This window comes from Mustela erminea, chromosome 4 (genome assembly GCF_009829155.1).
Source record: "Mustela erminea isolate mMusErm1 chromosome 4, mMusErm1.Pri, whole genome shotgun sequence".
In the NCBI taxonomy this organism is placed as follows: Eukaryota; Metazoa; Chordata; class Mammalia; order Carnivora; family Mustelidae; genus Mustela; species Mustela erminea.
In genome coordinates this window covers 59,195,533-59,772,248 of record NC_045617.1, presented here as the reverse complement: position 1 = coordinate 59,772,248, position 576,716 = coordinate 59,195,533, and the positions used below count along the sequence as shown (strand labels likewise).

The 576,716-nt window shown below is 39.1% G+C and overlaps 2 protein-coding genes and 1 pseudogene across 12 annotated transcripts; 1 reads left to right on the top strand and 2 right to left on the bottom strand.

Annotated features, from left to right (window-relative positions):
* LOC116589335 overlaps nt 1–13,277 on the bottom strand; it is a 22,969-nt pseudogene extending 9,692 nt beyond the window's left edge.
* HIVEP2 (HIVEP zinc finger 2) lies at nt 12,746–208,246 on the bottom strand. 3 transcript variants are annotated; one of them, XM_032339350.1, is made up of 10 exons: nt 207,418–208,246; nt 97,357–97,469; nt 42,871–42,965; nt 36,515–36,559; nt 30,071–35,625; nt 28,935–29,089; nt 25,313–25,488; nt 22,527–22,628; nt 20,845–21,740; nt 12,746–15,238 (listed from the first exon to the last, which is right to left on the bottom strand). In XM_032339350.1, the coding sequence occupies exons 5-10, from the start codon at nt 35,240–35,242 to the stop codon at nt 14,411–14,413; spliced, it is 7,329 nt and encodes a 2,442-aa protein (XP_032195241.1). In that variant the 5' UTR covers nt 35,243–35,625; nt 36,515–36,559; nt 42,871–42,965; nt 97,357–97,469; nt 207,418–208,246; the 3' UTR covers nt 12,746–14,410. The 3 variants fall into 3 exon arrangements, with proteins under 3 accessions (XP_032195241.1, XP_032195243.1, XP_032195244.1); XM_032339352.1 differs by having other exon boundaries at nt 207,872–207,920; XM_032339353.1 differs by lacking the exons at nt 42,871–42,965; nt 207,418–208,246.
* Nucleotides 208,247–290,892: 82,646 nt separating this feature from the next.
* AIG1 (androgen induced 1) lies at nt 290,893–556,706 on the top strand. Of its 9 annotated transcripts, none has more exons than XM_032339340.1 (6): nt 290,990–291,244; nt 355,262–355,417; nt 384,452–384,553; nt 501,023–501,138; nt 549,924–550,087; nt 555,984–556,706. In XM_032339340.1, the coding sequence occupies exons 1-6, from the start codon at nt 291,104–291,106 to the stop codon at nt 556,019–556,021; spliced, it is 717 nt and encodes a 238-aa protein (XP_032195231.1). In that variant the 5' UTR covers nt 290,990–291,103; the 3' UTR covers nt 556,022–556,706. The 9 variants fall into 9 exon arrangements, with proteins under 9 accessions (XP_032195235.1, XP_032195231.1, XP_032195234.1 ...); XM_032339343.1 differs by lacking the exon at nt 555,984–556,706 and adding an exon at nt 550,694–550,820; XM_032339344.1 differs by lacking the exons at nt 549,924–550,087; nt 555,984–556,706 and adding an exon at nt 543,143–543,720 and having other exon boundaries at nt 290,893–291,244.
* Nucleotides 556,707–576,716: the final 20,010 nt, after the last annotated feature.

Genomic DNA, 576,716 nt, shown 5'->3' with positions numbered 1-576,716 from the left:
ACCGACACAAGAAAAGTTGCTCAATATCACTAATAATCAGGGAAATGCAAATCAATACCACAATGAGATATCACTTCACATATGTCAGAATGGCTAAAATCAAAAATACCAGAAATGAAAAATGTTCTTGAGGATGTAGAGAAAAAGAAACTCTTTGCCCTGTTGGTGGGAGTACAAACTTATGCAGCCATGGTAGAAAACAGTATGGAGTTTCTCAAAAAATCAAAATTAGAATTAAAATGTGATCCAGTAATTCCACTACTGGGTATTTACCCAGAGAATATGAAACACTAATTTGAAAAGATATATGCTCCCCTATGTTTATAGCAGCATTATTTATAATAGCCAAATTATGGAAGCAGCCCGGTGTCCATTAATAAATGAATGGCTAAAGATGTGGTATGCACATACAATGGAATATTACTCAGCCATAAAAAAGAAGGAAATCTTGCCATTTGCAACAACCTTGGTGGATCTAAACAATATAAGGCTAAGTGAAATAAGTTTGTCAGAAAAGACAATACCACATAATTTCACTGATACGTGTAAATTAAGAAACAAAATAAATGAACAAAGAAAAAAAGATACAAACCAAAAACGGGAGTCTTAACTATAGAGAACAAACTGATGGTTACACAGAGGGAAGACTCCATGATTAGCAGAGAGTCTGCTTGGGATTCTCTCTCTCCCTTTCTTCCTCCCCTTTGCACTCTCTTTCTCTCAATCTCTAAAATAAATAAATACATAAATAAATCTCTTAAAAATTAAAAAAAAAGAGAGAAAGAAAGAACAATAATAGCATTTACTTCTGGATAGTTACCACCTTCTCAATACTTTTGTTTTGGTTTGGTGTTTGGTTTGTTGTTCGTTTAGGTTTTTTTTGTTTATTTTTTTTGTTTTTTTTTTTCACCTCTGGTTCAATAGATAACTCATATTTCCCAAGGAGTCATATGTTTCTGCACAAAGCATTCACCCTCTGTATTGACTAGGGATGAGGTCCAAGCAAAGATAATAAAATCTCCTTTTACCCATCAAAACCAAGAATGTAATTCTATTTGCAGCAAGGTTAAATTAGCAGTCATAAGTCATTTTGGTATTGAAAGCATGTACTCTAGAGGTGCCTGAGTGACACAGTCAGTTAAATCTTAGACTCTTGGTTTTGGCTCAGGTCATGATCTCAGGGTCATAAGATCAAGCCTGGCATCGGTCTCTGTGCTCAGCACAAAGTCTGCTTGAGATTCTATCTTCCTCTGCCTCTGCCCCTCTCTCTCTCTCTCTCTCAAATAAATAAATAAACCTTAAAAAAAAAAAAAAGCAAGCATGAACTCTAGAGTCCTCAATCTGTACCTTCACACTCCATTTTAACATTACACACAGTAGTTACATCATCTAAAGATGTTCTTATCATTTTTACAAAAAATCTAGAATTTTCTAAATTCTATGTATTTAGGTAAAACTGCAGCTTCTTAGAAGTCCTCTTTGGATGCTGTGTCTTGTGTACACACCTCCCATTTCCTACTTTCCACACTTTCCATAGTAAGAACAATTACTTAAGTAGAACTACACTTATGATTAGTTTTAAGGTTTGACATTATCACTGGATCATGGTCTTGTGAATATACAAATGTATTCTTGACCTCTTCAATACGTAGTGGAAAAGCAATGTCACTACTAACAGTTCCTAAGGTTAGGAGAAAATCAAATTATCAATTTAATCTTTTTTTAAATGAGATATAATTTGCATAGAGTCAAATTCACATTTTAAATGCCAACTCCATTAGTTTTGACAAATGCATGCTGTTGTATAACCAGCGCCACAATCAAGAATCAGAACAGTGCCATCACCAGCCAAAATTCCCTCATGATCCATTGTAGTCAATCATTCCCTCCACTCCCAGCCCTTACTAACCATTGATCAAGCCAATCTTTGTACATGAACATGTTCATCATGCCTCATTCTTTTGCCCTAATAAAAGTAAGACCTTATCAGAAGAAATTCAGAAATCAAAATGAAATTTTACCTGCAGAAAGTGAGAAAAAGCCAGTTAATAATGATACCCTTACATTTGCTTTCGTAGTTTCTTATTTCTAACTATTTTTCTCTGTATTATGATAGTTATACATAGAAGTCTCCATTAACAAAAAAGGATGATAGTATATGTCATGGCAGATAAGCAAAAAAATCATTTTGTTGCCCATGGTGAGCAAATGTCAGTTCCCTAACAGTATCTAAATTATTAATTAGCTTCTATTAACCTTCTGAAGTGATTGATAATAATTAACAAACCATTCTCCTAATCAGGAATGTAAAAATGTTCTCAATTTGAATCCTGACTAATTGCTAGAAGCTGCCAAGAGTTCTGGGTTACAAAAAATTCTGAGGCTAAATAGAAAAATATTAATATGAAACATTTAAGTTTTAGAAATTATTAAACACTACATGTGGGTTATCTTATGTAATCCTAACAGAAACCCAAGAGAATATTCCTATTGTTATCCCTATGCTATGAGAGGAAGAAATTGAGTTTTCAAAAAAAATTAAATAACTCATTCAAGGTCAAACAGGGTAGAAACCATAAAGCTGCAATTTGAACCCACTCAGCCAGGCCAACACAGCTTTACCACTGTGCACCCAAGCAAGTAATCACACAATGGGGGGGAGCATGCAAATTTTTCTGAGGAAGTGAATCTGGGCTGAAATTTGAAGCATGTGTTAAACAGGGAAGGAGGAGAGGGTGCAGAGCAAGAAGTGCTTTTCTGACAGAAGGCAGAGCAGGTGCAAAGGCCCAGTAGGTGGAGGAACAAGGCATGTTGCAAGAACTGACAGGCCAGGTTGCCTGAAGCACAGAGACCCAGGGGGAGAGCAGTGTGGGATGAGGTTGGGAAAGAGATCTATCTACACTACAGCCCTGTGAATGATTTGATCTTTCACCCAAGGGCATCAGGAAGCTCCTGCACAGTTGTAAACTGGCTAGTGACCCAGTCAAATGTAGGCTTGCAAAAGGTCACTCTGCCTACAAGGAGTAAGGTTTTTTCACAAGGGTAAAGGAGGTGGAAAAGAACATTGCAAGCAATCCAGTTAAGGGGCAGTGGCAGTGCTAACTATGTCTTTCTACTTTCTGTGTTGTGAAGCTTGACATCTGGGCCTTGGCTGATCTGGAGGCACTGCCCTTCACAGTGTTAGCAATTCTTAGGGATTATAAGCAACGGGTCTGCAGACATGTCTTTCATATGTAGACCAAACAACTTAGGTCTATACCCTCAATTGTCTCCTTCATCGAACTCTTACATTCTGGGTCACTATCCACCAGACTTAATCACCCCAGGGATAGGTGTCAGATAACAAGAAACAGCCCTAGAGCCCAGTGATATTATTCAAACTAACCAATCCAAAACCTGCTTACCCTGCTTGGCCCATTGCTCTCTCCCTCTGCCTCTTTACCAACCCTGATACTTCCCTGTGTGGCCCCCCATAGATCTGTGAGTTTACTAAATTATCTTTTCAACAGCAGTCATCTCTAGATCTGTTGGCCTCACCATACTGAATAGTGAGATCTTTATTTTTAAAAAGAGGCATATTTAAGAAGAGAGTATATCTGAGAGACATTAGAGGTCAGTAGGACATGGTGATGGATTGAATTTGGGACCATTGGGGGAGACAGAGGTGAAGAAGGATATTTAGATTTCTAACCTGCAGGCAAAGAGAAATAACAGTAAACACTTCCACAACACCTGCCAGGTTCCAGGCTCTGTTCTAAGCATTTATGTGTATTAACTCATTTGATTCTCTAAAATTCTGTTTATTATTCCCGTTTCACATAGGTTGAAAAGGAAACACAGAGAAGTTGAGTGATCTGCTGCGGCAGCGACTAGCTGACCAGCTCTCTCACTTCCTGAGAAAGCAGCTGGGCTATATATCCCAGCCTCCTTTGAAGCTAGATGTGGCCAAGTGACTGATTTCCGGCTATTAGAATATGGTGGAGTTGAGGGACCAATATGCAGCCCTTCGGGGCCTGACTCACAAAACTCTCTTATGTACCATCCATCCTATATGCTCTTGTTCTTTCTAGATTAATGAATGGTCTCTGGAAACCTCCTGTTGATGATGATGGAGCCATAAGGTAGGTGGAGTTTGGGTCCCTACACTAAGGAGGAGCAGACTTTTCCTGTAAAATACCAGGGTAAGTATTTCAGCCTTTGAGGACCAAGAAGGAGAATTTAAAAATATTATATAAATACTTCTAGAACCAACTCAGTCCCGGCCATTTAAAAATGTAAAACCTGTTCTTAGCTCATTGGTCATACAAAAAACATGCCACAGGCCAAATCCAAACCACACAATTTGTAGTTTACTGAGCCCTGACCTACATCATCATGTAAAGAAAAGTCACCTGATCATCTGGAAAACTTTCCAGGAGCAATTAATACACTGATTGTTTATCAAACCACTGTAATTTGGGGGTCATTTGATCCAGAGTTAGCCTTCCATTACTTACCCAAGGCCACATAAATAGGAAGTCACGAAGTGCATATTTGAATCCTGGTTTTCAAGCCTCTGCTCGCTGATACTCACCAAGCTCCCTCTTGAGAAGAAGGATCAGTTCAATTAACATCTAACAAAGTGTGGGAAGGGGCAGAGGAGGCTCATTCTCATTGTCACTCCCGTTCTAAATCTTGATTAGAAGGAATGCACAAAGACAAGCAGTAAGAGTTCTACTTTGTATAATCGTGCCTTGAAAACCCAGTGGTGGACCAATTTTCATAAAAAGAGATCTCTTTTGGTACTGTCAAGGAGAGAGGCCTATTACTGTTCCTTCAAGGAGCAGGACCAATGTTTTTCATTTTATAAATACCCCCAAGTGCCATTTCTTCCAACTCCACCTCTACCTGCCATCTTCTAAGGAGGGTTCCCAGTTCCAGAAGCTCCCCAAATCTGGAAACATATTGTCCTTCTGCTGGAAAAAGGGGGAATGGAGAGATGTGTAGGCCTGGCTCTGGGACCATCCTGTACTTTCTAAGGTCTATACCCCTTAGAGACTTTTGACACCTTATTTAAAATGACTAGAGATACAGACAAAGAATTTGTTTCTGCAACTTTACAGAAAATAAAAAAGGGAGGAGGGAGTTCTGGTATAGATTATCCTGAACATGTGCACATCCCAAATGCTGGGTGATGTAATGTATCTAAAAAATGGGCCTTCCCTGGGATAAATTTACAAAGAAATAAATTGACCTTCTAAATACCACTCCTGCTGTTTCTTGCCATCTTTCCCCACCATGCAGGATTTGTTTACATTGGTGTTTATAGTTACCAGTTGGACTCAAAATAGCTGTTTTAATTCTGAGATTTCACTCATGGATAAAGAATGTGAAAAGTTTTCTGTGCTGATGTTTGCATTTTTAAATTAAGGGTGCAGCTAATTAATCTCCCCTCTCCATCTCAGGAAAGTGAAGATGATTAATAGGAACACTGAGGTTGTTAGAAAAGAAACCAGCTAATAAGTATATATTTGGGAATTTTCCTAAGACTCTGTTTTGTTTTTGTTTTGTTTTGAATTTTGGTTCAGGAAAGTAGATGAGACAGATTATTTTTTATTTGTACTGTACCTAATGTTATAAAGACAAATATTTAAATAAATAAATGTATAAATATATAAATGTTATATAGACAAATGATGACCTTTGTCTATATCATCTGCTGCTTATGAATACTCCATTATTGGCTATTGTGGTTTGGTTCTATTGTGCCAAATTCTGGAAATGCAATGTACAGTAAAAGTCACCTTACACAATGCAACCAGAACTAGTAGTTTGCTGGCTGATTTTAAAAAGTCAAGGAGCATAAAACTTGAAACATACATCTTTAAATATTTTATTTTAATTTAAAAGTCTAAAATGCTTATATATATACACCATTTTTTCACGTAGTGTGGTGCACCTTCCTTGCCTTTGAGCATGATGAGTCTGGCTTGGAGACCTAGTCAGTTAGCTTAAGTAAAATTCAATCATAACACACTGTCTAAATCCCAATTTCACTTTTTTTTAAAGAGGAGGGAGAACTTAAAGACATTCAAGAATCAATCAGAAAGTGAAATTATAAAATCTTAAAAATAAAAGTGAAATTATTATTTGTTTTTACATTTTATTTTGAATTTTTTAGAATTGTGTCACCCATACAAAATGCAATGGCAATTTTTCGTGAGTCACCTTTATTTAGTTCAAAAGCGCTTATCCTCTTAGCAGTTATGGGTGCAAGCGCTCTTTTCTTTTGCACTGATACTTCATAGATTTATAGTAGATTTAAATTATGTAATGTCAATAATCCACAAAACTTGCATAAACTGGCTTGGAATTCAGTTCAGCTGCATATAATTCAACTGGCAACAGCAAAAATGTACAGATATATAGAGAGCAACTAACTTTAAGCATTCAGGTGGGTTTGTGGAAAGAATGAAGAAATGCAGTTACTCTTACATGAGTCCATTGGGTAGAGTTCAGTTTGAAGATCTTGGAATGTGTGTGTAAAGTGATGTTTTTATGTGTGTAGGTTTTCCAAATCTTCTTTGTCAATACATGAAATAAACATGGTAATAGTGACACTGCACAGACTAGGATAATGTAATAGAAACAGTAGAAATCTTGGTGTCTAGTTTACTTGGGTTTGAACTTGATCCTCTTTGTAATACCAGCAAGACGCCCTAGTATAAAAGCAGTTCTTGCCATCATTATTTTTACATGAACTGAAATAGTGGGAGTCTACTTAACACAGTATGGGTGTACTTATGTATTGGCAACTATATTCAGGATAGACTTACAGAAACTGTCAAATGCCTTGAAATATTTTATGACATGAAACCCACAATGTTTGACTCTGAGTTATTGAGGATGAGCCATTTAGGATAAATAAATACATTTCTATCTGATGAATTTCTAATCCTCTTTCTGCTTCCCCAACTTCAAAGAGACCGGTAGTTCTCAACTGGGGCAGTTTAACACACCCGCCTTCAGGGTCATTGGGAAATTTATGGAGGTTTTTGGATAAGTTCTGTGATTGCAGAGTATGACTGGCGTTTAGTAGACAGGGTTCTGGGATGCTGGAGTTCCAGCAAGGTGCAGGACAGTTTTGCACAAGTTTCTCCAGTGTCTCTCCAGACACTCATGAAAGTACAACATCTATTTTGAGTTATATGAATGTTACACAGAACTCTGTTTTATTCTAAAGACAAATAAGACAAGATTTTGAGGGAGCAATGATATTTAGGAAGTCATTTCTGCTGTAAGAAGACATGTGTGTTCCTAAAAATGACTGTGCTATGCAAAATTGTGCAGTAAAAATCATGGCACATATTAGAAAAATGGGGTTAGGAAGAGAACTCAGCAGTGACACACAAAGTAAAAGCTATGGCCCCAGTAAGAATAGTAGCACAGTTTTACACACATTAAATTGCTAAGAGATACACAAGTACTACAATAAATGCAGCACTTTATCTGAAAAAGTCCTGAAGCTAGCTAGTGAAAGTGGGCAATGAAAAAGCTGCAGTGTGTGTTATTGTGAAGTGGTGAGAGGAGGCTCATCAGAAACTAGACAGAAAGTCTCAATAAACAGTGTGTGTGCACACAGCTCAGGATGCAGGTGGTGAAATGAGATGGCTAGTAGGCATTCGCAATGTGTGAGTGTGTACATGTGTCTATTCCTACAGGGCTCACCCAACTAAGTGTTGGTTTCTGGGTTCACCTAGTGTTTCTTGCTGAAAAAGCCATGCATAAACAAATGTGTTACGTTCAAATTGTTCCCTACCATATCAATTGCATTGGAAGAAATTTTTAAACAAGTTTTACTGCAGAACAAACTATAGACTGATTTTTTTTTTCTAGAAGGGCAACAAGCATGTAAATCAAGAAAAAATTGTATTTTGTGTTGTTGGGAGCTTTCCAAGATTTATTCTCTGTTTCAGAAAATCATGTCCTGGAGGCAAACGTTACTTGTGGTGCATGTGTTCTCAGTCCAGCTTGCTGGTATGCACTTGCCACTTTTACCTGTCATGCACCTGGTGGTCTAGGTAGAGAGGCAAGCATCAAACTCCTTCATTAAATCTGCTGTTGTAATCTTTCTTTATAAAGATTTATTTATTTGAGAGAGAAAAAGAGAGCTCGGGGGTGGGGAGGAAGGGCAAAGGGAGAGAATCCTAAAGCAGACTCCTTGCTGAGTGCAGAGCCTGACATAGGGTTCAATCCCATGACTCATGAGATCATGACCCGTGAGACCATGACCTACGGGACCATGACCCGAGCCCAAACCAGAACTTGATTGCTCAAACAAATGAGCCACTCAGGTACCCCTTCTACTGTAATCTTTAACTGTAATAGTTAAAGACTATTGAACTATTGAGTAAATAAGTAAAAATGTATCATAAATTACTTTTCTGTCTTTTCTCCCTTGTATGCAATTAGGCTATTATATTGAAATTTTTTGAAGAAGCACTGTAAAATACCTATCAGGAAAAGAAGATGGCATTGGGTTTGATAAGATTATGAACCATGGATACACAGAGTTTTTTTTCCCAGAAAAAAGAAAGAGTTACCATCATTTCCCACCTTGATGATGGAAATAGCCTCTGCGCTGACCTATGTCCCCCTCACCCTATCAGATTTATTCTCTCCCCAGCATCATCCAGAAGTACAATGTGAGCCACATATATGATTTCCAATTTTCTGTCCCAACGTTTAGAAAGGGAAACATGGGAAATAAATTTTAATAACATTTTATTTTACCTGCTATATCCAAAATTGAATTATTTCAACATGTTATCAATATGAAAAAATATTTATAATTTTGAGGTATTTGGCATCCTCCTTATGCTATGCCTTCAAAATCTGGCATATGATTTATACTTATAGCATTTATCAATTTGAACTAGCCACATTTCAAGTACAGTTTTGAGAGAGAATTTTATGCTTTCCTGTGATAGTCAATACATAACTTCTGGTAAGTCAGATTTGACAATGCTGTGGGGCTTCTCTGGAGTTGGGGGAACTCTTCACAAAGAAGGTTCCATTGGAATAGTAAGCCTAATGCCCTAGGACACCTATTGTATGTTATGAATTAACTTCTCTCCTGTGCATGAGGATGGTCCTAGTTAGGTACTCTCCTTAGGAGATTTGAGAAAATAGTTAACTCAAATCATTTTCTAATGAGCTTAATTCTCTCCAGAAAAGACTGTATTGTCTATTTTTCTTCTTTACCTAAAATGCACTTATTTTATTTAATTCACCTGTTTCCATTGAATATCACTAGATTTATAATCTTACTAGTTTCAAGAGGATAAGAGGGAACCATAGAATGTGTTTAGGGGGAAGTGGTGGGTTCTTGGTGATGGTAGGTTTTCTCCAAGAAGAGAAAATTCACAGTATGGTTGTCCATAAGTTTGGCTATTTAGAACAATGAGAAATAGTGGAAAAGAGAAGCCTTTTCTTCCAGGTTTCTCACGAAGGAGCCAGCATGGCAGCTCAGGTAGAGAAGAGAATATCCTCCATTTCTTCCCGCCCTCTGCTCCCTTTGTTACCATGGGAGAAAGAATGGCAGAGCTGTCCTATGACTGCAAGACAAAACTCCCTTGATGACTTCTTCTTCCTCCCTCCTGTTTACTTATATGTGATAAGCAGAAAAGGAAGGCAGAATTTCTAGGGCCTTGAGCTCTCCTCTCAGACCTCTTCTTCCTGTGTAGAAGCTGTAGGATGAGCTGGGGCCCTTCTTGGAGCCTGGTCACGTCTCTCTTAACCCACTGAAGGGCAGGCATTTAGACTAAGGTAAGACGTGGGAGGCTCCACATCAGTCCTGAGGAGGTGATGTATCCACATCCCAGCTTTTGACAGTGATTTCCAGCAGTAGGGAAAGGAGTCACCTATAGGGAGCCTATCTGCCCCTTCATAAAATCAGGCTTTGGCTGTTTTTCCTTGGGTGAGTGCCAAGGTCCAAGGCTCAACAGAAAGAGGAGCAACTGATAAGATTGCATCACCAGATTCCTTAACTGGCTATTTAACAGTGCACTGAACACAGTTCTATGAAGGCAGATGTTTTATGTTATTTTAGTTTGTTTGTTTTTGTTGTTCACTGCTGTATATCCAATACCAAGAACAGAGCTTGGCACATAATGAGAGCTCCATATTTGGGGGGGGGTCTAGTTCTTTTTTTATTATTATTTTTTTTTTCAGTGTTCCAAGATTCATTGTTTATGCACCACACCCAGTGCTCCACGCAATACATACCCTCCATAATACCCACCACCAGGCTCTATATTTTGAAAATGGATGAATGCAGATAGAGGTGTGGGGTATGACTTGTGCTGAAGCTGGGTTGTCCCACTCAGGACCCACTAGCCACAGGTGGATACTGAAGTTTAAAGTAAGTATAATTAAGTAAAATTTAGAATCTAGTCTCTCAATTACACTCACCCCATTTCAAGTGCTCAGTTACCGCAGGTAGCTAGGGCTAGGTGATTGTATTAGAAAGTTCAGCAAATAGTCTATTTCTCCTTGAAAATGACACCTAACTTCTTTGAACCACAGGCTTTGGAGATGCATTTGTAAATGACATGTTGGTTTATCAACCTCTAATTAATTATTTAATAATAAAGCTGCCATGATGCTGCTCAGGAAATATCACTTTTTAATTCCACAACTAGAGTTGGCCTCAAAAATGAGGTTCTTCAGGTTTTGCTTTCTAGAAATTATCTTGGACAACTTATGAAAATCAAGTTTTTGAAAATTTCAGAAATGCATCTTTTTGGTTCACTCCCAAGTTGCCTGCCCTCCCTTTGGAAGTCTTCAAATGCCTTCATCTGTCCTTTTGTATGTCCTGAGTGATTTTCTCCAAGTCAGCACCCTCAACTATGATTAAGTGACAAGAAGTGACAAACCAGTCTCCAGCTTAAGTCTTTCTTGAGAGTGAACTCATTCTAAACTTCTTAAAGGAGCTCATTTCCTTACCTGTAGCTGGTACAAACCCACCTGACAGTTAAAGGACACCACCCTCTTTCCACTGCCAAAGTCAAGAGTGCCAGTCACCTTTACCCCCTCTATCTCTCTCATCCCAGACACCAAGTTGGTCACTACTTATTATATCAGTTCTTCATTAAGCAAAACTGTCCCTTCTTTCCCCATCATCTGATTGGATTGTTGCTGCTCTTATTCCCATGGAAATGACACAACTTCATAATTCTCCTAACTGGTCCCCTGCCTCCAAACTTTCTACCTCAAATCCACTATCTTCATTGCTGCCACAGTGATTTTTTTTTTTTTTTTCCTAACTGAGAACAGCTCTAGCAACGGCAATGCCACTTTCTTGCTTCATCCCTTCCTTGGCTCAGCTCCCTGTTGCCTACAGAGCCAGATCTGATGTCCTTAGGCTGGATTAGGAATTTGGACTTTGATGTGTCTTTTTGGCTTAAGCACACACCACCCTATCACATACGCAGGGAGCCAGCTCCATCTGGCTTTTTACCCACTCTTTGCTTTACACACCCTTGATCATCCAATATGCCCTTCCCCCACTTTTTTTTAATGCCTCTCTTTTAAAATATGAACTCCATGAAGACAAGAACTTAAATTGATTTGTGCAGCACTCTACACCTAGCACAATGAACAGTGTCCTAAGGTCAGTGATGAGAATTTCTCTGTGAGTAAGTCAATCTACTATTTTAAGGATCTGTTCCAAGGCCACCTCTGTGATGAAGCCTGTCCTTTCCCTCCTTCCATTCTCATCAGGGTAACTGCTTAACTCCTTTTCTTTGTGACAGTAAAACACACCAAATTTACCACTGTTAAGCTCTAACATCATATTACATACACTCATAGACATGTCTTCCTTTTTACTTGAATTCCTTGATGGCAGGAATACTTTCATCATCCCCAATGCCCATCACAGTAGCCAGCTCATAGTAGGCACTCAAAAACTGCTTAATGAATGAGTGAATACAAGAGATGATTTAGAAGAGGAAGCAATTAGAAGGGTTCACACAAACGCACACACGCACAATGAGGAAAAAGACACACAAATCACCCCTATGTAATGCAATGTTTCAGGGTTTCTTCTCAATGAGAGACAGATTTTAGGCTGGCTGCTTGTGTTGACCTTTAATCCACTTTTGTAAAACATAATGTCAAAAGACAGTTCGGCTCATAAAACCACACAAGTAAGTTGCAAATCCACCAATTTGAGATTTTTATAATGGAAATACTGATAGATTTTTGACCTTTAGTGAGTTTCCACTTTTATTATTAAAAAGGTTCTACTCTTTTGTACTAAAGAACTGTGATTTGTGGATATTTTATGGTATATTTATTTCAGTTGGTTTTTGCCTTCAGTCACCTGAGCAAAAATAAAGAGATTTCCCCAATGGAATTTCAGATATGGATGCCTACTGAGAGGGAGGCAGAAGAGGAAACGATCATTTGATTTATTCATGACTCTGCAGATGCAATGTATTCTGCCCGTGCCCACGCTTAGGATTCAGTGACTCCATTTCTAGAGCTCACACAGTGGTGACCAGTATCTGTCCTAACTGAATGACATATGGAAGCCACTGACTGTCTTCTCACTTGTTAAAAGCATTCATGCTCAGCATACCTCGGAATGGGCAAAGCCTAGCAATTAAAAGCACAGATGGTATGTTGGTGGTATCAAAATTTCTTTAGAAACAAAATCAAGAAATTAAAATGTAAAACAACACATTAAAAACTAGACACCTCAAGCATGTAATTGTATATTTATTTCTCTTTTTAAAGAACACTCCTTAATGTAATTCAATATACAAACTTGGTTTCACAGAATTATAATCCACTATATAGCACAAAGATAACCCAGATTGTGTGTGTGTGTGTGTGTGTGTGCATGCACACACATGTGCATGTGTGCACACGTGTTGTTGTACCCCCTCCCTTTCTTCCATTCTTCCGGACCTACAAAGGCTCTGCCAACCTTCCACACTAACGAAAGCGCATTCTGCATGTTGTGTACAAAAGACATCATCCTCCCACAAATTCTTTTCCCTGGAAAGCTTCTTTCCCTGTTCCCCCTGAGATAGCCAGGAGCCTGACACTCTTCCCCTCTTTAAGAGGGTGAAGTGGCTTCCCCTAAAGCTGATGCCAACCCTGTTACCACGTGGACTGGCTGAGAGGAAAGGCTGGTGAGAGGTCTCCACACCCCTTCCCCGCGTCCACTCCTAACCCTCAGAGTCCAAGCACATCCCCGCCGTCACAGCCTTAGTTCCGGTCACCATCTTGTGCAGTAAGAACCAAGGATATCTGTAAGCCCAGGTCTTCTCCACGGGCAGCGCACAGCACTGCCTGCCAAGCCACCGGGCCGGCCGATAACCAAGCTCTACACAGTCCCATGTGCTTTGTCACTTTAATTTTTAAAGACACCCTAGCATAGGTCTGTGGCAACCTAGTGTCCAACTGAGTTACATAAAATTGTACCAGTGATGCACTTGTACATATTTACATGGGGCGGAATGTTTTCCCATATTTTTAGATGAGTATATAGATCAACATGTTCACATAAGACCAAATACTTTTAATATTATTTATAACTGATTTATAAAGCTTTGAAAAAACTCACAATAGCACATTGTTTACTTTAATGCTTTACGGTACTATAAGTTTAAAATCACAATCAGCACTTAAGTTATAGTCAATCCAGCAAACAAGAGACAAAAAAATTTACAAGAGTTAAGAACTGACTGATACATCCTTTATCTCTTTTTAACTAATGCATAAGTGCAGAATAAGATACTCTAGTTTAAATATCTTGTTTACAATATACATTTTTGTTCTAGTTACGCAACAGTAAATCCCATGCTTCACATAGAAAAGCAATCCACAACATTAAGAAAAAATGTACAATTTATGAAACAAAGTAAATAAATATTAGTATTACAGAATCAGAGCTGTACATAAAAGCTGTTCAGTTTTAATCATATAAAAATATGTTTTAGTGCAACCTCACATATATATTGATGCTGTTTTGCTTTACATCATTTAGATCCAAGTGTCCAAAAAAAGGAAAGAAATTACATTTATTACAAAGCAGATACACAAATTCTAAAATATGTACAAATTACTGCTAAAAAATGCTTATAAGAATATAAGCAAAGTAAAGAAAAGGCACAAACATCTGTACAATTTTAAAAGTACCAGACCCAATAGGTTAATTTCAAATTTTGTTTTGGTCAGGCTCATGATGACTTGTTAATTTACCTAATTCTTTTGATATAACAAAAGTATATATAATAGCAAACTACGGTAACTTAGGACAGGCATGCTATAAATTTGATTACCTCTATTTCTAGAAAAACAAAAACAAAAACAAAATGGGAAAAATGTGGAAATGAAAGTCTCCATGCATCTTAAATCAATGTAGTTGACTCTTCTCTGCTGAAGGCTCATTGCCTCCCTCTGTGCTTGAAGGTAACTCTTTGCCGCTGTGAAAGCCCGACTGTTTATCATCCACACGACTCGTGCCGTAAAATGTGGCGTGAGCTAATGCAGTCTGTGATGTACCAAAATTGTCCTTTTCACCATCATGCAAGTCAGGGTGGGTGGCTGAGGTACAGGGCTGACCTGGCTCAGGTCCACTAAAGTGTCTAATGCTAACATGTGCACTTTCCAAGGGTTTCTGGTGGTGGGCTTCCTGCACCCGCACTGGCTGATCTGCCCCAAGCAGAGCAGCCTCTTCTGTGGCAATCCGGAGAGAGGCAATGGCTTTTGTACAAGTCTGTATATTTTCCTCCTGTTCCCTCTCTGTTGCATTTAGGCTGTCTTCTGAAGTGCTCTGTTTCATCAACAGCCGAGGGGAGGAGGGCATGCTAGGTGGACCAGATGACTGCAAAATGTGAGGCGATCGCTTCTCGTGCTGCTTTGAGAGGACATAGGGATCCTTAGGGAAGGATTCCCCGGAGGCTCCCTTCTTTTCCTCAGAGCCCTCCATTGGCAGAGGCAATGTGGGTGGAGGATGTAAACCAGAAAGGGCCGGCGGCATGGAGTGAACCATTTGGATCCCACCAACTGGCACCATGGGGATAGGAGCTCTCACTTGCTGCTGAGAGTGGAGTGGAAGATGACTGAAGACATAGTCATTAGGACCCTCAAGGAAAAGGCTGGAGCCTGGATGTTCATAAGCACCTTCTTGGTCTCCATAGAGACTGAAGTAAGGAACCTGAGGTAATCCTCTTCTTAAATTCTGCGTGGGGAAGCAGAGAACACAACCTTTAGGACCTGGTACTCTTCAAGCGAGGTCAAGTAGGTCAAGTTATTTCAGTCACTCATTCATTCACTCACTCACTCATTCAAAACACTTTAAAACTACCTCATCCTTTTACTGACTTTTTGCTTTTTAGGACACAAGAGATTTCTCAGTTGTCTTTTAGAAGCCTTGAATGAAGCTGTCGGTCTGTGAAAAGTGACTTTTGTTTTTAAACAGCAACACGATAAAACATGCAGTGTGTTTTCCACCGGGTACAGAGACACATTTCAGTTGTGTGTGTGTGTGTGTGTGTTTCCATAAAAGAGAATGAAAAGAAAATAATGCATAATTACCAGAAAAAGTTAAAAAAACACTAATAATAGGTTTTTAAATTCAAAAGAAAGTAAAACAATTGCCATCTGTTTATATACTGGGAAGATTTTTAATATTTTTCTTAAGTGTTGATGAGTATAACTGGAGTGACAAGCCTGAAAACTTTTTTTTTTTTTTTTAAGTTTTCCACAGAACAGATGATGAAATAGTGGTGATAGACAAACTGGTTAGTCTGATGTGCAACACACTGGTTTAAAGGAATAAATTCCCATTCAAGAGGAACCCTGTGTGGAAGATTAGCTTCTTTACCAAATGATAAATCAAGGCCAGTTTTTTTAAGGCAACTATCCATCAAAATAGTTAACATTAAACATGTCAAATAGTTTCAACTCATACTCAACTACACAGCCGAGAACCCAAGATTCTTATGTTTTAATATCTTCTGTTGATATTATCATGTTCATTTAAATACCATCTTGGCAATTATGAGGACACTTAACACTGGGGACCAGAACTCCAGATTTCATGGTCCCAGTCCTGAAAGAGAACTTACTTTCTGTAGCAAAACACAATTTAAGACTATGAGATCATCAAGCCTGAATGAAATTGGCAGGGTTTTAATTCCTGAGTTCATTCTTTTAATGGACTGTCATCTAAAAGGTATGCAGTTTTTTTATTTTTATTTTTTTGAGAACTTAAAGTCAGGTAGATATAAACTTGTCAAGTATGATAATAAACCAGGAGAGACATCCTCCCCCGCCCAAAAAAGTTCTAATTCATTTCAAGGATGTTTCAGTTCTAAAGCTCAGCGTATGCTGTATACCATTAGTGATTCATTCAGTTCTATTTAGACTGTGAGACCAGCCTGGGAATGATAAATTATGCATTATCTCTGTTACTCTGTGCCATGCTTAGCCCTTATCCTGTTTTGGGCTACACCTTGTTCAAGCTAGAAACAAATTACTATCCTGGAAGTGCAGGGGAAGTAATGAAATCATCAATCCTATAATCACAAGGACCTCATAAGTTAGGGAAGGTGAGAATTTTATAATATGACAGTCATATAAATGCTACAACAACAACAAAACAACAAATCCCTCTTGTCTTTCCTCCGATCTAGAAAAAGGCACGTTTCCTACATCAAACATCAGTTAAGGTGGAGGAACTGTGACACCTATAGTCATAATCTTTGAAGATAACTAAATGAATCCCCTTTTAATTATAATTTTAGAAGATTCAAAGTTTAAAATGAAAGGTAGCTTGGTCATTTTTCCATTTTGTTTTGGTTGCTATTCTGTGACATCCACTGCATACACCTAATCAGAATGAGGGTCCGTGAAGGGCCAAAGAGAGCTGTCCCATGCCATGGGGTCTCTGACTCCAGGCTAACAAAGGGGTGATGAGTGAAGTGTCCTCTAACCCTAGAATATACTCAACGCGTTCAAAACCCCAGAATTCTATTTGTGTTAAGAATGAAAGCATCATATTCAGATCTTTGCTGATCAGCAATTAAATAATGACAACCCCAGAAGTAAGTGTGCCAGTAGAATTTTTACCATGTAAGCACTTCCACTGCTCCAAACACTGCCAGGCCTTTCCTATACATCCTCTTCCCCTGCATTCACCCCCTTCTTCAACCTCCAGAGAAACTCTCAACATGATTTTTCTACCTTGGTTTTTACCCTATCTGCAATTGTATTTTGTCTTGTAATTTGAGCCTTCTCATTGTGATATCATTTTAAATCTTGGTAAGAAACACCTCGATATGGGGGCGCCAGGGTGGCTCAGTGGGTTAAGCCACTGCCTTCGGCTCAGGTCGTGATCTCAGGGTCCTGGGATCGAGTGGAGCATCGGACTCTACGCTCAGCAGGGAGCCTGCTTCCCTCTCTCTCTCCCTCTCTGCCTGCCTCTCCATCTACTTGTGATCTCTCTCTGTCAAATAAATAAATAAAATCTTAAAAATAAAAAAAGAAAGAAAGAAACACCTCAATATGGAAATGCAAATAATGAACTCGTGTGGGTTGTGTTATGTGTATGTATGTGTGTGTGTGTATATATAACCCAGGTACCAGGTCTCTCACCCCACTCATCTCTTCAATATTGTCAGTAGGTGCTCTGGAAGCAAATGCAAAGAAGGAGGTAGGAGTGTAAGGGGTTCATTGGGAGGCAGAGGAAGCAGGGGATCTGATGTGTGTGAAGGTAAAGAGGAGAGGAAGCAGAGGCTCAGTTGGGATGGATCTAGGCTGTCACTGGCTGGGGGCCGCAGGGAGAGTGTAACCTTAGCCTGAAAACTGAGGCCTATCCTGATGGCACTAACAGCAGGAGGCTGTCAGTTTACAGCGTTCCTCACTGCTGAATGGCAAATTCTTTCAAGGACAGAAATCTGCTTGGCCCACCTCCCTGGCTGCCAGAAACAGATTAAGAAACTGTGGCCAAGAGGTTAAGTGACTTACTCAAGATCACACAGATAGCAAGTGACAGAACTGAATGTTGACTCTTTGACTAGACACGATGTTCTTTGCATTGCATACTGGAAAGCAGACACATTTCTCTCTGTCTCCTTTGCTAATTTATCTGCCAAAACTTTAAAAAATGGAATAGGAAGGTTTTTTTGCTTAAAAAGGTTGAGGCCAGGGGCGCCTAGGTGGCTCAGTCATTCAAGAGTCTGCCTTCGACTCAGGTCATGATTCTAGGGTCCTGGGATTGAACCCTGCATCAGGCTCCCTGCTCAGCGGGAAGCTTGTTTCTCCCTTTCCCACTCTCCCTGCCTGTGTTCCCTCTCCCTCTCTCTCCCTCTCTCTCTCTGTGTGTGTCAAATGAACAAAATCTTAAAAGAAAATTTTTTTTTAAAGTTGAGGCCAGAAATCGTTAACATTTTTTCATCACCATCCTTCAGCCACACGTGTCAGACCCTCAAAAAATACTGAGGAGCGAAAGACCTTCCCCCCGACCCTTTCTTTCTTCCTTGCTTCTTCCTTCCTTTTATCTACCTATCTGTCTGTCTGTCTATCATCATCTATCTATATTAAAATTAACCACAGCGCATTAGGACAGAAACAGTAGAGCAGTATGATCCCAGTGGTTGAGTATCATCTCCTCCAAACCTGCTCCCTGGAAACTACCACTCCTGGTTGATCCAGAGGATGAGTGTGTCCTGATAGCCTAGAAGATCCTTTCATGCCACAGTCACGCTGGCTTATGACCACTTGGCCCATATCAAGCAACAAGACAAGGAATTACTAAAAGTATTTTTTATCAAAAAGGTTTATTTTTAGGGTTATTCTAATTTAATATTTTCATACATTATTCAGAGAGGGTACAGCACTCCTCCAATACAGCAATCCTGAGAAACGCTTCTCATAGTATTGTCACTTCTGTTCTGCCCTGGCAACATCACAGAAAGATTAACTCCTTCTCTGCCCCTCAAAAATGATGTGAAAAAACATTAAATGGGAAGTGCTTTAGACCAATTCCCCTTCTTCAGGGAGCATTCCCAGATCTAGTCCCTCTTGCCATATGAATGAAGCAGCAGGCTATAAACTTTCTAAAGATAATTTAAGTGAGTAATAGACCAAAGGCTCTATAGTTGGCCTTCATCAATGGTAAAGTTTAATCATTGTGTTAAGCATCCAGGTGAACTGGTATAAAAAAAAAACCTAGCTGCAAACTCAGTGATTAATAAAACCAATTTCTTTCCAACAACTTTCTGGTTATATATCCAAAAATTAGGTAAACTCCCTTAGTTCCCTTATTCAATTCCTTTGCCTAAATTGACTGTGAGTCATTATTAGTTTTTAATAACAATAGTGTACTGGCATCAAAGACTTATATTTTTGTGACTGCAATTGACTGAAGATGTCCAAACATCTCACAGATACCTCAGTCTCAGTCCACCCAGCCACAGCCAGAACAGGAGAGCCTCAACACACAGGCTTTTTGCAGATCTACGACTCTCTACTTACACTGTAGTGGCATAAACTTCAGAAGATCTCTCTTTTCTACTTAACACTACCAAGACAAAAACCTGTGGGAATGTACTTCTTTCTCGTAGCTTGCTAATTCATTATCTTGGCAAACAAATCATGTCCTGACTGCGTACATGTTTCTGCTGTAATTGTATCACAAAGCCTAAATTGGTACCAACTTGTGAAAAGATGATGTTTGGGGCCAGGGAGTGAATTTCAGCAGGGAACTTTCCTGAAGTTTAAAAAGGATAAACTCAGCTCATGACTCAAGTTAGTGAAAAGGCAATCAGAGGAAGGAGCCTGGCCACCAGGACAGTGATAAGACGGAGCTGGAAATGGGTAGTGCCTTTGGCTGGAAGAATGGTATTGAGCCACACAACAGAAACCCAGAACAAAGAAAGAACAGCAAAAAGTAGACACCAGGAAACCACAACACATTTAAAGCAAAGAAACTCAAAAGCCATTTATCTGTCTATGCTAAGTGTCTGTTTCATTAATTTTTTAAAATCCTATACACACTAAAAGAAACATCCTATGGAATGAGGCAGGGCAGATGCTTTTTTTTATAGATTTGCATTAGACCCACTGCCTATATTTACTCCATGACTGTTAACTGGTGTTATCTACATTTATAATGAGTGCACACCCTAGAAATTTCTGGAACTTTCTCCCTGAGATCTCCCAACTTTGGGCCCACCACCTCACTGAGCAGTGCACTTGGAGTGACTCTCACTGAGCAGGAGGTGGTAGTAATGACACGAAAAGCAAAGAGGTTCATGCCTTTGACTCACAACATACCACGGGGGTCACTCTCCTCTCCTAGTCACTCACTGGTTTCACATGATCACTCACTGTGAGCAAGGTCATAAGTTTATTTAAAAAAAAAAAAAGTATTGAAAGTCAATGCTAATGCCTAATCCTGATTTGGAAAAGTTCTATAACTGAGACCCCAGTGGCCCTGATAGTGTCTGTCTATACAGTTCTGTCATTCCAAAGACTTCACCTTTCCTACTCATGTGAAGGTTTCAGTTCATGTCCATAGTTAGTGAAGCTTAGAAAGCATGTAGAAATGCCTCACCTGTTCCCAGCTGGAAATGCACTACTGTTCTGATGCAATACTATACTTGGGGTAATGCCACAGTCATGTTACTAACAACAGCATGTGAGAAAATGTCCTCTGCTATTTTCAGTAACCAAGTTCACTGTTCCCCATGAGAGATACCCATGTTATAACAAGTTTCACATAAGTGTGTTATCAACACACTTTGGCTTTCACATTAGAAAGAGAAAACTAATCATACTTACAGGAGGCCCCAATACAATTGGTTCTGCTTGCAAATACTGCCCCATGGACAATGGTGGGTTATGGTATAAAGCCCTTCTGGGAGATGGTGCTCTTATGGTGGTCATGTATCTTCTCTCTCTTCTGGGAGAGAAGTCTCTTCTTGTCGTGATATCTTTCCCAGGTGATACTGGCCTCCTTGGGGACAGATGCCTTCTTGGTGAAACATCTCTTTGTGACATCTCTCTTCTCAATGCAGCTTCCTTTCTTGGTGAAAGATGTCTCATGGGTGACAGATCTCTCCTAGGTGATAAATGTCTTCTGGGTGATAAATCTCCTTTGGGTATCAGATACCTCTTTGGTGAATTATCTCGACGGGGTGAAGAGTCATATCCTGGTGAGGAATGGTGGCTTGAGGGTGAGAAGTCCCTCGGAGAGGAGCTGGGCTCCGAAGACAGCATGTACTCTTCATCCGCACAACTTGGGATGTCCAACCTGTCTTTGTCTGGTTCCGAGTCTGTACTTTTGCTCTGGAATAACCTCTGGTATTCTGTCATCTGAGTATCTTCACATGAGTCACTTGGTGTCATCAGCTGAGTAACCTGAATACTTGGCAAAGTAACCAAATAGCTAATCAATGAAGAATGCCCCAAGGAACTATCTGAAGGAACCCCATGGGGCACAGCGCCAACATTCACAGGCAAGGATGAGAATCTAGGAGGCTGAGGACTGGTGCTTCTTGATCTTGTTTTTGGTGTCAAATCTCCCTGATCATCAAAGTCATCGTCATCTTCATCATCTTCATCATTATCATCTCCATCCTCACCATCTGATTCTTCGGCATCTGAGAACTGATGATCAGTTGAAATGCTGGACATGCCATGCTTCTCAGCTGCTTTGTGCAAATCTTCCATCGTTTCTGAAACAATTGAATAGACAGTGAAGATCACGGTCCAAACGTCAAGGATGGGAGCTAATTTGGACACCATCTCTTTCCAAAATCTCCCTTCCAACCCTGAAGCCCCTAGAATAGTTTCATCTCTGAACTCCTATCACACTCACTAGGCACTTACCTGGGAGATCTTACACTGGTTATTATCCTTTTATGACTAATCTGATTCATCCCCATCCAACAAAAGTACTCTAGAGTAGGACCTTATATCTCAAATGTCACATGACCCATAAAAAACACTCAACAAGTGGGTATGGATAATGCTGTTAATAATGAGGCTAGAAGAAAAGGAAAGCAACAATATGTCTCTATAGGTATAAACTTACATATAAGTAATATATCTCAGAAAGTCTGACTGGACCTCAAGTTTTCTATTCAGGTTAATGATGGATTTTTTTTTTCCCCCTCTTAATAGGAATAATGGCACATTAAATTGTTTTTCAAATTTCCCCAGACGTTTCATAAAATCTAAATCCCTGTCACAACACAAGAATAATTAGATCTCCTTTATGGTTGTAGAAAGAAGTATTTTCATAGTGAGGCCTTTTTTCCCCTTCAGTCAGAATTGAAATGCATTTATTTCTTCTCAGTAGGTTGTAAGCAATTCAACATGTCAGATTTCTTCACTATGTTTCATATTTAATAAAATGAAATGTGATCAGTTTTTTAAAATATCAAAACTTGTTTTGTCACCCCAGCCACAAAGCTCCAGTGTGAAGAATGAAGAGGTCAGTCAACTAAATTTTGTAATACCTGCTTCTTCGGTTTCTGTATCATCCACTGATGTCATTGAAACACCCAACTCCAAACATTTCTTCATGTGTGCTTTAGACTTCATATGCTTTGTTAGGTTTCCTAGAAAACACAAGCAAAAAAAGGATAAATTAATTCATTACAAAAATGTGATGATTGCTCCAAAATTAAAAATGAACTATATTGAGATAACATAGATTTGTTTCTACCCACTACCCCTTGCCTTGAACTTGATGAGAACAATCTGGCTCCTGAATACACGAACCACTCAGAACTTTGGCCCATTTTCAAGTTTCCTTCCCTCTAGAAGACTTGTGGAATAGGGTCATACCTTTTAAGAGTATGTTCCAAGCAAGACTGGGAATCCTAGGCTTTCCTGCTGAGAAGAGATCTAATATCTTTGGCCCCAACAGGCCAGCCTCCTAGGCCTGGATATAAACATAAATGGGGTGACATAAACGAGGTCACACACCTCAGAGAAGGTTCAGATCAAACATTCTCATCAATACACCTGAGACCCCAGACCTTCTGGCACTGATTAAATTTAGATCAATTTCCCAGGCTCCTCACTGGTCATAAGAAAAAAATTATGCAAACTTATGCCAAGGCCAACCTTGTAAATAAATTCAAAGATCCACACACATACTTAGCTAACTACTTACAGGGAATATCATTATCAGTGTTTACCATCTATCTGTCTGGTATATGTTAGCAAACTTATGACAGTAGTTTTTAAAGTTCTGCAATATTTTGGTAATTCCAAATATTTCCAGGCCCCTACAGTTCTTATTTATCTAAAAATGTTTTAAAGATCTCAACAATTTTTAGAGCCAGGTCATCAAGAATTCCTAAATCTATAGATTAATTAATACATCTGTATATTAATGGAAAATACTGGCTTCTGCACAGGTGCAAGTTACCTGTGCATGTGAATGGGTGTGTAGGTAGTGTCAAGATAATTTATTTAGATCTTAATATGTTTCTCTTCATCTATTTATTCTTTCTCTTTTTTCTCCATTTCAATAGGCAGTCAGGCTTTGGACTCTCATCTTCAGGATAGGTTTTTAGTTAGAAATCTGGCTCTGAAATAACTCCACCCTGGCTTTGGTTGACTGAAGCCCCGAGCTTCTAAAGGGATTCCAGTTGGGGGGGCGGGTAGCACCGGGCTTGCGGGAGGTGCTCCTTCCACAACTGCGCTCAGCATCTGCACTCATATACATGGTTTGGGACGACAGTCACTTCAAGGGAAAACTGGAAGGGTTTCCCAGGATATTGTGCTCATTTTAAGATTCTGAGACATTTGCACATTCCTGAAGGGTGACAAGGAAATGCCAATAATGACCAAGAATAAATTATTTCCTGCTGAAATTCCATGACAGTGATCCAGAGCCAAATTTAATTTGATTTTTTTTTAAGGTTACACAAACTAAGTCTTTATTTTTTTTATTATTATTTTTTAATTTGATTTTTAAAAGCCTAGAAACATGACATTTCTTCACTCAGCGTTTCACATAGCTATACCCACGGCAAACTCCTATGCCCGGGGAAAATCTACCAGTGGTAATGACTAGCAGATCTGCAGTTTATAAAACCAAAGTTTGTATTTTCTTATGTCCTGGGGAGTCTCTTGAAGAAGTTCTAAATAAAAGGCTTGACTGCAAAGGTGGATGGTATTTAAAGGACCTTATGTTTATCTCTTTTGAAATGCAAATGAACATTCCCTCCTTTTTTACATGGCTTCAAAGGAAACCTCCCATAACAGAGATACTTCTTAACACAGAACAAACAGGTATATTGAGAGTCTACTCATTTATACTTCTGACAAACCCGATAAGACAATTTAGGATATTGGCTATGGGAGAAAATAGGTACAAATTTCTCTACCAAAGATAATCTTATCTGATATTTATTTTTCTTGACAGGTAGTGGAGCAGAATAATGGGCCTGCCAATTTTAAGTTAAAGCATAGGAAATCATATGAGGTTAGTGAGGGGGTAAAAATCCATTAGATCTAAAGTACATCTACAGCAAGCTGTGAACGTACTTCTACAACTCAAACGACCTCTAAGTTACTATTGGCTGTAATCTGAGAACACTGAGCATATGTACATTTCCATGATTTTATAAAATGATGGAAATACAATCAAAGCAACCTTCTTGTATAAAATATTTTCATATAAATCTACCTGTAAAAGACAGAGTATCATTTTAACGCAGGTCCTAGTTTTATGAGATTCACAGCTGTGGTCTGAGAGTAAGAAATTTTCTCTGTGCTGATAAATACACGGAACACAAGCTATCAAACTTCTATGCATAATTAATGCGACTGTGGATGGAGGGGCCCACCTGGGAGTCTGTGGGTCTCTACATTATTTATAATCTTGAAACTGAGCATGGGCACATGCTTTCTTCCCAGCTGGGCCTTGCTTTTCTAATGCCGCTGCATGAACTGTCTCCCGGTGGTATTTCAGTACCGGTGCAAAGATTATCTAGACCACACAACATTTCCAACAAAGAGTAATAGCAAGAGCAATCCAGGCAATTCTCAGCCACTTCCTTCGGAAACAACTAGCCTGGCCCCAAGTCTATAGCTCTTACTTAAGTCATAAAAGGAGCCTCAATGTCTCATGGACATCCTTTGACTGCTAACATAAGGGAGAAAATACATTTCAAAATCAAAACCGTCTTACTGTCAATGCAAGTTAGTTATCAAATGGTATTCAGAATCTAAGGTAGCCTTTAAAAAAAAAAAAAAGAATTTTCCTCTATAAAGATGAGAATTGTACCTTTCGTTTTGAAGGCAAAGTTACATAACTTGCATACGTAAGGCCGGACATCAGTGTGAGTACGGATATGCTTTTTGAGCATGCTTGGCTTCTTACAGCGAATCCCACATTCTTCACAAATATACTTTCCGCGTCCACGTCCTCTGACATATACATAATCTTCATTTGATTTATACCTGTTTAGAAAAGGGGAATGCCGTGTGTTTTCAAATACTTCCAGTGTTTTATATATCAACCCAGAAGCTGTTTTTTTGAGGGGTACATTTTTTTTTTTTGAGTGACAAAATTTTTATGAGGGTTCTTACAATTATTCAACTTTACTTCTATGAAGCCTATAAAATTTATGCAGTAAATACCTGAAACCACCAAAGAATAGATTTGGCATTGAAAGCAAAATAATTTTTCTATGGTCTTCAAAATGGAATTGGGTCCCTCTATTAAGTATAGATATAGGGACTTGGGGTATAGCTGTTCAAATGGGCTTCCATAAATCTCAGACAGTGCAGAGTGGTGCCTTACTACTTTTGGATTCGAGTGCAGACTCCACACAAGAAATATCCAAAAAGTTATACCAACATATTCAAATCAACGTATATCATTCATTAACATTACATCGTCTAAGATGTGCATGCAGAACACATACACATCCCTCTAAATTTGCTAAAATAAGTATAACTGATAATAGAATTCTTCATTGCAAGTTTTAACTCTATTTTTACAATCCTGGCATGAGAGTGTCTCCAAAATTTCTAGCTTACACAGGCTGAGCTGAGCTCACCAACTGTTGTCTACAGATTTGATCCGCTCTTCCCAAGGACCATGAATTTGCACTAAAGTGGAGTCCAAATTTCAAGTAGCTTCTGGTAAGTACTGTTATATAATAAAAACTAGAGATTCTATTTTTCAATCAAATTTGCATTTGTTTCCAGAAGAATTTAATAGAGAGGCTTGAAAGGATGTCTGAGGTCATCTAGTTTAATCAAATCAGTTAACCAAGTCTTAGGTATTCACCGTGATAATGCGTGAAAAAAACCTATTCAGTGCTAAACCATCACATTTTCTTTAGACTACAATGAAACATGATCAATCATAGAGTACAGTAGCATTCTATTGAATAATTCAATGAATATCATTATCTTTAAATCAAAGCTAGGCTAGAATTATGGGTCTAATGTCATTCTTGGAAAAATATTCCTTTCAAGAGGCTCTTTTTATAACTTCAAAATATAAACGGACATATAAAATGCCCTAATTCAGTACAGATTTAGTTTAAAGGCACTCCATTTACAGGTTTTTTTGTTTTGGTTTTGGTTTTTTACATTATAAGAGCATTGCCACTTCTCCATTTTGTCCTAGTAGCTAATCTGTCATCAGGAGTAAAAGTTCAACTTCATTTGTCCAACCAACTGAAGGATTTTTAGGAGAGAAAATCCAACCACATATTTAAATACTAACTCTGTTATGGATGCTATTCAATCTTAACATTATTTACATTTTGATCAGTACCAAAAGATCCAGGTGGGAATTAAGTAGTAACAATATCATATAGAATGAAACAAATAATTTTCTAGAAAGCCAATTTTCATCACAGAAGGACACCTTATGCTTAATGTAGCCCATCATCACAGTTGATGGGAAATGCATTTTATCTTCAGGTAATATAGTTTTATTTTTAATGTCTTACCTGTTTAACTTGCAAACAGTAAAATTCAGTATAAAATAAAGCTGCATATTAGAAAAATTTGTGCAAATAAAGTATTTTACCCTTCGACAGGTCTGCAGACCCATGAATCTACTTAGTACAAGAATTAATGGATTTTGAAAAAAATAAAAGCTATGTTTAATTAAATTACTAAATCTACGAATTGCATAAAGCACATATCCACTTAAAAATTTGGTCAGTAATACTTCTTTTTTAAAGTTATTCCTTTGCAATTACCAACATGAGAGGCAGTAGCACACTGCTTGGAATGAAGAGCTGGTCACCCCCTGGCAGAAGTTGGGTCACAGATTAAGAAATGATTGGGATGTAGCCCATACCACAGGACAATGAAAGGAGGAAGAAATACTATAAGGGCACAGTCCTTGTGGATCATAAAAACACAACAATAAAATATTCACATACGCTTTTTCACTTATGTCCTTCGTTGGTGGAGATGGGCTCTCCTAAGGTAATAAGGGTTTCTGCTAATCTAGTACAAGTGCACATCTATGAAGACTGCTGAATATAAGCATGTTGATTCAGTCACAGGGACCTCTTAGTCTCTGAGGAAAGATAAAATCTATATTTCTCTCATTTGTGTTAAAAGATGAGGGATGTCAACAAAATATCAAGACAGGTTTCAAGACTCCATACAACTGAGGTTTCAATGTTGAAAATACTAGACATCCAAAAGGGCCAACACTAAGAGGAAAACAACTTTTTTTTTTTTTAAAGATTTTATTTATTTATTTGACAGAGAGAAATCACAAGTAGATGGAGAGGCAGACAGAGAGAGAGAGAGAAGGAAGCAGGCTCCCTGCTGAGCAGAGAGCCCGACGCGGGACTCGATCCCAGGACCCTGAGATCATGACCTGAGCCGAAGGCAGCGGCTTAACCCACTGAGCCACCCAGGCGCCCAAGAGGAAAACAACTTTAATAATTCATCTCTAAACTGCTGAATCTACATGGGAAACAGATATATCCTATCAGTAAACATTCAATGTTTTATAATCAAATAAATAACATTTATTCTGTCTTCCAAATGTAACTAGAATAAATTCATGCTCATGGAATCATGTACATTACAGATCTATTGCAGAGATAAGGCTCATTACAACATAATGCCCCAAATGTGGTTAATATGCTTTAATATTTTTAAATTTTCTCTCATGTAACTGACTGAAATTAAAATACATTTCTATTGAAATTTAAAATTAGATGTTGCACATATGTGTAATTTTTCTTTACTGTATAGATATCAAAGTCATTGGGACCTTATCACTTGTGTTTCTACAACTCAGGATTCAACATTTAAAAAGAAATTCCCAAAGACAAAGAGACTGTCACAAACCAGAAGAAACAGGGAAAACATGACAAATAAATGCAGTGTGGTACCCTAGCTTGGATCCTGGGAAAGAAATAGGACACTGATGGAACTGGTGAATTCCTGACAAAGTCTGGACTTCAGGTAATACTAAAAGCAATAAAATGACCATCAAATTAACTAGTTCTTAGAATTATACATGAGTGTACATGATTATATTTTTGTAAACACACAATAAAATGTCCATTAATATTACATAGGAAAATAATTATAAAAGTAAAATTAAAGAAGGAACAAGCTTAGATGACATTAAGAGTCTACGAATTTAGTTGATTTCATAGTGCATGAGAGGTGTGAAAATTTAAAGCAGAAGCTCAAACCTTATGAACAGGGACATTATCATTGAAAGTAAGCCTTTGAGAGCAAGGGCATGAACTCATTATCTATTACCAGCCAGACTTCAGAAATGTGAATAGAGAAGGAATTCACCTTATACTTCCAACCAGAGTAGATACTATTTTTTCCACGTGTATATTCGTGACCATTTTCTCTGACTTAGAACTGAATGTCTCATACATACATGTATGTTTCCTTACCCTCCTTCAAAGATTTTAATTCGGATTGGCTCCGTTTGTTTAGATCCAATATCTTTATCTCCATGAATATCTCCTTTCCCTCTTTCCTTTAAGATATTTCCAACTAGTTTCCTTTCTAATTTGCTGCCAAATAAAAAGGATGCATCAGGTTTCATCTGTAGGACAAAAGAGAGAATCATTTCAAATGGTTTCCCTAAGACAGAGGAGAAGCCCACACATTCTGCTCTTCTCTAATCTCTGAAAATTAGCCTAAATTCAATTCTAAAGGGTTGCAGCCCAGTTACATGAAATAAGGGATGTTAGAGATAAAAGCGGAGAATGACACTTTTAATGGAATTATCCAACATTTTGTTAAAAAATAATACTCCTCTGTTGGCACTTACTCTGTGCAACACTAATAAAAGCAGAAAACATGTTCTGTATTCCTAAATACCAATGAAAACAATATCAATTAAGGACATATTTTCAAAAATTGTTGAAGGGAAATGGTAACCGGATTAAGTAAAATAGATTTTTAAACTCTATTTGTTTCATTAATAATTCGGCAAAAATTCCAACTGTCCCTTTTAGTATTTTTGCAATTTTATATGTGAGGTATTAATTGTTCATGTAGGAACAAATCAGATAACTGCTTGGAAAAATGAGTTTTGGGAGAGAAATAGAGAAAATAAATTTTAGTAAAAAGTATTGTCAATGCGAACACGCCCCCTGGAGTTTGTGGAGTTCAGTTCTGACACATGCACACTTCCTCCCAGGTCTTTCCTGTTACTGTCCTTTCCCATATTCACAGAGTTCTACGTCCTGTATCCACACTTCACAATCCCCTCACTTCCTCATATCAAAAGAAAATTGGATCTTCTGGGTCACTAACACAGGCCAGAAAGGAGAAGAACCCAAAGGAATCAGTCCCAGTGGTAGAATTTCATGGCACCTGGGTGAAGGAGAGATGTCCCCAAGACCCAGTTCACGGTCTGTGGCTTCTTCTCTTACTAGGGAAGGGAAATCAGTGTCGCGGAGGGCTCCCTCGACTCTAACCTTCATTTCACTTGTATGTTTTAGACCTTACGTCCTTCACTCTGTATTCTACTCAGCAAGCAAATCCACACTACAGGGCTTTTAGAAATGGTATCCATTACCTGAGCAAACTGCTTCCAAGCACTTGATGATGTAAGTTTGCCAGTTCCAGGTCTGTGCATAGCAGCCAGAGTATAAATTTCTGCAGTGATTTTTTGCTTGGACCTCAGAAGAGCCAGAGTGGTCTTGGTGTTCAATCCTGATGGGTTCGGGTTACAGGAACTAATGCACCATGAAGCATAAACCGAGGATTTGAAGGTGGCCTGTTGCATGTAATTGGGTTTTGTATAATTCAAGAAGCACCAACTCACGGTAGTTGTTGTCCGCAGACTAGGGAACTGAAGAATCTGCTGGAAATCTGCCACATCCGTGAAAAGAAGAGTTGAGTTTGCCATTTTCCTGCTTGGGCCAGAGGCCATGTGCACCAGCATGCCAACAGGAAGCTTCTGGCCCTTTCCTTGCTCTTCAAGCTGACTGTCTCCCGGAGGCAACGAGGAGCTCTGTGGGCTCATGCTCATATCAGATGCTGTCTCATCAATATCAAGTTCATCTGAGGACTCTCTGCTTTCAGAAGGCCCACTGGACTTCTGGCCTAGAGAGGGTGCCCTGGAGTTGGGTGGGAATGGCTCCCTCAAGGGCATGCTGGCAGATGGATGGTCTTGAGATGAGGAAGGGGACAGTGAGGAGAAGGAAGATGACCCTGACTGCAAGCCATCTTTTGGCTCAGAAGCACAACCTTGTCGAACCAGCTGGGGTTTCTGTGGGCGGGACATATCCTTCTTGATGTCTGAGCTGGTTAGCTCCACAGCACTGAGTTCCTCGACAATCTGTCCGTACATCTTTTCTTCTTTGACCCTTTTCTGCTGCTTTGTTTCCATGAAGAGTTCTAAGCTGCTGGCTGGAGAAAGCATCCGCTTGCTACCTCCCAGCGTGGCCACACCGTCAGACGTGGAAGGCAAACATAAGGGGATAGAGGATTCCAAGCCAAGGGGTAAGGTCTGAGGTACTTTCCAGATGGGGTATTTTTCTAAGCCTGCATGTTGCCCCAACATCTGGGCAATGTTGAATCCTATCCCTTGCATGGCCGCATTGGTCACCAATGTTCTTTGGGTAGTATTCTCGTCAACTTTGCATATGACAATTGCCGGACTGTTCTGCCCAAGTATCTGAGAAATGCTTGTGTACATGACACTCCCATAGGATGGGACGTGGGTCTGGATCCTAACAGGAACCACTGTTCCTGGCAAGGACTGTAAAGGCCCGGCATTTGCTGAGGCAAAATCTTCTTGAAGAACCTGCTCAGAGGGAGTATCAGGTGACTTGGTGCTCTGGTCTGATGGAAACTTTGGAAGAATGTTCTTCGAGTGTAGCCCTGATGTTCCTGAATAACATGGGTAAGTCTGCTCTTTCGTGTGTGCATAATCAGCAGATTTCTTTCCAGTGTGCTCTGTAATATGCTCTAAGGGATAGCCAGGATGGATTTCTGCCTGGAAGGAAGGCTTGCCACAGCTCTTCTGAGGGTGCTGCATGAGGGCATGTGGGAAATGTGCCTGCCACCAGGGAGGCTGCTGAGCTGGTAAATGAACCATACAGACGGTGGGATATTGAAACTGAAACAAGGCATTCTGGATGGGAGAAAATGGAATAGTCTCTTGATGTGGAAATAAGTGCGGCTGCTCAGACAAGTGCTTGCTCGCAATGTAGGATGTTGGTTGTATCAAGGGATTTCTCAGAGATTCCTGACTGTCCATGTGCACGATCTGCTGTTGGGCCAAGTGGAGTGGCCCTGAGCTCAGCTGGCCACAGGGCCCGACAACCTGCTTCCCGGGGTCCTCTGCCTGGAGAGGAGGCAGCACAGAGGTGGGCGCGTGGTGCCATGCGGCCCTGAGGCCGGCGTGCAGGTGCTCCATCTGCTCCTGCTTCACACTCAGATCTGCACCAGCCTCACCCTGGGCGATCTCCGGAGAACCGCTGAAGGACGCCTGCCGCACCAGGAAGCATTTCTTCCTCTCCCGCGACGGAGATAACGTGGTGCCGGCCGATGCCCCTGCCACCGGGGCGTGGGACAGATTCCCATAATCAAAGGATTTGCTCCGGATTTCTGGAACCTCAGTTGGGTGAGGACAAGGCATCTGCTCGGACGAGCAGCGCCGCATCTCCTTTTGGTGGTGGTGACCCGGGACGGACAATGAGTAGGACCCAGCAGGGACAGTCAAAAACTCGGAATGCTTCCCAAACTCATCCTGCTTAGGAGGTGCGCCAAGCTTGATGGATTCTTCTCTTTCGAAAGACATGGAAAAACTGGAGCTATGGGACAGGTTGCTTTCCTGACTGGGGCTGCGGGAGAGGCCGGTGCCTGTGGATTCAAAGCTGGATTCCCCTGAAGAGTGCTCCATATCAGCAAGGCGCAGTCGCTTCTTTTTGGGTGGCAACTTCTCGGCTGGGAGCTGGGAAAGGGTCTCGCTTCTCTGGGGCCACTGAAACTCCTCCACAGGCTTTTCCGGCTCTTTACTCTGGGTGTCTTTCTCCTTCTCTGGTTTATCAGGCTCCTCTGTCACTCGAATCTCAGGAACTTGAATGTTGTGCTGGCGCACCAGCCTGGGTTGCGCATGGTAGGACTGCTGCTGAGCATGCTGGGAAGGGGAGGGCTTTCCCCCACTTTCAGCACTGTCTGCCGGTGGAGCCCACTCTGGACTCACCGGGGCTTCAGAAATCTCACTGTCACAGGTCTCAGAAGGCGAGGAGGCTTTATCCTGTGCGCTAGCCCCCAGTTCAGCTGACTCAGACCTTTCGAATGAATTGGGTCGGCTCAGTGAGTTTGTGTGCTGAATCACAGAAATCACATTTCCAGGAGGCTTCCTGCCCGCTAGGTCTGACATCTTGTCTGAATCAGTGGCTGAGGGTGACTCCTCGGACCCAAGAGATGGGCTTCCAGATTGGAGTTGGGGTCGACAGTGCTCAAAGCGCTCAGAGTGGCTGTGAGAAGGGTTCTCCTGTCCAGACATGGAGAATCCACCTCTTAGTCCTTCCTGCATCTGCAACTTGGGGTCGTAGTCGGAAGTCATCATGCCCATGGGAGTGCTCACAATGCTGCTGCAAATCATGGGGGTGTCCTCCTCATCTCCTACACTCTTCTCTTTCCGGCGTTTTCTATTTTCACATGTAGTTCCAAACACGGTTGGCACACCCTGCAATGGCACCGTGGGATCCATAAAATATTCGCCACCATGTTTTAAAGAGCTGAAGCAGGAAATGTCCCTGTAGCCTTGCTTTGGCGTCTCAGAGTCTTCCCATTTCTTGTAGGGTTTCCGGCAGACATCATAGTCATAGCCCATCCGGTCCCCAGACATTAATTTCTTTTCCTTCAGGGATAAGCCTGTGATACTCTTTGACATTCTGCCATGGTGTTCTGCCTCCATGTGCCCCTCTTGTACTGAAGGCAGCTCAAATGCAGCTTGTCTTCTTAACATGCGCTGAGGGGGTATTCCTACCGTCCCTGGATAGAACACATCATCGGAACCAGACATCCTTTCATCAAATGAGTGACTTCCTCTCAAAGAAGGAGGAATACTGAGATTAGTTGCTGAAGAAGTTGGCATCGAGTTGCTTCTAATAAGGGGTGAAGAGTCCACAGGAGCTTCTAAGAGAATTGGGTTGCTGCCTTGGAAATTTGCAGGAAACAGCTTTCCTTCATTCCTGATAGATGATGGCATAGTCTGGGATTGCCTGGATTCGCTGTTGAATTTCGTGGATTTCAGCATGCTGGTTTGACAGGGGTCGATTTCTCCCTTGCTTGGGATCAGCTGTGAGACAGGATCTTCAAACATCTTGACATCTAACCTGGTGTTTACGTGAGGTAATGACTCCATCATGCCCTTTCTCCCCATTGTGGCACGCTCCTGACTTGCGGTTGTAACACTGAGTGTATTTCTGGGACTAAGCCGACAGTATTTTCCAAAGATGATTTCTTCGTAAGACTTTGCATTTGTGTTTGGAGGGCTTATTTGCTGCTCTGCACTTTCTGAGCGAGAAAAGTAACCGGAGTCAGTACTTCCTTTACTGTGCGGGCTCAGAAGGTTAAGAGATGGCTCAGAATCTTGTCCTTTTTTCTCTGACAGTCTTAGTGCAAGTTTCTGTTTCACTGTGTGGGAATCATCAGGCTTAGTATTTAGAGACGGGTTTGGTAGCATATCAGAGCCTATATACTGAGAGCTTTCACTAGGTAAAGGAATCCCACTTTTGGGGATAATCAAAATGGGCACTTTCATGGGCCCTCCCAGTGATTCTTCCAGTGACCCATGATAGCCCCCTCTGCTGGCAATATCCAGTGGGATCGATGGGCCAGGACTCATTTTCTCAGAAGCCTCAACAAATAAAGAGCTCTCCTCATCCGTGTCTGTACTCTGCTCACCGTCTGAATGTATTTCTGCTTCTACATCAATAAAACCAGCCTCTAGGTCCAATTTAGATACAGCTGACTCTGTGAAAGGGACTAATCCTGCCTTAATTGCATGGGCATGTGACTTCCTGTGCTTATACAAATTGCTCTTTGTCTTGAACGAGAAACCACAAGGTATACATGGATATGGCCGCTCACCAGTATGGGACCTGATATGTTTTTTCAGTACGCTTGGTTTGGCACACGCCCTGCTGCAGTAGGGGCAAATGTATTTGCCGGGCTTTTTGGGTTTGTGCTCTTTCTTGTGAGCATCTTCTGACTGTTCGATACTTTTCTGAGAGTATTGGCTATAAGCAGGGTTCAGACTTGAAATCTTTTTTCTAGGGTAACCACCACCGTGGCCGTGTATAGGAAAAGAAAATAAGTCCTCGGAGGCAACAGATGGCAAAGGGCCAGGGAAAAGCCACGGAGGGCCTTCGAGGCTCTGATGTGGCTTGTTGCTGTGCATGACCCCCTGTGGCAATGAGTGCTGAGGGAAAGAGAGTGAATGTTGGCATGAGTAAGGACTCGGACGGTGCGGTGGGTATTGCTTCTCTGTGACCTGCTGTGCCACGTCGCTAGGTGAGGCCAGTTTCCCAGAACCAAAAAGTTGTGCTGATGCTGTGTCTCCAATTTGCTCAGGATCTATTTGTGGTTGCCGCTGTCCTTCTTGACTGCCAAAAGTGCTCATCTTAATAACAGCTGATTGTTCCTGTCTCCATCTACCTGAAGCCTTATCAGTTTCTCCAGACCTTGAGGTAGCTTTTTGTCCTAGAGCTGTGTCCCCGGTGTCCATTTTGTTACAAGGTCTTCAGTGCTAGTTCACTTGAAAGCCATGCAGACTCATGCAGTGTCTTCCACGCTGTGCTTTTCAGAGCTCGTTTACTTCCATGTTGCAGGGTGTCTGCAGACTTGCTGAGTGCTCCTTCTCTTTGGAAACTTCCACACCCACCCCGTAGTCTTATGGGCATTCGATGGTAATTTCCTTGGACCAGGGCTATAACACAGTTCTCTCCATTGCAGAACTGTCCATCCAAAAGCTAAGTGCAAATCTATAAAGATTTCTTATGGCATTTGAATATTTTCAACTAGCATGAAATTGGGATGAAGAGCCTGGGAGAAATTTTGCCCATCAACTACAGCAAAGTTCAACTGCCAGTTTCACTAAGATAAAATGATCTGAAAGAAAAAGAAACACAAAGAGATCGTCATAACAGTTATCTAGTTAGAAACCAGAACCAATCCCAAATAGCCAGGCTGACCTTGGATAAATTGAAAATGATTTTTACTCTAAGGAATACTTAAAAAAAAAAAAAGATTTTATTTATTTACTTTAGGGAGAGAGAGAGCATGAACAGGAGGGGAAGATGGAAAGGGAGAGAATATGAAGCAGACGCCACGTGAGCACAGTGGGACTTGATCTCAGGACCCTGAGATGGCAATCTGAGATAAAACCAAGAGTCAGAGGCTCAACAGATTCTGCCCAGGCACCCTTCCCAGGAATACTTTTTATAGCTGTCACATTAGTTCCACAATGAAAAGATATTAATTTCAAACATGGCATTAAGTCATAAGCATAAATTTCTTCAATGCTTTAATTTTGGTCATCCTTTTATATACTCCTTAGTTTCGGTTAGAAAAGCATTTAAAAGAAAGCTTCTGATTGACATCATTTATGTAACTGTAACATTTTTTAAAGGCTTCATTAAAATAAATTTAGACCTATTTCTGAACAAGTTGTATAAATTACATACTTAAGTGTATTACATATTTCTCTATATGGACATTTTATAGATTAATATATGTATAATAAAACAAATACATGCAAAACATATTTCAAATATTTAAATATATCATGTATTTTATATATATCTATATTTATATTAACATACAATACAGATATATTTTATAGATTAAAACCGGTGATCAGCAGAACTAGCTAAGACTATAAGAATTAAAGATTGTCCCAGATCTTGGGAAAAGGCAGGAAAATAAACAATTATAATATCTTCATAAAACTTGAAAAACAAAACACATTTTTGTGATAGTTTGAAAATATTATGATTACCTGAATGGTTTAGCATTCTCATGGACATGATTGTCTTGACGCTTCCTGGGTAGAAAATAAACGCAGTTAGGAAAAATTGTTCCATGAAACCACAACATTGCTGTATATAAAGGTCAGTTTAATGTAATGTGCCCTAAAGAAAAAAAAGATTAACCAGTGACTGCTCTGAATATACTCTGCTAAAGCAGTAAACTTTATATTAACTCTATCCAAAACAACTGAGAGGGAAAAAATTATTAAAAATTTAGTAGCATTTTCTAATATATAAGATTATTATATCAAAACATCTTCGTTTTTTGACACAAGTAGCCTGATTCTAATTAGTTAAATATTTTTTAACGATTTTATTTATTTATTTATTTGAAAGGCAGACAGCATAAATGGGTGGGGAGAGGCAGAGGGAGAGGGACAAATAGACTCCCCACTGAGCAGAGAGCCCCACATGGGGCAGGATCCCGGGATTGTGAGATCATGACCTGAGTTGAAGTCAGGCACTTAACTGACTGAACCACCCAGGTGCCCCTAATTCCTTAAGTATTAAAACTTGAGAATAGTGGAGGGTTTTTATTGAGCCTATAGGTTTACACATTTAAATTTATATCACAACAAATCAAGGAATTCTCCAGATGGCTGTGAATGGCTCAGGGAAACTTAACAACTTAGAAATAATTAGATTTTAAGTGAATAGTCATCTTCCATAAGTGAATGGCCATTGTCATACCCAGAGGATTCTGAGAATTTCAGTGTTCAACTCTATCAATTATGATGAAAACTGAGAGGCTTCCCTGATAGGCAGTGTGGCAGTGCTTACCAAAGTAAGAAAGAATATAGTCTTTGGCCCAGAAATTCTATTGTTGGAAATTTATCCTTACAGAGGTACCTGCACAAGTGCACAAAGACATGCATACAAGGACAGCTTAAATTAAAATATGACTCCGCCAGGGACGCCTGGGTGGCTTAGTGGGTTAAGCCTCTGCCTTCGGCTCAGGTCATGATCTCAGGGTCCTAGGATGGAGCCCTGTATCGGGCTCTCTGCTCGGCGGGGAGCTTGCTTTCCCCTCTCTCTCTGCCTGCCTCTCTGCCTACTTGTGATCTCTGTCTGTCAAATAAATAAATAAAATCTTTAAAAAAAAAATATGACTCCATCATAAACTCAGCCATTTAAAAAAATAAAGTACAGCAATATGTACCCATATAGGAACTCATCCAGAAGATAGTAGCATTGAATGTTAAAAACAACAATAAAAAACTCACTGCACCCTAGGATGCATTTAAGAAAAACGTAATCTACAGGGATGCCAAATGGCTTTTAACTCTCCTTAAATTAAACTGCGAAGTAGAATCAGGGAGTCAGAAGAAGGGGCATATGCCCCTTCCATATCTTTCACTACTTTTTACCTTATGATTTTTGGTGATTTTTGTTTTTGTTTTTGTTTTTTGTTTTTTCTTTTCTTTTCTTTTTTTTTAGGGAGAGAGAGAGAGAGCAGAAGCAGGGGGATGGGGGAGGGGCAAAGGAACAGAGAGAATCTCAAGCACATGCCCTGCTCAGCACAAGCCCAACTCTGGGCTTGATCTCACAACCCTCAGATCATGACCTAAGTCAAAGGAACAAAAGTCTTTTGGGTGAGGAATATTTGTAACAAGACATCTGTAATCAAAAGTTCCTTCTGCTAAGAGCCAGTGATTTGTAAAGCAATAGATGGAAAAACTAACAATATGCATATTAACTTTGGTTTGCTGGAAAGTTTTACTATTGGATTGAATTTTTCCTCCACACCGATCTTCTGCATACTTTTATAGGTAATAAGACAAAAACTGAAAGAGAAGTAATGGCCCTATAATACTGCAATGCAAATTTACTTCAGTCAGAGCAATCGTGCTAACAAGAATATGCAATGTCGAACCCAAATTGACTGAATTTTTTCTCTAATTAACTAAGTATTTAAGGTTTATGTAAACACAACCACAAACTTTTAATGGTGAATAGTACCCTCTAAATGGAAAGCACAGTGTATTTTCAACTCAACAGATGCAACTGTGAGCCTCTCCTCAACTAGGAGGTAGAGCTTGAACTGAGTAATTTCTAAGTTACTTTTCATATGTAATATTTTACATGACTTTGACCTGTATATGCAGCTCTTTTGCAAGTAATAACAATGATAATGCTTATCATTAATAAGTAATATCAACGATAATGATATGGCATTTACCATATGCCAGATACTGATACAGAGCTTCCTAGGTATTACCTTATTGGCTCTTCATGACAACTCTATGTGATAAGTGTTATTATACCTATTTGACAGAATCATGAGCCTGAGGGAGGATCAATCTCCTTAGGGAAGTTGACTGTCAGAACCAGTCAAACCCAGGTTTGGCTCACCTCCAAGCCTACAAGACCTCATCTCTCCCATCCACTTAGGCTAGTAAGTTTTATCGTAACTTAAAATAATACATCTTCAGAAATACTTTCTCCTAAATATTGTCCCTTGGATTTTAATATTTCCAGTCCTTAAATTGTTCATCATCCTGGGAGAATATATGAGTTTTACATGGTTATACTATAGAAAGTGTCCTCAAAATGCCACTTCCTAGAAATCACACAAATCCATAATTTAAATAATGTTCAAAATGACTAAATTGTACAAAGTATATATTGTCAAAATATAAAGTATTAAGAACAGTATTATGAGGACAACTTCTTGTGAGAACATGAGAAGTTATCATGACAGATAATTGAAGTGCTTTGAAAAGTGCTCCTTTTTAAGGAAAGGAAGAAGCTCACAAGTGAAAATTAGGCATATGGTCACTTTCCATTCATTGGTTTACCCAGAATAACATAAAATTTTGCTTTAAAACACTGACTTCAAATTAAGCAATTACATAAAATTTTTTGGAAAAATAGGATTGGAATAATACATTTAATAATTAAATAGAGTAAAACATTTTATTTAGTAATGAGATAATATCTTTATAAATCACACAGTTTTAATTTCTGTGGTATACGGTAGTAAATTAAAACCATTATACCCTAAACAACACATACACAATTCTTATTCACTAAGAACATATTACAAAAAAAGAGATGCACAAATTAAAATCACACAAAGGCAGTACTATTTTGCTACTAAAGAATGAGCCAGAAGATGAAGAAAAGTGACATACCAAAGATTCAAAAGCCGGTATTTCGTGGTCAGAACAAAAATTACCTAGAAAGTTTAGTTAATTGTGGAACTTAAATTTTAGGAAAAGAGCCTATTCAGGAAAAGTCAAAATCTACTATTTTATTTAAAAAATCGATTTTGCTGATATCACATGGGACTATCCCATATTCCAATAGCATTTATTATCCAGAAAATTTTAAAATTCAAAACTTTGATCCCAGTCAAAAAATACATTGACAGTATAATACAGTTATGCAAATAGCTTCTGTCAGGGAGACCATTCCCTTTTAAATTTCTAAAGACAAGCCTACCTAAAATGTCCAACCATGTTATCTCGAAACTGGATGATCGTCTGAACCACATTCCCTACTTCAGGTCATACCGGAAGAGCTTCTGTCTGTGTCTGAGCTAGAGGTCTCAGCAGGACTGGGGATCCCTCTGGTCTACCTTCCTCTAAAATCCAACATCTCATTTTTCACTGCAGTGAAAAGCTTAAGAATATCACGAGGGAATTGGGAACTACTCCTATTTCACATCTACCTTTTCCATTAGATTTTAAACATAGCTGAGAATATAGCATTTCTCTTCAACACCAGCCTTGGAGAGGCTTCAAATAACTGCTATCCATAAAATCAGTTTCCTTCTTGCAGTTTCTGAGGCATATGGAGACAAATAGAAGGGAGAAAACACGAGTGATGGGTCCTTAGAGGAATATACTGATCATGTTCTTAAACCACTAAAAATGTGACTCTCTTTATCAATCTCTTGTCTACAGTTGTTTTATCTTGGAAATGGGAAAGAATTTGCCATGTAAGTTGTGTGTACCATAGATCTATTACTGGGCATAGCATATTTGTCTTGTTAAAACCAAACAGGATTTGGGGATGTTCCACAGTCTCTTTGCTGCTCCCCTCAACTTCCAATCCGGGGAAGAATTCACTTTTAATCTCAAGGCTTTCAAAGTTGAATCCAAGATGAAATGATGACATTCATCTTTTTTTGTTAGGTGTTACTTTTAATCTAACTACCAACAATGATAAATTCCTGAGCTTCTGTCTTATTGTTTAAATGTATGAAAATGCTTATTAATAGGGAAATGGTAATAATATTATTACGACCCATCAAAAGTGCCCTTGTATGTGCCTGCAGCTTTACTTACATTTTCTCAATAGACATCTATTTGGCACTATGAAATCCATAGTTATGTGGTTAATTACAGCTATATCACTTCTCTATTTTGAAGCTATGTCTCATTTTTCATATTCCTAAATGTACGCTAAAAGTTAAATTTCCAGTTTTCCCAATCAATTGATATGTTCAAAAAATGTAATATTAGAGCAATCCTCATATGGGGAGAAAAAAAAAAAAAAACCCAGCCAGTTATTTCATTCTGTGAGATTTCTTTTTATGGTAAGCAAACCCACGCAGAGTCATTTTTGGCACCCATTGCCAACAAAGGAGAGATATTCCAAACACAATTTCGCATTCACATTTGAAATTTTCCCAATGTCTTTGAGCTCTACGAAAGGAGTGAGATATTTCGTTGGAGAATATGACTCTGGGGTTTCCTGTGGATGGTGCTCTAGCCGGTAGAAACCCTTCAAGGCGGTAAAGACAGGCACTGCCTGGCAGCGTAGGCACATTTTTCAGAGGGGGACAGTGTTGAAAAAGATATTATCCTCTGCATGGCTATTACATGGAAGAGTTGCATTTTTCTAAAAGTGTGCCCTCTCCCTTGGCCACTCTTCACAGTCCCACTCAAATAAATTTGGCACCCAGTTAAATAATTTCCTCAGACAGGCCTTGAAAGGAAAGGCACAGAAACAGCCTCCCGTATAGACCTCAACAGAGGTCTCTTCAGGATAACAGCTGGGTGGGATTGGCAGGAAGGCAGGCTTGCTCTGCAGATGAATAAAGGCTTACAGTATCCAGAGTTGTCAATCTGGGATCTTTTGCTTAGAAAAACACTATCTTAGAAAAAAATCTTTACCTCAGGAAATTAATCATTACTTGCGTGGTGGCAAAAGTCAAGTGTGCATCACATAATAACATCCTAAATAATGATGGTATAAAATGACTGGTAACAGACACTACCTCTCTACTTTCATAATCTTCGTATTAAACATTTTTAAAAATCAAAGTGGTCATTTGGCCTTTTTTGAGAATGAGGGGGGTATTACACTTGTAAACAAGTATGCACATCTTAAAATAGCAATCACTGAATAAAACTTTGGAAGCCGTTTCCATATATTTGCTTTTAAAATGCCAGAGATCAATTACCAAATATTTTAAGAAATATATGAGCATCTCAGGGCACAATCATGGTCTCACAAATCAATACCACATAGGAGGACTGGGTAAGGGGGAAAAGGATCTACAAAAAAACTGTGACCACTGCCAGAATCCAGCTGAATACAGACTTATTTCCACAGGATGATTAAAAAAAAGGCACCGTTCTGAGAGCCAAATTCATTATAAATGCTTCTTTTATTAGTAAAAATCCCCATAACAACCTTAGTTCTCCCTAAAATAAGCCAAGTTGCCAATATGAAGAGGATACTGTATATTAATATAAAACCCTGCCAATTGAGAGAACTTTTAGAAAAAAGTAAAAATATTTTGATGATTACCCTCTAATTTGACATATGTTAAAATCCAATTTGATATTTAAAACCTAATGGAAAACTAAACTGTGTATTTTTCCACACTGGCTACACTGAGGGCATGATTGCAGATGTTTGTATAGTTTGCATATTTAGTCAAGGTATTTATGGCTTATTTTGACTGCAGCCTGCTTCTTTCAATATCTTGTTCTAAAAGTTTTTTGCAGGTTTTTTGTTGTTGTTGTTGTTTTTTTTTTTTTTTTTTTTTTTACAATTGAGATTTTTTTTCCTCCTTTGTAGAGCCAAAATAATTATGATTTACTAAGTAGAATATTACATGAAAATAAACCTTGCCAGAAAGAAATTCTCTTAAATGAGATTATCTTAACTAAAGGAATTATCATTGCAACTGGTTTGCAAAACAAAACAAAACTTTCACAACCCTTTTTTCTGGAGAGGGCATATATATTGTTTCCTCCCTGATTTAATGTCGAAGTTGGTTTACAAATGGGTACATGGTAGGCCAAAACTGCTTTCCAAGTTAAATATAAAAACAATTAGAATAAAGTAATAAATTGTAGTTATTAACCTGTTATCCACATATCAAAAGACGGCATCACAACCATCGATGCCTTCCACGAGGCCGACTCTCCCCACAGGAACTCATGCACAACTTCGGGGAATCTAAAAAATGAACAAGACTATTTTTTAAATGATGGCACTTGTAGTCAATTTAAGAGGCATGCTTTCTTCATTCACAGAAACTGCTTTCTTTGAAGAAAGAAAATTTGGAAGAGGATCTCTCAAGAAGACATTTTTTTTTTCCTGAAGAAAAAAATTTCCTCTCTTTTAACATAGTTAAAATCTTTTGAACAAATACTTGTATTCAAAAGAGAATTGCCTATACCAGCAAAAGTGGGGGCAATTAGGAAAATAATGGCAGGGTTATATCTTAACATATTGGAACTAGAAATTATGCCTTGGCTGTGCATGACACAGTCCCGCCTTCAAGCTGAGAGTCTTATAAAACTTACTGTGGTATATCAGCAAAGAAATTGCAAAGGATGAAATCTCAGATAACCTCGTCGCGAATTCTTTTCTATAGTTTATTATATTATTCTTAGATGGTTATTGTATATTTGTTCCTTTTTTTTTTTTTAATATTGCTTTTTCTTCCAGACAAGTTAGAGTCTCATAGGAAGGACTAAAGATTCAAGACATGGCAAAATGTGCCTTAATCCAGGCCTACTTCATGTGAGCATTCCAAGTGCTCAAAGGAAGTAGTTCGCTTTAACGTCCCCCCTTTCCACACCACCACAGTATCACTTCCGGACCCCCTGTGCGCTTTGAGATCTGAATCATTATAAGCAAGTAGGCCCACTTGGTTCCTCAAAAGGCACAAAAGGTACAAAAATAGCTTCCGCAATTGAAGCAAGAACCTTGTCAGCAGCCAGATGAATGTGGGTGGTCAGATAAGATTCCGTTGCTGCAAAGGGCAAATTATTAAGCAAATGCTAGATTTATTTTCTTTTTAAAACTATGTTCTCCTTGCCTCAAATCAACCATTTGTTGCTACTAAAAATGACACTTGACAAGCTCTACTGCTCTCCAAATTGAAAGCTTCATCAAAGCCAAAGAGCATGATTGATTAAATACTGAAAGGAAAAGACATATATTCTATAAGATAATTAACTGTATCTATATTTTTAACAAACCAAATAACACCTCTTTAAAGAAAAAAAAAAAACAATCTAAAGTGCTTTAAAAACACACACACAAAAACTATACTTTGGCAATATGACCAACTCTAAAGTAAAGCATGGCAACCCTCCGGACCAAAAAAAAAAAAAAATAATAATTAATAAATCACTGAGCTATTTTGCACTCCGAACAACATTCACCTATGACATAAATGGGCCAAGAATCTATAGATACAGCTATTTACAGGGAAAAATAACTTGCAGTATTCAGTGACTACATATGATTGACAATCCCATAGTCACTGAACTTAAGAGGTAATTAAGGAAAAGAAGAACATAGCCGCTAGAAGGCCAGCACGGGCACCCACTCCTTCCAACTGAGTTGCAAACTATAGATAGGTACCCAACCATTCCCAATCCCAGAAATCCTCATTCTTGCCAACAGCTTCCACAGGCAAAACAGAGCACAAGAGTATCCCTCAGACAAGCTGTGACAGGGCAATGTTCCCAGTTCTGAATCTGCTTTTCCAGGCTTAACTTTCCAGGACTATGGCTACTAGAAATAGGAAACACTTATCTCATAACATGCACAAATATTTGGAATTTGAGATTAGAGAACCTCCCTTTTTTCCCTCAATAAGATTGAAATTTCTTTGACATGCCTTATAATTCATGACCTCTTCAATGTTTGGTTTTCCCTTGGAAAACAAAAAAATCAGTGGCAGGGATATTACACTTCCATTTTACCTTACAGAAACTTCCAGGTAATTAGTGTGATTTTAAGGCAAAGATCTGGGTGATATTAACATGAAAGATATGACACCAACTTTGGTGACTGTACACAAATAATTTTGTTGCAAATTAGAATCAGTAACGGCTTCTACAAAGGAGGCAGTTATTACTATTACCATAAAGACCTGAAGATAACCATCTCAGAAAATGATTTTTGCATTAATTTTAAATGAGTTTTGGGGCCTGTCTCCTTATCAAAATACAAGACAAATCTTTCCTCAAATGGTTCTTGAGAATGTAGTGTGACAACTTATGCTTATGTTCCCTGGAAATCAAGACTTCACACAGTATACTTTTAAACGATGGAACAAAAGAGGAGAGATTTTCATTTCTTTAACTTTGCTTTTCGGTTATTAGATTCATAAGAAATCATCAAGCAATGAAACTTTAATATTTAATAAAACTAACAATTTTAATTCAGAAAGTGTTAATGGATCTTGTTAAATAACCCCACATCATTTAAAATTCTTTCCTAAATAGGGGGTGAAAATTATCTTTCACTTTACGAAGTACAGACTGATTTTTCTGTCATCTATAGGCTTACAGGAGAGTTCCTCAAAAATATTTTCCAATTCCCCCATCTCCAGCATGTAAAAAATACTTGGAAAATTTGATCATTACTGTTTCTGTCCCAGTGGTTTCTCAACCCTTCTACTCTTAAAAAATCTTGGCATTAGATATTTATTCTTGGGTGCTTATAAGGTATTGTCACTAAGCCAAGCAAGGAACACACTGAGTTGTGATAGTAAATGATAGACGAGATAGATAGATAGATAGATAGATGATAGATAGGTAGGCAGATAGATAGATAGATATGTTTTTAAATATCCATTACTGGTAGGAATTTTTATTATTTCCAATCTCTATATTTTCCAAATTATTTTGAGACAAGTTAGGACTTAATAGTTTAATACGACTTTCTGATGAGTCTTGCAAAACGTTAAAGCTTCATTGGCAAACTTCTTGTGCAAATATAAGTACCTTCCATCATTCTTTTTCCCCCCCCCTTAGGTTAAATAAATGCACACTAGATCATAATTTTAGAAGAGCTGATAAGATAAACCAGTTGCATTTTAGATGAGAGTTGTCACTATAAAAATAATTATTATTCGCATCAGCTCTATGAAAAATGGCAAATAGGACTGGAAACAAGATATGGTCCTTCTGTTTCTCATTTAAAAGAATGAACACTGCTCTTCACACTCTAGAGAAGAGATACTTATATTCAATAGTAGTAAAAGAAATTCCAAAGTAGTAGGTAAAGATGGGAGAAGGGTACTTAAAGAGAAACACATGCTCATGATACATTTTATTAATTCCTCCAGTTTTTTGAAGAGAGGCATCTTTTCCCCACCCAAAAAAGGAAAAAAAAAAAAAAAGGCTCTAAATGGGCCCCTGGTTCCACTTCGGAGTGTCTGGTGTGGCAAGGTTAAGAGGTGGCTGGGAGGTGGTAGAGAAGGCAGGCACACATGATGACATGATGACAACACACACACACACAGACACACACACACACACACACACACACACTTTGATTGGTGTGATGATTATAAGCTTAGATCTTTGGAAGCAGTTTGTAAATCAAAGTGAAGGTTGGGGCTGGGGTTTGAAGTGGAAAGAAGAAGAAAAAGGGTTAAAGAGATACAAATAGGAAAAGGAAAAGGTAGTAATTTTTGGAACATGGAACAATTAATTACGACAAGGCAGAGGCTCTGAAAAGTCACAAAATGTGTGTGGGAAAAGGGAGTTTCCACAAAAGGAAGTTGGGGCAAACTGAATCAAATTCATCTATTTTGTCTTTTTGCTTAGGGTTCTGATTCTAGAAATTGCTTGTGAACATGATCCCAGAGCTACCTGTGGTCTTTGCTGCTTCTCAGCATGTAGCTGCTGCTGGAGCACAGACAAGACACAAAATAGAACATTGTGTAAATTAATATTACTCAAAACAACCAAAAAAGTAGGCGCATGTGATTTAGGGATATAACTTAAGTCTCCTTAACTAGATTTTTTGGTCACTATTTAATGACACTTTTAGGCATTTGTCAATGCCCACTATGCACCAGAAAATAGGCTAAGTTAGCAAAATACAGAAAGGGAGAGGCAAGCTCTCTATTTAAGACTTCAGAGCCTAATAGGGTGATATTCATGAACAAACAATTTTTACAGAAAATAAAATAAATTCAATGAAAATTTTAATTTTCCTAAAATGAGTAAAAGGTAGAAAAATTAGTTGTCAGAGTGTTTTTGGTGCTTTGACTTATGTCAAATATAAATATAGTACAGGGAGAACACAAAAGAGGGAATGGTCAATTTTATCAAGAGAATTAGGAAAGGTTTAGTGAGGAATAGATATTGAGTAAGTCTTCAAAGAAAACTCTGCTAATACACAAAACTACACAGTTCTCAATGTTAGTTTGAGAAATAAATACACTTGTCTGGTATATCATTCCAGTTTTTCTCTAACTGTATATGCTTTTAGGAATGGTGAAAAGTTAGTTCACAGAGTTACTTAAGGAATAAGGTGTTCTCGTTAATACAACCTTATGGTTAGGGAAAGACTACAGAGAAAATGATTTTTGTTTTAACATCTGCTAGTGATTATTTTCCAAAGTATATGAGGCTTCTTCTTGAGTTAATTAGAGTCTCCTGAACATAATTTAATCTTTCTTTGATGATTCAGTATCGAATAGTGCTCTCTAGTCCTTACTCTGCATCTGGACTGAGATCATCTGGTATTGGCTATGCAAACTTCTCCCCACATGTGGTTCCTAAGCACATGTTATATTTTCCAAGATCACAGTTGTAACTGAGATTTGTTTTCTTGACCACAGATTTGACAGCAAATAAGTCATACCTAACTTGTTTCAGGAGCAGGTATATAACTATCCACTTCTATCATCATTAATTTTTGAATCTATTCTAAATCACACAGGGAGTAATAAGTACTGTGAAACATTTCAGAAATCATTCAATCCATCAGTCAACTAACAGAAGAAAAGGGTGAGAACCAGAAAAATCAAAAGATTTCCTTAAGGAGCTAACAGGTCATTATGATGGCTTGAGGCTATTGTTTAGGTCTTCAAACTTCAAGTCAATTATTTCCCACTCTCCACACTACTTCCTCTAATCTGTCCTTTATTGCAGAAACAGATTAAAAGGAATGAAGAATAATTAGCACTGAACTTTAAATGAGCGAAAACGATTATCATCCATACTTTAAAACTAACTGGTCAAAGAAACAGAAAATAACAGCAGCTAAAAACCAATGCTCCCATTGAACTGGCTAACAATTTTTACAGAAAATAAAATAAATTCAATGAAAATTTTAATTTTCCTAAAATGAGTAAATAGTAGAAAAATTAGTTGTCAAGATAATCAATTTCTACAAGTAGTCCATCATTTCATATCCAAACCAAAAATGTTTATTTAAGTCTTTAAATTTATTTAATTTTCCAGCAAAAGCTATTTTCTGTTATCAAGTTTCTTATGTTGTTATAATGAAAAAATTTTTAAATTAAGCATTTTAAGTAAAATTATGCAATCACCTTCCCCAAAGTAAGGATAGCTCTTTCACTAAAAGCCAATGGAGGTATGCCCTTTGGTTCATAATAACACAATTTCACCAAGGAGGCCTGTGGAAATATGGTAACCCCATCTCCACAACTATTATTTCTCTGTCAGAATGGTGTATGTTGCCTTGTTTTTTTCAGAAGGGCAAGAAGAATTAGATGTTTTGTATGATTAAAACTCTTACTATTTTTGGTGCAATTTTAAATGGGACTATTTTCTTAATTTCTCTTTCTACCTCTTCATTATTAGTGTACAGAAATGCAACACATTTCTATATATTGATTTAGTGTGCTGCCACTTCACAGAATTCGTTTATCAGATCCAGTAGTTTTTTGGTGGAGTCTTTAGGGTTTTCTATATCATGTCATCTGAAAATAGTGCAGTATTACTTCTTTCTTAGCAATTTGTTTACCTTTTATTTCTTTTTCTTGTCTGATTTCTTGCACAAAAAATAAAAATATATTTAAGAATAAACTTAACCAAGGAGGTATAAAGCCCTATTCTCTGAAAACTATCAACTGATGAAAGAAAGTGAAAACAACACAAACAAATGGAAAGATATTCCATGCTCATGGACTGGAAGAACAGATATTGTTAAAATGTTCATTTTACCCAAAGTGATCACAGATTTAATGCAATCCTCATCAAAAAGCCAATAGCATTTTTCACAGAACAAGAACAAATAATCCTAAAATTTGACAGAATCACAAACAGCCAAAGCAATCTTGAAAAAGAAGAACAAAACTGGAGGTATAACAATTCCAGATTTCAAGATCTACTACAAAGCTATAGTAATCAAAACAGTATGGTATTGGCACAAAAAGCAGATGCATAGATCAACAGAGCAGAATAGAGAGCCCAGAAATAAACCCAAGAATTTATGGTCAATTAATCTTTGACAAAGGAGGCAAGAATATGCAATGAACAAGACAGTCTCTTCAACAAATAGTGTTGGGAAAACTGGATAGCAACATGCAAAAGAATGAAACTGGACCCCTTTCTCACACTGCACACAAAAGATAAACTCAAAATGGATTAAAAACCTAATGTGAGCCCTGAAGTCATAAAAGTCCTAGAAGAGAACACGGGCAGTAATTTCTCTGATATCAGTCATAGCAACATTTTTCTAGATAAGTCTCCTGAGGCAAGGGAGGCAAAAACAAAAATAAACTACCGGGACTACATCAAGATAAAAGCTTCTGCACGTCAAAGGTACCTATAAGCAAAACTAAGAGACAACCTCCTAAATGAGAGAAGATATTTGCAAATAACACATTTGATAAATAGTATCTAAAACACAGAAGGAATTTATACAACTCAGCACACACAAAAAACCAAATAATCCAATTTAAAAAAGGGCGGAGGACACGAACAGACATTTCTCCAAAGAGGACCTACAGATGCGTCATAGGCACATGAAAGGATCCTCAACATCACCCATCATGCATTCTTGGTGGAATGTAAACTGGTTTAGCCACTGTGGGAAACAGTATGCAGGTTCCTCAAAAAGTAAAAATTAGAACTACCAGATAATGCCAGTAATTCCACTACTGAGTATTTGCCCAAAGAATATGAAAACCCTAATTTGAAAAGATATATTTACTCTTATGTTTATGGCAGCATTATTTAATTATTTACAATAGCCATAATATGGAAGCAACCCAAGTGCCCACCAATAGAAGAATGGATAAAGAAGATGTGATATATACATATAATGGACTATTACTCAGTCATAAAAAAGAATGAAATCTTGCCATTTGCAACAACATAAATGGATCTAGAGACAGAGAATATAACACTAAGTAAAATAAATCAGAGAAAGACACACACCGTATAATTTCACTCATGTGGAATTTAAGAAACAAAATAAATGAACAAAGGAAAAAAGAGATAAACCAAAACCAGACTCTTAAATGCAGAGAAAAAATGGATGGCTACCAGAGGAGGGGACATCAGTGGGAGGACAGGTTACGTAAATGAAGGGGATTAAGAGTACGCTTTTCACAATGAGTACTGAGTAATGTATAAAATTGTTGAATCACTATGTTGTAGACCTGAAACTAATATAATGTTGTATGTTAATTATACTGGAATTAAAATTAAAATATCTTTTTTTGTTTTCTTGGTTGTGATACATTTTTATTTTTATATTCCAATTCTTTTTTTTCCCCTTTCTTTCAATTCCCACTATTCTATCTCTTAATGTTATTATGGTAGGTAAATAACCACTTCCTGCCAAGCTTTCTTAAATATTTACCCTAACTAAATATTTGGAGGATAAAACGAGAGGAGGACTATTTGGCTACTCTAACAAGAAATACAACAGCAAAGTCGTAATTTCAATATATTGTGTTCTCAAATTTTACCTTTTCCAGTGCTTATGCTTACTCTTTGGTTGCTACAGGTAAACATAAGTAAGGTAATGATTCCTTCTCCAACTTCTCCAACTTTTCCTCTTGGATGTGCCAAGATTAACATCAAGGCCAATGTTAACTTCGGATTATGTGAACAAAGAGAATAGAGAAAACAAATAGTAAAATAAGCATTATTTTATAAGAATGCATAAAACAGGCTGACTTTGTCTGAAGGAAAAATCCATCTCTCACAGTAGACCCTCCCATGTAAATGGAAATAATACCAAAAGCAATGAATGCATAACTGAAAATAGGAATTTCATTTCGTATCTCATGCTACAACCAATTCTCAGGTCGGAGAGAAAAAGAATCATCTTAGCTCCCTACATTATGTCTACCCACAATAAAGATCCCTGAAGAAAGAAATCAAGGCAAGGCCTATGACATATCATATGTAACACCTTACCGGATAGGCCCTGTCTGCCTCTAATAACTGAGCAGCTGAAATAATCAATTCTATCTCCTCTCTTGAAAATTCTTACAGAGTGAGGAAGTTGACCCATGTGTCAGTGTAGAGGTGAGCAACCTCAGTAAGTCAAAGAGCACATCTTGATTTAGCACTGTCCTGGATTAGCAAGGCACACAGACTTCGGAAAAGGACATAATGTTAGCACACAGCAAATATTCTGAACCTCATTCAGTTATTATCAGAGTTCAAGAAAGCATATGATCAAAAAGGGCTTGAACAACAAAGCAAGCCTCAGCAGAGGTACGTGGTTCAAACAGAAGCCATGTTTTACCCAAAGGAAGTAAGCAGAAAACCTTTAAAATTATCTATGCTATGTGGTTGTTCAGGTACTCCCCTGGCACTTTGATAAACTCTGGATGGCATATTTTCAGGCCCATCTTGGAATATATTGTTGCCCACAAAGTGTAAGGCTAGAAAAATCCCCACGGTTTCAAGCAGGCATTTATAAGATCCTCTTGGGTAAACTCTGTCAGATAATTCCAGAATTCCACCTGCAGGCCCTTTCACACAATCAAATGACATTTTTCCCAAAGCTTTTATAAACTAATGAAATGAAATAAAATATCATTGGAATGTAAATTTCATATTTATTTGAATTTGAATCCAGATATTACTGATTTACTTACAATATATATGCAATCTAAGTATCATACATTACATAAAAAACATATATTATATCTGAAATTTAGACAACTTCAATAAAACTTACCAAGAAAAACTGAATTAAGAATAATGTTCAGGTGTGGAATTCAAAGATAAGTAAGACAAAATTCCTGCTTTCAAATGGCTTACTGTCTAATAAGCAAGAAAACCACATAAACAAGCTAGAAAAGCAACAGGTACATAAAGTGGAATTACGGAGTCACAGAAACAAAAGATAGTTTGGGAAAACTGTCTTTAAGAAACATGATCTTGGACCTTGAAAGGCTAGGATTTGGCAAGCAGAGATGCAAAGAAAAGGCATTTAATGTGAACATACTGTTCAAAAGGGAAGGGCCAGGGATGCTGGAGAAACTGTGACTGGCATATTCGATATAATGAGGTAATGGAAGTGGGACTGAGAAGGGAAGGTGGTGGCAGATGATGAAGGAGCTTCATTTGGTAGATAATGAGAGCCAGTAGAGGTTCTAAGCACACTGCCACAATCACAGAAACACAACAAGTTCACATTTAGAGCCTATATCTTTCCATCCCTTTTGGGGCAAATTTCTGCAAATATGTAGTCTGAAAAAAACTCAAGATTAAGAAGTCTGTTTCAAGACAAGGATGATGAGAAGGAAAGGGGGAAAGATCCAAGTCATAAGATAATTAGTGGAATAAACTCTCAGAAAAGTAGGAAAGAAACGCAAACTCAAAAACATAGATTAAGAGATCCGTTTCAGCATCAAGAATGGAAACTTTTCAATTTTAGACTGGAAGGACAACAGAAATAATGAGAGAACCTTTTAAATAGAGAGAACCCTTTAAAGAGAGAGGGGAAAAAATGGAGAAATTCCCTGAAGATGTGTTGAACCTACTCAGAAAAGTAGAAGGCTGATGAGAGTAGGAGAGGGAGCTAGAGTTGGTGAGGGCTTCATGAGTTTAAACATCCATTTGTCCTGAGTTCTTAATGCATTTAACAGTCTTAGGAAGAACACTATTTGTTTTTAGGTTATTTAAGAAGAGGGTTTTGCCCCAGAATACATGTAAAATTTATCTAAGTTGATAAATATATCCAAATAATATATTATCATATCAAGTAATACAATAAACAATTACATTTATCCTTTATTTTTCAATCAAACTCCGAGGCTAATGAACTATAAGCCACTCTTTATGAACAGTAGATTTAAGACAATTAAAAAAATTGGGGGCACCTGAGTGACTCAGTGGGTTAAAGCCTCTGCCTTTGGCTCAGGTCATGATCCAAGGGTCCTGGGATGGAGCCCCGCATTGGGCTCTCTGCTCAGCAGGAAGCCTGCTTCCTCCTCTCTCTCTGCCTGTCTCTCTGCCTACTTGTGATCTCTCTGTCTGTAAAATAAATAAATAAATAAAATCTTTAAAAAAAATTTGTATACTCTTCTGTTTTGTTTTTTACTGTTTTTTCAAAACTGCGGTTGAAGAAGTCTCTTATACTATAAACGGGAACACTGACCCATATTGATTTTACAGCTCTTACTGGGTTTTAGATGATCAAACTATTAGTTAATACCTGGAATATGGATTTGTTATCTTATTGAAATAACTATATATTCAAACACATTTGAAATATATTGAAAGTTTAACAGCCATGTGACTGTCTCACAGAACATGGGACAGCAGCTGGCAGAGTAGGAAGACAACAGATACTTGTCAGCTGAGTGAATGATGAAAAGAATTACATGAGGGGCACCTGGGTGGCTCAGTTGGTTGAGCAACTGCCTTCAGGTCAGGTCACGATCTCAGGGTCTTGGGATCAAGACCTGCATCCGGCTTCTTACTCAGTGGGGAGTTTGCTTCTTCCTCTGCCTCTCCTTTTCTCCCTGCTCATGCTCTTTCTCTCCCCCATCTCTCCTTCCCTCTCTCAAATAAACAAATAAAGTCTTTTTAAAAAGAAAAGATTAAATGAATAAATGTAAACAAATGAATGAATGAACTAATAAATGGGTGTGAATTCACCATGTGTATGTGTGTGTATGTGTCCCCAGCATGAACCAACAGTCAAGGACACAGAAACCCATTAAAACTGAGTGACTGGGGCGCCTGGGCGGCTCAGTGGGTTAAAGCCTCTGCCTTCAGCTCAGGTCATGATCCCAGGGTCCTGGGATCGAGCCCCACATGCTCCGCGGGGAACCTGCTTTCTCCTCTCTCTGCCTGCTTGTGATCTCTGTCAAATAAATAAATAAGATCTTTTAAAAAAAAAAACAAACCTGAGTGACTGACCTGAGTGGATTTTAAGAAAGTTGAGCATCCTAAACCTCAAAAAAGGATTAGTTTTAGAATTCCTGGCTCTTTTTCAGCTACCAAACCAAAGAAAAATAAATTTGTGAAAGCTAGATGATATGTTAAAAATTTTAGGTAGGAAAAAAGTTAACAGAAATGTGTATTTTTTTTTTTTTTTACCAAATAATTAGAACAAACATCTAACTGTGTTAACTTTTCTTAAAGATCTCATCTCAATACAGTAACTAAATTAACTGATCAAGAGTTAGGCTTAAATGTCTCGAACTAAAAGTAAACAATAAAATCTTTATTTAACTTGGTTTCTCTAGTTTTTCAGTCTCACTTTCCTGTCTTATTGATTGGAGTTGTCATTTTCATCACTGAAACCTGTGAAATTTGATGCTGAGTCTATGTATACTTTTGCCAAATATAAATATATATATATTTATATAAATATATAAATATCATTATAATATAATATTACATATTTATATAATTTATATATAAATATATATTTATATATATATTATTTACGTGTGTGTGTGTGTATGAGAAGATCATTGAAAATCAGGGAGAAGTAAGATGGCTCCTGAACTTGAAGCCCAGAAGCAACACATCAGCAAACTTCTACCTAAGAAATGGTCAAGACAAATAAGGCAATGTCGACTCCAATAGCCCTCTAGATATAAAACGTCACCCCTGGGTCCCTGGGTGGAGTAGTCAGTTAACCTTTGGACTCTTGATTTTGGCTCAGGTCATGATCTCAGGATTGTGAGATTGGGCTCCATGCTGGGCATGAAGTCTGCTTAAGATTCTCTCTCTCCCTCTGCCCTTACCCTCTCCTCCTTAAAAAAAAAAGTCACCCCTGGAGTTGTTCATGAATATTCCTACCTCTTGCAGTTTTAGAGTACATTTACTGCACTGACTATCAAGATGCCAGTCTACATGCTAACTACAAGGGAAGAAGAGGGCAGTATTTAAAGCACTGTAGTCAGACAGTCCAGTTCCAATAAATCACAGATCAAGCATTTACTAGCTTGTGACTACAAAAATCTTAGTACAAAGGTAAGTAATAATACCGAATGTCACCTACCAACCTCATTCAATTGTGAGAATTCAATGAGACATAATGAATTCAATGAACCCAAAGCACTTCGTAGAGTATCTGACACATGGCATTTGTTCAAAGTGTTCCTGTTGTCATTTTTATGAGTTACAACTGCCCTCAGAGACTTCGTGTGGGCCTTGGTCACTCCAATTCCAAAGACTATAGCACCAACCCAGAGTGCCAGGCGACTGCACTGGATGGCAGTAGCTCACTTAAGGCTGCTCTGGTAGTAACCTAAGCCCTTGAGCCTAGACATACCACCAAGCATGTCCCAGGCACACGAATGAGGGAGGAGTGACTGGCTGCGTTCCTCTACATGAAGTTTCTCAGAGTTGACAATTATTATGGACTGAATGTATCTCCCTGAAATTCATATCCTGATGTCCTAACTCAGCATGGGGCTATATCTGGAGATGGGGTTTCGAAGGAAGTAATTAAGGCTGTAAGAGTAGGGCTTGATCCCATAGGATTAGTGCCCTTCCAGGAAAAGGCATCAGAGAGCAGTCTCTCACTTTCTCTCTCTGTCCGCACACCAAAAAGAGGGTCTGTGAACACACAATGAGATGACGGCCACCTACAAGACAAGAGAATAGGCCTTGGAATAAAAACCAACCCTGCCAGCACCTAGTCTCTAAAAGTGTGAGACTTAAATTTCTGTTGTTGAAAGCACTCAATATTTAGTATTTTGATATGGCAGCCTGGGCAGACTAACATGATAATTTGACACAGTTTTATAAAAGTACACAAAATTGTTGAGACAAGGGAGAAAAGATATAATGAAAAGAATACTAGAATTTGAGTCAGAAAATCCATATTCCTATGCCAGTTTTAATACCTGGCAGCTGTGAAATCTTGGATAATTTACTTAGTGTTTTTAGCCTTCTTTCTTCATTCAGAAAATAAAACAAGAACTCCTCCCAACCACGGTTGTTGTAACCAGAATGTGTCATAGTAGGTACCTGATAAATTGATTTTTAAAAGATAATGAGATCAAGTGGGTATTCAGTGAGGGAGAGCTATAGTAATAAAAGATATTGTATCTCATAATTCTATACTGCTACCTAAAGCAGAATATTGCAATAGTCAAGCTGTGTTTCATTCTATCAACATTTAGAAAATATTATTGGTGGCCTAAGTATTCACTTTTTATGGTATCATTAGTGAATGAGGTGATTTTTTTTCAATGCTTTAAACAATAATTTATCAGAGAAAATTGATGATGATTCTATGTCACATTTCCCCCCCAGTTCAATGGCTACTAAAGTATGCATTGATTGCTACCATAGACTAGGAAAGGTGTCTATTCTAATTTATCTAGCAATTAAAAAGTTGTGTGATTTATAATTTTTAATTCTCCCAAATGATGACATGTGGAAGAAACTTGCCTGTTGTCAGGATCAAGAATTTTCTTTTTATTGAAAACTGGTTTTATGGACATTACATTTTAAGCCTACTTAGCATTCCTCTTTAGGATGGCTACTAGAGAACTAAGATCTAAATTTGGGGCCTTCCTCTAGGAAGTACATAGCTTTCCTGGCACATATTTTGACAATAATATCATTTCTAGCTTCAAGTACTATTTCTACTTCTCTTTCCTATTGTCTCGTACTCACACTTACAAATATGTACACATGCACATGCACTCCTCAATAATGGGAACTATTACAAAAGTCATAATAAATGTAGCTGGGAACTGTTTCTAAAATTGAACCTGTTTGTATAATTCAATAGTGTTTGGGCAGCACAATTGTGAAAACTAATTGGTTCCAGGATTATAAAAGTAAGTGGAAACTCCCCAAATATTTGTCTTTTCCCTCTGCTTTCACCTGTATTGATTCCAAGAAAAGAAAGGATTTCATAAATACAACAGCAAAGGTACATATAACACAACTCAAGAGAAACATTAATTATTTTTCCTTCTCTAAGGAATTGCAAATGAATAATATGGAAATAATATGCTCAAATTATATTATCTTTGAGACATGGTCAAATTTCCAGCTACTGTCAAGGCTCAGCGGCAGACATGGTAAATGCATCTGACATATTCTTGGACACAGATAACTTACACTGGCAGATCTACATAAAAATCCTGTATGGTGTACTGAAGGGGTTGGATGAATGTTTTTTATTTGTTGAACATCCATAAGGTATAAAATCAGATTTGGACACATGTACTTGAGCAAGTTTAGAATCTATTTGATCAGAAAGTATTTCAAGTCTCAAATCAACCTCTACTTTTGAGCATCAACCATTCTAAATGTTACTAAAATTTTAAACAATGAATTAAGAGTCTAAAAACCATTTTTTAGTGCCATTTTGATTAACCAGTTATATGTGATTTAATTTGATCTTTGTATTCAAATAACTCCAAATGCCAGAGAATTTGTCAGATTCCTAATTTGGGGTTTCTATCAACACTGACCAGTATCCAATATGGATGGACATATTGGCCTAATTTCTACATTTTTCACACCCATATAAATAAATAATTTGGAGAACACAATTTAAACAAGGCAGCCAGAAATAATTCACCTTCAACACATTATAAGAAATAAAAATAGATATACTTTTGTTTCAGCTTTAAGAGAATTTTTCCAAAATCTGCCATCCTACAAATGGTCTTAAATAACTGATGTTATTTGTTATACTGTATATTTGTTATATCTCACTTTCATCCTCTCTCATATATCACTGAAGAGCAAAGAATTTGCTTCAAAAATCTCATTAAGAATTCTTTCTTCACACAAATTCTAGTCAAAATAAACTAAAGTAGAGAAAAAATAAGCAAAAGCAATTAAGCAAATGAAAACACAGAGAAGATTGCAAAATTAAATATTTTATCATATTGTTTAATTTATCAGGCTTGAGCTGATTTTATTAAGGGCCTTAGACAAGGGCCAGAACTAATTTTATTGCAGCATCTGCTCGCTGATTTTAACATGGGTGTAAATTACTTGAATAGGCAGATTATAATACTTCTTTGAATTGATGAGTAGCAATGCAATATAGAGAAGAAAATGTTTTAATATTATTTTGCATATATACATTATGTTATTTTTCAAAGCTTATCATTTAACTCTCATAATATCTTCGTAATGTAGGAAGAGCATGAGGAAATCAAGGCTCAGAGAGGCTAAGCCATTGTCACAACAATATTTAATGGATCACACAATCAGTGGGCAGCTCCCTGGCCTCCTGTCCCCCAACACAAGGCTCCTTTTGTGGACCAAATGGAGGCTATAAACCAGTTAGTTTTAAGAGAGCATGTGTGGAATTTGTAGGCAGAAGACATAGGTTTAAGATCTCCCTCTCCTGTGGATTGACCTTGAATGGTTTCCCTTTCTCTGAACTTGAATTTCCTCATATGTAAAATGGGAATAAAGATGCTGGCCCCACTCCCCTACTGATAAGTCGACAATTGAGATGACCTATCAAAGCTGTCAATTTTAAATCACCAAAGAGTGTATGTTGTTGTTATGGATACTAATGAACAAAGCAGCTTTTTGCTGAAGAAACTAAAACAGAAGACATTCAAAGGCCTGAGCCTGAATACTTCCTACTTCCCTGAGTGCCCTGAGTAAATTCTACCAACTAGTAACCAGTAAGCAGTCAGAAAACATTTTATACTATAGACTAATGGGACTTTGGGATGGCTCATCAATGGTAGATAAGAGAGGCAGACAACCGCAACCCCATGAAAACCTGTACAAACTTCCACTTTCCTCAGTGTCATGCCTTCTTTATGGGCATGTAGGTAAAGCTAAGAAGTGGGAAACACCACCCAAGGTATTTTATCATAGCATTGTGTGATGCCTTTTTGATAGCAAAGAACAGAGATCCTGACCCAAACTCTCTACGGCAAAAATGTTAACACCATTGACTCAGGATCCTCAATAGTCCAGGGGTAGTGTGCTTTCAGGCTACGCCTGATCCAGAGGCCTCTGAAGCCTTCGGGATTTGGCTTCTTTTATTGAGATTCTTTTGACTCTCTCCTCTGCGTGTCAGATTCGTCATGAGGTTGGCCCCTCTCCTGGGAGGAGCAATGACAAAAGGGATTCCTGACTTCCTCTCTTCGCCATCAAATCAAAGGAAGAGAAAACTTCTCATGGCCGCTCAGGATGAAAATCTTCTTTTGGTTTGACAGGCACTGCCTACTATTATTGAGAAGCCCAATTCAGAATTATTTATAATACTCTTCTTGACATAAAATCACTACATTAGAAACAAAGGGAAGGATTTTCTAGGCATACGTGTACATACTCTTTGGACACAGCAAGCACATATGTACACAACAGGGTAACTGTCCTTCCAGAATGGCCCTTTGTTTACAATGTTGAGTGACATCATCTTCATTCACCGTCTAAATGATCTGTGCTCATTTTAGTTTAAAGTCCCAATTACTTTCTTTTTGAAGAAAGAATTTCAAATGTATTACTTTTGATGAGCTAACAACTCTTCCCTTTTTTCCATGTAAACTTGTGAAAGAGTTTAGAACTAAACATTTTAATTCAATTTGGATTCATTTGAGTAGATCAAGTTTAGTTAATGCCTAAAAATATAAAAAAATAAAAATTATCTCTCCAGAATTTAAGAGTAACTATTTCATACTGTATTTTGTGTCTACTTAGACACAAAATTTCTATTTAAAAGTTAAACCAAATAACAATATAGTTAAAATTTTCTTTGAGATGTTTCTTTATCAGAGAAAATAAGCTGACCCGAATATGAACACCCTCCATTTATAGTAAACTGTTGGTAAGGAGGTACTATCATAAATATTTTCCATATGATATGCTTAGGTATTTGGGTTTTGAGTACTATGCCCATATTGTTTCTTTTCTCTCACTTTTTTCTTATGAGTAAGGAGTTCCACCCCTTGTCCCCTTTTCTTTATGAGAAAAAAAAAAATAGGAAAATCTATTTTATGAAAGAAGTCATGATAGCAGGTAATGAAGTAAGGTTTCCCACAAATGTATTTGTTATACCCTCCTATTCACTTCTCTCCAGTTTCGGGGGAAAAGAAAAAAAAAGTCATATTGTTAGCACCTCTGAAGAGAAGGGATCACTAAGACAAAGTATCATGAAGCAAATATGAATATTTAAGGGTTTTTAAAGGTGTTAATGATTCCCTACAATTTTTTTAAAGATTTATTTATTTTAGAGAGAAAGAAGGGAAGAAGAGGGAGTGACAGAGGGAAAGAAAGAGAGAGAACCCTCAAGCAGACTTCCGGCTGAACACAGAGCCCAATTTGGGGCTCGATCTCAGGCCGCTATTTTCATTGTATTTTATAAAGTAAAAAGTATTAGAGTATCGATGTAAGAATTTCTGTATGTGTGCATGCAGTGTGTGTGTGTGTGTGTGTGTGTGTGTGTGTGTGTGTACACATATACTGGTTGAATGACTAGCCATAAAGCATAGCTCATTTCTTGTCTTGTCAGTCAGAAAGTCATCATCCAGGCCCCCATGAGGAGCACCTAAGTCTCTCTAAAAAGCACATGGAGATATGAATCTTGTCAACTTCAGGGTGAGACATGTTTCCATGAGGGACTAAAACACCAAGAAAAAGGAGAGAGAGAAGGTATCAGACATTATCTTCTTGAGCATTGTGTCTTCTGAGCCTATAGAATAGGGATTAAGAATTAGTCCATTTCTGGTCACTAGTAGTTGGTTTCAAAATCAACTAATGAGTTGGAAAATTAACACTTGCTCAAAGCAACCCCCCCACCCAGCCAATAAAACTATCAAAAGTCCTAAACATCAGAGCTCTGTCAGCTGACTTCTATCATGCAAGCTAAAAACCATAGTTAAAGTTCAGGCAAACTAGTGACATCAGAAAGCAGGGAAACCTCTAGGCTAAGATCTGGTTAGTGGGAGAGAACAGTTCCCTTGCAGGCTAAAAAGGAATGATACATCAAGGCCAAGTCCCTGATACTCAACCCCTGGCCCACACCCACTGATCAGTCTGAAATTTATTCACCTTCACCTTGTACATGAAAATCTACCTATCACTTAATGTCAATGAATAATGGCTTCTCTTCAAATGCGGGTCAAACAGCTGACGTCAGTTTCCACCCCTCCCCCCGATATGTTAAAAACCTTGTTGCTGCCCAAGAAAACTTTCCCAGCAGTCTGATTAAGCAGCAAATATTTTCCCTTTTCTTCAGATTGAGTGTCTGGGTTGCAACACAACTAGATGGCAGCAAATAAATAAATAAATAATAAATATTGGAAAATGTCTGCATTTGGTGTGAAAAACTGTCTTAAGCGCACACAGATAATTGAAGCACAGAACCTAGCAGAGAAAACATCACCATACTCAGCTGCAGAAGTGTGTCTCCATTACTGCAATTTTAGATACTTACCAACCTTCAATGAACATCGATGAGATGGTATTAGTCATTATTAAATAGCACCTCTACCACACAAAGTGCAAATTTGAGTTTAATAAGGTGGCATTCCAACTGCCAGATGGGCAGCTCCACTTGATTTACGTTTCTTTATGAAACATTTGAGTCCTTTCTAAGAGACTCACCTCAAGTGTCTAAGTATTTGGCCTTCATTTTTATACATACCCAAAATGCTCTGAGATAAGAAAGGCATGACTGATCATATTGAGTTAATTTATATACAAAAATTTATAAAAAGAACAAATTTTCTTACTACTTAAAGCATCTATTTGATGAGAAAGATTTCAATTTGCTTTTCAATTGCAAATTTTTCGTTTTTCAAATTTCAATTAAATTTAAAACCGTAAGATAAAATCTTGCAAGTGGCTTCCTTTCAATACCCTGAGAGAAGATAAGCAAAAGAAAAGGGAGAATTTAGGAGATCTAGGAAGAAAAATTCCTAAAAGCGCATGGAAAGTAGTCATGTCTACAGAAAGCATTTAAAGAACTTGTTCTTTTTCCCCCAAACTGGAAATATCCTTCTGTTTGAGTACCGAGTGTCTCTCCCTGAGCTAACTACAGGCAATCCAAACAGAAACTGTCATCTCTACCAAACAACAGCTTTAGAGGCATCATAATTTTATCCTTTGCTGCTTCATGTTAATGAGCAAATAATAGAACTGTTTGACAAAGACTGGCTACATAGCGATCATTACAGAGAAGCCTCTCCATTTTGAACAGACGGGCTGGCAGGAGAGCCTTCACGGCACGGCAGGGAAAACCCCAGGCATGCACAAGGCGGGTCGGACGGCTCAGCCAGTGGCTCAGCTTGCCCTTCCACAGCGTTCAGAGCAGACCAGTAGGGAGAGGATCTTTCCCAAAGCTTCACCAACTATGCAATAAGGCAGTAGCCAGTATCAAAGAAAGAGGGAATGAGGGGCACAGAGAGGCACAGCTACAGGTTAAGAGGTAATACGATAACATGAAAAGAACACTGGGCTATAGAAGTACAGTACACTTTAACATACTTCGTTTCATTGAATTCTCATGAAAACATTGAAACATAACTTTTCCAGCCAAGGTTAGATAAGGCCAAAGAACAGACAAAGAAAGTAAATGTCAGGAAGAGGATTTTGAGCTACTTGTCTTTTACTCGGGAACCCCAATATTCCCACTAATCCATGGCCGCTCTCCTTCAGCACACTAATTCAGCTCTCCTGTTTATGTATCCCTGGATACATCACTTAAAAGTCGGCCTTGGTTTCTCCATCTGTAAAATGGACACCATAATTCCTGTCCTGTGACCTTCCTTAGTTATTTTAAATGAAATGAATCTGTATATGGAAATAATATTAAAATGAAATCACTTGGTCATGGGAAGATCTGAATGCTAATTTCATGGCCCTTCTCAGTCACTATTTCATAGGTATCTTCACCACAGGCCTTCTGTGTGAAGACTCAAGTTCTAACTGAAGTTCTAACTTCTAACATTAATATTTCACAGACATAGAGAGGTATCTGGCTTATTGTTTCTTATCTTTAAGTCTAAGTATAATCCTGCCTCTCAAGTCTTCTGTGATCCCCTACTAATGATTCACCACAATGTGCCATTGTTTTGATGTATTTATCTCTCAGACTAGAATGGGAGGCTCTTACAGCCAGGAATTCTATCTCTATTTGTTAACGTACTACTAGCTGCTGTAGCAAACAAAATCTAAAATGCTTAGTGGCTTATTCACAATAACAGTCAAAATGAGGGTCCTGATGGATGGCTCCTCTCAATCCAAGAACCCAAGCCCATTTAACCTATGGCCCACCATTTACAACAGGATTGAAAGGCCACCATGATTACCCTCCTTCAAGCCGGCAAGAGGGGGAAGACATGGAGGGTCATCCATGGGAGGGTTTTAGGAGTCAAACATTAATGTGGCACACAGCATTTCTACTCACATTCCATCCACTAAAACTCAGCCACATGGCTCACGAACTACAGGAAGGATTGTGAAATGCAATCTAACTATGAGCCCCAGAAGAACAGGATACAGGTTTGGTGACCAGCCAGTCAGGCTCTGCCATGCTTATAATGGAAACTTCAAAGACACTTCCTGAAGGAACTACAGGTATACCCAAGTCTTGGTCACATAGATATGAAGGGGGAAAAAAGGAGCTATATGTAAAGCATATAGTATTTAGATCTAATTCACTTACAATTCACTAATTCACTGCTTCCCTTCCTTTCCCTAATAAACCCAAATCCAGTACGAAGGATAAAAACTACATCGTCAAAAGAAAAAAATAAAAGCATCATAAGCAAAACCCTAAGTTTCCAAAAAAAGAATCACCCTATAGTAAGGGAATATTATGGAGACAAAATTCACTAGCAATACATAAAGGAGAGATAAAGCATGACAGAGTGCACTTACTGTTTAATTTACTAGAGAATTTTACACTTACCTAATACTAAGAGGTAAAGTCTTGTCATGTTTCTGTATCTAAGTTAGACTCTACATCATAAAACTCTAATGTTGATGCTCTTTAATACCTAAGTGGTTTCCATACCAATTAACTTTAAAAACTGATCAAATGCACAGATGAAAAAGATACTTAAAATTTTTGTTGTGAGTCAAGTCACTAAGCATACCAAGAACGAATGCGTGGTTTTTTAAAGCCATCGTACGAAGCTGTAGTAGGGAAAGTACTTTTTAGAAATTCACATTTGGCCTAATCAAGATTGCTAGTGTATTTAATTCATACCAAAAGAAATCTATCAAGTATAATTTTAAACTCCACTCAGGAAATAAGCTCATACACCTTTGGTTCCTCATCACCCAGAAGTTTCAGGTGATAAAATATGATGCTTCTTGCTCCAATCCGGAGACTCTCTTTTGTTTAGTGGAATTTGCTTCACTACACAAGCTCTCAAAATAGGCTTATTTCTGCTATTTTTCTGACTATACTTTAAAAGAGAAATGACCTCGGTTTCGCAGATGTTGGTGAAATAATAACAGTTGCACAGGCAAAGCATATAATTAGTTGAAAAAGAGGGTAAAAAAAGACTTCACCTACACTATGTGGGCACAAAGACTTAGATGAAGTGTGAAACAGCTGCTGTCTGGATCTTGCACAGCTGTAGCCAGCACAGAGGCAGAAGCACCAACTACACACATGTGCACACACACACAACACTTGGAACACAAAGAGAAGAAATCCTTCCTAAACTCAAGAGATTGCAGATGCCTACACTGGAAATAAACTCAGTAGTTGCCTTCACCCCATATGCGGCCAATATCAGGACGGAGCAAAAACAAGAGAGAGAACAATGAAATGATTTCTTCCCTTCCAAGCAAGAGCTGCCCAAATCACAGAGAAAGAACATCTCTTCTTTGGTGCCCTGTGTGTGGAAATGTTGCCCTTCATTAACCCAAGTCCTCAGGGATGGGAACCTGGAAGGGGTAGAAAAGGAACCAAAGTCTCTCATTTTCATATCAACCTTTGTTGAACTCCTAAGGGTTTCAACTTCTAAGCGGACAGAGCTCTTAAGCATGAATATCAAAAGCTTTTTTTTCTTATACCTGTTTTCACAATCTCCTTCGATTATTTTATGAAAATTATGAGCCAGTTTACAATGAGTACAGTGAACTCCAGTTCAAATTTTAATTGTACGTGGAAGCAAAATACCAGTTTATTTTTACCCAACAGGTATAAATTCTAATGGGAAGATTAGTTCACTGCTTCAACAATCATGTCTTAGAGGTGAAGAGCTCAAAGGACTTGGTAATAATTATAAATGAATACTACATATGGCGGTGGCCTGGCCACTCGTTCAAAAATCACATCAATACTGAACCGGACTGACTGCCCCACAGAGGCTGAGTTTTGGAAGTTATATAGAACAATAGGGTCACACTCTCCTGATCTAGCTTGATACCTGGATAGACTTTAGAACATCAAGGTACACAATTCTAGTCCCTTTGTGACGAAGCAGATAATGAAAGTATGCGGAGTGGCATGGTGAAGATATGAGGAAGAGTAGTAGCCAAGAACCTACTGAAAAATGAACATCTAGATTTCATGTGAACTTAATGTGATGGACCATTTTGATCTCCCTTTTCCCCAAATTCACAAGTTGAAAACCTAAACCCCACTGGGAGATGGAATCTTTGGGAGGTAGTTAGGTCATAAGCATGGAGGCCTCATGCTAGCATTAGTGCCCTTGTAAGACAAGAGAGCTTGTATCCTCCCTCTCAGCCCTGAGAGGATACACTTAGTTGGCCATCTATAAGCCAGGAAGAAGGCCTTCACCAAGAACGCAACTATGCTGGCACCATGATCGACTTCCAGACTCTAGAACTGTGAGAAATAAATGTTTGTTCTTTATGTCAGTCTATGGTACTTCTGTTATAGCAGCCCTAATTGATTAAGAATAGTTGGTTAAGGGGATAAGGACAAAAGTTACATTCTTTTAAGAAAATAGGGCAACCTAATAAGAACATTTGCCGGAATATAAGGCCATTTCATCTTATGATGAAAGGCTGAAGGAATTACTGCAGGAAAAGTGCTAAAAAATTATTTTTAATAGACTTGAGAAAGGTGAATGTGGAATATCAGTCCTTTAAATTTGACTACAAAATTTCAGCCCTTGTCCAAAAAATTAAGAACAAAAAGAAGAAACACATACTCAACAAAATCCCTTAACATTGCACTAACAGATGTCACTCTGTTAGTCACTCTGTGAGGTATCCATGCTTTATGATAAACTATATGCAAAATGTACACAAGGTAACTGAGTAGAAAGATGTGTGCTATAAACAGAAGAGTAACTATGTGGGTTGGCAAGGGCCAGCAGGCATCCTTAGGAAAATAAGGAGCCAGAGAAGCAAGATTATTGTGGTGCATGACCTTGTGCCATTTCTCCTCACCAGCCCCAACCTGTACTCCTCATTCAGGGAAAGGAAGGAAGTAATGCTAATGTTCCTTTTAAAGGAGCCCTCCAACTCCTCCCCACCCTCAGAGATACCAACAAGCCTCAGAGACTATAATGGTAAAAAGCTAAATCTCCCTTCACCTAAAACAGGAAGCGCTCACACCAAACTTGTTCTTTCCTTAGTGCCAGGACAGGAACAGAGAGGAAAAGGGGCCCTGCCTTCATTTGCTCTTCACTTGCTCCCTGGCAGAGTTTTACAGAAAGAAATCTTCCACTTTACTTCTGGAAGAGGAGCGTATTCAGAAAAAAAGCTACATGGGAACAGTTTCCGGAGAAGGTCTGAGAAGGCTAGGTGTCTCCTGACCTAGCTCTATCTTTTCATAAACTTTTTGAGCATTTTCAGGCATACTAAAGCCCTCCAGACTCTAGATACATTTTGTTATAGCATCTACAAAGCATCCAAGAGGGATTTGGTAGAGATTGATGACACACAAGATATGTGAAATGCCAAAATCCTCATCATTCTCTCATTTGTTCAACAAGTCTGTATTGAGTACATACCTTTAGGTGCTGTGCTTGGTCCTTGGTCTACACTGGGGAAACAGACACGAGCTCTGCCCTAGAGAAATTCTGTTTGGTGGACGAACCTCCCATCATAGGTTAAAACTACTATTCTTCGCTCGCATATAGTTTAATGTATATATACATTAACTAATACTTTCATTAAAAAGGCAGCTTTTATATCATGGCCGATACCATTAGGACCTTAGCACCTATAGGGTCACTGCTCTGCATATATACCCTCATCCCAACTACTATTAGTACTCCTACCACACTCAGTAGAGTTTGGAGAAATAATATATGAAATGGTTTGTATTCTCAAGTAGCTTACAATCTTCCTTAAGAGAAAAAAAAAACTATTTGAAATATAAGTAACAATATAATGGGAAGAGTATCCTGAAGAATTCAAAACTGCAAATATTCCATAAATAGGGTACCATAAAACTTATTATCCAAACCATAGCATTTTTCAGAGCAAAAGGTGAACTATTAATACTTAATACTGGGACTTTCCCTAACAAATCAGAGCCTGTCACTTTTTTAATAAATTCCCTTTTTAGGGATGAATTCTGCAACTTAAAAACCAAATTTAGTTCCGTTCTCAAAAAATATTAATGGAATATTTATTATATTTAAACACTACAATAGGCTCTTTTAGAGATAGGCTTTGGGGAAAACCTCACAAAGGTAAATAAAATACAGTGCTTAATCCCAGAGAAGACATGAAAATTGCTCATGTGTTCTGACTATATTTCGTGTGACAGAAAACCCAATGTTAAGCTTTGTGTATACATTATCTCATTTAACCATCAAAACAATCCTAGGAGGTAAGTGCTTTTACTCCCATTTTACAGATGAGGTTTATAGTGGTTATGTAACTTGTCCAGGGTCACATGTATTGTAAAGGGTGGACGCTGTAACCAGGTTTGTCTGATTGCAATGTCTCAGCTCTTGTCTATGACAAGTACTATAAGAATAATCCAAAGGAGGAAAAATTGTATTTGTGGTTGGAGTAATAATGGATGCTGAATGAAGGACAGTGGTATTAGACACGGACCCTGAAGAGTTAGAAGCCTTTAAAAATAGTTATTAGAGGGGAGAGCAACCCATGGAGATTGAACAATGAGCCAATAGCCTAGAAATGGGAAACAGTGGGTGAGTAAGAAGGAGTCAACTTGGCTAGTACTTTGTACTTTTAAATAAAGGAGTTGAAAACTGTGGGCTGGGAAGGTCAGCTGAGGCCACTCTGCCTTAATGTTTAATTTAAGCAAATATGAAACTCAGTTTGCATGCTCTGAGTACACTCCATATTTAATTTGCATCGAGGATGACCAGTGCACCCAGATCAAGATATCTTGAAAGCAAAGTGCCTTATAAAGCTGGGAGAAAGGCGGCAGCTAGAAGGAAGACCAGCAGACGTGTATCATCCAAAGACATGCAAGGTTGCCAACTTAGGGCTGGACACAGTCCTGGAAAATCCCTGCAAGTTAAAATTATATGAATAAAACCTTATTTTTCCAGTGAAACAATGTTATAATGATGGCAACATTTCATATCAATGTTCAAATACTGTAACAATGGTCCCATAATTTGTATTTACTAAAGAATAATACTTTCAATGTGTATATATAAATTTAACAGAGGATGTTATAGTCCTAATCTTAATGAACTGAAACCATCCCTAGAACAAAGCCTCTGTAGGATGGAGAGGTACTGTGGGAGGAGAGGCCAAAGTGATACCCAGGAGGAAAGTTGTGCACAAGGCCATAAAGCCCACCCGCTGGAGGAAAACAGCCATGGACAGAGGGAGTGACCAGTGGCCCCAAATCTATGGAGTCATCTTGGGCAAACTGCCTGAGGTAATGGCAGGTAATGGAGCTACTGGGTATCTCCCTATCTCCAAGGCTCCTCCCCAACTAACTTAACCCACACACCATGGCTGCCACATGAAGCTTCCCAAAACAAGATCTCTAATCTTACTGTTCTCTTGCTCAAAAACTTCCAGTGACTCCCTGTTTCCTAGTAACTTCCAATCTCTAGCACTGTCATTTCTGACCCTCCAGAATCTGGTTTTTATCTGACTATCCAACCTGATCTTCTACTACATCTACCCCAATAATCTAGGCTGTAGAAAAGATGGCTTAGTCATTATTCTTGAGCATTACCATTTCCTATCTTTATACCCTGTTCAAGTTATGAGCTCTGCTTGGCAAACTCTCATCTTTTCCATCAAGATTTATCAACCTACTTAATACACACAAGATCTAGCAGGTGTGCCTGCTTCTCCACAAAGCCTGATATGTAACAAATGCTCTATATATCTTGTCAGATGGATGGATGAATGGTTGAATGGTTAAATGGTTGGATGAATAAATGAATTTCTTAGCGGGTAGTCATCGTTCCCTTGTCAGTGTGCCACAGTACACTTCTGCTCCTTTTATGAAGCTCTTTGCATGCTAACCTTCTCTCATAAATATCTGAATACAGTTCTTCCCTCCCTCATTACATGGAAGGCCCTTGAAGCCTGAATTATATCCATCTTTGTATTCCACACAACTCCAAGTGCAAGTTCTTTTATAACATATATGTTTTAAAATATAAGAAATAAAGTGATATGATGTACTTAGCGGGTAACAAATGTACATAATGGACAATTTAATACATGTGAAGGGTAGATACTAGGTACAAGTGAGTACTTCAGTCAGTAAATGGGACTGGGTTAGCCTTAACTGTAAGTAGACAAAGGTTAAGTCTCTAGTCTGAAGTTAACTTTTGTCATAGACAGTCGTGGACATCACCTTCTACTTCTACTGACACCTTCTAAGAACATTCTCCCCACCACACTCCCACAAAGATTCTAAGTACTGTCCTCCATGCTCCCTAGGCACTGTGTGCATGAACCCTTCAAAAGCAAGGAGGGCATGCTACTGTCTAACTCTTGCTCCCCCTGTCTCTTCTCAGTACAAGGAAGTCAGCTTTATGATCTCTGCAATCCATCATCCCAAGAGCAGGATCTGGCCCATATTTGGCTCTCAATAAACGTTTCTTAGTAAGTACTTTACTTCAGAAGTACTTACTTTATGTACTAAATTCTACCACTAAGTGCATTCATCACTGTTGACAAACCTAGGATATGTTGCTAAAGCTCTCAGGGTAGTAGAACTTAGCCTGACATCAGCCCTGCTTCTTACCAAGGATGTGATATTGAAAAAGTGATGTATCAGGGCTGATTTCCTAATGTTTCTCATGAAGATAAAAGTGCCCCCCCTGCAGGCTATGGTAAGAGCTAGAGGTTATGTAAATACGGCACCTAACACAGCTTCTGGCAACTGATGCTTGCTTCATAACGACAACAATTGCAAGTATTACATTAAGAGGACAGGTAAGAGTAAATATTGATATATAATTTTTTAACAAACATACATTTTTTTAAATGTTGACTGTTTTTTCTAATCAAACATAAAAATTTGATTTAGAAACCCATAGAGACATGGACTACATCCTTGGGGCTATACATTATTTATCATGCTTCCAGTAAGAATGTCAAGCCAACTGGCAAAGGAAATATAATGGAATTTTTTAGGGGTTGGAGTGAGCTGATGGAAAAGCATGCAAAATATAGCACAAGAGGTAAGGCTGAAGGTCTGTCTTCAATCTGATTTCTGCTCCATGAATTGCCAAGGAGAATTAAAAAAGAAAATCAGTGGGGAGGAAAGAGGATGTTTTCTCAACATTAAATATTTAAAGTGGATCGATAAGAGCACTTCATATCAAGAATTCTTCATCAGTCTCCATGACTCCCGAACATTAAATATGTAAGTGGTACATACGTAGGCCATATTGAGAAAAACCAATGTGGAAAATGGGTATCTGACACAGTTTCCAAAGAAAAGAATCTAGTGTCTAGCTTCCTGTGTAAACAAATGTCATCACATTCAAAGAACAGTACATCAGAAAATTCTCTGGAAGATGTCTATGTTTTCACGATGGGTGTGTGTGTGTGTGTGTGTGTGAGAGAGAGAGAGAGAGAGAGAGAGAGATCTGATAGCATTCCACCACAGAATGACCTCAGAAGCACTATAAGACAAATCATTAAAAATGCAACACATGTAAACTCTCTTCCATTGTAGATGCAGAGAGGCTAGTGAAAGCAAAATGATCATTTAAGATCAATTTAAGAAACCTGGCTTCTTACAAATAGGAGAAAGTAGGTGGATTTGTCTAAACCTCTCTATTTACATCTTTGAAACCCTATCATTTTGTGCAATGGCTAAAATTTCATGCATGTCACAAGTCTTTCTCCTCCTCCCCTGCCACACAATGTGGCTGCTTTTAAAAGTGTCAGATTGAGAATAAGAGAAGAAAGAGCCATTATTTTGAAATTTCACAAATTCACAACTGAATTTAAATCACACAACTTTTAGCTTAAGTATTTAAAATGGATAAAACTTTTGAAAAAGGAAGAGCCAGCAATACCTTGCATCATGCTATGAAAATACTTCCTAACATTCTCTCAACAAAGATTTCACAAACCTAACTCCCTATGATATGTGTGTACATTAGGTTAAATCCTTTATTTAGTGATTATCTAATAGTGCCTTGAATTCTTTGGGTTAATGAGTATTATATAAAGGAGTAAATAAGTATGAAAATGGGCCTTGGCTCAGCCTCAGGATCAACATGGAGTAGGAGGCACCAGAGTCATTCTCCTGATTGCAAAGCACCATAAAGGTAGACAACAAATAGGAACAATAACTCTCAACACACTGGACATCCAACAGCAAATGACAGTGATTCCCAAGAGAAGGGAAACCGATAAGGTGAGCCCTAAATTACTGCAGATTACTACCCAGAGAAAATTTTCACCAAGGTCGGGAAGGGGAAATTTAAGAAGAGACCAGTGATCTCCTCAAGTTGAAGAAACAGAGAGGGGAATGCTGGAAACCTAAAGTGTCTGGAGTTCACAGAGCTTGGTGAGGACAGCACTGCACAGAGAGAGCTCCAGAGAGCGAAGATTTAATAGAATATTGACCAGCACACACATATGAAGAAGCCACCCAATGTCAGGAGAAACACCACTAAAAGTGTGACACAGAACAGTGCCCAGGACTCAGAAAGGGCCAAAGAGAGTGCCTGTTCCCAACAGTCAGAATAGTTAACCTCATAATTACGAAGCTATCAATCAGAGTATTAAGAAGGGTCTCGATCTGGGTTGGGGGTGAAGGTGGGGATTAACCCCAAACTAAATTCTGCTCTAGTCTTATCTAACAAAAGCCTAAAAGCAAGCTCTGAAAGAACCAAACTATTTGCCCAAGCTCAAGAATATTTTTAGGCATACAAACGTCTCTAATACCCAACAAGGTAAAATTCTAGCATCCAATAAAAAATTATCAAGTATGCCAAGAAAGCAGAAAAATCTGACCCATAGAGAGGAGAAAAATTAATGGATCAGCACTGACCCAGAAATGACACAGATGACAGAATTAGTAGAAAAGTCATTGAAAGTTATTTTAATTGTATTGCATATGCTCAAGAAACTAGAGTAAAGAATAAATATGTTAAGTAGTAGCAATATGGTAGACACAAGAAAGACTTACATTGAACTTCTATAGAGGACAACTTCAAAATCTGGGAGGAAAAATACACTGGCTGGCAGATTTGACCTTACAGAAGACTACTGAACTTGAAGACATAGCAACAGAAATTATTTAAAATGAAACATGAGGGTCGAAATACTTGGCTCTACTCAAAGTCCACAGTTTCAAAAAAAGTGTGAGTTGAATGAGACCAATTGTCTGGATGATGAGATAAAATTCATATATAGTTGCAGATCCACTTAGCACTATGAAAAGAAAGTGCTTGTTTTTCTATTAATAAAAGTATATGGCTTTATAGACTAGTCACTTTATAATCCTTCTATTGAAGGTTATATATGGTTTATAAGACCTCTCACCTGCTAAAGAAACTAAAATGAGTACTAACAAAGCTTATAAATAACTTTACAGTTTTAAATAACTAGTGTGACTTCACCAGCTACATATATTATACATAAAATGTATGCATATAACATATATATTGCAATAATAAAAAGCCCATGGGCAGACTATTACTTTTCAATAATTGTAGATAATTATATTAATGTGATCAAAACTATTAGAAGGCCTTATTTCACTTGAAGAATTAATGTTTTTTGTCTTTTTTTAATTGAATTTCTAACTGAGCCATCTTTTGGTTCATCTACATCTCCCAGTTTCTGTTGTTGAATATTCTGTATTCTGAAAATATCATTCACACTCAAGATTTCATTACTCGATATGCATTGATGACACACATATTTCATAAATTCTCCTTAAATTTGTCCCTTTAGTGTAATAAGAAATAGCATATTGTTAAATAATTTAAAGTGAATAATTTATAAACTATAAGACATTTTAATCTGGATTCCTCATCATCAAGTCAGATGATTTATAATAGAACATAAATTCAGGATCTCTTCACAATCTTTTCTTTTATTATTATATTGAATGCTCTGCAGGCCCATGCTAGTCACTGGAAATAGAATGATGAATAAGTGCTCGCTTCGGCAGCACATATACTAGAATGATGAATAAGCCACAACCCTCAAAGAGTTTATGCTCTAGGGTTGGATGGGAGAAAATAATTGTACACCATGTGTGTGGTCAAGTACGGACAAAGCGCTACGGGGGCAGAAGTGAGAAGATGATTAACGGCCAGGGTGAGGGATGAGGCCAGGTGTGAGGGATGAGGGAAAGGAGGAAGAAAAACTACACAAGTGAGGTGACCTTTACACCTTGTATTATCTGTGGATGTTCACCCAATGGAGACATTGAAAATGACATTTGAGGCTGTAACTAGCAGCTGTAAATGCACAGAAGCATAAGGAAAGGAGATAGAGTTTAGAGATAAACAAACTTGGGTTTATAAATATAACGTTATAATAATGATATTAGAGAAATTATTTGGGAACTCAAAAGTGGGTCAAGATATAAAGTACCTTATATATTATTAGGATTCTGGATTTTATCTTAAAACAGAAGGAAGATTTCTCTGTTGGGAACAAAATAACTTAGGAAGCAGCGTGGAGAACATACTAGAGGTGGTTGGTCCTTAAGGCAAGGGCAATGGTCAAGAGTCTCCTGCAATAGTTCAAGGAAACACAATGAAGAACTGAATGGGGCAGAGGGAGTGGCTGCAGATTAAAAGGATGTTTAGAAGAAGAACACGTGGAATTTGAGAACTGGTTGTGTGCGTCTGTGTGACATGAAGGCGAGCAAAGAATCAAGACTAATTCCAGGGTTCTAGCTTGAAGGACTTATAGGGATGGTGAAGCTTTTAACGGAAAGAGGGAGGGGGGAACAGCCCTTAAAGGGAAACTACAATTCTGGGCGTGTCGAATATGAAATTTATTTGGGCTACTTAAGAAGAGACATCTAGTATATGGTTGGAGGTGCAGAAGTGAGACACTAGAGCTTTCACTACAGTAGAGTCAAAGAAACGAAAGAGCATACAGACACTCAGTTGTTATGAATATGTAAAGTGAAAAAGCCCAATGACGTAACACTGCACTGTCATGCTTCTGGGCTGATGGGGGGCAAAATCAATGACAGAGACACTGAGAAGTAATTGGAGAGGCAGGGTGAGAGTGATACGAAAACCAATGGAGGAGAATACTTCAAGGAAAAGAGAGTCACATATAGCAGAAAAGTCATAAGAAAGAAATGAACAACATCCACTAATAAAAAGGTCATTGGTGTCTTTAACATGAATAACTGCAGGGGGGTAGAGATGTTGAAGTCAGATTTCTATGAAGACATGCAGTAAAGAACCTGACATCACTAATACAGATTAATCTTTAAGAAAATCACGGATGGAAGACCTAGCCAACAGATTACAAGAATACTGATAATTGTTGTTTTAAAAAGTAATTATGGAGGCGTACTATCTGTCAGGCAGTATACTGAGTGCTTTATATGCATTAACTTTAATTCTAGAAAATTTGGATGTTTCTAAAACACTCTTTCTGTAATGCCAAATTTCCATCAAATTGCTAATCTTCTAAGCAAAATATCCAGCTTGGTTATCTGTACTATAAGAATAAGGACTGTGTCTTCTAGGTTTTTTTGTATTTTCTTTTCTTTCTTTTTTTTTTTGGCCCTATTCAGTAAAGTTTAAGGGATGTAGTAAAAATCCAATATCCTTTAAAACTCTTAAAAATATATTGAGTGCTTGCCATATGCATGACTTCATATTAGACATTAGAGAATATTTTTATTACACTATCCAATTCTACACAAGTTCAGAGCCTCATTGAAAAGACAAGACATGCAAGTGAAAATTTAAATTACAGCTTTAAACATCAATTAAGTGCCACTACATTTATAATAGTACGATATGAGCTCAGTAAAGAAGAGATTGCTATGAGCTAGTGTTGTGAAAGAAATATTTATGCAGCTGGTACAAGTTAAATAAGGGCTTGAAAATTCTGACAGGAAGAGACAAGGCTTTCCAGGAGATGGAAATGCCTGGGTGAAGGAACGGTTGTGCATCTCATGAGAGCCAAGAATTCCTAGCCAACAATTTACTGAGCAAAATCTTCAACCGTATTGCTCTTTGCCCTGAGTTCAGCCCATTTCCAACATGTATCTTTTTTTCCTTCCCTATCTATCCTAAATTCATCTTTTATCTGTAGCTCAGGAGAACAAGACTCTCTGTTCAAAACTATGAAATACCTCTCACTACTCAACTGCACACCATTAGCACCCCCAATGGATCCTCAAGGCTACTTCTGAAATCCCCTCCCTGGGTCTCATTTGCAAATCACCCCCTCCAGGGAAGCAGGGAAAAAGGGAAGTTGAAAAATTACAGCTCCTTGAAGACAGGGCACACTTTTGTCCAACTAGAGTTGAAAAGCATCGACAGGGCACATGAAGACTTAACCCAAAGAAAAGCAAATGGCTATGCCCTTCAAGCTATCATTGGAGCCCAGATTCTAAAAAATAAAGTATAAATTAAGGCTTTGGGAGCCCCAATTTCCTTCTGAGACCCATGTAATGTCTAGGTCTATACATTTTAGAAATGTAAAAGCACTTTTTTTCTTTTTGTTTTTTTCCAGTCACTTGGTAATTAACCCGACTGAAACTCTGGTGTAAATACTGTAGCTTTGGTTTAGAATACATTCTAGTTGGAGTCAAAGCTTAGGAAAGACATGCTCTCAATTCCAGACTCTGTACTCCCACTAGATTTCACTTCGGCTATACACAGATCGTTTGACTTCTCTTCTGAGATGACTAGTAGTCCTATCAATAGAATCTAGTAACAATCACAAGCCCACATCCAAATCATTTCATTTCTAATAAGCACTAGACTACTACTACTAATTTAATGAACAGGAAGTATCTGTGTGTCTTAAGCACTATGCTGGATACAACATGCATAGAGATTAAGAGAACATTACTAATAAGACACAAGATTATCAAAAAACACCTTGAGATGTAACCAGTGAAGGACAACATAATTTTAAGAGTAAAGAAATTTACAAAGCAAGAGAAGGTAACTGAGGGAAAGGTGAAAAAAAAAAATGTGTCTTGAGGAGTACCAAAAAGATGTGCAAGAAAATGACATTTAAACTAGATCTTGAGGTGCCTGGCTGGTTCAGTTGGTAAAGCATGTGATCTTGATCACAGGGTCATGAGTTCAAGCCCCACACTGGGCATAGAACTTACTTTTTAAAAAAAATTGTATTTAAAAGATAAATACATTAGGGCGCCTGGGTGGCTCAGTGGGTTGAGCCGCTGCCTTCGGCTCGGGTCATGATCTCAGGGTCCTGGGATCCAGCCCCGCGTCGGGCTCTCTGCTCAGCAGGGAGCCTGCTTCCCTCTCTCTCTCTCTGCCTGCCTCTCCATCTACTTGTGATTTCTCTATGTCAAATAAATAAATAAAATCTTTAAAAAAAAAAAAGATAAATACATTAGATCTCAAAGGGAAGGAAAGAAGAGAAGTAAAAGGACATACATTGAGCGTGGACTAGACACAAGTAACATATTGTCACCTTGTTGCCACCATGTTAGAGAAGCTGAACCAGGACAGAAAAGCTAAGGCAGGACAACTGAAGTCACTTGCTAAAATGCCACACAGCCAGCTTCAAGCCCAGCTTTGTATATTCTGTCCAATGTGTGAGCTCCCTTCCAAGGACAAGGAAGCATTTTTCACAAGGAAATAGGAAAGAATTATTATTGCTACAGTTAAAATTTCTTAAGAAGTGCCTCTTACAATACTTTACTCATAAAGAATTAACATTTTATGGCTGTAGGTATAATTTTCTATTTGTCTGTAAAAAGCTGTAAAAACCCAGTCCTTTGAAAAATGCCTGGGGCTCAAGGTCACTAAAGGGATTTGTGAAACTTTTAAAATCATACGCAATATGTTGTGTGTATATGCATTTTTCCGGGAAGAAATGGTCAGGAGCTTTTAGTAATCCTAAAGAGGTCTACGAACACCTCTTTCCAAGGCTAAGAAACTGCTCTGGTTTCTCTTCAGATCGTATAAATCTTTCTCCTTTTACCAAAGGCTAAGAAACACTGACCTACAGAGAGTTTTGCTGGGCTTTTCAACGTTCTCCAAAAGGAAAATGCATATGTAAAATTTAGTTTCACATTTAAGGAAATACATTTTATATGTAATAGGGAAGAATATTACAATATTCTATTAATAATGTAACCATTTGATAATGAGACATTGAAGGGACACTTTCCCATGTTCCAATAACTACTCAGGATGTTAACAGTGAAAGGGTCATTTAGAAAGCTAATTTCCTTTTCATCATGCTCGTTAAGTGTTTACTTTAATTCACATCCTGTGTGACCCTATGGGAAAATTTTTAACTAATACTGGGGAAAATCCCATAGGGTTACACAGGATGTGAACTGGGCCCATACTGAGTTACCTTTGGCTCAAAAAATAAAATTAGATAGGTAAGTTTCACTTTCTGTTTGTCATAAGTTCCACTTTCTGGTTCCCAAAGTTTAGATTCATAGCATATCTGGGTTTCTGAATTGGCAGTGCAATAAAATCTCCAAATTCTCACTCTTTTTAAAATCATTTTTAAGAAATGATTCCTCAGTGTTGTATAGCAAACTCCTTCCTGCCGAAAATTCAAATCTGTAGTGCGAATCCAGATGAGCCTGCGGGAGCACTCTGGCTGCTGGAGCACTCCCGAGTGCTCCTTCAGAACTGTGCTCGCAGTTCAGCTGCCGTTTTCCATTTCCTGTGGAGAACACACATCATACCACTTCCCCTATAGAAAAAAGAAAGAAGCCCAGCTTAATTGCTGATGGAAACACTGTCATACTTTCCACTGGCCAAGCTTGAAACCATTACTGATCTAACCTTCATTAATTTTTCCACAACAATTTGCAGAAATGTCAGGAAGCAGCTGCACAAAAACTGATTAATTGTGCTTATCACCGCTACTTCACCAGGCTATATATATATATATTTTTTTTTTCTTACAGTTTAAAAATAAAATTTGGGATTTTTCTGTTTCAATTGGTATTGGTGTGGTGTATCTTATTCTGAAAAAAACCAGGTCTATTTTTGACAACTTCCAATAGCCCAACATTTTCAAATCTGGAGTAGACCCCATGAAGTTTGGGACAGCATCCATGAAGGAAGAGATTGCTTCCTGCTGATTACTCAGTTATATCTGTTTAAACAGACGTTAATGAATTCAAGTCTATGGCAACACTGCATTTATTAGTCAATCACAGAAGCTAAAATTCACTTCCGAAATGCGAATTAGAAAATCAAGTGCCCTTTTTCTATTTTTTTTTCACTTTCCTTCTCCCTCATCATCTTAGTTCGAGCTATACCATCTGTCCTAACACATCAAGTAATGTACTGGGCATGTCTGGCAAAAACGAGTGGAACAGTACACCTACTAACCCCAAGCATGCAAGCAGTGAGCATCTATAAAAGTGGTACCAATGGAATCTGGCCATTTGGGGATAACTGGTTATGGCAAGCTAACTTCTCAGCCAGCACTCAGATTTGTAGAGACGTTTGACTAGTTGGCAAAACATCAACTAGTATTCAAGAAGAGAAACACTAACAAACTTTATTTTTCAAAACACAAGAATTCAGATATAAATTCTTCAAGACGTTGATATTTGTCAATGTCACTGACAAGAAGTCTTCAAAAGCAAACATCAGAGCACTGTCATTGTCCCTGACAGGGAGACAAAGTCAACCCAGATCTAGCATTCTGCAACACTACTAAACTTTTTGAGTATGAGCCTGTTTTTTCTTTCTCCATATCACCTGATCACACACAAAGCAAGGGAGTGAAGCCCAAGAGACTATGAACCAAATGACACGGTACCTTTCGGAGCAAGCTCCAAGAGACTAAAAGAGTTCCTTCTAGGATTGCATCATAATAACCCAAAGGCTGTCTTCACCCCAAATGTGTAAACTCCTAGTCTAACCCCAAACAAAGGAAAATAGAGATCGGACAACAGTGGTGCCTGGCATTGATGTAACAGCTGGATGTGTAGCACCGTGGCCCAGATCATGAACAATATCTCCTTCAAATTCCACCTCTAATACTTAACAGACACATAAATAACTTCTGGCAAGTTACCTACCCTTTCTGTGCCTTAGTTTTCCCATCTGTAATATGTGGTTAATAATAACACTAAAATCCTTAACAGGATTATACAGTGCTTAGAAATGGCACTGACAAGTAAAATCTAAGAATTAGTTATGAATTCTACATTTTTCTGCTGATATTTCAGGCATGTGTTAGTCTAAAATAAAGACGAAAGAATCTGACAAGGTTTCTTAAATTAATTTAAGAGCGCCCAGGGGCTTGGCTGAAAGATTCCCCCTGCTATTACGGGGCTATCAATACTACCTAAAATTCCACCATTAAAACTGGGCCAAGCAACCAGGGTTAAATTTTCTATTCTTTCTGCTGACCCCCTCAGGTATGTAGGGTAACATGCTTTGTGATGCTTTGGGAGCAAGTGCTGCTGGAGATAACCACCTCTCACCACCACCACCACCACCAGCCGGCTTGGAAAGGAGAGGTGGGAGGAAGAACACCACAGGTTAGGGAAGTGCAAACAAAAGAACACTGAGTTGGCTTTCACCATAATCAAAGGGTTCGCTGAATAAAACAAAGGAGCTAATTCCCTGGCACCGAGATCAGGATTGAGGTGCCAGGAGGCCACATGGTCCAGGAAGGATACCTCTTGTAATTCCTGTTGTACGGTGTGACCTTAAATAACTCACTACACTCTCCAAGTCTTGATCTTCCATAGAGAACTACGGGATCTCATTCATATATATTGAAGTTTCTCAAACTTCTTGCTGCCATGAGCCCCTTTGGCAGTCTGACCACAGCCTGTGGATCCCTCCTAGCACAATGTTCTAACTGCATAAAATTAAATAGATTATAAAGGAAATTGATTATAATGACATACAACAATCTCAAAAAATTTTAAAACAAATTTGTTGACAGTAATATATGTGATTCTTTATTGGAAACTAGAAACAAGATATAAAGCAAGATAATATCCACCATAATTTTGAGTAGTCATAATCACAAAGATACTTTGAGATGTTAGCCACAAAAGGGATGATGTGAGACTACCTGTTATTTCTACTGGAGACAAAGGCACAGAAATTGCTAAAACTACTGTTTTGTCTATTGCCTAATTAATAATGGAGGGAGTGCTGAAGTTCAGTGAGAGGTTAGTGAAAATAAAATTAGAATTTTTTTCTAAATCAAATTCTCAGATCCTCTGAATTCTATTTGCAGCTAAGATCCCCACTGTAAGTAAATAATAAATCTATTTACAATTCTAGGGATCTAGGATCAATGATTCGATTGTGTCCCCCCTCTCTCCACAAAGAGTCTTCACAAAGGAAAGGAATTCTCTCATCCTTTCCAGATAGGTGGAGGGAAACAGACCTACAGGATGGAAGTATCTTTCCTCACCCCTATCCAAGAAGGACTTGGAAATGAGTTACCCAAACACGCCAAGGACCTCTCACCCTTTGGCGTATACAGATGAAAGGGCATCAATACCAATTAACCACAGCTCTCATTTCAGCCCCAACTGCTCACACAGGACCTCCAGGCCCCCTGAGAAGTCCCAGCCAAGTATTTGTATAATGCCAGCAAGGGAGACTTACAAGAACCCACAGGTAGCCTGCTAGTCAGTCACACCACCACCATTTGCCATTTCTTCCTTCCTGCACCAGCTCCCCCTACTGTCCTCCTCAAGAAACCCCTCTGCTGCCACTGTAGATGGTGCCCCTCTTCAGCATGCCAGTGGTCAGGCATCCCACAGCGAGGCAGGAGGAGTTCTTGCCTTGGGTCCCACACTTTAGAAGGTTCACGAAAACACACAAAAGAAATGTATTGAGGGCCACCTGGGTGGCTCAATCGGTTAAGCATCTGACTCTTAATTTTAGGTCAGGTCTTGATCTCAGGGTCAAGGGTTCAAGTCCCACAGTGAGCTCCACAGTGGGCGTGCAGCCTACTTAAAAGAAAAAAAAAAAAAAGAAAGAAAAGAAAAGTACATGTGCAACTCTGTCACCAGCGTCCAAATGTCCTGCAGCCCTAAATGTCCTAGCTCCTGACTGTTGCTGCTTAGGTGCCAGGGCAATGTTTCTCTGTATCTGGTGAGCCATCTCATTGCCCCAATCAAAAACTGAGTCTGAATGCCCTGAAGGTTTGTGGGTTGTGACACTGCAGAGTGTGGACTTACACCATTTCAAAAGCAGAAAAAATGTGAGCAGCATTAATACTTAAGTAAAAGAAAACACGGAGTACCTAGCCATTATTCTTAAATGGCGCAAAGGCAACAGATTCCTCTATACAAAGGACTACCAGGCGTGCCATTTCTTGCTTCTCTTAGTGCTCTGATCTGTAGTTTTAGAAATCTCAGTGCATTAAGTGCAGCACTTGGAAAAATTATACATGGTGCCCAAAGAACATTTTACAAGTAAACAATTCTCGCTTTTAAATTTGTGGTGATGTAAAGTGCATGAATCACATTAATTCTTTACATTAGCAACTGAACAAACATTGAACACTAATCCATATATACTTCCATTCAGTGGTTAAGAAGATAATTACAAGGGTGCCTGGGTAGCTCAGTAGCTTAAAGCCTCTGCCTTCGGCTCGGGTCATGGTCTCAGGGTCCTCGGATCGAGGTCCTGCATCGTGCTCTCTGCTCAGAGGTGAGCCTGCTTCCCCCCCTCACCCCGCCTGCCTCTGCCTACGTGTGATCTCTGTCTGTCAAATGGATAAAATAAAATCTTTAAAAAAAAAAAAAAGATAATTACATTTCCAAAAAAGTTAAAAAACTTTATTTCAATAATTTTGGATTTAAAATATTTTATACATTCATTATAATATGGACTTCCTTTTGATTTTAAAGTTATTGTGGATATTAAATTAAAAAATAGCTTTTTGAAAATGTTTAGCTTTTGAATTTGTACTTCCTCTGCTCTATATTATTAATGAAAATATATTGATGTTTTATATACTTTGAATACAATTAACATTTTATATTTAAATCTCTTAGGTCATTGAGAATGAAAACTAGTAAAAAAAGCAGCAATAGAAAATCTAAAAGCATCATTCTGCTTAAATTTTTTAAGCTGGAAACAATGCAAGTAAGCAGACTTTTATCAAGCATGACCCACATAAAATTCACTAACAGGACATGACAAATTATTTAATGATCATTCAATTACTGTTCAAAACAACAAAAGTGAGCCCAAAAAGTATTCTCATCAAGCCCACAACATGACCATCTTCTTCCTTATAAAGACTATCACTGATTAGGTTAAGAAGACTATCTGTGGGCCTCCAGTTGAACTCTTGCCCTGAAGGTCCCAGAAGTATTGGCGCCAAAGCCAAATCCCGAGTTGTGTGCTCTTAAGGTCCAAACCAAGTGTGGCTTCTAACCAGTTCTCCCTCAAAACTGCCATGGAAGCAGCTCCGTCAGGTTTTTGCCTCCACTCTTCTTTAGAATCTCTCCGAGATTACTGTGTAACGTGATGGCTGATCCGGTCCAAGGAGCTAGGGAGGTAACAGCACCCTTCACTGTCCCTCTCAGATATCCTCCGCCCCGTCTCAGCCAGATATAAAACCACAGTTAAATACCACTGAGTGAAAACACATACCAGAAGTGAGAGAGGAGGTGATTGTACAGTTTGAGTCTGAGAAATTCCATACTGGTGTAAAGAAAACCATTTACCTAGTGCACCTTCTTTCCTCTTTCCTCTGTCTTCTCTCCCTGTCTCCAGGGCTCTTGGCTGACCTGTACTCCACCATCTCCACCCCCCCCCCCAACCGTGCATTTCCCTACCAGACTACTCAAACTAAGGTCTCGTAGGAGGAAGAATGGCAGCGAAGGCCAAAGAGAATGAAGCGGGCCTTTTCCATTTTTGTTGATTATCCAGTTCTGAAACTTGGAGAATAAATATCGCAGCAAGTTTTTTCCAACAACTTACATGAACACAATGAGCGTTTTGAGTAGAGTTGTCCCTGTGTACTTGGAAGTTTAGAGGAAGGACGTTTCCTAGACATCTGGATTAAGGGACTGGATCCTACAATAACCCAGATCAACTTTCGTTTAAAGATCTGTATAAAGTCTTGATTTTCAGGTTTTAAACAAAGAAAGAATTTTAGAGGTTTTGCAGATATATAGAGAAATCTCATTATATATGTATGTGTGTGTATATATATATAAAATACATATATAATAATAATATTTATATAAAATCAGGAAGGTGGGTACTGGGATAGGGGAGGGCTGAGCTACTTGCTCAAGGTCTGTCGACTATTCTCTGAGATTCAGGACAAGAACCTGGGTGGCTTCCTGATATTTCAACCAATGTCCTCTCAGTTAATCACTACTTCCTCCCCACAACAGTGAACTACCATGTAATGTTCATATGTGGCCAAATAATATTGGCATTCTTCAATTCAGAAATCACTTATGAAGGCTTTGATAATGTTAGAAAATAAAACTTAGAAATCATTTAGTTATTAAATCATCCTTCTTATAAGTTATTCTACATCTTATTATTAAATGTAGAAATGCAAGATCTGATTATAATAGACATTACAGAAACTACACAGAACATATCCAAACTTAATTCTCTAAGATATTCACAGAGGATTTAAGTGATAATGTTATTGTGAGTAAAAAGATTTAAAAATGTGTTCTTCAGAAAATGTTAACTAATTGCATCTGTTCTGAAGAATCATTCACAGTGCCAATGTTAACATGGAAATTATTTTAATTTAAATTTTTATCAGTTTTCCAAAATGCATCAAACATGTACATGTAGGATAGGGTACATTAAAGATAATAAAGGATGGTAAATCTAGCAATATTTAAAATAAAATATTTCAAATAAATGACATTATCTTCATTCACTGGCCCACTTCTATATTTTAAGCAAAATCCTAAGTAGACAGATATTATATCCCATTTGCTGTACAGGCCAATCATGCTGCTTCCAAGAAAAAAATAAAAAATAGCTTATTTAAGTTGCTTTTCAATATCTGAAACTAGCTCTTTAAAACCAAACGTGTCTTATTATAAAATCTTTACCTTAGGAGAACTTTCCATTAGGTAAGTTTAAATGGTTTAAAAATAAAATCTTATATGAGGAGCTCTGAATAGCTCTACTTTTACTGTAACTAGTGGAAAAGTTATAGATAAATAACCAAAGTATTTTAAGTCTTGTTCCTGCCAGCTGGTAAAGGTTCACAACATGTAAATTGAAAAGCACACATATAGTTCTTGATGTTTTGAAAGGACTGAATCTCTTTGACCTGTAAATGATCAAAGGGAATTTCATAATTAATTCTTTATCAGATTGATGCTGTTATATATTTCCTGATTAGACAGCAATTTTCCATGCATATATAATACACTTAAATTTCCATGTTGGTCAGGCCCCCTCACTAGTACTATATTTCCCAGTAAAAACCCATTAGTTTATCTTGCATTTATCAGAATCAAAAATATAATCATTGGTCAACTTCCTTCCATTCCTATTCTGGATGAATGAATGAATGGATGAATTAATGAATGAACGAATGAATGGATGAGTAAATGAATATATTAACTATATACACACATCAGAGTAGTTTTTGTCTTCTCCGTGGCTACAGATACAAGGATTAAGAAAATATACATGGTTTAGAAAATAATACAGGTACAAATGCAAACCATTTAAAAAATAATACCAAAGTGAAATTAACTTATTTTTTTCTCTCTAGAATTAAAAAAGTCCACATAAATGTTTTATCCTTGTCAAATAAATACTTCCAAACTTAGGTTAGGGCAGTCTTAAACTATGCATAATAAGATTTCATATTAACATACTTTAACTAAAATATTTTAGAAAGCCTATAAATATATGTTAATATGTTCATCAACTCCCCAAACTTAAAATTTACATTTTGAAAGAATGAAAACTGTTGCCATTTATAATGAAAATTACTGTTATTTATGCACATATTATGTTTTATATGCTTTGAAAACAAAAGAATTTGAGATTGAGAGTTCTGTGATGAAGATTCTATAGGTTTCTTATTTCAACTTGAATTTTAACTATTTAAAACACAGGTGAACATGGTGGCATGTTACACTCACCCAAATATTCATGAATGTGCACTGCAAAACCATTAGGGGTATAAACTGAAGGCCCTGTCTTCGCATACCGTATTACCACCCTGACATGACAACACACTAAATCCTGTGAGACAGAAACCTGTGAGCCACATCATCACAAAAGAAGTAGAAAGTCATAAAAATGAAGCAAGGAGACATAATAAATAAAAGAGTAAAAAAGAAAGTATTAGCTGGCAAGGGACATATCCCTGCACTCTCAGATTTACTGTGCCCTGGGAGACGAGCCTGACTCAGTCGCACTGTTCCTTCTCACTCCCAAGTTTGATGGCCAGCTGAAAAAATCTTGACAGTGCTTGCCAAGGCAGAATATGTCCCTACATTTGGGAAATTCCCTGAGGATATTTAGGCTTTTTACATGTATGCACAAAGAAACAAATATTTATGGTAAGGCTTCTGCAAGATAGGGGGAAAAGCAGCCAGATAAAATACCTTGTCCATTCAATTCTTAAGGAAAAAGAATCCCACAGCTGTAATAGGTAAAGTATGACAAGAACGCACGGCAATTTCTTCAGAAGCTCTGAGAAGTTTCACTCCCATCAATCTAATAACTGGATTCCTGTATTCTAGCAGACTGAACACATAAGAAGGATGTATTTTATTTACAGTGTTATAATTCTCTTCTCTACTCAGCTGTATTTCCCAGCCCTCAGCCAGGAGTACAAGAGGAATTCAGTAAATGTTTACTGAAGGAGTGATCAAAGAGTGAACAGATGAATGGAAGAATGATCATAAACACACTCACATTTAATATACGTAACATGTACTATTACGCATTTGTGGGGTTAAGGAGCAAATGCTTCTTCCTCTATTCTACTATTCCTTTTAATTTCCTTCTCTTCCTTTAATTTTTTTTTTTTTTAAGATTTTAGTTATTTATTTGACAGAAAGAGAGAGAGAGCACAAGCAGGGGGAACAGCAGGCAGAGAAAGAAGCAGGCTCCCCACTGAGCAAGGAGCCTGATGCAGGACTCGATCCCCATCACCTAAGCCGAAGGCAGACATTTAACTGACTGAGCCACCCAGGTGTCCCTTTCTATTCCCTTTAAATTGCAAGGTAGTCTGATATAATTTAAGATTCTTCTTTGTAACATAGACACCTCTGTGAAAGTTCTTTTATTGTGCCCAATTTGCTATAATAATGGATTTAAAACAAACACACCAAAAATCAACCAAATATAACTATGATATAAATGTCACCTTTTCTCCTTTAACATGCTATTCATCTTAGCAAGGCAACTTAAAATTTTTCTTTAAGTCTATTATTATTCCTAAATGTTAAACCGTCAGACGTATCCCTCCTGCCTCCTAGCAGATTCTGCACCCTTCACCTGTTTCCTCATGGTGAATGTATATTTTGTCTGTTTATTGGCACAAGAATATCCTTGAGGACAGGAAAAGAAGTGGTGTGTGCGTGTGTGTATGTGTGTGCACGCGCACACGGGCACGCACTTCCCTGGATTGTTCTCATGGAAATCTCCCACGTGGGAAAAGGGCCAAGGAGAGCCTGAGGACTTCCCTGACCCTGAGCCAAGGGTGTGGTAAATGTACTCACCATAACCAGTTGGGTGCTTAAAGGGAAGGAGTGGGAAGGAGGAAGGGGAAAGCTGGTAATAAGTGTTGAAATCTTTTACCTGTGAGACAATAATCTAAGAATCTAACATTTTTGCAATATTCAAATATTTTGTGAAGACTTCTCAGGGCTAATATAGTCTCAGGGTGATACCTTTAAGCCCAGCCAGAGCACTAAGATCAACCACGGTTTATATAAACTTGACCCATTAAGGAGGAATCACTGAAGGAAGTTCAGCTTTTTCTTTCACTGACGTAGTTTAATTATATCTTCAAGATTAAGTTGTAACTTTTAGGATGTTTCCACCCCTACCCTAAGGAAATCCCTTCAAAAACCACCCATGATCTTTAAACTGGAGAAGACAGTGGCCCTTTCTTAGGTCAGAACACTATTGACAACTCTGCAGCACTTGATACTGTTAGACATACCTTCCTTAAATATTGAGTTCCCAGCTCAAAATCAGACACACATAGACAATAAGTAAAAGCTCTTCTTCTTATGAAGTTCCTTCCCCCTTAGCTTCTTTAATATTTGCCTGTCTTGATGTCCAGCTACAATTCTGATAGCTAAAATACCTTGGAATCTATCCTCTATCTGATTTTCCAGGCCCAGATGAAGCATCTTCTCCCCTGTATGCTTCTCATTTTTCCCGTGTCAAAATTAATACCTCTCTCCTTTGAGTTCTCATAGCCCTTTCTTCTACTCCTGCTATGACAATGATCATCATCTCCTTTGGATTTTAGTTAACTGAAGACATATTTTATAACCACACCTAAGTTTTCAGCTACATGGGAAAAAGACCACACTTGTTTCGTCAGTACACACCTCTAGCACAATGTTTTGCACATGCCTGGCTTTCCATAAATATTAGTGGGATTCGAGAGTCTACTGAAGTTGTTGAACGGAACAGAATCTTTAACTTCTTCTTGTTTCCCACCCCTCCATTGCCCAACACAAGCCAAAACCTGCAGATCATTTAATCCCCTCTGTCCCCACCTGTGTATTCCTATTTCATCCAGCCCAGTTTAGAACCCAATAACCTCTCATGGAGACTATCCCAATAGCTCCTAACTTCTCTACCTCCAAGTCTTCTACCTCTTACTTATAAAGTGAAGTAAGGTCTATTGCCAAAATGTAATCTAACCATGTTACTCCTCGACTCAAAAATGGGTAAAGGTTCTCTGATGTCTACCGGACGAATCTGCTAACTGCACACTGAAGGCCCTCTACACGCCAGATCTCTTGACATCGTTCTTTCTGTTTCTTCCATGTCTCCTCCTCACTCAGCGAACACAGCATGTTAGTTTTCACTTCATGAGGACACCCATACCATCCACCTGTTTCTTTGCCTATGTGGATATAATTCTCTCCACCTGTCAAAACATTGCCCCTCGTGAAGCCTTCCTCAGGAAAGACTTCCTGATCCCTAAGCCCTTTCCCCTCACATACCCACAAGAAAGTGCGTATGATTTCCTCCTCTGAATGGGCAACATGTTTTACTTACACATCTCTGGGGATGCTAGTTAAGCTTTCTTTTATCCAAGTCAGGTAAAAACAGTCTCATCTCTCTTTTAGATTTGATAAGCAAAGGAAAGGCTAAAATGCAGACTTCCTCCTTGTTTTATTCCTCTAACCACCAGAACACTAAATTGCATATGGCAGAAATGTCATAAATATTCATTGAATTTAACCTAAACTGAAGCTTTTACAAATAGCCAAAAAAGCTCAGGTTCCATGTAAGAAGGATGGGGGCCAAAGCCAAGTTAGTGCTGGCATCTGTGATGATTGGTGTTCTCAAAATTTCCACTTAAGGCTGATGACAGAATTAAGCTCTGCTACAGTCAATGAATAATTTATTTGTGCACAAAACATTCTGTTAATGGAAATCTTTTTATGGCTCAAGATCTAAAATATATTTACTGCCCTATAGTTATTAAATGTTTGCTTTAATCATTAGTACACAAGGTAATGACAAATGATAATTACAGGATCATTATATGCTCTTAAACTGATTTAATCAAGAGCATCTCTTCTGAAATTCAAAAACTCAGTGGATGGGAATGGGGGTGGACTACAATGGAACCCGCCAACTCACTGCCACCATCAAATTTAAGAACCTAAAGATTTTGTTGTTAGAAACACCACCAATTGAGAGAATAACGTTAGATTCAAACAGCTAATACATTTCTTTTAAATTTTAATGCGGAAGTAAAAATCCCATTGCTTCCCTGATGTGGACTGCTCCAACTGAATAAATCATAGCAAAAGAGCAGTTCATGTGTTTGCGCATTCCCTAGATTTCCCAGCCTGCCAAAAAATGTTCCTTTGCTGTGCTATTTCAGCAAGTCGTGAGATGACAATGATTATGCTCCTCAAAAGGAAAAGATAGCTATTTTCCCCGTTTTTATTTTTGGATGCTGAAAGGCACACTTCTGGCTGCTGTGAGTACTCTGACAAGTACACATGTTCCTGAGGAGGTGAATTTGTGGGGGATTTTGGCAGGAGTAAGGTTGAGAAAACCTAAAACTATCCTAAGCTCTTGGGAAATATTTAAGGACAGCAACAAGAGGAAGAAGACTCAGGTCTTCCAGTGAATTCCTGTTTCCAACTATCAACCCTCATGGAGAAAGAAAAGCCATGTAGTATAATATAGGCTTTTTATCTACTTTTATCTCAAATTCAACTAGTTTACAATCAAGTTCATCACCCTATGACTGAAACTAGTTTCTCTCTTTACTTCTCTTTTCCTATTAAAAGTAACATTCAAATTCCCAGGCTCAAAGCCTTGTGTCCTCATTGACAGCTTCCTTCTGCTCCCCTACCCCCATATTGCACAGATACAAATGCACATGTACACACACACACACACACACACACATACCCACACAACCACCTACACCCAATCAGGCAGCCCTACGCTGACTTCCTGCATCCCCTCACTTACATTATCTGTGGCCCGTCAATCCTTATTGCTGCCCCTCCAGTTTAGGCCCTCCACACCGGCCTGAGATCCCACTGCACAAAACCACACTAGAAGGTACTCTGGGTCCAACTGGCAAATTCCCAAAAGACAGGTTTAGGTACAGTATCCTCCGGTATATGGAATCTAGGAATAATAAACAGAGGCCGTGACCTGTGGAAGTATCAGGAGAGTCTTAAGGAAAACAATTGGAGCAGAAAGTAGCCACAAGGGTACCATAATGCATGCATATGTGAGAAGTGGGAAATTGAGGAAGAGATTGGAGCAATGAAGTCAGAAAGAATCTCCTGAACCTCAGTTCAAGGGTTCACTGTAGTTTTCTAAAAGTACCTCTGTCTGTGATGGAAGCGTGGGAGGAGAGGTAAAAGGCACCCCATTAACTGACAGCTCTTGTGCAAACTCGTGTAAGTGCCTCTTAAGTGCCTTCTGTGCTTTTAGGGACTCCTGCACCTACACACCCCACCCTACCCTCACCACTACCCCTGCATCGATCCTCACCACTACCCCCAACCCACCCTCACCATTACCCCTGCACCCCACCCTGACCACTACCCCCAACCCACCCTCACTACCCCTGCACTCCACCCTCACCACTAGCCCCAAACTGCCCTCACCACTATCCCCTGGCACCCCACACTCATTACTACCCCCTGACACCCTCACCACTACCCCTGTACCCCACCCTCACCACTACCTCCAACCCACCCTCACCACTACCCCCTGCACCCCACCCTCACCACTACCCCCAAATCATCCTCACACTACCCCCTGCACCTCACAGTCATTACTACCCCCCCACACACCACCCTCACCATAACCCCCATCCTACCCTCACCACTCTCCCCCTGCACCCCACCCTCATTACTACCCTCTGCACCCCACCCTCACCTGTACCCCCCAACACCCCACCCTCACCACTCCCCACCACACCCAATGTTCATTACTATCCCTGGACACCAGCCAGCACAACAGGGCTGGATTCATCTTCCTAATTTGCAGGCCTGATTGTGTCTCTCTTCTGCTCAAAAATGTTCAGAGCCTTCCCACCACCATAGGCTGAATTAAATGCATGCCCTCCCTACCAGAGTCAAAGACAGCTGTACCCCACATTCACATTACATTTACACCTGTGTCTCCTAGGAAGCCTTCACTTCAGAGGCCATGTTTTATTAAATCTTTTCAGAGGTCAATTGTTTTTGTTCCCATGGTCAAGACAAAGACAATAAAATGTACTTGTCAGGGGAATAAAGGGGTTTTTGTTTTATTTGTGGGGGAGAATACTGTTGTTACTCTATATAGAGATTTCTTTGCATTCAAAAAGATCATTAGAAAAACACAAAATTTATTCTTACTGCTCTGCTCTGGGTATTTAATAAGTAGCAGACATGCTGACTCATCTCACTAATATGATTAAAATTCAATAAGCACCCAGGTATAAATTTGCAGTCCCCAAAATGAACTTTAAAAAGAAAACTCACAGCCAAATATTTTTATTGAATTAAACAAATATTTATTGAATATCTACTATTTTTTTCAATCACCATTTCCAAGGCTGAAGAGGACACCCACAAAATAGACACAAGACCTCAAGCAGCTTATAGGGTAGCATGTGAAAGAAAAATTTCACATAAATCACTTTAATATAAAGCACAAAAATCCATACAAAAAGTGACATTAGAGAAGTAAAAATTGTTAAGGGGATTCAGAGGGAAACGGTAAAACATGAAGATGAATCATACTAAAAAAAATAGCTAACCAGTTTCTCAAATCAGTAAAGTACAATTAACCAAAAAATAATATCGCAAATAATAGATGAGGTTGAAAACTCAAAGTTAATTTGTCTTTTGACAATTCATGGATGAGAAGTCAATGTGAGATCAGGTTCATAAATAAAGATCTCTAAGTGGGTCATTTTGGCCAATATCCACTTCAGCAATTTATTATGAAAACTACCCAAGAGAATCAGAATCTCAAAGGCTATTCTTCATCTATAGGGATGCTGCCTGGAATCTGTGAGATTCTCAAAGCTGGGAGAGTGTCTGGGTGAACTAAACAGTTGTACCACCAAAGAAAGTAAAAGTACACTGCCTCCAATATTCCCTATCAGACCTGATTTTTCTCCCAAACTTCCATATAGCGTCTATTTCCTTATTTGATTCATACTGAACAGAATATAGTGACTGCATCAACAAAGCTCCAATAATTGAATACTGGCAGTCAGCCAGACCGGTGACCTGGTAGCTAGGGATACCCTATCTGAAGTGGCAGGAACCAGAGTTCAAGTCTGCCTCTACCACTCAGTAGTGCTGTGACTTTGAGCAAATCACTCACTTGTAACCCCCTGAGCCTCCGTTTCCTCATACACAAAATAAAATGTGAGTGCTATGTACATAATAGTTATTGCCTAAAGTGAGATAACGTAACATGGAAGCCATTTGTAAACTGTATAGCATTACACAAATGGTAATTCACGTCATCAGGGAAACAAGGAATATAATTACACTAAGTCCTGTTGCGTAGGTTGTATGTGGAGAATAAAAGATGAGAGGTTTATCCCTCACAACCACCCTTCAGTGCATGCTAAAGTCAGGAGGAAAGAAGGATAGGCAGAAAGGAATATTTTTTTTTAAATATTTTATTTATTTATTTGTCAGAGAGAGAGAGAGAGAGAGAGCACAGGCAGAGTGGCAGGCAGAGTCAGAGGGAGAGGCAGGCTCCCTGCGGAGCAAGGACCCCGATGTGGGACTCGATCCCAGGACGCTGGGATCATGACCTGAGCCGAAGGCAGCTGCTTAACCAACTGAGCCACCCAGGCGTCCCGGCAGAAAGGAATATTATGAGATGATATAAAAGCAAACTTCAGTCAGTTTTCTGACAACTAAAAAAACGCTCATGGACCAAATGTGCTTTGTTCATGCTGCTGATTTAATTAACGCTTGTTGACTGAATGATGAATACATGAAGGGGTCAGGAACTGAATGTGGGAAGGAATGAAGGCATAGCCAAGAGAAATGCATGAACAAAGCAGGAGGTATCAGGTATGTGTCAAGAGCGAAAGAAATAATTTGGGAAAAATGAACCCATGTGGCCCAAGAAGCTAACAATAATGGGCTCCATTCACACAGACTATAATGGCAGAAGAAACAGCAGCCCTGATAAATAGAGACTGGTTCTAGGCTTCCTATCATTCCAGTAATACTCATTCATAAATACTGACACCTTCTCCAGTTGCCTAAAAACATAAAGGACCCAAACAGAAGAGCTGCATGCATGCAAAAAACTATAAAAATGACCCCACATGAAAGGAAACATTTTGAAGGCCACAACACATTGAAGCTCATAAGGTCTACTCTGAATTCTATGTGATAACTAGAAAAATTATATCAAACCCATAGAGAGCAGAGAGTAAATCTAATTTGCAACATTACCAAATCTTTACAAAATCTGCTAAAACGTGTCCAAATAGAATGGATTAAAAGTTTCCTCAGTTTTATTTTCCCGATTTGTGTAACTAATGACATATATATTTAAATTATTTATTTATTTGAGTATTCTATTTTATTATTTATAAATTAAATTTGGATTTCAATAACTTCTGGCTCCAAAAATTACTAACTATAATGACTATGTAATTCTCAGCTAAGTAATTAACTGCTCTGAAACCCAATTTTCTCAAGTGAATATGGGACTCTTACTTTTTACTTTAAAGATTTTATTTATTTATTTGACAGAGAGAGAGAGAGAGAGAGAGAGATCACAGTAGGCAGGGAGAGAGAGAAGGGGAAGCAGGCTCTCTGATGAGCAGAGAACCCGATGTGGGGCTGGATCCCAAGAGGCTAAGATCATGACCTGAGCCAAAGGCAGAGGCTTAACCCACTGAGCTACCCAGGCGCCCCATTTACTTTTAACTTTAAAAAGTTTAAGTACCTGTAGCACAGAGCCCAACTCACAGAACATGTTAAGCATTTTCACCATCCTTCTTACCATTCCTCAGCTTAAAGAAGAAATACCACTTACACAGTTCTGTTTCTTTTTTTTTAAGATTTCATCTGTTTATTTCAGAGAGAGAGAGAGAACGCATAAGCAGGGGGGAGGGCAAAAGGAAGCAGGCTCCCTGATGAGCAGGGAACCCAACGCAGGGCTTGATCCCAGAACCCTGAGATCATGACCTGAACAAAGGCAGATGCTTAACCGACTGAGCCACCCAAGCTCCCCACCATTTACATAATTCTTAAATAATTGCAACTGATGCAATGAAAGAATATAATTTTGAACACATTGTTAAAGGTACGTAGTCCACCTAATGGTCCAAAGTTCACCTACCTTAAAATGAATAATTTCAAGACAAATCAAAAGCACTGGCTACACGAAAGAAAATGGCAACAAATGAGGAGCAATATTGTTGATAGAAAGATAATTTTTTTTTTTACTATATGTTATAAAAAGTGATATAAGAGAAAGATCATCCTAATGGTGAGGGTTTTCCTTTCTTGGAAACTGCCTTCTATTTACTACCAATGTGGGGAGGGGAAATCAGACAAATTTCTAAAATGTATTATTTGAAAAAAATATCCTCACTTGGACTAATGGGCAAAGCCAGGTTCACAGACAAAGTCAGGGAGAGACTAGTGATTATACACAACGCAGACATCATAAAAAACCATACTAATTTCATATGAAGTGTTTCCTAACCAAAGCATTTGGTTTAATTGAGAAAATGTACCCATCTCAATGAGTTCTGTCACCAGTGACAGGCTAAAGAATCAGTCACATGATTAATAAAGTGTTAAGTACTGTTATGCTTAAATAATGACACACTACCATTACCACTACTAACCATCCTCAAAAACACTAATAGTTGTTGAGCTCCTACCACCTGCCAGGAGTTTAATCCTCACATAATCTTATGAATTTACTTTATCTCCCCCCCAAAAAACTATTATTTTAAAACACAGTGACTCCCAGTATGCCGACTTTGGAGCAAAGGTTCCCAGAACACACATGTAATAAACAAGAAAGCCAGCTGTACTCAATGTCCTGGCCAGGTGTATTCTCAGCCAGCACTCAGAGAGCATAACTTGCACAGTGTCCTAAACATCCCTTAAGGGGCGCCTGGGTGGCTCAGTGGGTTAAAGCCTCTGCCTTCAGCTCAGGTCATGATCCCAGGGTTCTGGGATCGAGCCCCGCATCGGGCTCTCTGCTCGGTGGGGAGCCTGCTTCCCCCTCTCTCTCTACCTACCTCTCTGCCTACTTGTGATCTCTGTCAAATAAATAAATAAAATCTTGAAAAAAAAAATCCCTTAAGTTAGGTTCCATCAGCCAAAATTTAACTATAACACAATGGGGGTACTTTGAGAATAACTGTAAAAGCCAAACTTGTGAGTACATGGAGAATTAAGTGAGGCAGACAAAAACATTTAGGTTAGTGGTGCTCAGTATTCATTATCATTTTCTAACATCTACTCCAGCTATTGAAGAATTAAAGTTTTGCTTTAGAAACTGTCTTTTAATGTTTCTCTTCCTGAAGGGTTTTTTATCTAACTGCCTTATATCCCTTTAATTATCTGATTTTATTTCTTTTTCTGAATGGCACCATATGCCCATAACAATGTAAATTACTGGTCACAAATGAATCCTGGGCCATGAGCCTTACAGACAAAACGAAAAGATGTCCTGGGGTTTCCAAGCTTGGTATTTATTTCTGCACTCACGGAATACTCAAAAACCACACTAACAAATCAAGTTCTAGGGCAGTTGTCTCAAGGGAGATCATTTCAGACAAACCTAAAGCAGTTGTTGGCATCATATGAATTATGCAACCATATCTCTGAAAAACCACCTGACCTCATCACGTCTTAAGATGTTGATAGGTGAAGCAGATACTATTAGTTTGGTTTCAAAGTCTGCTCCCCAAATGATTAGCCACTTTCTCCTCTTATTAATTATCATCCATCAGGTTTTTAAATAGCTTCAGTTCATTCAGAGGAAAATTAAATAACAAGCTGTACAATTTAGAACTGTGCATAAAATTTAGAATTTCAGAGACTGAAATCTTGTGACTAGACTAGAAAAATAAATATTTTTCCAAATTTTCTGTTACTGTGTAAAGGGTTAATTAAAGCATGAGTTTGCCTGGATTTAAAAAAAAAAAAAAAAAGAAGAAGATGAAGAAGAATTACCAAACCTTAAAATCAGTATCATTTAGAGTTCTGATGCCAAAAATCTGTTTGACAGAGCAGGCTTTACTATACTGACATTTTAGCAGTAGCCAAAGTCCTGTTCCCACTAAATTCAGTCTTGGCAGCACCAGTAATTTACTAAAAGCCTTAACTCATCTTGGTTAGGAGTTCTCTACCTCGAGAGCTTTCCACAAAACACAGTGCCACGAGGAAGTTGAATTGAGCAAGACTTAAAGGTTTCTATTCTTATCACATAAACCAAGCTTTCTGTAAAATGAGAATGGCCTAAATAAAGAGAGATACTAATTTACTCAAAATCATTAGATTTTAGATTTATCTAAAGAGAGATACTAATTTACTCAAAATCATTAGATTTTAGATTTATCTAAAATCATTAGATTTTAGATTTGCCTCTGATACAATACAGTACAATTATACATAAATATCTCACTAATGGTAAAATCTGATATTTTTACATTATTCCAAGATTTCAACAAGCAAATAAGTACTAAAATAGTAAATAAAAGTATCTGGTCCCAAATTACAAGTGACAACATTTTCTAATTTTCTCATCTTTCTAATTGGTACATTCCCAGAAATATTGTAAACACTTACAAACATGTTCATTTAGATAGCATTCCAAGCATCTTTCACAGGTAGTAAGGGCCTCAAATCATCACTGCCAAAATTTCACATAAAGCTTAATATTTTGCTTAAAAGATATTTCCAATAATTTTGAAATAAAGCCATATAAAAAGCACTTGACTCAACTTACCCAGCAGTTGACTGTTAATGAATTGGTAAAAGAGTGTTCCAACCAAATCAGTTCACTTAATTTTTCAAGTGGATCTCATTACCATTGTCTTTTTAAAAATCCAAAGACTCCACCTAATGAGGAAAGGAAAACAAAAACAGTGTTTAAACCAGAGCAGCATCATGGCATCAATACATTAATAACACAGAAATCAAATCAAGGGACGCCTGGGTGGCTCAAGTTGGTTAAGCAGCTGCCTTCGGCTCAGGTCATGATTCCAGCGTCTTGGGATCGAGTCCCACATCGGGCTCCTTGCTTGGCGGGGAAGCCTGCTTCTCCCTCTGCCTCTGCCTGCCATTCTGTCTGCCTGTGCTCACTCTTTCGCTCTCTCGCTCTCTCACACAAATAAATAAATAAAATCTTAAAAAAAAAAAAAAGAAGGAAAAAAGAAATCAAATCAAGATTCTTACTAAATCTTCTCCTAAGTTACTGTGCTTCTTAAGAGTATAAAACAACAGAAGCATCTGCTAACTAAACCAATCCAGTTTGGGGCAAAACGAATGTTCGAGCATAAAGAAAACAATAAAATGACACAGTCAATGTGAGAGCAGAAAAGTTTATTGTCAGTACTGATTGGCACACAGAAGCAAGGTCTATATAATGACAGTTAGGATATGTAAAATTAGACGTGAGAAAAAGAGGCAACTGATTGCTTTAGAATTCAGTTCATTGGTTCTTATTAATTTACCAATGCAATGCAAATGTGTAGGCTGTAGTTCCTTAAAGCAGTTAAGTTCTAGTTCCATATAATCTCTGTTGAGGAATACAACCTAATACCTATAATCAGTCACTTGGAAAGAATTCACTGGCATGAATTTCAAAATCATCCTCAGAATGTTATACCTGGTCTCCCACAGAAAGTATTTATTCTACTAAAGACCCATAAACAGCTTGATTAGGTTTATAAATAGTATCAGTTAATTCCATTCATTTTACCACCTTTTCTACCACCTTATACCTTTTCTAAAGCCCAAATATTAAATTACTATCTCAGCTTCAAGAGAAAGTTTGAGAGAAAGCAAGCTATATCTCATCTGACGAGAGCCTAAAATAAACGGATGCTGGAGGGCCAAGCAGAAGAGTAAGATACAGAGTTGGCTGGTGGCCAGCTACTCCCAAATCAAGTCTCCCGGGGTGGATTTAGTGTGTTTTAAAGTCCCAGAACATCAAACCCAACCACAGTCAAGTGAAAAATCAAAAACCTATCCCAAAGCCAGAAATACATGATTTTTATCATGCAATTTGGAATTAGCCACATATGGCCACATATGGCCTCTCCACTCTAATCCCAACACACATAGTAGTAAAAATTAATTTAACTAATCTCAGTATTTTTAAAAAGATTGAAATGATTTGCTATCCACTATTAGAAGGTAGATGCTCAAAACAAAAACAAAAACAAAAACATTCCTAACAATGGAGAAGACAAACAGCAATAATTATACACACTAAGTAGAAATCCACAGTAGTCATGGGAAATACATTTTCACTTCCAAGACAATCTAATGTCTAGAGTCTAGGCTTGACTGCTATTCAGGAAATAGTTATCTAAAAAACTCATGTGGATATGGTCTCCAAAGACTTCTTCATTCACAGAGACAAATAATCTTAATTATTAGTCTAGGGTTCTTGCCATAAAGACAGCAAAACAAAAGTTCAAATGGTTTGGTTATTTTAAATTATTCTGGATCAACAAATATAAGCACCTACAGGAGTTTCAAAACGGTACAACACATCCATTTTTCACACTTGGATATCTAGAGCTGTGAAAATATTTATGTACTTTTCTAGGACTTGGATAAAAGTTGCAAAGGCCCTTTCAAATAACGTTTGGAACTTAGCTTTATAATACCTCTGAACTACTGCTGTGATGGTTTTGCGCTAGTACAGGGTTTCACAACTTATCATTCTGTTGGTCACTTTCTGAGGAAAAGCGAGGGCACTTCCCGTCGGAATGGCTCACAGATTGGCTTGAAGATTCTTAAGAATCCTTTTCTTGCTGATTTGTCAATGAATAATGTGAAACTGACCTATACAAAAGTTTAGATCTACCATCCCTCTTCCTATGCTTGTTTATTTCTTAGAGCACTGCTTTCTTAAAGTATGTAGTTCTTGCATCATAAAAGGACTTAGTACTTGCGTGGGGCCAGTCATTAAGCCAGAATCTCAGAAGGTCTTTCATCTAGAATATAGCAAGTATGTGTGCTCGCTTCGGCAGCACATATACTAGAATATAGCAAGTATGTTTTCGTTCCAATCTTACTACGCTTATCTGAGTGGCCAGTGATTTCAAATTACTTAGGAATTTTTCAGTGGTGGTATGGACACCTCACATCAAACCTCAAAAGCAGAAAGTACAAAATATATTAGTCATCTGTATGGATGATTCAGTAAAATGATTGCTCCTAATTAGCAAAGAAGATACGGATCTGTTGCCTACATAGCAGGTGTGCCTCATGTGTACAAACCACAATACAACATTCTTTAGAAATGTTCATTTCCTTAGAAATGAACAATGACACCCATGATATGATGGTAGGTTCCCTACGATTTCTATACCACACAGTAGTGCAATGCCTAAAATAATTGTACAACCTGATGAAAGCAGTTGAATCTAAACCTTCTTACCTTTAATTTTTTTTTGTTTTTTGTTTTTGTTTTGTTTTTGTTTTTACTGATTGCCTCTACACATTAGGAAAAAGGAAAAACAAAAACAAAAACAAAAACACCTCAGTGAGTAGTATTTCAGCTTCCTCGGAAACTCTAAAAACATCTGAAACTTTGTATTTCAGTTATGTAGTCTAAACAATAGAGCAATTTATCATTAGCTAATATTTGATCATGCTTGTCACCAACTGGGATATATTTTAGCCACAATGCTGAACCTGAGTGACCTTCTCTAGCTGAATGGTTTACCCCATGTAGTATACAGTAACCATGCCCCCTGAGTGGACCAGACCACTCCCTGAGAGCACTTCAGCTGTCCATACTGTTGCAACAGCGACACAGTAAACTTGCCCTTTTAGGAGCACACTAGAGTAGCACTTGGCACCCTGGAGTGTGCTTGTGGCTTGTGGTGTTTTTATATCCCTGGGCTAATCCTTTGTCCGGGTCCTGGTGTTCAAACACCATCCTTCTATTGATGACGAGACTGAGACGCAGAAGGTCACAGTCATTTGCTCAAGGTCATGCAACTAGAAGGCAGATTTCCTAACCACTATTCCACTATTTTTCTTTTACATCAGTGAGCTTCTCTGAGCTAAAGATGCTTCTTAATATGTGATGGGAGGGAAATAGAGAAGGCACTGAGTGCAAAGTGGGCAGCAACAGACCAGCAAATTCCACAGGCTCCACACCACCCTCTTTATCATGGTTGCAAGTAACTTGCTTCTTTGTAAACCTAGTAAAAAACTGGCCAAGGAGAATAAGGAAACAGAATAACTTCAGACTGTTAGAGACCCAAAACATCCTGGCATATTTTGGCAGGACTCCAAAATAACATTTGGAAAGCAGTACCTTAACCGCCAGAGTCAGTACAGCTGCCCTACTTAGCCATCTGTATTATTTTTCTTTAGAAACACATAACAACATTGAAGACATTTTAACCAAAAAACCCTCAATCTCATCATCCAAACACAATTATTAACATTTTTTACAAATGTATTTATTTCCCATGGAAGCATATGTTCACATAGATGCTCTCATAACACATATAACAATGTATTCTGGTTTTTTCATTTAATATGTCACAAACACATCCTACATTTCCATGTAATTCACACAGTTCTCATTTTTACTAGCCATATAATATTCCATAGTTTGCATATGTAGTCATTTCCTAAACCATTCCTCTGTGTGGGAACATCTAAGTTGTTCTCATTTATTTTTAATGCTAGAGATGCTACTAATAGCAGAGATGCTATTCTTCCTTAAAAACATTAACAGAAATGGGATTAGTAAATCAGAGTATGAGTATTTTTATGGACTTCACATTTCTAGCCATATTGATGTGAGGAGATTGAAATCACGTATGAAGCTACCAACAATATGTGAGCAATCCACTTTCACAAAACTTTCTCACCCTTTCATGTGATTAAATTCTTTTGGTGGTTTATTTAATGTAAACTGGCACTTCTGGGTTGTCTTTTTATACTAATGGTGACCATAATTACTCTCCCATTTAAAAAACAATTTCATTGTCTTTCCTTTCTAATGTGAAAATTATCTCTACCCATATAATTTGACTACATTGTAGTCCTGTTTTTTTCTTATGCATTTAAATGGCACTTTAATACAATATATACATTAACTTCACTACAAATTGTTCCATACGTTCAATAAACGTAAAGATGAAGAATCTTTAGATCTTTAACCATTTAATATATCTGGCATGTATTTGACAAGTTCCAAGTTATCCACATACCATTTACTAAGCTTGCTCTATTATATTTTATGTGTGTTATTGTATCATAATGGGTCCATTTATAGGCTTCTGTAAACTTTGTTCAGACTGAGTAAATGTAATGTGACTGGCATTATCGTAGGAACTTGCTGTTCATGTGTTAGGCAGTTTTAATTATTACTCTGGTTTATAGTATGTTTGAAATCTACAGTAGGGCTAGATTTGATAACCTTGTTCTCTTTTTTTCTCCTCCAAACACTCCTTCATATTTCCTTATGTGTCCATAGATACTTGCAAATTTCTTACCCATTTTCCCCAGATTATATTACCTGATTAAGTGTAATATTTGCCTTCCGCATTCAGCCATACCCAAAAAATCCCATTAGAAGTTTTAATAGAATTGTGTTGAATCACATATAAGCATCCTTTCAATATTTTGTTTTGCCATGTAAAAAATAGTGTATTATCCTGCATCTCTACATTTATTACATTTTTACATTCAATAAATATTTGCATTCTAAAAAACTTGGTTCTGTGCCTTCCCAAATTCCATTTCACTTGCTTAGAAATAGTTAATTTCTCAAGTCCAACAACTGAATTGTGTTACTTCCTCATAAGATCCCCTGAATAAAATCCTTTATATGCAGGCAAACAGTGATTAAATAGAAAAGTGTTAAGTTCCAGCTTAAATAAAACATCCTAATTGCCTCAACAATGATGAAATTAAACTATATAAATGACACAACCACCACAAAATAATATCCCACAGAACCACTTTATTTTCTTAGTATATTTACAAGACACTGCCCCAAATTCATTTAAAAACATAGCTGAATGGCTGAGAGAACAATTTATCCTCCTTGCTCTTCATCCCAACCACTGTCTGCTATCTGAAGACTAGGTTCAAAGATTGAGCAAAACCAACAGAAAAATGCAAATAATTTAAAATTATGATAATCTTTTTTTTTAAAGATTTTATTTATCTAGTTGAGAGACAGAGATCACAAGTAGGCAGAGAGGCAGGCAGAGAGAGAGGGGGAAGCAGGCTCCCTGCTGAGCAGAGAGCCCCATGTGGGGCTCGATCCCAGCACCCTGGGATCATGACCTGAGCCAAAGGCAGAGGCTTTAACCCACTGAGCCACCCAGGTGCCCCTAAAATTATGATAATCTTTTAAACATAAACTTGACTAGGGGTTTCTGGATTGCTCAGTCAGTTGAGGATCTTCCTTTTAGCTTGGGTTATGATCTCAGGGTCCTTGGATGGAGCCCTGCATCAGGACTCCCTGCACAGTGGGGAGCCTCCTTCTCCCTCTGCTGCTTTCCAGCTCTGCCCCCGCTCCTGAACTCGGGCTCTCTCTCTCTCCCTTTCTCTCTCTTCCTCTCAAATAAATAAATAAACCTTAAAAAAGAAAAACCATAAACTTGACTGAGAATATTGTACATGTCACTGCACATTTAATTGAGTCCATGTGTTATCTTCCTTGATGTAACAGACCTAGGGACTCTCAAGGAATTTTGTATTTTATAGAATGTATGAGTACCTGAAGAATTCTAGACACCGTAGTGAAAAGGAAGTAAGGGCAGATGGAAGAAACGGGAGGGGAAAGACCAGGAATATCTGCACGAAGATAGACAAATAAGGACAGAAGCTATTTTCCATCCTCACTTTGAACGTCATACTATGTGTCAAGTTGAGTGAAAGCATGAGTGACGTGCCTCTCCAACTTCCTGAAGAAAGAAACACACAGAAAATGTGGCAAATATTTAATCTGAGCCTTGTTTCCTGAAAGACTGCAAGATGCCCACAGATTTTCTTTCCCAGAGTTCAAAATAGCAAGCTGAGTGGGTGTAGCACTTCAAGTGCAAAAAAAAAAAAAAAAAGAAAAAAAAAAAAAGGTAACTAAGGAAAAGGAAATCATACTTTTTGCTTCTCAGTATGAGAATTCTAAAAGAAGCCAGTTAAAGGGATTTTAATGATTTACATCTAGAGTTGTCTTGAATCAGGACATAACTATAGTCCTGATACTTAACCAGGGCCTTCTGGTCACTTTTAAAGGTAACAGTTTCTATGAAAAGACTAATTTCCAACCTCACTGGTGGAGTAAGAGCGAGCAGTTCCACTCCAATACAGCCAGGGACCTAAATGATGACAATACAACACTGGCAAAAGGGAGACTTGAAAATTCCTGGGGTCTCTACCCTTGCCAGGGAGAGAAACCTTCCTCCACAATGCTTTTGAAACTTTAACGTGCTTATGAGTCACCAGAGAAGTGTGTTGAAATGTGGATTCTAATTCTATGGGTCTGGATGGGGTCTAATTTGGGAGAGTTCCGTGGTGAGGCAGACGGCTGGTCTGAGGTCCCCATTTTGAGAAGAGCAGCAACACAGGTTTACTAACAGCCAGACAGCAGAAGTAACAATCAACCAATTAAGAACATGTGCACAGGTGTCTCACACTGCACTAGCTGTTCTAAGAAATAATAAAGTAGACCATAATAACAAAGCCCCGAGCCACCATATAAAAACTATTTTAACAAGTTAAATGCCAAATGCTAAAATGTGTGGCAGTGACTCTAGACATGATAGATGATGAGAACAGCAAGAGTTGTACACAGGCTAGTTGCGTGGCAAATGGTTTCCCAGAATAGGCTATACTCCATCAGGCTCCAGGTTTGGGGCAGTGTGGACAGAAAGAGTGCGGGAGCCCAGAAAAGGTAATGCTGAAAGGCACGCTGAGAGTTCTCAAAAACGAAGACTGCAGTGTGCCTATTTTGTGGGTGTAGATATTATCATTTGAAATTTTAACTTGAATTCACTTGAATCGGGTGACAGGAACTTCTGACTTTGTTTAAAATTTGTAAGTTTGGGAATGATAGTGCTATTCTAGGACAGTAAAGAAATGGGTAGATTTACGGGTGCCTGGGTGGCTCAGTGAGTTAAAGCCTCTGCCTTCAGCTCAGGTCATGGTCCTCGGATGGAGCCCCGCATCGGGCTCTCTGCTCGGCAGGGAGCCTGTTTTCCCCCTCTCTCTCTGTCTGCCTCTCTGCCTACTTGTGATCTCTGTCTGTCAAATAAATAAATAAAATCTTTAAAAAAAAAAAAAAAGGGTAGATTTACCTGAGTCTTATGCAAATTTTCTCCACTGGCAATAGCAACAGTATTATTAATGATGTTTTAAATTTAAGCCTGGTAGCAAAAATTACCGTGTGTGTGTGTGTGTGTGTGTGTGCATATGTATGCCTTTGATTAACATATGTCTCAAATGATTAACAGGTTTAAAAGCACTAGAATGTACCTTTTCACTACAACAGAATTAATAGCCTTCTGTTATTTGGAATGCTGAATTTTACTTTTATTATAAAAATAAACACTTGTTTCTTCTATAAAGTACTTTTAGATGGCACATACCCCCCCACACACTCAGCTCCAACATTATTCTTCCCTTTCCTCCCACACTGGCTGACAAAGGGAAGAAAACACATCCAGAAACAGAATGAAATTATTAATGAGTTATACCTTAGTTGTTTTTTAAATCTCCTTAGAAAATTCCTGTCAACCTACAATATTTTCAATATATTGCCCAGTGGATTTAACAGGGGGAAAAAAAAAAAAAACCCAGAAGATTGCAAAAGTCAATAAACATAAAAAAAATCAATCTCTAACCTTTTTTTTTTTTTTAACTGAAAAAATTTACGGGGAGATGGAGTACCTTTAAGCTGCAGGAGAGAAGGGAAGCATGTGAAAGAGAAATAATACATTTTAGCATTGGGGGGGGGTAGGGTCAACAAACTTACTGAGTTTCAGTTCCATTTCTGAACTACCAACTTCATCTTATTGTAAGCAATAAGAAATGGTATATGGAATATTCGTTCATTTCCTATTAATGTTAAGTGCCATAACTATGGTTTAACCACAGTTTTCCTCCCTTCCAGGTTCCTGTCCTACAAAACTTCCCTGTGCTTGCTGGCAGACGGGATTTAGGAATGGATTATGGCAAAACTCTGCAATTTCAAAGTATCTAGACTTGAATGTTTAAAAATACCTGCATTGGGGTAGCTGTGGAAAGTAAGGCCCTGGCATTCAGATGAACCAATGGATTTACCTATCTCCCCCAATCTAATACACGCGCACACACACACACACACACACACACGCACACACTCATTACCGACAAGAAAACAGTATTACCACAAGGACCCTAAATTTTTGCTCATGAATGGCTTGCAAAAGAGAATGCAGTCAGGCCCTAAAAAGACCATGAAGCTTGTCTTCTAGAAATCTCTTCCCCTTTCTACTCTGAACTTTTTCAGGTGTCCTCCCCTAACTAGGTCATGGGATCCTGCAGGCTGCATTCCCCAACTACGGCAAAAAAAGAGCTAATAATCATTTTCAGGCCTGACTGCCAAAAATGTAATGTGTTCTCATTAGAGAAAACAACACATGAATCAACCAACCTTGGGACATTATAAAACTTCATATAAAGAAATAAATAATGGTGGATGAAGAGACATATTTGGGGGGAAACGGGTTTTACAAAAATGGAAACAAGAGACCCCCTCTGTGGGAAATGTTATTATTAATCCTATTAAGATACAATGCAGAGGACTGTGCCACCTAAACTGGAACAAGATATGGTCTGCTTTCAGTGTTCTGAGGCAATTTCTATTTGAATCAAATAGCTCATCAATGAGAAACTCTCTCTCTCCCTCTCCTCTCTCTCTCTCCCTCATGGGTCTGGCCCTTCCGTTAGTTATAAGGCATAGCCCCGTTTTTACTCCCTCAGTATCTATCATTACAATCCTCTGTGTTTACGTGTCCACCTGCTTTTAAAATTACTGATTGATATTATCCAAAATGACAGCCGTTAAATTGGCAACAGCACAGGCTTCTCCCTGCAAGCCTGGAATCATGGTGGAAATAGCTTCAGTTGAGAAAGATTTCCCGAGCCAGAATTTTTGTCCTCCCTAACCAGGCTGCCAGGCCCAGATCAAATGAAGGTCGATGCAACGTCCCCAGAGGAAGCTGCTCAACTCGCCGGGTCGGTTCCCCTGAGCTCTGCCAAGGAGGCCCTTCGGTCTGACAGCTGACCTGGCAGCGCTGGTGTCTTCCCCAGGCGGAGAGTGTCCCACCCCCACCGGGACAATACAGAGCACCAAAGCCAGCAAAGTAAAGCTGAGCAGCGGGGTTGGGGGGGTGGGGTAGCCACTTGTGGATGACACGAAGGCAGGCTCCCTCTGCCGTGGGAGTGTTAGAAACCTCTGACGGTGGCCTGAGCTGTCGAAGTGTATATTGCGAGGCAGGACATCCCTCCTGGCATTCTGAGTGAGTAAAGCCCAGGCCAGGGCAACAACAGCCTGGCCCGAGGACAGTCTGCTCCTCACATCAAAGCCGGAGGCCCTGGGAGGCTGGCCAGCGGCCAAAGACGCAAAGAGCAGCAGGGGAGTGTGTTGCCTTAGGACAATAGCAAACTGGGACGTGGTGGAGTCTGTGAATTCCAAGCACTGGGGAGGTCTGCTCAGAGATTTCACCCTCTCCTGTCAGGGCTGTGATTTAATTTCCTTTGAAGAAAAAAAAAAAGAAGAAGAAGAAAAGAAAAAGAAAAAGAAAAGAACATACATTCCCAAACCTTCCGTCTGCAAAAGCAGACACCACAGTGCAAGTTAATGCACTCTGGTCCTTTTCAGCCGCAGCCACTGTCTAGAACAATACAGCTAAGTGAGATGTGACATTCTCCCGCTCATCTTATTAGGGCATTAAGTCTAAGGGGTAATTAAGATCATTTAAATGCAAACATCACTGTTCCATTGCTAATATCCTCCTAGATCATTCCCATCAGTTCTGTTTAATTAGAGGGGCATCAGTCCTTAATGATAACCTGACAGTTTTGTTGATTTGACAGGACGAAGCAGAGAGTCTCATTTGGGATAACAAGAACTAAAAGGAGACGCGCCAAACTCTCAGTCACAAAGATGACTCAGCTCTTGGACCCGAGAGGTTGTACCTGGAAAAGCTTACCCCTTGCTCAACAGACACGGGATTCATTCAAGAACCATCTTCTAGCCTCCTCACTTTGTGGGACAGCTTTTTGCACAAAAACATACAGAAAACAAACTAAGGGGGAAAAATCTGTAAGAGAGGAGAAGAAAACTCAATCACTCTCCCTCCCCACGGTCTTAAAAGGGGATTCCTAAGGACAGGGATAAATGCCATAAATGTCCCAGTGCCCCATCAGGGAAGCCAGCAACAAAGGCGAACGTGGCGTACCTCCGCCTCTGGGGTGACGGGGCGCCGTCGTGAGAATCTTCACTGCATAAACGCTCCTTGGAATAGAGAGGACCTTGTGAGTTCTCCTTTCAGAGGAAATGAATATGAGTTGAGATCACGAAACTCTAATCCGCCCTGTAGCTCAGGGTGAGCCTCTGGGCAGCACATGCCCCGTTTAGGCAGCAGGCTGTCCTGGCCCCGCGTGGCATCCCTAGTCATGCTACGGGTGGAAGAGCTCCCAGCTCCTTGCTAATCCCATGTGGGGAAGGCCAAGGTACAGACTTTTACTTGATTGCATAAAATGTGGAGCTATTTTCAGCTTCTGAATCATCATTCTGGCTGTTTCACCAGACTTAAACCCTATTACAACCCTTTAGAAATATCTTTCCTATTCAATTTTCACATAAGCAAACACTTAAAGTAATCCTGGGGAAGTTTCAAAAAGATGAGACCCTGACATGGAAGAAGGAGGAAAAAAAAGAAAAAAATCTGAAAAGAGTTTTACAAATATCTGCAATTGAAAACAGTCACCGTTGCAGAGGCGGTGGGTCAGACCCTACACGTCCGTGATCTTCAAGCCCTTTATGAAACCCCTGGACAATTAACACCTAGCAGGACTTCAGTGCTTGAGGACACAAATCAATTTTATTTAAGTCACACTTCTAAGAGGGGAAAACCATTAAATGATGGAAATTTTTTTAAAAGCTGCTAACTGATATAGGAAGAACCTAAGCTATTTCTGTAATAATTCCACTGGGATTGATGCTGGATAGTATAAAAACAGGATGTTTTGGTTGTTCCTCCTCCTAAGAGACTACCAAGCCAGCATAAGACTACAAAACACATCAAAATTACAAATCTATGTGAAGTTTCTAGTATTAAGAAAGCCAGATGGAATTTTTATTCATGTATTTAAAATTTTTGCTCAATGTGGGATGACCTCTGGAAACATGCTTCTTGTTTTTATGAATGCCAAAAGGGAAACAGTTACATAACAATGGTCCAGCATCCTAGGGCAGAGAACTTAATCTTCAATATGGGATAGTCGCAAATGAGTCTTCACCGCTAAGACTTCTTATTTTTAAAATTAACATGGATTAATTCATGGTATCTGGATATCTGTTCTATTTTTTAGAAGCTAATCCCAACAATATAAGGATTCCAATAACAAGCTGTTTCTAATGTTCCTTCAATGCAATGTTTTGAAGCTATCACTACTCAAGGATGAACTTAATATTCATGGCCTATGGCTAATTTTAAATGGATAGGATTAGCACACTCAGATATACAATCTTAACTGTGTGTAGAAGGATGGAGCAGGAGACAGGTTATCATCTCTATAACTGAAATCGTGGTTTTTCATTACTTTTTGCCTAAGTCGACAGAAGCCTACATATCGTGCCCTTATTCTGACCCACAGAGCCCCATTGGGGAAGGCAGAATAAATCGGAGGAAGTGCAAATAGGAAATATTTGCACCTACATATTCTCCCAAGCGGACAGATGAGTTCTGCTGTGTGCACTCAGATGTTTTTTGAAATAGCTGGGGAAGTCACTCAAAATACCACACGTGTTCGCATAAGCCCAGGAATGAGTCTCCATCCCAACCAAGCCCAAGCACCCAGTCAACCACGAGTCCAGGAAGGAAATAAATAGAAGCTTCTCTAACTCTCTGAGGTCCCAGAGCCTACAACTAATCAATAAGGCTGATGGCTTCATTTTTTGTAAAACTACAAAATACATCTTTTTAATATTTAACCACTTATAAACTTTTCTGTTCAGTGAAATAAGAATTTTGTTACCTTTCTCACTATCTGTAATATGCTATTTCCACCATCTGTTAGCATATTCAACAATCATTTTGTTAAGATTTTATATTTTAACTAATCTCTATACCCAATGTAGGGCTTGAACTCACAACCCGGAGACCAAGAGTCACATGCTCTACCACCTGAGCCAGCCAGGTGCCCCTCAACATCATTCACTAAGCACCTGTCACACATACTAGGCACTGTCGTGATCAGAAAGCACACAAATGTGGTTTCTGACCTCAGTGAGTACCAAACTCAAAGGCAGAATGAAAAGTGCTGTAGTAGAAGTTACAGCAGGGCCCCTAGCAAGGGGTAGGTGTCAGGAAAGGGCTGAAAATGGACACACTTGAAATGGATCTGGAGTAATCAGCAGAAGCTTGCCAAGGCAGACAAGGAGAAAAACAAGTTTGAGAGGAAATGGAGCATATTCAGTTTTAGAATAAGCTACGTTTGAGGTGCCTCAGAAACATTCAAGTAGAAATGTCCAGGCAGACACACAGGTAGAGAACCCATAGGATACGTGAGCTGAAAATCCAGTTTGGAACACCATGAGGGTCACCAGCATTTAGAGCTGATACTTAAAACAATAGGCCTGGGTACACAGTTTGAGGAGCTACAAGAAGAAGAGGCCCAGGGCTGTGCTTTGGGGAAAGCCACAACAACAGGGAATGTGGGAGGGGCTGGGAACAGGCGTAGGGCAGCAGGTCCCAGCGTCACAGGGCCATGCAGAGAAAACTTCAAATGATAAACAGAGTCAAATACAAATCATCAACAACAGGTCAAATAAGTCGAAGACCTGAAAGATTTCACTGAATTTCAAAGTGAAGAGGTTACTGGCACTCCTTTCTAAAGCAGGTGATGCAGTTGAGATGGGTGGTTTAGAAGCTAGAACAGCCACTAGGATTACTGGTTCTATTTGTTTGTTTGCTATCAGAATGGGAGATATTTAAACACATTTAAGTTTCCAGGTTGAGAGACTTTTTTAGTAGCTGTGGTCCTGGGGGTGAGGAGTTGGGGTGGGAAGTCTTAACAATATTTTACTGGATTAAATGTTGGCTACAGTGGAGAGATGCAACCAAGACTTCATTGTGTTAAAGTAAAATTTCAGATTCTCAAAAACTAAGTCTAACTACTAATGGGGATTTATTGATTTGGGGAGCCAAAAAGAATCAGTGAGAAACCATACGAAACTGGAGAAATCTTAAAACTTCTAAAAATCAAAGGTAAACTTCGATCATAGAACTGGCAAGCTGAACACAATTTTATAGATCATCCATTTCAAGCTCTTATTTGAAAACAAATTTTAAAGCAATGCAATAATAACAACTTCCATTGGGAAACATCAGAACCAAATTTAAATTGTGCAAGATGAAAGAAATTGCTCTTAACAAAGAGGAGGCACAAACTAGCCTGTTTCAGAAACTTTCACACATTTGGTTCAGCCATCTTGATAGAAGGCAATAACTAAACCTAGTGATAACAAGTTATTATTAATAAGCGTACCAAGAAAATTTCTGAAGCCACACTCTAGAACCCACTGACCTCTCACACACTTAGTACCTAATAACTAACTCTTCCTCCTCACGCTGGGGTCATACCCCAAGGTGGCTTTCACCCTTTGTCTCAGGACAAGGAACCACTGCATTATCAAAGAGTTAACAAGGAATGATCCGAAGTGAAAAATGTAGTTTTACAGTGTAATGGTTTGTGTTGTATAATTTTAACTGAAAACCCAGTTTTATTCATGTGATGAAAAATTTATGAAAAAATGCTTCTTTAGAACTTAAAAAGGACTTCTAAATTGGTTTCTGGAAAATATAAAAATAAGGGAGGTTCTTTCATACTACTTTTTAAAAAGTTTTCCAACTCCCTCTGTCTTCATGTTTTAAGAAATTAGAAAAAAAAAAAAATCACCCAGAGGAAGCAACTTTATCAGGCCTGAAATAGATAAAGTCTGGTAATAAGATTTGACTCCCAGCCAAGAGTGGGGTCCACCTGCCCTTGGTCTGGGAAGGCTTAGGATTGTGGTTCTTTCATAGTTAGATACAGACATATACACCAAGCATTATCTCTTTCTTTATGAGATGTAGCAGATAGTTTGGCAGCCTACATTCTCTTTAGACTGCTCTGATTTCCATAAAAAGGAAGCTTAAAAGTTTGGGCTTACTACTGAAAGCATGAAGAAAATGAAAGACCTAGAAATAGTAATGGAGTTTAAAACAATCAGCACATAGAATGATAAAAATAAACAACATTTACTGAATTTACCGAATTTGTGTGTTCCAGCAACATGCTACATGATTTATGTGTATTTTCTCATTAAATCCTTTATGAGGCAGGCACTAATATGACCTCCCTTACAGACGACTTAAGGTCCCACATTTAGGGAGCTTATCCATTGCCTCACAGTACAGGCTGAAAGTGGTTTTTTAACCCAGTGAATCTGACTCAAAACCAATGCTTTTGAAAACATATACATAGTAGCATACAAAAGATGCTTGATTTGAAGAAATCCAAGTACCCAGCAATTATTCGCACTCAGTTTTCAGTTTCACTCATGATTTTGATCTGGCAAATGAACCATCGGTGCCAAGCCAAGAAAGTGTAATATAATGAAGCATTCCTATTACTCACTATCTATACTGGTGTGACTGAACCACATGGCAATAGTTTCAGGTGAGTCAACCACGTCTGTCTGCAACAATGATGGAACACTTTCATACTGAAAATGAAGGTCACTGCTCTAAATTGGGCAACAAAATCAAAATCTTTCGTAGGCAGCTCAAGATTACTCTTTTACCCAGGTCATTGTCCTAATTTACTTTGGCACTGAAAAATGTTTATTATTATAAAGTAAGACTAAAATTGATTTTGGGTTTGGAGGACTTTATATGTCTACGTTCCACTAGATTAATTTTGGAGGGCATTCCATGCTCTCCTTCTTCAGAAAATACAGTATTTCTTTGTTCTTAAATACAAGCCACAAATTTCCAAAAAGGAAACAAAACTTCACTACATGATATTCCTTTAGGTTGTGTTTTAACTTTGTTATTGGGAAATGTCTTCATTTAATTTTTCTATCAAAAATTATGCTTTTCTTATAAAATGATCATGATGAACTCTTTTTTCTCCTCATTTATTCAATTACTCATTCAACAAACAACAATTACATACTCCCAAAGCTGTGGTTCTTGTCCTCATAGAACTTAGGGGCTAGCGAAGAACAGACATTAAAAACAGATTGTTACTGTATAGATCCTACAACAAAAGGCAAGTCATGTAATCAGAGAGCCATTTGAGAAAGGCAACTCTTTTCTAAGTGTGCACAATTTAAAAAATTTAAAATGTGGAGGCTAAGCATCCCTCTTGTCATGATCTAAAGCCTCAAATTTGGCGGTGGTTGAAAGAGACATATTGTTAAATCCACCACAACTATATTTTCTTTCAAAACTGGTAAATGTCCCAGAGTACCCAAAATCCAATTTGGAAATCATTCAGCACAGATGATCTAGAAATTTCCCCCAAAGAAGTCACTGGCCACTATTTTCTTATTCTAGCTTGCACAGATTTATCACTGAGTCTATCATAACAATTTGTGCAATTTGACAAATTTAGAGTGAAGGGTTAGGGGAGCCAGATAACATGATTAGAATTGCAGAAAACCTTTTCAAGTCTTGAAGTAGCAGGCTTTTCCACTGTTACCTGTCTAGTCCGAAATGATAAACATCTGTCTCTTTGACAAACTTGATGTCAAAATTTGTTATTTGCAGTCAAAAGCTCTACCACTGAGCTATACCCCCACAAAATTTGTTATTTGATGTAGAAACAAAAAGTACCTATTTTTTTGTTCTTATCTTTCAGTTAATATAAACTCCCCTTAGTTTAACTGCATACATGTACAACATTTATCTTCTCTTTTACTCCTTTTAGAGACTGCTAAGATTCCAGCTGTTTTGTTATTGATTTCCTTCAGCTGGTATGTCAGTCCTTAGATTAAGGTGTTTGTCTTTTCCTCCTTTGGCAGGCTTAGGCAGACTAGTCCATTTGGCAAAGATTATCTACAAGAGCATGGCCAAATGGAATCCAAGGAGACTGCCAGATGTCTATTTTTTCCACATCAGAGAAGCAAACCATAGATGGTCCAGCTTGTCTGCCCTCCAAGTCTAGGACTTAGAGTGGGAAGTCCCAACAGAAAGGAGAGTCCAAGCTGCCTACTTGAGGGTCTCCTTGTGGATTTGGTGAAGAACTCACTTGGAACAGGCACAAGCTGGACGATTACACTTCATCTTCCAGCCTGCCAAAAAGGTTCCTTCTTAAAATAAGTCACAGCCAAAGTTCCCTTTAATGATTACTACTTGAAGTCTGGAATGCCTCTCCTTAGAACCAGAGTCACAGTGACTGGCGTCTCAGACTAGCCTAAGGCGATATAATAGGAGTACTATAGAACCTGTATCACCTACATATCATATATTTTATTTGAAAAAAAATAGTCACACTGAGGACTTGAGTCAAAAGGATATGAAACTATTCCCCCCTTTTCCTACATGGGCCCCAAAAGTCTAGGTAGAACCCTAAGAGGTAAATAATAATGGAAGAACAGCAGGACACATTCTTCAGGGGCAGAGGGATGGCCAGGGGGCAACAGCAGAGAGAATCTTGGTGGTGCTAGTCTTTCCGAAAGGCGGCAGGGGTGGTCCGGTTACCGGTAGTGACTGGGGTGGCTGGGGTGGCCGGAGAGAGGAAGAGAAAATCTGACCCTGAGAATAGGTCAATCAGTAACTTGAACAGTGGTAAAAAGGAAGTGTCCTCAAGCTGAGGGCAAGAGGAAGAGAAAGGGAATTCCTGCCACAAACCGACAGGGGAAATCCCCTGGTTTGGGTTGCTATTCACTGGGTCACAGGATTAGGAATATTCATCATTTAGTAATTTAACCCTCCCAAACCTTACTTTCCTTCTCTGGCTTCTTAAAGTCAAGCTTTCTGTTATAAATGTGAATCTGATTCAGGCTGGCATATGTGCAGGGCTTCTCAGATTGACTGTCTGCCTTCAGAGGTTCTGAATCAGAGCGATTTTGACCCCCAAAGGACACTGGGCAATGTCTGGGCTTGTTTCTGGTTATCACAGTGGGGGAGGGGGTGCTACTGTCGTCTGGCAGGTAGAGACCAGGAATGCTGTTTAATATTCTACAATGCAAAGGACAGCCCCCCACACCAAAGAACCGTCCATCCCCAAATCTCAACAGCACCAAGTTGAGAAAGGCTCTAACTTCCTAAATGTGCTATGGTAACTTTCTGTGACTTGTTACTGTGCTTGTGACGTGTCTGAGCAAGTGATCATTGCACACAGACCCTGCAGGTCACTATATTACTCAAACTCCATTGTGGAAATCCTGGTCAACTAAGAGAAATCCTACAACCAACATCATTCTTCAGATTAACAGAGTATGACATCCGATTTTTAACTGAAGAAATACAATCAAGAGAGCCGAACACTGAGAGCCTGGCAGGAAGGTTTCGGCATGAAACGGGTATCACCAGGGTCAAACTGCGGAGTTCCAGCGCTCCCTGCGCGGCGAGGTCCCAGGTGAACGCAGACCTTGCCACCGATGCCGCATCCTGCTTCTTAAGCATTTCCATCAACAAAGGCTGTATTCCTCACTGAGCATCCAATGACAACCCAGGAGTGTCAGCTCGCTCCGGAAATGCTCACAGCGCACCCCTGTTAAAGCAAAAGCAATCCTCTCTCCTCAGGAAGTCTTTTACTGGGCTGGATGTGTGAAAAAGAATGAAAGCAGGGTCATGAATCAGGGCACAACTAGTTCTGTGACCAGGACAGGGGACATAACCTTTCTCTGGACCTCTCTTCATCGGAACAGAGAAAGAGTTGGAATGAGTCATCTCCAGCCTCCCTTTCAATCCCCACTCCCATGATCTGTTTTCTTTCCAGATGGTAATGAGAAGGGAGCTGCTCAAAAGAAAGTTGGCAAAAGCGACCTTGTGAAGCCCTCTGCCCTGAGGGTTCCCGTGGGGGGGTGTCTGTGAACCCAGCAGACCAACCACCCAGGCAGTGAGCAGTCCCACAAGAGAAGCCTTTTCCAACAAAAGCGAAAAATGGCCCCAAGCTTGACAGAGCAAGTCTCTGTTGAGCTCCAGGCTGTTAGAAATGATGACTGTAAGAAATCAAGGCACAATTTCCACGTGTGCGCAGCAGGGGAAGGACGAATGATTACACTCTGGCCTCGTCAGCCACAGCCTCCTGCACAGATAGCCATCACCTCCCAAGCACCCTCTTCTCATTAGAAAGGACAGAACAAGAGTACAGTGCGTTTTTAACTGTGCCTTTGTAATAAAAATCGCAGGCAAAAGCAAAATGGAAGGCAACACCACCACCAAATTGAGGAACCTTGAGATGTAATGGACAAATGCTTTACATATTTATATCCATTTGGTAGAGACCCAAATTAGTTCTAGTTCTAGGAACTGCTCAGCAGGACTGAATAATCTGCTGGGATAGTTTCCATTCACTGCCCTACAATAAGAAAGGGAACTGTTTTCTTAAGTGTCCTCCCTACCTCTGCACACCACCACCCCCCAACCAAGATTTTTATGCCCTGCTTCTAAAAGTTCAGATGCTTGGTGTAGCTATTTAAAAGTAACAGTGTCAAAAATAAATAAATAAATGAAAGTAACAGTGTCAAAGACATACTCAGGCCCTATCAAGTACGGAAAGTCAAAAACTATTTTTAGTCCTCAAAATTTTAAAAATCTGAACATGAAAACACATTAAAAAAAAAAATCCACAGTGGGGCATATGCAAGAAAAAGGAGACAAATAAAAAACCTATTTTTCTACCCTTTCAATTTTATCACAACTTCCAGGGCTCTATTTTTCCAGCAGAAACACCAGGATTTAAATATGCATTTGAAATATTGGGCCTTCTGAAAAAGCAGGTTTGTTTTCTGGATTTGTTTTGTTTTGTTTTGTTTTGTTTTGTTTTGTTTCAGGAAGAGCATCCACCATATGCATTTGAAGTCCTGGACAACTACCATCTCACGATTTTTTGTCACATGCTGTTGAGGGGTAAATGGCAGTTACTTTCCCCCCATTTCACTGAGAACAAGACAGGAAGGGGTTAAACTTAGGAGGCCTTTCCATTCCCCCCCATTCTACTTCCTGCTCCTCATTACTACTATCTAGGACTCTCCCCAAGCCACCCCCAGAGTAAGGAGGGGAAAGAATCCCCCCCCTTCAGCTCCTGTCACTACCATTGAAAGACTGCAGACTCCAGTACTTTTCTGGTAAAATGAAAAGGCAGACCGATGCCAAGAGTTGAGTTCCCTTTCGTTGCAAAGAATCTAACATGGTGGATGTGCTACCAAAAAATCAATAGCAGCAATGATTGCCTTTTTTGGAGTGGCCCGGGCTATCAGCAGGACAGGGGACACTGCTAAGCCCAGGCACACTGCCTGGATCAGGCACAGCAAACATGCTTCACAATAGAGAAGCATGAGTAATTTACTTATCAAAGAGATAACTGTAAAGGCTGATACAAATGGGCAAGTGTAGATCCTTCGACGCACAGACCAAGTGCTTGGCTGGGCGACCACAATGCTATGAGCAATGAAATCTAGGTTATGTTACTCAACTTCCAAAAAACTAAGGCCCCTTTCAGCCTGAAAAAGATGACCTCTCCACATGCACAAAGAAATGGCCTGCTGGTTTAGAGGGGCTCCCCATGACACTGAAGCCACACAGGAAGTTGAGGGGAAACCTCTGTGACTAGTCTGCCCTGACCCAGTCTTTGTGTATGAATACAGGGCAGATAAGGAAACCACTCCATTTCAGCTTGGCTCTAAAGCGTTTTACATGATTCAGAAGAACACAAACCTAATCGATAATTGCCCAAACAATCCCTTCTGCGATCATTTACCCCATGTTGTCCACAAATGCAGCGGTGATGGTGCATTTCTGAGATTCAGAGAACAAGAGACAACATCTCTGTGATCTCATTTTTACTTCTAAAATTGTTATTTCATTGCCACCAACCAGCAAATGTTAGCCAAAAATAAAGAGGGCTAAAACATAATTAGAAGGTGGAGCTTGAGTTAATGAGCAAATTAGAAAAAATATTATGTCACTTGCCATCAAATGTTATCTGTCAGCAGAAAATAAAAATCCAAAGAAAGAGAGGTTTCCAACAGTCTTTCTACAATAAGCTATTGTATGGTTCACAGGTCTGGGTCATTCACAACTCCCGGAAATAGCTGCCTGTTCGCCAAATGCTCTTATTTTGTATGTTCCCACGAGCTTTCAGGACCTGTGCAAATTGTTTTCCAAGCACCATCCGGCCATAATGACCAGGTTACTACTGATAATTATGCTTGCCTGTCTATAGGTTTGTCAGCTAAAGAAATCCACAGACGGCTGTCATAATGAGCAGAAATCTACTTCTGGCACAGCTGGGCTGACCACAATGCATTAGAAAAACAACCCTCTTTGCAATAACCAGTTCTGGGCATCACTGGTTAAAAAAGACTAGTTTCCTGTTTTTCTCAAAAACTTCAGAGTGTGGGTATTGCTATTTTTTACCCCACCCACACCTTTTCTCTTTAATTGTTGAAGATTTGGTGCTGTAAACACCTAATCAAGGGCATATATATATATATATATATATATATATATATGTATATATATATATTAGCTCACGGTTTAATTTTAGGTCAGATTTATCCTTTCCAAGCCAGAGTCTGCCCTGTGCCAAAGTGTGGGCAGGAGAAAAAGCTGGGGGCACTGGCTTGGGGGCTTCAGGAGAAAGGGAGCATCCCCCTGGAAAGGGGATCTCGACCCAGGCTTGGGTAATACCCAGTCACTCTATGGCTAGGGCCAGAACCAGGAGCAACACAATGGTTGGTTCACGTTGGCTGAACCTGGCTGGAGTCTGGTGGCCTTAATAGGGGCACAAAATATCAAGAGCCCTGCCAGACATATCACCTCAATTATTCTAAGTTATTCTTCTTCCCCACTTTGAAATGTTAATTCCTTTCCAGGAGAGATCTAACTACTCATATGCAGTGCATAGTATCACAAAGGCTGCTGTTCCTTCTGCCTGACCCCATAAGGTCCCTGCTCCAATGTCACCTTCTCCCATAGCCTGTCCCCACTTAATTAACACACATACACACAGAGCGTGTGTGCTAGTAAGGCAGACATACATCTGTCCCCCATACTAGGATAGAAGCTTCTCAGAAGAGGCAATACTGCTTTGTTTCCCCATTATATCCCTGACACATGAACAGTTCCTAGAAATGGCAGATAACTGATTAATATTTGCTCAGAATGAACGCCCCCCATACCCCCACACTGTTAATTCACTACCACCTTTAGCTCACCTCTTACCCCCTCATGCCCAACTCTGCAGAAACCCTCATCATTGTACTGTACTTTGTTTGCTTCTGCCTTTCTTATGCACCCAGGGCTCCTGGGGACAGAAACTGCACCCTGCTCACTGCTCGGAACCTAGCACATAACAGGTGTTCAATAAACATCTGCCGACCAGTGTTAAAGGAATCACCTGTGATTGGGGCCAGGGCCAGGGTAGACACTACAGAAATATAAAAAGGGGTAAAACACAGATTTCTATCTATAATTTTTCTTTTACCCATACTCTAGCTTTTGGTCACTGCTAGAAGTTTCCTTAGTCAACAGCACCAGCTCAAAGGCAAAGCAATAAGAATTAAGGTGCATAAACTTGTCGAAACAAAACACGCAACTTAAAGGAAGTTGAAAGCAAAATGTTTGTTGCTGTCCTGCTAGGCAAGAAGTTGAGGTAATATCCTCTGAAAGTCACTGAAGAAGGGAAAGGATGCTACTAACCAAAATTAAATCTTCATTTTGGTTAAACTTCACAATAGGGAAAATGTAAACATTTTTTCCTCCTATAGATTCTCCTTTTAAAAAGAAAGGCAGAAATTCATCAAAAGCCTCTATCTCCTCAGACCTTCTACATTTTTTCTGTAACTGTAAAAGGGACAAGAAAGACTCTGAGCCACAATTACTCACTGACTTTATGTGATTCCCATAATGTTAAGAAGAACGAAAAGGATAAAAATTTAAATGAGCAGAAATAAATTTATAGTGTTTATCACCTGTTTCAAGATTTTTAAAAATTACTGATACGTACACTAATACTGTCGAGTTCTACAAGCTATCAGTTACTGTCACTACTGGCCCTGAGAGTAGGCCTTATTCCTAATAAATCTGGCAACTTGTCTAAGTAATAAATCAACTTTTTAAGATGAGGTAAATCCTCTTTGATTCCTATGTGCTTCATTTAACTATGAAAAAAATAAAAGAGAAATAGAAGTTAAATCAACCAATATTTCACAGAAGACTTGGATCAATTTTCAAGGAAATTAAAAAGCTACTTAGTACATGCATAATCAGATAACTGAAAAAACGTAGCAGAGCCACATACCAACAATAACACAAGGAGGCAACAGAACAACATAATCAAACACTTAAGTGAATTCACAAAGGAAAATGATTGGTATAACAAAGCCTCTTTGCTTCTGTATGTTTGGAAATAAACAAGATCACTGTTACATTTTGTTACTAAGGAGCAAAATCTTTCCCTATTGATTGACACATCAGTTAAAATGACCTTCCCCAATATTAATACTCAGATGATTGATTTCTAAGAAGCAATGTGCTAATAACGACAAGCTCTAAAATATGCACTATAAGCTTGAGATGAATAAACCATGGTTTCTATATATGGAAAAAAAAAATGGAATGCCATGTCTAATGTAAACCAAAGATCTAATGCAAGAACATTTGATGAACTATGAGCAACATGACCAGCCCAACAAAATAATTCTGTTTCTTCTAGGTGTCCTTGGGAAAAAACAGAATAGCACCATACAAATAACACAAATTTATAAAAGACATATACATTTTGTAATCAGGTTGACGCAAAAAAATAATAATAATAACATTCCAAGAAACAGATCTTTTGGCTTTCTTTCGAACTCATTAATAAATGCCCTTAAAATTGTTCCTCTCCCTCTAAACAATTTAATGCTGGTTTAAGTTCTAAGTTGCCAAGCCCCATCCTTTCAAATTATAAATAGATAAAATTCAGTGTATGGAACTTCTTTTTAGAAAAGGATTCCATTTCAAAGTAGACTCCTAAGAAAGAAATGGTAGGCAGACCAGACAGTGTGGCAGTCTTACTGGAGATTAGAATTGGGTCCACCTGCAAGAGCAGATGGTTGCTCTGGACAGCTGCAGGAAGATGGGGAAAATAGCTTGAGAGCTATTGATTTCCATAACGATTAAAAGCACCACCAACAACAATAAAACAGCATTCAGGTTTTCATAATGTTACCTGAAAATTTTCTCGGGAAATTTTAGGTTTGTAAAATTAAGGAGGCACATCAGCCTGGCAATCTCTGTAAGCCTCTGTTTATCAATATTTTATACCTCAATCTTTTTGCAGCCCTACATTCTCTCTTCCCACTATGTAAGTCTCCATAACATTAGAATCACTAACAAATGAAATATGGGTTTAGCTAATATAATTACTAGAAAGAATGAAACAAATTTATTATACTAGATTCCAGATGTGAAGGACAAGCAACAGTTCTTTCTCAAACAACTTCACTACTTTCAACGGTCATATATATATATATATATATATATATATATATATATATATATGTAGCTTCTAGGTATTATACATTGCTATATATTTTCCCTATAAATTCTCTGCCCCCGGCTCCATACATAATACACCACAAAATTTAATATGAAACCTCAGATACCAGAACTATATGCATAAATAAACTCTGAATTATAGTATGTTTGGATTTCTTTGGATTTCTTTAATATAAGTCCTAAATACAAGCCAACACTTTTCTCAGCCTTGTCAGTGTTCCTGATTAATGCATACACTGTTTTTGTTTCAAAACCCTAAATCTTCTTGGAAATTACGAATTAACTTCTTCAGACTATTAATGGCTATTAATAGTTACTATGCATAAAATAATTGCTAAAATAACTGCTTTCTGAAGAATCAAAAAGCATACAAGAAGGCACAATATTACAAAATATTTCTAAAGACAGTGCATGGCAAATAACAAGTTATGAATCCTTCTACAGATTTAATTGAATTCTCAGAAGTAAAGAGGAAATAAAAGATGTTTAGAAAGTCTTTCCCCAAAGAGCTCAAATTCAGTAGTAAATGTCATGCCAGATTTAGAGTAAATCAGAAGTATCAAATGAAAACTTTCACAATATTTCACAGCTACCTACATCTAACCACACTTTTTACATACTACACATTTTGAGGCTCCACTCTTGATAACTCAGGGACAGGTGTTAGGATATCCCATAAGGAATAAGAGTATTTCTTTCTATGGAAAAGCACACATTCCATTGAGAACTGATTCAAGGAATATTTACAGTTCAGACATCCCTAAAATACATTTCTAAGCAAAATCTTTATTTAAATTTCATCCTTATTATTTCATGGAACTTTTGTTCCAGTATGGAAAAACGTTTATAGTGCTATAAACCAAGATCGTATTAAAAGAATACATATGTGTTAGCAATTCTCAAATTAAACACGCATGATTTACCTTTGCCTCTTCCATCAGAAAGACCACCCAGTAAGCAGACCAGCCTGAGGGTAGTCTGGGGATCCCTCTCTTTCCTTTCTGCTGCCCACTCTGTGGATTTCCCTCTTCCTCTAGTCCTGCAGCTTGGAATTAGAGCCATCTTCACTGGCTCTTTCCTTCAATCTCCAGCCTCCAGGAATGTCAGCAAGAGACTCCCCAGATCCCTTCAACCAAGAACTCTAGAAGTAGCTAAGAAATCAAGAGTGGTAGAGACGCTGTTCCCACAATAGCAGAAAGATCCATGTTCCCCAATGTCACAGCTTGTCACTCGGAATGCCTTTTTCCAGAAAAACTGACACCCAGATATATAACTCCTTACGCATTACTAATACAGCAAGTGCTTTACAGGTCAACTCAGTTTTTGTGGGTAAGCAAAGAAAAATAATATCCAAGAAAACTGTTTGAAGTTGGTGGTATCTTATGTGCACACAGGAGGAGAAAGAAACTGGAATCTTTATACATGACACTTGTTCATTCAATTACTTGAGCACCTCGTAGCTTCTAGGTATTATACATTTGCTATTACGTACCTCAGTTAAATGTCTTTATTCTGCTCTTTATTGCCTGTTCTTTTCTTTAAAATATTGCCTTTTTTGGAATTTCAGTTCATTCCACCCCGCCACACACACAAAATTACATACAAGGAGGGGTAAATTCACAGCACACAATCTGTCATTTGCCTGGATGATACTTTGATTATGTCCCTCAATATTCTACTTTCTTCAAAGGACCAAACCCCAAAAGAATAAATTCAGTGCATTCCCTTACAAACTGCAATTATCTCCCATGGGGCTGAAACACTTAGGCAAGTGATCGATGCTCACCTTTCATAACATATATACACACACATATACATGTGCTAGAGCTTAAAATTTAAAAATAGGCTCTTCAAAAATTGTTTCCTTGGGACACGTGGGTGGCTCAGTGGGTTAGGCCTCTATCTTCGGCTTGGGTCATGATCTCAGGATCCTGGGATCGAGTCCTGCATCGGGCTCCCTGCTCAGTGGGGAGCCTGCTTCCCCCTCTCCCTCTGCTGCTCCCCCCACTTGTGCTCTCTCTCCTTCTCTCACTCTCTGTCAAATAAATAAATTCTTTAAAAAAAAAATTGTTTCCTCTAGTAAGAGTTTTATTACAGTTCATGTGGTTTTGTTTCTGTTGTAGTTTATTTTATTCTCTGATAAGAAAATAAATATATTGACTGTCACGATTGCTCTAGAAAAACCAAATCTCCTCTAACTGATCTTAGGTATCTAACATATTGCCATTTTTATCATGTAAGTTAGAGTTTGGACTGCTATTTCCATTGTATTTCTAAATGTTATTCAGTTAGGATGTGGGGTGCTGTGCATTAATGCTCTCAGAAACATTTTAAGAAAATGCTAAGTGATGAGAAAATGAGAAAACATAAAAATCATAGTTTTCATTAAAAATTAACCAAAAAAGACATTAGGGTTATCTTACAAACTAGTGAGAGTCTCAACCTATTAAACTGAGAGAGCAGAAATGGAAAAACTTTTAAAGACCACTGTTACCCTTAGTTTTCTCTTTTACCCGGTTCAAAATCCTTGCATAATGAATACAGTAATACTTAATAAATGCATATGAACCTACCACCTCTCTTCTTTTGCAGTTTAATTAGGTGGCTGACTTCAGGCATACTATAAATTATAATGACAATTTAATTACTTCTTCAATGTGCACACTTAAAAGATTTATAAACAGGAATAGAACAGCCCAGTACATTGAAAAAGAGGCACACTGAGCGAAATGAGGCACAGCCCAGGACCATGACAGAGACAGACGATTTCTCTAAGACGCAGCTGAACCAGAAGGGGTTTGCATGCCTCTGTAAACAACTGCTCTCCTGCCCCCCAACGGATTATGAACAACCTCTACAGCCTTCTTTGTAACCTTAAAACTGTCTTTACAGGCAAGGAGCCGGACCTGCCGTATTTTCTTTGTCAGCGATGCGTTTCTGAACCTTCCCCAAAAGACTTCCTCTTGCTGTGAAAAGGCACAGAACTTCTGAGAGGCTCAGACCTTGGTTCAAATCCTTCCTCTGCCATTGGCCTCCTGTGACTTTTGATGAAGTTGACCTCCCTGGGCTTCAGTGTCTTCCTGTGTAAAGTGAAGAAAATCCCTCCTTTGCAGGGCTGGGTTGGGCGGTGCATTGGTTAAGAGGCATCCTTCAGCTTCTAACTGCCTCTAATCAAGCACAATATTTATTCTCCTTGTGCCTCAGTTTCCTCACCTAGGAAAGGGGAGACGGTAACAGTAACTGCCTCAAACGCTGTGGGAGAAGAAACGAAGTTAAGGCATCTATAGCATGCCCGCCTGGCACAACCTAAGTCCTCAGTAAACGTTAGCTATCAAGGAATCACTGAGGGGTGACTGGGTGGCTCAGTCACTAAGTACCTGCCTTCAGCTCAGGTCATGATCCCAGGGTCCTGGGATTGAGCCCCACATCTGGCTCCCTGCTCAGTGGAAGCCTGCTTCTTCCTCTCCTCTCCCCCTGCTTCCGTTTCCTCTCTCACTGTGTCTCTCTGTCAATTTAAAAAAAAAAAAAACTTGAAAAAGAAAAAAAAAGAAATCACTGAGCATGATGGCTTGCACACACTTCCTTTCCCCCAACGCCCAGCAACACCGGTATTTCTAGCAATGAACAGTCCCTGAAATTTCATCTCTGCTGTAAAGCTTCCTTTGGGAACTAGATAAGAGCTTACTCCTTTATCTTTTTGCCCTATGTATATCCATATCAAAGTGACTATCTTTCAACTTGAGTCACCAGAACATAAGTATTTTGTCTGGAAAGTTGTTTCTGGGAGGCAGCTGCAGTCTTAGGAATCTGGACATGCCATCGGTTATTCGAAAACATGTGGACAGGGATGCCTGGGTGGCTCTGTGGGTTAAAGCCTCTGCCTTCAGCTCAGGTCATGATCCCAGGGTCATGGGATCCAGCCCCGCATCAGGCTCTCTGCTCAGCAGGGAGCCTGCTTCCCCCTCTCTCTCTGCCCACCTCTCTGCCTACTTGTGATCTCTGTCGAATAAATAAAATCTTTAAAAAAAAAAAAGTGGACAATCCCAAAAGCAGTGTGTGTCTTGATGATACAGAGGAGATATGATGATAAAATGATACCATGATATCATGAAAAAATGACAAAGAGGAGAATTACTGCGAGGATCAATATGTAAAGTTGTACAAAGGGCTTTTTTTTTTTCTTTAAGGTAAGTCTCTACGTTAATTGATTTCATTTTACCCCAACCGGGTTAAGAGGCAGAGAGACTCAGCCCAAAAAGGCCAATTAATAACTTCCCAACTGCTAAAAAAAAAAAAAAAAAGAAAGAAAAAAAAATTCTCATTCCCTTGAACGGTCTTTATTAAAAAAAGAGAGAGAGAAGATAAAAATTAAGCTACAATTTTTTTACAAGCTTGTTTATTTGTTTGTTTGTTTTAGAGGGAGGGGCAGAGGGAGAGGGAGAAATCTCAGGCCCGCTCCACACTGAGCCCTGAGATCATGGCCCGAGCCAAAATCAAGAGCGAGCCTGAGCCACCCGGCACCCCTAAGCTACAATTTTTTGATGGGGATTTTTAGTTCTCTTCCCTGCCCCCACGGTAAACTAGAGAATGGGGAAATATGGAAGATGGGAATAAGGAGATCCAGTAGTTATGAGGAAACTTAGGTAGAGCTCTACTGACTCCTGGATTTCTAAGCAGCTTTGGTAAGCACGGTGTTAGTATTCCTCTGAAGAGCAGCTGGATATATGCCCGCGTGTCAATATTTATTTTAATCAAAAGACACTTAATTAGAAAGCACTACTGCCTGCTTATATCAGAAAACAAACATTTTACCCCTTTGCTCTTCTGTATTTTCATTTGTCTTTCTTATAACTTCGCATGCTATTAAGAATCAAACTTTCTGTTTACAACTTTACAGAAAGGCTGCAGCCAAAACTAAGGAACACTACCCATCCATGAGTATTTCTTATTATCCAAGTCAAGCAACTGTATATATTCGACGAATTGTTATTAGCTCTTAGTGGTATTTACCACTATGGCATCCATCTACTGTACATTTGGTCAAAGATAAAACAAGCATCTGTCTTGAACTGCCTTCTACAAGCCAGTTGTTGTCATCACAGATTGATTGCAACAGATATGCTTTTGATACCCAGAACCTGAACACACCATCCTTGATTCTTCCTCTGCCCACTTCTGTGAGAGCTTTGGTCAGCGACAGCTGCAGCTCATACATTACTCGACTTGTCTGAGTACAGGACAGAAGTATAAAGATTAGATGACATAAAGCCTTGAATACTGGACATAGCTCTTCCAAAGCATTCCTGAACTAGTCAGGGGAAAAAAAAAAAAAAAGACTCTCTATGTGCCATCACTTAGAAAACATGTGGACAAATACCTGCTGTCCATAATTAAAACATGAACACTGAAGGAGTAGCATGCAAGCGTTGGAAAGTAGCCCGGTGTTTTTAAGACAATGAAAATTCCAACAGGATCCCATGTGAAGTTCTTGAAATGTTGTGCAAGAAAAGGCTGCTTATTTTTGTAGACGTTCTTATTTAAAAAAAAAAAGAAAAAGAAATTCCCAAGGGTCTCATGGTCACCCATCTAAACAAGCTTGTTTCAAGCTTTCTATATTATCATTTTATACCACTAATCTGGCACAGATTAGCAACAGAAAGGAAACATATGTCTATCATCTTAAAACTAGAAAGACATCACATTGCAAGACTGCTGTGTCAGAAATTTCCGTTTTTAAGAGTGACACAGTGCTTAAACAATGGTTATCCCGCTGAGCTACAGTTCACTTAACCTCACGGCGCAGCTGATGACTGATGAAGGGTCAAGAGGGTACCAGACTTTGGGTGCACAACACTTCAATCCGTTATCAAAGATGGCAAGAGGCCATGTACTACAATAACGGAACAAATACTTCCTTTTACCATACAGTAAATTCCTTCCCCTGATTGGCTAAAGCTTCAGCCCATGGTTCACAGAATAAAGATATGTTCTATCGTTAGCAAAACACATTTCACAAAGCAGCCCCTTAGTTCCTATGCCAAGTGAAATGTCTCTTTCTCCATGGCAGTTAATAACCAGGTGTAGCTAGCTCTCTGCTTCACATCTACTAAGAGGACCATAAAGAAACTGAGAAAACCCAACCTCAGCACTTTTTGCACGATTACTTCATTGAGACAGATGCCCATCTGTAAAGGCAATTAAGCCTTCCAGTAGGTGCAAGAGGAACACACAGAATGTTCTAATCAGAGAGAGCATTTAATATGTGGCAAATCATACTATCATTTCCACTTATTTGCAATTTTTCAAAAACACTATCAAGTCATGGTTATAAATGAGTTCAGAATCAAGGGAATATATCTATTTTGAAAGAGAAGAAGGAGAAAAAATGTTTATCCAAATGTTTGGACTTCTGGTTAATTCGATTTGTTATGATAACTGTTAATCAGATAACATTTCAACCCATTTTATTGAAAAATCTTACTTTTTCATAGTGTATAAGTCCAATGTATTGCCTCTAGAGTATTTTCCCCCATGAGTGTGATTCTGAACATCTATTCAAAATTATAGAATAATCCAGATTTAAGCGATGCAGAAGATGATTTGAATAAATAGCGAAAATTCTAGTTCAGGGGCTCACAACCCAGAATGATTTTTGCTCCCTCGGGGACAGTTGGCAATGTGTGGAGACATTTTTGGTTGTTAGAACTGAGTACAGGGATACTATCGGTATCTACTGGGGAGTGGCCAGGAATGCTGCTAAACATCCTATAATGCACATAATAGATCCCCTGCAACAAAGAACTGTCCAGACCCAAATGTCAAAGGCACCAAGGCTGAGCAACCCTAGCCTAGATGTTGCTTCAAAAAGATGTCACTGTTACTTACCACTTCTCTGAAAAATAAAGTGCTCATAGACCCAAAAAAAGGGTTGTATCATGGATGATCAAAATTTTAATGCATAAAACAAAGGTATTTATTTGCCAAAAATATACCAACTATATACAAATTCCTCATTCAGTCTAGAAAATGATTTCCTAAAAACCACGTATTCAAATATAATATTAAAACCAATTTAATCTTTAGTCATTAACATGCCTGAAATAATTCTTCTAATTCTAAAATTTGTTTTCAGCATTTTACAAATACTGAGGTTTGGATTATATATGTTAGTAGCTTTCCTTAGTAACTTCAAGTCCAGCCACAGTAATCCAAAAAGGCCTAGTTAAAAGTATATTCATATTACTAATCTTATAGCCTATGTGTTCAATCAGGGAACAAGTGTTCATTACCTTCCTTCGTAGCAGAAAAGAAGGACTGACGATTTCTCCCCCAGAACACTGATCTGAAACGGCCCTTCAGAGAGATGAAACACAATCTTCACTCCGAGGCCAGGAAGAGTAGAGGACGCTTAAAAGCTCCGAGCCACAGCAGCAAGGCCAGCCCTGAACAGCTGCAGGTATGTGCACTCAGTCTACAGAAGGAGGTCCCTAAGTCCCCACCGCTACCCCTCGGAATATCTGTGGCAGCACAGCACCCTCTGCTCCTTTGATAATCTGCACCAGGGTTATTATAAAAATGAACACTACTCGGCACCTGGGTGGCTCAGTGGTTAAGCCTCTGCCTTCGGCTCAGGTCATGATCCCAGGGTCCTGGCATCGAGTCCCGCATCAGGCTCTCTGCTCAGCAGGGAACCTGCTCCGCCCTCTCTCGCTGCCTGCCTCTCTGCCTACTTGTGATCTCTCTCTGTGTGTCAAATAAATAAATAAAATCTTAAAAAAAAAAAAAAGAACATTACTGTGCAGCAGAGAAGGACCCGTGTACTGGAAGAAAGGAAGTTAGCACCTAAGTTCAGGAGGTCTGCTTCTCTGGCCTCACCCTACCCCTCACTGGCTGCTTATCTATCAGCCGGTCACTGAGTGTCTCCAAGGCAGAATTCCTGTATCTGTAAAATGGCCTTGTTGTGATAATGAGGTGAAATGTATCTGGAAGACCTTTTCACACCACCCAGCTGCATAAAGCCCATGAGTTTGTACCTATGAAGGATCCCTACCGCACAGCCCCTTCTTTGTTCTTCACACATCCTTCTCTCTATCCACCCCTGCCTGTTCCCTTCCTCCTCCTCTCGAAAGACATATTATCAAAGTCAACCAAATTCCATTAAATAGAATTTAAAACAGTATAAGAGATGGTAGCTTTCATCCCATCAAAGCAGAATTTTATTTCCTCTTTGAATCTAGGTGAGTGCAAACTGCTTCATACCATTTTTCCTCTTAGGCTTCACGAAAGGGTGCCTGGGTGCACAGTCAGTTGAGTGTCTGACTCTTAGTTTCACCTCAGGTCGTGATCTCAGGGTCGTGAGATCGAGCCCCATGTCAGGCTCCCAGCTCACAGCAGAGCCTGTTTCGGATTCTCTCTGCCTCTTCCTCTGCTCCGCCCACTCGTGCGTGCTCAATCTCTCTCTCTCAAATTAATTAATTAATTAATTAATCTTTTTTTTTTTTAAAGTAAAGTTAAATTAAAAAAAAAAATTCACAAAAGTCCTGCCATGTAATAAAATTATCCTTATTTTACAATACAGAAAAAAACTGAGGCACATGGAGGAAAAACTTGCCCAATTATCACCCAGTTAGAAGTAAGGCATGACAATTTAATTCCAGAGCCTACACTTTTAACCACTACCAAGAACAATCTCTCCCTTTATAGATTTAAATTCATTTATATGAGCAGATATCAGTTTTTGTGAAGTGAGCCTTACAACGCTCAGATAGCCAGACACTGCACAATCACCACGCAGTACAAACACACTGAATCTTTTCCCCTCATAAATCTCCTCATCACCTCCCTGCTCCCCGGGACACAGACGACAGGCCTGGAGAAATCAACTTTTTGCCAAAGACAATGTCCATCCATGAACCAAATTTTCTTCAGCTCAAAAAGAAAGTAGCTTCCCCAATGAGATAATTTCTGACATCGCAGAAGTGAGTTACTGGCATGTGTAGTGAAGTAATAGGAAGAGTGACTATGTGAAAACAATAGTGACAATGATAATCACACTGACACGTGCTTATTCACAACACTTCACAGCTTACAGACTATTTCCTCATATATTATCTCATTAGACTTGGATCATCCAGCCACAAGGAAAGAAGATCTGCAAGTATCAGAAGGAAAAAGGCAGGTCAAGTGTCAGAAGATCCAAGGAGAGAACTAGGGTCTTAAATTCCCAAATTTAAACTGGTTACTCCGTGGCCAAAAATGCAATTGTAGAGCTTCTGAACACATCCGTCGTGATTCCAAAATAATTTTTGAAAGTCTTATTTCTTCTGAGAAAGATAATAAAGCAAAACAAATCAAAATCTTTATAAAAGTAGTTCTCTGGGCATTTTTATATAATAAATAAAATCTTAAAAATACAAATTTACCCTTATGGAACACACAAAGTGCATATATTCAGAAGCTAAAATCACAAAAACAGGTGTTTATAAAACTACAATTGCATACGTTTGCCTCAACACTTCATTCGACCGCCTTCATGTTGAGCTCTCATCTCTGCAGTTACTACTACAGCTCAAAGGCGGCCACAAATGACTTACCTTTGCCTGTCTGCCCCAAGCCTAACACAGGACTTCGTATATGGTGAGAACTCAACCAAGGCACGGATTGGCTAATTAATGTAAATTAAGCTGGTAGCCCACTACTATGAAATAAATAGTCTTAAAATATATACTGTTGGAAACACACAGACAAGCAACGCTAACCCAGCTGAAATGCAACTTTGAGCAAAAGTAAGCCACAGATTTAAGGTCATGGCAACAAAAATGCTCCTTTTGAATTTGACAGCTCTCAGTCATTCAGGCCCAGAGTAACACACAGGGAGCAGCCCTTTAAAACTACTGTGGTATCTTCTGAATCACAGCCATTACCCGAGAAAACCCCAGGAAGTGGTTTGATTGAGTTGCTGGACCAGAGCTTAGGCATCAGCTGATGTCTCTCACACATACACGCAAGCTAGTAATAACGGGAACATTGTGAAACCAGGAATAACCTTCCCCTGTCTTTAGCAGTTTGGGAAATCATTTCTAACCCAGTGAGTATATAACTTGGGAACAAGTCAAATGGTTAATTATTCACTGAGAGATTAGTAATTAATCTGTTTTAGACCAAGTGTGTAGGACCTGAATAACATAAGGATGTCCGATGTCTGGAACAATGAGTCTTTGGGACCATTTCCAAAAGGCAGCAATCTTTCCTAAACAGTTATGACTAACCAAGAACAAAGCCCAAGTGCTGGCAGCTACTGGCAAAACCGAATCAAAATGGACAGTGATTTCATAAAACCTTTCAAACCCACTTTATCTTAAAATATGAATTGACTACATCTTTTTTCTTTTCAATAAATCATTGGTGAACATCACATGACTCTTCAGTAAATCACGTTTAAACAGCATTTCACATCTTTACCTGAAAATGAAAGGACAAAGTCCAGCTCACCTTACCTAACCAAAACTAGGAGATACTGTGATTTATCAAAGCATGTAGGTGAGAATGAAAGATCTATCCCCTTCCTGCAATTGAAGTTAGTTCTTTTATGGCCAATTTTGAGAGTAAAGTAAGATTTCAAGCAATACTGAGTTTCTTAGAGTTCATAAATTTCCCATTTGGTATTTTTCAATGTATTATTCCCATAGTTCCCAGCCTTTCTGACCAAGGCACCCTTAATCCACGATTTCTCCATATTTCCAGGCTCCCCAACCCCACCCTCTGCAGATATGAATTCTCCACAGGATCTAACAAGGTCCCACCAACAGCCATAAGACACAGCTTTTCCACCACCCATATTGACAATGTTCCCCTAACAGAAAGGATTTGCAATGCCAGTCTTAATACATTACACAGCCTCTTTCCAGACACCATGAGGCTCAGACAATGGCATGAGGCCGCTGCATAAAAACACAGAATCGAGCTTCACCTGCCTTCCGCCCTCAGCAGTGCACCCAACACATGCTCTCCCATGCAAAACTACACCCTTTCAGGAAATCCTTCACATCTACTCACTAGAGGGAAAAGATGGCGGGGGGGGGGGGGGGGGGGGGGGTGGGGTGGGGGGGGTGTTACCCCAAACAAGATATTTATAGAAACAGAGTTTTTTCTCATCTTTACTCTTGCAAAAGAAAAGGATGGCTTCTTGAATAAAGCTGTTTATGCAAAACAGCAAATTCCGGGATAGACTGAGAATCCAATCACTGGCATTATCTGGAATGACAATACTATTCACAAATAATTGATGTGCACAATGATTACCATGAGCCACTACGTCCTTTAATGTTATTAAACATAAAAGATACTGTAAGTGTATTTGACTGAATTCTTTCAAAATAGTTAATCCATGAATAGAATACATGGTTACTCTTCACTTTGAGCGTGCGTGTCCCAGGTCCTCCGGGTGGAATTAACCATTTGTGTATACTGAATTGAGTATAATCATATAGCATTAGGATCACACACTAAGTGAAGAAGCAAAGCTATGATTGTCCTCAACACTAGCTCTTCCCAGCTAGCCCAGGGACGTTTTAAGAATGGCTTCTGAAAAGATGATAATAAATCAAGAATAGATGAGGTGTTCCCCAGCTTCTGAATTTTTTTTTTTTAAAGTTGACCAGTTATTCTTCTATTTGTGTGAGGAATGAGTAATGTCCTTTTAAAATACTGTGTTTTCAGGGATCTGACCAACAACGAAAAAAAGAAAACATATTTGCACCAATCCCTAAGCAGTTAAGTTAGCATGACTTTTGCTTGGAACAGGAGGACATACTGTACTTAAATTTACCCACTACAAATGGTTCCCCTCCACTCAGCCATTGCTATTAAAAGAACCAAGCTGTTCTAAAGACAAGCAGGAAGAGGATATCCAAAATGTGTAGGTGGGATATTTTCATAGAGCTTCTCGAAATTCCAAATACCTGAACAAACTGAAGCAAGTTAAAACCCCAATTCAAGCTTTAACCCAAATTAATTAGAAAAACAATGTCCACGTATTGCTCTGCTCAGTTCCATGAATATATTTTTATAAAAAAGCTATTTGGTTAAGACCATTTACAAAAGGTTTGCAAAAAACCATGTCATCCAAAGTCTAAATTTTTTTTTTCACATTTTTTTCCCTCCAGCTTGGGCTTAAAAATGATATAGACCTATTTGCCTTTTAAAAACCTGTTTTATCCCATGTAAATTAGTAAAACAGCCCAAGCCTTCTTAGAGTTCTGAAAGCAATGTTTTTGAAAGACATCATGCCCTTATTAATTGAGTTATAAAGAATATACTGAGTATGCCCTATATGCTTGCACCATAATAACTGCCACTGGGATTCAAGACTGATGAGTATAAGTCATAGTCCCATGAGAGAAGAGCTAATCTCACATAGGCAAGACATGTACACATAAAATTATTATATTCCCCTCTGAGGGGTATAGGCAAAAGGAGAAGGAAAATCCTTCAAGAATTTGGCTAGCATGGAAGAGAAGGAAGGACAGTAGGGAGAGAACAGAATAAACAAAGGCCTGAAAACCTGAAAAAACACAGCCTATTAACAGGACATTAAGGAGGTCAATGGACGCCTCAGAAGGCTAGAAGAGTGATAAGAATTGAAACTACCTAGGTGGGACAGGTTCAGAGGTCACCTGTCCTAACACCTTTGTTTTCCAGATAAGGAAACCAGGCTCTAGGTGAAGAATATATCAACAAATACTTGGAAGTACTATTTACTCTACTATGCACTGAAATGCAAGGATGAGTGACAAAATGTCATTGACCACAGCAAGTCTGTCGGGGGGCAGGGGTGAGGGGTGGGGAGCAAAGACAGGAAAAAAAAAAAAACACACATAAACAATTACATTGATCATTTCAGGTTTTGGTAAGTCCTAGAAAAAAAATGTGATAAAAGGTGAAATGGAGACAGAGGGAAGAAACTGCTCAAAGCCGAGTCACAGATGGCCTGTTCAAAGATGTGACATTTGAGCTGAGACTTGAACAAGGAGCCACACCTGAGAAGATGTGGGTAGAGAGCATTCTAAACAGGAAAAACAGTGAGGGCAAAGACCAAGACAGGAACAATTCAGCGAATCTCAAGAACAGCATATGAAGGCCAACATGGTTGGACCCTAATAGGGAATGGAGTGTGTTGGAAGGTTGCACTGCCAGCCTGAACAGCTTAGATTTATTCTAAGGTTAATAAAAATTTATTGGAAAATTTTGAGCAAGGGAATGCATTATATAATTTATACTTAATAGACTATTCTGAGAAGTGTCAGGGAGGGTAGTGAAGAGCTTTTGCAGCACACTAGGCCAGTGTGTGGCCAGAAGGACACTATCATAACTTGATATACCCATGGGACAGCCAAGTGAACATATTAAGAAAAGTATTTAAGTTGGGAACTAAGGAGAAGATGCATTCATGGCTAGAAAACTTTGAAAATTATTGGTATATGCACAGTATTTGAAACCATGTGATTATTGCTATCTGCTAAAAAGAGCATTTAGATAAAGAAGATAAAGGGATTGAGAACAGAGCCCGAGGAGGGGACTACAGGGGAAGACCAGCAAAGGAGACTAAGAGACAGTGGCAGAAAAGCCTCAAAACAAGGGCAGTGCAGCGAAGTTGGGAGAACCAAGCATTTTATCAAGCAAGGCATGACGATCAACTAATCCAAATGCTATTAAGAGAAAGTCAATTATCATATGGAACATTAGGAATAACAGGAAGGACATTAGGAGAAGGAAAGGAAAAGCGAATTGGGGGAAATCAGAGGGAGAGACAAACCATGAGAGACTGTGGACTCCAAGAAAAAAACTGAGGGTTTTAGAGGGGAAGGGATAGGAGAATGGGGTAGCCCGGTGATGGGCATTAAGGAGGGCACGGATTGCATGGAGCACTGGGTGTTTTACGCAAACAATGAATCTTGGAACACTACATCAAAAACTAAGGATGATCTGTATGGTGACTAACATGACATAATTAAAAATAAATAAAACCCAGAACCAAAAAAATCTAAAAAATAGTTGAAAATATGAAGACAGAGGATGACCACGGGCTTTGGCAAGATGTATGGGAGGTGAGGAACTTGAGACGTTAGTAGAGATTATGGGCATTTGGGGAGTGTTGATGGACAGACTCCATAGTCTACAGCTCCAGAGCGACATGAGTCTACATTCGTTGGGCCAAGAATGGGGATGCATGGGCCACAGGGTCAGTTCTGAAGACCACAAAGCACCACAGCAAGTTATCATGGCTTTCTACTGAGTGCTACCAATAGCAAAAGTCACTCAACAAGATAGGAGAGAATAATGGGGAGAAATACAAAATGGCCAAGTTCTTTTTGTGAAAAAAGTCATCACAGGATACATTGCATGGCATCTGCCTTTTAAGAGATGGAATAAAGATATCTACAAAAATATCAACTCCCCATATTTTTGTTCCTCTCTTTATCACATATTCAGAGTGGGCTTCTTTTAGTATTGCTAATACTCTGAATATAAGCTAGTCTTTCCAAGCATCATTCAACCCATAGTACAGTCTAACATAGGTACTACCAAACTCATAAAGTACATATGTGTCTAATTATTTTAAATCAGGAGTGCCCCTTTAATTATTCAATTTTTATTAGCTAGCCCACTCACTGTAATTAGGCTCAGAGAAAAATGTAAGTTCACAATATAAATCACTATTTCCAATGAGTACCCTAATAAATAAAAAAAAACGTACTTACCTAGAAGGTAAATAATACAATATTAATAGCTCACCATTAAAATCCCATTTCAGGAATATTTCTATTTAATGTTATTTAAAATTTACATATCTTGTTGCCTCCGTAAAATGATGTACTACCAAAGTCCAAATTGTATCTCATTCCAGTATATTGTATATCATTACACCTTTGGTCCACTTAAAGAAAGTAAAGGGGAAAAAACCCAGAGTTTGGCCTTGGGCTCCTTCATACTAACCCATACCTTTATTGGCCTTTTAATCCCAACATGAGAGGTGCTAGGAACATGAAGATGTATCTCAGCCTCCTGAGGAACTATGTGATTGTCTCCAGGAGGAATTCACCATTATAAGGGGGAAAAAACAGTGGGGATTATGAAACACTTTTTTTTTTTTAACAAAAAAGTACTGCAACTATTCTTTGTTAGTTTTTCTCATGACAAAGCTGCAGATGCTGGGATTTTCTGTATGTGTGCAGCTCTAAGGGCAACACGGCACTCTTGGAATATATTATTTCACTAATCTACATGTACATATTTCCTTTGTCAATCTTTATAAGAGTGGAGGCAATTCTCGATATTCTAGACAATTATCAGGCATTTTTTTAATGTCATTTAAACTTGGGATGCAGTAAATTCTCTCCCAAAATTCTGTCAAACCCCAATCATATTGGCTTCAGTACAATGAGAAAACGATGAAAACAGAGTGTACTCCAAAATCACGTTAACACAGACTCATTAATCATTGCATTACTAACAAATGTTCCAGATTTTAATACGTAGTTCAAAACATAGCTCTATATCCTTCTATATACAATATTTTCCAGAATTATTCATTTCTAAACAGGAACAAAACTATACATTAATTGATACAACAAGAGAAGGCATTTTTAAACAAGTTTTCAGACATTAATGGCTCTGGGTAAAAATACAAAGCATGCTTCAGAGGTACACCTTCTTGGAGAGAACAGTTAAAGGAGGAAGCGATGGTCCTGGCAGTGGTCAAAAGCCATCCCATAATCCAATGCAAAGTCAGTGGCAACCCTCTTCAAGTTCCATATGAGACACGCAGGCACTGAGAATGACATCAGGGAAGGACAGAGTGTTGTCTGTGCCTCCCCAGATGTCCTGGCAGGAGACAGACTTTTCCCTACCAAAGGGAAAATCAGTCAGCAAATGTGTCTCAGTTGACAGCTCTAGATCACAACTTTTGAGCAGTGACAGGCCAGTGACCAAAGGGACACAGAGAGGCCTCTCTGTGATGTTAAAACTAGAGGCACATCGCTTCATCATCCTAATTACAGAAACTAGAGGCTGAGAAAGGAAATGAGGTTCTACAGGCAAGGGGAGACCAAGCTCTGGTACAAAACACTTCAATTTGAACTCAGAAGATCTGACTTCTATTCCTGGCTTTGCCATTCATAAACTGTGTAGCCCTGGGCCCGTTATTTAGTCTGTCTACTCCTCTGTTGTGTGACTTATCCACTTAGGAAGACAGCAACATCTGTCTTGTCTGCCATATGGATTTTATAAGAATTCAGTGAGACAATGTATTTAGAAGCTCTTGGTAAATTATGAAGTCTTGTGGTCTTCTCATTTTAGGCAGGAGCCCATCCTTTAAAATTGTAGGCAGTGCGTAGGCAGGGAAGGTTTTAGGTCTTCACAGTAACCCATTAAAAATGGTATTTTAGGAAGATGAGCCTTGCAGTAAGGAACTGACCACTGGCAGAGAGACTTGAGTCAGGAACACCATCTAACAGGCTGTAGTAGGCTAAGTGGGACACAGTAGAACTTTTCTAGGGCAGTGGTGGTTGAAACACAGGTAGGAGATCTTTTTTGGACCACGTTAAGCATAAGGGATAATAATGTATTACAGATGAATGTCACAGGAGCTACCATTCTAATCACCCCAATCACTCCATCCTGCAGCTCTCTGTTAACATCCTAAATTTAATTCCACGACTCTCCTGAGCCTTCTCTTTGTCCTCTATGTCAAACTCAGACCTCTACTGGCTAGTGCCAGACTCCCTTCTCAAAATGTTTTTCACTTCCTCACAGCTGCTGAGAAAGCTCTTTGCCCCCATGTGGACTTCTGGTCCCTTAATCTCAGGTCCCTTCCCAGGCCATTTCACTGCCGCAGTTTTGGCAAACACGGACTGCAGAGTCAGACATTTCAGCAACCCTCACCAGCCTTCTACAATCTTTCCTCGCGGCACTCCACCTGTCCTCCTCATGCCCCGCCCCCATTCAAACAGGGCTCACCCCACAGGCTGCTTCAGCGGTTTCCCTGGGTCACATGGCAACACCAGCAAAAACCACTGATAGAGCCACCTGGGTTGTGATCTCCAATTCCCAATGAATTCTTTCAGGATGAGGACAATGTCTGGTTCACTACTGTATCCACAGAAGCGGGCCCAGGGCCTGGCATCTAGAACATCCTCAGCACATACTGCATGAGTGAAAATTTCCACTAGGACCCAAACTCAACACTCTTGCTGAGAGTCCCACAACTTGAACCCTGCTCCGGGAGGGTGAAGCCTCACAAGAAAAAAAAAAAAAAAAAGACTCCAGTGAGACGGAACAAAGGTCGGAGAGGAATTTGACCCTCCCAGTGGGGCAACTGAGCCTCAAGTGGGATTGACAGGCAAGCCTTTGCCACCAGACAGAGTCACCAACGTGTCCTACATTAATGACAAAGAAGCCTCTTTTCTCAGCAATCATTAATTGCCTTTAAAAGTGCAGGTTCTCTGAGGCCTGAGGGCTTTACACCTTTACCTTCATTTGGTGCCCTTCCTCTAAGACAGCTTTTCACCTAAAAGAGAAAGGTTTGCTTCAGCACTTCATTATATATGGGGAAAATGGACCCATTCCACTGAGACCCTAGCCCCAAGTCTGTCCCTTTAGCCTACATGGATTTGGCTTGGACGAAATGTCCGAAGTTCAGCCTCTAGCTGGGCTCTGTATCTTGATTCCTCCCACCCATCAATGCCCAGGCACAACTCAAAGCCATATTTATAAACACAGGTTCCTCATAGCCCTATCTGAACAGAGCAGTTAACCAAATCAAATTTGTCTTTGCCCCAATGGCTTTTCCTTTCTTTTCTCTGTTATTGGGACCCTCACTCCTTAGCCTCTGGGGCTCAAATCTCAGTCATCCTTGATGCCTCAAGTGCTCAGTTTGGATCAGGCAGGAGGCATCTGCAGTCTTCTCACCATAACAGACTCCAGTTTCTTGAGGGCAGAGATTTTTATCTTACTCTTTATGGTGAAAAAGGCAAAGATCTTTTTTTCATGGCTGGTAATATATATTCCTGGTTTTTCTTGAACTTATTCCCCCAGGAGGAAGATAAATCATTTACTGGACTATGCTATGTGGTCTTATGAATACCTCTCAACTCATATAAAACTAACCTAAATAACAGAAGAAAACCATTTTCAATATGACCTTACCTAGTTCACACAGAAGTTAGATTGTGATTTTACAGAAAATGAGGCACTTGTGGGCAATTAGTTATTTAAATACCTATAAATCTCCATGTTAAAAATTTTTTAATGTCCAGTAAAAAATCTGAAGGTTTGGAAAGGGGGAAATTTTTAAAATAAAATTCTGTAGCAAGTGGGTTTGAGATGAGTGTAGATAATTACAGCAACCTGCCTGACACATGGCAAGAATTCCCCCACACATATGCTTCGAAGATATTCCTATCCATCCTTTAGTTTTGAGGAACTCAGATAGCATCACATAACTTCAGTAAGTTAGAAGAATGCCTCTGATGAAAATTCTTGGACCTGAGAGCCATTGCTTGCATTTAAAATAAAATGGCCTATAAGCTCCCACTTTCAGGATAGTTCCCACCCAAAGTTTTGTTTTACATAAAATATATATTCTTCCAGACTAAGTGAAAAGAGTAGAATAAAATATTTCCACTGCAATACATTTATCTCCATCCGCTGTTGTCTACACAGTGCTTTTCATCTATCCCTGAGCTCCCAGGCTCCAATTCTATGAAAGCCTTTCCCTTCGCCACCACTCAACAGGGACTTCTACCCTGCTGACTCAAGTGCTGACATCTCGCTGCAGAAATCTGAGTACCTCGCGGCGGTTCCATGCATCAGTTATTGAGGGACGCTGCCAACCTCTGTCACAAGAAGATTAAGACAACACACATAAAGCTGCAAACATTGCCCTAACTAATTAGCAGTTCTGTTTCCATTATCGGGGCTGCAGAAGGACTGAGCCCGGCATCGCCAAGCTCACTCTTGACATTGCACCTACGAGGTGAGAGCCTTCCAGCTCCTAAGCCCCAACAGATCATCTCCAATGAGAGGGCTTGTCCTTTAGCCATCATCAAGATGATGTGTTTTGAGTATAAAGCTCATTGGTTTATGAGTCCTCATAAATAAGATATAAGACTTTTTAAAACTTGAATAATCACTAAGCAGAATTCACAAAACTAAGGAATCCTTCGATGCTCTTAATGTACCACTTATCTAGTAAGAAGGGGAAGAATTATTTACCAAATGAAATATTTTTACACCCTCCCAGAATGAGCCTTATAAATGGGTCATTCAATTGTTCTGATACTATCACTTACGTATTATCCTAATTGTTGGTGGTTTTGAGGGTTTCTTTTTACCTTATGTAATACCAGAGCAACATACCTACAAGAAGGTAAAATTAAGTGTCATATCTCCACAGTGTTTTAGGTGGCTTGCTGTCTGCATCACCCTTGTAAGCCCTCCAACATAATAGGAACCTTCGTTAAAGGGTAACATATTAACCAGGAAACTATCAGCTGCACAGACCAAAGTCGATATGCCAATCACTCATCTACATTTGAGCAGTCTGATTATCCATAAGTAATAAAAGTGTCTCCATAGAAACCAAGTATACAGTGGAATTTACACTTGCAGTAAAGGATCTACTTTAACAAAAAGACTTCAAGCCAAGATTTTGCTCTAACTTAGGTTTACACATCATCTTTCACTGATATCATTAGATATTACACCTTTGGGATTTCACAGTCTTGAAGATTACAGAAAGCTCTGCACATAGGGAGAGGAAAAAAAAAAAAGGTTTGGAAGAAAAGATCTGCATATGTAGTTATAAAAATACCAAAGCAGATTCCATGCTAAGCTCTGCCAAAAAGAGAATAATTACCATTGCCCATCAGCATGCAGCCTTGAAATTATATTCTCTTCTCCCTACAGAAGCAGTCATCAGATTATTAAAATGAGGTTATCCTGACTAAACTCAAATAGTTCTTATACGGAATAAGCACAATGCAATCAACCAACAAGCTGTGATTTCCCTCCCACACAAACTATAATCTTTTGTGAAATATATTTTTAATGAAGAATACATAGCCCTCCTCCACATTTGGTTCTGCTCTCACACTCCTCCACATAAAAGCATACATTTAAAAGAGAAGGTGAAGAATTTTATAGCATCTAATAACATCCCCTACGATGTATGGCAAAAAGGAATGTTAGCATCGGAACTAAACCTAAATGTATACTTTTCATATAATGTCATTCTTATGAAAATAAAGCAAGTTACCAATGGCTCCTGGGGGACAGTAGGCTGAAATAAACCTAAACAATGGATCTCACCAAAATTTTCATGATTTCTTTCTAATTAGATGCATTATGAAGGCTTAATTCATTCAATGACTAATGACTCAAAACCCAAGAAAATGAATTTTAATCTTTCGCAAATTTCAAATTATAAACTGTCGTGAGTCATACTGCTTATTCAAAAAGCAAGTTTTTGAAAGGAAAGTTTTTTTGTAGGTGAGGTTGATAGTGGCACTCATTTTTCTTTCTCCTCCATTAATCTGAATTTTAAATGTCAAAATTAAAACAATATGACTGGATAGTTGGATAGATTTTTTACCATTAGGACATTTAATTGGAAACGAGGCTATAAAAAGTAATTATATATGTCCATGCCCACTCAATAGAATTGTAAGAGGCAAAAAAGCAACAAAAATGTCTCCACTAGGGCTTATTTACCCCCACATAGCACCTGTTTCAGCAGTCCTAGGCTCTGGAGTATATTTCTGAATTTGATTCCTAGGAAGCATGCCATGAAGAAATTAGTTACAGTAACAAATAACCTTGGTAATCTGTTACATCAAGGGGCTAAGCCTTCATGGGAGTGGGGAGAAGGAAAAAAAGGAGTAAGATTTGCTAAAGCCTAATCAATCAAAGTTATTTTTCCACAAACAAACAGTCTTAAAAGATCAGAAAATCAATTTCACCTAAATGCTTAAATGATGTAATTGCTTTACACTAAAAGGAGTTTTAATTTTATCTAATTGTCATTTTAAAAACAAAATCATCACTGGAGAGATACCCTGCAAACACGGGCAAAGCAGAGTTGGTTGAATTCACATGTGTACCTCAGCCCATCTGCACAGAACCTGCTCTTCTTTAACTCAGCAAGAGGTCAAGAACTACTTTTGCCAACAAAGCGACATCAGGGAAAGGGAGAGAGAGAAGGAGATGAAAAGAGGAAGAGGCAGTCAAGGAGGAGATGGAAGACAGGACTAGGAAAAAAGTTCAGGAGATGGGTTGGAGCATTGGGAAGCAAACGTAGTTGCTGATATGCTGGGGAGTCATTCCAAAGACAGTTCAGGAGCCTCATGCTCACAGGTGTAAGAAAGATACGGGAAGAAAGAAGAAAATGGGAAAACATTTTTGTGAATGCAGTCATAATTCCTTCCCACACGCGTCCACTGGTGCCGGGCTCTACTCCCCAAAGCCTGTCGATGTGAGGTGCAGGCTAACTTTCAGAATCACCTCCAAACACAACTGGATGCAAGACAACACAGAGCCCCACGTATTACCAGGAATGCCGACACACCTTTCAATTCAAAGCCCCTATTTCGTACTTGGGATCCTAACAGTCCCGCTCTCGTGGATAAAATCTGGCCAGTGGATTTGAAAAACAAAAGCCCAACTCGTTAAAGAGAACTCCGTGCCCTCCCCGGCCAACCCCACAGAGTCCCCGGGTGCCTCCACGGCAAGGTTCTGACGGTCCGCTTTCTCAGGTTCCGGAAATGCACCTTGCCCCACACGCAGCCTCGCAGGGCTAAGGAACCCGCGGAGCCAGAATTGCGGCTGTTCACAAAAGGAATTCCCCCTCCCTTCCCCTCCTTCTCCCTCCCCTGTCTTCTCTCGTCCCTCCTCCCATCATCCGCTGGTAAAGAACAGCACTCTGCTACCTGCCTGGATCAACACCGTGAGCCCCTGTCTTCAAGCATTCAGAGAATTTAACAGCCTGGAAATTCCTGTTGTCCGTTCGCTGAGGTCACAGATAAAGCTAAACAACGGCCGTGGTTCCCATCAATCATAAGTCACTCACTGATAGAATGTATGGTAGGAGACCTGATGTAAGCAAGTCACCAGAGAAAATACCCACTGATGACGCATATCCAGGCATAAAAATAGTTACAGGGCCCTCAAAGGGATTATTCAACAGCCTACATTTAGACTTTCTTACAGGAGACCTGAAGTCAACGTGCTGCAGTTTAATGGCTAGAGAGAGTTGAAGTTTTAAGCTTCCTCAACAGACATAACCACAAATAGCTGGTTTAAATAAGCGCCCGCAATAACAAGCTGTTTAGTAAATGTTAACACGACTTTATAAGCATTAAACGGGACCGCCAACTATCTTATAAAATGCCACGTAATCTTCTCTTTTATGCATGTTCTCCCTCATATAACAATTTCTCTCTTTTAAAACGGGAGCTCCCCAAACACAAATACGTAATTGGCCCAAAGAAAAACAACATCCATCGCTTCCAAATAGACGTTAGGAAAATAACATACATTGCAGTTCTGCATCTATATCCTCTTAAAACATGCTTTTAAGGAGAGCTGAGCTTAATTATAAGTTTCGCCAATGAAACTGACATGCTGCATACTGTATTTGCAATTATATTTCTTCCTGCACGCATTTGATCATTTATATATATAATTATCACATGCACCAGATACACCTGCCATGGTACCTGACACACAGTAGGCATCATTACTGTTTGCCAAATAAGTGAATGAATAAATGAATCAATGAATGTTATGTACCAATATTTTAATTGAGTGACAAGTAAGATGGTAAGTAAGACTGAAATCCTGGTGTGTGTGTTTTTTTTTTAAATTTTATGAGGAGGAAACTAACTTTTTACATGTGTAACAATTTTAATAGTTTCAAGTCATCTGTTCTCTTTTTCCTCCCACTCAAACATATGCACAGTTACCCTGCAGAGAAAGGGCTTTCACATACTTTCATATTAGAAAATACTGGATTTTTTGCACATTTTAATATCTGAATATATAAAAATGTTCTCTTCCTGGGCTCCTTCAAGCAAATGTGCTGACACAATGAACTATAAAGGCAACCATCTATGCCTCTGAACTTGCATACCCTACTTGTTACTGTTCATCTTAGTTACCAATCCCTTCCCAACAATGGACAGATGTGCATTGTTGCCCAGTTAATTATTAGCTGTGATAGAATTTATCTCACTGCTTACTGATATTAACTACCCCACCCACAAAATTGGCAAATACTTATTAGTGGCATTGCCATAACTTTCGACAAATGTAAGGGCTTTATTCTAGAGGGTATTTTTCCAGCAACAGGAACCAGATAACATTTTTCTTCCTATCCTGGTAGGTTCTACATCACTTTCCTCAAGTATGATAACACTGCTATAAATACAAGTGAAAATTATTTTTAGTACTAAGATTTCGCAAAGCATTCACGTTTCTCTCCTGTGCATATGTGTCAACAGTATGTGTCCTAGTTTAGCGAATCTAAACGGAAATGTTCACTAGTGCCCTCTAGGTGAGCACTGCGAAGGCACTTTTGAAGAAACACATGTGTACCTCTTATCAACGATATCATCTACTGACGAACACTGCAAAAACCATCAACAGTTCAGCAATGAATTACTCACACAAAATGGAAAAAAATAAAACAGATTAAATCTAGGGTCTCTTTTATTTCATAAGGCCTCATTCATTTTCAAAAATGCATCAAGAAAACATTTTAAAAACAGGGGGAAAATCAAACAGACAAGATAATGAGACATATTTGTGTTTGCTGAAGAACACGGAATGTACTTAACTGACTCAGAGACCAAAAATGCTTTATGAATTTTACAGAAGCTCATATTTTTAAATAGCTCAAAAATTAGACAAGGCACCCAGAAATAATCAGATTTCACTGCGCATCATACATGTGACAGCCTTCAGTCATGGTGATCTATACTGGTCAAGTCTGAATTCAAGATCCTCAGATAATTTAAAACAAAGCCAATCTCCAAAGCAGGCACTGTTTCAAATTGCACAGACATAACCTATCAATCCAGAGATCACAGATCGAGTTCCATAAGCAATTATTTCCATCAGCACTCCTGGTTTTAGTAATTCCATGCCTGTTAAAATTTACTATCAGCAGCACAACTGATTTTTTTTTTAAGAAAATGGAACTTCCTTATCCTATAGTAGAACCTATGCTATCATTACAGTAAGTTAAATTTGTGACAGTATTTTCTGCTGCAACAAAGAAGTTAAACCACTGCTGGAGAAATGCCAACAACCATGTTCAAGGGGCACTTGCTAACTTTTATCTTTTTGAAATATCAAACAGCACAATCACCTGGTCACTAAATTGGGACCAGGTCATTTAATTATCTGGACAGAACTAGGGGTTGGGTTAGGGAGCATATACTGAAGATGACGTTGCAAAAAAATCTGCTTTTTCAACTTTAGGCTCGCTGGAAGCTGTATTTATATCCACCATGTCACTAATAGAATACCACAATAATAAATCTTTTTTACATCCCGTGGCTCTATTAAAAATAAATAAATAAATGGGAAAATGCATCCCTAATTCACTATCCTGGGCTCAGCCTAGGAAAAACCCATTATGTTCAGACTATAAGGTTAATTCCCCCTTCCAGTTCCAGTATTATGGCAGGATTGTTTTATTTTATTTAACCAAATACTTAAAATGTCTCATTGTTTAACAGCAGACTTTTCCAGTTAGCAAATATTACTTTCTGGACATTTTATGACTCATGGTCAATTAAGCCATTGTCTTCACCCTGTCGCACCATGCAATGCATCTACCTGAGCACATGTGAGCGAGCGGGTGCACACGTACGCACACACACACACACAACCTTTTCCTCATACCTCATCTCCTTTGAGGAGGCCAAACTTTCACCAAACACCAGCTCTAATCACCACAGCTCAACAATTTTACCAAATGACGCCTCTCTCCCTTGTCTGTCTTCTCTCTAACTCCACCACCATGACCTCAATCTTAGCCTTCCACATTCCATGTCCTAAGTAAATGTAATAACTATCCTATTATAAAACATAAATCCGACTATGTCCTCGGATTAAACCTTTCAATGGCTCCTGGTTGCATGATAAGAAGTCTCATATCAGAGACCACCCTACAGCATCCTACTGATTCACGATGTGTCTGAACTCTATTTGATTTGGAACCGCTTGATATCAGAGGCTGTGCTGTGTGGGTGGTTGCATCTCTAGCTCCCCCAGAATAAGTCCCTGCACATTTGCTGAACTGAAGTGGATGGAATGGTAGGACAATGCACTGATAACTCCTGATGCAGTTCAAATGGATTATATAGAGAGAGATGGCATGACAGAACAATGGGTTCAACCCACAGCCATCTCAGGCAATTGCATAACCTCTTTAAACCTTACTTTCCCAATCTACAAGAGGGTCAGGATAAAACAGAATAATATATGTTGTGCAACTCCGACAACAGCTGGCACCGATTTACTGAGAAGGAGCTCAATAAATGGTAGCTAATGTTATGTCTTAAATAGAAATGTGAACAGATAATTTCATTTCCAGTGATCAATTGCACATACATACATATACCAGACAGTAAAATTATCTGTTTCAGCACTGTTGACTAGACACAGATCTATAGTTCTTTGCTGTCCAGTACCATATGTGTAGCCAGCAACCATATGTGGCTGGTGTGACTGAGGAACTGATTTTTTTAAATCTTAATTAACATGTAAATAGCTCTATGAGAAGGGGGGACTACCTTATTGGATAGCAAAGATTTACTGCCGCTCTGACATGAGTGGTTCCCCCTTTAGGTGCTGTCTCCTCTCCCTCCACACAAATCCAGTTTTTTTGTAAGGTTCAATTGTCAAGGTCAAGACTTCTTCTGTTGCAGAAATCAGACGTAAAAAAATTCATCTTATCCAAAGAGATTTACCCTAAAGTATGAGAAAATCATGTAACAGAGTTCCACATAGAGTTGAGCGAATGACTGTGTCAATGAAAGAAATGAATAAAAAATACAGTCCAAAGAATGGAAGCTCCAACACAACACAGAAAGATTACAGTGGTAACATCACAGCATTTGGGAGCAAGACCTTGCTTCAAAATCCCAGCTCTGCCATTCACATTCCATGAGGTCCTGTGGAAATCTTTAACCTCCTATCTGTTAAATAGTGGTAATATTAATACAATTCAGAAATATCTGTAATAATCAAATGAGATAAATCAGAATATAAATAGTAGTGAAAATGGTGTAACTGAGACAGTCGTAAAAATAACATTAAATCTCTACCTTCTGTATCATTACAATACATAATGTCCTATAAATATGAGGTAGGTACACTACACATACCTGCATCTTGACAATTTGTAAATGTCTACAGGGAAAAACTAATAATTATAAAAATGATTACATGTCCACTTATAAATTATAATAAAAGGATTCGTTAATTCATTATGATCAATAACCCTAATACAGAATCTGTCTGACACCAACGTCTGATTAATGCTGAAACGTGCTTTTGAATGCATAACCTGTCTCCTTCACTATACCGTATGTGCTAGGGGTCAGGGTCTATGGCCCTCAATAATAAAATTTGCTAATAACAGTTTCATGTTTGTTTGGTACTTTCACATCCTTAAAGTCATCTTTAGGATAACTCAAGATAAGCCAATAATTTTATTATTCCCATTTTTGGGAAAGGCAAAGAAATAATACTGTCAGTAGGTAAAACTATCAGGTCAGTAACTCCATGTCTAGAGTTCCTACCATTATACTTTAGGGAATTTCAGAGTGTTTCACATTTTCAAAAGAGAATCCAGATTTGCCTTTATGTGCTCCCTCAAGAAGAATTTTAACAAAATATTAGATATCACACCATATTATTATGTACTGTAATAATACAGAAGGTAGAGTTAAATGTTATTTTTATAACTTTCTCAGGTAAACCATTCCCACAACTATTATGTGTATATATATATATCTTGATATCGGTTAATATTAATATATAGTTTAATAGTTTTAAAAAGTGTTTTTAACCACACTTAGCAGATCCTTACAACACCTTACAAAGAAGGTAAGGTTCAGAGAGTATGATCCCCATTTATAGGTAAGGAAAGGGGCTTGGCGAGTCCTTGACTCTGGACCATGGCTTTGCTGTATAGTGGAGAGCGATGATGTGTGCACTTGGGCTATGGGTGCACACGTACTGCCAACTCTCTGAGTAACTTCAGGTAGGTCACCCCACCTCTCTGGACCTCACAGAATGTGAATCTCTCACAGATCCCACCTCGCTGTTAAAATGCTATCATTCCAGAACTCCGCTACCTCAGGAACATGGCGGAGACGAGGCTCCCGATGGTCGAAGTCCCGGCTGGCTCTCCATCCTCTCCCCTACATCGAACTGCCTCTTCAGATACTCCCTGTTTTTTCACAGTTGAACACACTAGACCTGAGTTTGTTGGTTTATCTTGAGAGAGCATTAGGCGCTGCTTATTCTTTGATCGACTGGCTTATGTACACCCAGCAAAAACATTCCGCAAAAAGAAAGGTGAGCGAGACAGACGTGCAGGCATGAGGGGTCCCGGGGAAACGGGTGTGTCCTCCCATGACTCCCTCACTTCACTGCTACAATTTCACTTTGGGGGTGGAAGGTGTGTGTTTGTTTGGATGGCTACTAATATCTTTTTCATTTTTTTTTTTTTCAAAGAAGCAGTACAAAACCCAAAGTTGATAGGAAGACGGGTTCCAACATCCAGGCCCAGGGACAGGGTAACAGTTGTTTTAAAAGCAATTAAAGCAGCCCCACAAGAAACTACAATGCATGGAGGGCGAGTCCAGAAGAAGTCATGAGGGGAGCCTGGCAAACAGCGGCACTCTGGGACCCACATCCACACAGACCTCCTCTACTGGCACAAAGAAAGCTCTTCCTATAACTCTGCAGAGGCAGGTGGCAGAGAAATAAGCAACCTGACCCCCTGAAGAGTCTTTGGAGCCTGGCAGTAACCTGAGCTGCTCTAGGTTATTTTTGCTGAGAGCTAGTGGTTCTTAAAGGGACTGTGTTCTAAGTGCACACATCCAGACACAGAATGCAAATCAATGAGAAGACCAATGTGATGTCCCTATCTTAATTAAGTGTAGTTTATCAGAAGGATAATAACAAATCAATGAGAAAATATGTGGGCAGTATTTTAAAAGGATCAATCATAATATCCCGCGATATAATATCATTGGTTTAAAAAATGGATATGCTGAACCAAACCCCATTGGTTTAAAATGCAACAAGAAAGCAGGCATTCCCCAAGGCTCTGTCCTCAGTGCTGGACTGTCACTTAAGAAGGGACTGCAGAGCACAGATTCGAGATCAAGACCGAGCCAGCTGCCAGCATTGTTCCCCAGTTACCACCCCGTTTCAATGCTTGCTGTGCCCTTACAAATATCATAACTGTACAATAAGGAAAGTGGAGTTCAGTGAGCCTTCATCCCTCACTCAGGAGTTACGTAATAGCTGATTGCGGGGGCCCCTTCCACCTTCTACCTGAATGTGAAGATTTGGAAAGCAAACACCCAATTCAAAAACAATTCTCTTGAAACAACTAGTCCTTTCATTCTCTGTCCCACATCCCCAAACTGGCCAGGGAGGAACAGGAATAATCCAGTACGTACCGAGGGATGTGGGATCTGGAGTCACAAGCACCCAGGTTTGCAAACCTGTTCTGCCACAAACTGGCTGGGTGATCTTGGTCAAGTCAGTTACAGTTCCCGAGCCTCAGTGGCAATCAGATGAACACTGGCATCATCAGGCTGTTTTGGAGATTAAGATAATCATAGGCATGATATATTTGGAATGGTGCCTACCCATGGCAAACAGTTGCTGGTTTTACTTGTATTAGTATTCCTGTTTGCAGTGCCTTGAAATTCGGCGATGTCTAAGAAAAATAATCCATCAGCTCGTTGTTAGGCAGGTGCCTTACAGACATGATCTTCAGTGCTCACTGAAGTTTGTCAAGCAAGTAATTCTACTCCCCTGTGCACATGAGGGACATGAAGCTCACAGAGGTGGAGTAACTTGCCTGCCTTACAAAGAGTAAGTGACAGAGCTGGGATTTTTTTCAAATCAAATCAACAGCTGGGTTTAATTTCAAAGCCTGTATTCCTTTCACTCAATTGAGAAATAGTCAGGGAACAGTGTGGAGAGCAGAGGGAAGGACCTTCAGGAATAGCAACTTGTTCCTTAGGTCAGTCACATAACCTCTTAACTAGTTTTACCTTCCAGCTATGAATGTGTTTGTTGTTTGGTCTTTCTCTGCAGTAAGTGACCCCATCCAGTATTGATCCACAGGCAATTCTATGAGAATAATAAAGTTCTTTGTAAACCTATTAAAACTGTATTAAGTGTCCATTTCTGAGCCATAGACCTTCAGAAATCCACAAGTTCCATATAATAGAAATCATGAAAAAAAAAACATACAAATGCTTAACATCTTATAGTTCATAAAGCATTTTCATAAACATTAGCGCATGTAACCAACCTACTCAGCAAGGTGGTATGGGCTTGAGAAATAGTTCTCAGGTCAAGAAATTGAGGCACAGGTTAAAGCAAGTATCGACAGTCAATCAGAAAACAGAAGAGTCAGGTTTGAATATTCAGGCTTCATAATATACCTATGTTCGATCCATTATGCTATATCTATCACTAGAAAAATACCTGCCTCTTTTCTTGTGTGATCTGCTACGCTGAGAAATACATCAAGGTATGATCTACTATTAGCACCTCTTTCTGTCCTTCAATGCACTATATTTTATTGGTGCTCAAAAATATAGTGTCACTTAACTGCAACGCTATTTCCTAGTAGAGCATAATATCTACCCAAGAAAACCAAGTTAACAGTGTAACTTCCCAAAGCTTGTGTGTCTGGGGGACAGGGTCATCTCTTACTTACCATCATAGAGCTTGGAACGTCTTATTGCATTTGGTAGTAAGTATTCAATGATTTAATTAAATAAGACTCAACAGTACTATAATTTTATTTTTTAATTTTTAAAATTTTTTTCAAGGGTTCTATAACTCTATAAAAGCAAATATATACCCGTATTTTGAATAACCTTTGTTTTTAATTTGGGTACTTTTAACAGAAAGTTTGGCAACAGAATTTAGAGTAATAGTTATTAAATGTCTACAATGTGCCTCACGCAGTTTCAAGTGCTTTAAATTTATTAATTTCTTAATTTATTTATTCCTGGCAACAATTCTATGCGTAAGCTTTATTACCATTCCTGTTTTACAGATGAGGAAACTGAGTCACAACTTCCAAGGGTATAGAGCCATTAATGGTACAACAATAATTTGAACCCAGGGCCTCAGGAACCCAGAGTTCAGATCTCACTTAATCTTCACAATAACTGTACGCAGAAGTAGTAAATCATCTTGGAGATTGGAGGCTGCCTTGATAATTCCCTGGTGTAATCTGATATTGATGAGAAAAATAAAATTATCTGGGGGTGCCTGGGTGGCTCAGTGGGTTAAGCCGCTGCCTTCGGCTCAGGTCATGATCTCAGGGTCCTGGGATCGAGTCCCGCATCAGGCTCTCTGCTCAGCAGGGAGCCTGCTTCCCTTCCTCTCTCTCCGCCTGCCTCTCTGCCTACTTGTGATCTCTGTCAAATAAATAAATAAAATCTTTAAAAAAATAAATAAAAATAAATAAATAAAATTATCTAGCTTAATTATTTATACTAACAGTCCTGTTCCATAACCAAAACTGATCACAAAACTTATCACACCCATCACATTACAATTTAAAAGGTTGTTGGAAAAATAAAACTTATAGTTATATCTTAATTTTAATATGTGTAGTTTGAAGTTTTCTGGGTTTTGGTGTTTTGTTTTTTGTTTTTTGTTTTAAGATTTTACTTATTCATTTGCCAGAGAGAGAGAGACAGAGAAAGCACAGGCAGGGGGAGCAACAGAGGGAGAAGGAGAAGCAGACTCCCGGCTGAGCAGGGAGTCCAACCTAGGACTAGATCCCAGTACCCTGGGATCATGACCTGAGTTGCAGGCAGCTGCTTAACCACCTGAGCTACCCAGGTGCCCCAAGTAGTTTGAATTTACAGCCAATTTAGCTCTTTAAGGAGTTTTGATATTTTTTCACATATAATCTTACATACTTCACATTGTTTTTCATTTGTGATCCTAAAATTGCTGTGATTCTATCTAGCATCCTTTGAAATCTGCCTTTTAAAACAGAGATTCATGGAGAGATTACTTCAGAACTCAGTCTTATCTCTTTTCTCGGCTTCGTTCATCTTTTTTTCCTTATCTTCTTTCTTTTCTATTTTCCCTTTCTTCCTGTTTATTTTATTTCTTTGTCATAATGACTCCAGGAGGTACCCAGTAGTAATCTTCCCAAACTAGAAGCTCTACCATTAGCTCCAGGGATGGGGCCCCAGTTCTGCAGTCTCGGCCAGCTGCCCCGGTGAGTTCTACACATTTCACAGGATTTTCAATCTGTTGATTCCTACAAGCAGGTCTTATGCTGAGCTCTTCTCTTTAGCGATGTGTATATGTTAGTTTTATGAAAACGTGCACTTCACTCTCTAGACTTCAGCTGAGTGTCACACAATATGCATTTTATGTACTAAATTTAAACCAAAGAGTTTAGCACACTCTTTTACTGATTTCAGTGTGTAGCAATGAGGAGACATAACAAGTGATCGTTGGGTCTAATGAGAGCTCCAAATGGGTATAAGGAGGACCACAAATGTAACTGCTTAAAGGGACATGGTTCCGCTGAGGTTGCTCATGCAACAGAATTTTAGTTTCAGCATCTCATTTTAGTGTAAAACCTGACCATTCGGGTGTCTATATTTATCCTATATTGTCTGAAGTCAATTTCATTGAACCAGTTAAGAACCAATGGCTGACATGGGAATAAAAGGCACAGCCTAAGAAATAAAAGGGGGGGGGAGGCTGACAGAAGAGAAAAATATTCACATGAAACTTCATTGAATGGAGTCCTCATTCAATGAAAAATATGCATTGACTAATAATGCAGGAGACAAGCTAAAACTTAAAATGTGACCTCTTTTAAGAGGTGCTGTGCCTAAGTGTTGATCATTTTCCACAAAACCTCACAGGAAAATCCAATCTATTTCGGTCAATATGACAGGTACCCCTAGTCAGTCTTGTCACGTCACCTAACCTGTCACATTCATGGTCCATCGTTTTTCAGCTTCACAGAGACACTCCACCCTCCGGTCAGTTCACCCTCCTCCTCCTCTCCTCTCTCTCTTCCTCCCCTTCCTCCTTCTCCAGGCTTCTTTCCCTGCCCTGTCTCAGTCCCTCTGTGCACCACTCCACCTTTTTCTTGCCGGCATCTCCACTCACTTGTCACCTTGTCCTTCACTATATGCATTCTAAAATGGATCACTCCCCTTTCCGTTCCTACACCTGCTCAGAGCGGCTGCGGAAAATCCATGAGGGAGACAGAGCTACTTCTGCTGAGCCCTCAGAGCACAAGGCTCTTCACCTCATAATGTTCTCGTCAGTTCACTCTCCCTCCAGAGACAACTCCCAGTGTTCCGCATTTTCTTCAACACTAGACAATTTTTCCAGACAAATGACTTTATCTTCTCACAAAAAAAAAAAAAAAAAAAATCAAATAATAACATCATCAGGTTTTCAAGGAAAAATTTCCACAACATAAACTTAGCAACACACCTCCCTACCATGCCTTCCTTTTGCCTCAACCAGCACTTCTGAGAGCTCAGGGCACTATGGCCGCTCCAGGATTCTGTGCAAACAATAACCATCTTGCCTTTATATGGGCTACATTTCTCCAGTGCCTCTCTATTGTCAGTGCAGATAAAGATGTTCACAGACTTATAAAAATGCTCTCTGGGTCCCACGTCTTGCTCTGTTTATCACCTCACCTCTCCTAAGCATAGCCACGCTTTTTGCACTTGATCTTAGCCAAAAGGCCGAGAAGCGATTAGCCACGCTTTTTGAAAGAGTAGTAAAGTTATAAACATCATGAGGGCAGAAAGTCTGACTCTATTGTTCTCTAATTCTAATGTTACAATAGTTTCTGGTAGGCCCTCAATAAATAATTCTCATTGTTTAGCAAGGATGCTGCAAAAAGAAAAAAAGCCCAATTGAAAAATGGACAAACCATGTCAACAGGAACTTAATAAAAGAGAATCAGATAGCCAAAATATATGAAATAGGACTCAGCTGCGTTAATCATCAGAGAAATGATAATCAAAACTACAAGGCTATACCACCGGAATGGCCAGAAGAAGGAACATGAGAATCCCACACCAGAGTGGACCCTCATGCATCACTGAAGGGAGTATACATCAGTCCATCCACTTTGAACGAGTGTGTGGCAGTTAACCTCTCACACCAAGTACACCCAAGCCGTACAATCCAGCAAATTACCCCTAGGTATATACCCAGCAGATATGCACCAAAATATTCATAGAAACACTATTTGTAATCACCAAAGCAAAACCCAAATTCATCAATGGTAGAATGAATACACTGTACTACATTCATACAAAGAAATTCTGTGCGACAATGAGAATGATTGTTAGGTGCAATAACATGAATGAAGCTCACTACCATACTGTTCAGTGAAAGAAGCTAGACACAAAAAACAGCACAGCATATGAATCCACACACATAAAGCACCAAAACAGGTAAAACCTATGTGGTGTTAAAAGTTAAGATAGTAGGGCACCTGGGTGGCTCAGTTGGTTAAGCCACTGCCTTCGGCTCAGGTCATGATCCCAGAGTCCTAAGATCAGACCCATGTCGGGCTTCCCCTGCTCTGCAGGGAGCTTGCTTCTCCCTCTCCCTCTGCCTCTCCCCTGCCTGGTGCGCCGCGCGCTCGCTCTCTCTCTCTCTATCAAATAAATAAATATATATATATTTTTTAAAAGTTAGATAGTAGAGGGGCGCCTGGGTGGCTCAGTGCGTTAAGCCGCTGCCTTCGGCTCAGGTCATGATCTCGGGGTCCTGGGATTGAGCCCCACATCGGGCTCTCTGCTCAGCGGGGAGCCTGCTTCCTCCTCTCTCTCTGCCTGCCTCTCTGCCTACTTGTGATCTCTCTCTGTCAAATAAATAAATAAAATCTTTAAAAATTTTTAAAAAGTTAGATAGTAGTTACCCTGGTACTACTGTGACTGAAAAAGGACAGAAGCAGTCTCTTGGAACGCTGATAGTGCTGTGTTTAAAGATTTACTCTTTCCTTTGTAAAAATTCATTCGCTTGGATATGTACTTTTCTGAACACATATTATATTACACAATTTTTAAACCTAAATATATCGATTTGCCCTGATTTTCTTCTTACAGAGACATTCTTGATATCCTTCGCTGTATAAGCTTCACAGACTCCAACATCTTTGAGCCACAGACCTTGGACTTCTTAGTTCTCGCACAGAACTTAGTACCCACGAGCTCTCCATCAATGATTCTAGATAAATGAATGAACACGGTGCCTCAGCTCCACTGATAAATTCTCTTCTCTTATAGACTCTTGATTCTCAGCCTCTCCACTGGACTCCACTGGCCTCAAGATCTGCCTACAGAATATTGCAGTGATAATCATCTGCCCTTTATTTGAGAACTGGCTTTGAGTCAGGAGCTTCACACAGATTCCCTCTCTCACCCTTCAGCAATGGCCTGCAAGCCAATAATTATTACCTCTTCCTTACAGACCAGGAAACCAAGAATCTCAGAGGTTAAGGAATTTACTTAAAAATATGCAGGTCATCAGCTGGGGAAGCAAAGTTAAAATTCAGGTCCTTCCTATCGTCAAACCAGGGATCTTTCCATAGACCACACAAGACCACAGATGTTTAAAAAAAAAAGTCATTCCTTTTCTCAAAGGCCTGCCTGTATTCCTGGGCAATGTTATCACTATTCACCTTGTCATCCAGATGGAGTCTTGAAAATTGCCTTCTCTTCCCTCAAGCCGCACACTGACTCTGTTCCTAGTACTGTTTCCCACACTTGACAATCCATCCTGTGCTCACTATTGTGATTGTTACAGCCTCACTTCAGGCCTCTGTTTTAGTCTTTTAAAGATTACTGTAACTGTCTGCAAACTAAGTCTCGCAATCCAGGCTTAGGTCCCTCTAATTCATTCTCAGGATGCCACCTGAGAGTCTTTGTAAAATGCAAATCTGAACATGTCTCTCCTCGTTGCCTACAGGATAAAGTTCCAACATACCAGCATGGCATACCCTCCTTGACCTGGTCCCTGCCAAGCATTCCAGATCCTTCCCTTGTGACCTCCACTCCTCCTCTGATCCAGCCATATGAAGATTTACTGCTCATAAAACACCTTGTCATTTTCATCTCTTTAGGCTTTTGCATGTCGGTGTCTACCTTCTTGGAATGCCTTTCCTCCAGCTGTCTACCAAGCAAACTCTTACTCATCTCGCAAGGTGCAGCTCAAGTATTTACAACTCAGTTAAGCCCCTCAAGCTGAGCTGACTGTGCCCCGTTTAGGTCACAGCCAGGCTTTGCTCATCCTTCTCTTACAGCCCATTTCACAATGTACTGCAGTATCTTGCAGTCTGCGCTTAACTTTTAGGATGTTAGATCTTCACAGATAGACACAAGCCTGCTGCTTTTTGTCTGCTCTGGCCAGCACACAATAGTAAGTCAAAAATAGTCAAATAAGGTAGTTAATAAACAAAATCAATGATACATAGGTATGATATTGTGATTTATAAGAAATATATATTTAGTCGTTCAGATGATCAAAATATGTTTCTAATAAATATTTGGTCTTTGTTCAGCTCCTTGTTCACAGCTCCCAATACCCTTAGAATTTCCTAAGTGTTGACAGTGATCGTGGTACTTTTTGTTATGTTAATGAGGTGACTTTTGGAGGGCATCTGAAGATGGGAATGGTTATCAATGGAGCCAAACAAGTGATTAGAGGGTTGGAAATTTCAGTCCCACTCCCTATCCTCGAAGTAGGGGAGAGGGGCCAGGGGTTGAACCAGTCACCAATGGCTAATGTCTTAGTCAATCATGACACTGTGGAGAAGCCTCTATAAAAACCCGGAAGGACTGGGTCTGGAGAACTTCCAGGTTGGTGAACACGTGGAGATAGGGGAGGGTGGCGTGTCTCTTCCTGGGACCTTGCCCTATGTATCTCTTCCTCTGGCTGCTGATTTGTATCCTTTATCATATCCTTTAATAAACAGGTTAATGAGTGTTTCCCTGAGTTCTGTGAGTCACTTTGGTAAATTAAAAGAACTTAAGGAGAAGGTCACTGAAACCTCTGATCTGTAGGTAGTGGGTCAGAAGTACAGGTAACAACTTGGACTCATGACTGAACATCTGAAGTGCAGGGTAGAGGACAGAAATTAAACCCTTAACCTGTGGAATATGATACTATCTCCAGGTAAACAGTGTCAGAAGTAAGTTGACTTCTTAGACACCAGCAGAACACTGAGAATTGCTGGGTATTGTGTGCGCAGGATTATCCTACATGTTGGAATTAGGTCTGGAAACTTTCAAAGAGTGAGGATATAAAATCTCAGCTGCAGATTATTTATTTTCAAAGCCAAAGAGATTGTCCCAAGCAGAAACAATGGAGGAAGTAGACCATCTCTTTGTGTGAAGAAATGATAAATGCAGTCCAAAGTGTAAGCTGAAAACAAAAGGTGTTGTGCAAGGCTCCTCAGGAACACAAGATCGTCAGGTTGCCAGCCAAGTACTACCTCCCACCACCACCGCCAGAGCCATCTATGATGCTGGGCAGGGATGATGTTCAAAAATAAAAGGAGGGGCGCCTGGGTGGCTCAGTGGATTAAGCCGCTGCCTTCGGCTCAGGTCATGATCTCAGTGTCCTGGGATCGAGCCCCGCATCGGGCTCTTTGCTCAGCAGGGAGCCTGCTTCTCTCTCTCTCTCTGTCTGACTCTCTGCTTACTTGCGATCTCTCTCTCTGTCAAATAAATAAATAAAATCTTTAAAAAATAAAAAAAATAAAAGGAAAAGGGTAAAGATCGGGCAGGGATGATGTTCAAAAATAAAAGGAAAAGGGTAAAGATCTCTGTTGAACAGGGTATTTCTTGGATCCCTAATCTCTGAACCTAGCACAGATAACCACCCTGATTCAACCTCAAATTTTAGGTGGTACAAAAACGGTCAAAAGACTTCTTAGAAATTATTCATAGAGCTAACCAGGATCGAGCAGAACATTCGATTTATCCCCGGGATCAGCAAAACTGGAGCAGAGCAAAAATAAACATTTTTCACACTGACCTCTCATTTCTAAAATGCAGGACAGCAACATGGACATGTAATAAATAATCAAATGGTGAGATTATCTCTTCAAAGTGAAAACAAAACAAAACAAAACAAAACAAAGGACTGTGGGATTGACAGGGATAAGCATCCCTGGGAAGCATGAGTGAGAGAAAAAACCTTAAGTTTCAGAACTTCACCAGAGGCCAAGAATTTGGGGGCTGGAATACTTAATCCTCCAATCACTCCACACCACCCCAGGTCCTCAGTAGGCAGGACACCAGATGATGGACAGAAAGCACTCCTTCCCACAGAGGAGGAAGATAATTACAGCTTTCATGAGCCCCCACACTACATGAAAGCTACAATTTCAGGGCTCTCCCTACAAAAAGACTGGAAAGAAGCAGCCAAACACCCCTAGAGACACACAGAAAAGCAATAGCTATGTTGACGTTCCAAAAAGAGGAAAGGGGAAGAGCCTTTTCCTCACAGTAGCATTCTTTAATTGCCTTTTCTTGCTTCCTCTCTGGAGAGAAGGGAGGTAGGTGAGGGCAGCGAGATCATGTAAAAGACCAGAGGGCAGCTGAACATTAACTTCTATGCAGCCCCCTTGCACAAAGGCCTTATTATAATATATGCATAAAAATGCGTGGGCAAGACATGGAGGGTTGGTTCCCTGCACTGCCCTTCAAACTCACTCCCAACCCTGCGCCTTGAATGTACTTGTGCCTGCATACCCTCTGACAGAAGAGGTTCTTCATGTTGCCATGGAGCTGGGACCCCTGTAGTTTAGACGGAGGATCGCACTGCTTTTGTACTTCCAACAGCAGAGGTAAGAATCCGTGCAAAGGATTCATTCCGCTCGGATTTCAGATTTCCAGTTTGCTTGTCTTCCTGTTCAGAGGAACACTCTCTCTCTCTTCCCCCTCTCTCTCTTTTTGAAACTTACTCTTTGTAAGATTTGCCACAATGGAAGCTGCTGGCAAACTGATTCTTGTTTTTGTAAAATCCATTGCAGAAACTTCAACGCATGTGTGATCTGTGAGCTTCCTCTCTGGGGGCCCCTTCCACCTAACAGAGTTTGTGACCTGATCACATCTAAGGGGAATGGAGGAGAAATGCAAAACGTAACATTCTATGGTTAGTAAATATTCTACAAAACAAATAACCAGTAGCTATTTTCTCTGACATGACAAATCTGGATGTAATTTTTAATATTATTTATACTCAGATGAGTACTTTTTCAAGGAGGCTTCGACAATCAACGTCGTATCCAGAATACTTCTGCAAATATAGAAGTACTTCTGCAAGTTCTTCTTAGGTTTCATGTCAAAGCTCAGCTATTAACTTATCATTTCAGAACCAAATAAAAGAATATTAAAAAGAACCTGCACGAGGAACACAAAGTAATTTCCTAATGTAACCTCACTATTTATTGCCCATCTCTCCTTTTCAGATTCTACTTGTCCTAAAAGCACGATGACTTGATTTATCCAAAACCAGGCACAAAGGAGCTAAAGAAAACGATTTTGATTTCTTGCCTGGAAGTCTTCTCCGGCCCCTAGTCGCACATTCTCATAAATTTGAGTCTCAGGTTCTCAGGGAACTTCACCAATCTGCTGACAAGAAGTTTTGTATCACAACTTCTCTTCCCACGGTGCAGACATAAAAACTCGACTATAAAAATGACCTTACATGTTAACCAGAACAGCAAAACTGAATCTAGTGGTTTGAAGGATGAGAGTGGAAACCTGTGGAGGAAGGAGAGACCAAGAAGGTGGGGAAACATGCACTAAGCTGCACATACTACTATACGGCTCAGCAAAACAAACTCGAGAAAGTTAAAAACTCGTTTATGAGCAAAGAAACACAAAGATGGCACCGGATGATAATCCAAAGAATAAAATAAATATCCATGCATCCATACCAAAATAAATAGGTACATAAATAAACAAATAAATTAATTAACAAATTTTGTAGATATTCCCTCCCTTCAAGGGGTAAAGCTTCATTATTCTCCCTTTAAGTGTGGGCTGGCTGCCAAAGAACAGAATATGGGAAGACAAAAGTAGTAACATCACAGTGGAAACACCTGGCAGACTCCACCTTAACCAAAGGATCAAGGTTAGTACCCTCAATGATCAGTGATGTTGACAGAATGTACCCAGTAATATAATGGGATGAGAAGGGCGTCTCCCCTGTGTGGTCTTCCTTCCTAAAACCCATAACTCCTGTCTAAAAAATTCCGGCCCTACACTTTTCCAAAAAAGGCCATCCCTTCTGGAAAAAGTGGACTATTTCATGGTATGTTATGCTATGTTACGTTATTATATATCATATTACATTTTGTGTTATATTAAATATTCTAAAAGCGAGTAGCCAACTCATACTAAATGAACTCTGCTGGAACACCAGATGATTCTTTAAAACTGTTAACCAAGCACGCAGGCAGGCCAGCCTTCTTAGGTAATAATTTTGTTTAGGTAGTATTTTTTTTTTAATTTGATGCTTTCAAAACACATCAGAATAGCATCTCCAAATGCTGCAGACTTCAGTTTTTTCCTTACCCCAAATAGTAGGCATATTTTCACTACAACTAGCAACAATGCGTGTGTTATCAATGATTCTGGCAATTATGTAAATAGACTCACTAAGTATCTATTTCAATAGCACAACGAGGCCAACAGTTCAATGTTAGCCTGTTACAGGACCTTGTGAGCACCCTAGCTGGACGCCCCATGCTGCTTGTGGGTAGGCATTCCCCAGCCTCTTGGCTGGGTGACAGCAACCACAACAGCCCACAGGCGGGTGGAGAACCGATGAATAAAATGATAAATATTTGTGATGAAACAGGATGTTGGGGGGGGGTAGCAGTGAGGAGGCGGAATTTTTCAACTACTGAACTACTAAAGCTACTTGGGAACTTTAACAGGATTCCCTTGTTGTAAAACTGGAAGCAGTAAACAGATCCAGTGTTTTCTCCTTCACTGTAAATAATTTGTCAAATTACTACTGTACCACACATCACCCAGGCACAGAACCTAGGATTCTGGGCTACTGAACCATAAGCACTACAGTCCCGACAAATGCTCTGATCATCCATGGAAGACAACAGAAAAAATGCTGCGAAAATATAATTTTTTCAGGTCGAAGAAGACAAATTTCAACAGATCTGCTGTTGCTGTTGACTGAATGTGTAACGTAAACAACTATTTACAGAGTTAAACCTCTTACCTATGCTCCTTAGTAACAATGACAACAATAACTTACAGGCTTGAGAGCGCTCTTGTCAAGAGTAAATTCAAGAAATTCTGAGATAACACAGTATGTCACTTCCATAGAGTCTCAAGACTCAGAGATGACTCCTGTGGTCCCCATTTAATCATATAGTGATTCTGATCTCTAACAGCAAGTAAGGAAATAAAAGAGAAGGTGAAACTGCCAGTAGGGCGGTACCCTTTCAGATCCTTTTTAAAGAAAATGTTATCACCAACAATACCTTCTTAGAATCTGGAATACTGGTGCACCTGGATGGCTCAGCTGGCTAAGCATCTGACTCTTGATTTCGGCCCAAGTCATGATCTCAGGCTCGTGATATCTAACCCTGCACCTGGCTCCCTGCCCAGTGTAAGATTCTCTCCCTTTTTTCTATGCCTCCTCCACTCCCTCTAGCAAAAGAAAAAAAAAAAATCTGCAATACTTCTCTCTCTCTATTTCACTTCTCTCTTGCCTTCTTGCTGATGATTCCACCAAAACAAAGTAAAAGCCAAAAATAAACACATCTCAGTACAATTTGCTACTTTAAACAAATGTCCGAAGATCTCTTCTACTAAAAGTGTCCTGACACTGATCAATCCTTTTGCTACATTAAAGAAGACAGAAGAGTACCTGGTGATAGGGAATGAGGGGAGAGGCAAGAACTGAGCAAGATGTAGCAAATTCAGTCACTTTAGTGTAAATACAAAAGTTTATATCAATACCAAACTTGAACATCTAGTGTAGTCTGAGGTTTAGAGGCTCAATCCTCCCTCCTTAAACTTCTACTATTATAGTTGACAAGTCCCTCTAAATGAAGGAGTAGGAAATTATAAAGATGAATTTGAAGACACATGTTCTACTTTTGTTTTCCACCTGTTATACTAATCATTCCTAAATAAGATCTATGAATCCCTTTTATATATTCCTCTTAAAAAATGATTTCCTGGAAACAGTAATTAACATCTGAAAGCAATATTGGAGTGAAAAGGTAACAGTGTCACAGATACTTTCCTTCAACAATACATTAGATATATTTCTGTAAATCTGTTGTCCAACATGAACCACAGGACATCAGACTCAAACCTGTGAGGAAATACAGTAGGTACAGAATCAGAGATGAATGCCATATTTCATTCCAAACACTATCAGAACTAATTGTTTCCTATGAGTGGACTCCGGTCTACTCTAGATATTAGTTCTGTGCTCTTTCTGAATGAAAATAGAGCAACTCAATGAAACTGATCATGTGACCAAAGAAGAAACTAAATTGCTGTTTCTTACTCCTCAATAGAAAAAGAAAGTCCCACATACAAGAATATCCTTACCAAGACTAAAGATACTTAAAATATAACAACTAGACCTATAATATTTGTAAGAATAGTTAATTATTCATTTGTTCCCATCTGTCGATCCTGACTTCATTCTTAATCTTTCTAATTGTATCAGTTCAGTTTCACAGCCCACACCATTATATACCAGTTAGGTAACCATTGCCAATCACGGCTTTCATACCTACTGACTTGGGATAAGAGTAGGCTAGTATGTTGTCAGCACACAACCAGCATGGTTCCTCCTTCTCAACAATTTATTTAAACCAACTTAATTATATTTTCCTCATAACTGTTTTGATGGGGCTTTTTTTTTTTTTTGCCCACTTACAATATTTTTGAATGACAATCTATCTTCCAAAATTACTTAAGGGAAACAGTCTTCCTCTGGCTTTTTAAACTTCTCCTCCCCTGTATGAAATATGGGAAGATATACTGAACTCCTGTCTCTAAATCACAGCTGAGAAATATACTGCTCAACCACCTGCCAATAAACAAAATATTTCTCAGATAATTTATTTTAAAATGGCTATAAGATCAATTAAACCAACAAAAAGAAAATGTTGAAATGCTTTACAAATCCTGAAAGTATATTCCATTTATGAAACAGAATCTAAACCTCAGAAAAAAAAACAGTAACAGGGCGTAATTTAGACCATCCATAACAGGTTGCTAAAATCATTTTTGCCAATGACTGGTGACTTGAAGGCCTATTTCTGAAATTATACTTAAATTTTAAAATGAAGACACTGGTAAACAGTGTCATAAAAGCTCAGAAATACATGGAAAGATTGATTTCCAAACATAGAATGTTTTCAAAGTCTTCTATAAATATAAAATATAACTATTTTTTGCTATTAAAACTTGAAGTTAAATACGTGTTAAACCAGCCAGATTCACTGTATTCAGAAGATCCCAAGTGGTTTTCATCTACATTCTAAATTCTCAAATGTAAATCTACATTTATCCATAAATATTATTTACTAGCTCCTCTAAGTATTAAAAGTAGAAACTGATAATCCCACTCTAGCTTGATCATTTCATGATTCTAGAACATACATATCTATAAGAATCCAATCCACCTGACAGCAGACCGAGAAGCACCGTGAATAATGACAAGCAGAGAACCTCACTACCTATATGACTGTAACTTTTAAAACACGTTGGAAATAAATACATGAGTAAATAACTTTGAAAACATTCATCAACAATTAATCAGAAATAGGTAAACCAAATAAGACTAGCTGAAATTATTAAACTTATAAAATAACAAAATAAAAGTTAAATCACATTGAGAAATACTAAAGCCAAGTAATAAGAATTGATATTTATAATATATAAAAGGCTCACAGAACCTTAATTTTCCAAAAATAACTAGGAAATAAGTTAGAAAAAACTATGTCAAGCCAATTCAGAAAATGAGATGTAATTAAGAAAGAAATCTCACTTATTATTAAAGAAATGCAAACCAAAACAACAATGTAGTGACGTTTTTCTCTTTGGCATGACTGTGATGAAAATGCTAAGTCATCTGAAAATAGGGACCACGTATAATAAAAATATTCATACCCTTTGACAAACAATCCCACAGCAGAAAAACTGAATATTCAGAAGTAAGGGAATTTAAAGAAAACTGTGACTGTTAGTTAGATGAAAATTATATGGCCATTAAAACCAGAATACAAAAATTAGCAAAAGAGAAAGTGTATATGAGAATGTGATATTGAAAATAAGGACTATATCAATATTATAATTATATAAAAGATAAAAATTATATGGCCATTAAAACCAGAATATAAAAATTAGCAAAAGAGAAAGTATATATGAGAATGTAATATTGAAAATAAGGACTATATCAATATTATAATTATACTCCAAATGTGTGAATATGAGTGAAGATCAGAAGAATATCCAAGGAAAAGTTAAAAAGTTGATATATCAAGTTGATATATCATAAAGGATGATTGGATAGTTAACGTCCTTTCTTTTTCATGTGATATAATATTGTTTGTGAGATAAATTTAAAACTTGACAGGAACACATGAATTTCAGTAATCAGCTCCAAAAGATAATCTCCCAAATGCATTGGTCTGTACCCACTAAGAAACAATGGCTATTCCCCAGGCAAGTTCACAAAAGACTAGATCTCTGTATGCAAAGCAAGACTCAAATTTCTCATGAAATGAGACTGTGAACCATCCACAGCATATTCATGTACTCTGAGTCATTAATCCATGCCCTGGCCTTTAAAAGTTGACTATCTAGTATGTAATGTTAGGGTTTGTTCATTGTTATCCTTTTAACTGCACCACATCCATTATTTCTACAGGAGTTCATGACACACTACCAAATCATGTTGTTTGAATACAGGCAGTTCTCAACTTACAAACACCTGACCAACGAAAACCAAAAATAAAACGAGCTGCCACTGCGCCTGGGTTGTCGCCTTCTAACACTACCAGAGGTCTTGCTGATACTCCCAGAGAGACTCAGCTGTTGTGAAAAAAAAAAAAAAAATTCTTTTCAAGGGAGGAAGGGTGGAAGCAGGACCAGCTAGGGAAAGCACACAAAGCTGGTGCTTACCGTCGGTGTTCCTCAGTCAACACTTGATGAACGAATGAATGAATTTCCATGGTTCACTCCTGTAGTTTGAGTCTGATTACTCTGCCTCTATGCAATTACAATAACCAATGACATGCCTCTTTCTTGGGCTCCTGATTCACAGAGCTGGAGCTAACGCAGGGAACCGATACCCAGAAACAGACAGCTGCGACCAACAGGCGGTCCGCTTGGCAGTTCACAGGACAGAGCCCAAGCCGAGACCAACCCTAAAAGATCTATTCTCAAAGGTACTGGCAGAGAGCGCACGATCTACAGAGAGAAGAGACGAGACATAAATAGTGAAAGAAAGTGAAAGTTGAAAGTATAGCAAAGCTTATTGATAAGGATACCAAATGAGAGATCAGAGAAATGAAGTCTTAGTGTGACCTCGAAGTAAAGAGGGCATGAAGAGAAGGGCTGGCAGGGCCTGGTTTGGGGGCTCATCTTGTGACCCCTCAGGGCATCAGTTTGATTCAATACTCCAACTTCACTTGGATGGCATTAAAGAAACAGAACTACTTGACACACATGTGAAGTATAGTGACCTCTCAACTCATTTCACTTCATATACATAACCATCTTCTGAAATTTTGAGCCACTTCATTGCTCAAAAATCTTCCTTGGTTCCTTCTTACTAACTGAATTAGAAAAATCATAGAGTCTGGGAGTTTGAAAGAGTTTAAAGGACTTTTAGTTCAATGATCCAATGATAGGGGTAAAGCAACTTCACTCTTACACTCAAAATCCATGGAAATATGGTCCAAGCTGTACCAGTTATGATTCGCCGATCACATCCCTGTACATATCTTGCTTCCTGGATTTCATGCATAGCTAATATGCTTGCACAACTAAAGGGGGCGCCTTTTATATAATACTCTATGTGAATGGTGCTCCCAAAAGTTTAGCAATATTCAACTCCTGAGCAGCCATAATGCGTGATCTAACTTTCACTGGGAACATTCTCTCCACTTAGAATGCCATCCGCCAACCCCATCTCTGATCCTAAAGATCCTAACTGCTCCTCAAGACCCATGTCTTCCATAAAACCCTTTCTGGTTCCTACAATTGTTTATTTTTCTCTGAACTTTCCCTTTACTTGGTTTATACCTCTTTTATGCATATTCTGCCTTCTACTATTATGAGTTAGTTATGCATGTGTTATTCCAGTGCCAGATTATATATTATATGTATGCTCCTGTCTCTCCACACAGTTCCAAGCCCATTGCCAAAAACAGAGCAGATACGTAACTGTTGGCTGGGACTTTTGATTGGAAAAGAAACAGATATTCAGAAACTAGAAAAGTTTGAGGAAGTAGTTTATATTGGAATGGAATATAACGATCAGAGACATCAAACTAAATTTTGATAATATGGTGTTTTCAGGCCCACTGGTTTGGAGGGAGTGCTAAATGGTAGGATATCACTGTCAAAGGCACACTTTCCCTCATTTCTAAATTTTGCCTAAGACCAAAACTGTACTTATGGAAAAAGAAGACTTTCTCTTCATCTCTTCCTCCCTCCAGTAAGACACAACCCTCTGACAAAAATGAACTCCAAATTCTATACAAGCAATTAAAACAGAGGTTTGAAACAAAGTACAAAGTAACCAAACACAATTTCACCTGTTTTATATACCATAAAAAAGCTGGGTGTTATACATAACTAATGAACACGACACCCAAAACTAATGATGTACTGTATGTTGGCTAACTGAATTTAAATTAAAAAAGAAAAAGAAATAAAACACATGCTATTTAGGAATTTAAATTTTTTTTCCTTTTTTAGTTAACAAAACTCTACTAAAGGACAAATTGAAAGAATACAAATCTGAAAGACCTTGAGATCAGATATACGACTTATAAGGTATCTAAATATGGTTTTCTCTAATATGCAGAGCCCATGTGGCTGGCTACCATATAATATTCATTTTCGTAATTAGTATGCATGTGAAAATATCTGCTTTAATAGATGTATCATGCTCCAATGAAACCATTATGCTCTACTGAAGGATGATTAACCATATAAAATATGACTCAGTATTAACTGTATAGAAAGAGACATCTTCAAATTAGAATATACAGATTTCTATAGATACAGAAATCTATCAAACTATTTTTGAAGACTTTAAAATATTCTGTGTTCATGTGGCATCGGTATAATGTACATTGTTGATGATTCAACATATTTTAGTATATAACTACATACTTGATAATCTAAAAAATAAATGCCATCCATTTAATGATAATTCAACTATGAATACAGTAGGCAAAGGGACAATAATGTTAAAGAGTGGAAAACTGGAGAATGAATTGCTTACTATACATGTAGAATAAGACTTCACACACCAAATATTGTTGAGATAATATATATATATAATTATTTCTATTATATCTATATATGTATTTATATTTATTATGTGTATGTTTACATATTATATTTACATTATATATTTATATAGGTATAATATATATTTATAGTGTATTATTTAAATATATATATAGTTATGGCACTTGGCTCTCTTCTTAGCCAAAAAATTTTCAGGGTCATTATCATGAACGTAGGTTACTACAGCAAAACTACTTATGTGTTTGTTTGTTTGTTTATTCAATTGATGTACTAGAAAAATACTTATGGAGTATTTTTCCTGTAAGATAAGCAGCGTATTGTCCCAGTACTAGTTGGGACAGGTATGGTCTTAGCCCTAGCGGAAGGCAGATTCTAAGAAGAAGGACCAACGAAGGGCTGCTACAGACTGCAGTCACCCGGGAGTGCCTTCTGAATCCCCTAAGCTCCATGCAGTTGCTTACCTTTCATTCGATTCCACACTGGCCTACATTTTGTTCTTCCTTTTGAAGAGCTTATGTCTGATTTTTATAGTTCGCCTATTCCCTTCTTCACTGTCAGGCTGTCAGCTATTACTTTTGCAGTTAAGGTCCACTCTTGACCAGCGGTACTATTCTCCTTGCATCTAAGGCACAGCTCCTAAACGTCTCTTCCAGAGCAGATCACCAAGCCTATTAAAATAGAGCCTAAAATAAGGACAAATAGGCTCTGAGTAAAGGCTTAATAAGGGCTTTATGACACTGTGGCTTGACAAAATCAGCCTGGTCTCTCTGTTTCTGTGATAATTTCCTATCAAAAACATGCAAAGAAACAAACAAAAACCCTACACTTCTGCTTGAACTGAATATCCCTTACAGAATGTATCGTAATATAGAGACCACCGTTTCTCAAAGCCTGGCCCTCCATTTGCCTGGAGCAGCATTAATCAGATTTGCTTCTTAAAATTCAGGTTTCCTACAACCCACATCAGATGTCGTGAATCATCTTTATAAAGCCTAAGAACTTGAATTATTTTTAAAGCACCTGGGGAGCCTGTTGAGCATGATAAGGCTAGAAAACGTGCATCCAAATAATCAAAGAGTACTTACTGAAAATGTCAGTCAGTCCTAAAGAGCCGAGCCATCTATTTTACTACTAGCCTATAACATTGGAGTGCCACTCCAATGTTTTATCCAGTGTAAAACACTGGATAAAATTACGGATAAAAAGTTAAAAAAAAAAACACACACACACAGACAAAGTTTAAAGGCCACCTCTGTCCAGGGAGCTTTCATTCTAATCAGAAAGACAAAGCACAGACATGAAAAAAATATATATTAAAAGCACATACACACAGCATTCAAGAGGATGGGCTGGGTTCACAGCAGCTCTACAGTGTAGGACGAGAGGGGCAGGGTCAAGGACTGAGCAGAGTAGTGTTGGAACTCATAAAGGACAAGTTCCAAAACAAGTTTGGGGCAGAATTGAAAAAGAGAGATTTTTTTTCTTTCAAGTGTGGGCTTCTGAAGAGGTGCAGAGATAGCCAGAGGGCATTTAAGATCAAGGAGAAAATATGTATAATCGTATCTCTTGGGACCACAGTCAACACAAAGAAAGAGCAGTGCCCCGGTGCAGGATTAAAAAAAGCTGAGATACTGGTTTGGGAAAAATCTCCCTGAAAAGAAGCTTTTACAGATATATATTATCTTTCTAGACAGACAGAGGAGGTGTTTTATCCCCAGTTTACAGATGAGGAAACTAAGAATCATCTGAGACCCCTTCCCAGAGTTCTTATTACAGGGCAGAGCCTGTCCTTTCATTCCCTCATGGACTCTTCCTTGCCCCCAAAAGAAAGGTCACAAATTCATTATCTGTTCTTCAAAACAGTGAGCCATTCAAAAACATCGTATTTCTCCCTTTTTCCATTTCGAGAAACCAGGAAAAAATTGTGTGTGTGTGTGCATGCATGTGTACACACACACATGTATGCTCAAGGGTGTATGTGAAGGAGGCGTGGTTAACTAACCACGGCTTATTTCTTAATAAATGAGTTAGCTCCTTTCAGTATTCTCATGAAAGCTCCAGACCTAACATTGATGGGGAATTGTGTTGACAAGTTCACATCAATGTCTCTTCGATTTGTGAACAAATGATCATCTGAAATCACCATCCTGGGTTAGTGACACACGTTTCCTCTGGCTACATTATCTGATAGGATAACCATGTGGGGCTGTTTACATTTAAATTTAAAACCCACATTAAATACAATTAAAAATTTAGTTCCTCAGGTGCCCTGGCCACATTTCAAGGGCTCCAAAGCCACATGGGATTAGGGCCTACCACATGGTCAGCACAAGATACAGGGCACGCCCGTCATCACACAGTTCCATAGGGCAGCAGAGCGTCACTCTTAACAGAAAACACAGTGACAGGTCCCAATATACACAACAAACAACATTTACATCTAGTTCTAAACACATGCTAACAACGGCCATTAACTTCTGTCCCTTTCACCGTGCGGGTCATAGTCACCGGGACACATTCTCACAATCTAACGGAGTAAGGGTTCCAGAACAGAGTATATTCTTAAGTAAAAGAGTCCTAGGTAGAATATATTACTACTGGGAACATCCAGAAAATAAAAAATGTAGGTATAAAAGGGGAGGAGGAAATAAAGAAGAATCTAAAGCATGGTAAGTTTTCATAATCCTTCCTAAGAGGCAAGTGCTTAGTGGCAAATATTGTTGTGTGGCACATTTAGAAGGATAAAAACTAAATGATTTTAGCAGTGGGTCAGAAAACGTACTTAGTGGAGAAATCAAAAGAGGGTAGTGCTCCGCTCCCTAACAGCAACCCTTCCTCCTATGTGGCCATCAGGCAGCATGCAGAGCTTGGCCCCTTGGCCCCTTGGCCCCTTACGGGTGTGCAGGATGACAAACCCAGTGCTCACGGTGACCTACGGAGGCTGGAATGCACAGCTTAGGAGGAGCATTTCAAAAAGTTTGTATCAATTCAGGTCTTACTCATGCAATTACAACATCCTCAAGAATTCAAGCCTTGGCATCCAAGTGAAACTTCTACTCTGAGAATGACTACGGGATGATTAAAAAAAAAAACAAATTTCTTTCATGCTATCATTAGAATAGTTTCAGTGTATCTGATATATGAACAAGATCTGATTGCTTTAAAAAAAAAAAAAGGCTGTTTGAGGGGGGGAAAAACTCATGTATCAGGACAAACTGGATATGTTACAAGAATGGAAAGGAGGCAAAAGGGGGGAGAGAGGGGAACACATTCAGCCCTTCGTGTTTTAGCTGACTCCAGTGCAGTTTCCCACACTCATCTAACCTTCTGGACACCCTCCACAAGCCGTGGAAGCTAGAGCTACCTACAGGGCCACCTTAGACCAGAGGAAAGGCAACTTCACAGGAAAGGAAACCAAGTAAAACAGTGAGCCCAGCTGACGCTCAGAGAGATTCACACTACGGAGGGAAGAGTGCGGACTCTGCCTCTCAGAGGGAGGGAAACCTACAACAGAGCTGGAGATGCATCATTTTCCACAAGGAAAGTCACCGACTCTTGCCCCATCCTCACCTTCAGCCAGCCCATCACTCCCACCATGATGGCCTTTCTGTGTTGTGAACATTTTAGATCCATAAAAAATTTTAGATTGATAAGAAGTCACCAGCCAAAGGACGGCCCCCAGAGCTCTCAGTCAGTGGAATCCCCGGCAGCAGTTTGTAGCTCTGCACACACCTCTCCCGCCCAACATACCCCAAACTCAGTCAGCTTGGAGCCCCGAAACAGCATCAGGCTGTCAGTACAGGAAACAAGGCACTGGGGACGTGCTCAGATCTTGCAGTCATGCTACCTCCAAGCCATAGAGCATAAGGGCTAAGCACCAGGGCTACGGCATTCGGCCCCTGGATTAGAATCTGGGCTTCACTGCATACCCTTCGTGTGCAACTCTGGGCAAGCTATACTGCCTTCTTGGAGCCTCTATTTCCAGCTATATGTCATCAAATTTAAGTTATCCCCAGTTCTGTGACATAAACATTTTTTTTTTAATTTTGGCATTTCTGAAATCAAACTTACTATCAATAGCATCTTTCAATTAATGGGAAGTTTTATTGTTCTTTCTTAAAGGTACTCAAATGCCATCATACAGTGGTGCCTGGGTGGCTTAGTCGGTTAAGCCACCCACTCTTGATTTCCGCTCAGGTCGTGATCTTACTGTGGACGGATCGAGCTCCACATCAGGGTCTGCTTGCTCTAGGAGTCTGCTTGAGATTCTCTCTCTCTCTCTGTCCCCACTTACACGCTCTAGATAGATAAATAGATAGATAGATGAAATCTTTTAAAAACAACTGAGGGCCCCTTAGCATCTATGAAATGTAGTAGAACCTACTTCACAAGGTTAAAGTAAAGATTAATTTCATTAGCATAGTTAAATATTTAGAATACTGCTTAGCCCTAAGTAAGATGCTCAATTATTGTTAGGTACTAGTATAAAATTTAGGACATTTGGACATGCAGTCATGAAAATCCTATTATTACATAAACTGTGTGTTAAAATGATGGTTAATGCAACAGTGTTGGGGGATTGGAGGTGGTGGTGGTGGTTAAATGTGTAATCAAAATCTGACTTATCCCCAGTCCTTGCAGTGTGCCCGGCTCACAGTAAGATTTCAATAAACATTAAGTTAACAAAATCAACTGTTTTTACCACACAGCCCTATTCCTGTCCAAAGCCTCCCCATAACACATAAAGCACCTACTATCCTTTTAAATAAAAGGATACCAGTAGATATTCATGACAAGTTACATTTAATAGATTCCTACTTTTTAGAGGCTGGGAACATGCCCCCCTATCAAAGCTCTGTGCAGGTTTGCTCCTCTTGTAATTCCCCCTCTGACTTCAATTTTCCACAAATTTAAATTCTGAACCACATCTGTCAAGGCCCAATTCAAATTTCATTTCCTCTCAGAAAAAGTTTTCCCATCTTCTCCTACCCCTATTTGGTTTTCTTTCTATTCCTAGCCATCATATTCCTCTCAGTGACTGTACACACTTTATTTAGACCTTACTGGACAGAACAGTATTACCTTGTATTAACCTAGTGTGAGAATGGGAACTGTGTCCTGTCCCTGTCTTCCCCAGAAGATGTGATGGAGAGGAAGTCTGCTTGTATCCTCTTGTGATGCACTGAATTGTATCCCACCCCCGCAAAAAAAAAAAAAAAAAAAAGATATATTGAAGTCTTAACCCTAGCACCTCAGAATGTAACCTTATTTGGAAATAGTCATTGTTATTACAGTTAGTTAAGGTGAGGTTATACTGGAATAGGGCAGGACTCTAATCCAAGAGGACGGGTGTTCTTATAGATGAGAAGGCAGCCGCGTGGAGATACAGAGACACAGAACACTAGGGGAGAAGCGTGGGAGAGATTCTTCCTCAAAGCCCTGAGAAGGAACCAACCCTGCTGACACTTTGATTTCAGACTTCAAACATCCGGAACTATGAGAAAACAAATTTCTGTTTCCAGACACCTAGTTTGCAGTGTTTTGTCACCATGGCCCTGGGAAACGAGCATGTCTCCTCACCCAGAGGATGGGACACTGGACTGACCCTTCATTACTGTTCTTCTTTCCCCACAATTTCCTCATCTTCTTGGGGGCTTCCACACTCCCCTATTCCGGGCCTTTAAAAGTTGGGAGTTTCTCCAGAGTCAGCCCCACACCATCTCTTCCTCTCCCATTAAATATTCTCTTCACACCCTTGCATGGACCCCAATTCAACCACCATCTGTATGCAGCTGACTCCCAGATTTCTCTCTCCAGTCCACCCTCTCCTCTGGATGTCCATGTTCAGCTGATGACTTGACATCTCTGCTTAGATAATCCAAAGCCACTTTAAACTCAGATCCAAAAACCAAAGTCACCACTCCCTGAAACTGAGCTCTGCTACCATGAATCTCAGCCCAGGGAATGGCATCTCTGGCCATTCAGATCCACAAGCCACACACTGGGGATTCATTCTTTGCTATTTCCCCTCCTTCACTCTTTATTTGCAATCCATTATCAAATCCCACTTATTTCTCCTCCTAGAAATCTCTTTAATTTCTCCCATTTTCCCACTTTCCTCCCTTCTCCCCCTCTACTACTCTGGTTAGTTAATTCCATTGCAGTGGCTTAATCCAGTGTACTGGTTCACTCCCTGAATCCCCACAGTAGCCTCTTGACTAGTCCTAGATCCGCTCTTGCCATCCTTCTATTTGTTCCCTGTACTGCAAATGTAAATAGGACCCTTTCATCCCCATGCTCAAACAACTTCCGTGGCTTTCCATTCCACTCATTTTACTATAAAGCCAAAATCCTAAATCGGGCTTACAGGACTGCACAGAATGGCCCCCCCACGACTGACTCTCCTAGTCCCACCTCACTTGCTCTTGGTGCTGCAGTCACAGGAGCGCTCCCTTTTGTTTCTGATCAAAACCATGATCCTGCCCAACCCAAGGCCTGTGTGTAGGCTGCTTCCTCAACCTACCAAACCTGCCAAGCCCCTTCATCTAAAATGTCCTCATCAGCCAATCTTGGCTCAACACACCCCTTTCCTCAGAGTTACCTTTCCTTGACTTCATCAAAGAGATGAAGCTCTCCTACTATCCTCTCTAGCACATTCTTCATCTCCACCACAGCACCTAAGCATAACTCGTAATTACATATCTGTATAATTATTGGATCAAAATGAATGAGTGAGTGACCCCCGTGAGGGCTGAGTCCATGCCTATTTTGCTCCCTATTTTGCTCCTGCTGTATCCCCAGCTCTTACAACAGTGCCCAGCACATAACAAGACACTCAATAAATATTTGTTAAATAATTTAAAGAATGGTAAGCAAACGCCAAAGAAGTTGTTGTGTTTTAATTGTCTATCATATTGTAATACAAACTGTTTCTTTAGAAAGAAATTTCCAAAAAGCTTCTTCTGTAGCATACAATACAACAAATATAATGCATACAACAAATGTAATAGGCAATAGTTCAACTCAGGTTAACTGATTTTAAAAACATTTATTCTAATATGGTATTGTTAATCGTTATGCTGAAATTATGAATTTTGAACAGTAATTTCAAATCTGATTAGTGATAACTTCTTTCCTGCTCCTATTCTAATAGCCCATGTATAAGTGAAATTTAGTTAGTTCCATATGTGATGCACTGTTGGTTTTATCACCAGTGATTCCTTCTCCATTATAAATCTATTTGATATGAAAAATAAAATGTGCTAATAATAGAAAAATAGTGACATCACATGACCAAAATGAAAGAGTCACTTACTTACCCCAGCCCTATTAAATTTTCATCCAACCTTCTGAGTTCATACGTTGGTATGCTGCTGAGAAGGGAACAGCAAAAGCCACACGTACGACTTGCAGGAAAACTTACATGCACAACAGATGGCACCAGCCATGAGTGCATGCAACAGATTCTATTCTCATTAAAAGGGATAATAAAAGACAATGTAACATCTTTCCTAGAAGATGGGAAGATGTCAGTATTTTTGAATTTATTTTATTAAAGAATCTTATAAACAACTTTTAATACATGTGACCCCAAAGGCTGACATGACCTTGGACATGATTTACAAAGGAGTCTGAACTAGACAACAATGCTCTGCGGTATCAAAAACTACTGTATATGTGCATCAGATAAAGAAATTCTGTGTCTCGTGTGGCTTTACACACACTCTCAAAACCCTATTATTTTTCCATACTTTTAACAAGAACAATGTTAGTAAGGGAATAAAACAACCACAAGAGTCTCTCTATTCCCTTCTTAATACGTTCTCCTTCAACTCGCTCATTACCTACCTTCCTATTTATTTTTTTCTTCTAAACAAAGGCAGTTAAAACTGCAAAGTCCCAACAGACAGTTTTCATGGATGCAAATACCACTTCCTTGTAGCTAGGTTCACGTGGTCCTTACACACCCACCTGGTCCTCTTATCTTTGGATTCAGTTTTGAATTTGGATGCTAGTAAGAAAAATCTATTAAAGCGTTAACAGTCTAGATGCCTCCCAACTACAGCATCTGGATATTCTGCAAAAGCTTTCAACTCGGCAGGCCTGTGGCTGTTCCAGAATTGTCTCCCCAAGATCCATGCCCGTGAGGTCATGCCCATCTGACCTCTTTGGAACCCGATACCCTGAAGCACAGCTGTAAAAATAGAGCACCCTATAATGACTTCTTATTCGCCAATAAACATACCGTTCTTTCAATTTTAGAGAACTAACACGTTCATATAATTACATAAATACAAGGTGAAATGAATGAATGAGCCCGAACTTACATAAAGGTATTTTCCCATGACCAAGCAATGTAAAAACAAACTCTGATACATACAGGTTCCAATTATTCAGAAAATGGTGAAGGCATAAAAGCACTTTAACTGAGAGAGCCTGAAGTCACAGATTAAATCATTCTCACCATGTTTTTTTTTTTAATATAAACATCTGCAGTTAACACTTTCATGTGTTTCTTTACAGTATATAATTCCCTTCATGTTATTTCACATGCAATTTAGATTATTTTATATTTAAGACATATTTTTCTGGTTTGAATTAAATGTCTTGTTAACTCCAAGCCATGCCATAACACTACCTAGTTTAATGACATCTTCATTCACTCACACTGACTTTCTTAATTCCAATGTATTTTCAATGTGTTTTTATTTTAGGTCTTACAGAAACACAGGCAAAAAGAACTCTCAGAAATTATAAAGACTTTTGAAGTAAGTCACCTCAACTCTCTTTTCTCAGTGAGACAAGATCTAAATAAAATAAAAAAGGAAAATTAGAACACAGTACTGTTAAATGCCCTTTGTGTGACATAAATATTCTCTGCCCTCTTCCTGATAATAGTGGTTTTCTTAATCTGTTTCAGAGCTTTATGTTTTAATATTTGACTCATAATTGTGCTTTAAAAAGTAAAAAGTGAATCCTATTCAATTTTCACTGGTGAGATCAGAAATGTGATTTCCCAGCTGCAACTCAAATCAGGAACTGACTACAAATATCTCCTCAGTAAATCTAGGTCCACAGTAATCTCACATACAAGCCTTTTTTCCTGAATCACACTGCTCTTCATAAAACACATGTCCTAATGCAATTCATATCATGGATAAGTTTATCATTATTTTATTCAAGGACCTGCTTTTATAATATCCTCTTATTTGCCTTCTGCAAATAAACTCCATGTTGAAACCTCTTAAGCTTATGGAAATAAAAATGAAACATACATTATCTATGCAAGAAGAGTAAAGCACATTTTTAAATACTGATAATTAAATTTATTTTTTTTTAAAGATACCTTGACATGGCTCTCATTCTGTCCCTTTCACATTTAGTATGACTATCCTCAAATAACATTAAAAAATTGCAAATAAATATACGCCAACTTCACACTGATCACTGGTGTTAAATGGCAAAGTATCTTGGTCCTCAATGGAGGTAGAAATGTCTCAAAAATTACTTATTCATAACATGTAACCATAGGCCTTAAAAAACACTCTATATATTCTTTATTCTTTGTAAAAGCAAAAGCTTTCTTTTTTTTTTTAAGGTTTTTGTTTTTTTTTTTTTTGAGAGAGAGGGAGTCCAAGTGGTAAGAGGGGCAGAGGGGGAGAGTGAGTCTCAAGCAGACTCCACACTGAACTCAGTCCGATGTGGGGCTCGATCTCACAAACCTAGATCATGACCTTCATGACCTGAACTGAAAATCAAGGAGTCAGACACTTAACCAACTGGGCCACCCAGGAGCCCCAACAGAGAGCTTTCTTAAGCATGATTTTATGTCTCTAAACATAAACTTATTCAAGAAAATAGGAACACAAAGAAGATAACATATCTGGACTTCATCCAGAGGAAAAAAAGATTTCACTTGGGGTCCTCCTGTCTTCCTTGGGTCTTTCATGAAGACGCAGCCCTGAACATCTAGATAAGAGGCCAAACTCCTTCTTCCCATCTAGATCCTATCATCAAAATTCCAGTTACCTACATCTTCTGGGAACTGACCATGCAACTACATTCCCTTTTCAGCGGGGAACTTACCTACTGAAAAACGCAAACTAATCTCTTGTGTCCTCAACTTGGCCTCATATTTCAATAAAGCACAACATTAGTCAATGTTCCAAACTACAAGTTACGAAACTAACTCAAGCCAACTTGAGCAAACAAAGGAGTTAGTGTGATAGATATCGGGTTATCATATGGAATCTAAAGGCAGCTGGGCCTTATTGGGGGCTGGAGCCAAGAAGTCTGAAGGTACAGAGTCAGGAAGGATTCTCTCTCTGCTCATCTCTCCTTTATTCTGCTCCATTCATTTTCTCTTCATTTTACCTTTTAACCCACCTAACCCTTTTCTCCCAACCCCTCTCCCCTGCCTGTCTGACTTACTTCACTTAGCATAATGCCCTCCATGGTCCATTCATTCTGTCTCAAATGGCAAGATTTCATGCCTTTCTACAGCTAAATAACATTAGATAGATTGACAGATAGTAGATAATAGATATTGTGTGTGTGTGTATCTAAATATATGATATATACATATTTATCTTCTTTATATGTTCATCCATTGATGGATACCTAGGTTGTTCCCAAGTCTTGGCTATCGTACATAATGTTTCAATGAACATGGAGATGCATTTGTCTTTTCAAGTTAGTGTTTTCATTTTCTTCAGATAAATGCCAAAAAAGTAGAATTTCCAGATGATATGGCAGCTCTATTTTTAATTTTTTAGGAATCTACATACTGTTTTCCATAGTGGCTGTATCAATTTATCATTCGATCAACAGGGCACAGGAGTTCCCTTTTCTCTACATCCTTGCGTACAGTTATTTCTTATCTTTTTGATAACAGCCATTCTAACAGGTGTGAGGTGATATCTCACTGTGGTTTTGATTTGCATTTCCCTACTGATTAACGATATTGAGCATCTTTTTGTGTACCTGTTGGCCATCTGGGTGTCTTCTTTGATGAAATGCCTACTCAGAACTTCTACCTATTTTTTAATCAGATTGGGTCTGGGGTGGGGGGGTTTTGTTCTGCTTTTTGGTTTATGGGATTTTTGTTATTGAGTTGTATGAGCTCTTACATATATTTTGGATATCAGCCCCTTGTCTGATATATGATGTTCAAATATTTTCTCTCATTCAATAGGTTGACTTTTCATTTTGTTGATGGTTCCTTTTGCTATACAGAAGCTTATTAGTATGATGTAGTCTCACTTGCTTATATTTGCTTTTGCTTTTACTTTTGGTGTCAGATTTTAAAAATTATCTCCAAGACGTATGTCAAATTGCCTACCACCTATGTTTTCTTCTAGGAGCTTTATAGTTTTAGGTCTTACATTCGATTATTTAATCCATTTTGAATTTACTTTTATATATGGTGTAGGGTAGTACATTCATTCATTCATTCATTCCCATGAACACTTTTCCCAATGCCATTATTGAAGAGACTGTCCTCCCTCCCCACCCCCCGCCATTGTATACTCTTGGCTCCGTTGTTATAAATCAATTTAACATATATACATGGTCTATTTATGGGCTTTCTATTCTGTTTCATTGATCTGTGTCTCTGTTTTTATGCCAACACCATACTGTTGCAGTTACTACAGCTTCATAATATAGTTTGAAATCAGAAAGTGTGATGCCTCCAGCTTCACTCTTTCTCAAGATTGCTTTGATTATTTGAGATTTTTTTTTGTGGTTCCAGACAAATTTTAGGATTATTTGTAAACTTTTAAAAGGCCATTGTAATTTTGGTAGAGACTGCATTGAATCCATAGATTGCCTTGAGTAGTACAGACATTTTAACAATATTTATTCCACCAATCTATGAGCACAGAATATTTTTTCTATTTTTTGTGTGTGTCCTCTTCAATTTCATTAATGTCTTATAGTTTTCAACAAAAAAGTCTTTTACTTACTTAGTTAAACTTATTTCTAGGTGTTATTCTTTTTGATGCAATTATAGATGGGATTGCTTTTATTTCTCTTTCTGATATTATTAGTCTATAGAAACATTATTAGTCTATTAGTCTATAGAAACTATTAGTCTATAGAAACTATTAGTCTATAGAAACATAAAATATTCTTGGGTACTGATTGTGTATATCCTGAAAACTTATTGAGTAAGTTTATTAGTTCTAACAGTTCTGTGATGGAGTCTTGAGGGTTATCTATTTATGTTATCGTGCCATCTGCAAATAGTGACAGCTTTTCTTCTACCTTTCCAATTTGGGTGCATTGTGTTTCTTTTTCTTGCCTAATTGCTCTGGCTAGGTCTTCCAATACTATGCTGAATAAAAGTGGTAAGAGTGGGCATTTTTGTCTTATTCTGATATTAAAGTAAAGGCTTTCAGCTTTTCACCTCTGAGCATGACTTTAGCTGTGGGCTTGTCATATATGGCCTATATTATATTGAGATATGTTCCCTCTCTACACACTTTGTTGAAAGTTTTTATCATAAATGAATGTTGAATTATGTCAAGTGATATTTCTGTATTTATTAAGATGATCATATGACTTTTGCCTTTCATCTTATCAACTGATTTATAGATGTTGAACCATCCTGGCATCACTAGAATAAATCCTACTTGATCATGATGTAGGATCCTTTTGATGTACTATTGAATTCAGTTTGCTAATATTTTCTTGAGCATTTTTATAAGAAATATCAAATTGTAATTTTATTTTCTTGAGGCATCCTTGTCTGGTTTTGGTATCAGGGTGATACTGGCCTTAGAAAATGAGTTTGGAAGAGCTCCCTCCTCTTCTATGTTTTGGAGGAGTTTGGGAAGAACTGATATTAATTCTCTGAATATTTACTACAAGTCACCAGGGAAGCTGTCTGATCCTGGACTTTTGTTTGTTGGGAGGTTTTCAATTATTGATTCAATCTCCTTACTAATAATAATCAGTCTGTTCAGATTTTCTATTTCATCATGATTCAGTCTTGGTGTGTTGTATGCTCCTAGGAATTAATTCATTTCTTCTAGGCTGTCCAATTTGTTGGCATGTAACCATTCAGAGGAGTCCCTTATAATTGTATTTCTGTGGTATTAGTTGCAACATATTCTCTTTCATTTGTGATTTCATTTAATTGAGTCCTCTCTTTTTCATTTGGTGAGTGTAGCTAAAGTCTTGTCAATTTTGTTTATCTTTTCAAACAAACAGCTTTGCTGATCCCTTCCATTGTCTTTTTAACATCTATTTCATTTATTTCTGCTCTAATATTTGTTATTTACTTCCTTCTACTAACTTTGGGCTTTATTTGTTCTCTTCTAGTTCCTTGATGTGTAAATTTAAGTTGTTTATTTGAGACTTTTCTTGTTTCTTGAGGTAGGCATTTAACACTATGAACTTCCCTCTTAGAATTGCTTTTGCTCCAACCAAAAAAATTTGATATATTTCCATTTTTTGTCTCAAGGTATTATTTTTAATTATCTTTTGAATTTTTCTTTGACCCATTAATTGTGCAGTAACATGCTGTCTAATCTCCACATATCTGTAAATTTTCCAGTTTTCTTCATGTAATTTTTACTTTCATACCACTGTGGTCAGAAAAGCTGCTTAATATGATTTCAATCCTCCTAAGTTTATTGAGACTTGTTTTGCCGCCTTACCTATGAGCTATCCTGGAGTATGTTCCATATGCACTTGAGAAGAAGGCATATCCTGTTGCTTTTGGATGGAATATTCTGTATTTATCTGTTAAGTCCATCTGGTATAACATGTCATTTAAGGCCAATGTTTCCTTATGGATTTTACAGTTTATTTATAAAAGCTTGTAAGTAAACTTTTCAAAAGTACTTCTATAGTAGGAAAGTGAGTTTCATCATCTAAAGTTATTCTGTCACTTGTAAAGACATAGTAGGTCAATCTTTCTGTAAGCGCAGCAAATACATCCCTTCATATTCATTTCATCTCCAAAGAAGATGGAGTGCCATCTTGTAAATGCCATCTTCTAAGAATTTAGTGCCATTTTGGATAACTGCTACATAAAGTCACAAAGTTACAGCTAAAAAGAAGGTCACAAACAGAAGAATAATGTCCCTTCCCATCATTTTCTGCTATTATTTATCACTAAGTTATCTCGGTATCTCCCAAATCCTGGCTTCCAAAGGTCAGGGCACTCAGAGCTAGCCTTTGACCATTGGTTCACAGCTTTACAAGTGGTGTTTCCTTCTTGCACCACCCAGATGACACCTTTGTGTTAGGATTACCACCCCCAATAAACTAAGACAGCCCCCCCCATGACCCACACCAGAAGGAAAGTTCATTAGGCTTATCCCCAACTACCAAGAAACAAATTCCTAAATACATCTTAAACTTTAAGAATTTAGGAGCTGAATTATTATTTAAAATAACAGAAGAATAATTTCCCTTAGAAAAATAAAAGAAAGCTACCACCACAGGGAGAAAAAAAAATTAATCAGATGTATTCATCTTCATGAAAGTAATAATTAATCCCTCTTTTTCAGTAATTCATTCATCTCTTCACCCATATATCCAACAAATGTATAATGAACTTCAGCAAGGAAGAAGGCTGCATTCGGGATAAAAGGTGCCTGGGGTTTTAATGCAGCTACCTTTTAAACTCAAGAACCAAGACACACTAGCAGTGTAACCTTAAACAAGCTAGTTAACCTCTCTATTCTTCAGTTTTTTCATCTATAAATGCGGCTAAGACCTGACTCATAAGAAGATAAAGATTTAAAGATGTAAGATAATAAGATACAAGAATTAAATTAATTAACAGTACGGTGCCTAGAAAAGTGCCTAGCACTATAATATCATACAATACGAAAAGATATAATATAATAAATTTTAAATTATCACTATGAACTAAAAATTTAATTGGATTCTAAAGTTACAATGATAAGTAAGGCTCTACTGCACTCTCGCTACCGAAGATTAGATCTAGTGGGGGCATGAACTAATTTCAGACCAGTGGTTTACCCTAATCTGAAAGCATAAAAAAGGAAAGGACAATAGGACTCTTGGTAAATCATGGATTTAATCACCTTTTAGGCAAAAGCTTTTGTGTCTAATTTAAATGTCTTCCCTACACTTACCAATAGGAAGACATTCAATAGTCTTTCATTCGTACTTAAAAGCCAATGACAGACAAAATAAATGCCAGCCATCTCCTAATTCTTAAATCATTATTCAATCCTTATCTTACTTTAACTCTCCAAAGGCCTTGGTAGGGACACTCTTTCCTTCTTTGGAGAAACTCTTGGCTTCTAAGGCATGACTTTCTTGGTTGCCCTTCTACCTCTGTGGTCTACATCTTCATTGTCTGGCCTCAGTTTATATTTCTACCTTGTCAGTCGTGATCTCCCAGTTGTTCCTTATTCATCAATCATACTCAACATTTAGAATTCCCCCAGACATTCCCAGGCATTCTCAAACCTCACCAAGCCTGTTCTGGATACCTACGGAGCTTTGGAAGGGCAGCTGAGGGAACATTCCATTGCACCCACCCCCAAGATGGCCTAGAGCTCCTTCTAGCCTTTTTATCACCCTCTACTTCCTTCTACTTTTACATTTAATCCACAAGGTCCTAGTATTTGGATTACAAATCAGCTCCTTCATTAGACCATAAAGTCTTTGGAGAATAACAATGTAAGCTTTCACTTATTACTTGAAAACGTCTAGGTAACATAAATAAATAAGAAGGCTTCTTAAAATTACCTCCTTACCTAGCATATATTGAGTGCTTACTGTAGACCAAGTAAGTACTTTATATATTTTAATTCACTTAAACCTCACAACTATCTTTGAGGTCTATATTAGGAAACATCCCTACTGTAAAAGTGAGGAAAATGGAGGCTAAGAGGAATGATATAACTTGCCCAAAGTCACACAATGAAAAAGCAGTGAAGGCAACATTTATACCCAGGTAGCCCCACTCTGAAACCCACACTCTCCATCATGCCCTAAATGACTCTTCCCAGCCATAAATTTGATTAAGCAACAGAACTGGCTCTCAAGAAGAATTATGAAATGTGCATCTTTGAACCACCTTAAGTAAAGATTTTTTTTTAAGATTTTATTTATTTATTTGACAGAGATCACAAGTAGGCAGAGAGGCAGGAAAAAGTGAGAGAGAGAGAGATGGGGAAGCAGGCTCCCTGCTGAGCAGAGAGCCCGATTCGGGGCTCGATCCCAGGACCCCAGGATCATGACCTGAGCCAAAGGCAGAGGCTTTAACCCACTGAGTCACCCAAGCACCCCTTAAGTAAAGATTTTTAAAAGACTAGCTTGACTCTGGAGGCAAAGGAAAGACCAGATGACCACAGCAAACTCCTTCCACCACTATATACTCTCTCCTATTATCTTATATACTCATTCGTATTCTCCGGAAGACAAACATGTTCTAATAGAAATCCTGCCAAATATCTAACCCATTATTATCAATAACTCAATAGTGAATAATTACATCACTGGTAATAGGAAGAAATACTTAATAGTTAAATATATAAAAGTTAAGTTAAATAAACGTGAACCAAAATATAACTGAGAATATAAAGAAGAGAGTCCATGCACTTATTACATTTCCCATTAAGTTAGCTTCAAGCTTTGATGTTCTATCAGCATTTTTACTTAGCCCAACCCAAGCAAAGGTTATACTGAACACCTTAGAGTGTTCTGAAGGCCGTTCACATTCAGTTCCAAATAATACTGTAGCTGAAATACTTTATTAGATGGAATCCAAACAGTCTGTGTCTCATTTTATTTCACCTCAGAGAGACGGAAAACTAAGGCTCACAGTCAAACCAATGTTTTCTGGAGTTAAATCTAAATCTGTAACTTCTATAGTCAAGTCCCTCATGTTGTCACAAATGTTCACAAAGCACCAAGATCAGCTATAATTTGTAGATCCCAGTGCAAACCAAAATGCAGAGACCTTTGTTCAAAAATTATGAATTTCAGGGGCCCCTAGGTGGCTCAGTCCGTTAAGCGTCGGACTCTTGACTTCAGCTCAGGTCAGGTGATGTTCTCAGGGTCATGAGATCGAGCTCCATGTCAGGCTCTATGCCTAGCTTAGGATTCTTTCTCTCCCTCTTCCTCTATCCCTCCCCCCCCAATTAATTTAAATTAAATTAAAAAATTAAGAATTTCAAGACAGTGGCAACACAGTATTAAACCAAAATCAGGCCCTATAGGACACATGGGTCACATGCTCACCTAAGAAGCTGACCCTATTGAGCCAGTAGACTTTATGCTGGGTACCCTCCCAGGCACCAGAAGTAAAGCCATGGCCTTTTAACCCACAGTCCCAATTTCCAGATAGGCTCAAATGCAGCATCAAAGTATGTGTTGGGTAATGAATGGTCAAATATGTTTAAGAGCTCAGGGGATCTTTGGATCTCAGTCTGCTCTTATTAAACCCTTGAATTAAGTGCTCACAAAAATGACTCAAATTCAAGTGGGCAACTCTTCAGCTTTGTTCAATGTCTTCTTTTGTGAACCAACAGGTCAGTAAGCTTTTTCAAAAATTACTCTCCTTAGAAAAGTAGGGTTGCAAAAAATTAGAATCACAAATAAAGTCCCAAGATGGTAATATTGCTGCTATCTATCATGATGCTTCTTTCAATATTTTTCAACTGACTACATGCATATTGTATACCTACTACATGTTTACATTCCATTGAAAAATCAAATAATGTCCCATGATCGCTGAGTTTAAGTCACTTAACAAAAAGAGGATTCTGGAATATGAAGCAGCATCCAAAACACAAGAGATAGTGGTATTGTCTTGCTTTCTTCATTCAGCACCTCTCCAGTGCTCCTGGTAGAGCACTGTTCTAGGCACTGGGCGTTCAGTGGGGATGAGGCAAACTCTGCCCTAGCTTGTGTACCTCATTGGGAAAGACAGTAGTAAACCAATTTTTTAAAAATGCTTTTTAAGATATTTCAAACTATGATTCCAAAATACAATGGAGGACTGCTTTTATTCTAGGATTTTCCTCCAAGAAACACAGCGTTCTTAGCTGAAAGGTAAAAAATATTCTTTTACCTACCCTCATCAGAGCTGTAGTTTGGGTCACTATAAAGGCACAAAATTCTTCTGCAGCTTAAAAAGCAGAATATATCCCAAAAATGGATATATTTCTAACTCATATATGAATCAAATTACATATGTTTGGATGACAATTACAGATGAGGTGTTGGGTTTGGCTTAATGTTAAGGAAATTCAGATTCTATGTACAGTCTATAAGAACTCCTCACACAATGACTTTCATAAAACACCATGCTAATCTCCTGGTTGTTATGGGATTTAGCTAATGTGCCTAAGGATGCTACTTAGTACATCCAACAAGATGTTGCATAAAAACTAAAGATTATTGTTAACACAGAGCTGGAGTAATTGATCCTTCAATTAATACCGCTAAATAAATACTTTCATAATACCAGTTCTATAAATGGCAAAACTGGGTTTAAAAGCAGTTAAATCTTCATATAGAGCAAATAAACATAGTGCAGGGGATACAACGATAAAGTGGCCACAAAGGATGAAACTAACATTACATAACAGTTTTCCTTGTCATATCAGATACACCCTCTGTATAATGTTACAATAGGGAGAGAGAAGGGAAAAGAGAATCATATTAAAAAAAAAAAAAATGATCTCGCACTAGCACAGTGCCTTCCAGTTTTGTGAAACGTTTCCATTCACACCATCCTATTTTGCCTCTTGAATCCGTTTAACTATTCAGAGTGTACTATAATGGAGTCCGCTCCCTTTGGCATGGCTCCAAGGAGCCACAACCTCCCCTCTGTCCTAAACTTCTAACTTTATTTGCTCTAGTGGGCCACCGAGAATATCTGTATAAATATTTTTGTGCATTTCATAACCAAATAAGAGAGCTAAAATAACAACTTGAGTGAGGCTTGGATAGTAAAGAGAATCTTTGTGTTAAATTCTGTAAGGAAAAAGACATCTTTAAAAAAAGATATAATTTTTAAATCTATAGCTCTTCTTCCAAATGTACTAAGTAATCTTTCACTTCCTTATTGCATAAATCAGCTGAAAGCATCCCAAGGGAAATGATATTGTAGTACATACACACTCGATGATCCCATGGGGACTTTATTTAAAAAAAAAAATTTAGACAACAGCTATAAGTTAAAAAATCAGTGATTAGCTTTATGACTCAGTTTAACTTCAACATGTACACGGTGTATATTCCAATGTGAAATGATTTTCTAGATTTACTAAGAACTACTAAGTGATATTTGAATCTATTAAATCTTTTCACTATCAAGTCTGTAATAGAAGAAACCTTAGCAGACCTCCCTGTGAACTCTGGCATTTTGGCTGTGTGGCCAAAAGAACAATTCTACTATTACAAAGCCTATTCATGAGTCAAGGAGAAAGTAATCACAATGAGGACTGCCCAGCTGATGCTACTCTTATTTACCATGCTGGCAAGTATATGAAACAGGCAAGATCTATGTTACTAAATTACAGAATGTTGATACTAAACACCTATTCTAAAATGTAACCTGAAAGATCATTGGCACAAAGTAAAACACCTTTTATCTTAAAAAGCCTGGATTTATTTGCTTGGCTTCAACTTCATAAGCCTATCTATAGCAAATAAATAAATAAAAACAAAAATGTAGGAAAACAGTAAAATTCTATAAGGGCAGTAAATCCAGGGCCATAGTACTGGGCTCAAACTCATAAAATCATCCGTATTTATTCACACAAGATTCACTACCTAAACAACAAGGATTAAACTCAGGAAGACAGAGATAATGTTCTTGTAATGGCTCTGTCTTGAGCTGTGTAACAACAGCATGATGTTTGTGCTTTGCACTAAATGTTCTTCGTATCTTGTCGCCACAACAAAGTAAGAGGTGACAGTTAGAAGGAGGTTAAACAAAAGGTTTCCTGTCAGGGCTTTGTGAAAAGGAAGATTGTACATTCTACTGAGGCGATGGAAAGTCCGCTCTGGCCCTCTCTGGTCAGCATTATTCAGCACTATTCGATTCGATTTCGGGAGCTCGCTCGTATTTTTGGCCCACCTGACTGGGTGTTCCCTCTCTTATGCAAGTGATGTGGACTCCCCAGGGCCAGCGGTCACCCGACATTCGGTCTTTTCAGCACCGTGGAGTCCCCTGGCACAATCAGCAACGTGAGCCACTGCAAAGCCAAGTGCATCCTCCCCCTCGGGGTCCCTTTTCCCCGGCGCCCCTCCCCGCCCCCTCCTCCCCGACCCGGCACAGGCGGCCCCGAAAGTAGGTCTCAGCCGGCGCGGCGGGCCGGGCCGCCGGGAAAAAGGAGCCCCACTTTCTCCGGGCAGGAAGGGGGGAGGCCGAGAGCATTTCCTGTTGTGCAGCTGAACCGAGCGGAGACGTCATTGCATTCACACTCCCTCGGGTGTCAGCGGACCGGGGGCCAAAGTTCAGCCCCTTCCAGGGCGGGCCGGGCGCGGCGGGGGAGGGCCAGGCGGCCGGGGCTCCCCTGTCCTGGAAGGGCTCCCTGAGCCGGGTGCCCGCACTGCCCCGGCGCAGGGGCAGGGACACGGCGGAGCCACCCAGAGCAGCGCCCGCCTCCGCAGTGAGGGAGTCGCTTTTCCTCCCGAACCACACCAAGCCGGGCGACTCCAGCGCGGCGCGCAGGTCACAGCGGGCTGGCCTCCTCCCGCTCCTCGTCCATTCCCCCAGACTGCGCGGAAAGACGTATGTTTTCAGGTGCTTAGAGAAAGCACTTTCCTTGCATAAGTTTCTTAGCTTCATTTTCAGCGTAATTTCCCCAAAGGTGACTCTTTTTTTTTTCCCCCCCTCACTGGGGTTATTTTTAAATAATAAAAAGGGAAGATGATTTCAGTGTTGTTGCTATGTTTTCTCCTCCTTTTTCTATCTCTTAATTGCGGATTCCTGAAGTAACTGAGATAGAAAAGAGAACATTTCCATGCTGCATAGCTCCAGGGAGGCCAAAGGAGGCGAGTCTGTTTGGATATTTCTAAAAAGCATATTCTGTTATGCAAATAAAAATTATATTCTGAAAAAAAAATAAAAAGCATATTCTGTATGTTTTCATTATTAAAACACCCACTACATACATATAAAGTCCTATCAGGGCCTTCATTTGCTATATATCAAATGTTTAATATAAAAAAAATCAGAGTCTCTCACAAAGCTTTCAATCTTGTACTTTGCCACTTTAATAGCACACAAAACTTATGGCCAGAATGTTTTAGAATGGAAATTACCCATTCAGTAAAAATAATGGTGATTTTTATCGTTTCTTTTATCCTAAATTTCCAGCCTTCCGTTTAGTGTGAAAACATAAACCAGATTCTAACAGGTGTAATTCTAGAGAAGCAGTAGCTTAAGGTTAATAAAGTTTAAAAGGAAGACCATAAGGCATCTTCTCATGCTGAATCAATGTTAACAAATGTTATACTGTGCCACCATCTCGAATATTTTAACTAACCGAAGTTTCACATCAGGACATGGAAGTAAAATACTTACGGTCTATCAAGTGTAAATTATGGCTCTGGGTGATAATGATGTGTCTGCATGGATTCATCCATCAGTTGTAACAACTGTACCACTCTGGTGCAAAGATTTCTATAGTGGAGGAGACTCTGTGGTTGGGGGTGTGGTGCAGAATGTAGGCTGATCTGGGAAATCTCTGTTCCACACAGCTTTGCTGTGAACCTAAAATTGCTCTAAATAATGAACTCTTATTTTTTAAAAACATGTTTAGACTAAGTGTCATGATGTTTAAAATGTGTACTGCATTGTAACCTATGGATTCACAAGTAAATGAATCTAAGAATTACAAAGTCTATGCTTTCTGCTTTCACGAAGTTCTTTATCCAGGTCTACCTCTCCTTGATAAAGAAGTTACATTTTTAAAAGTTTACTGAACTTTTTAAATATACTTTAAGTGTACCTGAAAGACTTTGCAATTTAATAAATGTGAGTTGTTCTACCCAGTCATGTACTACCTAGGGGCAATATTAAAGGTTACCTTGGCTTCCACCTAATGTGATCCAAAGCCCCTTGTACTTCTTTTGTTGTCTTATTTCCAAACATTTCCATAACACAATGAAATACTGTATACATAATATCTTAAGCTTGCACAGCTTATTAGAGTTTACCATTTATTTCACATATAATCTTATCCCCATTTTATCAAGAAGCAGGCTCAAAGAACACAAGACTAGGATAAATGTATGGAACTCAGATGGGTCTCTTCAATTTTGTTGAAAAGGAACCACAAACCCTTCCCATTCCCATACTCCTAACTCCAAACTAAAACCACCCTTCTGTCCTCCATAGGCGGCTCTAGGCTAGCTTAGCTGCCAGTGCCTACTCATGAATGCTGGGAGGGGGGCCACGAAATAATCACCACTGACCACTTTATTTACTTAGCTTGAATACAGTAACTTTTAAACATCTTCCCTGAGCTTCCCAAACTGTACCAAAAGACTCTTTATTGTAAAACTGAATCCAATGTGTCTAATCCTAGAACATACCATAGTAGTTGTCCATCTACAGGGTGATCTCACAACATTTTTCCCTTGGCTTTTTTCCCTCTCACATCAATCATCTTTTTATTTATTGAATCTCTGCAGTGATGCTCATGGTTTCAATTAGAACATAATTTTACTTTTTCCTTCCAATCACCTGCCCATGGTATAGAATTAACACTTCAAAACCTGCAAGTGACTGTTCAAATACTAAGTTTACTGAAGATTTTATTCCCAAGTTCATGCTCTCTAGGTCACACTTAAATTGCTGATGATGGCACTTGGAAAGAACAAGGAAGGGATGACTAAAAATTATGCTGTTTTATAATCCTAATTACAGAATAAATGAAATCAGTATTGGGATGCCTGAGTGGTTCAGTGGGTTAAGCGTCTGCCTTGAAGCATCAGGTCATGATCCCAAGGTCCTGGGATGGAATCCCACTGGCCTCCCTGCTCAGTGGAGAGCCTTCTCCTTCCTCTCCCTTTGCCTGCTGCTCCCTCTGTTGTAGGCTCTCTCTCCGTGTCAAATAAATAAATAAAAATCTTTTTAAATAAATAAATAAGTAAGTGAAATCAGTATTACCATAAATTTAGTAGTAACTGAGAATACAAAAGGTCAGTATGTTAGCACTAAATAAACCATGAAAAATACATACTTGAAGAAATAAATAATTGAAAATATAAACCATAATAATAAACTATGAATTCTTCAGGTCCTGGTGCTATTTTCAAAAGCACCTCTTTTATATCAGGCAACTGTGAGGACAAAGGATATTTTATAAAGATAATGTATTTTATGCTTTCTCTTTAGAAACAAAATGCTCCAATTTTGTACTTTAAAGTACATTCTAAAACTGCACAGTTCCAACCTCAAAAAATATATCACCATTCCATTCAACAAAAAATCAAGACTTGAGCTTTTTCAAGTCCATTCCTTTAAAACTCAGGATTTAACTCAGGATCGGTCTCATTTAGACCTTTAGTCACCATATGAGAATAATTGTGAATTGCTACCATACTTATCTGGGTCTCTGTGTTTCTGAGATCCCAGTTCTCTACCCCAAGAGCCTCCCCATGTTCTTAGACTCCAGATTGTCTTTGACGTAACATGACTGTGAGAGGTTGACCCATCACACAAACTGGCACCTGTAAAAATATTCAAGACATACTAGGTTTTTATTCTTCTCTATAATATCCAGTATTGAGGATGATTCTTCTCAAATAAGCATTCGCCAATCATTTGTTGTTTTTCCAGAAAAGTGGCTCCCAAGAAATGCAATGACAAAATCATCAGGATGGTCTTCTTTCTCAGCTCCACGTCCTTTTTCCATTACATACTGTAGGGCTGCATTGTTCCTGGAGAGCCAGCACTTGCCCCAAGCAGAGCCCAGCTCAAAACTCAATATGGGAAGCAGAGTCAAAGAAGTATTACAGCTCACTGAGTGAACAGGAAGGGGAAGGTACAGAAATTAGGAGAGAACTACATTATGCACGCGCACGCGCGCACACACACACACACACACACACACACAGGAATGAATAAACCTTTTGTGGAAAAGCTATCTGAGGACACGCTCCACAATCTTTGGTTCCAATAAGATCTCTTTCTACTTCAGTATTTCCAAGTCCCATGATTTTATCCCTCTTACAAGCTGCCTCCAAAGTTACAGCCTTCTTTTTATTAAATGACCCTCAGTGCAAATTATTCATGCCTTGATGCCTTCAAGACTGGACAACTTCACAAAAGACAGCACCTGTCACTAAGAAAGTACCACGACCCACAGGTGGTTCAAGAACTGCTCATTTCCTCTCCCAGACGATAACAAGTTGGGACCTCATCACCTCAGACTTATCAGGCTACAGGTAAACAGTATGTTCCTCAAATGGAAAAGTTACATAGCACTTAAGTGTTTAAGAGCCTACCTCCTTTTTCAGCCTCCATTTATATTTAATATTTCAGAATAGGCCCTCAATAAAGTCTAAATAATAGTAAGTGCTCAGATGGCCTATAATCAAGTGTTATTGAAACATCAGTGTTCCCACATGCGTTCAAGTGTAATTAAAATTTAATGAACTGCATAAATTACTGTATTACACTGCAGTATTTTTGTATTCTCTCCTAGTCCCTCACAGAGTCCTTTGTACTTCTCTGGAGACTAACAGTGTGACCAGAGCTAAATCTAAAATAAGTTACTTTCCACAGTGGTTAAAAGAAGAGTTCCAAAATCAAAGTGCCCACTCGGGAAATGGTACCTTTTGTTTTAGTAATATATAATTATGTTACTCTTGTCTAATATATTGTCTAGGATATCACTTCTGTGTATAAGTCCCCTTGTTCTGTGAAATATATGCCCATCACCTTGTTTACCATTTATTAAGTGGATTAATAAGCAATCTGTGTAGGCAAATTAAGAAAGGCATTTTCTCATAGACACTGAAGGCAGTCCAGATCTAAAGTAAAAAATTTTTCTAAATTTTTATTTAAATGCAAAAAAACTCAATGCATACTCCCAGGTCCTATACAGGTAATAGTCTTACAAGTCATGCACCTGCAGAGAAGTACTTCCCAATATTCTATATCTCCACTTTTTATTAATCGAAAATATAAATCAAAGAAAAGATTAATTTACTTCATACTAAAATGGCAACCATTTGAGCTGAGCGTAGTGTCAGTGTGCCATGTCATTTATACCACCAAAGAGTAGGAAGTAGAAAAGGTATGAGTAACTGGCCCACGTGTGACTGTTAATAAAATGTCCACCAGTAATACATTTACTTTACTTACGATTAAAGCCATTATCCTGAAGACTGCTGAGCTTCTAGTTCAAAGAAAATGATATGCTAATTCAAAACCAGTGTGTCTCATGCAAAATGCACATGAAATAGAATTTTCTCTATAAAAATTTTCACATATCTTTTATCTATTTCATTTCATTTAACTGTATTTGTAAAGTTATGAAACTGCCAAAAACAGGGGCCAAACTCTCCCTGTGTTGCACTGTGTACCTCCACCATTACTTATCACATTAAGTACAAACTCTTTAAGCTGGAATAAAGTCCTTAGACAATGTATCCCAAGCATTTTAACTTTTTCACCAACACTCACTTAATATGCATTTTATGCTGTCCTCAAATCAGATGCTTCTGTGAGAATACTTTTTTTTTTTTTAAAGATTTCATTTATTCATTTGACAGACAGAGATCACAGGTAGGCAGAGAGAGGCAGAGAAAGGGGAAGGGAAGCAGGCTCCCTGCTGAGCAGAAAGCCTGATGTGGGTCTCGATCCCAGGACCCTGGGATCATGACCTGAGCCGAAGGCAGAGGCTTTAACCCACTGAGCCACCCAGGTGCCCTGATAATACTCTTGACACTTTCCCACATTGATGCCTATCAGAGTCAAGACCTATCTAAAGCACCCTGTTCTCCCATGAAACATTCCCAGAACTCCTCAGCCAGAGACGATTTTCACCCTTAATAGTTCCCATATGCCTCTCTTACGGTACTTCACCTGCTTCTTTTAATTACAGCTTCCTTTGCACAGTGCTTTTTCCCTGCTCAGTACAGTAGATCACAAAAGTCCTGACGATAAGAATAGTGAAACACTCCTCTTTATATTTTATATTCCCATACATCGCACACGTGCCAGAATGCCAGTAACTTTATTTGTGAAAATAGATTTGTGTTACGTTATTACACAGCCTTCTGTTCCCGCTATAAAAGTCTCAGCAAGCATGTTTAGGCCTTTCCTGTAAAATGCTTCTGCCCCGTTGGTAAGAGGCTACATCCAGAAAAGTAACTGGCGATAAGCAATTTACTTTCGAGGATTCATGACAAATAAGAGCCTACAGTACATTTCAGACATGAGCAGCTTGATCCCTGAAGAAATTAATAAAATAAAAATGAAACAACCTAATAAGAGGTCTAGTTGAAGGAACTAGGAATATTTAGCCTGGAGGAAAGAACACTTAAGATGAACATGATCTCTATCTTTAAATAATTGTAGGAATGTCATGCAAGTCAATGAGAAAACTTGGCTACTACAGAGGGCCAAAACCTGCTCTTCAGCGGCAGTGTCCAGGAGTGCAATCTGCCTCCCAAAGCAAAGAAGAGGTGTGTAAGTAGAGACTGAATGCACGCTGTCCTTGGCGATTCATACAGAGTGATTTCTCCTCACTCCGTTGGAGATGAAATGATGCCTCCACTGGTTTTATCTAATCCTGACATTCTATGAAAAGACTTACGTTGCAAAGTCAGACCATTTACATCATCCAAAAAATCAGTAAGTCAGATCCTACACCCATGCAAATTAACCATCGTAATTTAAATCAGATACTTTAAGAGATGCCCTAAATGAGGTGTCACGTGCAGAATTATGATCTGATGGGGCACCTGGGTGGCTCAGTGGGTTAAAGCCTCTGCCTTCGTCTCAGGTCATGATCCCAGGACCATGGGATCGAGCCCTGCATCAGGCTTTCTGCTCAGCAGGGGGCCTGCTTCCTCTCTCTACCTGCCTCTCTGCCTACTTGTGATCTGTCTGTCAAATAAATAAATATAATCTTCAAAAAAAAAAAGAAAGAAAGAAAGAAAGAATTACGGTCTGAACTGATACTGAAGATGCCACCCGCTCAAAACCAAAATCCGACCCTCCTGGAAAAAAGCCTCTGGGAAAGCTTACCCTGAATAAGGAAGAAGGGCACCTGCGTCTTCCAAAGACCCTCAGAATTCCATTTCTACACTGCTCTCCTTCTGCCTGCCTCATATTCTTAGTAATACCTTGCATGTCAAACAAGAAAACAGTAGTTTGATTTACACAACTGTGCAGCATATTGTCAAAAAGTCTTATGAAATTCAAACCAAAACCTGTTGCTGTCAAGGAGATCACAAATGTTAGATAGACTGTTAGACACAGTTTGCTTTTACAGCTATGGGGAGGGTTAATATACCCACAGCAGGCTTCACAGCCAGGGCCATTGTGTTATTAATTTCAAAGTGTCCTCTGTTTCCTTCTTGTTCCCATCCCACACAACCCACAAGGATATAGGAAAAGAAAGATAAATTATCAGGACAATTTCCTCACAATAGAAATTCCTGGTATTAGCTAAAATGTGAAATTTTTCTAAATCAGCTGTTGATGCCCTATAACCACTTTTGGACACCATTAGATTTAACATTAGTAAACTCTCATAAAAGATCACCAAAATCAACTGATGACAGAACAAATTTGGAGTCTATTTAAAAAATCTAATCTCCACGCTAAATGTCCAATTTATTTGTTATATTTTATACTGTCAGGTGATTTATTTTAAAAAGTCATTTTGAATATTCTCAGCCACTTGGCCCATTTTTAAAAGCTACACTTGATTAAATTTGGGCACCAAGTTCATCATGAATACTAACTGAGGCTATCGGACCAAGCAAATAGATCACAAATTCAAAAACAAATGTCTTTGGATTCCTTCCTTCTGCTTGAATAAGGGTATAACTATCCTGAAATTTCGCTACACATGTGCATTAATGACCAACACAAAATTTGAATGCACTGGGGATATCACAACAATCCACGGAGCTGCTAACCATTATCTTTCTGAAAACAATTGCATATGCCTATAATAAATTGCATCAATAGCAGTCAATTATCTCAAGAACACTCTACTAACCCTTGTCACAAATGTATTGCTGTGTATCAGATTTTTTTCAACAACTGAATTATTCTCAAAATTTAGTGTTGCTTCACATCCCAAAAATAGCCACTCCAATTCTCTTGTGTTACCCTGCTCAGCTCCCAGGAGGTAGGGCAGTGCTATAAACAATGCTTCATTTTTACAGACGAAGAAACAATGAAATATAACAGAAGTACAGCCACTTTGCCTGAATCATTCTGAAAATCAATAATGAGGCCAGCAGTGAACTAGTGGGGTCAGGATTTACCAGCAGCCATTCGGTCGTCCTCTGCGAACTGGGTTTAGGCTCTAATGAGCACATCCTGACAACAAGGACACAAAGATGTTCGAAATTCTCATTTTACCCAAAAAGCTTGTATTTCTCCAAACATAAACTTTTGATACATGACAAATAAACAGAGTAACATGAAAATAAATTCAATATTTATAACCCTGGGTTTTTCCCTTGCTTAGAGAAATGGAGATTATTCAAAATGTAAGCATCAGGAGAAGAAAGAAAAATAAAGTTTGATAATTATTCCATGGATAATTAGAAGCTGAACTTCCCATGACTTGTCCACAAAGTGTTGGGGCCAGCCATCAGGACTGTCTCATGGGGCCCTGGTGGGTTGCAAAGACAGAGTTCATCACTTCAAATGAGAGGAGAAGATTCAGCCCCAGCTTTCCCTCCTGCATTTTTCTTTGCTTCCAAGTCCAAGATCTCTAATGGAGTAAAGGAATACATTCTCTTTTTATGCCAAATTTATCCAAGCAGACCTACCAAGAAACAACTTTTCCTTAAACCCCACATGTGTAAGCAGTAATTACTTTCATATAGCGTTTCATTCAGATCACCCTAAACAAAATATGGCCAAAGAAAACTATCTCACAAGGAAGAATTCCAGTCAACTATAAACTTCCCTATCCAATTGTAGGAAAAAATTACCTTAAAATGGCTCTACCTGGGCAGTTGCTGTAAAATCAAATGGAAAGTTGCAGAGCCCAAGGAAACCCGGACCAAGGCTGTAAGAAGTGTGAGGCTGGGTATATAGGGAAGACAGCTGTCTCCCAGAGGACTTCCTAGTAAACCGAAGAAACACTTGGAGCAAAGATTAGCCAGGACTTCATCCATCATCTGATTCTGATGACCCCTCCTGCCATTTTACAGTGAGTCCAATGTCTTTTCTTAACACTTCAAGTATAAGTTTCTTGAGAATTATGACTTCAACATTTACCAAATACCTCCTGCCTGCCTACTCTCTACCATGAGCTGTGTTTTTACCACATTTTTGTGAAAGCATAAACCACCCTTATCTGCTAGAAATTTGATCACAAAAATTATTGGGGAAAAAAATGAAAAAATTCATTTAAATAAGACGAAAAATATACAAGGCAAATAGAAGTCGTGATAATATCTCCACCTTAACAAGCTTATACATGAATTTTACAATAGAATGTGTCATTTAAAAACCATTTTCTTTTTTTCCTTATGAAAAAATACTCAGAATTTGATTCGACAGGGTAGGAAAGGCCATCATGCTAAACTGTAAAGGAGGAATTTTAAAAAAAAAGGTATATAATATTTAGTTATGCAAAAAAGTACCTCTTCAAAAACTATGTTACTCTGAAAAATACAGATAACAGATACAGGTCTAATAAATGGGCTTTTTGCATTAATGATTTATTTGGTAAGTCTTGCAATGCTTCATTAACTGTTATTTGGGTTGACAGATGCAATATGAAAGTAGATATTTCTAAAAACCCTGGAAAGTAGCACAATGAACTACATTTGCCCCCAAAAGTTTCTAAAACAGTCCATTGGAATGTAAACACTATGAGGACAGGGGATTTTTAAAAACTCTTTTATTCACTGATGAATCCCCAGCATCTCGAACAGCACCTTTCCCAGGGCAGTAGGTGCTGAATAAATCTCTGCTGAATTACTAAATGTTTGTTTAAAAGTCCACAGTCCCAGAAACAAATCCAGTTGTGCCCCCTAAACAAGCCCAAGGCCCCAGCAGTAAACACTGGTTCCCCAGTTCTTCCGATGTACGATGTACGGGGAAGTTCAAGTTGGGTAATTCAGGCCTCAAGGGCTATTTTTAGACCAAAAAACTCCAGAAGGATGATCCATGAAGAACCAGAGAATTTCGTTCACTTCACTAGTGTAGCTCAATGAGAAATACCCCTATTTCCACTTGTCAACGGTCGAAATACACAGGCATCCTGACATTGTTTCTTAAAGCATTTCAATCAGGAGTTTAATAGACCATTTGAAAATGTGTAAGTGATAGTTTACTGTCACAACAATTTCATTTCTCCTTTGTTTCCCACCCCCTGCCTTTGGGTCTAATCCCTTCTTCATAATAATCATTATTACCAGGCATTTAACGTTTACTTTGTGCTCAGTGACAGGTACGCACATTCTCATAAAAATTTCACAATGACCCTTAAACAGATATTATCATCCTCATTTTGTAACCTCTGGGAGGTTAAGTGACCCTCCGAAATTCCCCGGAGCTTATGAGGGAGCTGGAATTCACCCTGCTCTGTCTGACTTAAAATCCAGGCTCTTAGCCCCGAGGCTAACTTCTTCACATAGTGTCTATCCCACTGGTGGATATGCCTAAACTACTAGGGTTAAACACTGTGCTAAGTGAGCAAAACGGTTGGCAATTTAATTTTTTAACCTCTGCAGTAATTTCAGCGTCTAACAGTTGCTTATGCCGCTGCATGAAATGGTGCAACGACCAAATGTTTTTGGAGCCAAATGGCCCTGAGTTCAAATCCTGCTTCATTACGGACTATGACAGTGTTCCTGCAAAAATCAGTTCACCTTTTGTTCTGAGTGTCGATCTCCTCAAGTGTAACCATGAAGGTAGTAACACCAACCCTCTGACAGTTGTCACTGGAGAGTGCCTGGTGTGCAGCCTGGCACAGAGTAAGTGCTCTTACAGCCTAAATACCCTTCCTTCTAACGGATTTGCTAAATTGGCACTGTGCTGATTTTATGAAAGTGTTTAGTTCATCCTTGTAATACCATAATTACAGAATATAATGACACTGCGTTCTCTAGAACTACAAAGTAGAATTTATAAACTGATAGAATATGAGTTGGAAGAGGCTTTAGAAGCCCATCTGTTCCAATCCTTTCATTTCCAAATGAAGTCCAGAGAGTTTAAAGGACTTGCTTCCAAGTTTTTACAGAGAGCTAATTGCAAAGACAGTACTAGACCTTACGTCCCTCCACCTCCGCTTCCACTATACCCCCAGTTTTTGCCTCACATTACACAGGCATGGCAACACATGTAATTTTCAGACAATTAAGCAGTATAAAATAACCTCAGTTTAATTGCATCCAATTAACAAGCCAAATTAGTGTTTCATATGTACACTATTAAACTAGTTGTCTGGCTTCCAAAAGAAATAAAACACTGTTGCAAATGAATCTAGCATTTTAGTGAACAAAGCTACTTACAATTTAAATTACCTTTCCTATAATCTTCTTTATATGGAATTAGACCCAATCTCCATTTTAAAAGAAAGCCTTGCTGCAACTATCAGGATGACAATTCATGCTTATATTTGAAGTATCAAAATTTTCTTTCTCACTGAATACACACAATTTGCTAAGATTAGTATACATGTGTTGTACGTGCACGTGCACGCCTATACACATATGCATGCCGACAGATCCCCAAGCAAGTATAAATAAGGGTGTGTCTATATTTTCCCACTGCCTAGTTTCAAAAGTCCCACCTTTTTGTTGGCCTTCCGAAATCAAGTCAATCTGTCACAATGCAAATGGTAAGAGCTTCACTGATCTTCTGCTTTCCTTTTCAGAGAAAATGAAACCACCAAATAAATCTTTGTCAGAAAAGCACTGCCTTGCAAATACACTGCACTACACTATCAGTCCAGTACTGTCATGATTTAGGTACAATTGGGTATCAATGAGCAAGTACTATTCTAATGAACCCCAAAATGAATCATCTATCTATTCCTTAAATATTTACACCTGAAAACATAAATGTCTTATAATTTTAAGTATAATCATTTTTTAAGTTAGTGCTTGGTAGTCAACTTTCACTATTAATATTTATGAATACTGTTCAGAGTAAAAAGTTTTACAGTAGCTTAAAATAATAGTGTAGTCCTTTGTTCTTAAGATGTAGCTCAAACTAACAACTTGCCATACATATCTGTTCATGTTTATCAAAACATTTAAATCACTTTTGTTAATTATGAAAATGTCTATGAATAAGATAAAATAATTCTCCTTGTCATGCAGTAGTGTCAAACTTCCTTACTTCTTTTTGGGGCATTATACCAATTTAATGGTCTCCTTGCCACCAAGATATCCAGTCCATAAATTCTTATAATCTTTCTAAACACATACACATTATAGCATCACTCCTCTGCTCATAAAACCTAAGTGAAGTTCCACTTTCTCGGGAGGGCCCCAACTGATCTGGAGCCAATGTACCTTTCCAGGTTCACATACCCCTCCTCTCCCTTGGCACAACTATGGGTGGTGGGACATAGATTAAATTCACTGTGCCCCACCCTTCCCTCTCAGGAGAATTTACTGACATTCCCTTCAACCTTCAAGGCCACCAATCAAAACTTCTTTCCATAAAGACCCTCTAATCTTTCCAGTCGGAAAAAAGAATTACCTCCATTTATTCTCTACTTCCACTGGTAAGTTTTAAGAAAGTTTATTTAACAAGCCATATGTCTTCTCTAGATCGTAAGAAGTTCTTAAGCCAGGGATCATCATCCTCTTACCTCTCAATCCTCATTCTGACCCCCAAGTCTGAATCCAGAGCCCAAGTTTGAGACTTCTCCTACAGATACTGACCCTTTTTGCCACCTAAATTGAATTTTCTACATTATATAAATCTTAAAACACGGAGCAAGTTAATTAAGTTACAATAGTTGACCAAAGGGAGTATGAGTCCAAGATTATACAAAGAAATTTTATTTTCTACTCTTTCCCCCCCTACTCTTTTGTGTTACACCAACCCTTAATCATACAGAATGTAAAAAATAAGATGTACATTTTTCCAAAGGTTCCGGTATCTGCAGTCGTGTAGACAAATTATCTAAATTATCTGGGGAACCGGATGTTTCACTAGCTGTTTAGAAACATATAGATCCAGCTTGTGCAGGGCTCTAAAGATTAATTGGTTCTTCAAACAGCGACCTTGTAAAGACTTCGGAATTGGTAATTATTCATTAATTGAATCAATGATGTTGACCAATTTAGTTAACTTGAGCCTCAAATAAGTATTTTTTAGTTTAAATTATTTATTATTTCTAAAAATTATCTGCAAATAACAATAGCTAACCTCCAACTAAACCCCTCAAAGTGAAGTCAGTGCATGGAATCATAACAAACCTCCAGGGATTAAGAAACATTGGTGTCAAAGTATTGGGAAGAGGATTCCTGCTATAGATAAGCCTCCTCCAACTTCTAGGCCCTGCCCCCCCCAAACTCCCTCTCCAATGATCAATCTCTAACATAGCCAATCATATGTCTTGATTCTCCAAGGATAGTGTCCCCATTTATACCAGGCTAGATAATAATCACTCATGGGGTCCTAACCACATGGTCTGGCTACATCTTGCCCCATCTCTTGTTATGGTGCCCTCCAGCCACACTGGCTCGCTTTCAGCTCCCCAAAACACTATATATCCCCCAATCTAAAGGCATTTCCATTATTCCCTCTTTGTACAATACTCTTTTTCTCCCCATCCACTCTTTCCACTTGACCATAACTTGGGCTTCCATCTCAGCTCAAATATCACCTCCTCAGACAGGGGTGATATACCCTTTATGGCATATTCCTCCATGTTTCGTCCATAGCACTCATAATGTGGCTTTACTTATCTGTCAACTCCACTGATTAGAGGCTCTTTTTCTGGTCTAAATCATCATTATATGCTTGGCGCCTAGCACAAGGCCTGATGCATAGTGAATACTTGTTGAATGCATGGATGAATAACTTGCTTTGATAAATGATGACTGGGTCACCTGTCATAGTACTCTGAAGAAATGGCTAAGATGTGTGAATGATGTGAATGTGAATGACAAGTCAAAATCACTATCACCTCTTGACCCAGAAGTGATGGGTCAAACCCTACCTGCTCTCTGCCCAGAACTGTCTTCAGGCATACAAACATCATTGTCATCTCTACTCTCCAAAGCACTTTCTTCAAATATGTCTACCTAGTCAGACTCCAAATTTTAAGTGGATAGGAAATCCAAAGGTATGGACACTTGTAGAACAGATCAAATGCCATACTTACTACCTCAACTGACACATAATATATGCTAAGAGTAGCATGTATTTGGCTCAAAAAAAAAATAGTGATACAAATTATCAAACAGTTCTGATTCCACTCCAAATTCAGTCTTAATGATGTCGATCTTAATGCTATTAGCCATGGGTCCACATCAGAGAATCCAAAGATTGCACAGACCAAGTGGGCTATGTTTCCTCTTTTACAGGGAGACTAGCTGGGTCACAATCAGAGATAAAGTGCTCAAATATTTTTCCAAGTTACTTAGAGCCATCTCACGGCTACAAATACTGATTTACAACTTTTTTGTTAGCATTGCCATAAATAGCATATAGAATGCAATGCTTTTTTTAGAAAATTGTGATCAAATACCAAGAACCAATAGAAAATTATTTTATTTGTACAATTTCCTTCAAATAAGCACAATCTTATTTTCATAAAGATTTCCCATTTTCTCTCAATCTTCTGTGTTCATCCACAGCTTCCAGCATTGAGAAGCCTCACTGGAACATTCACTGAAGTTTTACTCAAGATTAATGAAGGCTCTGCCTATGTGGTTACAGGAAACCCATACATGCTGATAGTGTGAGGTATCTTATAAAGCCTGAGGTCCACCCAATTGAGATGATAAATTTCCTCGGTTCCTTTTTATAATATCACTTCAAAAGGTGCAATCCTTACATACCATGTTTTAGCCAAAATATGGATTCATGATGCGTTCATATATAAATTCCTTAACTAGAAGCACAGCATTGGAATTTCTAGGTGGAGGTTTGAATTGTGAACGATTTCTCCACTTACAAGATTGATGCACAGACCAATAATAGAGTCCTGTTTAGGCTGAACAGGAACCAAAATTTGAAAACAGTACTTGTTTTTTAACAGACTTAGGTGAGTAGCAACCTGTTTGATCCCAGACCACCCATCCAGTTGATGATCTTAACCACCTTTCCTTTATTATAATAGTTACTATATCACGAATTAAATTATTCCACACCCTAATGGAGTACGCTTTTCACTCATGCCGAATAACATTTTCTATAGGTCTTTAAAACTACTTTTACTATGTTGAAGCTTTCAGTTTAACCTCAGCTAATTATTGATAACTAAAAAAATCTACACCAACACAAATAGACTATTATTTGTAATTGTTGTTGTTGAAGTAAGCAAGCCCTGCTTTAAAAATCAAAATAGGCAAATTCTTTAAAAAAAATTTTTTTTCATTTTAAATTCAATCAGCACAAAAAATTCAACCTGGTTTCCTGAATAGTGACAAAGTGCCAAAAGCTCAAGCAGACACATGTATCATTATTCCACAAGGAACGCCTGCATACATGTTGTCTCTGTTTTGTTTTCATGGTAACAAGAACGTTTGAAAACACATCTCATGTAAAAGGAACCTAATCAATCAAAAGATTCCGCTGGCTAATCTTTCGATGTAGTCAAATAATATGATTTCATTCTGTGATAACACACATATCGTAAATCCATTTTCACATCTCATGTTTAATAGAAATATAAAAATGTTTTATCTACTTTAATAGTATTTTTCCAAAGACCTCCACAGGGACCTAACAAGTTAAAATTCATATCTATAGTATCATTAATATGCTACCACTCCCAAAATTGCCCCCAGATCAATTTCACATCAATTTAATCATAAGCACTCTTACATAAAAAGAAGCAGTCTCTAAAAAAGCCAACCTCATAAAATACAGATACCATAACCTCATAAAATACAATTACCGTATCAAGAGATAAAGATGCCAACAAACAAATTTTGTTTTATACCTGACCTATGTTCAAAGCAAGAAACTCAGACAATTTTCAAAAGATTCACTATTGTCATATAACATTTCTCTGTACATAAGAAAGATACTGCACGTTTCAAACCTAGTGGTCAAAAAGGATTATGACACTTGAAGCATACTATCATTAAGTGGATGTTGGTAAATCCCTTTCACCTCAAAATAAAATGCACTGTTCTTATCTGGTAACATGATTTCTTCGTGGTCCACAGAAATTTTGTCTAATAATGAAAGCGATAGCACACAGAAGGCATATCTGTCCTGTTAACCATTTGGCCTATACCTTAAAAATCAAACCAAATCAATCGCTTCTCAGCCTTTTGGCTAAGATCAAATGTAAAAATCAAACCAAATCTACTCATTACACAATCTATTTGGTTAAAACCTTGTTTTGGCACTCTTACAAGGTGAAAAGCACAAGACATCTGCAAATACTAATACATATGTCATATACAGAAGATAAATGTAATATATATCTATATACATATATATGCTAATATTTAAAATAACTTGGTTTGCTCAAGGACAAATATCACTAAACATTACTATACTATACCACTGGAGGAAATGTTTCTAATAAAGTTAAATAGCCTTTTTCTAGGAGGACAGATCATTGCAAATTTAATTAAAATGGATCTTATTAATATTTCAAGTAATTTCTGGGCTTGATTATGCGCCACAAAAGAAACAACTGTACTGAAGAGAAAAATCAATAGCCCTTGACTAGAGCTCTGAGTATGCTAGAAAAACACAGTTCTCTTGTGAATTATCAAGGTCTAGCCTTTGGGGGTGGGAGAGAGTACCAATATTTATTTGGAGGTAAATTGGGTTATTTTTAAAATGGCAAAAAAGGAAGGAGAACAATCGGTTCAAATTTTCCATTATAATGAAAGTACCGGAAACAAGCCTTTTTATGTTCATTTTAGGCCTAAGAAACTGTGCAGAGAATAAGGCTTTTGCAATGTCAGTTGCACACACTGCTTCCTGTGAGAATTCTAAGCCATTACAGGTGTCCTAAGGCCTCCAGCGAAACCTATTATCGGGTTATTTCTCCGGTCCCCTCAAAGCCATCCCCACTGACCCCTACCCCACACACAGTGCTGAGCTCCTCTAAGTGTCTATTAAGGACCCTCTGTCTTCTCTGTACTCCCGAGGTTAAAGTACCCACTTTCCCTCGGCGAAGCCTGTAAAAGCTTTCCCATTAGAGAAGACTAGTTCCTGCAGTCCTTTTCAGTTAGATGCTTTCAAGTCAGAGATGAGAAGAGCCACTTGAAGAAAACCCTCTTTACCCTCCTCCCTTTTTCCACGGAAGCAACGTCCCTGAAGGACAACACCAAGGGACACTTCCTGACCTTCTATCCCCTCACCCAATTTGGGCTTGGAGGGTTGGGGTCGCATTTTCTCGTGTCCTCTGCTGCACTGGCAGTGTTATGTAAGAGGGACAGAACGCGAGAGGCACATGCGTATAAAGCGCACCAATCTGTGATAACAGCTGGGGTGGCAGAGCTGATCTGGAGTCTCCCCCACCAAATACGACAGACACCACACATACATCACCCCCACCCCCACCCCACCACCCTACCCCACCCCAAACACACACACACACAGAGCAGTGTTTTCCTGTCTCGCCCCTATCAACACCAGACGCACAGAATGGAAAGGCGGGGGGAGGGGTGAAGGGAGGTGAGAGCAGCGGCAGCACATCTGCTTTGATAGAGCCGCCGCGGCAGAGAGCCCCTCGTTAACCCCCTTCCTGTGGCTGCACCACGTCATGGAACATTCCCGGAACGGGCCAACGTTCCACCCACTTCAGGGAACAGACATAAAGGCGCAGACCCAGCTCCCTACAGTGCAGAGCCCAAACACACATGTCCCTTCCCGGTCCCCCGGCAGACGCACAGACAAACACGCATGCAAACCGCCCCCACCCGTCTCCACGCGCCCCCGGCCGGCCCGACGCGCCGGGAGCCGCTCTGCGGCCGGTGCACCCGCAAGGCGAGGGCGCCTCCGCCTGAACCTTCCATCGAGACAGTCCCCTCCTTCCTCGCTTCCTTCCTTCTCTCCTTCCTTCCTTCCTTCCCTTCCTCGCTCCGGAGGAGAAAGGAGTCACTGAAATGCCAACAGCTAGCGCCTTCGCCGCGCTCGCTCGGCCGCAGGCCGGCGGCCCGGCCCCCGCGCCGCCCGCCCGCCTCTGGCCCGCGCCGCGCGCCCGCGGCCCCCTCCCCCGCTACCTGACGACGGACCGGCGGCCGCGGCAGCCGCAGCGGTGGCCGGGCGGTGCGCGCCGGTGCACGTCCCTCATTAGTAACCAGGCACATTCCTGCCTCCAGCGCTCCCGCGCGGCCCCCTCCCCCCAGGACATTACGCAAAGCAGCCTCCCCTCATCTGCATAGATCCTCGGCCAGGGTATTCCCCGCATTTCCCGACGCGCCGGACCCCCCTGGCGAGGTCTCTCCCATCCCCGCCCCCTCCGACCCTCACCCTGGGGAAACCAGGAAGGGGCCGGGGGCGCGCGCCGCTGGAGGCGACCGAACCCGGCGGAGGCGTTTTCGGTATAAAGTGAAACAAGCTCCCGGTGCTAAAAAAGGCAGGAAAAACACGGCGCCTAGGCCACTTACCGAGCCGAGGAACCTAGATTCCCGCCGCTCTGCTCTCCCAAACGGTCGGTCCGCCCTCCACGCACCCCAAAGCTGCACCCAGCACCCCAAAGTCCAGACGTGTAGGAATATTGTTAACCAGCCAGGAGACCCTCCAAGTTGCTCCAGGCTCCGGGCAGCCTCAAGGTCCAAGACTGAACTTGGCAAAGACTTGTGCCACAGTCCCCGAAGATGTTTTTGTGGAGACCCTCCTCCGGCGGGGAGAGACAGCACTCGGCGGCGCCCCGCTCGCCTCCTCTCCACCCTCTCACCTCCAGCCCGCCTCCCGCCGGCTGCCCGCCTCCGGGCCGCGAGCCCCTCGAGCGGCTGTCAGCTCCCGGCCGCCGCCGGGTGACAGGGGCGGGAGGAGGGCGCGACGCGGCGGCCCGAGCCCGAGCGGGCAAGGGGGATCCTCGCAGCAGCGGCGGCCGCTCACCTGGAAAGTCACCGCTGAGAAGGAGGAGGAGGAGGACGGAGAGGAGAAGGAGGAAGAGGAGGGAGAGGAGGAGGAGGAGGAAACCCCCCTGGTGCCCTTGTTCTCGCTGCCGCGGCGGCCGCTCCTCGCCAAGGCTGAGCGTGTCTGGTGGGGGGTGTCTGGTAGCATTTCCTTAAGGACAGAGGGAGGGCGGGCGCGGAGGGAGGGAAGAGATCCCGACCGCCTGCCCAGGCTCCTCTTTCCTTTATTTATTTTTCTGACAGTATACGGAGATGGGCCCGGGGTAGGGGCCGCGGGGCTCGCGAGGGAGCGCGAGGCCCGGGCCGCAAGCAGTCTGCGTGCGGGAGCCGCAGCGGCCGCCTCCCCTCCCGGGCTGTGGACGCACCGGGTTATTCCTGGCAGCGCCTCCCCGAACAGAAGTTACTAGGAGGAGTGCGCGGCGAGGGCGGGCGGGGGGAGAGGCGGAGGGAGGGAGGGAGGAAGAGGGAGAGACTCAGCCAGCGACGTCATCGGATCCCCCAGCGCGTCCCAGGGAGGGAGGTTGAACCAGAAAAACCAGTCTGGAGCCGGCGAGCGAGAAAGGATTGTGCGGCGCGCGGGGTGTTGGGGGGAGGGAGGCGGCGGGGAGGGAAGGTCCCGGCCCCGTTGCGGCCGCTCGGGGCGGGAAGACCGCCGCCGACCTCGCGCTAGCGCTCGCGCTCGCTGGGATCGGGAAACTCCCCCGAGAGCCGGTCTCTACTTGTCATGCAAAAAAACTTGGGCGTCTCTAGGAGCCTGAGAATTTCCTTTAGGGACGTGGAAACCTCCCCCACCCCCACCCAACTTCCCCATTTCTCTATATAATTTAATCTTCCCAGTCTTGATGACAAACGGAATTATATAATAATTAGTATTGTCATTATGATTTTGTCCGTGTACCTCTTGCTCCCTTTCCTCTTTCTCGCACCCTCCTCTACTCACGGTTATGTTAGGGTTCAAAAAAAAATAAAATCAGACTAGCTCTGGCTGCATTTCTGGGGCTTTGCAAACCTTTTTACTAGCAGTTTCCGTGCCCCTGAGGAAGCACGAACTTTTCACGCGTTTGAAATGCCCCCATTGCCTTCCCTGGGGTCACTCACCAGGGTGCCCTGGGTGCGCCCAGCTCCGGGCGAGCGGCCCGCCCCCGCGAGGGTGTTCAAATTGGCTTGGGCAGCGGCGCGGGGAACAGCTGCCGGTTTCCTGGTGGGCCGCGCTGGGACCCGGGGCTAGCGGCTGCGTCCAGCCCGCGCGCTTCGCCCGCCTAGGAAGAGACGCGAGTGAAATAGCCGACCGCGCGGGGAGAGCGGGGCCCGGGGGCAGGGGAATCCCAGGCGAGTGGGGACCGGGCCCTGGGCTTCCTTCCCGACCCGGCGACACCCGGGGGACACCGGGGCTCCCTCCAGCCGTTACCCGGCGTGTGTGGACTCGTGTGCACCCTCGGGGGAGGTTCCCCTGAGGAAGCGGCGAGCGGCTGCAGGGTCGGGCGAGCACCCGGAGCGCCTCCTCCGAGTGGTCCCCCCACCCGGCGGGGACGGCGCGCCGCCCCTCCCGGGCACCCGAACAGCGGCGCAGAGCCGAGCAGAGCCCAGTGCCCCGGGCACCGCGGGCCCGGGCGGCCACCCCCCTCCTTCATCCGGCCGCGCCGCCGCCCTGCCCCGGGCGGAGTAAACAAGAGACGCGCAAGATTTGACCTGGCGCGACCCGGATTTCTGGCCGGGGTTCCCCCTGAGCAGGTGACTCCGTGGGAGGGGTGGAAATTAGTCTCTGGAATTCCGGGCCAAAGACATTCACCGTGGTTCTGCTTTTAAAGCCGGTATTTCACCGACAACTGCGGAATGTTTTGCGTCTCAAGTTTCAGATTTCGCGGAAAGGGACCAAATGTCAGCGCGTATCAAATATTCCCTTCCCTTTTCATTAAAAATGAATACATTAAATGGGAGGACAGCCCCCTTAATGACTTCGACAATTGCACTGCTGGTTTCGGTTTTGGTTTGTTTGTCATTTCGACCTATAATCAGTGTATTTCTGAGGTCCCCGTGCAATGGCGACATTGCCCTGAAGGACGACTCTGCAAAATAAAGGGGTGATACGTTTTTCATCGATATTTTTTTCAAAGGAGAAAAATCTGAATGATTTGGAATAAATTTCACTGTGTCCTTCCAGGTTGATCCCATTTAAATTCAAGGCCTACTTCCACTAAATCGGCTTCTCCTTTCATTATGTAAGTTCTTGAATTTTCAGACTTTCTTCACTTAACTTAAGGCACTTAATACAAACACACCCATCATCGCTCCCTCTTAAATGTATGCCGTTGCATTTTTAAACATCGATTTGAAACGCAAAACATGATTTTGGAAATGTTTTTTCACTTCCAAACCCACCTGCTACATACTCCCAAAGCCCATTTTATTTAATAGCTTAATAGAGAAGATTAAGCAGTTTCTTTAAGAACCCAATTTCCCTTCAGCACACACAACAGCAGCTGCCCAAACTCCCAGAAACTGAGCAAGTATAGCAAGCAGCGTTTTGCTTCACTAGAATGAGTGTTTTGTTGAAAGCTTAAATGCCTCTTTAAAAGATGAGATTATGTGCCATAATGTGAATATTAAGGTATTCAGCTAATTGGGCAGTTAAAATAATTTTTTTAAAAAGCAAATATATATCAGTTTTGATGACCCGATCCCACTACCAAAGAGGACCCCTAAAGGCAGTGTTTAGTCAAACTTCAATTCTTATTACCTTGTTCCAGAATCATCAAGCTTCTAAAGAAGGTAGCCTGAATGAAGTTGAAGCAGAATGTGTGAATATGTGCAAACTAGTTATCATCCTTCTACTTGGAAAAAATCAGTATGTTGAAGTAAATGCATCCTTGCCTCCAACTGCTAATGCTGCAATATGTCTGTCCAGTTGCTTATAAGCAAGGGAAATAGAGTAACAGAAGAACTCCTCTTCCCAGAAAACCTCCAGAGACAAAACCAGCAATGGTAAACTGTGCCCTCAGCCCTAAGGGGCTCTAAGGAAAGTGAGGATCCCTCCAGCATAGGTGACCCAGCTTGAACCCTCATACATAGCATCAGCAGTGAGGTAAGAACTTTCTTTCCATTACTTTTCCTACTACTTTTCCAATTGAAAGGTAAAGAAAATCTCGGGATCTGGATTGAGAGGTCTTAATAAAATAATTAATGTCCACATGGCAGTATGGCATTTTTTTCAGAGTCAGAAATCACCTTGAACTGAAAACATTTTCATTAAAAAAATATTTATTACTTACCTACTGTATGCTGAAGATACTTAGGATATGTCAATGAACAAATCAAAGATCCCCAATTTCCTGAAGCTTGCAGTCTAGCAAGGGGGAGGGGGAATGGAGGAGGAAGAGAACAGAAAATAAACAAGAAATGAAGGGTATAGAAGTATGGTAGGTGAAAAGAGTTGGGGGGAAAATATAAAATAGGGTAAGGGATATGGGTGGGGTGAGGGGTGTTGTGTTACTGTATTAAATAGGGAGATCAGAATAGACTTCTTAAAAGTGACACTTCTTAAAAGTGACACTTCTGCCAGTAATTAAAAAGAATGGTTTAGCAGTAGATCTAGGTGGAGTAAAGAGCTTTTCATGTAGAAGGAGCAGCTAAGATAAAGTTCTAAGACCAGAGCAAGCCTGGCATGTTTGTAGACCTCAAGGCAAACAGTGTGACTGGAACAGAAGGTGACAGCTAGGGGACAGAACAGCCTCGTAAACCACCCGGAACTTTTCTCATTCAGGAAGAAGCTTGATAAGGGGACAGGTTAATGGTCTTTGCCACCCAGTCCCACCAAATTTGAACCTTTGTGGACCTAGTAATCTGCATTCTTAGCAGATAATGCAGTTTACACTTAGGCATTCTGAAACTCAAGACCTGTTGCCCCAGAGCATGGAGACTGATACACTGGGGCAAGAAAACTTGAGTGCCAGAAGACGTCCTACCGAAAGCTTTAGAACCAGCCACGTCCATTTTACTAATCAGTTTAAATCCTCAACTCAAACTAGTTTAAGAATGAAAGGGGTGACACACCGTAAGAGACTCTTAATCTCAGGAAATAAACTGAGAGTTGCTAGAGGGGAGGGACGTGGGGAGGATGGGGTGGCTGGGAGTGGACATGGGGGAGGGTATGTGCTATGGTGAGAGCTGTATATTGTGTAAGACTGGTGATTCACAGACCTCCCCCTGAAACACATAATGCCTTCTATGGTAATTTAAAAACAAACAAACAAACAAAGGAGTGACAGGGACTTCACTGACTCATACAACCAGAACTAAAGAACCAAATTCTAACTAAGCCCGCTCCCGGGTCTCCAGTGATCTTACCCTGGTCCATTCTCCCTCTCTCAACTTTTCCTTTCCCTCTGCTTCACTTTGCTCTTCAGACAAATATTCTGCAGGGTGGTGGCAGCAGTGTCAGATTATCATTTTCCCAATTTAGCAAACCCAGTGGGAAAAGACCTTCTTCCCAGAGAGTTCAAGGCCGCCGTGGTCAGTTCCTTGCCCTTGGGCCAATCACTGGGCAGGGGTGGTAGGGTGATATGATTGCTCATACCTAGACTTGGAGTTGGGGGTGGTCCTCATGGAAAGAGTAGTTCCCAAAAGAAAGAAGAGGAGCAGGAGTCCTTGTGGGGAGCGTGTGTCCACTATATCCTTTATGTTTCTGGCCTTGGTTTCTCTATTTTTAAAGTTAGGGAATTGGTCAAAATGATGTGCCTAACTCCTTATGACTGCAAATTCTATATAAATCTCTGTAATAAATCCCTCCACAAAACTGTAAAATGAATTAACTAGCATGCCATTCCCCAGATAAATTTATAGTACTATAAATAAGATTCTAAAGGGGTTACCTGCTATAGAGTTCTGATGAGTAAATGGAATATAGCCTTGGGTCTTGGTAAAGAGTGATGATTTAGAAATGCCTTTCTGATGGCTCTCCCTCTTTCTACTCACCTGCTTTACTTGCTATATGGTGAAGAATTAAGCAGTTTCATGATTTGTGCGGTATAAAGGAAGCTTAGGATTCCAAAAATTAGTTGGGAAAGAAGACTTTTGTGGGAAAAATATGCCTGTCTGTTGAATTGTTAATAGGATAGAAGCCAAACACTCTACTGTAGACCAGTCTATCCCATTATAACTTCCTTTGGTTGGAAAGTGGAAGCATGGTGTGGTAATTAAGGACCAGTCTGCTGGAGCCATACTACCTGAGGCTGAAGGTGACATCTGTTATGATTGAAGGATCAAGTGTTCATCCTCCTGGCTTTCATAGGATGGGCAGAGCTCATAGACTTCCAGCCATCTGGTGACCATCACTCCATACTCCAGAGTTTCTCTAGGTATGTTTCAAAGACCAAAGACCACCAATAGCAACAGTTCTTTTATTTATTTATTTATTTATTTATCAGAGAGAGAAAGAGAAAGACTGAGAGAGAGAGAGCACAAGCAGGGAAGCATCAGGCAGAGGGACAGGGAGCAAGGAGCCCATTCAGGACTAGAACCCTGGGATTAGGATCCGAGCCAAAGGCAGGCACTGAACTGTCTGAACCATCCAGGCATCCATAACATCTCTTGAAATGCTTTTGTAAAAGTCTGGGATGACCCCTAAATTTGTAAAATTAGTATCCTTACAATTAGGTCCCGGGAAACTCCATAGTTCTTAAGGAAAACACCGCTACCTGTGACTCCCGTTCTCATTAAACCTTGAAAACCATCGCTTTACACTTGACCCTAAGATTGAAATGAAGCTAGCTGACTGCCTGAGAACCCCCTTCTGCGCAGTATATCACCTTCCTCAGGCTTCATGTGATCCCTTAGGACAAGTTGGCCCTTTTTATTCCTCAAAAATATTCTTGTGACTTTTAGTTTAACCAAATTTCCTCTGTGTATGTTCTGTGAACATATGTTCAGAAAGAAAAGTTCCCAGTGAATGAACCAAGGCTGGGGATGAGAAGATTTGAGAGAGGACAAAGGTTTGTGGGGTACAGAATTAGGAAAGTACAGTGGGGAGAGGGGTGGGAGAGAGGTAGTTGGTGGGGAAGAACAGAATGCAAACAAACTTTGATGATTTTCTGGTTTCCTTTAGGATGAGCCATGCCCACAGTTTACGGAAGGGCTCTGCACATTTCAGCAGTCTAAATTGCTAGTAGGCTAGCTTCTTAAATTCTAGAGCGCCCTCAAGGGCTGCCCACAGCAGATCTTTATCTTGAGGAAGATAGGAAAACCAGAAGACTGAGAACAAAAAACCAAATTAGGAAACAGTCAGTAGTAGGAATAAGACTGTCCAGGATAAGTAAAGCCTGAAGTGCATGCTCCCTTAGATATAGGGGAACATAGGCTTATGGTATGTCATTAACAATAGCCCCCCCTTCTCTGCTGTCACCTTCCCCCACTCCAAAATGGGTTACAGTTGAAATTTCTCCACTTAACAGTCACTGCGTGGGGTTAGGACTTTGCATTGATGAAAATCTTCCAGTACAAGCCAAATATGAGTAGTGAACTCTTAATATCCTAAGCTCTTAATAAGTCATTAACTTCTTATGAGAGATTAATTTATTAGATTGCTTTTCCAGAGTGACAGCTAACTTAAGACTCAAACTGATTTGTCTGAACAAAGCACAAGATGGGGATGATATGGAGAAGCGTGGAGGGGGGTGACACAGAGAGGCCCCATGTTTGGGCAGGGTTGCTGTCAGGGAACAATAGAGGTCTAGGAATAGGACACAGACTGAAGGGGAAAGGGTGTGGAAATATAAAGTGAGAGGCAAAGTGGAAAATGGGTATTTGGGTACCAACTGAGAAAGCATCTGCCAAAGCCTGTGCAGAGGGAGCCACGATGACCTGGGGTCCTTAGGTAAGAGCAAAGAGCATAGGTCCCAGCTCTGAGCTTGAGCCAGCAGGAGACTTGCCTCCCCTTTCTTGGGCCCCTACTTCCTCATCTGTGGGGGGTTCCCTTACAGTCATAAATTCTAAAGTTTGAACTGCTGACAACCCAGGGTGAGGAAAAAAAGTAGGAAAAGGAAAAGAAGAGAGCAGAAAGGGGGAAGAACAGGGGAAAGAGCTTATCAAGCACCTTCACATTCCTACCAAGTTCTATGGTGGTCAAGTGGAGAGAGATTTCAGCTTAAACCTAGGCCATGTAAATTTGATATACTACACGCTCAGAAATGAGAAGAGTTATTTCTCATTATCAAACCTTAAAACATTTTGGAGGAACAAATGCATTTTTCTTGAATTTGCCAATGAAGTTTTTTATTGATACCTCAGTCCTTTACCTTTTAGGATTTCTGAGACCAGAGACTTGATGCACTCTCATTCTGTCTGTTGGTCAGATCTCTGATAGACTGGACCCTCTTTTATATAACTTTGAACCAAGAGTTCAGAAGAGGAAACACACACACACAGTCAAATAACTGTCACAAGCTTGTGACAAGTTTAGCTAGAAATTCTATGTATAATAAGGTAGTAAGTGAAAAGGGTCACATTAAAGAGAAGACGTGCTAGTAGAGGATGGTATCAGCGCTCTCAGCAAGGAAGGAGATAATGAAAATAGACAACTAACCAGGGAGTGGGGTAGGTTGAGGAGGTTTTTGCTGGGATAACAACATAGTTACTGCTGAGAGGGCCCCATGCAGCCATCAACACACTTGATGAGCCCAAAGCAAGGGAAAGGAGAGAGCAACACCTTTTGTAAGTGAGAAGGAAGAAATTCATGATTGCTTTGAAAGATTCCTACAATAGAAAATTAAAATCGTTTTTAAAATACTTTTTACTCAAGGGGGTTAAGATTCAATTACTTGAAAAGAGCATTTATATAAACAAGGCCATTGTCATTGATTTTCGTAGACTATAACAGCATTAGAAAGTTAATTATTTGTTTTATATCTTTCTAAAAAAGATTCATAAAGGAACCACTTACTCAGTATGTCATTTCCCATTGACATTCTTCATATAGAGAATAATGCATATTCTTGCATACAAAATCTTCTCTCTAGCAAACTGATATACCCACGTCCCCTAGGGCCCTCTCATTTCATCCATCTTTGTTTTATAATCATTTCTTCTGATATGCACTGTGGAATCTCAACTAGCGGAGGCTGTGCCGGCTATAAATGATGGTGAATAAGGACTCTGAGTTTTAAGGTTAGTATTATATTCCTGCTTTCTTATCTTTTCCTGGGCTCTGTGTATAAGCGATGGCAGAGCCACTGAGAAAATATGAGACTCCCTTAGCTAAATAAAGTCTTACCCAGTGTCACAGGTAGATAATAGGTAAAACAGATCCACATTAAAAGAACAACCTGTGGTTTTAGAAAGGCATCCTGGTGTGTGGTTGATCTTAGATCTGTCCTTTAAGGCAACAACTATTTTCCAACAATCAAAGGTTTTGTGCTGGACGTTTAGAGATCTCTGACCCAGGCACCAGTGTTACCAAGCTTACCAAATGTCATGCATGTAGTCTAGTCCTTGATGGATTAACACAACAGTTTATATCTTTTTAAATTTAGGTACACAAAATAAGCAAATCACAAATGTACAACCAGATTAATTTGGGGGTATGTATGTGCATGTGTTTGTGTAATCGTTATTCTGATCAAGATGGAGAATATTTTTAACCTTCTAGAATGTTCTCTTGTGCCACTTCCCAACTAATGTGCCCTTAAGGTAGTCTATATCATAACTTCTACCTTGAGGTAAAGACATCTATTATCTATCTATCTATCTATCTATCTATCAACTCTCTCTTTGTTCCAGAAATAACATATCAAGTGCCTATGTGCTGAGCACCCTTTGGTCACTGGAGACACCAGGGTAAACAAAGCATATGAGGCCTCTGGATTCTGTAGTGTTCACATTCTACTTGGGGAGAAAATAGTAACCAAATTAACAAATATGACCACTTCAAATCATGAGAACATGAAGAATAAAACAATGTAGTTAGTAGACAGTAAATATGTAGGGTGGAATAATATTGTTTGGGGGGGGTGGTATCTGCAGAGTTGACACTTGGCCTGTGACCCAACTGCGGAAGAGTAGAGAAACAGTGCCTCAGAAAGAGGGAACTGAAAGTATAAAATCCCTAAGCCAAGAAGCAGTTCATGCCACGAGGAACTGAAAGGCCAGTGTGGGTAGATGAGAGAGTTGAAGAGCAGGGGGGAGAAAGTAGTAAGATACGATGTAATAGAAGCCACCAGAAGCCAGAAGAAGATTCCTTTATCAAGTAGGTGATTTTAAAAAAGGGACAGACTTTGAAGTTTTAAATATATATTTTAAATATGATATTTTAAAACACATATTTCATATATATTATATTATATTATATATTATATATTATATTATATATTAGCTATAATATATTATCTAATATAGTCTAATATATTATATCTAATATAGTAAATATTTATTATATGTTATATCTAATATTTTAAATATAGATTTAATATATATGTGATATATTCTTTTAATTAATTTTTAGAGCTTTTCCCCAAAAGAACCTTCAATAAATAAGTAGTAGCTGCTGGATATGGCTTGCAACTGGGTGGCAGGTCAGCAAGGAAAGAATTCCAAAAGAGGGCTTTCTGAAAGCATAATTATACATATTGAACATAACAAAAGGAAAATAGTTTTTAAGGTAGCAAATCCTAAAGAGAATTTGGATAATGTGGGTGCTATTCTTCACATTTTTCTATGGCTAATTAGAGAGAACTGGGAAACACACAATGCTGCCCACAGCCCTGCCAACCCATTATGGGCACTTCTAATTTCAGATAAATGAAGCCCTTGGATACCACCCCCAGCTTGTCTTAGAACATGCATTGTATTATCAGAGTAGATGAGTAAAAATAATAGCCTTCCGAATATCTATAAAGGGTACCTTTCTCTTATTAGCAAATACTTAACAAGTTCAAATCACATCTCCATGTTAATGAAGCAACTCCCAGATTTACTTGGCTCTTGAAAATCTAATTTTTCAGCTTTGCCTCTTTATACAGAAAATGTGATCTTGGGCTTGGCGCTGGAAGCATCAACAAGTTTCACATGTATGTAGCTAGAAAAAATGAACGGTTATGTAAAATCTCAAGTACATACATGTGTGTCTATCTCCTGTTTGGTACATTGTGTGTGTGTTTCTCATTTTACAAAGCATGCATAATAATATTTATTGACCCAAACAGGGAAACCTAAATATACGCTGAAAACAAATCACCGGGTGTCAACTTTAAAACTCTCTTGATTAAATAAAACCATGATGTGATTTTTAAAAAAACAAGCGTACATGATGGGAAATATTGATTTCATGGTCAGGGTGAAATGTGAGGCAGAAAAAGCTCAAGACAATTGCATTTGAGTGTAAGTCCTCAGTAAGAGATTTCACTGCTAAGTTTATTGCATTACAATCATAATGACAGTAGTTTGCAAAATGCCCCCAAGAAACCTAAATGAAAGAGGAAATGAAAGTACGCATGATTTTAAATATCAGGAGATCTGAAAGCATAAAGATATATTGTTAAGATTTCCATTATCACTGATATTTAATTTTCTGTAGGACAAACTGAGAGGCTCTAACTGCTTTTGGGCGTCAGAACTTAGAAAAGGGGCCGCCACTTATTTTGGCTTCTTTCTTAATCATTCCAGGATTCCATGAACTGTTTCCTTCCTCATGAGACCAGAGGTTAAAATGCAGCCGTTTGTAGCCTAGGTAGGAGGCCACGGAGCTATGGGGGAAGGCACACAGAGAAGAGAGGTGGTCTGAGAGAAGAGAGGTGGAGAGGAAGTCTGTGATACTAGTAAGACCTCTAGGGGTAGGCTAGGGTCCAAAGCTGAACAGGCTCATTGACCTGAGGGTGATCGCCCGAATACATTAACATCTCTGAGAGCCTACTTTTCTGCAAATTGAGACAACAGTATTTATCTCATAGTGTTATTATAAGGGTTGTGTGGCATACAGAAAGCACTTAATATAGGCCTGTTGTTTAAATATTTGTGGTTCAGCCACTAACTTTTTCTGTGACTCAGAGCAAGACATTAACCTCTGGGCCTGCCTGTCCTCCTTTTAAACTGCTAGTTCAAAGAAGGGAGCCCAAAATTTCCTTCCACCTTTGATATTCTGTGAGTCTTACTGAGGGAAACGTTTCCTCATCCTTATAATGGGCATAATAAGAGCACTCACCTCCCAGAATTTTTGAGAGGGTAAAATGAATTAAGACAAGTGGAAATTCTTAGAACAATGCCTGGCACATGGGAAATGCTTAATAAAATCACCATGATAGTGATGATTATGATGCCGATGAAGGATGTTGGTGACTCCAGTGGTAAATTGTGTGATAGCTGTAAAACATTCAGTACCGGATTGATTATATTATCTGTCCCTCCCTAGTCAGTGCCAGAATTGCCAGGATTTTATCTTCTAAACGTTCTTGAAGACTAAACGCATTCACTTCTCACTAAGAAGTACATAGAGACTTCCCAGGGTAGAGTCTGCTAACGTCTTTGTTTTCACTTTTGGTATTAATGTTTGAAGAATTAACTGACTCATTTATGGCTACCCTCTCTTCTTGAGAGCCTGGATGTGAGCACTTTTTGTGAACAATTTCATTCTGAAAAAAGCATAGCACCCAAGTTGTCGTAGCTCACTAAATTTACCTGGAGTGTGTTCTGCTTTGAATTATTTTAAGTAAGATACAATTTCATCGAGTAACTCAAATGTGCTCACATTTAATTGGCATATGCAGAAAAATTTTGATTTATCTAGAACTGTGATTTGCATAGGTCATTTCCTACGTTTTTGTGAAATGCTGCACACAATTAAATAAGCCAGTCAAACTAAATGAACCGGTGAGTGCGTTATAAATAGCCACCAGAGTTATATTTCAGATGTTAACTGGTTTGTCCTGATTTAATAATGAATTACATCATTTGACAAATGAGATAAGACCTTCACCTTTAGCTTTCTGATCCAAACTTCTAATAGTTGAAATGTATTATTACCATCTGGCGTCTGGCCTTTGAAATGCTCCGGTGATGCCTGCCTCATTTCAAGTAGTCAGGGCTTGTCTGCCAAAAATGCACTCTCCTAAGCATCTTGATTGGCAGGCCCAGCGAGAAGGCTAAAAATCCAGTGAACCATGGAGATACAGCTCAAGCTCTGTAGAAGTTTCCTCCATCCAGTTCAGGGCAGACTCATTTTCTTGATTTGTGCCGCAAAGCACTTGGCACTATCAAAGTCGTCCTTATTTTGGATCTCAATCCTGAAGGATGCAGTTCCTACCCTTCTGTAGCATGTTGGAATCTCCTGTAAGCTATTTGTCCCCCTTTACAAAACATTAATAATTTTGACACCTTTTACCCTCGGGTAAAATAAATGGAGAATGAAGCTGAGAGTGCTGTGTAGCCTGGAGTTTTAACTCAGTGAAGCCACACGAATCTGGCAGTTCCTTGGTGTTCTTCAAAGTGTTCTGGGTTCTGGGGAAGGACAAGATGAGTCCTATGGCTTTCGAGAAATTTTTGGCAAGGTTGGAAGGACAGAGTTAACACACGCAGAACCACAGCATGAAGGTGAAAGTCAGTGCTAAACCAGAGTGGGGCAGAGTGTAAGTGCCATCAGTTTTCTTGGTACATATAAAAAAATTATTTTTTTTAAGATTGTATTTATTTATTTGAGAGAGAGAGCGAGAGAGGACAAGCAGGGAGAGAGAGAGGGACAGTGGGGCAGAGGACCAGAGAGAAGCAGAATCCTCCACTGTGCAGGGAGCCCCATGTGGAGCTCTAAGGCAGACGCTTAACCTACTGAGCCACCCTGGTGCCCCAAAGAAAATTTTGAACAGTGAAATTTAGGGAAACAATTAGAAATGAAATGCAAATAGTAAGATGGGGAGTGATTTAGAGTAGAAAAATATCTGTGTCTTGGTAGATTGGAATGCTTTAGAAATGCAAAGTCTAGGCAAAATGGTAGTTTCCAATAATAATGGCTATACCATTATTAGAAGTATTCAAGAAAGAGTTAATGTAATGTTTTACAGGTGAGATACATATGACACCAGAAAAGATAGGCCCAAAGCAAGGTTTATTCAAGGAGCCCTTGGGCGAGGTTCCACAACTCAGGAAAGCAGAGTCCGGGAAGTCACGCCCTGGAGGGGGTAGAGCAGTCTTTTCTTTGGGTTAAAACAGGACATATGTTCACAGTCACGTAAGGTAAGGTGTTCAGTGATTAGAGGGTAGGGTGAGTCCTGATGCTTCTGTTTCCTGCATAGGTATCGGTTTGCTTATGGTGACCTGCCCTCGGCATACTTCCTTCCGGTGGGAGAGCCATGGGTAAAGGAAGAGGAGGCCTGGAAGATGACGGCCCAGCAGCCATTTTTATTGTTCCTCCTGCATTCCCGGAGACGCCGACCCAACAGGTAATATTAAGTCCCTGTTTGTCTATGGGGTGGCTGAGAGTGAAATAAGTTAAATAATCTACCTACAATCACCCAGTCAGCAAGTGGGAGAGGAGAGATTCAAGTCCGGGTATGAGGACTCTGAATCCATGCCCCAGACTCCTCACCCCAGCACTTAGTATTCATTTCCCACTATGGTTGACTCTATTGAGGTGATCACACATTTTGCAAGTAAAAGGAAAAGCTGGAAAGACATCTGCCTGGGCAATGGGCATGAACCAAAACAGTCCAGGGCCAATTAGGATGTATGGTCACCCTCTCTCTACATCTATTCCCAGTCATCTACCACATACTCAGTGCTTCCAGCCAGTTGCTGATTTTTTGGGAGCAAGCTGATTAAAATCTTATTGTCAGAAGTTCTTCCATTTTAAAAAATCCTGCAAAGAAACAGATTCAATTAAATGAATCACTAACAGCAGAATTTTAAGCAATCAGGTACCTGATAATGGGAACTATTTCAAAGCAACTCTGTTTTCCTGGCACCCATCAAATTACAACTCTCATAGGAGAGTTGGCCAGCTGGTGGTGGTGGGCTACATAGGTATATTGATAGATTCACAGGTAAACACTGAATTAATGAGGCAGAAATAAAATGTATTCTGCCCAAGACATTCAGCGCTACCCTTAGCCCTCTGTTAGAATTCATATTCAGTTCAGAACTCATCAATTTAAGGAAAAGCATGGAAAATTGGGGAGGATTCAAAAAAGATTAAAAAGTAAAAAAAAATTATAGAGGCTTTTAAATGTTCAAAGCTACCACAATATATCATTTTTCAATCAAATGATGTATGTCTTCAACCTACCCAAGTTCACACACATCTAATAGACGCAGATAGGGACAGATTATCAAATGCCTGGGTACCATTTGTTTAAAATTTAAGCTCAAACTCATTTCCATCTCAAGTATGTGTGACATTGTTAATAATAGTCTACCTGTTTCTCTTTTATTTTAGATTTTGGCTAAGTTTAAATTCCATTTGTATTTAGAAAAAAAAAAAAGAAGTCTACAAGCAAAATTAATGGGGGAAAAATGCAAAGGGATGATGGAATAGAATTAATACTAAAAGAGGAAATGAGAATAAGGGAAAACACCAGCACAGAAACTTGAAAATATTGGAGTCAGTCTTAGAGAACCAGCATCCCCGGATGAAGTGTTAAATATCAGAACCTGGGGTGGGGGGCTCTGGGGGGCTCAGTGGGTTAAGCCTCTGCCTTTGGCTCTGCTCTCTCTACTCTACTCAGTGGGGAGTCTGCTTCTCCCTCTCCCTCTGCTCTCCCCCACAACCACTCTGTGCTCTCTCGCTCTGCTCTCTCTTTAATAAATACATAAAATATTTAAGTAAAAATATCAGAATGGGTTGCTAAGAGAGGTGAGGGAATCTCCCTTTTCCAGAAGCCTTTAAAAATAGGATCACATCTGTTGGGATGGGATAATGTTGAGCTGCCTGTCGAGACAGCTGCTGAAGCAAACCCCCAGCCGTGTAATGCCACCACCTCTATTTCTGCTCCGTGAAAAGTAACAGATAACTTCAGTTCCCCTAGCAAACTGGGACTGATGGTGTCTATCATTTTAATTTTGTTATAGTTTTATAACTATAACTATTATATTATAATATAATATTATATATATTATAACTATTTTCATTGGGTTTTGCAATGCAGAGATAAGTTAACTAAATAACTCAGGTTATAGTTGAACTTAACGGCAAAGGCTCAAAACTTACTTAACCATTTGTAATATTTCCCCCAAGATATTATGAATCCAAAAAGGTACTGAGTTTATGTCCTTCCTTATAAAAAAGCTATAGCTAAGGCAAGGCACGGAATCCTATTTTTCATTTTAACTGAGTAATACTTATATCCAGGGAATTGAGGTTACAGGAGAGCTGGATTGGATGAACCTTACTAAAAATTAGGCTCTGCCAGACCAGTACCCGAAGTGGTAAAAGGATATTTATTCTCTGGAGAGAATACAAACTTTGATCTGGTATATCCATACAGCCCCCTCCAACACTGACATTTTGTTTTCAGCTAAGCTATCTGTATCTTCCCCCGACTCCATTTAATTGCACATATATTCCTTAAGCTCCTACTTTTTGTCAGGCACTGTGCCAGTGATACAAAGAGAAAAGGGTCACAATCTCTGACCTTGAGGAATGCACAATCTATAAAAAGAAGCAAGCAGGTGGGTCCAGGGGTGGTGGGGCCTAACAACAATATAATTTGGGAGCTGCATTTTAAGAAAAAGAATAGAAATTTACAGATACGAAAATAAGAATGGAAGGGAATATTTCTTGCAGGAAGAAAAGAAATCACAACAAATTACAAGTTTTAACATTCTGACAAATTCCAAAAACATCACAAAATCTGTGGGGGGGGGGTACAAAACTATTGTTTACTAAGTGCCTGAATCATACCTATAATTTTATTTCTCTTATGTTTTCATTACATATTAGTGACCCCAGGACAAGAGATATATTATATCCTTCTCTGTAGAAAGAAGGAAATGATAATTCAGTCATTCTTCTGTATGCTTGATCAAAACGTGTTTTCTTTCTGGTTCACAACTTATTCATAACTATATAAGCAAATTTTCAGGATTGTTGTCAAGCTCAGAGAAAACTCAATCAAACTTCTTTCATATGTGAATTGTAAGAGTTATAAGATTTGGGGGCACTGCAGATTTTCTTGTATATGAATAATTTTAAATACTCTCTCAATTGACGATATTTATGAATCAGCTTGTAACTGGTGAGCTGTGGTAAAGGCATATTGTGAATATGATTTTATTTCTGTCAATGTCAGTATTGTATATCCAATTTGAAAGAAATTTAAATATTTTTCCAATATGTTCTTGTGATTCATTCCTCTTTGTTAGATTATCAAAGAATAAATAACCTACTCAGTACTTCAATTCAAAATTTATCTCTTCCTTTTAATGAATTATTGCTCTTTGTCTTATCTGAAAAATATTTTTATTACAGTTAACTGCTTGATGTCAAAATAACCTCTATTGATTTTGTCACTCAGTTTTCTTTCATATTCCATTAATTTTCATCTGGATTTAGTCTCAGTGTTTTAGTAAATTAATTCACAGGTGAGAAAACAAGTATGCTTTATATGTGTCCAAATGAGAAGTTACTGATTTCTCAGGGGTTTTTTTAATCTAAAATTTTTAAAATATCTATTTCAGTTAAAATAAAGTATTTCTGCTTTATCATCTTTTTGAATAAACTTTTCCCATCTTGTTTGTATTTATGTTTCTCTTCCACACCACTGAAAATATATTTTAGAATCATTATACTGCAGTGTAGCAGGTGGCAAGATCTGAGCAGCGTTAGTATGAGCAAATCATGTTGTCACCCTAGACTTTTGAAAGCAACATCATTGGCATTTTAAAATATTGATGTATAATTACCACTTAATAAAATGCAAAGATCATAGCATTGAACTCCATGACTTGTGAATAAACTTACGCAACCAGCACCTGAAACAAGAGAGAGAGCATCTCTAACCCGGGAAGTTCCCCTTGTCCCTTTCCTATCACCCTGACACCAAGAGCACCCATTTTCTGATTTCTTTTGCCATAATCCATTTTGCCTTTTCTTGGGCTTCATATAAATGGAATCATACAGTATGTGAGCAGTGTCTGTCTTACTTTACTCAGCGTAATGATTCTGAGGACCAACCAGATTGTTGACCTTGGTAGAGTGTCTTAGTAATTTGTTCTATTTTATTACTGAGTATTATTCCACTGTATAAGTTTACCACAATTTGTTTGTTCATCTTCCCATTGATGGACATTTGGGTTCTTTCCAGCTCAGGCCTAATATGAATACGGCTGCTTTGAACATTCTTATACAAGTCTTTGTGTGGACATAGTATGTTTTCCTTTCTCTTGGGTAAATACCTGAAAATAAGATTGCTAGGCCACAGGATAAAAGCATGTTTAACTTGATTAGAAACATGGCATATGTATTTAAAATAGTCCATCTACAAGGAAAACACAAAAACAAGACCTGTAACTGTTGCACAATGCCAAAATGTCAATGACTTTGGATTTTGTAAAGACAACACTTCCTCCACCTGTCCTGCTCACCTGTGACTTCTTGTGCACCTTCGTTCACTGATCCAGCCGTGCAGAATGGCTTGCTGATGAGTATGTGAGTATATGACTCAGTTTCTTCCTTCTAAGTCTCCCGCAAGGTACTACCTCTGGTTGGCTGCTCTCTAATTCTTCTTTATTTGCCCTATCTATCCTTGAAAACTCCACTTCGTCATTTTTTATTCTGGGAGAACTTTACGCCAACTTCCTCCAACCCTTCTTCACCACTATGAAGACTGAATGAAGAGTATCTCCTGGGCAATTCCATAGAAACTCCTGTTTCCCCCTAGAAGTGTTTGGTTATTTATTTATCTTCACCACTGGGCCATAAGCTCCCCAAGTGTGGAGTCCTGTTCACTGTTAGAATCTAATGCCTAGTGAAGTTCTTGACCCAAAGTCAGTGCTCAACAAATACTGGCTGAATAAATGAATAAATACTTGGACGGCCTTGTGTTGCCTTTGGGAGTGGAGAGGTTTCTTTATACCTGTGTGATATTCAGGTGGAAATAACCAGTTGGAATAAAGGTCTGCAGTGTGAGTATTGGGCTTAGGGTATGGGCAGGAGCTGGGCTGGTGTACAGATATAAGAACACTGCTTACTCTCAGTCATACTGTATACAGGACTTCAGATTCAGAATTAGATGGGTTAACCTGGGAAAAGGAGCCATTTTTAAAAATAATTGAAAGTGACAAAAGGGAACCAAACGTAGTAGATTATGAAATAAGCAGGGAGAGAAGGAAGTTTGCATTTCTTATACAAACTATGGATTACTAATTCAAGAAGTATGGTGATGTCAAGTAGGGCAATTGAGACAATATTCTAACAGGTAGATGGGATTGAATAGTGTTAAACTGTTTTCACTTTTTTTTAAATTAATTCAAGGGGAAAAAACCCAATTGAGTCTATTTTCCAATTGAGGGAGCAGAGTTATTGGAGAGATAATATTGTCTTGAAATATGATCGTCAAATGATATGATCTTTGTATAAAGTTTTTGCTGAGGTCTCATTCCATTAAATCATATTTTTGGTCCTTCCTCAGTGACCATATTTTCACTTCAAGGCATTGATTAGAATTGGAAGTTAGGAGTATTTAAGTGGCTCAAAGCAGAAGCCTCTATCCATAATGAGTAGAACTGAATGAAATCTGTGTAAGGTTTGGATATCCACCAGGAACTCCATGTGCTTGCTCCACTTCTTGTACTGGAGAGCTAATAATGCTAAAAGAGACCATCTCATAATGGATTCTAGATAATAACATTTTAGAGCTGGAACTAAGCTCAGAGACCATGTTGTTCAGCATATCCCAGACTTTATTTCTTGGTCAGGACGCAGCTTAGACATCATCACTTCTGGGAATCCTTCTTCGGGCTATGAATAAGTACATCTTTTTAAAAAGTCACAGGCAAATTTTATGTCCTCCTCCTTGAGTTTCATAATGTTTATTATTAAAATGTATATATTAAAGCCTCTGGGATGTTCTGCAATAAGTGGACCTATTTAATCCTGGTATACAAAATAGTTTCCAACCTTAATTGGAAATCTGGACACCAAACTTGATGATTGCACACAAAACCCTGATGCTCTTATTTAATGAACACCTATATGCATCTCACAGAACCTACTTTGAGGATCAGTAATGTACTCTACATCTTTCTTTCAGATAAGGTCTCACTCAGTGTTCTTATCGCCTTGTTTGACCTATCTAAACTTAGTAGCTTGAAATTGTTTTCTCATCTTTGTTTATTGGGATCATCTGGGAAGATGTTCTCCATATAATGTTTTTTGAGCCTGCAATTATCTGTTGCTTGCCTTGACTGGAACGTCCAGGATGGCCCACTCCGATGTCTCTTTAGGGATGGCTGAAAGGCTGAGCTAAGCTCTGGATGCTGGCATGGCTGGGCTTCTCTCTATCCGTGAGGTCTCTGAGACTCCAACTCTTCCCATGATTGTACCACATGAATTCCCCTTATGGTCTCTTTATAGAGTCAGCAGGTGATTTACATGCTGGTTCAGAACTCCCAAAAGTACAAAGTGAAAAGCTTCTAATAGCTTTTTAAGGTGTAGGTGCAGAACTAGTACAACATTATTTTCATCAGTTCTATTGGTTACCTCAGTCACAGTGCCAAGGAAATCCAAGAGGATCCAAGAGGAGCAAAATAAACTCAATCTCTCTATGGTGATAACAAAGAATTTTTAGTCATATTTAATCCCCCACTCTTCTCATAGACCTTTGGCATCTTGTGAAAGAAAGAACCTGCTTACCGACACAGGGAAAGTCCCCAGATAGCTTTAAGTACCCAGGCTTCTTGGCACCATAGAGATGGCTAAGATCCACTGATGTCCTCCTTGATATCCAGGATCAATGGCTTAGGCAAATGGCCAATGGGACCCAGATCCAACATATCAAGCAGGGGAAAGGTTGAAAGACACACACCAATTCTAACAGCCTAAAACAGAGGTTGACAAACTACATCCTGTGGACTAAATCCGCCCACTGTCTATTTTTGTAAATAGTCTTGTTGTAAACTGCTACATCCATTTGTTTATGTATTGTCTATGGCTGTTTTTGTGCTACAAAATCAGAATTGAATAGTGTGACAGATGAGTGGCTGCTAAGCTTAAAATATTTACTGTCTAGCCTTTTACATAAAATGTTTACCAACCCCCAGGGTAGACTTCTATAAGCATTACAAGATGGCAGTCACCTTATTCTGAAATGATTATCCATATACGTTAGTTCAGACTGCTACAACAAAAATGCCATTGACTGTTTAAACAACAGATATGCATTCTCACAGATTTGGAGACTGGGAAGCCCAAGAAAAATATGCTGCCTGATTTGGTTCCTGGCTCACCCTTTTCCTGGTTTGTAGAAGGATGCTTTCTTATTGTATCCTCCCATGACAAAAACAGAGATCATATCTCTTGTGTCTCTTCTAAAAGCACTAATCTCATTCATGAGGGCGCTACCCTTATCACCTAATCACCTCCCTAAGACCCCACCTCCTTAAATACCATTACATTGGGGATTAGGGCTTTAACATATGAATTTGGGGAGGATACAAACATTTAGCCCATAGCACCAAGCATTAGGAAATGTAGAATATTGGCAAGCGATGAAGTACTTTCCATGGAGAAAAAGTATTGTTGTATGCTATCCCATGCATCAAATCTTTCATTGTTTGTCATTACTGATTGTATTCCCTTTTTCATCCATCCACCTGTAGATGGACATTTAAGTTTGCAGTTTTTGATCATCAAATAAAACGTCTATAAGCATTCATGCACAGGTCTTCAAGTGGATATATACTTTTATTTTCTTGGGTAAATATCTAAAAGTGAAATGGTTGATTCAGGTGTATGGTATATGTTTAACTTCTTAAGAAACTGTCAAAATGAAAAAAGAGAGAGAAAGAAAAGAAAAGAAAAGAAAAGAAACTGTCAATATGATTTCCAAACATTTTACATTTCCATCAGCAGTTTATGGGAGCTCTTTTTCTGCTACATCCATGCCAACACTTGGTACAGTTAGTCCTTTAATTTTGACTATTTGTATAGGTATGAGTGGTATCCTAATGTGGTTTTAACTTACATTTCTCTAATGAGTAATGATGTTGGGCATCTTTTCCTATGCTTATTAGCTGTCCATATATTTTCTTTGGTCAACTGTTTGTTGAGAACTTTGGCCCACTTTCAAAAATTGGGGTGTTCGTTTCATGTTGTTGAGTTTTAAGATTCTTTGAATATTCAGGATAGAAGTAATTTATCAGATATCTGATTTGCAAATATGTATTCCCAGTCTATGTCTTATCTTTCTTTTTCTTTCAATGAAATCTAATATAACCATTTTTTTCCTTCTTATGCTTTTGGTGTCACATCTAAGAAATCTTTGTCTGATCTAAGGTCACAGAGATTAGAACTTTCTGTGTACTTCTCGAAGTGTAATTGTTTTAGATTTTACCTTTAGATGCACATTCCATTTTGAGTTAATTTTTTTCTGAGATGTAAGGTATGGATACCAAGCTCATTTTCTTTTTTTAATTTTAATTTTTATTAATATTATTATTTTTTAAGATTTTACCTATTCATTTGACAGACAGAGATCACAAGTAGGCGGAGAGGCAGGCAGAGAGGAGGAGGCAGGTTCCCCACTGAGAAGAGACCCCGATGTGGGGCTCTATCCCAGGACCCCGGGATCATGACCCGAGCCAAAGGCAGAGGACTTAACCCACTGAGCCACCCAGGCACCCCTTGTTTTCTTTTTTAGCCTAGGGATGTCCAATTGTTCCAGCAACATTTATGAAAAAGATGATTTTTTTCTCCATTAAAATGCACTTGCCACTTTGTCAAAGATCAGTTGTCTATATTTGTGCCGGTCTATTTCTGGATTCTCTGTTCTGTTCCATTCATTGTGACCCTCTCTCCTCACACTGTTGTCATGCTCCAGTATAGCTGAAGAAACTGAGAATTCAAAATTAAAACCTGAATATAACTTAGTCTGAATATATTGGGTGAGATGGAAAGGTAGAATATATCTTAATGGTCTGTTAGCTCTATTGATAACTTTTAAATATTTAGACATATAGTGACTGTGCCTTTTTCTCTGGGCCCCACAAGTGTGATAAGCCTGGCAGGTGGATAGAATGAAGAGCACCAAAGAGGCAGATACAACTTACTTTCAGTGTTCTAGTGTCTGTCAACAAAAATATCATCTTGGGAGGTTCAGATACAGAAGAATTATTCATAGTACTAATTGTTGGCCTATAATAGTTGGTGAAAATGGCAAGAGATAATTTGGAGAGGGAAACAAAAGCCAGATCATAGAGTACTGTGAACTGTACCAAGGAGTTGGGAGTATCCTAAGAGTCATTTAGAGATATTGAAGGATTTCAGCAAGAGACTGACACAATCAGACTGGCCTTTTCAAAAGATTAATCTAGCTACAAAGTGAATTTAGGATAAGGGACAGACTAGGATAAGAAAAGGTAATATTAGTAATTACTTGTCTATTTCAGCAATCTAGGTGAAAGATAAAGATGTTTTGGACTACATCAGTGATGATGAAAATGGCAAGAATTATATATGAGTGAGATTCATGTGACCCAGTAGAAGAGACATAGGAATTAAGGATTCAATTCCTTAAGCTTTTAGCCTGAGCAATTGGGTAGATGGCAATATTATTCAATTGCATAGGGATTTGAGGTGGAGGTTTGAGGGACATAGAGAGAACGATTGGATATTCAGTTTGAATACATTGTGCTTGAGGGTCTGTAGACACATAAAAGCTTTTGGCACAATGTTGACATAGACATGGTATGATATAAATAAAACAAAAATAAGTGTATTATTAACTTGTGAATTATTTTTTTCAACTATTTAAAAAAATTTTTTTAATTTTTAAAAATGCCAATGATGATGATGAAATGAGGATGAAAAAGATAAGGAGAACTTCCTTTACCGTTGCGGAAAGCCTGAATCAATTGTGAATTGTGAATTGTGAATTATTTTTTTCAACTATTTTTATCCTGAGGATGAAAAAGATAAGGAGAACTTCCTCTACCATCGCGGAAAGACTGACTCAATTGTTGCTCTCATGAATTCATGTACTTCTGTGTAGAAAGGAAATGAAGTGATGCTGTTATTAGTGAAATTTTCTTTTGCTCTAGACCTGCTTATTATATTCAGCAAGGCATAATACTCAATTCCAAAATAAGAGACTTAGTAAAAGTTTACTCACTTCTGTAACATCTCAAAGTGAGTTTAGTCGTTCCCCTTGGCCAATTTCCTGCTAGCTCAGGGCTTCAAGCTTCTGAAAGTAATGCCACCCAATATTATCTAATCTAAAACCATCCTTAAAGATGTGACTTCTGAGGACATCATATTAGATGATAGGACTAAAAGATTAACCAACATTTTAAGGTCAGGGCCTAAAAGCAGCTTATATCATCACTGCCACATTCCATTGAGCAGAAGAAGTCACACTCTCTCAACCCAAAGCAAAGCCGCTGGTAAATCCAGACCGCACATGTGCAGAGGAACAGGAGCTAGGATCAGTGACCATCTAACCAGTCTTTATAACACTTGAAAATCAAAGAACTGTGTTTCAAATTGTACTCAAATAACAAATAGTTAACATTTGTGCTCCCATGCAAAGTTACTGTTCCAAGAATTTATCATTTATTTTTATAATAAAAAATTTAGATCTTTTCATTCTCTTCTACTCATTTAAGACACTTTGCTGTTTGGAGGGCAAATGTTTAATTGCTTAATTCTTGCTTCATTCTTTTAGAAGAATTCAAACACTTATGCTGAAAATAATACTTAGTGGTGGTTCTTTTCTCTTGCAATCATTCTTTGGGAATTTGCTACCATAACTACAGAGAAGAATCTGATAAACTGAAACGGAGATCTCCAACTAATGTATAACACAGATGCTTCACATTGCAAAATCTCTATCAGCATTAAAAGGATAAATAGTTTTTTAGAGATATTAAATAACACCTGGCATAATAAATAAGCCCTTTTTTTTACTTACTGTCTTATGTACATATACTATCTTATTTGATCATCACGACCACCTTAATACATTCTATTTGTCATAACAATACCCAGATTTTCAATGGGGAGTGTACCTGCTCTCCAATTCCTACCATTTGGGTAGAGCTGACTCTACCTTCCATTTATGGAGTGGGCATTTGACCTAAACGAGGCTAATCATACTTCACAGCTGCCTGATTTCAAGGAGTGATTCAGAGATAAACACAACATCCAGGTCATGCTAAGTGGGAGACATTGCCAATCAATGATTGGACTACTCTTGTAACAGTTGAGAAACAGACTGGATATGTGCCCTAATTATTGGAGGCCATCTTGCCCCATGAGGAGACCCTGCCTGAGAGTTATGTGTAATTGAAGAAAGTGAAGCAGAGACACTGTCTTAGTCTGCTCGAGCTGCTCTAACAAAATACCATGAACTGGGTGGCTTGTAAACAATGGCAACTTATTTCTCTCAGTTCTGGAAGCTGGAAAATCCACGATTGATGTACTGGCAGATTGGATGTCTGGTAGAGACCCATTTCCCAGTTTATAGATGCCATTTTCTCTCTGTGCCCTCACAAGGCAGAGGGATGAGGGAGATTTCTGGGGCTTTTTAAAATAAAAGTATTAATTCCATTTATGAGGAATGACCCAATCACCTCCCAAAAGCCCCACTTCCAAATAATACCATCACATTGAAGATTGGGTTTCAAAATAGGAATTTCAGGGAACATGAACATTCAGTCCACAGCAGTGACTGCATCCTAACAACATTGTTTGAGCTAGGACCCAGCTACACTGATGCAGTCTATGCCCGAACTTCTCACATACAGGAGTCAATGCATTCTTTTTCTTCTTCTTCCATTTTGAGTTGAGTATCTTGTCTCTGCAGCCAAAGGAGTCCTATGCTCGTGGTCAGGCTGTTAACATTTTCCTAACTTTAGGAGAAGATAAACTGAGGTTTAGAGAGCCTAAGCAATTTGCTGTCTGTACTTATTAGTACAAAACAGAAAGAAAACCTGACTTAAAGGGCAGTGCTTTAATTATACTTTATTTAATTAAGATTCTTTTTACGTTTTAAGGCAATTTTTTTCCTATCAAAACTGAAGAAAAGTCTTGTCAGGATAGAATAATTACTGCACTGTATCTAGAAAGTTCAGGCTTTCCAATATTTATTGACGACTGTTTTGTTGATTGTATTATTATAAATATGAATGCTGAGTCATTCTCAAGAAACAAATAGTAAATGAATGCTTTAGGAGCCATGTGATGGATGCCTCTGTTCCATTCTGTACTTAAAATGAAATTTGTTCCACAGTTGAACTCTAGGTCTGATCTAAAATCAGCAGAGAAGGTTTGCAATACTCAGATGTGTGCCTCTTTTGAAATCTAGTGGTTTTAGAAAGAAGTATGTATGCACTGTATACTTCAAAATAACTAACAGTATTCTTAATGGGAAAAAAAAATCCCATTTTTTTCCTGGAACTGAGAATGGAAAACTCAGCTGCATACCATTCCAATTCAAGGATCTGTAATCTTAGACCATTGAAGAGTTCCTCTTTCCAAGGAATGTTTCTCTGTGTGGTTTCTAAGCCTCCTGACTTTTTGCAAAAATTTAGCATCCCCCGGGAAGCTTAAGAGAAATAACAATGTAGAAACCTCATAGGTCTTGTTAGGTTTTCATGTCTGACACATAGTTCTTTTATTTTTATCTATCATATTTGGCCATGCTCTTGTCTTCATTTCTTTTTACTTGGTCGTCAGAACAGAACAAAGAGCTATGAAGATTGTGATAAGGACTTCCTCTTTCATAACAAACTGAAAACAAAATTTGCTTAGATTCCGTCATGGATACTATGAAAACCTGTGGACAGCCAAGTTTTAGGGATCTCATGTTGTACTTTACTCTTTTAAATATCAATAGTTCTAGTCTTAATCAAACTCTATGGCATTCTATACGGTGTCCACCTTAACAAGATTATCTCCTACTTGCCTACCTGTTCCTGATGCCCTCTGTACCACTCATGTGAAAAAAATAGCCCAGAGAGGGTAGAGAAGGAAGCTGTTCTCCTCTTCACGCAGCGCTGAGAATAATCCTGAAGCACAACAGGACATCCAGATACTGCTGCCCAGATTTTTGGCTCAGAGGTGAGCCCTGTACTTGCATTTTGGCAACCTAATCATTGAACCTCTCTGAGTCTCAGTTTCCTTAGCTGTAAAGTAGAAATATTGATGCTTTGCTCAGGGCATGTGTGAAGATTAAAAGTCTAAATGTTCTCCCAAACTTCACTGTTCAGGGCAAAAAAAAAAAAAAAAAAAAAAAAGGAATGTAAATCTCTATGTGAATATAAAACATTGAAGATAATTGAGCACCAGTTTTTTCACTCCTCCTCTGACATATAAATTATAGCAAAGTGTATTTAAAATCCAAGAACTGGCCCAAATATGGACACACACATAGAAATAACCTGTGATAGAGTCGACTTACTAACAAGTAAAACTGTACAGTTAAATTGTATTTGCTTTTATAATGAAACATACAGATAAGCACACATACACACAAAGTTTCAATATGCTTAGCCAAATGGAAAAACCAGGTTTAAGAAAAATTCCTCTCCCACAGGTGAGGACGTTCAGTAGTCTGATGATTCATCTCTCAGCTATCGTGGTTTCTTAATTAATTTGAGACATTTTAATTAGATTCTTCCTCATTCTCACTTCAGCCCAGCATCTCTGGGTGGGGTGGACCTCCGCTTCCCCACCCTAAGCAGCCCCCACTCCAGCCCCAGCAGCTGCTGCTAAATTGCCACCAGGAAAAGCACTTCATCCCCTAACCACAAGGAGACTCAAGAGGCAATAGGATGGAAGTAGAATTTGTTTTTGTTGTCTACCATTTTGCCTCGGTTTCTTAGTTCTCATTATCCTCTTTTCCCTAACCTTTTCCTTACCCTTCCCTAGAGCCATGCCCACTCTGACCCCAGGAATCTGGCGGCTCCATGCAGGCTGCTCAGCTGAGCACACCTCCTGAAGGCTGTCCACTTCCAAAATGGTTACTACCTTTTTTTTCTTCAGCTTCCTTTTCCATCCAACTTACATCGTCTCAGACTTGCTGATCTCAGAGAGATGTAAACAGAAAAACCAACTAATCAAGACTCAAGTGTGAATAACTGCTTTTTTTTTTTTCCTGGGATTTTGTATCTTAAGCATGCTAACCCATATTCATCTACAATTAATGGAATCCCCAAAGAATTTAAAGGGGACTGAGGTTACAGGATGGAGATATCTATGGGCAACAGACTTCTCTCCATTCCTTTAACTTTCAACGCACACGGAAGCTCCTTTCCCTTTTGGTGAGGTTCAGTCTCTAGAGATGCTGCATTTATTACCCAAGGAGGGTTACCGCTTAGGGATTAGCAGTCACTTCTGGCTGCCGTCATGAGTCTGACACCAAGAATGCAGCTTTGTTCATGGAGCATGAAAGCAGATTGCAGAGTCCTGCTGACTGGCATAAATTCATGAGGAAATAAAATTTTTCATTCATGTGCACACACACACACACAAAGTAGCACTTTTCCTCATTCATAGACAGATACAATTCCAATTGCATTGGGCACTTTTTCATTTTTCTGGTATCAGAATACAGAAAAATATAGGTGCGATTGGGGACTTGATTAAGTCCTGAATTATTAAGTGACATGCATAGATGCTATAAGCTTCAAGTTTTGCACTTGACTAACTTACTCTTAGAGGTCTCAGAGAATCTTGGGAAGAATGAGTACTTTGTGTATGTTATTTATTTATTTATTTATTTATTTACTAATTTGTTTATGTTTGCCAAATATGTGAATTTATAGGGATTCTTTTTAGGGCAGTGTTCACAGATGGTTGCAATGTATCATTTCTGTTAATTGTCTTGTATACACTTACGCATAATTTATGGGTAGAAATAAATTGTGGTTATGCTTCAATTTTTTTTTTTTTGCACCCCTTTCCTGGAGTTTAACCAGGAACCAGGAAGATTAAAGTGTACTAGGAACATAGAACCGCATGTTCCCTCAGTCTGAGCACAGAACCATGAAGGTAGCAAGACTTGTACAATACGTTCTCAAGAGCTAAAAGGAAAGAGGGATTTATTAAACTGCTTATATGAAAAAAATTATGAGGTACGTCTTAATAGAATAGCCTCAGCTTTCTTCAACATGAACAATCCACCTTTTGCCTCCACAATTTTGCTAAAACTATTGACAAACTAATTCACCAATTAACTTCTAACTGTCATGTTCTAAGGCCTCATTTTAGTCCTGATAGTATGCAGTTGGAACATTCTCTTATTGACCCTTCAGTGTTGGGGTTCCCATCCATTGCCTTCTACTCTCACTCTTCTTCAAAGTTCTCAAAGTGGAAACCCACAGACTGGATGAAGTACACAGGTGTATGCAATTTGGGCTCAACCGTATTCCATGCAAATTTAAGAAACAATATATAAAACTGGAACTCTTCAGTTACTCATTTGGATTTTCCAAGTTTTGGAAAACAGAAAGATCTGACAACAGTGGACCAACATTTATGCAGGGCAATGATTAGTCGGAAATAAATGGAAGTTGCTCCATAAAGATTGGACACTTGGTCTCCAGTTGCCTTACATCCCTGACCCACCCCTTTAACACATTCATATAGGTGACTCACCCTGTGTGATTTCATCCTTTCTTGTGGTTTGAATTCCCTGACTCTAAAATTCAAATCCAGAACGCACCTGTAAACACTAAAATAATATCTCAGTTTCCCCTAAATGTGCTATAGATTCCTCATCCTCCATGTCCAAAACCAAGCACATTATTTTTCTCATAAGCCACCAAAGTTGTTCCTCTAGCCCCTGTACATCCACAGTGGTTAGCACAGTTAATAGTGTTGCCATCCATGATGGTTAGCTTTATATATCAACCTGCCTAGGCTTTATTACCTAATTATTCAAATAAACACTTTGGCTGAGAAGATATTTTGTACATGTGGCTTAACATCTGCAATCAAATGACATTAAGTAGAGGAGATGATCTTTGATAATCTGACTGGGCCTCATTTAATGAGTTGCAAAGCCTTAAGAGCAAAACAAAGACTTCTCTGAAGTCCTTCAGCCTTAGAACAGCAGCAGCAGCTCCTGCCTGAGGGTTTTTAGCCCGTTGACCCGTGAGATATCATTCAGACTCTCCTGCACCCACAATCCCCTGCTTCTCCTCCTCTGGAGAGCGCTGACCTAAGGTTCTTGGTGGTTTTGCCATCGACATCTTTGCTGCCAATGTTCTCACCACAAAATGAATTGGCCATAGGGCAAATCTGCCATAAAAGATTAAAATCACACAAACAAAAAATACCATCTAGAAGAGGGACTTAAGGTCCTTTTTAATAAAGGACATAATGAAAAATTCGTAAAAGTAATTATTAATTTATTCCTGCATCTAAAAATGTATCCGTTTTTCAAATATGAGGATGCATATTTGTTATTGAGGCTTATGAGAGCTTATGCTATTGTTCGACCTTGGCATATTGTCACATGTCCATTGACAGACATCCCAAAGTTCCACTGGAAAGGTGGAAGAAATGCTAACACTGTCATGCATTTGTAACTGAGCTTTGTTATCATCATAAATGATATGTTATCATTTTCCCATATAGTACACAATCTGGCTTTATATGCTCTTACACTTTTAGTAAGTTTTATCACTGTATTTTTTAAGCTGATGCATGTAGTGGTTAACTACTGTTTTAAGACCACCATATCTACTCATCACTGTAGGAGGGCTGGTTAAGATTTATGTAATGTAAAAATGGGAGCTTTGTCAATGGGGAAATGAAGCCAAACAGACAACTAACTTCAATACAGTAATTCTTCTGAAGATGGTTGATTTGTAATGGTGTAATGAAACCAAACTGTCTACCCGTTATTTTATCTTTTATGGCAAAATTGCCTTATGGCCAATTAGTTATGTGGTAACAATATTTGAGATGAAAATGCTTGTGGCAAAGATGTTTACTGCAAAGATGCTAACAGTGAAAATACCAGACGTGCCTGATACTCCATCCACTTAGATAAGCAATGCTCAGAACATGAGACTTCCTCAACGCTTTCTCCTTCTTAAGGCTTTCATCAGTCACATCCTTTTAAAATTATTCTTTAAAATAATGATCAGATATGATTTATAATTCTATAACCCAGATCTTTCCTCTCTTGCTTCGAGATCAAAATCTAGACTCCTAAATAGGGTACACATAGCTATTCATTATCTGGTTCTTAGGTACTTGTCCAGACTCATCTCTTTGCTGAGCTACCTACTTCCCTTATGCCTACTATCTAAATGAAAACGCTTCTAAATTTTAAGATGCCTTTATACTTTATTCCTTTATACCTAAGCCGCTCCCATGGCCTCAAATATCTTTCTTTATAGAGCTCCTGGAAAAAATCTACTTAACTTTCAAGACATGATTGAAACATTTTCTCTTTTATGAAACCTCCCCATCCTCTCTTTTGCCCAGCAGAATTGATCCACTCTTCCTCGGTACCCCAACCTCCTCTTGCATGCTTCACTCACGTACAGCCATAATATAAGAAAGTAGTTCATTTGCTCATTCACATGTTTGTCTTCCTGTGTTAAACTGTGAGGCCTAATTTATTATATAATTTAAGAGACTCTTGTGGCAACAATTGCTAATGACCCCATCAATATCCATTCTCCTCTTTTTCGACAATAATAGAACTCTACCTAAGCACCTGGCCACCTAGAACAAAGGTTACATTTTTGGCCTCCTCTACAACTTGGTGTGGCTATGTGACTGAGTTTTCACCAATGGGATCTAAGGAATCTAAGTGAGAGTGTCCTATGCCAACATCTAAGAATTATCAGAGGCAATTGTCACCAGCTCTTTACCCTTTAGTCTTCCTTTCTTCCAACCTACTGCTTGGAACATGGATGTGATGACTGAAGTTCTACCTTGGTTCTTGGAGAAAAAAAAAAAAAATTACTCTTGGCATAATCAAGTAGAAAATTGCAGGAGCCTGGGTCCCTGAGAACTTTGTGCAGCAAAGCTGCCATACCTGCCCTAGATTACCTACCTCCACACTTTTACCCAGAGAATAAATGAATTTTCACCAAATTTAAGCTGCTCTTTCAGAAAAAGAAGTTGTATTACTCACAACCAAGTATAATTCCAATATATGAAAGGTTCTGGCAAGGTCTTTAATCAACACTCTTTAAGTTTTTAAATTAGCAATGATGCCTAAAGATTTGTTACCGGGTCCAAGTCGGAGAGGGGCTCATAATCTCAGAAGTGAGCTACCTGGGTTTGGGTTTTAAAGCTTGGATGCAGTGTTTGCATATGGGCTTCCTGTTATTTGTATGGGGTATCCTCTGCATTTCAACCTATAGACTTGGACTTAGTTTGAGCTCTGCTCCCTAGGGAACCCTCCATTTGATAATATTCTCTCCACTTGGCAAGTATCTGACTGACTAAGCCAGCTCCATCTCCGACAAGTGGGGATGAGTTAGCAAATCAAACAAGGGGGAGGGTGGTTAGGTTAGAGCCAAGACGGAGATGAGTTCAGAGAACATGAGCTGAGTGAAGTGACAGCAGCATGGCAAGGAATTTGAGTCCACACTTGGTGCCTGGAAAAGCAAGACCAGGAGAAAAATATGCCAGGCTGTTGCTAGGGCAATTTGATTTGCCCTTTCAAAGACCTGCTTATGCCCAGATAAATTATGACATATCATGACCCCTTTCCAATATGGGCGTAGGAAATAGACACTCTAAAATACTCTGTGGGAGTACAAATTGGAGAAAATTTGACAAGTCCCTTAAATATTTTAAATGTGCATTTGCTAGGAGCCAAAGATTTTTTAAAAAGGAGAAGGAGCTCAGAAGAAACACTGGAAATACATGTGTTTATAATTTAATATTATTCAAAATGTCTTACTTAGGCAATAAGAGAAAGAGACCCACATTCACATATATCCTCTATTCCCAACAGTACTAACAAAAACTAACAGGAAATACATAAAACCCATTTGAAGAAAACTGTACAATTTCACTGGAGTTTGTATGAGGGCTAAAACTCTCTCTCCGATGATGCCTATCATTCTGATACATAGAAAACCAAGAGATAAAAGTGACAGCTTAACACTAGAGATCAGTAATATGGCTAGAAGTAAAGGAAATACATAGAACTTATTATGCATTGGCAGCATTAATTAGAAAATGTAAAGAGGGAAAGGCAGGATTTAAATCAATGAATCACTGATTGGTTAATCAATAAATAGTTTTAGGAAATTTTGATAGCCAAGTAGGAAAATAAAATTATATTCTTTCATCAGATGGCATACACACAATCCAGATGATTTAAATATGCAGATAAAGGGATGCCTGGGTGGCTCATTTGGTTAAGAGTTTACCTTTGGCTCAGGTCATGATCCCAGGGTCCTGGGATCCATCCCTGTGTCTCACTTTTTGCTCAGCGGAGAGCCTGCTTCTCTCTCTCCTCTCTGCTCATGCTCACTCTCACTATCTCTGTCTCTCTCTCTCAATAAATAAGTAAAATCTTTTAAAAATACGCAAATAAAGAATATGAAGAATAAAATATGGGAGTGCTGGAGCCCTAAAACAAAATCTAGGAGACGATTTTTTGATATGAAAAACACCTTTTGAGACCCTCAGTAAAAAATTCAAAACTAAAAGATTTGATAGCCGATGAACGTGTTTGTTTTCCCTGTAAGTCGGCCCTATCCTTCGCCGGCTTTTCTGTTCTCTTACTTTGAAGATATTTGAGGGATATGGCAGGCAAAATCTGCCTGGCTTTTCCTGACATCAGCATACATCTGAACTTATTTGACAAGATTACGTCTGGCTTTATAGAGAAGTGGGGAAAGAGAGAGACAAAGGAGACAGATGGAGACACAGAAGATAGTGATTCAGATGTGGTGAGAGCTGCTTGGGGTAGTGACCTGAAGAAGGCGTCACTAGCTCTAGAGTCACAATTCTTCAAAGATCCCCGAGTATGACATGGAAACAGCAGAATCACAAGGGGGACCACAAGGGAAAAAAAAAACTTGGGAAAACAAGTGCCTGTGCAGTAGCCCTGTGGACAGAAGGCTAGAGCTCTCTGCAGCACTGAGTAATTTTAAGAATCCTCCAGGTACTTCTCAAGACCTTGTGGCTTGGCCTGGGGGCCGAATTTGAGGGAGATCCCCAGTTAGATGTGTAATTTAATCCACTCTTCCATGTCAACAAGATAGGCCTCTGAGTTTGTTTTAAATAAATAAAAGAAATGACATTTCTTGCATATCCAAGTTTAAAGTGACTCGGTTGCAACATTGTTAAGCAACATGGGGAGAAACAGACACTACGAGAAAATAAGCATAACTATGTAGGAAGCCTGTTTGACAGTATGCGTCAACATGCAAAGTGAGTATGCTTTCTCACAAGCCATTGCTCATGATCCCAGGACTTCACACCAAAGAAGTTTGCTTATTGAGTCAAGTAAATAGATGTACTACAAAATTGCTTATAATGGCAAAAGGATTTTGGGAATCTCAGCATGCCTTTTAGTAGGGAACTGCCTTAAAAAGTTAAGAAATAAATCATGGAACATACATACAATGGAATATTTTGAAGCATTAAAGGTGATTATATGCCCCAAATCATTGGTCCCACCACCTCTCCTGCCTTCCAACATCACAGCTCCTGGCTTTCAGGCCTTCAAACTCTGGGACTTACACAAGCGGATCCAGTTCTCAGGCCTTTGGCCTCAGATTAGAAGATACACCATTGGTTTTCCCAGCTTTCAGGCCTTCAGATTCAGAGTACCACCACCATCTCTGGTTCTCCAGTGTGTAGATGACAGACTGTGGGACTTCTTGGCCCCCATGATTGCATGAACCAATTCCTATATATTAAAAAAAAAAAAATCTCCTCTTATCAATATGTAGTATATTCTTATTCTTTCGCTCTAGAGAGCCTTGACTAATCCAAGTACCGATACTCATACTTTTCTCCAAATAAGTCACAGGTTCCCAGTGGATATGTCTCTTGTTGGGGCACCAAGCAGTACCCTAGAGATGTACAGCAAAACATCTCAGTGGAAATTCTCAAAGGATAAGATTTCAAGAGATTTTTACTTTTTCTTATGCTGAACTGTATTTTAAAATAAGGAACATGCGTTGTTTTCCCAAAAGCAATAAAAAAAAAAGAAAGGAATGTTAACAACTAGAGTTTGCTGGGGTGTAGAGAATTGAGAGTTTCATGTACCATTGGTATAACTGAAAATTGGTTGAGTTTTTTGGAAGGCAATTCGACAATTCAATTTCTAAGAATGTATCCTGTAGGAGTATTTGTACCCTTGCACAAAGATGTATGCCCAATGTTGCCCATTATAGCATTGTTTGTGGTGGCAGAAATGAAAAAAGTAGTCACTTTTTGTGGCTGCTGTCCTCCGGGCAAAGTTTCCTTACGGGTCTAGTGTAAGAGTACACAAACATTTATGAATTACACAACTATGAGAAGCAGGAGAGAGGGATCCTTTTCTATAAGTGATAGGGATAGAATGTTGCAATATATTGTTTATTTAAAATAGTAAGTGAAAAACAGTATGTAGAGTGGGATCTCATTTAACATTACTACAGGCATGCTTTCTTTTATTGCAATTTGCTTTGTTGCGCTTCACAGATGCTTTATTTATTCATTTTTTTCCTTTTCTTTTTTTTTTTTTTAAGAGAGAGAGAGTGGATGAGGAGCCATGAGAGAGAGTTGGAGAGAATCTCAAACAGACCCCGCGCCCAGTGCAGAGCCCAAGCAGAGCTGGATCTTAGGACCCTAAGTTCACTATCTGAGCTAAAATCGGGAGTCACGCATTTAACTGACTGAGCCACCCAGGCATCCCACGGTTTGTTTTATTTTTTACAAATTGTTTTGTGATAACCATGCATTAAGCAAGTCTATCAGCACCATTTTTTTTTTTCTAACAGCATTTACTCACTTCAAGCGTTTGTCACATCTTGGGAGTTTTTACAGTATTTCAAACTTTTTCATTATCTTTATGTTCATTATGGTGATCTGTAATCAGTGATTATGACTCACTGAAAGTTCAGAGGATGATTACCATGTTTTAGGAATAAAATATTTTTAAATTAAAGTGTTGTATATTTTCTTTTTAGACACAATTTTATTGCACACTTAGTAGACTACAATATAGTGTGAACATAAATTTTATGTGGACTGAGAAACCAAAAAATTCATTTTATTCACTTTACTGTGCTATTCACCCAATGGCAGAGTTCTGGAACCTAACCTTCAGTATCTCCAAGACACATTCATATTTTTATATGCTCAGGAGAAAAATCCCAAAGGATATCTACCAATTGGTTAGCAATAATTATCTCTGATTAATGGCATTACAGAATTTTCACTTCCCATTTTATACATTTCTACATTGTCAGAACATTTTACAATAAGCATCTATTATTCCTATCACAAGAGGGAAAAACAATGACCTTTAAAAAAAAAAAAAGAAGAAGAAGAAGAAGTAGAAGAAAAGAAAAATGTCACAGAAAGCAGCATTGTTCCAGAGCTGGGTCTTGGGCCAAGATTTAGACTCTGCGGCACAGTGGTGGACAGGACCTTACTCAGCTGGAGCTTGTGAATAGCTTGACTGACATTCTCTGCCTGGCCTGTACTTTCATTCATCTGGCATGGCTCAGCTGGGAACCCCCTTGAAATTTCCATGAAGGGGTCTCTCCTGCTGTGGGTCTGATATTGGCCATTCCTCAGTTTTCTGTCCAGCCAGAGAGCCAAGAATGCTACCAGCTATGGCATCAAGCTCTACTTAGCTCATTACTTCCTAGCTGTGTGACCTGGAATAAGTTATTCAACCTCTCTAGGCTTTCTACTGCAACGATCGATTTTGAAGATGAAGCTAAAAAACATGTTAAATTCTTTACCAGTTATTGCAGCATAGTATGTTTGTAATAAATGTCAATTCACACCCCACTGCCACTCCTTTTCCCCTTTCATATTCCCTGGCAGATGGAAAATTTAGAGCAGGGCTTTTCAGTGGGCGCTCTGCCATTTTCTTGATGGTCTTTGATAATGTGGGGGAGGAACATTTTTTGGTGGCCGCCATGATGAAGAAGCTACTGCTTTTGACCTGATCTGTGGGCAAGATCCAGGATTGCCAGATGTCTCCTGTAAGACAAGAGACAGTCCAGACAACAAAAATTAACTTGCGGGGGCCTGAGTGGCTCAGCCGTTAAGTGGCTGACCTTGGCTCAGGTTGTGATCCCAGGGTCCTGGGATGGAGCCCCACATCTGGCTTCTTGCTCAGTGGGAAGCCTGCTTCTCCCTCTCCCACTCCCCCTGCTTGTGTTCCTTCTCTTGCTGTGTCTCTCTCTGTCAAATAAATAAATAAAATCTTTTAAAAAATTATCTTGCCTCTCACATAACTTGTCAATATCCCAGAAGATATTCCTAGAAGTCAAATACCTATTTATATTATCTGAGTTTAGAAGTTAATTGCATTTTATATAGCAACATATTTCCTAGGAGGAAGATTGTATTTTGTTTTGCTTGGATTTTATCACTGTTTTTTCAAAATCACATTCTGATAGTAGTTCCTTTTCTATGCTATTTGAGTTTTCAAATAAAACACACCTCTAACCATCTGCCTTTGCTGTAGCTACAAGTTGGTTTGGTCCATAGATACAACCACCTGACCACATCTGACTATTATATCTTCTAGAGTGCTCATTCCTAACTAAGATTTACACAATGAAATCCATATTAGTCTATTAAAAATTATTTTTCTATTATATCTTTTATATTAGTTTGAATATTAAGTTTTTGAGTCTATGTGTATGTAGATTATATTGCTGATGACTTTTATTTTGGAATCATAAAGGTAACATTCAAGACAGTTATTACAAAAAGAGGAGATGACAGTGTCTAGAAGAGCGCAGTCTTTCAATTGCATGAATAATCCGAGAGAACACCTCTCTCGAGAACTTGGATGGGTTCAAGAACTGCATGCTTTGAAGTGTATAGCAGTGACGTTGACTAAAATTCAAGCTTCTCACCATTCCCATTCCACAGGGCTGTGGATAACTATGACCAATATTGGTCCCTCTGGAGGCAGAACCAGGGAAGTCAAAGGAGCCAGAATAACTCGTAGTAATGGAATGATCTTGCTGTCCTTTCTACTTTGTTAGACCAGAAAGCAAGAAATACATTGTGAGTCTGTAGATGAATTGAAAGGCAGAAGCCAGAGATGCCAAGTATGTGGAGGAGGGACAAGGATGGGGACAGCTGCTGGGAGGTGGAGGATGATGAGAAAGCTGGGCAGGGAGTAGGGCAAAGAATGTGGAGTTGCTTTGGTCATAGCAGGTCTTTATTATGTGAGCTAGGCAGCAGCCAGGGCTGCTAGACCTGCATGCTTCTACTGAAGGCTGACTGCTGGTTGCATGGTTTATTAAAGGTGTCATCTAGCATTTGAAAGACAAGAAATTAAGACACCTGCTTCCACAAGTGTCTATGCTAATGGATCAGAAGATGGATGAAAACCATCAAAAATTGCCAATAAACTGGCCGGCCCCACAGACCTCTGAATTACGTTGAACATGTTGCTGGCAGAGGTGGCTCGGTGGGGTGACCAGAAGTTCCATATGTTGATAGAACTTACTGCTAGTTATGTCATGTTAATCTAAATCACTTAGTTAAGTTGGTGTCTTCCAGGTTTTTCCATTGTACTGTTACTACTTTTTCCCTTCATAATTAGTAAATATTTGTAAGAAATGCTTTGAAAAAAAAAAAAAGAATTTAGGTTTGTAAGCTAATCCGGTAAATATAAACACAAATGTTTTATGGTTATAAAAAAAAATTGCCAATAAATACCATTATTTCTATTCTGGAATACTCAGTTAACTTTTATCTTAGTTTATTTCTGCTGGTGACTGAATGTCTTGCTTCACAGACTCGCTGAGAACATTAACACAGAATGACCCGTGATAACCAATTATGAGGAAATAAATGATTTCCAAGACCTCCTAATGGGCTTCAGGCTATAGACAGTCTGCAGAAGTGAAATTAGTAATACTAATAGCAATATCAAAAACAAGAATAGAATGTGAAGTCAAAATGTAAAAAGTTAGTTCTGTAGTCTAGTTTACTTTAAAAAGTAAGACAAATTAGAAAGCGAGATTTGCTGATGATATGTAAAATGGATGTCTTGTGCCCAAAGAATAACACACTGCTTCTGTCAAAGTGAGGAACTCTATCAGAAGGAGAGTAGTATGAAAAATCATTTTGAAGGAGGAAGTGAGAAAGGATTAACTCGGAAGATATTTTACGCATATGAGAAGTAGAGGTTTATTAAGGATATGAAATATAAGACAGGATGCAAGTTAGGTGGCTTTTGAAACATTTTGTCTATGCCATTTCTTGACATCTGCCTTGTTACTCACCATATCATCTTGTTTTATACACGTATGTACATGTTTTGTAAATAAATACATAGATATTCACACCATTGTGAAATATAGAGAGATACAATTGAGGTATGAGCCGTAGTTCATCTAGTGGGAGACTGACCCTGATAACGTGGCAATAACAGCATGGACAGATGCTAGAGAAGCATGCAGGCTATAAGAGAATCTTGGAAGGGCCCCTATCCTGGTTAAGGATAGTCACAGAAAGCATTCCAGAAGAAACTGTGTCCACGCTGAGCTCCAACATTGAGTTGAAATTTGCTGAGGAATGAGAGTGGCAGAAGGACAGAGAGATTAGTCCTACAGAGGTGATAGCATTTAGAAAGGCCCAGAGAGAATAAAGACTCTCTAAAACCTGCGAAGTTCAACATGAGAATGTAAGTGGAGTGGAGAAATAGGCTACTACAAAGATAAATTGGACCCAGATCTTAGCAAGAAATTTTTTTTTAAAGATTTTATTTTATTTTGTTTGACAGACTGTGATAACAGGTAAGCAGAGAGAGGGGGGAAGCAGGCTCCCCACTGAGCAGAGAGCCCGATGTGGGGCTGGATCCCAGGACCCTGAGATCATGACCTGAGCTGAAGCAGACAATAGCAAGAACTTTGAAGAGTTCACACATCCTAAGAGCAATGGCAAGACTTTAAATGCTTAAGTAGGGGAGCAGCATGAGCAGATGAAAGATCACTCTGGCTGCAGTGTGAAGAACAGACCAAAAGGAAATAAAACAGAAATGTATAATTTTAATACATTTGTCTATTCAATTAACATATGTGGCTCATGTACCATTCCCTGCTTTCTAGTTCCCAGCTCTCAACAGGCCAATGTGAACCTGATATATCATTGTACTTCAAACTTTTTTTTTTTCAGAAGATATACCTGTATGTCCCAATTAACATAGAAGGGAAGAATGAAACAAAAGCTGTAAAGAATAAAATGAGAAGATTATAATCCATGGAGTCTCTTGAAGCAATGAGAAGACAATTTCAAGCACAAGATGAAATGTTAGCTTCCCCATAGATCTAGAGCCTTAAAAAGTCTCACGTTTATAATACAGGTAACACATTATTATAATTCAGAAGGACAAATAAAACACTTTTAAGGGAATACTGGGAAGGCTTCATAGAGGAGGTGGAATTTTGTCTGGATTCTTTTTTAAGGATAGATAAGGTTTCAAGAAACTGAGATTGGAGGAAAGTCGTGAAATATTTCAAGGGGAGGATTCCTCCTGAAAAAGGAGAAAGAAAAGACACACTAAGGATAAAGGGTAAGTTTTGCTTGGAATGTGGACATAGTGCTGGACAACTGTAGGTCTCTGACTGTCCCCACTCACGGTATCCTGGATGGAAGAGCATTAAAGTCTTGGAGCATAAAGTGGAAGGATTCCCAGTTTGGATCTAGGAAATCTCACCTTGCTGAGACAGGTAGGTAGATTAATGTCATGCAAGACTGAGGACAGGAAGATCAACCTGGTTTCAAAAACACAAGTACTACGTAAGAAAGGTGTCAATTTCATGGGTGTACGAATATGGAAAGGAAAGGAGTGTAGAGAAACTACGTAGTAGGAGAAAGTGACAGAAAAGAATCTCTTGATGCTTGGGCATGTGAGTTGAAAATGGGAATGGGCCAATTAGCTTTGTCCTACTGCAGAGACCATGGGGATCATGCCAAACCAATTAAAATGTCAGCATAGTAGGTATTTGCATCTATCAGAAATGTGAGTACCATGCCACCAGTCCTTATAATAAACCTGACACATAGTATGGAGGCCATGAGATGGTACTTGTGAAAAGGGTTGGTAAGAAATGTTCTTCAAATACTTGGCTTTGATGCTGTTGAAAAGAAGAGTTAGAAAGCTAAGTTATTATTATTATGCCAGGGATTTATTAATCTTTCTTATACGCAGTAATAGCCAACCATATTAATGATTTTAAATAACCTCAAACAGTTCAGTGATTCTGAGAAAAGCTAGTGAGCTCATATGAAGCAGGTCCATTGGTGTCTTGATATGAATTAGCACAGAGGTCCTCGAACAAATCGGTTTTGTTTGTTTGTTTGTTTGTTTGTTTCCCACTGTCTCCATGATGGTCTTTAATAACTCTGCACGTGTTCCTCCAGTTTTTATCCCTGGCTATGCACTGGCCTAGGAGTATCCAAAGTAGTACACCCATTACAGGATTCTTTTCTGTATCCCTTGAAGCCTATGCAGAAAACTTACAGAGAAAAATAAAGAATAAGCCGATTTCAGAAATCCACTGGGTAGGAAGCTTTGAAATTGGTCTGAGTACTAATTTTAAAAAACAACTGAGAAGCATGAAAGTTTCTGAACAAGACAGGAAGAATTAAAATAAGATTTTAACTTCTAATGGTAGTTACTGTCATAAGGTAAGTGAGGGGAAGACAGGAGAGATCTATGGGAGCTTCCAAAATGAAAGCCTCTGTTTTAGTCTGTTTGGCTGTTATAACAAATTACTACAAAATACCACAGTGTGAATAGTTTATAAGCCACAGAAATTTATTGCTCACAGTTCTGGAAGCTGGAGTCCGAGGTCAGCGTGGTAGGGTCGGGGCCCTCTTCCAGGTACCAGACCTTTGTGTCCTCATATGGCAAAAAAGCTCCATCTTTTCCTGCCTTCAGATGTCCAAGCTCCTGGTTCTCCAGCCTTTGGACTCCAGGACTTACACCAGTGGCCCCTTGATTCTCAGGCCTTCACATTCAGACTGAATTATGTCTCCAGGTTTCCTGATTCCCCATCTTGCAGATGGCAGATTGAAGGACTTCTTGGCCTCCATAGCCACATGAGCCAATTTCTGTAATAAATCTCCTGTATCCTATCAGTCCTGTTTCTCTGGAGATCCCCGACTAATACAACATGGTAGCAAATAAAATGGAAAATAAGTAGAGTTTCAGAATTTTTCTTCGTGCCTGGAAAAAAGTGGGGGGAGGAGAAAAGGGTTATACAAGATGTTTCTGATCAAGAGGTAATGTAATTTGAAGCTATGCCACGGATGAGCATGAGGACCTGGCGGGAGCAGGTGCTGCCACCGAACAGATTAAACAGCAAGACCAGGAGTGATTGTTAACACCAGTCTTGGGGCAAATAAATTTAGAGATGCAAGGTCACTGGATTGTTAGGCAAAAGAAATCCCTGTTATTGGCAAATGAAAAGTAGTCAAAGGGAGGACAAGCATTCAAGAAAAGCAAAGGAATAATGAAATTACCACGAGAGATATGAGGCTGGGGAAACAAAAGAAGAAAGCAACAATGTATGGCTGGAGCTCAGAAGATACTCTGAAGTATGTCCAGGAGAGACATATTAAATTTGAAAAGCATGAGAAAGGGCCAGAATCTTTCTGGTTGTTTTAGAATGCCTGCTACTTTTATTGCTCTATAAAGTATGACTTGTGGAGCCTTGAAATTGTTTCAAACATAGCATAATAGATAGGGGGAGTGCACGGTCTCAGCACACAGCACCTCTGTGGGTCATCAATCCACAAGAAGGATAAAGGCAGTGCCACAGATACAAGGGTAGAACAGAAGCTGATGGATGAGACACATCACAGGAGAGACAGACACAGTAATGGGAATAATGATGAAAGAAACGGAGGAAATAAGTGTGGGAGGGAATAAACATTTATTTCCTAACATGAGCCAGATGCTCTAAATACATTATCTCATTCAACCTTTACCGGAGCCTCGAGGAGCACACATCACTGAAACGCCTTCTTACGATTGAAGAAACAAGAGGTTAAGTGGTGTGTCCAAGACCACAGAGTCACAATGGATTTGAGACTGTATTCAGAACCTGATATCGCAACATTTGTCTTCCTGGGATGAGCAAATAGCATCTGTAGGATAGAAGAAACAAAAGGGAAAAGAGCTAAGGTGAACTTATTAAATAGAGGAAATCCTAGAAACACGATATTAAAACATGACAAGCCACCAGTCGTCAAAATCAAGGGTGTCACTGGACTGCTATGGGAAATGCCCCTGGACTACTGAGGAAATGATAACTATTTAAGAAAACTTAATTTTCAAGGCTGAAGGATGGGAAGAGTCTTATATTAATCAACTGAGACATAGTATGAAAATTGTAAATAGTGTAGCGAATGCCATGTTTCCTCTGGCATAAAAATATGGCCAGATTGTGGCAACAGTACAAGAATTATATGAAGGAGACCCCCCTGGAGAAGAGTCATCTCCCCCGCCCCATCCTTCTATCAGCCAGACTTCTCTCAGCAACTCTGATTTGAGGAAATAAAACCGGCAGGAAATTCAGCATTTGCTCTTGGCAACAGTTGCCTTCTTTTAGGCCACCCCCCACATTTCCCACTTCATCTATCCATTGTATTATGTATCCACTTCTGAGATCTCAATGGATACTTTCAAATAAAAAACGGCTGGCAAGTAGTATAAAGGCTATCTCCCTCACAAATGATTTTCTTAGGCGCCATGACTTTCAGTCCCCATAGAATAAATAAATCAATAAAATGTAAAATGTGTCTTTCCTGGACACAACATTTCTGAAAATTGTTTATTTCATGAGAAATGCATGACAGATGGTATGAGTAGTGGTGAGGCATTCAAAACAGTACAAAGTTTCCTACTGTTCTGTCAGATGTTTCCACTCTCTGTTCCATCCATTAAACGCTGACTGATTTTTCCTCCGTGAACTTCACTTTGGCTTTTTAAAAATAAATAATGCTTTGGGTAGTCACTTAAGATTTTCTTATACTATGAGAGGAAACCTCTATCTGAAATGTAATTTTCACATGACACAGAATAGCAGGTTGGAAGCATCTACTATAACTTAAATCATCACAACACATAAAGAGTATGGTACCAACTGGTCAAAGGGTATTCCTTACATTCCAAATGATCATTGAAATTATTAAATTCAATGTGTAGGTCAGTGCATAGGTAATAGTTAAATATGTTTAGTCTTAAAAAAACTACTATAAAATTCTAAATGTTCAATCAGTTATTAACGGTTTTTAAAAACACTACCTATAGAAAATTGTGTTACCTCAAGTCTAATTAAATTAGACGTATCCTATTCTATTGGATAAACTGAATGTTAGTCAACTTGAGGCCCACTGCATTTTCTGACTGTGACTGGGACAATACGTACAACTGAAGTATATGCATGCAAGCACGTGTATGTGTGCGCATACACACAACTTTCAACAAGATATTATTTAAATATGGTCCTACATGACCCAGATGTCCCAAGCCTACTGTAACTGTCTCATGCCATTTGTGTTATTTCCCCTTTTGGAATCTTTTGAAAGATAATTTTGAATAAAAGAAAACTTGTAAGCATGGGGAGAGAGATGTTTTAGATGGGCATTTCAGATGGCAAGTGTATCATATTTTTATCTGCCCGGTGACTCAGATCCTTTATAGAATTGAGTGACTCAGCATATGCTGATCTATGGTCAAAACTGAGATTTCTGTCACTTTATCAGAAAGACTACAATCTCGAATAAGAAACAGGAAAAAGGAAAGCTATTTAAAAGAAAGACCCTAATTAAAGGCCAAAGACTTCAGCAAAACCGTATCTGGCGAAAATTAGAACATTTTCAAGGTTATTCTGGAAATAAATCGACTCTATTTGGCAACCTTCACCAAATGGAAAGTACTGCAGCTCCTTCTGCCAGTTTTTTTTGTGTGCAACTGACCAAGGCTAAATAAGAAACAAAACCCAAACTCCTTTGATTTAATTTTTTTTGGTCTGGCCAGCAAACCAACTTAACGAATTATTTTATTTTTATAGAAGAGATTTGCAAAGTAGATTGCCATCTGTAATTGTTTTTTTTTTAACCCAGCATTCAGTAGCATAATTGGCTAAAATTTTGTTGTTGATAGAATCCTAATGATAATTACAAACGGAAGAGAAAGAAAACAGGGGTATTGAAATCTGAGTAATTTGAAGCCATGTTTTTAAAGCGGTAGAAGAATAATTCCATCCGGCAGACCCGCTTTCTAGCTTCCTTTTCGCCCAGAATTCAGATTTGTGGCAAGCACAGGTGGGTACTTTAGCTTTAGAGATTTGAGTTTTCATTAGGGATTAACGGGGAGGGAGTTTAAGCGGAAGAAGGGAGTGAGGGAGAGGGAGAGAGAAAGAAAACCAGCTAGCAATTGGAGCACACTCTATGTGGTCAGCAGTCCAGAGAAGACATCGAAATCACATTGTTCTGACTTCCAGGGTACGTGCGAAGCTAAGCTCTTAGGAGAAAAAAGAAAATACGAGTTCTTTTTGTTTCTGAAGTTCACTGCTTACTTTTTTTCTGAAGTTCACTACTGACTTTCATACATATATTTAAGGGGTGTGTGGGTGGCTCAGTCTGTTAAGTGTCTGCCTTCTCCTCAGGTCATGATCTCAGGGCCCTGGGAGAGACCACTGTGGCAGGCTCCTTGCTCAGCGGGGAGTCGGCTTCTCCCTCTCCCTCCGCCTCCCGCCCTGGCCTGTGCGCTCTCTTTCTCTCTCTTTCGCTCATTCTTTTTCTTTCTCAAATGAAATCTTGAAAGAAAGAAAGAAGGGAAGGAAGGAAGGAAGGAAGAAAGGAAGGAAGGCAGACAGACGTATGGAGTATTTAATGCTAACAATTACAAAGTTATTAGCCTAAAATAGCAATTTCATTACCAAAAGGTGAATACTGTCACTAAAGAATGACATTCTTGGGTTCTGATGCTTTATTCTGATAGAAAGATTTAGTAAGATTCTGATGAGACTAAATGTTGTCTTGAAGCAAGGGAGATAGGACCAGCATTAATTATCTTTGACCATTTGTTTTAGTCAAATATGCTAGTTAACATCAAGATTTAGCTCAACCTCTCCATTCCCACCTCAACTAAATGTTCTGCTCAAGTTGTAAAAGGTTGACAAATTCAGATACAATCCTTACATATTTTTCGTTAGATCAGGATTCCCATAGCCCTTTGAACGAAACACAAATACCCCTCCATGGTGGACGAAGGCTTCTACAGCCTATCCTCACTCATTTCATCTCGTACTACCCTCCCCCACTACTCTCCAGCCACCTGGTCTTATTTGTTTTCCCATAACATGCTGAGTTATTTTATTCTATTTTATTTTGATTATGTATTTATTTCTTTATTTTATCTCTACGCATGCTGCTCCCTCTATCTGAAATACACTCAATTCAATCTTCATGGCTTGGCTCAAATATTATTTCCTCAGAAACCTTCCTTGAGAATCTTCTCTTGAGACCTTCCCTGACCTTTTTACTGACTAGCACCTCACCCTGCTTTATTTTCTTCCTAGCACTTATCTTTATTTGAAAATTCCTGTCTCTTTGTTGACTTGTTTGTTGCCCATCTTCTGTTGCTAAAATGTAAAAAATATGGAAGCATGAACCTCACTTCTCTTCCCCATTGTTGTGTTTCCTGTGCCTCTGTCGGTGGGTGCCACCTATTTGCTGAATAAGAGGAAGTTTAGGGGAAAATCCTTGATTGAGAACTCTGTTCACAAGGCCTCTGGTTATTGGAGCACCATTCTCTTCTCCATTTTTCAGGTCCTTCGGGTTTAAGTCACTCAGTTCTTCTCTATTTTCCCAGGTTTGGGAATCCCATCTCATTCCAATTCCGGTGCTTCTGCCCCCAACCTTTGCTCATTTCCTTGGCACAAGTGTTGTGGCATACTTTAACACTCCCTCTGCTGATTCTCCCGGCCAGACCCACATGCACCAACTTAATTTCTCACCATGGCTTCTAATGCCCCACACAGCTGTGGGATGATAGAAAAAAAAAGCCTGGATTTGAGTCTGAGTCTCGTGCCACTCTGTGACCTTTTGGCAAATCATTTCAAACATGAAATCTTTCTGCAGGAGTGTTTTCTGAGAGCCTGGAGGTGCGGTAGAAGAGAGAGTGGAAAGGAGACTCCCAGGTGTTTGACCTGTATAAACAGAGCTTTATTTACGGAAGTGGAGGTCAATGCTGGAGCGGAGGCCTGACTGGGGAGGAAGGGCACAGCTGCATTTGGGAGGTGTTAATTTTGAAACACCAATTAAACACATAAACTTTGAGGACTTGAAGGCAGCTGCTGTGTAAGTCTCGATATTAAGAGAGCGGTCTGGGTGAGAGGTACAATTTTAGAATCTTTAACATACTGGAAGTATTTAATGCCTCAGGACTGTATGAGATAACCTACTGTCACCTATAGCATCAAAATGAAGGAAAGAAGGAAGGAAGGAAGGAAGGAAGGAAGGAAGGAAGGAAGGAAGGAAGGAAGATAGCCTAAAGTCTGAGAGCTGGGCCTGCAAATATTCAGAAGTTAGTGCACTGAAGAGCAACAAGGAAATGAAGGGCCCATGAGGGAGAAGAAAATCCAAGAGATTATAAAGAAATGGTAAGTTTCCTCTAAAATTCATTTCATATATAACAATTTTAAAATATTCGCTAAGTATATAATCAGTTCAGGTCATTTCAGGTTAACCAAAAGAATCAGCCTGTCATGAATCCTGCCTTTGAGGTAATGGTAGCCCTGTAGATGATTAGGTGTCTACAGATTATTCACAAGCAGGTTAAAAAGTGATATATGGGTCACAAATAATAACATTAAGATTTTAAAAGTGTGGTTACTAAGTGCAACGTAGTATCCTGGGTTGGATCTTGAAACAGAAAAGGATGTTAGTGGAAAAAAAAAAAAAAAAGCGAAATCTGAAGTCTAGAATTTAGTTAATAGTAATATATATATATCTTTGTTAATTTCTCAGTTTGAACAAATGTGCCATTGGGATTTAAGAGTTAATCATCCCTGACACTGAGTGAGAGACATACAGGTATTCTCTGTAATATCGTTGCAATTTTTCTGAAAACCTAAAGTCATTAAAAAAAAAAAAACTTTATTAAAGAGCGCAAACACATAGATAAGAAAGACCTAGACAGAGGAAGCCTACGCTGGGAAAGCCTCATGGATCCAGTGTAGTTTGTACTGACTGGAGAGCTAATGCAAAACTAAAGAGTGGGTATATTCTAAGCAGAGTGGAAACACTGACAAAGGCAAAGAGGTACAGTTCTGACTAACCAGCAACTATCACACATCAATAGCTCTTTCACTAAATGGTTCAGAGTGTACTTTAGAACCATTTCCCTGCCAGACTCAGAAGTGGGGGACCAATCACTACATTTAGGTTTCGACTCATGTCCCAGGCTTCTTGTCTATCATCCAACCCAGTTCCCTCAGAAACTATCTGTCCCCATCTAGTGGCTCTTGTTTTCTTTCCTAACCCATGATGGGGACATTTAACAGTGTAGAGCTGCTCTGACCAAGCTCTTTTGACATGGGACTATTCTGGCATCACCTTACTCATGTTATAGTTTCAATTCAGATGCCCCTTAAAAAAAAAAAAAATTCCTTTCTTTCCCCCTTCCTTCCTTCCTTCCTTCCCCAGGGACTCTTGAGCATTTTGTTGGAGGAGCTGCTTAGTACTTACCCTTTCGTCCCTGAAATAAAGCAGGGCCTGAGAAAAGACGCAGTGTTCCAGGGGTGAGGCACTCAGGTTCTGTGCTTATGATTCTGTTACTGACTGTTTGTGTAAGGTGTGACCATAATCCTCTTCTTTGGCTTTTCTGAATAGCTTCTTTACCATGTTAGTAACTTAACTATTGTGTTGTTGTCAACAAGGAAGGAAGTGAAGTAATGTCACTCAGGACCTGGAATAAAAGACGTGCCCAATGACAGTGGCGTTATGCTCAAGAAGACATATCTTCCTAAGAGGAGAGGCTGTGTCTTACTCATCATGGAAACCCCCATAACACAATGCCTAATGCCTGTCAAGTTGAATACTCTTAGGAAAACACAAGAGCCTGTTGAGATATCTTTCAATCACACTTGAAAATTGTACTGTATTGCTAGTCCTCAGTATATAGAAATTGTAATGCTTTGTATCGTAGCTGTCTTAGCATTAAAGGGCTCTCATTGCATGAATTTTATATAAAGAAACTAAAGATCAAAGGGGTTAAATGATTTGTTCAAGAGTTAACCAAAAGCTGGCTAGCAACCCTGTTACTCTTATATTTCCTATTTCATAGAAGGTAAGCCAACATATATTAAATATCTATTCTATGTCTATTTCAAATAAATATTTTCAAGTCGTGGGGTGCCTGGGTGGCTCGGTGAGTTAAACTCTTGATTTTGGCTTGGGTCATGATCTCAGGGTCATGGAATTGAGCTGGTTATCAGGCTTCTCTCTGGGTGCAGAGTCTGCTCTAAATTCTCTCCCCCTCTCCCTCTTCCTGGTCATGGGTGCGTGTGTGCTCTCTTTATAAGATAAATACATAAAGTCTTTTAAAAAACATTTTTTTTAAGATTTAAAATCAGCACAAAGAGAGAATTCTTCAGTCTGATTTTGGTATTTGGATGCTACTTCCTGCATTTCACCAATTTTAGCCCTGACTACTGAATTGTACTTCAAGTACAAGCAGTTAGAGTTGAATGCCTTGGTCTTAGAATGGATAGTGACCCTGAATTTTAGCTTGCTGTCTAATATAATTAAGTTCTTAGAGTCATGTGACAAGTTTCAGATGACCTTCCTTTCTGTAATTCTTTCTTTTCTTCATACCTGCTTTCTCTGTTATTCTATGACCGAGAAACTCAACACAAGATAACTCCTGTCACTGGGGTACTCCATCAGTTAGGTGCCTGACTCTTGGTTTGGGCTCAGGTCATGATCTCATGGGCTGTGGGATCAAGCCCCACTTTGGGCTCCATGCTCAGTGGGAAGTCTGCTTGAAAGATTCTTTTCCTTAGCCCCTAACCCTCCTCAAATAAATAAACAAATCTTAAAAAAAAAAAAATTTCTTCCCTCTGTCCCTCCCCCCTCTCAAATAAATAAATAAAATATTTAAAAATTCATTTATTTATTTAAGAGAGAGAAAGGGGGGGGCAGAGAGGGAGGGAAAAGCAGACTCCCTGCTGAGTGTAGAGCCTGATGTGGGAATTCATTGCAGGACCCTGAGATCATGACCTGAGCTAAAGGCAGATGCTTAACCGACTAAGCCACCCAGGTACCCCAATAAATAAATAAATCTTAAGAAAAGAAAAATATATAATTTCTGTCACATTCAATGAATAATGTCATTCAGGTCAAAAACATTTCTTCTTTCTAGGTGAAAGTTGTACCTAATTCAGATAAGATATAGTGTCACAATATATGATGTGTGGCAATCTATAATAAAGGAACAGCACATCTCCTAGTCCTTTCAATGCAAAATTGTGTGATTCTCTGCTTCCTTTCTACAATTAGAGGTAGAAATGTGTCATACAGATATTTATCATACTATATATATATAAGCTTGTCATACATACAACCTTATATGTAAGTTGACCATACTGAGTTTCATCTTATCTGTGAACATTAAAAAACATTTTAAAAACTGGACATATTCGTCACAGTATTGACATCATCAAAATGAGTCTGTATTGTTTCTATCATATTTAAAAATTAATAATATTTTACAAAACCCTGTATTTCTATTTAGACTCAATATGAAAGAGTACTTAGAGTTGAAATAGAGTAAAAATATAAATTCAAGTGGAAAGCTATGATGTAAATGTTTCCTGAAAAAGCGTTATAGAATTTAGGGCTTGTCCTTTGTATTCATCAGATTAACTGTTAGTATATAATAATTTAAGAATTATTGTTTTCCTTTCTTATATTTTATGAAGCACAGAAATGGTTTGGAGCCTGGATCTCTTCTTCAGTTGAGCAGAATATTGTTACATGCCCACGTTACTCCATTTGATAAAGGTTAAGATCTATTTGTTCAATAATTTCTCTTTCCTTCGGAAAAATTATGGATTTTTTTCAATGAATTTGATTATAAATTTTTGTTTTACACATACTAATTTTCTATTTGCCTACAGCCCTGCCTTTTGTTTGGCCTACTGGGTCCTCATAGGGATGTTAAGGTAGATAGATGGATAGAGATTTTTATTGAAACTTGAGGCTTTCTAAGTTTCTTGAGAATACCCTTTATTACTCTTCTGCATAACAATGTTATCCTTTGAGCTGTGGGCAGCTTACAGAAGAAATAACTAAGGATATGAATAGAATAAGAAAACATTGTTTTTTAAAACCAATATTTAAAAATGCATTAATGTCTTCTATTGAATTATGTCACATATATTTAGTGTCCCAATATATCATAATTTCTGTTTTTTAGGTGATTTATTTATTAATTTGACAGAGAGAGAGAGACAGTGAGAGAGCAAACACAAGCAGGGGGAGTGCGAGAGGGAGAAGCAGGCTTCCCCCTGAGCAGGGAGCCCCATGCAGGGTTCATTCTCAGGATCCTGGGATGTGACCTGAACTGAAGGCAGAGGCTTAATGACTGAGCCACCAGGACACCCCACCAAAAATATATCATAATATCAAAGCGATTGCTTTACTGTATTTCTTTCATAATTTGTCTACATGCAATGGTCTGCCTAACCTTTTGCTCCTATAATGGTATGGGAGAAGTTCCTTAAATTCTGTGTTTTCCACAAAGATTTCTTTGACAGAATTGCTTCTTAAAAGGAAGCTACCTTCAATAAGCAATAATTAAATTCCCCATTAGGTCAAGACACATGGAAATGCTCCCTCCCCTGGCTGACTCCTGCCTATCCTTTCTTTACATATTTTGTTGTTTTTCATAAACATCTTCCCAAAACTATGCAGGCTTGCCAGGAGAAGACCTGATTCTGTTCTGTTTAGTACAAACTCCCAGTTAGCAAATTCCTTCTATTCTTATTCTAAGCATGAAATTCCATGTGTCTTCATTAAGTTGTTTTATGTTAATCCTTTCACTCACTGATTCATTTTTTTTTTCAAGATTTTATTTATTTATTTGACAGAAAGAGAGATCACAAATAGGCAGAAAGGCAGGAAGAGAGAGAGGAGGAAGTAGGCTCCTTGCTGAGCAGAGAACCCCAAGTGGGACTCGATTCCAGGACCCTGAGATCACGACCTGAGCCAAAGGCAGAGTCTTAACCCACTGAGTCACTCAGGCACCTCAATTCATTTATTTTTCCTGCAAATGTTTATTATCTGACTGAAATGTGTCAACCACAATATTTTAATCTAGTCATGAAATAGGAATTGGAGAATTTTCCAGCCTTCATGGACTAGTGGTGATACGGGTTTAGAAATAATCAAAATATAATATATGATAGACAAAGGTTCTAACTGGTATGTAAGTACAGAAGAAGAAGTAAGAAACTGTATTTTGGATGAAACAGGAGAAGCTTCCCAGAAGAGTTGGGTCATAAAAATTGTGTAGGTGCCCATCAGGAGGCGAGGAAGAGCAGGAGAGGAATGGAATAGCAGCCAGTCAAGAGAATAATCTAGGCATTTTCACAAAGAAGGTATACAAATGGCCTATAGGTACATGAAAGAGAGGCTCAACATCACTAATCATCAGGGAAATGCAAATCAAACTACAGTGAGATATCACCTCATGCCTGTTAGAATGGCTGTTACCAAATAGATCAGAAATAAGTGTTGGCGAGTACATGGAGGAAAGGGAATTCTTGTGCACCGATGGCAGCAATATAAATTGGTGCAGCCACTATGGTTTCCCAGGATGGAGTTTCTTCAAAAAATCAGAAATAGAGCTACCAGATAATCTACCAATCCCACTTTTGGGTATACACTGTAAAGAAAAACACTATTTCTTTTTTTTTTTTTAATGATTTTTTTTTTAAAGATTTTATTTATTTATTTGTCAGGGATAGAGGGAGAGAGAGCGAGCAAGCACAGGCAGACAAAGAGGTAGGAAGAGGCAGAGGGAGAAGCAGGCTCCCTGCCAAGCAAGGAGCCCGATGTAGGACTCGATCCCAGGACGCTGGGATCATGATCTGAGCCGAAGGCAGCCGCTTAACTGAGCCACCCAGGCGTCCCCAAAAACACTATTTCAAAGAGATATCTGTATTTCCATGTTCATTGCAACATTGTTCATAATAGTCAAGAAATGGAAACAACATAAGTGTGTATCAGTGGATGAATGGATAAAAAAGTTGTGGTATGTATATACAATGGAATATTATTCAGCCATAAAAGAAGGAAATCTTGCCGTCTGTGACAACATGGATGGACCTTGAAGGAATTATGCTAAATGAAATAAGTCAGACAGCTAAAGACAAAAACTGTACATTTTCACTTATATGTGGAATCTTTTAGATTTAGCTGAAATAATAGAAGTACAGAATGAAGTCCAGAAGTACAGAATGTGTTGGGGTAGGGTGGAGGAAGTGGGGACTTATGAGTCAAAGGTGACAAACTCCTAGCCATAAAATAAGTTTTGGGGCTCTAAAGGCACAGAGTGGTGCCTGCCATTAACAATACTGCACTATATATTTGAAAGTTATAGAGAGAACAGAACTTAAATATCACCACACACACACACAGAACAGTAATTATGGGAGGGAATGGAGGTTTAACTAACCTACTGTGTTATCATTTTGTAATATATACATGTATCAGATCATCACATCGTACACCTTAAACTTACATATATGACAGTGATATCTCAATAAAGTCGAAGAAAAAAAAGGAAGTGTCTGGGAAAATAGAATTCAACCAGATACTAAAAGGTCTATATCCCAATCATCTTCAAAACACGGGGGATTCCCAAAAGGTTTTCAGGTACAGATTGAAATAAATACATTTAACATCATAATTGCCTCTATATAACATATATTGATTTCCCTTTTCTGATATAGAATGTTTGCATGTTGTTTATTCAATTTGGCTATTGTTATCTTTAGATATGACTTTATTGATGTTAGAAGTCTTAGCAGCCAAAAATAGCCCAGAACCTTTTCTTATCTAATTAACTGTTTCCCTCCAAGTGCCTAGTAAGTACTCAGAAAATTCTGCATGATGACTGGAAAGCATTCCCTTCTTGGAAAAGAGTTTGGTTTAGGTGCCATCAAGATGCAGCTCATCTTTATGCTTATTAAATGTCACTTTGACCTTGATAACATTTCAATGTTTTATTCATTATTTAGTTCATGAGCTTGATATGTTCTCAGTTCTTGTTCAGGTCCTGCTGTAAGGAATTGAATCATAAAAGGAAAGCAGAAAGCCCTCTGCAGCCTATAGAACACAGAAGTCAGTCTGGAGAAAAACACATTAGGAAATAGTGACTTTGTAAACCATAATTTAGCAAATCAAAAGAAAAATAGTAGACCTTAATATATAGCTTTTAATGGGGGAATAGAACTCAGATCTACCCTTCCACCACAAACAGCTGAAACAATGGACAAAATACATGAAACAACTGTGTCTAGATGTTTGGCAATAGGCACTGCTTATCTGTGATCTCTGATAAGTATTTTTTTGATCATACTCAGAGAAAGCCTTCTTTCCCACAGGCAGGAGACTAATTCATTGCCAAGGCTGAGGGTGGCTCCTGACCACTCCCCAGTGGGAAAGTCTATCTGGGAAATTGCTAGTAGCCTGGAGCACCTCCTCCAACCTTGACAAGGGGGCTGAGATGCAGCCCCACCTGCTGTAGAGTCTTCAGCCCCATCTACCCAGAAGGGCTGGTGTAAATGTCTAGAAGCTGTGAGCTCAGTGGTGCTCTAGCCAAAAGAAGGGTACAAAGAGCCAAAAGTTTGCAGAACAAAACCAATGGCCCTGTTTGGCCAGGGAACTTGCATTGTAACTTGGATTGAGTTAAGACAAGAAACAGGAGCTTTACTGGTTTTAGAGCTGCTTCTCCCACTGCACCTGAGCAGGAACTCTAATTTGTAGACCCATTTACTACTGAATATAGCCTTCGACCTATCCAGCCAGGGAACTTAACCAATCCATGGGAAGCTGCATAGCTCTACATTCAGTGGCCCTTGAACAGAGAGCACAACCCATGGCCTCCCTTGTCTACAGAGCAGAACCAGAGGCTTCACCCAATCAGGGAATTCAGGGCACACTCAGGTCTGATTCAGGCCACCACCAAACAAGGAGCTGTGTTAGAGCCTGGACCCTGGCCTGATGCCTTGCCTATCTCACAGGGCAGTGAAGATAACTCATAGTCCTAGCCACTGCTGAATATATGGTCCATTTATTTTTTTGCATGAATTGTCCCATATTTGGCCATTGGGATTTCCTTCAAATTGAGTCCTGTATCATTTTGACATATTCCCATCATTTTGGAGTGCCTCCTTATTTTCTGGTACCAGAGAATATTCCAGATTTATCTTGAAGTTGTTTTTTTTGTTTTGTTTTTTTGTTTTTTTTTTTTTGGTCTTAGTCTTAGAATCAACCATTTCCCTATGGAGCTCTGGTTTCTTTTATTAAGGATTAGTTTAATGTATAGTGAATGAAAATGAGAGCTCATATTCCAAAACTTTAAGTCAAGCCTAAAATATTAGTCTAGGAAACATTGTGAGTCGTAGATCATAGTAGAAAGACAAGAAAAGACATGTGAAAGCGTGGGTTTTCATCAAGTGATCGGCTTTAAAACAAAAATGCTGTTGGCTTTCAGTTTTACCAGCTGAAACATATCTCGGTATTTTAGACACTATTAAACTTTTACTGGAGTCAGAAAGTGATGATGGAGGGTGGTGTTAAACTGCCCTGTGGGATCTTGCTGGGCTGCACAGAGTTTCAGACATGGGTCATGAGCAGGACCAGAGAGCTAATGTTTGAGTCATCATAAAACTCTGGGCTTGGAGCATTGTGCACAGGAACTGAGTTCAGAGTCAATGCATGAGCCACCTTTTCCCCCAAATGATTTGGTAGTAAGGGAATTGCTCAAAATGCCCCGCTGAGCTCTGGCTGAGGTTCAACCACCTCTGTGAGGGAATCCAAAAGAGATCGTCAGTGTCTTTTGCACTGAGAAATGGAATTGCAACAATAGAAGACTTTTTCCATTGGAATTTCTGTGAAAAGGGAAGTTCAGTCACAATTTTAAAGAAATGACTATCATTTGGTCCCTTTCACTGGTAAACTCAGTTTTCAGAATGACTCTCCTGATTTTTTAATCAAACTTCAAACATCATTTCATATCTTTTCAACACAAGAGTGAAAATTGGTATGATTAGAATGTAACCGGAATCATAATGCTTGCCTAGTGCCCAAATCATGAAGCTACCTAGGTAAAATTCTAGGCTTTTTTACCAAAATTAAAAAAAAAAAAAACCCTCAGAAAGTGTACACGTTTTCCCATCCAAATTGGCATAAAGAGAGAGAAAGGAAGAGAGAGGGCCCAGTCTTGACCTTTTTTTCAGGAGTACATTATATTCATTTTACATTTCTTTTTTTTTTTTTTTTAAGATTTTATTTATTTATTTGTCAGACAGAGATCACAAGTAGGCAGAGAGGCAGGCAGAGAGGGAGGGGGAAGCAGGCACTCCGCTGAGCAGGGAGCCCGATGTGGAGCTTGATCCCAGGACCCTGAGATCATGACCTGAGCCGAAGGCAGAGGCTTTACCCCACTGAGCCACCCAGGCGCTCCCATTTTTACATTTCTTTATCTTTTCTCTAGTCTGTGTGGCTTTTGTCCGCACTTTGATTTAAAAAAAAAAACAAACTGGAAAGAATCTCCTCTCCTTCCGTCCCAGTCCTCTGGGAGTTAAGCTAGACTTTCTGAGGATAAAGAACTCACCAGGCCCCTGAATCATGCTGATGGTAAGCCCTTTTTCAAGTGGGAAAGCCTAGAAATCTATCAGGGGGATGAGAAAGTGTTAATAGGGGTCTCTTCCTGTTTTTTCCTCGCTGTAGCATGTCATTTCTACCTTAATAAAGTAGTCATGTGAGCTGTGCTGCTCATTCCACCCTAGAAGCTGGCCTTGAATTGCCTTGAGAAGTCACGCAGCGGAGGAGTTCCCTCTCTGGAATGTTGAGCAAGTACATTTTTACCTGATACTGTAACCCTGTGTTCATCCTTGGCTCTGAAAGCTTCTCCTCCCACACGGTCTGCAAATCAACTTATCCTCATCCCACTGTGCCTGTTTATTCCACTGCTTCATCTGATGATTGTTTGTAACGGTAACATCTGTTGCTTATCTGCCTTTCAGGAGGTTGTAGCAATGACAGAGGTAATGTGTGTTCAAATGAAAGGAAAGCATTTCAGTTGCACCCTTTGAAGAGGGCATAGTGTCGCCCAACATGCTATTTTCCCAGAATGCCTCAGATTTAATCATGGAAGATGTCCTTTTACATATAGGAAAACAAAATTTCCCAAAGACTGAGGAGACAGTGGAGACACAATAGAAGATGAAAATAATTCAAATTTAGAACTCAAGTTTCCAGATTCCAAGGCCTATGTTTAAAACATCACTGTCTCTCTCCTCCATGGAATGTGCAAGAAAGTTGTATTAACATGCACAAGAGCCAACTTTACAGTTACACAAAACTGTGGTTTTCTAGACTCTACAAGACAGACTGTCTTCTCACAGCAGAATGCATTTAACTAACAAGAAGACTAGGTCAACCCATTTAAAAATAAATTTATATCCATTGACTTGACATTCATTTTAGAGCTTAGTTCTAAGCATGGTTATAAAATTTTGTATATATTTATTTCTTTCTGACCTAAAAAGTAATACAGGATCAATATAGACTTCTTTGAAAACACAGAAAAATGTAATATAAATATGTGAAATGTAATATAAAAACATAAACCTGAGAGTTAAAGATTATAATTTTTGGTAAAAGTCCCAAGGGGTCAAAGTCCCCTTTCTGTCCATATTAACGTACTTAAATTTTGGAACGCTTGGGTGGCTCAGTTGATTAGGCATCCAGCTCCTGATTTCAGTACCGGTTAGGATCTCAGGGTTGTGAGACATGGCCCTGCGTTGAACTCCATGCTGGGCCTGGAGCCTGCTTAAGATTCTCTCTCTCCCCCAACCTCTCTCTTCATAAGTAAGTAAGTAAATAAATAAATAAATAAATACAAAAAATAAATAAATTAGTTATGTTTTTATTTTTTGCCTTTGTATTTAGATATGATTGACATATAACATGTCAGTTCCAGGTATACAGTACAATGACAGGTATATATACTATGAAATGATCATCACAGTAAGTCAGTGAACATTCAACTCCATGCATAGTTATACTTTTTTGTGTGTGATGAGCACTTTGAGATCTATTGTCTTACCACTTTCAAATATACAATGCATTATTGTTGACTCTAGTAGTCACTATGCTGTATGTTATATCCCCATGACTTAGGTATTTTATAACCTGAAGTTTGTACCTCTGACCGCCTTCCTTCATTTCACCCACCCTCTGTCTCTAACATGACAACCAGCAATCTGTCTCTGTATATGTGAGTTCAGCTTTTTGTTTTTCAATTTTAGGGATTTTTTTAAGATTCCACATGTAAGTGATACCATTAGGTATTTTTCTTTCTCTGCCTGGCTTATTTCTCTTAGCATAGTTCCCTCAAGGTCCATCCATATTGTCACAAATGGCAGGATTGCCTTCTTATTTATGGCCAAATAATATTCCATTATATAGATATACTACAGCTTCTTTATCTGTTCATCCATTGATGAACGCTTAAGTTATTTCTGTATCTCGGCTATTGTAAATAATGCTGCAATTAACATAGTGTGTAGAAATCTTTTCAAGTTAGTGTTTTCATTTCCTCCAGTTAAATATCCAACAGGAGAATTCCTGGATCATATGATATCTCTGTTTTTAATTTTTTGAGGAACTTTCATACTGTTTTCCATTATAGCTGTACCAATTTACATTCTCACTAACAAAGCACAAAGGCTCCTTCTTCTCTACATCTTTGCCAATATTTATTTCTTGTCTAATATGTTTTTACATCATATAATTATGTTTATAATTATATAAATTATATATATATAAATTATATATATATAGTGTGTATATATGACACACAATGGCATATATATTTGATTTTATTATATCACTATATCTATTAAGATTTATTAATAATATGTTAATGTTTCATATTAATAAATCCATCATTAAAATATTAGATGGTTCCAACTTGTTTGAAAAACTCCCTCTTACACTCATCATGAAATTTTTTCCATGAAAAATGGAGTTTAAATGACTGAGTTTAAATGACTGTTAAGTAATTCTACTGGAAGACTAGCCATAATATATGTAAATATTATATAATAAGTAAGTCAATAACATTGTTGGGACATTAAGGAGTTCTTTTTTATATTTTTAACACATATAGGTAAAATATAGATGTATTAAAATTTCAAAGTTTTTAATCACACATTGCTATGCTGCCTCTTGAAGTAGGCGAATTACACTCTTTAAGCATGTCTATTTCCCCATCTCTTTGTTGTAATCACTAGGATTCCTTCTGGTTACAGGAAACAGAAAAACCTACCACAGAGGTTTAAAAATATGTCTATTTGTCTCAGGCCACAACAAACAAAAACAGAAACAAAAACAAGGGTCAGGGCCCACCTGATACAGGTGCTCAACATCACCAGGGAGCCCGTCTTCTGATTTTCAGCTTTGCAAAGTAGCATTTGGTTTGCACTCTCTGTGTTGCAAATTCACTGCCCCACACTTGCCAGTACTTGTGTTAGCATCACTGGTCTAAAGTAGCAGGAAAGTCCCCAAACTGTATTCTTGCGAGGCTTCATCATTTGTTTGGAAAGGCCCTTCCTGGGGATGTCTACCTACTTGGCATAGTAGTACACCCTTCTTACCAGGGAACCTGGGGGTGGTTATTTTTGTCTTTCATATTCTATCATAGGGAAAGGCAGGAGAAAGGGCTTTGAACGTCTTTGGGGTAGCCATCCACAGAGCTTGCAATTAAAACAAAACAAAACAAAACGTAATGCTAAAATTGCCCCAGAACACATGGACCGAAATACACTCTCACCAATGATGTTGGAGAGTGTCAGCTGCCCTCTGTCCAGATAGCCTAAACTTTGGTATTATTAATTAAAAAACTATTTTCAAATGTATCTCCTTTACCATTAACAACTTTTTTTGCCTAGTTATATTCTTTGCCTATATTTCTAACTGGGTATCTGTATACATTTCTTGTTCATATTATATGTACGGTTTTGTATTCTCTTTTTCACTCACTATTATTTCACATGCATTTTCCTATACTATTGTTATGTTTTAAAAATTGACTCTAAATACCTACCTAATATTACATCATATGACTATATGATCATTTTATTTTTACCCTTGCCCAATATTCCCTGACTTTTTGCTCTCTTGAATAATTCTGTTTTAAATAGCTTTGTGTGTCATTTTTCTCTGCATCTTAGATTATGACATCTATGAATGTCAGCTTCTATCACTTTGATGTTGTGGTCTAGTACCTTTTTAAAGTTCTTTAAGTTTTTTTTTAAAAAAACATTTTTAACTGATACTTTTATTCTGGAATGGTTTTAGACTTTTAGGATTGTTGTAAAGCTAGTACAGAAGGTTTCCATAACCCTATGCCCCTTTTTTCCAGTTGTTAACACCTATCAGTAACATGCGTTTGTTACAACTAATAAGTATTGATATATTGTTATTCACTAAAGCCCATACTTTATTGAGATATCCTTAGATTTTACCTGTTGTCCTTTTTCTGCTCCAGATTCCCATCTAGATTATCATTTAGCCATTATGTATCCCTAGGATCCTCTAGATGGTGGCAGTTTCTCAGCCTTCTCTTCTTTTTGATGACCTTGACCGTCTACTAGTCAGGGATTTTTAGTACCTACTAGTCAGGTATTTTGTTGAATCATATTCAGTTAATACTGTTTTCCTCATCACTGGACAAAAGTTACTAATAATTTGGGGGAGGAAGAACACAGAGGTAGAATACCATTCTATCACACCATATCAAGGGTACATGTTGTCAATAGACTTATCACTAATGCTGTTAAAGCTTGATCACTTGATGGAGGTAGTGTTCTTAACATTTCTGCACCGTGAGGTCATTCCTTCCACCCCTTTCCATACTGTACTATTTGGAAGGAATTCGCTATGAGTAGCCCATACTTAATGGGTGAAAGTTATCCTCTACTTCCTTGAGGGGGCAGTATCTATACAAACTACTAAGAAATGTTCTTCACGGGTTAGTTATTTATTCAATCCTTTATTTATGTCACTATGAACTCATGGATATTTGTTATAGACTTTGGATCATAATTCAGTGCTACATTATATCTCTTCCTGTTCAAATTGTTTCAGCTTTGGTCATTGAAAGCTCACCTATTGACTGCTATGTTCCTTTCACATACCTTCATCTTTTGTTTTGGTGGTGGTGGTGATGGTGTTTGAGGGTTTGTTTGTTTGTTTGTTTGTTATTTTGGTCTTTTGTTTCATTTGTTTGTTTGTTATTTTGGTCTTTTTGTTTCGTTTTTAGTACTTTTTTACTTCATGACACTACAAAATGCTCCAGGCTCATTTTGTGTATTTCCTGCCCCAGTTCTAGAATCAGCCATTTCTCCATGGAGCCTGGTTCCTTTCAATGGAGAATAGTAGTAGGAACCAAGATCTGGACACTGGTTTATTTAGTATTTATATCCTGCAGTCGTGGATATATTTTCTCCAATTTTAATTTTAATTGTAATTAAATGTATATATTAGTTATGTACTATGTATATTACATCTCAATTTAAGCCTATTCTTTGTGGCCTATTCTTGGTAGAAATAAAGCATCTGTATTTCTTTTAATATTAATGTGAGTAAAGGAGATGCATGGGTATTTGCTTGATGGGCAGGTGCCTTTTCACCATTCTTGAGGTTACCTGAAATTCTCAACCTCAGTCATGGTCACCCTTTCCAAGCACTGTGAACATGCACAGAAGGAACGAGAAGGCCCACTCTATCATTTTGCATCACCTCAGCAAACTCAGGCATGAAAAGTTGCTTCTACTCTACTTTATCTGCCTTTTTATTTCCCACTAAGTAGTCCAAAGATTCTGCTTCTGAAAAATAAATTTTATATAGCAAAGTGGTAATAGAGGAAAATATATCTAAATTTGAAGCTCCATTTTGCACCTTCTGTTTTTAGCACCATTTTTTAAAAAGATTTTATTTATTTATTTGACTGAGAGAGAGAGATCACAAATAGGAGGAGAGGCTGGCAGAGAGAGAGAGAGGAGGCAGCAGGCTCCCCACTGAGCAGAGAGCCCAATGCAGGGCTCATTCCAAGACCCTGAGATCATGACCTGAGCCGAAGGCAGAAGCTTTAATCCACTGAGCCACACAGGTGCCCCTTTTACACCATTTTTGTGAAATGAAAAAAGAAAAAGAGCAGATGTCAGAAACATGAGGAGCCCTATTCATTTTTATGCAGGCATTGTAGACATTGTAGAGTGACAGAGCTCATTGGCATCAGAGCTAAAATAAGAATGGAGAAGTAATGCAACAGGGAATCCATCAATTACATGAACAGCAAATGGCACACTAATCATTTATCTATTATCATACAAATAGGTGTATGCTCTCTATAGACTGCAGAAGCACTTAAATACAAAGGTGTCAATAATTATAAATAGAGAATAACTGTAACCATAGTAAACATTAATTCTAAATTTACATGAATGGAATATAAGGAAAAATACCTTCTAGATTGTATGTATCAACATAGCTTATTTTAGGAAATTGTTATAGGAATTATGCTTCACATTGTCTAAATCTGATTTGGGGAATTGGGTAAAAAAAATACATATTCAGATTTTTCAAATTAAAAAACAAACAAACAAACAACAAAACATTCACGGGGTGCCTGGGTGGCTCAGTCAGTTAAGAGTCTGCTTTTGGCTCAGGTCATGGTCCCGATTGGAGTCCTGAGATCAGATCGTGCATGAGGCTCTCTGTTAAGCGGGCAATCTGCTTCTCCCTCTCCCTCTGTGAACTCATGCTCTCCCTCTCTCTCACTCTCTCTCTCAAATAAATAAATAAAATCTTCTAAAAAAATTCACATTGGATAAAAAAGATTCCTAAATGAATAGAATTTTATATTTACATAACCAGTGGTTTACGTATTTCTGAATATTTTTATTTCATTTTCAAATTTTTATTACTCAATTTCATGTTCAATAAAAGCTAAAGCAAGCAGTTCACCTCGACCACATTTCTCAACAGTGACTTCCGTACCATTAAACAAGGAAAGATCACTGTTAAAGACGATCAGTATGATAATTTTGGCCATTTAAATCACAAAATAAAGTGTGGAATTTAACACATACTTAGATAAAGTCAGAAACTGTTCCTCAATGGTCCTAAATTTTGTTATTCAAAGACTGAATCTCCCCCTTTCATTGAGTTATTTATTTAAAAGAGTATTTCTTTAGCAAAATGTGGCTAATGACTCACAGTGAGACTAGGTGATCAGGCAGGAGTCAGGCCTGATAGGAAGGCCCACTCTGTCCACTGGGAAACCCAACCCAGATTCTAAGGCTGGCAGCTGGGCTCAAGCTCAGAGGCATTTAGTCAGAGAACATTGACCAAGAATACCCTCCATGCCAGGAACCATGAGACCCACTGCGATCCTTATCTTTGTCTAGGAAATCCTTGGCACATATGTCCGAGGACTGGAGTGAGAGGGCAGATCCGTAACACAAAATAAGAGTTTGTGTGGGTCTTGGTCACAAGAGCCCCAGGTGTCTCTGGGGAAATAAGGCCTTAACTAGTAGACTAGATTTCAGGGACAGGATTCCAATACCCCATAGCGGATTGGCCCAGAAAAATAACAAGTCCCTGGCTTCCTGAGGAGATCCAGGCAGGCGACTGAAAAAAGATCATGAATGGGATTAAGGCAGAAGCCCAATTCAGAATCACAGGCACATAGCAAGGGGTGGGTTTGGGGCTAAGACCGCTTTTGGGGAATATGGCACTGAAGGGACATGAGTCCTTTGAGTCCCTGAGTCCATTGTAATTAGGACATGAGTGTAGAAGTCAAAGGTCAACAAGAGACACTTTATTTCTAAATTAAGTAAAAGGAAAAGGGTCTTGGTCTCAGAAAATCTATTTTTGGAATAAAGCACCATGGAAAGTCTGTACTTCAGAACTGACTTACTACCTCAGCACTAGATTTTGGTATGAGCTCAACATAATAAAGATGGGAATCCTACAGGATTGGAAGAACCTCGGGCAGGGACCAGACTGTGGGGATCTGGGCAGTACAGAGGCTCAGATCAGCAGCCCTGACAACTAACAGTGCTTTGATATCCTAGATAGAATCCCAGGACAGAAGGAGGCCACTAGGTAAAAACGAAGGATATCTGAATAAAGTATAAACTTCAGTTCATTCAAATGTATCAATTGCATACTATGCATACAATTGCATACAAATGTATCATCCACTGTGAGATGGTAACAGTAGGAAAATCTGGGTACAGTCCAACAATCCTCTGCACTACCCTGGAAACTTTTCTATAAAACTAAAACTACTCAAAAATAAAATCTTGGTTAAAAAAATTAGACTTCTTATCAGTTTTCTCTTCTTTTTCTTTCTCTTGTAAACACTTTTCCTTGTTCGGTGAGGAAACAGCAATTCTAATTTATTTGATCTGAGTGTTTTTGTTATTATACAACTCTGAATGTCTTCCAGTGATATAATTTCTGCATATATTTTGTGTATATCATACACAAAAACGGACCCATTTGCTTACATACCACTCTCTCTGTATTGAGAATGAAGAATGACATATACTATGCCTTCAAATACAGTAACTAATTTGAAAACATACTTCTTATCAATTTGGAAAAGCACATTTTAAAAAAAGTATCATCAAAAAAAAAAAAAGAAACTTACTCTTGTCAATAAAAATTAGTTTTAATTTACTCCCTCACTTCTTTTCTTCTTCCCTCTTTTTCCTTTTTCTCTGCCCCCTTTCCTTCTGTTCTTTCTTTCCATCATTCCCGTTTCCTTTATTTTTTGTTTTAATAGGTCTGAGGTTCTTACTGAGTTCTCACTGAAGTTCTTCTTTGGATTCTTCCACATTCCAACATTATTTAACTCCCTGTGAATAAGTAACCTGGCTATGTGTATATATACATACACATATACATCCAACAGTATTTTCTGAAAACTTTCCATTGTATTTGATAACTGTAGATATCTAGTTCAATCCCAACTTTTGATAAAGCTCTTGAAGTTTAGGGTTTGAGGAGGCTTCCCAGGATGGGCTATGCTATTCCATATGTTAAGAAATTGCACCACTGGGCCTAAATCCAGTAGTCTACCTTAGCCAGATGCACATTTTACTGCAGTGTTGCCTTCACTCTATAAAAATTACTTTGTTTGCAGGGTTACTCTTGAAATTTCCCTTCCTATTAAAAAAATTTTTTTTTTGTGGCAGTAACTATTTGCCTGGACTTTATCATCTATTGTTCCAGCAGGGTGTTGTGAATCCTTTTACAGCCGAACTTTATTATCTCTTGAAAAGGCGATGCTGGGAAAAATTCATGATTCTCTTACTTAAATGAAAATGCCAGCTGGTTAATAATTTATAAAATAATTTTACTACCATATGGATTCCCCCCCAACATCTAATCCCATTTTGCAAGTACGTCTATGTGCTAAAATTTTAATAGTGTAAACAGTGGTGTTGTTTTTTAAAATCGTCTCTCTGAAGAGTTATAAAGCCGTAAAGGAAATGAAATTTGTTAGCCTTGAAGGAGATGCTGTAAGAATATACGGTTACTTATAGGGACAGGCCTGCTCACTCATATATTCTGGACTGCTCTTTATTTTGTGGCTGCAGTCTCTTTGCTGCAGTTTTCTCTAAGGGAATTTCTGCTTCAATCACAAGTGATCTGTGTTCCAAAAGAGCTACCCAAGTTAATTTCTAATATCCTCTCCATTCTCTACAAGCCCATGTCCTGCTACATTAAATGTATCTTTTCACTTCCTTAGAGCATCTGGTCTGCCCACCCAGCTACTATCTCAGGTGATTTTCCTGATAGCACCTCCTCTCATCTTGCTTGGCTCTCAGTGATGGTTCATGAAGTAACAGAAAACTAGAGATGTCTGTAGAATGGCTTAACAGCTCTGACTGTTGCTTTGATGGGTATGAGTTCCTGATTTTGTTCACTGCGGACCCTGGTATCATGCTTGGATTTGGTTTGGGGCTTGGTGATTCTCTGGCATCCCACACTGGCGTTCTGATCACAGGCAGAGCCCTTTGGACTCCCCATCAATCAGCACAGTAGACAATCCTAGAGAAATCAGTGGAAGAGGCAGAGTAAAAATCTCTGTGAAACTATCCAATTCCAGATATTAGGAGTCGCCTAAGTAATTTTCTTTCTAAAGTTCTTCTCTTCAGGCATTTAACTCAGAGCTAGACACAAGTTTACCTTTTAATTCCCACTTATGTCATATACTCTTAATTTTCATTTTTCTTTGCTTTATATTTTCTAATAAAATAGCATAGGCATTATTGAAAAACTTATTCAGAAGAAAATAAATGATGAAAAATATCCACCCCGTCTCTCAGAGAAAACCACTGACCACATTTGGTGGATGTCCTTCCAGCTTTTTTACTGTGTATCTGCAAACGTGTGTGTAAACATACTAGCAAAAATACATCATACGGTGTGTGTGTGTGTATGTGAGTGTGCGCGCGCACGCATGCGTGCAACTTGCACTTGTTTTTTTACTCAACAATGTGCATTGGACATCTTTCTGTATCAATACACACAGTCATCCTATTCTTTCTAATACCTGTGTAGTGTGACCCTCCATTATATGGAGGTATCATAATTCATTTGATCAGTCCCTCAATCATGGACATTTGGGTTATGTTTGTGTTTATGCTGAAGGTAACATTGTTATATATATATGTCAATGATTACTTGAGGCAATATTCTGCAGGGTCAATTCCTCAAAGAAAAAAAACTAGGAAAAAATAAATCAATTTACATTCCTACCAGGAGTGTATGAAAATCTTAATTTCCCTATGGTCATGCATCATATTGTGACCTTTTCATCCTTTTTAGTCTTTGCCAGCATTAAGTGAAATTAAGTTTTATTTAATTATAAGTGAGTTTGAGTACATTTTTAAAAAATTATGTTTAATGATTATCTGTGGTTGTTTTGTGAATTTTGTGTTCATATTTTTGTGTATTTTCTGTACTGTTGTTTTCCTTTATCTCATAGATTTGTATTAGAATTTAATACATTGACTTTAAAATTTTTCTCCTTTTGTCATTTGTCTTTTATCTGTTTGTATAATACCTTCTGTTCATCTTTTTCTTCATGGTTTCTATCATGATACTATTTAACAAGGTGACCTCCACATAAACATTATTTTCTCATGGTATGTTCATTATTTTTGTAATATGTTCTAATAAATTTAAAGTCTAGATTAAATTAATCTTTTTAATGTTTTTCTTGATTGATCTTATTCTTTTTCAAATGAAATTTAAAATTAATGTTCAATGTTCTGAAGATGCTACATTTATTTTTCAATTGTAGTTGCCATAACTTTATTGGAATTTATCATTCACACTCTCTCCCCATGTGGTTATGTTTCTTCTGTATTTCAGTTGCTTTTTATGTTTCATTAAAGATTTTGTGTTTTTCTTGTTCGATTTCTTTCTAGTTATGTTTATTAGTGTTGTTAATAAGTCATCTCTCCCATTTCATTTTCTGACTTATTATTGATTTTTGGTGTTTATTCTTGAATCTACTACTTTCCTATACCTATTTTCCATTGCTATAAAATATATCAAATAATTTTCTTGGGTTTGCTCCAAGGAAGTTATATATTTTGGTAAGTGATAGTACATTTTTTCCCAATATAAACACTTTATTTCTTTTTCTTACATTCTTTCATTGATCAGAAACTCCAAACATTGTTGACTGATAGTGGTATAGCAGAAATATTTCTTTAAATTATGACTTCAATGTTATTACTTTTTATATTTCATTACTCAGTGTTGTATTTGCTAAAATTTCTGAAAAATATTCCTTGTCAAGAAAGTATGCTTCTTTCACAGCTCACTAGGAGTTTTAATCAGAAGTAATGCTGAATTTATATGCCCTTTCAATATCTACTAAAGTTAAATTTTCATATTTCTTACATTGAACAATCTTTGTGTTCCTGAATAAATTCGATCAGACTAAGTATATTACTTTCTTAATTACTGCAGATTTGATATTTCATAATATATCATTTCAATTTGTACTTATTAGAGAGATTGGCCTATGATTCTGTGATTATTTATTAGGTTTTTTTGTATAAAAGTTATGCTTTTTAGAGCTTTGCAATGGTTAAATAATATAGAATTTAAGTGTTTACTAAAGAGTTGATAAATTTTTTTTTGAGATAACCAATGGGGCCCAGAGCCATTTTGTTGGAGGTTTGATAAAATTCTGAGCTTTTCTAAGAATATTAATCTATTTAGGCTTACTAGATTTTATTTAGCCAAATTCAATTGTTTGTATTTTTAAAGGAAAACATCTATTTTAAGCTTTTATTTACACAAAAGTATACAAACTTTATTTTTAAATTACTATATTCTTTTTTACATCCTTTTTTTTTCCTTGCTAACATTATGTTTGTGTTTTCTTGGACTTAATTTTGGCTAGATTTACCAGGGGTTGATTAGTTGGTTTGTCCATTTTGATTTGTTTTTACGGTTTTTCAAATAGTAGCTCTCTGATTTTACCAATAAACGCCAATATTTGGCTCCTCATATTTAAATCATTGTTTTTAGATCCTCCTCTTTCTTTTGCTTTTTTAGCTTTCCTGAGCTTTATGTTTAAATTATTTTTAATAATATTTCTTGTAAGGTATAATTTAGGAACTTCTCATACAATATTATATTATCAGGTTTCTTTCATCTTTGTTATAGGAGTTATTTAGAAGATTGTATTTTTATTTCCACCTTATATTAAAACTGGACACTTTTTGATGTTAATATTTACATTTATTGCATTGAATCAAATAATATTTCTGTATACATTTTTAATCTTCAAATACATAAATTTTAATTCCGCAAGTAGCATATGAATCCATTATTATTGTGAATGATTCATTTAATGCACATAAAGCAATTTCCTCAAGTCTCATCTCTAGCAGGAACTTTAGTGATTGGCTTTTATTTTCTTTTAGGCTCTGTACTATTCATTTGCATGCTATCACTAGTAACTAGTACTGTACTACACTTATTGTATGTGACCTTGTCTTCTGTAGGAGCTATATTTTCTAGGGATCCATAACATCCTCTGGAGCCTTCTCCAGGGCTGGGGATCTTAAACTCTTAATGGATCAGAATCAAGATCCCTTGTACTAGATAGCTTGCATAAAGCAGAGAGCAGGAAAACTCTGACACTTCTATGCATAGGGACTTGAAATTCTCCACCCTTCAGCTGGAGTTTGAGAATAAATCAAACTACTTGCCTTAGGCCTAGGACAAAATACATTCACATAGCTTCAAAGACCCAGAGTCATAAAACCAAGTAGAAATTTCTTCAAAATTATTGGGTTCATAGAGCAAAAACAACACAAAGCTGGTCAAAGTAGGACCAAGAGCATGTGATGAACTCTTTAAAGATATTAAGTACCTAATTATCATGGAAGATAAACTATAGACCCAGCAAATGAAAATGTTAATTTCCAACTAAGTAAAAATATTAGACTCATTGGAAAGGGACTTGAATATGAATATGCTTAAATCATTCAAAGAAATAAAGAAAATATTTGGCCTACAAAAGGAAGACAGTAACGATAAATCAAGAGCAAGTGAATATGGAAAGAACCTAATTAAAATCCTAAAAGTAAAAAATACATGGTTGTTGAAATAAGAAAAACAATACAGGATTTAATAATAAATTAGACACAACATAAGAATAAACAAATGAATTGAAAGATATATTTGAGGAGATAATTGAATTCAGCACAGAGGGATAAAGAGAGATAAAATGTGAAATGCTGAAGGTCTGATGGTGGAGTTTTGCTATGGAAGCCTCTAAAGAAGAGAATAAAAAGAGTGAAGGAAAGGAAATATCCAACAGGTTATATAAATAGTACCTGATAAATTTCTAGAATTGAATAAATATTGAAAATGCACAAGTATTTAAATATACAATCCATATCTAGATTCAAAACATCATATATAATATCAATTATAAAAAAAAAAAAAGGCTTGCAAGCTACAAAGGAGAAGGTAGAGATTACCCATAAGAAATGAAAGGCAGATGACAACAGATTTCTCATTGGCTTCAATTAGTTCTAGAAGATAATGGTAAAATAATCCCAATAAATATTACTCAAGATTTCTTGCAAAACATGTTTCTGGAGCCATTTAAAAATGAAGAGAGTTTATTTCCAACCTGTGCTCATTTAAAGAATTATTAAAAATATAATACAGCAGGAAGTATCAATACTGAAAGGATATGATGCAAGAAATAACAGTGTACAAGAATAAGAAAAATCTATTAGCAAATCTAAATCATCGTTCACTAAATAATAATAGAATTAGTTTTATGTTAAAAAAAAAAAACAAGGTGGAAATAAAATGCCAATAGTGTCATGAAACATGGGATGAAAGAAGGTCCAAGGGAAGCTAGAGTGTTTAGGTCCTCAATCTGTTCAAAACCAAAAGAGAGCTATTGCCTGGTCTTAGACTTCATGAGAAAATTATGAGAGTAGATATGTATGTTAAATTTCAAGTGTGAGCACTCAAACAATAAAGATAAAACACACACATTTCAAAACAGTCAAGAAAATAAAGGGAGGTGCTATCAGGAAACAAACTCAAATGGAAAACTTAATCCATTTTTGTTTGCTACATCCATGTGACAATGGGTATTCAGCAGCAGAATAAATACAACTATTCACATTTACAAACAAAGACACTCATTTGACTTTTTAAAGGTTTATTTGAACATTGGGAAAAACAATTAATAAATATCTAATGTTTCTGTATAGAATCCTTCTCTTACATGAAAAAAAAAGTCTCAATCATACATTGAACATTTGCCAATATTCAGATGTCACCAGAAAAATGTCATCATAAGAATCATCATAATAGAAATCATGGCATCTGTCCACCTGCACTGAAATTAGAAACCTACATCCCACACCATGTAAGATACAGCTACCGGTAAAGAGAAATTTATTTCAAAATATGAACTATTGGAAACAAATTAGGTAAATGCCCAACTCAGTTATAAGAGAAAAGAATACACCTAAAGATTGCAGAACTTAGACAATAAGGGCAAAGATACAAAAAATGAATAAAAAAGATCAGCTTTTAAAATATTAATAAGTAAGATAAACTTCCAGTAGGCCTGATCAAGAAGAAAAAAGAAGTCACAATGAAATGGTATCAGAAATGATATATAAGCACAGATTTGGTAGAGAATTAATAAATCATGAGCTAACATATCAATAACTTTATGCTAATGATTTTGAGAAATTAGGTGAAATGGACAAGCTTACCTAAAATGTACTTTATGAAACTGGCCCAAACAGAAAAAGAAAATTTGAGCAATTATTTAAGAAATTCAACTTTTAGGGGCATGTAGGTGACTCAATCAGCTTTGTGTCTGCCTTGGGCTCAGGTCATAACCTCAGGGTCCTGGACCCAGCTCTGCCCATTCCTTGTTGAGCTGGGAGCCTGCTTTTGCCTCTCCTCTCTGCTTCTGTTCTCTCCATTGATCTCTGTCACTCTCTCTCAAATAAATAAATAAATAAATAAATAAATAAAATCTTTTAAAAAATTGCATTTTTAGTCAGAATAATCTTTGACCACCCATTGCACAAGAGGCTCTATGCCCAGTTTTGCAAGTTTTTAACAAGCCTCAAGAAATAGATAATCTTTATTTTATGCCAAATAAAAAAAACAAAGTTAGAGTAAGACAGAAAATTACCCAGTTCATTTTCTAATCATAATACTAAATTCAATCAATCACAGGGCTGCAAATGCAAAGTGAGGCCACGCCCACTTAGGCACATTGAAACAGAAGTTCAAAGTCAATATTAGCAGATTTTGCCAGCGTTTATATAATTGTGTAGGCTTTTTAAAACTTTTCAAGTGATACTATTTGGATTTTCTTTTTTTTCTTTTCACTTTGCTACTAGACTCATTTTATTTATTTATTTTTTAAAGATTTTATTTATTTCTTTGACAGAGAGAGAGGGAACACAAGCAGGGGGAGCGGGAGAGCAGAAGCAGGCTTCCCGCTGAGCATGAAGCTTGATCCCCAGACCCTGGGATCCTGACCTGAGCAGAAGGCAGACACTTCAGGACTGAGGCCCCCAGGTGCTCCTGAAAGTTTATTTTAAATCTTTCTTTCCTAAAAAATGCATTTAAGGATAAACATACCCTTCTGAGTACTCAGTAGCACCTGGGAATGGGGTCTTCATATCTAGGGCATGCTGGCCCATGCAGCTTGGGCACGGCTTCTATCTGTAGGCTGCTGCCTGCCCTGTGGGTACTAGGGGCATGGGGAAGGGTTGACTCGCCTGGTTTCTCTTGCTGAATTACCCCAACTAATCACCTAATCCAGTATTGTTGATGCCTTCCAACTACTGTGCCTCCCTACACAGGGCATGAAAAACTCTTTTTAAAAACCTTTTCTGTGTGGGGGTATCTGGCTGGTTGAGTTGGCTAAGTGTCTGCCTTCAGCTCAGGTCATGATCCCAGAGTCCTGGGATCAAGGCCTGTATGGGGCTCTTGGCTCCTGGGGACCTTGCTTCTCTCTCTGACCTTCTCCTCTCTCATGCTCTGTCTCTCTCAAATAAATAAATAAAATCTTTTTTTAAAAAAAAAAAGACGAAAGAAAGAAAGAAAGCTTTTCTGTATGCATTTGGATGATATTCTTCAGTTGACTTTGTTTTCTGTCTTTCGGTTATTCAATATAGCTTCTGATCCACTGAGACATCTTTAAGAATCTTCCAAGAAGGTTCTAGATTCACTTCCTAGTTTTATATTTTTAGGGAGCTTCTAGGATTTAGGATGATAGGGGAAAGCTATAGCATTTGGTATGCTTTACTCTTTGTGATAAACTTTATTTGTGATCTAGTGATAAGCTTTATACTCTTGCATTTTACATTTAGGTATATGTTCCATTTTGAGTTAGTTTTTGTAAAAGATGTAAAGTCTGTGTCTAGGTTCATTTTCTTCCCCTTGTGGACATCAAAGTTTTCCAGCATCAGTTGTTGAAAAGACAATCTTTTCCCCATTGAGTTACCTTTGCTCCTTTGTCAAAGATGAGTGGACTGTGTTTGTGTAGGTTTATTCTGCTCCCTTGATCTATTTGTCTGTTCTTTCTCCAATACCACAATGTCTTGACCACTGTAGCTTTCTTTATAGTAAGTCTTGAAGTCAGGTAGTATCAGTCCTCCAACTTTGTTTTGTTTATGTTGGCTATTCTAGATCTTTTGCCTTTCCACATGAACTTTTGAAATAGCTTTCCAAAATAACTTGTTGATATTTGATTGGGATTGCATGAATAGACATAATGTTGGGAAGAATTGACATCTTAACAATATTGAGTCTTTTTATTTGTAACCATGTGATATCCATTTATTTAAATATTCTTTTATTTCTTTTATCAGCATTTTGCAGTTTTCGTCATATAGATCTTATACATATTTTGTTAGATTTACACCTAAGTATTCTTTTTTGTTGCTAATGTGAACAGAGTTTTATTTTTTACTTTCAAATTCCAGTCTTCGTTGCTGTTATGTAGAAAGAGAATGAGCATTTGCATATTGACCTTGAATTCTGAAAAGTTGTTATAATCATTTGCTAGATCCAGGAATTTTTTGATTTATATTTTGGGATTTTCTACATGAACAATTCAATACCATCTGTAAACAAAGACAGCTTTATTTCTTCCTTCCTGGTCTGTATACTTCTACCTCCCAGAACTTTCAGTACAGTGTTGAAAAGGAATGATGAGAGAGAACATTCTTGTCTTGTTTTTGATCTGAAGAAGACTTCTAATTTCTCACCATTACATAGAATGCTAACTGAAAGGTTCTTAAAAAATGTTCTTTAATAAATTCAGGAAGCTCCCTTATATTCCTAGTTTGCTAAGTTTCTTTAGAATGGATAGGTGTTGAATTTTGTCATGCTTTTCCTTGAATCTATTGATTTGATCATATGATTTATATCTTTAGCCTTTTGATGTGATGGGTTACATTAATAAATTTTTGAATGTTGAACAAAACTTGCATACCTGGCACAAATCCCACACGGTCATGGTTGTATAATTTTTTTATACATTATTAAATTTGATTTAGTAATATTTTGTTGAAGATTTTGTAGTTTTCCCTGATGTAACTATAAATTTTAATCAGTAATAATCCTCAATTTTACTGAAGGTACCACACTAATGCAAGATATTAATAATGGGAGAAACTGTGTGGTGGGGAGAGAGGAGGTATATAACAACTTCCTATACTTTCTGCTCAATGTTTCTGTACACCTAAAACTCTTTCCTTAAAAAAATAAAATCTATTAATTTAAATAAAATAAAAAGAGAAGAAAAAATTGCCCTAAGGAAAGTTTTAGATCCAGCTCTGTCAGTAATGAACTTGAGGCAAGTCACTTAAATTTCTGGGCCTGTTTGATCATTTATACAATAAAGAGCCTGGAACAGGCAATCTTTAAGTTTTCCTCTGAATAGAAGAGTCTGTCATTCTGTGACTGTTGATACACAGATGTCTGGCCTTCAATAAATATTAAGGTAGAGGGGCAGAGTTTTGTGAAAGAAAATAATCCATCAGTTTAAGCAAAACTTAAAGAAACATCATTACACAATTCTGGGAAAAAATTACACTAAATATAATAAATTAGATGAATCTGGTAATCAGATGTAATTTATGTGCAAGGAATAATGGAGAAATGGAGCATAAGCATAATGAAGAAATGATGAAGCATTCATTTAAAGAAGATAGAGCTCAAGTTTGTCCAAGACACCTTCAGCCGCCTCCCTTGCCATAAAATTCAATGACACGGTCAAATGATAACAAAAAGATAGTCAATAATGAAAGTTTCATGAAGGCTATGATAAGGTGGTTTGTGGGCATGTGGAACTCTTATCTCAAATTTTCTCATCATTATGAATCAGACAATGATGTATGGTTCACCAAATGTCACCAAAGATGCTGAAATACAGATGCTGTTTCTGCCCAATACATTTCTGTCTGATCAGTGTGGGTGAAGTGGGCAGCTGCCTCGGGGAGGAGGGTACAGAACTGTAAACTATGAGGAGACACAACCCAAATCATATGGCCCAATAGTAGCAGAAGGGGAATTAGAACCTGGCATGGGATATGAACTGACTAGCATCATTGGGCAGCGTGATGTAATAATAAAGAACCCCCAAAAGCTGGCTTTTTATCCCAGCTCTGCCATTTTACTGACTGTATGATCCTGGGCAGTTTACTTAATTTTCTTTATGCCTCCATTTTCTTTTAATTAAAATGGCGATAATAATAGTAATCATCCTTAGTGAGGAGAAAATTAGTTAATATTTGTCAAGTGCTTAGATCAGAGCCTGGCCTGCAGTGTTATAGGAGTGTTTGTTATATAAAAACATACCTAAGTTGGAATCCCGGTCTTAGTACTCTCCTACTGTCCTACTATACTGTGATTCAGCACGTTTTAAGGCATACCAAGAAATGACCCCAGTTACCTCCCGTAACACATTTTAGCTGCAGGCAATGGAACACCCTACTAGACCACTTGAAACAAAGAGGTGGATATTTTTCTCACCTCACAAGAAGCCCACAGGTAGGGAGGCTGCTGTTGCCATTGGTTCAGTAGGTTATGGATGATGTCTGGGCCAATGTCCCTGGTTGTTATCCTCATACTGAGAAGATGGCTACTCAAGCTCTCATCATCGTATCGCAGTGAAACAGAATAAAAAGGACTAAGGAAAGGCTATGCTAGCAGAATATTTCAGTAGTTTTCCAGTAGTTTCTAACTTGACTCAGAATCATGGCTTGGCTTAACAGATCACTGTGTTCACAGGTAACATCCCAAACATCCTTATGGGTGTCCTATCGTCTTCTGTGTTCAGAGTCCAGCTGTCAGCGATGTGAACAATTCACCTGATAATTTTGACACATGAACTTTTGAAGTTGATAGTGAATGCTCGGTTCCTGGGGCTAGGTGTCAGAACTAGCCTCGGCTCCAGGAGGCCTGCTTGGCTACCAAGGTCTTCCCTTGGAACAAGGGAAGCCGAAGTTCTCTCTGTTCTTGGTTGGCCAACTTCACAGATAATTTAATCTGGCTTCTGGCACTTGGAGGATGGCTTGATGCTACCATCTCTCATGGTAAATCATGTTTTCTGAAAACAAAATGATGGTGTTTGGTTTAATTTTATCAAACTTCTCTCTTGTGCTGAATGTTTATTATACTAGCTTCTAAACTGGACTTTTAACTAGCTCTGAGGATAACTAACACAGAGGGCCAATAAATGGACTACCCTGAATTCTGGGAAAAGTTTGCTTTATATAGTAAATAGCAACCCATCCCACTATCCCTGCATTCCACATTTCTGTAATATTGCCTGACTGTCGAGGCTACCAATTCCCCCAAAGTCTTGCCTTTTATGGACAAAGAGTCTGGAACCCAAGGGAATAGTTTAATTAGCTGCTTCACGTAATCTCAAACTATTGAGAAATATGCTTTCCATCTTACAAAAGAGAGAATGTTCTCTGACAACTGCATCCCCAGTGAATTGGCCACTTTCCTGTGAAGGGAATCTTAGGGCAATCCCCTGCCAAGAGGGTGATGGTGGTTGTCCCAGCGATACTCCTGAGCTGCCCCATCAAAAGATCCGACAATTGTTATTTAGTACAATGTGAAAGAACTTCCTAGTGGGCAAGTATTTGCAAATATATGCATTATTAGAAAATTTCAGTCAGAGCTGGGCCTTGAGAGATGAAAAGACATTCAACAGATGAAGAAAGTGATATGAATCATTGGTACCTAAGAGGCATAGAAGAATAAAAATAAGTGTTGAGTTTTTGGTTCCTATGATAATGAGATGCATATTATTGTAAAAGGTATTGTCATGGAAGTTGAAACATAAACTCAGGAAGGCATTGAACACCATTATAAGAAATTGAGATTGCCTGTGGGCCATGAGGAAATCACTCTTTTTGTTGAGAGGCAGTGATACAATCTGACCTGTGGTTTCTGGAAGATAATTCTAGTGTAAGTGATAAGGGTGGTGCCAAGATGCAAAAGTAACGAAGTTCATTTAAGAAGGCAAGAGCAGTAGAAATAGAAATGAAGGCCCAGAGCTGACAAATGTGGTAGAGAAAAAATATTCCTGGAATTTAACTGTTGGTTAGATGTTGTGGTGGAAACTGGTAGTGATCTCCCGATATCTGTTCTCTTCTCTGTATTAGATTCCTGAAGATGCCATTAGCAAAGTACCACAAACTGGATGGCTTAACTAGCAGAAATTTGTTGTCTCATAGTTCTGGAGGCTAGAAATCAAGGCATCAGCACCGTTGGTTCCTTCTAAAGCCTGTGAGGGAGAGCTTGTTCCAAGCTTAGCCTAGCATCTGGTGACAGTTTGCATCCTTTGTCATTCCTTGGCTTGTCATGACTCTAATCTCTGGTTTCATCTTCGCATGGCATTTCCTGTTTGACTCTGTCTTCTTATATGGACACCAGTTGCATTGGTTTAAGGATCTCCCCTATCCAGGTATGACATCATCTTAACTAACTACATCTACAATGACTTGATCTCCAAGTAACACCACTTCCTGAAGAAGTGGGGATTTGAACTTCAACATACCTTTTTGGAGAGGACACAATTCAACCGATAACAGCCCCCTTCCCCACTGAAAGAGCCCTGATTTGGGGCTTGGTATGTGGCCACCCAGAGTGGAGGCTGCTTTCACTAGCTGTGGCTACGTGGAAGAGTGCTGGCTAATGAGGTGAAGGTGGAATCGTGTGGAATCTTCTTTTATAAACCCTCCTTAAGGGACATTGTACTCATGTTCTCTTCACCCATCTTCATACTTTCCTTCATCCTGCTTCAAGGAATAGAGTTGTCCATTACAGCCAAAGTGGCCTTAACTTTCATAGATGATGAGTAGTGAGTGACTGTGGGTTTTTTGTTTGGTTTGTTTTGTTTTTGGACACCCTGGGTAAGATGTCAACTTGGCACTCTTGCAAAATGATAATTCCAAGGTTCCTACCTACAACTGACTCAAGCACACAGATGTGTGTGTGTGTGTATGCATCTTGGCACTCAAATTTTTAAAATTTTGAATTGAAATGTATTTAGTTAGGCATTTACTCTGGTTTTTAACAAAGCAAATTATGCACTATAACCTTACAATAAGCTTTACTTAATTATGATACATGCCTAGCTTCCAAAGAATTTGAGCTTAAGAATGCTGAGATATCTTTAAATATCTGCTCAGTATTTATTTAGAATAGAGGCTGAAGGCTATGGGGAAGAAAGCCCCTTTCAGCTCCATGATGCAGAACAACTGAGTTCTAGTTCCAAACTCCTGTGTATAGTTCATTCAGCAAACCAAAAGCTATGCAATTACCCTGATACCATGGGAGATTATTCTAAATGCTGTAAGTCTCTCTTCCTGTCACCCTATTCACCCAAGTTGGTTCTGAAAATGTTTCTTCTAACAACACACAGTCCCCTCCCTGAGAATTCTGGCGACTGAATTGCCTTCAACTTGCCATACTTCCATATGTATATTATGACTGGCACCTCCAGGCCGTTTGGCTCCATCTTGACGTTTCTAACATAGCACACTGGTGCTGTACCCAGAGAAAAAGAACACTTCCACAGGGCTAGTTTTTGAGAAAGAAATGATGAGTATGACGAATACATGTGGAATTTGAATCACCAGTAGGTCACCCACGTGGATCGTTTAGAGCAGGAAGACCACATCCTATATCCTAAAGAGGGACTATTTTTAAAAAATTTTAATTTTATTTATATATTTATGTATGTATGTTTGTATGCATTTTTCTTAAAAATTTTTAAAGATAGATTTATTTATTTATTTATTTATTTATGAAAGAGAGTGTGCTCACACATGCACATGGAAGTGGGGGTGGGATGGAGGTGGGGAGAGGATCTTGAGCAGACTTCCTGCTGAGTGAGGAGCCCCCCACCAGGCTTGATCCCATGACCCTGAGAGCATGACCTGTGCCAAAATCAAGGGTCTGATGCCCAACCAACTGAGCCACCTAGGTGCCCCTGAAGAGGATTGTTAAAGTGGATTTATGCCAAGTCCTGATGAATGTGCTGGATCTGGATACATGCACACAAAGATACGTCCCAAGCAGGGTGGGAATCATTGACAAATGCACTGCTAGACTCCAAGGATTCAGGGGAAGGTTTCAGGTCTGTATGGGAGCTAGCTGGTGACTTGTGTATAATTTCAACATTACTTTCTCTAAAGCTTTTCAGTGACTTTCCGTAGAATCCTTGGTTTTTGAGCAATCTCATAATTTAGTAGAGTTTTCTATAGCAAATACAGCCCATTTTTAAATCTTTGAAAATTGCCACAGCCAACAACATGGACACAACCACTAATGGTTGCTCAGTTAGCCTGTAAGCAACTACTCTTCCTGGTTTATAGCAAAAAAATCTGATGGAGGAAATCACTGGTACTGTGTCTGATATCTAAGGTAATTTCAAAAATCTGTAATGAGCATCAATTGCTGGAAAAAAGAATGATTTTACCTACTTCTTTTACTTAGATCTTACTCTTTCCCAACTGCCCTCTAGGGCTAAGGATTTCTCCTTGGTACCTCAGTTCATATAAACCCGTGTAAAGAAACACACACATTAAATTATAAAAGGGTGGTTTCTTAAATGGTTTTGAGCTGTAAATAATCCTTAAAAATGGCTTTCTCACTTCAAAACGCGGACATTATACTGTATTTATAAGGACAAAAAAAAAATAACAACTAGAAACAATCTAAATGCCCAAATCCAAAGAAAAGTTTAAGAAAAATATGATATGTTCATATTACATCATGCTATGGAATCATTAAGCATGATTTTATAGAGTTTTAAATAGTTAGAGATTATTCTTATTAAATAAAAGTCTGTTTGATGCAAATTGTTACACAGTATGTCACAAGTAGTTATGTGTGTATTGTAAAGAGACAGTCTGGTATGTGCTGAAATGTTTGTAGTGTTTTCTCTGGTTGATGAGAGCAGGGGTAATTTTTTTTTTAATATCATTCATATGCTACTTTTTTTCCTTTTCTTTTCGTTCTTTCTTTCTTTTTTTTTTTTTTTTTAAGATTTTATTTATTTATTTGACAGGCAGAGATCACAAGTAGGCAGAGAGGCAGGCAGAGAGAAAGGTGGGGCTCAATCCCAGCTGGATTATGACCTGAGCCGAAGACAGAGGCTTTAGCCCGCTGAGCCACCCAGGCATCCCATACATATGCTACTTCTATAATGAGGAAAAAATAAGCAACCCAAATGTGTCTTTTCTACAATACTGAGGGGATTTTCCTCATATATCCCAACATTTACACTTGTGGCACAGACAAATGTGAAGGGGAGTAAAGGATTTGCTCAAATATATTGATACTGTTAGAAAATGTTTATCTAGTGCAAATAAAGAACCAAAGGAAATGCATAGACATTGACCATTATAAGGATATGCATATATATAATTCTTCTTCCTGAATTTCTAAGCAAAGACTCACAGCTCTATAAAGTTGGCTACTTGGATACAACATAAGGGAGACACAGGGGTCCCTGTCATTTCCAAGATTAGTAAGGATTATCATCACCAATATGTCAGACACCCTCTCCTTCAAAAAGAAAAGAAAAGAAACAGAGAGAGAGAAAAGGGAAGAGAGAAACAAATAAATAAGAATCTGTAGCAGTTTTTAGAAGTTCTTAAGGAAGAGTATCTCCAGCCCATATAGTATGAACTAAGAGTTAAGTGCTATTACAATAATCAAAGAACACTACGGTAACTAGAAATTAAGATACGGTCTTGAAATCTTCCCTTGGAAAACATGTTTTCATGAAATTCAGCTGAATAAAGCTATTCTTTATCACCAATAATTGTGTGGTAGAATGAAAAAGCTAAAGAAGTGACATGCAAGTATTTCCTCTATACAGTGAAAAACAGTCTTCTCTAGTTCCAGTACTGAATCATCATGTAAATACATATCCGTAAATAACGCATTATAGTTCATAAAAAGGGATTATCTGTACTGAGTGAAGTTTTAAGATCAATATCCCATTGTATTATTTACACTGTAAAAACACAATGTATGTAAAATCTCTCACAAAAAATACCTTTAAAACATAAGATTATTAGATGTGGTATAAAAAGCCAAAAGAACAACCTGGACATGCTAATAAATAGTTAACAAAAAGTTCCAAAAATTATGGACTGACATTCTCATAAAATATTTGAATAGAGGTTTATGCAGGTGTTTCATTAAAAAAAAAAATACAAAACAAAACAAACTCCAGTGGCAGCCGGGTTAAGCATCTGACTCTTGATTTCAGCTCCTGCCTGTCAAGATCTCAGGGTTGTGAGATAGATGTGAGATGGAGCCCTCCGTCGGACTCCACCCTGGGCCTGGAGCCTGCTTGGAATTCTCTCTCTCCCTCAGCCCCTCCCATACCCACCAAACTCTCCAAAACAAACAAACAAACAAACAAAAAGGAACTCCACAAAATTATTTAATAATGGTTATCTAATCCAAAATAACAAAAGCAAACCCATTAGAATGGATTCAAACATTTATTTGAGTGCTATAATTATTTATTTAAAAAGAAAGTGACCACAGATGAAAATCTTAATTGGCTTTATGAAAATGTTATATTTTCTAATCATGGGGATGAGAATCTTATTAATGGCTTTCTAAAATGTATGGTAGGAAGGGTTTTACAAACTTTGAGACTTTCATATTAACTTGTGAAACTTTAAGGACCTAGTAAGATCTTTGGTAGATCTACTTTTTATTTTGCAATCTTATTTACATGACAATTAAAAAGAAACAGACCTAATTTTTACATGGACATAAAACTACAAATATTGAAATTGAATAGTTTTATGCTAGAGGGATCTTGGAATTATCATGGTTTTTGTGACATCAATTTTTTTTTAAAGATTTTATTTATGTATTTGACAGACAGAGATCACAAGGAGGCAGAGAGGCAGGTGGGGTGGGGTGGGGCGGGGCTGGGTAAGCAGGCTCCCTGCTGAGCAGGGAGCCAGATGTGGGGCTGGATTCCATGACTCTGAGATCATGACTTCAGCCAAAGGCAGGGGCTTAACCCACTGAGCCACCCAGGCCCCCAATGACATTGATTTCTATTGGCATAATTATAAGGCCAAAAAAAAAAAAAAAAAAAACAACTCATGGGTTTCTCTATTTTGGTTTAGTTTGATTGGAAATTTTCAGGAAAACATTCGTGAGTTGCTACTTTTACTTCTAACACTCTGCTTTCCCTGACCCCTTATTCCACATTCACTGACTCAGAGACTATTTGGAGAGGGCACCTGTTTTAAACGGATCCACAGGAAATACCTATGTTGTCTTTTCATACTCTGATCATGCATCTGGTTGGCTGAAATGTGATCATGATTTAAAAAAAAAAAAATGCTGCCCACAGACCGAGGCAACTTCACTGTGACAACATTTACTGGAAGGCAGAGAGAATCCAGTTTATATTTATTTTCCTTCCACTAAGCTCTGGTATTGTACGGTAGGAAAGAAAAAAGTAAAAGGGCAATGTCAGTTTAACCCTCAAAAGATTAGTATTAAGTTACACACCGGGTTTTGCTTCCAAATTCAGAACGATTTGTTCTGTTTGTTCAGTTTGAAGCTGAAAGCAGTCTTCATGCAGAAACAGTTATCTGACACCCCTTTCTCTATAACCTTTTACTTACAAACCTCCTGTCCCAAGTTCACGGTCTGTCCCGTTGTATTACATGCTATTTATAAATCTCCTGTGAGGAGGAGCACAGGGCAGTCCGTCCGTTGGAATAGAATTTATAAGGTAATTTCAGAGTGATTAAAAGTCTCATCAGTAAAAATCTAGTTGGGTTCAAAATAAATAGTCACTCGGGAGCCCCCCGCGCGCGGATTTACACCCCACGTCCAGGCTGCCACCGGTCCCTCCGCACGGAGCATCCGCTTCGGCCAGCAGGAACCATCTCCGCCGCAATCCCCTCCGGCTGCGACGGTTGTCCCCACTGGGGTCCCCTCTGTCAGGACACCCCCCCCCAACCCTCCCGCCGCCCCCGCCTTGAAGATGCCACCCGCGGCGGCTCCACAGCGCGCCGCCCGCTGCCCCAGCCCCGACCGCACTCGGAGGCCGCCCACCCACCCAAAGGACGCCTAGGGGGCGCCCCGGCCGGGTGTCCCGGGGCCCCGCGAACGCAGGAGCAGAATGACGGAGATGACGAAAGAGCTGACGCCACGGCGCCAGGCCGTGGCCGCCGCCAGGGCCCGCCACCGCCGCCCCGCCCGCGCAGGTCGCCAGGCGCTCCCGGTCGCCGGTCCCGCGGGGCCAGCCCGCCGCAGACCCCGCCCGACTCCGCCCGGCTCCGCCCCGGCCCGGCCCGGCCCGCCCCGCGGCTGGCCGCGCCAGGGTTCCCACGGCGCCCGCCCCCGTGCGCCCTGCGCCTCCAGCCTTCCCTCCTCGCCTTCCAGCCTGCCAGGCCTTTTGCGAACATGGCGCTTGTCCCGTGCCAGGTGCTGCGGGTGGCGATCCTGCTGTCCTACTGCTCTATCCTGTGCAACTACAAGGCCATCGAAATGCCCTCGCATCAGACCTACGGCGGGAGCTGGAAATTCCTGACGTTCATTGATCTGGTAAGGCCTTCCGCTCCCCTCCCGCGTCCGCCCTGCACCCCGAGTCGGTGTGTGTAGGGGGGGTGGGGTGGGTGCGCGGGCACCTGCGCGCGCGCGCGCCCCTCCAGCCTCTACCGGTGTGCTCGCCTCTCCCTCAGTGCTTGCGCGTAAAGGCCTGGCTGCCCCCGTAGCAGCACCTCTGAACCACCCCTTACGTGGTAGCTGGGGCACGAATGGAAGTGGGCACAGCCAGGTGGTGGGCTCTTTGGAGGGGAACACAGACCTGCTTCTAAGAGGTGACACGGAAGGAGTCTCAACTTAACAAATGGATCAGACGACCTTGATCTTGAGTGGCCTCAGACCCATTCGCCTGCAGCGTGCTTTCCAGAGCACCCACCGTGGGATCAAGTTGCAGCAACTGAAGGAAACTGGGTATTGTCGAATTACTTGGAGCTCCTCTGAAAGGACCAAAATCCTCATAAAGAAGAGAAAGCCCCTAATAAAGTTGTCTCCTTTGCATCTGTTTTCTTGCCCATTGTCAGTAATTTACTTCTAACCTTTCTCCCAGAAACATTAGGTGAGAGGTTTTCAAAATGCGTTACCAGTATGTCTTTACACTCGATTTCCAACTGAGTTTTCAATAGTTTGCATAAGCAGCCCTGTTGGCACAACAGGATAGCCTTGGCAGTTGCAGGGTTTTTTTGTTGTTGTTTTTGTTTTTTGTTTTTGTTTTTTTAAAAAAAGCTTATCTACTTTTGGCACTAAAGAGCATGAGAGCATCAGAATATGAGCATTAGGCCCAATAATGACATGGGGTGAAATCTAGGAGTTTAAAGGGGAAAGGTGACTAATTTAGACTTGGTGAAACACACTCAACAATGACCAAATATGGGTAGAGGGTGAGAACAAATCAAGGAGTTCCAAGGACTAGAGATAATGTAGAAGCAAATCCTGGGACAGCACAACTGCCCATCCAAGATTATACACAAGGTTGTCAGATAAGCAAGGTTATAATCTCTAATCGTTGACCCTCCTTTTTGATGAGGAGAACATGATACCTGTGTTAAGATATTTCCAGAGGCTTAAAATCCCTCAAAGAAATGCAGTCAGAGGGCCTTTTCTTTAAAAACACCACTTCATATTTGTTTCACGTTAGATACTTTCAAAGAAGAATTTAAGCACTTTTTCTCAGCAGTTTCCAAACCATGTACGTGCCTTTGGGCTCCAAGACTTCCCAGGGCATAGAGGGTTTCAAGGTTTCAGTTTTCAGATTCTCAGCTTCTCTTCCTCGAAATTGATCTGCCTCGGAACATGGATAATGCCTGTCAGTTCTCCTTCCTTCTTCCTCATTCATCCAAGGGGTGAGCACATGACAAGGCTCTGTGCTGTATTTATCTGTTCCTTTTAGCATTCAGAATACAGACTGTCACCAGGACTATCTTCACATTTGACTGAAAAAAACGAAGTCAGGCTTGTTTTGACAGAAAGTCTTATTGGGTTGATTGGCTTGTCAATGAGAGTGGGCTCTGCCAATTATGTGATAGAGCAGACATTTTCCATAGATTGAGTGAAATCTGCAGCCCTGAGGTTCTGATAAATATGTATCAGAGCATTTGAAATCATGTTCCTTTTTCAAGTGTTTAAACTTCTGTTAAAAATGTTTAGATGTTATTTAAAAATATGTGCATAGATTTTCGGAATTCTTTCAGGGGCTATGCAAATAAAATTCCTCTTGGATCCCTCCCTTTTTCCATTCCTTAATCAGATCTCACTTAGAACTAGCCCACTTTGGTGTCGCCAAGGAGCAGTGCTGAGCTGAAGTATTGTTGGAGACCCTACCAGGACCATGGGAGCTATGGAGAGTTCTCAGAAGCACCTTTGTGTTAGGAACAGTTTTAGGGGAGTGAGGGTGGAGGACAGCAGGTGAGAGGGGTAGAAATTGGGGTATCCATTAACCCATGAGAGATGACGACTTCTCATGTTGGGCATTGCTTACTGTGCGTTAAATAACAAGGCTCTCAAGAAACAATATACTTCCCATAACCTTTGTATGACATGATAGCACAGTAGAGGCTATTTGACTCTGTGGAAACTGCCATGCAGTTTCTATTTTAGCATTTGATGATGGAACGTGCCTGCTTGAAGTATTTAATCACCACAAACATACTTTTATCTCCTAGAATTCAGGCCATAAATTCAAACTTGATTCTGTTTGTTTCATATTTAGATTCAGTTTTTGTAGGGCCTTCAGCCTATTCAGACTTTTTGCTTTCTGTGACTTCTGATTGAAACCTAATAATTATCTTTAATCAAGAGTTCCTATGAGAAGGTCTGTCTAGACTGTATTCATTAAAAACATTCATGCAAAGTGTTATTCTTTTAATGATTAGAGCTTATGCACTGTAAAGTTGTTGAAATAGTCTCCTGCACAGCCCTTAGTAATGGCATGGAAAAATTAGGCTACTCTACTATACCTGACTTTTCATTTTTTTTGCATGTTTAAAACAAATAATCTTGATTACTTAGTGCCTTGGACAGTTTTAATGATTCTAAGCTCACTGGAGCAATTTTGGAGGAGAGTTTAACTTCTAAAACTTTAGTGAGAAAGCCCTTTTTCTAGCCAACTTGGACTGCAGAGTCAGGAATTATCCTGGTGCCCACAGTCTGATTCCATGGTCCACCTCATGAGTTTACCAGAACGTCAATCAGGAGTCTCCGGCCACTTGTATCTGGGACCAGTTGGTTCTGGGGCAGTGGCCATTTCGGCTATATTCATATCTTACACTGAGGGTCAGAGTCATTGCAATAGAATCAGAGTTCATGGTTAAAACCTGAAACACAAGTTTTTGCTATCAGTAATCCTACCCTGTTCTTCCCCTAAGAACTTCTAGCATTGAAAAAAACTGTAAGAGAACTCAAGTGTTTCGAAAATTCAAGTTAGTAAATAGAAATGGAACCCTGTCTTGGTGTGTTAGGCAGACCAATGAACCCTCAAAGATGGCTACATCTTAATCCTTTCATACCTGTGAGTGTATTAGGTTACACAGCAAAGGAAATTAAGGTTGCTAGGCAGTTGACCTTAAAATAGGGAAGTTATCCCTGATCATCCATATGACCCAATATAATCACAGAGGTTCTTAAAATGGAAGGAGGCAGAAGGGAAGTGTTGGTTGGAAGAAAATGTGACTGTGGAAGAAAGTCACAGAGAGACACAACTTTGCTGGGTTGGAAGGTGAAGGAAGGGGCCAAGAGCCAAGGAATGTGGGAGGTGTGTAGAAGCCAGAAAGAACAGAAAATGAATTCTTCTCTAGAGCCTTGAGAAGAAACCAAGTCCTGCTGATGCCTTGATTTGACCCAGTGAGACCCATTTGGGACTTCTGACCTCCAGAACTATAAAATAATGAATCTGTACTGCTTAAGTCACTAAATTTATGGTAATTTGTTATAGCTGCAATAGAAAACTAGTACACCTGGTTTTAAATCCTCCGACCCAGAAAGAAACTTAAATGTTGTCATACTTAGGCAATGACTCAGCTAGTTCTTTACGTATATTAGATAACTGGTTAATTTTAGCTTTAGCTTTAACCAAAATATAGGTTTTTGCCTACTGCACCCATGAAACTATGCAGAGGAGACATAACAATGGGCACTATGAGAATCTATAGAAAACTGAACAACATGGGAAAACTAGGTCTTTTCTTTACTGTGAAGTATTTTAGAATCTATCGTTATGCAATAGGCCATGTCAGGAGAAGGAATACTCTCTTAACCGAAATAAGACAGAAAGACAGAAAATCTATATGAACTGATGTTTAAATAGCTCCTTAACCAGTATCAGAGCTGATGAATTTTCTTGAAATGATGCAGATTCATTCACTTATTTGCTGATTAAAGGATAATTCCCCAACTTATACAGTGATTGCTCCCAAAGATAGTAAAAATGAAGAATCGGAATAAAACCAGAATAAATGAATTAAAAGAAAAAGGCAATTGTATGTTGAGACCTCAACGTAGTGCTGGAGTGTAATAGGTGTTTAGTAAACATTTGAATAAATGGAAACTTTCCAAATATTCGATGAGTTTTCTTGTCCTTTTTCCTCCTAAAACATTCAGAATAAGAGGGATTTTTGAAACATACCAACCATAATTTTCTTTAAATGTCTATGGTGCAATGTCTAACACATCAATCAGAATCAACTTCTCTGAAAAACATGAGCTGGACATTTGTTGTATAAAAAGGTAAATTAATTTTGATACTGAATTTAAGACCTTTTGATTTTTAAAGACTGATACAGAAATAGGCTATCCCATTTGCTCTAATTTTTAGTGTTCACCATTGTGAGGGTTCTAGTGACCTAGGTCTCCACTATATTCATTGCTTGTCTTGTCCTAACTTTTCCTTCATGCATGGACAGAACACTGTTTAGATCCCGCCTCCTCCAAATGTGGTCTGAGGGCCTGTAGAAGTGATCTTATCTGGGAGCCTGTTAGAACTATGGAACCTCGGGCTCTACTCCAGACCTTCTGAGCAGAATCCACACTTTTAGTAAGATCATTATGCGACTGCTTGGCATGTTCTAGTTTGGTAAATGCTGCCCTAGGCCATACTGGTTTTGTATTATGACTTAACATGGAATAACTTGTAGGTTGCAGTCTCAGCATTATTTCTGCCCACTATATTTAAAGTATACTTAAACATATTTTGAAACATATTTAAAGTGACTTCCACTGTGGCATAATTAAAAACATGTTGAAAAAAAATTACAACTTAAAAATAAAAGAGAAATCTGTATTAAGTGCTAGGGAGAGGTTATTTATTGAAATTAAAAAAACAAATTTAGGTAATCTTCAGGGCAACCAAGGGAAAAAAGAATACATACTTGATTGTGTTGTCCTTAGCATTGGAATAAAGGAAGCATAGCAATCTATCAGGAAAAATAGAGTGGTTCTTTCCAGGCACTGACTTTTCAGGGTTATTTATCCCCCAGACTGTTTTATAAAGGACATTGGGTACTGTTGTAAATAATGCCTTTGATTGATTTTTAGCAGAATATATAGAAATATTCTTAAAACTATGTTTCTTACATTGTGATTTTTAGGAAAGCCAAAAACGTGGTCTTATATTTTGACTGGGTGAAGGCATTTTTGTAGAGGCTTAAAGTAATATAATCTAGGTATTTATTTTTGTTATCTAAATCCTTATTGCAAAAGAATTTAAGGAAATCACAGAGGGAGCAGGATAAATAAGAGCTCAGATGTTGAAAAGCTTGGGGTGTTCAAAGAGCAGGAAATGGTCCAATATACCTGGGGGATACATTTTTTTGCTTTTAGACATGCTAAGAATTTTTGACATTTTAAAAAAATGTTGAAAAGAATAAATTGCATAAGTATACTGACTGAAGCTTTTAAATTTGTCTTATATTTACTTATGTAGCTGTAATAAAATATTCTTGACTCTAGTTCATGGCTTAATTTTAAATAGGAAATAAAATATCTTAAGAGGAGATTCTGTGTATCATTATGTAACTATGGTACTTTGCTTTGCCAGTCATGTGAAGGCCAGTAGTTCATTGAGTACTCTGAACAAAATTACGTGGGTTTTTTGTTTGTTTGTTTTGTTTTATTTGGATATCACACAAAGAAGGTGAAACTGCACATTTTTTTTTTCCCCAGTAGAATTAGACTTGACCCTAAAATGTGCACATAAGCTTTAAGGATGAAATAACACTTTTTCTAACCCAAGGGAAGCATTATGAGTATAATACTTCACATAGAATCCTCTTCACCCTCTTTGGAAATGTTTCTTTTGGATTAGACATAAAAAAAGGGGCCTGGTTTTGTTAGAGTGGGGAAAATAGTTGATGATATAATCACCCATTCCCTTTCTTAGTTGCAAATGTTATTGAAATTACAGAAAGTCATCTGACCACTAGTTGAGGTCACTTTTTTCCCCATCCCGCCGTCCTCCATGTCTGGTATAACATTTAGCAAAATTGGTAGCTGCTCTTGAGGGTTTTCATTTGTTTCTCTGTGTTCCCTGAAATGTCATATGTTTCTGTGGAAGTGTGAACAATAGTACAATTTTCCATATTGAATCAGATGTTCCTGTGATTCAAGTATATTTGGAAAAATCTTATTGCTTCAGATTCCATAACAACATAGCGTTCTTTTGTGTCTGCAGCCCGTGGCCAGACACTTAAAGGGCCCATTTCTCACCTGGGGGGTGGTCCTGCCAGGTACCTTGAGCACAGAGAACTCTTTGAACATGAAAGACCTCTTGATGGGATCTGTTGTGGGATGGAGCAAGATATGGAAGGTAGTTTTGATATGCTAAGTCAAGATATGCTAATCAAGAACAACCAGAGAAATTGCTTGAATTTGCAAAGTGGCAAGAATTGCTATCATTTGGAAGCTTGAGAATATGGAATGTGTTCGTTACAGGGCTTTAGAAGTGTAGAATTCTAAAAAGTCAGTTTGACAACGATCTAGCCCCTTAAGTATTGACATATTTAGACATGTCAGGCCATGTTATAATTTAAAATTTTAATATCAAAACAACACATAGAATTATAGAAAATTTGTACAATACAGAAAGCCATTGGGAAGGAAATATATTCTATTTTAATGATCTCTGATTTTCTGTGCATCTTAGTATTTTAGGGCTTCAAGATGGTATTTATTTATTTTATTTTTAAAAAGACTTATTTATTTATTTGAGAGAAAGAGAGGACGAGCTAGGGGTGGAGGGAGAGGGAAAGAGAGAATCTCGAGCCGACTTCACACTGAGTGCAGAAGCTGACACAGGGCTTGATCGTATGACCCCAAGATCATGACCTGAGCTGAAACTAAGAATTGGATGCCTAACCGACTGAGCCACCTAGTCACCCCAAGATGGTATTTATTTCAGAGCTTTGCATATATACATACATAGAGAATCAGACAGCAGAAATATATGTATATGTATATATGTGTATGCACACATATATAGTCAGATTTCACAAAAAATCACATTCTTTGCAAAAAATTATTTTTTAATTTTATATATATATATATATATATATATATATTCTTTCCTTTAAAAACAAAAATTCAGTGTGTGCATATGGTTTGTATACATTTATTTTTTAAATTAACATACACCAAAATTCACTTTCTGGTGTACAGTTCAGTGATTTTTGACAGATGCATAGAATCCTGTAGCCACCACCATAATCACATAAAAATATTCTTTTATGCTGACTCCTTACAGTCAGACCCTTCCCTGAGATCACAGATTTGTTCCCTATTGTTATAGTTTCACATATACATAGAAAATATATATAAGGCATACCATATGTAGCCTTTTGAGTCTGACTCTCTTCATTTAGCACAATACATTTTAGATTCCTCCATGTTGTGTGTTGGTGGTTTGTTCCATTTTATTGTTGAGTGGTATTTCATGGCATTGTGTACCACTTTGTTCATCGATTCGTAAGTTAAAGTGCATTTAATTTTTTCTAGTTTGAGGTGATTATGAAAAAAGCTGCTATAAACACTTACATACGTGTTTTTGTGTGAACATGAGTTTTTGTTGTTTTGAGTAGGTACCCAGGAGTGGAATTGTTTGGTTATAAGGCAAGTATATGTTTGACTTGATAGAGACCACCAAACTGTCTTCCAGAGTGGATGTGCCGTGCTGCCTTGCCAGTAGCAATTCATGAGAGTTTCAGTTACTTGTGCCCTCGTTAAAGTGTAACATTGTCAGTCTTTCTTCTATTTTAATGATTCCAGCCCTTGTTTTTTGGGGGGGAGGGTGGGTTATGTTTCTTTTAATAAAGATTTTACTTACTTATTTAAGAGAGAAGGGCACGAGATGGAGGGAAACAGAGGGAGAGTGAAAGGCAGACTGAGTAGGCTGGGCCCACACAGGGTTCCATCCCAGGATCCTGGGATCATGACCTGAGCCAAAGACTGACTCTTAACCCACTGAGCCACCCTGGCGCCCAGATTCCAGCCCCTCTCTAGTGGTATCTCACTGCACTTTTAATTTGCATTTTCCTCATGACTAATGATGTTAAGCATCTTTTACTGTGCATTTTTTTTCATTTTTTAAATTAAATTTATTTATTTATTTTTAATAAACATATTGTATTTTTATCCCCAGGGGTACAGGACTGTGAATCGTCAGCTTTACACATTTCACAGCACTCATCATAGCACATACCCTCCCCAATGTCCATATACCCACCACCCTCGCCCATCCCCCCTCCCCACAGCAACCCTTACTCTGTTTTTTGAGATTGAGTCTTTTAGGGTTTGTCTCCCTCCCAATCCCACCTTCTTTCATTTTTTCTTTTCCTACCCCCCAAACCCCCACATTGCATCTCCACTTCCTCATATCAGGGAGATCATATGATAGTTGTCTTTCTCCAATTGACATATTTTGCTAAGCATAATACCCCCTAGCTCCATCCACGTCGTTGCAAATGGCAAGATTTCATTTCTTTTGATGGCTGCATGGTATTTATTGTGTATATATACCATCTCTTCTATATCCATTCATCTGTTGATGGACATCTAGGTTCTTTCCGTAGTTTGGCTATTGTAGACATTGCTGCTATAAACATTCGGGTGCATGTGCCCGTTCGGAGCACCATGTTTGTATCTTTAGGATATATACCCAGTAGTGCAATCACTGGGTCAAAGGGTAGCTCTATTTTCAGGTTTTTGAGGAACCGCCACACGGTTTTCCAGAGTGGTTGCACCAGTTTGCATTCCCACCAGCAGTGCAGGAGGGTTCCCCTCTCTCCGTATCCTTGCCAGCATCTGTCATTTCTTGACTTGTTAATTTTAGCCATTCTGAATGGTGTGCGGTGATATCTCATTGTGGTTTTGATTTGTATTTCCCTGATGCCGAGTGATGTGGAGCATTTTTTCATGTGTCTGTTGGCCATCTGGATGTCTTCCTTGCAGAAATGTCTGTTCATGTCCTCTGCCCATTTTTTGATTGGATTATTTGTTCTTTGGGTGTTGAGTTTGCTAAGTTCTTTATAGATTTTGGACACTAGCCCTTTATCTGATATGTCATTTGCAAATATCTTCTCCCATTCTGTCAGTTGTCTTTTGGTTTTGTTGACTGTTTCCTTTGGTGTGCAAAAGCTTTTGATCTTGATGAAATCCCAATAGTTCATTTTTGCCCTTGCTTCCCTTGCCTTTGGTGATATTCCTAGGAAGATGTTGCTGCGGCTGAGGTCGAAGAGGTTGCTGCCTGTGTTCTCCTCAAGATTTTGATGGAGTCCTTTCTCACATTGAGGTCCTTCATCCATTTTGAGTCTATTTTCGTGTGTGGTGTAAGGAAATGGTCCAATTTCATTTTTCTGCATGTGGCTGTCCAATTTTCCCCACACTATTTATTGAAGAGGCTGTCTTTTTTCCATTGGACATTCTTGCCTGCTTTGTCAAAGATTAGTTGACCATAGACTTGAGGGTCTATTTCTGGGCTCTCTATTCTGTTCCCTTGATCTATGTGTCTGTTTTTGTGCCAGTACCATGCTGTCTTGATGATGACAGCTTTGTAATAGAGCTTGAAGTCCGGAATTGTGATGCCACCAACTTTGGCTTTCTTTTTCAATATTCCTTTGGCTATTCGAGGTCTTTTCTCATTCCATATAAATTTTAGGATTGTTTGTTCCATTTCTTTGAAAAAAATGGATGGTATTTTGATAGGAATTGCATTAAATGTGTAGATTGCTTTAGGTAGCATAGACATTTTCACAATATTTATTCTTTCAATCCAGGAGCATAGAACATTTTTCCATTTCTTTGTGTCTTCCTCAATTTCTTTCATGAGTACTTTATAGTTTTCTGAGTATAGATTCTTAGCCTCTTTGAGTATGTTTATTCCTAGGTATCTTATGGTTTTGGGTGCAATTGTAAATGGGATTGACTCCTTAATTTCTCTTTCTTCTGTCTTGTTGTTGGTGTAGAGAAAGGCAACTGATTTCTGTGCATTGATTTTATATCCTGACACTTTACTGAATTCCTGTACAAGCTCTAGCAATTTTGGAGTGGAGCCTTTTGGGTTTTCCATATAGAGTATCATATCATCTGCGAAGAGTGATAGTTTGACTTCTTCTTTGCCTATTTGGATGCCTTTAATTTCCTTTTGTTGTCTGATTGCTGAGGCTAGGACTTCTAGTACTATGTGGAATAGCAGTGGTGATAATGGACATCCCTGCCGTGTTCCTGACCTTAGTGGAAAAGCTTTCAGTTTTTCTCCATTGAGAAAGATATTTGTGGTGGGTTTTTCATAGATGGCTTTGATAATATTGAGGTATGTGCCCTCATCCCTACACTTTGAAGAGTTTTGATCAGGAAGGTATGCTGCACTTTGTCAAATGCTTTTTCAGCATCTATTGAGAATATCATATGGCTCTTTTTCTTTCTTTTATTAATGTGTTGTATCACATTGATTGATTTGCAGATGTTGAACCAACCTTGCAGCCCTGGAATAAATCCCACTTGGTCGTGGTGAATAATCCTTTTAATGTACTGTTGGATCCCATTGGCCAGTATTTTGGTGAGAATTTTCACATCTGTGTTCATCAAGGATTTTGGTCTGTAGTTCTCTTTTTTGATGGGATCCATGTCTGGTTTTGGGATCAAGGTGATGCTGGCCTCATAAAATGAGTTTGGAAGTTTTCCTTCCATTTCCATTTTTTGGAACAGTTTCAGGAGGATAGAAATTAGTTCTTCTTTAAATCTTTGGTAGAATATCCCTGGTAAGCCGTCTGGCCCTGGACTTTTGTTTGTTCGGAGACTTTTGATGACTGTTTCAATCTCCTTACTGGTTATGGGTCTGTTCAGGTTTTCTATTTCTTCCTGGTTCAGTTGTGATAGTTTATATGTCTCTAGGAATGCATCCATTTCTTCCAGATTGTCAAATTTGTTGGCTTAGAGTTGCTCATAGTATGTTCTTATAATAGTTTGTATTTCTTTGGTGTTGGTTGTGATCTCTCCTCTTTATTCATGATTTTATTTATTTGGGTCCTTTCTCTTTTCTTTTTGATAAGTTTGGCCAAGGGTTTATCAATCTTATTAATTCTTTCAAAGAACCACCTCCTAGTTTCGTTGATTTGCTCTATTTTTTTTTTTGGTTTCTATTTCATTGATTTCTGCTCTGATCTTTATGATTTCTCTTCTCCTGATGGGTTTAGGGTTTCTTTCTTCTTTCTCCAGCTCCTTTAGGTGGAGGGTTCAGTTGTGTACTTGAGACCTTTCTTGTTTCTTGAGAAAGGCTTGTACCGCTATGTATTTTCCTCTCAGGGCTGCCTTTGCTGTGTCCCACAGATTTTGACCCATTGTGTTTTCATTATCACTTGTTTCCATGAATTTTTTCAATTCTTCTTTAATTTCCTGGTTGACCCATTCATTCTTTAAAAGGATGCTGTTTAGTCTCCATGTATTTGGGTTCTTTCCAAATTTCCTCTTGTAATTGAGTTCTAGCTTCAGAGCATTGTGGTCTGAAAATATGCAGGGAATGATCCCAATCTTTTGATACCCGTTGAGACCTGATTTAGGACCCAGGATGTGATCTATTCTGGAGAATGTTTCATGTGCACTAGAGAAGTATGTGTATTCTGTTATTTTGGGATGGAATGTTCTGAATATATCTGTGATGTCCATTTGGTCCAGTGTGTCATTTAAGGCCTTTATTTCCTTGTTGATCTTTTGCTTGGATATCTGTCCATTTCAGTGAGGGGAGTGTTAAAGTCCCCTACTATTATTGTATTATTGTTGATGTGTTTCTTTGATTTTGTTATTAATTGGTTTATATAGTTGGCTGCTCCCATGTTAGGGGCATAGATATTGAAAATTGTTAGCTCCTCTTATGGACAGATCCTTTGAGTATGATATAGTGTCCTCCTTCATCTCTTATTATAGTCTTGGCTTAAAATCTAATTGATCTGATATAACCCTGCTTTCTTCTGATGTCCATTAGCATGGTAAATTGTTTTCCACCCCCTCACTTTAAATCTGGAGGTATCTTCGGGTCTAAAATGAGTTTCTTGTCAGCAACATATAGATTTTTTTTTTTTTTTAATCCATTCTGATACCCTGTGTCTTTTGATTGGGGCATTTATCCCATTAACATTCAGGGTAACTATTGAGAGATATGAATTTAATGCCATTGTATTGCCTGTAAGGTGACTGCTACTGTATATTGTCTCTGTTGCTTTTTGATCTAGTACTTTTAGGCTCTCTCTTTGCTTAGAGGACCGCTTTCAATATTTCCTGAAGAGCTGGTTCGGTGTTTACAAATTCTTTCAGTTTTTGTTTGTCCTGGAAGCTTTTGATCTCTCCTTCTGTTTTCAATGATAGCCTAGCTGGATGTATATTCTTGGCTGCATGTTTTTCTCATTTAGTGCTCTGAATATATCATGCCAGCTCTTTCTGGCCTGCCAGGTGTCTGTGGATAAGTCCACTGCCAGTCTAATATTTTTACCATTGTATGTTACAGACTTCTTTTCCCGGTCTGCTTTCAGGATTTTCTCTTTGTCGCTAAGACTTGTAAATTTTACTATTAGGTGATGGGGTATGGACCTATTCTTGTTGATTTTGAGGGGAGTTCTCTGCACCTCCTGGATTTTAATGCTTGTTCCCTTTGCCATTTTAGGGAAATTCTCTCCAATATACCTTCTGCTCCTTCTCCTCAATATACCTTCTCTTCTTCTGGAATCCCAATTATTCTAATGTTGTATTGTCTTATGGTGTCACTTATCTCTTGAATTCTCTCCTTGTGGTCCAGTGGCTGTTTGTCACTCTTTTGCTCAACTTCTTTATTCTCTGTCATTTGGTCTTCTATATCACTAATTCTTTCTTCTGCCTCATATATCCTAGCAGTGAGAGCCTCCAGTTTTGATTGCACCTCATTAATAGCTTTTTTGATTTCAACTTGGTTAGATTTTAGTTCTTTTATTTCTCCAGAAAGGGCTTTTATCTTGCCTGAGAGGGTTTCTCTAATATCTCCCATGCCTTTTTCGAGCCCTGCTAGAACCTTGAGAATCGTCATTTTGAACTCTAGTTTTGTCATACTACCAATGTCTGTATTGATTGGGTCCCTAGCCTTTGGTACTGCTTCTTGTTCTTTTTTTTGTGGTGAATTTTTCTGCCTTGTCATTTTGTCCAGATAAGAGTATATGAAGGAGAAAGTAAAATACTAAAAGGGTGGCAAAGACCCCAGCAAAATATGCTTTAACCAAATCAGAAGAGATCCCAAATTGTGGGGGAGGGTGGGGCGGATAAAGGGGATCAAAAGAGGTTCAGAAAAAAAAAAAAAGAAACAATTAAAAAATGAAAACAAGTAACGAAAAAATATAAAAAAGAAAAATATATATATATATATTAGATAAACTAGTTAAAAAACATTAAAAAAGAATCGGGTTAAAGCTAAAAAAATTTAGCAAAAGAAGAAAAAAAATTGAAAAAAAAATTAAATTAACTGCAAGACTAAAGAATCATGGGGAGAAAACCATGAGTTCCGTGCTTTGCTTTCTCCTCCTGTGTAATTCTGCTGCTCTCCTTGGTATTGAACCTGCACTCCTTGGTAGGTGAACTTGGTCCTGGCTGGATTTCTTGTTTTTCTTCTGGCAGAGGGGCCTGTTGTAGTGATCAAGTATCTTTGCCTTGGGCGGAATTGCACCGTCCTTACCAGGGTTGGGCTGAGCAATCAGCTCAGGTTTGCTTTCAGGAGCTTTTGTTCCCTGAATGCTTTCTGTAGAGTTCTGGAGGATGGGAATGAAAATGGCGGCCTCCCAGTCTCCGACCCAGAGGAGCCGAGAGCTCGGGGCCCCACTCCTCAGTGTGCCCTCAGAGAATAGCACCCAATTACTCCCATCTCCCTGGTCTCGGCCGCGCTCTGAACTCACCAAGTCTGCAACCGGTTTAAGGTAACCCCGTGCTGAGAGCTCACTCCTTGGCTCTATCTCTGTAATCAGCTTCCCCTTTTTAATACCTGCGAGCTCTGCGACAGTCAAACACCCCAGATCCTTCTGTGACCCTGAGGGACCTGAGGCCATGCTGACCCCGTGTGTGCTTCTCCCTGGTTTAGCCTCTGGAGTGATGTCCCTCAGCGGAACAGACTTTTAAAAGTCCTGATTTAGTGCTCTATTTCTCCACCACTTTCCGGGAGCTGCCCCCCTTCCCCCCGCAGTCTATCTTCCCGTTGCTTTGGATTCACTTCTCCACCATTCCTACCTTTCCAAAAGTGGTTGATTTTCTGTTTCTAGAATTGCTGTTCTTCTTCTCTTTGATCTCCCATTGGATTTGTAGGTGTTTGCAATCTTTAGATTAGCTATTTAGCTGATTCTTCTGCTACCTAATGTAGTCTCAGCCTGCTACTTCTCTGCCATCTTGACTCCTCCCCCCCTCTTTATTTTTATGTAGACAGTCATGTTGTCTGATAATAGAGTTTTCTTCTTTTTCCCCAATCTTCATAACTTTTATTTCTTTTTCATGTTTTATTACATTGGTTAAGACTTCTAGTACAATATTGGACAGAAGTTGTGAGACTGGATACCTCTTCCTTACTTCTTTTTTAGGAAGAAAATAGTCTTTTGCAGTTAATTATAAATATAAATAATTTTGCAAATAGTCTTTATCAGTTTGAGTACCTTTCCTTCTATTTCTACTTTGCTGGGAGTGTCCTTTTGCAGCTCCCTTCTCTCCATGATTTCTCTCATACTCTCCAACCCTCATATACTCCTTTTCTTCGTTCCTCTGGCTGGAAAGATGGAATCCTTTCAGAATTTTAACCTCCCATTCTGTCATGTAGTCCTACACAATTGGGGTTGCCTTCACAGTGATACAGAAAAAAAAAAAAGTACCTTCCCCGCCCCAACACATCATACAAGGGGGCTTCCTTTTTCCCAGTTCCTCTGGCTAGAGACATGAGTTGTCCTTGGGGTTTTAAATACTTATACTATTGTTGGTGCAGCTCTATAACTGAGAAGGAATTAAAGCGGAAAAAGTAGGGGTGGAAAAGGTCTTCCTCACAATCTCTAGCATGCAGGAACATTTTTCCCAGTCTTCTGGCTAGAAGGTATTTATCCTGGAATTTTTGGTGTCAGTGTTTGCTGTACAACTCCAAGACTCAGCTTGCCCTCAGGTCAAAACTAGGGAAAAAGGGAAATTAAAATTCATGAACCTCACCCCTTGTGGATCCTTATTCAAGTTTTACAGTTCCCAATCTACATGCTATGTGACTTTTCAAAGCCCTCGGGTAGCTGCTTTTTGTATTCTTTTCAGAGCTTTTAGTTGTAATTAGTGAAAGTGATAGTCTGTAGTCAGTTTTCATCATCTTGGCTGGCACCAAAAGTAGCTTATATATAATTTTATGACCTGTTCTTTTTCCACCTGGCATATTTGGTAACATTTGCCTCTGCCATTATACATTCTTCCATAATGTCATAATGTCATAATGTCCATAATTAATATGGATGCTTGTATTGATTGTCTCGGTGAACATATAAATAGATAAATCTTTACACGTTTGTGATTATTTTCTTCAGATAAATTCTTAGAGGCAGAATTGCTCTACTAAAGTCTTCAAGAGATTTTCTTAACTTTAAATCAATTTACATAATCTCCCATATTTGGAGTACTTATTTCTCTATATTCTAGCTTAACATTATGGATAGAGAAATACTATCATTGATCACTCAAGGTCTTTAAACTTCACAATGTCCTATCCAGGAGATGCCCTGCAAATATTTCCTCACATATCTCTTAAGTGTAAGTGACTAGGTGTCTTTGACTCTATGTTTACAAAAAATAGTGGTATTAGACATAATTTGTTTGGGTTCATCAATATTTCAGCAAAGCATAAATCTTCAGCTGCTTAGAGCATCCTAATTAGATTGAAATTGTCACAGCTAAAGTGAGCAAAAATAATTTTCTGCACAAAATAATTCTGGGTTTGCTTGTACATTCCATTCATCTTGCATTAAAATTGTACTTTAGCTGAGTCATGAGTGATTTGCAAGATCCAGTTTGAAAAGCCAACATCAAAAGTCTGAAAAAAGTGTGTCTGCTGTAACACTACACATCCTTTTCTTTGTAAACACACTGATACATCTTTGCTATTTTAAAAAAAGACATATTAATGTTACAAATGCATATAAAATGCAGATATATTCTCTACTAACATATAAGACATGTGTTCTATGCCAGAACCTATCACTTCTGTGTTGGTTTTGGTCTTGTCCAGAGAAGAAAGATGGCTCTTAAATTGGGTAGTTTGAGTGAGTTTAGTGAAGGAATGATTTACAAGAGTAGACAGGATAGAGGGAAGTCACAAACTATAGTACAGAACTTGTAGGCTAGTAACAGGGGACAGGTGACCCCTGCTATGCCTGAGCAGTGACTTGGTGCTCTTGCAACATGGGGGCGGGGGGCCCTTCAGGAATTGAGTAAGTAAAACAACTACTCCACATTTCCATTTCTTCTTCTGTCTGATTTCCTGCCAGTATCTCTCATTGTTTAAACCCTGTAAGAAGTCATAAGGTCAGAAATCCTCTTCATGCAGTGCACAAAGATCTACCAAAGTGAATATAGGAAGAATTATTGAATTTAAATCTCCTATCATAAATACATTCAGAAGTCTTCAGCTAATTTGCAAATATATGCTTATGCATTGTATATGATGAAAGAACATTTATGTTTCACTAGTTATTTATTTATAGTCAAATATATAAAATTATAATTCTTAACATGTAACCTATTACATACCTATTACATAGAGGATTTATAGTGTAAGAGGTGAGCGCTTAGGTTCAGGAGTCAGATTGAATTTGAATCCCATCTACCAGCTATTTGACTTTGGGTAAATTTATTATCTTAGAATTCTAAGGCCTAATTTTTTTTCATTTGTTAAATGGAAATAATAATATTATCTATCACATACAGTTTTGAGGATCAAATATAATAGTCCTATAATACAATGTCAGGCATGTATCAAATACTTAATAAATGTTATCTGTTATTATTATAATTGTTACATATATACCTATAATCAGAAACAAGAACCATGATTTACGAGGACTCTGGTCATTTTAGGATGAAAGTAATTGCATCACTGAGTATAGTGTTCAGAAAGGATAGAGAGTTCAATGATTAAGTACACAGCCTCTTAAGTAGTATCTCAGCTTTGTGCCTTAGTTTCTTCATCTGAAAGTTGGGGGTGAAAGAAAAGCATTTGTGTTTGTGTAGGTGTGTGTGTATATTACATATATATTCATACATTATAATATATATAATATATATATAAATATAATATGTATATGATGAACTTCACAGTAATGTCAAAAGTTTAGAATTTATATCCAGATTTATTCTCTAGAATCTGAGAAAATAATCCATGAAGTCCAAGACTAGTGAAATAGTTTTCAAATACGTAGTTGATAGCCCCCCATATCTCCAGGTCTAACAGCTGAGATGATGTTGGGTGCCTAGGTGGCTCACTCACAGTTGACCATACAATTTCAGCTAAGATCATGATTTCAGAGCTGCCAGATCAAGCCTCTCACCAGGCTCCATGCTCAGTGGAGTCTGCTGGCTTTCACACTCATGTGCATGTGCTCTTTCTCTAAAATAAATAAATAAGTGAATAGAAAAAAACAAAAAAAGGCAACTGAACAGATGATGGTTCTGAAGCTCTTTTCTTATTTCTGAGTCAGGGATAAAATATCTGGAAACACTTACTTTTTTATTCCAAGGGGTAGATCTGGAAGGCAGCCAAAGTGTTGTCTGACTGGTTTCTGTAAAACCCAGAAAGCAAGAGGGCAGGAAGGAATAGGAAGAAGACTGACAGAGTGCATTGCATTCTGGAAGATGTCTTATATACAAACAAAATGTTGGAGCCTCCTGCTAATAAGAAGAGACCTGTTAGTAGGGATTTAGAGTTTCTTTTTCATGTGCTCCATTACTTCAGTGTGACAGAGAACCAACCTGTAAGTCCAGAGAAATACCTTCTCAATAGAGCGGAGGTTATTTACATGGAAGCTTACAAAATTCTACACAGACCTAATAAGACCAAATATTTCATAGCAGAGATATTCTCTGACAACATGATCATGTTTTATAACTGGTAACTGAAAGTATGATGCTGAGCCATGTTGGTTTTTGCTGCTTCCATTGCAATTACATGCATGAATATAAATTATGATGCCTAAACTGCTAAATTATCTTTTCTAAACCATTAGAATGCTTTTATCATTAGTCAGTCTCAAAGGTCAATTCCAGTCTTACTCAGACCTATCTTGAATGAGAATGACTAAGATATTTTAAAGACCTCATCGATCAGACTGCTCTTAAATTGTGATTTCAAATAACATGAATTAAAAAGAAGAAGAACTTTTGTTTTTTTGTCACTGTAAATAAGACTTAAGCTTAAAAACTCACAATATGAATTTCCTTGGATTAAGATTTCATTTATGTTTATGCTACCATAGTGCTATGCTGATACGGTCAGTCCATATTATATGACAATAACTCTTAAGCAGTTTTCTTAGTGACTTCTCTATCTTTGAAAAAATAAATTCAAAAAAGAAAAAGATATCTTTCAATCAAAATGTGGATTTCTATCAAATATAAGTTAGAAGTAAATAGGAACATATCGTAGATACTGTAATACAATTGGCAATTGCTTTATTTCTACTTTACATTTTTACTGGAGGGCAGTCTAGCATTATAATTTAAAATGAACATTTTCTAATAATATTTAAACTTTTTCCATATATTAATACCAATTAAACTCATAATTAGACTGTACTAAACATATCTGAGCCAATTTGTGTTTGCCACAGAAAGCCATTATGCTGTGACCTAATTTGACATTTAAAAAATTGCTATTAGTGACCTTTGGCATAAATAGGGAGCAGCACTGTACCAGAAGATCTAAATCAAAAAGGAAAAGTATGATTTTTTTTTTTTCCTAGAAGAATGCCTGTCAAATGGAACTTGCCTTGCTTTTTGCTGAAATGGGGCTTGCTGTGTTATTTGGTAGTGGGAGAATTTCTCAAATATTCTGCTGCAGCACATTTCCGAGTCCTATGTCCCCTCATTTTTTTTAAGCATAGGTTCTTTGATCCTATATTATAAACACTTCCCTTTTTGCCTTCAATCTTATTTATCTAGAATATATATAATTCTGATTAAACTCTCCCACCTCCCATCTTACCTCAGTGTTTTCTGTCTCAGCAAATAGCACCATCATCTAAGACTGTGGTGTTGGACACATTCAGAGTGCATTGTTTATATGGGTTAATTGAATTTCGATTTGTATTTTCTATGGATTTTTCCCAGAGGACATCTCATTTATTCAAAATAGACTTAAAAATGTAAACAATTTGGCACCCATATCAGGCTTTTTGAAATTGTCAACCTACCTCAGTAGCTACTATAGTGATGATGTGATGAAAATGATCAACTAATATACCTTTGTGTGAGAAATTGTGAAAATCAGAGAATAGCTTTCATATTGGCCAAAGCACATAATGGGAACAAAACAACAACAACAACAAAAACCTCCAACCAGTTTTAAGTCTTGGCTAAATTTTATCAAAAGTTTCTTGCCTTTTTTTTTTTTTTTGTAATCATTTTTTACTTAACATTTAAAGGGGTAACCACACATTTTTAAAAATTCTGCTAAAGATGCCCATATTTGTTTCTGAATTAGAAAGTAATCATATTATGTAGAAAAATTGAAAGAATTGACCAGAAATGCTGCTGGAGCTAATAAGTGATTATAGCAAGGTAGCAGGATATGCTTACTTTTCTATATACCAGTAAAGAACAAATGGAATTTGAAATTAAAAGCACAATACCATTTACATTAGGGCCCCCAAGAATGAAATACTTAGGTTTAAATCTAACATAATAGATAGAGGAAAACTACAAATCTCCGATGGAAAACTGAAGAAGAACTGAATAGATGGAAAGATATTCTATATTTTAGATAGAAAGGCTCAATATTGTCAAGATGTCAGTTCTTCCTCACCTGACCTTTAGATTCAATCTTATCCCAATCAGAAACCTAGCAAGTTATTTCGTAGGTACCAAGACACTGATTCTAAAGTTCTTTGGGGGAGACAAAAGACCGAGAGTAGCCAACACAAGACTAAGGAGCACAAAGTTGGAGGAATGATACCATTGATACTACTTCAAGACTTGCTCCAGTCTGTGTGGTATTGGCAAGAGTACAGATAAATGGATCAATGGAGCAGAAGAGGAGAGATTAGCGATAGGCCCAAGTAAATTCAGATGACTGATCTTTGACAAAGGAGCAAAGATTGTCTTTGCTGGAGCTGGACATCTACATGCAAAAAATGAATCTAGACACAGACCTTACATCCTTAACAAAAATTAAGTCACAATGGATCACAGACTTAAATATAAAATGCCAAACTATAACCCCCCTAGGAGATAATATAGAAGAAAACCTAGATGACTTTGGGTATAGTGATGACTTTTTAGATACTACACCAAAGGCATGATTTATGAAAGAAATTCTTGATAAGCTGGACTGCATTAAAATGAAAATCTTCTGCTCTGCAAAAGATAAGAAAAAGAGAAGAAAAACCACAGATGGGGAAAAAATACTTGCAAAAGGCATGTCTGATAAAGAACTGCCATCCAAAATGTACAAAGAACTCTTAAACCTCAACAGTAAGAAAACAATCCGATTAAAAAAGGGCAAAATCCTTAACGAACACCTCACCAAAGAAAATATGCAGATGGAAAATAAGCATATGAAAAGATTCCCCACATCATTTATCATCAGAAAAACAAAAATCAAAACAACAGTGAGTTACCACTACACATCTACTAGCATGGTTAAAATCTGGAACACTGACAACACCAAATGCAGGCAAGGGTATGGAGAAAAAGGAACTCTCATTCATTGATGGAAAAGGTGCAGCCACATTGGAAGAGAGTTTGGCTGTTTCTCACAGAACTAAATACACTCATACCATATGATTCAGCAGTCGTGCTCCTTGGTATTTACCCAAAGTTGTTGAAAACTTATGTCCAAAAAGGAACCTGCACATGGATGTTTATAGTGGCTTTATTTGTAATTGCCAAAACTTGGAAAGAACCAAGATGTCCTTCAGTAGGTGAATGAATAAATAAGTCATGGTACATTAGACAGTGGAATCTTATTCACCATTAAAAAAATAGCTATAAGCCATGCAAAGACATGGAGGAATTTTAAATGCATATTATTAAATGAAAGAAGCCAATCTGAAAGGGCTACATACTGTATGTCTCCAACATATGGCATTCTGGCAAAGGTAAAACTATAGACACGATAAAAACATAATTGGTTACCAGGAGTTGGTAGGAGGTGGGATGAATGGGCATATTTTCAGGGCAGTGAAAATACTCTGTGTGACACCGTAATTGTAGATACATTCATTATACATTTGTTTAGACCAATAGACTATGCAATACCGAGAGGGAACTGTAAGGTAAGGTATGGACTTTGGGTGATGATGACAAGTGAATGTAGGTTACAACTGTTATACAGTTGTAACTGTTATACAGTTGTTATACAACTGATATACAGTTGTTATACAACTGTTATACAGTTGTAACAAATGCACTACTGTGGCAGGGGTTGTTGATGATGGAGGCTGTGAAGGAGGGGACGGGGTGTATGGGAAATATATACCATCCCTTGAGTTTGCTGTGAATCTAAAACTTCTTTTCAAAGTCTTACTTTTGGCGGTAGGTGGGGGTGTTGGACCTGGGTGACTCAGTTGGTTAAGTGTCCAACTTGATTTCGGTTCAGGTCCTGTCCCCAGGGTTGTGAGATCAGCCCCACATCGGGCTCCATGCTCACCATGGAGTCAGTTCGAGATCCTCTCCCTTTGCTCCTCCCCTCGCTTGAACTCACACACACACTCTCCCTCTCAAATAAATAAATCTAAAAAATGTTTTACTTTTGAAGAAAGTAAATATGAAATATCAAAGTAGAAATGCTTCATTAGCTCTCTTTATATGCTGCTGCTCCTGATGAAAACTTCACAAGCTTTTTAGCCAGTAATATTGCAAAGATCAAAGAGGCTTTCAAAGGGATTTCAAACTAACAATAAATATCGGTTCTCTCTCTGCGTAAGTAAGCCAGGCTTGCCATGCTCTATCGCATAGAGCACTCCACATTCTAAACAAGACAGAAACTTTTAAAAAGTCAGTCATGAGTCAGATGCTAAACATAAAACAGTATAATAGATGGGTGCACAAGCTATTAAGTATAATTATACAATTGAGCTTATACTACTGTTGCTTTCCATATCATGTTCCTTTCCCATCCTGTATTTCTGCCTTCTACCTAGAGCTGGCTACCATCCTGAATTTTGTGTTTATCATTCCCCTTTTTAAAAAAATAGCATGTACTTCCAAGCAGTATATTGCGTTGGTTAGTTTTGGTTAGGGCCTTTATAAAAATGGTATCATTATGGAAGCTTTCTTTGCCCCAGTAGAAATAGCATATCTATGGAGGATAAATCTGACAGTACAATGAACCATTGTGATACTGTTTACACGCCTGTGTTTTATATTGCCTTGAGTGATGTGTAATTTGGTCTTGCAACTGATTAGACAATTAGGAATTGAAAGGGTGATAGGGAAATGTTACTGCCTAACTGACAGAATGATGTATTAGAAATGTACATGTGTGGAATTCACCTGTTCCATTGTTTGGGATGCCCAGTGCCAAACCAAAATATGTGTGTTAAATGGCAGACCTGCGGTGAGCTTTTTAAGAGAATTCAGCCAAACTTGCATTCCATTAGAGTACAGTTGTGTTTGTTTGCTAGTGGTGTCAATACTGATTTTAAAATATATTTACCTTTTTGTATAGCTTCGGCCAGCATTGTTGAAACTTTCAACAGACATGGATATATCTTATGGGCCCTGATACCACCCACTGACTACACCAGCTTAGTTTTGGTCTCTGCTTATGTTAGGATTTTCTGTTCTTCAATATCAACTACTGGGACCCTCTGAACCATGAGATTTACCTGAGGAGACCTTCCCTTTGCTCTTAGAAAACTCCAAGTACTACTCATTGACCCAGGTTATTTACTTTGGTCTCAGACATGGTTGGTTTTTTTTCATTAAAATTATTCTTTTGTCTTCAGCATTTTGTCTCAATGCGATTTGGCTAGAAAATGCTATCTGTTTTTTTTTAATTTTCTTTTATTTTTTATAAACATATAATGTGTTTTTATTCCAGGGGTACAGGTCTGTGAATCGCCAGGTTTACACACTTCACAGCACTCACCATAGCATATACCCTCCCCAATGTCCATAACCCCACCCCACTCTTCCCAACCCCCTCCCCCAGCAACCCTCAGTTTGTTTTGTGAGATTAAGAGTCACTTATGATTTGTCTCCCTTCCAATCCCATCTTGTTTCATTTATTCTTCTGCTACCCCCTTAACCCCCATGTTACATCTCCATTTCCTCATATCAGGGAGATCATATGATAGTCATCTTTCTCTGATTGACTTATTTAGCTAAGCATGATACCCTCTAGTTCCCTCCAGGTCGTTGCAAATGGCAAGATTTCATTTCTTTTGATGGCTGCATGGTATTCCATTGTGTATATATAACACATCTTCTTTATCCATTCATCTGCTGATGGACATCTAGGTTCTTTCCATAGTTTGACTATTGTAGACATTGCTGCTATAAACATTTGGGTGTATGTGCCCCTTCAGATCACTACGCTTGTATCTTTAGGGTGAATACCCAGTAGTGCAATTGCTGGGTCATAGGGTAGTTCTATTTTCAACATTTTGAGAAACCTCCATGCTGTTTTCGAGAGTAGTTGCACCAGCTTGCATTCCCACCAGCAGTGTAGGAGGTTTCCCCTCTCTCCGCATCCTCGCCAGCATCTGTCATTTCCTGACTTGTTGATTTTAACCATTCTGAATGGTGTGAGGTGATATCTCATTGTGGTTTTGATTTGTATTTCCCTGATGCCGAGTGATATGGAGCACTTTTTCATGTGTCCGTTGGCCATCTGGATGTCTTCTTTGCAGAAATGTCTGTTCATGTCCTCTGCCCATTTTTTGATTGGATTATTTGTTCTTTGGGTGTTGAGTTTTCTAAGTTCTTTATAGATTTTGGACACTAGCCCTTTATCTGATATGTCGTTTGCAAATATCTTCTCCCATTCTGTCAGTTGTCTTTTGGTTTTGTTGACTGTTTCCTTTGGTGTGCAAAAGCTTTTGATCTTGATGAAATCCCAATAGTTTATTTTTGCCCTTGCTTCCCTTGCCTTTGGCGGTGTTCCTAGGAAGATGTTGCTGCGGCTGAGGTCGAAGAGGTTGCTGCCTGTGTTCTCCTCAAGGATTTTGATGGAGTCCTTTCTCACATTGAGGTCCTTCATCCATTTTGAGTCTATTTTCGTGTGTGGTGTAAGGAAATGGCCCAATTTCATTTTTCTGCATGTGGCTGTCCAATTTTCCCCACACCATTTATTGAAGAGGCTGTCTTTTTTCCATTGGACATTCTTGCCTGCTTTGTCAAAGATTAGTTGACCATAGACTTGAGGGTCTATTTCTGGGCTCTCTATTCTGTTCCATTGATCTATGTGTCTGTTTTTGTGCCAGTACCATGCTGTCTTGTTGATGACAGCTTTGTAATAGAGCTTGAAGTCCGGAATTGTGATGCCACCAACTTTGGCTTTCTTTTTCAATATTCCTTTGGCTATTCGAGGTCTTTTCTTATTCCATATAAATTTTAGGATTGTTTGTTCCATTTCTTTGAAAAAAATGGATGGAATTTTGATAGGAATTGCATTAAATGTGTAGATTGCTTTAGGTAGCATAGACATTTTCACAATATTTATTCTTTCAATCCAGGAGCATAGAACATTTTTCCATTTCTTTGTGTCTTCCTCAATTTCTTTCATGAGTACTTTATAGTTTTCTGAGTATAGATTCTTAGCCTCTTTGAGTATGTTTATTCCTAGGTATCTTATGGTTTTGGGTGCAATTGTAAATGGGATTGACTCCTTAATTTCTCTTTCTTCTGTCTTGTTGTTGGTGTAGAGAAAGGCAACTGATTTCTGTGCATTGATTTTATATCCTGACACTTTACTGAATTCCTGTACAAGTTCTAGCAGTTTTGGAGTGGAGTCTTTTGGGTTTTCCACATAGAGTATCATATCATCTGCGAAGAGTGATAGTTTGACTTCTTCTTTGCCGATTTGGATGCCTTTAATTTCCTTTTGTTGTCTGATTGCTGAGGCTAGGACTTCTAGTACTATGTTGAATAGCAGTGGTGATAATGGACATCCCTGCCGTGTTCCTGACCTTAGTGGAAAAGCTTTCAGTTTGGGGCACCTGGGTGGCTCAGTGGGTTAAGCCTCTGCCTTCAGCTCAGGTCATGATCTCAGGGTCCTGGGATCGAGCCCCGCATCGGGCTCTCTGCTCGGCAGGGAGCCTGCTTCCCCTCTCTATCTGCCTGCCTTTCTGCCTACTTGTGATCTCTGTCAGACAAATAAATAAATAAAATCTTAAAAAAAAAAAGCTTTCATTTTTTTCTCCATTGAGAATGATATTTGCGGTGGGTTTTTCATAGATGGCTTTGATAATATTGAGGTATGTGCCCTCTATCCCTACACTTTGAAGAGTTTTGTTCAGGAAGGGATGCTGCACTTTGTCAAATGCTTTTTCAGCATCTATTGAGAGTATCATATGGTTCCTGTTCTTTCTTTTATTAATGTGTTGTATCACATTGACTGATTTGCGGATGTTGAAACAACCTTGCAGCCCTGGAATAAATCCCACTTGGTCATGATGAATAATCCTTTTAATGTACTGTTGGATCCCATTGGCCAGTATTTTGGTGAGAATTTTCACATCTGTGTTCATCAAGGATATTGGTCTGTAGTTCTCTTTTTTGATGGGATCCTTATCTGGTTTGGGGATCAAGGTGATGCTGGCCTCATAAAATGAGTTTGGAAGTTTTCCTTCCATTTATATTTTTTGGAACAGTTTTAGGAGGATAGGATTTAGTTCTTTAAATGTTTGGTAGAATTCCCCTGGGAAGCCATCTGGCCATGGACTTTTGTTTATTGGGAGATTTTTGATGAATGTTTCAATCTCCTTTCTGGTTATGTGTCTGTTCAGGTTTTCTATTTCTTCCTGGTTCAGTTGTGATAGTTTATATGTCTCTAGGAATGCATCCATTTCTTCCAGATTGTCAAATTTGTTGGCGTAGAGTTGCTCATAGTATGTTCTTATAATTGTTTGTATTTCTTTGGTGTTGGTTGTGATCTCTCCTCTTTATTCATGATTTTATTTATTTGGGTCCTTTCTCTTTTCTTTTTGATAAGTTTGGCCAAGGGTTTATCAATCTTATTAATTCTTTCAAAGAACCACCTCCTAGTTTCATTGATTTGCTCTATTTTTTTTTTTGGTTTCTATTTCATTGATTTCTGCTCTGATCTTTATGATTTCTCTTCTCCTGATGGGTTTAGGGTTTCTTTCTTCTTTCTCCAGCTCCTTTAGGTGGAGGGTTCGGTTGTGTACTTGAGACCTTTCTTGTTTCTTGAGAAAGGCTTGTACCGCTATGTATTTTCCTCTCAGGGCTGCCTTTGCTGTGTCCCACAGATTTTGACCCATTGTGTTTTCATTATCACTTGTTTCCATGAATATTTTCAATTCTTCTTTAATTTCCTGGTTGACCCATTCATTCTTTAAAAGGATGCTGTTTAGTCTCCATGTATTTGGGTTCTTTCCAAATTTCCTCTTGTGATTGAGTTCTAGCTTCAGAGCATTGTGGTCTGAAAATATGCAGGAATGATCTCAATCTTTTGATACCCGTTGAGACCTGATTTAGGACCCAGGATGTGATCTATTCTGGAGAATGTTCCATGTGCACTAGAGAAGAATGTGTATTCTGTTGCTTTGGGATGGAATATTCTGAATATATCTGTGATGTCCATTTGGTCCAGTGTGTCATTTAAGGCCTTTATTTCCTTGTTGATCTTTTGCTTGGATATCTGTCCATTTCAGTGAGGGGAGTGTTAAAGTCCCCTACTATTATTGTATTATTGTTGATGTGTTTCTTTGATTTTGTTATTAATTGGTTTATATAGTTGGCTGCTCCCATGTTAGGGGCATAGATATTGAAAATTGTTAGCTCCTCTTATGGACAGATCCTTTGAGTATGATATAGTGTCCTCCTTCATCTCTTATTATAGTCTTGGCTTAAAATCTAATTGATCTGATATAACCCTGCTTTCTTCTGATGTCCATTAGCATGGTAAATTGTTTTCCACCCCCTCACTTTAAATCTGGAGGTATCTTCGGGTCTAAAATGAGTTTCTTGTCAGCAACATATAGATTTTTTTTTTTTTTTAATCCATTCTGATACCCTGTGTCTTTTGATTGGGGCATTTATCCCATTAACATTCAGGGTAACTATTGAGAGATATGAATTTAATGCCATTGTATTGCCTGTAAGGTGACTGCTACTGTATATTGTCTCTGTTGCTTTTTGATCTAGTACTTTTAGGCTCTCTCTTTGCTTAGAGGACCGCTTTCAATATTTCCTGAAGAGCTGGTTCGGTGTTTACAAATTCTTTCAGTTTTTGTTTGTCCTGGAAGCTTTTGATCTCTCCTTCTGTTTTCAATGATAGCCTAGCTGGATGTATATTCTTGGCTGCATGTTTTTCTCATTTAGTGCTCTGAATATATCATGCCAGCTCTTTCTGGCCTGCCAGGTGTCTGTGGATAAGTCCACTGCCAGTCTAATATTTTTACCATTGTATGTTACAGACTTCTTTTCCCGGTCTGCTTTCAGGATTTTCTCTTTGTCGCTAAGACTTGTAAATTTTACTATTAGGTGATGGGGTATGGACCTATTCTTGTTGATTTTGAGGGGAGTTCTCTGCACCTCCTGGATTTTAATGCTTGTTCCCTTTGCCATTTTAGGGAAATTCTCTCCAATATACCTTCTGCTCCTTCTCCTCAATATACCTTCTCTTCTTCTGGAATCCCAATTATTCTAATGTTGTATTGTCTTATGGTGTCACTTATCTCTTGAATTCTCTCCTCGTGGTCCAGTAGCTGTTTGTCACTCTTTTGCCCAGCTTCTTTATTCTCTGTCATTTGGTCTTCTATATCACTAATTCTTTCTTCTGCCTCATATATCCTAGCAGTGAGAGCCTCCAGTTTTGATTGCACCTCATTAATAGCTTTTTTGATTTCAACTTGGTTAGATTTTAGTTCTTTTATTTCTCCAGAAAGGGCTTTTATCTTGCCTGAGAGGGTTTCTCTAATATCTTCCATGCCTTTTTTGAGCCCTGCTAGAACCCTGAGAATCGACATTCTGAACTCTAGATCTGTCATATTACCAATGTCTGTATTGATTGGGTCCCTAGCCTTTGGTACTGCCTCTTGTTCTTTTTTTTTTGTGGTGAATTTTTCTGCCTTGTCATTTTGTCCAGATAAGAGTATATGAAGGAGAAAGTAAAATACTAAAAGGGTGGCAAAGACCCCAGAGAAATATGCTTTAACCAAATCAGAAGAGATCCCAAATCGTGGGGGGGAGAAAGGGGATCAAAAGGGGTTCAGAAAAAAAAAAGAAACAATTAAAAAAAGAAAGTGAATAAAGAAAAAATATAAAAAAGAAAAAAATACATATTATATAGATAGATAGATAAACTACTTAAAAAATGTTAAAAAAGAAAAGGGTAAAAGTTTAAAAAAATCTAGCAGAAGAAGAAAAAAAAATTAAATTAACTGCAAGACTAAAGAATCACAGGGAGAAAGCCATGAGTTCTGTGCTTTGCTTTCTCCTCCTCTGGAATTCCGCTGCTCTCCTTGGTATTGAACCTACACTCCTTGGTAGGTGAACTTGGTCCTGGCTGGATTTCTTGTTGATCTTCAGGGGGAGGGGCCTGTTGTAGTGATTCTCAAGTGTCTTTGCCCCAGGCAGAATTGCACCACCCTTTCCAGGGGCCAGGCTGAGTAATCAGCTTGGGTTTGCTTTCAGGAGCTTTTTTTCCCTGAACGCTTTCCGTAGAGTCCTGGAGGACGGGAATGAAAATGGCGGCCTCCCAGTCTCCAGCCCAGGGGAGCCGAGACCTCGTGGCTCCACTCCTCATTGTGCCCTCAGAGAATAGCGCCCAATCACTCCCGTCTCCCTGGCCTCCGGCCACGCTCCGAGCTCACCAAGCCTTCGACCGGCTCAAGGTAAACCCATGCTGAGAGTCACTCCTCGGCTCTGTCTCTGTAGCCGGCTTCCCTGTTCTAATACCTGTGAGCTCTGCGACACTCCGACACCCCAGATCCTTCCATGACCCTGTGGGACCTATGGCCACACTGACCCCACATGGGCTTCACCTCAGTTTAGCCTCTGGAGCGATGTCCCTCAGTGGAACAGACTTTTTAAAGTCCTGATTTAGTGCTGTATTGCTCCACCGCTTGCCGGGAGCCAGCCCCTCCCCCCGCGGTCTATTTTCCCATTGCTTTGGATTCACTTCTCCGCCAGTCCTACCTTTCCGAAAGTGGTTGATTTTCTGTTTTTAGAATTGCTGTTCTTCTGCTCTTCGATCTCCCCTTGGATTTGTAGGTGTTTGCAATCTTTAGATAAGCTATCTAGCTTATCTCCTGCTACCTGATGTAGTCTTAGCCTGCTACTTCTCCACCATCTTGACTCCCACTATCTATCTATTATTTTTTAAGGAAAGCAGAAATAGAGGAGACTGACATTTGACCATAGCTTTAATCTACAAGTTAAAAAAGGATTCATTTACTTTAGGAAATAGTAGGAGTCCATATTAATGAAACTGTATTTGAAAGCTACCCAATTTTTTAAAACGTGGTCTCTTAATATTCTGATCTATCTTTATTCCCTTTGTTTTAAAAGGTAAGTGAGATATACAAACATATCCCTCCCCGTGGAGATTTTATAAGACGCTAGCGGAGAATAGAATAATGTAGTCATACTTAAAGTTTATTTCATAAAAAAATTAATTCAAGCTCACTGTTAAAAAAAAGTTTGAATTTTATTTTGTATCATCTTTGTATGCATATCTGAGAAGCTTTGGTTTTTCTCATAAACTCTTTTTACTTATCCTTATGTCAAACTTTTTTGAGTAGCAGGTAGAGGTAAGTTGATAAAAATGAGATGTTGCATTGCTGGCTTTTCTTCTTTAAACTTCTATTTTAGGGGAATATGGTGAGAAAATGTGGTAGTGAGATGGCACATGCAGAGGCATCTGGGAGACCACTGAACCCAATGATCAAAATAATCCTGGAGAGAACAGTCTATCAGTTAAAGTACAAGTAGCCTGAAAGAGTGATACATATCAATTATTCACACCATTGTGTGAATTACTCTAATTAGGTAATCACATTGTTTGCCTTCCACCATCTTAGCCTAATTTCTGGGGAATTATTGCTTAGAAGAAAGAGGCTTGTGTTTGAAGAGTGGGGAGAGGAAGATCACACTTAAGGACATGAAGTCCTCCTAGAATAGAGCTTGGAGCAGGTACAGATCGGCAGAGGCGAGAGACTGGGGGAAGACAGCATGAGTGGCAGGGCCCTGAAAATTGAAATGATGGAGTCCAGAAAGTCTTGTCAGGTGTAATCACCATAGAAATCACCTACTATGATTCCTGAGTTAACATCTAAGCAAAGGTTTTCAGTCAGAAGAATGAATTAAAATGTCCAGGAGATGCTCCATGGAAATGCACCCTTTCAGTACTTTAGTATTTTTTAAAGGCTGTAGACACAACAGACAATGGGAGATTGTGTTAGTTTTTCATCGTTGCATTCATTTTAACATTCTGAACCCTGATTATAAGTGTCCTAGATAAAATAACAATGACTGGTAATATTTTTTCATCACCATCACACACCTTTATTTTTTATTCCATTTAAAAGATATTTGACTTAATTTAATACAAGGGTTAGTTATAAGCAGAGACAGATCTAGATAAGTCAAAGTAACCATTCAGTTTTTCATCAAAGCCAAAACTAAAGAAAGAAAAAAATAATAAAACTCCATTCTTCAGATTGCCATGTTATTTTTTATATATTATATTATATATAAATATTATAATATATATTTATTATATTTATATAATATAATCATCTATTTATAATATATTTATTGATATAAATAAATATATTAATTAGTTAATGTATTTATTAACATAATATGATATAAAATATTAACATTGATTCTATATATATACATATATATACATATCAGAGTCCCTGAAAATCTGTGTATACATTAGACACAAATATCTAGCACATGTATGTGTCTTAGGCTATTATCAGTGAATCTGTTTTTTTGAAAAGTATCACTGGATTATATGTTTAAAATCAACACGAAGGCAATGAAAAATAACCAGTTTTATTAGTTAACATGTTTACTCAACAAACACTTTCTGAATACCTACTGTGTACCACTATGCTAGATTATAGTAATATAGTGACAAGTAGTATATAGTCCTGCTTCCAATAATGTTGAAGTCTAAGGAGGGTGTCAGGCCCAAGCAATCACAAGACAATGTGGAAGTATAGGAAGAGAGACATACCAGATCTTATGAGTGTTTCAAAAGTCTTCTCCTAATCATCATTGCTAGATTATAAGGTAACATTGATTAGCTACATTAAGTTCACCCACCTAAAGAACCACGCTGCTTAGTAGAACATATATATCCATTCTGCCTTGGCCTGGTGAAGTATATGGCTATATTTAGAAATTCACATTTTAGCTCACTGAGGTTTCATTTATAGCATTGACAGGGCACATGTGATAAATATAGATGTTTTCTAAAAAGAGTTACTGAATGTCCTTTTTCTTGATGAGTTCTAACCCTAAATTGTTCACTAAAGGAGAATTACTAGGGCCTTGGAAGAGGTTTGGTCAATAGCCAGGATTCTGAGGAGTAACTGAGTGAAAAATCCTTTTCCATCAAAATATTTTTGCCTTGATTTTCTGCCCTAAATGGAAGAAATTGACAGTGTTTCTGATTTGCTGCAGCAGTGGCTGCTGGGGTTGCTGGGAAAGATGGAAGGAGGTTTCTGTTTTTATTTTGATCAACCCCAGAGGTGTTCCCCCGAACCCATATGATAAGCAAATGCAGATCTAACAGTTGGTCTATGCTGGTTTCTGAGAATCCTCTTCATTACCTTTCTAGTGCCTCCTTAGGATGACTTTTTTTTTTAATTTATTTAAGGGTTTTACAGCTTATTCAATTCCATGGTAACAGATGAGGTACTAAAATAAAAGATAGAAACATTGAAAAGTTGAAGTGCCTATAGCCCTATTATGAAAGATCTTAGCCTTATATTCCTTTAATTGCTTCACAGTAGTAAGTGAAGGACTCCCACCTTTCTTTTCATTTTGAGGGTGGTGCTTCCATCTGACCTCAGTTTAGTGGAGGGATTCTTTTCTTCATGAGGACCCCTCTTTCCATCCCAAGGATGCCATCTGTGCAGAAGGACAGTGGTCCTTTGTCTCAATGGGGCACCTTGTAGTTCTAAAGACCTCTGAATACATATATATACACATGTATACATATATGTATAAAACATATATACACACATATTCATATACATATATATATGACATTTTTTTACTAAAGACTTTTTAACCTCTCTCAGGTATGAGCTCTTCGGTTTTTGTTTTTGTTTTTCAGTGCTGAATGAGAAAAATCTCAGAAGCCACAGAATATCCTGAATTCATCCCAGAGCTCTAACTATTGAGCTTAGAACTAAACCCCAAAAGTGAAGGTATCTGTTCTGGGCAGAAAATGGCATACTAGCGATTTAGCTCAGCAAAGACAGGCTTCTTGTTGTGCCTCTCAGTTCATTGCCACATTTCTATATTTTTACTGAAATTTGTTTAAAAATCAGAGCAACATGTCATAGGCCAATGAGAACACAGTAGAATACTGAGAACATGGTCGAGCTAGGGGAATGTAAGTGGTTAAGGAAGGATCCCAGGCCAAGAAAACCAGATAAACCAAAGGAATTTGACCAAAGGAAGAAGATGCGATACAACACTAAGAGTTAGAGCCATGTGAAGGGAGAAGGCAGAGCCCATATGGCATTTAGAAGGGGGAGGTGTGAGAAATCTTAAAAATGAGGCTGCTGATGAACCCACAAGGGTGAGCAAACAGAGCAATGGCCTTCAGGGAGAAAAATCAGGAAGTTCAGGAATCTGTTGTGTATTGTAATTTTAATATTGCATATATCCTTGAGTCTAAAATGTTTTCCTAGGAGTATGATCACTGGAATGCTTCCCCAAGTTGACTAAAAACACCCTGAAGTGTAGATTTTACTGAGAAAAAAGTGTCAAATGATATCAATATTTTTCCCACAGCTCCAGAAAAAATGTGTCCACAAGCAAAATTCTATCCTTGAATTGGCAACACAAGTGAAATGGTTCATTTTCTGTAGGGGAATGTTTAGTGACTTCTCTGATATGTACTTTTGAAATTTGAGTAGTCTGGGTTTTGATGGAGGGCTTTGCTTTGGAAGTTAAGGAAAAGGCAAGGATCTTCCCACAGCTTTCTGCTCACTCAGTTGTAGTGGCTGCCGTTCACTGGATTCTGGCTCTGTGGCAGCCAGCCTCCAAACAGGCCAGTCGGTAGGAAGAGGTGAAGGACTTGAAACAGGTGGTAGGATTGGAGGCCATTATGATATGGGGGCTTTTCTATAAGGGTTCCTCAAAGTCTGGTGAGCTTTCATGCCTTTCTTTCTACATTGTTATGGATTGAATTGTGTCACACACACACCCCCCAATTACTATATCAAAATCTTAACTCCTGATGCCTCAGAATGAACTTTCTTTAGAAATATGGTGAGTGCTGTAAAGTGTGTAAACCTGGCGATTCACAGACCTGTACCCCTGGGGCTAAAAATACATTATATGTTTATAAATTTTTTTTTTAATTAAAAAAAAAAAGAAATAGGGTGAGGGTGGTTGCTGGTCATAACAGCCTGGCATTGACCCCTACTCCAACACGACTGATGCCCTTATAAAAAGAGGAAACTGACACAGACACCTCCAGGGAGAGCACCACGTGAACATGAAGCTAGAGGTTGGAATGATGCTTCTACAAGCCAGAGAGTGCCAAGGATTGCTGAAAAAGCAGACAGACATGGTACAGATTTCCCCTCTCAACCCTCAGAAGGAACCAATGTCTCAACAATTTGATCTCAGACTTCTAGCTTCCAGAGCTGTGAGAGGATCTATTTCTGTTATTTAAGTCGCGCGGTTTGTGGTACTAGAAAATCATTAGGTGTATTATCTGTGCTTCTTGCCTCCAATGCAGTCTGTACTCACTGAGGTCAGGGACTGTGTCCTGGGCATATCCAAATCCTCATCGCATAGAACAGTCTCTAGCACACTTAAGGGTACCCCCAAATATTTATGGAATAAATAAATAAATCTGTTGGTTTCTACCAAAAAAATTTTGGATATCTCTCAATAAAGAGTATATATTCTATGCTCCCAATTCCCACACTTACTCCAGTTTAGTAATTTTGACCCTGGTTTAGGTTTAGGGTGGCTTCCCTCCACAAATTCCTTTCCCCAGATGCTCTTACTAACCTTCACTGAAGCATTTCTGTATTTAAAGTTAAATATAGCAATTTTCGTAGTATCTACAGAGAAGTGAAACTGTTTAATACCACTGTTCTAGAAAAGCCTTCATTTACATTCAAATTTGTACAGGTTGTATCAGACATTGGGCTAAGATTGTCTTGAGGCGAGAAAAGCATTCTTTTTTTTTATGGATGGACAAATAAAGCCAAGGATTCATTTTAATATAAAAGTGCTTCCTCCTTGTAGAGAGATGTTCTTGAGTAAACAAAGAGTATAAATGGACAATTTATTTAGATAGAACAAAGTGATAGCTTATCCAAAACATATCCATAGATGTAGTAGACATTGGCCACCCAGATTGTGCAAATGAGCTGTACAAAACTGCAGTGATACCTGAATGAATGGAGACAGCTTTGAACTGGAGGGGAAAATGCAGGCTGTTAAAAGTCATCTGGAAAATGTTCCCCCATGAATGCAAGCAACAAAAATATGCCAACTGGCCATACGTGGAAGCCTCAGCATCCATTGACTTGAGTTTTCACCTTTTGTACCAAATGGTTGAGAAGCAGAGGGGAAAGAGGTTTCTGGAGACTCTGAGAGGATGAGGTGACCTGGCAGAACACAGAGAAGAGGGAAGAAATTCCAGGTCAGCTGGAAAGGATGTATCCTCTGTAATAGTTCTCCGAATCCCTAAGCTAGACATTTTTTTTTTTTTTTTTCCTGAAAGCTTGGTGATCAACTAAAATACCCTTGTGGCACAATAACCTCAAAATACTTTCAACTCAGTTTATCCTTTGTGTTTCGGTTCCTGTGGTTCTTTGTGTTTTGTTATATTTCTTTCTTAAAGAGGGAAATGAAGTACACATACTTATATTGAAATGTTTGGTGCAGTGAAAAATACGATGGACAGCATGGTTTTACATAAAAATTCCATCTGAAAACCTGTTTGCTGAATTAGGGTGGTTTTAACTGGAGTTCTATGGTTTGCTTAAATGTTTAGATTTTGCAAAATGGCTGCATAAAAGCTTTTATGCTGAATTACATCTCTCAATCTGCAGTTAAGTAAAAAGTATTTCCAGAGTACAGGGATGGTTATCTTCTTTGTGGTCAGAGGATACTCCTGAGTGGCTTCTTTCTAAGGTATCTGCTGCATATTATTTCTGCAATGTTCGTGCTAATCAGAGGGACTGGACTCAAATCTGTTTTTAAGACATTCCAGATTTCCTGTGCTTAAAATGGGGGCTTAAATTTTTCTTTAAGACTTCTTACTACATTAGCATTTAAGACAAAATTCACTCAATTTAAGACTGTATCTTGAGAAACATAAAACCAAGTAAAAAGGGCTTGGAAGGAAAACATCTTCTGACGGTGATGGTCAAATGTTTGTGGTGTCTATTTGATAGTGCAAGAAGCGAAATAGAACTCCTTGCTTTTCCTTTTCCCTGATCTAACCTCTGCTTCTAGGAATAAAAAACAGAAGGGCAGTTTGCAGCTCAGAGAATTCTCACTTAACAACTTCAGCTGGACGGGGCCCAAAATCTGGCTCTGGTGTATAAAATTACTCTTTTAACTGTATGTGAGGACATTAACACTTGCCTTTGCCAGTTTCAAAGACACACACACACACACACACATAGTATAGCCATAGATATTTACTTTTGTCAGGTATTTATTATTAGAGATAAGCTTTGAACCCTTGGACTATAGGTGTATTAGTGTGGAATGCCATAATTCTGTACACCTGACTCTATCTTGCTATCTCTGTCCTATTGATTTATTTTCTAAGCATGACAGACATATTGAGACCTACACAATCTTATATAAATGGTTCAAAAAACTTCTACAAGGGGAACACATCTGTATAACCGACACTCAGAACAGCATATCAAGTACGAGCAGGACCCTAGGAACCATCCTGCATCCCTTCCATGTCTTTACCCCTTCAGGATTAATCATTATTCTGACCTCTGACCTCTGATTGCTGACTGTTCTTAATTTCTGTAGAAGTGGAATCATGCAACGTGGACTATTTCTCTGGCTTCTTTTTGTTAGGCACTGTGTCTGTAAGGTTTGCTGCTACCTAGGGTTGCAAGTAGCATTCATATGCTCTTTTTCATTGCTGTGTGGAATTCCGTCTTACAGATTTTTAAATGTATTTCCTGTTCTGTTGCTGATGCACTTGTGAGTTATTTCCAGTTTTTAGCTATTAGAGCATCTATGAGCATGTTTATAAATATGTTTGGTGCACCTGTATGTGCTTGTGTGTCTATAAGTAGAATTGTTGGGTTTTAGGGCACACATATGTTCAGCTTCGTGGATACTGCCAAACTCTGTGGACACTTTCCAGAGTGGCTTTAAAAATATACACTCCTGTCGGCAGTTTTTAAGAATTCCTGTTTGTCTGTATCCACACCAACACTTCATAATGTCCATTTGGGGGATTTATTTTATGTTATTATTTTTGTTTAGCTATTTGGAAGTATGAAGTAATGCTTCTTTGTGGTTTCAAAGTGTGTTTATCTGGTCACTTATTAGTGACCAGAGAATTTTTTAATTTTTAATTTTTTATATTTTTTAATTTTCTTATTGGCCATTTGAGTAGCCTCATTGATGAAGTGCCTGTTGAAGTCCTTTGCCATTTTAAAAAGTAAGGTACTCTCCCATTTACTTTCTGGTTTGTAGGAGGCTTTTTTTTTTTTAAGTCCTTTTTCAGATATATATATATATATATATATATTATAAATATATTTCTTTCTTTATAGCTTATCTACACTGTTTCTGGTATCTTTTGATCAGTGGAAGTTCTTCGAGTAAAGCTTAATTTATTAATCTCTTCCATTACTGTACATGTTTTCTATTATCCTCTTAAGAAATATTTACATAATCCAAGGTTATGAAGTTATTTTCCTCTGCTGTATTCTAGAAGTTTTGTCATTTTGCCTTTCACATTTATGATCCATCTGGCAGTGATTTTTGCGTGTGGTGTGAGGTAGGAGTGAAAGATCATTTTTTTCTCACATGGATATCCATTCTTTTGCCCAAAGGACAGCAGTGGCAGCTTTGTTATAAATTGGGTGACTGATCTTATGGAAATCTGTGTCTGGACTCTGTTCTACTTATTTGGTCTATTAATCTATCCTTGCACTGAAGCCACACTCTTTTTTTTTTTTTTTTAAATCAAGATTTTATTTATTTGCCAGAGAGAGAGAAAGAACAAGCACATAAGCAGGGGAGTGGCAGGCAGAGGTAGAAGCAGGCTCCCTGCTGAACAAGGAGCCCAATGCAGGACTGGATTCCAGGATCCTGGGATCATGACCTGAGCCAAAGGCAGACGCTTAGCTGAGTGAGACCCCCAGGTGCCCCTGATACCACATTCTATTTATTATTGTACTGTAAATTAAATCTTGATATTTGGTAGTATAAGTCCTCCAACTGTGTTCTTTCATACTGTTTTTATTCATACTGGCCTTTTTCATTTTCATTTAATTTTAGAATCTGCTTGCCAAATGTTACACAAAAAGTTTTAGATTGTTAATTGGAATAACATTGAATCTATAATCAATTTAGGGAGAATTCACATTTTTCAAAATGGCACCTTCCAGAACATAGTATTTTTCTCCATTTCTTTAGGCCTTTATTAACCTTCTCTCAGTAAAGTTTTGTAGTTTTTCTTTGTGGCAATCTTGCACATCTTTCATTAGCTTTATTATGAGGTATGTGCCCTGTTTTTAGTAGAGAGCTGTTTCTAGTTTGTGTAGAAGCAAACTCTTCCTCTAGACTCACACCCTCACACAAAATATTACAGAGAAACTCTATTTTGAAACCGAAGAGAGGAAGTGCCCTTGCGCCTTGAGGAGGAGGTGTGGGGTTTTGTGTTGTTGTTGGTTTGAGGTAGGTGAGAGGTAGTAAGTCTTGTCCAGATGGAATCTTTGGAATATCCTTAAAAGCAGCAGATGTGTGTGGGAAGAATGACAGTATATAGAGAAGCAGACTGACTTACTGCCTTGGGTAATTGCATAGTTGAATGAAGAAACCGATGCATATTTTAAGTATCTGAAGCACGTTCACCCATGTGAAATGGATGTCCATTCTAAGCCAATAGTCTCTATCCTGGACTTACCTTCCGGAGTCTTCCATTTACCTTCACCAATCAACAGAGATTAAAAGTTGTAGAATTACTGATCAAAATATTCTCAAGGTGACTAAGGAAAAAATTTGTTGAATTCACCATCAAGCATATTTCCCACTAAATTTTAAAAATCCTCATAATTTAATAAACCATGCGTGAGTCAGCAAGAGCTACTGTTTCAGAGTTGAAGTCTCTTGGAATTCTAAATACTTGCTTTATTTTTCTTCCCTTTTGTAGTCACACTTTGGGAAAGATTATTTCGTGCTCAGTCGTGTGGCTCAGCTCTAATTCACTTTCCATACTGGCTGGTATCTCCTGATGTCCATTGAAACTGTGCTCATGGTCAAGACACAAAGACCTCTTCATCGTCAGGTTCAGTGAGAATGTGTGCACTCCTCTAATTTCTTTCAGCACTTGGGGTTACTGAAATATTCCTTCTCCATGGAACTGTTTTTCCACAGTCTTCCTCCTCTCTCTCTGACACTCCCTCTCGAGCTATTTTTCAGGAGCTCTGTGCTCCATAAATCTTGGTATTGCAAGTGGCTGGCGTCAGATGCTTTGTTTTCTCATTGTGAACTGTCCTTCTGGGGGAGCTCCTTCATGCTCGTGGCATCAGCAACAAATTACTGTTCTCGAAAGACCCTACACTATAAACCTATGTCCAACTGCCTGTTGGACTTCTCTGTTTAAGTGCCCCAATGCCACCTTAAATTTAATACGTCAAAGGAGGAGACTTTTTAGCATGCTCTGCGTCTTGGCAAATAGCACCCTTTCTGACAGACCTAAAGGCCGGGAGTGGTTATGGGCTCTTCTATCTCCGTTCCCCTTGCAAAGCCAGTGGCTGCATCCTGGCTACACTCTCCTCTTCCTCCTTTCTAGTTCCACTTTTTTCTGTTCTCGCACCGGCTTCCTTAAATAAATAGCCTCCTCCCCAGCCTCTCTGCCTTCAGTATCATCACTCTCCAAACCAATAGCTGTTCTCAGGGTGATCTTTCCAGAATGGGCTGCTCCTCTGTTTAAAACTGTGCAGTGGTTCGATTTGTCCTTTAGCATAAATGTAACACTTCTTCGCATGCCTTCAATAGCTAGTCCTCTGCCTTCTCCAGTCTCACCTCTCAAGGTGAGAGTTACCCCCTTTTTCACATGACATACGAGTTATCCAGAACTCCGTGCCGCTCCTTCCATCACTCTGCTTGCCCTTCAGAACTGCTGCTGCCTCTGCCTAGAACGGGTACCCTGCCCCCCTTATCTGTCACCCTCCTTTGGGGACTGCCTCTCATTCACTCTCCAAAACTCAACTCAGATACGACACACCCTTGGGGAAACCTTTTCACATCCCCCTCCCCCCCAGAATATAGTCTGGGTAATATTCTATCACCTTTAAGTATTTATTTTGATCATCCCACTCTGAACTTCTTGAAGGCAAGAAACATGCCTTTCGTGTTTGTGTCTTTCCTCTGTGGCTGCTTTATAAACAGGCACTGTGTCAGGCAATAGGTTTGCAAAGATTAAGACATCACTTCCTCCCATGGGTTTCTCACAGTATAGAAGGACAGAAACATGAACAGATAATCACTGTGTAATTTGATGAGTGTCACATTACAGGTATTTTTAAAACATGGAAGAAGGAGTGCCTGATTCTGGGTCTGAGGAAGTTCTATTTAAGTAGGCACAAGGGATCTCCAGAGAAATGATGTGTGGAGAAACAATCCTCCAGGTGAGGATTATCTCCAGGAAAATTCCCGGCAAATTCATAGCCAGTTTTACAGATGCTGTCCAGAAATTGTTCATTCACATATCCAGATGCACAGAATTGCAAGGGAGCTAAAATATTTGCCAATGATACCCGAACATGTCAATAAACATTAGGTGGTTTGGCCCGAGAGACACACACATTCAGCTTAGTTGAGACTGGAAAGAATCAGCATCCTATTTTGTGTGCCTGGGAGCTCTCTGACAAAAATTCTGACCCTAATCGAGAAAAAAGCCCACCCTGACTTTGTAAATGTTTGCCTTTATGGTGAATAAGAAGAACTAAATGCTTGAAAGGCCCAGACTACGTCCCCACGTCCCCCCACATATAATGTTAAATCCCCCAAAACAGTCCGGCAACTGGGATCTTTACATTTTGGTTTCTGTCCACTCACATCCCAGGATAGAACACTTCATGGTCAACAGCTCTTTCACAGGCAGATTACCAGGCCTCAATGGGAAGGGCCGGAGCCCCGTGTGAGTTAGGATGACCCGTAGCAGTTAAAGAAGGAGGCGAATCATGTGGCCGAGGCAATCTAGGCTCTGTACAGGGTTGTTTATAGTATAGGAGGGGACTCCTACAGATGCCTATAGGCTTGAGGGACATGACTGGGCTTCGGGGAGTTTGGAGAGCCCCTAAAATTGCAGGCAAAATTGAGTCTATGCCTAAAGGGGGAAAAGATCTAATTCTTATCATATCCTTAAAGTTCTTGTAATTCAAAGGGCCACTGGTCTACACATTTTGCTTTATGTTTATTTTTTTATTTCGTAATCATGTGTTGAGGATTTAGCTATTAGTCATTTTGCTCAGTGCTGATTCACTGTTGCGATGTGTGTTGCATGAATGCATGGAATGATTCAGATTCAAGTTAGCATTAATTGAGAACCTATGTTCCAGGTGCTTCTACATGCAGCATCTCACCTAATCTTCACAATAAATCTGTGTAGTCATATTCGTAAGACCATTTTACAAAAGGGGAAACTGGCGTGCCTGTGTGGCTCAGTGGGTTAAAGCCTCTGCCTTCGGCTCAGGTCATGATCCCAGAGTCCTGGGATCAAGCCCTGCACCGGGCTCTCTGCTCAGCAGGGAACCTGCTTCCTCCTCTCTCTCTGCCTGTTTCTCTGCCTACTTGTGATCTCTGTCTGTTCAATAAATAAATAAAATCTTTAAAAAAAAAAGGGGGGGGGGAAACTGAGGTTCAGAGTATAAAAAGAACTTGCCGAAGGGCAACTGAGTACTTAAGCAAGTAGACTGGACTTGAAAATCTAAAGACAGGAGCGCCCTGGGTGGCTCAGTCCGTTAAGCATCTGACTCTTGATTTCAGCTCAGATCGTGATCTCAGGGTCAGGAGTTCAAGTCCCATGTGGGACTCTGTGCTGGGTTTAGAGCCTGCTTAAGATTCTCTCTCTCCCCAGGCCCTCCCCCCATTCCCTCTCTCAAAAAAGAAATATATATATATATATATATATATATATATATAGAGTATATAATATACATATGATATATATAATCATGTGTATACACACACACACACACACACACACACACACACACACAAATAGAAAATTAAGCTCCTCCCTATGAAGTTCACAGTCTTCTAGAGTAGACAGACAGAAACAACACCTAAATACAGGGACATACATGCAAGGTTAGAGGAATATACGACATAAAATCTTAGCACCAAGGCATAGAGGATCCCTTCAGCTCTCAAGGCAAGAGAGGAGCTGGGTCTCCAAGGAGGAGTAACGGCGGGGAGGTGGGCTGAAAGTAGAAAAACATGCCAGGCTGAGAGAAAAGCATTTGTAAAACATACCCCTGTGAGCTAACGTTCTGCCTGGGAAAAATTGCTAGTGTTTAGGAATGGTGAGCACATAAATAAGCAATTAAGTGAATATGAGAGAATGGAAAGACAGGCATTGGAGAATCGAGTTCTGCCCTGTGTATTTCCACCTCAGTTAACATTATCTACAATTCCCTTCCGGAAACTAGCCCAGGCTATACAGGTAGCCACAATTTAAAATAAGGCTTTAGATATTTTTCCCCAAAGCTGATTGAGTACGTGTGCTCTTCATCTTCTGAGAAGTACTAGAAGGACATTTTGATTCTGTAAATTCTCTCAGGACAGAGAAGTACCGTAAACATTTTCTTAACCTAATTTGATTGCAAACAAAATCCCAAGGCTAACAACCAACCCAAACACTTAGTTAACGGCTTCAACTATTTCAAGGCCCCGAAGAGCAGGAAAGTTAGTACAAAAGCATATTTTCGTGCTGAGCTATCAAAACACATATCTGTTTTCAAAAATCTTACAGGGATAATGAATTTAATACCTGGGGTTTTTTCTCCCAAAAAACAGCATAACTAGTTTAAAAACAACAGTAGATAATTCCTCAGGGGAAATGCTGCAAGAACCTTTGGCATAATTAGTTTATGCTTTCACTAGCTGTTTTAGTTACATATTTGCAATAAGTTCTCAGAAATATGAATGGAAAAACCCATCTGATTCCACTTTCAAAATGTGGGAAGGAAAATGCACAAAGGTGGGAGTGGTGGCAGGGAGAGAAAGGGAATATGAGCAAATATGACGCCAGCACTATTTTTATTTTATTAACAATCAGACATAGTGAGTTATAATTTGAGTAAAATGTTTTGTTTGTATGTATTTTTCCACTTATGAAAGTTCGTTAGACTGCAAACAAATTTTCTTTTTTTTTAAGATTTTATTTATGTATTTGACAGAGATGATAAGTAGACAGAGAGGCAGGCAGAGAGAGAGGGGGAAGCAGGCTCCCTGCTGAGCAGAGAGAGTGATGCAGGGCTTGATCCCAGGACCCTGGGATCATGACCAGAGCTGAAGGCAGAGGCTTTAACCCACTGAGCTACCCAGGCACCCCCTGCAATCAAATTTTCAATGAATGTCAGCTTACAGGTATCCGACCACTATGTATGATTATCAGTTGTTTAAAGTATCCTGGCTAAAAGCTTTATTTCTAGATCATTTTTTCTTTGTACAAATGCAATACATAAATCTGAGATCATAGTGTATATAAAAAGCTCTTCTGTGCCTTTATTTCTTCCCATGTAAAATCAGGATGACTGGAGCCCCCAGCTCATGAGGTTGTTGTAAAGATGAAATGAGATGAGTTGGTATCGTGCCCAGCATAGTGCTTGTCACTCACTCAGCATTCAGGTAATAGTAGTTACTGCTGTTGTGCTGATGGTTACTTTTCGTTACTGTTTTTTGTACTCGATTATCTTTCTTAATCATTTCCTCAAGTGGTTAACTGTTGTTCAGAGACATGGTGTTTCATGGATATATAACATTCCACTGTTCCCTTAAGATTTAAGTAATGTCATTTTGTTGAGTTTAGCAATTTCCAGACTGTTAATAGTATAAACTCCATTGAAACAAACATTTTTATCCATAAGTCTTTGTGACTAAGTAAGATGCATTTCTGAAAGTATTTTAAGGACTTTTGATTCTTATGTCCAAATTACATTCCTGAAAGATTCTACCTGTTTGGAAATGCCCACTTGCATTACAGAGTTTAAATAAGAACTAAGTAAATGCAGAAGACTGTGGAGAAATGTCAGAGAAGGCTGTAAGTTTCAGAACTAGAATATTTGCATTTATTTGTACCATAGGAAGGAAGCAGATATATTATGATGTTTAATTATTTTTCATGTTTAAAAGAAGCATTTGTGTATTGAAACAAAAACATTGCGCTGAAGTCAAAGGCCTGATTCCTATACTGACTGATACAGGAGTAGATATAACTTTGAAGTCACTCTACTTTTCTGAGTTACACACTCACAATTTGTAAAATGGTGATATAATGTGTGTCTTAAAGGACTTTTGTGGCAGTGAAATAAGATTGTGCATGAAAAGCACCAAGCATAGGTCCTGGCATGTGGCAAGCACCTGGGGTTGACCACAGTCTTACCGACCAAGAGTGTAATTTTTGTTGAAGAGCAAGCCTTCTCCTTCCTCAGTTTCTGGTATCTGTAGATTTATACAGTGGTGGAGTTCCCATTAGGTGTCTTGGCTGCTGCATACATGAACTGAGGGCAGAACTCTATGACCTTTCAGCTGTACTTATACATTTTTGATTATCCTGATTTGGGTTAACGTGATATAGTTCTGTTCCTTGATGGCACATCCATTTGGATACTGCCTTGTTCTAGGCACTAAGCTTGTATCATTGGTGACACAGGGATGAATAAAATATAACTTTGCCCCAGATAGGTTCGCAATCCGGACAGGAAGTGGTTAGCATATTTTTCTGGATGAAGTTCTTCTCTTTTATTTAGTGAACACTTTTGTACTCTTCATTTGCACTGTGCTCTGGTAGGTGTTTGGGGTTGTAAGTAAGCATGGTCAAACCAGGCCCCGCCTCAGAGATGGTAGGAATGCTGGAGATAGGCTAAATGGCATGTCTTAGTACAAAGAGTATGGGCTTTCAGTCAGAAGACCTAGGTTCACATTGAGGCTTCAAAATGTCCTTGTTGAGTGACTTTGAGCAAGGCTGACCACTGTGTTTTGAGTGAGAAAATGGAAAGAGGTAAAATTCAGTCATTCGTTCATCTGGCCAGCATTTACTGAGTGCCAGGGATCCATCGGTGAGTAACAGATCGAGCCAGCACCTGACCTCGTGGAGTCCAGGTTCTAGTGAGGGAGGGGAGAGGGTGTAGAAACTGTCCCCCAACCCCCGAAGAGAGGAGTAAAGGTCGCCAAAGAGTGCCATCCTCCGTGAGGAGGAGTTGCGGTTTCCCAGGATTGCAGGGAGAGCCTCACCGTAAGCTACTATTTGAATGAAGCAAGTGAGGGTGATTCACAGGAGCGGCAGGCGCAATGGCCCCAAGTCGGGGGAGGCAGGGACGCTGGAGCAGTACGAGTGAGGTGGTCAATGGCAGGCGACAGGGAAGGGCCTGGTGACACGTATTGTGAAGGACTTTGGCTTTTACTGGACCTGAGGTAGGAAGCTTTTGAAGGGGTGTGAACAGAGTGTCATAATCTGACCTGTAACAGCCGCATTCTGGCTGCCGTATAGAGCAGAGGGGAGAAAGGGGGTCAGATGGGGAGGCCTTTCCGAAAAACCAAGGGAGAGCTGGTGACAACGCAGAGCCCGAGACAGTGGTAGAAGCGGTGCACGATGTTGACGGGATAAAGCCAACAGGATTTGCTAAGGGACTGCTTTCACAGGGCTTGGGGCCCTCGTTACTGTAAAGTCTGAGTGACCATTGATTGAGATGGGGCTGGTCGTAGCAGAAGCAGACTTGTGGGGGAACACCAGGAGCTCATTTTGGGACTCGCTGAGTTTGAGTTGCCTATTCCACGTTCAAACGCAGATGTCAAATAGACAGTTGGCATTCAAGGGTGAAGGCAGAGCTGGAGATGTCAGTGTGGGAGTCATTTCAGAGAGATGGTATTCATTGGGTCAGACCTCTGCAGCTGGAAAAGAGAAGAGGCCCACTGTTCGAGCCCTGGGGTGCGTCAGAGTCTGGAGTTGGAGAAGTTAAGGAGGTAAAAGCAAAGAGATGGAGGAGCGTCCACTGGGAAAGACAAAAAGGCCAACCTGACAAACAACCAAAACATATTCTGGGTCATAAACGACCATATAGGTGATCATGAGGCAACCATTCTACACTTCTGAAAAAAGTTAGTATATCATGATTTCTTGTGCCAGTTTTGATTAGGATATTGTTTATGTATAGCCTTTACCCTGCTCACTATGGTCACTGCCCAAAACCTGTCTTTTGACTAAAGGAAGCCCTGATGTCCTCATGATGTGAGAGATTTAAAGATTTTTCTATCAGGAGCTGATTCAAGCCCAAGGATGTTTGGGCATCACTGAGCTGGTTACACATAGCCGTGTGCAGAATGTTCCATGATAATGTTCAAGCAGAGATAGTGACCTCAACCTCGAAACGTGCTACGTATAAACACTGATTCAGAAAAGTACAAAAGGAATTTAGGTCCACAGAGTTGAGAATCTATCCAAAATGGATGTGTATGTTATTTACACTATGCTTTCTACATACAGGTAAGACATAACTGTTGAATTTAAGACCTGGGCCAGGTTTTCGTCATTACAGATACCTTCCAGAAAACAGTTTGTGTCAGCTTTTGTTACCTTCTATGTAGAGAAAGCTATTCCATGTGTCAACTATGTTCATTCAATTGACAGAAATTAGTTTAGCATCATGAGGACATTATGCTGTATGAAATGATTCAGTCATAGAAGGATAAGTACTACATGACTCATTTCTATGAGGTATCGAGGAAGGTATCATGGAAGCAGAGAGTAGAACAGTGGTTGCCAGGGGCGGAAGAGAGGGAAATGAGCAGTTGCTAATCAATGGGTGTAGAGTTTCAGTTATGTAAGATGAATAAATTCTCGGGACCTGTTGTACAACATCGAGCCTGCAGTTAACAGTATGTTATGGTACACTTAAAAATATCTGTTAAGAGGGCAGATCTCCTGGTAAATATTAGTACCATGATAAAAATTAAGTATGAGTATAAAAGGAAATTTAGTAGCATAACCCCAAAACTTAACCATTTATGTTACCTTATGATTGATAGTGTTAATAAGTAACTGAACTGCAAGATCCTAGGGTGAGTTTTTCACCGAGGAACTAGAGAGACCTAAATAAAAACATTTCCAAAGCCACTCCTCTACAGACCTTCTGGAGAGTGTCCCAAAGAAAGAATTTCCTAGGACTTCCTTATTATCACTTACCCACAAATTTCTAAGATCATGTCTGGGAGCACTGTGGCTACCAGAGGATCCTAGCTTTTGCCCATATGTGCTTATTTAAATATCAAACACATCATAAATCTTGCATTATAGAGCTTTAAACTAGAGGTTATTAAAGGCTAAACAACTTGGAAGTATGTAATAATTTCCATAGGATGTGGCCCTCTCGAGAGAGATCCATCAGTGGGGCAATATTTGGGTGAGGGGAGTAAATCCATTTCTAAGTAGTGGTAACAAGCACTAGTGGTAAACACACAGGCAGCTTGTTCTGATTGCACCAGCACCAGGTGGACACTGTGTAAGGGAATGGAGCCGAGGCCCTGATGCTTCCTTGTATTCCGAGAGGCAGCGTGATCTTACAAAAAAACTGTGGGGCCTTCACTTCTTTTTTTTTTTTTTTTTAAAGATTTTATTTATTTATTTGACAGACAGAGATCACAAGTAGGCAGAGAGGCAGGTAGAAAGAGAGAGAGGAGGAAGCAGGCTCTCCGCGGAGCGGACAGCCCGATGCGGGGCTCGATCCCAGTACCCTGGGATCATGACCTGAGCCGAAGGCAGAGGCTTTAACCCACTGAGCCACCCAGGCGCCCCGGGGCCTTCACTTCTGACAGAGAGAACAGTCCTGTGTCTGCAGTGGCTCATGAAAACTTTGGGCTTAGTTATCCAAGGGGTAGATCCCTGCCTTTATTCTGGAATTTGGGGCTCCTGCCTGGCTCAAGAGCCTTGGGTAGAGGCATTCATCCCTATCTCTGAACCCTATTCAGCGAACTGATTGGTATGATTAACACAATCACAGGATAACAAAGGGAAATAATGCCACTAAAAGAAAGATTATTTCTGATTCTGCATTTGGGGAGATTTCCTTCAGGGTATCTTGAAGTCACAGAAGAAAAGTTGGGCTTTGTAATGTTGACTAAATACTCTGTTCTGGGCTCAGCATCAACAGTGGATTTTTTTTAAAAAAGTGACTGAGGCTGATGGGATATATAGCGCATGTAAGCTTCCTCACGGACAGTCGGTAAATCTGACCTGATCTGTTGAACACCTTTAGATAATATTCTCAATTCAACTCTTGTGCCGCGTCTGTTAACGATAGAAAAGATGGATACATTAGCTCCTCCTTGTCCACCATATTCTCTAGCATTTACGAGTTTGAAACCCTAACCTTAAGCAGCTGCATTCTGATCAAGAGAGTTATTGACAAAATTGAACATCTTATGTTGTATTGAGGTCGAGGTATATATATTTTTAGAGTATCTGATCATGTTATAACTTTGTATTTGCTACAGCCTGAATGTTTGGGTCCCATCCGTCTGCTACAACCCCTACCCCACCACCCCCAACATTCTGTGTTGAGTTCTGACTCACAGGGTGAGGGTATCAGCAGGTGAGACCTCTGGGAGGTGATTAAGTCGAGTGCGTAGAGCCCTCATGAATCAGATGAATGCTTTTATACAAGGTTCCAGGGAGAGGTGAGGTGATACGGTGAAAAGATGGCTGTCTGGGAATGCGGTTTTCTCTGGGACTTGATCTTGGTCTCCTCAGCCTCCAGACTGTGAGAAATTAGTTTTTGTAGGTTATAAGCCACCTAGTGTATGGTATTTCCTATATCAGTCAAAACAGACTAAGACAACGTGACATAAAGCTTTTCTCCCAAGAATGTTCCTTACTCATTTTTTCCATTCTCTCTTTCCCCTTCCACCGCTCTCTCTTTGCCTTCCTTCATTACCTACAGGCAAAATTGCCATCAATAGTCACTGCTTGCTATTTGGAGAAGCTGTGAGAACCACTGTGTTAGCACTGTGGGTAGCAACCAAAACCTTATCACTGGCAAGTGATAGAAGGCTTCACTGTACAAGCGTTAACTCTCATAAACCATAAGTAAGCATTTGATTCTCTACTGGCAAAAGCTTGCGGTAATTATTTCAAATAATATTATTCTTGATTATTCTGATTTAGACAAAAAAAATATTCTCAGAGAAATCTTCTTCAGAATCACTTAGAAATTTATAAATGGCTTTTTACTAAATTTAGTATACCCAGAACAAGATAGTGTCCATAAAGTTGTTTTTCCTAGTCATCTTTTTTAAAATTATCTTTATTAACATATAATATATTATTTGTTTCAGGGGTACAGGTCTGTGAATCATCAGTCTTACACAATTCACAGCACTCACCATAGCACATATCGTCCTCAATGTCCACAACCCAACCACCCTATCCTTACCCTCCCACCCCCCAGCAACCCTGTTATTCCTAGCTATCTTGAAAATTTAGTACAAATTTGTACTTTCCGTTTGTAACAAAGAGCTGATGATTTTTATTATTCTAGTGAGGAAATTATTGCTTGTCTTCAAAATTATGTACCTTATAAAGCAACATAAAATACTATTTCCTGTGTTCTGATTTCTTAGCGCTCTATGTGTTTTTTCTTCCTGAATTTATACTTTTTAATTTTATTTGACTTCTTGATGTATGGTATTGACTTAACTTCTTCCAGAGTTTCTGGATGAATACTGTTTTTAGAAGAAATGTGTATTTTTATTAATACCTGCTGGAACTTCTCCAGAGGATTTTGGATTTCCCTGCTTTATTCATTCCATCCATAACAAAGGTGATGAGACTAGTTTTATCCCTCTGTGAGGTATAAATCAAACTGATGTATCAAAATGATATGTACTCATCAACGTTTTTATACTGTTCTCTCCACGTACAGTTTTAGCTATTGATATCTGGCTCTATTTATTAGCATTGAAACACACACTTTGCTGATGAGAACAGAAATGCGGTAAGGTCAGAAGAAGATGCATCACTTTAATGTAATTAAAAGGAAAGCCGCCACCATTTATATTCCAATTGATGCAAGACACTCAGTTACTTTTCATTGTTCTAGAGATGTATTTCATATCGATATACTTCACTGATGCATTCCTAAAACGTCTCTGATTTTTTTTTAGGATCAATGTTTCTTTGTATTTTGACTCCAGTCTCTTTTAACTTTTTTTTTTTTTTATTTTTTGCCCCCACATTTACAATAACATAATTAGTACATGTAATTCACTCCTCACAACACATTTTGTCCTCAACTCTGCTGATTTTTAATCACCAGCCTGGAGCTTGGTGCTACACTACAGCCTCCCTCGGATCTCGTTGTCATCGAGAACAGCTCGACCTCGAACTCCTCTGATCACAGTTTCCCATCTTTCAGTTCGTTCACTCCCACCAGACAGGTGACCGCCCCCACTGGGCAAAGGACTCCCATTATGTCTCTCTCCCTCTGTCTCTCTCGACTTGATTTTTCTGTAGCCAGCCAAAACCCCGTGATCTGTCTCTCCTTACTCATCTCCTGATACCCTCACTGCCCTAGGGTCTTTCTGGGCTTGCTTCCAAACACCCAAACCTATTAGATCCCATTTGGATGCACTATCATTAGGGCACCATGCGCAAGTGCAAACAAGTATCACAGCAGGTCAGGTCAGTGGGAATATAGCTCTGCCAGAGCCTTCCTTACGGGACCCTCAGCACTTGCATGCCATCCTTCTACCAGTCCCAGGTCAGGCTCCCAGCCACCCATTTGGCTGTCACCACTGTGATTAATTCTGTAATTGGCAAATGGGTACTAATACTACATGCCATATGGTGTGGCAATCTCAAGGGTTGCAATATTGTGTTACAGCCAAACCCTCCCTCACTGGCCTATGAGAGAGTCAGGAATTTATAAAACAGCAACACTATTGATGATTTCATTATACTTGAATCAAGTGGTCAGAAAAACAAGGTAAAAGGGGACTTGAGCTGTGCACTGAGAAGGGGAGAGGGAGGTCTAACGGCTGTGGGTGGCATTTTATTATCATTGTCTTCTCCTTGTAGTTTTACCACATGTGTATTCCTGGGCTAATACGTGGATTATTATTCAGTTCTTTTAAGACTGTATTTAAATAATATCATAGCTTTTCCGTCTTCTCCAGCTTACTTTTATTATTCAACATTATGCTTGAAGGATTCACCTATGTTGATACAGGTAACGATTTTCACCGCCATGTTATTTTTCTAATATCTCTATTTACTTATCCATGGTTGTTTGTGCACATTTGGGTTGTTTTCTGTTTTCTTTATCATTACAATTCTGGAATGAACAAGAAGGTCATGATAATGATTGGTTAAATTTCAGCACGTATGCAATATTTCATTTTGGCCCTTCACTTTAGCCTTCTCTGCCTAACACAAGTCTCACAAATTAGTAGCAAAAATAGACCATCTTGAATGTTCTACCATATTTAAAATGTTAAGATAATATCTCCATTGGTTTTCCTAATTTACTCTCTATGGAAGATGACATAAAATAATTAAATGGCCCAAAGTCAGGTAGGACTCATGTTGCTAGGCTGAATAATTAAAAGCAAATATTCGTCCCTGATTCTTCTGTATTTTCATTAGAATAAATGAAACAGTGTCATCAGTGCTATTAAATACCAATGAAGTTGTGGTGAGTTAAATGAATATATGTTGTTTCTCAGCTCCAGATTAACCCTGTAAAATCTGCTTTTCCATAATGGACCAGACTTTCTCCTTCACAGTAACGTTAAATGGAGGGTGCTGAAGGGACATGGCATGAGGAAGGGGTTTTACTTACTGGTTCTAGCTGCTGTCCCATGGATCAGCCACCTGGGAACAAGAATGTCTAGTATTACTTCTCCCCTGTCACAGGCAGGGGAGTGTGGACCCTTACTGACCACGTCCCTGTAGCCCTCCCAAGAAGGGCCTCTCAGGTTTCCAGTCTCCTGCCCACAATGGTTGCTCAGCACCATCCCTGCTCCCGCACGTCAGCCAAGGCTCATCTGCATCTGGGAAGGCTACTTCTTCCTTGCCTAGTGACCATGGACCAGATCTTGCTCAGGCAACCCAGAGAACTTTCCCACCATCCAAGAGGCTGCAACCTACCTCTTCCAGTGAGTTCTGAAGCCCATCCTTGAGAAGGACAGCTTCTTCTAAGTTCTTCTTTCCTTAGATAGTCTCTCTGAGCCACAGAGTACCTTTTAAGAGTTATTTTTACACCTTACAGTTATTCTCCTATGATACCTCAAATGTTCTTTATAGTAAACCTGTCATTTTTTAAGAACAATTAATGAATTCAATTCTAAAACTCAACATAAACTTATAGTTCTAAATGTCACCAAGTCTTTAAAGAACTATAAAATCATATTACATTATAAAATCATACTATACTTCAGTTATGATTCAAAATTATGTTCATTAGATTACTTTTGAACCTATAAGAAAAGCTTGTTTCTTAAGAGAAACTTAAAAGTAATAACTTCATTAAAAAAATAATTGCTGGGGACACCTGGGTGGCTCAGTCAGTTAAGCATCTATCTTCAGCTCAGGTCATGATCCCAGGGTCTTGGGATCCAGTCCTGCATTGGGCTGCCTGCTCAGTGGGGAGCCTGCTTCTCCCTCTCCCTGCCATTCCCCCTGCTTGTGCTCTCTCTCTCTCTCTGACAAATAGGTAAATAAACTCTTTTAAAAAAATAATGGCTGTATTTATTTTGTTACCTAAGTAACTGAGAATTGGATATATTTATTTGTTTCCTAGTATAATAAATAATGGTACCGCATCTTTTTTTCTTTAATTTCGTACTAGACTGAAGGATAAAAGCCTATACCTAAATCTCCAAACTCATTCCAATTTATGAACTCCAGATGTACATAAAACCATTCACAAGTACACGAATCCTCAGTTTCACTAGGTAATACCATTGTCTTTCAAAGCGATATAGCCAAGCTACACTCCCACTAATTTGTTCCATATGGTCTCCCCTACTTGGTATTATCTAATTTTTTTGTCATTAATGAAATCTTAAAATGTCTTAGAGACCTTTAATTTTGTCTGATATTTTCATTGTCACTTACGTTAGATGGTGGGAAGACTCTTTGAATAGTAGCTTCATACTTTCTCAAACTATAAGGGCTCTGGGATTTCATTAATATTTCCAGTCTAGAGAGAGGCAAATATTGTGGAGTCTTACATGAAATAGTGGACAATAGACATGAAAAGAATGATTCATCTTCTACTTTTCAGACTCTAATAGTAAACTTCAAAATAATATATTGAATTAGTGAATATGGTAGAACACTAGCCAATTTGAGCAAATACTGGCTGATAAGGAGTGAGATCTCTCAAAGCCACCCAGAAATTTTTGTCTGAAAGATGTGTTTCTGAAGGCGGAAATCAGTATCTAGAAACAGAGCACCTTCGTAACTATGTTAGCCATCATTTCCTGCCAAATAGTTATCTACAATTGTATAGACATAGACTTTGTGTAGATTCAATGTTAGATCAAAATCAGTAGATTATTAAATATTGACAATAGAAAATTCTAAGAACAGGGGTCACATCTTTATTAACACAAATTCATATGTATATGTGCTTGTGTTCTTAATATGTGTAACTCATTTTATTATATACAGATTATACACAGGTTATGTATGATTATTTGATTCTATATCATCTAATCAGTTAAGATCTGATTTGGTCTTAATTCAGGTCAAGGTCCTTTTTAATGTAGTTTTCAGACTTATCTAGCTCTTTAATGATTACATTTGGCACTTAAATCATCTTCTGCTGCAATGAGGAAAAAGGTAGTGGGACCACATTTTATGATGTTAGGACAGATAATGCACTCCAGAACAGATTTGTGTTAAGACACAACATTTTTTTCAGTAATTGTTTATCACTATTATTGTGCTTACATCTAGATATCATGTATTTAACAGATGTAGATTCCACCAGATCAGAGGTTAGACACTTCTAAACACATTCACATTTGCAGTTCAACACACGATCACTTCATAACCCGCATTTCTGCATTACTAGTTCACTAAGTGCTTTGTACACAGTGATCAATAAATATTTGTTAAATAAATCAATGGTGTGTTTAATTCGGTGTTAAAAAGGGATTTGTGTTAATATTAATAGTTTAAAAAGTCTTTAAGCCTACAGGTTCTGAGTAGCTCATAGTATCAGTGAAACGAAGTGAGAACACCCGAAGGGAATTTTCTCTCATTATTTGCAGATTCGAATGGAGTCTCTGGAAGGGTCCCCACTGTACTTTTAGCGGGCTGTTGCTGGAACATGGTGTGATTGCACCCATTACTTTGTGAAGCATATCCAAATGCCTACTTTGGACGACTGTTCTCCTTGCTCGTTATATATTGAAAGCAATTACGTGATCTTGTAATGAATTTTGTTGACAAGCTTTCCTTTCCGAAGCTGCTCATTGAAGTGCGTTATTTCTGACTGAAAAGCTTATTTTTCTTTCTGTCTGTCTGAATGGATTGCTTGCCTGTGGTGACTTATGGCTTACTTCATCGATTTTCAGTAATGAGATAGAGCAGTATGAGGTAAATGTCTGCGTACATGGGCAAGGATTCTAAATCACATTTTGAAAACCACGGGCTTGAGGATGCAGTGAGTCCATCTCCTCAAAAATGTTTGTGGTGAAGATTTCTTGAAAAACCTTGGGCTTACAGCACATCACTTAAATGTTTTAGAAAACCAGAGTTATAGTCACTAGTGTGAGAACCACGTTGTCTTGTTCAGAGCAGGCAGTAGAGGAAAATTCACCAGCCAGTGCATGTGACGGGTACAATCTCCGTGGATGAGAGAGTCTGTGGTAGTTTTAAAGACATCGATTTCTCCAAAGAGTAGCATCCAAACATGTGACTGATGGCTACCTCCCTGTAGCTGATGGACTTCTGGGACTGTAGAATTGCTACAGATACTCAGATGTCTCAGGCAAGGAACGCACTGGAAACAAATGCAAAGGATATCCTTGCAGAATTCACTCATTTGACCTCATACTGAGTCATTGTCTCGTGGTGCTGAAATCCTTTGGGCATTCACACTTTATCTTAATAACAAGAAGAAGGAATTTTGTGCTATTAAAAAATATGCTATTTGTCGAATAGAGGGGGGAATTCCTTGAAGATTGTGTTTTATAGTACTGCTATTTTATGGCCCTTATATCGTTTCCACATGTTCACTCCTTCAGTCAAATTTATTCTTCACTGAACACAGATATTGCCATGAATTGCTTTCATTTTTATCTAAATTTCCCTTTAGTTAATGCTCTGAGCCTTATACAGGGGCTTCCTCCAGGCCCTCCCTTAGGACACCTGGAAAACTTACTGCCTCCTTTCCATCTGTTCTTTCCGGTTTTCTTTCAGCCCCTGATCCACATCACTCCAGTGTCCACTGCTACCTCCTTAGAGTTGTCTTGTTTCTTCTGTCCACTGTGTCTAAATTAACTTCAAAATAGGCAACATTTTCAAATATTATGGTAATATTTATGTTAATCTTATGAAATCCAATATAGTCAAAACATGGTACATGATACATACAAGCCATTGGAAGTTTACTCCCAGTGGTCAAGAGAAGCATACTGTGCTTTAAAAATTCATATAAACAGTGATTTGCATTTCTTATGTAAAATGCTGCTTTTCTTACTTTGGTGCATTCTTTATTCTTGCCTGAAATTGGCCTGTTAGATGGAAATGTAAATTAGCAAATAATTATGGTAATGACATAACCTAATATGTGGACATTTTCTCCTCTCCTCTCCTTTTCTTTTAAATCTTTGGTGTAATTACATATAATTGAGGACATTGAAGATGATCCTAACGAAGTGAAATAAAACCTATTCTGGATAAACCATATCGTATATGTTGGGGACTAAATGGTAGAAGTCTAATGAATTTGCCCTATGCCTGAAACAGAATTGTAATAGTTCAGTGCATTCCAGAGAAAAAAGAAAAATAATATTAAGTTAATTTGATAAAATCCACTTATGGGTAAGAAAAGATAAAAATATGAATGGAATTTGGGTACATTTCCATACTAGTGGAAATGAATCCTAAACCTAAAATGACTCCGTAAATAATGTATTATCTCTTGACAGAGAGAGTTGAGGGGGTGGAGAGAAGATGCAGAAGAAATTATTCAACAGTAGAGAACATTTTAGAGGAACAAATACTAGAGTGAGTTCAAAATATCCTGGGTTTTTTTTTTTTTTTTCGTTCTGATAAATTCCTATTTATATTTCTTGGAGAGATACGGTACATTTGACCACTTCATTTCTACACGTGATACAAAACAATAAGAGCAGCCAGCCTGTTAAGAACTTCAAGCCAGATGGTGTATATGTGTGTCATGCTGAGTTGATGGTTTGGAAATGCCAGCTCTGCAGAGTGGCCGGTGCCAAATAATGCTTCAAGGTAATCCTACTTAAGATTCACTTGTGCATCTCCATAGGACTTTCCCATTCTTATGTTAATGAATTTTAAGTTGCAGTGGACAGCATGATACAGATAGGCAATAGAGTACAATGTCTCTAAAGCGATTGGTTGCCTGTCAGCTCAAATCAAATTCTCATAAAGCAGCAGAGATCTAAAGTGTTAGCTTAACAGTATTGGCTGACTGCTTAAATGAGGAACATAAGCAAAAGTCTGTCCATGCTTCTCCCTAGAGAATGGTGGACTGTTCTATAATATTTAGGGATTATCTTTTGAAAATTAGCCACTGTGAGTTAAAATACAAAACAAAACAAAACAAAACAAAAAACTAACAAAACCCAACAATTTTCTCTCAGTCTTCTGATAGCTGGAAAGGAGTAGAAAATCATTTTGTGGTACTTCTTTTCCCTGATCTCCACACACTCATGGGAGAAGTCTTCCATGGCAGTTCAGGTGAAGTGGGAGGCAGCACTGTGGTTACAAGGGGGGGAGACCCAGTGGAGAGGTCTACAGAGAGGGACAGGGAGAGCTACCAGATAATAGTTAGGGGGCTGCTGTGTCAGATGACACCATGGGATAAGAAGATGGTTCAACTGTAGAAGGGCGTAAGACTTCACAATACAGTCAATCTTCCAAGTTTGGCAAACCGTTACTCAGACTATTACATTTATATTTGCAGATTTACTTTCGTTTTTCTCTTCTCGAATGTGAGATTCTGTTCCTCCCTTTCCTTTCTTCTCCCCCTTGCATTTTAAGGTTTCTCCTCTCCTTTTCTTTTAAATCTTCATAAAGGCACTTATTTCCCAATAATCAGTGAATTATTTATCATTAAATTATTATTAGACATTTATTGAGTAATTCAGTCCCATATTAAATTAATTTTTGCTTTATAAGATCATTATACTTTCTTAAGGAATTGTCCTTTTATGATTATGAAATGTTTTTCTCTATTTTTGGTACCATCCTTTATCTTGAAACCTACTTTTTTATATGGTTAATATAGCATTCCAGCATTCTTAAAATTGGTGTTTACATCCATTTACTTTTAACAAATCCATACCTATTGACTTTAAGTGCTTTTTTTTTTTTTTTTTTAGATTTTATTTATTTATTTGACAGACAGAGATCACAAGTAGACGGAGAGGCAGGCGGGGTGGGGGGAAGCAGGTTCCCTGCTGAGCAGAGAGCCCGAAGTGGGGCTTGATTCCAGGACCCTGGGATCATGACCAGGGCCGAAGGCAGAGGCTCCACCAACTGAGCCACCCAGGTGCCCCTAAAGTGCTTTTTGTTTGTCTTTTAAATGCAGTCTGTCAATCTCCGATATTGGTTGGGAGAGTTTAAACCATTTGTATTTAATGTAATTATAGGCATTATTGGGTTAAAGTCTGAGATCTTACTGTTTTTTTTTTCTGTCTCATCTAGCCGTTCTTCCTTTTTCTCAATTTCTGCCTTCTTTTGGATTACCCTAATGTACTGTTTGTATTCCATTTTATATTCCGTATTAACTTATTAGTTGTGATAGACAGAATTTCTAAATTGGCTGTCAAAGATGTCCTAGTTTAACCTTGAGAACCTGTGAATTAATGAGCTATAACTTCTCTGATTATGTATCCTTATGTATGGCACAGCTGCCCTTAAGAAGTGGACATTACCCATGTGGGCTTGATCTTATCACATGAGCCCTTAAAGGCAGAAAGCTTTTTAAAATTGATGTCAGAAGGGAAAGTCAGAGAGATCTGAAGTACAAGAAGAATCTGCTGTTCTGTTGCTGGTTTTGAGGATAGGGGGGTGGGATCAGGTACAAGGGCGGGAGAGCAGATCCAAGATGCTGAAAATGACTGGCCAACATGTAAAAAGGAAGTATGAACCTCAGTTTTATAGTAAAAAAGAACTTGGTTCTACCAACAGTTAGAGTGAGCTTAGACGCTCCTTTCTTTGCCCCTCCAGATAAGAACCATGCTTGACCAATACCTTGATTTTGATGGCATAGAAGCCAGGCATCCAACAGAAATATAGAACTGTGAATGAACAAACTGGTGGTGTTTTAAGCTGCTGAATTTGTGGTAATTTGTTATGCAGCACAGACAACTAATGCATTAGCTGAAGATCTCCATTTTATTCTCTTAGTGGTTCCTCTAGGGTTTATGGAACACACTTTAACTTATTCCTCTCTGCTGCCAAATAGTATTGTGCCACTTTATATAAAATTAAAAACTTAACAACCTATGCCTCCCATTTCTTCCCTTTGTGCTGCTGTAATTTTATTTCTGAATGTGTTTAAATCCTCACAATATGTTCTCATATTTTTGCATTGGTCAATTATCTTTTAAAAAATAAAATAAATTAAAAGATAAATATTTTATATTTTACCCACATATATACTATTTTTAGTAATTATCATTGCTGTGTATAGATTTGAAATTAATTGGTATCATGTTTTCCATTCCTTTGACATTTCTTGTAGTGAAACTCTAGTGACAATAAATTCTTGCAGAATTTGAAAAAGTCTTTCACCTTTGAGAAATTTTCTCCCTTATAGGGCTTTAAGATATCATTCCATAGATTTCTGGCTTGTGTTGTTTTACATGAAAAATCTGAAGTTTCTTATCTTTATATTTCTGATTGTGATATATCTATTTCCTCCAATGCTTATTTTTTTTTAAAGACTTATTAACTTATTTTAGATAGAGAGAGAGAGCACATGTGTGTGCAAATGGGGGAAGGAGAGAATCCTCAAGCAGACTCCCTACTGAGTACAAAACCTGATGTAGGGCTGGCTCCAAGGACTATGAGATCATGACCTGAGCCAAAATCAAGAGTTGGACCTTCAACTGACCAAGCCACCTAGGCACCCCTCCTCCAGTGGCTTTAAAGTGTTAGTTTTTCAGCATTTGATTGTACTATGCCTTGATGTAGTTTTCTTTGTGTGTATTCCATTTGTTTCATTTCTTAGATCTGTGGGTTTATAGTTTTAATGAAGTTTTAGAATAACTTCAGCCATTATTTCTTCTAATACTTTTTCTAGATCCCTCCCTCTCCCTCCTTGCCCCTTTAGGGCTCCAGTACACATAGGTTAGTCCATTTGACATTTTCTCACGGTTCATTGAGACTCTGTTGATATTTAAAATTTTTTTCTTTCTTTCTTTTTTTTTTTTTTCAATTTTCTTTTCTATTTATTTATTTGACAGACAGAGATCACAAGTAGGCAGAGAGGCAGGCAGAGAGACGGGGGAGGCAGGCTCTCTGCTAAACAGACAGCCTGGGGCTCTATCCCAGGACCCTGGTATCATAACCTAAGCCAAAGGCAGAGGTTTTAACCCATTGAGCCACCAAGGCACCCCGTAAATCGTTTTCTGTGATTCATTTTGAATAGTTTATGATGTTTTATATTCAATTTTTAAATTCTTCTTCTACAGGTGTCTAATTTGCTATTATTTCCACCAGGTGACTTCTAAGTTTCAGACAGTGTCTTTAATTTTTAAATGTTCAGTTTGGTTCTTTTATGATTCTTTTTTAATTTTTAAAGATTTTTTTTTTTTAATTTGAGAGAGAGAGAGAGCATGAACAGTGAGGAGGGCAGAGGCAGAGGGAGAAGCAGACTTCTCACTGAGCAGGGAGCCCAATGTGGAGCTCAGTCCCAGGACCCTGAGATCATGACCCCCAGTTTGGTTCTTTTTAATGTCTTTTTTATTTACATTTAACTTCTTGAACTTACTTTAATTTAGTGATTTATGTTCCTGTCTATTAATTCCAATATTTCTGTCATTTCAATATCTGTTTTTATTTCTCTGTTTTCCTCTTGGTTAAAGATTTCTTTACTTCTTGGAAAATATAGTAATTTTTGATTAGATGTTGAATATTATAATGTTGGATATTGTCAAATGTCTGGATTTTGATATATTTCTTTAAAAATTGTAGAATTTGGGGTGCCTGGGTGGCTCAGTCATTAAGTGTCTGATTCGGCTCAGGTCATGCATGATTCCAGGGTCCTGTGATCGAGTCCCACACTGGGCTCCCTGCTCAATGGAAAGCCTGCTTCTCCCTCCACTTGTGTTCCCTCTCTCGCTATCTCTATCAATTAAATAAATAAATAAAAATCTTTTAAAAATTGTAGAATTTTGTTTTTGCAGGTATTTAAGTTACTTGTAGATCAGCTTTTTTTAAATGATTGTTTTGAAGTATTGTTGGGGTGGATGTAAAGTAGCTTTTATTTCAAGGCTACTTTAACATCACTATTTAGGTAATAAACTTCTTAGGTCTCTACTGAATGCTTGTTGTAGTCAGTAAGGCCTCTCTGGTCAGAACTTGAATAACTCTCCATTCTGCATGAGCTCTGAAAATTATTTAACCCACAGCTTGTGGTATATGGAATAATAAAATTAATTTCAGTGATACTCACCATTGTATAATCTCCTCCCATGGGATTTTGTAAAATCCTGTGAGTATAACCAACTCTGTAATTACAATACTTTATGTGGCAAAAGGAGAATTATTCAAGGTAGGCCTGACCTCATCAGGTGAGCCATTTAATTAAAAAAGATTTCTTGGCTGATTGCAGAGAAAAAAGTTCAATATATGAAAAAGGTGATTTCTATATTTAGCACAAATGTCTAGTTGTTTATACTGGGAAGGCAACTCTGATACCAGTTACTTGATCATGAAATTTAAAATTCACTTCATTTGGAGTTCACTAAATCCTGCTATTACTAGCCCATCTTTAAAATAGAGGAAACTTGAGTTAGAAGCATAATAGCTGGAAGAAGCATAATAACTACATCCCCAAAGTATGAAAACCATTCTGTTTACCTTTTATTTTTAAGGTATTTGGAAATATTTCATAATAATGAAGTACATAGAAAATAATACAATAAACTTCCTTATACCTAAATAATCAACTTAAGAAATAAAGTATTATTGATACAGTTGAGGCCCTTGTGTCTTTCCTCCAGTCTTACCCTCTTTTTTTTTTTTTAAAGATTTATTTATTCATGAGAGAGAGTGAGGACACAATCCGGGGGACGGGCAAAGAGAGAGGGAGAAGCAGACTCCCTGTTGAGCAGGAAGCTGGAAGCATGAGCTTGATCCCCGGGTCCTGGGATCACAACCAGAGCCAAAGGCTGATGCTTAACCAACTAAGCCACCCAAGTGCCCCAAATCTTTTCCTCCTTATAGAGGTACCTGAATTCAGTGCTATTAATTCCATGGATTTCTTCATATTTTACTTTATATACATGCATCCTTAAAACTATCTTTGCATTCTTTTGAAATTTATTTTAATTCTGGCAAAATGTAGCATTTTTTTGGTTTTCTTTTATTGTTTAATGTTTTGTTGTGACAATGAAAAACAGGTATGTACTTAGAATTCCATTGTATGGATATAGCATTGTTTATTTATCCAGTCAAAAATTGAGACATATAGGCTGACTTTTTTGAAGCAATGAATGCAGAAATTAACTTTTGTGTGCATGTGACAAGAACACATGTATGAGAGTTCCAGTAAGGGAATACCCTCTGTAATGAAGTCACTAGATAATAAGGTATATGCATCTTTAAATCATTAGATACTGCCAAGTATTCTTCAAAGGGGTTGTCCCAAGTTGCATTCCCACTGTAGGGTTTCCAGTTGTTCTACATCTATATAACCAGTAGTATTGTGAGAATTAAATTACAGATAATTATATAGGAGAGAAATGTTATCTCACTGTCATATACATTTGCATTTCCCTGATCATTGATCAGGTAGGACACCTTTTCCTATGTTCACTGACCAAACTGGCATGGAGATTATTATTCCCCAGCTGGGCTACTCCAATTTCTCAAAGCCCTTTAGGGTTGACGTAAAGATCAAACATCTAAAGTGATAAGATATGGTATAGAAAGTTTTCCTAAGTGTAAAATTATTCCCTGAGTCATGGAAATTATGTCTGGTCATCACAACATGATTCTTGCCACCCCTTCAGTCGGGCCATGCTCAGTAATCGCAGACTCAGGTTCTCCCACTCTGGTGTTTCTGGTTGTAGAAAGAATAACAATAAACCTTAAGTCATTGAAGCTATAAGACAAGCTAAGGTATGAGAAGGAAGAGAACATTACTCTAGCTAAGATTGGTTAATAATGGCAGGATGTGGGGAGCTTGGAAGACCATAGCGGTTGCACTTTATGTAAAAATACTGCAGGCTTTTATTTCACTAAGGTCAGCAATGGAATCTCCATTATTCAGAATTTTCAAAATGGCTTACATAAGAATTTGAACAGAATGATTGAGAATCTGAGTGTGGAGTACTATGCTAAAGGATGGAACCACGTGATTGTGAGGGTCTTTGTTCCCTTTGTTCTGTGCCTCAGTGAGGAACTCATCCTCTCATCCACTGAATCACAAGTTCTTTCCACCGCCAACATGGACATTTACACAACACTTTTTGTTGTTTTCTAAAGAAGTAGCGAGTAAAGTTGTATCTCTTATAAATATACCATCAGTAAATGATTTCTGGTAAAAGAAGCCAGAAAAATTACCCTGAATCTATTCTTGGTGCTAAATGGATGCCTTTTTAAGCCCAAGGAATGTATTTTCTTCCCTTTCCATAATTTGAATTATCATTTGCTAAGCTACATGACAGTCACTTCCTGCCTCTAGTTACAGCTCTGGGTCATTAATACTTTTGCCCTCACTTAGGGAATTTCACAGATTACTGAATTTAGTGTTTCAGAGTCCTCCCTTTAATAGTCCAAGTTATACATAGCTGATGTAAGTAATTTAGTTACTAATTGATTTGGGAATGTACAACTGAAAGCTTTTTTGGGAATAAGGTGTGGTTTATCTTTGTTTATATTACTTTGGGAAGATTTTATTTCACAAAAACAGAAAACCTGAGTAAGAGGTCCTATCATTTAGGTGTGACAACAGAAAATCGCTCTGTATAAGTTTTGATTATTGCATTCATTTGATTGTGACTCAAGGACTAAAAGCTTTGGCAAGAACATTTCTAAATTTAGGAGATAAAAGCATAGGAAGAGTTCTTCACATTCAGAAAAAAGTGTCTTGTTTCTTATTCAGGCTACCCTGATTGTTTTCTTTGTCTTTCTTCAATATTTATTAAACCCCACTAGTCAATATAACTAGATCATAGATATGATATTTTCAAAATATGGACATGTCATTATGATATTTGATACTGTTTTCTGTTGGGCCTATTTAGATATATATGTGCATGCTTACTTCGCATGTGTCCTGAAGTGAGCAAAAATGGAAGCAAAAATAGGATGAATTCTCTCACCCATGAGAGCAATTTGTAAATATCTCCCTTTTTCTTTCTTTCTTTTTTTTTTTTTTTTTTTTTTTGTAGGGCTAGTCTTTTAAGTATGCTTCTGGTCTTCTTTTATCATATGTCTATCATAAAGTTGTTGCTCGCTTGTCCTACAGCTGGGGCCTCCTTAGATCTTCCTGACTAACACCAGCTGTTGTCTCCCTCCAGGTCATCCAGGCTGTCTTTTTTGGCATTTGCGTGCTGACTGATCTTTCCAGTCTCCTGACTAGAGGAAGTGGGAACCAAGAACAAGAAAGGCAGCTCAAGAAGCTCATCTCTCTCCGGGACTGGATGTTAGCCGTCCTGGCCTTTCCTGTTGGGGTTGTGAGTATGATGTAGAATGCATCTAACCACAAAAGAAACTTGGGTCTTATTTCAGACTTCTAAGAGAAAAAGAAGGGCTGGTTATAGAGCAGGTTTGTGAATTAGTTTGCTAGGGTTACTGTCACAAAGCACCGCAGACTTGGGGGCTCAAACAATAGACATTTATTTTCTCACAGTTCTGGAGACTAGAAGTCCGAGATCAAAGCATCCGCAAGGCTGATTTCTTGTGAGGTTTCTGTCCTTGGTCAGTGAGTGGCCTCCTCTCTGTGTCCTCACATGATCTCCTCACATGTGTGTCCATGCCCTAATCTCCTCTTCCAATCAGGACATCAGTCATATTAGATTAGGACCCCTCACTGCCTTCATTTAATCTTACCTGCTTCTCGAAAAGCCCTACATCCAAATACAGTCACATTCCCAGATACTGGGGAGTTAGGACTTCAACATATGAATTTTAGAGAGACACAGTTCAACCCATAGCAGTGTCTTTAGCAGCCTGAACTTAAAATGTATGGTCCTTGGGTCTATGACCATTCTAGTATTTTTTAAACTTGAGAGAGGAAGTCAGCTCAAACTGCTTCGCCCTCCCGACTGTGCCATTGGCTAATATCGCTTAAGTAAATGCTGCTTTATGTTTGGGTCTGTTCTGGCTTCATTGATTTTCATTATTTTCTGTTAGAGCCCTCCATTGCTTGACTTCCTTCACAAGTCCGTTAATCATCCATTATCTGCCCATAAACCATGTTTCTTTAAAGGGCCAGAGTCCAATGAGATTCTATAGATATTAACCTATGGATCGCCAGGAAAAGAGGGCAAGAACTCCTCTAAATCTCAAATTGTGAAAACAAGGAAGCGTGTGTTACCTAATTCAAATTCAGATCTTTCCTTTGCCAGCCATTGTATAGAAAAAAACAGGCCCCGGTGATCTGGTCTAAAATGTGTATCAAGCCCAAGGTCCATGTTAGGCAGAATCAGAAAGTTGTTTTTTTTTAAATCCTTCCAGATCTATAACTGGCAGAAGATGCTTGTTCTAAGACCAATTAGTGAGTACCCAGATTATCACTGAATTGCTTTTCCTGTGTACTGAATTGTATTTTCTTGGATGAAGTAGTACTTAACTCTTGAAAGCAACACAAGGAGATTCTTGTAATCTGATCACACTCCTCTGCTCATTCTTTCATCTTTTTCCTTTGAAAAAATAAATGGGTGCTCATATTGAAACCATCCAGCAAATCTCTCAAATTCTGTTGCTTAATCTGACAGTTAGATGCTTCCCATACTATTTAGTATTTCCTTCTTTGGGCTTGACATATAAAATTCAAATACTTTCTATCAGAATAATCATCGAAGAGAAAACTTCCATGGGCATAAGGTATAAAGGCTTATACTCTGTGCATGAAAGAATTATCTAGAAAATCCAAGCCTGTGTGTCTTCTGTTTCTTTTTACTGGCTTATTCCCTTGGAATTTCTGTAGGTATGTCATTGGAAGCCTTCCTTGGCTAGAAGGAATACAGTAGCACAATACAAAAGTAAATAGGAATACAGTATTAACACATTTTCTCTTAGCTCTGCCTCTCCCTCTGTTATGCCATATCAAACTTTGTCTCTAGGGCTTAAACTGTGCCTCTTAGCACTCTCAACAAAGGCAGATTGCCTATGCCCTTTAGACATTTTTGACATCACTTTGGCCAGAAACTTTGCATCTGCTTGAGACTCGAGATACCCATCAGCTTTCAGTGAGATACCCATCAGCTTTCAGTGTCCTTTCTGAATTTGGTCCATGTGCGCCTCATGGTTTGTAAAAAGGATGGGGGACTTTTTGTTTGCTTGATCATGTTTGATACTTTACTCTATTTCACTATTTTTGTTCTTTTCTATGTGTTTTGAAAAAGGGATGAGAAGTAATTATACCTTTAATTTCACCCCTCCTTTTTAACCCGGAAGTCACATCACATTTCATTCCAAGGGTATGCCCCTTCCCACCCTGATGAGCTTTGCAGAAGAATTTAAAGAATAATGAATCAATCGGATGAACAGCTTCACTTATTTCTTTAACTCTTATTTTTGGCTTACCCACTGATATTTTAGAGTCAATATTTACATTTTTCGTAATCTTCCCTGTTATCATGAGTCATTTCCCTTTTACAGACACTTGCCTTTTCTTGTTCTTGAATTTTTTTTTATTTAAAATTCAGTTAGTTAACAAATATTACATCACTTGTTTCATTACATCAACAAGTATTACATCTCCACTTCATATAGACTTCAATAACTCACCCTTGCATATAATGCCCAGTGCTCATCACATCACGTGCCCACCCCAGCGTCCATCACCCAGTTACCCCATCCTCCACCTGCCTCCCCTCCAGCAACCTTCAGTTTGTTTCCTATAGTTAAGACGCTCTCATGGTTTGTCTCCTTCTCTGATTACTTCCCGTTCAGTTTTCCCTCCCTTCCCCTATGAGTCTCTGTGCTGTTTCTTATATTCCACATATGAGCGAATAATCTCGTGAATCAATCTCTGATTGACTTATTTCACTCAGAGTGATCTCCTCCAGTTCCATCCACGTCAATGTCGATGGTAAGCTATCATCCTTTCTGACGGCTGAGTAATATGTATATATGAACCACATCTTTATCCATTCATCTGTGGCAGACATCTGGGCTCTTTTCCACAGTTTGGCTATTGTGGACATTGCTGCTCTAAACACTGGGGTGCACGTGCCCCTTCGGATCACTACATTTGTATCTTTGGGGTAAATACCCAGTAGTGGGATTGCTGGGTTGCACTTTTTGAGGTCCCTCTGCTACATTGCTCTCTCTCTCTCTGTCTCCCCTTGGTATTAGGGAGAATTCTGGCCTATATTCTCCAGAAATTTTCCTATGTTTTCCACTGTTTCTTACTGTCATTTGAGTTTTTGCATCTATTTCCCCAGTTTCTCAAGCTAATACACAGAAATTCATTCTGAGGCAAAAAACTGATAAATAGCTTCTTTCCAGCCAGACCCCATTCATTTTATAGCAAAGTCATATTTACAAAGGACACAAATGTGTCTCTTTATAAGCATTTTAACACAGTTTTTTCATTAAAACATAATTTTATGATTTTTTGGCCTCCTTTCCCCCAGTTAACGTCCTAGCTTTCCTTTCTGGTGTGCTCTCGTCTTTGCTGTGACTTCGGAGGTGCTCTTCTGCCCCTCTTGTGTCTCTGCCAGACCTTTAGTTACTCACTAGTGTCTGGAATTCAGTGTGGTTTTACCACTGAAGTTTTTCTTCCTTGTTAAAATGGCAAAACCCTTTCTGGAGCAGAACCACTTGAAATCACGTGAAGAGGGGTCATCCTTACCGTTCCTGTGGCTCCTGGCCTGGGACGTTTCTTCTGAAGGATGGGTGGAGCATGCATGCCTGCACCCTGATTTGATGGAAATGTCCCTATCCCCTAGGCATCTATAGCGTAAGAATGCTTATCATGTGTGCAAGTGATTAATTATGACATTTATAATTAAACACCTTTTACTATGTTGGTTGAGATAGTCAAAATCCGAAAGAGCACAACACTCGAGCACTTGCCCAGTGCCCAAGAGTCTTGAACATGGCTGGAGCTTCCTAAAGACCAAGGTGCACAGCCCCCGCTGAGAACCTGCCTGTGGTCCCCAGAGGCCGCCGGGCTCTGACTGCCGGTGCTTGCCAGCCTCGCAGGGTACCTCCCCTTCACCCCACTTTCTCCTGGCTTCCTCTGCTTCTCACCTTTTGTTGGTCAGCCGGAAGTTTGCAGGGAAAGTCATGTTATTTTTGTTTCCTGATGCAGGGCAGAGAGACAAGGGGCATAATAAGGGGCAGAGTGGCACCTCCACTCAAATTTTCCTAAAGAGACCTCTGAACCCCAAGCTTTGCCTGGTGCTCCCATTATCTCTCTCTCTCTCATCTTAGCTGCAACTATGGCAACAAGAAAGACATGGGTAGGTTATCTAGGATTTGTATTGTCTCCATTAATGCTTCCTCCGATAACGAGGTTAATTGAGAGTTGACAGTAATTGCTTTATGTGGGCATGAAGCACTAAATATGATTTTTGTGACCCATAGACCTAAAGTGTCTACTTCATGGACTCTCTCTCTAGGATATATAAAAATAATGAAGCATTCCAATCAAAGATAATTGGCGCAAAGTTTTGTTTGAGCGTAACCTTGAAGAAATCAGCGGGGTTGCTTGAGTGAACATAGCATGTATCATCCTGATTTGTGTAGATGCCCAGAAATGCAAAGCTGGCCTTGATTTAGTAACACTAATGGCCGGAAACCACCAACACTCCCAAAGCTTTGCAACGCATTTTGCAGGGATAACCCATGGGAGGCTCTTTGTACCATGTGCAGTTTATTTCTGAACCCTGTCACCCTTTTAAAGAAGCATTACAAATAACTCTATGACATTATGTGGTCTGGAAGGACTGAAGTTTGTTAGGAGCAATCAAACCAAGAATGTCTTTTGTCTCCTGTGAGTTTGTTGACTTTTGTGTTAGCAGATACCCTTCTAGCTAAGAGAATCAGCTAAGACTTGCAACGAAGCAAACAAACAAACAAAAAGGTAAAGAAAAAGAGGAAGAGTGGCAAAAAAAAAAAAAAAAAAGAAACTGATGGGTATGAAAGTGCTTCTTTCAGATATTCTAAATGTGTTTCCAACTACTCTCCAAAGCAGCCCCTTTAATGACCTAGAGCTCTCATACTTTCTCCATTCATTCAAGTGTATGTATCCCATTCATTTGCAGCTTCTCAGCTTGCAGGAGACATGTCATCGGATCTCCCCACCTCCCCCATACATCTTTGTCCCTGGTGTCGCTTGGGTTGCTCGAGACCGAAAGCTGGGCTGTTGTTTAACTAATGTTGCTGATGGCTGAGGATGAGGATGTCCCTCTCTGTGGAGAGGGGGAGAGGATCCATGAAGGACCTGGAGATTTTAGGACCTGATAGATGTTCTAACCAGGGGTGGGCATCCAGGGTATCCCGAGCAAACCAGGATGCGCCAAGATAGGGTTTTCTGGAATTTGGGCTTTTTTTTTTTTTTTTTTTTTTATTTCCAGCATAACAGTATTCATTATTTTTGCACCACACCCCGTGCTCCATGCAATCCGTGCTTGGGCTTTTTATCTGAGTTTAGTCTCAAAGCTATTCATTCAGTAACTGTCTCCGGTGTTATAAGTGTGTTTTTGTGAAGATGTGGTAAAGATTTGATATGTATCAACCTAGTCTAGGTACCTCGAAAATTTGTTTTTGCTTGTGCTAGAGGCTGTATGATACCTATTTCCTTAGGATATATGGAAAATGTAATTTGAAATCTCAAATGCAAACTTAAAGAAAAAGTATCTAGCAAGTATTTTCAAAAAGTGATTCGTAAGGCTTCATTTATTGACATACCTGCTAACTCTAAGCTGTTATTCACAAAAATGTTGTGAAGTGTACGAATTTAGATCATATCCCTACAATCTAAAAAAAATTATTTTCCTTTCTGATTTTTAAGTAAGAGATTGGCTGAAATGGAAAGCAAACATTAATTTATATTAATTACTAATATAAATATCTGTTAATGTAACACATAAAGGAAGGGAATTTTATTCTGTTTGAGAGTATATGAAGCAAATGCCTTTCCTTCTGTTTTGATATTAAGGGAAAACTTTTAAAAAAACACATTATTTACTTTATTCTACAAACTCTGGATTTAACATAAAAATGCACTTCATATCCACTGATCCTCTCTTTATTAAATTTTCACACAGGTACCTGAAACCAAACTCTTTCCTGGTTTATTATTTTTTTTTAAACCTTCATTGATGTTTTAAGTTTCTTCAAATGCCCTTTTCCTTTCTCTTCACCTTTGAAGCTAAAAATGTAATATGTGTTAGGTCATATTTTATGGTAAAACCCAGTTCATTTTGGGTTAAACCAATCATATGCTTTCTTCCTGCACCGAAGTGAGTGTGAGTTGGATTGCCTATGAGGGAGGGTTCACAGTTGGGTATTCCTTCAAGATCAGTAAATGAAATGAACTTTTTCCTCCCCTACCAGGAGAAATACTTGGGAGACTGTAATTACCTAACGTAGGTGAGTAGTCTTACATAATTTTTTGAATAGCCTTTTCCAAAGACCAAGGACATAATGTGATTAGACAGAAGTACCTGATAGGGAACCAGGTTGCTTCTTGACAATCTTACATATATTTGTCTCCTAGATGGAAACCAAAGATTTTCTGCCTACGTGATCTATGTAATTTGTACAGCTTCATGGAGCAGGCAGCTTGCTTGATGCTTGCAAAATAAATTTCTTCAACACAAAAAATAATCACAATTTAATAACATTTTCTATAGGTGCTCACTTTTAATCACACTCTAGTGGAAAGCACACATTTATATCCAGAACATTCAAAGGACAGAAACTCTAGTCAAGTCAATAATTATTTGTATATACATGGAGATCACTAGGTAAGTAGTACTGAGTGCTAGAAGCCAAGATACCAGTGACTAAGAATTGATCTTGTCCTTCAAGAGTCTCAATGTCTAGAGAAAGTGACTTTTTATAAGCTCTATGAACAACTACAGTGAAGAGGCATGGTGTAGATAACAGTGCAGGGGTCTAAGGTGAAGAATTATCCTAGAAGAGGAAGGGATTGATTTTAGTGAGTGGGAGGTCTTGGAAGACTTCCCAGAAATGATGATGTTGGAGCTCTGTTTTGACAAATGACCACAAACTTATTGAATGTTTAAGTTAATGATGCTTTCAGCTGCAAATAACAGAACCCCCATAGGTATCCACCTGGTTCACTGTTTTAATTCATTCAAGTCTCTGTTCAAATGATCACCTCGCAGAAAAGCTTCCATGAATAATCAATATAAATTAGCTTTCCATTATTCTCAATCTCCTTAACTTGCATTATGTAATCCATAATGATTACCACTACCTGGCACGTTCTATGTTTATTCTTTTATTTCTGTAACAGATGTCTCCTCTGACTTTGCACCTTGTGAGGCCACAGAGGTTGCATGTTTGATCTACTGCTGTAACCCAAGCCTCAGGAGCAAGACCTAAATAATTCAGTATTTATTGAGTGAATATCCATTCAACTGTGGCTTAAGCAATAAAGATATTTAATATCTCACAAAGCAAGAAGCCTATAAGCAGGTAGTTTCAGAATGGTATTGCTTGGTGTTATCATTTGAGACTTAGGCATTTTGTATTATCCACTTTCTTTTCTCCCAAGTGTTGGCTTTTTGCCTTGGACTTGCACCTACAGTCTCAAGAGGGTTGATAAAAGTCCCAAACATCACCTCCTCTGCAACCATGTTCAGGGCAGGAAGAGGAAGAAGTTCTTTAGGGGGCTCTCCCCACGTGTTTGTCTCTTCATCAGGATCAGGAATATTTCCTCTAAGCCCTGTCAACAGACTTCTCCATAGGTTTCATTTGTTAGAAGAGTCACATGGCTAGAACCAGCTGCAAGGGAGGCTGGGAAAGCAAGTGGGAGAAGGAAATGAGCTTACTGTAAGGGCTTCAATGAGTTATGATTTATCCTTAGGGATTGGGCACATTGCTGCCCAAATAAAATCAGGAGTTTTAAGAACTATGATAAGTAACAAATATTGAGAATAACTATTAAATGTAAACTGAGTAAAAGCAAATGGGATTTTAAGTAATTTTTTGTTTATCTGTTGTTTTACGAAAAAGAGAGTAAAACTAATGAGACTTATCATGGACATTTCCTATCTGAGTCAAGGAAGGCATATTTTTTTCCATTTATTTTCTGCCAGCACCATTTTTTTTTTTTGGTACATTTTAATTCGTGTTCTTATAAACAGCTATCAAAAATCTGGTATTTGAAGTTCCTCTCAAAGAAAGTCCCATATGTTATACAAGTGACTAAATGGTTTCTGTTCAGCTTCTGAAACTCCTGAGGAAATTTGTGAGAGCTGGCCCTGCCACAGACCAGCAACTCAGACAGGTGGACGACCAGGTTCAATGAGTAGAGTCTTTCTTGACTAGCCCCCTAGACGTGGTAGAGACCAGTCATGCACTGAGTGTCATTTCACAGAATTCCCACTCTCTCTGGGCCAAAGAGCCACAAAAATGTCTCAGGAAATGTAGACATCTTTTTTCCATATTTATACCCATAAGTATGATATATATTTGAAGTACGTAATTGAGAAATGGTAGACTTGACCTTCAGTAACATTAATAATGTGACGCATATTATAAAATAGACACACGATTCTTGTTCTCAAAAATAAGACCACACCCCCCTCCCAATCCCAGTCAGGATCTTTGTATGCCCTTGTTTGGGAAACCAAGAACAAGATGCAATATTAACTGTTGATTAAAAAGGAAAAGAAAAAAGGAACACAGTATTTTTCTTCTTCCTTCTCTGCTTATCTTTCTTCCTCCTTCTCAATCTCTCTCTCTCCCGCTTTCACCTTTTGCCCTCATCACTCTACCCCAACCTCATCTCCTTCTCTGTAGAAGAAGAAACAGTGATTTGCTGTGTGGGTGCCCTGAAATCACTATAGTCCCTATGGGCGTCTTCAGGTGACTCTTACCTGTTTTAGCTGGATCAGAATGTGCTGTATCACATCAGCTGATAGTACAAGGAATATTTCCCCCCAAGGAAGGAGCAAAGTTTATTCACTTTTAGTGGTGCCTGTGGGATGACCGTGCTAATGATTTGCTTATCTTACTGCGAATAGCAGGTTCTACATAGGACTTTCCTTCATCATGTTTTCCTTTAGCTCTCTTAGAAATGGAAGTTGAGGCATGATTCTAACTTTGGGGGACATGTCAGGGGACAGGTGGGAAGGTGAGATGAGGAACTGGGAGACAATGAGGGGAGAGCATGCGTGGAGCCACAGCTCACAGGGAGCCCTGGAGTCCCACTCATGGTCTCCTAAACCTCTGAAGGGCACCTGCCAAGAGGTTTCCCTCTCCAGAACGCCCATTTATCCCGTAGGTTACATCTGTGCTCCATCTGCACAAAGGAGCAAACACACTGGGTGTTGGGCTGTGCTGCTAAGGTTTGGTGGATGGGGAGAAAATGAAGGGAGCGTGTCTCAGAAGGAACCAGAAGGAGCCCTTCTGTCCCAGTCTGCTTGTGGGTGCTCTACCATGTTGTTCATTGTTCGCCAAGGGGAGACTGGGGAAGAATGGGAAACAAGAAAATTCCGAGCATAAGTGGAGGTGTGCCCACGTTGGACAGTGTGAATGGAGATAAGTTTTCTCTCCCCTTTTGGATTCCCTCACGACTTAACGTTGAGGAGGGACCCTCCCCTTTCCTCACCTTAAAACTCCACTACAAAATTAGAATGATGACTTTCCTACAAGCACAAATAATGAAGCAGGAAGAAGCCTCAGCCCTCCCGTGCCCAGAAAATAATACAAGCACGCATATGCCCAGGGCATGCTGTCAAAGTTAGCCTTGAGTCAACAAAGAGAAACAGCCCCTAGATTCATTAATAGAGTGACATTTTTGTCTGAATATTCAGAAGTGCTACCTGCTCCTCCCTCTTGCTGCAATTGCCTTAGAATTTTCAGGAAGACACCACACACCCAGAGGCATTTGCAGTCGCCTTTCTTTTTTGTTTCCAACCGGTGGAAGAGCGGTTCCATTTGCACATTATGAGACTTCTCACCCTCTCCCTTCCCACAGAGGCAAACCCCACAAACAACTCAAGGGGCTGAAAAAAATCTAAAAATGAGCACTAACTTCTGCTCCCTGCTACTTGGGGATAGATACGGTGCTAAGGGCTTTACTTTAACTGCGTATTCGACCCTCATAGCCTCAAACGGTAGGAATTTCCGTCATTCTCACTTCACAGAAGATGCTTCTATGGTACAGTTGTACAGATGGGGTTCCCACTTTACAGGGTGCAAGTCTGCGGCCCCTGGTGCAGCCAGGACCTCACCCAGACCCGGACGACTGGGGAGCTTGCTGTTAGCAGGTACTCTGCTTCTTGACAAACCAGACCTAACTTTGCTTTTCATCATTCGCCTGATGGGTATTTTTAGCTACATACAGAAGTTCTGAGCTGACCACAGTTTCTAATTTAGGAGAATGCATCAGAGTAAGAAAGGGAGTTATGCAGAATCTGGATTAAAAGACGCTATTTATCCTTTTCCCTGAGGCTATTTAACAAAAGCTGTTCATTTGTGTTTATTACTGTTTCCATTTGATGTATTATTTCACACTATGGGGCCAATGGTTTTATACAGTTTTAGAGGCCAGTATGCAAAGTATAAGTTTTGGCAAAAACAAAACAAAACAAACAAACAAACAAACAAAAAATCATCCTGCTTTGTCTTCTTGTTTCAACCATTGAGTATAGATTTAAGCTCACCCATTTACCCAATGTGCTTGTTTTTAATATCTGAAAATCAGGTTTTATCAATAGAATTAGCATCATTATTAAAAATGGTTACTAATTGTATCCAGTATCATCTGCAGCTCATCTCTGGGGTTTCAAGAAGGCACAGTTCGTGGCTACAGGATTGCAAAAGAATATTTTCGGCAAGAAATGATCCAGTACATTCCTTATGGGTATCCTAACAAATGAACTGTGCCTACCCCAGAAAAAATTTTACTAGGAATTCCTGAAAGCAATTTTGTTCTGCTTTATCAGGAGAAGCTTTTCAGTTAAATCTGCTTTTCTTTTTAAATTTATAATTTATACCTCCACCTATTTTCACCAAGGATTTGAGGTGGTCTAAATCAAATCAGTTCATCAAATTGAACTACTCTCCTGGGCCTCAGCCTCATTCAGCCCCGGCTGCCTGTAAATAATCTTGTCTATTTGGATGAGTGTCTTCTCTGCTATGTTGCAGGATACACAGAAGAACTTTCTTGTGCATTTTATCTTGCAATGCCAAGCAAACCAGGAAAATGGGAACACATCTCCAATAGACCTTCTGGCAAGTTTACTGAATGCTATGTGCCAGTCACTGTGTTAAACGCCCTCACACAATTTCACTTACTCTCAAAGGGGATCTTATAAAAACAAGAAGCAGTAGGCAAGACGAAGCTCACTCATCCCCAAGGCTGTGAGCCCAGCACCAGGACCTGCACCCTGAGAGAGGGTAGACAAGCTGTTGCCACAATAGGCAGCAGCAGTCAATTCTTGTCCTGTTTGGTCCTTTCTGGAGAATAATGCCTGCCATATTGGACCTGGTCAGTCATGCTTGATGCCTGCTTGATGCTGTAAGGGCCTCAAGTAAAAAGAGTAGGAAGGAAGGAGAAAGAGAAAGCGAATTCTCAGGCAAAAGAATCATCCACAGGAAGGAGATTTTCTCTCCAATCTTGGCACATTCCTGAATTGCTGATCTTCTAAAGTAATTAGTTTAGTCTAACCCTGGCTTTTAATTGACAAGAGGTATTCTTCAACCAAAAAAAAAAAAAAAAAAAAAAAAAAAAAAAATCCATAATTGATCAGCAATTCTAGAGGAGCCTAAGCAGATGGCAAAGAATTCAAGTAGCTCAAATACCAGAACACAACTCCTGAAATGCTGTTGGGCAGACAAAATGCTGACGCTTGGGCTGCATAGATGCTTCTCTGGGCCAGTTTGGTTCCAGAGATGACCATTTGTTTGTTACGCCTTCCACCTTTGTTTATACAGCAGAGATCATCACAGAACAATTTAAAGGGCAAAAACAAAAGTCCACCCAAATTTCCGTAATGAGCATTTATTTCTTTCATAGTAAGAAAATCTCACGTATATTCTCATTTGCAAATGTATTGTCATTTGCAGATGTTTATGCTCTAAATTTAAAGGGTAATTATTCCTAGAAGAAGAAATAAGATTGATATGCAGTTGATACGATGTTCAAAAACAAACACACCAACCTTTCCAAAAGTTCTTTCCCCACTGCAAACTATGCACAGAAAGTTTTATGTATTTTCCTAGTTTGTTTATGCCTATAACCTAAACTAAGGAAAACTTTAGTGCTTTTTCTCTCCTGTCTCCAGAGCAATTCAGAGAGAGCTATGTGACCATTTGTGGGTATCCCAGTGTGCTGGGACAGTATTTAAATGTCACTGTAGTCCAGAACCAAAGACCCAGACACTCAATTTTATCAATCTTCTCTAAGGGGATCCTTCTCTCAGCCAATGAACTAATGCAAACTAAATGATAACAGACTAAAGTTTAACTCAGAAGGATAATTGAATAATTTGTAATGATTAAAAAAAAAAAAAAGCTGGGGCGCCTGGGTGGCTCAGTGGGTTAAAGCCTCTGCCTTCGGCTCAGGTCATGATCTCAGGGTCCTGGGATCAAGCCCCACATCAGGATCTCTGCTCAGCAGGGAGCCTGCTTCCTCCTCTCTCTCTCTGCCTACTTGTGATCTCTGTCTGTCTGTCAAATAAATAAATAAAATCTTTAAAAAAATAAAAATAAAATAAAATTTAAAAAGCTGTCAGGTAGACTAGAATCTGCATAAACTCTCTCTAGAACAGAACAATTTGAAGAAGACAGAGAGTATCCAGGGGTCAGATTACTAGTCTGATGCATCCTTTTGCTCCATAGGGACTGACTTACCGAGTAGATCAGAAGCAACCTTGGGGGGCCAGAGGCACCTCTTTTCTATGCAAAGCAGGAGACCCATTCTTGCCCTGTTCTATCCATAAGCCTGTCCTTGGTAATGATACTTTTCCCTGTTAACAGATCCTTCTTGGGAAGCCCGTAATTCATTTAATCAGGCTTCAAAGTCCACTGTTATAATAGTGTTCTGGTCAGGCCATTATGATATTATACCCAAGACACCGAATATAGGCAGTCATTGATCCATAGCTACCTAACAGGATGCTTCTACAAAAGGATGTTCTAATTACTTAATTAACTTTTATTAGATTAGATTAAATTAGATCTTTCTTAATTTTATTCTCAGGTGGTAACTTTAAATTCAAGTTGTAGTTAGCTGGATATCTCTCCCATGTGCTTGTAGATATTCATTTTAATGCAATCCTATCTAATAATAGACTACAGTCCCCTTTTATTAAAAAGAGAAAGGGAAAGAGAGACAGAGAGCAAGAATTTGATTATTTAGTGATTTTATGTGACAAAAGGTCTAAATCGTTTTTTGAAAAAGAAATTTCTATCAATGCTATTTGATTGGCAGTGGTTCTCCAACATAATAAAAATAGTCTTGTGTGAGGTTTAGGGATATGTTTAATTATTTTATTTGTTGTCACTCGACAGAGAGTGAAAGAAGCCCTGCTCAATTTGTGTTCAAATGGAATTGAATTTAAAATGGATCATTTTTAAACTTTGAACCCATAAAAGGAGGGTTAGTTATTAGAATGCAAAAATGACCGACGTTATGGGGCGATCTCACCTGTGTGAGGCATTAGGAGACCAGATGTAGTTAAAAGAACGTGAGCCTTGGAGGAAGATGTGGGTTTTAATTCTGGATCCACCATTTCCTAATACAAATTTCATAGGCTCCCCCAATCCTGGTTTTCTAATGTGATGGGTGGGCTCAACGAAACCTAACTCACTTGGGTTATTGTGAAGGACAACGAAAGTCACAGAGTAGCTAGAACAGTATCCAGCAGGATGACAAGTAAAGAGTGTCAGTTTCCTTCCATTTGCCTCAAAAGTGGTCTCACATCACAGAGAATGTCCTGAGAGATGAAAGCATCTTTCAGCAAAGTATTCACACTGCTCCATTGCAGACACGCATTCAAAATTCCAAGGTATGTATGGTCATACCATCCAAAATCCCAGAAGAAGTTCTTATGGTTCAGGAAGGCAGTAGAAGGTAGAAGGAAAGGCTGAAATACTGGTAAAAGCCTTCAAGGGAAAATAATATACCACTGGTGGGGTTTATGTCCTAAGTTAGAAATGGGTCTGCTCTGTTACAACTTCCTCACCCACCATTTCCAACTTAGTTCGCCTAGAAATCTGAGCGGTGGTGGATACATCTTCTATTTTCCAGTGCAAATAAGCAACTGATTGATTGAACTAGTAGGTTGAAAATTACACAAAAGAGGAAAAAATTCTGATTTCTTGAAAGTTCTGACCTATCTTTAGCATTTTCATCAGAGAAATCTATCTACATTATTATTTATGAATATTGGGACTTTTTCCAAGTTTTTGGCAGTTCTGGGCAATACTGCTTTGAACATTCTTTTTTTTTTTTTTTTTTTACTTGACAGAGAGAGATCACAAGTAGGCAGAGAAGCAAGCAGAGAGAGAGAGAGAGGAGGAAGCAGGCTCCCTGCTGAGCAGAGAGCCCGATGTGGGACTCGATCCCAGGACCCTGAGATCATGACCTGAGCTAAAGGCAGCGGCTTAACCCACTGAGCCACCCAGGCACCCTGCTTTGAACATTCTTATACATTCCTTCTCCTGCTCCACGTGTATAAAAGATTCTCCAGGACAAAACCTTCCTAAACAGTAAGCTGCAATGAAATACAAGTGCGCCAAGGCATGCCCATCACCTCTGCCCCTGTGAATCTGAGTGTGGTCTGGGGTGCCATAGTTATGACCCCGTTTTATCAGATTTTTTTCCCTGTACCTACAGATTTTTTTCCTGTACCTACAGCATACAAGCACCTGTATGCTTGTTTTCAATTTCATTAATCATTTGGCTATTCTTTGCTGTCGTCTGAAGATGTACACCTCACTCATTAATTTTTACACCTCTCTTTCTACTGTAAGTTTAGGAGGCTGCAAAATTCCCTCATTTAACACTTTAACTACATCCCACAAGAATTGTTATCTACCATTTTTATTGCTTTTTATTTCTAAATATTTTCCAGAGACCATTATGATTTTGTATTTGATCTCCAGTTTTTAAAGCATGTTTTTAGATTGCCAAACATAAAGGGATTTTTATGTTTCTATTATTGATTTTAAACCCAATTGCCCTTTGGCCAGAGGTTATGATCAGTAAGATACCAATATTCTGAAATTTTCGTAATTGCTTTTTAGTTTAAATGGTGGCAGATTTTTATATTCTTAACTTGAGCATTAAAAGAACACACATTTGAGATCACTGCATCTTCCTGAAAGCTCATATTAGGCCACAAACCCACATGATTGCTATCTTAAGGTTCTGATGGCTATCTTATGGTTATGAATTTTCAGGGTAGTTTTTCTTTCTCTGTCTTCTCAGTACAGAGCTCAGGTTCCAACAGACATGTTTTCCTTAGTGCCCACTTCTCTGTCAGGTTAAGGAATACCCTTTCATGGAAAGTGTAACTTTCTGGGGTACTAGCTTTAGGTGGAGGCCTCAGTGGGACTGCCCACACAGGGCAGCATTTATCTTGTATCTCTTGAATTCCACAGAGCCTCCAAAGATAAGTTTAGGGTCCCTGTGGTTTGACAGATACTTCCGGAGGAAAGCTGGCCTCTGGTGCTTGCTGATCTCCTGGATTCTCCCTCACTTTACTTTGACACCAACAGTTTCACTTTTTGTCACATTGCAGTTTCTTTCAAAAGATGCTTCATGTTTCCTGGATATGTTATGAAACAACAAAATCAAGGTTATATAGTATGACATGTCTATTTAAGAAGGGGAGGCACACAGATATGAACATTTGGCATTTATATGAGTGAATGTATACCTTTCTTCTTGTTTTTACCAAAAGAAGCACTGGAGGAATGAAAGAGAAACTGATACATGGTTACCTAAATATTTAATGAAACTTTTTATCTTTCCTTTCATTTTTTTTTATGGTAGTTTTCATTGGGAGAGTAGGTTTGGAACATTTATTCCATCATATAGCTGGATATATAAGTAAGTTCTGATTCCCTTTTTACCACATCTTATCTAGAGAATGGGTTTATCTAGGGCTCCTACTGAATCTCCTTTGTATCAGTGTCTCCATAACAGAAGTTATCTTCCCTTGAAGTCCCTTTTCAAGAAATGTTTGTGCCAGATGATCAGGGTTAACCTATACCATCGTGGAATTAAAGAACATTAACTGTTCCCGTTGTGTTTATTAGCTCTAGCCGTATTACTGGGCACTTTTCTGGAGTACTTGATCATCCTTTTTATTCAGTCTGGTTAGCTGGCTGTAATCTTTATAGTTTTCCAACGAGTGGCAACTACTCCTGATTCACACTTATTATATCAGTCAGACCTTCATATTTCTTTCCCCATTTCTTTCTGGAGCTTGATGGATAACCAGGAAGGGGAACAGACAGGGTTTCCGCCCTCAAGGGCTCATCTTCTCCACACCCTACATCCTCACAGGGCATACCACCTTACCAACCAGGCCCACAGCCTGCAGGACTCTCTCAGGACCATGTAATTAAACCTCCAAGAGAAGGCTGCTTCCACTAGAAGCCACCCCCAGGCAACTTCGGATCCACTTGGTGGGAACTAAAGGTGACCATAAAAGCTATCATTTCTATGTTTCAGTCAGTGTTGAAACAGGCCAAGCGGAGATACCTGAGACACTGAAAAGAGCCAGAGCCAGAGGAATGTGGCCTGACTGGTGGGTTCAGCCCGTAGTTACAGGGGTGATACCTAGCCTGACCTGGGCCAAGTGCCTCAGGACTTGGTCTTAAGCACCTAAGCCCATACATAAGCTGGTGTTCTGGGGAAAGACTTGCATCCCAAAGATGACATGAGAATCAGACAGGAGCTTATTTGGTAAAACTTGAGTAAGGAAGGGAGCATGACTCCAAGGTGCAAGACAAGACCCAAATATCAGTTAGGCCCAGCAAATATTCTATTTCTCTATCCAGCAAATATGAATTTGCCGGAGGGAGGATGAACCTGGTCACATAGTCCTTATTGAGATGCTTGAGATACCACTGATGCATTGATTCCTAGCAAAGACAAGAATGAGTCTCCTGACTGGGTCTGCATTCTGTGCTCTTGTCTTATGGCCTTGGATGCCATGTTTGATCCAAACGAGCAGCCTGGTGATTTTTCTCCATGTGTCACCATGTTTCTTTTTCTTCTGGGGTTTCTAGAAAGATTAACCAAACATTTTACTCACCAGACATTCATTGAATTCCTGTTACATGCAGGAGGCCTTCTTAGAGGACTTAGAAATGAAATAGTCTTTGGTATTTAACCATTCACTCACTCAATTATTAATTGCTTCAAAAGTATGTACTATTATGTATAAGAAGTATTAAGAGAGGTTAAAAGCATTGGCTCTGGGGTCTCATTGTCTGGCCTCACATTATCGCCTGGCCACTTTTTGACCCTGGGAAAGTTATTTCTTCATCTATAAAACCAAAAGAATAATAGTAGCTACCTCAAAGTAGTTGTAACTCTTAAATAATATTTTGCCTGTGAAGCTCCTATTCTATGCAAAGTAGAGAATAAATAGGTATAAACCTTCCTTCATAAAGCACTGGAAAAGATTACATTTATATACTATTCTCAGAATGTTGACATACAGTGATGGATAGCACATCCCTAGCTGGCAGGGGCTAAGACTGGGGAAGGGCATGTCCCTAATGAGGTAACATTAGGAGCTTTCTCGGTGGTGATGGAACTCTTCAGAATCCTGGTTATGGTAAAGGTTACACAAATGTGTACATGTGGCAAAATTTCGTAGTATAATGTGACCCCTCAGAAAACAAGTGCCTGTAAAAACTGGTGAAATCAGAATAGGTCTATGTGTTGTTTAGTTATAGTGTTATGCCAACGTGAGTTTTCTGGTTTGAAAATGCATCAGTCTTGTGTAAGAGGCTGGGTGAAGGAGGCACAGGAATTCTCTGTGTTATTTTTCAGCTTCTAGTTCGTCTTTGATTATTTCTGAATAAAGAGCTAAGAAATAAACATATAAAGCGCCGAGGGAGATGTGACGACGCAACAGAGAAGAAACTGACTGGTCTTTACTCTCCCAGAGTTCACATCCCACTGGGAGGGGAAACCAGTAATGACACTCTCACTGATTCCGTCTCGATGATGCTCAGCATCATGAAGGAAAAATGTAACTTGCTACTAGAGCTCATGCAAGGAAAAGGGACAACTCAGGGGGAGCTTCTTGGAGGTTATGCTCTTTCGGACCCCTTCTATATGGTGATGATGAGCCGGTGGGGCTGGTGGGAGGCACTCCAGGCAAATGGAGCCCTGCTGAAGGGCTGGAGAACAGATGGAGCCTTCCAGCAGCTTAAAGGGACCAGCAGGTTAAAGGACATGTAAGACTTGGTTGAATGGGCTGGTGTTATAAGCAGAGGACTGAGGTGGGTCAGAGAAAGACTAATTACTTTTGATAAGAAATTGTGGGGGATTTTTAGGTGGTGGGGACAAGAGCACCATGAAAGTAACACTTGATAGAGCTTAGATTTTGAAAAAAAAAAATGTAATGAATCTCAAGCTGTAGTTACAAAAAAACACAGAGGCATGGATACTTGGAAGTGTGGTGAGTTTGAGAAACTATACGTAGTCGGTTGATTGGGTTCCTGGAAGAAGCTGGAAGGGGACTGGAATGAGAATTTGGGACCAGATCACAACGGGAGTTTTGGTTTTATTCCGCAAACAAGGGGGAGTCATTGGAAGTTTTAAACTGAGAAGTTCTTAAAGATTTTTAATAAGGTAACTCCGAGGCCAAGATAAAGCATGGATAGAATTTAAAGGAAACTGATGCCGGGGGCTCTAGCCAAGGGGCTACCGCAACAGTCCAGAACAGGGAGAGCGTGGTCTGGACCTGGGGTAAAGGCAGGAGGCACTGGAAGCAGGGAATGAGAGAGGAGCCTTTGTGAAAGTCAACTCAAAAGGCGATGTGACCTTGGATCCAGGAGCTTCACCTAATTTATTCCTCTGAAGTACTCACGTGAGTACATAAAAAACATACACGTCACACACCATTGCAGCATTATTGGAAACTGCAACAATTGGACTGAAGATACATATCTATTCCTGAGTGCTTAAGTAAATTGTGGTGCAAAATCAGGCAGCGTGGTACTTTGAGGTGCTTAAGAAAAATGGGATACCACTGTAAAACATATTTAAGTTAAAAAATTGTAGAACACGGGGCGCCTGGGTGGCTCAGTGGATTAAAGCCTCTGCCTTCAGCTCCGGTCATGATCTCAGGGTCCTGGGATCGAGCCCCGCATCGGGCTCTCTGCTCGGCAGGGAGCCTGCTTCTTCCCTCTCTCTCTGCCTGCCTCTCTGCCTACTTGTGATCTCTGTCTGTCAAATAAATAAATAAAATATTATTTTTTTTAAATTGTAGAACACTAGCTATTAGTGTGGTCTAATTTTCTAAAATAGTGACTGGAATGCCCATTAAATGCATAGGAAAAAGCCTTTTAAGGGTATACCCATCCTTTTACTTCTATAGGGTGTGATTACAAAGAATTTTTACTTTTTTACATTACATTTCCTTATGGTGGTGTATTACAAAGGTTTTCATGCTTAAATTTGCCTATCTGGCACTCACACGTGCATGGCATGGTCTTAGATTGGCCTTCCTGTGAACAGGCTCAGGGTACCTGCAGAAGAAGGGGGCTCTTGGGAGAAACACCTGTTCAGAAGGGAGGAAGATGGTGTTGGGTAGAAGGAGATGACCCACACTGCAGTTGAAACCAGCATCCTGAGACCTCTAGGGCTGGGATGACCGCTCAGAGTTGCCCTAAATGAAATGGATGCAGAGAGCCTGGGTGTTTGTTTCCTGGAATCAGTCAGACATTGGATTTAGACTGCTCCCACTCCGCCATGAGAAGGGACATGACTTCAGGCAAGACAGTTCCCTGTAGCTGAGCGTAGTTCCCAGTGAGGGATGCAGCTCCTAGCGGCTGGTGACCAGTGCTCCCAACATCTAAGGGATGCACACATGAGCCCTGGAGCGGGAATCTGGGAGAAGCACTAGCATACCTGCCCCAGTTATTTGATACAAGCATAAAAGCTCTGTCTTTGCAGACCTTGCTGAGTGACCACACTTAGCTGGATTGGATACAAAGATAAAGGAGGAAAAATGATGATCTTGATGCAGCACAAAATTCAGTGAAATGAAACATTTTTGATGAAAAAATCTTAGCAATATGAGTAAAAACCAGTTTTTTAGCCTTGTGAGCACTTCCTTGAGCCTACCCTTTCACTGAAGCTCTGACCCCTCTGTGGGACAAGGCCCACGGGTGCCTGTACCCACTCCGCCAATTTGCATGGACCCAAGGCCACGATATCCATGTCCATGGCCACTGTCCACAGAGCACTCTGAATCTGGTATGGGCATTTGCCCCAGGGGAAGCTCCAGTTTCTGTGTTTGCTAGTGTTGTTCTTTCCGCCTGTTGTGTTTTTGTCTACATGGGTGGGTTTTGTTTTGTTTGTTTGTTTGTTTTTACTCCTAGTCATTTCCCTTCCTTTCTTGTCTGCTCAGCAATATATTTGAAAGTATATTTGTTGTAATTTATTTAGCACCTAGTGTTTCACGGTAGGAAAATTTTTCAGTGTGTCTAGTCCACGGTACTACAGAAAGCTAAACCCCCACTGTCTTTACCAAAGGCAGTTTTTCCTTTTAATGCTTATAATGTGACTTTCAGTTTTATGTGGTTTTGTATTTTATATTTTATTTATTTCCTAAGCTCTCCACTCTTATCTTGCTCTGTATTTAATCTCAGATTTTCATCTTTGACCTCTTTTCTTTCATGGAGAATTATTTGATCATTAATTAATCCTTTTTCTGGTTTGTATTGTTCAGTTGTCCTTTTTTGAGGGGAAACGGTCATATTCCACTTTTTGTCTCTCCCTCTCTCTCTCTCTCTCTCATGATATTTATGAACACATTCCATGTTATTTATTGTCTTATGATTACTCTTCCTTAAATTGGTTCTTTCTGAGCCAGCCATTTGCGAAATGATAGTACTAGAGACAGGCTAGGGAACTGAGCTAGGGCAGCATGAATTTCTGTCTTTTTACCCCACCTACCCCAACCTCCTTTGGAGAATGGCTTCTCTCTGTGCTACACCCATTTCTCTCTCCTTCACTCATTTTGATCACAACCGTTTTGTATGGTGACAGGAAGCTTAGGGTTCATTGGGTGAGCAGGAGCTGGCCACGCAGGCTGCTTACCACAGATCCTTTCTTGCTTACTATAACATACCCACATCCTACTTCTTGCAGAGATGACATGCTGGCCTGTGGCCACATTTTGCATCGTCACCTCTGACACCTGAAGCCAGGCAGGGATCAGAACATCTCCGCAGTGCTCCCATGCATCTCAGACCTCCTGTTCCCAGCAAGGGTCACTCAGTGTCTTTTAGAGGGCATCGCCTACAGCAGTTTCTCTGTTCTGCTCACTCAACCAGAGAACCTTTGGATCCCATTTCTTACATCAGAGTCTTGCCTTGTCCTGGCTTAATTTTCCTAATACTGAGCAGCCTGTTGAAAAGAGTGGTATATGGACTCTGGGTGTTTCCTATTTCATTGGTTTCACTTTTTCTTGTGTCTGGCTGATTTGGGAGAAAGAGAGCCTTTAGTTTTCCATCTGGATCCAGAAATCCAGAGAAAGATCATGTCAGGATGATAGAAGACTCAAACAGTTGAAGGAGAGGCTGGCAAATGAGGGTCTGAGACGAGATTGGCTAGAAGAATCATGTTGGAAAGAGGGTTTCTCTTCCTCACAGAGAGGAGGCCAAAAAATATGGAGAACGTGTAAAAGGAATTTTAGGTCATTAGGGAAAAAATTGAAGGGAGCTCCCTCCTATGGGAGATGTGGACCGTGACCCAGACAGGATGCACCAATGCATCTTGATCATTTACTCCACACATTTTTAGCAGAAATGTGCTATGTGTGAAGTGGTGAGGAAACAGCAATGAACAAGACAGACAAGTCTCTATTCTCCGACGCTTCACCTCCTCTGAAGAGACCAGACACTGAACAACACCACAAACGTACTTTCCCTCAGCATCTATAATAGAAAAGAACAGGGTCACGGGGTCACTGGCAAGGTGTCTGTGAAGAAGTGTCATTTAAGCCAGACCTGAAGGGATAGAGAATGCAGCCTGGTAAAAATGGGGTCTTTCACCCATTCTTGGTGGGAATGCAAGCTGGTCAGCCACTCTGGAAAACTGTATGGAGGTTCCTGAGAAAGTTGAAAATCAGAGCTATCCTATGACCCAGCAATTGCCCTACTGGGTATTTGCCCCAAAGAAACAAATGTAGTGATCTGAAGGGGCACACGCACCCCAATGTTTATAGCAGCAACGTCCACAATAGCTAAACTATGGAAAGAGCCTAGATGTCCATCAACAGGTGAATGTAGTATATATAAATATACATATATATTTAATATATACATACAATAGAATATTATGGAGCCATCAAAAAACCCAAAATCTTGCCATTTGCAACAATGTGATGGAGCTAGAGGGAATACTGAAAGAAATACGTCAATCAGAAAAAGACAATTATCGTATGATCTCACTGATATGAGGAATGTGAGAAAAAAGAGGATCATAGGGGAAGGGAGGGAAAAATGAAACAAGATGAAACCAGAGAGAGAGAGACAAACCATAAGAGACTCTTAATCTTAAGAAACAAACTGAGGGTTGCTGGAGGGGTGGGGGTGTGAGAGGTGGGGTGGCTGGGTGATGGACATTGAGGCGGGTATGTGCTATGGTGAGTGCTGTGAATTGTGTTAAGACTGACGATTCCCACACCTGTACCCCTGAAGCAAATAATACATTATATGTTAATTTTTAAAAATCCTGATACCTTGAATATGGGAGAAATTTAATTCTCTAAAATCTTGGTCAGTTGTAAATAAATCCTACAAAATCCAGTGGGGGGGGGGACGAAGGAAGAGAAAATGGGGTCCAAGAATTCCTGGCAGAAAAAGGAGGAAATGTGACGACCCTGTGCCATGAAAGAGCTTAATGAGTTTCAGGAATGAATTGTCAGTTGGAGCTTCTGGAGCAAGAGAGAAGGTGGTACAATCTGAAGTCAGAGAGGAAGACGAGCATCAAGCCACGTGGACACTACAGGAGCTGGGTTTTTATTCCCAAACTATTTACTCAGTCAGAAGGGACCACCAAATGTAGGTAAAGGTGGATAAATTATAAATTCTACCACAAAGATTATAGTAGAAGGCTGTGAAAAAAGGTGGCAACCTGTGCTTTAGAAACTCTCTAAATACAAATTCTGGCTTTAAAGTAATTTGTGTCTGGCTGATTTGGGAGAAAGAGAGCCTTTAGTTTTCCATCTGGATCCAGAAATCCAGAGAAAGATCATGTCAGGATGATAGAAGACTCAAACAGGTGAAGGAGAGGCTGGCAAATGAGGGTCTGAGACGAGATTGGCTAGAAGAATCATGTTGGAAAGAGGGTTTCTCTTCCTCACAGAGAGGAGGCCAAAAAATATGGAGAACGTGTAAAAGGAATTTTAGGTCATTAGGGAAAAAATTGAAGGGAGCTCCCTCCTATGGGAGATGTGGACCGTGACCCAGACAGGATGCACCAATGCATCTTGATCATTTACTCCACACATTTTTAGCAGAAATGTGCTAATGTGCTCTGTGAGCATAGTTCACAGAGTAAAAAATACGTAGTGTTCCTCACAGCCTCATAATTACAAGTAGAGGAATTCTATGTCACATTTCCAGGAATGAGGACTAGAAACTAACTATACACTGGAACAGAAGATAATGTAGCATTTCAGAGAGGCCTGTGCTTTGCGGCCCCTTGCTGAATTTGAGGGTAGGGCTGAGGGAAGTCAGCCAGGAGAGCATGTCAGGACTCAGAATCTTCTAGACCTGGAGGATGGGAAGAGTAGGAAGTACCTTGTCAAAATGAGAGAGTCCCTCTCTGCTGGCACCCATCAGAGACAAAGCCAGCTAGTATCCAAAACACAACATATTTTCATGCTTTCTGTGTTTGGAAGGAGAAAGCACAATGGGAAACATGTCTACCTATTATCACTCAGCAAATATTATCATGGAAATAAGTGATGGGAAAGCAAAGCATTACAAGGAAATCTGGAAGCAAAGTAATAGAGCTCAAAATAGGATTCATTTTTTTCCCCCCAATAGGTATTTGGTAAAGTCTGAGTACTAATGGGTTAGGGTTTTGTTTTGTTTTGTTTTTTAAGATTTTATTTATTTATTTGACAGAGAGAGAGAGAGACAGCGAGAGAGGGAACACAAGCAGGGAGAGTGGGAGAGGGAGAAGCATGGTCCCGGCTGAGCAGAGAGCTGGAAGAAGGGCTTGATCCCAGCACCCTGGGATCATGACCTAAACTAAAAGCAGATGCTTAATGACTGAACCATCCAGGAGCCCCAGATTTTTTTTTTTTTTTTTTTTTTTAGTTTTTTTTAAAAAAAGCAATTTCATAGGGACGCCTGGGTGGCTCAGTTGGTTAAGCAGCTGCCTTCAGCTCAGGTCATGATCCCAGCGTCCTGGGGTCGAGTCCCACATGAGGCTCCTTGCTCGGCGGGGAGCCTGCTTCTCCCTCTGCCTCTGCCTGCCATTCTGTCTGCCTGTGCTCCCTCTCTCTCCCTCTCTCTCTCTGACAAATAAATAAAATCTTAAAAAAAAAAAAAAGCAATTTCATAGATCATGTCATATTGAAGCTGAAGACTTTAGAGATGTATTCATTTATTTCCTCCTTCCCTCCTTCAACAGTGGATGTTTGAGATATGCTAAATGGCTTTTATAGACCAATCTATAGATAAGTGACTTTTCCCTGTGACCTCCTTCATGGTACATTTCTCAGCAACATCCTTTGCACTCTACTCGGTTTTATTAAATTCCAAAGAATTTCTCACTGAGCAGTACAGCCTTTTCTTAGCAGTGGACAAAAGCTGATTAACTTCAGCTTCTATTGGAAACCATATCAGAAGCTCCTTACAGAAGGAGACAAAGCGTGAATCCAGTTTTCTTTTGCATTCATTTCTAATTGTTCCAGGGCATCAAATGAGGCCTCGATGAGTAGCTGTTAACACAAGGATTTTGTCTGGGAAGCTTGAAGGACTGTCAAGTGCCTGAGTTACTGCTACTCTCAGTTCGAGTACAGTATTCCCGGCCTGGCCACTGAGAAGCGGCAGGTGCCCGCTGAGAAATAGCCAGCCACAATGGTGGAACGTTTCCGTGGCACTTCGCCTGTCCAAGAGAACCTATTTTTGTTTCATATTCATGCCCTGGTAGTAGAGTTCAAACTTATTTTGGGTTTGCTGATGACCATACTATCAAGAGGAGATCAGTGCTTGAAGCCAAGGAGCCACCATCTGTGCTGTATTTCTATCTTAAGAATTATTTAGAAGGCTGATTATTCAGTTAGCTGGGCCTCTTAACCTTCTAGTGTTACACTAAGAAAGGTAGCACTTCCTTGAAAGTCACTTCACTTTTAATTACCCACAAAATTCCCTCAATATATGGTAGGGGTGAAAGAAGTGATCACATTGCACAGGTAAGTACCGACCCCACAACGCTCTCCATAGGGTAAGGACACCATGAATGGAGATCAGAAAGTTGTTCTCCACAGCAGTGTGCTAGTCAATCATTAACAATGGGCTCTCTAAGGAAAAAATACCTGATTGATAGCAATTGTTGATTTCTATAGCAGAATAGTAAGAAAGCTTGATAACCTCAAAAACTTAAATGAGATGGAAAAATTCCACAAAACACAAAAAATGACTAAAACAAACTCCAGAGAAAGAAACCCTTATATCTATTAAAGAAATGGAATTCACAGTTAAGTCTTCTCATAGGAAAACTTTAGAGTCCAGATAGCTCCACTAGAGAAACATACCACTTTATACGCAACTAATGTATCACTGAACACTATGCCAAAATCTAATGATGTAGTATACATTGGCTAATTGAATTTGAGTTAAAAAAGAAAAAGAAAAAAGAACAGAAAAAAAAAGAAGTGTATTAAATAGGTTAGGAGGGAATAATAATACCAGTCAAGCCCAGAGTCCCTTGAAAAACAGAGAAGGGAGCTTTTCCCAGTTTATTTTTTGAGGCCACTGTTATCCTGTCACCAAAATTAGAAGAAGACATAAGAAAATAAAACTAACTACAGATTGATAATACTTTATGAATAAAGACGGGAGAAAAATCCTTAACAAAATATCGGCAAGTCAAATCCAGCAATATATAAAAATGATAATACATCCTGACCAAGTATAAAATGTTAGTTTAACATTAAAAATCTCTATAATTCATCATATTAACAGAATAATGAAAAGAATTATCAGATCACCTGACAATACACAGCAAAATTATCTGAAAAAGTAGGCTTTTGTCTGCGTCATACATAAATGAGGGATAGGAGAGATTTTCCTCAATGTGATAAAAGGCATCTAAGAAAAACCTGAAGATAATATCAAACTTAAATGTTAAAGACTGGACACCTTCCTAAGATGGGGAAGAAAGCAAGAGTGTTTGCTGCTCATCCCTTCTAGTTGACATTGTGCTGAAGTTTGTAGGTTGTGCAGTTAAGAAAAGAAAAAAGAGGTAAATGCCATACACATTATAAGGAAGAAGAAAAGCTGTCTTTATTTGCAGATCACATACATATAAAAATCTAAAATAATTTATGCAAGAATGACTCGAACTACGTGAATTTAACCAAGATAGAGGACATAGCTCAATATACAAGTCATTTGTACTTTTATATATGAGTAACAAAGAATGTAAAAACAAATTCAATACTGTCAACAATAACATTAAAAAAAAACACATGAAATGTTTCGTGATAAATTAAAAAAAAAAATGTGTGCGATCTGTGCACTGAAAACTACAAACTGAAAAACCAAGGATCTACATGAATGGGGACATCAGTGATGTTCCTGGGTCAGAAAATGCAATATTGTGAAGATGTCATTTCTCCCCAGATTGAATGTATTGATTCAGTACAGTCGTAATCAGAACTCTCAGAGGATATTTTTATAGAAATTAGCAAGCTGAGATGGTAAGATTTAAATGGAAATGCAAAGGACTTAAAATAGCTGAAACAGTTTGGAAAAGAAGAAGCGTGGAAGCATATGGTAAGCAGAATTCTAAGATGGCCCCACGATTGCATCCCCTATTGATGCAGACCTATTTAATCCCCTCCCATTGACTGTGGGAGGGGACCCGTGAATGTGATGGGATGTCATCCACGGCTGGGTTACATTAGATGGCAAAGATGAAGGGATTTCCACCTATGGCTCCATCCAGGGTTAGCTTTGTGCTTGTGTGTGGAGTCCCAGACTAAATGTAAAACTCGTCCCTGTCTTCAGAAACAGACACATCTTAACCACCTCCCAGGTCAGGGGATACACCCATTGGTTGTGTGCTCAACCCTCCAGTTCAGACCCATGAAGGAGGTTCACACAGGAATACTTGTGTCTTTTGGGGAAGGAAATTCCAGCATCATGGTTTCCCACCTTATGGTCTAGAAAAGGAGGTGGAGGCTCTGGGTAGACCAGTCACTCAGCTCAGTGACTGCCTCACTCCATAGCAGGGCCCAGAAGCTCAAGATGGCTGGAGTAGGACTTTCCACAGCGGGCATCTCAGACTGCGCATGAATGACCCCAGGATCTTATTAAAAATGCAGAATCAGAGCATATCAGGAAAGGACGTGGCATTCTACACATCTAATAAGCTCTCAGGGGACATGGGAGTTGTGATCCTTGGGACTGCATTCTGAGCCATGAAGCTGTAAATTTGGCACCCAGGTGTGAGGGCAGGTAACATTGATAATACATTTGAAGTCTGTAGTGAAATGACTAAACTGAAGTTGTGAGTAATTTTAAATTACCCATTGTACTTGGAAAGATCCTAATGATAGTTAACATTAAGCTAATAATGTTTGGGTGTTTTTTTTTTCCCCCCATCTTGTGCATTTATCAACCGAAAATAGTTGACCCAAAAGCAGGATAAGTAACAGGAGACCCCAGTCTGGTATTGAAACTATGTGTGTCTATGATTGCCTCTTGTAATTATCTTTCAATATGTTTTATGAAAGGAGAACTGTTCATAACATCTTAGGTTTTAAGGGTGAACCTTCTTTTCAGGCTATGATTACCCATGTCATAACTGACATACTTGGAAAAGAACTTTAGAACTCTTCTGATTACTAGCTTGTGCTGGGAGTTTTATGAAAAGTGGCATTAAAATATTTACTACTTTTATTAATAAAATGTGGGGGTATGGATAACTTACAAGAAATGAGATAAAAATTGTTTCTGCTTAATATTCATCTGCATTTTATCACTCTGTACCATTTATTATGAGATGCAACTCTGCAGAGACTGTGATTCCCCTTTCTCTGGGGTAGCTGCTGTCTCCATGCCACATTTATTGACTACCTACAAAAGCATTTGCATTTTCTTTAAAATTCTGTGCTGAAGGTCTAGACCCTGGACCATTCATTTTTTTATCTTATCTGAACTTATCTCACTGTTAGTTTGAAGAAAGATAAGAGAATAAATTGAGCACTGTACTCTCTTTGGAATGGCTATGTTGCTGATGAGTCAAAAGAAACCTCAGGAGCCCAGATGAACATGTAAGTTATTCCAAGAGAATTAGGGTTCTTCCTTTGTGTTCCATACGCTCTGTTTTCAATGCAGCCAAAGCCCCTGCTTAGGCTATATAAATTAATACATTTGCAGGAAATGTGACTTTGGGACATTTTATATAGCAGTGATTTTAATGCTGTTAGTGGTGAAATGGAAACTTGAGAATGTGAAGATTAATTTAAACCACATGATGGGTTCAAGGAAAATACACCACAGTTTCTTGAATGTGTGCTGACTCTGTACAGTGGGGAACGGGGTCCAAAAAACCACCAGTGAACTTTTAAACCCTCTTGAGAGGATTCAAACCAACACAGTTAGCCCTAGAAGGGAGCTGTTCCAGATGAGAGACACGTCATTTATCTCTCCCTTGAAAACAGATTCCTTTGCCTGAAAGAACACAGCAGGGAGACCAAGGAAGGCAGAAGGACCCCACGCGTTCCTACTAACGGAGTGAAGTTAGAAATCCCTTTCCAGTCATTAGCTGGTTTACTGATTCGTCTCTCACTCTAGATTACAATTCTGTTGGGCTCTTTGAACAATGGATAACCAACACCTTGTATATTGTAAATTTGAAATAATGGATTTCTTTTCCCTTCTAGTTCGTGGTAGCGGTGTTCTGGATCATTTATGCCTATGACAGAGAGATGATTTACCCGAAGTTGCTTGATAATTTTATCCCAGGGTGGCTGAATCACGGAATGGTGAGTGGACTAAAACAAATAATTTCCTTTCATTAAAAAAAAAAAAAAGGTATTAAAGAACTATTTTCTGATTTGAGTTTTCCATAGAATGTAGCTAACTGCCTGTGCAATGATGGGGGTTATGAGAGACTGTATTTAGAGAAGACTGAATGTCAATAAAAACATCTTCCCATGAAACGGAGTCACCGTTAAAACTACGTAGTAGATGAATCCACAGTTTGTAAGGGATTGGTGGTGTTGGATTATGCAACTGGCAAATTCTATGGATGAATTTAATTTCTGTGCTGTTCAAAGACTTGTCCCCTGTTGGAGCCTAAGAACCTAGTTTCACCTAGACCGCTACTGAGGCCCTGTAGCCTCCTCCTCATGTCAGGGGATTGTGTTGGAAATCACTATGGCACTGGGAGAAATGGCCTCAGCAGAGCAGCAAGACTATTATTTTCTCTGAGAGATTGGCTGCAGGCGCTAGAAGTGACTTTGGCAGGATGTGCCCATCAGAGGGCATTTGCCCGGGGTGGTGAGCTCTTTCCCTTCTTCTCAGTTTGATTCCTTCTGATGCTTTAGACATGGTGTTGCCTTCACACATTTCAAGTCAAGTATTTTGGATGGTTTGTGTGTCACCTTATGAGACTTGAGGATATATTTTCTGCAGAGAAATTTTGCATGGTCTTCCCTTTCTGCTTCTGGAATTGAGCAGTTTTGTTATTAACTAGGAAGCCTGCATTTTTCTGGTTACAGCAATTTTTAGAATATGTCACTGGGTGCTCCTGGTGAAAAGGGCAACCCATCACAGAAATTATAGGGGAACAAAGAGCTAGACATCACACGTCATAGGTCCAAATGAACAGTTTCCTCTCTGCCCCCAATTTTGGTATATTTTGAGAAAAGTGGTGTGTACTAACAAACAAACATTACTGTACTCAGGGGCTTTGATTAATTCTTTCCTAAGCCAACTCCTCAAAAGTGGCACAGCTCAGACAACTAGCATTTTCTTGGACATCAATTAGAGCCACGCTGTTGAAGGATTAACATGGCACCTCTGCTCTAGTTCCAAACGAATAAGCCGGGTCTTGTCAGATTCATTTCACCATCTAAGGGGCTTGATGTGACTACTCTGTGCCTCGCCAACTTTTGGCTTTTCTTGCATGTGAAAACCCTTTGCATAACCCTGTATCTGTCATGCTCTGCCCCCAGTGCACTTTCCGTTCTTTACTGGGGAACGCTTGCTCACCCTGCTACCTTCTATAACATCTCTCAGAAGTCTCTTTTCAGCCCCACAGACCTGGTTAGCTCTCCTGTCAGGCTTGCAGGGCACCTTCAAGTCTCCATCAAACACGTCTGTATCCCTTGCACAAGTGTTAGTTCCTAATGCCAACAGCAGCTTTCCAGCCCCGAGCACTGCACCCACCCACCTGGCATGTAGTAAGATCAATGCCTATTTGTCCGACTAATGCAAGAATTCAGCATCCAGTCATCCCTCCCCTCCCCACCTTATCTGAGAGGGCTCCTTTCCAAAATCCCCAGTTTTTTGGGGGGTAGGGAACGCCTAAAACCTGAAATCCAGGACAGTACCATACTATGTTTTTTTCCTATACATATGCACCTGTGATAAAGTTTAGTTGATACATTAAGCACAGTAAGAAGTTAACAACATGAGTAGGTCCTTCACAGAGAACCAGCAATCGCACCATGTGTTAGAGGAGAATGGGCCTTAACTGTTTTGCCTGTGATCTATATCCCTCAAATGCACAAAACTTCCCGTAGGCCAGAGAATAAATCACAACCTTTGCAGATCCGGGTGCTACTTAATGTTTCAAATGAATCGTTTCCAGGTACTGATGAGGCCATTAGAACGATAACTTGACTCTCAGAACTTCCCCTCAATTCACTTTGATGAGTTAAATTTCTCACTCTTAGAGACAAACACTCCTTAGGAATTCAAGGAGAATTTGAGTGACAGGGATATTTCAGAAAGGGAAAAGATAAATGAATCGACATATCAAATCCCCTAAGATAGTAAGAGCTCAATAGATGCTTTCCTGAAGAACTTTGTCCGTTGGTAGAGACGAATGATCGTTTCTTTGGTTTTCTTCATGTTCCAGTTCATGGTTCCGGAATTACAAGAAGCTGCATATGGTGGCTGAGGACAATTTTGCAATATTAATTTGCATTATTCTAAATTTGTGTATATGTAACTTTATATAGTAAGCTGTTTCTTTACATTGGCTATTAAAATATGAACATTAACTACTGGAACCATGAATAATTTAATTTTTATAAAAATTTGTAAAAGTATTTATGAAACACAAATTAGATAAGAATTTTCAACTTTATTTTTAAATGTTATTTAAAAGTTTAATAATTATCATTTGTATTTTAATCTCAGATAATTTTCAATATTTGGTCTTAAAAGTATGAAAATAACTAAACATTTTTACATTCATTTGAATCTTTGTAATTTGATGAAAACCTTCAAATTGTGTATACTTTGATTAAACTTACATTTTACTTTTAATGCCTTAGATTAATATTGTCAGTAGAGTTTAAATTTTGTGAAAATTCCATTATAACTACATATTTGGTGAATTTGCTGAAATGAAGGCAAGAAAATAAAATGTTGGAATATTTATATTTATATTATATTAAATAATATAATTTTATAATTAAAAACTTTATAATTTATAAATCTATATGCCTTTATTATACCATCACATATTTTTTTATTTTGTTTTTTAAAATATATATCTAACAATCTAGGAGGATAGAGCATATTTAATATTTTACTAGCTTAATTTGTAATTTTTAAATACTTCTGTGGATGGATTTCTGATCCATTAGGCCTTTGGCTCTGACCTTTCTAGATCATTGTAGCTACAAGCATTCCAAGAGAAGATGTGCCCTGTTCTTAGGTGTAGAGTCACACTTACTATTTGAAGAGTCTCAGCATAACTGCTCCAGACCCAGGCGCCTAATGTAGTTTATATGTTTGTCATGGCACTATTTCAGAAGACATCTCCAAGTCAGTCTTGAATTTATACCACTCAACTGCCCAGCAAAAAAAAAATTAGTTAAAACATGCATGCAAAAAAAAAAGAACAAACAAACAAAAAACCTCAGAGGATTTGGAATTCACAGGACTTTCCTTTCGATTTACTGTAAAGTACCTGTTAGACATGATTGTAACTGAAGGAAAGTATCCTATCTCTTCCTTTCTGTTGTTTCCCTCCATTCTCTCAGCAAGCAATCTTAGAGGTTTTTGGGAGAAGAGAAGAGGAAATGGGTACCCAGATGGGCTGCAACAGTAACAGAGCCTCGCTGTGTAACTGCCTGCTTATCTCCAGGTTCTACTGAAATAACATGTGCACACACACACGATTTTCATGTAGTATAATTAAAAATATAAACCTATAAAATACAATGTATTTGACTGGAGTCAAGACCGTTCTACCCCTGTTGGGGATTTAAAAGGGTATTTACATGTTTGTTTTTGAAACTTGAAAGAAGGTTGAGGCACCTGGGTGGCTCAGTAGGTTAAGTGTCCGACTCTCCATTTCTGCTCAGGTCGTGATCTCAGGGCCCTGAGTGCTGAAGATTCTCTTTCTCCCTCTCCCATGGCCCCTCTCCCCTACTCCCACTCCCTCTTACACATACACATGTGCTCTCTCTCTCAAAAAAAAAAAAAAGAAAGAAACCTGGAAGGATGTCATGTTTACATTTATTGCCTCTACCGCCTTTCTGTCCTCAGTCCACTGATGATAAGACAAGAGAAAACTGGAGATCAGCAAAATGAATCATTTTCAAAACGCAATGCTAATTACAGGGTCTACATGGTCCCAACTCCCGGGAGATGAGCTTTGATTCAATTCAATCTGGCAAACATTAATTTTCAATAAAACCATTAAATGCAAAACACCCTACTAGGCACTGTGTAAGTTATAGGATGAGAAGAATATTTCCACTTTTAAAGGAGAGAAATGGCCTGTTTGAGGTGGAGGAACGTGAGTAGGAAAACATTTCCACAAACTAACAGAGTGTGTCCTGTGGGCTTTGTTCACTCTGACAAGGAGAAGCCCTCTTGTTATTCTGGCCTGTTTCTTGGCTGCAAAACTAGAGCCCCAAATTTTTCTCTTCTGCTAATTATAAGTTTAAAACACTGTCAATAGAATAAGTATACATTAAGAGCAATAAGTAAATAAATAAATAAATATTTAAACTCTAGAAAGATTGCAAATTCTCAGCGATGCTGTAACAGGAAGAACCAACAATGAGACAAGTGTCTTTGCTTAGTGAAGACCTAATTAATGTTTATAAAATGCTTTGAGAATACCAAGCACTGCAGAAGTTTAGATATTTATATTATTATCACAGATCTTTAAGCATACATGACCTAGATATTCTTATAATTACAGCAGTTGTTCATTCCCTGGGTAATTTATAAGGAGATAAGAAAATAAACCCCACCTCTCTTCATGCTTGATTTGCCAGTTGTTCTTGTTATATGTAACTGATCCTCAAGGGAATTTAAATTTAGGTAACTATTTATTCTGTTTGATATTATTTTGACATTTGGTAATTACTAAAGTTTTGGTATATCTGTCTTTCCTAGAAGAGAAAGCATTAAATACTGCTTGGATGGTCATTGGTTTTGTAGGAACTCAGATTTGATGTTATTCTTCTGTTAAATAACACAATTTATGGAAAATTTTCCAGTTCAGAGCCACACAGATGATGCATATCATGACCCGTGGAGTCTGTGCCACCCCAGTACTGGGTACTTCACCAAAAAAAAGCTGTTGGTCACAAGAAGGCTATCTTCTATTTCACATGAAAAAAACTGACCTTTCTTATTTTCCCATTATATTCTAAAGTAACTGGAAGAAATCTGGAAATTTTCAAAACTAAAAGGAAAACTAGAACAGAGGTCAGAAATTTCTTGGGAACCACTTTCTAAGACTCCCAGTGGACCTCCCAAAGAAAACAAATAAGACCCCAAAGACCCAGGAACGCGAAGGGAGTTCCATCCGCAGTGAGGCAGATACTTCCAGAATTTCTCCATACGGCTCTCACTTCATTTTACTGATCATCGCTTTGTCCTTGTGAATTTTCATTTGTTCAGCCTCACCTTCTCAGTAAAGCCCACTCAGCTGCCTATTGGATATTGCAAGCTACCCCTGTGTCCCCAGAGTCCCCTTACCCTTCCCTTTGTCCCCCTGGTGGTACTTGCCATCCTTGACATATAATCTGCTTTACTTACATGCTGTGTCTATGGCTTATTGTCCATCTCCTTCTGCTGGAATATAATTTTCATAAGAGCAGGTCCTTTGTTTCAGTTACTCATCCATCCCAAGCACTTCAAACAGTGCCTCTACATCATGGAAATCCAATGAATATTTGTTGCATCAAATGAATATTTGTTGCATCAAGAATCAAATATCCTATATCCATGTTTTTTTCTTGTCCTTTTTTCCCCCCACTCTATCTTTTCCTTTTCATAATAGTTGACAGAGAATGCAACCCCAAACTCTTCACTTTTTCCCTAACTTGTACTTTATTTCTCTCCTCAATCTCAGCTGCGCTGCAGTAAAATCTTATATACATAGCCTGCTGTCCCCTCTAAGGGTCTTTTTGGTTGGTACGTATCATATTGTTGTTACTGCCTGAGAAGGCCTGAAATGATGTCCAAAGAACACAGCGTAGTCCCTGGAACATCTGAAAGTTATGGGCCAGGTAAATGGAAAAGCCTGGGTCAAATTTATTAGAAAGCTCTTCCATATATTGATTATTTTATCTGGGTATTAGTTGTTTTTTCTCTAGGGCAATAGACCATGTCTTTAAAAAAAATTATTTATTTTAAATTTCTTTTCAGTGTTCCAGAATTTATTGTTTATGCACCACACCCAGTACTCCATGCAATACGTGCCCTCCATAATACACACCACCAGGCTCGCCCACCCTCCCACCTGCCCCTAGACCATGTCTTTTTAAAGCAATTTTCTGATATCCCAAATTCCTTTGTAGAACTAATTTTCCACGTAAGGATAGAATTCAAGGCTAATACAGTTTGCCTTACACTGTGCCCTGTTTCTAGCTACACTGAATAGATGAACAGGCCCAGTGGTATTTTGAGTTCATCAAAAGGTCTATAAATTATATTCAGATATTTTGGGGTCAGCAAAACCAAAAGTGTGGTTTACTCAAGTTCTTTTACCCCTAATCCTTAAATCCATAGATATTTCAAAGTAAACTTCATTCATATGTTTCCCATTCACGTGCCCTCAGTTCTTCATAGTTGGGGGAGAGGTAGGGCCAGGCCTGAAGGTGTTGTCTTAGGAACTGGCTTCCTTCTTCATTACCACAAACAGATCATTCATTAGCCACAGACCCAGCTCCTTGGCAGAAGTCCATCCCTATATCCTTTCCAGTTCCCTTTTAATTGAAGCTCCAACCTCAGCAAGCATCAGTGATAGCTGCCAAAGAAAGTGAAGTGGAAAAACAAAGCTGCATTTTCTATCATAGAGAACCAGAATCCTAGCATCTTAAAACTTGGGAAGTGTTTCTAAAGACCATCTGGTCTGTGCACCATGTGATACCTCAGTTCCCTGAACAATATCTTGGCAAATTCCCTTTTAGTCTCTACTTGAGCATCTCCAATGATGGAGCTTCAACAGTGGACCAAGGCCATGGGGTGTTCAGCTGAGGGAAAACTCTGATAAAGAATGAAACCTTTGTTTTTTTCCTGCAGTTCAAATCTTCCCAGACTGTTCATCCATTCTGCAGGACTCAAATACCTGCTGTCTCTGTTCTCTTCATGTTCTCTTCTAAGGGGATCTCACTCCTCCCCATGACTTCAGTCTGTGTTATATGTGGGTCATTCCAAGTCTATACTTCCCGGCCCATCTTCCAAGGGGTATCACACTCAACATTTGACACAAGGACCTTGAGATGAACATACTGAAACAAATTCATCATGTTAACCTGTCCTCTCATCTTATTGTTCCCCTCATGTTGCCACTTCAGTAATGGCAGAAGCATCTGAAAGCTGTTTCTACCACATGCCTCACAGTTAGTTGACGAGTCCCGTTCCATGTACCTCCAAAGTAGCTCCCAAAGCTGCCCCAGCCTCCTCATCTCCACGATACCTGCTTTAGTTCAAGGCTTCATCATCAACCAGCTGAACTGAGGCAATAGGCTAGTCTCTTCTCTCCCCACCTCCCCACTCCCTCCTCACCAGAGCTTTCTCTGCACTGCTGCCTCAGCTACCTTCCTAGAAGAGCTGAAGCTGTGAAGACTCCTTGCTCCATTCCTTTCTCAGAAACCACCTGTGTGCGAAGTGGTCCCGAGTCTCCAGGCACCTGAGCGGGTCCCTTCTCCCTGCACTCAGAACACTTTGTCCTGACACCTAAGATTTCACTTATCACATTGTTTGATTAGTATTTATTGGTTATTGCCCCCATGGGCTATGAGGCCATCAAAGGGCAGCAAATGTTGTCGTTGTTGTTTTCTTTCATCTTTTCCTCGAGAACCTAGCATAGTCTCTGGTATTCCTGCACACTCCATAAATATTTGCTGAGAAAATGGCATATGGGCCCTTGAGCATCATGCTCAGTATCCCTGATGAGGCTTCGGCTTGTCTACATTCATTTCTACAGTTCCGTATGATTTGGCAAGAGACAGCAGAGCAGTTCAGCCAAAGTCTTGGCTTATTAGTGTTGTCCAAGCTCTATTAACTCTTTTTGGCAGTTTCATTATACCATACTCTGACACTTGCACTTCATGCTTACCTGATCAGCATGTGGCTTAGCTAAGACTCAAAGTTGTTGTTATTTTGTTCTTTTGTATACAAAATGTAGGATCCTTAGGCATATTCTTAGTGAATTCCATATTGTTAACTTCAATTGGGATACAGCGTGGGCCCTGGGGAAGCCACAGTACTGAGATTTTAAGGGTCATTAAATGGATCTATTGGAATTTAATAAAATGATTCATTTATGAAACTGTTTCATATTGAAGTGCCTGAGTTGAAGCTTCTTTGGAGGCTCCCACTGTGAGTAAAGTCAGTAACAAGGAACCCAATTTTTCAGAGCGGTGAATTTTAACCACCTTGTAGCCATGCGCCGAGGGGATGGTTGATTCCTAAGGTCAAGACAGGTATTTAGATAAAACTGACCTGTGTGGTAGCAGAAGGGAAGAGCAAATAGCGGTATTGGCCACTGAAAATTATCACCATATCCAGGGATGGAGGAATAGGAAATTAATGCAGTATATATAATGAAGAGAGAGTTCTTGGACACCAGGGACCTGGTGAGGAAAAGGATTATAAGACGATATTGGCAACAGGTGGATGGTAGTTTGGGGACAAAATCACCTGAGAAGAGTAGGTGTTGCTGTTTCCCAATTTGCCTGGATTCGAGATATCTAGAGGTTCCGAGGGGTCATTGTGTTGGAAACATTTAGGTAAAGTGGAAACATTTAGATAAAGTGGGAAAAGAAACTTTTCTGGGAGTCCAGAATCATTGTCCCAAACCCTTAAGTTCATACCAGATCATGAAGACACTACCATTTTCATCTTATCCACATGCTCCTTTATCTGAGTCACGTTGAAAAGTAAAGGAAGAACCGCAAGGAAAGTCTGTGGCAACCCATCAAGAAATGTTCAACCCAACTTCTTCTTCTTCTTCTTCTTCTTTTTTTTTTCTATTTGAATCTGAACCTAAGCTACCAAATTTTTCTCTAAATTGCCTGGTCCTTTAGGAATACTGGTTAACTTCCATGAGCCTATTTAAGGTTACGATGGGGCTTTTCTGGGACTGGGTGTCCACGCAGCCCTGAGTTCCCTCTCAGAACCCTCCTTCTCCCAGTGCACTCATGCGTCAACTCTGCCTTACATCACAGAACTGCCCATCCCCTCTTTAGGAACCTCTACCCCACATGTGCCTCTATGATAGCATCCACTGTCCTGTACTTGTACTATGTTGTTGCATCTGTCTGGAACTGGATGTTCTTTAGTGGCAGGTGCATGCTCTTAGCTTCCTCACATAGTCCCCTCTTCTGGATCAGTGCCTGGCATATAGACGGTCTCAGAAAATGTTTTGGAAAGGATGAGTGAATAATGGTGGGGTGAATGCCTTTCTTTCCTATTTCTCCCAGTCTCGTAACACTTTCTGGAAAGGAAATAAGATTATTTTCTCTAAGTGAACTTAGGCTGGTACCTGTGATCACCATTTACTTCTCTATTTCCCACCTAAGTTCTTCAGTGACCTGTTTTAGAACCTCATAACATCCTTGTCAAGCTCACTGGCTTATAATTTTCAAAATCAGTCTTTCCCTTTTCCAGAGCGGAACTCTGTCTCCTGGGCTTCAATTGTGCAGCATGAGAACTTGTCCAGGCTTGCACAGTGAGCCAGCGCCCTAGCTGGAGGTAGGATGAGGAGCGACCCAATCCATCACACTTATCATACCCAGGGTCTCTCTTCATGGAGCTTTGTTAATATCTAGTGAACAGATGCCTTTCACCATGAATCGTCATTATATTTCATAAACATATCTCATTGAGACTCTAATAAACATCCCTGGCATTTTTGATGATTTTCCTTTTCAACTAAGCAAGGGTGACTTTTTCTTATTGTTTTACCATATCCATATTCAGAAAATGAACTTGCCCTTGATGATCTAATTAAGATACATTTTTTAAAAATTTTATTTATTTGGGGCGCCTGGGTGGCTCAGAGGGTTAAGCCGCTGCCTTCGGCTCAGGTCATGATCTCAGGGTCCTGGGATCGAGCCCCGCATCGGGTTCTCTGCTCAGCATGAAACCTGCTTCCTCCTCTCTCTCTGCCTGCCTCTCTGCCTACTTGTGATCTCTGTCAAATAAATAAATAAAATCTTTAAAAAAAATTTTTATTTATTTGTTAGAGTGAGAGAGTGAGCACAGGCAGGCAGAGTGGCAGGCAGAGGCAGAGGGAGAAGCAGGTTCCCCGTGGAGAAAGGAGCCCGATGCGGGACTCGATCCCAGGACAACGAAATCATGACCTGAGCCACCGAGGCATCCCGTGATACATTTTAACCTAGTTGTAGAGATTAGCCCTGGTGGGTGGAAATGTTTCCCCTTAAGGTAACCCCTTTCATCCTTATCTAATACATTCATTTATGTGACCTGGTAATATATTGAATTATATGTCCAAGTGCTACTCCTCACACTGCCACCATCTGTATGTGTTAGGATAAAAAGATTGATTTTAGTAAACAGCCCTTCTATTATCTACCCTGCTGCCACGCTCTGTTTCTGTAGGCAGCTCTTCTAAGAGACGCAGACACGTGAGCCACCTCGAAAGGGCCGCTGAACCAGATGACCTCTCCAGTTTTCTCTGGTTTTGTCATTCTGTGAAAAGGGTTTAGTGTAAGTGATTTAAGAAGTTAGTCAGAGTAGAATTCTCTGTTCAATGGTCTTTTGAAATTTCTCTCTTGAATTCCACGAGTGGGGAACTTACAGCTTCTTGCAGGAATTCCGGAGATTGGCCATGGAAATACAGAGCACAGTGCCTGCCACTTAATATGCCCCATAAATAGAAGTCCCCTCAAAGAGGATAAGATAGGAATCTTATGGTAACAATAAGATAAAATTTCCCTATAGCTAATGATGTTCATTTATTATCATATAATAGGTGAGAAGCTAGCGTCAAACTCTTGTCTAAAGCTTCAAGGAAAATGCTCGGGTGGAAATCTTGTATTTTTAGCAACACCAAATTTATATGTATATTCCAAACATAAAAAATTAATGAAATTCCTTAAAAGTTTATATAACAGGTAAGAGATTTATCCTTGGAGGTAGAAGTCAACTCTCCCTTATTTATTTTTAAGCATTTCCCCTCGCTTGCACCTAATGTAAACCACTTTGCTTAAACTAAGAATTTGACTGCTAATATTCACACATATGGCAAATGTGAACTAATCAAACCACAGATATTTTGCTGCATTCCACGGTGTCTCATTTATTTGTTTAATTTGCAGCTATAGCAACTAGATTCCACCCCTTCCAGCTTTCACACAGACCTACGGTCCGATCAGCTCGGTTGAATTTGGCACCCGCCACGGTGCTCAATTGAAGACATATGCGCACCCTCACTCACCACATTTCCTAACCTGGTTTTCACACTGGGTAGATATGAATATCTGCATAAAAATATGAAAAGCCACCTTCTGCAAGGAGAGTAGGCCATTAAAAGGTGTTGTGACCTTCTTTTCTCTAACATTTCAAATCTGAAAGTTTTCTTGGCATGCTGTTGCCAAGCCCATCTGACTTTGAAGCAGGCTGCCTCTCCACAGAAGGCTCGCTCCAGCAATGACTAATGGGTTGACCTGGTGCCATGCTAGTGCGGCTCCACGCATGCTGCTCTGCACAAGACGAGCATTTGGAAATGACCTTGAAAGGGAATTTTGCCAAGTCAATGAAATATGGGCCTTCAAGGAGTGCCATTGCAAAAGCAATTTCCAGAAGGGTATCCGTAGCATTGTTGAATCCTGGCTCCTCACTTTGGTATTGCTTTACACACACAAAGAATGATGCTCCCTCTTGATTTTATGAGTTGTACTTTGTAACAGGTTGGAAACATTAGGGAATGGGGAAAATTGGTGTTGTTTCTCCTAGGTGAGTTTGTTTCAAGCTTTCACTGGAGGAAAGGAGGATGCTCAAAATAAGGACATGGGAGTTTAAAATGAAGGGTAGACTGAGGGGTGCCTGGGAGGCTCAGTCAATTAAGCATCCAGACTCTTGATTTTGGCTCAGGTCATGATCTCAGGGTCATGAGCTCAAGCCACTTGTCTGGCCCTGTGATCATCAGAGAGTCGCTTGAGATTCTCTCCCTTTCCTTCTTCCCCTCCTGAGCCCCCTCTAAAATAAATGAGTAAATCTTTAAAAAAAAAAAAAAAAAGGTTTAGCTGCAAATGGAAGTGAAGGGGTGTTAGTGTGTAAAGACAGCATGGTAGGAAGAGGTAAATCTCTGTATGCAATTTATTGCCCAGTTGATATGATTCCTAATCAGCAGATTTAGGCTCTTGGAGGAGAATGTTCCTTTATCTTGGTACGCATACCTCTGTACTAGTCTATTGTTGTTGTTTAAAAATGCTCGTCGGCTTTGACATCAGCTGTTGCTATATGGCTTTCCATTTTAGTGACTGATGTATTTCTGTTGGTGCACAGTCTTTTTTTGATTGCACTCCTCATGCTGGTGAAGTTGGCTGACATTTCAGGATCTGGATAACGAAGCTGTGCTTTAACCTTATTTGGAAGTCAGAGATCAGGCTCCTAGATTCCTATGATTTGGAAAGGTTCCCTCCCCAGGTTCCCTTCCTGTGACCTGGCCTCCACTGTCATGAGTAGCAGAGACAGTCCAAGGTCAGGGTGGGCTGTTGGGATAATAGTGAAGAACAAGTCATAGTCTCTTAATTCATTTTTAATTAATTATCTTTATTCCTTATTAGTTTGCTCTCAGATTTTTATACAGGATTAGATTAAATATTTCTTAAAAAAAAAAAAAAGAGTGAAAAGAGTCAGCCTGTCTAGAACCCTCTGATGAGACTGAGACCTCTGGCCATTCTTATTTTTAAACTGCTGATATTCCTCACTAAGTAATCCTGGGAAACAAATATCTATAAGATCAGGGCAACTTACTGTCAATGGCAACTTTCCAGAACATTCCTTTTTACTTCATCTGGGATTTTTTTCAATAAGTTATTTGATATTTCTGTAAGTTTAAACTGGAATCACTAAAGTGAAGGTATTTTTCCCTTATAAGCTCATCATTTTATAGAGTTACATAAGGAATCCATGCAACTAAGCTGAAAGTCTAAATTACAGAATATTGTTGTCATAAAACTGTTCACATTTTATGCAGCAACTTATGTTAAAACCCATAACATATTTACAAAACAGGTTTTGTATGTAGTAATTTATATTGAAAACCAGCATGGTGATTTTTCATTAGATTTTGCTGAGGGTTATATGTTGAGTTATTCACTTGTGAATTTCTTCTTCCCCAGTTGCTTGTGTGTGGTAAGTTTGCTTGAAAAGTTCTGGTGTAGGAAACTCAGAAAGATGCCATTATCTTGCCCTATTTCCTTTTATCTGTATTTAGGTAATTTGCTTTAAACTGCAGTACCAGACCTTTTTTTTTTTTTTTTTTTTTTTTTACTTTTAAATGTTTTTATTGGCAAACCCATTTTCTTTTTTTTTTTTTAAGATTTTATTTATTTATTTGCTAGAGATCACAAGTAGTCATAGAGGCAAGCAGAGAGAGAGGAGGAAACAGGCTCCCCACTGAGCAGAGAGCCCAATGCAGGGCTCAATCCCAGGACCCTGAGACCATGACCCAAGCCAAAGGCAGAGACTTTAACCCAATGAGCCACCCAGGTGTCCCTGGAGAACACATTTTCCCAAATAATCTTCATCCCTAGCTTAAAGCCCCATCATATTAATATGACTGACTTTTAACGTATTTCCTCAAACACTTACCCACTGCTTAAATAAAGAAGGAATGAAAAAAAAAGAGAGACAGAAAGACTGAAGAAGGGTTAAAAAAAAAAAAAAAGAGGCAAATGCAGCAGGAAGCATCAATCCTAAGGAACACCAGCATTTTTGATACTTGATATCATAGACCACAGCTCACAGGAACCAAGAGACAGAATGAAAAAAGAAGGCCCAGGCCAGTGAGTTTCTGATGCCCTGAGAAACCTTGTGCCCTTGCATCCTGCTGAGTTTGGCACTCAGCACTGCCTTTCTCTTCCTGATAATATTTTTCTTTTATCCATTCAGTAAACATTTTAGGTACAAAGAGGTAAGGAGCTTATCATTATTCAAGACCACCAGATAATACCTTCACCTTTAAACTATATTCAGTCTCACCATCCTGTTTTTTAGAATCATATGAGATTATTTATGTATATGTGAGTAGAATGTAAAGTAATTACATATATATATATGAAATGAAAAAAAAATATATATGAAATGAAATATTATATATAATATAAATATATATACATAATATAATAATATATATACATAATATAATAATATACATAATATAATAATATAAACACTTCATTCTGTATCCTTGCACAGCTCCTTCTAATTCAACAGGAGCCTTCTTTCCAAAGTCCCAGGTGGGGACCTTCTCAACCTTTATTCTACATAATTACATAATGGCACTTTGCCCTCTGCTTCTTTGTCTCATTGTTGTAAAATATCTCTCAAACATTGTCTGTGTACCTTTTTATATATATTTACTAGCACACATGGTCAAAAGAAACATCCTGTATTAGTCAGGGTTGTCCAGAGAAACAGAATCAGTAGGATGTGTGTGTGTGTGTGTACATGTGAGCTCATGTGTGTCTATGTGTACGTACATATAAGGAATTGGATCATGTGATTACAAAGACTGAAAAGTTCTGAGATCTGCAGTCAACAAGCTGCAGACCCAGGAGAGCCAATGGGATGGTTCCAGTCCAAGCCCAAAGCCCTGAGAAGCAGGAAAGCTGACGGCAGAGGTTCTGGTCCAAGTCTGAGTCCAAAGGACAGGAGAAAACCCATGTCTTAGACTGAAGACAGGCGAAGAGAGTAGATTCTCCGATCTTCACCCTGAGATTCTATTAAGGCCGTCAGTGAATTAGATGACACCCACCCCCAATGGGGAGCCAATCTGCTTTACTTAGCCTACTAGCTCAAAACACTAGCCCAGAAACACTCTCACAAACACATCCAGAATAATGTCTAACCAAATACCTGGGTATCCTGTGGCCCGGTTGGGTTGACACATAAAATCGACCTTGACAGATCCCCATTAAAAATTCCTCTCTTCCTTGAAAGTCAACTTCATTTGTTAGAGATCTGAATAATGCTGCTCTGCTTCCAGTAAAGTTGCACTAAGGTTGGTCAAACCTGATTGGCCCAAGTCTCACGCTCAGAGGTTCTGATGGACTCAGTCCGAGATGGGGCCCATGCACCATCTGTATTCTTCATAATGTTTGCCATGTGGATAGGGAAGCACAGCCAAGTTTGAGAATCTTTGCATTCATTGGTCCGTAGGCTTCCTTGGGGTTCAATGAAAGTGGTTAGGAAGAACACAAAGAGGGAAATCACCCTGGCAGTGCCTGGACCTGAGCTAAGTAAAGGATGTGGCAAAGAGACAGCCCCTGGCCAACATACATAACCAGGCTGACTTAACCATTACAGGGCCAGTTACAAGGTGGCATCTCTACCTCTTTTTTGACTGGGATAATACTGGCACCATCCCAACATTGCAGGAAAAAGAATCAATATTAGCATTTCTTAAAAGATTAAAAGCATAATACATGTGTCAATTATCATTAATCCTGGAAAACATTTATGGAGTTAAATGGTCTGTAACTAATTAGAGGTGGCAGTTAACAGGGGATATGGGTTTCCTCTGAGTTATATGAAACAAAATATAAATCTTTTTATATAACTCTATTTCCTACAGAAAGGACTTTTGCTTATCAGTGGGATTTTTAAAGTTTTATTTTATTTTCTTGGATTTCATTCCTTTTCCATAAATTCTATAAGCAGAATTACAATGAGGTGAATCACAGTCTTAACACTTTTTTGGAGCTTCTTCTGCCAGTGCAGCTTGGAATACAGAGGATTTTTTTTTTTTTTAAGCTGTGTTTGGGAAACACAGGGAGGGGAGGGTGAAGAGAGGGTGGAAAGAAGGAAGGAAAAAAGGAGGCTTTAGATTTTACTTTAGATTACATTTTTTTAAAATTATGACATTATAAAGTTAAAATTTCCATGGTTTCTCATGAGTGGGTTATAGACAGCCCTGAAGTACAAATGGTTTGGGTTTTAGAAGCTCATTCATGAGCTAGTCATTTGGAACTGAGAATATATTTTACCACAAAAATTTGTTATGTAAGTGGTAATTAATTTTCTAAGCTAGCTCATAATCTGCCCTCATTCTGTTTTGAAACTGAATGGTTGTGCATTTACAGTGATAAATAGATTCTATTGTTGAAAATGTGTAGATCAAAAGTACATCAAAGCAATAAAATCCATTTTTGAGTCCCTTCAAACTTTTCACTTGAATGTGGGTGCTGGAGGGAAAGCAGATTTAATCTGAGGAGCCCACGGATGTTCAGAACATCTAATGCTACTATTTGAGAGCTCCAGTCAGAAGAGCAGGAAGCATTCTGTCTGGAGAGCCTCTGAAGCCACACGTATGCTTCAAGGTGGTCACCAAAAAGGAACACACTTGGACCACATTAGTAAGTCCTCAATAAAAAATGTCTTCTTCCCTTCGTACCACAAATACTGATGGAACATGTACTATGTGTGATATGCCCCTTACCACTTATGCTAGGAGGAAATAGGCAGAATCCCCTCCTTGTGGAACTTATACTCTAGTCGGGGAGGGAATGAAATAATTGTACAAGTAGATGACCTATGATTCATCCATCTTTATGAAATATCACAATATGAATATTAAAGCCAATACATCTGTACAAGGAATAATGGAAATTTGTATAGGATACACCTGGAGATAGGAAGGCAAAATCTTTGTTAAATACCTGCCATGGGCCAGCCACTTTACTTCCAGTATCTCATTTTACTTTTGGAATGACTCTGAGGACTAGGGACTGTTATCACTATCTCACAGACGAGGAGCTGAGTCGCAGAAGTTAAAAATATGCAATTTCTCCATTTTGTAATAATGTCTGTCCATGCCTTCTGCGCAGAAGAGCCTGAGTGCAAGTCAAGCTTATATGACTCCAAGCACTTTTTGCCAGTCTGAACAGCCTGTTCTATCAAATCACTCTGGAGATATAGCCAATTAGTTTACTCAATACTTTTAATATAACTATCTATACAGTAACCTCCTAAAATTTAATAGTGAAAACAGTGCTGTATCCCCTGATGCTGGCAGCCTCCTTTCTGTTAATGCGAGCTGTTTCTGCTTCTCCTCTGATGCCACATTTAGTACTCTCGTGCACTACATAGATGCTCACTATAAGGAGGGAACATTAATTGGAAATGCAGAAAATTTTTTTGAAGGAACATTTCTTTCTAATACATATAAATTTAAACCTGTCTTTGTCATACCTAAATGTGAGACCTGAAACCATAAAAATCCTAGAAGAAATGATAGGCAGTAACCTCTTTGACACTAGCCTTAGTCACTTTTTTCTAGATATATTTCCCAAGGCAAGGGAAACAAAAGCAAAAATAAACTCCTGGGACTACATCAAAATAAAAAGCTTCTGGGGTGCCTGGGTGGCTCAGTCAATTAAGCATGTGCCTTTGACTCAAGTCATGATCCCAGGGTCCTGGAATCGAGTCCCGCATTGGGCTCTGCTCAGCAGGGAGCCTGCTTCTCTCTCTCCCTCTGCCTGTCCCTCCCCCTTCTTGTGCTCTCTCTCTCCCTCCCTGTCAAATAAACAAATAAAATCTTTAAAATCTTTTTAAAAATACAAAAATAAAATAAAAAGCTTCTGCAGAGCAAAGGAAACAATCAACAAAACTAAAGGATAATCTACTGAATGGGAGAAGGTATTTGCCAATGACATATACAATAAAATATTAGTATCCAAGACGTATAAAGAACTTACAAAACTCAACACCCCAAAATAAGTCATCTAAATAAAAATGGGCAGAAGGCATGAACAGACATTTCTCAAAAAAAAAAAAAAAAAAAAAAAAAGCCATCCAGATGACAAACAAACATGAAAAGATATTCATCATCACTTACCATCACGGAAATGAAAATCAAAACTACAATGAGATCTCACTTCACACCTGTCAGAATGGCTAAAATCAACAACACAAGAAATAACAGGTGTTGGTGAAGATGTAATGAAAAAGGAATCCTCATGCACGGTTGGTGGGAATGCAAACTGGTGCAGCCACTGTGGAAAAGAGTATGGGGGTTCCTCACAAAGTTAAAAATAGAACTATCCTATGATCCAGCAATTGCACTATTGGATATTTATCCAAAGAATACAAAAACACTAGTTCAAAGGGATACATGCACCCCTATGTTTATAACAACATTATTTACAAGAGCCAAACCGAAATTGTCCACTGACTGATGAATGGACAAAGAAGAAGTGTTATATACACACTGGAAAATTATTCAGCAATAAAAAAGAATGAAATCTTTCCATTTGCAATGACGTGGATGGAGCTAGAGAATATAATGGTAAGCAAATTAAGTCCATCAGAGAAAGACAAATGCCATATGATTTCACTCATGTGTGGAATTTAAGAAACAAAACAAATTAGCAAAGGGAAAAAAAGAGAGAGACAAATCAAGAAATAAACTCTTAATTTTAGAGAACTGATGGTTACCAGAGGAGAAGGGGTGGGTGGGTGAAGCAGGTGATGGGGATTAAGGAGTGCGCTTATGATGAGCACTGGGTGACTATGGAACTACTGAATCACTATGTTGTGCAACTGAAACTAATCTAACACTGTATGTTAACTAACTGGAATTAAAAACTGTTTAAAAATTTAAAAAATAAGCTCCCCCCCCTTTTTTTTTTGCTTTTCAATTTTTGGAAAGGAACTTATGTTTAGGCCAGCCCATTTTTGTGGGCCATCTTTTTTGTTGTTAATTGTCATGTTCTTTTTCATATGTGGCTTTCCCAGAGTGCTCACTAAAACATTTTGGAACCTCATGCTGGCAAAGTCTCCTTTCTGTGAGGTTTATACTATCGCTTATTTTTAAAATTCCATCTGTGAAATTTTTTAGACATTTTTGGATGTCAGGATGTCCGTTCTAACTTGGCCAGGACTCCCTAAAGACTCTTGTCCCATGTGGGGAGGGGCGAAGTCAGGCTGGATGCAGTCACTCTCACTTCGTGCCACTCTGGCCATGATTAAGCATGTCTCTCGAACTGTTTGGTTAAACAGGGACTTCTGGTCTCTGCCACAGCATGGGCTATATTACAACTGGATGAGAGGTAGTTGCCAGCTGAGACCCAGGACAGGTATGGGCAGGAACCTCTTCTGTGGAACCCTGCTCTGTGACTTCTTACGTGGCCTGCGGTTGGTGTCAGGCAGAGCAAGGCCTCTCCATCTAGGCTGGGAGACAGCCAAGGATGCTTGAGCTAAATCAAGTGTTGACAATTCTTTAGGCATTTCTACCATAATATTGGAATTGAACACATTGGCCAAATAAAGTTGAAATTAAAAAAAAAAAAAGCCAGATATTTGTGGCTTCCAAATAGATTTCTCTCCTTCTTTCCCACCATATTTTTGTTTGTTTGTTTGATTCTTCATTTTGTGTTGCCTTCCACCACCTTGAGCATTTTACAGCAAGCTGCTTTGTCCTTTTGAGGAATAGCTAGGATACACATTACAGAAATAGAAAAGAAATAGATATGACTTCTAGAGTGTCAATTCCTCAAAGCTCTCTTTTTGTATCTTCCACATGACCTAGAATAAGTCATGTACTTAGGAGTCAGAAATAAGTATTGATTGAGAGGTTATTCAGTATAGCAATTCAGAAGTATAGGTCTGGTTATTTTAAAGAAGACGAACTTGATGTCTCTGGCTTTTATGTTAATTGTATCATAAGACTTACTACTTTTCTTTTCCTTAATAGTGATTTATTTCTTGTATTTTCTTCTGTTTGTCACTCATAAATGGAATATAAAGGACAATGATCTCAGCTAACATGCAGCACGTTCCCCTCTCTTGCTGTGCTAAGCACTTTCTAAATATTATCTACTTAATCCTTGCAGCCCTAGTATTATTCCCATTTCACAGAGACAGAAAATGAGGATTAGAACTTTGAGCTCTAACTTTGAGCAGTTAAGGGGAAAACAAGGCAATAGCCTTTCTTTTGGTGAGTGGGCAAGACACAGGAGAAAAAAAGTAGGAGAAGAGAAAGGATCATGTAAGAGAAATAAATTGCTTTAAGTGTGATCAGTAAAATCCAGAAAACTGGGAAGAATCACAAGTGATTTATAAGGGAATTACTCTTTCTGCCCATACCATGCTCTGTTGACCATGAGGCTTCGACAAGTCACATTGCCAATGGCTATTTTAGAAACATCACAACTTTGGTAGAGGGGTTGTACTTAGAAATCTCTTTAATCCACATAATTATTTGGATAATTTCAAGTTATACAGTTTAATATATGGACAGAAACCTGAAAGTCTATCCTTCTGGACTGATACTTGCCCTGCCCCCAGCCTGGATCCTAGGAGGGTCAGGACATTGCTGGATCCCTCTACCGCTTGGTAGGTGACCCCCTCCGCAACTCCCAGTCATTACTGTTTCCAGCAGCAGCACCCAAGGCTCTCCAGGCACATCTGTGGCTGGCAGAGCAGAAAGACAAAGAAACAGGATCCCCTCTGTCCATTCACACTGGAAAAAAAAAAAAGATGCTCCATTGCGGCAGTATTACCAGGCCTCTCCAGGGAATGAGGAAGCATCAATAGTCCGAGATTAACCCTTTGGCAGATATTTGCTCTACAGATATTTACTTAACCCCCTTGTGCCTCGGACATTCTGGGCAATGGTTTTGTTCCTCTACAGAAAGAACAGTCAATCAAGGAAAAGACCATTAAAGCTCCAAGAAGGGGCAGAAGAAGGAAGAGTTCCAGGGACCACTCCTGGGGAGCTGAAATTGAAAGTTTAGAGCAGATATGATGATTTGGGGAACAACTTCCATTCGTGCTGAGTTTGGGGACTCAAAATAACTGGATTATCTGGGAGCAGAGTCAGAGATAGGGCATAACTGGAGGTGTGGTTAGAGAAGGAAGCAAGGGCTCAGATCTGGGAGAGCTCTCTGTACCAAAAAGTAGTTTAGGTTTTATCTTTCAGAAATGCTAGAGCATGAGAAAGTTTTGCCTGAAGAAGATGATTCGATTTACACGTTAGAGAGACGGGGGGAAAGAAGGAAAGGCAGCCCAGGTGGAGGAACAGCATAAGCAGAGGCAGGAAGTACCGCCATATGTTTGACTTGCGTAAAGTCTGACCTCCCTGCGAAGAAGTGCCAGGAGGTGGAGGCTCTTGGCAGTCACCCAGGACTGAGCCAGAAGCTCCCGGTGTCCTGGTTGAAGAGACTGAAGGTGATCCTACTTTGGGAAGTTGTTAAAGGATTTTAAACAGAGAGAAAGGGGGGTCAGGGCAGCATTTTAGGAAGCTCCCTGCTTCTGGGTTGAGGCGAAGAAGTCTTGGGGACAGCCTGGGTTTAGGAGGGAGGAGAAGGCTGGGAATAGAGCCTTGGCCGATGTCCAGGGGAAAGGGGGAAGACTGAGGAGGAGGCATGGGCATGGGAAGCGAGTCCAGGGAGAAAAGCGATGGAAGAGCCTGGAGGACGGCACTTCCAGAAGAAGAAACATCCTGAGCCACTCAGAGGTCCCATCAGAAAAAGACAGTGACTGGTATGGGTGCCGAGGAGCAACAAAACAACAAGGGACAAGCCACAGAGAAAAGAGAGCCTGCCTAATGAGCAAAAAGCAGTAACAAAACCCCCCATATATGGCAATTTTTGAGGTGAAGGAAGACAGACCTCTTCATCTTTCACTTTAAAATGAGGGCAGATGGATTAACACTTGAAGGGCAGATAATTTTCCCTTGATGGCCTCACCTCTTCGAGACCCTCATATCCTCCCAGTGAAAGAGGCACTTTTTCTGACATATGCTCTCAGGAGGGTCAGAAAGCTTCCCCAGGAGGGGCCTTTGGTCTTCTTTCTGCCACGTAATGTAGTCATCCAGAACACGTTTTCTATATTGATCTGAATGCTCATCTGTATATGACAAGGAGAGGTCATAGACGAATATGCAGAAAAATGGTAAAAAGAAGTTAATCGTTTGTGCTTTCCTTGAATTGGGGGAGGAGGAAGAGAAATTTTTAAAATAATCCTTCCCATTTGTGACCTCTCATTTGTCAACCCAAAAAAGCAAAACAAAACAAAAACTTGATTGATTTAATTGAAATTAATTGGAAGGCTGCATAATTGAGATTGTGTCTTTCTTTAAAATGTTCTAAGACACCTGGCAGGCTCAGTTGGTAAAGTATGACACGCTTGATCTTAGGGTTGTGAGTTCAAGCCCCATGTGGGGTGCAGAAATTACTTAAAAAATAAAATGTTTTAAAAAAATAAAATGTTCTAAAATTTTATTTAGATATTCAGAAATTTCCGTAGACATGCATGAGAGCCATTTGCTTTGGTGAGAATTCAAAAAGAGAAATGTACTTTGGAAAACAAATGAAATTGGACTTGACTTAGAGAAACATTTCTCAGACCAGATGTCATTTAAAGACACTGGACTGTGGGCTCCAGGCTGTGACCATCCTTCAAGATTAAATACGCATGTGGGAACCAGGAAGGGTGTTTCCAGAGGCTACTGTGAGGTCACTATTATCATGTGCTGAGCATGGCTGTGACATCTTTGGAACTGTGAGGGTACAGATGAGAGACATAGTGCTTCTCAGCTCTTTCTCAGAACTTCTCTCATCTTTCTGGCAATAAAAGAAAGAAAAAGAAAGAAAGGAAGGAAGGCAGGCAGAGGGAGGGAAGAAGAAAAGAAAAAAGAAAAGTAAAGAAAAGAAAAAAGAACTCTTGAGGAGTATAAAATGTTATTAAATTTGCAGCAGTTGTCATGGTTATGCACATAGTTCCATTGCTTTATTAATGTGTAATTCCCTTTATTTCTGGAAATATCATTATAATGAAACATAATCGTCAGCAGCCTCTTAGGAGGTTTCACCATGTGTCTGAGACTCTCACAGTGACTGTGACCAATGCGTGTGTGGTTTTTGGGCCACCTGTGTGCTGTTGGTCCAGTAACTAGGACACCATTATTTAGGAAAAGACAACGTGAAGTTAATGACTCTTAAAAATCCCTTAGATGTTCAAACCCTTCACTAAAGAAAAGTGCTTGTTTTTTTCCTAGAGGAAAAGGATCCAACACTTAAGTCTTTTTCTAACTAAAATAATTTGGGTTTTCTGCCATTAAAACTTTTTTTTTTTAAGTGATTATTATTCCTTACTGAAGTTTTGGGGAAGTTTCGCTTTGAAGTTTTCGGGAGACTTTTCTCTAAATCATCTTCCCTAGATTCATTTCTTGTATCATACAAGGATTTTTGTAAGACTCTGCTAATCGAGGTTTTGGCCAAGTTTTTCGAAGTGTCTTCTCCCAGTACTCAAGTCGAAGCTAAATAAAATAGCTCAGTAAATTCTTTCAGGGTAACTACTTTTGACAGATACTGCTAGCTGATCTCCACATTTCTCTCTCCTCTTCCTGGGCACTCACCAGACCATATTTGCCAGCAGCTCTTGCAGTTAGGTCTCAGGGTAAGACTCAGGGACAGTGGAATGTGAGCGGAAGTTATGAAATCACTTCCTGGACTAGCCCGTAAATATCCCCCCACACAATCCTCCCATCCCTTGTTATCAGGCTGGTCAGTGACTCTGCCCGTCTGGATCCTTGAGGAACTGCACGGAGCAGAGCCTCATGCTCTAGGAGCCCCTGATGTTACACAAAGGAGACAAACCCTCTGAGAGGAGAGGGTAGTGTGCTGTATCAGCCAGTTTTTTCCCCAACTAATACACTGCCTACCGACATTCTTTCTGAGCAGCCATACAATCCTCGACAAAGGTTTTCATCCATTAGTGCATTCCACGGTTTCTTTCACGGCCTTTCAAAAGAGACTGGCATTGTAAATCTCAGCGCTCCTACTCAGTGTCTGATCATTTTTGCTGTTTTGGACAAGAACTGGAGGCCTGAATAGCTATAGAAGAGTAGATTATTAGAAAAATATCATCAGACCCTTGGGACTTATGTACACAGGGAACCAAAGGAAATGAAATAAGCCTTTTCTTGATACCTCTCTGTGCCAAGTACTGTGTTCACCTCTCTGATACATGCAAACTTATTTATTCTCCCTAATTAGTCTTCTAGGGAACTCTGTCATTCCCATTTTACAGATCTTTGAAGGGTCACATAGTTTTAATAATTTCTTCTTAGCTAGGAAGAAACAAGGGAGGATAAATTTGTTTGGAACCAAACCCAGCCAGTCTTTCTACTTTGCTGTTTGTCGTGGTATACAGTTAGTTAACTCATGTCAGTTGATTAGCATGCTCCCAGACAGAATGATAGCTGGTAATAATTGGAAACATATGCAGAGAACATTTGACTGTGATGTAGGGAAAAGAAACTCTCATTAGATTTTTAGAAAGCTTTCATTTGATTTATATTACTGACATGGTTGAGTTTTACCTTCTAACTGCATTAAGATATCAGGACAGCTGTTGTAACCAATACCAAAGTAATAGTAGTTTAAAACTGAGGGTCTGCATGTTGGCAGGCCAGCTCTTCCTGATGAGGTCAACGGGGGCGACAGGCTCTTTCATCTGGTTGCTTCTGGATCCTCTAGGGCTGTTCATCATGTGCTTGGTGGCGAATAGCTTACCACACTACATCTGCATTTAAGCCATTAAGAAGGTGGTATCAGAGAGGAGACAGCAAACATCTTTCTAGTTAAAGGCATGACCCAGAAATTGCACACTTCACTTTGGCTCACAAAGTTGCATGGTCTTGTGGCTATCTAACTGCAAGGGAATCTAGGAAATGTCATCTTTAGTCTTGTGCCGCTTCTTTTCTTCTAGAGAAAAGGGACAAAAGATATTGGGGGACAAATAAATAGTGGTCTCTGCCACACTTTCTTTTCCTTCCCATTTTTTTGATAAACATGGTAATGAGGAAGATCCAAAACAGCAGTAGCTGAAGAGGGAAGGAAATGAATCAAGGAAACTAATTCAAAAATTGAATATCTCCTTTTTCCTTAACCTCTTCCAGCACATGTGCTAAAAGAATCAAGAGTTAATGTCCAGCACTAAATTGCCTTAAAATGGGCCATAAATATTAAATTAAGCATTCCCTGAATAAAATGACTGCAACAGATTGAGGACAAATGAACAAAAACTAGATATTAAATCAGATTAAGAAATTAGCATTAATTTCATTAGGTTTGACATGTGGTGAAATTATAAAACAAAACTTCATCTGGTAGAGATATTTACTGGGGTATATATAAGTGAAATGATACGAAGTCTGGAGTTTGCTTTAAAATACTCCAGGAAGAAATGGGAGGGGTCGATGAATAGACAAAATTAGAATGGGAAAATATTGTGAGTTGTTGCAACTGGATCATAGGTTCATGGGGGTTCATTATGCTAGTCTGTCCACTTTTATGTATATTTGAAATATTCCATACCATAATAAAAAGTTAAGTAAATACTTGTTCCAGGAAAGAAAAGCAGTTTTTGGCAGTACCCTGATGTTCATATGAGCTCATTTCTGTACTCCAGTTGAGTACATTCTTAAGTTTCCAGCGTTTTATTTATTCTGCATGCACACAACTGGAAAAAACTCATTTCATCTAAAGAATTTATTAATTTGCTTTTGAGCCAGTTAAACAAAAGTTGGTCAGAGCCTGTTGTATCTAGCGATGCAGGGGATGCAAAAAGGAGTAATTTAGAGTCTAATCAGGAAGATAAGACAAGCTTTCAAATAAATCTAACTGAAGAGAGGTGCTCGAGAAGGCTGAACTATTAGGAGATCTCATCCAATTGAAGGGATCAGCAGAGTTTCCTGGATCACATGTCATAAGCTTTAAAGGATGGGTAGGTTTTGGACAGATGGAAGTGGTGGGGAAAGTAGTCTGAGCAGGGGGACCACCAAGAGAAAGTCTCCAAGTCAGAGAATATGAGATGGTTTCCTGATGACAGAAGAGGAAAATATGGTTTTAAGTGTGAGTATCTGAATGTCCCATTAAAGGAAATAGGGGAGCAGAGAGGACCTGGCTGAGAAAATTTCTACTCTTTATAAGGACATGTTGTTTTTGAGACACTGGTGAGACTCCACGTGAGCTGCCCATCTCACCATATGGTGTTGGAGCCCAGAGGGGTTAGCGTGGGTAGTCAGCTGCATAAATTGCTAGTTGAATCTGTAGATGGGTGATGAATTCACTACTGAAGAGAATAGAGAAAAGACTTTTCAAGCTCAGTCTTATGAGAGTAGAGGATTATGACCACAGCTGCAACATGAAAACAGCGGAATGATTTCAGGTGATATTCAAGATGACATGAATCCCCGATGTGACAACCTCCATATTGTTGTCCCTTGCTGTCTACTGAATCACTCCTTACACTCACAGAGCTTATATATCTCTATTTTCTCCTCTTCCTTCAGCCTGAGCTTCTCTACAGAGTTGTCTACACAGGTTGTCTCCGCTGCCTGACTCCTGTTCACTCCATAACCCACTCTGAATCAGAATCCTGCTGCACCACTCCACTGAGACTGCTCTCAGGGCAGTATGGAGGGTTCATAGTCTGCCTCCATGTTGACTGATTCTATGGACACATTTTCCTCCTCACTTCCCTTGACTCTCTTAGCAGTATTTTCCCTAACTAGCTACTTCCTCTTCCTTGGAACTCTCTCTTCTTGGCCTATCATTTTTTTTTTCCTGGCTGCTGCTTCTCATTGTCTTTGCAGGTTCCTCCCCTCCTAAAAGCTTAAATATTGTGGTGTCTTGGGACCAATGCTGAATTTTTTTTTTCTTCCTACAATCTTTCCTATTTTCCTGTTCTATGATTTTACCCAACAAAAGTCAACAGAACTCCCATATTTATATCTCATTTGAGCTCTGGACCTACCTAATACCTCCACCGGGATTTCCCATAGGCATTTGTATGTAACATATCCAAAACTGCAATTTGGACTACTCTGATCACCCTCCCTGTTCTCCGTTTCAGTAAATGTCACTACCATTCACCTTGCTACTCCAGCCCATAAAGTAATCATTTTATTTGCCAAAGGTCCACAGGACATTTCGGCTAGGAAGCCCAAGCAAATACTGCTTTGTTATGAGAAGTGTTTTGTTATGAGATGTCCATTGATCCCTAGACAGTTCCCTAAAGTAGCTGAAGTGTGTAAGCCATAAAAATAAAGCTTTACCGCATAACTTCATTGCAACAAAGCAGGTTGATTTAGGCACCAGTGCTGGCTGTAAATTTAAATTTGTGGTTGACTTTAAGCTATATATTGGAAAGGATTTTGTGGTTCAGTTATAGTCAGGAGTAACCCAGAGGCTCCATAAGTAGAGGTGACCACACAAATCATCTAAGAAATGTAAATGCTGCTTTTCTGTCAATCAGATTAGAAATCCACAGGCTGTATACCTCTCTACCACCCTCTGTTCTCCCTGGAGTGGTGAAAAACACTAACCCTACTTCTCCTCTTTGGTAAGGAACTGTGGACAATTTCCAACCCTAGTGGGGGTGGGCATTTTATCCTTGTCTTGTGAGTCTGGGTTCCCAGTGGATAGACAATGATTTGGAGGAAGGAGAGCATGCTTCTAGTTCCACCCCAGAAACTGGCAAGTTAGTTGCAAATCTGATTAGTAGAGCTGTCCTTACTTCTATACCTCTCTCCTTATCCCACACAGAATAGTAACTAATGTTACTTGATTAACTACTTTGTGCCAGACATGGTCCTAATGCTCTCTGTGAGTGAATTCATGTGATCCTCATAACAACCTTTGAGTTCAGTATTATTACTATTAGTATTTAACAGATGTGGGGACTGAGGTGTAGGAAATTAGTAACTTGCCCAAAGACACCTAGGATTTAAAACCAGGTTTTTCAGTTCTGGCTTCAAACAAACTACCTCTGAATTACTGCCCCCCCCTCATTTTTATTGTGCCATATGATATAAGATGTACCATCAATTTAATTTAATAATAACTTTCAGAAATAAAGAAAGCACTATCTAATCATTTTAGTTATAATGAGACTAACTTTTAAAATTCTAACCAATGTTTTCTCCTTCTTGGTAATTCTCTTTTACCTCATATTGCTGAGGCTTTAAGCTTCAGGAATAAGTGCAAAAAACAAAGAACCAAATTCTTAGCTTTTACTTCTACAGTTGGATCATGTGGTTCATAACAAAGAGTCTGGAGCCACAGTTGGTTTAGATTTTCTTCTGTTTCATTTGGTTAATTACAAGACAAATTTTCTTTAAAAGATAAACTTGAAAAACTGCCTTCAAAGTTTGCTTCACCCATCAAAAGCCAAAAACTGACAACTTAGTAGAGTTGAGGAGCATGGAGGGTGAGGTCAGAGAAGCCCCTTGTTCCACAGAAAATGACATTTTAGCTGTTGGCAGGAGAAGAATCTAGAGTATAGATGCTGAAGTACCCTGAGAAGGTATGCCATGCCCTAGTGTCTCTGGAGATGAGAGAGAACAGAAAGCCCAGAAGCATTTGGGGAAGTCCCAGAGGACCTGGGTTTGCATCCAGTCATCATTCCAGGAAAGGCCACACCTAATAGGGCAATCTTGTAGCAGCATGATGGTGGAGTGGGAAAGCAGCGATGCCTGGTTGAGATGTTTGGACTATATGGAAAATATCTTAACATTCCCTGTGTCCCCAGAGGCTGCCCTGGGAGGGATTCCCAAAGGCCTTGGTGTCCTGCAGAAAGGATGCCATCAGCAGATGTGATGTGGATTCCATATGCTGGAGGCTGTGGAATAGAAGCAATGTCAGTGGCAAAAGCAGTACAGGCCAACATCCCCAGCAAAAATCAGAAGGAATGGGGGCTAACAGACTGGATGACTCCTTCCTGGTGCCATGGCACATACAGGTCTTCTTAGAATTTAGATCCTACCATAGGAAAAAGAGAAGGAAAGGCAGAACCCTAATTTGAATGTTGGAATTCTGAATTTGACTATGAAATAACTGAACTGAATTGAGTTTCCCTTGCAAGTGGCTGTAGTTTTAGTAGCTGAGTTACTCTAAGTCACGTAGCTAGAGAACACTGCAGCCAGGATTCTAGCCTGGCAGTCTGACCTCATGGGCCATCACCTAAACCATCATTTATGCTGTATCATTCTGTCCCTACGGTCTCCACATTTCCCACAGCTATTCAGAATAGCAGCTCAAGACTTAAGTTCAATGACATTGGATAAAGACAAAAGGTAACTGTGACACTAAAATGTCTTCAACTAGAATAAACACAAGATACATTCTCTTCTCTCCATCTCTACTGCTACCACCTCATCCATGTCTTACCTGGATAATTTTAAGTATCTCTAAACTGGAAAGGTTAGGGTTTTTCTATAAAATTAGGAGCAAGAAAACTAGTGGATAGAAGCTTCACAGAGGCAGAATTCTGTGCAGAATCAGAGAGAACTTCCTCATAATCTCAGATATCCAAAGATAGAATGAGCATCCTTGGGTGGCACCAAGTGCTACATTCCTTGAGTTGTTAGAGCATCGTCAAGACGCCTACTACTAAGAATGGAGGGGAATTCAGGAGAGAACATATGGCTGGATGACGTGGCCTTTAAGGTCCCTTCCAACATTGAAATCCTGCCATTTTAGAATGGAGATTGTGAACACCAGATTGCTGTGTGTTTAGAGTGGGAAATGAGGACACGGAAGCAGTGGTATAGACTAGTCTTTTTGAAGATAGTTACCACTGAGGAGAAGAGAGATTTATTGTATTATACGGTAGGGTTGAAGGAAGATTTTTAACACTGGGAAGAACTGAGCAGATTTATAGGTAGAAGGTGAAGAACTGATGAAAAAGGAAAATTAAGTTCCATTGTCAATTGCTGCGTAACATACCACCCCAACACTTGGTGACTTTTGACAACAATGGAAATGTATCAAGGTTTAGTAGACCTGGTATTGAGGCACTGCTTTGCTAGGTGATTTTTCTGTTCTACATGGTATCAGCAGACCGGTCTTTATCCAGCAAAGTGAAGTGCTCTCTGGCTCAGTGGTCTTCAGTCAACATGTCTTGTGCCTTGATGGGGATGGCTAGACAGTTGTGTTCTGCTGGGGCTGTTGACCAGAACAGCTACATGTGGCCTCATCAGTCTGTCAGGTTAGTTCAACTTCTTATGCGGCCAAGTGTAGCTCCCAGAGAAGTGTTCCAGGACATCCAGGCAAAGTTAAGTCGCAAGGCTTCTTCAGTCCTAACCTCAAAAGCACAGAGCATTACTTCCTCTGCATCTTGTTGATCAATCAAATCAATAAGGCAGGGTCAGACCAAGGGAAAAGGAGCTTGCTGTCACCTCTTAAAGAAAGGAATAACAAAGAATTTATAGCCATCTTGAGTTTCCCACAGAAACAATTGATGGAACAAGATTCTGAATAATTTGGAGAGTCCAAGTTGAAAGCAAGGGTGAAAGGTTATCCTTAGAGTGGTGGAGAAACCTGCTGTAGAGATAAGAACAAAGAGAAAGGATTTCAGAGAAAGGAGACAGACTTTGAAATGAAAACCAGAGAAAGCGGAAGGAGTTATTTTCAGAGAGTTCAAGTAATCCAAGGCTATCTAGTGGAAGGGGCATTTCATGTAATGGAAATTAGGCTAGCCACCCTCGTCCATATATTTTACCTCTGGGTTGCTTCCTCATCCAGATAATATGTCTTTCTTGGTTTCACCAGAGGCATGCCTCGCACACTTAGTCTGAAGTCACTGCAAGGCTTTTGGCTCATATGTTCATGCTTTTCATGTACCCCCATGAAGCAGTGTACTAGTGTAGTCCAGGGTTATGGGATAGGTAAATTGGTCTCCGTGGAAAATGAGCCTATCTGTGGCTTCATTCCCAGTCCATGCTTAAAAGATTGAGCAGACCAGCCATATGCCAAGGCTTGAGTAGCAAAACGTGAAATCCGCTTTCTACAAATTATCCAGATAATCTCTTCCAAGCCTCTTCTGGATAAAAACACAGAGCCACATGAGGGTGACATTCTGGCCTGAATTCAAAGCTCTAGTGATTGTGGCTTGGCTCCTGTTGTATGCACAGAGCTGTTGGATTAGGTTGATCAGCGCAGGTCTGCCTGTATGTATCCTTTTGATAAGTATCTTTAGTAGCTTGCTAATTAATTTTAAAGGAATGTTTCTCTTTGGCATCATGTCTCATTCTTTTCCTGTTATATATTCCGGTGATAAATGATGGATGCATAAATACCTTACCTTTGCTCAATCAGTGTTTTCTGTGGTTGATGTAAAGAGTACAAATTGGATTTATTTCAGGATGGCTGAATTTGGAATGTGACATTTTGCCAAGTCAGACTCTTACTTGCCCAGACAACACACATGTGGATTTTGCAGTTGTTTTCTTTTTAAAATAGTATATGTCTGTGGTGCCATTGATTAATGTAATGTTGCATTAATGTGCTGTTATAACACCCCAGGGCATGCATGTGTTCTTTCAGCCAGCAGCAAAGAATTTCCCAAACTAAAGTTTTTAATAAACTACAGATTCCGGGGGGGGATGGGGAGGGGAGGAAAACATCGACCATGAGAGTTTATGGTTAGCAAAAGTACTTAAAGAATCAATGTTTGATAAACCTGCCAATGGAAATACATGGCAATTGTTCTCTAATTTTATTCTTCTAAATCATTAGTCATTATCTATATCTATTCATTTATTGAATCTTTTCAATGACCCAGAATCTGACTGTGTTGTTCCACAACCTCTCTTTTTACTTTTAAGTGTCTGCCGGCTCCAGTGTTTATGTAGTCATGTTGTCAGGTCCAGACTTCATTGTGAGCTGACATATCCCCATGTGTGACATAGCTTAAGCTGCAAAAATTAAAATGGAATTCTTCACCCTCCATTGTAAATAGCGAGCAGACAACTTTTCTGCAGTGCAACGCTGATGTAACTGGCACTGGCTCATTCTGGAGCTATTTTAAGTAACAACTAATTTTTTTTTCTTTCTCAAGGTAGTTTTCAATCTGTAGCCATCATATTTTCCCTATTACAAAAATCTGGAATTGTATTTTGCTAACTCAATTAACTGGTGTAAAATCTAATGGAATAAAAACATTCTGGATAGAATATATTCAGATTTGGAAATGAAGATGCTACTGTAGCCCGCTACCAGGGTGCATGAATCCCCTTCTCCTCTTCTTCAATTTCCTCAGGTGTTATTTTCAAATATCTATTTGATAAGAGAAGCATGGACAAGTTTTTTTGTTTGTTTTTTTTGATTTGGGGTTTTTTTTTGCTTTTTTTTCTTTTTTACTGTAAATTTACCTTAGCCTTATGGTGGATTTTAAAATACAGAAAGCAGCATGTCTCCTTAAAATCCCCTAAAACTTTTAAGATCCACAAGAAAGCAAAAAATATAAAAGAAAAAAAAAGGGGGGGAAACCGCAAAAACAAAACAAAAAACCCCAAAACAGAACAAACAAACAAAGAAAATGTGCTCCTTGGTGGAAAGAAAACTTCTCTGTAACCAAGTTTTATGAATCAACATTTTGATATAAATAATTTACAGCTGTAATCAAAAGATCATTAAGGTCAAGCAAGCAGAAAACCATGTCATGGTCTTTACTAATAGTGCTAATAGAGGCCAATTTAAATGAGGTAGACTACTAATCCTAATAATATGCCTTCAGATCCAACTGGTGTTTTCTAAACCGTTGAGATAAAGAGGGCATTTCTTTTATATTTCAACACTTTTAGATCTGGACTTTTTTTCATGGATTCTGTAAAATAAATTAATATCAGCTAAGATTAACAGTTAAAATAAGGGATGGTATCTCTGTAGTAGGTGATTATCTGTGTTTAAAAACTCTATGCCTGGGGACATAGGTTCATGATATCATAAGTAATATAAACTCAGGAGACATTAGGATGAGAACCTTCAACTCCAGGAGAGTAATGCAAAGGGTGTGTGAAGGAACAAGTTGAGGAAGCTGTCTCTCCCTCCCAGATATAATCTTCTTCATAAATGCAGATTTTTTTTCTCTTTTGACCAAGTTGTAATGACCTAAGACTTAGATTCCATCCCATGACTGTCCTTTCCCCAAAACTGCCAGATAGCGTACCTCCCATGTCCCAATTATACAGTCCTCTTGTGTTTTTCTGGTGTTTGTATTCCCATAGTTGCAAATAAAAAGTATATTTTTAGTTGTAGAATTTTCCTTTCCATTAAAAAAAAAAATCCCTGAAGATTTGTGGCACCACTGTTATTTCTGTTAATGTCATTGCTTCCATAGCAGCAGGCTAAGACTTTGTAAGAAACCATGTTTACAAAGAGAGCAATTATCTAAGTGAACATTAAAGCTACATGTAGCAAAGTTTCAATTTAGATTTCCTGTAACCACTACAACACACACACACACACACACACACTCACACACACACACCTTCCAATCTGTGTTAGCACTGGGTGTTGTACACAACTGATAAATTATTGAACATTACATCTGAAACTAAAAATGTACTATGTGATGGCTAATTGAATTTTTTTTCCATTTTATTTTATTTTACTTCTTTTCAATGTTCCAGAATTTATTATTTATGCACCACACCCAGTGCTCCATACTATACGTGCCCTCCATAATACCCACCTCCAGGCTCACCCACCACCCACCCCCATCCCCTTCAAAACCCTCAGTTTGTCTCTCAGAGTCCACAGTCTCTCATGGTTCGTCTCCCCCTCCAATTTCCCCCAACTCACTTCTCCTCTTCTTCCTATGTCCTCTGTGTTATTCCTTTTGCTCCACAGGTAAGTGAAACCATATGATATTTGACTCTCTCTGCTCGACTTATTTCACTCAGCATAACCTCTTCAAGTCCCATCCATGTTGATACAAAAGTTGGGTATTCATCCTTTCTGGTGGAGGCATAATACTCCATAGTGTATATGGACCATATCTTCCTTATCCATTCGTCTGTTGGACGGCCTCTTAGTTCTTTCCACAGTTTTGCGACTTGGTTCTTTCCACAGTTTGGCCATTGCTGCTATGAACATTGGGGTACAGGCCCTTCTTTTCACTACATCAGTATCTTTGCAGTAAATACCCAATAGTGCAATTGCAGGGTCGTAGGGAAGCTCTGTTTTTAATTTCTTAAGGAATCTTCACACTGTTTTCCAAAGTGGCTGTACCAACTTACATTCCCACTACCAGTGTAAAAGGGTTGCCATTTCTCCACATCCTCTCCAACACTTGTTGTCTACTGTCCTGTTAATTTTGGCCATTGTGACTAGTGGAAGGTGGTATCTCAATGTGGTTTTGATTTGAATCTCCTTGATGGCTAATGATGATGAACATTCTTTCATGAGTCTGTTAGCCATTTGTATTGTCTTCTTTGGAGAAGTGTCTGTTCATGTCTTCTGCCCATTTTTTTGACATGATTATCTGTTTTGTCTGTGTTGAGTTTGAGGAGTTCTTTATAGATGTTGGCTATCAGCACTTTGCCTGTAGTGTCATTTGCAAATATCATCTCCCATTCTGTGGGTTGCCTCTTTGTTTTGTTGACTGTTTCCTTTGCTGTGCAGAAGCTTTTGATCTTGATGAAGTCCCCAAAGTTCATTTTTGCTTTTGTTTCCTTTGCATTTGGAGACATATCTTGAAAGAAGTTGTGTGGCTGATGTTGAAGAGGTTAGTGCCTATGTTCTCCTCTAGGATTTTGATAGATTCCTACCTCACATTGAGGTCTTTTATCCATTTTGAGTTTATCTTAGTGTATGGTGTAAGAGAATGGTCAAGTTTCATTCTTCTACATATAGCTGTCCAATCTTCCCCGCACTATTTATTGAAGAGCCTGTCTTTTTCCCACTGTATATCTTTTCCTGCTTTGTTGAAGATTATTTGACCATAGAGTTGAGGGTCCATATCTGGGCTCTCTACTCTGTTCTACTGGTCTATGTGTCTGTTTTTGTGCCAGTACCATGCTGTCTTGGTGATCACAGCTTTGTGGTATAGCTTGAAACCAGGCAACATGATGTCCCCAGTTTTGTTTTGCTTTTTCAACATTTCCTTAGCAATTCGGGGTCTCTTCTGGTTCCATATAAATTTTAGGATTGTTGTTCCAGCTCTTTGAAAAATGCCAGTGGAATTTTGATCAGAATGGTATTGAAAGTATAGATTGCTCTAGGCAGTACAGACATTTTAACAATGTTTATTCTCCCAATCCATGAGCGTGGAATGGTCTTCCATCTTTTTGTGTCTTCTTCAATTTCTTTCATAAGTGTTCTGTAGTCCTTGGGTACAGATTCTTTACTTCTTTGGTTAGGTTTATTCCCAGGTATCTTATGGTTTTGGTGCTATGGTAAATGAAATCGATTCTCTCATTTCCCTTTCTATATTTTCATTGTTCATGTATAAGAAAGCCACTGCTTTCTGTACATTGACATTGTATGCTGCCACTTTACTAAATTGCAGTATGAGTTCTAGTAGTTTGTGGGTGGAATCTTTTCATTTTTCCATATAAAGTATCATGTATCTGCGAAGAGAGAGAGTTTGACTTCTACATTGCCAATTTGAATACCTTTTATTTCTTTTTGTTGTCTGATTGCTGTTTCTAGGACTTCTAGTACTATGTTGAACAAGAGTGGCCCTTGTCATGTTTCTGATCTCAAAAAGAAGGCTGTCAGCTTTTCCCTATTGAGGATGATATTTGCTGTGGGTTTTTCATAGATAGATTTTATGAAGTTGAGGAATGTTCTCTCTATCCCTATACTTTGAAGCATTTTAATCAGGAACTGATGCTGTATCTTGTCAAATGCATTTTCTGCATCAATGAGAGGACCCTGTGGTTTTTCTCTCTTTTCTTATCGATTTGTTCTATCACATTGATTTATTTGTGAATGTTGAACCACCCTTGCATCCCATGAGTAAATCCCACCTGGTCAAGGTGGATAATCTTGTTTAATGTACTATTGGATCCCATTAGCTAGGATCTTGTTGAGAATATTAGCATCCATATTCATCAAGAATATTGGTCTGAAAATTTTTTTTTTTTTGGAGGTGGGGAGTGTGTGCTGGCACCAAATAGAAGACAAAAAAGTGATTTTAGGTCGAGATAAGTGCTCTGGTGATATAATGGGGGGGGGGGGCGGTGGTCAGACAGGGTCTGCTGTAAAACGTGACTTTGAAGCTAAGACCTGAAGGTTGAAAAGAAACCAGCATTATAAGTAGGGTAAGGATGTTTGTGGAAGAGGGAAAAGCAAATGCAAAGGTCCAGAGACAGCAAAGTACCATTAAGGAACAGAAAGGGGGAGGGGAGTGTTGAAGGGCATAATGGGAGTTTAAACTTGATCCCAGCAGCAGGAGGAAACCATTGAAAAGTTTGGAGGAGTCTGAAATTTTGAAAAGCTCACCTTCCTCTGGCTGCTGTAGGCAGAGCCTTATGACCACACACCAAGTCAGTTGAGGGCCATCCTAATTCTGCCAGGCTAGCTGTGTCTCCTAGAAGTTAGTCCCTCTGAGACCCAGTGTCTTCATCTGTGAAAGGGAGATGTTGTTCCACATGTTGTTTATGAGAGACAAAGTGATGGACCAGCCCATGGAGACCAGTGATAGAGGAGGTTTCTGAGATCTCTAAGTTGTGAGGGTTTATAAGTAAATTCTGTCAAAGCAGTTAAAGCAGTGTCCACACACAGAAAAAGTACCCTCTAAATGCTAGCATTATTACTGAAATGATAGGAGAGTAATGATGGAGGCTGCGATTAGGGTGATGACAGCAGAGATGGTAAGAAATGCTGTAATTTTTCTTATTGAAGAAACCAGGTCTTTTCCCGGTTTGGGGATCAGGGTAACTCTGGTGTCATAAAAAGAGTCTGGAAGTTTTCCTTCTGTTTCTGTTTTTGAAACAGCTTCAGGAGAATAGGTATTATTTCTTCTTTGAGTGTTTGGTAGAATTCTCCAGGAAATCAGTCAGTTTTTTGGGAGGCTTTTTCACTGCTTCAATCTCGTTACTAGATATTGGTCTATTCAGGTTGTCAATATTTTCCTTATTCAGTTTTGGAAGTTTATAGATTTCCAGGAATGGATCCATTTCTCCCAGGTTGCTTAACTTATTGGCATATAATTGTTGGTAATAGTTTCTGATGATTATTTCTATTTCCTTGGTGTTAGTTGTGATCTCTCCAGAATAGACCATATACTGGATCACAAATCAGGGCATTTTCAGGCACATTCTCAGACCACAATGCTTTGAAACTGAAACTCAACCACAAGAAAAAGTTTGGAAGGAATTCAGACACTTGGAAGCTAAAGACCACCTTGCTGAAGAATGTTTGGATCAACTGGGAAATCAAAGAAGAGCTTAAACAATTCATGGAAACCAATGAGAATGAAGACACTTTGGTCCAAAACCTATGGGATATGGCAAAGGCGGTCCTAAGGGGGAAATACATAGCCATCCAAGCCTCCCTCAAAAAAATTTGAAAAAAACAGAATACACCAGCTATCTTTATACTTTAAAGAACTGGAGAATCAACAACAAACTAAGCCAACCCCACACACAAGAAGGGAAATAATCAAGATTAGAGCAGAGATCAATGAGATAGAAACTAGGGATACAGTAGAACACATCAACGAAACTAGAAACTGGGTTTTTGAAAGAATCAATAAGATTAATAAACCATTGGCCAAACTAATCCAAAGGAAAAGAGAGAGGACCCAAATTAATAAAATTATAAATAAAAAGGGAGAGAACACAACTAATTGCATTTAAACTTAAAAAAAGAAAGAAAGAAAAAATAAATAAACAAACACCCTGGCATCAGCTATGGAGCTGTCCATGGAGCTGACACATGACCAGTTCCTTGTGCTTCCATACCAGAATGAAAGCTCAGACAGCTCACCTACTGAGCCCTAGAAACTGGGTTCTTCCCTGTTCTCAATTCCAAAAGGGAGAACAATATAAAATAAATGAGATTGTACTGATATTTAGTCCTTAAGGTAGGTTCAAGGAAAAATATAGAGAGGAAAAATTATTTGCCCATGAAGTTGAAGGTCTATATCTGGGATCTCTACTCTGTTCCACTGGTCTACGTGTCTGTTTTTATGCCAGTACCATGCTGTCTTGGTGATCACAGCTTTGTAGTAAAGCTTGAAATCAGGTAGCGTGATGCCCCCAGTTTTATTTTTGTTTTTCAACATTTCCTTAGCGATTCAGGGTCTCTTCTGATTCCATACAAATTTTTGGATTATTTGCTCCAGCTCTTTGAAGAATATCGGTGGAATTTTGATCGGAATGACATTAAAAGTATAGATTGCTCCAGGCAGTATAGACATTTTAACAATGTTTATTTTTCCAATCCAAGAGCATGGAATGGTCTTCCATCTTTTTGTGTCTTCTTCAATTTCTTTCATGAGTGTTCTGTAGTTCCTTGAATACAGATCCTTTACCTCTTTGGTTAGGTTTATTCCCAGGTATCTTATGGTTCTTGGTGCTATAGTAAATGGAATCGATTCTCTAATTTTCCTTTCTGTATTTTCATTGTTAGTGTATAAGAAATCCACTGATTTCTGTACATTGACTTTGTGTCCTGCCACGTTGCTGAATTGCTGTATGACTTCTAGTAGTTTGGGGGTGGAGTCTTTTGGGGAGAGGAAACAAAGAAAATCAACTTCCAGTTTTTCGCAGCTCATTTTGTGAACCATAGACGTAACGTTTTTATCCTGCCCAGATTTTTCTCTCTTCGAATTGCAGTGGGTAGAGGCATGTCTTTAATGTAGGGTATTTCAGCTTTGCTTCATGATCTAGGTCAGAGATTTCCGTGTCCATTCTACAAAGAAATAAAAATGTCTGTGCGCATGGTAATTTCTAATTAGATCTAACTCCGTATAAAGTGAGATGAGAGTGGCATCTGGAGAAAGCATGCTAAGGAATGCACTGCTGGGTTTTTATCCTCATACGAGTAGGGTTGGCCTTCCCGAGTGTTCAAATGTGGTTTGGCATTAGCAGTTTTCTCTGAAAATCTAATTCTCAAGCCTTTCTGGTGGACATGGCCTGTGTTCAGTTGTGCAGGTAAAAGCTAGCTAGGAAATAAAATTAATATTTTTCTGCAACATTTTCAAGCAACATCCTTTATTAAGATAATCAAATCTGGCAACTTTTGGCCACAGAACTTTGTAGCTATTGTGCAGAAATACCAGCAAAATAAGAGCAACGGGCCACTTCCTCCCTTCCTGAGGAGAGCTTTCAGTTGCATGGAGAACACAGCCATGAAGCCAGAGTAAAATAGATGGGCTACAAACAAAAGAAACAAAGCGACACATAAGCAGCCAACTGTGTTATATAATCCAGGGGCATAAAGGGTCAGTGAGGCAAGGTCTTGTTAGACTGTCAAGGAGACATTTTGAGGAACCAAAGGCTGTAGTTTAGTGAGGAGGAAGAACAGCATGTTTCGGACGCATTCAGCAAAATAGCAACATCATAAAATCGAGCAACACTGCAGAAATTAAAAATTTAACTCACCATATTTTTTTTTAAAGATTTTATTGATTTATTTGACAGAGAGAGAGATCACAAGTAGGCAGAGAGGCAGGCAGAGGGGTGGGGGGTGGGGGGAGAAGGTTCCCCGCTGAGCAGAGAGCCTGAGTGGGGCTTGATCCCAGGACCCTGAGATCATGACCTGAGCCGAAGGCAGAGGCTTAACCCACTGAGCCACCCAGGGGCCCCAAACTCACCACATTCATCCCACATAAAAGTAATCCCATAAAACTCTCTAATCTCACATCCACCAACCACAGCCTTTCTCAACCATTTCAGATATTTCCCCCAGCTACTCTAGAATTCAGTTTCCTTATCCCAGGGTCCTTTAAAAATTCTCCATTTTATAATTCAGGAAAATTGCCACAGCCAAGAGAAATGAAGGTGGTGGAGCCCTCTGGAAGCCACAGGAAGAGGGGCTGCTAAGAAGAAGGGAGGAAAGATCAGCACCAGGGTCCTGGGCTAGTGATCAGGGGGAGGGCCAGACCCAGAGGAGAAGTCAGCGAAATGCAGAGGGAGCTGCTCCCCCAGAGCCTCACCTGAGCCTCTCCCTGCATTGGGATAACTTTGTATTTACCTGGAAGGTTGGCTGAAAGGACTCCACCCCTCCCTGATTTTTCAGTAAAGGAAGCATAGCTCTCGCTGTGACTATTTGACAAGAAACAAATGTTACAATTCTGATCTATTTCCTAACTATTGAATTGATTAAACATCTATTCTATGTAGATGGCAAATAGGAGACTAAAACTATAGTTCCTCTTATATCTTTGTGGTAGGCAGACTGATGGCTCCCAGAGAAGTCCCTGCCCTAATCTCTGACACGTATGTGTATGTTGTGTTATACAGTGGAGGGGTGTCGTTAAGATTGTAGCTGGAATGCACAACAAGAATAAGCTGACCTTAAGGGAAGGATGTTACCCAGTTCATCCATGTGGACCCAGTGTGATCACAAGGTCCTTTCAGTGTGGAAGAGGGAGGCACAGGAGTCAATGTCAGAGCCATGAAATGGAAAAAAGACTCAACACATCATTGCTGATGAAAGATGGAAGAAAGGATAACTAGCTAAGAAATATAGTCTCCTCTAGATGCCAGAAAAGGCAAGAAAATGGAATCTTCTTTAGAGGACTGTAGCCCAATGAGATCCATGCCAGACTTCTGACCTCCAGAAACTATAACAAAGATTTTGTGTTATCTTAAGTGACAAAGTTTATGGTAGTCTGTTATAGCAGCCATAGAAAACCAATACCACCGTGCTGTTGATTTCCTTCACATCATGTCCGAAATTACCTTGTTCACATGCTTTATTTTCTTATGGTCTCCCTTTCTACTCAAGAATGCCCCTCCTTGGGCGCCTGGGTGGCTCAGTGGGTTAAGAATGCCCCTCCAGGAGGGCTGGACTCCACCGGTGTGTTCATTCCTCATTCTGGGAGCTGGGAACAGAGTTTGGAATACACAGGTGCTCAAGAATTGCTTCCCGAGTGTAAAGTGAATAATCGTGTGCATGAATGAGTGATTAGAAATCAAGCTTCTCTCTGGAGCTTCTGCAAGATATGTACATAGGAAATCACCACGAGACAATGAAGGATAGTAAAGGGCCAGAGACCCATAGGAAGAGTAGATCAAAAGAGCACCATAAACTCTCTGAAAATATCAATTACAGAACAATTAAAGCCTCCGTGTGCTTGAAAGAGCCCTGTGATACAAAAGAATATAAGACTGAAGGAAAAAGTAACTTTTATACACGAGAGGACCAGTGGTGCTCAACCACAGAAAACTGCTAAATTCCTTTTTTTGACTGACTTACCTAGTGCTATAAATCAGTTTTTATCAGGAGACAATAAAAAATGAAATTAACATATAGCAATAAACATAGTGAGAAAACTGGACATAGCAGAGAAACTGAGTAGAACATTTGTTGTGAAGTAAAATCAATATGGTGACAATGTATATCCTGCTGAGGCTTTCACTGCTTTTGCCTGTAAATATTAACAAACAGCTTTCCACATTTATTACATCACAAAGAAGAAAAATATTATGTTTAGAAATACCCACAAAGGTAAATACCCACAAAGGTTTCTCTTTCTTGTTCATTTTCTGCATTGCTGGTTTGCAGGCAGATGTTTAACCCTATCTTTGTTTGCTCTTTGATGTGTCACTCACCATCAAATATTCATTAAGCACTTTGCACAAATGAACTCATTTAATTCTACCCATGAGGCAGGTGTCACATATCCTCCTTTTGATAGATGAGGAAACTGAGTGTGCAAAAGTTAAGTGACTTGTCTGAGGTTGCGCCGTGGGTTAGTGATGGAGTGCGGATTTAAGCTCAGGCAGTTTGATGCCAGCGCCCACTCTCTTACCTGCTCCTCTCCCCTACATACACCAGACCTTGGGCTGGTTCCTGGGTTGGACGGGATGCACGATGGACCCAGTCCTTCGTGAGGCTTACACTCGGGCAGGACAGGCATATCGCAAGTGAGAATGACCCAGATGCCTATGGTGACTGGTGCCATGGAGGAGACCCAGGGCACAGGATCGTGAGAAAGTGAATAAATACGAGGGTGGACTAACCCAGTTTGGAGAGCACCAGAGGCCAGCCACATCACAGGTCTCCTATTGACATTCTGTGCCAAGAGCAGAAGAATATTTATATGTGAAAATGTCTGCAAAAGTGCCTCAAACACAAAAATCATTCAGGTGACATGTCATCGACAGGGGAGGGGAGGTTGATGACATGTCACCTGAATGATTTTTTAAAATTCCAAGAATAAGTCTACATTTTTTCTGTTTCTTATACTTTTGACACCTGCCCTGAATGCCCTCTGTCTGGCCCAGTATCTCAGCCTCAGCAGTATTGAATATTTAGGCCAGATAATTCTTTGTTGTGGTGAAGGGGGTGCATTGTAGGATTTTAGCCTCCTCGCACCAGTAGTGTGACCCTTCCCTGCCCCAAAGTGTGACAGTCAAAAATGCTTCCAGAGATTGCTGGATGTCCTCTGGAGAGCAAAATGGGCCTGGGCTGAGAAGCAGTGGTAGGCCACCAATAATTAAATTCTACCTCTCCTCAAAGTCCAAGTACTTTGCCTAATGCTCAACCCATTCTCAGCTCCATTTTCCCAGTGACACTGCAGTTTTTGGAGCTCAGCAGTTAAAGTTCTTAAACTCACACGCGCGCACGTGTGTACACACGCACACACACACACCCTCTAAGGCTGGCTGCCTCAGGGTGGGAATGATCATGTACAGGAAGGAAGACGATCAGCCGTCAGCTCCCCCTTGCCCTGAACAAAGTTTGACGTAGGCTTTAGACCTCAGCCCGACCCACAAGGTAGAAAAGAAAGGTCAGGGTGGAAAGAACCATCTAGAGTTCTAGACTGGGGGAAAGCATGGATATGAGCAGCGCCTAAGGCACTTCTGAAAAATGGCAGTTCTGAGCAAAAGACTGATCAGATTATGACTTTTGATCTGCTGGGAAAAATGTCTCATTACTTTATTGTGACACCTCTTCAGGCTTTAGGACAGAGTCATAAAATGTAAACCTGGGAGTGTATGGTGCTGCACTCTTGAGGAGAAGAGGTGAGATGTATGATCTTGAAAGAGCTTTGAGAGGGTATGCTTGAGACAGGAGAGCCCCTCGAGCTTAGCTCCTATTTGCACCCAAACTGAGAAGCTCCGGATGGTGAGGTGGCAGCATGGAGAACAGTCAGACAATAGAAGTTAAATTGAATTTTAAAGGCCTGCCTGCCCAGCGTACATCTGTTCTCCTCAGACAGCAGCTCAGCAAAACAGAAAGACTTTCTGCTTTGAAACCAAGAAAGGCAGACTTACTCTGTAGAGCCTCTGCTTTGCGTGGGATGTGACGGAGAGGAAGAAATGGAAGCCCGAAGCAGCCGTCTCTGCACCAACTTCTTAAAAAGCATCGTGATCCTAAGTCTGAACAAATACCAAAATGGAGCCTTAAATAGCCCCACTGGATTCTGTACCCCTGAGGCTGTTCCTAGAGCTTTTGCTTTTTTGCAGTAAAATTACAGCAAAGATAGATTTTTTAAAAATATGTTAAATACTCTATCACAGTACCATTTTAAATATAATTGTGTGTTAGTCCCTTTTGTTAATTAATCTACAAACACTTGTGGTGGGCTATTAAATGCCAGTTAGTGTGCCCAGAGATATAAAGATAAATATGTATCGTGTTGCTGACTTCAAGGGTCTTTCTGCCTAGTGGAGAAAAAGATGAGGAAACTAACTAGTACTGTGCAGGTTTTTAAGTGTTTCAGCAGAGCATAGGATAGCATAATAAATGAGGGGCGGCCTCTAACTCAAACATGGAGGTCATGGGACGAGAACAGGTATCTGGAAAGCTCTTTCTGAGAAGACAAAAATCTGTAAGAGCAATTAAAAAAATAAAAATATTACTTAATTTAGTTAATTTGAGACTTTAAGCAAGACTATTTTGAGAATTCTTTTTATTCCCCACATAAATGATGAAAAATGGACTATAATCAAATAGAAAGTTGGACACATAAAGAAACATAGATCTTTCATGAGTGTTTGAATAATTGCCACAGCACTGAACAAAAGAATAACAAAATATATGGTTGATTTTTCCTATTAAGAGTATTTACCAAAGCCTAATAAAATACTCTTGATATCTTGCCTCATAAAGTGACTGAGGGGAAATGCCTCCGTGTTTTCCTACATTTAAAGCCACTAAGATATGTTGCTGCCAAGATATGCAAATAGTTCTGCCTGGACTGGATTTAGGGGTGACAGGTTGAGTCTGGAATGCTTGTTGCTCTCAACATGCAGTGAAAAACAGCACCGGACTCGGGATCAGAAAACCTTAATGCAAGCCCCCCACTGTGCCCCTTAAGGAGCTGTGAGATTGTAGGCAAGCTGCTTCACCTTTCTTAGTCTCAGTGATTTCCTGTGTAAGCTGGGGCTTCACAGAATGACTGAGGAGATTCAATGAAAGCTAGGTAATTTTTATCCATTCTGTTGTTTTTCTTAAGTAGCCATTGGGTGAAGGGATCTCCTATAACAATTACAAGATCGTACTTTAACTTAAACATAATTGCAAAATATGTGACAAGTGGTAAATGAAGACTTCTCCTGCCTTCCTACCTCCCACTCCACACCAATCTGTTCTCACCATGACCAGAATGATCTTTATGAAGAAGGGATTGATCATGCCCCTCTTCTAAGTGGTACCACTCAGTGCCTCCTTATCACTGTCCAAGGGATATTCCACGCCTTTTGTGCAAATGTCCCTTCTGTTCTGACCATCTGTGCCCACATCTCTGGATGATCTCTTTTGCCTCCTGACACACGCGGTGTGTGTTCAACCAGGCAGGCTATATGGGTCACTTTCTCGTCTCTTCATGTCTTTGCACACGCTACTCCCTCATTTTGGAATGCCCTTGCTCCAGTTCTTCACCCGGCAAAGTACTTCAAGCTAGATCCTCAGCGTGCAGCACAAGTCCTGAGACCTTCCAGTGTATTTTCCATGTGCACCAGTATCTACTTCCCCAGGAAACTTCTCTCCCTGAAAGGCCATTGTCCATGGGCTTGCCTCTCTCCCTTGTTGACTTGGACTCCTTGAGGGCAGAGCCTAGGGATCACTGCAATTTGCCTTTGGTTCCCACTGTGCCTGGAACAGTGTAGGTCCTCAGTCAGTCTTGTTGTATGAGTAAATGCATCCATCACTGCGATGGACTGAAACTTTGTGTTCCCCACAAATTCACATGTTAAAGTCTTAATCCAAAAGGTTATAGTAGTGAGAGGTGGAGTCCTTGGGGGGTGTAAGGTTATGAGAGTGGAGCCCCCATGAATGGGATTAGTGCCCTTATAAAAGAGACCTCATAGAGCTCTCTCACTTTCTTTCTACCTCATGAGGCCCTGGGAGAAGGCGGCTGTCTATGAACCAGAAACTGGGTCCTCAACAGACACATGACTCTGTTGGCACCTAGATCTTGGACTTCCAGACTCCAGAACTGTGAGAAATAAGTGCTTGTTGTTTAAGCCTCCCAGTGCATGCTAGTTCTAACATTTTTATTAAAGGAACCCCAATGGGGGTGCTTGAGAGGCTCAGTCAGTTAAGCATCTGACTTGGTTTTGGCTCAGGTCATGATCACATGGGTCTTGAGTGGAGCCCCGCCTCAGGCACACTCAGCAGGAAGTCAGCTTGAAGATTCTCTCCCTCTGCCCCTCCCCCACAGAATAAATAAATAAATCTTTTAAAAAAGATCCCAAACGAACTGACCAAGACAATCACTGATGTTAATTGACTAATATACATACCAAGTGATTAAACATAAGGCAAAAGAAGTACTACTTATAATGCCAGAATGCAAATTCTTCATTCTTCAAAAACTTCTGCCCCGAAATGAAACAAGGTATCAGTTACCTGTAAATCTGCTACACGTGATTTCACTAAGTAGTGTTTTGTAGCCAAGACTGCTACCTGCTAACTCAGCCCACTCTCTTTTCTCCAAAATAATTGACTTATTTTTAGCTGGGCACACTGCCACCAAAAAAAATTTTTTTTAATCTTTATTTCCCAGTCTCCTTTGCAGCTAGATAGGGCAAATGGCTAAGTTCTGCCAAATCCAATGTAAATGGAAGTGTTCTGTGGGACTCCAGGAAAGCTACTTAATCAGGGATCATCAGGAAGGTCCCCCTCTTTACTCTTCTGCTTTTCCTCTTTCTTATATCCTACGTCTTAGAAATGGTAACGAGAATCTCAGAAGTCATTCTGGACCTTGCAGTGGTCTTGATGGGGAAAGCCGTGTACAAGGATGTCAAAGCAGAAAGACAGGAGTCCCTTCTCTGATGACACTATTAACTGCTGTGTCCCTGGCTTCTGGGCTTACTTACACGAGAGAGCTACATGGACACTGCAAGGCAGCAGTTAACAACTTACACACTTACAAGTTACAAACAAATGAGTCAGGAACTTCTGTAGCAAAGAGCCAGCTAATAATACTTTTAGGCTCTGGAGACCATATCATCTCTGTGGCAAATTCCCCACTCTGCTGTTGGATTGTGGAGGCAGCCATAGACCACACCTGAGCTTCAGGCACTGTGTTCAAATACAAGTTCAATATACAAAAGTAGGCGGCGGGCTGGATGGAGTCCATGGGCTGCCCCCTGTTGATCCCTGCTCCAAGGCACTGACATATGTCGAGTCTTTGTGATTTATAGCCAAATCCAACCTAATTAATGCTTCTTGTTTGGCGAGATGAACCTTCTGATTTAGAAGAGAGAAATTATCAAGGTTCCTGTTTCATTTTTGAACACTTTTTCTTTCAGTAGACAAATTTCTCTCTTATTTTATCCTGATTGAATTTTACAAAGTTCTGACATTTCTGTTTCCAGACTCTTTTGATTATGAAGACCAAGTGAATCAGATCCGGGGCTTTTCTAGGTTTCCCTCCGTTCTATTATGTTCAGTTTGGAGGATTCCAGCAGAATATAAATGGGACAGTTGTCAGGTGTGTGGACAAGGAGAATGGAGGACAAAAAACAAGGCCTGTGAGAACTGAATGAAGAACGCCATGCTGAGAGCTCCCAAAATGTGTTTGAATTATATGATAAAACTTCCAGGCGGACCGGATGGTGCCTTATTGTACTGTGTTACCAGGGAGATTTTACAAGTTGAACTGATGTTTAGCAGCAGGACACAAGCTGGTCTTAAAGATTCTTTTCAGAAAAGACTTTGCCTGATGCTCTTAGGATATCTTGGCTTTTCTGGTTCAGCTCATCCTGTGAAAGCAGAACAATATAGTACAGGCAGGGAATGGCAAATTGATTTCCCGTTCTCCGCAAACTCCAGCTGATGGGTAGTAGCTATCTGGAGCTCTGTAATTGGGAGGATTCTGTGGCTGCACTGGGGTTTAACAGTTGTGTCCTCCCCAGGTGCCTGGGCACGGGAGAGGAGGGATCTCAGGCAGGTCCCTGCTGTCGGATAAACTCAAGGATCATGAAAGCTAGAAGGAAGCCATAGTTTAACCAGGCTCTAACCTGGTTCTTCCTTTTATGGAGGGTGTTATTAAGGCTCAGAAATATAAAATGCAGGGTTACACAACTAGTGAGTGGCAAAATCACAATCAGGTCATTGATTTTTTTCATTACTTATACACACACATAAATAAGATCTTTTTTACACTTTTCACTATTCTTCATAATTTCTTTCTTCCATAGAACTTGAACCAGCTCATTAGTGAGATTTTGCTTGGTTTTCACAGCCAATGCTTCTAGAGCTCTTGTTCCTGGTGTTTTATGAGCCTGATCCTGAGGACTCCATTAGTTCTATGAGCCCTTGGTGCCCTTCCAAAATTTGTGTTTGGCGGGGGGCGGGGGGGGGGGGTTGGTTGTTGCTGGGTTAATTATGATCAGATCAGTTTCTATTGCCTGCAATCAAGAACTATGCTTAATATGGAAATTGATCCTGGGAGTGGTTTTCAGAAAACAGGGGAAATATGAAGAAATCAGGAATTATTCTCTAACCTACATCAGGTAGAGTGCAAAATCCTTTTTAATATCCAGAATGTGATTCTAACAGCTCATGGCACCCAGTGGTGAATGACTTAATGAAATGCATCTGTGTTCATCTAGCATCAACTGCTCATGGCAGGAGGGCAAGGTTTTGGATTACCCCTGCCATAATAGAGGGGGGAAAGATATGAGCAATTCAAGGCCCCTAAGGTGAGAAATAGACTGAGAAGCTCAAACCCAAACATGCCTGGTTCAAGGTACAGGAAAAAATGAAGAACTTTTGATGGTCATGTTAAAAAAATGCTTATGGGCCTCAAAGCAAAGCCACGTTAGTAAAAAAAATTTAAATCCTGCAAACTTTAGTCCTGTGGGATTTTTGTTTGTTTGCTTATTTATTTGTTTTTAGGGAAAGACAGAGAGCAGGGGGAGGAGGGTAGAAGGAGAGGGAGAGAATCTTAACCAGGTCCCGCACAGAGCCCGAGGCAAGGCTTGATCTCATGACCCTGAAATCAGGACCTGAGCTAAAATCATGATCTGAAATGAAATCAAGAGTTGGATGCTTAACCAACTGAGCCCACCCAGATGCCCCCTCCTGGGGGATTTTAATGATAATGTTAGATGAATTTACAAGGTCTTCAGGTGTCCTGGAAAAAGCAAGGCCCAGAGAATTGAAGCAATTAATTTGGAGAACTCGGAACACCTATCAATTCTCGCCCCCACAGGCCTCCTTTACTCTTGGGCATGGCTTCACCTCCTTGCTGGAGAGGTTATGTTGCTCCATTACCTACAGGGTGTTCCTTGCCAGGAAAAGCCACTCTTTTTGTCTTGGTTAGGACACCAGAATCTTATCTCTTCTTCAAGCCCAAACCTTTGAAGTTAATTTTAGCCCATCATTTTTTAGGTCGCAGCATTTCCTAAACACCTCCTTCAGAGTAACTTATTTATGAAGGATTCTGAAGGTCTCCATGAGTGAGGTTCAGTAAATCTCTGGTTTAACACCCTCATAGTTTTTCAACTAAAATAAAATAGTTTATAAAATTAACAAGTCCTTAGTCCTACTCAATTACTAAAGATATATAGCTAAAAGCAATTTTTAAGTAAATAAAAATTTTTAAGTGTACTTGGTACTTTCCTCATTAATCTTCATTTTTATTCAATCACTGCTTTATTTTTCTCTGTTTCTCTTCTTTTTATTATTGTTCTTTATCTTAAAGGTAGTATAACCAACATTACAGAAAAATAAAGATAAAACATGAACTATGATTCCATCATTGTTACCATTCTGGTTTATTTCCTTCAGGGCTTTTTCATTTTTTTTTCCTCTAAACATTATGGTAAATATAATGTTTGTGTAAATTTAATATATTGCACACATTTTAATCTCTTAGTGTTTCTATAACCTCCTTTCTAATATCTGCATAATATTGAAAAGAGTACAGGCATTAAGTTGTGATTATGAATTATTGAGGAAAAGAACTCTCCTTTATTATACCCAGGTACTGGTAGGTATTCAATTACCATTTGCTGAATTGAATTGAAATTCCTTGCCCATTCTAACTTTGTAATATTTTAAACGGTATTCTAACAAACATCTTTGTGGATATAGCTCTTCACATATTTTTATTTAAGATGGATTCTTACAAATGGGATTACTGGTCATGTGGTATGACCATGTTTATAGCTCAAGATGTGTTGCCAAATCGCTTTCTTTCTGGAAGGGCTGTATCGATTTACACTGCTCTCCTGCAGTGCATGAGGTCACCAGCCTCACTACACCCTTGTCAGCACTCATGCGCTAGAAGAAGGTCCAGCATCTCATTGTGATTTTAGTGTGAATGTTTCCTCATTTGTGTGTTAACTAATTGTGTTTTCTCATTTCTGAATTTACTTATTTTTCTTAAGCAATTTAAATGGAAGTCTATAGAGAATGAAGATAGAATCTTACACTTACTGCTAGTACTGTCCTCATTTGGGTCTCTCTTTTTTTTTTTTTTTTTTTCTTCCATTTAGTTGTAGGATTTTTTGGAACACCTTTACTCTTTTTTCTTTTTTTTAAAGATTTTATTTATTTATTTGACAGAGAGATCACAAGTAGACAGAGAGACAGGCAGACGGGAAGGGAGAAGCAGGCTCTCTGCTGAGCAGAGAGCCCGATGGCGGAGCTTGATCCCAGGACCCTGAGATCATGAACTGAGCTGAAGACAGAGGCTTAACCCACTGAGCCGCCCAGGCACCCCTTTTACTCTCCTTTGAAGTGAAAACTGTTAGCCTTCTTCTGAGAGTACCTTGGGCTCTAAAGATTTGTGACCTTGTGAAAATGCTCCTGTTCCCTTGCTTTAGCTGCCAGCATTAACTGACCAAAAGAGGACAACTTATCCGTTAACTATCGTCAGCTCATCCGGGAAACAATTTACATTACCTCATCCTTCGTGGCAGCGGTGCTTCAATGGTCCAAAGTAGAAATAAAGGATCATATGCTCCCCATTGTTACTATCCTTTTCCAACTAGAAAATTTGCCTCCAATTGACCTAACTCTCCTGCCCACTTTCTTGTCTCCAAAGCAGGTGTTTGACATATGTCTTTATGTAACTTTGCAGATTTCTGCTTTCTTCTAAACCTGCTTCTAATGTTCTAAAGTAGTCAAGTGCCCCCCCTTCTCCACAGAACTTGAGTCTAAATAGAAGAAGAGCCGTTCCCACTATCAAAGGTAGTGATTCCTAAAATTGGATGTCCTTGTTCAGTCTCAACGTTGTGCAAACCATGTCTTTTGTCATTTTCCTAAACCTCTGCTACTTTCTAACCCCTGACTCCACAGCTCACTTTAGTTAACTACATGAATTTTCTAGCAAACTATACTGAATCTGTGTAGGTCACCAATTTTCAGCTTTAGTTTTCCCTTAGGGAGGAAAGACTAATTCAACTTTTAAAAACAGTTTTTAGAAATTTCTGCCTTAATCCTGTTCCCTCACAATTTCCTCCTAGACTCTAACTAAAACATCTCTTCTTTTTGAGGAAACCTCTGTGAGATTTAAGATCCTGAAAATGGGACCTGTATTTGTTGTTCAAAATTAATTAAATAAAAGTGATATTTTCTAAAGAGTCAGAACTCAGATATACACTTTTAATAAAGAATATTTGTTTACATGAAGTTGAACAGAAACAAATCCCACACCTATAAAGATGGGTATAGCTGTTTTATTTAGGAAAACATATGGAGAAGTTTTAAGTCCTAGTCCCAGCTGGCCACAAACCAGCTAAATGACCTCGAGTGTGTCATTTAACCCCCTTTGAGACCCAGTTTCCTTACCTATGAAATTGGACTCAATTGATGACTTTCCAACTGTAGGGTTGTCTTTAGCAAAACAACTCCATTTTCAAGTGAAAAATAAAAAATAAAGCAGACCCTTGTAGAATTCTTATGGTTGAAGTAATAACAGGAAGCGTAGGGTCCCATCCTCTTAATAGCCCAACCTCCCTTTTCACAGGTCTTCAGAGGCTGCTCCAAGGAGCCCTCAGATTACTCATAATTGTGACGTGATCATTGACATATGGATAGACCAAGGTCTTTTCCAGCTCTGAAATTCCGTGCTTTCCAGCGGTTCTAAATGTAGATCTTCCTAGCATTGGATTGGGTGTTAGCAGGGTGGTGAGTTTAGCAGGTATTAGTCCAAGCATTTTGGGGTGTCCAAGTATGGAGAAGGGATGCCTCTATCGGCCCTGACTACTCAAGGTCATCAATATGTCCTGGAATTTTTTTAGTAGGAATAATGTGAGTACTTCTTGTGTGTCATGAACTGCAGGGCAGATCATGCTACATTTCCCCCTTTAATTCTCATCACCAAACTCATCTACAACTACTTATCTCAACCCACTCCAGATGCACTAATCTAGCTCGGTAGGGTCCTAGGGCCTTCTCTCTTATTTTGGGTTCCAATGTGTGTATCACATTCTAGGAGAAGTCTTCCATGGCCATTGTAACTAAAGCTATCTTGTCTTATTTAATTCACAACATTTATTACTACCTGTGTAAGTATCATACTTGTTAGTTTGTTGTATTTATCTTGTATAGTTTCTGACTCCCTCTACCCACACTGAAATTTGAACCCAATGAAGAATAGAGATCTTGTCTGTCTTGTTCATCACCAAGTCCCCAACACCTAGAAAAGTGCCCAGCCCACAGTAGATGCCTCTTAAGGATGGGGCAAATGAATAAATGAATGGGAGAGGAACTTATTGTAATCTCTGCTGTACAAATGAGGAAACTGATGAAGGATCAGTGAGGTTTAATTACCAGCTTTGAGTCATGTAACTGGTAAATGATAGAACCTGCCTTCAAACCCAAATTTGACTGAAGAGAACTTATTGGGACTCCCTTGGTGGGGCCCTTACAATACAAATCAGTGTCCACATCTACTTGATGGAATGCTACCAAGATAATGATTACAACAATAATGAAAATTAGAATGCCAATAATTGCACACCTTCTGAGTGTTCCTGGGACTTCTCTTTCATCACGTACTTCCACTAGGCAGCACATTCGTTGTTGGATTGTCTGATGTTAAAAACGTGTTCTCTTGAGCCCAAATCTATGTTCATGAGTCTTCCACTCAGAGATCCTAGTCTATCCCTCTGTAACGAAACAGAACAAATCCTTTCTGACCTCCAGGCAGGAGAGGAAGTGAGAAGCAGCGGGGTGGACTCTGTCTAGATTTCTGGATTTCCCCAGTTTCTTACCAGTATGCCAGGACCTGGTAAGTCACACATTCCCAAGTGAGCAATTTACCAGGTAGCTTACCTGCCTCGGGTACTATAATGAGTAGTACTGCTGTTGTTTCATCTTAATTAATGGTGATATTCTTTTCCTTCACCAGTAGATCTGTGCATTCCGATTAAGGAAATTGGGTCCTCACCACTGGCTTGGAATGATCCATTTTGCTTTTGCAAACTGCCTCCATATAAAAGACATCTTCATCCTGTATTCACTTTCCTCTTAACTTGGGTGTGATAAAGGCAGATGACGAGAAGACTAGTCAACCCACTGAGCTCCTTGAAACCAAGGCCCAGTACAAACCTGTTTAATTCCATTCTTCTGTGCTCTCTGTCTTCGGCGTTTGGCTTTGGAGGGCATTTTTCTCCCCGTTACACTGTGGTCTCTGTGGTCTCTGCTGGTGGCAGCTGGTTCCCAAAGACATTACCTGGGTTTGAATCTAATATGGCTCATAACTTTTATCTGGATCCAGTTTCTTTGGTCTGTTCCACCTGAAGAAACAGAGAAAAATGTGTTAATAACGGGTAGTATTTAGTATGCTCTGTGAGCCAAGAACTGCTGTCAACCCTTTACTTGTCTTATCACATTTCATAGATCATGGCATATCCTGGGAAAATGGCACAGGCCTTGAGAGTGCTTCACATTCGTTATTTCATTTCAGGCTTCATTTCCATTTCCTACCTTATGGTTTTCTATCTTTCTCAGCAATGTGAGGGATTAGACACATAGTCCATGTAAAGTGCTCCGGACAGTGCCTGGCATAGGGTTCACACTCAATAAATATTACCATATTTCTTTCTTGGTATTGAATAGACTCAGTATTTTTGGATCTAAACTCACAGTGAAATGTGTTTTTCTGGCTTAAGTCAACACATTATACAATAAGGTCTAAGCAGCAACCTGGTGCAGGGTAGGAGATCTGTGATCAGGCATGACGTGTGCCATTGAATAAACACCCAGCACATTCCTAGGCTCCTGAAAGCCATAGTTTCCTCCTCTGTATGTGAGATGTGCAAACCCGATGATCTCCAAGACCCCTTAGCCCCTTTAAGTCTGCCTCACATGTTTCTTTGTTGAAATATGGGGCTTATCTTTCTCACCATAATGAGGCTTCTGTCTGGACCATCGCCGCCCACCCATCACAGGAAAGACCCAGATCATTATAACAGAAGATGACTCAGGAAATGTCGAGCCAAGGAGGGAGATGCGACAGGTACCCTCCAGGACCTCTCCTGTCAACCCTCCAGCGCCACCGCCAGTGTGCAAAGCCAACCCTACCCAAATGGCTTAGGGCAAAGCACAGCATGAATTACATACACTATTGGTAGGATTTGTTTTTTGTTTGTTTTAAAAATTTGTCTCTGAGGATTCTGCTGCATGGGAGGTGGTGTGTTGTGCTAAAGAAGGGCTGGCCCAGGAGCCAGAAGCCAGGAGCCTTTGAGTTTCATTCCGGCTCCAGCTCCACCACTGACTGGTCTGCAGGCAAATGACTTACCTTCCATGGGCCTTCGTTGTTTTAATTGTCAAAAAGGGATTGTTAAAAATTTCTCCCAATTCTCACTCTTTGCCGCTACATTCTTTATGGGAGAACAATACTCAGATGAAATCCTATGGACAGAAAAGCATTTTTTTTCCTCTTCTTTCTCTACTCTTTGCCAAGCGTAATGAGAGTTGGTGTGGAAAAAAAAAAAAAAAAAAAACCTGCTGTGAAAAGGTTCATTCAGCCTTTTCTTAATAGATCGAGTGGTTGGTATTTCTGCTGGCTTCTGAAATACATTACAAATCACAATCTGGAAAAAGTTCCAAAGCAGCTCCAAGCTTTCCTGCTGAATTTGGATACATCTTTAGGTCTTACTCTGCAGCTCATCCTTAACAACTGACAAAATATTTACTTTGCTCGGTACAGAAAAGGGTAACATTTTCCAAAATATTAAACTAGGTTGGATTCAGAACACAGACAATGAGGCAAAAAGTTGGACCTCTTTTCCAAGCCATGTCGTTGAATCATTTTCCAGAGTGCCATGAGAAACAGGGCCTTAGTAGATGTTTATGTTCCACGGCAATTCTGAAAAAGGCAGAAGCCAGCCAGCTCCTGCCTAGCATGCCCACCAATATGTAGAATAGAAGTTCTCCAAGTGTGGTCCCTGGACCAGGAACTTCAGCACTGCTAGGGAACTAGTTAAATACAGATTCTCACAACCCATCCCAGACCTAAGGACAGAAAGCCCTGAGAGTTGGTCCAGCAGTCTGTGTTGTGATGAGTCCTCCAGTAAAGAAGTCCAAGTAGATCTAACACTGGCAAAAGTTTGAGAACCACTGGTGCAGGTCCATGAAGGCTACAGGCACTTATTACCTTTGAACTGAAAGTGTGAAGCAATGGAGAGACTAGTTAACTTTTTCTCCTAAATAAATTAATTTTTTTTTCTAAGTAAATAAGCTGGTGAGTAAATTTGAAATGAGCATATTGCTTTTCGAGATGCTCTCCACCTCCCCTCCCCCAGCTTCCTCTACCCTATGCCGCCCCAAGCCTGTCCTCCCTTACGGGCTCCCGGCAATGGTGTCTGAGTTATTTGGCCGTTGTTGAGGTCAGCAAAAATGTACTGAAATTTGTTTCAACATTCTTGCACATAATTAGTGATTCTGATAAGAACTAATTGTATTTTTAAAAATTCCCATTTGAGAGCTCTCCTGGGGGGAAAAATGAGACAAAAATTGAAAGACTGTAATTTATCATTTTCTGTTCTATTATTTAGAACAGAAGTTATTATCATTAACAAAATAACTATTTTAATAAATAAATACCTTGTGATTTTTTTAATTCAATATTGGAAATTACTCTAGTTACCAGCTTTAATTAAGAAATAGACAACCGTTTTTTAAAAAGAGAGAAATAGACTCCCGTTTAAATGACTCTATTGTTTCTATCCGAAGTTGCCAATAATTTCTGAGAAGAATGAAAATCGTCCTCACAAACACCTCCGCCACTCTGTCATGCCTCACGTATGCCCCCTCACTCACGGTGTGACCTGCCCAGCCACTGCAGGTATCTGAGCTGTGACCTTTGTCCTGCAGTCTCAAGCTCGGCCACATCCTTATTCCTACGGTCCTGCATCTGCTGGTTTGGAAGGCTCACGAATCTGTTGCTAGAGTGATTTTGCTCCCAAGTTCCAGCCACTCACTCCAACTCTTTCTATATCTTTCCATCACCCTAAAGATCTTATAGACACATGCCAACCAGCACCGTCATCATGGGAGCCTAACTTGATTCTCTCTGACATTCCTCTTCCTTTTCATGAACCTTCCCCACTCTGTTTCAGTCACAAGCTGTCATAAGTTGGGGGCAGGAAACCAGGTATAGCAGAAATTTCACGGGGTTCAGAATGCATAGATCCAGACTCCGATCCAGGCTCTGCCACCTACTGGCCACGTGCCATGAGGCGACTCCTCAGATGTTCAGCTTCTTCTGGTGTAAACTGGAAGGTCGTATTAAGGGAGTAAAGAGGAAAAGTATACAAAAATAGGATTGTGTAATGTATTGTCCAAACCAGAACATACTGAGATCAAAAGAAGCCATTGTTAATAATTATCTCGTGTTCAAAGAAAAGAGCTTCAACAGAAAAAGACACATGTTCATTCTGTATATTAGTGTTCGGGGCAGCCTGTAGTATGTCCTCCATAAATACCAGCTCCCTTTCCCGTTCTTCTGGCCATTCTGCCATTTGCCTTGAGTGTTTTCTGAATCTGCCCTTCATCTGCATTCCTTCTTTCCCCAAAGCTGTCCCCAGTCTCTGTCACTTGGAGAATAATAATGTTCTCTTGGTTGAGCTCCTTGCCTACCATTTCTCCCCTCTAATATATCCCATGGGCTCTTGTCAGATTAATCTTGTGAAACTACATCTCTTAAAGCATTCTCTGCCTCAAGACCCTTTCATGACTTCCTATTGCCTACCTAATAAACTTAAAATTCTCCAGCATGGAGTCTGAAGTCCTTCTGTACGGGGTCCAGTCTGTTTTTTCAGACTTAATACCAAGCATTGTCCTTTCTCTATAGCAAGCTCTTTGCGAACTCCCCCATTTCCCCATTTCCGTCTTCCCTTGTGCCTTTGCTTAACACTCTCGCTTGGCCCTCACAGCCTTCCTTTCTGTTTCCACTGTTGAAATCCTCTTTGTCCTTTGTGTTGACATGCGACATCTTCCAAAAAGCCTTCCCTGATCCGCCCGGTGAAAAGCTCTCCCTTTGCCCCCTGAAATCTACTCACAATGTCTTGTGCACATCGTATAGCACAGAGGGGTGCTCTGTTTTGTATTGTGGTTAGTCAGCTTTATGTTTAGACATCCCACAAATGGGAGGAAGAACGGTGAGAGGGAGCGGCAGGTATACCTGGTTTAGGTTTCTGCCTCAGATTATTGGCACATAAGAGATCAGTAAATGTTTATGGAATGAATGAATGAATGAATGAATGAAAGCCACTTTTGCCCTGCTGGTAATTAAATACCGCCATAGTTTCCTCAATTAGGCAAAAGTTCCTAAAAATATATGGTAATGGTACTCATTTATTTTTCTTCTTTTAAGTCTAATTTGCCCAAATAAGACAAGATAAATTGTTAATTTAAAAAAAATTATTGGCCAAAGCTGCAAATTTGACACATGCCTACAGTGAAAGTCAGGCATCTGTTACGACTCAGGCATTGGAAAATACTTATAGTCCATCCTCTTGACTACTTCTCTCCAAACTCTGAAATTTGTCTCTCTTTTTCCTTGCTCTGTCCCAGTTTGAGAAGCAATTTGTGTGTATTCTAGGGTAATGTGGCTCTGCTATCTCTTTTGGTGTATATTTGTTTGTGTAACTGTTTTATAGTCAATAAGACATACAGATTCTTTTAAGAGGACATCTGTGCTCAGAATCTGTTTAAGAGGAAGCTCCTTGTTTGCAAAGAGATCATTTGAAATGATGATAACAGAGGAACTCAGTCATAATTTTCTGACTTCTGTGTTGGTATTTATCCACTTGTTTCGCTTACAGAAGTGCTCTGGCAGAGTGAAAAAAGTCACACCTGTACAATCTTACCTTAAAATGCAGGTCTTGGGCTTATTCTCTGTAACTTTTTAATTCAGGAGATCGTTTTCTTTACATTAAATAATTGCTCAAATCATTCTGTCAACTGCTGTGACTATTTACCTAAGACTTTTATCTCAGTATGAGTTTTCAAAAATAAAAATATGGGTAGTTAACTTTCATTGAATCTGAAATGTGTGGGCCTCAGAATTTGCATAACTTTATGACAATTATGTAGAAACTACTCAGGTGACCATTAAAAAAAAATTAATGGAATTACAGAAAGGTCGTGATTTCACACTCCTTCTCAAGGAACTTGAGATGTCAGGGCAAGCCACCAAGCATCCTGTTTTCAGAAACAACCTAACTGAAAGAAAGATCATTAACTTTCTGAATTTCCTTCACCGAATTATGATTCTTGAGCAAAAATAATGGGCTTCTCAGGTGCAGTGGGGGAGGGGGTCATCCCAGAACACAAGACTCTTAACCTCTATCCAGTTAGTCAGCCTGTCAACAAATACTTCTTTAGTGCCTGTTATATTCTAGGCACTGGGCTAAGTGGGGCTGGGGACAGTGGTGGCCACTGCAAGGACTGTGTGTCAGGGACTAGCATGGCAGGCGTCATGACTGCCATGTCTCGTGCACTATGGTGGGGAGTGACTGTCCTGACAGCCAAACCGGGAGAGTGTATGGAAAGGCAGAAGCATCACACAGCCATAGGCCCTCAAGAAGAAAATTGCTGAGGAACAGGAAAGGGAATCAAAGTAGCCACTATGGGGATCTGAACCTCAAATGAGAGAGACTCAGGGTTTGAGACTCAGGGGACTGTTGGAAGCTCAAAATCCAGAAATAAATGAGTGTCACCAAAGTGATGGGTGTGGTCTGGAGTGCAGAGAATACTAAGGTAACCTTCATCTGCTTCTTTGTGTAGGTGTGGAGCTAGCTAGCTTTTGAAAAATGTGTTCTTTCCATTCTCAATATGTCAAGTGTAAAACGCCAACTCATTCTCAATTTAAGAGTTCAATTTTTATTCCCCGGAAAAGGCAAAAGTTGCCTTTGTGGCCACATGAGACATGGCCTTGAAGGATGCCTGTCCAAAATCCTTTTTGGCAGTGTTGGGTCATACCAACACCTGGTAGAAAACCCATATCGAGGGCCAATAGGAGCAGCTGTGATTTTCTCAGCCAAAAGCAGGAGAATATGGCCCTCAGTAGGTCCTGTGCCTCCAGCAGAGGGAAGGCTTGACTCCAGGAGTGCCTTTGGACTCAGAGGTAAGGCACTGTAAAGAGAGCAGCTCTGTTTCCTGCAATATGAACAAAGCACATAAAACTATTTTTACTTAACTACACTCACATGGGAAGGCCTTTCCCTACAGAAAGCAATTAATCTGAAGAAACTCAAGTTATAACTGTGGCACTGACATCACCCTATTATGTAATTGAGTTCCCCTTGCTTAGCTTCCTGGTTTCTCTTTCTCTGAAAGAAGCATTCCATCACTAATATTGCCCAAGTTGGGAATCCCAGCAAAGCATTCTCACCACCCTGTTGTCAACTCTCTTCCAGCTTCTCTGGGGTTCTATTACAAATGGATAAATGTAGCTTGTTCAGAAGTGGAAAAAAGACATCATGTAATGATGTCACTGATCATGTGTCTTAAATGGGGTATGCCCCAAGATCTTGCCAACTCATTCTTATTTCGGCAGATGACACCATCTCCACAAACCACCCTCCACAGAAAATGATCAGGCCACTGCCATTTAATTGGGCTTTTTTCTTGATTCTCTTTAATAACTTTATTATTTGGGTGCTTCTGGTATTTAGACTTCCAGAAAAATGATCTTTGACCATGGGCAAGGAAGACTTTTGCTGATCCTTCTGGCACTATTTCATGTGCAGCCTGCCCCATTTACAAAGCCTCATTCATTCAGAGGCAGGAAATGACATCACATCATACTTCACATGGCACTTCATGATCTCAGTGTCTCTTTTATTTAAAGGTAATTAAAAATGTGGTTCCAGGGGCGCCTGGGTGGCTCAGTGCGTTAAACCTCTGCCTTCGGCTCAGGTCATGATCTCAGGGTCCTTGGATTGAGCCCCACATCAGGCTCTCTGCTCAGCGGGAAGCCTGCTTCCCCCTCTCTCTCTGCCTGCCTCTCTGCTGACTCGTGATCTCTCTCTCTCTCTCTCTGTCAAAAATTAAAAAGAAATCTTTTAAAAATGTGGTTCCAAGTTCACATTAACTTCCCTTAACTTACTATTGACTAGAGTTACCATGCCATCACCTTCCATCCTTTCCTTCAGATTAGGAGGAGATCAGCTTCTAGAAGTCTAAAATGTCAGCCTCATGATGTCATTTCCAAGTTGAAGATCCTTAATGGGTTCCTAATGTCCATTACAGTTTCCCAGTGGATGGTATAGATATTCCTAGTAAAATTTATTTTATATTTATGTATATATTATATATACATATATTTATTTTACTTATATGTTTACATAAGTCAAATATTTACTATTTATTAGGAAAAATATATATTTAAAGTTTATTAGGAAAAATATAAACATTTATATGTTAAAAGATAAACTGAATCATATTAAAATTTTAAAAGTTTAATTGAGAAAACATCAACCTGAACCAGAAATGGTTAGGAAAAGTCTACAAACAAGAGCTGGGGCAACACTTTTATAGAGAAGACATGGAAAAAAAACAAGGAGATTATTTGTCTATAGCATAAGGAATTTCTCTATTTAGGAAAGCCTCTTTGATTGTTTATAACTGTTTGTCCTTAGGTTTCAGCTTCTTAATCTTGAGGCATTTATAAACTTAGGTTTTGGTTTGCTTATGTAAGCTGGCAAGGCATTAGAACCAACTCAATCTAAAGGCTTCCTTGTTTAATTAATCCAACATATATTAAAGTAAGCTATAGTATGTAACATACTACATCTTAATTATTATATATTAAGAATATATTATAATTAATAAGAATAGTATACGATCATCTCATTGTATTTTAATAATAGTATGTGTATACCAAACCATTTTTATTACTGCTTAGGACCAAAAGTAAAGTAAGTGAGTCAATATAGAATCCATTTAAAAAAAATACTAAGTAACTAAGAGTCTGCATTGCTCTTTGATGTGGTAAAGCTCATAAAGATGGTAGGGACTGGTTAAAATTTGAAGAATGTTGGTCAACCGGAAAAAGTGTGACTCTTCATCATGTCTCCAGCTGTGTGTCTTCACACCCTGTATTTCAGCCACTCAGAACGATGTGCTGCTTCTTGAACATGGAATTAGCTGTCATACCTCCCATTCTTGAGTTCTAATGTTGCATGACTGGAAAAATCACTTAAACTCTTTGGGCCCTAGTTCCCTTGTCAAAAGGGAACATAAGAATTTTTTTTTTTTTTAAAGATTTTATTTACTTGTTTGACAGACAGAGATCACAAATAGGCAGAGAGAGAGAGAGAGGAGGAGGAAGCAGGCTCCCTGCTAAGCAGAGAGCCTGATGCGGGGCTCGATCCCAGGACCCTGAGATCATGACCTGAGCCGAAGGCAGAGGCTTTAACCCACTGAGCCACCCAGGTGCCCGTCAAAAGGGAACATAAATAAGTGGCCTGACCCTGACAGAGGTTTTTGAGGAAAATGACTAGATTTGCTAGTACTTTGTAAACTGCAACATATTATACTAATATAAAGGATTATATTTCTGCTTTATCGCTCTCACAGTGCATAATAAGTACTCATTAAATATGTATTAGGGAAAAAATACGTGTTAGGAAATAAATGGGTGCATACCACTGATGTTCAAGTTTGAAATGGCATTTATTTAATTAAGCAAGGATTCATGGGATGTCCTTCATGCAGAAATAATGGGGAAAGCGTTTTTCCCTTCAAAGAGTCAATCTAAAGAAGGAGACGAGCACCTAAAAAGGTGACTGCAATATAGCTATTATGTTAATGTTTTTATAATAGAGATGGAAGGAGCATGAAGTCAACTAGGCAAGCTTCCCCAGAAGTGATGCTGAAGCTGAGTTTTAATAGGATGAGGAATAGATAACTTGGTAAATGAAGTGAAAAGAGACTTCCTGCTGAGGGAGCATGGGCAGAACAGTAGACCTGTGCTGCCCAATGGAAGCACCATACAAACCATGAATGGGAGCCAGATGAAACAAAGGTTCAAAGAAGCAGGTGAAATCGGTTGTAACAACATATTTTACTTAATTCAACAAATCCTAAGTATTATCGTTGATAAGCTAACCAACATTTTTAAATTACTCATGAGATACTTTGCATTTTTATTTCATACTAAGTCTTCGAAATCTGGTGTTTATTTACGCTGACAGTCTGGGTTAATTCAAACTATTATATTCCAAGTGGTCAATAGCCACCTGTGTCTAGTGGCTACTGTATTTGACAGCACAGGAATAAATGACAGAGGAAAACTCTGGAATACTAAATTACTAAATAAACAGAGTTCTTTGATATGGCTAGAGCACAGGCTGTATGTGAATGACTGGTGGGAGATGAAGGAGATGCCGTCAGACACCAGAGCACGAAGGTCTTGGATGCCAGCTTTGGGGAGTCTCAATTTAATCATGAAGCCCTTCAGGAGCCTTTGATGCCTTTGAGAGATTTTATGTAGATCAAATTTGAAAGATGATGCTGACAACTGTGTGAAGGATTTACTGGGAAGGCTCAGTGCAGAGAGCAGTGATGGTGTTTCTCAATCTGTTGTGTTTCTCTACACGTAAGGAAACTTTCATACAGACTCGCAATTAGTAGACAGCTGTTGTCGGTTTTTAGAGTCTTACGAGTTTGTGTCATTTGGTAGGTGCTTATGAGAATTTTGAGGGGAAGGTGGGTGAAGAGCAAAGAATATCAGTTTGTAGCAGAGAAAAGGGTGTGGACACCACTGGCTAAGGAGTTCTTTGGTCAAATAGAACTTGCCCTCCACCAACCACTACAAAGTAGTACAAACGGGCATCATGCGATGACTAAATGCACGTGTGCGGGCCATCTGTCCTTAATGGCAAGGTATACATATACCCCTAAATTCTAGATGATGCAGCTTTCCTTTGAGGTATAAAGGGTTTTTCCTGGGCATCTTCTCTTAAAAAGACAAAAGTCTTAAATAGGTTACTTATTTTATCATCTTGCCTGCTTATAATTGAGTTCCTCACTTTTGCTTTTCCCTTTATGGTAGAAAACAAGCTACCTATATTTATTTTTTCTCAAGATTGCCTGCTTTCTTGGCCCTTTCTTCTTCTCCCCATCTGCTCTTCCACCATTTTGCTCCACAGCTCCCTTTTGGCTCCACTGATTTCTAATAAAAAAGACAGCATATCAATAAATTTTTAGGTATTGGGGCACCTGGGTGTCTCAGTGGATTAAAGCCTCTGCCTGCAGCTCGGGTCATAATCCCAGGGTCCTGGGATCAAACCCCGCATCGGGCTCACTGATCAGCGGAGAGTCTGCTTCTCCCTCTCTCTCTGCCTGCTTCTCTGCCTACTTGTGATCTCTGTCTATCAAATAAATAATTACAATCTTTTTTAAAAATTTTAGATATTAAAGATAGGACGAAGGAACATAGAAATGTAAAATGGTGTTTTACAAATTTTTATTTTGCATTTAAATTTTCAAAGTAATATGCTGACCATGCCACCCCTTTCTTATGCTCTGGGAACTCCCAGCCTATGCTAACCCCCCTGAGCCAAATAATAGTAACTTAAATGTATATGCGATAGCCAGCAAGACTGGAGGCCGTGAGCAGAGGGAGGTGTTGATTGATGGAGGGGTGTCCATGAGTCTCATTTCTGGTCCTGCTCCAGGTACTATCCAGCCTCCTTCTCCCTGAAGCCCAGAAAGCGGCTGAACCATGAAGTGATGATGATTGTTACCTCAGGGCATGGACAATAGGGGTGGCTCTGCCCGGCACTGCAGCCATTTCTGAAGTCATTTGAAACCCAAATCTTAAAATCTATAGTTTCTTAAATCTTAATACCAGGTCCTCTGATTACATGACCTTGGTTAATTCCTTTTGCTCCAATCACAGTTCAGGAGATTTGGGATTGATGGATGGTTTGATGAGATAATAAATAGGAAGGGCAAATGAACCTTATTTGTGTAGTTGAAGAAACACGAAGTGGTGAATAAGTGCTATTTTTTCCTCTCTATCCTGTCCACAGTTTACCAAGGTAGTAAATCATTAGAAAAGGCTTATTTTCTTTTTTTACTTAAAAAAAAAAAAAGGGATCTGCATTTTGATTTAGGTGCTTCTGGAAAGCTAGCTATCTGGCATCTGTCCATGGTGCTTGAGCACCAGTGAGGATGTTCTGAAAACTACAAAATCCCCTTCCCCAAAAAACACACCTCTGCCCAGTGTCATGGAGTTGGGAATGCCAGGTGGGGAGGGAGTGAGGACCACATCACTAGGAGAGGAAGAGCTGGGTTTGACAGTTTTTCCCACGGTTAAAGTAAAACACTAGGCAAGTTGCCTTTTCAAAGTTAAGGGATTTTTTTTCATCCTCTCTTCACACAATGTGCTCATTCATAGAGGAAGAAAAAGTAATTTTTGCTCTGGAAAACTGCATGAGGTCAAGTCCGATTGCTTTTGTCAATTGTCTTCTTTAAGAGGTCAACTAAAGTGATTAATAGTAATAAAATGAGTATCCCTATGGGAGTTTCCCAAAGAAAAGAGAAATACCTTGCAATTGCCCCACCTGGTTGAGAGCATCAGACACCTTTCAGGAGTTTTATCTGAAAAAAGAAGAAAATTTTTATAGAGTACTGACTAGGTTTTGTCTTTTCATGGGAAAAAAATAATAATAAATGCTGGAGAAATAAAGTAGGAAGGGGGAAAAAAAATCTAGCCAGCCCATGTCACTTTGCTAGGTCCTCCTTTTTCTTAATCTAGATTTTTCCAGATGTTCTTTTGGGAATAGAGTGAGTGAGGACTCCACAGATAGGTCCTGATTAGAATCCTTTTATCAGGGAAGAAGGGATGCAGATTAGATTTAAGGACCTAATCTCACAGCATTGATAACAAGGTGGAACAGAAATACTTAGACCTTTATTTAGAAAACGGCCTTTCGTGACTGGTGGTGAATATTCTATGATGGGTTATATGAGGAAAAACCAACTGGGAGATGAGGATGTAGTGAACTTCAATCAGACTGTCTGATGTAGCAAAAGGATTATTCCATGCTGAGCTCCAATGCACTTCCCTTCCTGGAAAGGGAGAAAGCAACAATGACAACAAAAATGAGTTATTACTCCAGAGCCCCGTATGTATGCATTCATTCATCACTCATTACTTGAGGACCTACTAAATGTTAGGTGGACGTGTCAGAGATTTAGAAATGAATAATACACAATGCTGACTTAGAGGGCTGAAATTCTAGTGGCAGAAGTGAGTTAGGGAATGGTTAACCAGAGTGAGGAGGCAGGATGTGTACGAGGTGCCATGGAACCCCAAAAGACAGACTTTTCCTCAAATGGAATGCTGTGAGGTCACTATTCCATGCAAGACTTTTCTTTTTAATCAAATTTAGTATTTTCTTCTACCACTGCAGGTGTTCCTCAGGGCACAGGTTACATGTATCCATTTCTACTTTGTTGAAAGAGGTGGGGAAAAATCATAATTTTTTTGGATACTTTTGCACTCAGCTTTGCATGTGGCTAGATTTTATAAAATCCTGGCAGGGAAATTATGTGGGAAAGGTACATCATCTGCAATATTTTTTCTGATTTGGAGCTAAACCTGTACACGAGAAAGGAAATGTATCAAATCAGCTCCCGAAATGGAGAACGGCAGCCTTTTTCTGCTGCATACCTCCCTCAGGCTCTGCATTTTACTATTCCCGCCCCAGTACATTTTTATGTTCTTGTAACCAGGAAGCCCAAAAGGAAATGTGACGTTTTCCCTGACGAGGATATTTTGGTTTATTTGATCCTGGGTAGTCTCTGTAGGCTTGACAGGTTGTGCCAGTTCTCAGGAGTAGAGCGCGTATGGCTGGTGCCCCTCCTGGTGACCTTCGAGGCCATCTGGGCCAGGCCTGCTTCTGCAAGCATAGCCCAGCAGGGTAGGGCCTCTGCCGGGAGCTTGCAGATGCTTCACTCCGACCCCACTTCCGTGACTCACGCCATCTGTTGGTAATTTGTCATTATTCTGGAGTAAGGGTTTTTGCAAAGGCCTCCATCTCTGGAGTCCCTCCATGAGGCGCACTATCTGACCACAGTTTTCTGACACCAGCTTCCCATCTGGGCCAGTCCCCAGCACTGAGTCAAGCTGCCATGAATGTAATGATAATGTTCTTTGCACTTTAGAGAGCTTCACATCAAGTTCCTGCCCCCTCTTGAGCGAGTTACACTCTTTGTGGGACTTGTTTGAAGTTCAGCCAAGTTGGCAGCCATGGGCTTCCATTTTTACAAGCTCTAGCAGCAGTAGGCTGCAGTCCTTTGTGTCACCGTGCCATCTGCTTCGATTTTTCCCTCTTCAACTGTAAGCAATCTGAGCTACCTAAACCCAAAATGCACCCCCTCCTTTAAAACACATTTGCATCAAGTCAACCTAAATGACTGTTTTGTCTGTTCTAAGCCACATTCCTCTTTCATACCTCCTTAAGAATATTATTTTCTTTAAAAACATAGACAATAGTAATTATGACTATATAATAATTTTTTCTACATACCAGTCACTGTGCTATATGTTTTATGTTCTCATAATTCCATTTTATCCTCCTCAAAACCCAATGAAGGAGGCACCATTTCCATCCCTGTTCTTGTTTTGGAGGAAATGGGAGCTCAGACAAGTAACTTACCCATGACCATGCCACTGGTAAGTGAGGACACCTAACTCTAAAGCTCACTGACTGACTTCTTAGTACAAGAGTTTAACTTGTTTTATGTCCTTCTTCCATCTTCCTCCATCTTATCCAATGCTTTGAGTTTCAGTGCCTTTGACTGAAGTCTCAAAAATAGTATCACACGTCCATTGGCAACTCCCAGTCATTCACCCACCAAAAAAATATGTATATTTATGGAGAAATCTACCAGATACCATGCAGGCTGAGCCCTGAATAGCCTAATATGAGGGAGCCTTATTTCATGGAACTTACAATATAGTGGGGGCTACATTTACTTATTCCACAAACCTTTATATCCAACAGCATGTAGTCACTGTGCTAGGGGCTAGGGCTATAATGTCAAAAATAATACTATGCCTTAACTGTGTTGCACTAGTGGTTCATCTTTTCTGGCATGTCAAGACACCAGGAGTCACAGTTCCAGGATTAGGAAGCAGAAGAGCTGGATGCCAGCACCAATGTTTATTGTGTGTGTCCTGGCCAAATCTTTGAACGTATCTCTGCCTTAGTTTCTTCATCTATTGAGCAGATATCATGTAAGTTTACCTCCAGTTCTGAAAAAATCATTTCTACTCTAACTGAACTTGACTTTGATAGAAGGTTAGGGTTTAGAACTATGAGGAAAGAGAAAAGAAGTAAGTCTCGGTTCATAAAAAAAAGCAGGAAAAACTTCAAGAATTATATTAATCAGAAAGCTTTTAGCTTCGAGTAATAAAAAACATGACCAGTGACTTAAAAAATTGGGAATTTATTTTCTCACATAAAAAGAAGTCAAAGGGTAAGTATTTCTGGTGTTATTTCAGTTACTCAACAATGCCACCAAGGACCTAGTTTCTTTCTAATTTTCCAATCTGCCACTCTTAGTATGGTGGCCTTTTATCCTCAAAGTTATTGCCTTGTGGTTACAAGATGATTCCCTTTGTTTCCAGAATTATTTTCTTGTAATGATATCCAAAGCAAAAAGGAAGCCATAAGAGGAAAAGCCTCTCTCCCTACTGTGGCATTTTTATTATTGTTGTTTCTGGTTTTTTGTTTGTTTGTTTGTTTGTTTTTGTTTTCACTCTGGAAAAGGAGCCAGCATTTCCTTTTTATCTCACTGGCTAGAACTTGGTAACACATCAAGCCCTAAACCAATCATAATTAATCCTTTGGATGTGAAGGTGGGGATTTTGCTTTCTCTGAAGTCTGGGGATCTCCACCAGTTACAATATCTGGGTTGTTTTATAAGGAATAAAGGATGTTTGTCGTAGAGCCTTGGGTAGAAGCAGACACTCTAGCAATGGTCATTTAGGCCTAGAAGAGCCAAAACACTTGAAGAAACTGCAACAAGTGGGAATACTCAAGATAATCTTAGGAAAGATAGATCCTGAAGAACAACTTCTGTTCTCCAAAAAGACCTTATGTAGCCAGAGGAAAGAATCTTTAGAAGGGAAAGGTAGGAGATAAGATTGCCACTAAGAGACATGAACTCCACATGACTGGCTTACATTTGGAATGGAGAAGGACCAGTGACAACTTCTCTTTCGTCTTAAATGTGGACACTGTAGAAGTAATTAACAAGGCAGATTTACATCTGGTGTGGCAGCCTGAATGAACCCTGCTCTTCCAAAAGTCTTTATTGAACAGGGCATTAAGATACAATGATGAGCAAAATACCGCCCACTCATAGGCAAAAAAAATGTATAATCTTACACATTTTCAATTGAAATTGCAATACAATGAATGCTTTACTAGAGGTATGCCCAGAATACAGTTGGAACACTGAAAAAGGACTTGTCAGTTCTTGGAATGGGACAAATGAAGACATGGAGAAGATGTAGAATGGAAATGACATTTGAGCTCAGTTCTGAAGGGGGAAAAAAAAAAGGCATCCAGAGTTAAAACATAGGAAAAGGGCAATCTAGTCCAAGGGAATTTTAACAGAAGTTGAAGTCCTGAAGTTTTTTTTAGCAGATATTTAATATTAACACTTTCAGGACCCAAAGAACCAACAGCGCTTACACTCACAGCTTGGAAAACATGGACTCTTTTTCTTTGTTGAGATAGACTGTGGTCATAGCCTCAGAATATTGAGGTTGTGGATGCTTATCTATGGCTGCTTGCTGATGAGCTGAGAAGCCCCCTTGGCAGGGACAGGAGGAATAAATTGAGGAAGGACCATGTGTTTATCTCCCCACCTGTGTTACCATGTGATCTTGTTTCCCTCACATCTTTCCACTTCCACATCCGTATTTATGAGCTCCTCTTACCCAGTAAACATCACATCCTTAATAGTATAGTGTGTGTCATTACATATTTGTCTTTCCTGTGCTCTAGCACAACACCTGACACACATGGTGTTCAAAACATGGATGTTGAACAAATGGGTGATTGAGTAAATGAAGCGAGAAGTTGGCCAACAGTGGCCTCTATGCTTGGCAATGTAGGCAACTGGAACTTATCAAGTACTCTCTAGCTTAGTGAAGCTAAGTTAATACCAGATCTGGTATTAGTTAATACCAGATATTAATACCAGATCTGGTATTAACCATACCTGGCTCAGGATGTTTTACCTGAGTAGAACTTGTAAAATGTGTCAGTAGGTGGGGGGTAAAGGCAGAAGTCCCTATATTTATGTATGTGTAATATATGAGGGTCTGATAGAACTGAGCCACTACCTAAGTCCACTTACAATGGGCAAAGAGATGAAATGCATAAGGAGCAAACATTTATTCAAACTACTCATGAAAAGAATCCTGATATAGGGGATTAAATGATAGACTAGCCAGCCCTCCTGGGTTTGAATGCCAACTGTATTGCATCTACAAAATAGGAATGGAACTAGTAACTACCTCAGAGGCTGTTGTGAGGATTAAATGAATATATGTGTGTTTTATATTACTATGTGCCTGGCAAATAGTGAATACTGTACAAGTGCTAACTACCCGAGGTTCATAACAGCCCTAGGAAATAAATAGTACTTTCACACTTAAAGCTTAGAGAAATTAAAGGAGAATCAGGATCTACTAGGTCAAGTAGGTAGCAAATGACAGAATCCGGATTGAATTTTCTATCTGACACTACAACCCCTGCTGTAAGAAATTTGAATGACCACAAGTAGATTGCTAGTAGCAATCTATGGACCTTAATAAGGCTAGATAGTAGCTCAGGTTTCCACAAAGAATTTTTTCTTTAACAAACCTAGTATTTCTGCAAAAAACAGATAAACCACAGACACCACTTTCTCCCTGGGATCATGAAATTATGGAATCATAGATTTGAGCCATAAGTCAATCATGGCTCCTCACCTCTGGAACAACAGCTGGTAGACATTTTCTAATACTTAAAACTATCTGTGGTAAAAGAGCATTTATTTTTTAATTTCCAATCTGGTATGAAACTAAATTTTTATAAAATACAATAAAAATTTATTATTAGAAAAAGAAAACAAAAAACAAACAACATTCAAATCCCAAATCATGTATTATTTTCAAGGGGCAAATTGCTTTAGAAGTTTCTAGTTGTTATTCTCAATTCCTTTACTTATCTTTTCATGGATCTGTACTAACAGCCAGTCACTGGTCCATAGACCACACTCTCAATGTCTTGACTAAAAGGTCTTCATGAAGAGTTAGTTACCACTGAAGCAGAAATCTTAACATATTCTTATTTGCTTTTTGCTTATAGGGAGGTTACTCAGATTTCTATAGGTTTTCCTATACAAACACTGACCTAATGTTTGCAAAGACCCCTGGAGAACTTCAGTCCATCTCAGAGGATATTGGAAGAATTCTGTAAAGAAAATTAAGAACAAAAAACAAAACAAAATCACAACCTCTATAGTTGATCTTTTGCCGGGCACAAGGAAGATATTAAAGTCTCTTTTAACAAGGTTTGAGAGAGCTCCTGAGAGACAGACCCCAGGCATACTTCAGAAACTATTTTAGCACAGAACTCATCCAAATACACAAGAGGAATCCCCAGGCCTCATGAATGAAATGGAGCCGTTTTAGAGTCATGTGGAGCCTTTTTATCCCTCGGCCTATCTTCCTTGCTCAAACTAAACTTTCTCGACAACTTTTCCCTCAGATTCAGACTCCTGTTTGGACTCTCATCATCTTCCCACTTCTGGGATGGAACATTAAAAGACAGAAAGAGATGAGCCAGGCAAAGAGAGTTTATTACCAGGCAACCTGCCGTTAAATCTCTTATCAAAGCTCCACTTTGAATAAAAGGTTCATTTCCTTTTATTTTTATTCAGCAAACACTTTCACTGTGCTGAATTGTGTGCTGGGTACTATTCGAACTCTGTTAATCCTCATGACAAGCCTATGAGATAAGTTCTGTTGTTCTCCTCATTCTATAGATGAGGAAACAAGAGTACAGAGCATTTAAAGCAATATCCAAGGCCACACAGCTGGGTTTTTATCTGTGTCAACATGTTTCCTTCTCTGGAGTAAAAAGGAAAACTAGAGAGAAGGGCTTAAAATGAGCAAGAGTAATAGCAGTCTGCGGAGGACTGAGACTTCTCAAGACTTCCAGAGGAGAAGGCTTCCAAATCTCAGAAATAACAGATAGGGACTCGAGCCACAGTAAAGGAAGACAAATGTAAGTGAGTGGTAGGATTGGGACATGACACGAGAAAAGAAAACCAAAATCAAATATATATCATAACAAACTCACATCAAAGGACATAATAATACATCTGTAACAATAACAATAAAGATAACATTTCCATACTTTTTTGAATCTCTACTATATGGTGGCTTACATATATACCTTTGTTCAGTCTTTCACAACCCCGAGGGAAAAACAGTATTACCCCCATTTTTCAGATGAAAAAGTTAAAGCCACAAAGAAGTATAATGAGTTTCTCAGAGTCCTACAGCTACTGACTGGCAGGGCCAAAATTTCCTATTGAGTTCTATCTTGACTTCAAATCATAGACCATTTTTACTTGCCATAAATCGAAGTTAGTGACCCCATGCCATCAAGGACTGGATTAAGAGAATTCTAAATCTGTGTGTTAAGTCAATATGTGTCCAAGAATTGTCAGAACTGTGGTACCTACGGTAAAATGAAACTAGTTATTTGATGCTTTCGATTGGGAAAACCCAAGAAAGATAAACCTAGCCACCCATTAACTAGATACAGAACACTTCCATTTCATGCAAATGGTCCTGTCATATGTACCTTGCAAGAGGAAATTGTGTGACATGTTGGCTGAGAATATGGCCTCACTGAGACTCCTGCTGTGTCTGTCTCTTAGACCAGGTTGTGTGTGGTCTGCGGAAGACGAAATGTTACTCAGCCTGACTCCTATCTGATGCTCTGGATGGATGACCCACTAGGGTTACTGGGTTCTGCCAACATTATTTCCCTCCTAGATCTACATAAAGTTTGTTGGCAGATAGAGTTGGTTCCTGAGACCAGACTGGAGGGTGTTTTTATTACTCCATGGGGCTTGAATCAATTCATGCCCTTCCTTTTACAATAAGCTTTGGTCCAGCTTTTTTTCAGCTCTTGATAACAATCAGTTGATTGTGTGGCAACATTTGCAGTTGCATAGGTTGACGCTAAGCCTTATTGAGTGCAGAATTGGAATTCTATCTAGGATATTCATAGTTTATCTAGAGCATTTCAAGAAGATAATAAAAGCCAAATAATTCCAGAGTGGGTCAGAAAGAGTGATACCTTTGGAATGTCCAGTGAAATTGTGGAAATAGCATTGATAGGAGTTTCAAAAATAATAAATAAAAGAAGCCCGTGCATTCTTGGAATGGGCAAGGTACGTCCCGTTAATTACATACTTGCTTGAAACCCAAGTCGTACCTCTCTTTGAATGACCTCCCGGTTAAAAATAACCTGATAAAGTATCCTGGATTCCAAATGCCAGGAATCTTTTGACCAGATGAAGTCTCATCTTCCCAGATATCTGATGTTAAGACACCTGAGATGAACCTGTATATTTTCTTTGGTAAAACAGTGGTAATGTGGGCATTGTTCAAGTATGGATATGAGACAGGGCAGGAAGGAGACTTTCCCTACTTGCTTAAGAGGAGAAATTATCCCATATTGACAATTGACTATGGTTCAGAAGTATTACCCTGGACCACTGCCTTCCTGTTACTGAGGATGCAATAAGAAAAGAAATCCCCTAGAGTGTGGAGGGAAAGTGGGATTTAACAGATGGAGATTTTCTGGAAAGGGTTGAGGTTAAAGGGGGCTAAAACAGCAATAGGCGCTTATCGTGGATGCTTGCCAGGCTCATCTGTGACTGAATGTCCATTCGGTTTGAACCAGAAAGTATACTCCATGCACACAGCAGGTGTTATCAGGCCTCCCCCTCTATGGGGATGTGTGCATGTGACGCTCAGATCTCAGCTCTCCTCTTCTGTGTTGTACCAGGATTTGGCATCAGAATCCTTCTCACCCTAGTGCTCCGGAGATCCTCTCAAGCCACGACAATTGAAACATGAATTAAACCTCTTTGCTTTTCTCTGGTCTGCGCTGGTAATGAAAAGATGAATAAAACAGCATCTGACCTCAAACAGTTCTCAGACTATTGAAGGAAACAGACCTAGCAACAGTGGCTTACAAAACTGCAGGATGAAATAGCAGGATTATACATTCAGTGGTGTGGGAACGCAGAAGGAAGAGTAGCTGTCTATTCCTGAAGGAGTGCTTCCTGGAGGAAATGAATATGAATGAGGTTAGGAGGAGGAGAGAATTCACTTTTCAGTCAAGGTGAGATCAGCGTGGGAGCTCTAAATAGCACAGCCTATGAAGATGTTTTCTCAACCTCGGGTCTGAATGGCAGAATGGGAAGGAGTGGGGGTGGGAGGAAGGCCTTGGGTCAGGAGTTGTCCCCTCTTGATCGCCAGGTAAAATCTTAAGGATTTTTTTTTTTTTTTTTTTTTTGGTAGAAAAACTCCTGGTCTGGGGCATGTGGATTCCTTGAGAACAATGAAATTATTACAATGACCCCATGAATCCCCCATACACTGGGTAGCCCCTGAGCATGTGGTAAATTCTTCCCATAGCTGTATATTCTTACGATGTCAACACTAAGAACTCACAATGTATGTGGAGCTGAAGATTCAGGAAAAAGGTGGCTTTCCCCTTGACAGTTTAACTTGAAGTGCCTCCAAAAAATCCACTGAAGGGGCACCTGGGTGGCTCAGTCAGTTAAGCAGCTGCCTTCGGCTCAGGTCATGATCCCAGGGTCCTGGAATCGAGCCCTATGTCATACTCCCTGCTCAGCTGACAGCCTGCTTTTCCCTCTTCCTCTGCTGGCCTCTCTGCCTACTTGTATTCTATTTGTCTGTCAAATAAATAAAATCTTAAAAAAAAAAAAAAAACACTGTGCGCTTAAAGGTACCAGATGGACAACTGATTTAATTATGAAAATTCCCGTACAAGCTGGGAAAAGGTGGGGAGTTTGGAAGAGTCCTGGCATCTGAACATGAATTCAGGGGCTTTTACAATTTGTTACATAATCAGGTTACTTCTTTTTTTGAAATATGTATAAATTCAGTTTGGGTTCACAAGCTCATAGCATGTGTTACCACTATAACCTTTTCCTGACAACCCAGAGTACTTGAACTCAGGTTCCATCTCTGAGAAGTCATTTTATTTAAATAAATACTCAACAAAGGAAATAAGCTTGGCCATTAATCTGACTAATAGGTCCACTTTGGAAGAAGAAACAGGTATACAATGGAGTATTACTCAGCCATCAGAAAGGATGAAACCTACCATTTACATTGACATGGATGGAACTGGAGGATATTATGTTAAGTGAAATAAGTCAATCAGAGAAAGAAAATTATCATGTCTTTTCACTCATATGTGGAACATAAGAAATAGCACAGAAGATGATAGGGGGAGGAAAGGAAAACTGAATGGGAAGAAATCAGACAGGGAGAAAACCCATGAAAGATTCTTAACTCTGGGAAACAAAGTGAGGAGGGGGGGTGTGTGAGAGAATGGGGTAGCTGGGTGAGGGGTGTTAAGGAGGCACGTGTGGTGATCAGCATTGGGTTGATGTGCAACTAATGAATCACTGAACACTACATCAAAAACTAATGATGTACTATATGCTGGGTAATTGAATTTAAATTGAATTTAAATTTAAAAAGAAGAAGAAGAAACAGTTGGTAACATTGTTATCACTAAATTAGCATCATTAAGGACCAGTGACCATTATTGCTTTTAGTTGGAGGATAGCACCTCTCAAAGCCCAGGTAATAAACAAGGTTTCTGGATTTATTCTTCAAAACACTGAACATTAGCCAGCCCTCTTTTCCCAAATTAATATTACAATAATCTCTTACATTTGTATAGAATAGTTGGCAAGTCACTTTCTCTCACCTACGTTATATCATTTGGCCTCACAGTAACCATTCAATGTAGATGGAAAAGTATCCTTCAATCTATTTTAGTGGTTGTATTGCCATTATCCAGGATATGGATTTATTTTTCTTAACAGATACCTAGGAAGGAAGAAAGGAAAGGGAGGGAGGAAAGGGGCGGAAGGGAGCCAAATACCTGTACAAACAGAATAAAACGAGATTGAATAATTATCTGTAGTGAGAATTGGGGGACAATTAAGTGTTTCATTGCTTTCTTATCCCATGCCAGTTAAGTCATAGAAGGGCTACTCAGGTTTATGAGAATGCTGTAATACTTTTCAAGGTGAGTTGGCACCCCAAAGATGAACCGAGTGAACCTAATAACAGACTGGGTCCCATGGCAACCAGGCAGCATGCAATTTGAGGAATTATCCCAATTTGAAACATTGCTATTAATAGCGCATGTTCATAAGTACAAAATGTACTGGAAAGCGTGAAGAATGAAGTCAAATTTGTAAGAAACTGAGGAAAAGGGAAGGAGGTTGAAATGAATAAGACCAGGAAGGAGAAAGGGAAGAGGAGCTCGTTGCCGGGGAGAGGTGAAGTAGTGGGCGTGTAATTAGGCCAATCCCCAAAATGAGAGGAATTGTTGTCAGTTCTTTTTCTAGGCAACATTTTGATATATGCAGCAGCAAAGTGTACTGAAATGGCATCTATTTATACAAAAGTAGTAAAAAAAAAAAAAATTAAAAAAAAAAAAAGAACACAGCTTCTATAGAAGATTTTAAGTGTGTAGAGTTTCATGGTGATTTGATTTTTAACCCCCCAAGGGCTCTGACCTAAATTTACTGCTTCTTTCATTTTATTGATGCTATAATGGAATTTGATACACTCTAATTTAGAAACTAAGATGTTTATTCATTTCATATGTCAGTAGAAAACCCAATCAAGAATAAATATTGCCCCTCCCAAAGCTATAATCCTACAGAATGATAATTGCTTTGAAAAGGAATAAAGAAGTTTGAGATGAGGGTGCTCTTTTTTGCCATCCAATGAAGGAGTTTTTGAAATGGGGCTCTTTAGAATTGTTTGGATGATTCTTTCCTACAAGGAAGAACACTGGAAGATTGGTAGCCATTTCTCCCATTTATTCATCACTTTGCATGGGTGTCTGGGAACATCCTCAGTAATCCTTATAGATGTGTAGTTCATGAGCACCTTCAAAAGAGGTATTTTATGGGGCAGTCTAGCCTAAGAGCTGGAAGCATAGGCTTTCAGAAATATGAGTCTGTGTTCAAGACACAAAGAACATGGTTTAAGTCCTAGCTTCTCCTTACTAACTGACTTGATGTAGGTTACTTACTGAATCCCTCTAAGTTTTTTTTCATTTACTCTTAGAGTTTATTGGGAATTCAGATGATACATTTGAGCTATTCAACACACAAACTAGTATGTAGTACGTGTTTATTTAAAAAATGATTTGTCGATGTTTGTGTGTGACGTTCACAAAGCAGTAGCCACCACACACAGAGCACCTTACGTACCATGCACTGTTCTATGTGTTCTACATATCAGAATTTTTAATCCTTCCACCAACTCCATGAGGGTATGCAGAAGCTTCCCCCACTGTTAGAGTTAGCTAACCAGAAAACTAGAGGGAACAGTGTTCACACAAGACCATCCTTTCCTTTGACACCATTTGCAAGTTCACGGGTTCTCAAAACCATCCACAGGTTCAAAAATCTGCTAAAAGGGCTCACAAAACTCACTGAATGTTGTCGTATTGATGGCTGTAGTTTTTGTTTTTGTTTTTGTTTTTGTTTTACAAGAGTATTAAAGTAAGCCAAAGGAGTAGGCTTATAGAGCAGATTCCAGACAGACCCAAATACTGGAATTTCCAGTCGTCCTCTCCCCAGAGACCTATGAATGGCACCAGTTTCTCCCTGTGAGGATGTATGACACCCGTGCCTGGAGTATTGTCAACCAGGGGCACCCGAGCCTTTGGTGGCCAGAGTTTACCCTGGGGCTCAATCACACACTGATGTGTGCCATCACATGGCTGACCTTTAGTCTTGAGGCCTTTTCCGAGGCAGAACTGCTACCATGTGGCCCAAAACCTCCATCATAAAATCACACTGTTAGATTGTTTGGTGGCCAAAGCACCAAGGCAGAGACACTCTGGTTAGACAGGTTATTCCAGGAATGTAGAGAGTAGAAAGAAGCTCCTAATACCTGGGAGCAAAGTCCAGACCTTTCTTTGAGGTCACTAAAACTTTCCCATTTTATAGATGAATTGAATGATATGCAGAGAGGCTAGGAAACTTGCCTAAGAACTCCTAGATGGTAAGCAAGAGAGCCAGGGTTCAGATCCTGGCAGTCTTTCTCTGGGATCTGTAAATGTCCCCCTTTGCTGCCTACAGCTTTGTTCACCGACTCTCCTGGGATCCGATTGCTAAGAAATGGTAGGACCCATATTTGAACTTGGGTAGATCTGATTCAAGAGTTCTTGTTCTTTCTGTGTTCCTCTGGCTTTCCCTTGCAAAAACACAAGAGGCCCACTGACCACTGCCTAAAGGGCTCTTCTTCTATCCCAGAAATAAGTGAAGTTGCTAATAACCCTTATTGAGTTCTCCCTCTAGCACAGTTAGCCATCAGTGTCTGTCTCAAAAGGGAAATGCTCCTTTGTGATCTCCTGGGAGTGACTATAATGTTGAAAATAATGTTATCTATGAAGCTAGTAGTTCTGTATCATTTCTTTGTGGAGAGGAAAAAAAAAAAAAAAAAAGAGTGCTACCAGGTCTTACCAATATATGCATGCAAGCTGAAAGCCAAGCCTTTAGGAAAGCAGAGTTAGAGTCCCCTGTTGGCATCTAGTATGTCACAATGGCACATGTAAGAGATGTTCGTCCTTACATATTCTTGAAGACACAGTTTCACGTCTTGGGTGGCTGTCTCCAGTACCCTGAAATTTAAGATTTAATTACAGATACAGGTTACAACTTGTTCTTTTAAAAACCCAATCTTTATTGTCTGTCATCCAGGATGATTGTGAGGGGAGAAGTGGGAGGAGATCTGCACCTCCCCTCCCCCCACCCTCCAGAAGAGCTTTCCTGAGTAACCACTGCAAACAGAGAAAGATCTCTGAGGAAAACCAAAGGGGTGGCATCTCCTACCCACGGATCATGCTGGTGTCCAAGGAGTCAAGCTGTGTGAGTTTGGTCAAGTGAACTTGAATCGAGGAAAAAAAATAAGTGTATCTTTCCTCTACTTCCTGTGGTCCCCTTCCGTTAGTTGAATGCCTTGTTAATCAGAATTTCCCAGAATAAGTTTTAGGCAACTCTATATATACATTTTTAAGTTCCACAGAGATTCTGAAGCACAGCAAATGTCGAGAGCGTAATAGATCTGAAATGATGCCACCATTGAAAAACTGAAATTTGTGAAATGTGGAGAACAGGACAACCTATCTTCTATACTCATTTTGAGCATCCAGGTTCATTCCTTTTAAAGGAAATGAAATGCCCAATCCCTGCTTATTTCATTTTGGCTTATAAGAAGGGTTGATAGTGTTAATTGAAAGTTAAGCACATAATTATATAGTATACATATTTTTAAAATTAGGGCACGTTTACCACAAAGTAATTTAATTATCATTTATAAGTACATTGCAGTTTTTGAAGTGTTTTCACACCATGTGTTAATGACCACAACTGAGGGAAATCATGAAGCCACTTCCAGGTATGGAGATGTCCTTTGACGACTGGCATTTCTTCTGTGGGGACAAGTGGTCAGTTTGAAGCCATTTCCTATTATGCTGACAGAATAATCAGTTACTAAGTATTTTTTGGCACCAATGCGATATGCAGGTTGGGTTTCAAGTTGTTCTCAGTTATGAGAAAGAAACCAGGAAGGGTCACTGAAGCTTGTGTGAATGCAGTAGGAGGACACATGATAACCTAGCCTTCCCTGTAAGGCTAGGTTACAGAGAGGCCTCACAGAGAAGCGAACATGGATCATTGTTATAGCCAACCATGGACAGAAGCACCTTTCATCTGACAGCAGTTCTGGAAACCCAATGGCAGCTCCAGTAGCCTCACAAGTTCAACACTCAGCTCTGCTATACCCACCTCTCCGTCTACCAGCTCAGACTTACTATTCCACCACCACCATATGGGTTCTGCTGCTGTTACAAACTGCCTTTCCACTTGACAGCTTCTAGGATCTTGTGGCTTCTGCTTCCTGCCTTTTTCCTGTGTCTTTTGCTTCAGCCCACCCTACTTTTGGCTAATGCTCTTGTGTGTCTTCCATTTAAAGCCTCTAGAGAAAGACCAGGGTCAGCTGCCATGATCCCATATGAAGCAGTTCCATTGGGCAAATATTGCAACAAGCAGGTCACCATCGGGTCCATTGCCTACCTATAGTAGGCTGCCTTTGGATCAAGTCTGGCTCCTTGTCTAACTGGCTTCCACCAGGAAAGTCAAGTCATGGGATAGACAGCATGACAAACCATGCATAAGAAATCCCTTAGAAGAAGGAAACTGAGTGTGGCAGGCAGCACGGGGATTCTCAGAGAGCACTGTGGCCTGTCCAAACCAAGGCGAGCCATACCAGTACCCCTGCCTGTTGAACCCCAGACCTAGTCCCCTCTCTGGCCCAGCTCTCTGTGTGCTCTGTGTGCAGGCCCTGGGCTTTCATCACTCTTTTCCATAAATGGGACCACCTGTGTCTTCTTTTCCCATCAAGGTTGGCTCTGGAACAGGAAGCAGCTCTTTATAGTCTTCCCTGAAATAACTCATGGTTTTTCTGTTTTAAATGTTTTCTCCTAATTACGGCAGTTGGAGTAGGGACTGACTAGCATGCCAAACACTGGGGAAGTTCTCAATCTTAAAAGCATTCCATGAGTAAGTTTATTTTGAAATGTAAAACAAAACAAAACAAATTGACAGAAAATAGGTCTACATCTTAATCTCCAGAACCTGTGAATATTACCTATTATGGCAAAAGAGTGGCCATTAACTTATATGGCAGAAAGATGTGATTGCTTAAGGATCTGGGCAGGAGGGGTTTCTCTTGGATCACCAGTGTCCTACTGTGAGGAAGGCGGTGCGAGATGAGGTAGACATGCAGAACGGGATAGGGGAGCAGAGCCACAGGGGCAGGGACCAGAGTAACGCAGCCCCAAGCCAAGGAAAGCCAGCAGCTTCTCCATGCTGGAAGAAGCAGGAAAGGATGCTGCTCTGGAGCCTTTGGAGGGACTGCCTCCCCACCTCCTTACTTTTCAGATTTTTAGATTCCAGCACTGTGAAAGAATAAATTCTCCTTGCTTTAAACCACCCATTTTATGGTAATCTTTATAGAAGCCCTGGGAAATTAATAGATACACTACCTTAAATGCCCCATGGACGTCTCCAGAGTTCTTGTCTTCAGAACCAGCCTACGGGATGTTATTTTTTTTTTTTTTTTTTTTTTTTTTTTTTTGCAAACGAGGGTGGTTCAGGACAGCCTGGTGGCAAGCCATCCTGAGGTGGCCAAAGGGCCAGCTCTGTGAGAGTGGAACTGCTCGGGACAAGACAGGTGCTTCATACTATATGTTGAATGAATACATGACTTCCCCAGATGAATTCCTCCTAAAAGTGTGTGTGTGTGTGTGTTTTAATTTTCTGGTTCCATGCACCCAAATGACCCCTCTAGCCCCAGATCACACTGTATTTCAAAGCTGCAGCTTTTCAGGCCTTTTTTCTTTCTTTCTTTCTTTCTTTTTTCCCCCATCCTGGCCCCATCCCCGGCCTTTCGCAGTTCTTTCCACCGTTCTTCCTTCAACCACCTACATACACACTCTGAGTAAGAAAGGCAGTCGGCCCTCCCTTTTGTTCCCTTTAAATGAAGCAAACTGTTGTTTCTGAAATAAACCCCATTACAGCTTCTTTCCATTTTTATTCTCGCTCCCTGCAAGTCTAAAGCCTAATCAAACTCCATCCCCACAGATAGAACTTTCTCCTCTTTGGAACTTTCACACCGCATTATCTGTTTTCTGTATCACTTATTTCTCTCTTGAAAACCAGCTTTTTATGTGAATGTCACCCCTTCTGGCAGACTTAAGAGCACTCTGCCATCGAGTTCATCCCTCTCTCAAAGCACAGTATAGGAACAAATACCGGATCACTGAATAGGTAGAAAATGGGGTGGGGGGGGAATGGGGAGGTTAAACAAGAGTAGAGAAATTTTGTGGTAAAATCCTTAATGTGCTAGGATGTTAACAAGGTAAATGAAATCATTTTGAAACATCATTAAGGGCCCAGTTGAAATGGTAAAGGGCTAGTTTGAACTTGTATGGGTAAGATCAAAATATTTAGATGAATCTACACTTGCTTTCTTAGTTTTTTTCTATTATTCTATAACAAATTGCCAGAAACTTAGCAGCTTGAACCAACATACATTTATCGTCTCAGTTTCTGTAGGTCAGGAGTCCAAACATGGCTTTGCTGGTCATTTGCTTTAAAGCCTCTTATAGGGTGTTGTGAATGCGGCAGCCAGTGTTGGCATCTTATATGAAGGGTTGAGGGTGGAAGGATCTCCTAAGGTCATGCGGCCGTTGGCAGGATTCAGTTTTTCCAGGGCTATTGGACTCAGGCCCTTAGCTTCTAACTGGCTCTTGGCCAGAGCATACCCCCTCAATATGGGGAAGTAACCCCATGGGGACCGCCACAACATAGCCACTTGCCTTATCAAAGCCAGCAAGGGAAGTAGCCTGCTAGCAAAACAGAAGTCCCAATTTTATCTACTCCAGTCATGGAAGTGACATCCCATTGACTTTGCCATATACTTTAGTTAGAAGCAAGCCAGTGGGCCAGTCTCTACTCAAAAGCATGAATACCAGGAAGCTGGGGTCATGGAAGACACATCTTAGAATTGTCTGCCATATCTGGTAACTACCATAGGCACTCTTACGTATTTCTAAGTATTTGAAATGGGTCATGTTACCAAAAAGTTATTTCTTGCTCAGTTGGATATAGAATTTAGTCTGTTTTTCTTATATAAATGGTATTAGATTCCTGGACTTACCACCAGGTAAGTGTCCTCCGACCCAGAACAGACCAAGTATCATACTAACCAAATTGCTTTAGCCAACATTTATTTTATTTATTATCAAATTGTTAAAATATATTAAATATGTTTTAAAGTATATTTATTACACTTATTAAAATGACACTCATTGTTATTCTATGAGGATATGCTTCCCAAATGTCAAGTTGGGATGCTGGGACCAACGGTCCAGTTAACAGATCTTCAGCATAGCCATGTAAGGAAGTTAGGGGTTCTGTACTTCTGCCATCCAGGGCTCATTAACTGTTTCACATGAAGTATATGAACAGATTATTCCCAAGCAAAATATTTAACCACAAGCTGATGTTTATCAAGGATGCACTTACTATAGTCATTCCAGGCAGTCCCCAGTACTTATACTGAAAATCTAAATGTTTCAACAAGGGCAGTAAATCATTCAGAGTCTTTCATAATGCGTAAATCAAGGAATGATTTCAAATCATTTTTAAATTCTTAAGACTAAACAAATCTTCCACTGCAGCAGTCCCCGATGCCGAAGTTCCTGGTCCTGGTTTGCTTACACTAAATTGGTAACGATGCCACCTCCTCTCCCTGCTGCTCACGGTGGAAGACTCTCCCTGTTAGGCTAGCAGAAGAAATTCTTTTGAATTTTTCAATTCATCAAAGACTGGCCCTTTTCCTTTCTGAAGTCTTCTCTTGCTTCCTAGCCATTGGGGAGTGCTTTGAACTCAGCCCCTACTGACCCTGTTTCCTCTTCAAAGGCTTCTTCCCTTCCATGCAGGGAGAAAATACCTTTTGAAAATGGCGGGTTCCTGCCTTACATGGGTCTGTTGCAGTAAGCAGCAATAAACAACAATAATAATAAGCAGCAGTTGTAGGTCTTGGTAATTTCAGCGAGTCTGGAGAAAATGTGGGAATTAAAGGAAAACCACTCTGCAGTGTTACTTGGAGGAGAGGGCATTAACACGCCTTATTCTTAATTGTGCTGCAGCTTCTGTAACTTACATGAAGCAGGGGATGGCATCTAAAGTGGTCCATTTGTAGATGGTAACTCTGGCCCAGGTGGACATCCCAGAGACATCAGACATGGCAAAGTCCAAATTTAAAACAACTTAAGTTATTTAAGTGGGACTTTTCCTCAGGTACCTTAGCGGTTACACCTTATAATGAGCCAATGACCTGGCCATCCTGGTGATACACTTGTTTTGTTTCATGCGTAAATACAACTTGAAGCTGAAAATTCCAGAGAATTTTTCTTTCTCTTAGATATTGACTCATGGGGCACGTGGGTGGCTCAGTCGTTAAGCTTCTGCCTTTGGCTCAGGTCATGATCGCAGGGTCCTGAGATTGAGCATTGGGCTCCCTGCTCTACGGGAAGCCTGCTTCTCCCTCTCCCACTCCCCCTGCTTGTGTTCCCTCTGTCACTGTGTCTTTCTCTGTGTCTTTGTGTCTGTCAAATAAATAAATAAAATCTTAAAAAAAAAAAAAAGGAAAAGGATATTGACTCATAGACTCGTGGACTCGTTATGGGTTGATTCTGTTGAGCTTTTTATTTTTTTTTCCAATTTAAGTCACTGACTTAGTCTATAACACTTTTAGCTCTAATGAACTATATCTTTTTATCCTAAGGAAGATGATAATAGACATGATGGCTTATAAGGCAATTAAAAGTAGGTCCTTCCCACTCTAGAAGTCTCTGATTCTGTGGTCTCAGGTAAACTGTCCGGTATGAGCATTAGTCAGTGCTCGGGTATAAAACAGCACTAGTGTGTAATTAGCAACATCCATCAAATCACATTCTCCTTCATATATAATAATGGGTCTTTCAGTCATGTGATGTACTGGTCTTCTAGGGCTGCCATAACAGAATAACACAGACTGGTTGACTTAAACAACAGACATTTATTATTCACAGTTCTGGAGACTAGAAGTCCAAGATCAAGGTGTCAGCAAGGTCAGTGTCTCCCAAGGCCTCTCTCCCTGACTTGCAAATGACCGCCTTCTCCCTGTGTCTTGACAAGGCCTTTGCTCTATGTGGGCACACCCCAGGGGTATCTCCCTCTACTTATAAGGACAAGTCCTACTGGATTGAGGCCCCACCCTTATGATCTCATTGAACCTCAATTACTTCTTTCAAGGCTCTATCTTCAAATACAGTCACATTCGGGGTTGGGGACTTTGACATATCAATGTAGGGGGGCGAGCAGAATCCAGTCCATAATATGAGGTTACCAACAGCACGCATGGGTGGATTGAAGGTGACAACTAGCTTGTGAAAATGTATGTACGGGTGTGTGCATTTGTGGACGTTTCTAGAGGGAGAGTTCATGCCTTTCATGAGAACTTCAAAAGAATGCTAATAGGATACACTGTTTTACATCAGGTTTTCTAATTATTTTTCTAGGTGTGATGATAATTGGTAATCCTTCATAAAGAGTCTATGATTCTGTAAACTCCATTGCTCCATCCTCTCTAGATTTTAAGGTATTTTGTTTGCCTACAAATCGCCACTCTCTCTAAAGATTAGGGAATCACTGGAGAACATCGTTTTTTAAGCTTGTTAAGATGACTGACATGATGGCGTATTTTTCACTATAGTGTATTTTAGAGTGTCTTCCTTTGGAAATGATGGCTTATGTGCTTAAGAAAAATACATTTTTATAAATTAAATAAATAAATGAGGAAGGATAGCAAATTAAAAAGCAATTATGAATATAGGACGTAATAACAGTATTGCAAAAATAAATAAATAAGGTTGAACTTCCCAGTGATAAGCAGTGGTTTTCATGCCTATATAATGTGCAGAGGAAAGCACTGAAAACAAATGGTCAGGGAGATGGGCCCTATGGTAAAAACTGAAAGAAATTATAATTTCTTAAATGGAAAATAGAAGAGGACTGATACTTTTAAAAATTATCCCTACTCTTTCTCCACATCTTCTAGGTCTACACCTTTATATGGGTCCTATCATATGCTGTTCTCTGGGGCTACTTTTTTTTTTTTCTAAGATTTTATTTATTTATTTGTTTAGGAGAAAGAGAAAGAGAAAGCAAGGGTGGGGTGGAGAGAATCTAGAAGACTCCCCACCATGCACGGAGCCCAGTGCAGGGCTAAATCTCATGAGTTTGAGATCATGACCTGATCTGAAATCAAGTGTCAGACGCTTAACAGACTGAGCCACCCACATGCCCCAGGGTCTGTCATTCTTATTGCATATTTGTACTGTTGACTTTTTAAAAGTGGGCTTTATATTTTCATTGGTCATTTTAAATAAATAAAAATAAAAATAAAATAAATTTTATTTTGGTAAGTTTAGACATTTTTCTTGTCCAGTGATTTCCAAATTATTATTTTTTTTAGTTATGAAGCTATTAAAACCAGACAAAAATCCTTCTTGGATGCCAAATGGATAAAAATGGAACAAATAGCTAAAATAAGGTCAGAAAGGGTCCTACTGAATATAACATATTATCAGTAAGGTATTTCCCTAATGCAAAGTATACTCCATGGAATTCCATTGATGGGATCAGGTCCATCAACAATTCTTAGTATGAATTGCTTTCTTTGTTTAGTACTCTCTATATATTGAGATAATCAGAAGAAAATTATGTTCCCAGTTTTTTGCTTTTTTATGAAGTTTCTTTTAAATATATTTATTTCCTCTGACTGCAGCCTCTTGTAAAAATGTCAGTAGTGGATGGAAAAATTAAGACAATGCTCACTTCCCTTTCCTCATTTGAGGACAATGATGACAGGGACCTGGAAATCTTAAATCATCTAATTGGCTTAGGAAATATTTTCAACCTTTGGTCTCATTTGCCCCTAAAACATGCAGCTGGAGTCACAGAAAGTAAATATTTAAGACAACCTATGACTTTCTGGTGAATGGCTATTTTGGAAAGAATCATTTTAAAGCTGCCATGCCATTTTAGCTGAAGTCACTATGTCAGTTTCAAAAACAAGTTGGAAGCTTACTGCCTTGATCCATGTCAGATGGCTTTTAGGGAGTGTTCCAAGATCCTGGGGTCCCATCCATTTTGTTCCTTTTCAATAGCATCTGAGTTGCAAAAATAAAGTTTAAAATGTACTCTTTACTATTTAGAGAAAACTTGAATATTCCCAGGTAGTATAACTTTCTTAAAAAAAAAAAAAAAAAAGAATAGAAACAAAAAAAAATCACTGACCTCTGCAAAGAATTGAGAAAACCCTTAAAAAACAAATTAAACCTCTGAAATTAGTGCAAATGCAATACTTAAGAATCTTTAGAGTTTTCAGTGAGAATATATAACTGTTTCTACATGTGTGTATGGGTTAAACTATTAGAGTTAAGCATTTATATTTCTACAAAAAGTTTTATGCCTGCCTTTTTGGTTTGGATTTGATTTGGTTTGGTTCTCAGAACATTTTGGCTCTAAGGGGCTCCGCAAAGAACTAAAATTGCGATGTTTTATGTAATTTGCCCCCGGTCAAGCAGAGTTTGTGTCAAAGCCAAGTTGAAATTTTTCTTTTTTTAAGCCAGGCTTTTTTCTTTTTCTTTGTTTAAAGTTTTTATTTATATGAGAGAGAGAGAGGGAGGGAAAGAGTGCAAGGTAGCACAAGCAGGGGGGAGGGGCAGAGAGAGAGGGACAAGCAGACTCCCCACTGAGCAGGGAGCCTGACTCAGGACTCAATCCCAGAACCCTGGGATCCTGACCTGAGCTAAAAGCAGATACTGAACCATCTGAGCCACCTAGGCTTTTTTCATCTGTTACATTAACTAGCCAACACACCATCCCATGTTTCTTGGGTTGTCTGGTAGGTTCTGGATACTGTATCAAGGCGTGTGGAGACAGAAAGATAAATCATGGTCCCTCTCCTCACACATGTACACTCTGTCTTGACCCCATGAGCTCAGTCAGTCCAACAAGCCAAGATAACCCCTTTATGAGCTCTAATTCTTACTTGTGTCCAATAATGTCTGTGGAAGATGGAGACTTAGCTCCAAACACATATACTGTGGTGAGAGGCTGAGTTCCCTTATCATCCATCACATCCTGCCAGCACTCAGGTTAAGCATATCCATGTGCATCTGGTGTTGCTTTTTCTGTTGGGATTTTGAAAATTAAGGAGGGAAAGGAAAGGAAACTAGTAACTATTGAATGCTTGTTTTTGCACAGCTGTGGGTTTATATAATTTAGTTCTCATGACAATCACATGTGAATAGTATTATCCCCATTTAACAGATGAGGAAACTGAGTATCAGAAAAGCCAAATAAATGTCCACAGTCCTCCAATTTAATCACTGACATCAGCAGTATTTGAATCTAGTTTTCTCCAAAGACAAAGGCCAGATGTTTCCCACTAGACTGAACCTTTCCTATACAAATGCTAAAGAATGCAAGCCCTCAATTTCCTCATCAGTAAAATAAAGACAAAAGTCTTCCACATCGTTTAATCTGTCATAAAATGGGAGAGTATTGAACATGCTGAACAAGTTCAAATGAGCTGAGTTTATTCAGCCTCTTCATGAATTGTGAACAGTCAACTGGCAAATTATGACTCAAATCATCAATAAATTAATGTTTGCACTGACTCAGCAACACTGAACTCCAAGTCATCCCCATGCAAAGATTTCTTCTTAATCATTGCTAACATTAAAGAGAGCAGTATCTTCTGTTCTCAGCCACACCCTTTTGCAAAACTCATAAAACATTTGCTTAAAGATTTTTCTTCTTTCACATGCTTCTTACCCCGCATCCTCTGCTAACTAACAAAGGTATTCCATGGACTTTCTTGGTAGAGAAAATCAAAGGGGGACATGTGAACAGAATGCAGAAAGAAATCCTTGGGGGGACAGGGGTACTGACTGACATAGTTAAAGCAAAGAGTCACTTTGGAGATTATAAATGAAACCTTACCTTGAAAACAACTTGAGGAACAGTTAAGGAAAGGTCTTAAATTCTAAGCCTAAGAGTTTAGATTGAATAATATGGACTAAAGGGATTGACTACACTATTGTCTTCTATCTCCATCAACCATTGATACGGCTTTTACCAAGGTCTCTGCTGACCTCCATTTGCCAGAACATCAGTAGACATTTTCAGTACTCGTTTTGCCTTTTCAGTGGCATTAAATGCTACTGACTGCTCTCTCCTCAGATCTTTCGTCCCTTGGCTCCTTAATACAACATTTTCTGGCTCTCCTTGTATGTCTCTGGCTACTTCCTCTACTGTGCATTACAGGCTCAATCCAGCACAATCCATTGTGCTCTATCCAGCACAAAACAGAGTTCTCCAAGGCTTGTTCTTAGGCCCTCTTCTGGTCTTAATATATACTTTTCTCCTAAGTGAGCTTATTTACCCAAGGCTTCATTTACTATGTAGCTAAAGCTTCTTTCCAAGCTGCCAACTTACATGTACTTGATCATCATAAGGCTTCTTCATGTCTAATGCTCATAGCCAAAGTTAGAAATGTAACCTCCCCATGTCCCCGCACCAAAAAAAAGACCTGATCTGTTCCCAGTGTTTCCCAACCAGTTTTACCAACAGGAATCTGAAGGAAGAAGTCAGAATGACTCTCAGTCTCTTATTTGAACACTTTATTGGATAATGGATGGGGAACCATATCTTGAAATAATGAATAACTTGAAGATGGCTGGTGATGAATTTAGCTTTAAACATACTGACGTTAATTGCCTAAAAGATTCAGTATGCTAAGATTTGGATATAATGACCTGGAGGCCAACTGAACCATTTCTATAGAGATTGTGGTAGAGTATGTGGACCAAAGACATATTGGAGAAGGGGGTAAATAAAGACAGTAAGAGTATTCTACCCTTACAGACATCCCTCCCTACCCCTATTATGTGAATTCAACATATTGTTATTAAATAGTTGGTTATTAAATAGTTGGAATTTACTACTATCCTCTGATTTTCTTTAAGAGCCAGTAAACTTCATCCATCCATTGATTCTTTCATTCATCCATCCATGATCATAGATTCCCTATATGGGCTGGTTAAGGCCACTGTATTTCAAGTTCACTCAAAACCCTCCAAGGTACTGTGGTCATAAGGAAGAATCAAGGAAAGATTACAGCTGGGACAATAAAACAATGACAACACAAACATCTCCGGAACACTTATTCTGTGGCAGGTACTATGATGAACGTTTTATATACTTTGTCTGATTTATTTCCAAATACCATTAGGTGAGCTATTCTTTTTAATCCCATTTTATAGATGTGTAAACTGAGGCTTAAATAAGCTGAATTTCTGCCCCAAAGCCAGTAAGTACAAATCTAGAATGCCAGCCACAACCAACTTCAGAACCCTTCCCTTAATCAGCTGCTTCTCATTTCATACCTGCAAAAGCTCTTTATTCATTGATCAGTACATTTTGCATAAAGAAAGCCCACAGTCGACCTCATTCTTTTGCTTATTAAAATTAACAAAAAATAAAAGCACGCCTTTCTCTTTGGCTTCACCTCTTTAGTTAAAGGGGAAGGGAAGAAAATTAAAAATGAGAGTCCCAGAGTTTCAACCCAAGAAAACAGCCTTAGATGATGGCCTGGGACCCTCATTGTTACCCACACACAACTGATTGTTCCAGAGGGCTGTGGAAGGAAGAAGGAACGTATTGGGTGCTCTTCGATGTTGATGACTTGCAAACCTTGCAAAGCTGGATTTGGGGGTAGCATGTGAACATTGGTGGCCTTGACCTAAGCAGGCAAGAAAAGTAGCTTTGTTTAAATGTCAGCATCTACAGGGGAGAAGTATAAAGCTATTACAATAACACATATAAATTGTAACACCTTTCCTCCATATAAAAACGTTTCAAAGGCCAGAGCCTAAAGTGTTTCAGTGCACCTGGAGAAACAGAATCACCTCCAAACTAACCCCACATGGGTTGAGTGGACAGAAATGAGAAGTTCTAAGAACCCTCACTCACTTAGAGTTGCCATTGTCTCTGGTGAAAAAGAGAAATCTAGTTAAGGACACCTCCAATGAGAGCAATGAGCTAAGCAAATAACTCTAACCGTGCAATGACTTAAGGAACTTCTTCAAATTCTTTTCCTTCCTTGACGCTAGTGCAGTAAATTTAAATTGGCTGGTAATCCTTGGACTCTGGGAAAAGCAAATGGTTAGTTTATGGTCAGTTTCTCTCAGTGATTATCTTTCAGCAAACGTGTGAGTTATGAGCAAGAGAGGGAGTATCTACCCCATCCCACTGTTGAAAAAAAGACTCGAATGACACATTGGTGCTGAGGCTAAGAGGCTTTCCACAATTGCTTCAGCCCAGCCATGGATGTGGCAGCGAAATGACTAACAGGAGGCAAAGGGAGAATTTGCAAGAGGAAGTGTTTTCGTAATATAGCTTAGCAAGAGAAATCTCTCTATTAAATCTACTTGCAAATTTAAACTGTACCAGGGGAAGGTAAATGGGTTTATATAATCCGAGTAGGATCAGAAATATTAAATACTTCATGTTGTTCAAACAGGGTGACATCATTGCCAGGATACTTTTTCTCTAGGAAATTGAAGGCTCCATCCACACGTGAGAGGTGAAAGGAATTACTTACTGTGGGAAAAACTCTACCATGCGGCACTGCCTGATTTTACAGTGACGCTGGAGAACAAGAACTGTCCTCTTTTTTCTTACTGTATGTGAAGCTGCAGAGCCAAAGGGAAGCAGAGGCAGAGGAAATACGGAAATTCTGGGAAGCTGTGGCCTTCACATGAAGGAAATTGCTGCCAGAAATCCCATTAACTTACTACTTGATCATATATGGGTTTTAAGAAGTAGGGATTCTCAAGGGTTTCTAGAATGAAGGAAGGGATTTCAGGCAGGATTAGGAAAAGATAGAGGCAGCCAATATACATCAAACAGAACTAAAATTTAAGAGTCATTAAAAATAAAAATGTTTTACAATCTAGCAAGTGGAAGATCTTAGGAAAACATTGAACAATTATGCTTTCCCCTCGAGTTTCCCAGAGGGCCAGAGACAGACACTCTTTAGGGGACCACACATGAGACTTATGCAAAGTACACTTTTCTGCCTACACTACATTATCAATTTTTCAGCAATTTTCAATATGCTTGATTATTGCCACGCTCTCTAAGTTCTTCCCTTTCCATTTCTCCACAAACAAATCTGATTAGCTAGCCTGAGATATCCTACATCAAATGACCACCCGAGATAAGCAGGAGACCATCCACTGGCAATGGGAAAGCCATAAGGAATCTCTGTTGGGGCACTTACATCCTAGCCGACTGACTTGAGAACTCGAAACCAAAAACTCCAGAACTCCTGGCCATGGCAGTGAACAAGGAAGATCAGATTCATCCATTGCCTCCACTGGGTCCAGTCATCTCTGACTTCACTGTTTGTAAAGGCATGTGGTCTTGTCCCAGCACTACTTCCAATGACCAAACATTTCTAAATGTCCTCCAGCAAAGCCACAGGGATCCAGTAGTCAACAATACAATTTTCATTTGCTAGCCCTTCCTTTTCATCTTCTGTGTCCTGCGATTTTATCTGGTTTTCTTCCTTTCTTATCACTGACTTATGTTTCTCCCTTCCCCTTACAGTTTTAATTCTCGTATTTAGAACATTCTCCTTTTCACCCTGTTTCCTGTTCTTCTTAGCTTCTGCTGTAAGCTGAGCCCTGTTTCTTCACTTCATATTTCTGGGTTTTCTTAAAAACATTCAAGTATTTTTCCTTACATATATTCCATATACCTTTTATTTAGTGCATAAAATTTTTCATGAAGTTATCTTTAATAATAAAGTAATACATACAAATTAAAGAGCATTTTAAAAAATACAAAACTGTAGAAACAAGAAACAAGGTCACTCATGGTCCTGCAGACAAAGGAAGTCATTGTTAATGTTATAATGTCTTCCTTTTAGGAACAAAAACAAGATTTTCAAAACTGCATATGATAATGTCAGTAGTCTTTGATGTCCTTTGATATCTAAATATGATAAAAGTATTTTTCTTGATATCTTTTAGGGGCTATGTAGTATTTTGTGGAGTGGTTATATCTTAATTTAAAAACCTTTCCCTCATTGTAGATCGTTAGAATTTTTAATTATTCTGCTGCTATAAATATGGTTATGGAAAATATCTTTGTTCACTAAGCTGAGGAAGGGTATGTTTATATCTTGTGCTTATTTGTTTTATTTAGGCTGATTATTATTTCTTTAGCATAGACCCAGAAGTTCAATTACAGTCTTTGGGAAAAGGTTCAGGGCCCTTGATAATAAGGTCAGTTCCCATCCAAAAGAGTGGTTGTCACACATTCTTTGTCCAATATTCAGGAGTATGCATTTTTCACCTCCTTCTTGCAACATAGTCTTATTTTAAAAGAAAGACTTGCTAATTTAATATGTGAAAAGAGTTTTTCACTTGAATGTCACTGCTTATTAGTAAGGGTGCATGTATTTCCATGAATTTGTTTATTATTATCCCTCATTCATTAGGTCTCTCACCCCTTCTCTCCATTTCCATTACCCTGTGCCCCACCACACTGCTGCCAATTTCCCATGTTTTTCCTGATTCCCTTCTGCTAGCTCCCCTCCCTGCCCCTGCCCCTGCCCCAAAGTTAGTTTTAAATTTCTTTTTCCGTCTCATGTCCAGTAACTTGTAGGGCAGCAGGACCCAAATTGGATTTAAAGATCATTTTTATGAGTCGTTCTCAGCAGGCCTCTTCAGGGCCCAAAGTTCGTTTTTTTGTCCCCCACTGTGAAAAACTGATTGGCAGCTGGTGACAGGCAGGGTACTGGTCCTTGGCACTCACAGGAAGCCCTGCAGGAGGTGCCCAGAGCCACAGCGGAGGAAGTGTGGCCAAGCCAGCACAAGGTGGGGGGACCAGATGTCGCCCGATTATGTTCCATTGAAATCCAAACAAAGCCCCAGATTCAGGATCATTTCCTTGGGACTCCCCAGTTGGAAACTGGCACCCATCCAGAATCTCACAACAGCTGGTCTCCCCATGCTAGGATTTATGTATCTTGCAGAAAACTTTACCTGTGTGTTATTGATTGGTTTCTGTAAAGCAATCAAACAATATCTCCAAGACCCACAGCATACTGCTCTCTGCCGAACATAAAAAGAGACTGTATATCACTGAAATGCCAGCAGTCTTATTACAGGCTTGGGAACTCAGAGAAGGATGCATTTTCTTTGTTATTTATGCTGCCCATGTATAACCCTGAGGCTGTATACTGACATTTGCAGCTTTGCAGTGATGATGCTCCACTCGAGTTAGGAGACTAAGCCCACCCTTTGGATAGAAATTATATTATAAAATAAACTTTTGGGGACACCAGTAGATGAGAAATCATGCTTATGTTTCTCATCATCCAGCTCATGTTGGGAAATCAGAAAGTCTTTCCAAAAGCTCATTACTTGTTATTGCCCAGGTCATTTGCATTTATGCCTTCAACGTCCCTCCTCTGGAGCGAGGTGAACTGTAAGCTTGGCGGTTCCATTCTCTGAATATCAAGGAGAAAAACAAAACAAACAGAAACCACCACCACTACCACCCCCAAAACTGTATTATACTTGGTTGTGCTGAGCAGCAGAGGAAGGTTTTAATTTTAAAACAAAACAAGCATTTTTAAGAAAAACTAAATATTGTGAAAGCACATCAATTCATATAATACTTAGCTAAGTATGTATTCCTGCCCTAAATCCAGGAATTATAGTTGATGTGTTGACTTTGTTAAGTGGCTGCTTCTGCTGTCTCAGTCACCTGAGGAGGTCTCAGAGACTAGTCTCTCTCTCTTCCTTTTCTCCTCCCTTTCTCTCTCCCTCTCCCTGTTTCATTCCCACTCTGTCACCCCCTCTCTCTTTCTCTCTCTCTCCTTCTCCCACTCCCTCTGGCCGCCTTGCAGTCCTCAACCCAGATTCTCAGACCTCACAGTGAGATTTTGGAGCTAACCCTCTCCATTAGAAACAAACAAAATAAATTGTTTCCATTCCCCTAAGGAATGTGCTAAAGCCTTTTTTCCTCTTTAACATGGATGCAATTTAAGTTTGGCAAGAGCTGAACACAATATACCTCACTTGGAGGAGAGAGTTTTGGTAGAGAAACACTTATAGAAAGACTGGCTCATCCTCCTTGTGAACTTAAAATGACAGAATGTAACCGGGTCATGCCTTCAGCATCCGCCATGTTTCTGCAGACCCCTCACCCACTCCCCCATTGCACAAAGATGTACAAAGCACCTACTGTCTGAAAGCCCTGTGCACACGCTCCTTCCTGGCTGCCTCTGCAAGGTTGTGAAGTAGGTTTCTTACACTATACATTTCATTTCCTTCATCTCCAGCCCTTAGCACACCAGGGGCAGCCAGATATCGCTCAATGACATTTCTCTTCATTACTCTGATTTAGAATCCTGCTTATCTGTAATCCTCCATAGCTGATGAATTAAAAGGAATTAAGGATAAGACAGGGGCCCATTCCCTGCAGGAATTAGATAGAAATCACCTGAGATGATCTGTCAAGAATCGATCAAAGACAATAATATGACTAAGGACCAATTTAGGCAGAGTCAAAGAATACGCACATGACTCAGAGGAGCAACCTGGCCCTTGCCTCCCTCTCCTCCCCTTTCCTGTTCCTCATCGACATTTGTAAACCATCTTCTGTTCAAGCATCTAACGGATTCTAGCATCTCTGCTCAAATACTGGAAGCCACCTTGTTTCTTCTAGACTGAAGCCATCACCATGGTGGGTCAGACCCCAGACCAGTGAAGGCCAGAGGAAGGGGTCCTCCTCAACACTGGAGAAGGACATATATATATATAGTTTCCTTAACTATAAGGATGCTTAGTATTCTCAATGGACCCTAGCTTTCCTTACTAATCTTTTATTCTTGGTCATGTTCATAAATTTAACAGAAGAGTTATTGAATCAATTTATACTTTCAGTGTATTCCGCTTTCATAACCCCTAAGGTGCCCATCCTCATAGAGCCCAGGACACGGCTTTCGTACAACGTTCAACTCACTTTATTCTTTGCCCCAGGATTCTGGAACTGACTGCTGTTACCTAGTTCATACAGCCCAAAATGCTCCTCATTTTACACTGTGGAATCATCTTTCTCCTTCATCCTCTCTGATTCTTAAGAGTGAGAATTCTCACTCTCTAAGTGAGCTCTGCTCTCATCCTACTCCTTCTTTAGAGGCTCCCCTAAAGCTTTGATCCATGACTAGCAAAGAAAAAGGAACATTGAGTCAGAAAATAATGCTGGCTGGAGCAGGGGGCCAGTCGACCTAAAGACAAAAGCCGATGAACAACCCTTGAAGGTCCAATATCCACGAGTGAGGAAGTCTTCTGTGAAGAGACACAAATTTCAGTCATCACTATGTATACTGGGGATTTTTCTGCTTACCCAAGATATCTGCACAATGGAGACCTGACTCCCAGGGGTCAAGAAAAGTAGGTATGGGGAACAGCCCATGAGCTGTGTTTAAGCTTACAAAAAGCTCTGCCCTTGATTAGGCTACAGAGGCTAATGAAAATGTCAGGTTTCTTTGATTTGGCTGAACTCTGTGAGCTGTGTAGTAATACTGTTGATCTCATACTGATCTGATGCTGGCCAAAATGTATGTCTTTGATTAATTATATTAAAATGGGGAGAATTATGAGATGATATATATGGTTTAGAAAGCAAAAGTTGTTTAAAATACTGGTCTGTGGGTGCAAATAACAAAACATAGGCCATAAGGAAAAATAAAATCAAAGGTCACTTTGTTAAGATCTTCATCTGGCACCTAAAGCCTATTTCTTCCTTGAGAATCCCCTCCCCTATACACTTTCTCACAAGAGAATGACTGGCATGATTCCTAGAATCTCAAATCCATGGTCACCAAAACTAGACTGTCTAGTCTATGCCTTATTCAGCTAAATAAATTGTTGACTAGCTACAAATTGATAACAAGTTGTGAAGAGCATGAAGTGCCAACTATATCCTATGTAATACAAAACCCCGTTGCATGTCAAGAAGGCTGATTAGTCATGCTTGACCATGTGTAGAATTACAACAGCTGACTTTATAGCTCCCAGATGAAGGGGTAGTGAGGGATTTTACCATATACTGACCAGCTTCTTGCCTCCTAAAAATGCAAAGTTCACCTCAGTGCCAATCTCAGTGCATTCACAGACCTGCAGTGCAGGTGGGAACGGTCAGGCTCTTGTGGTGGTAGATATTCCCTCGATGAATTTCACAAATAGAAGTTTTGCTAGCTTCACTCCTGATCCTATGGCCAAGACATGGAATGGGCTAGCAAATAAGATTTGAAAAAAGACCATCCATGTTCGGTGGAGGTTGTGATGTGCCATCCAGGCCCCTCTGGGACAAGAGACTTACTTTGCTAGCAGCTGGGAGTGCTGCCCTTGTCAGTGCTTTCTGATGTCCTTTCCTGGAACCTCTCCGGAGGAGAACTGTCTTGATAGAGGTCAGGTCCCTTCGCTGTGGAAGCCCACACCCATAACTGGTCTGGGAAGGTACAAAGATCCGGTCCACCTACTCCAGTTCAAGGCAGCTCTGAAGGACAGGGCCGGCTTCCAAGCTCACCATGGTTCAGCCAGGCTGAGACCGCATCCCAGGCTCCCTTCTCCCTCTGCATCGTGGCTCTTCCTCCTTCTCCTCTGACAGACGCTAATGCTCAGAAGCTTCCCAATAGGACTTCTGCATGCTGGTTCTACCTCAGAGTCTGCTCCACAGGAAAACTGACCTACAACACTGTGACAATCTGGGTCCCCTGGGACCGAAGGTGATAGAGGTTAGGAGAGCAATGCTGTTGTTTAAAGGGCAAGCATGAGAACTACTGAAGCGAAAAGGACAGACAGCCTCAAGGCTGACAAGGATGTGGAATGTGTGGAATTCTGTACATGACTAACAGGAGTGTAAGTTGGTACAATCACCTTGAAAAACTCCCTGATGTTGTATATTCTGCAACTCCTCTACTCAGCATATAGCCAAGAAAAATGCAAACATGTGTTCACCAAGAGAAGAACACAAGAATGTTCTTAGCAGCCTGTTTTCTAAATGGATCAAACTGCAAAGAAGCCACAGTGTCATCGACAGAAGAATAAATGAATAAATTGTGTTGTATTTACACAATAGAGAACTATACAGCAGCAAGAATGGAAACCCACAACTCTAAGCCTCAACATGGATGAATCTCACGAATGTAATATTGAGCAAAACCAGGCACCAAATATATATCTATATCTGTATCTATATCTATATAGATATCTATATCTATATATCTATATCTAAATCTATATATATAATATTGCAGCCATATAAATTTTAAAATGAAACATAACTACTTTGGTGTTCAAAGTCAGAGTAGTGGTCGCATTGAGGGGGAGATTAGTTGACAAGAGGGGATATGACGGGGGCTTCTTGTTGTAGGTGCTCGTTATGGGAGTGAGTTCACTTTGTGAACACACAACCCCCTGACACTTAATATTTGTGCACCATATGTGTTATCATTAAGATGAAAGTTTATGGTGAGGGAGGAAGGAAGGGCAGATACAAACACTGGACACAGAAGTGTATCATCAAGGATATAGACATGAATTCTCAGGACTTAGGATCCCTGCTGTTGACTGCTGTTGACTCTTATAGATGAGGAGCCTGGGGTCCAGAAGGGCTCCAGTTGCTATGAAGTCATGTAGCCTGCCAATGAGGGCTCTTCTTCTCTTTACCTCCCCATTAGAGAGAAGAGCTTATGCAGCTGCTAGAGGCCCCATTCATCCATATTCAGTGGCCATACAATCAGCAATGCAGCCAAATTTATAGAAAATTTACAGGAAAACATGACTTGCAAAAAGATCTAGAAGGGACATTGAACTTGATGCACTGTAGCAGAGATGTTATCCACCCAGTATCTACTGTGGGTCCATCTATACTTCTGTAACTATTAACGTTACTTGGTGTAGAAAGTGTGTCTTTTTCTGTTTGCAAAATCAAATTAAAAGGCTACAGAGAAAAGTTTTTGAGCTGTGAGCTAAATTGTCACTTTCTCCCTTGACTTTTCCCTGTGGTCTTTGGCAGAACATTAGAATATTCTGCGCTGTGAGGCCTTCTGATCACGAATCATTGTGAAAAAGAGCTGGGTTATAGCTGCTTTGTCTGTGTTCAAATAACGTTTCTGTAAGACTTGAATTTAGCTTAAAAGATAATAGAGATAAGCCTCAATATTAAATATTCAATATTAAAACTAAGATCGGCGCCATCCCTTACGTATGCTATGTTTATGTGTGCACACATATGTGTGGGGGTGTGTTTACACATGTGTGTGCATATGGATATATTTGCAGTGTGCATTTGCATGCACATGAGCAGTGTATGAACATGTACAGTCTCTATTAACATGATGCCATTTACTAGGTGCATTTCTCTTTCTGGAGACACAGTTCTCTGCTTTCAATTACACTCAGACTGGTCCAAAACCCCTCTGAACTCATCCTAATCAACTTGGAAGCCACCACGCTCAGGCATGAAGCTGTCAAATGTGAGTGTTTGCAGATGTCAGTGCAGGATGGCAGGCGTCCAGGAGGACAGATCAAGGCTTAGTCACTGAAACATGCATGCCAGGGCATCCCAGCTCTGGAGCACTATCGCCGCCATAAGGAGAATGTGTCGTGACAGTAAATCAATAACCTCTTGGAGACAACTCATTTCTGAAATATTCTTGATTAATTATGCCAGCACATGCTTGGCAACAGTACTTTGCTCCAGCATTAACCTAATGCTTTTTGCATGAAGTAGGATTATAACTGTTTCTCATAAGTCAAATTTGACATTTCAAATCAGGCTTCAAAGGTTTGGGTTATAGATTTTATAATGTCTTCATGTCAAATATAATTGCTCTTATTGCTGCTGGTAGACATTTGCCAATCAATCAGAATAACATTTATCTTATCATAAACAAGCTTAAATTAAAACCACTTGGAATCATTGTGTTTGGAGACTCAGTGAAGAAGGTTCTTTAGGAAAAGAAAAAGAACCCTATGATCTCAATAAATGCAGAAAAAACACTTGACAAAGTGCAGCATCCTTTCTTGATTAAAACTCATCACAGTGTAGGGGTGGGGAGGAATATACCTCAATATCATAAAAGCCATTTATGAAAAGCCCAGCAAATATCATTCCCAAGGGGCAAAACTGAGAGCTTTTCCCCATAAGGTCAGAAACATGTCCATTATCACCACTATTGTTTAACATAGCACTAGAAGTCCTACCCTCAGCAATCAAACAACAAAAAGAAATAAAAGACACCCAAATTGGCAAAGAAGAAGTCAAACTCTCACTCTTCACAGATGACATGATACTCTATGTGGAAAACCCAAAAGACTCCACCCCTAAATTGCTAAATCTCATACAGGAGTTGAGCAAAGTGGCAGGATATAAAATCAATGCATAGAAATCAGTTGCATCTCTATACACTAACAGTGAGACAGAAGAAAGAGAAATTAAGGAATCAGTACCATTTACAATTGCACCCCAAACCATAAGATACCTAGGAATAAACCAAACCAAAGAGGGAAAAGATCTGTACTCTAAAACTATAGGACACTTATGAGAGAAATTGAGAAAGACACAAAGAAATGGAAAACTTTCCATGCCCGTGGATTGGAGAACAAATATTATTTAAATGTCTACGATACATAGAGTAATCTACACATTAAATGCAATCCCTATCAAAACACCATCAACTTTATTCACAGAGCTGGAACAGATAATCCTAAAATTTGTATGGAACTAGAAAAGACCCCGAATAGTCAAGGGAATGTTGAAAAAGAAAACCAAAGCTGGTGGTGTCACAATTCCAGACCTCAAGCTCTATTGCAAAGCTGTAATCATCAAGACAGTATGGTACTGGCACAAAAACAAATACATAATCAAGGGAATGGAATAGAGAACACAGAAATGTACTTTCAACTCTATGGCCAACTAATCTTTGACAAAGTAGGGAAAAATATCCAGTGGAAAAAAGATGGTCTCTTCAACAAATGGTGTTAGAAAAATAGGATATTCACATGCAGAAGAATGAAACTGGACCATTTCCTTACACCATACACAAAAATAGACTAAAAACTGATGAAAGACCCAAATGTGAGACAGGAATTCATCAAAATCCTAGAGAACACAGACATCAATCTCTGTAACCTTGGCCACAGCAACTTCTTTTTTTTTTTTTTTAAATTTCTTTTCAATGTACCAGACTTCATTGTTTATGTACTATACCCAGTGTTCCATGCAATACGTGCCCTCCATAATACCCACCACCAGGATCACCCAACCTCCCACCCCCGCCCCTTCAAAACCCTCAGATTGTTTTTCAGAGTCCATAGTCTCTCATGGTCCATCTCCTCCTCCAATTTCCCCCAACCCCCTTCTCCTCTCCATCTTCCCATGTCCTCCGTGTTATTTCTTATGCTCCACAAATAAGTGAAACCATATGATAATTGACTCTCTCTGCTTGACTTATTTCACTCAGCATAATCTCTTCCAGTCCCATCAAAATTGATACAAAAGTTGGGTATTCATCCTTTTCTGATGGAAGCGTAATACTCCATTGTATATATATGGGCCATATCTTCTTTATCCATCTGTCTGTTGAAGGGCATCTTCGTTCTTTCCACAGTTTGGCGACTATGGACATTGATTGCTGCTATGAACATTGGGGTACAGGTGGCCCTTCTTTTCACTACATCTGTATCTTTGGAGTAAATTACCCAGTAGTGCAATTGCAGGGTCATAGCTGTATTTTTAATTTCTTAAGAAATCTCCACACTGTTTTCCAAAGTGGCTGTACCAACTTGCATTCCCACCAACAGTGTAAGAGGGTTCCCATTTCTCCACATCCTCTCCAAAACATTATTTACTGTCTTGTTAATTTTGGCCATTCTAACTGGTGTAGGGTTGTATTTCAATGTGGTTTTGATTTGAATCTCCCCAATGGCTAGTGATGATGAACATTTTTTCATGTGTCTGCTAGCCATTTGTATGTCTTCTTTGGAGAAGTGTCTGTTCATGTCTTCTGCCCATTTTTTGACATGATTATCTGTTTTGCATATGTTGAGTTTGAGGAGTTCTTTATAGATCCTGGGTATCAGCCTTTTGTCTCTACTGTCATTTGTGAATATCTTCTCCCATTCCATGGGTTGCCTCTTTGTTTTGTTGACTGTTTCCTTTGTTGTGCAGAAGCTTTTTTTTTTTTTAAGATTTTATTTATTTATTTGACAGAGAGATCACAAGTAGGCAGAGAGAGAAAGAGAGAGAAGCAGGCTCCCCACTGAGCAGAAAGCCTGATGCAGGGCTCAATCCCAAGACCCTGAGATCATGACATAGGCCGAAGGCAGAGGCTTAACCCACTGAGCCACCCAAAGGCCCCTGTGCAGAAGCTTTTGATCATGATGAAGTCCCAAAAATTCATGTTCACTTTTGTTTCCTTTGCCTTTGGAGACATATCTTGAAAGAAGTTGCTGTGGCTGATGTTGAAGAGGTTACTGCCTATGTTCTCCTCTAGGATTCTGATGGATTCTTGCCTCACATTGAGGTCTTTTATCCATTTCGAGTTTATCTTTGTGTATAGTATAAGAGAATAGTCGAGTTTTATTTTTCTACATATAGCTTTCCAATTTTCCCAGCACCATTTATTGAAGAGACTGTCTTTTTTCCACTGTATATTTTTTACTGCTTTGTCGAAAATTATTTGACCATAGAGTTGAGGGTCCATATCTGGGCTCTTTACTCTGTTCCACTGGTCTATGTGTCTGTTTTTGTGCCAGTAGCAAGCTGTCTTGGTGATCACAGCTTTGTATTAAAGCTTAAAAACAGGCAATGTGATGCCTCCAATTTTGTTTTTCTTTTTCAACATTTCCTTAGTAATTCAGGGTCTCTTCTGATTCCACACAAATTTTAGGATTGTTTGCTCCAGCTCGAGAAATGCCAGTGGAATTTTGATCAGAATGGCATTGAAAGTATAGATTGCTCTAGGCAGTATAGACATTTTAACAATTTTTCTTCTTCCAATACATGAGCATGGAATGGTCTTCCATCTTTTTGTGTCTTCTTCAATTTCTCTCATGAGGGTTCTGTAGTTCCTTGAGTACAGATCCTTTACCTCTTTGGTTAGGTTTTTTCCCAGGTATCTTATGGTTCTTGGTGCTATAGTAAATGGAATCAATTCTCTAATTTCCCTTTCTGTATTTTCATTGTTCATGTATAAGAAAACAACTGATTTCTGTACATAGACTTTGTGTCCTGCCACATTACTGAATTGCTGTATGAGTTCTAGTAGTTTAGGGATGGAGTCTTTTGGGTTTTCCGTATAAAGTATCATGTCATCTGTGAAGAGAGAGAGTTTGACTTCTTCATTGCCAATTTGAATACCTTTTATTTCTCTTTGTTGTCTGATTGCTGTTGCTAGGACTTCTAATACTATGTTGAACAAGAGTGGTGAGAGTGGGCATCCTTGTCGTGTTCCTGATCTCAGTGGGAAAGCTTTAGCTTTTTCCCATTGAGGATGATATTTGCTGTGGGTTTTTTATAGATAGATTTTATGAAGTTGAGGAATGTTCCCCCTATCCCTATACTTTGAAGCGTTTTAATCAGGAACAGATGCTTTATTTTGTCAAATGTTATTTCTGCATTGATTGAGAGGACCATGTGGTTCTTTTCTCTTCTCTTATTGATTTGTTCTATCACATTGATTGATTTGTGAATATTGAACCATCCTTGCAACCCAGGGATGAATCCCACCTGGTCAGGGTGGATCATTTTTTAATGTGCTGATGGATCCCATTAGCTAATATCTTGTTGAGAATCTTAACATCCATATTCATCAGGGATATTGGTCTGAAATTCTCCTTTTTGGTGGGGTCTTTGCCTGGTTTGGGGATCAGGGTAATGCTGGATTCATAAAAAGAGTCTGGAAGTTTTCCTTCTGTTTCAATTTTTTGAAAGAGCTTCAGGAGAATAGGTGTTATTTCTTCTGGAGGACATGGGGACTTAGAGTGGAGAAGGGAGTTGGGGGAAATTGGAAGGGGAGGTGAACCATGAGAGACTATGGACTCTGAAAAACAATCTGAGGGTTTTGAAGGGACGGGGGTGGGAGGTTGGGGTACCAGGTGGTGGGTATTATAGAGGGCATGGATTGCATGGAGCACGGGGTGTGGTGCAAAAATAATGAATACTGTTATGCTGGAAATAAAAAAAAAAAAAAAAAGAAAGAAAGTTTAGTAGAATTCCCCAAGGAATCCTTCAGGTCCTGCAACTTCTTGCTAGACATGCCTCCAAAGGCAAAGGAAACAAAGGCAACAATGGGCTATTGGGATTTCATCAGGATAAAAAGCCTTTGCACAACAAAGAAAATGACTGATAAAACCAAAAAACAGCCAACAGAAGGGGAGAAGAAATTTGCAAATGACATATCAGATAAAGGGCTAGTATCCAAAATCTATTATGAACTTATCAAACTCAACACCCAATGAACCAATAATCCAATCAAGAAATGGGCTGGAAACAGGAACAGACATTTCTCCAAAGAGGACATACAAATGGCCAACAGACACATGAAAAAATGCTCAACATCACTCAGTATCAGGGAAATACAAACTAAAACCACAATGAGATACCACCTCATACCAGACTCAATGGTTAAAATTAAGAAGTCAGGAAATAACAGATGTTGACAAGGATGCAAAGAAAGGGGAACCCTCCTACACTGTTGGTGGGAATGCAAGCTGGTGTAGCCACTCTGGAAAACAGTGTGGAAGTTCCTCAAAAAGTTGAAAATAGAGCTACCCTATGACCCAGCAATTGGACTACTGTGTATTTACCCCCACAAATACAAAAACAGTAATCTTCAGGGACACATGCACCCCAATATTTATAGCAAAAATTTCCACAGTAGCCAAACTATAGAAAAAGCCCAGATGTCCATCAACAGATGAATGGATAAAGAAGATACATATATACAATGGAATACTTCTCAGCCATCAAAAAACCAAAATCTTGCCATTTGTAATGACAAGGGGGGAACTAGAGGTTATTATGCTGAACAAAATAGGTCAATCAGAGAAAGACAATTATGGTACAATCTCACTCACATGTGGAGTTTAAGAAACAAAACAAGGGATCATAGGGAAGAGAGGAAAAAATAAAATGTGCTGAAATCAGAGAGGGAGACAAACCATGAGACTCAACTCTAGGAAACAAACTGAGGTTTTCTGGAGGGGAGGGTTGTGGAGGTATGGGGTAACTAAGTGAAGGACATCAAGGAGGGCATGTGTTGTAACGAGCACTGGATGGTATATAAGACTGATGAATCACTGACCTCTACCTCTGGTAATAATAATACATTATATGTCAATAGAATTTAGATTTTTAAGAAAGGAGTTTCTGTGGGATTACTGAAATCTGCTTGTACACTCTGAGAGAAGAGTGTGATGAGATTATGAAGGCCAGTGAAAATATGTTACTGTTTCTCACTTCAAAAAATTAGTAACTATATATTTTGTGGACATGCAGCTTTAATTTGGTGACTTTTTCCCATATGAATATGGTTTGGGGCAAAGTAGTCCCCTTTTTCTGTAATAGAAAATTACAGTTTTTGTGCTTTCAAGATGAATGCATTATTTAAATTTACTTATGTATTGCATCCAGGAACTTATTGTTTATTCCTCCTAAATTGCTGAGTTTTTAAAAAACAAAACTTTACTTAAGAGAAAGTCATACTATCATGGTCCTTGAACACAAGTTTACTGAGACCCTATAAAGTTTTCTGTGCAGTGCAAGGAGCTGAGCATACAATGACCAGGAAGTTCTGTTCCTTCTCCCTAAAGAACTGTTCCACTACATTGGGGTCTCCTTCCTTCATGTTAACTGTAGCATTATGTGGTATATAAATGCATTATATAATCACCCCATCTTGGAAATGCATTGGCCTAGAAGTATCCACATCACTTCTTTTAATAATAGGCCACTGAACAGAACTAGTCACAATGGCCCCATCTAACTGTGGAGGTGCAGAGAACCATAAGGGATGATTCTTTGGTAAGCAGAAAATGACCCTGTCTTAAGTATATACTACAGAGAAGGCCCCAAACCTCAGGGGGTTACACTCAGAGAGAAGAACACAAGCAAAGGCATGAACACATGAAGCCTTTGGGGGAAACAGTGAGTAGTCTGAAATTACTCTAGAAAAATAGATTAAATCCAAAAGTACAAGCCTTTGAAGGCAAGGCTAAGAAACCTGGACTTTGTTCTGAAGATCATGGGGAGATTTTAGAGAAGGGAACCAAATGGTCAGAATTGTGTTTTTAGAGAAATAGCTTTCAAGTGGCGGATGCTGGTATATATGGATAAGTACATTCTGCTGAGCTCAGAATAATTTTTGAGAAGCATGCAAATAACATTAAAATCCTAGTTTCTCATTTTTGAAGTTTCTTTTTTAATTTCAAAGTGCTCCTAATAGTGGGTTTTGTTTTCTATACTTGCTCCCTAAACTTGTCAGTGCATCTTGATCCTTAAGAAGGTTTTAGGTTTTACTGACTGCAGAAACACCCAATTGCATTTCCCTGGATTTCTGTCTGTACCACATCCCCCATGGCTCTCCCTTTCACCACCCCTCAACCCACCCTCTAGAATGTTCTTCCAAACTTCAAAACACTTTTAAGGAGGGTTGGCCAAAGACACGACAAAATGGTAGCATGAATAGCATCTCAGAAAGAGAGTGCTTTTCTGTGTCAGTGGATTGGGGTTAATTCTCACTCCTGCCCCTCTGGCTAGCTGAGGCCCTCAGTATACATGGGATTTACCTCCAAACATGAGCAAAAAGTTTGTCCTGATAGCCTTCCTTATAAACTTGAATGTAGACCCATTCATCTCTCAGCCCCTGAGATCTTCCCAAGATGAATGGGTGGTTGAGAAGAGATAGGTTCTCTTCTCAAGAGATGGGTTCCTTCTCTTAGGAACAGCCATAAAACCAACAAGTACCCTTCTCTGATACCAGTTCTTCCACTAGCTATTCCCCTGTCCTTGGGTCTTCTGCTCCAGAGGCAATATAGATAGCATCATGGTTAAAAGGGTGGGTCCAAAGTCAAACATCCCAAGTCTAATCCCAAATCTACCACCTTCCTGCAGGCAACCTTGAGCAGCTTTCTTAACTTCTCTGGGCTTCAGTTTTTGTAAGATAGAATTGATAATAATATATGCCTCAAAGGATCGTTGTGAGATGTAAATTAGCTTTAATTCATGTTAAAGTTCTTACAACAGTTCCTGGCATGCAGTGAATGTTAGACTATTATTTGGCAACATGTCTGAAGTGGGAGATCTCACAAAATACTTCAATTACTTTTTGCATATACCACACAAGCCACTTTTACAGTAGGATTTCATATAATCCTCATGCAACCCTAATAAATTTGGCCTTTTCTGAGGTGAGAGGCTTAAAATCTGTATAAGCCTAATTTTTTATCTTATTTTATTTAAATTCAGTTAATTAACATATAGTGTGTCATTAGTTTCAGATGTAGAGTTCAGTGATTCATCAGTTGCATATAACACCCAGGGTCCATCACCCAGTTACCCGATCCCCCCACTCACATGCCCTCTAACAAACTTCAGTTTTTTTCCTAATCTTTCCCTCTGATTACGTCTTATTTTAATTTTCCCTCCCCTCTCCTATGATCTTCTGTTTCATTTCTTAAGTGCCACATATGAGTAAAACCATATGATAATTGTCTTTCTCTGACTGACTTATTTCGCTTAGCATAACACTCTCCAGTTCCATCCACGTCACTGCAAATGGTAAGATTTCATCTTTTCTGATGGCTGAGTAATATTCCTTTGTACATATATACACCACATCTTTTTATCCATTCACTGTCAGTGGACATGTCTATGAGCCTAATAGAAATGCATTCCCAAGAACAGTCATTTATGGGGTCCAAGACTCTTTTTCTGCTCTGTTCTGAGGCATATTTTAAGTACCTGGACTCCTGAGTGGCACATGGTAGGAGTACCGTAAGTATTTATTGAATGAAAGAACAAACAAGCCTGGGAAGCAATGTGTGTCACTCCCTGAAAGCATGGGTTTTGGAGTCAAGTAGATCTGAGGACTCATGCTGGCTGCACGATTTACTAGATCTGCATGACCTCTGACAAATTCAACCTTCTCTTCTTCCATTTCCTTGTTTATAAAATGAGGGTGAAAATAACTATTGCTTTAGAGTTACTGTGAGAACTAAACACAATACTGGAGGACACTGTCCAGCATAAAAGTGAGGATATATTAGTAGTTCAGTAAATTACTGAGTATCCATTTGCTATGTATTCAGTATTTATGCACATAAATTAATATAGGCAAAGCAACACAGCAGAGAGATTAAAGAAATCATGTTTATGTGTTTATGTGTCAAATATGTATTTGGGAAAATTAAAGGCTGGCTTTCTTTTTGTTCTTTCCCCTCTGTTGTCTTCAGCATTATGGTACTTACTAAAGTGAGAGAGAAAAGAGCAGAAAGGGGACCGGTAGGGGGAGAGGCTGAAGAGAAGTAGGGGAGAAAGCAGGCTAAGGAAGCTCTAGAAGGAAGTCAGGGAGAGAATGGGGTCTATTCAACGAGAAAAGCAAAGATAGAAGACTAGACGGAGAGAGGAGTGGGTTGGTAGAGAACTCTTTGCTCTCACCAATCCACCCTCTGCTCTACCTGCAGCTTGCTCTTTCTACCATTAATATCCAAGTCCATTTCTCCTACGTCATCTACATCAAACTCCATGGAAGGAGTCTAAAAGCCTCCGGAAGTATCTCTGCTTCCTACAGGACAAAGTCCATATAAAGCCCTCCATGATTTGGGTTATGCCTACCTGACCTGTTTGAACTGAACTAGTCATTCTCCTTCATGTCCTACAGAGGTGACAGATCTCTCAGTGATGTGTGCTGTGCCTTCACACACTTTTTGGCTCTGTGAATGAACGTCTTCCTTGAAGACCGAGTCACACTTAAAGACCCAGTTCAAATGTCTCCTGTCACGTGAAGTTTTGCTGTGCACCCCTACCCCGAGCAGACCAAATCGCCGGGGCCATCGTACCATCACAGGTCTTTAGTACTGCGAGGGTTTCATCATACTGTACCTGTTTGACTGTCTGAGGTCAGCAATTAGAGGTGCTATTCTGTGACAACTGCAGACACTCGTGCAGTGTTCATGGAAGAAGTAAATATAGGTCACTTTCAAGTTGCTGTTGCAATTTAAGGTACAACATGGGTCATCTCTGGCATCACATTCCTGAAAAGAATTCTTTTTGGTGGACCGCTGGCTGCTGGCTCCGCCCTGAAGCTCCCAAACCGTGTCACAGACATTTAGCACCTTGTGAGCCTCTTCCTTAGGAAGATTCAGCAAGAGATATTAACTGACCTCAAGTCATCTTAAAAATGTTTTTTAAGTGCAAAAATAATAGCCCAGTAAAATGGTGCCACTGTCCCACCGTAATTGTTTCTGTGATGCACCATTTGCTCTTATTTGCAAAGATATGCCTGTCTTGGTATAAGGTGTGGCACTGTTTTGTTTATTTGGCCTAATTATTGGAACCATATCCTAAAGATGGTTGGGGCTAATGTGAGAGTGAGTCCCACGTTGGATATGGAGCTCATGAAAAGTTTTGGAAGTGCCCAGAGCATATTGCACTCGATAAATATTGGTTCCACCTGAATCTAAGTTTCTGACCCTCGGTCACATTTTAACCTGATTCTTTTTATCATTATTATTATTATTATTATTATTATTATTATTTAAATTCAATTAGCCAACCTATAGTACGGTGTGGTGTTCTGTGATTAATCAGTTCTGTATTCTGAGATGCCCATGTAAGCCAGCAGGAACAGCTTATCCACCACCATGGCACAATCAAAAAAGATCTGTCAGTTTCTGGAAAGATTCTACGTCATCACTGTCCATATTGTAGCATAGCCCCACCAAAAGCAGCACCTCAGACCTTAGGAGCAGGAAGCTTATGCCATGAGAAGGCTCCCTCAGACTTGTGGAGAACTGGAAACTATGGTGGTTAAGATAGCAGCACATTAAAATCTCTTCTGCGGAAGAGAGTAAGGGAAGATGACAAATTTTGAGCTGACCAGTTAGTAAAATTAATAAAAACCATTTCTGGTGGCAGGGATGAAACACATGGACAGGTTTCTCGAGTATCTGAGAGCCCTCATTGGCTTGTTTCCTCGGTGCCTGGGATGTCATGGGCACCTCCTCCCCTCTACTGACTCTGGATCTACAGTTGCCCCAAAGAAGAGCTGCCTCGCTCTGTGCATGTCCCCACCTGGCCCTGCTTCTTCCTGGATTCTTCAAACATTTGACTTATTTGGAGAGCCCAGAAGCTTTGCCAAGTTCGGAGCAGTGAGCATTTGTGATTTTTGCCAGTCATCTCTGATGTCACCTTTTCTTACATTTTAGATCATGTTTTGCTAATACAAAGGGCTCTATCTTCAAATTCAGAAATTCCTTCTTGCTTTATTACAGAATAAGATTTCTCACTTTTACTATCCCCCATTTAATCTACAGGTGTATGCTGAGGGGAGCAAACAAAATATTGAATTATAAAATGGAGTGTACAACTTCCTGTTTCTTAGAGCACTTTTCCATGATATTTTTATTTGTGATAGACCTGTAAATTGTTAGGACACCTTAGGGACTCTCCCTTACTCCATCCTGCCAGGAAGATCTAGTCATTTCTCCAGCCCTGCCTGTAGCCTGGGTCACTCCAAGAATGAAGGTACATGGTGACGCCTGTGCACATGCACACACATACAACCATCCTTCAGCTTTTTATTTATAGTCAAAAGTGGTCATAGGGATATAAGAAACCCTAGATATCATGACAAATGCAAAGACAGGATCTGTGGTTTACCTCCATGGGGACCACTGTGAGCTCTACTCCATATCCAGTACACCAGACACCCTGGAAGCAAGGCCCAGCAATCTCATTTTTAAGAAGCTTGTCTGGTGATTTGATGTACACATTACTTGGAGAATGCACCCAGAGGTCTGCCTGTGTCCCCCAGATGCATGGAGGTGGATATGGGGTTGCCAGGTTTCTTATTATCCAGACGAGCAGGGGCTGGTAGATGATACCTCACATTCAGAAGCCAGTTTTGCCTCCAAGGAAGAAATGATTTTTGTCTGAGGTTCACATGGTATGGGAGTTGTACTTTCCTATTAAAAACTATTCTGGAGAGGAGGAAGACCTGAGAAATGACAGTAGAACATGCTCTTCAGATCTTTAGTTTATTGTTTTGTATTGTATAAAAAACAGTATTCTAGATTCTAGAGCTCTAAAATCATCTTGAGCAAGTTCCCTAATTCATTCATTCTGCTGGCCTGAATTCATGCCATCACACAGCATCGTTTTATCCTTCTATGTATTCCCCAGCAAAGTTTATTCTAAGACTCCCCTTTTGGTGTAGGGCATCGTTTTATCCTTCTATGTATTCCCCAGCAAAGTTTATTCTAAGACTCCCCTTTTGGTGTAGGCCACTGATGGCCATCACAGATAATCAAAATGTCTTTCGTAGGAGCATGTCCAGATCCTCCTCGTGCCTTGTAAATCCATTTCTATAATCCTGTTAAATACCCTTAAATTCTTCCATCAATACCTCAACTTCCTATCATCTTTTTTCCATTTTTCTGGCAAAAGAACATCTGTTCATAAATCAAATAATTCATCACTTAAAAGGTAGAGCTACAACTCATGGGTAATCTATTCCAGTGCATTGACATTGTAGCTCTGATGATAGATAAGATAATTTACGTGGCACAGGGACCGGGCATTAAGCAATACTGAATCAAGTAGTGAAAAGGTAATTCCCTCTCAATTATCTTTAAATCCTTCTGATTCTGTTTAGGGGAGTCTCTATTTCATGCTAGTACATCTTTAATGCCTCTCTAATGCTTACTAACCTCCCTACTGAACACATCAAGTTGAGGCCTCAGAATCAGAGCTGTCAATCAGGCTCACATATTTAGCCATATATTTATTGAGATCAATTAGTTTTCATTGTATTTGTTTTTGTGATTGTTTTCTATCAAGTGATATTCTATTTATGAGAACTTATAAGTCTTATAAATATTCTATTTATAAGAATTTATAAGTTTCCCATTAAATACATATATTTTTTTAATCTGAATTGAATTAAGAATACTTTTTTAAAAAATGAGATGGCTTGAGACAGGATTAAAGTATGATTTTTGACTTTAGTATGCCCTAGGCACTTTGCACTTTTGGGGCCTTTCTGACATTTACTTATATGTATATACATATATATATATGTATATACATTTATTTAAATATATATATTTTTATAAATATTTATTATAGATTTTATATATTTTATATGTATTTATTATATATGTAACCTTTTATGATGGCATTATATGAAGATGGATATAATCATCATTCTAAAAGTTCATTTTTTTTCTTCTGATTGTAGAAGAAATTGAAACATTTTCATGGCCCCTGGACACCGTGTCTACCAAGCCTCACGCCTGGGTGACCCCTAGTATGGGATGTAGCAAAGCTTAAAATACTAGTTTATCATGACTGAAGTTTGAGGTACACTAGTTTAATGCAACCCCCTCATTTTACCAAAAAAAAAAAAAAAAAAGTACTGAGCTTCACAAATGTAAAAGAGCCTGACTAAAGTCTTATAATGTGGTAGGAAGGATACAATCAGAACTAGATCCTAAATGCCAGTTCCCTGGTCTTTCTACTTAATAAGACTGCATTATTCCTTGGAGGCTCTCCTACAAAGCCTTTTTCTTATCCCATTTCCTTCACATCATGATTGAATTATGGGTCCCTCCTTGAATCTAGTCCTCTGCTCAAGGCTGGGTGTCTCCGTGCAGAGGTAACAACACCTGATGGATCCTCCTGGACTGACCTTTGCCTTGGGTTGCTGGTCAGTTCGTAGTGGTAATCACCTGAACCTCATTAAGAAAATCCACAAAGGATGCCAAAAACCAAGATGGGTTTGGGCCTCCCTTTTTGGACGCAGTTTTTTGAACACAGTCTCATTAAAATTAACGGCACTGGAAACTGGAGCTTGGGATAGGAGAACTGCTTATATTTTAGATCAGTGCTTTCCAGGGCAGAGTTGATAGATTAAATCAAAGGTTTATTCATTGGGCTCTCAACCTTTCATCTGACTTAGCACTTACAAACAAACAGTAGAACCTCAGTAACTCCGCTGTGGGCAATTGTTCTATTGACCCTATTGACAATGCACTGCAGAAAACAGTCCAGTGCAATTCTTAAGAACCCCCTCTGGCAACCAGATTTTATCTTTCTTTACTCATTCAGAGTCTATCTGAGGAACCTGAGGAAACTTTAAAATGTATTTGTGGGGACAACTGGGTGGCTCAGTCAGTTGAGCTCCTGCCTTTGGCTCAAATCCTGATCTCAGGGTCCTGGGATCAAGCCCCAAGTCAGGCTTCTGCTCAGCGGGGAGACTATTTCTCCTTCGGCCCCTCCCCTCTGCTCATGCTCTCTCTCTTTCTCTCGGTCTCAAATAAATAAATAAAATCCTTAAAAAATAATAATACAAAATAAAAGGTATTTGTGTTTGAGAAATAGAAACAGATCATTCTTGAATATACCCTTTTTTTTTTTTTAAGTTTTCAGATAATCTTTTATTGAAGTATGTTCCTTTGTGGTTCTTAAGTAGCTGGGTAGTCCACTGTACCACTGTTGATATTATCTGTGATGTCAGGAGGATGGCGGCCATCAGCAATGCAGCCCACAAACTAGGAAGTCCCCAGAGGTTCTCTTTAATGGCTCCAGAGAGCTCTCTGATTATAAAGATTGGTAATGCATTTGTTGGACAATGTTGACAATTTCATCAAAAGTGAGACTTTCACTGTACTTGGTGGTTTTTTGCTTCCTTCTGTCTCTGACTGGTTCCTGGGGGCCTTTGACAATAGGGCACAGACAGATGGTACTACCCAATCTGGGCCTATTCCAAATGGTCAGTTTCACTGTCATATTCAGACCCTTCTGGTCACCTATTGCCTTGCATGTCACCAACTTTTTTGGGAGACAGACCCAAGGTCCAGTGTTGGAGCTTGAGGTAGATGTGGCATCGACTCCCCAGCTCATGCACTCAGTCTGTGACTTTGATCTCATTGGGATGGAGTTTGGGCAACATGGCAAAGGCAGCTGCCAGATGAACCAGAGGCTGGATGATCAAGAAAGTTACACCTTGACCTCCTTTGGGCCAAAAAGGGGAAGAACTGCCTCCATCCATCTTTATCAGTGCACCACTGAGAAGTCCTAACTTTATGCCAGCTGGTTTTATTATTCAGAATGCTTATATGCCATAGGAAAGAACACATTTGGCAAAATACTTTTTATTTTTATTTATTTATTTTTTTTTACAGTGAACACCTCTTTGTTTATTTTGAGGCTCAAGCAAAAAATAGTTCTGGTCAATTGAGTGACAATGTAAGTGATCTTAAGTCATGCATTCCCACAGGTTTATTGAGTCGAATATTACTTATCTATATCTTTGACAAATACAATTCTGATGTAGAAAACAGAGCCTGGCATTTGGAAACAGAGCTGGTCTTGAACCCTACTTCCAGACATACTAGCTCTATGATCTTGGGCAAGACAATGATCTTTTCTGAGTGTTTGTTATCTCATCTGCAAAATGTAGTTAAAAATTTCCATTAAAAATGTTGCTTTGAAGATTAAATTATCTCCATGAGTATTTTTTGAGCATTTCCTATGTGCCAGGCTCTTTTCTACAAATACCACAGTGAACAAAACATAGGACTACTGTTTTTGTACAGCAGGTGGTTTTGAATGGACTTGAGTATTTCCTTCCTGGTTCTTAAGTCATTCAAGCACAGTGTTGCCTGGGAGTGGATTAGAACTGGATTTCTTGTACCTGTAGTTCTAAAATAATTATCCTTCTTGTTGCTACAGATTTTGGGTTACAGTTGAGCTGCTAAAGGTTACTTAGAGATTCAGCAGGCCCATTTATAGATTTTTACCATTTTCTTAGTTTATAAAACCTTAACTACCTGCAGAGCAATGTTTTTATTTGCTCTAAATATTTTACACTACTTTTACTTTTGTCAGTATGTACTGTTTAACAGTAAACATCATTTGCATTACACATTTTTAGAAAGGGAGATATACATTCTTCAGTGCCTGAAAATTCTGAATGACATGCTGTTACCCAAGATTTGCCACTGGGCCAACTGGCACACAGAAAGATCTTATGTCACAGATTATGTCATTGATGGAACAAGTAGCTCCTTTTTAGCGGTGATGATGCCATTAATGAAATGATCTAGAAAGATGTTCATTTTTCAGAGATTTTCTGTCTGGCATTATCAAAATACACCCTAACCCTTCTAGGTATGACATCTTATAATCAACAAAGGGGCTAAGTAAAAGAATGATAACTGGATAACTAAGAATATTCAGATAAGTTATTTGAACTTATATAATTTTATAGAAAAGGGATGATTTTCTACTCAGCTTGGAGCAATGGATGAAGAGATAGAATTTAAATGCTTTTTAATATTAATAAATCAAAAAATAACATATCACCATGATTTTGTAACTCACACAGGCCACCAGAGTCAGTTAGCACTATCTTCAGTGTAAAATGGAGTTAATAGTTCCCGTTAAGAATGTTGGTTTTTTGTTTTTTCCCTGTATAAGATTTGATAAGACTTAGACTTATCGTTAGCTATACATTTGAATTTTACACATGAATGCACCATTGCAAAACTACTGTTGGCTTCTCAAACTGTTGTTGAAACTCCAGGCCAATGTCATCTCAGGTGACTAGATTATAGTGAATAAAACAACAAAATAGATCTTTAAAACACATACTGTCTCTGTATCAACACACATGTACATTTTGCATAGTTCCTTTCAGAGGTAATTATACTATTTTAGAAAGACAATAGAGAAGCAAAGAATAAGGAAATATAAAGCTACTCAACTGTGGAATTACCCACCTGATGTTTTAGGAATACCGGACTCTAATTACCAATCTATTGGCATTTAGCATAGTTATCTAGAGGAGAACATTTAAAGCAGAGAATTTCCACTATCTTTGTAGTTCTTTAAAAATCCTGTATTTCTGTTTTTTCTATAAATATAAGCAATTTGTTTCTTCTAAGATGTTCACTTTGATATCACTACCATGTGTTTTCCTGTCAAGGCCCACCTGCCACCTGGTGCCATGATACTTATGAGAGTTTGAAAATTATAATATTCAATTTCCTGAATTTTCCTTAAATATTTAAACAATATAGGAAGAACAGGGCAAAGATTCTTTCATGGCCATTAAGGAAGTACCAAGTAGAATTCAAACTTATTCATGGTTCAGTTCTCAGTTCTTCCATCTCCTTACTCTTGAGAAACTTCAATGTTGGAAGAAAAATCTATATCCTAACCCAGTTTTACCTGAAAAGATCTTTGTCCCTTACATCTTCTGTTCATCAAATTTCAACACCAGGATAAACTGACTTTCCTTACTTCTTACCAAATTTCATCCCCATCTTGGCCCACTGAACTGAGCATGAGTGGTCACTGAGTCCAAAAAACAAATACGAAGGTCCCATCAAGCTTCTCTGGAGTCAGTCTTTAAACATCATATCTAGATCCATCCTCTGCTGGTAAAAACCAGTACATCCTTTCTGGAAACTAATTTGACATTATTTCTTAACCTGCTGCTATTACACACATAATTTGACATTATGCTTTTAACTATAAGAAAATTATTTAACATTCAAAGAATTCTATGAAAGATATTCATCATGAAATTTTTCATAAATTAATAATTTAAAATCTTTTACTACTTAATGTCCAAGTATAGGAATTGGCCAAATAATTTTGGTATATCCAATATATCCATAAAATGGAGTTTCGAGCAACTATAGTTAAGGTTATATTCTAGAAGAATTTCTAAAATGGCATATTAAAAATTCTCATGTTGGGGCACCTAGGTAGCTCAGTTGGTTAAGTGTCTAACACTTTATTTCGGCTCAGGTCATGATCTCAGAGTTGTGAGATCTAGCCCCCAGTTTGACTCACACACAGGGAGAGGAGCCTCCTTAATATTCTCTCTCTCCCTCTGCAACCCCCCCGAAATTCTCATGGTATGGTCCCAAAACAAAATTCCGTGCACAGTATGATCTTAACTATGTATAAATAATATAAACAAGGGGGAGGGAAAACATCTACCAAAATATTAACAGTGGTTATTTTTATTCCTTTCGTATGTTCTAATTTTTTTCCTACACATCCTTCAAAATTACTGAAATTTCCTGTGACAGTTATAAATAAAATAAAATTTTAAAAATCCAGATATAGAAGAAAAACACCAGTAGAGCAATCGATGGATCACATGTTTTCTTGTCCATCCTACATCTTAGACAAGCCATATACAGCTGCTCTCTGCTATGGTGCTTTTGCTAGGAATTTGCACTATCCCTTCTCCTGCTGGAGACAAAACAAGTATTGAGGAGCAATGATAAGAATCTGTGTCACCTGCTCTCTGTTCTTTTTCAGCACACAACAGTTTTGCCCTTTATATTAATCGAGATGAGGACATCACACCATGCGTATCCCAGCAGGAGCAGCGGACTCGCCGCCATATGTACCTTCTCTGTTGGCTATATATTATGGTAAGGACAGTGCCTGCTGGGCTTTCGTATTGTATTAGATTTTGCACTGCTAAATTTGGGCACATATTTCATTATGGATATAATCACTAACAGATTCACACTGCGTGCCTCATTTGGTCCAGGACCTGGGCTTTGTCTCATTTCCCCAGATGCTTATATTTTTAGAAAGTATATGCCAAACCTCACACAACAGGAATTTGTTGAACAATCCCATGTAAGCAATGGTTCTTCCAAGGCTACATTTTTCAACTCTTTTTCAAACTAAATGTTTTTCTTGGACAGTAGTTTTATTGCTTAAGGGCTTTGCTTGGGATTTTTTTGTTGTTGCTGTTGTTGGTGAGCAAATGCAAATGAGGACAGAAGAAATGGCCTCTTTAGAGGAGTGATCTTAAACTTCATAGGAAACAAGTGAAAACGGACATTCTCCTGAGTCAGTTTAGAACATGTCTTAGAATTAGCAATTACACATAATAGGCATTTAAGGGTTTGTTTTGTTTTTTAATTGGGATAAATAAATTACAAGAAATCTCCACTTGCTCCATTGGGCACGAGTAAGTCTCAAGTGGGTGGTGCCACATTTATCTGATAACAGCACAGATGACTGTTGGGTTTACTTCACATTAGTTTCAGTTCTTACCATATTTTAATATTTCAAAATTTCAAAATTCTTTTAAGACAGAATTTCTTACTTCTCTTTGGAATTCCCAGTCCTTTTTGGAGTACTAGTACACTTAGAAGAGGTCCCTCCCACCAGCACTTCTGCCTCTCTTGTCCTGAGTTCTGGGTCACTATCCCCTCCCTTAAACCTCAAGGATTGCATCACATTCTTCCAAACACCCCCAGAACTCTATTTAATCCCTCCAAAATCCTGGAGCTTTTTGGGAGGCCCAGTCTCTGTGGAACATTTGCTCTAGCCAACCCATAAGTACAAAATAAAGTTCAATACAGTACTTCACGTACTTTGCGTGAATGACCACATAATGCCCCAGATCTGACCAGAAAGGAAATTTGTTTCTAGGAAGTCATACCCTGTGGCTAGATCTAAATGGACATCCAGATGAAAGACCCCAGAACAAATGTGCAGTAATGCTCATTCTATCTGCCATTTCATTGACTAGTCAAAGTCTGTTGGAAAACAAAGTCTGTTTGTTTTCCTCATCACTTTCTAGATTTTTTTGTTTCAACCTAAATGTTAAGTACTGATTTTCTCTAATAGAAAAAGTCTAGGGCACGTGGGTGGCTCAGTCAGTTAAACAACTGTCTTTGGCTTAGGTCATGATTCTGGAGTCCCAGGATCGAGTCCCACATCGGGGTCCCTGCTCAATGGGGAGTCTGCTTCTCCCTGTGACCCTCCTCCCTCTTGTGCTTTCTCTCTTTCTCTCACTCTCTCTCTCAAATAAATAAATAAAGTCTTAAAAAAAGAAAGAAAGAAAGAAAAAGTCCAAATGATTAGGGCTTACAGGTGAAGTGTGACTAAAATTATGTCTCAAAAATGAATATACATACTTTATATATATGCATTTGATATTCAAATGACTCTTATCTTTCAGAAGATCATGTAGAGAGGCTATGATTTATTCCAGGGATGCATTCATCTTAAAATCAAAAATCATTAAAAAATCAAATCCCTCCCTTCCTCCCAAAAATATAGTCTCATTACTTTGTGCTCATATTTGCTTACCTGTGGGAAGAGAAGCTTTTTTCTCTGAGATCTCTGGGTGTACTTCTGTGAATTCATTTATACACTATTAAATTATCTGAACCTTATAGAGTCCCAGAAGTCTCATCAACTATGTATTTTCTGATAGCTTTTCTTCCACTGTGGGTACACTCAGTCAACGTTTCAAAGAGACACATGGCAAATACCACATAGTCTTCATTATAGACCCCCAAGATCCCTCATTAAAATGAATCATTACTCATGGTCTTCATGCCAAGTGAGGCTTGCCAGGCCTGCATACTCCTTAAGTAAACCAGTACTTGTTTGGACATGTATTGCATTAACCAGCAAATTCTCTCAGATTTGTTCTGAGAGAGCTTTCAAAGTAGACTTTTTCCTTTGGTGTTCTGCCCTAGGTATTCATAGCTATGCCAAGAGCTAAACAATGCCCCTCATATCCTGTCATAGTATATAAATCCAAGGATTTTCATTGTTATCAAAAAGGTACTGGCTTTTGCTCCTTCCAGACTATCTCAAAGCTGCCATACCAATGACATGATACTAGAAGTTTCAGGATATGAAATCTTTTGGTAGCATACCAGGATTGTAACTGGACATTCCAGAACTTCATGCCAAAATGGAAGAAATAATTCCTCTTATCATATGCTAATTATAAAACAAATAGATCTCCCCTGCCATCCCCTGCGTGGTTGAGCTGAATTTGTACCTCTGCATCTGCTGGCCAGACTGTCTGTGCTTTGCTCTGATTCCCACTTGCTGTCCATTCCCACATGGCTCCCGCTCCACCTAAACCTGTTCTCCTTCCAGATTTGGATAGCCAAAGTTGCAACAGCATATGGGAGCTTTCACTCATAGACTGGAGCTCATTGAGCGGCCACCCTGAGCAGTTCCATTTCCCAATCCCTATTTCAGTCCTCCCAAACTGAGCATCAGAAGTCATTCCAGACTCCTTTTCTACCTCCTTCTGCTTCCCACCATACCTCTCTCCATTTACCCAGGGTCTGGGACACCAGCATCTCCCTATCCACTTATGGTGGGCTCTCAATACCTTGTCTGCATACATCCTCTCCATCATCATTCTCCCACACATTCTGTATACCTTAGTTGTGAGGTTTCCCCTAAAAAATAGGATGACCTGTATTAGCTTATGCAGGATACAACACAGAGGTCCTCTTGGTTTGTAAAGCAACTATAATTAACAGGAATTATAAGGAATACCATTCTTTTGAGTTCTGTGCCAAGTGCTTTTCAAATACGTTATTTAGCTCCCCAAATAACCCTTTGAGATAGGCATTATCTGCCCTATTTTACAGATAAGAAAACTAACGCTTAGAGAGTATATGACTTGCCCAAGAAAAAGCCAAGTATCCTTGGTGTTGCCAGATCTGGAATGGAAGCATTGTGTGTCCACAGTCTGTACAATTCACATGTTCTCCACTGCCTTCTTCTGGGAGAAGAGCACCTCTGTGGCTGAATAGATTGTGTGTTTAGTTTTTGTTTTGTTTTGAAGCAATACGTCAGAAGCAGCATGTCTAATAGTTAAGACTACTTTATGGGTTGGAATTCTGACTCCTTCACTTAACTTTTCTGAGCTCTAACTTAGTTAGGTATGAAATAGGGACAAGGACCTCATGGGGCAGTTTTGAGGATTCAGTTACAGTATATAGAAGCCATAGAACAATACCTGACACACGTAAAAAATTTTTATATTTTTCTTTTATTGTCAATAGTAGTAGTAGTAGTAGTGGTGTTAGTATTAGTATTTCTATACTTACTGTTCTGAGGACAATGCAGAGAGTGTTTTCTTATCAACGGTCTGAGAATTTTAGTTACAATAGTGTAAGCCTTTTGCTTTTACTTTTATTCATTCTCACTCACTCATATACTCTTCACTTTAAAAACCCAAAATAGCCCTAAAGGATATGAAAATATCACTTTTGTTTGCTTTTTAAATTTAAAAGAACCATCAGGAGATCCTGAAGGGGGACCGAGTAAAACAGAGAGCTTTAAGATTATAGAATGTGATGCGCAATAAATGAATCATTGAACATTATATCAAAAACTAATGATGTACTATACATTGTATAATCGAATTTAAATTAAAAAAAAAAAAGATCATGGAATGTTGACAAATTCTGTGTGAGACTGTATCCATACTCTACCTATACAGGACTCCTCCTGGTGGTCAATCTGTTCTTTGGCTGGGGCCCCCCAGCACCTCATGCCTTTGTCTCCCTGTATAGCATTTGTGCTACTCACTACTTTGTTTTTCAATCTGAAAGACACTACTTTGCTTTTCAGCAGTGGGTCTCCTCTGTCCTGAAGTTTCTTCCATCTCCTGCCCATACCCCCCTCCCATGGTGGTTCTCATTCTGTAGACCCCACATGAGATCTCAGGGCCCATGCATAATACATGCTAACACTAAATGCCAGGCACAGCAGGAGCAAGGAGGCATTAGGGAAGGGGAGATAATGAGTCAGAGGACTTTCTTCTAATGGATAAACATTTCTTGTCACTACAGTGAGCTTATTTAAAGCAGAATAGAGATTTCTGTTGTCTCTGGGCCCTAATGGTTTTTCATAAATTTCATAAATTCATAAATTTCATATTCCAAATCTCATTACCCCAAATGTGTCCATTGTGCAACTTCTCAAAATAGAAAACAAAACAAAGTAAAATCAAGATGAAGGATGATCATTCTTACATGACACAGTCTTAAACTGCCCTAAATCAGAGTTCTACCTCCATCAAACTTGATTATACTTTAGTTATGCAATTGCAGATTATTTTTGCTCTCCTATTGAAACTTCTTTATTTCTTCAAGTCTGTGCTGGAAACAAATATTGTTTCTTTAAAACAGAGGGGAAAAAAAACCTTAAAAATAAGACTGTACTCAAATTTAAGTCTTGGGAGGAATTTTTAGCCATGAACAAGTAAAATTTTTAACGTAAAATTCACACCCTCTTCACTAAAAAAAGTGAAATTTTAGACCATGTAAATTTTAGACATGTGAAGTCCCCCTATTTAAGTGGATGCTTCTTTACCAGTTAAGTAAACTGAACAACATGTCGTTCTCTGACCAGCAGATGACATATTCCTTTGTTCAACTTGAATCTTTCACTCTCCCGTAACTGCCTGTCCTGATGACTTTTACATCTCTAACAGTGCATGAAAGTCTTCCTGATGTCCTGGCAGTGGAGAACAGGGACCAAGGTGAAAGAGTAATGCAGCCTATGCCTCACATTCTGAAGAAAGGTGCCTTTCTTGGGGCCTATAAAAGACAGCTCAAACACTTTGTTCTCTTACACATCACCAAAACCATCCACACTCTTTGCCATGCCTATCTTCTGAACTTTCCTTCTTCAGCCTGGCTAGGGAGAAGGAGAGTGTCTTTGCAGTCTTGAGTTGAGGTCTAGGGTAGCCATTGGGGAAGGAATTGCCTCCCCACATTCACCAAAACCAAGTGTAACAGACTCCAAAAGAATCCTTGGTAAATCAGGTATAAGACAGAAATCTAACTTAGGAAGAGATTTGTGAACATTCATTTGCCTCCTGCCTGAGCAGGAGGGAGGGAGGGACAGCTGTAAAGCGGCCTATGACCACATCACTTGTATGTGGCAAAGATGGATGTGTTTCTTGTGGATCTGGTTTGACACTGAGGGAGAGCTCTAGGCTCAACTGTCTCAATGGTGGCCCACCCAAGAAGGCCAGCCCCTAGGCAGGGGTTTCCAAACAGCAAGAAATTATAGCATCCTGCCATGAGCAGGACCCAGTCCATAACCCACATATGGAAATTCTGAATTAGAGAAGCCCCTCAGAGACCCCTACAAACCTCACACATATGTACCACATGCAAAAGTAGGAATCTAAACATCAGCCTCACAACATTTATCAGTGGAAAGCGGGTACTAGCAAAGATAAAGGGGAAACCACTTGCACAGTCATGGACAGTGAAGTCAGGAGTCATTCATCCTCCTCCCATTTCCCCTCCCAGATCCCCAGCTAGCAAAGAGGCATCCCAGAACCAGGCTATGCCCTCCCATTCTACTTCAAGGTACTGGAAGAGAAGCCAGAACAAAAATACAAAGCCCCCTTCCGCTCGAGACTCTGGCAATAATTCTGGTATGTTCAGTGCAGGCATAAGGCTTATGTTGGAGCTGAGTGAGGGGAGAGTGACCGGAGACCCCTGGAGTGGAGGAAGGATTATGTAAGCCTTGTAGGATATGTAAAGACTGTGTCCTTAGTTCATACTGAAATCAAGAGTTATTGGAAGGTTTTGAACAGAAAACTGACATAATCTGAGACATTTTTAAAGGATTATTTTGGCTACTATGTTGAGAATGGACTGCAGGCAATGGCATGGCTTGGACCAAGGTGATAGAAATGGCGGTGTCAGAACTAGAAGAATTCTGGCTATATTTTGAAGATAGAGCCAATAGGATTTCCTACTTAATTTTGACTGAATCTAAATTAAACTCTGGGTTCAGCCCTTCAATACCTCTTTAATTTGATATGGTGGGCAGAATAATGGTTCCAGAAATGTCCACATCCTAATCTCTAGGATTTGTGAATGTGTCACCTCACGTGACAAAAAGGACTTTGCAGATGTGATTACATTTAAGACCTTGGGTTGGGGAGGTTAGCCTACATTATCCAAGTGGGCCCAAACTGATCGTCTGGTTTCTCTGCTGCAGTTAGAGGGGAGCAGGACTGTGGGAGAAGGATCAGAGAGATATTACAGGAAAAGGACCCAAACCATCACTGCCAGTTTTAAAGATAGAGGAAGTGGACCATGAGCCAAGTAATGTGGGTTACTTCTAGCAGCTAGCAAAATCAAGGAGTTGGATCCAGAAAGAACATAGCCCTGCTGACATCTTGACTATAGCCTCCACAGACCTGTGTTGGACTTCTAACCTACAGAATTGTAAGATAAGTATGTGTTGTTTTCAGCCACAAAGTTTGTAGCAATGTATTATACCAGCAGTAGAATACTTACACATTTGAGCGAAACACTTAGTTTCTGTTGGCCTCAATTACTGCAACTGAAAAAAAAGAGAGTCATGACACTTAGGCAGGATTACTGTGAGAATCAGACAAATGAGTGTAGGGGCACCTGGGTAGCTCAGTCGGTTAAGTGTTGGACTCTTGATTTCTACTCAGGTCATGATCTCAGGGTGGTGAGAGATCCAGCCCCATTATTATCAGGCTCCATGTTGCACATGGTGCCTGCTTAAGATTCTTAAGATTCTCTCCCTCCCTCCCCACCCTCAGGCTCTCTCGCTCTCTCTTGCTCTCTCTCTCAAAAGGAAGGAAGGAAGGAAGGAAGGAAGGAAAGAAGGAAGGAAGGAAGGAAAGAAGGAAGGAAGGAAGGAAGAAGTGTGTAAAATGCCATCCTTGTTGTTCTTTTTATATGCTAAGAATACTCTGACCAAAAGTAGCATAACCCGCCCTTTCTGCATGTTTCTTCCCTCATTAACCTCTTGTGCCTGTTCTGGGAGGTGGAGGTCCAGATCCTTGAATTCACACCATCTTTTGTTCAGTTCCCCTCTTCCCGTGCTTTGAGAAGATCACTTATCCTCTCCGAGCACTTTTTTACCACCATTAAAAAGGGAGTAACATTTGCACTACAGAATTGCCTTGAGGATTAAGAAGCACATGGGCCCCTTGGGAAATGATTGTGTCTTTCCTTCCTCCCACCACAAAAATCCTGACTGTCTGAGGAGTGTATGGGAAAGTTCCATTTCCTTCTCTCTCTTGTCCCCACAACTCTTATTTTCATTTTATCCTCTGCTCTTCTTATGGATTCTGGTCCTACTTCATGGGCTTCATGTCCCTTCACAACCTATTAAGAATGCTAAAGGGTTTTCTGAAAATTTCTTACTGTTCGAACATTAAGTTATTTCCCAAGCTCTGCTTTTCCCCTGAGAACCAAAAATGTCATTGTTTTCCCATTATTCTGATCTGCTTATTTTTACAAACACGTTGTTGAGATGAGTTGTTGTTTTCTCATCTTCTGGACAATGGAGAACTTACCAATTGAGAGTATGGCTTGCACTCAGCCCCTCAGAATGCCCACTTGGGTGTTGATTAAATCAGTTCCTTAGATCTGCATCTGGACAGAAAAGGCTTGTGTGTATAATCCATCTCAGTTCCCAGTACTTATTATTCTGAGTTTTGTCTTCTCTAACCCCAACAGCTGGTTCTCAGACTTGCTGAGAACACATGAAGAACTAGAATTCCCCATATGCTGTTAACCATATCTCCACCCCAAAATCATCTTCTATGTGGTTATGACCTTTCCCACACTTCCCCGCAGGACATCCATACCAACATGACCACTTCTTTTCTCTGTAGTCTAGCATCACCATTTTGAGGCTGCTTGTGTCGTCTATGTTACTTGGCAATTTTACTTTGCATTTCCTCTACCTGTTCTGCCAGTCCTCCCTCCACCTCCAGCTCATACTCCCCAGTGATCTCCCAGCAGGTGGTCTGACCTCGTATTTCACGGAGACTCTAAAAGACTTTAAATAGGAACTCTTTCCATTTCTTTACTGTACCCACTCCCTCCTTATGACAATAGGGGAAGAATTTCTATACCGCCTCTTTTCCATTGATATTATAGCAGTTTTGATACTAAATTATGCCCCTTCCTGAATCATTGTCTTCTCAGACTAGGATGTCACAATCTCCAGTTTCCCTCCCCAATCTCAAAACCATCCCTCATAGCATCATCTGCAGGCTCTTCCCACTCTACCTAAACCCCCGTGCTGGAGTACTTTGGAAACCAGCCCATGATCTCCTTTTCTAATTTATTAACTTTTTAAATTTACTGTGATGAGAATACTCAACTTGGAATCCACCTTCTTAACCAAGATCCTTTTCTATTACTGCCTACTCTCCCTTAGTAAATTCATCAACTCTGCGTTTGTGATTTCTTCCATCCCAGATCTGCAACTCAGCTCTCTTCTGATAAGCCTCAGAAGCTTCTCATGCTTGCAATTGCACACCATACTCAAGCAGTACCTGCTTTCCCAACTGCACCCCAAGATTGTATTCCCTGAGCATTGCCATCCACCCAGACGTTCATGCCAGAAATTTATAAGACTCGGACAACCTATCTTTCTGGGGCCTTCTACAGATAGTCATGCATCAATTTCTGGCTTCTATTCTTCCGAAGTACTTGAAGAATCTTTGTGCTTGCTCCTCTCCACTGCCAACACCATGCCCCAGCTTTTGTTGTCCCTCTCCTAAACCACACACAGAACTGTCATCCCCCACCACCACACACCTGTCCACTTGCAGGATCCTTGGGCACATCCTTTAAAAGCATACTAACCATGTAACTCCTTTGCTCAGAGAGTATGGATGACTTCCCATTGCTTCCAGGAAGTCCAAAGTTTCTTTTCATGGCTTCAGGGACCTGCATTATTTGAACCCACTGACTTCTCTAGCTCCCTCATCCTCCTCTGCCCTCTTTGCTTACTGGCTCCAGCCACAGTGACCTTCTCTCTAATGGTTAAGAGCAATCTAAGTTTCTTCTAAGGTCAAAGCTTTCACCTTCCTCATACCTCCACCCCACCTCCCTTTAGTCATACCCCCACAATTCTTCATTCTTGACATCTCAGCTCAACTATCTCTTTCTTAGGGAGGTCTTCTCTGACTCCCAAGACTGGGTTCAGCCTCTCTAGGGGACACTATTGTAATGCTCTGTTCCTTTCCATCTAAGGAGTTAAAAAGCAGTTGTTGTTATGTGGTTATCTGGTTGATTTTTTTTCAAAGCCTGTCCTGCAGTTGAATTGGTCTTAAAGAAAATAAAGAGAGCTTTCCTCGCTACAGTTTTCTAAGGGTTAATACAAACACATTTCCTTTAGACATCACATCAGTCAAAATGTCAGAAAATATTCTTAAGATAGATTGCTTAATAAGAGAAATTGTGACAGTGCATGAGTTCTAAAAGCAAGCAGACAAAGTAGGGAAAATTTAAATTATATATATACATACACACACACCTACCTTACACTTAGCTCAATGGTAACCATATAAAGTAGTTTACAATATTCCTACCACCCATTTCTCTAACATTGAATTTTGGCTTGTCTCTTCTCCTACCTGCCTGATTCATTTAAATTACCAACTGAAGATGATAGACTTCTAGAAAGAACCACACAGACTGAACTCCTTGTCAGAGTGTCATCCTATGTATGGGAGGTAACCTAGGTCATGCAATAAAAACATTTCAAGTAGAGGAAAGATCCTTTTATTAGTCAAATTATAGACTCTTCATTTCCCTGAGGTGAGCCTTCTCTGTGTCTTTGAGAATATGGGAACGTTGTGAAGTTCAGAACATATTCTCTGGCGGCTGCAGGAGGGGAATATGTGAACAACTCCACAGTGACCATTAGCCCTGCTCAGTCTCATCTTTGGCAGAGGGTTTCCACAGCCTGCAGACATTTGTGTCTCCCACAGCACCCAGCATTGCTGGTCTCCCCTGAGGCACAAATAAACACTGATTAAAAAAAAAAAAATTCAGATGAGGACATATTTGTACCAGATTTGAGGGGATTTTTTAAAAGATTTATTTATTTATTTTTAGAGAGAGAGAACATGAATGAATGCACATGGTGGGGGGCGGAGAGATGGAGAGAGAGTCTTAAGTGACATGGGGGTCAATCGCATGACTCTTGAGATCATGCCTGAGCAGAAACCAAGAGTCAGATGCCTAACTGACTACACCATCCAGGCACTGCAGTACCAGATTTGAGTTTATGCCACAAGAGTGAAAAGAAATCTGCAGCCAAAATGATCTTTTGATTGAGATATAAAGGAAATGGCAAGAGAAACTTAGTCTAAAATAACTATGCAAAACTTTGGCTTTATACATTTAAGTAGACCCATTTTCCTAGTAATTTTCAAAGACATGGAACTAGCTTGATTATTATTATAACATCTTAATTCTCCCTTAATCTGAGAGATCTGGGACAGTGTAGACTAGGGACAAGATTCGTTGAGTACAATGCTAAAAGACTCTCAAGTGTCTGTTTCTCTATGGTGTGTCAGGCATTGTGCTACATACAGGTGGTAAACGATGTATTAAGTTTCAACTCTGCCCTCAAGGAGCTGACAGTCTACTTAAGAATACAGAAAAATAAAAAAGCAATTACCTTACGTTGATATGGGCTGTTTATATAATAGAAATACAGAAGGCTCTGAAAGTCCAGATGAACATTCCCTAGCCCAGACTCATAGTGTCATAAAAGTCCTCTGAAAGAAGTGACATGGGAGCTGGCCCTTGAGGGGCCATAAAAAGGGCCAGGGCAAAAGTGGGTCAGGCAGAGAAAGGAGATGGCCTGGAAGCAAGAGATGGCAAATCATAGGCAAAGAAGTTCAGTGCACTTGGAACTGGCCACATTTTGTCCTCCTCCAGTCAGGATGAGCTCAGCTCTACCTTTCCTCTTCCCACTAGAGCTACTTTTATTTTACCTCTCTACAACATCCTTGTTTGAACCTGTTTTGTGTGTGTTCCTTTGGTTGGGTGGTTGGTTGGGTGGTTGGTTGGTTGGTTGGTTTGCCTGTTTCCCATGATGCCATACTGCCTCTGGTATCCTGCTCATGCTCTCCTTGGCAGGCCCTATTGATCTAGCCCCTCCCACACTCAAACCCTCTTCACTACCTTTCTCACACTGTCTCCTATCCCCTTTCCACCTCTTGGGCAGAGTGTTTTAAAATGCAAATCTGATCATGTCAATCCTCCTACTTAAAACCCTTCAATGGTTTGTTTTTTCCTGTTCGGATCTTTTTTTTTTCTTTTTGGGTAGCACTTTTATTTTTCCTTATGCCATGATATATCCCTGGGCTGTGATATTCTCACATAACAGTAGAAAAATAAGATGTGTAAGTCATCCTTAAAAGTTGAGAAATGATACCAAAATCTTACGTAAATTAAAACAATGCATAAATTTACAGGTATAAATACACAAATTGCTTTGCATCCATAACAAGTAGTTTAAGCCCTGTGCTATTCTGTTGAAAACACATTGGATGAGAAGGAAAATGGAGTCCGAAGGCTTGGATTAGCTCTGTTTCCTAGCTCTGCTGGAGGACTGTAAGAAAGAAGTGACAATTAAAAAAAATTAAAAAGAAAAGAAAAAAGAAGTGATAGTTCATTCATAAAGTCTTGCCAGCCTCTTGAGAAATTCAGGAATTGCCATTAGTACTCTGTGTAGATCTAATCAGGCCCCAGAGGAGTGAACAGCTCACATGACATTGTCAGTCAGCCAAACACCATCACGTCAGGCCAAGTCCCCTCCATAAACACATTACACTTAGCCTCCCTTTGTCACACAGAATACCTGTATAAACTTTAAACCAAATGTATGTACACAATTTCAGAAAACACATGATCAAAAATAGCTAACTGGAGTACAGCGCTAAACAGTGCCATTTGCCTTCCTGTCAGACAAGGACAGGTTTCTTTTTAAAATGGCATGTTCCTGGTAGATAAGTCTAACAAGATGTGTACCTTTGCCAGAGAAAACTTATACGTGTGAACTAACTTGTACAGAAAAGTGCTATGTATCTGCTAGCAGTCCATTTAAAAGTATTTGCAATGGCAAACAGGCAGGATAGACTCATTGAAATTCTACCTGCTCATCCACATCTGCTAGAAAGTCAAAGGAGTAGCCAGATACTGTAATTGCACTCACAGGGGTGGTAATCTTAATTTTCATTGTAGTTGGCTCTGGGGCTGTGACATCTGTGTTCTAAAGTCTGTAACACTGAGCTACTTGATAAAATACCACCAGCCACATGGCACACATTGTACTGACATCTAGGCCCTTGCCAGTATAAGCATCACATCTCATGGCTGCATTAAAGGCATTCTTGTGAATGCCATGATTCCATGCCTAGGAAGGGTGGCTAGAAAGAGCTTCTGGGTCCAAGACCCTCTCCCTCTAGAGGGAAGCGAGCTGGCCTCAGGGAGCTCAGGTCTATTCTCCGGAGAGGATGGTGAACCTCCAGAGAGGATGGTGGTACCTCTTGTTGGACATCCAGGATAGGGTGGCACCTGAGATCATGTACAATTCTTTCTCTTCTGCAGTAGTATGGTTATAACCTTTAGAAATATTGTTCTAAGTCTTAGCTTGCCAGGCTCATAAATAAGCTAACAGGGACCAGGCGTAAACCTCAGAAATGGGCATTGTGTGGGTGACAGGTAACACCGTTATCCAAGTCTGTACACCCACCTGCGTATGACCAGAGGCTTACAGGGATGGCACATGCAGAATAACAACTTGCACAGCTGGGCTACTGGAGGTGTCAAAAAGGACCTCTGACCAGTGGCCTTGAAGCTCAAGGTAGCTTCACGGAAGAAGAACATGGAGTTTCTCAGGAGCTACAGGAATCACTGCCGAAGGTGCAGTGTCACATTCCCCACCCACCCAGCAGGAAGAGAGCTTCATTCAGTAGCATTCTTTGATGGCAAATACTGCTCTTGTTCTGGGTTCACCACCCATATGATTCTCCCTCTGCCCCATACTTACAATTACATCCTGTTGTTTGGGGCAATAAATAACAGAACCAACCAGGCACACTGATTATCATCCTTAGCAGAGACATCTTTGCTCAGACATGGGCCACTGTTGAGGGAAAGAACAGTGACTTCTCAATTCTTCTCGATACTTTGATTTCTGGCCTATACAAATGAAAAAGAACTAGCCTTGAAGAAGTGACAGCATCTGGAGAACTTTTTATTGCTGAAACCCTTTAGTGGTCTCAAAGGCCCTGTATAACTTCACCCTTGCCTAACTATGCCCCCTCATCTCCTGCCCTTGCCCACTCACCCTCTACCCTTCAGTTATGTCTGTCTTCTTTCCATCCTTCAGAGCATCCTTCAAAGCATTCATATCATGTCCTTCCCTCACCTGTTACTCTATTGTCTGGCTGTCCTTCCAGATGGCAAAGTTCTGAGGGTAGAAGCTACGCCTCTTTTGTTCATTGTAATAACCCCACCTCCTACCAAAATGTTAGGCTCAAAGCATGTGTTAAACACGGAAATGAATGAATAAGAAGAGACTGTAAGCAAATGTTAAGGTTTAGTGACCACACACTGGATGAGTTGGTATCTCTTGGCTTCTATTATCTTTGTGACATGAAAGGGTTTTTTTGTTTTGCTTTTTTTAAGGGGGAATAATACAATAAACCCCTACTACCCATCACCTAACTCTAGCAATTATCATTATATTGCCAAACTTGTTTCATCTACACCTGATACTTGTTGGATTTATGTAGATATATAATTTACATACAATCCAGTGGTTTTAAGACTTCATGAGGTTGTGCAACCGTCACTATTATTAATTCCAGAACCTTTTTGTTACCCCCAAAATTATGACTGTACCCCTTAAGCAGTCACTCCCCATTCTCCCCTCCCTTCAGCCTCTAGAAATGACTACCCTACTTTCTGTCTACATGAATTTTCCTGGTCTGGATATTCCATATAAATGGAACTATACAATATGTGGCCTTCTGTGTCTGGCTTCTTTTGCTCAGCATGATGTTTTTAAGATTCATCCATGTTGTAGCATGTATTAGCCTACATTACGTTTATGGTCAAATAATATTCCATTGTCTAGATAAAGTACAATTTGTGTATGCATTCATCAATTGATGGGCATTTGGGGGTTGTTTCCTGCTTCTTGGCTAAGGATGGAAGTGTGAATGTATAAAGTATCCACATAGTTAAAGGGAGAAAAAGCTTATAAGGAGGCATAAGGATTTCAGGCCACGGGGAAGCCAGGTTAAATTTGATACTACAAAATAATGCTGCACTATTATAAAATTTTAGTACACAAAACCCTTTGAAGTGAGCTCTGCCTCTTCCCCAGAACTCCATACACCAGTTCCACTAAACTTCTTGTAGTTCCTTAAACTTGGTCTCACTCTGCCTCTCTGTGGGGACCATTTGCTTCTAGGACTTACCTCCACTTACCAGCTATCTTTGAGTCTCAAATCAGATGTCACTTCACCAAGGAAGTCATCCCCAACACTCTGATTGGTGGTAGGTGTCCCTTTTAAGTATTCCCATGGCATCCCTAATCACCCTATTATAGCACTTATAACACTACTGTGAAACCTCACTCTTGCACCACCACTGGACTATAAGCTTGTGGGCAGGAACTACAAAGACATTCTCCAAATTATCCCCAACACCTGAGACAGTATCTGGTGCATAACTGGGGCCTAGTATATTTTGAAGGAATAAATAAATGAATGATGCATACTTTCAAAATCATAAATCCATGAGGGTCAAAGATGGTGAAAACTAGGGCAAGACAGTAATGTGGATGTCATTTCAACACAATGACCATAGCAACTCTCCCCAGATGAATTTTCACTCCTTTAAAAATAAGCGAGAATTGTAATATTTGTCAAAACATATATATATTTGTAGTTCTGAACAAGTTTCCTATCAAAGGAAAAATAAATTTTTCAGAAGTATTAGCAGTTATCAATTCTCCCACTTTCTGTCCTTGTCCACATTTGTTGTTCCATTCTTGAATGAAGATTTCTAGAACAAAATTGGAAAGTGACACTCAGGTGGACACAGAGAGAAAAGAATAGACTACTAGCCAGGATCACAAATACAATCTAGCATAAGAGATAACTTCTTAATTGACATTGAGGAGGGTTAAAGTGATTTTCCAAAAAAAAGAAAACTATTAGTAATATGTCTGTCCCATTACCATTAATTTTATTAACTTAATTTTTATTCCTTTTTGTTCACTCAGTTAGAATTTTGGCTGTGTATACTCCCCCAAATTATTAAATTATGAAAAATCTGGATTTTTAATAGCATATTGGGTTAGTAGGGATAGTGTCTGAACTTGACCAAATAAATTCTTCTCTAAAATAACCACACAGAAAATACAGCTACATTTAAAACGTTGTATGCTTCAAGTCTCTGAATGAATTTTCCTCTGAGGAAAGGACTGTGTAGAGGAATAAATATCTGACACATACAAATTAAGTGAGGTTGATCTATTGAAATGTAGCTGGCAACAGCCCAGCTTCTTAGTTTTCTTTTAATAGTTTATTTCTAAGTGCACGCATCTTTAAGCTAGCTATATAGCTTGTTTTTACAAGAGACAAATAGTGGAAGATGGCCCTAAATTGGCTCTTGCTTTGCAATCCAAAGTATATCTTAATGCAAGTTCCCCTGTGCTTATTTAATAATGAGGTTGGACAAGAATAATGCTGCCTTGGATTGCAATGTTGAAGGCATTCATTAAAGTTAATAATCAGTGCTCTTGCATAGAAGCTTTTTGCCTAACATTGATCGGCTCTTTGTTGTGTGGAGTTTGCTTGCATTCAAGTAGCAAGAAGCTCACCACAAAGGCCATCAGGTAGGTTTCCATGGTAGCAGTCCTCCTTTTGTTATTCTCATTTGTAACATCGACAGTATCCAAATACTCACTGTGTCACTGCTTAATGAAAAGAAATAGAATATTAATAATGCCAGTATTAGTCAGGAAACTGGTCTTTGGATGCAACAGTGAGGGAGGGCATACTGTCTCCTCAGATTTTCTTTTAAGCAGCCATCCACCAAGTGAGACTGGTGTCCCTTTCATCTTATTACCTTACGACCTATCAATGACCTTTGGTGGTCTCATTTTATACTCTAGGGACAAGTAGAATTAAATGATGGTTAGAACCATTTCATCAGTACTGAACCCAACAAAATACAAGTTTGCAATTGTACACTAATAAGAGTGCAATGTAAAACTATCACAGAAAAAGATCTACTTCTTAAAATATAAAGATAATATTAAAAAATGAAAATAACTTTGGATTTTGTTGTGTTCTTATATGTGTTCATTTTTCTTAGTGACTCAACACCTGGATTTCTCATTGTTTTTGTTGTCTAAAACAAACGAATTCTGGTAAGTGTCACTTCCCTTTGGTTGTGACTCAATTATTTGAGTCCATAACAGCATATGGGAACTTTGTTATGCAGCCCTGTCTTGTTCTAACAGAGATTACCAGAAAAGTCACCTGGTATGCAGTTATTCAAAGAAAGAGAAGAATTTACTAAGGTTTAGCATTGTTCTTCTATTCAGCTCTGCCAAAACATCATTTCTGCTACTTACTCAGGAGACAGTAAAAAGTGTAACTTTAATTTAATTTAATTTAATTTAATTTTCTCCTTTCCCCAGGCTAGGAGATCCAAAAACATTTATGAACTGGTAGGATTTTAGTACTTCAGTTTTAGCTACTTTAATTTATAAGATTTCCATAGGGCATTGTATGGCTTTCCCAAGTTGTTTTAGCCTTCATTATAAATGATCTTAGTAAGTAGGTATAACATGTATGGAGGTGTGTAAAATTTCTACTATATGTTAAATACATTTCAAAATACTTTATTTTTTTTAAGATTTTATTTATTTATTTGACAGAGATCACAAGTAGACAGAGAGGCAGGCAGAGAGAGAGAGAGGGAGGAGGAAGCAGTCTCCCTGCAAGCAGATAGCCCGATGTGGGGCTCGATCCCAGGATTCCAGGATCATGACCTGAGCCGAAGACAGAGGTTTTAACCCACTGAGCCACTCAGGTGCCCCTCAAAATACTTTAAAAAGAAAACATCAATGAGATGAACAGGAGTTAATTGGGAAATAGATAGAAATTTGGCCAGTGATGCAGAAATGGAAAGGAGTTAGGATTAAGAGGGAAAGGGTTGCAAGAGTGGAGGAGGATACCTTTTACTTATAAAACAATGAGGATAGGATTTATGGCATACTTATCATCAGAAATCACTGCAAGCAAAAAGGGAGTGGGGTGAAATGTTTAAAGAGTTGAAAGGAAAAAAAAACCCTAGAATTCTACATCCAGCAACATTATTCTATAAATTGAAGAAGGGGTACCTGGCTGGCACTATATGTGGAACATGTGACTCTTGATCTCAGGATTGTGTTCAAGGCCCACTTTGACCATAAAGTTACTTAAAAAATAAAAATAAAAAATAAAAACAAAGTGAAGGATAGATAAAGATTTTTCTGAGGTGAGCAAAAACTGAGAGAATTCATTGTCCAGAGAACTGCCCTAGAAGAAATGTTAAAACATGTTCTTAAGAGAGAAAGAAAATCATACAGGTCAGAAACTTAGATCTACATAAAGAAAGGAGAAGCAGAAAGAGGAATAAGTAAAGGCAAAACAAAATATTTCATTCTTCTTATTCTTTATTGATCTTTTAGAGAAGTGCTGTTCACAGTTACAATAATAATAATAATATATTGGGTGATTATTGTATGTGGATAAGTGAAATGAGTAACAATAAAGTCATAAGGTATGGAAGGGAGAAATTGATAATACCTTATTCCTTCATATCTGCACTATCTATGAGTCAATATTTGAAAGCTGATTTAGATTAGTTTTAAATTTGTATTGCAACTCCAGGGAAACACTAGAAAAAAAAACTTCAAGAAAAGAGGCATAATTCTCATTCTAAGAGAAAAGAAAGAGAAAATGGAAGCATATAAAATTAAAGCAGAGAAAACAGAAAAGAGGGGGAAGAAAAGAAGAAATAAGCACAATGAATAGAAAACACAAACAAGGTAGTTACTGTTCCAACTGTATCAATTTTTTATATTTTTTAAGACTTTATTTATTTATTTGAGAGAGAGACCATGAGAGTGAGAGAGAGAGAAAAAATAAGGTTGGTGAGGGGCAGAGGGAGAAAAAGACTCCCTGCTGAACAGGGGCCCTGATGTGGGACTCAATGCCAGGACTTCTGGGATCATGACCTGATCTGAAGGCAGAAGCTTAACCAAATGAGCCACACGAGTACCCCTTAATAGTTATTTTAAAGGTGAATGATCTAAATATAGCAATCAAAAGACAAAAAGTGTTGCAGTAGATAAAATAACAATACCAAATATGTGTTACCTACTAGAAACCTATTTGAAATGTAAAGGCATAGATAGGCTAAACTTAACAGGATAGAGAAATATATAACATGCTAATGTTAATCAAAATAAAGATGGTATAGCTATATTTATGTCAGGCAAAGTACTCTTCATAACAAACAAAATTATCATGGATAAAGAGAAGCATTACATGATAAAGGGATTAATTCCCCCAAGAAGACATAATAATCTTTAATGTGTATACATCTAACAACAGAACTTTAAAATATGGGAGACAAAAACTGATAGAATTGCAAGAAAACATATAAATCCTCTATTAACTATAGTTGGAGACTTAAACAACTCTTGTAAGCAAAAAAATTGCAATGATATAGTTGACCTGAACAATACTATTTATCAGCTTGATTTAATTGACATATATAGGATACTGTATTCAATAAGAGCAGAGTACGCATTCTCATTCTACCAAGACAAATCATACTCTGGACCATAAAACACACCTCAACAAATTTAAAAGAACAGAAATCATGCAAAGTATGTTCACAGATTACAATGAAATTAAACTACAAATCAAGGGGCACCTGGGTGCTTCAGTTGGTTGAGAAGCTGACTCTTGATTTCAGCTCAGATCATGATCTCAGGGTGATGAAATCAAGCCCCAGGTCATATTCTGCACCGGGTGTGGAGCCTGCTTAAGATTTTCTCTCTCTTTTAAAAAAAATAAAAATAAATACTAAATAATACTAAATAAACTACAAATCAGGAACAGATAGCTAGAAAATCTCAAAATATTTGAAGATTAAGTAACACACTAACAAATAACACATTGCCAAAGAATAAGTGTCAAAAGAAATTTAAAATATTGTGAACTGAAAAAAGAAATGAAAATTCAAGTTATCAAAATTTATAGGATTCGGGGAAAGCAGTGCTTAGAGGATAATTTAGAACATTAGATAAATATATTAGAAAAGAAATAGATCTAAAGCCAATCATCTAAGTTTCTACTTTAGGAGGCCAAAGAAAAGAGAGCAATTTAATTAAAAGCAAACAGAAGAAAGGAAATAATACAAATTAGAGCAGAAATTAATGAAATCAAACACAGGAAATAAAACCAAAAGTTAATTCTTTGAAAAGATCAGTAAAATTGATTAAGCTCTAGCCAGGCTAACCAAGAAAAGAACAGAGAAAATACAAATTACTAATAGAAATTGAAGAAAAGTCTCACCGCTAATTCTATAGACATTAGAAGAATAATTAAGGAAAATTGTGAACAACTCCATGCCCACAAATTTGATAATCTAGATGAAATGGACCCATCTACCAAAACTCACTCGAGGAAAAATAGATCATATTAGTAGGCCTATATCTACTAGAGAAATTGAATCAATTATAAGTAATCTTCCAAAACAGAAAGCACCAGGCCCATATGGTTTCACTGGAGAATTCTACCAAAGATTTAAGGAAGAAATGATACCAAGTCTCCACAATATTTGTCAGAATATAGTAGCAGAGGGAACACCTCCTAACTGATTCTATGAAGCCAACATTACCATAATATCAAAACTAGAGAAAGTCATTACAAGAAAGGAAACCTACAGACATGTATCTCTCATGAACATAGATGCAAAAATCCTCAAAAATATTAGTAAAACAGGGAGGAGCTAAACGGTGGGGTAGTAGTAGGACCCTGAGCTTGCCTTGTCCCTTGAACACAGATCAGCATTGAACTATTTTGAACAACTAGGAATACAAGCTAAGGATTAAGAAAATAGTCTGCACAGTTGGAGGGAGAGAACGTGGCAGATGCAAGGTTTGGAGCCATGAACTGTGGGAGAGGAAAACCACAGAGCTATGAAGAGGGGGGGACCCTTTTCATGGAGCAAAGTCATGGACAGGAAAAAAGCAAAAGCGAGCACAGTGGGTAGGGTGCTCAACAGCAGGGAGAAAGGTGTACACAGAGTGCAGATAACCTTGTAGCAGCTTTTTGCTGTGAGCCACATTAGACCTAAACCACTGTGGGCATGCCTAGTAGCTGTTTTTCTGGGACAAATCTGAGCAGAGAGCAGAGACACATGCAAACTGCAGATAACCTGGCTCCTGTTTTTACTGTCTGCCACAATAGATTCAAGCTTCTGTGCAACTGATTTTCTGGGACAGACTGGAGTAGGGAATAATCTCATGCAGATGGCAGATAACCTGGTTGCAGTTTTTCTGCACTTCACAATAAACTCTAGCCTCTGTACACACACTGTGCAACTGCTTTTCTGGGAAAGGATGGTACTGGATGCACCACAAATCTCTCCTCTGGGTGGAGATAAAATGCAAGAGATCTGTGGTGCTGAGCATGTGGATGGCCTGGACACAGACAGGTTAAGGGCAGGGAAATAACAAAATCCTGGGATTCAGTTCCCTTTTCTGTGGGGGCCTCCAAACAGTGGTAGCCAGGTGTTCCTCTCCCCAGGATGAGAGGCCAGGTGTGCCATCTTCCTCCTCCACCACCACACCCTACAATACCCACTAGCACAGTCAGACTTCAGAGAGAGACACAGTGGAGACTAGAATCCCCTACACTAAATCTTGTGCCCCCTGCACCTGGAAGGACAAGTCAAATTGTGAGCCAACCCAGCAGGCCTCTTCTTCAGAAGACCAACACAGGCCCCTCGCATGTACCAAGTTAAAGATTGTTCTAAAATGTCAGCTTCTGGTGGAAATGGGACCAGTCTTCTTTCTTTCTTTCTTTCTTTCTTTCTTTCTTTCTTTCTTTCTTTCTTTTTCTTCTTAACTTTTTTAATTTTTTATTTTTCTATTTTTTATTTTTTTAATTTATTTAATTTATTTTTCTTTTCTATCTTTTTTTTTTTTCTTTTTTGGTGACAGGCTTATAATTCTTGGTTCATTTGTTGGTAGGTTGGTTGGTTTCCTTTTATTTTTCAGATCAAACATCTTTTTTTTTCCTCTTTTCTTCTTTCCTTACTCTTTTTTCCTTCTTTCTTATTCTTTAGAGTCAAGCTTATGGTTTTTTGTTTGTCTGTTTGCATTTTTATTCCTTTTCCATTTCTCTTGTCTTGGATCAGGATTTTTTTTTTTTCTTCTCCAGGCTTATCTTAACAAAAAGTCAATAAGCATACCTAGTTAAAGGTCCAGATACTCCCTACTGCAAGCAAAGAGGTACTGTAGAGAACAGACCAGTGGGGAAAAGTAGCCAAAACTCAATAACAGAGTGTATGCAACATACACCAGAAACACTTTCTGAAGTTTCTGTTGTTGTTGTTGTTGTTGTTGTTGTTTTTCCTCCTTTCTTTTCTGGACAAAATAACAAGATGGAAAAATCCACCCTAAAATAAAGAACAGGAGGTAGTGCTCACAGCCAGGGATTTAATCAGTATGGACATAAGTCAGATGTCTGGACTATAATTTTAAAAAATGATTATAAAAATACTAGCTGGGCTTGACAAAAATATAGAAGACACTAGAGAATCCCTTACTATGGAGATAAAAGAACTAAAATCTGGTCAGGCTGAAATTTAAAATGCTATAACCAAGATGCAGTCCCAAGGGGAGGCCATAAAAACAAGGATGAACAAAACAGAAGTGTGACTAAATGAAATAGAAGATAAAATTATGGAAAATAATAAAACTGAAAAGAAGAATGAAAGAAAACTATTAGACCATGAAGGTAGATTTCAGAGAACTCAGCAATCCCATAAGGCAAAATAATATCTGTATTATAGGAGTCCCAGAAGAACAGGAAAAGGGGGAATAAGGATTATTTGAACAAATTATAGCTGAGAACTTCTCTAATCCAAGGAAGGAAACAGGCATTCAAGTCCAAGAGGTACAGATAACTCTTCTCAAAATCAATAAGAATAGATCAACACTTCAGCATATTATAGTGAATTTATAAAGATTCACTATAATAAGATACAGAGAAAATACTGAAAGCCACTTGGGACAAGAGGTCCTTAACCTATAAGGGTATACACATAAGACTGGCAGCAGACCTGTCCACAGAGACCTGGCAGGCCAAAAAGGACTGGCATGATATATACAACATGCTAAATGGAAAGAAGAATGCAGCCAAGAAAGCTTTATCCAGCCAAGCTGGCCTTCAGAATAGAGAGATAAAGAGTTACCAAAACAAACAAAAACTAAAGGAATTTATGAACACTAAAACAGCTCTGCAAGAAATATTAAAGAGAAACATTTGAGCAGAGAGAGAGACCAAAAGTAACAAAGAACAGAGAATATCTATAGGAACAGCAACTTTACAAGTTTACAGTGTAAAGTTTACAAGTTTACAAGTTTACAGTGGCATTAAATTCATATATTTCAATAATTACTCTGAATATAAATGTACTAAATGCACCAATCAAAATATATAGGATACCATAATGGATTTAAAAAAAAAAAGAAGAAGACCCCATCAATATGCTGCTTACAAGAGATTCATTTTAGACCCAAAGACACCTTCAGATTGAAAGTGAGGGTGTGGAGAACCATTTATCATGCTAATGGACATCAAAAGAAAGCTGGAGTAGCCATCATTATATCATACAAACTAGATTTCAAACCAAAGACTGTCATAAGAGGTGAGGAAGGACATTATATCATAATAAAGTGGTGTACTCAATAAGAAGATCTAACAATTATAAATATTTATGTCCCTAATTTGGGAGCAGCAAAATTTATAAATCAATTAATAATAAAATTAAAGAAATTCATTGGTTATAATACAATAATAGTAGGAGATTTTAACACCACACTCACAGCAAAAGACAGACCATAGAAGTAGAAGATCAAGGAAACAAAGGCTTTCAATGACACACTGGACCAGATGGACTGAACAGATATATCCAGAGTATTTCATCCAAAAGTAACAGAATACACATTCTTTTAGAGTGCACAAAGAATACTCTCCAGATGTAGATCGTATAGTGCATCACAAATCAGGACTCAACTGGTACAAAAAGATTGTGATCATACCATGCATAGTTTCAGACCACAATTCTATGAAACTCAAATTCAACCACAAGGAAAAATTTGGAAGGACCACAAATACATGGAGGTTAAACAATATCCTACTAAAGAATGAATGAGTCAATCAGAAAATTAAAGAATTTTAAAATACATGGAAGCAAACGAAAATGAAAACCCAACAGTTCAAATTGAGGAAATTATATAGCAATGCAAGCCTTCCTCAAGAAACAAGAAAAGCCCCAAATACACAACCTTACCTTATATCTAAAAGAGCTAGAAAAATAACAGCAAACAAAGCCTAAACCCAGCAGGAGAAGAGAAATAATAAAGATTAGAGCAGAAATCAATGTTATACGGGGAAAAATCAAGATGGCAGAGAAGTAATAGGCTGAGACGACATAAGGTAGCAGGAGATCAGCTAGATAGCTTATCTAACCATTGCGAACACCTACAAATCCAACAGGAAATCAAAGAGAAGAAGAGCAACAATTCTAGAAACAGAAAATCAATCACTTTCTGAAAGGTAGGACCTGCAGGGAAGTGAATCCAAATGGGCGGAAAGATAGACCGTGGGGGGAGGGGGTGGCTCCCAGCAAGTGGCGGATCAATGGAGCACAAAATCAGGACTTTTAAAGGCCTGCTCCACGGAGGGATATCACTCCAGAGGCTAAACCAGGGGGAAGCCCACATGGAGTCAGCATAACCCCAAGTCCCGTGAGGTCCCAGAAGGACCGGGGGTGTCTGAGGGTCACAGAGCTCACAAGTATTAGAGCTGGGAAGCTGGCTACAACAACAATGCCTAGTAGTGAGCTCTCAGCTCGGGGTTACCTTGAACCAGTCCCAGGCTGGGTGAGCTCGGAGTGTGACCAGAGAGGCCAGGGAGACAAAAGTGACTGGGTGCTTTCCTCCAAGCGTGACCAGAGGCCAGAGAGAAAGGGGCGGTTGGGCACTTTTCTCTGAGGACGCACTGAGGAGAGGGACCCTGAGCTATCAGCTCCTCCGGGCCAGAGATTGGGAGGCCACCATCTTCATTCCCAACCTCCGGAACTCTACAGAAAGTGCTCAGGGAACAAAAGCTCTCGAAAGCAAACCAGAGTGGATTACTTAGCCCGGCCCCTGGTAAGGGCGGTGCAATTCCGCCTGGGGCAAAGACAATTGAGAATCACTACAACAGGCCCCTCCCGCAGAAGATCAACAAGAAACCCAGCCGAGACCAACTTCATTCACCAAGGAGAAGAGCAGAATTCCAGAGGAGGAGAAAGCAAATCTTACCTAGACAAAATGACAAGGCGGAAAAACTCACCATCAAAAAAAAAAAAAAAAAAAAAAAAAAAGAACAAGAGGCAGTACCAAAGGCTGGGGACCTAATCAATACAGACATTGGTAATATGTCAGATCCAGAGTTCAGAATGACAATTCTCAAGGTTCTAGCCGGGCTCGAAAAAGTTATGGAAGATATTAGAGAAACCCTCTCTGGAGAGATAAAAGCCCTTTCTGGAGAAAGAAAAGAACTAAAATCTAACCAAGTTGAAATCAAAAAAGCTATTAATGAGGTGCAATAAAAAATGGAAGCTCTCACTGCTAGGATAAATGAGGCAGAAGAAAGAATTAGTGACATAGAAGACCAACTGACAGAGAATAAAGAAGCTGAGCAAAAGAGATACACACAAATACTGGACCATGAGGAGAATTCGAGAGATAAGTGACACCATAAGATGACACAACATTAGAATAATTGGGATTCCAGAAGAAGAAGAAAGAAAGAGGGGAGCAGAAGGTATATTGGAGAGAATTCTTGTAGAGAATTTCCCTGATATGGCAAAGGGAACAAACATCAAAATCCAGGAGATGCAAAGAACGCCCCTCAAGATCAGTAAAAATAGGTCCACACCCCGTCACCTGATAGTAAAATTTACAAGTCTTAGCGACAAAGAGAAAATCCTGAAAGCAGCCCGGGAAAAGAAGTCTGTAACATACAAGGGTAAAAACATTAGATTGGCAGCAGACTTATCCACAGAGACCTGGCAGGCAAGAAAGAACTGGCATGATATATTCAGAGCACTAAACAAGAAAAACATGCAGCCAAGAATACTACATCCAGCTAGGCTATCATTGAAAATAGAAGGAGAGATAAAAAGCTTCCAGGACAAACAAAAACTGAAAGAATTTGCAAACACCAAACCAGCTCTACAAGAAATATTGGAAGGGTTCCTCTAAGCAAAGAGAGACCCTAAAAGTAGTAGATCAGAAAGAAACAGAGACAATATACAGTAACAGTCACCTTACAGACAATTCAATGGCACTAAATTCATATCTCTCAATAGTTACCCAGAATGTTAATGGCCTAAATGCCGCCAATCAAAAGACACAGGGTATCAGAATGGATAAAAAAACAAAATCCATCAATATGCTGCCTACAAGAAACTCATTTTAGACCCAAAGACACCTCCAGATTTAAAGTGAGGGGTGGAAAACAATGTACCATGCTAATGGACATCAGAAGAAAGCTGGGGTGGCAGCCCTTAACAGATCAATTAAGCCAAAGACTATAATAAGTGATGAGAAAGGACACTATATCATACTCAAAGGGTCTGTCCAACAAGAAGACCTAACAATTTTAAATATCTATGCCCCTAACATGGAAGCAGCCAACTATATAAACCAAATAATAACAAAATCAAAAAAATACATCGACAATAATACAATAATAGTAGGGGACTTTAACACTTCCCTCACTGAAATGGACAGATCATCTAATCAAAAGGTCAACAAGAAAATAAAGGCCTTAAATGATACATTGAACCAAATGGACATCACAGATATATTCAGAACATTCCATCCCAAAATAACAGAATACACATTCTTCTCTACTGCACATGGAACATTCTCCAGAATAGACCACATCCTGGGTCATAAATCAGGTCTCAACCGGTATCAAAAGATTGGGATCATTCCCTGCATATTTTCAGATCACAATGCTCTGAAGCTAGAACTCAATCACAAGAGGAAATTTGGAAAGAACTCAAATACATGGACACTAAACAGCATCCTTCTGAAAAATGAATGGGTCAACCAGGAAATTAAAGAAGAATTGAAAAAATTCATGGAAACAAATGATAATGAAAACACAACTGTTCAAAATCTGTGGGACACAGCAAAGGCAGTCCTGAAAGGAAAATATGTAGTGGTACAAGCCTTTCTCAAGAAACAAGAAAGGTCTCAAATACACAACCTAACCCTACACCTAAAGGAGCTGGAGAAAGAACAACAAAGAAAGCCTAAACCCAGCAGGAGAAAATAAATCATAAAGATCAGAGCAGAAATCAATGAAAAAGAAACAAAAACAAACCAAAAAAAATAGAACAAATCAACGAAACTAGGAGCTGATTCTTTGAAAGAATTAATAAGATTGACAAACCCCTGGCCAAACTTATCATAAAGAAAAGAGAAAGGACCCAAATAAATAAAATAATAAATGAAAGAGGAGAGATCACAACCAACACCAAAGAAATACAAACAATTACAAGAACATACTATGAGCACCTCTATGCCAACAAATTTGACAATCTGTAAGAAATGGATACATTTCTAGAGAAATATAAACTACCTCAACTGAACCAGGAAGAAATAGAAAACACGAACAGACCCATAACCAGTAAGGAGATTGAAACAGTCATCAAAAATCTCCAAACAAACAAAGTTCAGGGCCAGACGGCTTCCCAGGGGAATTCTACCAAACATTTAAAGAAGAATTAATTCCTGTCCTCCTGAAACTGTTCCAAAAAATAGAAATGGAAGGAAAACTTCCAAACTCATTTTTTGAGGCCAGCATCACCTTGATCCCAAAACCAGACAAGGATCCCATCAACAAAGAGAATTACAAACCAATATCCTTGATGAACGAAAATTCTCACCAAAACACTGGCCAATAGGATCCAACAGTACATTAAAAGCATTATTCACCACAACCAAGTGGGATTTATTCCAGGGCTGCAAGTTTGGTTCAACACCCGCAAATCAATCAATGTGATACAATACATTAATAAAAGAAAGAATAAGAACCATATGATACTTTCAATAGATGCTGAAAAAGCATTTGACAAAGTGCAGCAGCCCTTCCTGATTTAAACTCTTCAAAGTGTAGGGATAGAGGGCACACACCTCAATATTATCAAAGCCATCTGTGAAAAACCCACTGCAAATATTCTCAATGGAGGAAAACTGAAAGCTTTTCCGCTAAGGTCAGGAACACTGCAAGGATGTCACCACTGCTGTTCAACATAGTTCTAGAAGTCCTAGCCTCAGCAATCAGACAACAAAAAGAAATTAAAGGCATCCAAATCAGCAAAGAAGAAGTCAAACTATCACTCTTTGCAGATGATATGATACTATATGTGGAAAACCCAAAAGGCTCCACTCCAAAACTGCTAGAACTTGTGCAGGAATTCAGTATAGTGTCAGGATATAAAGTCAGTGCACAGAAATCAGTTGCATTTCTTTACACTAAAAACAAGACAGAAGAAAGAGAAATTAAGGAGTCAGTCCCATTTACAATTGCACCCAAAGCCATAAGCTACATAGGAATAAACCTAACCAAAGAAGCAAAGAATCTATACTCAGAAAACTATAAAGTACTCATGAAAGAAATTGAGGAAGACACAAAGAAATGGAAAAAAGTTCCATGCTCCTGGATTGGAAGAACAAATATTGTGAAAATGTTTATTCTACCTAAAGCAATCTACACATTTAATGCAATCCCTATCAAAATCCCATCCATTTTTTTCAAAGAAATAGAACAAACAATCCTAAAATTTATAGGCAACCAGAAAAGACCTTGAATAGCCAAAGGAATATTGAAAAAGAAAGCCAAAGTTGGTGGCATCACAATTCCAGACTTCAAGCTCTATTACAAAGCTATCATAGTCAAGACAGTATGCTACTGGCACAAAAACATACACAAAGATCAATGGAACAGAATAGAGAGCCCAGAAATAGATCCTTAACTCTATGGTCAACTAATCTTCGACAAAGCAGGAAGGAATGTCCAATGGAAAAAAGACAGTCTCTTCAATAAATGGTGTGGGGAAAATTGGACAGCCACATGCAGAAAAATGAAACTGGACTATTCCCTTACACCACACATGAAAATAGACTCAAAATGGATGAAGGACCTCAATGTGAGAATGGAATCCATCAAAATCCTTGAGGAGAACACAGGCAGCAACCTCTTTGACCTCAACCACACTGACTTCTTCCTAAGAACATTGCCAAAGGCAAAAGAAGCAAGGGCAAAAATGAACTATTGGGATTTCATCAAGATCAAAAGCTTGTGCACAGCAAAGGAAACAGTCAACAAAACCAAAAGAAAACTGACAGAATGGGAAAAGATATTTGCAAACAACACATCAGATAAATGGCTAGTATCCAAAATCTATAAAGAGCTTAGCAAACTCAACACCCAAAGAACAAACAACCCAATCAAGAAATAGGCAGAGGACATGAACAGACATTTCTGCAAAGAAGACATCCAGATGGCCAACAGACACATGAAAAAATGTTCCACATCACTCAGCATCAGGGAAATACAAATCAAAACCACAGTGAGATACCACCTCACACCAGTCAGAATGGCTAAAATTAACAAGTCAAGAAATGAAAGATGCTGGCGAGGATACGGAGAGAGGGGAACCCTCCTACACTGTTGGTGGGAATGCAAGCTGGTGCAACCACTCTGGAAAACAGTGTGCAGGTTCCTCCAAAAACTGAAAATAGAGCTACCCTATGACCCAGCGATTGCACTACTGGGTATATATCCTAAAGATACAAACGTGGTGCTCCGAAGCGGCATGCGCACCCGAAAGTTTATAGCAGCAATGTCCATGATAGCCAAACTATGGAAAGAACCTAGATATCCATCAACAGATAAATGGATAAAGAAGAGGTGGCATATATATACAATGGAATATTATGCAGTCATCAAAAGAAATGAAATCTTGCATTTGCAACGACGTGTATGGAACTAGAGGGTATTATGCTTAGTGAAATAAGTCAATCGAAGAAAGACAACTATTATATGATCTCCCTGATGTGAGGAAGTGGAGATGCAATGTGGGAGGTTTGGGGGGTAGGAAAAGAAAAAATGAAAGAAGGTGGGATTGGGAGGGAGACAAACCATAAAAGACTCAATCTCAAAAAAAAGAGTGAGCGTTGCTGGGAGAGAGTGTGGTAGAGATATGGACATTGGGGAAGGTATGTGCTATGATGAGTGCTGTGAAATGTGTAAACCTGGCGATTCACAGATCTGTACCCCTGGGGATAAAAATACATTATATGTTTATTTAAAAAAAAGAAAGAAAGGTTATAGAAGTTAATAAAACAAATGGAAGAAGAGATCACTAGGAGTTGGTTCTTTGAAAGGATTAATAAAATTGATCAACCCCTAGTCATACTTATCAAAAGATAAGAGAAAGGACCCAAATAAATAAAATGATGAATGAAAGAGGAGAGATCACAACCAACACCACAGAAATACAAATAATTATAAGAGAATATTATGGATGATTAAATGCCAACACATTAGGCAATGTGGAAGAAACAGAAAAATCCCTTGAAACATATAAACTACCAAAGCTGTAACAGAAAGAAATAGAAAACCTGAATAGACCCATAACAAGCAAAAAAATAGAATCAGTAATCAAAAATTTCATAACAAACAAGAATCCAAGGTCAGATAGATGTCTTCCCAGGAGAATCCTACTAAACCTTTAAAGAAGAATTAATACCTATTCTTCTGAATCTGTTCCAAAAAAAAAAAAAGAAGAAGAAGGAAAGAAAGAAATGGAAAGTAAACTTCTAAACTCATTCTATGAGGTCAGCAAAAACATTTGGGTTTTGATCCTAAAACCAGACAAGTATCCCACTAAAAAAGAGAATTACTGACCAATATACCTAATAAACCTGGAAGCAAAAATCTCACCAAGTTACTAGCTAATAGGAGCCAACAGTACTTTAAAAGGATTATTCACCACAACATGGGTTTTATTCCTGGGCTGCAGGGGTGGTTCAACATCCACAAATCAATCAACTGATACAACACATTAATAAAAGAAGGATAAGAACCATATGATCTTCTCAAAAGCATTTGACATAATACAGCATCTTTCTTGACAAAAACCCTCCAACGTGTAAGAATAAAGGGAATACACCTTAATGTCATAAAAGCCATAGATGAAAGACTCACAGCAAATACCATCTTCAAGGGGAAAAAACTGAGAGCTTTTCTCATAAGGTCAGGAACAGGATGGGGTTGTCCACTCTCACCACTGTTATTCGACATAATTACTGCAAGTCCTAACCTTAGCAATCAGACAATAAAAAGAGATAAAAAGCATTCAAATTGTCAAAGGAGAAATCAAAACTTCCATTCTTCACAGAAAACATGATACTCTGTAGAAAACCCAAGAGTCCACCAAAAAAAAAAAAATTTCTGGAACTCATATAGGAATTCAGCAAAGTGGCAGGATATAAAATCAATGCACAGAAGTCTATTGCATTTCTGTACACTAACAATGAAGCAGCAGAAAGAGAAATCAGGGAATCAATCCTATTTACAGTTGCACCAAAAACCATAAGATACCTAGGAATAAACCTAACCAAAGAGGTAAAAGATCCATATTCTGAGAACTATAGAACTCTTATGAAAGAAATTGAGGAAGACACAAAGAAATGAAAAATATTCCATGTCCATGGGTTGGAAGAACAAGGGTCGTTAAAATGTGTATGCCACCTAAAGCAATCTACACATTCAATGTAACCTATCAAAATACCATCAGCATTTTGCACAAAGTTGGAACAAACAATTCTAAAATTCGTGAGGAACCACAAAAGACCCCGAATACCAAAGGAATGTTGAAAAGGAAAACCAAAGCTGAAGGGATCACAATTCCAGACTTCAAGCTGTATCGCAAAGCTGTAATCACCAAGACACTATGGTACAGGGGGCACCTGGGTGGTTCAGTGTTTTAAGCTTCTGCCTTCTGCTCAGGTCATGATCTCAGGGTCCTGAGATTGAGTCCTGCATGGGGCTCCCTGTTCAGCGGGGAGCCTGCTTCCCCCTCTCTCTGCCTGCCTCTCTGTCTACTTTTGAACTCTCTCTCTCTCTGTGTCAAATAAATAAATAAAATCTTGACGAAAAAAAAAACAGTATGGTACTGGCACAAAAAGATAGATCCATAGATCAATGGGACAGAACAGAGAACCCAGAAACAGACACTCAACTCTCTGGCCAACCAGTCTTTGACAAAGCAGGAAAGAATATCCAAACGAAAAAAGTTCCTTAAACAAATGGTGTTGGGAAAATCATACAGCCACATGCAGACAAATGAAACTGGACCACTTTCTTAAACCATAAACAAAAACAGACTCAAAATGGATGAAAGACCTAAATGTGAGAACAAAGGAGGAGAACAAAGGCAGCAACCTCTGGCTGCGGCTGCAACAACTTCTTGCTAGACACATCTCCAGAGGCAAAAGAAACAAAAGTAAAAGTGAACTGTTGGGATTTCATCAAAATGAAAACTTTTGCACAGCAAAGGAAACAATCAACAAAACGAAAAGGCAACCTACAGAATGGGAGAAGGTATTTGCAAATGACATTAGATAAAGGGCTAGTACCCAGATTTATAAAGAACTTGTCAAACTCAATACCCAAAAAACAAAAATACTCCACTCAAGAAAGGGGCAGAAGGGGCTGCCTGGGTGGCTCAGTGGGTTAAAGTCTCTGTCTTCGGCTCAGGTCATGGCCACCTGAGATCCATCAGGATCCTCCCATGGATCCTCCCATGTCCTGGGATCCATCCCCACATGGGGCTCTCTGCTCAGCAGGGAGCCTGCTTCCCCCTTCTCTCTCTGCCTGCCTCTCTGCCTACTTGTGATCTCTGTCAAGTAAATAAATAAATAAATTTTTAAAAATGGGCAGAAGACATGAACAGACATTTCCCCAAAGAAGACAAGCACATGGCTAACAGACACATGAAAAAATGCTCAACATCACTCAGCACTAGGGAAATACAAATCAAAACTAGAATGAGAAACCACCTCACACCAGTCAGAATGCCTAAACATTAACAACTCAAGAAACAACAGATGTTGGTGAGGATGTAGGGAAAGAACTCTTTTATACTGTTGGTGTGAATGCAAAGAGGTGCAGCCACTCTGGAAAACAGTGTGGAGATTTGCAAAAAGTTAAAAATAGAACTACCCTACAACCCAGCAATTATACTGCTAGATATTTATCCAAAGGATACCAAAATAGCACTTCAAATTGGCACATGCTCCCCAATGTATATACAGCAACAATGTCCACAATAACCAAACTATGGAAAGAGCCCAGATGTTCATTGACAGTTGAATGAATAAAGAAGATGTAGTATGTATATGCATGTGTGTACACACACACACACACACACACACACACACACACACTGGACAATTACTCATCTATCAAAAAGAATGAATTCTTGCCATTTGCAATGACATGCATGGAACTAGAAGGTAGAATGCTTAGTGAACTAAGTCAGTCAGAGAAAGACAAATACCATATGATTTCACTCATATGTGGAATTTAAGAAACAAAATGATGAATATAGGGGAAGGGAAGGAAAAATAAAATAAGAAAAAACAAAGAGGGAGGAAAACCATAAGACACTCTTAACTATAGGAAACAAATATGGTTGCTGGAAGGGAGGTGGGGGGGGTGTCGTAATTGGGTAATGGGCATTAAAGAGGGCGCTTGATGTAATGAGCACTGGGTATTATATGTAACTGATGAATCACTAAATTCTATCCCTGAAACTTGAATAAAACTTGAATAAAAAACTTGAATAAAAAATTCAAAAAAAAAAAAAAAAGAAAATGAGATATAAAGCAACAGGCCCCCTTAAAAATTAGTATATCCAATCCAACAATGTATTTAAAAAATTATTGGGGTGCCTGGGTGGCTCAGTTGTTAAGTGTCTGCCTTCAGCTCAGGTCATGATCCCAGGGTCCTGGGATAGAGCTCTGCATCGGATTCCCTGCTCAGTGGGAAGCCTGCTTCTCCCTCTCCCACTCACCCTGCTTGTGTTCCCTCTCTCCCTGTTCCTTCTATCAAATAAATGAATAAAATCTTAAAAAAAAGTTATCTACCAAGACCAAGTGGAATGTTTTCAAGGTATGCAAAGCCAGTCAACATTCAAACTTCAATTAGTATAATCATCCCATCAATAGGCTGAAGAAGAAAAATAATATGACCATATTAATAGATGCAAAGAAGTAATTTGACAAAGTCCAACACCCATTCATGATTTTTTTTAAAGATTTTATTTATTTGACAGATCACAAGTAGGCAGAGAGGCAGTCAGAGAGAGAGGAGGAAGCAGGCTCCCTGCTGAGCAGAGAGCCCGATGCCGGGCTTAATCCCAGGACTCTGGGATCATGACCTGAGTCGAAGACAGAGGCTTTAACCCACTGAGCCACCCAGGCGCCCCCCATTTGTGATTTTTTTGAAAAAGAAGAATACTTGGGGTTCTTTGGTGGCTCAGTGGATTAAATGTCTACCTTTGGCTCAGGTCATGATCCCAGGATTCTGGGATTGAGCCCTGCGTCAGGCTCCCTGCTCAGCAGGGAGGCTGCTTCTCCCTCTCCCTTGGCCCCCTCTCTACTCTCACGCATGTTCTCTCTTTCTCAAATAAATAAATAAAATCTTAAAAAGAAAAGAAAAGAAAATTCAGCAAAGTATGAGTAGGGAAGAACTTCCTCAAATTGGTAAAGAACAACTATTTGAAAAACTACAGCTAACATCATACTTAATGGTAAAAAAAAAAAAAAAAAAATTGGATATTTTATCCTTAAGACTGAGAACAAGGCAAGGATGTCTTCTCTCACCATTTCTATTCAATATCATATGGAACGTTCTAACCACTGCAATAAGACAAGAAAGGAAAGTAAAATTTTTATACAAATTAAAAGGAAAGAATAAAGCTGTCTTTATTCACGGATCACATGATTATCTATGCAGACAATTCCAGAGAATTAACCAAAAAAAAAAAACCAGAGAACAAAACAAAACAAAACAAAAAAACCCAAACCTCCTGGAACTAATTAGTCACTGGATACAAGGTTCATATACAAAAATGAATTGATTTTTTTATATACGAGCAATTTACAGGGAGTATCTGAATTGAAAACAGTAAAATTTACAATAGCGCAAAAAAAATAAAATACTTAGATATAAATCTAACAAACATGTACAAGATCTATATGCAAAAACTATAAAACTCTGATGAAAGAAATAAGAGGTAAGTGGAGAGTGAGTCTATCTATATTCATGGATTGAGAAACCCAATATTGTTAAAACACTTTTTTTTTTTTTTGATTTTTTATTTATTTATTTGTCAGAGAGAGAGCGAGCGAGAGCGAGCACAGGCAGACAGAGTGGAAGGCAGAGGCAGAGGGAGAAGCAGGCTCCCTGCCGAGCAAGGAGCCCGATGTGGGACTCGATCCCAGGACGCTGGGATCATGACCTGAGCCGAAGGCAGCTGCCTAACCAACTGAGCCACCCAGGCGTCCCAAGAAACCCAATATTGTTAAAATGCTAATTTTTATCAGCTTGATCTATAGATTCAACAAGTCCAATCAAAATCCCAGCAAGTTATTTTGTGGATCTTGACAAACCAATTCTAAAGTTTATGTTAAAAGGCAAAGGACATAGAATAGACAACTCAGTGCTGAAGAAAAGAAAAAATGGGAGAACTGATACTACTATTAAGACATACTATAAAGCTACAGTAATCAAGACAATGTGGTCCTGGCAAAAGAATAGATATAATTAGAACAGAATAGAGAGCCTAGAAATTGATTCATAAAAATAGTCTACTGATATTTGACAAAGGAGCAAAGGCAATTCAATGAATAAAGGATAAATTTTTAAAAATGGTACTGGAACAATTGAAAGTCCATATGAAAAAAACAGTCAATCTGGATACAAACCTTACACCTTTCACAAAAATTAACTCAAAATGCATCATAACCCAAACTGTCAAGTTCAGTGTTATATAAACTTCCAGAAGAAAACAAGGAATTTGGGTTTGGTAAAGTTTTTGGATACAATACCAAAAACATGAGAAAAGTAAATACAAAGGACTGATTTAGCCTACCCAAATATAATATCAAAAAATTTATGGATAAAAGATAAAAAAAGAGGGGAGGGGTTGTGAGGTGGCTGAACCCATATCTTTCATGTTAGGAATCAGAAGATACTATATAAAGTTGATAAATCAAGAATATTGGCATTATATGGCAATTTTTAAGAAATATAAAATCTAAAGAAAAAACTAAAATTGATGAATATGGCTTCCTCTGGGGAATCTGGACAGGGTATCTGAAGGAGACTAAGTTGGGTATGGCATTGACTTTTTGCCTTTTAATATAAACTTTCTAGAGCTTCTGATGGTATAATTTTGATAAAAATTAAAATGAAATTGAAAAATGAACACTACAACTCAGCTTGGAAAAATAATAACTGACACCCCCACCCTTCCCTTGCACTAGCGAGGGCATAATGTACTACAATGTCTGTATTTCGATCATACTGGAAATCTTGTCACAAGGGCAGGACTATACTACTTTACATACTGCGATATTTATGTGTCTGACACATTCTAGACACTGTTCATATTTATTGAATGAAAAAAAGAAACATTTAACAGTTATGGAAGAAGCACAAAGAGGACAGATGCGACAAACAGTACAGAGATGGCCTCACTGCAATTTGAGACCGGACACTGGCACAAAGCAAGAGCTCAAGAGATGTCTAGAAATTTGCTATTTATTTAAGGAGATTGGCAATTAGAAAGAGAGAAAGGTTGGTAGTTAAAGATGGCAGGATCAAGGAAGATATAATCGTGGCAGTGATAACGAGAACACTACAGTCCTAAAAATAAGAATCTACTAGAAGGAGAAGCACTAAATGTGCTAGAGAGACACTAGAGATCATTTCTACAAAATATGGATAATTGTGATTTTCGTATGTGGGATTTAGGTGCTCCTCTTCCCTTTCCAGAGCTAGCAGTTTAAGCGCATGCATTTCCCACTACCACAGCCAACTCTGATGATTGTTCGGGTTAGGAGAATCCCTTGCTGACCACACTCCCCACCTCTTTCTAGAAAGAACATATGTTTCCTACAATATTCAATGTGTCAACTTGATGTTTTGCATCCATATACTTTAAGAAGGTCCAAATGATTGAAGTTAAGCAAAATCAGTCATGAATTTTACTAGGGAAATTCAAATTGAGCTCTCTGGGGGAAATATCACCATAAGATCAGGTAGGCTATAGAAAGCAGGATTCAAAAGAAGCAGATCATTTGAAACCACTTTTTAGATATGTGCCAGGAAATGTGTTGGGAGAAAATATTCTGAAGTAGACTATTGGCCTGCCTGTGTGGATAAATTACTCTGATATTTGTGATTTAGAATCAGGAAGAAAACACATTTCTTCATTATCTCATTACAGGAATTCATTCTGGGAGGCATGCACAATTTGTCTTTTTCCCCAGGGATGGGTGGAGGGACTTGTAACCTTGAAAATATCTTTGTGTATATGAGTAGAGAAAAAAATATGTATTTCTGCATATGGGGAAGCAATGGGAAGATTTTGTTTGTTTTGCTTGCTTGTTTTTTTTATCTAACCTAAGTTGACTCTGCTAATAACTTTATGTTATCTTCTGAGTCGATCTCTAAGATAGGCAGTATTCTTTATACTCCTTTAGCAGAGAGAAACTTGAGGCTTCTAAAGTTAAATAATATTCAGGGTGACCGAATTACTATGTGGATAACCTGTAAGATGATCCAAAGTATAAATGGTAAAGCTATCCGATAGCACCAGCTCCATAATTTGTGGGGCACAGTGCAAAATAAAAATTTGGAACCCCTGATTAAAAAATGATTAGGAATTTTAAGGTAAGGAAGCAGAGTAATTAGGTCAAATGTAGGGTCCTTCTGAGTCAGAGACCACATGCAACTGCATTAGGTGTACATACATAAAGCTGGCCTCATGTCTAGATACCTCCAACTGATGTCAATTTGGGTTAACTCCAATGAGAAAATTAGAAAGACACGATAAATTGTATATTATGATTATACCCTAAGATTATCTTGAAGAATACTCTATTAAATCCACAGTAAATGAAGAGTTATGTAATTTTATCTGTAACTTCTAAAATTATCCCTATAACTGAGCTAGAGGATATTTTAACACTGCTTCAGATGGGATCCCTCCATGTGGTATTTGCCTATGAATTGATGCACTAATTCTCTAGCATTACTGTACACATCACCATAGAAAACTTTTTGAGACCTGTTTCCAGAGCCCTGTTCCCAGCTACACAGATATCTTTTGTCATATTCCTGGGGCCCGCGGCCATTACAGTGGGAATCTTGGCAGCCTTCTCCACCATGATCTCCTCAATGGCACACCATCACATCCTTACTGCTGCTTATTCCAACTGGCACACAGAAAGGATTCAAGAAGAGTTTGTTGAATAAATGAATGAGTACGCAACCTCCAGAAAACTCCAACAGAATTCTAGATTCTCAAAAGTGTAGCAAGAACCAATCTCCTAGATTGATTGCAATCTATAATCAAACTATTGATTGCAATCAATAGTCAGGAGATGGTCCAAGGTGCCTTTATATTTCCCTAAACTGAGATTATTAGATCTAAAAAGAGGGCCACGTCTAAAGTCAGCATTTTGAACCAAAAGTTAAAACTGGCCTTGGCAAGTCTTTCAAAAGCATCAGGTTGGAAATACCATGGAAGACATATAGAGACCCACTGGTCAGGAAGCTGATCAATGCACATCACTTATCTTGCCCCACCTTGGAGTACATGCTCTCTGCCTGCCAAGCAGTGTAGTAAATTTCAGTAGGCTAAATCCACATACGATGTGACTCTTTCTTAAGATGTAAGTCAATGCCTTTTCTGAAGGAAGTGTTTATTATTTTATCCTTGCAGTGGTTTTCCTTCCCTCTCAGGAAGTTGCAAAATCTGACCCTTGAGTTAATTTATAAGAGACTCACTTTCGTATTAAAACTTCACCAAAACTGATTGATCTTACATTTTGCAATATTTCTATATCTCACACATTTTCCATAACTTTTATAGTCAGTGGGGAAAAACAAAAATTCTACACAGAGATTTCATACTTGGATCACTTTTTTATTCTGAGCACATTAAAATCTGTCCAGAACCCTGTTCCTATCCATCACTTTCTATTCTTCAGAGCTCTGAAGGAGGCCAGACCATAGGCTGAGAGCCAGACTGCTGAGGTGTGTATCCCTGCTTCTTCACTTACTGAACCTCTCAGGGCTTCAGTGTCCTCATCTGCAAAATGGTAATAATATAAGACCTTTCCCAAAGAGTCTCTCATGTAGAACTTTCAGTAGAGTGCCTGTCACTGAGAATTCAGTGACATTAGCCATTAGCTGTTATTGCATGAGTCTGCATCCTATGCGTCTTATGAGTAGTAGCCCAGCTGTTGAATATCCTAGCTTCTTAACTAAATGTGAATAACAAAGCAATTTTTAAAGCCTTTTAAAAATAAACTAATCTTAAGAATTGAAAGATCATCAGTGATAAGATAGGTAAGTATGTATGTCTATCCAGGATAAATAAGGGTGACAGAGGCAGAAAAGGGAAGATGATATGTCTTCCTCCCTACATCTCCTCAAGGGCTCCAGTGATCAGCACAACTCATGATTTATGTGATGGGATGAAATTTGGCTAGGTGGCGTAAGAACTACTGAGCTTAACAAGGGCAATTTTTCTATACTCACTATTTATCATGTGTACCCTGTCAAAATCCAAAAGAGATTTGAACAAGACACATACCACTTAGAATCTGAAAATTTTCTTGCTTCTACTTTGTAGGAGGGAAGTTAGTTTTCTAATTATTCTCAATTCTCAAATATACTATGCTACTAGATGTTGTCTAGTCTATTCTTTTCCCACTTATCCCCTGCCTACAACACTATACTTCTCTGTCTTCCTTTCTTGTCACTAGCTCATTTTTATTTATTTATTTATTTTGGTCTGCTTCTTAGTTTCTTCATTCTCCTCAAACTAACCCTTAGATCTTTTCTAGGTCTCTCTCATGGACCTCTCAGCTCTTACACTCTACCTGGGTGATCTCAATTTGTTCTGATGGCTCCAACCATATTTTGGCCAAGGAATCCTATATCTGTATTGCTACATCAGTTCTTTCTCTACAGTCCAAACCCATGTAATTGCCTTCAGGAAATCTCCCCTTGGATCACTTACAGACACTTCGAACTCAACATGTCCAAACTGAACTCATCATCCTCTCAAACGGGCTCCCTTAAGGTTTTCCCTATCTCAGGAAATGGCAGCACTCTCCACCCAGTTAATCAAGCCAGGAATCTATGATTCAATCTTAACTCATCTCAGTTCCCTCACTGCCTAAATCCAGTCAATCACCAAGTTCTCTTAATTCTATTTTCTAAATCAGTTTCTTTTAAATGTATTTTACCTTCAGTGAAAGAGACATCTATTGCATCATGCCAGCATGCATGTGCATGCACACACACACATACACACACCCCACAAGTGAAACACAAGTTTCATAAAACAATTTTTGTCATCATTTTATGTAAAGTTTTCTGATATTTTCTACTGGGTGAAGTTAAGCTACCAACTGAAGAGCTTGTAAACATCCCAAAGATCCAACAATCAGCTCTCTTGACCATCTCCAGCATGCTACTGTTTATGACCCACAATTTGATAGATGCCGGTCTAAATATTTCTTAAATCTACCCACTAATTTTCAGTCCCAGTGCTATCATTCCAATCTTGGCTACCACCAACTCTGATATAATGGGCTTCCAGGTCAACTGATCTGTTTCACTTTTATTTGAAACCTTTCAAAGACTTTCTGTTGTCCACAGAAGAATACAGTCTATAATCCTTACATGGCTTAAAAACCCACCTACAGTTTGGTGTCTGTTTGCTCCCTCATACCCTCTCTCCATTGATCACAACAAAAATGTTTTCTTCTTGTATATCTGGGAGCTCTCCCTTGTTTTCAGGTCTTTTAACATGTTATTCCATTTGGCTAGAAAGTTCTTGCCTCCCATTTTTGTTCACCTAACTCTTACTTATCCTTCCTAATACAGCTTAAATGCTACTCATTCATTCATTCATTCATTCATTCATTCATTCTTCTACTAGATGGCAGACAGACTAAATGCTGATGACACAATGTGAAGTAAAAATAAGGGCATCTGGATGGCTCAGTTGGTTAAAGTTGGCTAAGCATCTGGCTCTTGATTTTGGCTCAGGTTGCAATCTCAGGGTGTGAGATCAAGCCCCATGTCAGGGTCACACAGCATGGAGTCTGCTTAAGATTCTCTCTCTCCCTCTGCCCCTCCTTGCCCTCTCTCTCTCTTAAAAAAAAAAAAAAAGTTTTTTAAAGGAGAAGTAAAAACAGTCCCTCACCTCACAGAATTTAGATACTCTAGTACTCTAGATGGGAAGAAACATATTCCAATAAAGATATAATTCAAATTTAAGTGCTAATAAAAGAAGAGCATATAAAATAGATTCATGACTCCATAAGGAGTTTATGAAAATCTGACCTAACCTAGTAGATCAAGGAAAATTTTCCTAAGTGATGACTGGTAAGTTATAATAGTTGAGCTAAGATATAAAGGAGAAATATAACCTAATGAGTCTAAGGAGTCTAAGGGATAGAGAGCTAAAAGCATAGGCAGAAAGAGGAACATGTAAAAATCTACATGGCAGGAAGAAATATGGTAAAATCAAAGAACCAAATGAAAGTCAGTGTAAGAGCCAGGTATGAGAGGGAGTATGAAACAGATAGATGCCAGTCTATGATGAACACTCTAGACTTTGTTAAAAATGTAGGTCTTTGGGGCACCTGGGTGGCTTAGTTGGTTAAATATCCAGACTCTTTATCTTAATTTCAGGGTTGTGATCTCAGGGTCACTTTAAAAAAATTAGGTCTTTAACAAAAAAGGAATGAGAGGCCATTGACATGTTTGAAGCAGGGATATAATGTGTTTAGATTTCTGGTTTGAAAAGATTATTCTGGCAATTGCAAGGATGAATCAGAAGGAGACAATAGTAGATGTCAGGACAACTAGAAACTATTACATTACTCGAAACAGAGATGATCATAACACAAATTAAGGTGATGGAGATGGGGGGAAAAAACATTGGAGAGGTGTGTGAGATAACCTTGACAGAACAAGATAATAGGCTAAATATATGTGATTCAAGAGAGAAAAGTAGTAAAGATGACTCCCAGATTTGAGCTGCAAAACTGAATGACTAGTAATACCATTCACAGGGATAAGGAATATCAGAGGAGGACCAGGTTTGAGGGAGAAGAGCATGACTTTGGCTGTACATATATGGATTTTGAGGTATGTTTAAGGTGTATTGAGCACTGTTTTATAAACTTCTCTGAAACAAAGGAGAGGTCTGGACTAAGACATAGATTTGTGAAATTTCCATGTATAGATTTTAGACATGAAGCAGTGAACATAAATGAACTCATTATCCGAGAATGTACAATATGAGAAGAAAGCTTAAAAACCAAACCCTAAGGAAATCCAACGTTTAGTGGTGGGTGGTGGAGGGTGAACTTAAAAAGAGAACCAAAAAGAGTGACCAAAGTGGTAGGAAGAAAACCAGGAGAAATTGACGTCAAAGGGCTGCTTTGTTTTGGTGGAGTATCAAGACTAGAAGCCAGACTGTTGTGGGAGGAATGATTGCAAAGTATAGATATAGAGTCAATGAGTACAGATTCCCTGGAGAAGTTTGCCTTTGAAGAGAAGACATACAGAACAGTATTTACGAAGTTGATGGAAACTTTTTGGTTGTGCTTTAATAAAAGATATCTGTGTCAAGAGACACCTGGGTGGCTCAGTCGGTTAAGTGTCTGCCTTCAGCTCAGGTCCATGATTTCAGGATCCTGGAGTCGAGTCCTACATTGGACTCCCTACTCAGTGGGAATCATGCATCTGCCTCTCCCTCTGTCTGCACCTCTCCCTTCTTGTGCTCTCTCTCTCTCTCTCTCTGACAAATAGATAAATAAAGTATTTTTTTAAAAATCTGTGTCATGTAGTAATTAGATAGGAGGCATTAATAAATATTATTTTTAAATTGCACATTCAACTGAATTAAAATGGAGGTATATTTAATAATAGACAATCCTAGAAGTCATATGATACTAAAATATCTGCATATTTTTGTGTATGCGTGCACACACACACACATACACACACACCACATAATTATCCATTTTTTAGGCTAAAATTAAAATTGGTGTCATTACCTTAAGAATAAGCTATTCGGGCACTAAGACAGAAAGGCTTTAACAAGATAGACATGGAAGTCAACCAAGAACTGGGAACTCTCCACAGATAGATGAGCAAGGCTATGAGTCATTTTTGTGCAGGGAATTGAGCCCTGATTGTATCAAGGAAACAAATGGTAAAAGCACAACTTGTTAGGACAAGTGGGTGCATCATTCACACCAATCCAGTGAAACCCACATACATAACAGGACTTCTATATCTGAGATATAGTCAAGAAAACTAAAAAAAAAAAAAAAAAAAAAAAAACTTCACTCCATTTTTGGAGATTCTGTTAAATTCCTTGCTTAGGGAAGCAAGACCATACAGCAGAAAAGAAATCAGTTGTGCATTGCTTTTCCAGCTTTGCCAATTTTTAGACAAGTTCTTTAGTTCAGTCTCAGCTCCTTATCTGTGAAATAGGGATAATCATACTTCATAGGGTTGCTGAATAGTGAAGGGGATTACATATGCTAGTAAAACACCGTACTCAGAGTAGCTATCCACCACCCTGCCCTGAGAATTTTACATTTCCACTGTTTTATTGGAACACAACCACACTCTTTTGTCTACCTATTATCTATAGCTACTTTTGCACTAAATAGCAAAGTTGAGAGTTGTGACAGAGAGCATATGGCCTACAAAACTGAGAATATTTTCTCTACAGAAAAGAGCACAGGATAAAGAAAATATGGTCCATATAAACTATGGAGTATTATGGCTCCATCAGAAAGGAGGAATACCCAACTTTTGTATCAACATGGAAGGGACTTGAAGAGATTATGCTGAGTGAAGACAAGCAGAGAGAGTCAATTATCATATGGTTTCACTTACTTGTGGAGCATAAGGGAAGACATTGGAAGATGAAGAGGAGAAGTAAGTTGGGGGAATTTGGAGAGGGAGATGAACCATGAGAGACTGTGAACTCTGAGAAACAAACTGATGGTTTTGGAGGGGAAAGAGGTGGAGGTGAGCCTGGTTGTGGGTATTATGGAGACCACGTATTGCATGGAGCACTGGGTGTGGTGCATAAACGATGAATTCTGGAAAACTGAAAAGAAATCTTTAAAAAAGAACATAGGGATTGGGGAGGAGGGTAGGGTTGAGACTTTTTTTTTTTAAGTTGTTGGCAAAGTGCCTGTCATATAGTAAAGGCTTAATAAACAGATGCTGTTGTTTTTTATATTTCTTTATTGAGCTATTAGTTCAACAATTATTGAGCACAATCTGTGTGCCAGATATTGCTCCAAAAGCCACAGAATCTAGCGATAAACTTAACAGATAAAAAATCTGTTATGCTGGTTGGACAGACAATAAACAGATCAGTAAAAATAAATACAGTATATTAACTGGCTGGGGAGAAAAATAAAGGGATGGAGAATAGGAAGTTTCAGGATAAAGGTTGCAACTTTTAGATGCAGTGGCCTGGGAAGACCTAATTGAGAAGGTGTCCTTAAAGCAAAATCCAGAAGGACTCAAGGGAACGCTGGGAATACTATAGGGGAGATCGGGATAAGGAGTAATGTTCCAGACACAGGAACAAATATAGAGTGGTCAGTGTTCTTAAGGAAGGCCAAGGAGTCAATGTGGCTGTAGTGGGTGAGCAAGAGGAGAAGAGGAGAAGAAAATAAGTAGAGTGCCCAGCAAGCCTATGTAGGGCCTTAAAGAACCACTGGGGGTCTCTGGCTCTTACTCTAACAAGAGGGGAAGCAGAATTTCTGAGCAAAATAGTGGCACATCCTGATTTCCATTTAGACCAGATCAGTCTGGCTGCTCTAATGAGAATAGCCTATTGACTAGACTATAGCAAATGTAAATGCAAAGCCACAGGAAGCTCTTGCAGGAGTTCTAGTGAGAGGTGGTGAAGGCTTGAACCCAGATAGTAGTGATGGCAATGACAGATAGATGTCTTGAGTATATTTGGAAAATAGAGCCAATGGGATTTAAGGGTGGGTTGGATGTGAGTTGTGAGAAAGGAAAAGTCAAAGATGACTCCACATATTCTGTTCCAAGCTACTACTGCAGTAATGCAACAACCATTGATGTGAGAAGGGAAGGATGTGGGAGATGCATGTTATATTTGGGGGGGGGGGGTTAGGGGCAGTCATGCAGGAATTAGGATACAACGATGATGATGTCATCATGGAAGTGTTGGGTTGGAGATGCATCCTCCCATGGGAGATGTGCAGTTTGCACCAGGGAATAGAACTTTGGAGATCAGGAAGAGGTCAAGACTGGAGATATAAATTTAGGAGTCATCTTTAGATAAAGGGGATGCAGTTGTGGTTGTTATATCTGTTCAATAATTTGAGATGGTTGCATACAAACTAACAGTGCATCACAAACAATGTCAGAGGAGCAGAGGCCTGCGTTAGACACCTTACCAAAAGCTGCTAGTGACAGTTTCAGTCTACCAGAAACAAGTAGAAAGCCAGGAACAGGTAGAAAAAACACAATTAGCAATCATAATTCAAATGGCTCCTAATTTGCCTAATTGAGGAAACAGTTTTACAGTGAGTCAGATTATAATTTTATAAGTTGATTTGCAAAATCAATTGTAGCTTTACGGTGTTACATTTTTGGAGAATTGCCTATTATCTCAGTGGAAATTAATAAACCACTTGATGAGCACACAGTACTCTTTATACCAGTGAAGAAAAGATTAGGAAGCTAAAACTGCCTCTAATTTATGGACAAACAGAATATGATGCATCAGAATCCCACAGGGTAGTTCTAACAATTTAATTTCTGCTGATTCTCACAAATCCTTCAGCCTTTTAAGAAGGAAAAATCTTGACTAGTTCTCCTTCCTCTTTTGGTAAAAGGCTTTTAGTTTGGACAGTTATTCAAGCTGACCCAGATGGACCTAATGACCATCTCTTCCCACTAAGACAGCATTTCTCCACTTTCTTTCATTATTAAGCCCCCCACCAAGGAAACTTTTTAGGTATTTTTCCTCCTAATATCCAACCTACAAAAATGCCTTATTGTGGTAAGAGATACATAACATTTTTATTATTTTAACCATTTATAATTGTACAACTTAATGTCATGAAATACATTCACAGTGTTATATAACCATAACCACTATCTTTATCCAAAACATTTTCCTTATTCCCAACATAAACTCGGTGCTCATTATACCTTAACTCCCTATTCCCCACTCCTCCCAGCCCCTGGTAACCTCTATTAGACTTTCCTGTCTATGAATTTGCCTGTTCTAGTATCTCATATAGGTGGAATCATACAATATTTGTCTTTCTGTGTCTGGCTTATTTCACTTAGTACAATGTTTTCAAGGTCCATCCTGTTGTAGCATATATCAAAATTGCATTCCTCTTCATGGCTGAATAATATTCCATTGTATGAATAGACCAATTTTGTGTATCCATTGATTCCAAGTGGACACTTGGGTTGTTTCCATCTTTTAGTTATTGTGAATAATGCTGCTATGAACATCAGTATACAAACGTCTGTTTGTGTTACTGTCTTCAATTATTTTGGATGTATAACCAGGTGTGAAATTGCTGGGCCTGTGAAATTTTAAGACCACATGTAAACTGTGTATCTGTTTATGTTCTTTGTATGTATGCATCTGTGCTTTACACATAAGAAGAGTAAGATTTCTGAAGAAGTCTTCAGAACAAATTTTCACCTCCTTGAGCAGGAGTGATATCACCCTCACTGAGACTGCAAGCTCTAGGGAAAGATCCCCAGGCTTCCTGCTTTGATTAGGTAAATATGTAGGTCTCCTTAATAAAAATTGAAGCCATGAATTACCAGGAAGATGAACCCAAAACACATAAGTATAAAAAGTCATCTTTGTTCCCCATGCAGTAATGTTATTTGTATTTTCATCAGTCTTCCACATTGAGAAGAATTGATAAAGTGGTGATCCCAAGAATATTCTGGAAAATTGTTCTTAGAAGTTGTGTCAGGACCAACCAATGAAGCAAATATTCTAACGAATTTTCTGAGAACAGTGGAGATTAATGATGTTGTATTCCCACTAAGCCTAAAATATCTCTTGAACACAATAAAATAATTAAAAGCAAGTATTTTTTATTTAAATTCAATTAGCCAATATACAGTATATCGTTAGTTTCTGATGTAGAGTTCAGTGATTCATCAGTTATATATAACACCCAGTGCTCATTACATCACATGCCCTCCTTAATGTCCATCACCCAGTTACCCCATCCCCCACCCACTTCCTCTTCTGCAATCTTTAGTTTGTTTTCCAGAATCAAGAGTCCCTCTTGGTTTGTCTCCCTCCCTGATTTCTTCCCATTTAATTTTCTCCTCCCTTCCCCTATGATCCTCTGTGCTATTTCTTATATTCCACATATGAGTGAAACCACATGATAATGGTCTTTCTCTGACTGACTTATTTCGCTCAGCATAAAACCCTCTAGTTCCATCCACATCAATGTAAATGGTAGGTATTCATCCTTTCTTTTTTTTAATTAACATATAATGTATTATTTGTTTCAGGGGTACAGGTCTGTGATTCATCAGTCTTAACACAATTCACACTTACACAATTACATAATTCACTCACCATAGCACATACCTTCCCCAATGTCCATCACCCAGCCACCCAATCCTCCCACCCGCCCCCTCCAGCAACCTTCAGTTTGTTTCCTGAGATTAAGAGTCTCTTATGATTTGTCCCTCTCTCTGGTTTCATCTTGTTTCATTTTTCCCTGCCTTCCCCTATGATCCTCTGTCTTTTTTCTCATCCTTCCTGATGGCTGAGTAATATTCCATTGTATTTATGAAATGTGGAGGTGGAGGGACAAATAAAGGATCCAAAGATTCAGATGGTGGTTAGCCGGTTATTGGTGAGGTTATAAGATGGTTCCATCAGCAGGTACACGCTGCCCTCTGCACTGAGTACACTGCTGAGTACACACTGTTATCTGGTTGGAAGGCCCTATGGCACATACTCACCTAGATTTAATTACAGTGTGCTTGCCTGATGCTATATTGTTTCCATATGTAAGGAAGAAATTAAGATTGTATAACAGTATTGAGAAAAACAACAGTTTCAAATAGCTGATCAGAGCCCATCAAGTGTCAGGAAAAAGAAGGAGAAGCCAAAGAACTGCCTGATTGGAGGAGACTAAGGAGATGTGACTACCAAAGACCCTGTTGGATCCTGAACCAGAAAAGGGGCATTAATGGGGAAATGGGAATTCTGAATAAAGTCTGCGGTCCACTTGTTGTACCAACGTTAATGGCACCTTACTAATTGTACTGTCATTATTCAAGATGCTAACATTCAGGGACACTTAGGTGAAGGGCTTGCTGGAACTCTGTACTACATTTGCAACTCTTCTGTGAGTCTAAAATTATTTTAGAACAAAAAGTAAAGAAAACAGGGGCAGCTGGGTAGTTTAGTCAGTTAAGTGTCTGACTCTTGATTTCTGTTCAGGTGGTGATCTCAGGGTCGTGAGATCAAGCCCCGCGTGGGACTCTGTGCTCAGTGCAGAGTCTGCTTGAGACCCTCTCCCTCAACCCCTCCCCACTGAACACTGTGCCCACACTCTTTCTACCTCTCTCAAATAAATAAATGAATCCTAAAGAAAGTAAAAGAAAACAAACAACAACAACAAAGTTTCTGGTAGTTCCTGGGTGTCAGAAGCAAACTTGTAACTGGCATTGCTAAAGGATGGTTGGAGTGGGGGTTCTATATTTGTGATAGCAGGAGCTTTGAAATCTGACATGAGAAGAACTCCTGTCTTTGTCTCCTTTCCAATTCTATTGCAGGGTATGTTGGGTGCATCATGTAACTGGGATGTGGGTGTACCCTTTCCTGGAACACATTGGCCCAGGAGCCAGAATCGTCTTCTTTGGGTCTACAACCATCTTAATGAACTTTTTGTACCTGCTGGGAGAAGTTCTGAACAGCTATATCTGGGATACACAAAGGAGTAAGTTTTGTTTGGGGGAGCATAAAACGGGAGAATTGCTATCTAAAAGAGTGTGTGCAGACACTGAAGGAAAATTCCATCATAGCACAGGATCACTTAGGAAGAGTTTCATTTTTATAACTACACAGTGTTAATTTAAGAGTTGCTGGCTGTTACCTGAAAGGTTTATTACTCACTTTGTCTTATTAGCTAGTCAAACATCCAAATCTAAGGAAAAAGAAGCATACCTATAAAATTTTATAGGGAGAAATGTAGTGTTAACAAAAAAAAAAAAAATTTAGGAAGTTCATTCTGATCAACAAAATACTACCTTAGCTAAAGGGACCCCCCCCAATAAATAGACAAATTATTAAATGTAACCAAACAGTCCCATTAAAAGCCACCCAGACCTCCACTTCTTACATCATCCTTCAGAGAGGTCTCCCCACTTTTCTGCTAGAACTCCAAGCTGTGCAGAATGCCTGCAGCCACTGTGATTCACCAGTGACTGTCATTTTCAAGGACTGAAGGTGGCAAAGAGGCACAGGCAATAAAGGGTAATACATCATTGCTGCCAAACTCTCTTAACCTATGATTTGATTTCTCTTTTGTTTCCATTTATGGCAGAGCCTCCATCTTGGCAAGGCACATAATCTTACCCAAGCTGTGCACACCCGATCCAAAGTGTATGTCAGATAGCAGAAAAATGGGAACGTGGAAAAGGCAACAGCGCGGCATGCAGCCATTTGAGTCCTGCATGAAAGTATATTGAAGGGCAAGATGGTCCGGGAATTTTAGAGAGCTCTGGGCATCGCCAGTATAATCACAACATTCTAGACGTCACCCGTAAATGATCTCTGTTCCACAAACATGGAACACCCTACTTTGTGCCAGACACTGTGCCAGGAACTTGATCTAATTAGACAAATAAAACACAGTCATTGCACAGTTACTGGATTGGACTTTTTTGTGTGTGGATCTTCTAAAATTGTGCGTGTCAAGGTGTTGGTCCATGGTAAATGGCCCAGAGGAATTTGAGGATTTCTTTTCTCAGCAGCTGGCTTGATTTTAGTTAAGTGATCTATTAGAAAAAGTCTCAAAAATTTTTATTCACTTCAGACCACAACTTGGGAAACCAGAAATGAATCTTTTAATAATTCCTTCTCTGTTCAATGAGAATAGGAATCTTTATTAGTTAACTCATTATTTAGCTAACTTAAAAAAATATTTTAAGAACAAAATGTAAACTTTTCTCAGCTTCTTGGGAGGAAGGCCATATTTAAATTTAGGCTAATATATTTAATATATGTTATTCAGGAAGTATTTATTACTCTTTCCCCTTGATTAGCTTGATTCCAATGGTCATTCGACCATTGTTCAACTACTTCTAAGGGAAGATGGCCTGAAAACTAAGAGAGAGAAAAATCCAGTGTCGCTTCATAGAATGCTGCTCTTTAAAAACATTGAGTGAAAAAAACCAAAACAAACAAACAACAACAACAACAACAAAAAAATGAGTGAAAAGTTGAAATGAATACTGAAACTAAGGGTTTTTTAAATGATCTGTTCAACTTAATTTGTGTCATTCTCTTATGTAAGATTGACTAACATTTTGCAACTCATTTTAAGTATGGAGATTAATTTTATCTACATGGGACCATCTAGTTAATTCCACAGAAGTGGATGTTTCATGTCAAGTAGGCACATTTTGCTTTTCATTTATGAAAAGGATTGCAGATTCTTGACCTCCTCTAAATTTGACCTGCCAAATGGCTTGTTAGACCCATAAAGTGGGATTTTCGTTCTTGAAACAACATTTAAAAACTGGGAGATTACACAAACAGGCCAGATTCATCAGCTTATCAAATACCTTAGGATCTTGCAACACTGAGCTCACTGTTCTCTTCTGGCAACAATGGATTAGCACTGAGGATAAATTGCTCCTTGAGATGGCTCCCTAAGTGTTCCTAGTTCTCACCCGGCCACTTTTCTCCATTACATTAGCTGCCTGCTTCTGTAGATAGTAAAATTTGAAACTGTTGATTAAAAGCAGGGTGTGCTGTGTGTGTGCGAGTGTGTGTGTGTGTGTGTGTGTGTGTGTGCACACACAGTAAATTGAATACAATCAAGTACAGTATTACAATCCTGAGTACATTTACTACACCCTAAACAAAATCTCCCAAGAAGCAGGGATACCATGCCGAGTGCACTTCCTTGTATCCATAATGATTTTTAATGGCTCCACTTCCTCCACTTGGTTAGGTTATACTGACTTCAACTTGAAGATAAAAATCACATTATTACAGAATCTTGGAATTAAAAAGAGTATTAGAAACAATCTAAGCTGGCCCTTTCTTTTTACTAACTAGCAGCTGAGCTGGGAAATCCTAGGTGACCCACCAAAATGGTGGTTGCAGGGCCAATACCTTCTGAGTAATGTTCAATCCAGTGTTATTTCTAATGAGCCATTGGGTTGTCCCCATTGAAAACCCAGCACATGAGAGGTTAGAAACTTCACTAAGATCCATAGGCCTAGTTTATAAGATAACAAAATAGATCAGCCTGATATGAACTATGAGCAAAATGCTCTTAAAATAAGGTAATTAATAGTCAGGCATTTGCTCTTTTAAAGGAAAGTAACTCAAGGTGATTTTGAGACTGCTATATTGGTTTGCTAGGGCTGCTACAGCAAAATACCACAGGCTGGGGGTCTTAAGCAATTGAAATGTAATGTCTCATGGTTCTGGGGGCCAGAAGACCAAGATTAAGGTATTAGTAGGATTGGTTTCTTCTGAGGGCCATGAGGGAAGGATCTGTTCCAGGCCTCTCTTTTTGACTTGTAGATGGCTGTCTTCATGTTCAGATGGCATTCATCCTTACATGTGAGGCTGTCTCCAAAAATTCCCTTTTTATAAAGGCAATGGTCATATTTGATTAGGTCCACCCTGATAACTTCATTTTAACTTGGTAAAGACCCTATTTCCAAATACAATCACATTCTAAGGAGAGAAACAGTTCCATTCATAATTCTCTGCTTTCTGTCCCCGAAACTCATGTCCTCATTCATGCAAAATACATCCCCAACAGCTCCAAATGTCTTTCCAACATCAACTCTAAGGTACAAAATCTCATCTTAAATATCACCTAAATCAAGTATGGTTAAGACTTGGGGTATGATTCATCTTGAAGCACAATTGTTTCCCAGTTGTGAACCTCTGAAGCCATACAGAAAGTTATCTGCTTCCAAAACACATTGGTGGGACAGACATAGAATACCCATATCCTTTCCAAAAAGGAGAAATTACAGGGTGTGAAAAAGGGGCCACAGTTCTCAACAAAGTTTGAAACATAGCAGGGAAAATTCTAGATTTAAAGGCTTGAGAATGAGCCTCTTTAGCTGAATGCTCCATCCTCAGGGCTCACCAGAAGGAGGATGTGGCTCTGCCCCTGGGTGGTAGCCCTACCCACAGAAGAGGGTATCCCCTGAACCACCTTAGAAGTCATTTTTCCCTCATTTCATGCTATCTATCTGTCCCTTTCATCCAGGCTAACAGTGTTTCTGCTAGTACAAAATTCTCAAAAAAACTTATTGGTTTCCCATGCAATTCACAGGGGCCCAAGTGATCAGACAAGAAGGTCTCCCACAGATCTTTCCTGGCTTCTGCTGAAATGGTTAATTGGATCCATGAATGATATGCCTAATCTCCTTAGCAAAGGGTTGTCCAGCTGCACCCTTGGCCCTCTTTCACTTTCTGAGGTTCTAAGGTTAGGACTTCAACTTATGAATCTGGGGGCAGGATGTGGGGCAACACACAATTCTATAACCACTGAAATCTTTCTGTACTTAATCTAAGAATTTATTCCAATTCCAGTGTGTCTAACTGGGGTGACCAATCTTATTAAAGTAAAATTTTATACGACCAGAAATGAAAGTGTCCAAAAGTGAAAGGTTAGGTTAAGGACAGGGAAAGCAAGCAAAAGAAAAAGGAGTTTGGAGCCAGGCTTGTGTGACAGAAACCTTCTCCCCCATGCCTATCCAGCTCATGTCCCACACAGACCAACCCAGGCCTACAATGTCCCAGTGCTGCCCTCTGGTTGAGCCCTTCTTCCTGCCTGGCAGAATCACATGTGACTAACTCTCTCAGGGTCAATCAACTCTTCTTCTATGTTCCCAAAAGCACATCCTGCCTCAGCTTTGTGACAGGTTTCTTTCTGCTATTCATGTGGAAATTATACCTCGGGTTCTTCCAAATATTATTTACAGCTGTCTAATTTTTTCCCTCTACCTCAAAGCTGCCAAACTAAAGTAGGTGGGGAGCCATTTTTCCTGTCTGGGTCAATGAACACCCCCTGTTCTCCACCCCCACTTTTGAAGATTCCACTATTGCTGCCAAGTCAACCCATCTGCAGGAGAACACTTAGGAAGAAACAGACTTTAAAGAAAAGCAAGCAGTTATTAGTTCCTGAGAGCTTCTCCACAGGAGAGGGAACATGGGACAAAGTTGGGACCCAAGTCATGTGTGTTGTTTGAACAGAATCCACGTTGTGTTTTTCAAAGCCTTTGCCTTGGTTACCAACAACTAAGGCATCTCTTGGCCTTCTCTCCCTTAACCCTATTCCTCCTCCCTTCAGATGTCCTTACTCTTGAAACCGAAGTTTTCCTTAATATGATTTCTGAGAAGTACTTTGGAAAAAGTGTTACAGATCTCTGCCAGTTCCTCAGTCATGAAAACCAAACCAGAAAGACTGCCTAAGGACACCTGTTCAGAGCATGTTACCTGCCTTCCCCCATTACTACCCTGACTCCACAAAACAGATACTAGGAGTTGGAACCTGGGGGGAAGGGGAGTCCTTAATATAAACCTTATGGTGATGACCCTCTGGGATTAGGCTTTAAATTTTTTTATATTGTGAAATTCCATATTTTACTCTGCTTTCCCACTAACATAGCCTTCTGAGGCTTTCCTCAGAAACATTCATTGTTTATTAACTGATTCATTAAAGATTAAGCTCCAACCATGAGTCAACACTATTTTGGGTGCTAGGGATATTATCAGAAACAAACCAGTTAAGGGTTCTGCCTTCAGAGAGCTTATAACTTACAAAAGAATACCAACAATACCTGCAAAACAGTATTTGGAGTTTTTTTGTTCCAACAAAATTCTCTGAGAATTTGGTTTCAGAGGATGAGTATTTAGTAAAAAGCAAAGGAAAAAAGAAGTGGGAAACATTTATCAGATTTAACTTTAATTCATGAGAATGACTTCAACATTTTCATCTCCAGGAAAATGAAACATCATTAATTCACTATTCACCACAAATAACAGGCAAAGCTCTTGCTGGTCCAGTACATATGAGTCTCTCAGGAGGTGAAACATAGTTCTACCAGGATTGGGTTGAATAGAAGGAGATCTTCTACAAAGATATGGAAATAAATCGTTCCTGTGCTTAAAAAGCTCTCTATGAGTTTAAAAAAAAACCAAAATTCTTGACTTCTGAAAATCTAGAGTTCTTGCCTTGAGAAGAAACACAACTAAAATAAAAATAAATGAGGGCTGTTTGAGACTCATCAGTTGCACACCTCCTGTTGCTAGAAGCTGGTTACAAAGCAGTCTGGTTGGGGTTTCTGTGCAAAACTCCGTGAGTCAGGAACTAACTTGCACCATCACTCCCAGAAGCCGTTAAGACTTGGGAGTGTCCTGACCTGGGGGGAAAGGGTGGGGACACAGGTCACCGAGGAAGTTCCTGGAGAAAATTGTAAAAGATTTTTCCTTCTGAACTAGGAGAAAAGCGGTGGGTGCAGCAGGGTAGAAAGGGAGAGATGTGGGGATAAGGGAGGGTTTTTTGGAGCAGCCTTGGCAGATCTGCTCACAATTCAATCTGGTATTAAAATAAAGTACTTTGCCTGAATTTCTAGGTATGGAAGAAGAGAAAGAGAAGCCTAAATTGGAATGAGATCTAAGTCTAAATGAAAGAGATGGATTGAATCGCCATTGAAGACTGGTTACCCCCTGGGCATTGGCAGTGCAGGAAAGGAAGCATCCAAGAAAGCAGTGGAATTCATCTCAGCCTTCCTGTCTCCCCCACCCCGGGGCGGGGGGGGGGGGGCCCCTTTATAAAGAAACATATATAAGAATAGAATACAGTTATATCCCAAATAACTTGCCCTATTATGTTTTAAAGAATTGTTTCCAAATTCATTATTGATAATAACATCTTTTTTTTTCCCCTCTTCTAGTTTTTAAAACTAAAATTGGGCATTGGATTTTAATTTCTGCTATTGTAATTCCATTTACTTGAGGAAGAATAAAACTCTATTGTGTTTTTTGTTAAGAAATATGTGAAATTCAAAGGGGCAGATGTGGAGAAAGGCATTTGAGTACTGAGTCCTGCAGGTGGCTGGGGAAATGAACCCGGGCCATAGGGTAAGTCTGAGGGAAATGAGATGGATTGCTCCCTATTGCAATGATGTCACAGTTGCCTCAAACAGGCAATGTTAGTAATAATTACATCAATTTAGTCAAAACCCTGAGTGTATTTGGATCTCATGATTTAATCTTGTGAAACTTTTCTTATATGCAAACTGAAACTTTAATAAAGACCAAACAACCCCAGTGTGATAACTGCATGGTGTATTAAACATTGGAGTCTCCTTTCTTATTTGTTTCTATTACCTGTTGAGAATGGGTTTACTGAACCTAATTCTTAATTATTTTTTTATTTTAGGAACTGTATCTTTTTGATAAATCCAGAAAGAATATTTTTTAAAAAGCTAATTTATAAAATCTTTGACCGTAATTATTTTAAAATAAGACTAATGCAGAACATGTAGTAGAGAATACAAAAAAATAAATCTTAGAAAAATGCGGGATAAATAAATTAAATAACTAATTTTTAAAAAAGAAAAATGTAGGGGAAAGCTAATCAAAATAAAAGCAGAAATTAAGTAAGACAGCAGAAAAATAACAGAGGAACTGATATATAAGTAAATTGATTGATAAATACAGTATCTCATCTATACAAATAACACTAAAATATGCAAACAAGAGAGAAACAAATACTTTGCAATATAAGCATAGATGTGAAACAAATTATTTTAATTATAAAAATAAACTTTATATTTCTATGGCAACAAATTCTTAGAACCCAGTGAAATGTGCAATTTTCAAGTAAATGAATTCAATAAGAATTGAAAAGCTATAACAGACTGATATTCATGGAAGACTTCTTTTTAATGTTCAAATAACTATCTCCAAAAAAGGAATTGGGTCCAGAGTGTTTCATGAGCAAATCTTTGAAAACGTTCAAGTAACACCTCACATGTTATTTAAACTGTTCCAAGATTACAGAACGATGAAACACTTCCCAAATTATTTATCAAAGCTAATAGAACCCTCAAAACAAAGCCAACGTAGAAAAAAAAATCATTTGCTTTAACATAACATAACATAACAACATAAATCCAATACATATAATTTTTCAAAACTTAATAAGATTTATTCTAAAAATTGAAGGATGGGTAAATACTAGGGTTTTTATTTAAAAACATTGTCTCAATACTATCATCCCTGCTTATCTGCAGGAGACACATTCCAGGATCCCCAGTAGATGCCTGAAACCCCAGACAGTGTGGAACCATATATGTACTATGTTTTTTCCTATACATACATGCTTATGATAAAATTTAATTTATAAATTAGGCACATGAGATTTAATAGCAATAATAATAAAATAAAACAATTCCAACAATACACTATAATAAAAGTTCTGTGAATGTGGTCTCTCTCAAAATATTTTACTGTACTGTACTTACCCTTCTCATGATGGGTGATGTGAGATGATAAAATGCCTATGGATGGCATGAGGTAATGTTAAGGACACTGCCTCTGCAATACAGCATTGGGCTACCACTGACCTTCTGACACTGTGTCAGAAGGAGTATAATGTGCTTCCAGACCGCAGTCAACTGCGGTCAACTGAAACCACAGAAAGTGAGACTTATGAATAGTGAGCACTCAGAGAAGGTGGGGACCAGTGTAAAAGAAAAAAGAAAAAAGTCATATGATTCTCTCCATTGTTGCTCCAAAGCATCTGATAAATTTTAACATTTATTTCTGACAATAACGTTAATAATATAGAAGTACCCCATATCTTGGGAAGGAATAGTCATGTCAAAGACCAAAGGCATTCCCTTTTAAGGTTAAAAAATAATAATAATAAGATATAGATGTCCATGACACTGTTACTATTATTTTTCTGAGGTATTTGAGAATGTTAAGTCTAGCATAGAATAAGTTATATTTTGACCTGGAGTAGAAAGGTTTTATGTTAAAAAAAAAAAAGTGGTATGTAACTACAGAATCAATATTGGAAAAGAAAAATGAATGCTTTAAGAAAAACCAGAAAAAGAGCAAAGTCACTATTTAAAAGGAAACCATTTCTTCATGTGACCTTCAGGAAAGTAAACCTGAAGAAGTAAACCAGAAGGTAAACCTAAACCTTTAGGACTTCCTAGAACAATTCCTCTGGGACCTTGTGACTATTCCTTTCCTCTAGCAAATAAAACTCCCTTTTTGTGCCACCAAAGTAGCAGACAAAGAAGTTAATGTCAGTGGATTTTAGATATAAAGCTGATTCCACTTACATCCATTGGAGCAGTCTAGATATCTGCATCACTACTCTGTTTCAAATATAATTACGTGTTCAGATTTGGGGTTTGGTTTGGTTTTCTTGTGATGGATCATTTTTGCTTTAGGAACTCCAGCCCTTGAACCCCAGCCCCACATCCTACAGGATGCCCAGGGCTGTCACGGCAGGTGCATGGAATGCACCAAGACACCCCTACCCAGCCTAGGCACCCACTGATCCATCACAGAAACTCTGCTTGCCCTGGAGCAGAATCTATCGGAATGAGTCTACTGACTGCTGTGTAATCACCGAGTGATAAGGAATAAATTATCAGTGATTTCTCCCTTTTGCTTGCAAGCTCACTTTCTCCCATCAGTTCTCAGGAGGATGTTCATGATTTACCCTCTTCTCTGTGTACGGATGTAAAGAGAAATCTACCATCTGCAATCTCAGAGCAGAATGTGCTTCCAGCTCCACTCTGGAACATGAAAATTAATAATTAAATAATGCAAAAAAATAAAAATAAATTGTACCAAAGAAGCAGAACAATGAAAATTTTCTCAACTTATTTTACTGAAAATACACCTCAAAATAAACCCAAAAGAGCACCAAATTTCACTTCTCATAGATAAAATACTATCACTATAAATCTATACTATATTAAAGTAATAATTTTCCATGAATATATAATGTATATTTTTCTCCTGATGAACTTTTTAAAAAGACAAATAAAATGAAAAGATATGCTAAACTCTGAAAAAGAAAATGCTATTCTTAAAGATGTCATTTCTTCCTCCAAATGATTTATAGGTATGATATAACTTCATTCTAAAGTTGCAAACTTTTAAAAATTTAACAGAAAAGTAAACAAGTAAAACAACTGAAAAATCTTGAGAACAAGTAGTTAAAGCCACTCATATCATTAAAATATATTGTAATTATAAGTGTGATAATTAAAATAATGTGGTATGGCTCAAGGATAGAAAGAAAAATCAGCAAAATAGAAAGCATGTCCAGAAACTGGTATTAATTTATACATATAAAGTTAGCAAATAATAAAATGATATTTTAAGTCAGTAAGAGCATAATAAGTGATTGAATGAATGGGCTACAAGGATGACTAACTAATTGGTTAAAAAAGAAAAGGCTGCATTCCTCTCTTGAAACACACATAAACAAAAAATACACACACATACAACTTCAGATAGATTAAATGGTGAGACATATAAAAAGGTAGAGGAGAAATATAAGAAAATACAGATAAATATATCCCATATCCTTTAATGATATGGGAAATACACACACACACACACACACACACACACACATATATGTATAATTTTTCTTCAAATTTTTATTTAAATTCTAGTTTGCTAATATATAGTGTAATACTGGTTTCAGGAATAGAACTTAGTGATTCATCACTTACATATAAACCTATTGCTCATAACAAGTGCCCTTTTTCCTACCCATCACCCATTCACGCATCTCTCACCCATCTCCTTCCATTAACCCTCAGTTTGTTCTCTATAGTTAAGAAACTCTTATGGTGTATTTCCCTCTCTTTATTTCCCTTCCTCTATGTTCATCTGTTTTGTATGTTCCATGTAGAAGTGAAGTCATATGGTGTTTGTCTTTCTCTGACTGACTTATTTCACATAGCATAATACACTCTAACTCCAACAATGTTGTTGCATATGGTAAGATTCGTTCTTTTTGGTGGCTGAGTAATATTCCACTTTATAGATACACTGCATCTTTATCCATTCATCAGTCTATGGAAATTTGGGCTCTTTCCATAATTTAGCCATACTGTTAATAATGTTTTGGTAAACACTGAGGTGCATGTGTCCCTTCAAATCAACGTTTCTGTGTTAAGTACATAAATATTACATATAAATATATATTTAGAAATTGAACATTATATACAGCTGACCATTGAACACCCTGGGTTTGAACGACATGGGTCCACTTATATGTAGGTTTCCTTCAATAAATACAATCCTGTATATAAATGTATTTTCTCTTCCTTATGATTTTCTTAGAACATTTTCTTTTCTCTTAGCTTACTTTATTATAAGAATACAGTACCTAATGCATGCAAAATATGTGTTACTTGACTGTTTATGTTTTCAGTAAGGCTTCCAGTCAACAGCAGGCTATTTATAGTGAAGTTTTGGGGGAGTCAAAAGTTTTACATGGATTTTTCACTGTGTGAGGGGTCAGCACCCCAGCTCCAACATTTTTTAAGTGTCAACTCTATAATATATATATGTGGAAATGGAATATAATATATTTTAGGAAATTGAATGTTATATATAATATATATGAGAAAGTAGAATGTAATATATATTAAGATATTGAATCTATGGGTCTGGTAGCTGATATACTGTGAAGTTATTGAGAGAAAACCATCTAAGATGTGTTTAAGCAATGATAGTATCATTTCACAAATAAGAAACCTGGAGGAGAACTAGACTGGGATAGGGTTTGATAATGAACTTGGTTTTGGATTTTCTTATGTGTAGATCAAGGGCTATTTCAATGAAATTGTAGGGACAGAATCTAGATTCCAAAGAATTGAGGAGTTATTGGTGTTAGTGAATGTTAAATCAGTAGAGATAGCAGTTACAGATTACCATTTAAAAAAACTATACTTGGGGCGCCTGGGTGGCTCAGTGGGTTAAAGCTTCTGCCTTCAGCTCAGGTCATGATCCCAGGGTCCTGGGATCGAACCTCACGTGGGGCTCTCTGCTCAGCAGGGAGCCTGTTTCCCCCTCTCTCTCTGCCTGCCTCTCTGCCTACTTGTGAACTCTGTCAAATAAATAAATAAAATCTTAAAAAATAAATAAAATAAAATAAAAAACTATACTTACACAGTAGAAACATGCTCCACAGACAATGTGAACCATGTAGATACTGTTGGCTCACAACTATTCTGGGTTAGCCTTAGAAGAGAACACCTCCCCCACTTTACAGGAAAGAAGGAAAAAGAGACAAATGTCCTTCAATGTATGTTTTCCAGACAAAAGACAAAGTTTATGGACGTGCTTCTGATGGCTTTAATGGTTGTAATTTTTCCCTCAAAGCATTGCCTGAAGAGAGAGAGCACAGAAGATGAGGTTGAAGCTTGTAATTTATCCTGAGAAGAGTGGCACAGACTGCGAAAACATAGAAGGCTTTCTAGCCCACACTGAGGGCCCCGGAGAGGGTTGAAGATCACTAATGTATCTTGATAGTAACAAAGCTTATTGTGGGATTTCCCTGAGAAACCTCAACAGGCCAGACAGAGCAAAGAAGTGGAAAATTTGGTTTACGAGTATAGGTGTTACAAAAGGACAAGAGGTGAGTGTCAGGGCATTGGCAAGAGTGATTGGAAGGATGAGTCATGGGGTCTAGAAGGAACAGAAGAGGAAAGATAGAGGACGGACACGGACAGTATAAAAGGGACCGGAAATTGGTAACCTCAATAAAATTGGGGGAAAAAATGTGTCAAGGAAATGAAGGCAATAAAGAGAAAGGAAGTCACAATCAGAGACTGTTGAAGTTTTAGAGGGGCATGAAATCATACTATTTCTTGCTTTTTCAGTGAGTATAATGTGGTAGTAGTAACCCCAAAAGATGTGCACATCCTAATCACCAGAGCCTTTGAATATGTTACCTTTTGTGGCAAAAGGGACTCTGAGGTGTGATTAAGTTAAGGATTTTGAGATGTGGGTTACCCTGAATTACCCAGCGCACTGACTATAATTATAAGGCCCTTACACGATGGAGGGAGGAGGTCACAGTGAGAGGAAGAAATGTCACAATTTCTTCTGGAGTGAGGAAGGGCAAAGATTGCAGAAACTCAAACAGCCAAAGAAACGGATTCTGCCCCTAGAGGCTCAAAAAGAATACTACCCTGTTAACACCTTGACGTGAGGATTTCTGACCTCCAGAGTTATTAGGTAATAAATGTGCCACTGAGTGTGTGGTACTATTTTTACAACGTAATAGGAAACTAATATATGTGTTGTCATTAAGCATTTTTACATATTTATATGGGTTATTTTGCATTTTTCTAAAAAAAAAAAAACCACACACCCAGATTAATAGCTACGATACCCAAAATTCATATTTGTGACTCTCTAATAATTGAGTGACCAACACTTGTCCCTCACCAAGCCAAACCAATTATCCAATGCTGACAAGCCAGTCAAAGTCATTCAAACTCATCTGATTTATTGAAATGAAAGTGCTGAAGAGGACTGAAGAAGTCCCCATGAAAACACTCAAAGATATTTGGACACTTTCATACCTACTCATCAGCTGAGCAATGAAAATTTTTGAGATAGATGACCCTGATTTCAAGTACCATTCAAAAGATTTGGGAGTAATAAAATGCCTAGGCTTGCTACAGGGAGATTTGCCAGTAAGAGAGGTAGACAACTTATGGCTGAGCTCTATTGAAAAAATACACTTTTAAAACCTCAGTCAAATCAATCCATGCAGTAAAATTCTCTCAAGGGAATTTTGCAAGCGTGTTAATATCAGGCACAATATGAAAGCTTTTTTTAAAATACTGTCTCTGGTTTGACATACATGCATAAGCACTTTGATATGTTTGATAGAGTAGTCTCAATATAGATACATGCAAAATGAAATTCATTTATTTTCAAGCAACACTAAATATTCTGGATCCCCAAAACTACACTCTTCCCAAGATGTCTGCCTAGGCCAGACATCTTATTTCTTCACCTCATTCAAGTTTAGTATTTGATCCTGTGATTTGTGAAACCCAAACTGTCAAAACTCCCCCTCCCTCTCTGTTTGCCCTGTGCTTGGAAAAGAGGAGGGATGATCTCTGCTTACACAGCAAGTGACATCAGAGCTGACGAGTCCCTTCTCTGTCTCCCAGCCCAACACCAAGGGGCTGGAATCAAGTGTTGGAGTGGGGATGAAATTGTCAGCTCATTAGGCTGCTCCACAGGGCCCACCCTTGCACAGTTCCCTTGTCCTCTTCTCCCCTATTATGAAAGCAATACCTAATCCACCCAAAAGTCTTTGCTTCTGGCAAGGCCAAGCTACCTTTCATGGCAAGCACTCATCAGTCCTTGCCAAGCCAAGGGTGGGAACACAGGCTGCCCTGGGGCATGCTCTCTTGAAGTTCCATCAACAACACCAAATGCTCTGTCAGTTCAGCACACACAAAACTACCCCCCGCCCCCACAGTTCTTACTGGGGGTAGAGGGAACTTGGGAAACACAGATTTCAACACAAGAGGGTGGAACCAATAGAAACTTCCCTGCTCCCTGCCTCCCAAGGCTCTCCACCAAGGAAAGAGGAGGGAGAAGGTATTGTTAATACTTCAAGAACCTTCCTTCAAAGATTTAATATCCTTCCCTGCTCTGTGTCCTTTACTCTATAAAGACCAAAGGAGTGGGGTTTAAGAAACTGGTTCTGCTGGATGCCTTCTGTTAGCAAATCTCACAGTGTGGGACTGGCATCCAGAAGACATTCCTCTGAACTTAAAAGGTGAGACACTTGGCAAGTTTTATCCTGAACCATATACTCTAGTTGGCAGTTTCAGGGAAGCACAAATGTCCCTCATCATCCCTTTACCACTATTTCTATATATTTACAGTCATTATTAATTTTGGAATTTTTTATATTACAAAGCTGTTTTCCAAAAACAGATCCCCAATAACATGCCTCCAAGAAATGAGTTTTCCATTTGAACCGGCTCAGCTTGAGACTATAATCTTGGCACTAGTTAAGTTATAATTCAGGAGGTCAGTATATCAATTTCAACAGTCCAGCTGAAATTCTGGGCTAAAAGTTTCTGAGAACTAAGGGTAGAAGAGATAAGGGAGGAAAGCCCCAGAATAAATAGAGGTTGCATTTGTGAGAGAAGCTAGCAATCTGCAGCATTCATTCTGCACTCAGAGTGGAATACTCAAAGCTGAAAGAAAATATATTGTGTCTGGAGAATTTCTGCTTCCTGCCATGAAGAAGCGATAGAATCTGGAATGATCTCCCCCATAACTGTAAACTAGAAATGATTGGTAACATACAATAAAAACACTCATTTTCAGACACTTGTCAACAGAGCTGCATAGAACTAAGATCCCTGAAGAAAGAAAAATAAACAAGGTATGCCCTATGATCACCCTGGCTCTCTGCCCAGAGGCAATTTCCAGACCCTCACCCTAGGAAGGGAATCCCAAACAAAGTCCAGTGGCCTCACTGAGTTAAAGAGCCCAAAGTTCAGGGAGACCGAGGTGACTAGAGTTTGTGGAGCAGAGCACTGGTCACAAGGGAGTTATGAAGTGAAGGAGCTCCAGAAATCTGCAAGGAATCCCCTCAGTCTGGCTGAATATCAATCTTCACATGAATATATTTGGGGGAAAGAACAATTACTGAGGGGCCATACTCTGGATGAATCCAAGAGTTCACATAAGACCAGGAATAATTCATGTCCCCACTTAGCCAGAGTGAAGAGACTTCATTGAATAGAGACAGCATTCAGAAGGGTCAAGTGATAGTCACACTTTTTGAGTAAAGGTTACTCAAGACCCACTCTTTAAAAGCTTTAATAGAAGCTTCAGAATTATTAAACTGATCCTCAGAAATTTAACCGCCTGCCAAAATAAAGCACAATAATCTTTAAGGAAGAGAAAAAAATCCGATACTCAAGACAAAATTTATCATGCCTGACTTCCAATCAAAATTTCCAGACATGTTAAGATGCAGGAGAACTTGACCTTCAAATAGGGGGAAAGGCCATCAACAGAAACAGACTCAGAATTGATAGACGAAATTAGTAGACAATGACACTAAAACAACAATTACGCTCCATATGTCAAGCAGGCAGAGGGAAAATTAACAGGAGTGGAAGACCAATTAAAGGTATAAAAAATGCAAATAAAAATTTTAGATATGAGAAATACACTGAATGGAATTAAAAGAAGATTAGAGACTACGGAGGGAAAAGGATCAACAAATGTGAAGAGATTGCAATAGAAATGATCGAAACAGAAGCACTGGGAAAAAAAGACTAAAAAAAAAGAAAAGAAAAGAATACAACCTCAGTAACCTATAGAATAATATATATGTAATTGGAGCCCTATGGAAAAAAAGGAAGAAAGAGGGAGAGGCAGAAAATAATATTTGAATAAATGACAGAAAAATTTCACCTGATATCCAGTATTAATTGCTCTTAGACTCAAGCAAGCAGGGGCCTTGCTCTGGGCTTTTATATCCCAGAGAGCATACTTCAGAATGCCCTCCTCAAGATATTCTAAATCTCCGTCTGGTGACTGGAATCAGTTGAAACTAGCAACGGTTTAAGATGCCTTGAGATTAGACAGGTACCTCTTGGTCCTGGTCCCAGATTCTCCCTTCTCAGACCCTCTACTCCACCTATTATCAACCGTATGCCCCAGTTCACTCAGGGATTCATACCTATGGAGTCAACGCAGGACCCCATAGCAAGGTTTTAGTTCCAGAGATGCCTTGCAAGGAGATTACTCCCTCTGGCTGGAATAATATTGTTTTTGTGGGGTCATCAAAGATTGGGCCTCCAGAATGGTACTGACATGTTGATTTTAAGTAACTCTCACTCATGTTGGACATGTAGCAAGTTTAGGTTTCCCGGCTACTAAGAGTTCACTGCCAACCCTTGGTACATATTTGGACCTATGCCCCAACGCTTACATGTCTACCCTCTGACTACAGTGCCACCCACGATCACAGCACCTGCAGGCAGCAGGTGTCTTTCACCCCTGCTGGTGAGAATGCTTTACCCGATGCACTTCCTACATCCTGGTTGATTGCCCAAGCCACTCTGTAAGCTCCACAGATAGGTCAGCTGTCCTCTGGAAGTGGTTATGCCTGTCTCCTCCAAGGGCTTTTGAGATCTTTGCTCTGCAATACCCATTGCCCTTCAGATTGATGTTCTCTCTTGCCTCTGACTGGTTATCTTATTCCAGGATGGCTTTAAGTCACACCAGATGACAGGTGGACATTTCAACAAATGGGACTGCCCCTCTTACTTCACTTGTAGACTCCCTTTAGTCCTCTTCCCGACAGTGGCAATGTATGGAATGCAAAAAAGTGGTCAACGTTAAGAAGATCACGTTCTAGAAATGCACCTATTAGAGCCTAAAACTTCTACATTTGTGCTATAAAGTACCAAACAGTAAATTAAACATGACCAGAAAATGAAATGTCATTCACATTTCCCTGCACATTCTGGGTAAGACCTGCATTTGTGGTCATCATCAACAAAGCCTGGTAATAACTTTCACTGTGTCTCATTGGAAGCCAGTATTCTTGGGGCGGGGGGGGGGGGGGGGGGGTGCAGGCAGATAGGTGATGTGGCATCATGAGTAATGACATAATCAACATCAAGTAAATGACAGTACAGAATTATAGGTGTATGATGATCTGTGCTGTTTCGATACAAATAGGTTCTGGCTTTGTGAGTAATAAGAGCATTTCTCTAGATGGGAGATAGGAAGTAAGCAAGTAGCAATACATCTGATGATAAAGAACTAGAAGAAATGGCTCTGGGCCCTAAATAGGAAGAGATGGATACTGCAAAGAAAATTTCTGTGCACCAATTAGATAATAAACAACTGCATAAGTACCTCTTTTATTTCTTCCCCATGCCTCACAGAGGCCTATGGACTTTACAGTGCATGTGGAACACTGAGAAAAAAATAAAATTAAATTAAATTAAATTGGAAGGGGAGGTGAACCATGAGAGACTATGGACTCTGAAAAACAATCTGAGGGTTTTGAAGGGACGGGGGGTGTGAGGTCGGGGTACCAGGTGGTGGGTATTATAGAGGGCACAGATTGCATGGAGCATTGGGTGTGGTGTAAAAATAATGAATACTGTTATGCTGAAAATAAATAAAAAATAAATTTAAAAAAGAAAACATTAAAAAAATTAAATTAAATTTTTTAAGAAATCTAATTGTTTATATAGACAAAGGCCTGGCAAAATATTTGCCTGGAGCCCACACACCCTAGCAACACTCCTGCTGATATCAAAACCAAACACATCACACAGAAAAGAAATCTGTAGACCAGTATCCCTCAAGATCACAAACACAAAAATTCCTAGCATAGCATTAGCAAGTTGAATCCAGCAATATAGAAAAACAATAACTAATATATCCATAAATAAGTGGAGTTTATCCCAGTTATACAAAGTCTCACCTTATAAAAATCAATCAGTTCACCATTTTGGCTGAGTAGAAAAGAAAAGCCACATAATCATCTAGATACGCGCAGGAAAAACATCTCACAAACTTAAACATCTACTCATGAAAGCGTTTCATGTCTGGCAGAGGGGCCTGGGGACAGGTCTTTCTGAAATAGGGAGGGACTGATCCTGTTGTGGGGCTGGTTCACTGTGGTGTGTCTACTATGCATCAGTTCAGGACCAATGAGAGACTGTGGCTGAAGGGAGATCAGAGACATTCTCAAGAGCCCGCCACTGGTCAGTGGCAGTGCTAGAACACAGACATTTTCCTGTCTGTCTCTAGACCACATCCCTTTCCCACACCACAGTGTCTCCTACAAAGAACAGTTAATTTCATTGAAGGAAATTGCATTTAGTACTGTTAGGAAAAAAAAGAAAACAAGAAAAAACTGAGCACAATCTCTACTAAAAACAAAATGATATATTTTTTATATATTGAGTGTATTTTTTAAAAGATTTTATTTTGTTTTTTTGAGAGAGGAAGAGAGAGTAGAGCAGGAGGCAAGGGAGAAGCAGACTCCCCACTGAGGAGGAGCCTGTTGGAGGCCTTGATCCTGAGTTGATGACCTGAGGTGAAGGCAGAGGCTTAACCAGCTGAGTGACCAAGGGCCGTTTGAGTGTATTTTTAATTCATGAGTGTATCTTTGAGACCTGGATTCCGTGTACAGAGATTGCTCCTCTTCTTTTATTTTTCTATAACTGAATCAGAAGGAAGTAGTTTGGTGGGACAGCAAATTAAGCAATTCTGAAGGCCTTAAGAAGGAGAATGCAATACACATAAAAAAAAAAAAATTAGGTACAAACATGAACATTTATTTAATCACAACAACTTACTCATTTTACAAAGCTGAAAAGACCACAAACCGAAAATCCAGAAAATTGACAAATATTACTACTCATTAATTGCCTGCCTCTTCTCTATGCTATTTCTTTTTCTTTTTCTTTTTTTTTTTGGCCTTTTCTGACTCATACTGCTTTTGTGATACAGTCTTCAGTGGAGAAACTAGAAAGATAATTTACCTTTTTCTCTAGCATAGTCCAGTGAGTTGTTTATTATTATTGATATTCAAGATTAATAAACGTGCAACTTCAAACACAAATATACTATGGTCTGTATGGTTTTTGCCCTATGAATGCAGATGTTTATAAATGCTATTTCCACAATTCCCATTAAAAAGGAAAACAAACGGTGTGTTTGTTTGTGTACACACTGCATTATTGATTATATTCCTACAGGAGAGAATTCCAGACCAAAAGCAAGGCATGGGTTCTCTGCTTGAGCAACATGTGAATTCCATGGCATTTCTCTTATCTTCGTTTGCCCTCTCCCATCATGACTTGGCTCAACATGGGGGAGGGCTGCAAAGCCCCCTGCTCTGGAATCAACTCTCTCAGCTCTTGTCCAGCGCTCTCACCTCTCCAGATTAGAGGCCCCTCATCTGCTGATGACAGGGACTATGAACACCCAACAGCATCTTCTCCCAGACAGTTCCTGTCTCCTGTTTAGGATGGAGGATTTTTGCACAGAGAAGACGATTTGACATTTTTGATCTCAGCTCCCTGTGTGCCTCCATCCAAGTTACGTGGGCTCAGGCAAGGTCCCAGAGGACATGGGAAGACATTCAGTAAACAGATGATGGAAACCCTTGGGTTGTCATTACGGGAGGGTCACTATGCAGTGCAACCAAATAATAGTCAGGCTCCTTTTCAGGTGGATCACTCTTGATGAACACACTTTCAAATTGGGAGTTATTTAATTTTCTCAGGTAATGTTCCCTGAATTAACTTCTTGTTACACAATCTAATTTTTAGAGAAGGCGTTCTTAGGGACTCACAGTGCTCTATCATTTTAACATCAGTTAAGACTGTGACCAGGAGAAAACACCGTTTCCCTGTAGGAGGGCCTGAGCGTACTGTCTCCAATCCAGCTGTGTAGGGATGTAGAGTAAGCTCTGTAAACTGGGGAAAGCTGTTTACATCCCTAATACTAATTGCTTTTTTACATGCAGTATACTTCTTAGAGGAGTAAAGGGGGAAATTATCAGTCTCCTATTCCAGATACCTCCCCTTCTTCCATTCTTACCCAAGACTAGAACCTGTTTTACTTATTATATGCTTTCTCTCATTTTATTTAGACATGAAGTTATAATGGCTTAAACATCACCTGGGATCTATACATATCCTTTTGCACGTATCAAAAGTTACATTTAAGAAGACAATACAGGAAAAGTAGTTGGGGGATGGCCCAGGCATGGATCAGTATTAAAAGCAGCTGTGCTCTCTTCGCTTCTCTCAGGAAGCCTTCTCTCCTATCTCATGCCCCACCCCCACTCTCCACAGGAACCCTCTCCTCTGCTTCACAGATTTCTGGCCATTTGCTAGCAAGTCAGTTTCTCAGCTCATTATTTTTGCCCATTTATCGGACTTCAGCCCCTTCTCTTTATTCCTGTCCACTTGCCCCACCCCCTTCCACAATCTTCCTTCTCTCTGCTTCTTTGCAACAGCGGGTTTCATAACCTAAATGTAAGTGCTCACCACTCCCCACACTGAGAGGCTTGATCCCTTTTATGCAAAGAAGTGACAGGCGAGGGGCTTGAGACAAGGGTGGGGGCATGGGGACAGAGCGGAGTTGGGGTTCTGCCAGGACCCCTGCTAATCTTGAATAGCGTTCTTTTGTGCCCTCCCTCATATGCGAATAGAAATGGAAAGTACCCGTCCCAGGATACTGCAAGTATTACCGCTAAATTGTTTGATGATTGTTAGACGATTACCATATTGATTGTTGCCACAGACCCCCAAACTCTGGATCTCCCCAATATCCTTCAGCATTCCCTCATTCCTGTCACTGTCCCAGCCACAGCCCCTCCAGTTAATAAATAGGAACAATCATGATAGAGAGCTGAAACAAGAAAAGGCAGAATCGAACAGAATAACAATGTTCATTGCCTCTGTGACAACTTCCCAAATTAACCTTCCTAAAGCTGAAAGGAAACTATTCTGTCTGAAACAAAAGGGACCTGAATAGCGAGCTTGAATAGCATAGCGCCTAGGATGTGAAGCTGCATAATCTGACAGCCTCAGGATTGACTCCCAGTTCTGCCTTTCACTGGCTGAGGGATTCCCCCCTTAACCCCACTAAGCTTCAGTGTATTCTTCTGGGAAGTGGAAAGGCTAACTTCGCCTTTCTGGTAGAGCTGTAACAAATGTGCAGTGAGAGAGCTAGAGCGTACTTGACCTGGCTTGGAATAAGAAGAGTAGAAACTGGTACTACTCTTTCAATGCCAAGTGGTAGAACCTAAAGGGAAAATTAGAAGTGAGAGGTATTAGCTGTCCTTTGGGAGCTCACAATCTAATCAAGAAACAAAATTCAAAGAAAAGGTAAAAATGTAATTCAGGAAAAGGTCAGTGTTATTATAGACAGTAGCCATTGTAGGAGATTAGAAATTTGTGAACACTGAGGAAGGGGGTCAAAATGCTACAAAGGGCACAGAATTTTTGTTTAGCTCTATGAAATCAGTAATTTTTAATGTCTAGCAATCCAATACTGTTTTCATCATCCTCAAAGTCCAGAGACAGTGGGAAATTACACAAGCTTTTGGAGGACAAATTCTGTGACAACACATATTGAACTTGGCCAGAGTCTTAACCTTTTGCCCTAATGCGTGTGGCAGTCATATCAAAAGGGACCATTGAAATAAGCTCTTAATAAGGTAATTGTGGAGAGGGCAGTGAGGTTGCTCACCTCTGCCACATGAACTTAGGCATCTTTCAGGGACAGTCAACCACTGAGCACATCAGTTCCCATTACCCATCTTTTTTAGGTGGTCTTCAGTCTAATCATCCACAGGTCAAGGCCACCTTTTTGATACTCCCATGCAACCATTTCTTCAACTCTTGTGTTGCCTGCAAGGACCAATCAAGACCCTAGGATGAAAGCATTCCTTTTTCATCAAACAAACATTTAGTTATTAATCACTTAACATATTTAAATTTTGATCACTTAAAGTAGCAAACACAAACTTACCTGCATAAGAAAAAAGCCACTTGTACCGCGTTATAAGATAAAAGCTCAACAGTCTAGGTCATAGGTGTCAGTTTCCTTGAGCAAATAGAAGAGGCCCTTATGAGGCTTTCAGTGGGCAAGGCCATTAGTAAGTTCAGAAAAAACGAGACTCTCCATACTCAGGGCATCTGGCAGGAATCAAGTGTGGATCAGATGCTGGGGTTGCTCTGTATTCTCTGCTTCTACCATAGTCAATCTCGAGCCCTCAGAAGTAAGTCAAAGTAGAGCAATGAGAATCCTCAGCTAATCTGGCAGCAGAGCATGGAAGGAAGAGACAGAACTCATCAGCATGTGGTTTAGACAAACCGGGGGCAGATCAGAATTCAGGCAGGCACACTTTGGTATTGTCAGGCTAAACGTGGACACAGTGGCCAAAGGTGTCATGGTGATGGCCACTGGCTAACCCCGGCCTGGTATACTGAGATTCCTCCCACCTCTCTCCAGTGGTGGATCTTTTTGTTCTACCATATCCCATGGTTCTTCGTGGTTTGCTCCCCATTCTGTACTTGGTATATTTCCTAATAACAGCATAAGAAATGATGAATAGAAATGTTCTGAGATCTTATATATCTAAAAGCAGAAAAATTGTTTTTACTTCACATGTGAGTGAAAAGTTTTGAGTCAGCATAGAATTTTGGGTCAGACAGAATTTTCCTTCAGAATGTTGTCTTCTAGCTCTGTATCGTTTGCCTCAGTGCTGCTTTGAGAAGTCCAAAATCATACTGACTTCTGATACTTTGTATGGATCTGTTCTCTCTCAGAGATTCTTTATTTGTATAAGTTTCTTTTCATACCCAACATTCCTAAGTTCCATGATGATGTGCCTTGGAATGCATTGTTTTCACTCATAGTGCTGTGCAGAGATCCTTTTCAAATCCCTTTTAATTAAGAGACATGTCTTTCAAGTCTAGAAAATACCTTGAATTATTTATTGGTAATTCCTTCTCTTCACGTTTCTCTGTTCTTTGTGTCTGGAAATCCTATTCAGATACTAGACAGCTTGGACTAGTCCTCTAATTCTTCAATCCTCTCTTAATCTTTTGTGTTTTTGTCTTTCTGCTCTTCTTTTTTGGAAACTTCCTTATGCTTTCTTCCAATCTTTCATTTGACCGTCTCAACTGCTAACATGTTTTTAATTTCCAAAAGCTCTTTTGGAATAAACATTTATGTTTCCTGAATGTTCCATTTTATAGTACTATCTATATGCTCTTTCTTTCTGGATGCAATCTCTTCACTTATTTCTTGTGGCTATTGATAACATTTTTACTAGATTCTTCCTTTCTATATAGTTTTTCCTTATTACAAGTTGTTTTTGATGCTTGGTTATTTGGGTGCTGCTCCTTCATTTTAGAGACTACTCTCAAATGCAAGAGAGTTCTTGATTGTCCATTCATGTTTAAAAGAGGAAGACTAAAGACTCAGTTGAGATCTCTCAGCAAGTGGGAAGAACTGTCTGCCAAATCCTTCGTGTTATTTATCTGGACAGCTGAATGCTGTTCAATTATATTTGTAGGTCTTCATTTATTTTTCAGATACCCTGAGAAGATACTTTCAAACTCCCGCCTGAAGACCTAGAGTCCAAGTATCTAATTGCCAGTGTTCTGGGAGTCAAATACGGAGAGGAATGATGAGGAAAGTTGTCAGCATTCAGGATTTATAGCGCGCGCGCGCGTGTGTATGTGTGTGTGTGTGTGTCTTATACATAGATACACTGTTTTAGTCGGCTCAGGCTGCTATAACAAATACCATAGGCTGAGTGGCTTAATCCACAAACATTTATTTATCATAGTTCTGGAAGCTGGGAAGTCTAGGATGAAGGTATAAGCAAGTCAGTGTCTGTGAGAGCCTTCTTCCTGGCTTACAGAAAGCCATCTTCTCATTGTATCATCATACAGGGGAGGGCAGAAAGAGGAAGCCCTCGTGTCTCTTCCTATAAGGGCACTAATCTCATTCATGAAGGTCTCACCCATAATGGATAGATGATAGATGGGATAGATAGATAGACAGACAGACACATCCCACACACACACATACATACATATAATCACCTGACTTGAAACCTGAGTTTAAGAAATGGTAAAGTATTTGGTCAAGAATAGGAAAGACTAGGGACACCCGGGTGGCTCAGTTGGTTAAGCAGCTGCCCTCAGCTCAGGTCATGATCCCAGCATCCTGGGATCGAGTCCCACATCGGGCTCCTTGCTCGGCAGGGAGCCTGCTTCTCTCTCTGCCTCTGCCTGCCATTCTGTCTACCTGTGCTCGCTTGTTCTCTCTCTCTTTCTCTCTCTGACAAATAAATTAAAAAAAAATTTAAAAAAAGAATAGGAAAGACTAAAACTGTATTGAATTTTTTCAATTGAGGGAATTCAGATATACGATTTATTATGACAGTCAAAGAAATTAGGTTTAAAACCTTTAAAAACTTCCATTAAAAATGCGATTATGTTGAGCACCTGGGTGTCTCAGTTAGTTGAGTGTCTGACTCTTGATTTTGGCAGGTCATGATCTCAGGGTTGTGAGATCAAGACCCACCTAGGGCTCCACATTCAGTGGAGAGTCTTCTTCTCCTCTCCCTCTCCCTATACCCTATCCCACTCCCATTTGCATGCTCTTTCTCTAAAATACATGAATATATATATATGAACATATATGTATATATATATATATATTTCCTTCACCTCATATTTTATATATATATATATATATATATATATATATGATTATATTTTATTTTAGACTAGGTCTGAAGAGAGAAAATGCAGTTTGTATTGCAAAATGCCATCAGTGGGGATGATGTAAAATATGCATATCATACTTCCTACTCTATAATCAGACATTGTACCTTCTTTTTGAGGTCCACATAGAACATTGATAGAGATGGCTATATATTAGCCCACAAAGAAAATCTTAATAAATCTCTAGAATAAATAGGCTATGGGACAAAAGATAGTAGCCACTTAATTGTCCACCTGAGCAAGAGGAATTCACAGATAAGATCATATTTTTAATTCAAAAGTATAAGCATAAATATACTAAGTAGAGACTTAAGCAGAGAGCTTTCTGGACAATGGAGGTAATGAACGTTTCTAGAGAACAGGTGCACAGAGAATGAAAGGAAGGAAAAAGGTAGGAAATGAGGATGGAGAGGTCCTTTCGGAGCTTCCGCTCACAGGAGTTTGGATTTCATCCGGGGGTGGGGAGAGGGGGTAGAATTTGAGCAGGAAAGTGACAAGCAGATTTGCATTTTAAGAAAATTGCCCTAGTTTCTATGAGAAAGAAAGGAGATCTCTGCTTTGATAAGGGCATAAAGTTAGGTGAAGCATGGAAATGTGAGTAAGGGGCAAATGAAGAATTATTTACAATGATGTTGTCCAGTAGAACTTTCTGCAATGATGCACACGTTTTACTCCTGTGCTGTCCAGCACGGGGGCCACTAGCCACATGTGACTACTGAGCACTTGAACTGTGTCTAGGACAATTAAGGAACTGAATTTCTAATTTTCTTTAATTTCAGTTAATGTAAATAGCTACAGAAGTTTATTGGACCGGGGAGCTTTAGAAGGTAGAACTGTGTGTGTGCATTTTTAAATTTTTTAAAATGTCTTCACTGAAGTATAATTGGCAAAAAAAAATTACACATGTTTAAAGTGCACATTTTGATATTTTGACATATGCATATACCATAAGCCACAACGCTATCAAGACAGTGAGCATATCCATCACTCTGAAAATTATATATAAAGTTAATACACCCAAAAAAAAGATGCTGGATAAACATTAAAGGACACTAAATTTTATCAGCTGTTTCTTTGTTTGCTTCAGTATAAAATGCAGCAAAAAATAACATGATGCCTTTTCTGACCTTCGTTCCTTCAGGTTCCTTTTTTTCCAATTTCAAAATTATATAAAAAAATCTTACAACCAAGACAAAAGTTCTGGAATGTGATGAAGGCAAGAAATAGGTTCAGACACATGATTTGGGACCCAGAAAATCGTGAGGTATTTTCTGCATCAGGGTTCTTCACTTGCCTCAGGGAGGAACTGTCAGCCATTCCTAGAACATTTTTTTGCATGAAATTTGGGCTACTTTCAGTAAATTACCATTATGCCCACACTGAAGAGAATTCTATTGTCCTCAGAAAATTCACTCTGAGATTTAAAATTTTCTGAGCATATTTTTTCTTTTGTGTACATGTGTTTTTCATCTTAGAAGTTTTACCACTTAAACATTTGAATAACATGGGATTTCTGTCAGGAACATATATATGCTTTATAGAGGGTATTAACTATTTTCAACATTTCCAAGAAACAGAAAGAAAACAATTTGAAAAAAAGTTAACAGGAAAGGTATCATTTTCACTCGCAAATGAAGAATTTCTTAAATTTTAAAACATGTCAGTCTTAAGATATGCTACTTTTTGTCTTGGCTCTGAGGCTCACAGAATAGGCTTGCAGAAGCTCACTGGGGGCTGGCTCTGCATGGCATCAGCCATGGGACTGGCATGGTACTGGTTAATCTCTGCCTCTCCTGAAGTATAGTTAGAGCCAATTATAACTCTTTGAAAACTTAGTCATGTTGATTTATGAACTCTCCTAAGAGGCTGATATGGGCCTCTTCATTTAATGATAAAGATGAAAAAATTCTTATTAAAAAATAGATTTGAGATAAATCCAGGCACTCAGCTTAACACTGACCTTCCATTTTC

What these genes read in the sequence shown, in the direction of transcription:
- HIVEP2 (XM_032339350.1), bottom strand. Translation starts at nt 35,242, where the DNA reads ATGGACACCGGGGACACAGCTCTAGGACAAAAAGCTACCTCAAGGTCT. An exon ending in TACAGAAACCGAAGAAGCAG is followed by an intron (nt 21,741 to 22,526) that starts GTATTACAAAAT and finishes CAATTGTTTCAG; the next exon opens with AAACGATGGAAGATTTGCAC. An exon ending in CAATTGTATTGGGGCCTCCT is followed by an intron (nt 15,239 to 20,844) that starts GTAAGTATGATT and finishes TTCCCCACGCAG; the next exon opens with AATTTAAGAAGAGGATTACC.
- AIG1 (XM_032339344.1), top strand. Translation starts at nt 291,104, where the DNA reads ATGGCGCTTGTCCCGTGCCAGGTGCTGCGGGTGGCGATCCTGCTGTCC. An exon ending in TCCTGACGTTCATTGATCTG is followed by an intron (nt 291,245 to 355,261) that starts GTAAGGCCTTCC and finishes GTCTCCCTCCAG; the next exon opens with GTCATCCAGGCTGTCTTTTT. An exon ending in TCTGTTGGCTATATATTATG is followed by an intron (nt 501,139 to 543,142) that starts GTAAGGACAGTG and finishes TACCATTCACAG; the next exon opens with GGATAAGGAATATCAGAGGA.